General features: G+C 39.1%; 1 protein-coding gene across 18 annotated transcripts; it reads right to left on the reverse strand.

Moving 5' to 3' along the window:
- Positions 1–131,240: 131,240 nt before the first annotated feature.
- LOC117382306 (neurexin-1a-like) lies at positions 131,241–444,874 on the reverse strand. 18 transcript variants are annotated; one of them, XM_055227251.1, is made up of 23 exons: positions 444,706–444,874; positions 442,341–443,616; positions 424,828–424,845; positions 423,446–423,475; positions 421,796–421,843; positions 339,748–340,049; positions 336,604–336,627; positions 335,409–335,570; positions 328,019–328,466; positions 319,946–320,329; positions 307,648–307,851; positions 305,966–305,992; positions 297,703–297,825; positions 296,296–296,677; positions 294,647–294,837; positions 293,833–294,006; positions 290,417–290,536; positions 242,736–242,917; positions 192,120–192,291; positions 182,304–182,393; positions 180,917–181,236; positions 152,413–152,491; positions 131,241–132,874 (listed from the first exon to the last, which is right to left on the reverse strand). In XM_055227251.1, the coding sequence occupies exons 2-23, from the start codon at positions 443,050–443,052 to the stop codon at positions 132,570–132,572; spliced, it is 4,497 nt and encodes a 1,498-aa protein (XP_055083226.1). In that variant the 5' UTR covers positions 443,053–443,616; positions 444,706–444,874; the 3' UTR covers positions 131,241–132,569. The 18 variants fall into 18 exon arrangements, with proteins under 18 accessions (XP_055083226.1, XP_033835305.1, XP_033835308.1 ...); XM_033979414.2 differs by having other exon boundaries at positions 152,404–152,491; XM_033979417.2 differs by lacking the exon at positions 424,828–424,845 and having other exon boundaries at positions 152,404–152,491.
- Between the last annotated feature and the right edge of the window lie 97,228 nt (positions 444,875–542,102).

Genomic DNA, 542,102 nt, shown 5'->3' on the forward strand with positions numbered 1-542,102 from the left:
AAAGAGAACAATATGAGGGCTATTACAGGTTGAATAGTGCTGTTAAGGCTGAAACTGGAGACAATAGCTGTTTACAGTTTCAGTGTAGTTAGCTCCTCCCTTCAGATAGATATAAGGCAGTGTCCACCAGCAATCTGACCAGAACTGAAGAAGCGGCTTGGATGAGCAGAGAAACGTCTTCATTCCTACAACTTTCTGTCCATTTGACAAATTTAAAGTTAATGACATTTTTTGCTATGGATCAGACCAGGACGACTGAGGCATTACACAGAAGTCTTGACAATGTAACAAATACTCTCCATACATTATGCACCTAGAAGCAAGTTAACATTTAGTGTCAGGTAAAAATGCAAGCAACAATTTCAGCAAGTAACAGCAAACATGATATAGAATGATACAACTGAGTAAGGATCTCCGATATCGCTCATGGGCTGTTTCTGGTTTGGGAGCAATTGGTAGAAAATTGGCCTCCATGATCCAAAAATGTCAGTTTATAGTGCATGCTGTTGTGTCCTTGGGCACAACACTTACCCCCATCCTTCAGTGTCTTCCTATACACTGCTGTATGAATGTAATCAACAGTTTCTGGAAGTAAAACAGTTTTAGGAGTAGAAAGTCATTTTGATGTGATTATCATCTCACACAGGGATCTTTTTGCATATTACATTATGAGTAAAGCATTTGGCCATAATGTTATGTCTCTGTCTGATTGTTGCATTTGTAAACAATGTGGCTTAAACAACAAAAGTTACACATAAAACGCCAAATAACACCAAAAACAAATCCCACATCAACTCCTGGGAGTGAACCGGCTGTAGTCATTACAGCAACCAACTGAAGGCAGCAATTGGTGTCAAACACTGTTTACCTGCTCCTTCCACAAAGTGACATTTTCAGCAGCGAGTGCAGCAGAACACACATCACAGTGGCATTTCAAGTAATTGGCATCAGGAGCACGGAGAGTGTGTGAGCAGCCTTTGTTTTAGTCTGTAACTCTGTAACAGAGAGACCGTTTCCGTGAAAAACAGGCAGCCACCAACCCAAAAATTATCACAATTTTAGACTTGGAAATCAGTGACTGAGTACACTCGACCTTAAATCTCCCTATAACAAGTTAGTTTGGTAAAAAATATGTCGACAAGGTAGCCTAAGATGTTTGGTCTCTCTAAGAGGCCTTATCAATCCTGTAGTTCATAATGCATGTCTTAGAATCACACACACAAACACACCCACACATGAGGGGCTCCCCCATATAAAAAAAATGTTTTCTGTAAGTTACTTTGTGTCGTTGTTGGTTGTAATATTCAGGAAGAGAATAGTAGTCAAGTGAAGCTGGCAGTGTATACAATAATAGTAACTGCAGTACTTGCAGAAGCCATTTGCAAAGTATGATAACTTATTTTGAAGGAAATATATTTACTTTCACACTGATCTGGATGATTTTTTTTGCATCCTCTTCATCCCTATTTCTTGAAGTGGCAATTTGAGATGCAATTTGTATGATAAATATAACAATTTGTGAAACATCAACCTCCTCTTCATTCACTTGAGTATAGATTAAGATTAATGTAGATCATCTCAAGATGATTTTGACTGTGCCGGGTACAAACTGCCTTTAGCTGAGCAATACGAACCAAGTATCTTTTTAAGAAATAAGTCAAGAATCGCTTATGGTTTTACCACTTGACATATCAAGGATTCTCCATTCAAGGGCATTAGCACACTCTCATATCACCAACAAGGAAGTCCCGGCCAAGGAGACGGAGTAGAGAGCCAAAATGGTGACACGCGAGCCTACACGGAGGTCTCCAATGCACCAATTCGCTTAGTTAATTTTAAGCGATTTGTATGTAAGAGTTGTAGATACTTGAGCAGGTTAAAATCATTTCCATATGCCCTCTAATCATTCTACCTCGTCCCACTCAGAAGGCATCAGGAGGGGCGCACTGAGGCCGGCATCTTAATGAATGTGAATAAACAAGCACGCAGCAAACAGGGGAGTCATTATTATGAATTATTAGACGGAATTTATGCAGTGTTGTTTTTAATGGCATATAACCTTGAGGCTGTCCGCACTCTGCTATACACACACACACTCATACACACAGTTTGGAAACAGGGCATTGCTCCTGACAGCTTATCAGGGCAGGAATTCAAAACTCATCACACAGATATCACATTAAAAGAAGTAACCCTTTCAGGACCAGTTTGAGGGAAAGGGATTAAACCGTGAACTCCTGTCTCCTTCGACTGCTCAAACTAAATGAAAGAAAATGATTACAAATTCTAACCTTGTTTCAGAAGCCAATAAGACTTCAACACTGCATCAAAATGTACATAGTTAAAAGTGCAGCTTTGTCTCCATAGAGAGTTTAATGCTTTACCTGGAATGTTCCAGAGTATGGCAATAAATGGAGGAGTGTGTGTCTGCTAATCCAAAGACTGATGGTTCAAATCCTGCTCTCGACATAAACATCGTTGGTTGAGCAGTAAGATCCGCTAACCCACAGGTTGGCGGTGCAATTCCCGCTCCTACAGGTGAATGCTATTGTTATGTCCTTGGGCAAGACACTTAACCCACCTCGCCTAGTGTCTGCGTACACTGGTGAATGAATGTGTGTGATTGGGTGACTGGTTTCTTGATGTAAAGCACCTTGAGTGCCTTGAAGGTGGAAAAGCGCCATATAAAAATGTGTGACCATTGACCAAATGTAGATCTCCATGGAAACAAAGTGACGCCACAAGGTCAAGTTACAAGTAAGGTGTGTGAAAAGGCAAATCTTCACGAATTCATGCATTTGTTTGTCATTTGTTTAGATACAAGGCAAGTTTAATGCCATGCTGTAGAACATTGGTGCATGGTCACATTTTTATATCGCAGTGATGTTACTCTTGTGCTGACTGAAGTTTTATGAATAATTTCTATCCTTTTGACTTCCATCCTGACACACTCATTTGCATTAACAGCTACACATATACACATCTGAATACTCTTGAAATGTATGCATCTCTGTAAGCAAACGCCATTGATGTTGTTTGTCCAGGCAGATGTGGCTGCAGTTCTGTGTTTCCATCAACAGGTGTCAGCGCGCTCTCTTTCATGTGAGTGGGACCGTGTTCAAGAGTCCCACTGTGAAAAGCCTGTTGGTGTTTGATCACAGATTCATTCTGATCCACAGCTGAAGAATAATCAGTGTAGTAAAAATGGGACATGGGCCTCTGCAGAGAAACTGGTTCCAATTACCATGTCCAGACCAGTGCAGATGTAGGACACAGCTTTTAGTGTGACAACTCCGGTTCAGTCGAGGTATTTGGATGCAAGGATTTCAGAGAGCACTCGCTTAAACATAAAGGGGTCCATCTTTAACAATGAATGTATCTAGGGCTGTGAGATGGAGGAAAGAGAGGATAAAAGAATCGTGTTGACCCTGTTCAAAACATCTTCAACATTTACAAATGCCTAAAAGTCTACATGGTTTAAAATGAAAGTTGGGCAAAGCGAAGCAACAATTTCCTGTTATATTTTGAGGGCTTTAGATAATTCCAAAGATATTAAATATAGTTTTGAATTGTGAATTACCATGGCATCAGTGCTAGATTTTCTTTATGAATGTGACAGTGCCCCAAGTGGACTTATATAACTCAGTCTAGTATAAATCCTAGTGTTTCAAACCAGTACCATTAAATTGAAAATGGCTTCTGGATGGGAGCCGAAATGTCCAGATGACTACCTCTGAAACAATTTTTACCTTCCTTTTTCCTACACAAGAACATAAATAAGCAACACTTTAGCAATAATGTTTCTAAATAAAAAGCTATATTTTTGATAGATGTCTGTCTGCAATATGAGAACAACCGAGTAATATCTCCAAACACAGTATCAACCTGAAGATGATGAGCATCAACCCTACAGTCAGTTGCAGGTGATGTATTTTTATTTTATCTTACTTACTTTAATGTTACTTCTATTGTAGCCCATATTGTTTCCTTTTGTGCTGTAGCATTTGAAAAAGAATTTGGAAATGAAAAAACTTTAGTTGCAGTGGAGCATGTAACTGTTTTGTCACTAAGAGGTCGCTAGTTTTGATGTTTAATGAAGGTTTTCAGGTGATTGTCTTGTGTATGGAGTTAAACGTCTCCAGATAATAAGATTGAATAGCAATTAAAAGCTCTGTCCCTGCCTCCTGTGAGATGGATCTTCACAATATGATGTTAATGTAGCTGCAAATAATTTCCTCGTAAAAATGGCTAGCGTGGCAGACACTTCTACAGAATAATCATTTTGTTTTCAAATCTGGACATTTTTTTCTCCAAGGACAGCTGGTGAGAAGACACTGAAGCAGCTGGGCCTCCTGGTGGCAACCAAATATGCTAATTACAGCTTTGAGGATTTGAAAGGCTATTATTTCAATATGATATGAACTGTTATGCAGAATTTAGTGATCCAATGAGATATTAAACAACGCGATTACATTTTGGACAAATCAAACTCACTCATTTCAAATTTTCAGTGCTCAGAGTGGGTCTTTTTAATCAAGGAGTGTTTTTTAACTCAAGTGTTTAGGACGAAGAAATATGGTCATAGTTTGGCTATTTTTGGCCAGTGGTGGATGAAGTTAATTTAGTTACTTAAGTAAAAGTACAGACACAGAGGTATAAACTTACTTAAGTAAAAGTAAAAGTATCACATGAAAAAATAAGTAAAAGTATTAAGTATACATTTAAAAATGTACTTTAAGAGTAAAATTTAAATATTTTACACAAGTGTTAAATGTAATGATGTTAGTTTAAAATGATGTATATTTTGGTCAATAGTTGCAATTTGGGTAGATTTTTTTAATTTATGAACGTTGTGTATTTATTTTTGTTAGCTCAAAGTCAAAGCTTGAACTCAAAAACTTTAGTCAGGATGTTACCACGAACAAAAAATAAAAATAACCCCTCAAATCATATGAAAAGTACTTTTTACTTTTCAGTCCAGTTCAAAAATGTAGTGGAGATGAAAGTACAAATATCTTGTAGTGAAGTAAAGGTAAAAAGTAACCTGCTTAAGTAAAGTACAAATACCTAAAAATTCTACTTAAGTACGGTACTTTACTTCTTTTACTTCGCTACCTTGCACCACTGTTTTTGGCTATTCACATTCTGTATTGTTTATGTTGAGGAAAGCAAAGCTGAAACCCATTTTTATTTTGTTTCATGTTGTTTTTATGAGAAAAAAAGTCATGATTCATTTGATTTTTGTCATATGACCCAGCCCTTGTTACCGTATTTGTTTAAATACTCACTATCTTAGGCCTATTTGTCTCCACCCACCACCAGGAAAACAAATGAATGAGTTGATATTGAATGCCCACTGTGGCCAGTTTGTGTCTATGGCCCATTACATCAACACACTCCCAGTAATGTGACCTAAAAGACTGTCTATTCAGATAAAGAGTAATTAATTCCCATCTTCCATGCAGATATTGATTCTTTCCTCTTTAATAGCGGGAGCTGTAGTCTGATGGAGGCCTGATTTATGAGCAGGCGGAGGCGCTGTGATTAAAAGATCATCACTTCAGCCCTGAAACTCGACCGGCCCGCTGATGTTATGTGTCACTCTTGTTTTGTGGTGGCATTTATCCACTGCACTCCACAGTATTACAGTGGTGTGTGTGGAGAGAGAGAGAGAGAGAGAGAGAGAGAGGGAGAGAGAGAGAGAGAGAGAGAGGGAGAGAGAAAGACAGAGAGGTCAGGCAATCAAGATGCAATCAAGTTTGTGGATTGGCTGAAAGAAATTGGTGAGAAATATTGTAATAAAAAAGCAGAAACTGGAGGTTGAAGTCATATTAATGGAGAAAAGACAGTATTATTCTCACTTGCTCGTGTTACTTGGTCTAATAGCGAGTTAAGTTAAAAAGTTTGGACGTTTATAGTTCAAATGAGGTCAGTGGTTAAATGTTTTCAGTGCAGCCTCGTATTAGACACTGGGAATTATTCTAAGAGGAGCCGGATTCTCATTGCATAAACCAACTCCAGCCTCGTCAACTTACAAACTGTTTTTACTATGACACAAGAGCGTTAAGTGTGTTGTGCTGTTAAGATATTTTCTCCCCTACCGGAAGATGAGGTTAGATTAGTTTATTGTTTTATAGAAATGTGCTTTCTACTTTGAATCATTGCTAAATAAAGACTTTAGACAAGACTTCAGACAAATGGTGGAAGGTAACGAAGTACAAGCAGTCAAGTACTGTGAAGTAAGTCAAATTTTTAGGTATCTGTACTTTACTTAAGTACATTTTACTGTGGATACTTTACTTAGAGTACGTATCTATTTGACTGTATTTTTCAACTGGACTGAAAAGTAAAAAGTGCTTTTCGTATGATTTGAGAGGTTATTTTTACCGTGTTCGTGGAAATATCCTGACTCAAGTTTTCGAGTTTAAGCTTCGACTTTGAGCAAACAAAAATAAATACACAAAATTCATAAGAAAAAATGGTATTGGTTTTGTTGCTATTGGACAAAATCTGTATCATTTTAAATATCACTACATTTACACTTTAACAAATGAACAACACTTGAAATACTTTTACTTTTTACTCTTAACGTACATTTTTAAACGGGTACTTAGTAAGGTTTATCTGTACTTTTACTTAACAAAACTGAGTACTTCATCCACCACCATAACATTCAAAGATTAAGAAACTAACAAAGACAACCAAGCTGCTCTGAGTTCGGAGGAGACTTTTATTAATGCTTTATTTCCTTATCCTTGTTGTCATACTTGACATTCAAATTGTACCAATGTTTCCAGTGTTCAAAACTCTTTCTCAGTCTGTTGCTTCTTCTCATTTGCGTCTTTCATTGTCAGTATGAAAATATTTGCATGTAAATGATGCTTTGTAATATGACTGACACACTTGAGCAACTTGTGGAATGGCTTACACGAGCATATAAGCTGTCTCCGCTCTGTACCCTCTGGTCGTCCACGCAGCTGAGCCTTGCTGGTGGTCAGATAGATTTAAGCAGCTTGGGCAGTAATCGGCCAGCTGCAGACGAGGCGATACACCAAAACAAATGGAAGCCCGGCGGTCCCCTGTTCCTGATTCACAGTCTGCTGCTGTAGAGTCATCCATCCAGCAAATCTGTTCCCGTCCTAATTAAGTTGAAAAGGCGAGTGAGAGGGTCATTAAGCACTTATTTATTTGGCGGTGCAGCGGTTCAGAACGACAATCGTATTCTCTGTGCAGGTCATATAATTGGTTTGAGCGATGATAAGCCGCGGTGCCATGCAGAGTGATGGGCAAGGGCACTCGGGGGTGTGGTAAACAGTGTCCGCACAAACTTTGATCATTGGCTCCTCTGCGGGACAACAGTGCTGATAAATACCACACAAGCTAAACGCATTTTGGAGGGGAGGTAATACTTTATGACTGGAAATGAAAGGGAGGATGCTTGTCCTTTGAGAAGTGGCAGGAACAAGTGCGATTACATCACAAACAAGAAGAAAGAGGAGAGGATTCAATTTGGGAGGAAGTGTATCACAGGGAGGGAGAGGCCCTTGTGCTTGTCACAGATTGGGACAGTGGGCCGTTAATCAGCGCTCACAGCCGGCGTCTGCAGAGCTGGAGCTGCAGCCTGCTCTGAAATACAGTCAGTGTCAGAGGAAAGGTCAATGATGTTGTTAGGAAGGCCTGTGAGGACACTGAACAGGTGCTCCTTAGCTGGCTGATATAAACTCTGAGACGCAGCCTTCTCCATGTTGGTCACAGAACTAACTGGTGTCAGGGCAAAGTGAGGTTAAGGGATATTTGATGAATCCACATGGGAAAATTGACTCTTCTTTTCATAATTCAATGCCGCTGGAGCAGTGTGCAGCTGCAGTGACCACCAGACCTTGGTCAGAGTACTTTAGCTGGAAGATTTTGCATACTGTACATTTTTAGGCTGATAACATTTTTATTTTATTTCATTTATCTTTATTTATACAGGAAGAGTCCAATAATAGCACTCACTACCTCCTTTTCATGGGCACCCTGTTCAAATACTGAAAAAACAAACAAATAACTGCCTAAGTCCATTTAAACATAAAAAACAGGAGCAGGTGTGAGTATACATATTTGTCACCACATTATTAAAATGCATTAGTGGCACCAGTGTATCCTGTTTTGTATGGCCTTGAAATATATTCCAGTTTTGAGAAGCAAAATAACTGAAAGCTTTTTCCCATTTCAGTTCTAGTTTTAAAGACTTATACATTCATGAGATCTTGTATTAAAAGTTCAGCAAACAAGAGAGATATTCAAGCTGTCTATTAAGTATCCCTTATAAATACATTTTATACACTGTTGTGTTTAAACAGTCTTTTAACATATAGCAATGATTAACTTTTTCATAGAGTGGACAGTGATGGGTTTTAAACTGGCTGAGTGAAAGAGTGTGTCTAAAGGTTTCAAAGAGGCTGAAGGCTGCATGTATATGTGAAATAGCAATGTGTTGTATATGTTGTAAAAGTAACTGATAAGTGAATTACAAATGATTTTGATTTTTGAAGACTTAAAGGCTTTTTTCACCTCTGCTCTCATCTTTTTGGTGTGTTGATTGAAATCAGTGCAGTGCTTATTTGAGCTGATGTTGGACGTGACCTGCTTTTAGGACCTTCTGTATCTACCACACTAAAATGTTACATACAACATTGTGGGGAAGCTGGTCCGAAGCAGTCGAAGTAGGAGACACACTCAGAAAAATTCCAATTCCAATCAAAATTTATTTCAATCCCTGGGGTTAAGTGTGGGGAAAATACATATTCACCAAAAAAACCCCAAAACCATGCTCAACATAAGTAAAAAGCAACAGAAATCAAGAAACTGAGGAGAAAACCTCCATGTACCCTGGCTACACTGATGTCTCCTCGAACGTCTTCTTCTTTTTCTTCTTTTTGTTGTTTTATGGCGGTTGGCAACCATTGTATAGGAGCATTACCGCCACCTACTGTTCCGGAGTATGGGACAAAATAGGCTCACAATCTGATGCGAAAGTAAATAAAATAAAATAAAACCTCCTCGAACGTCTAATTGGCATCGCTTACATATCCCCCTACACAGGAAGCTCCTCCCCCTGGTATACACCATACTCTTCACAGGTGCTGTAGCTCTTACTCAACTATCTCACTGGAGCCTAAATCTCTTAACTAAAGTGTTTAAAAATTAAACTACAAACACTTAACACATCGAAACAAAAATACATAAGACACTGAAACAAAAGAAACAAACAAACTTATACCAGTTCTCCCCTCCACATGGTCCGGCCCACGACCACACCCAAGCCTATAAACATGGCCGACATAGGCCACGCCCCTTCTTTGTCTGGACCATGTGGAAATTCAGGTAAGTGGATGAATGTATTGAACTAAATTGACTAAATATAACCAAATAAAATAGCTTTAAAGTAAAAACTATGATTGGTGATTAAATTAACAGGTGTTATTAAAAGGGACCCACTTTGTACAAACATTAATGTATTTATAAACCTTAAATGACCATTTTCTAAAGCATGCAGCATAAGCTAAATTTGGACATTTTAATCCCCTTTGCCCCACTTTTGGATTGCTACACAAACCCTGTTGAGTCCCACATATCAATAATAAAAAGTTTGGGATATTTGTGGGTTGACTTCATAATTACAGGCATGTTGTAGTTTTGTTCTTGTTGTTTTTAGTACTCTTTTACTAGCATTTGCATATTGGGGTGTTGTGATGGACAGCTCCCTCTGCGTTGTGGGCATGAGGGGGTTAGCTTCAGATGGACGTACACAACCGATGCACGTTTATTGTTTCAGTATATTAATTTGCCCTTTGCGCTGTTTGATAACTGACGTCTACCTCCCATGAGAATTTCTGTTTGAACGTCGGCTGTTTCAAATATTTTATTTTGTCGGTCAGAAAACCAAACTGAATACACAGGCCAGGAGAGATGCCAGAGTTACGTCTTCAAAGTACAGACATCTCAAATCACACAGTAAATTATAGTGACTGGCTTCAGCAGAGATTGTGTCTATAGAGCAGCTCCAGCAGAGTGCAGTTGGTTGCATAGAAATCTCCCTCCTACACTGACGGTGGCTCTGAAGGCTGGTGCTCCCACAGCTGTCTCTGAAGGAAGACTTTTTTGGTTCACAACAAAAGGATGCACAGTATCAGAGAAATACAGGGCCTCCAACTCCAGCTGGTTTCTGTCACATTAGGTTAAAACTCAAGAGCAAAAGCGGCATAGGACATTAAGAGAGGAACACAAAATAACAACTTGTTTTTGTGTTTTTTTTTATCAAACTTGTGCAGATTTAGTTTCAGTCAGATGTTATTGTTTTGAGAGGACAAACTTTTCGTCTCTAAATAGCTTGTAATATGAATATGAAACAATTGGATTGGTCTGTAATGGACTAACCATGGCAAAGTATATGGTTATTTAATGTTGGTTATTATTGCCACAAAATAAACTAAAAATACAAATTCAATACAAAAAATAATAATAAAAATCTCCTGACTATAGCTGGGTTTCAGATGACATCACTGCAATCTACAAACCAATAATATTTAATACAGATTGAGATGTTTGTGTTGCAGTACAGTGAGTTCTTGGGTCTAGTCATTAATACAAATGATCAGGTTCAACATTTGTGAATTTGCCTTTTGGATATTTCATGGCAAATCCCAACTGGAAATATGACATTATCACATTCTCGAATTGGAAAACCACTACACCTATCATGAAAATCCCCCAAAATACTAAGAAATTCATTTTTATCAATTTCACCCAACCCAACATTTGAGCATCAACCACACACAAAGTTTCACTGTTACACAAACTTTACATACAACAGGCTGGTGGCACAGAGATGGTGAAATTAAGGGTATATGGTAGAGTTGTAGAGTGATTGATGGATGCAAACTAGTATCAATACTGTTTTGAATGTATATGGATGTACAAAAAATCCCATATAATATAAAGCAGTGGTCCTCAACTTTTTTATCACCGTGGACCGGCCAACGCTTTAAAATTTTACTGTGGACCGGGGTTGTTTTTTTTTTAAAACTCATTTTGCTAATTTGTAACCCCTTAGCATTCCAGGTCATTTTGGTGAAATTGCCTTGGTTCTGACCTCTCCAAATTAAAATAATCACCACTATTGAACCCTCAGTAGTAACTGCACTAGTTTGGGGTCTTTGTAAAGGTAACACCCTATAGTTTTACCCACAGGTGTCAGAATCACTGTACGTTTGTCTGCTGAGCATTTATACACTTTGGAACACACATAAAAACGCAAAACTGCTGCGTAAAATTACGCAATATGCGCGCGTAATTTTACGTGCGGATCTTTATATCCAGTCTGGTCTTTGTACGCGTGCAGAAAACTCCGTCTGTTTACAGTAAACCACTGCATGTCACGCATCAGCGTGTTCCGCAGTTCATGGACTTTAAGAGGAAAACATCACTAAACGTGTGTAATGTAACAGCTTGATTCTACAAGGGGGAGAGTGGGGCGTACTCTTTCAGTCATCTGTAGCTCTCATTCACTGTCCGCGGCTCCAGTAACCCACAGCCCCCACCTTATTGGCCAACTTTGGTGTCAATCACAAGCTAACAAGTTTGTTTTACGCTGAGGAACAAAGTTGGCGCTGTCAGAAGTTTATTATGCCTGAAACTGACAAAAGAAATGCAGAGAAGTGACGGAACAGATTTCACTTTCCTGCAGCAGATTGGACATGGAGGCTCTAACTTCCTTTGTGGACATAATTTCTTGACTGGATTATATTCTCTGAACGAATGAGACCAACTTTGTGTGAATATGTTGATGTTTGACAGAACCAGAGCGCTCAATGGTAAGTGAAGTCCAAATCCACATTTCTGACTTCTCTGTAAAAACGGCTTTCCTGTCAGCACTGTGGTGATTAGAGGTGTAAATGGTTTACATATTCAGAAAGATGAGTGCCGTAGCTTTCATTTGATGTGTAGATTGTTTGTGGGTGACGCAGAAATACACGTACATTGCTGTAAATTTGTAACGTAAAGGTCGTCGCGGGCGGGCCGTCGGAACGCTAAGTGGTTGTCGGCGCTCGTAACGGAAATATAACCGAGAGAATCCGGTCATTTTTCAAAATAAAAGATTTTTCAAAATAAACGATTGTTCAGACTCGGATAATAAATACAACGGAAATAATTAATTATTTCTTGGACGGCCGGTGGCCCGGTACCAATTGATCCACGGACCGGTACCGGTCCACGGCCTGTGGTTGGGGACCACTGATATAAAGGACAAATTTGTATGTTTCCCATTGTCGTTTTATAATAGTTTTAGAATAATAATCTAAAACTGGTATAAGACCTCACAATGAGAAAGTTCTGCTGTTAAAAGAATCACCTTTTTTAATCTCATTATGGTATCAAAATCAGTCTAGAGCACTGTGTCAGGTTTGAAATTTTAGCATTATGACAACATTAGAAAGATCATTGAAATGACTGTCTATGAGGTGGAGATGAAAAGCTCCTCCAGATATTTTAGATCCAAAGCTATCGATCCTGTCTCTGTCCGGGTCGATGGATGAGACAGACTGAGCCCCTGCTGCCAACACATATCTCTGTACCTCATATCAGTGCATCTTGTCTGCAGTCGCTCCTCTGACTCATGTCCCAAGAGCGGCTTTTGTAGGCTCCCCGCTCCAGTGACACAGCACAGCGTTTGCCTTCAGGAAAAATATGCCGGATCAGAGAGTAAATAAATATAAATAAATACACTTAAAAACACTTAAGATGGCGTATGCCACATGCCGCCCATCAGACCAGTCAGAGTGGAGCCAAGACATCTCATAACAATCTGTGTCACAGTTTGTAACTTAGAGCTCAAGTTTACCCCTGGCTTAATGTTGTATTCTTTCTACCATGGTCCCAAGAAGTTTAAAGCTGCTTTCAGATAACCTATGGTCACATCTTTAAATTGCGCTTTTCCACCTTCAAGTAACTCATAGCACAAGGAGACAATGACAGCCTTCATCTGTGGGAGCTAGAATCGCACCACCAACCTATGAGTCAGTGGATCTGATCGCTCAAACCTATGTCAAATTTATATAGAAATCAATACACATAATTGGCAGATTACATGATATGACAAAGCTTTTCATAATCTTGCAACACAACTAATGAACAACAGACTCTCAAACATTAACCACAACATGGACTTCTTGTAACTTTATTTTCTGCTTGTGCATTGACCTATAAGTGTGAATATGCCCAGCTCTATCTCTTAAAGTGGCAAGGAGCCTTTAAAAGGCAGGCGTACTTTTGAATGGGCCTTTTACACATTGATTACATCACAGCTCCCCCATTACAACACTACATTATAGCAACATCCCTTTTAAAAGTGCTAAAAGGTGTTCTCCTTTTAACTTACCCTGTGGGCTTATGTGAATAACGGTACAGTGGTATAAATCATATATTATAATGCCTTAAATAGCTTTGTCTGTTTATAGACTGGCACATTGCACTTACTTTGCTTTGGTTGGGCTGTCTGCTATCAAATATTCATCCTGTTTATGCAAGCACATATAGGCATTGCTTTTGCATGATCAATAGCAGGTATAGCACCTTCCTAAATGAAGCACACGGTTATGTAGAGAGGTGGGAATTAATGTAGCCAAAACACAGTTAGTTGTGAATGTGCAAATTCGGTATGCTGGCAAATATCCAAACACATCAAGAGACCGGGGGGGCATTTTAGCAACCCCTTTGTGCATTGTTGCTTTCATCTCACGCAAATATGTTACGCATATGGATGGATCAAGAGACAAACTACCTCAGGCTTAATATTTCACTTTATAATCGCTTATTAAGTCAATGGGTGGTATTCTTGCTGCAGGTAAGGCTTTTTGACAGCCTCAGTAGACATGATGGCATTTATTTTGGATATTCACCTTATTCCTCCCCACCCACTTTTGCGACTAAACCGTGCAGTCTTTGTCATGGCACTTCCGGTTAAATGGAGAATATGAGAAACGTTTTGTAGCTAAAATATTATATAAAGTTGGTTAATTTGTGTAAAATGCATCAACAAATCAACACTACATCGATTTTCTGGGAGGCTTTAAAACGCATTTGCTGTCAACATCCGGAATAAGGTGAATTGAAATAGGATGTTTAGCCACAAATGAAAGTTACGAGATTTAAAGGTGTACAATGTAACTTTTTTACATAGAAATATTATTGATTTTGCCCAAAATGCTCCCCCGTATGGCATTTAACATGTGTATCTTGCATTTATTAACAGTATTCTTATTGTAGATATAGTATTCTCTGTAGATCTTAGTCTGGTAGTGTCACATGCTTGTCTCAATTAATGCCATACTGTAGAATATTCCTGGCAAACCAAAATCTCCATAAAGACAAAAGTTCCGTAGTACATCTTTAATTCCGAGGCATTATGCATGATATTTTTACATACCGATAGTTAGATGTTGAACTTGACTAAATGCACAACTTTATATTGTACAATTTGGCTTCTTTTGCAACTAATGAAGAAAAATGCCATAAATATACACTTTAATTACTGCTAGGCTTACAGTTGGTGTTATTTTAGTTATTTCCAATCTACTATTGTTTGTAGATAAATACACTTTGCCTTTTTCAGTGGTAATGAAGATAAATGGCATGTATTTCTCAAAGTGCATTAATTAGGAGTTTAGCCAGGCATATCTTCTATATTCACAACATATTTTTCTACCTAATTTCTGTGAGCTGTCATCCCATAACTCTGTTTTTCCCATCCTGACCAGTAGATGACAGTAGTGGTCCTCAAAATCTGGGTGTTCCTCAATACAAGAGCATCACATCATTGTAATCAAGCAGTTTCTGGGTTCATTTTACATGCAATATTAATGTTTGGTCACATGATGCACTGCAGGCAATTTTAGTGAATCTTAGCAGGTGTATGGAGGGCTATTTTGTGTGTGTGCTTGCATTATAATGATTAATAGGGTATGAGGAAAGTACGTAGCTTCATGCACAACTGCAGATGCAATGTATATTAAATACTGAAGGCTAGAAAGTGATGATGTCATACTCCTAAATGAGTCATAAGAGACAGTTTTCCCCATTGATTAGATTCCATTGCATTTTCATTAAAAATATTACTAAAATGAACGTTAATTTACTCAGTGGTTGAATCTGCTCATTTATTTTCAGTGACTTGACAACTGAACTTGCCAGAATACAACAGAAACCAACATAAAACAAAAGCAATTTCACCTGCTACAGTATATTATGTGTCATCTCCAACCCATCAACTGTGTACTGTATAGGGACTGAGCAGACAGAAGAGAGCCACAAACTGCAGGACCAATAAAGTACTACTCTGTATGCCATATAGTACATAATACCACTGTTTTTATTTTTGTTTTATTCCAGAGATGAAAGCAGAAACAATGCAAAGTAGCCCTGGACTTTTCTCTCTTGCCGTTGCCATGACGACCATCGCTCCACCTGAAACTGGAGGTAAGTCCCAGGAGGGGTCAGCGGGAGGCGGACGCCACACGGCACTGTCCTGATTTTACTGTCCTGCAGCGCCTTGCTCCACACCAAGTCACCCACTGTAGAGCTATGGATGGTTCACTCTGTCAGGGGTGCCAGTTTTAGCGGGAAACCACTAAATGAAAAATTCAATATATCTACCTGCTAGGATCTATAATTGGGGCAATGTTTATTTATTAAAAACCTGTGGCATTTATTTTCTATTGGCCTGTCTCCTGGATGCTCTCATCTTATATATTCTCTTTGATATGATTGAACTCAACTTGCCCCAGCCCATGTGAACATGTATTCACTTAATGTGCCGCTGGTATGTGCTGTGCAAAATGTGTGAGGCAAAAATGTCATTGAATTTCTTACTTACACTTGGGGAAATGTTCTGTTTTAATTAAAACAGAAACTCATGAAGTCATGTTTGAATCGCAGGAAACGGTCTGAGAAAGCCCTTGCCAGAAAAGGTTTTTTTCATTTGGATTTGTTTGCTTGTGCCGATGGCCACAAAGGAAGCCTATTCTCAAAATGCTTTTTTGTTTTGTTGGAGCGAAAATGCAAACTTCAGTGCACACAGCAGAGACAGAGGAGCCAGCCCTCTGAGCCATGGGAAATGTAACATTTAAGTAAGTAGTAAAAAGTGTTGTCATTATGTTTTTAATTAAAGATTTATAAACACTAATAATAAGAGATATTGTAGACATTGTCAATGACAGCAGATGGTGACTTTACAGCCCTTCAAAATGAGAATCATGCATGTAACAAAGGTCTGTGAATTCTGGATGAACACCAGAGGTGCGGTGCTTTGCAGCTGGATTTCTACATGTGTAAACATCTACATGTGTAAACATGTAGATATCCAGGTTGAGAATAAATACTAACAAAGTCACAACATGGACTTGGATGACATCAAAAAGCCCATATATAGCTGACACACATTACACTTTTCTTTCGAATTGTACATGCAATGCTGCCAAGTGACAGGAAACTCTGGCGGTCATCCGCTATTCATAGAACCTTAGTTACATGCGCAACTCTCATTCTATTTCATTCTTTCTGACTGCCAGAGGGCGGTTCTTACCAACAAAGTCACAAGGAGTCTGCACTTACCAAGATCAACTGCAGATGGTAGAAACAGACAAAACAACTGGAGGCACTGGATGAGGCATAGCCACATTCACTCTAGAAGCATGCAAAGGTACAGGAGGAAGCCCATGCAGTTGGGCCACAGATGTCATTCAGTGGCATACCCCTCAGTGCAGCCCAGGAAGTGGAAACACCCCTGGTGGAATGGCAAGTATCTTTAGAAGACCCCTAGATTCATATGTCTGTAGGATGGCATCCACAACCCAAAGTGAGAACCACTGTTTAGAGACTGAGCAGCATTTTCTGTGACTCCCATAACATACAAGCAAGGCATCTGCCTTGCAAGAATTACCAGTCACATAAGTCTTCAATTTAAAAACAGGGCACAAAGAATTGGCATCAGAGCCTGAGATCAGACTGTGGGATGAACAGCCAAACAAAGTGGCTGATTCATATGAAAAGAAGAGATTCTTTTAGGTAAGAAAGATGGGCTAGGTCACAGGATGACACCAGACCCATCAGAATTCCAGCGTTTACAATTTCCAGCATGGAGCTCCTCAACCCACTTTGCAGAGGAAATCACAAGGAGGAAGTCCCCCCAGCTGTGGTAAGATATTCTCTGAGGAAAGGCCAAGGCTACCCATTGAGGGGCCTCAGGAGCAGGAGTGGGAAAGGAGGAAATGCATAGAGAAGGTACTTCAGCCATGGATGTGTTAATGCTTCCTGCTCAAGCAAACTGTTCAGTTCTGAGAGGGAAAACCACAGGCGACAATGAGTTGTCTTGCTTGACGCAAAGAGATCTCCCTCTACCTTACCGTACTTCTTCCGGATTTCCTCTTCCAGCACAGGGTTCAATCTCCACTGCCTTGGTTGTGGCTCCTGTCTTGAGAGAAAATCCACAGCACAGTTCTGCACACCCTGCACACATCAGATGGACTGCCCTGAGACTCCAACACACCAAGCTTCTGCCAGTGAGTGAAAGGATCTTGTGCCTCCTTGATGATTTATGTGATACACTGTTGATGTGTTATAGCCAAAGTTAAATCTGTCAGCTGGACAAAACATTTTGCTGCTCATCCAAGCTGCTTCTTCAGTTCTGGTCATATTGCTGGTGGACACTGCCTTATATCTATCTTGAAAGGAGGGGCAAACTACACTGATAGTGTAAACAGCTGTTGTCTCCAGTTTCCTTAATGGCCCTATTCAACCTTTAATGGCCCTTTTGGCTCGCACTATTCTCATTGTTCTTGTTTGCTTTGGGTCTGAGGATGGAATTATAGTTATTATGTATCAGGCCCCCATTCCTGTTTAAGGAAGGATTGACTTTCCTAACAAAAATAGCTTCTTTAACTCCCCTCTCAAAACTGGCTAAGATCTGTACTTCACTATCTTGTGGAAATATATGGTATAAACAAATTACCACATATTTCCAGTTTAGAGGGAACTTCTATAGGCAAATCCAGGGCTGTGCCATGGGCTCACCAGTCTCTCCTATTATGGTTAACTTATACATGGAACAATTTGAACAGGATGCATTGGCCTCATTTTCAGCCACTCCAACACATTGGTATCGATATGTGGATGACAACTGGTGTCAGAAGCCCCGGAAGTATTACTGCTGACACTGAGGTCAGCTTGCACATCAATTGGAGAAGCACACAGAACGAGTGAGAAATGAGATTGAGCACATTCCACATAGTCACACAATTGATTGCCTTCATAGTCACAGAATTAATGGCAATGCTCATGAAGATCACCTCTTGGCTGTGAATCAACAAACTCTTTGCAAAGTTTTCTGCAAGTTCTAATTGTGATACATGGCCCAGTACAATGGGAGTATCTCTGACTGCTTCACTCAGAGCACACACAATTCATAGAATTCCGAAGCCATGGACTTGCACTCGTGCAAGTGCTGCGGGCTCACATCTGGCGAATGTCTGATGGGCAAGGAGCCACATGGTATCATGGGCATGTGGAACTAAGTCCTTCAAGTTGACAATCATGAACCAGTTCCCTTGCATGACAGACTGAAAAACATCAGTGATATGTAGTATATGAAATCATAGCACCTTGACATAATGATTTAGGCATCTGTGAAAATCTGTGACAATCTATCGACAATAGGATGAAAACCGCGGCCCTTTTTTGGAACAAGAAAGTATTTCCAACAGAACCCATTTAACTGCTCAGAACTCGGCACCTTATATAGCACCTTTCCGCAGAAGTTATCATATCTCTTGCCTGATGGCAATCGACCTCAATGGATTGGAAACAATTGTCATTTTCACCCGTGAATTGAATGTTGTAGCCCTTGAACATCATTGATCATCCATGGATCTGTAAGTAAGGCCTCCCAGCAACTTTGATCTTGGGGAAAACTACTGAGGGCCAGATGTTGAGATTCCTTCCTACCGCCTGAGGGGACAATCCCAGCAGACCTAACGGCCGTTTTTTGTTTACTTTTGGTGGACGAAGAGAGGTCTGGAGAGAGGGTCAACTGGCCTGTGGTTGGCCATCAGGAAACGATGAGGGTCTGGCTGGACAAAGGCTAATGCACCTCTGAGTTGGGGTTTGGGGCTGCGGTGTAGTTCAGCAAACTCTCTGCAAAATTTATGTGCCTAAACGTCCCGGTACAGGCTCTGCTGGGCAGGAGGTCCAAACACCCAACCTGGTACCACAGGCAGTATGCAAAGTGACTCCGACAGGGAGGACTGGACTAGCCACACATGGCGTCTTGTGATGGTCAAAGTGGACATAAGTCTGCCAAGTATTGCTCAGACTCCGTGTAGCACTGTTGGCCCTGCATCCTTGAGAGACTGAGAAAGGGCAAGGGCTAGATGAGAGAGGGAATTACCCAGGCGACTGATCTGAGCTGCTGTGTCATAGCATTTGTTAATGATCTGTACTCTGTACTGAGGACATGGGCCATGAGCCTCCTGCCGCAACAGTGCTATCAACAGAAGGCATACGGTCCGATCCATACCTTGTGTGCAAAAAAGCTGTATTCCAATAACAATTTCAACCTACTGTTGATGTGAGCAATATAAAAAAAAAGTGTAATGGGTGTCTTAGTCTGTCTGAGTTTTCTGACATTACCCAGGTCACATCCACGATGTGACTTTGTTGATATTTATTCTTGACCAATGGGCTGTGGACACATGTAGATATCCAGGTGCAAAGCACCGCCCTGTGGCGATCAGATGGAAAGAAACAAAAGCCAAATTCACATATACATATTGATTGATTGATTGAGCATACTCTGCATGCTCTAAAAATCATAATTTTAAAAAATAATTTACAATTCATGGACTGTTCTATTTTGTAATGGACTCCAGTTGGAGTATTTTTTTTTTTTCTGTTAACTATTATCTCAAAGCTAATGAAATTAGCATCCTGGCTTTTAACTCAAAATGTACCGAATCCCTTAAAAACCCCTTTAGGATCTACACCTGAATCTATAGTAACACATCTTATTGTCTTATTTTTATTGCTCACCTCTTCACTAGGTGCAGTTAACAGCAGTTATATTGAGTGGTCTTTAGGCGGATAAAATTATAGTACCAACTGGAGCACGTCCCTCATACTTAAGTTGTGGTTTTGATGGAGCTTTTAAAAGAGCTTCCCTCATATCTTGCTCCCAGAGACAGACTGTTCCTGGGAATGATTGACAAGTAGGTCCCACTGGCAGGCGCCACGTCTCCTCATGTTGGACTGAGGCTGAGACTTGGAAGCAGAGCACTGTCTGTGTCCAAAATGATGATTCTGGACAGCGCAGACAGAGGGAATTAACAAGATAAGTGCATTAGATATTCATGTCTGAGATTTCAAAATCATTGGGTACAAGATACAAGGGATAGTCTGAATATTAAAATCTCTTTAACTATATCGAAATACTGCTCTTGTCAAGAGGCTATTTATGCTGAGGTTGGTTATGTGTGTATTAAGTAAATGAGCATCAGTGATACTTCAACCATGAAGTAGCAATTTGTTTTGACATTTGATTTGTTTAAAGATGAGTTTCTTTATTTCTTCATGTGACTTTTCTGATGGAAGGGCTGCCATCTGCTTGTCTCCATAAAGATAATATTACCTTGCCTGGATTGTTCCACAATATGGCAATAAACTTCTCTTACATTTCTTACATTACAGATGTTTTCATTACTAATAAATGCTTTGGATACTCTGAGCTGGGTCGCCTCTCCACAGATCTTATATGGCCTTGTGTCGTCACCTGCTTAACTCCATAAAGATAGAGAAGGTAAATTGCACACCGGGGGAACTTTCCAGAGAAAACGCATATCTCCATGAAGACAAGCACCTCTAGATTGACAATTTTGTCTTTAAATACTTAAAAATTACATGAAGGAGCCATTGCTCTGATAAGGATTTTATTGGTTATTTTGTCTTCTCCGATCTAACTGATCATACTGTGCCATTATACAGTATGCTGTGATGTAGGAAAGGGTCAGTTAGGAATGTTTTCAGCAAAATCCCCTACTCTTTATTGTGGTGTATTATAATTTGACAATCACATTTATTCTTTACTAGCCACACATCATAATAATGTAATATCATGTAACTACTGTACATTTTTACTCCAGAGGTGGCCCTTCACGCTTTGGAAACCTCCTCATTTCAGCCACAGCAATTAATTCCCAGCCTGTACCTATCGTTATGAAGCTAAATTTTAATTACTCATTTCAGGGCAGTTATGGTTTGAGCCTTGGTGCACTAAAGATAACTCGCAGCAGCTATATTGGTGATTTTTGTGACAATCAGGCCATAATTATGTGCAGGGATGCAGCCAACCGCAACAGGGCACAATGTCATTAACTCACAGCCCACCTCAGAGTTCACGGGGCTGGGGGGCTGTCATTATTTTCTATTATTGTGAGAAACACAAATCCAAATGAACGCCGATTAAAAAAAAATAAAATAAAATAAAAAAAGGAAAAAAAATTGAAAAACTAGGCCTGATGCCATAGGCGTAACCAGCTGTTTGACATTCAGCTGTTAAACCTGCTGTACTAGAAAGAGTGGGGTCGCACGGATGATATTGCTTGAAGACCAATGTGAAATTTCATTATGTCTGCTAATGCAGCCTTGACGTTACTGATAAATCCCCTGTTTCTCACTAATGGCCGCTAAGGAAGAGGATATGGGCAGCTCATTGTAAGTGTACCATGTCTGATGTGCAGGTATTTGAGAGAGAGGCTTATAGTCGCTATTAAGTTTTATACCGACCCAATGTGTTTATCATGGACACTGATTGATAACAATATCTTTTGTTATTGAGATAACCTTTTCACAACAGACAATTGGATATTGTTAAAGAAGACATATTGTGCTTGTGTCTGCTCTATAGTTATAATGATCCACGAGTGTCATAGATTATGTTATAATTTGGACATTTTAAATCAGAATATTCATCTAACATGATTTTATAAAAGAAACAAGTCCACTGACTTCTGTGCTAGAAAACTGCGGTGCACAGTGGGAGCTGGGAGCTGAAACCACCATAAACGTCACAACAAAGAGTCGGCACCTCCAATGGATAGCTGCATGTCACACTAGCTAGAAGCAGATTTTTTTCATTTGTATCAAAATGACTACACGATGCTGCAGAATCCTATGTGCATAACCATTTAAGAAAATTAAAATGGAGAACAAAGTAAGTACAGAGAATTGGGCGTATGCCAGTCGTGAAAACGAGGATTGATCGTAATATGGCACCTTCAAAATAAGTAAAGATTGCTCAAACATGGATAAATCTCTCCAAAAACAAGAGTAAATGGTTAAAGAAAATAAGTATAACATGGTTAAAGGCTCTGAAAAGTCGATTTTGCAGAGTAGGTCTGCTTTAACTATTTCACAATGCTTTGTTTTACCATACACATATACAATTTTAGTTATATCTTTACTTCTATAGTGGGTTATGCAAATGAAATGTATGTTCTTCATCCTGGATTAAGGTTGAGATTAGGATTCATCAGATCATTATCACATTAATATCTTACAGTACTCTAATATGTTTTGCTGTATTCTTACTGACCACCCAGCCCAATGCGATTTAACATAATGTCCTATACAACTTGAGAATGCTCCTAAAACACTTTTCTGTCTTGAGACCTTGTGTTGCTTCTTTGAGAGGGGGCCATGTTTTCCAGGATTCACGGCAGATGTTTCTGGAATTTGCCCTAAATATTTCATGGTCTGATGCTCTGACACTGAGGCTGTTGGCAGTGGATACTAGTTTTGCTCTCCCCGTGTTCACCACAGCCTCATACTTCTGTTCTCCTTGAAACGTCAATGAGAAGTGATCTGAGATTTCGTTGATGTATCCTGAAAAGAGAGAAATCGAAACAGGGAGAGGCAGACTGATTGTCTTACCAATAAGTGCTGATACATATTTTGACCTAATGTTTTCAGACGTCAAGGACAGTCCCAGTGCTAAGGTTAAAGCGAGCGTGTAAGGATAGATGCATGCCGGGATTTCTTTTTCTTCATTGTTTTAAATAGCCCCTGCTGAAATGAGAGATTTTCTCAATAGTATAATAAAGCTGCAAATTAGTACATTTTGTGTTCCCCCGTAAAGTATCATTGTAAAAGCAGCGCTTTGTTACAAGCTCACACTGCTGTGCACTGTTTGCATCTAATAATAAATGACTTTCTATGTCATAAAAGCGGAAATAAAAGCTGTAAGCAGAACAAAGATTGCCTGGTCTTTAATGTTCCTCCCCAGTTTCACTTCCGCGTATGAAAAAAGTTGTTCGTTTGGCCATTTGGAAAATATTGATCTTCTAAACTCACAAATCCATCAGCCCCTAAATCACCTAATGCACCATTATGCTCCATTGTATTTGCTGTGCATTGCGGCTGTGTACCTTCCACACTTTCCTCACCGCTGCTGCATGTCCTTGTACTGTGCACTTTTTCTGCACAGAAGGTTGACTTACTGCATCACTCTTTGACTTTTTGTTCTAATGTTTTCTTTGACTTTGATATTTTTGTTTTTTGGAGTTGAACTTTTTTGTTTTTCCTTTTATTTTGATGACACTGTTCACTTTTATTGTGTGGTCATTTAAGGTGAGACAGTTGGAACTACAATTGTGTTGGGTTAGTTTATGAGGCGACGCAGTCTCCATAGCAGTGATGGAATAGGCACTCAGTTTGTTTACCTATTTAAAATGAGTAGAGCAAAAGCATAATTTTTGCCATTAGAAAATGTGCTGTTTGCATATTACCAAAACATGTTAAGTAAATGTCCTAATTAACAAAGTAATAACATTTCACACCGTGTAGACTAATTAATGTGTTAAATGTTATTTTGATGACAGTTATTTTTCATGGCTCTATAAACCAGTCCAACAGAAACTGATGCAATTGGTTGTGGCTGTTTTTACTTTATGACTTTCCCCCCACACTGTGATTGTTGACAACCTGCTAATATTTTTTTGGCTGAGTGGAATGCTAAACACTACCATTATGCATATCCTTATAATCTGTTAGTACTTGATAACTTGTAGATAGGCCTGTCATGATAAACCGTTCTGAAGCTCTATATATTGCTACAGAAAAATGATGACAGTAGCTCAGTTGGTAGAGTGTTTGTTGTATCCTTGGGCAAGACACTTAACCCACCCTGCCCTTACTTTCTGTGTACACTGGTGTATGAATGTGTGTGTGAAAGTGTGAGTGGTTCCTTGATGTAAAGTACTTTGAGTGCCTGGAAGGTGAAAAAGCTCTATATACAAATTTGAACATTTAGCATATTGAAATTGCTTTATGCCACAGACACATTAACAAGAAAGTATATTTTATATATTTATATATATATATTTATATATATATATATATATATATATATATATATATATATATATATATATATATATATATATATATATATATATATATATATATATATATATATATATAATCTCATTATTCATAAATACAAAAAATAAATAAAATAATAAATACAAATAAATCTACATCTCACTACTATTGCAAAGAACATGTACACATGAAAAATCCCACAAATATATTGCTTCAGTTATTGTTTATTGAATAAGTTGATTGAAACCATCCTAACAGGCACACTTGTACTTCAAATAACTTGCTTGTGAGGAAACAACACTGACTTATAGTTTGAGAAGAAGCTTTCTTTATCCACAACAGTATGTAACAACCACTCAATTATCAGCCCTGGCATAGCCTTCCTCCTCCTGTAGCTGTTTCTCCTTCAGTGCCCTGGTCAGACATGGATCAGAGAGCATGTGCCCACCCTATGCCCGGCCTATGCCCGCCTCAGCTGCTCCTCCTCTGCACCACTGACGTGTATCATAACAAGAGTGTGAGGCCTTCTATTACCCATCCCTTTGGGGATTTCTCACTTAAGCACCTCTTCCCTCTCTGCTCTTGACTCCACTTCATAAAGCAGAGGAGCTGAAAAGCAGGAAAACTCTGACACTGCAGACCACGAGAGAACAAGATAATCCTGGAAATACTTTGTAATTTGCTGATGAAATTATAGACCCTTATAAACAAATATATTCTAAATTACAGAATGGAGGCAAAGGTTAAGTGGGACATAATGTGAGTTCAGTGGTGTCTCAATCCCAGTCCTAGTCCTGGAATATCCCGTAATCAGAAACATTAAGACACATGTCAGTAGAATTCCCACAAATTTGAGGCTATATAGACATTGATGCTAACAAATACTATTAATCCATCATTTGTAATAAAATTCTAATTCTAATAAAATTTAAATTCAAAATTGTAGTTAATTTGTAGGTTTGCATTACTGAAAATATAAATTGTCACATTATAAATATCACTTTTCCACCTTCAAGGCAATGAACCACTCACCCATTCACACACACACACACACACACACACACTCATACTCCAGTGTACGCAAACACTGGAGCCCAAGGACACAATGACAACATTCATCTGCGGGAGCTCGATTCACACGTCAACCTGTGGATGAGTGGATCGGACCGCTCAACCAATGAAGTTTATGTAGAGAACGGGATACGAACCGCCAACTTTCAGATCAGTGGATAAACACTCTAGCAACTGTACTCCTGTCTGTTTTATGTTGCATCCAGCATTATACAATCTATCCAAGGACTTCGGATTGATACAAATCCAGCATTGTTGCCACAGAAATCAACAAAACAAAATATATTAAGGACCTCAACATATGACCTATAAACAGGAACTGGAACGCCATGGATAACAGCAGTGTCTATTAGTGCCTTGAGTCATGTTTATAATAATAGGCCTATACACAGGTGTGGAGGGGTCACTTCAATTTGTACGGTATGCTGTCAGCTCATAAGGTTCACAGCATATTTGACCTGCAACAGAACATGCTCTTATATTGTTATTGTTTTGTTCAGTTAATGGGGCATCTGTTTCCTAATGGGAAAAGTAAATGGACCATTTGAATGCTGACCCATATTGGACCCGAGCCTGGAACTGACAAGACGATTCAGCTTAGAGGAAAAGTCGGAACTGTACAAAGATAAGGATCGGTTAAGTCTGTGCCAAAGGGGGAATGAGAAAGTTTTGTTTGAAATACACCAAAAAAACAAACAAAACAAAACATTAATCCTGTTGTGAATTTCTAACTGTGCCGTTGTCTGATGAAGCTACAGATAGAGATGAGTCATTTAGAAGAAGAAAATTGAGTGTTAGCCTTTAACCAATAATGGACCCATGGTGAACTCGTTTTAAATAAATAGAATAAAAAATCCAATCTTTTTCTGAGCAGTATTTAAAATTTGCCACCAGAGCAAATATATCAAATGATTTCCCAAAAGCCGCTTAAGGCATGAATGATAAAAACATGCTGATTTTGCAGTATCACACTATTACGACAATTAGTTTATTTGTGTGTTAATCGCCAAGATGTTAAAGGTGTTTTTTATACAGCGTTCTCCCCAAAAAAAACCACAAACTCATAATGTAAAAAGCATCAACGCAGTCATTATAGTCATTTGTATGAAACTATTAGAGATAGATAGTTGGACCACCATATATGGAACTATAATAGACTATAAAATGAATGTATAAGAACCCATCTTTTTAATATAACTTAAAAGGCTTTGAACATGCTTTTGAAGGTTGTTTGAATCGTCAGCTTGCATTCGTTATATAGACTTAAGTTTTAAATTGTGTGAAGTGCAGTGGAGAATCCGGACTCCAGCTGCTTCCATTTGAATGCAGGTTATTTTCCAGCTCATTAGGCATATTGATAACAGTAAACAAATGGTAGGTTTTTAGATACTGCCAGATTGTATCCCGCTAAGCTTCAGAACTTTTCTTCAGTTTTTTTATTTATTTTTTTATTCGGATGGAATTGTCAGCACTATTGCCTCAGTATTGCATGTTGCACCAATATCCAACAGCCCAAACTATGTCCAAGCATCTGTCTGAACTCAACAGCTTGTCTATAATTTGAAGTTCAAATTACTGCTTAAGTGTTTTGCAGAATTTACTGGGCAGTGCAGTTGGTAGTATAAGATCCCCTGGGGAGCTTTCATTTGCAGACATTAGTGTCCAGTGTTTGCCTTCTAAATTGTATCACTTCCTGTCTCCTCTGAGGAAAGGTGTTGGGTCAGCTCCTAATTTAGTGCAATAAATTTAGCCCCCTCTGGCTGCTGCATGGGGGGAAACTCTGTCACACCAAGATTGATTTTTATCTGTTCAGGCCTGGAGAGTGTGTGTGTATGTGTGTGTGTAGGGGTGTGTGTGTGAGGGGCTGGAAAACAAAAGAGGAAAGTGTACAACCTCTTCCCCTCCGCCGGGATTCGAAAGGGCTCATACCATCTGCTGAAAAGAGTCAATACATCCCAAAGCATCATGTTGGGTCTCCCTATATTCTTCCCGATTGACTCCAAAGGTCACAGGCGGCATCGGAAATAAGCAGCCAATCAACATGCATGCCTTCGCCGAATCCCGATATCTCATCAGCGCAGTTAGATGGGCATCACGCTGACATTATGGGCTCTATCCGCTTGAGTAACCTGGGAAAACAAAAGGTTAAAGACGAGAATGAAACCAAGCGGGTGTGGGCTAGAGCAGAACGCAGGGGAATACATTTCTGCTTTCACTACTGTAGAATCACTATCTTTTTTATTTACCAAAAAATTGACATCTTAAGTGCACGTTTTCAGGTGTATAGTACGGGACATGGTTTTGCTTAAGATCTTCCTCCGTATATCATTAAAATGACCATATATATCTTCATAGAAACAATTGATGCTGCCAGGCCAATTACACTAGGGGTCACACTGTCCCAGAAAGACCTTTGGCATATGGAGCTCACCAGAGACCGCCCACCCCCCGGTTCTGGAAGTAAATTTCTCATTCATTTTTCCCATAGACTTTCCAAATAAAGTGAATATCAAAAGCTCAGGGCTAATCGGTTATGTGTCAATGACAACACCTATAATTTAATTTAAAATCTGTTTCTAAAATGTTATAAACTGCCCAGTTATTAAAGAATCTAAGCCAAATCTTTAGTTTAAATGTGATTTTTGGACTGAAAACAGACGCCTTATGGATAATAGTTACCACATAGCAAGTTAGTCTCTGAGATGTCTTTGAACTCTTAATATTTGAAATGGTCAAAGTCTATGGAAAAAATGAATGGAAAATGTATTTGTGGAACAGGAGCTGGCGTCACTGTGGAGATCCATGTGTTTGAAATCAATATCACAGTGCAGATATGACTTGACTTGAATGTGTGCTTTGGTCTTACCCTTATCCCGTTGTGCAGTCCAATAACACACATCCTCACATGATTACATGACTCCAGGATGTGCTATAATCAGGTCTGTGCTTGTTTAAATGTTCCTTATTGGGGAAGATGTTTGGAAAAATCTAAATTGTTTAGAAGTTACTTTGCACAATTTGAATATAGAGCATATCGTCAATGATGAAAATGTATAAAAAAGTGTGTAATGTTTATAGTACAAAATGTGGATACACTGTAATGTCCCTGTATTATCCCATTAAAGATGTCGTTAACGATGATCCAAGTGGGGACATAAGAGGTCATAAATCTCCTCATGTAATAAATATGCTCATAAAGTCTGCAGCTCTCAAAGTCACCACATGCTCAGTCCCCAGAGGCCTGTGGAGCGCCACGCTGAAGACAGAAGTCAAAACTGAGTTTGTGAAGTGTTTTGGTGCATTATATGGGGATGAATAAATGATGAAGTTATGAGATATGCTGCAGCACTGACCACACAGCAACAGTCTCCCATAGGTTGTTCTTCACTATATCTGCACCAAAACACCTCACCTATATGTGCAAAGCATATTTCTACTGAAGCCTTTAGCATTGATTAATGCCAGAATCATTATAATTATTGATCTGTCTGCCCCACATTCAGATGTAGTGAATTAGAAAAGTAGTTTATAAGACCTTCGATGAATAGACTGGGTCTTTCCCACAGGGCTGTCACTAAGATGTAACTATAAATAATAAAAGTGCTTTTCACAGTGAGTCTGGGATAGAGCAGTCAGGATGATCAAAGAAAGGATTTGTGCAAGCTTCATCTTGTTTGTATAAAAAATATTTGAAAATAATAATGATGCTTTTATTAATAAATACTTCGGGGCTTATAAAATGTGCCAGTCATCAAACGGCCAAGTATGAAGCTGACATGCAAAGAATATATTACACAAAATATATTGGACTTAAAAATGGCATATACCCAGATTTGCACATTGTAAGTCAGCACTACGCAGTAATGACGAAAAAACAAACCGATACAGTGACACAGATTCTGAGGCACAGATTTGTAGATCAGTGATCAAAGTAAGAATACACGCTCACGTTTAGAAGCAACACAACATATTGTACAAACATGAAACGTGCCTTGCAACACTTTTGGATATTGTGAATCAGGAAGAAACCCAAAAGCAAAAAGAAGTGGAGAATCAATTTCACATGACAAGGTGCCTGAATAATACGGGAGTCTGAAGCTTAGCCAACCGAGCGTGAAGGGTGCAAGTATTAATAAACCTCCAGACACAAGAGTACAAATAAATAAATAAATACAAATATCTAAACAAAGCAGGGCAAGACACAAGTGAATTCAAAGTATGATTTATAAGACAGAGTGCTTCTTAATGGCGTGGGGTAAACAAGAGTGTCCCTATAGTCGACTCTGCATTTCATTGCTGTGATGAAGCTGTCATAGGCAGAGCTCTGCCGTAATATCATCCCCCAGAGAATGCTTAGTTTTAATTTAGGTGTCACTGCAGAATGATTGAAGCCTTGTTTGAGTGTGTGTTTGTGTGAATGTGTGTGTGTCTGTGTGTGTAGGTGAGTGGGGGTGTGTGTGAGTGTGTTTGTGTGAGTGTGTGTCTGTGTGCGTTTCTGTGAGTGTGTGTGTGTGTTTGTGTGGGTGTGTTCACGTGAGTGTGTTTGTATATTTGTGTTTGTGTGTTTGTGTGAGTGTGTGTAAAAGTACTAAACCTGCATTGGTGGAAGATAACAAAATACAAGTAGTAAAGCGCTGTGCTTAAGTAGAATTTTTAGGTATCTGTACTCTACTTAAAGCAGTACATTTTACAGTGGATACTTTTTACTTGTACTTCATTACATTTTAGAGTGCGTTTCTGTACTTTCTACTTCACTTCAGACTATGAAGTAAAAAGTACTTTTCATATTATTTGAGTTTTTTTTGTTTTTTTGTTTTAACATGTTTGTGGAAACATCCTCACTAAAGTTTTCAAGTTTAAGCTTCAATAAAAAAAATAAATACACAAAAGTAAAAATGATTTAAGAAATTGAATTGTATCGCTACTGCTGACCAAAATATATACATATTTGTAATCAGTATCACTGCATTTACATTATAACAAATTAACACTTGTGTGAAATACTTTTACTTTTTATTCTTAAAGTACATTTTTTAAACAGAACTTAAATGCTTGTACTTAAGTAGATTTTTTATTGTTACTTTTACTTTTACTCGAGTAACTTTTTACCTCTGTCACTGTACTTTTACTTAAGTAACAACATTGAGTACTTCATCCATCACGGTGAAGCAGTGATTTAGCTCTGTACAAACATGTTAAATAGATGTGAGTCTTGTAGTTCATAGACATATTTCTGTCTTTTTATCAACCCTCCCGGATGCATTTAAAATATCAACTTTGAGTAGAATCCTATTATTAAAACATCAAATCTACTCGGAATCCCAATGCTCGGCAGAAAAATTGCAAGCAGATCTTTTTCCCACATCGTTCAGCCTTAATGGAAAGTATTTTTTCTTATAGATTGATTGAACAGTGTATTATTTACTTTGTATTCTTGGGTTTGTTTTTACAGCAGTCGGATCCACTTTAAGCTTTTCTTACTGTAATTTATTCTGGTACATAGCCCTCTTGCCTTGTAACTGTCAGTTGTGTGGCTTTGAAACATACACTGAGCTTCACATGGCTTGCACTGTTTTTGAAGCATTGCTCAAACTTTGGAACTTTCTTACTGTTTGGATTCTGTTGTTCCCATCATACAGTACATTTTTGTTCAAATGTATTTTCTGCTTTTAAATATCAAACCTCCCATGTTTAATCTGCTCTCCTGAGCATTACTGAAATTTGACCTGGTTTGGAGTGGTTTGGTAATTAGACAAGTCCTTCTCTGTGTTATTTCATGAACCTATGTGAACCTTAGCTGCAATCATCAAATACACACCCAAACACACACCGCAGTACACTGAAGTATGGGCTGGATAGGCAGTCTGCAAGTAAACTGCTCAAAATATGTGCCAGTTGTGTTTGTCCACTGATCTGAAACTTGGTGGTTCGATTCCAGCTCCCACCAATGTTGTTGTTGTGTCCTACTGCAAGACACTTAACCCCCTTGCCCCAATTGTCGGCGAACAATGGTGTCCACTATACAAAAAAATCTATACTAAAACTAACTAACTAAATGTAAAACTATTTACTATATCTTGAACTGTCATTTATTTATTTGAGCAGCAACAATTAGTTTTAGTAAATATCCATAATTTGTTCTTCGAAGCAGAGATCAAAATATCTCAGCTACTTAACATGTGCATTTGTCAAAAAATGTAAATGGTTGCTTTCTTTTTTCTGTCCACTTAAAAGGAAATTGGAGTCTTTTTTGCTGGAATTCTTGTCCCATCTCTGTCCCATGCCTGTCTGATCCCAGTCCCGTCCCTGTCCCGTCCCTGTCCCGTCCCAGTCCCGTCCCAGTCCCATCCCTGCCCCATCCCTGCCCCATCCCTGCCCCATCCCTGCCCCATCCCTGCCCCATCCTAGTCCCATCCCTGTTCCATCTCAGTCCCATCCCAGTCCCATCCCAATCCCATCCCAAACCCATCCTAGTCCCATCTCTGTCCCACCTCTGTCCCATCCCAGTCCCGTCCCTGTTCCATCCCAGTCCCACCTCTGTCCCACCTCTGTCCCATCCCAGTCCCTTCCTTGTCCCATCCCTGTCCTATCCCAGTCCCATCCCTGTCCCACCTCTGAACCTTGAGTAAAATTGGGTTAGAATGTCACAGTTCAGTGAAAAACAATCTCATATTTTGTCCTATATTTATGTTAATAAGCTGTATAATTATCGGAGGTGCTTCACTTTGCTTCATGCTAAACTCCAGTCTCCATGTAAGCACCTCTTCTCATTAGCCTGTATGATTCTGTGAAGTGCAGTTTTGGTGTTAGAGGTCATGCTGTGATGTGAGCTTTATTTAAACATATTAATGCTTTATACCGATAGTGTCCTTCTATATCCGGCGAAAGGAGATGGCTTTTCTCTGTAAACCTTTTAATGTTGTTATTAAGGCCTCCCTGTAAGGCGTAAATATTGACTAGGAGCGTGGACTCCTTCACAGCCCAGTGCACTCTGGTGTCCCCGCCTCACCACTGCCATCAAATCAATCAACCTTTCTAATTAACTGCACCAAACAAGGCACCGAAAAAACACCCCTTTAGCACGTCTTTGCCCCAGCAGGATGTGCCGCTATTTTCTCCTCAAAACCATCATATCAAAAACAGTCAAATATGATCAAATGATAGATGCATTTGACTTGTTGTTTTATTGTTAATGTTTTGGTCTAATCAAAACCTGACATATATGACAATTATTATATTTTGACTTGAAGTACTTAAAATAATGGATTACTTGTGTTAATGTATGATTTGTTTAATGTGAAGTGCCATATACAGAGTTGCACAAAGACGGTCGGTTACTCCCTGAACATAGATACAGCGTGTATTTCCTTTGTTGTGCAACTACACTGTACTTTGTTTCAAACCCATGATAAACGCCGTGCAGCTGCAGAGCACAACAGACCACAGTTTCTTTGTCCTTTTCTTGTTATTTTCTCGAATGTTCACTTTTGCTGCTTATTTGAGAGTGCAGTTCCTCTAAGCACCACCCCGGGGCACTTGGAGTGGCGCCAGATGTGGTCCTTAAGCATCTTAGACCACTGCATCTTGTGTGTTTTTCCTGCTTTCATTTGCAATCAGCCAGTATTTGAAACTAAAATTAGCTCTGTGTCCACTGCTTTCTCCTCCTCTGTTGTTTGTAGCTGTAATCGAGAATGCAAACCGCAATCAGATCGGCTGAATAAAGATGAGAGGCTGGAAAATGGAGGATATGAGTGTCATTTCAAAAGGCTTGGCGCATGAAAAGTGAAGCGGAGAACAAGAATGTGGTTTGATCATTGTGTGAAGCGCTAATGGTCTGTTTTGGCAGACTGTTTGGCTAGCTGCAATTATTAAGAACTTAATATAATGAGACATACTGAAACTGTTGTCTGAAAATTATTAATCATAAATAATGACTTCTTTCCTAAAATGCTGGATTACAAATGTTAAAAACAAGGAGGATTTATACCAGAAAGGCATGTCCGCTACTGTAACCAGTGACTGTTATGAGCCTGTTATATAACCATCCGCTGATCCAATTAACAATGAAACAAGGGGTGTCCAAACTTTGTTCTTAGAGAGAAGATTTCAAAGTGCCTCAAGACATCGTTGAACCATTAAGTCAAGAAGGGAAAGGAAAATAAACCTCATGACGACTTTGCTAGTTACAAGACAGACAGTAGGGGTGGGCAACGTGCCAAACACTTTCCATCACACTTTTCTTAGAGCCTAGATCACTATTTAGATTTGGTCTTCATTCATGTTTGTTAAGTAGCTTTATACATGAACTACTTCTTCTGCTTCTTCCAAGAGTTTTCAGTTCTCTCTGGTTGAAATCTGTCAGTCACGTTGAGCCTGACCAAAAAGAGAGCTGGTGAGGTGTCTTTGTTCACTGCACTGAACAAGAAAGGAAAAGAAATATGAATATTTAACCCTGGAATGTTAAAAAGGTCATATATTTTTTTAGTTTTTCACAATTCATGTACATTTGCATTTTTATATTGCTTTTAACTAAGAATGAGCAAATGCTATTTATGACAGAGGATGACCAATAGGGGGAGTAGATGTTTTTTTAATTTTATTACAATGGCGCAATGATAAAAAAAAAAAAAAAAAATGAAAACATTAAAAACATTTGCAGCTTATTGTCCAAATAAAAGGCATTGTACCTGATTTCCATTGTCCTAAAAATGTGAAAAACTGAAATACTTCATCAGTAACTTTCAGAAATTCTTATAATAAAAGGACTTGACTCTAAGAGCTGCAAAACAGCTTTTGCTCAACTACATGGAAAAAAAAATCAGGTACAGACCTTTTTAACCCTCCATAACGACAGGTGTTCTCTGACTGCAAATACACTGCAGTTTGGGACTTTTAAAAATCAATGTTGCCCTGTTATTCTGACCTTGGAAGAGGAAGAGTGTGGGTGCGATACCAGGTGAGGTACGGGACTGCAGAAAGAACTATTTTTTCCCAGACACCACAGCGTTCTAGAGCAGTTTTCAGGTCATTAGATGTGGAAATACGCAGCACAATTGTCGTTGTTGGTGGGGAATCTGGAAGTAACCCGCTCAAAGTACACGGCAAACCCAACCTGTAGTTAGTGTAAACCCAGCGTAAGTACAGCATTGTGTTGAGCCTACCACTCCAACACCTGGCACTTTCTTTCCCAGTCTGAGATCGTGTTTTTCAAGTATTTTTTTTCATATTTCAATGCTTCCAGCAGAATTAGACAAGTCAAATGAAGAAAGAACTCCTTTATGACTCACGGTGGATTTCCTCCCTCCTCTTTTGTTGAGTATCTGTCAGTCAAGTATTAAGATCCTGTGCGAATCCCGGTGATGGTCTGTGACAATCTTTTCCACTCCTGTTCTTCTCCTCCTTGTTCCCGTCACGACTGCGACTGTGCCAAATTATCCTCACCTGCCAGAAATTCAATGGGGATTAATGGAAGCAATGCGCAGTGCCAAGCAGAGTCACCGGGCTGCTATCCAACACGTTTAAGTTCCATTACCCCGAGCGATATTTTTAAAAGGCAAACCGCGAGAGGGAGGATTTTTTAACAGTGCGCTTGCCGATTCTCTCAGGGTCTCTGGAGCGTTTAAAACAGAAATCCTTTAATGCATCAACGAAAGCGTTTTTAGTTCAAACGCGCACACAGTCAGTTGGGGTTTGGTTTTAAGATACTACTAAGACTACCTTTCGTTTGTTGACAATTTAGGTTATGTTGATTTAATTGATGCCAGAGCCAGGGCAGATGTTGATGAATATTATTTCTACAGGGAGCGTTCGCAGTGGAAGTGAAATATCTCGGAGCCAGGCACTAATTAAAAACATCAGGAAACAGGAGTCACGCATAAAGAACAATCTTCAGATGAATATTGCTTTTGTAACTCAAGTGTGTCCAAGAGTGAATGCTTTGAATAATGTTTATAAGTGATAACCGCGCAAACATGTTGTCTTACCACACAAGGCTGCTGCTCTGCTGGTTACACAGAACAATTATCAAACACCTATTTAATATCATTTGGGATTATCATAGCAATAAACTGGCTCCATGTAAAGCTGCTGGTTTTGGAAATGTGTTTTTGGCAGCAAATTCTTCTAAAATTTACCATTAAATATATACGTCCCAGTATCTAAAATCAGATACAAATCTATAATAAAACTAATATTTAAAGAAGAAGGTATTGATACTAAAAAAGTCACATTAACAGGACAGAATTAATTTTTCCCGAATAGCTTTAAAATAATCATTATGAGACCATGTAGACTAGTATACGCCCATGAACCTCAGTGAAACCTACCTGGACCACAGAGGGATTATACAGATATAAAATAAGGTCACATGGTAATATAAAAGAAAGTACAATTATTTCAAAATGTGTATCAAGTCTATTCCTTAGTGTTGTTATGATAGTAAAATTTCAAACTTGATTTTGATACTATGTCCCAGTAACTTTGGGCCTTAGGGGTGAAGATAAAAGCCACAGTGGCACAGGGAGGACATGCAGAGTCCACCAAGAGAAATCTCACTCCAAGTCTCACTCGGCCACAGGACTGTCCCCGCTCTCCTTGCTGGGAGGGAAGTACCTTATCAAAATTCTTCTTCAAAGTATTTTGCTTGGTGATTTGTTCCTGTAAGCAGTCTGCTGTAATAATGTGCATATTTTTGGACACATTTATTCAAATTCACAGTAAAAAAGTATATTTTCAAAACACTAGATTTCACTATTTGAGTGAATTGTGTTGTTCTGTTGTTCTTTCTATCTGTGGAAAAAAAAGCATACACTATCTATATCAGGTACATATGAACTACATTTATACAGTGACCTTAAAAAGCTCCAGAGAAGGTTTAATTAAAGCAGCAGTGATGTTGACTTTGTTATTATCTAAAATACTGTGTATTGGCACATGGCAGATACGTGTGCTCCTCTACAGCCTGACACAGTTTAAGAGTGAACATATGCATTATTCATTTTTAAAGCCACTTCCTCTGAGTGGATCATTTGGCCTGTGATCATGCCTTGCGGGGGAAGGCTGTTTATTTTATATTGAAATAATCTCTGGGTAGGAGAAAAGTTGCCCATGTGAGAAATCTGATTTTCTGGCTTTGCACCAGAGTGCAGAGGAGGAGCACAGAGCAACACGAGCACACAGGAACTGTAAGAGTGAAATTTCTTTTGTTACACGCCATCACACAAGACAAACAAGCCCCACTGCAGCGGCTGACAGCTAATTGCTACCTCAAAAGCACTTTACAATCATTATCCTGACTACCTGATCTTTTGTTGGCACTTGTGCTGTGTCTGATCCTTAACTTGGAGGCTGCAGCTGGCGTTAAGTGTTTTGCTTAATAAGCTAATTTTGTAGAGTCCTGTCTAACGTGAGCATCCAGCCTGAGGTAGTGTGTTTTGTGTGTGGGCCAGTCTGTATATGAGCATGTGTGCCTGGGTCTGGGGCTGTAAACAATATGCACTACATAGTTGCCATACCTAATGTGCTTGTTAGCCATCTCGGACTCCCCCGAGGCGCGTGTCCCGATCCCTGGACTTATTCATGGTGCAGCCCTAACAAGCACTGTCGATGTGAGGCCATTGAGAGCTTGCAAGATTGCAGTCAATGGCAATTTCATGTGCCACACAGGGTGCAAATGAGCTCTGCAAATATTAGCCAGGCCCTCAATCTATGTCAGCCGCAGCACAATGACCACAGGCTGTAGCTGCACAGAGACAAATCTGAGGCGTTTCAACCATTTCAAAGAAATTAAACAAGTCTCTGTGACTCACTGACAAAGCAAAAAATATTCATTTAGTCCCAGGCTATAATTATGAATGCAATGCTATTTTTACTCATACTTTTATAATTGTGTCCACCATGTTTCTCTCTCACATGTTTCTCCTTTTCTGATTTCTTGCAAATGATATTGTTGGTTAGCTCCATTGCATGAGTAATAGATATATTATAATAGTAATATTATTGTAATAGTATTATTGTAATAATAGTATAATTGAAGCATATTCAGTAATCTTTGGTATTTCTTTCTTATTTTCTTTTTGATTTCTGAGGAACATTATTTTTTGCTTTTGAATAGTTTTAGTGCAAATTTTTCCATCTACAAATCTCATATTTTAAATAGAAAAATATAGTCCTGCTGCTGCACACAACTTTGCCTGAAGTTTGCACACTCTCCTTATGTCTGAAAACACAATAAAAATGACATAATTCTTTAGTTTATCCTCATTCCATTAGGATAAGAACATTAGCAGGTAAGAAGCTCTCGAGTGTCAGCCGAGAGATGCCGCATGCCCAGAAATAACTTGTACCTTGTTCACTAATGAATTATAAATAAGGACATGGTTTGAGCTTGGAGCGCCCCCAAAAGGATCTTGAATGGTTATGTGGAAATACTATAGTGAAAATGTGATACTACACAGCAGAATCAAAGGTTAGCTAATGTCAAGATAACAAATACTGTCTAATAAAGTAATATCGATGTTATTAATCACAAACGCTAACACACAATCTAATCAGTTGGAAATACTGAACGTGCTCTTCAGTCTTAGTAATTAGTTTATGTTTTATGTAGCTACACTTTCCAATTCTTAGTTAGTTTACTAATAGAAAGACCTCGACATAAACATCATTGATTAAAGACGTGACCATCCACCATTTAATGCAGTCCCTAAAAGTCTAATATAATCTTACATATAAACTGGTTACTGATTGGTGACACAACACAAAAGCTCTTCACAGTAACGAGATATCTTTCATTTTGTCCCATTATGTCCCATCCCTGACGTATTGTTAAAATAATCTTAGAAACACTCAAATACTACATTGCACTGCTTTAAACGTTTGTGAAAGACCTGCAGGAAGGAGGGGTTCAGGGGGAGCTCGGTTCTCAGTTCATGAATTAACCAACCCGTGGTAATGGAGTCTGAGGTCTCATTGCTATTTGTGATGGAGGCAGCCATGCATTCACTCTCTACTTATTAGGAGCGAATGGAGAGACAGCGTTCTTTTGATTAATACTCGTGCCTTTGTGAAACTGGCGGAGGGAGGATACAAGCGAAAGGAAACCCGGGAAGAAAGAGAAGCTAGCAAAGATAAGATTACAATGAGAACAAATTTAAATCTATACCTGGGAACGGACGGACTCGTGGCTGTAGGACAAGCAGAGATTTAGCAGCTGCCCAGATTAACACCACAATAGGCGCGGCGCACCAAAACAATGTGTGTGAATCATAATGCCGCTCCACTAAATATAACACGCTGCAAATGCATTACAGTTTTCACAGATAGTTTATAGGCCTATGCACAAAATAGAATGGGAAGCTAATCCAAGCAGGAAGGCACGCACAAAGGACCACATGCACCGGGAAATAGAATTCATAACAGTACTAACCTTTGGCTTTAATACTCATGCATTTTCTCCTTATAAACATAAACAGAGTAGGGCTGCGCTATATATACATGGCAAAATATTGATACTACAAGAAAATATATATATCGTAACTACACAAGTTGTCTTATATAGCGCTTTTTCAACTTCACCTCACTCGCCAATGTACGTGGACACTGGGGGCGGGGTGGGTTAAGGGTCTTGCCCAAGGATACAACCACAGTATTCATGTGTGGGAGCTGGAATCGCACCGCCAACCTGTGGGTCAGTAGATCTGACCGCTTAACCAATGCTGTTTACATTGACAGCGGGATTCGAACCATCAGTCATGGGATCAGTGGACAAACACCTTACCAACTGAATTACAGCCACCCCATTGAGCTACTCCTGGCCCAGTTCTTCATCTGACAGAAATGAAATCAAATATTGTTTTATTCATGATCACTTCAAGGCCTGTGGGCCAAATGCGGCCCGCCACATCATTTTATGTGGCCTGCGTGTAACCCGTGTCAAATAATGTCCCACTTCCGGTGAGGAGTTGGTTGTGGTGGGACAATTTCCTTTATTAGCGGTGACGTCAGACGCCAAGATCTGTCTCATGCTGCTCCTGCTGTGGCTGATTGTGGCTGTTTCTGGCTGTTTCTCTTGGCAATTTCATGGAAGAAAATACATAAAACTACATTTGGACTCGACAGATACTTACCGCTATCACTATCCGCTCAACGGTCAGGTTTTTTTTCCCTGCACTGAATCCAACGACAACCTCACAATAACCTGGATGGCGAGCTACCCTTTTCCTTCATAGACTGGTAGGAACAAACGAACCTTTTCATTTTCCTGCTTCTTGGATTATAACAAGTTTTGGATCATAAAGACATTACACACTGAACACAACCTTCGGAACAAATACTCGAACCTGGAACTGGAACGGGACATTTTTTTGGGGGGTTCTGTTGCATTTCATTTAGTTTTTTGTATTAATCATATCTACTGAATATATAAAGTAATTTCATATTTATAATTCATTGTATATATATTATTATTGCATACCTGCCTAAGTAATTAATATTGAACTTAATATATATTATTTTTTACTAAGATTCCTTGTTGTATTTATTCACACACACTGGCTCCCTACCGTACCTACATCTGGTCAACATTGCAGTCAGGTCCTAATTAGCCCCTAGTTGCGTTACATGCGACAAAGGAAATGAACAGGTATGACTGTCATAAAATGTCAGTTTATCCTTAGATACACAGTTAAAAAGCAATTTTTTCATGTCTATGCAAATCCATATGCAATATTTGTAACTTGAATAAGCAATAAATATAGAAATGGTTAATTAACAAGATTAAAAAGTAGTTGCATTTATTTTACATTACATTTGATTACATTTAGTGACATTTATCTTACAGTTAGTTACATCTGGCCCTTTGAGAACAACCATTTTGTTGATGTGGCTCTTTGTGAAAATGAGTTTGACACCCCTGACTGAGGCCTTGTTTGAGTCTTGGTTTTGGCTCTTTTTCCTATATTGTTTAGCCTTAAAATCGATAACCAATCAATGGCTACTGGAGTCCGTCTGTATATTTGACATGTCTATATCCTCAAATTAACCATGTCACTCAAAACAATCATGATCTTGAAGTCAAATTGTTCTTGTCCAAAAGTCAATCGAAGTATTTTGCTATGGCTTTACACCCAAATAGAAAACAAAATAAAATATTGCATTCTTTGTCCATTACAAAATTAAATACAAAATGGATTTCCTTGACTGTCTGCTCCAGTACACAGAAATGATTAGTAATTTAGACCTTTTTTGGTAAAACAGTTCTGACTTGTTCTGTTAAAAATGGCCACATGTCAGAAATATTGGAAAAGAGTCGTCTTTGAAATGATGGAGAAGGTACCACACTGTCCTGGAGCCAGACTTCTTCATCTGCTGTGTACTTTGTCACTCCTGTAATAGGAAGCCTTGTTCAATTTAGTATTATGAACTCAGACACAACTGTATACTTGGAGGCAGGCCCATTGTCAAAAAATGGGGACCAGAGGAAAAATCTCAAATGGGACCTCCTCTAATATTAATAAAAGGAGAAGAGGGTCTAATCCTTGGCCCTTAAAACCCAATCTACTCCCCTGTTTAATGGGTAAAGCTGATGTATTATAATATTGTAATGATCTGATACTTTGTGTTTGTATGTATGTGTTATTGTTAATATACCTACTTTTGTGACACTTTGTTGCTATGCCGACAAGCTGATGTGAAAGTTGTCTTTACTCACTAGAGCCCATCTCCAGAACAGAACAGTAAATGATGAAGACTGCTGTTGTTTTGCTCTTGTTTAGGCGTGGGTTACGACCTACAGTAGCCCTTGTGTTCAGAGAATAAACAACCAGAAGAAATGCAACTGTTTCCTTACGCCAGAAGGCTACAATATATTATTTCAAGAATTAGCTCCAATTAATCTGATTACTTGTTTAAACCCTAATGTGGACTGTCCTTCCTTAAGGGGTAACATAAACATTAAAATCCCAGTTTTATGCTATTTTCTGATCTGTTATAATGTTTCTTAATCAAAAAACATACCCAGAGCTGTTTTCTTTCATTTACACAGGTTTAACACACAAATCCTGCACAGTTCTTAAACAGAAAACACTCCGTTCCACCTTGTGATGTCATGTGGTAATACAGGAAGTGCTCCACTGTGTTTTTAAACTCCATACACCTTCGCTAGAGGCATTTGGATGATTTCAGCCCTAGCGCTACCAATTTCTACTGAACAAAAAGTAAAAGGTAGCTGTTAACTTGAAAACTACCACTGCATGACATCACAAGGTGGAACAGAGCATTTGGAGCTTTGGAGATGAAGACAAGCTCAAAATAAAGGATTACTAAAACATGTGTGAATGAGACAAAACACAACTCAAGGTATGTTTTTGACAAGGGAGCGGCATTATAACATGACTTAAAGCTCACAAGAGTCAATTTTGCGTAATATAGGATCTTTAAGTTGTAACATAAAACACTGTAAATACTTTTTGTACTTGAGTTTTCTCCATCCAACTGAAACATGCATTACGGGTAAAGACATATAAGCTAAACATGTACATAAGTTTGAACGCAATTGGAATACAACAGTAGAATATTTGCCTGCACCTCACAGAAACGCATGCAGTTTATAAACAGGCTTCACAAGTGTGCGCTTCTGTCTGAGGTGCCACCGCTCTGTGAAGCGCTCTCATCCTCATTTTGACGGATACTCGCGGGGCTATCTCCATGATGGATCCGACATGAAGTGGCATTTCATTAGATTTCCCCCCAAACCTATTCATTTTATGCTGTCATAGTTGCTGTTGGCAGTCAATAAAATCAATGCCGTTGTCTTTTCTCCTGACCGATTTCCTGACGTCATGGCGGAGCTGGTGAAACGCTTCCTGACAGCCGAGTCATCATTTCATTCATCCTGAAGGCTGAAGAGGAAGCGAGCCTGTTCGGCAAAGCTGCACTCTGCTGATTGAACTTTATTTTCTCCATTCTGCCGCCAACACAATGCTATGGCCCGGGTCTCCCAACATGTCCAAGTCAATATAAAACGCCTTCCACATTAGGAGACGGAGGTTAGGCGGGCGGTAATGAACATCTTGGCTGTGGTTCTACCAAAAAAACAGCCTAAAGGTAAATAGAGAGATTGAGAATGAGCTTGGAGTTTCTCTGAAAAGCGGCCAATTCTCAGCTTGCCTCTATCACACAACAGTTTGGTGCGCTCACCTCCCCTCACCACCTGTCTCCTACACATCTCCAATTCAAACATTCGTCTTTCATGTTCTACCCAGACGCTACTGCCAAAGCTATAAAAAAAAAAAAAAAAAGATTGGATGTAAGGTTGTTGTGTTTCGTTCCTTTTTTCTTCTTTTATTCAATTCCGGCTGCACTTTCAATAAGCAATGCCTCACCTGCAAGCTCGCGTCACCATGGCAACGCTTAACTTTAAAAATAGACCTGGAGCAATGAAAGCTACGGGTAATATATGCCTCCTTGATGTGGTTCAAGGAAAGATGTATGGTGCGTTCAGGTGCTGCCTAAAAGCGGGTTATAGGGTTTTCAAAGCCCCAACGCAGCCAGAGTTCTGCATTTCATGTTGTAATTCACTGTCTGCGGAGGTCGTGATTTAGTGATAGACAAGTTTAGTCGGGACTGTAGTTAGTTCATTAGATTAATCAAGTTTTATTCATTTACGTATGTTGTTTAATGGGTTATATGGAACTCATTACTAACAGAGATCATCTAAACCCTAAATCAACCCTGTACCCATATGTGCAGAGTGAGTGATTAATGCGTTAAGCACCTGAAATGTGTGAGTGTGAGTCTTGTGATGTGTAAGTGGAGGGTGTGGTTGAACAGTTTTATTATGTCTGCTCCAAAAGCGTGGCCACTTGTATTATTAATGAAATGTTAGCGTACTTATTTGTGAAAATGCACAGTCATATCATCGTGTATCCATCTATTTTAGGTTCTGTTACATGAACTACAGGTGGAAATGAGGATTTTCTGACATAACCTGGTACGGCGCATCTTTATTATATACTGACCCTGTGCAAAAAAAACAAAAAACATGCTCAAGTGTAGCATTATGGCCACCGACAGCTGAAATGAATGACTGGAGACGAGACGAGAACTAGGGTATGTTTATATGTATGCACTTTTGTGGTTAATTACAGTATTCCCTTGTATATGCATGATCCCCAACCAAAACATTTACAGATACATTTTAGAACAGTTCTGATCAAAAAACAAATTTTCCTCCAAGTCTAATTAATGCCTTAGAACTGAGAAGAAGCAGGAATCAAGTGTAGGTGTCATTTCCCCGTAAACGAAGGGACAAACGTGAACCTACCATCCACATTACCTGTGTTAATTCTTTCAAACAACTGCAACCGTAGTAACAAAACAACAATGTATTTTGTATATTATTGAGGGAATGATGGTTAATGCACGTTTTATAGTCTTTTTAGGGAAACGTGTTCTCCCATCCTTCTATCCTGCATGCGCTAACCTGTTGGGAGTTTCTGTAACTAGAAGATATTAGTGTCATAAAATACTTAATATTATGGCCCACGAATGGATTGATTCATATTTTATTGATCCCATAGGACATTAAATAATATTAAATAGGCAGGCGGTGAGTACGCTGATGCCAAATTTGGTACGTTTAGATTTTGTCACATTTTTCTATAGCACTTTTCTACCTTCAAGGCACTCAAAGCGCTTTACAACAAGGAACTACTCACCCATTCACACACACCCATTCACTTCACACAGGCACTGAGTTTATCTATTTGATCAGTCTGATTTGGTTTCATTGATAAGTACAGCTGAGTGTCATCAGCATAGCAGTGAAAATTAATGCCATGTTTTCTGATAATGTTACCCAATGGCAACATATACAGAGTAAATAGGGTTGGACCAAGCACAGATCCTTGTGGAACACCACAGGCTACTTTAGAACAGGGAGAGGTGCTCTGGTTTATACTAACAAACTGGTACCTATCTGATAGATAGGATTTAAACCATTTGAGGGCGGTCCCTCTGATTCACATTCTAACCTCTGCAATGTCACATTCTAACCTCTGCAGTAGAATGTTGTGATCAATGGTGTCAAACGCTGCACTGAGGTCCAGTAGGACCAGGACTGAAGCCAGCCCGTTATCAGCAGCTAGTAGTAAGTCATTTGTTACTTTAAGCAGTGCAGTCTCTGTGCTGTGGTGAGCTCTGAATCCAGATTGAAAATTTTCAAATATATTATTGTCCTGCAGGTGGCAGCAGAGCTGTTTCACCACCACTCGTTCTAGAATTTTTGAGAGGAAGGGAAGATTAGAGATAGGTCTATAGTTGGCTAGTTCATCAGGATTTAGGTTAGTTTTTTTCAAAAGTGGTTTATTCACAGCATACTTAAAGGACTGAGGAACGTAGCCATTTTCTAACGAAATATTTATTATGTTATGGATGGAATCTATTATTAGGGGGAGGGCTTCTTTGAGGAGTCTGATTGGAATAGGGTCGAGCATACAGGTTGATGGTTTGGACGACATGATGGCTGAGGTAATCTCCACCTCATCAACAGGAGTAAATTTATCTAATATTATTAGAGGATCTATGTGGGATCTTGGTATTACAGACTGGATTAGCTCAGAGCTGATTTTTGGAGTAGCTTTGTTGATTTTGTCTCTAATGGTTGTAATTTTGTAATTTTGTAATCGAAGAATTGAAGAAAGTCATCACAACTAATGTTCGAGGGGATAAGAGACTCATTAGCAGTGTGGGAGTTTGTCAGCCTGGCTACAGTGCTGAACAGAAATCTGGGGTTATTTTTGTTTACTTCTATTAGAATTGAATAGTATCTGGTTCGGGCTTTCCGCAGAGCAGCCTTATAAGTGAGCAGGCAGAGCTTCCATGCCTTCAGAGACTGCTCAGAGCGCGAGCGGCGCCAAAGCTTCTCTGTGCGTCTTACGTGTTGTTTGAGTGTCCTGAGCTGTAACGTATACCATGGAGCTGGAGGTCTTGGTTTAATGCTTTTCTGTTTTAGCGGAGCTACAACATCGAGAGCAGATTTTAAGGTGAGCATTGTTCTGTCAACCAATTGATCAGTGACAATTGGATTAAAATTATTTTCATTGTCACATGACATATCTTTTAGTAATGGCTCAATAATTTCTTTAAACTCTGTAACTGATTTATCTGATAATGTTCTTTTCATTATAGTTTTTTTCTGCGGGGCTGGATAGTCTTTTAGTATAAATTGAAAGGTAATTAAGAAATGGTCAGAGAGTATAGGGTTTTGAGGAAGGACAATTAGATCATTAATCTCAATACCATAGGTTAGAACAAGATCTAGAGTGTGATTGTGACAGTGAGTCGGCTTATTCACACTCTGGGTGAAACCGATCCCATCCAGGAGCGCGCCAAAAGCATTACTGAGGAAATCACTGCTGTTATCAACATGTATGTTGAAATCTCCAACTATAACAATCCTTTCCCAATTCAAAACTAAACTTGAAATGAAATCAGAAAACTCTTTCAGGAAGTCAGCATATGGACCAGGAGGTTGATAAATTATTATAAATATAACAGCTTTTTGTTTTTTCCAATTGGGGCACGTAATGGAGAGTGCGAGGCTTTCAAAGGAGAGGTAAGTATAGTTGGGTTTGGGGCTGAGAATTAGACTGGAATGAGAGATGACGGCCACACCACCACCTTGACCTGTGCTCCGGGCACTCTGAAAGTTCATGTGACTTGATGGTGTAGATTCGTTTAGTCTAACATAATAATTTTCCCGAAGCCATGTTTCAGTTAGGGCTAGCAGATCAATATTAAGGTCGCCAATTAGTTCATTTATTAAAAGAGATTTGGAGGAAAGAGACCTGATGTTTAGCAGTCCACATTTTACACACTTATCATTTTGTTTATTTGCGGCACATTTATTTATTTTGATTAAGTTATAAGATCTGACAGCTTCCTTGTCAGAGTTATTTGTACTTTTTGTACGTGGGGCACACACAGTCTCTGTCTGTTTGGAGCTGTTCTCGCTGACTGAGCTGTGCCTCACTGGTCTAAACTGCTCCCTGACGTCACTATAGCTGTGCTTCCCTGAGCTATTCTGCATGTCAGTCTTACCTGGTCAATCTAGACTAGCAATCATATTCTGAGCTAACAGGGCGGAGCCAGCCTGCGTGGGATGGATGCCGTCTCTACGTATAAGCCTAGGCTTCCCCTCAAATATTTTCCATCTATCTGTTATAGAAGATCGTGTCACAATGTTCTTTTAAAAGTTACAGTTACAGTAGTTTCTTCTGTTTGTATGCTAGGTTTATTGAGCTACATGTGCACTGTCCCTGAGTCCTTTTTAGCATAGTCATTCAAGCCCCCTCCTACAACATTTTTCCGGTTGACAGATTTTTATATTTTTCTTTTACTATGGATCAGACCTGGACAACTGAGGGATTACACAGATAAGTTAGAGATGATTTATCGTACTATTATGTTATTTACTCTGATGTCTGTGTTGCTGATGGACAGTGACGCTTCAAAACCACTTCAATGTGTCACTTTTGGTGTATTTACAGTAGGTGTGGATAACCCAGAGCAGGAGAAAAGTGCATTTTTCATGATGTCTCCACAGAACTGCGCTCTGACAGCTGTGACAGACACCGCCTCTGTTAGGATTTACATATGCAGCTTGTGTGAAGATACCTGACATGTTACCGGTGGGGTGTAATTCCACTTTGTTCGAGTGCCACGACTTTTAAAACAACCTTCTCGCTGCTGTCATACAATTTTAATTTACCATCAGGATGAAAAATGATTTCGCTGAATGAGATTGTGGCATACGTTTCCATGACCCATTCTTACCAAGGATTCTTAACAAAAACTCCTGGCATTCATTTAGTTTAATGCCTCTGAGTTTGAGTGGAGGTTTAAACATCTGAGTTGAATAAAAGTCTGTCAGCTTTTCTTGATTTGACAGTCCTGTTTTGTAAAATAATTGAGTTTGTTGATGCTTAAAATGAAGTGAAAATCAGACTTTTTTACTTATTTGTTATGTCATACTGACTTGTTTTATTTTGCTTTCTGCCTCAGAACTGGTCCTGCAACGATGAACCTCAGGATGGATTCACTCAGGACAGTAGGAACATAGAGGTGAGACTGACACCCACTCACTATGGCTCATTTCTTCAAAGATAGAGGCACTAAATACTTTTATGATAAGATATTATGAGACTGTTACTTATATATCCATATGATTGTCTTTGGTCAAATCAATGTTTCTGTTTGATTTTGACTTGGTGGAAGATGCCAACTAAAGTAGGGCTAGCAACATAACACATACAAATCGAACTATGATTTTATCCATGGGAGTATTTCACTTCTATGGGACATATTCAGATCACCGTGTTACCTTTTATTGTTTTGAAAATGCATTATTCACTCAACTTATGCACATGTTTTATAAGTTTCACTTTTGTTTTCGACACACTGAGTCTCTCTTCTCTTCTCCACACTAAGTCACTTCCCCTTCAGAGCGCTATCAGCCGTTTTGTGTCATGCTTTTGTATATTTATGGAGAATTGTTGTATGGGAGCGTGTGTGATGTAGGCCTGTGGGCTGAGCTTTAAACAGAATCTTACAGCTAAATGTAAGGAGGGTTAGAACAGTGCATGGGAGAGATCTCTAAAATACTCAAACATGCATGGATGACATATAAAACCTCTTCAGGCATGTTTTTGAAGATGGAACAACGTTATAACATGGTGCAAAAGCTAAAAACTAGAACTCGAACTAGACCCCCACCCCTCCTATAAAGCCTATAAGTCGCTGATTGAGTAATTGAAGGATTTCACCAGTTACATTGAAATGAGTTGTTTAGAAAAAAGCAGATTAACTCTTCAAGGCAGTATAAATATACAAAGTGTACTTGAATTTTGATTAGTTAGAGTTTAAATAAACACACATTCACATTTCAAACACGTTTTAGTGGAGTGAATATTTAATGTCGTACTGGTCTTGGTGGTGATGGCAGTTGTAAACTATGTCTGGATAATCTACAAAAAGAAAAAAATTCCCAAAAAGTACAATTTGTTCTTCCGTGGTCAGTGTAAAGTTAAATAACTGTTGAGCAGAAAACCTAATTTGGGAACAGGCTGGGCATATGTTCCCACATCTGGAGGCAGCACTTGGGTCAAACATGCTGTGGGGCTTGTATAATACATTAGGGTCAACTCTATAGTCATGTTAATACAAGCCCTCACTCTGCTGTTTGGAAAACCTCACCTGAATATATATAAGCAAAGTTTTCAGCAATTTTAGAGAGGCTTTCTTCAAAAAATAAGCCCATATTCAGACATAGAGTGTGATTTATGGACAATAAAAACAGAGCTGACTGGATAGATACTGCCATTATCATAGAGAGTAATGGGCTCTGTTCCCTGGTCCATGCTGAACACCACATCACCTCCACACTGAATACTGTTTGCATAGAACACATGGCATTTACTTTGGATGTCATTCATCACTGTCGCCACATTTCACAATCAATACATGACCTATCACGCACTTTGAACTACACATTTGATTACACGGGTATTTCTATAACATGGGGGCGCTATAGTCGTATAATTAACCTATGCCATTCAAGTCTGTAATGTATTTCATGGTCTTGATCTGTAATAGCAGTCACATGCATCAGGGCAAATACAAGTGCATGTCTGCAGAGCTCATTTAGTACAAAAAAATCCCAAACCAATGTATTTGAACCTGTATTTAACCTGGAAAATACTAGCGATCCAGAATATCTTACTTACAGTGTAGCAGTACTTGTTTGTTTATCTTCACTTCAAATTAGAGTATATTCTTAACCCCTTCTTTCCCCCTTGAGCATGCTCTTGGTGACGGGGGTGGACCAAAGCTCTGAATGTAGCTTCAAAAAAGTACTGCAAAAAAGATTCACACAAGAATGCCAAGTTTCACATTTGGCTTGAAAAAGAATGTGCTAGTTTTTAAGACAGCAGTGTTATATTTCTCTCCACCTACACATGTTTCACCTTTGTGTCTTTTACATCTAAAACGAGTCACCTTAATCATTATTTAGTGAGCTATCAATATAAATCACTGTATTAAGCATTAGGTTTCCACTGGCACACAAGGACTCAATTATGAAAGTAATGAACATCACTCATCACTAATTAAAATCATTCTGGACCCAAAGATGCCTCGTTCTGCAGCGTTTCGTAACTTTAAGAACTTCACCTCTCTGCTGTCTAAAGCTCTACTCTGTGACTATCAATAAAAGTCCAGTGTGTCCCAAAACATCTGTCACCGTCAGCTAATGTGTTTAGCCACAGTGCTGCTCTGTCCCCTGGGCACTAGGGCCACCACCAGGGTTTGACCTCCATCATCGCACTCCATCCATTCTGTGTGTGTGTCCGAGAGAGACAGAGAGATGGAGAGGGAGGTGGAGGTAAAAGGCTGCTAATGCATGAACTGCAGGGGCCGCATGTTTGAGTAACCCTTGAGTAACAGGGCATGCTATCTTCAGCTTATAATACTCGAGCTCGTTTTAATTCTCATAGCAATTTTTATCCGCTGACTATTTTAAACAAAAGTAGCCCGAAGTAATAAAGCAAGCAAGTTTACACAGTGTTATTTGACTTGAACAAAGAGCATGGTCAAGATGAAGAGTAGAATGTGAGATGATTCATGTGGGACCAGCACCGACTATAGAAAGTAGAAATGGGCCGTTCATGATAAAGTTGGAATAGTCAAAAAAGCTTATGTTTCTGTTTAGTTATGAAATATGAAACTTTGCATATCCATTATCATGTATTAGTACAGCATGTAAATGTGCCAGAGTTAGGCATGTGGGCTCATCTTCATCCGTAGTCCCGCTGGCAGGTCGATGGCGATAGAGAAAACAGGACATACACATAGGCACAAAACATTCAGTTCATACACATAACAAAGACATAAAAGATCAGCGAGATGCAAACATACTAAAAGCACATACAGCGCACAGATGAAAGACAACAAACAAAAAACACAATCTCCCAACAGGACAGAGGTATTTGATGTCAGAAAACATATAGTTTTGTCCATGTTATCCTCACACGTGATTGTCCAGAAGCCGATGTTTCACAGATTTACTAAAGCTATGAAAAGATCTTCCTTAATTCTGTGGGGACCAGATTCCAGGAGTGTGCGGCGCAGACTCAAAAGGCAAACTGTCTAAAGGAAGTCTTTCTAACTGTATGAACTCTTTTAATGAGGGTGGAGCGAGACCATGGAGGGTTTATAGACCACCATAATGTCTCAATAGATAATTCTGTTTTCCCAATTTGCACAAGATTTTACAGTGATGATACAAGTTTGATTTTTGATCTAGTGTTTTCAGAGTGTGCCTGTAGAGCCTTTCTGGGCAGCAGTGTGGGCTCGTTTGCTTGGCTCCAACTTGTCAGACAATAATTTATATGAGAGAGAATGGTGGCATTTAAATACAGTTTTGAAGCCTCTGTAGTCAAATGATTTCTAATGTGCTCAAAATTCACCAAATGAATTAATTATTGTTATTTTGTTTCTCACATTTTGACTTTTTGCTTTTTAAAAGACAAGTGGGAGTCCTTTGTCACGCCTAAACACTTGCACTCTTATACCACCATAACTGTTGGATGGCGCTCTCTAGTTGCAGACTTTGATAAAAAACATGCAGAGTTTTAGTGACATTGAGATGTAAACAGCCTGCCGCTTTGTTTTTGCATGTGCATAGACTCATCAGTGCATAACAGACATGATGAGGTCAGCAGTTCTTCAGCAGAGAATAGTATTGGATATCGATATTGATATTTGAGCTGTGAAAAGAGGCGTTTGGGGTCATTTACACATATTCATTGCCACACATGCCAATTAATTATGAAATCACAAAATATATACTGGCAGATATGATGACACCTTCAAAACCCTTTATATTGGTATTGGTATTAGCCCCTAAAAACCATACAGCTTGAGTCGTATTCAAATGTTCATTCTATGCATGTAACTGTGGATGATCAAGTACATCATTAGTTTTTATACTAAGGCAAGATAAGGTAGACACATTCCATAGATTTTGTTGAATCTCTTCACTTTAAACTCATGAAGTCAGACAATGATGGGTCATACTGTCAAGTTATTACCTGTAATTAGTGATTCATTTAGATGATTGATTCATTTATGAAGATATTACTCATATTATAGACGCTGTACATTTTTCACACACATTTCACACATATAATAGCTGCTGTATACAGCCCCTTGTGCCTGTTGCTGGTGTCTCCACATTTGTCTCATTAAATCCTTTTAAGTACCTGCTGCTATGCTGTGTTCTTGCATCATTACAGGCAAATTAGTGCTCTGCCTTTGTTCACTGTGAGACGGCACAGCTCATGTATGAGCATAAACAGCCTGAGGGCCCTTCCCACTTGGGTTCAACTGTATTTCTGTCAATCACATGTAATTGGATCATGCACAGTGTATGTCATTTCAGCATTGTTTTTTTAGCAGGTTTATTATAATGGTGGAACATGTCTGTCTTAATTTGCTTTAATGTACATGATGTGGTAATTTGGCATCTCAAAACATTCATTATGTATGTAGTATTTCATGTTGCGCGTATACCTTAAACTATCAATTATATACATACATATATTTGTATTTCAAACTGCAAAACAACCTTTTTATCATAAGACTCCTGAACAGCTGTTGGTTTCACATGGTTAATTGGCCTTACTACCAGATAAGATTTACAATACATTGTTTTTCCCCTCATAATTAATTTCAATATTTCTTTTTTTTGTCGTTTTTCTAACAATGTCCACCATTTTCTTTAAGATCCTTATTAATCCATAATCCTTATTCAGCTACAACTATATTGGACTATCCTTGCTTGTTTTAATAAAAGCCATATTAAAAAAAAAAGGTATTTCACCAAACCTTTTTTTTTTTTTTTTTTTTTTTAATCTGCAAATAATACCACGTTTTCAAAATGTTGGACTCATACAATTTATTTTTTGTATTTGTTTTATCATTGGCTATCACTGAACAATATAAAAATCTATTTGTGGTCCCTGTGACACTATGGTACTTTTTGTCTAATGAAGCTCTAACTGACTATTTTACCAACCCACTCGCCCTATTGGAGTGACAAGTGGATTTAACCAATCAGACTGAAGCATGAAAAGGGGGAAAAAAATAAAGCTTCAGTCACCGTACCTCTTAAAGACTGTACGAAGATAATATCATTAGTCCTGTTTTCTGTGCACTCTGCAAACACTAAATTATTAATATAATTACATGTTTAGTCAGATGTATTTAAGATATAAAAAGGATACAAATTAAACTTTTACTTTAATCTATCCATTCACAAATCAATAGGCCTAAATTAGCAGCAGAGATCTCATCAGTATCTGCCTTGTCCCTCTAAATGAGTGTGAATGTGTCTGAAACTGGACCAGGGACCAGTGACAGCTCCGTGCCTGGCTCCTCACCACATGTATTGTTTTAAAGCTCCTGTGTTGGCAGTGCAGAACTCCCTGAAGTCGTGGGGGATTGAACCCACCTCTGCAGCATCAACCGCTCAACGCTTTCCTTTCAAGCCCTGCCATGATGCTCTGTATCTGCACAGGCTTCCAAAACATTACTAAACCATCCATGCACGTATGATATCCTATACTCCGGGTGTTTGTCTTTGGGATAATCGTCTTTCTGGTAATTTATACAACGGAAAATTCCCATGACAGATTACACTTCTCAATCGGGTTGGTTACATATTTGCACATCAGCATTGGACGGGTGAAGGGGGTACACACAAAGTTGCTCATGAACAATAGATTTAGTGTTTACTTGAGATAGTAACAAGCTTTGATTACAGTTTGCATCAGTTGGTCTCCGCCTCATCCAAATGTTGTTTCATAAGCAGATCATGTACAAAACACCTCTATAACCATGTCATGTAAATATGGGAAATGGTTCGGAAAATGAGCAGGTCCAGGAGTCGACACAGATAGTAGTAACAAGCACAGTGGAACAAATTACTCAGTGGAAAAATGTAGTGCGGTGTCACTTGTATGAGAGCTGTTAGCATAACCAACACTACTAAACTTGTTTTTGAATTTTGAGCATTTTTGCATAAGAATTCTTCCTCTGTGGCTTTTCCAATTTTATTTCCTTTGCAAAAGTCACCATAATAATCATCTGCCTCCTTCAGTGGGATTATAATACCCATTTTCTTACTTGTTTTGTTAGTTGTTCAGGCACTGCTTGGGGCGGTGGACCTGAGTTGCCCTTCCTTATCATGAATAGTGTGCCCAATGGTGATGTGTCATGCCTAAAGACACAACAAAAGTATTGTAATAATCTGATATTTTGTGTTTAGTTAAGAGTTGACATCTTTTGTTGTTCTTGTAGCTGTTTGTGTGTTGTTGTTAAGGTAAGTGCTTTTGTATGTGACACTTTGCCGACAGGTTGATGTGAAGGTTTTATTCCTCAGTTACTGGTCTGTTTTGGAGACTGGCTCTTGTGAGTTGAGACTGATGTTGTTTTGGCATGAGTAACGGCCATAGACTGTATATATAAATGGGCATAGCTAACCTGTGTTCCAAATAAGAAGAGCTCATGGGCGCGCTTCCGGCTCCTTCGACTCTGGCTCCAATTCACTTCACACTGGAAAACTGTCACCCCTCTCTCTGTAACTGCTGCTGTCAGGCTCATCGTTTTGGTCCTAAAATGCTCGTACTGACCCACTCTACCTGATCCTGGCATTTTTAATTTTGCTATTGTGTCCGCAACTCAAGATATGAACATTAATAAGAGAGAAATCAGACGCCTTGTTTCCCCAAGGTTACTCCTGCTAGCGTTAGCAACAGGTTTGATTGACAGTGTTGCTAAGTGGCGGGAAGGGATGATACCTTCAACAGCCTCGCTCTGGATTGGCTTTTCGGTTACTATGATAGAAGAAATTTGGTGTCTTTCCTTACCCTAGAACATCACAGTATATAATATTTTTCATTGGGATCAATCTGCCAGCTCTCTGATTGGCGGGCAATGCTCTTAATTACTTCTACATAAGGTAAATTACTTGAATAATCTATGTTTATACACGTTTTAGTCGTGATTTAGTTGTAGTTCAAGATCAATGTTGTCTTCTTTTAGGCCTGGTTCAGTCTGGGTACAGTCTTGTCCTGATGCTACTTGGAAAACATTATGAGATGGTACTTAAGAATGTAACTTTATCATAACGAATACAGCAGGGGAAAAACGACATTGGAAGAGATTTGCAAAATAGTAAACCCTGTCTGTGTTTTGAACATATGCAGTATTTGACACACAGATTATGTTCTTTTGGCTTGTGCACTAACTCCGGCTCCAAGATCAAAGGTGATGTTGACGATCAGGACAGTTCATTTCGGTGTGACAGAAGGGAGAGCGTCCAGGATGGTCATCGCTCAAACCCCCATCAAACTGTCACTGGGGCTTCTCGATCAATCACCCCAAGAGCAGAAGAAAACCGGTCAGTCGCAAAGCAGAAGGTAAACCATGATAAGGTGACACTTTTCACAACTACCAAAAATAGTACCAAAAAATATAGTTTATGCAATTAGTGTAAACGCTTGTTTTCTGTTAAAGGCACAAAGCAGGTAGAGGCAACATAGAGACTGGCTTTTGTTTCATGTGTTTGGTTGCATCATGCTGGAAACATTGCATATTGTTATTCTATCCCTATTGCGGACTCTATTCACAGTTTGTGATAGAAACAGATGTATTGGAATTTGGAAACAACAGCAAAAACTTTATGCTCTTGTGTCAGTTCAATTTTCTGATATTTTGCTGATATTTCAATCTGCTAGTGCCATGGGAATAGCACAAAATCCTGGGCCCTGGGAGCAAATCATCATGGTGGTCCCGTCTAATGAAAAATGCTCATTACAGACTGTGTGAGGGGCCCCTCTCTGCACGGGGCCCTGGGTAAACAGTACCCTTTACCCCCCCAGTCCGACGCCCCTGGCTACTACATTTTGTGTTTTCAGATTACATTTTAAGGAAACTGATATCTGAGTAAATACTATGCAATATTTATATGCTTAGTCATTAGGATTTTGAGCACTGAGCATCGTCTATCGTGCTACACTTTGCCTTTTTCTGTATTAATCTTCCATAAGTGAGGGAGTTTCAAATGAAATTCATGTAAGTAAATGGAACATGGGTGGTAGTGGAACTGCCTCGTTGTGAGCAAATTGGCATTCATTGTAAAATGACAGTAACAAGATAAATGCGCAGCTTTCTCATTACTTCAGGGCTTTTACTCTTATAAATATGCATGACCCTAAATGGTCGCAAACACAGTGGATTACAAAATGGAGCTCACACTTTCATGGTCTTTTGTAGCTTTTGGGAGGGTAATTTAACTCAGCGCAAGTCACATTTATTTGTAATTCTGAGCTTTGGTGCACAGATCTCTGACAGCGCGGTAATTGGAAGATGTTTGTTACGGTTAAATTTAAATAAATGACTTGAGTTGGGTCTTTATCTCTGAGAAACAATGCAACTATTTTTTTATTACTATGACAAAAACATATCACATAAATGCAGATTATCTTCAATTCCATGTCCATTTACAGACATACTTTTACAGTTGTCCTTGAAAGCACCACCACACACAGGTATTTCATGTTTCCTGTTCCCAAAACATACCATACGGGTTTGAGCCATGACGCTAACACAATATCACACATCCCGAATACTCAAATCAACACAAATCAACAAATCATTATTTATACAGCACATTTAAACACAACGGCAGCTGCCTAAAGTACGTCACACAAAAAGTCAAGAAAAACAAATATACAGATAACACGATACATAGGCAAAGAACAATAAAACACCACGATATCCTACCTAGCTAGAATTAAATGCCAGGGAGAAGAAGTGTGACTGACTTTGATTGCATGCGACTCTATGAACAATACGTAAATTGGTAATAATATGTAGTTAAAATCTATGGTTAAATGTGGACGTAGTCGTAGTATTTCTCATCTATGTGAATGGCATGCTGCTGTTTGTCCTATCTCAACACATACGCCAGAGCCTGGGGGCAGTGCTGGTCCAAAGAGGGAACGGCTCTGACACAGCTGCTGGTGGTCAAACTGTAGACCCTTTTAAGCTCAGCAAAAGACAGTATCAAATGTGACAAATGTGGAGTATGGTTGGGAATCAAGGCTGGATGAAAAGGGCTGTTTTGGTAGCAAGACTGAGAAACGCACCAAAAGAACCAGCTGTTAAAGTGGATTTTAATTTAACTGAACCTTTATTTAACCAGGAAAGCGCCCGCTGAGATCGAAATGTCTTTTTCAAGGGAGACCTGGCCCAGAGGTCAGCAACACACGTCAAGAGCATTTACAAAGGAACAATACATAGAACAAAGTAGAAAAGTACAAAATAGAACAGTTAAAGCAAGAGGCAGCGCAGTAATCTGTAAACTGTTTGAGGACAATGCAATAACCATCCATTAAAGGAGGGATTTTAATTTAACTGAATCTTTATTTAACCCGGAAACCTGAGAGCGAAATATGAAGTGTGTCATTAACATCATAAATTTACATCAACAGTTTAAAAGCAAAGTATTGACTAATTGAATCATGTTTGGTGCAAGTACTGCGTATTTTCTTATCGATTAATCTAACGTTTTCAATTAATCAACTAATAAAAACACATTTTTCGAATAATCAGTTAATCAAACAGTAACTATGACTTTTCTATCCATATTTTCCGGATTATTAGTTGCACTTTTTGTCATAGTTTGGCCGATGGTGCGACTTACACTCAGATGCGATTTATATGTGAAATTTTTCTCCTTCTTTTTTTCATTATTATAGATTTTTTGGCTGGTGTAACTCCAGTGCGACTTATACTCTGGAAGATACGGTAGATTTATTTGTGCAGAAACAACACTATATACTTTTAGTCAGCCATTTGTTATAGTTTTACTTTTTCTAATTTTACACATCTCCAGATCAACAGTTATCATTTTCTCAATATGTATCTCCCACCTCTGAATCAGAATTGACAAATATCCAACTTACAAACCCACGGTGTACAGAACGATTTGTTTTCTGCAGCGTTCAGTCCATTTTGTAGCGTGTCCATTTCTCTCAGAGTTTTTGGAGTGGAGCGTGACCGATGCTGCTGTGGTCCTGCATACTGAGATCTGCTTCAGCTCCCCAAACGAAAGAAACCGTGCACTCAGAGCTACAGGCGCTTCACACTGGACAGTCGGATACAAAAACTCTAACCTTAAGCCTTCTCAGGGTCAGTAAGATAACGTACGTGAGTTGAGCGTGCTAAAAATGTTCTTCTTTTGTCAGAGTGAGCAGTGATCGAAAACTTTATTTTAGTTTTAAGGGAATATATATAAAGTGATGTTTTAAAAAGTCAGTGCAAAACTTCGGTACATTAATGGAAAAAAAAGAATGGTAAGGCTGTACTCAAAATATTGGTACATCAAACAGATACGCATACTGTGAGACTGTTATATAATCTTAAAATGCAAAGTTACACACTTAAATACCTTCTGACTACTGCAAGCTGAGTCTTTTGAGCTGAAAAGTGAGTTAAATCGGTTGTGTTCTGTGATAAAAGCTGTTTTGGACATGAAATTCCAACGCTGGCTCTCTGAATCTACAGGCTAACATTCACAAAAGTTATTAAAATCTAAAAGAAACTTACCCTACAGGAAAAATTGTGTCTTGCAAAGTGAGAAAAAAATATGCTAATGTACTTCAGGGGTCCTGCTAGCAATTTATTTCACTAACATTACAATACAAACTGGCCATAGATTATATTAATGCATTGAAATGAGATAAGTAATTGCTTCCACATTGGCTAAAGATGCTGATGTAAACAAACTGGGATTTGTACTCCTTATAGAAATAACTGAATTTATCAGAGCTGGCCTACAAGGTATTCTGGGTCAAGGTTTTGGCTGCAAAAACTACTGTCGACGATCATCAATATAAAGCATGAGGAAGAATTGGGTCAACGCACTATTGTTTCTTTAAAATGCAGGTACTTAGAAAAATCCTACTTAAACCTACCAATACAGTGTGGTGGGGTCAAAAACATGTTATCGCTGGAACATGAATCTGTACACAGTTAGGAGTAAATTGTCATGCTAGCAAAACACAATAGAAGAGGAAATAGCCTGGACAATGCACCCGTGGAATTAAGTCTCACCTCTCATGTGTTGTATTTCATATGTTTAAAGGGATGGATGCAGCCAACAATAGTCGACTCAATCCAGTGGCTGCAGGCTTCTGGCTATAATTGCTTGTTGCAGCGATTTTCTGTTCACAATAACAGTGTACTATTGTGGAGCAAAGAATTGGGAAATTGTAGATGTAAAATACTACGCCTATTAGAAAATACATGAACATTTACACCAGCCTTTGGTCTCTGTGGAATCCTCAGTCGTCCAGGTATGATCCACACCTGGACAAAAGTTTTAGAGTATTACAGGAGCCAACTACACTGAAACTAACACACCTATTTGTCTACAGTTTCTGTTTGTTAGCTTGCAGAAACTGTAACCAAATGGATGTGTTAGTTTCAGTGACGTTAGCGCCTCCCTTCAGACGGATGTGAGGCAGTGTCCACCAGCAATCTGACCAGAGCCGCTTGGATGAGCAGCAAAATGCCCTCACTTTAAAACTTTTGTCCAGTTGGCAGAATCCTTTAGTATGGTAGCCTTTGGTATTATCTGTTTATATTATATCGAAACATTTCCTCCTAAAAGATGAAAGAAAGGTCCTGTGAAAGGCACTTTTTCATATGCTGCATCAAAATATCACTGTAAAATGTTCTATTTCAAAACAATCATAGAATGTCATGGAATTATGCCACAAAGAAGTTGAAGCTATTTAGCCTCTCCTGCTGAAGACTTCCGAGCCTGTAAAGTAAAACAAAAATAGGTAAAGATAAATTAGCTTTTTGTTCAAACTGATCTGTAGAATCTTGAATGCATCAGTGGTGTGGGTGATACCTGTCGGCTCCACCTCCTCCTGGTGGCCCAGCGTGTACAGGCTAGGGGTAAAGCGTCAGAGCACCTTTTTCCAGTGAGGTGCTCCCTGCCTGTGGTCGGGCTGCTCCCTCTCCCTCTGTGAGTGCAGCGCCCCCTTCAGTCTGAGAGTGAGCTGCTGCAGACTGTGGCTCCTCTGCTGCTTCTTGTGTAGCTCAGTGCTCTTCTTCTCCGTCTTCTTAGTCTCCAAACTCAGGCCGTTTCTGAACAAGGCGTCATGCTCAGTCAGAGGGATGTAGTCCTCTTTACCTTTACAAAGAATCACATTTGGTTTACTGAAGGAAACTGTTTGTTGAACCTAAATCTAAACATATGATTACGTACCTGTAAGTTTGAACTTACTTGGTCACATTTGTCCTTTTTCTACTTTAGTTGGAGATGGAGCTTGTTGATTGTCTGTTCCAGTGAAGCCGCTTTGTCTTTAATTACGTCCCCGTAACACAATATTAAACGTGTTACTTTGTGGTACACCAAACATGCTGTTAATGTTACTGTCTAAACACAGTATTTTCCTCCTCACGCGGTCGGCTGCTCAGCTCCCTCACGCTCTCCTCCAAATACTCCTGTGTCTCTCTGCTCTTAAGTTCTTGAATCTTTTGCTCATTGACTTCAGCGGATTCATTAAACCTGAGCTTCAGTTCATCCTCCCTCTGAATGTAGAGCTGAACTAGTTTGTCAGTGATGGTCGTCTGGTCCTGGAGTAGTTCTGAAGGTCCTGTTTGTTAGTAAAAACTTAATCTCCTAACTTTTCCTCCAAACCCCTTAATTACATAGTTACTAAGCCTGAATCATTCTTAATACGTGTTTATTATGAACTAAGATTAATTAAGATGTAATTATTATACAGTGCTACCAGTGTATTTAATTTCCATGGACTGTATTTTCATATACTTAAAGCAATTTGTCTAAAATGGCAATACTTTTTGTAATTGCATCTTTGTGAATGAATGGGCAGTGGTTGAGTCCTGGGTGATGGTTGAAGGCCTATTCAAAGCTTTGTAAATGTAATGTTAAATGCGCTCTCCAATAGGACAGCAGGAGGCACAGACCTGGCAGAGAGAACACAGAGGAAGAAGGTGAGTGTAAGATTCATGGCTCATGCTCAGAGCAGAGGCGTGTGGGGCCAGCTCCAAGGCAGCTGGACACATGTGGATTATGCTCCATATGAAAACACAGATTTAAAAAGTTGTGTAAATTCACTACTGTTTTGTTAGCAGTGTTATGACACCATATTTTGCCTCTTGAAATTTGTGGTGATGAAATGTGTTGAGACAGTGAGGAATGAGTTTGGACCACTGCTAATGGTTTGGAATGAGTTAGTTCTGATTGTCCTGTTTGTAAGACACTAAAATGTGTGTACAGCCACTTTAAATCGACTTGTGACAACTGCTGCGACAACGAGTGGGTCTTTTTCACCTCAAGTCCTTTTAAACCATCCTGTCATTAGGGGAAAAGGTCAGTTGTTTGAGAAGCTGCAAGAATTCACAATTGAGTGGGTCAGAAATCTTCAAAACATAAAATCCAATACATAGTAAAAAAAAAAAAAATCCCACAACTTTCAAGACTGATACATTTCATATTTAATGGTGGTTGAACTAGCAGAAATGCACACTCAATGTATATCATTATATATATATTAATTTACAAACAAATTGAGCTTGGTGTCAAAATCAATGCCACAGATAAAGACTAACGACACACATCTGTTTAAAATATGCATGTATAATGATGGCACTGACAGCAGTAATGAATAAATAACCAAAAGGTGATGTATTATGTATGAAGTCTTTTCAGCAGCAGTTCAAAAATGGGGAAAATTATACTGGTTTGTATGTAAACTGTGCATATGCGACTGGAGAGGTGCCATTGATCTTACGCGGCTGCTAGTTTCGCAAATGAACTCGTCAATATGTCACTAATTGCATCATGGAAGACTAAGTTGAGCTTAGCACACGCAGACAAACGCTATAGCTCCGGGCCTGTTGCTAATGGTGACAAATTCATCAGATTTGCCTGTTTAAATGCATCATTGTTAAGATATTATATGTATTATTAAACACTGAATGTATGCAGTTATGCGACCGGGAGCTGAACAGTAGTCGATCTATTCTCATTACATGCACAAGAAATAAAGTTAGTTTTTATGTAGCCAGGGAAACAATCTGACCTTAACATCAAAATTCCTTAAACCACCACCAAAGCAAAGAATGATATATTTTCAACACAGTTCAACACAGTTCTCTCCCACTGTTCAACATAAATTCATGCAACAATATGAATCGAAAATGTATTCCCAGTGCTGGCTGTAAAAGTTACACTCACAATGAGAAGAAAAACTATTGTTAACACAGAGGAGTATGAGATTTTATATTTTAAAAACGTTACATAAAATGAAAACTTTCCGAATAATATACATTCAAGCAAAAAGTGAAACATCTGCTTTGAGCGTGATGTGGCATTATAGGTGAATGGAAAATGCAGTTAGAGTTGTCAGATACTATCAATACTATACTCATTTGAATAAGTATCGATCCTAAAGAACAAGAGACATGACCAGTTTCCCCAAAACACAATGAAAACTTGTTTAGCCTCCAATATAATGAGTCTGTGGACACTGCATGGGCAAATATTGTTTTAGCATAACTGAGCAATTACCCCTGAGTTATAAGGTCTGTGATTAGTGACAGGTCTAAACATTTTTCCATTGCATATCACCAGTATTCTCCTAAGATGCATTCACAAGCTACACTTGAACAAGAATCACACACTTTTACCGTCTTTCCCTGATTGAGCGGAAATTGATACCACAAAATATTTATATTTTGCCCATTTTGTGCAGGTCACTTGGCACAGCAAAGCTTCCATTTAATTTACTAAATTAAATTCAAGTCACTTCTCGACCTGGCGCTGTCTGCACTGAATACTGTGAATCACTTTTATTTTTGCACTTATATTATACTTGCAGTTCAATTTCCATCTGTGACATAAATGTTCTATTTAGAATCTGCCACAGACACACTTTGTTTAGTTGAAGCATCACACTTTCAAACACTTGCTTTGTTTTGAGAAAAGAAACAAGGTCGCTGTGTAAATGTTCCATAGTGTTTGGTTGTGACTGTCAATAAGCTCCTTAGAAGTGTCTCTTGAGCTCGCTGACACAACATGCTACTTGTACATGCAGAACTTGTAACGGAGAAGGCCTCAGCAAACACATTCTTGAAGTAAACATTTCATCTACAAAAGCATTGTTCGACCGTATTCTGCAGAAATAAAGTCAAAATCTTTAAATCATACGCTCCCTTAAGCAAATGTCGATTGTTAATTTAAATTTCCATATGAAGTAAAAGCGAAGACCCTCCCATGTTACATCTCAGCTCCAGTTGTGAGCTGCTACAACATCTGGCTCAGTGAAAAAAGTGAAGACGTTGCCAGAGTTGGCCCAGATTCAAAGTCTCACTTGTGTGTGTGATGTGCTGTCATCTCTACCCCGTCCATATGCCGTGATTTTAATTTAAGTGCATTTTAATAAACGGCAATGGGGAGTGATGTGAACCTCCCCAAGGTGTTAGGCATGTGGTCTCTGTTCATGAATATCACATGCATTTGATGTTTCTTACAACTTAAATATGCTACAGTTGTGCCTTTAGAGCGCTTTGAGCAAATACAGAGACGCGGCTCACACTACGTGGCTTCTAACTGCGTAATAAAAATAACAGGGACTTTATTGTCACAGTACTAAGCTAGTTTCAATAATTATGAGCTATCTGAGGTGGCTAATAATTGGCTAATAATATATTGTCCTATTATAGTTTGCAAAAATACAATGTACACTCCTTCCATTTCAGTAAAATGAGTATAGAAAGTCGTCACAGGGGGCGGAGTTTACTAAAGCGACCTCTTTAGCTGGAAGTAGTACGTTTCTATGGTTCATTACTCCCATGCACTTTGATTGCAGCACATTAAAGCAAACCTATTATGCAAAATTGACTTTTCAGAGCTTTTAACCATGTTCTCATTGTTTTCCCTTCTCATTCACCCTCTGAAGTTGTTTTTGGAGTGAATCGTGCATGTTTGAGCAATCTTTAATCACTTATTTTCAAAATGCTATATTGCAGATCAATCCCAGTTTTCACCGACACCGGCATACGCCCACTGTGATGTAGTTACTTTGTTCTTTAATTTTATTTTCTTAATCAATGATATGCGTAGGATTCGGCAGCATCATGTAGTAATTTTGATACAGATGAAAAACAAAATCTGCAACTGTCCATATGAGGGACCGACAGCTGCATTATTAAATTGTTTTAGATGAATATTGTGATTTAAAATATGCAAATTATAACATAATGATCCATGAGTCATAGTGTCATTATAACTATATAGCAGACACAAGCACAATAGGTCTTCTCTAACAATTTTCTGAAAGTCTCCGCCTGCTCTTTACCCCCATTTCTCACTGTTAACTGTCCTGTTCAATGAAGTCTATGAGTCAAACAAAAACAAAAAGTCTATGCTTTCATACTTACAGAAACTTAAACCCCCTGCAGTGTTGACAATTAACATATTTCATTAATGGCGACAATAAAAATGTCACTAGTGTCATGGTCCTAAATGAGCGAGAGTGACTCAAACAGCAGGATGTGCGTCTCCCAGTGAAGCGCCGATAAGTGATTCACCCAGTCTGACTGAATTAATGAGAGCAGACATGACAACACCAGAGCAAACATGGAACCATCTCAATCCTCTGTCACACTGCAGGATCATTTTAAGCACAGATTTCAAAACACAAGCTGTATTAGTGTCAAGGTCTGTTTGCGCTTCTTAAATGAATGCAGTTTGATCATTCAGACGCATACAGTAAACAAGAGAGTAAAAATACTGACTCAAGTCACTGGAGCCAGTAAAAGATCATATTTATTCTTTATTGTGAAATACAAGGGCCTAATTGGCAGTGCGTTCCCTGCTCGGTTAAATGATCTCTTTTTGGAGCTTATATTCGGCACTGGGAGTTTGTTCTTTATTGACAAAGCAAACGTTTGGGGGCAGAAAGGAAATTTGACCAGTTGTACTTGAACAATAAGATATCATGTAGGCATAACATATAAATATAAGTGTTTAAAGGTGCACTATGTAACTTTTCACCACCTGCTTATCCCTGTGGAAATGTTATTCTGTTTCCTGGAATGTTCCACAATATGGCATTAAGGCATTGCAGTATTATGGATGACAGTAGCTCAGATGGTAGTTGGAGTGTTTGTTCACTGATCTGAAGGTTGGCAGTTTGAATCCCGCCCTCGACATAAACGTGATTGGTTTAGCGGTCAAGATCCACTGACCCACAGGTTGGCGGTGCGATTCCAACTCCCACAGATGAACGCTGTCGTTGTGTCCTTGGGCAAGACACTTGACCCACCTCGCCCCCAGTGTCTGTGTTCACTGGTGTGTGAATGGGTGAGTGGTTCCTTGATGTAAAGCGCTTTGAGTACCTTGAAGGTGGAAAAGCCTCCTTATAAAAATGTTTAAATTTACCATTGAACTCTAAAATCTCCATGACGACATGCAGGTGACACCCATGGGCCAAGCTGCAGGTCAGATCTGTGGCGTGTCGAGCATGCCCAAGAATGTTTTTCCATGTTTTTTTTTTTCTTTTGTAATTGAATCAATGCAAGGTATTTCAGTTTATTGCCATACTGTGGAAAATTCCAGGCAAAGCAAACAACATCTCCATGGAGACAAGTAAGCGGCTGACCACCCTGCCGCCTTGGATTGAACCTACCTTTGAACAGGGAGATCCCTAGTTTCTCATTAAAATTCCTCCTGTCCATTATGTCTTATTTTAACCTCAAAAGCTTGTACTACATTGGGTCAAGGTCCAGTATAGCATTCATATATTAATGCCAGCCGATTATTCAGATGTGCGACTGTCATCACACCTGTCAGTTTTTTTTCTGCTGAGAGAGTAGACCTCGACGGACTCACTGCTGAATGATGTATCACCTGTCGACTTAAAAATCACCCACTCCTCCCTCTCTCCCCCCGTCTTCTCCCCCTCTCCACTCCCCCCCTCTCTCCCCCTCACCTTGGAGCAGCGGCGCAGAGGTGCACAGGTGTGGCAACTTATAAGAATGCTACATACAGCTCTCCTCTCCTCCCCCTCCCTCCCGTGTATCTTCTGTCAGCGCACCCGTCATCTTCACTGTGTCACATTTCATTAGAGCTAGGAATCGTTGGAGTCGACAGGCAGGCGGCAGGTGGCCCGGGACGCTGTATGCTGTGTCCACTGCCCTCTCCCCATCCCCCGCGGGCCATCCCGTCGCTGAGATGCCACTTTTTATGCTCCTCTTACCCAGCTTTGACCTGCCCCCTTCTTTTTTAAACTTCATAATGCACTCCCAAACTGCATTATATGTCAATGTATTTTGTATCACCAGATTTCAGTGACGAGCATTGCGGATGACAGCGCCCGCAGTTACCTAAGCATATCACATCTCAAGGCTAAAAGGAAGGGAACATCATTACCAAGCAACTCTGGATATTCATAAAGATATGCGACTTGAAGCATACAAATGGGAAACACTGTAACGGCACTGACAACGCATTGGTCCCATAGCTCACAGTGATAAAGGTATGACACATATAGTATAGTGTAGACACAGAGTAGTTAAAATGCCTTCACTTAGAATATTCTTTCCTCACAAATTCTTTATGCCTAAAAAATAATACAAGGTCACACAATTTGGCTTAATTTAGTATCTCACAGAAGACTATATAGCGATCTCACAATTGCTCTGATCTTTCTCAAAATTGTGCCTCAGTACCTCAGTGGTCAGAACTGTACTATACTTATATACCTGTACATGAATAAATAAGTAAATAGAAGGCTATACATTAAAGGTGCATCATGTAATTTTTTTTCTGTTAGCCCCACCAACAAAATAATCAACCACAAACGTAATAATCCCCACAAACATAATAAAACTCACTGTAATAAATCCACAAATGTAATGCTTGTTTTTCAAAGGATTAGCAATAAAACACCTGCAACTGGATAAACTCAAGACGGATACATTTAATGCCATGTTGTGGAATATTCCAGGTAAAGCAATAACGTCTCCATGGAGACAAGCACTTGGCATATCCTTCACTAGAAAAGTGTCATAGTCCACCTTTAAGCAACAGAAAGACGGACATTCAAGATAAGTGGGTTCAAACGCCCTGTGTGGACTGTGCTGTCCTGTTTCCATGGAGCCCAGTACAAAAGTCCTCTATCTTTTCTCGCAAAACATTTCTGTGAATCTTTCATTTAAATCACTGACATTTGGCATTGAAATGTGTGTTACAAAAGCACTCATGTCTCAGGGCACACCTATTAACCTTTTGTGCACCATACATAACTGCGTTGATTTTTATTTTCCCAGAGCATTCAAATGTAAAATATGTATATGCTTTGCTAGTTTATTTTCTCAAATAAATTGCCCTGAGAATATGAGCGTAAATTATGTCACTATTGTCCAGAATTATCTTAGGTCTTCAGCTAACAGATGAAGACTTTGACCCTTGTGATGCTGAATAGAGGGATAGATTGAATGAATTGATGAACAAAAGGATGGTAATTATACACCACATGGCGCAAATGAGGTTCTGAAATACACTCACAATAAACTGTATGAATGGGCTTAAAAAAGATGATCAAATTCTACAGTGTCTTTTTTCTTGCAGGAAATATGCAGCGAAAAAAAAAAAGGATATATATTTTTGCTATTCAAAATCTTTATTGCGTATTTTATTGTAACATCAATGTTATAAAAAGTTACTACAGTGGCTTAAAATTATAGTGTTCTGATCATAGACTGTATAAAGAAGTGGACTAAGTGAGTCTGACGTAGCCCATAGCGCTCAGCTCCAGTCAAATGAAGCTCAACGACGCTAGGATTTATAGCGGTGAATTTGGAGCCGTGTTCCATATTTGGAATTTCAACCACAAGTATCAGAGCCAATCAGGAGCCAAGGTGTTGAAGGTAACGCCCCTTCCCGCCCACACCACTGGTTTAGCAGGGAGTGAGCGCTTGGCAACCCTGTCAATCAAACCTTTGTGCTAACACTACCGGGAGCGACCTCACTCGAACATTTTAAGACCAAAATGATGAGGCTCACTGCAGAAGTTAGACAGTTTTTTAATGTAAATGATCAATGTAGATGATTTGGAACATGGCAGCTAGCAGGTTAGCTATGTCCATTTATATATACAGTTTATCGGTTTGATCTGATGTGAGGTGATGCATTTGCAAATACAGATATCTTTGATCAAGTATGGTCTAATTGGTTGCCAAGTGGGACCAAAGCATCACCTCCGCAGCTTTTCTACCTGAGGAACCGCAAAAGAGTCAAACTCCCCCAGAAACTTATGACAAACTTTTACACCTGTGCCATTCAGACTGTGCCGACATATGATCTGTTGTGTAGCGCTCCAGCTGCATCAGGGCAGAGAAGCAGAATCAGGCACTCCAGAGCGTTAGGTTTAGGGTGAAAAATGCAAAAACAATCATGACGTCCGACCTACCGTAGACTGCCACTGTGCACACCTCCTGCTGCCTGCCCCGGACTCACCACATCCTCAGGGACCGCTCCCGTCCAGCACATCGCCTGTTCCACCTGCTGCCTTCTGGACGGAGGTACAGTTCACTTCCAGCCAGAACGGCTAAAATGGCTAACAGCCACTACCCCTAGGCAATCAGACTCCTCACCAAGCACTGTCCCCTTCTCCTCCCTCCTTTCATCTAGATCCCCCATAACCCTCTACTCCACACACCTGCTGTAACTGTGAAGTGGAATCTGCATTGACACAACAAACAAACTCATCCTCGCCTTATGCTGCTGTATCTACCTCTATGTTTATGTCATGTTGTTGTGGTACATGCTTATAATACATAACATGTTTACATTCTAGTATTTACACTTTATGCATTGCACTAGCACAAGCCGCGTTACTGTTTAATGCTCTAGATGTAATTATGTTGTGACAATAACAATAAATCCTCGAGTCCTTTGTTTTAGTATGTATATCCCTAGGCTATAATACCAATACTATAACAAAATCATGCAGGAAGAATAGTCTTACACAACTCAGTGAAGTTACTTTATCATTAGTAACTGCATTATTCAATTTGATTTGGTAAACTAAAACTGTCGAGCTGCTAAAGACAAACTCAAAATGCTAATAGCAGGTTATTCCTTTGTCTGCGTCCGATGAAAGCTTCATGACTCCAGCAGAAACAAAGCCGTCATCGATTTGTGCGTCTCTGGTACTGATTTCAGTTAGAAATCTATACGCCCAAGTTCCTCATTTCTCCAAAGTGAAAGTGAGCACTTGTCTAATGGATGACAAAGATTGATGGCAAAGATAGTTTAGTAGTTAAAGAAAGAAAAAACGTCAGCCTATAAATACTTCACTCCACAGAAAGTCCTTCAAATCTATCAAAATGTGTCAGGCTGCGTCTTACTTTGTTCAGTATTGTGCCGTTAGTTGATATTGCGTTGTGAAAAAGGGGGAACCTGCCAATGTTTTGTATGCGATCAAGTAAGTGGTTTATGAAATGACTTTTTTTCCAGGTATTGTTGTTATTGTATAATGCATTGGCAGCCTGGTTTACCTAGATACTCACTAACACTTCTCTGTTAGGATCATTGTTGTCTCTGTTCCTGGCTGTACTGAGTGAGAGTACAGCATAGTTTTGACTTATGCAAATGTCTTACTGAAGCCGAAACTAAACACAAAAGGATCCAGTTTCATATTGGACACAGAATAAGTCGATTCACAATAAAAGTTAAATAATTTTCTGCAGTTTGAATAGTTAAAAAAAAAAATCAGATGTAGTTTTCAAATACAAACTCTGTTCTCAAAAAATACCATCATAAACATTTACTACCAGGTCTAACCTCTGGTATTACATTATTACAGTGGTGGAAGAAGTACTCAGTTTTGTTTTGTAAAAGTACAGATACTGGAGCAAGAAAATACAGATATGAATATTAATAAGTAAAAGTGTCACATGAAAAAATCTACTTAAGTAAAAGTATTCAAGTTAAACATGTACTTAAAGAGTAAAAAGTAAAAGTATTTTGCGTATATTTTGAGGTCTTATAAGGCTTCAGATGTAGTGATTTTGATTTGTGCAGAATTTTGTTCAATAGAAACAACTGTTAGATTAAACTGTTTTTATTTGTATATTTTAGTTTGATCAAATTATGATTGTGTTAAAAAGTGTCAAACTATAATAATAATAATAATAATAATAATAATAATAATAATGATAATAATGATAATAACAAGAATAAATAAATAATACATACATAAATAAATACATACATAAAAAAATAAATACATAAATAAATAAATGCTCTTTAATCCAGTTCAAAAATGTAGTAGAGTAGAAAGTACAGTTACCTTCTCTTAATTGTAGGGAAGTAAAAGTAAAAAGTATCCACTATAAAATGTACTTAAGTGAAGTACAGATACCTAAAGTTTTTACTTACAGTACAGTTCTTTTACTCCATTACAATCCACCTCCACCGCTGCATTTAAATAGGGCTATGCAATGAATTTAATCTAATTTTAATCAAAAAGATCATTGAGGGATCAGTAGTTACGAGTAAAAACGTGGTTTGGAGTTCCGGAGTTTGAAATCTTGCTTGTTTGTTGTCAAGAAAAATGAAATCAACTTGAAGATCTTGATTTTTTTATTTTATTTTTTTTCATAATTTTAAAGTGAGGTCAAAAAAATTATACATTTTATAGTGAGTAAAGCAAAGCCACAGCCTGTTCATGTTCATACCACACTTCATACTACCTCCATGACTTCCATTTACTCACAGGGATGGGAGACGTAATATTTCCTGTTGACTATTGTGATTTTAATTTACGCCGCCCATCCTATAGAATAAATAAACCGCTGGCCTCACAGAGCAAAGTTGGTCCGATAAAAATATTCATGCTTCAAACCTGATGGAGGTCCATGAATAATGCACTGCCTTTGGTCAGCGCTTATGTGTGTGATTGGAAAAAGCTGTTGTGGATTATGGCTTCATTTCAATTCATAAGAAAAAGCCTTTAAATTAGTTGAGAGGCCACTTCCAAGGTCTCCTCCTGCATCTCATTATTTACTACCAGCTCAGTTTATCTGTCAAACCCATGCAGAGTTATGAGCTCGCCCCACCACTGTACAAAGCAGACTGCGCACAACTGCAGCCAAACATCTTCCATCAAACATAAAACTGATCGCTCCTGCTCGTCCTAAAGCTTCATAAAAACAGTTACAACCTGGGCTAACTCGAGATGTTGAGAGGAAATATGCCCATAAAAAGTAATGCTTGTCGGGGGCTGTGTTATAAACGCGGTGACAATAGAAGTTTAAATAAGAACACAGAGCAGTTTGCAGTTATAGCACTTTTCCTCCAGTCGGCCATTTTGTGGGTACGCCCTTCACACACTGACCTAAAGTGACACCGGGGGAATGCAGCATCGCCAACAATCCCTTTTTTGCAATCCCTTTTTTTATTCAATCATGTTTGTGTTTGTTAATTGCCACATGCTCCGGTTCAAAGTTTGCAATAGAAAACTAAATAAATGATGATAAAGCCGTGTTTATGATGGTGTTGGTAACATAGCAACCGTAATTAGTCTGGACTGAAATTTGTTATGAAAATACGTGAAAATGTAACTTGTAAGCCGAAATTTTTACTCCTAAATGAAATGCCATATTGAATGATAATTAAACAGAAGAAATAGTCAGTTAACTTTATGTCGTAGTCATATTTTTAAACATAATTTTACTCCCGATCTAAAACTACTATTAATACTACTATAAAACTACTAGATATGAATCCTTAAATCTGTTTTTTTTTTTTACTTGTGCCCACACTCTTTCCTGATGGGATATGACAAGGAGAGAGTTTACCAAGAGATGACTCAGGTGCGATGAATAGCTTACTTGGACCTCTGCAGATTAAGACGAATGAAGTGAAGAGAGTGCGTGGCTGATGAATGGTATCGTTGTGACTCACGGCAGAAAAAAAATAGGGGAGATGGATTGGAGTTTAAATGAATGCCTTTAAATCTGGTTTAGACGTAAAAGTAGCGGGTTGTGATTACAGCAAGTGGGGATAAAAGTGGAGATACTGGCTTCTGGTTGTTACGAAAAAATATGGACACTCTTGAAGATGGTCTTTATATGTGTTAGAGGAGGTAAAGGCCTAAGGAGAAAGGGGACAATGGTGGTGGTTGGTATTATTTGTAGATACTAGTGAGACTTACGGACTAGAGCTGTCGGAAATCAATATCCAAATACTAATCGCTATATGCACTGATACCGGCATCAGCTATCGGTCCAATCCCAGGGACTTGTACTCGTACTTGCACTCGTCAATGCGCTGCCGATATCAAGAGCACTGTAGCTGCGGCACGTCTTAATTGACACTCACAGCTCTCCTCTCAGCTGAGCAGTGAGCAGAGAGGAGGTGACCATAAAGAGGCTCATAAACTGTTCTGCACATTAAACTCAGCGTTAATCAGATGTGACTGTCACGTGAACTATGAAAACATTTAGGACTCTTAAAAGGTTTTTATAGTTCAAAGGATATGAGCGCCGTGTTTGTGTTTACATAATAGCGGGCTAATGAGGCTAAGCGGTGCTGGTGAGTCTTTGCATTGTGAAGTTTTGTCAGATGTAGTGTTGAAATAGAATGGGTCCATAGCTTTGAAAAGAGGTACAATAAGTGCATATTGGTCACACTCACTGTTATGCTAAAAGTGGTCCCTTAGCAGTGGTACAAATATTAAAGGTACTTCTCTAAATTATATTGTAATAACTGCTGTGATATTAGTAAAAACCTAAAACAGTATTTCAAAGTTAAACATGTTTTCCAGTGAAAAAGGCTATACTAAAAATGATAAATTTTTAGACAACAATAACAACAGTAACAACAACCACCACAACAACCACCACAACAACCACCACAACAACCACCACAACCACCACTACAACAACCACCACAACAACCACTACAACAACCACAACAACAACAACAACCACCACAACCACCACCACCACCACCACCACAACAACCACCACAACCACAACAACCACCACAACCACAGCAACCACCACCACAACAACAACCACCACCACAACAACCACCACCACAACAACCACCACCACAACAACCACAACAACCACCACCACAACAACAACCACCACAACAACAACCACCACCACAACAACCACCACCACAACAACCACCACCACAACAACAACCACCACAACAACAACCATCACTACAAGAACCACAACCTCAATCACCACCAAGCAACCACCACCACCAGCACCACAACAACAACAACCACAACAGCCTAAAAAATGAAATAATTAATTTGATGTACTAATAAATAGAAATGAATCCCTTGTAAAAAAATAAAAATAAAAAAATAAATAAAGTCAGCATCAGTACTCAATGAAGTACTCATACTCGCTTTGGAAAAAAAGAGGTATCGATTATCCCTAATCAATACTAAAACTAATATCTGAACTAAATACTCTGCTTACATGTATTGATACTGAAAAATCACATAAATAGAAGTACATTCAACCTTTTTTTTTCTCTTTAGAATGGTCTTGATCTATATTAGAACCAAACATTACCTTTAAGATTTGTTAAAAATGTCCTTCCATTGTCCAAGAAAATATACTGTATATTATCATTGCTATGCCAAAATTAGCATGGAGTATCTAGTCTTTACCTTATTATTGAAAGTCAAAGTATTGAGTTAGAAATTGTACTATTGTGATCACACCAAACACAAGTTCAGTGCATAAACGCAGTGCAGTCTACAGATATAGCCGTTTCCTGGAGTGGATCATTTAGTCCGTAAACGCCCTTCACATCTTGACCTTGCTGCTGTATGTTGGGGGTGGCTCCAGCTGTTGCCGTGGAGTTTATCTCGGGCCATAATTACCAATGACAGTGTCTCGGGGAGGAAGTCATCTCCTTGACAGATAGACAGGCGACGGGAGCACGCAGACCACAGCCATTATAACAGCAGCATGAGGTAAGGTGCTGACAGACAAAGCCAGGGGAATACAGGAGTCACTAAGGAGAAGTGTGTCGGTAAAACAACCAAATGACCACTCGAGGGATCTCTGAAACATAAATGTTGTAGGTGTGGGTTGATCTGTGGACAGGCAGCTGCTGACTCATCACGTCTGAGATTTCACTGAGCAGTCAAGGCAACGCGAACGGGGCCGCAGAGTACCACAATTACTTCAATCGTGTGCTTATATACCTCCCATACAGGTGCCTATGTGGGAGTGTAGAGCATTAGTGGTTAATGCTGGTCATAAGGAACAATATGGAGACAGGATTTTCAGGGCTCGCAAAGTTATAATCTTTATGTTTAACTTTTTGTTCTCGGTGTAGAATTTTGAGCATTGCCAGATGAAGGATTTAAACGAAATCACACCCCATGGCAGCTTAATTTGCTCCCCTTGTAAAACCTGAGGTAGAAGATATTTTTGAAAGAAATGGATATATACAAAATTGGAATATCTAGTATATCTTCGACAGTAGTAACTCAGTTCATAGGAATCTCCGCTGATTTGAAGGTTGGCAGTTTGAATCCCGCTCTCAACATAAACTTAGTAGAGAGGGCAGATCCACTGACCCACAGGTTGGCGGTGCGATTCCAGCTTCCACAGATGAATGCTGTTATTGTGTCCTTGGGCAAGACACTTAACCTGCCTCACGCCTGGTGTATGAATGTGTGTGTGAATGGGTGAGTGGTTGATGTAAATCGCTTTGAGTGCCTTGAAGGTGGAAAAGCGCTATATAAAAATGTGACAAAAAATGTTACCATTTATTAAGTAAAAGGAGAGATATATTGCACAATTTTAAGCACTTTTAACATTTTTATAACTATCTCAAAGTTGTTTTTAGACTGACTTGTGCATGTTTGCTTGGGGCATGCAGCGGGAAACTGCCTTGATTACAATTACTTCATTTTTTTAGAAGAAATCTTGAGATATTAACTGACATAAAACTGAGGAAAGTTGACGTAATGGATGTCCGCCTTTGTGAGAGCAGCAAACATTCATTTATTCTTTGAGTAAGTTTAGGAAAATATTGACCCGGATTGTATTTTTTTTGGCTTTTACCTTTATTTGAACTATTGTGTGATTGTGAGTTAATGTTTTTCCCCACAGGCAAAGACCTACTACAAATGCATGTGAACATTAAAACTGTAACGTTTCTCGAGGTATTATGTCTAATTTAAAATCTTTCCAGGATGGAGGTGCAGGTTCATCTTTTTCTTATGGGCTGATGAATCCAAGAGTGAATTCCACACAAACTTTTGCAAATATTGAGCGTCGTTGCTCCATGTATAAATGTGTTAGACTGCTGCAGAGGAGTGTTTCTCATCCACTGTAAGCAGATTAGTAAAATGGTTGCATCAGCACATAAGATGTATTGAATAGATACAGATGTTGCTGCTCTCACTGGCTAATATCTCCTCGGGCTCCTACTCTGCACCTCTGATGGATGGATTAAGATGTGTGTCGTGAGAAATATGCCTTGGACCCAATGTGCCGCTCTGAAACATACGATTACCACATTTTGCACTTACCGGCATTACTAGTCTACATCCCTGTGTACCAAGGACCTATAGGCCGGACATTCGTCAGCCAGTTTAGCTCTGAAAATGCAGACTTGAGGGAAAAAGAGCTTCAGTGGCGAGGCAAACCCATTATCTGAGTAACCAAGCTTTTATCCTATCCTACAATGGTAAAAGATATAAAATCAAAGTTTCTATTTCTGATGTATGATGTGGTCACTGAGCTAAGAACATTTGAGGGGTTCTTTTATTTCTGTCTTAAAAAATGTGTGTACCAATTGATTGACAAGTGGATTAGCCAATCCAGGACACGAATGGTCCATCTGTATTGGAAATAATATAGGAAAAATATATCACAGGAGCTGAAAAACATGGAGGATTTCTGCAGAATCAATGAGCAAAGCACTAAACACTGTTAATCCGAGGCAAGAAAAAATTGAATTTATTTGTAAATCATTGGTGATTAATGAGCTCCTTCGTTTCATGTGTCACTGAAAGAAAATGATCTGATTGGATGATTACGTTTGATCAGGATTGAGATGGAGATGGAGCACGTGAAGATCAGACTAATATCAATCTGTATAAAAAATCCAAGGATATCATTCTTGACTTGCCAAACAAATGTACAAACTATTAATTCCAAAAAAAATAACCCGATATTGGCTTATACCAGCCCTTCCAACAAATAAGATTAACTTTTATTAAAAATATCTTGAAGTGAAAGAAACCAGATAAAATATGATGCCTCACTTTTCAGCATTTTCAGATTTAGAGTATAAAGAACAGTGTTATAAAAACCTCTTGTACAAACTTATGCAGATGAATCTCAAATGTGTTTCTAAATGCCTTTAAATTGTAATGTTTATATAATTGTAACTAATATGTTTCTCTAAAATGAATTATGATATCTATCTTCCCAGACGTTGGTGTAATCCAACACCATTGCCTGCTCAGTGACAGGACTGAACATTATCATCTCAATAAAGCCCAACAATAGTATCTTGTTTTGACAGTAATATAGAGTAACAATACGTGAAAATAAATACGGACCACAGCAGAGAGGTGAGGCTATGGAGGTCAGGAGGAAATAAACAAAGACACGGTGGAAGGATCAGGCCATAACAAAAGAGAAACACCACATCATGTTTACTTTATGAATAATCAGGGTTAAATGTTAATATCAAACACAATATGTAATCCTAAACTAATAAACGGGCTGAGCAGTGGTGAGGAGATATACATATCTTTAATACTGCCACGACAAAACCTTTAATAAAGAAATCAGATGAAGAGATGGAAGATGGATTCAAAACCTGTTCTAAAGAAAAACAGATATTTCTTTGGCTGCTCCCTTTCTTCAGGTGTGGCCATAATAAACGAGTTGCACAGTGACTTGACAGATATTTATGCTCAGTTTTTTCCTGTTGCAACCAACTTAACTCAGGTCGAAGTTACCATTTTCATCTTTGCATTACATTTCGTCTTGTATAACCTGTTCAATATACTGTAGCGTTCTGGTGTAAAGAAACTCAGATTTTCTTCTGGTTGTTTATTTTCTGAACACAAGGGCTAGTGTAGGTCGTAACCCACACCAAAACAAGAGCGCAACAACAGCAGTTTCAAGTCACTAGAGCCAGTCTCTGAAAACAGACCAGTAACTGACCAATGGAACCTTCACATCAATTTTCGGCATAGCAACCAAGTGTCACATACAAACGCAGTTACATTAACAGCGACACGAAACAGCTACAAGAACAACAAAAGGTGTCAACTCTGAGGTAAACACAAAATATCAGGTCACTACACTATTTTATATTTGGATTTTATTACATTTTCTCTGTTTTTGACCTTTTTTTTGCAGTACCATTCTATGTGCTCTTTGTTTCTAAAAGCTATATTCATCGTAATTATAATTTTAACTTCTTTTCAGGTAATTTCCCTCTAGGATCAACAAAGTACATCTTAAAGTGGACCTATTACGCAAAATCGACTTTTCAGAGCATCTAATCATGTTATAGTTGTTTCCCCTCAACATTTACTCACCTGAAGTTGAATTTGGAGTGATTTTGGTATAATGAAAAGAAAAAAATCTGCAGTTCGCGAGTCTGATCCGCAGCTATCCAATATGAGGGGATGACAGCTGCACGGATCTTTGTAGGGATGACGTTTAAGGCGACGTCAGCTCTCACCGGGTACCATAGTTTTCTAACACAAAAGTCAGCGGAGTTGTTTTAGATCACATGTATCAAACTCAAGGCCCATGGGCTAAATCTGGCCCTCCACATCATTTTATGCGGCCCTCGACAAGGTAAATTACAAGGTATGATGGTCTTAAAGTGTCATTTTATCAGGAGACACATAGTTACGCAGCCATATTTGACAACTTTGCAAATGCATATGTAATATTTGTAACTTGAACAAGTAATACATACAGAAACAATGAATTAACGATTTAAAAAGTAGTTACACTTATTTAACATCTGGCCCTTTGACGGCAGCCATTTTGCGGATGTGGCCCTCGGTGAAAATGTGTGTGACACCCCTGTTTTAGATCAAGATGTCCAAGTTATAACATAATGATCCACGTGTCATAGATTATAACTATAAAGCAGACACAGGCACAATAGGTTTTCTTTAAGTTTAACCTTCAACCAACAATTTTGTCGCCAATGCCACCCAACTAAAAGAAGTCTAGGTCTTTTAAAATCTAATGCAATCAGTCAGCCAGTCAATCGGTATTTTTTCTAACACTGTCTCAAATGTGTTACTTTCATATTTCAAGGACAGCATGTTACTCAATACTGCCATTTGCCCTCTGACAAATCTTTTCATTGCAATTTTAGAGTTTCACTTACGTCTCGCCTATTGGCTCATCCTGGACTGGTAACGTTAGCTTACATCACATCGCCTGTCTCTTTGATCTGTGGAGTTTATAGTCACCGAACCTTGTGAAACATCGGAGACATTATTTTTACATTATTTACATTATTTTATTTTGCTGTCTTCGGATACACGTGCTTTATCTGCTGTTTGTCTGAATCATATAAAAGCGTCTCCCACGACAACCTCATTTCCGTGTTGTCAAGTGGCCATTAGTTCCGCGTGATTACACATGTCACGAGTTTGTGCATTAATTGAATGATTTATATGTCTTCAGTAGATCGGCAAAGTGGTTGCATCAGGCCAACGGAGAATGTAATGGGGGCTTTATTATAGCATACATAATCCTAATGGCAATAATAACAAATGAGATAAGAGTGTGTTGCTACTTGGATGGCGAAATTATGTAAATGAGCAGCATTTGCTTGTACTTGTTAAATGTAGCGTGATCACTGTTTTTTCACCTGGATTAAAAACGGTTTGCATTGCATTAGTATAAAGTACAATGTAAAAACAAAGGCCATAGCTCCATTGATTGTGATAGACATGCAAATAGATAATAAAACTTGTAACTAACATGTTGAAAATATCTTAAACTTTTTCAAATGCAGCATGATCGCATGGGCTGTGTCTGAATAGCCACACTGCTCATGATTTAAGGTTGTTTCCATGTATTAGTTGTTGTCTGAGCTACTCTGGGAACGCCTCGGGGTCCCAACAGAGGAGCTGGAGGAAGTGTCTGGGGAGTGGGAAGTCTAGGAGTCCTTGTTAAGACTGCTGCCCCTGTGAACCGATCCCGGATAAGAGGAAGAAAATGGATGGATGGAGGTTTTAGTGGTGAATGTCCAGTGAGTGAAAAAGTACTGCGCCCATTACCCACAATGCACCTTGAAAAGAAGTGGACTTTAACTGTGCGCATTTGAGGCAAGGCAAGTTTATTTCTATAGCACAATTCGTACACCAAATCATTCAAAGTGCTTTACAGAATAAGAAAGGCATTAAAATCACAATACAACAAATCAAAACATAAACAATCATTATAAAATTAACATTAAAAGAAGAAGAGAAGAGTGCAGAATAAAAACTTTTCAGTCATATGCATGGATTAACAGAACTGTTTTGAGCCTGGATTTAAACATTGTCAAAGTAGAGGCCTGGATGTAGTCTAATTTACTGGAGATAAAAGCATGGATTAGACAATATATGTTTCATTTTTGCAAAGTTTTTTAGATGGTAAAAAACTGCAGATGTTATAGATTTGATGTGGCTGTTAAAGTCCAAGTCTGAGTCCATTATTACCCTTAGATTTCTAGCCTGATTTGAAGGTTTCAGAGAGAGAGATTGACTATGAAAGAAAGCAGACAGAAGCTTTGTTTAGTGCACTGTTAGCCGTTATGATAAAAAAACACTATTACAGTAAATAAACTGTTGGGGTGTAAAGCTGCTAGCCTTCACTGCTTACCTTAGCTTGAGTTATTAACAGAAGCAGAACAATCCAGTCTGTTTACGTGAGATCCATCTTGACAAAAATGTGTGTGATTATTATTATACAAACTTGAATGTCAATCGTATTACTAACTATTACAGAAATACATTTTTATCTGAATCGGTCTTTTAATGAGTGCATTATATAGTTTGCTAAGTAGTGCTGGGCTATGAGTAAATGAGGGGTTAGGGACTAGAGTGGACATTTGGACTGTAGTAGCATTCTGTGTTTAAAATGATATTATTGTATGCAGCTATTGGAGTTAGTTGGTAAAAAGTGTTATTTTTTCATTGAAGTATCAAGACTTTTTCTTTAGTACTGAAATTGAATTGCTTGCCATCATCACAACTCTACAGCTAAGCAGAGGCTGGGTTGTGTGGTATGAGAGGACAGAGACGATACTAGAGACTAACAAACTATAAGTGAGTTTACTGTTGAGATTATAAAACAAAATAAAAGTACAAGTTAACAGAAGATATTTGCAGTATGCACATATAAAACATTTTCCCCTTAAGCCAAACTGCAGCGATGCCTTAGCTGCAAAGTCTGGTACACATATTATTAAGACGTATAATAATGCCAAAACACCCGGAGGACACTGAATATTGTTTTGCATGTGTGATAAAAGATAAGTTTGACCCATAAAGCTCATAGTAATACATTAGCTGTATATAGCTAGCTATAATAGCCTGGATAGCGACCTTAGCAGATTTGATGAGGAACAGAGCAGAGCTGGGACGATTTGTCCAGAGCAGACCCAAGTGCGTTTATTCACCAACAAAAAAGACTAATATTTACACGAAACAAACACAACACCTCCCCTAACTGGCCCCTCCCATACTCCAGGACAGGTGAGCACAGGTAAGTTTAAATATATTTTAAAATTTAGCAAAAACATTGTAGGAGTGAAGATGTTTCGCTACTCATCCAAGCCGCTTCTTCAGTTCTGGTCAGATTACTGGAGGACACTGCCTTATATCGATCTGAAGGGAGGAGCTACACTGAAACTAACACACTGTTCAGTGTTATCCAATCAAATCTTTAATGCAAAAATAGATATATCTTTATCAAGTTAGCAGTGTTAATGTAGAAATTAATTTTAAATGACTAAAACTTTGGAACCTCTCCTACCGTGGAACCTTCTTTGGTTGCTCCAGCTCCTCGGGGACTCTTTTGTCTGGAACACCTAAGATGGCAGACACAAGAGATAAGTAACATTTCAATTACAACAACTGGCAAATGCAATGTACGTCTTTAATTTTACAGATCACTTTTTAACTGCAACAACAAACATTTGAAAACTTCCTGTCTCTGTCATTTTTACATGTTTAAGCTCAGGCCTGTCTAATGGATTTGCTGGTAGCTGCATTACAATAGCCTTAGAATAATATAGACATAGCAAGGCCTATGTTCAATCCATTGGTGGAGACTGTATTGGTATGCAGTTTGCAACTTTTTTGACATAACTTGGTTGATAAGGTTGATAGTCAGCTTGTTGCTTTTGGACAGCGAAACTTCACACACATTCTGGGAAAAAAAGGGAGAAAATGAATAAGCAGGAAGTTCTTCATTTCTTTGCTGTCAGGCTAAAGTGACACATTGTAATTGGAGGGCTATCTCTCTCCCTCCTGTGCGCTGATATCTAGTTCTGCCTGGAGTGGGGCGTGACACTGCATAAATAACAAGGCACAGGTGGTGTAGATTGGATTTTATGAACACACAGAGTTTATGCATCAATACTAAATGTCTCCTTAACATAAAAATGTGGTACAACTTTATGCGTTCGCCCCCTGAGAGCTATAAGAGAGCTACATAGAGGAGACAAGAGTGATGTTCAATTGTCCACCTAATCCACGCATACAATAACATCTGATGTCTTTGGAGTACGGCCAGACACTTGTAAAGCACCTACTGTACTTTATACAGGGATTCATAAAGCGGTTGTCAGCATTAGCCGCTTATAAGGCCGACTTTATTGCACTGCTGGCTCAAGTCTTAAAAAACTGGCAGCATCACTTTTCAGGTCCTTTTCATTAGCATCCCATTTGTTATTCATTTATGTAACCTCAGTGCCACAGTGGAGCGCCTACTCTGTACTTTTCAAGGGGAAAAAACAAATCAACACATTCTCTGGCTGTCAGGGATGAGAACATTTGTCTCTGGTGGGCTGTGTCTTTAGCGTGTGTCAAGACGGTGGATACAAAGACCTCTCACAGACAATTGTGTTTAAGATTTGTCATTTTAATACCTGCAAAAGGTTTGTGAAGCCAAGTCCTATTTAAATCCCCACTTAATTATGCCATCTTTATGCAGCGACTGCCCTTTAAAAGGAACAATAAAGATTTTCTGGCAAAATGATGTGAATAATGCATTTCACTGGAGCATTACCACACTGGTCAGGTTTAAGAGCTAAGATTAAAGTTAACTAGTGTTTGCTTGTTGTGCTTGCATAATTTGTCAGCCAAAATGCCTTAAAAGTGCTCTGTGTGATTAGTTTTTTGCTTTGCCTAGCATGTTCCAGAGTATTGCATTAAACTTAAATATATCCATAGAGAAAAGCAGTTGACACCAGACCAGGCTACGTGTAAGATCTGTGGATAGTGAGCCCATTCAGTAAGAATGCATGTTTTTTAGCTTATAGTTATATGCTGCTACAAAACGATATGTGCTGCTACTTCATCACAAATTAACTTAAGACGCTATTAGCTGCCATATACAGAAGGCACAAGCCCATGTTAACTTAAGCCATTGAATCTGGTAACTTAAAGCTATCATTTTTACGTTCATTTGATTATTTTTTTTGTGGCAGTAGATGGCAGATGTGAATCCTTCCCCCCTCCCATCACCTGGCCTATGTTCAGACTCACCTGTGGTCCCTGGTCTTCTTCTTTTAGGCCAAAGCCAGCCCACTGTCATATAGAAGTAACATAGATCTACATTTACACTACACATCTAGTAATGAACAGTGAGAATACAACAAGGGTGGCTCGGCCAATCTAATCACAGGTGGAGCTTTAAAGCAAGGGAATTATATTGTTAAAATTGACCTGATAATTGGTTGGATTTGAGGATATTTACATGTACTACATTTAAGCCAAGTCAAGTCCCATAGAATTCTCCCTCAAGTGAACCCTAAGGTGCCCCATTTAAAATCTCAGTACTGTATACTCTGATGTGGGAAAGAAGTGATTTAACCAGCACTTGAAGGAAGTATTTTTTAAGATTAGTTTGAGTACTAAATATTGTCAAATATTATGCATGAAGACAAGCCTTGAAGCTCAATCTTATTTAATAATTCAACATGGATAAACCAAAGCAAACCATTCTTTTTGTTTTAGTAAAATGAAAATGTCACTTACCCTTTAGCCAACAATGGGGCTAATCTAACATTTGTCCCGGTGTTTAAGTTAGCTCTACTACATCAATATTTAGCAGCAGAGCAGTGTTGGCAGTATGTCTTACCGCTGTGCAATGCCCCCCCGAACAAAAAGGTATAACCCCTCATTTATCTCTCCTCTCTGCAGTAACAGTCAAAGAGTGGTTTTACAGGGCAGCTCTCCTGAGTGCAGAGTACATGCCCAGCCCCATGTCCCTGGACGGAGCATTCTGCACACTGCATACTTGGAGGCAGAAGGGAAAAGATGTCATAGTTCAGAGATTGGTTAAAACACTCTGGAGTTGGGCGCTATCTGACTCATAGAGCAGTCTGCGGGTGAAAATCGGCACTGTTTGTGAAACTTAAAATCCACAGTGTTGGCTACAGCTAAAACGATTGCATGCAGGGAAAATGAACCAAATCTTTTAACACTTTAAAGATTGGCTTAAGGATTGCTTTCTGAAAACTAGCTGTGCACTGTGAAAGGGATACAATGGTCTGTGTACAAGTGGTTATTATTTTTAGCATTTATGGCTATGCAGGGACAGGAAGTAAGAAAATTGAGTTAAGTTCACAAAATATAGTGAAAAATTATATAAATAAGAATACAACTGTCTTTGATGCTTGATGGAAACATTGCGTTTAGTCTTTAGGACGGAAAGTTGCAACTGACCTGCAGACCTAAGAGTGTGAGAGTGGATGCAAGGTTGGATTAGGTCAGCAAGGTAGGAGAGAGCTAGGCTACGCAAACATTTAAAGATAAATAAGTTAGGAGTCGAGCCGCTGAGTTGTGGACACGTTGCAAATGGCAAAGTGCATTTTGACTGACACCAGCATAAAGTACATTACAATAGTCAAGTCTGGTTGTCATGAATGCATGTATCACTGTTTCAAAATGTTCTGCTGACAGAGTTTTGGCCAGTTGTTTTAGCTGGAAAAAGCTAGGCTTTACCACAGCACTCTATTTCTGATCGATTTTAGATCAGGGACCATTTTGGCGCTCAAGTTTGACACAACAGCTTTACCAGATGACTCAGAGAACCCAGGTCCACAGGGGAAGAGTTACTTGGAGAAGTAGGGCCAAAAAATAACTTCAGATTTTTACTGATTAAGGCATAGAGAGTTTAGTGAAATGCAAGATTTGATGTCACTGATACTGTCCAAAATAGGTTTGGAAGCTGGTGGATCATCCTTTGACAGTAAATAGATCTGCCTGTCCTGGACAGCAGTGGATGTGATGCCGTGTTTCCTCAGAATAGTGCCCAGAGGGAGCATATAAAGGGAAAAAAGCAAGGGCCCAAGTATTGATCCCTGGAGAACACCATATGACAAGGAGGCTGAGGAAGAAACATAATTCACAAATCCAACAAAAATGTCTATCGGTCACATAGGATCTGAATCGTTACAGGGCTGGACCACGAATCCCTCCCCAGTGCTCCAACCGAGAGAGGAATCTTATTGTCCATTGCAGCCATCAGGTCCAGCAGCTTCAGAACAACAGAATCCCCAGAGTCAGAAATAAAAATGTCAGTAAAACACACAGGAGTGTAGATTCTGTGCTGGAGACTCTTAAAACCAGACTGAAAAGTTTCTAAAACATTGTTCTAATCTAAAACTGATTTCAACTAAATAAAAACAAATTTCTCCAGTATTTTTGAGAGAAAAGGAAGCTTAGAAATATGTCTGAAATTAGAGTGCTCAGATGAGTCAAAGCCATAGCCAAAGGTTTCTTTACCAGAGGATTGATCACAGCCTGTTTCAAATGTGCAGGTATGACACTGGTAGAATAACTAGATATTATAATTATATTTTTTGTTAATGTATTAATTCTACAGTGTTCTAATTTAGGTAATAATTTGTTTCATTGGCTCCTCCTTGCTCCATTTACCTCTGAACCAGGGGTAACAGGGACTAATGAAAGCTTATAGTTACACTATAACTTTTCTGGTGGAGGGTCCGTCACATGCTTGCCTGCATGGTTTTCCTGGAAAATTCCACCGTGTAGCATTAAACTGTTAACGCACTGTCTCCCTTTAAACAAACATGTGACAACACCAGACAAAGTTAAAGGGCAGATCTACTGAGAGGCAACCCTCACTCGCAGTACAAATACATGTTTTTCAAGGTATTTTAAGCAATAAAACATTTGTAATTTAATAAATGTAAGACAGACAAGTTCAGTGCCATACAGGGGAGTATTCCAGGCAAAACAATAACATTACTTACATGCTGCTTTTTATTTTACTTTTTAGTTTTTATACTGTTTGCTTTTGTACACGACACTGTGTTGAAGTCCCTTTAATCAAATGTAATTCTTTCTATGGAGTGCTCTCTCTTTCAGTGTGACGACCCACTTCAGACAAATCCAAGGTTGTGGTGGCTAAGCTATGTCAATGGATCAATACAGCGTCCGTAATCTCTCGCTCGTGTTTGGTAACTAAGTCTCCTCCAAAAGGAAGCGATGCCTTTGAACACAGAGAAAGATGCTGCAATGTGGGATCAAGGACGAGGTGTGTTCTGCTGGGTATTTTCAGGTTGTTATCAGCGCAGTGGGGAATAGTGCTGGAGCAGGAGGAGAGAGAGAGACGAGCAGACAGAGGTGGACAAAATTTAGATCCAAAAGTGTGTCGGAAAATCTAAAAACAGACCAAAGAATCAAATGGAATAAGGTTATATTGGATGTGCATTTATTTGAACTGAAGTGTTTCTATGGCTGTCTAAATAGTAGTTAATGCCAGTGTAGTTAATGAACGAGTTGTGCGAATTATAATGTGCACATTTGGTTCATACAATGTGAACGTATTCATGACAATAGTTTGCCAAGTAATATGCATAGGATTCCCTGTGCACTTAAAGTCAGTGCTAACAAAAACATTATTCCATTAATTAAATTTTTACTCTATTGGGGAAATGGCCCTACGGGTGAATTATTAAATATACTTATTGGTTTATTGGTTGACTTATTGGTAAAATCCATAAGACTTCGACATATGGATCTTACCTATTGTGCATGTTTTCAGTAATTTGTCTATTGCGCTAACCAGTGTTGGGAAAAACGTGGTTTAAGTATAACAGTGTTAGTAACGGCCCTACCTTTACCAGTAACAGGTAATCTTACTAATTATTCTTTCCTCTGTAACTACTTACTTACTAATTACCGTTACTGCCAATGTCATTTTACTGTGAATGTCAGCAGCTTGGACAGCTCAGACTGTGCTCTATTGTCTCATTCAGAGGAGCTGCAAGGTTTTTCTTTTGTTTTGGGAAGTAAACAAGTCCAAGCTGAAAGATTAGAGACCGTCATTGGCTAAAACAGAAATTGACTGTAAAGGTGACCAGTCAGAAGAAGCACTAGGCGGCCGTTAAGACTTTCCTGACATTCCATTGGTTTAGTACTGACACGCGGTCAAATGCTCTCGATTTTCAATGAGCATGAGGAAGTGTGTCGATTCTTGTGGATTTTATGAATACACGTCGTTATTTGGTGACAGATGACTACAGTGGGATGAACACATACGTCTGGAGTTTACAGATCACTAAAAGGACATCAGCGCTGCCATAGAGGACACAGGCCGCCGTTTACATAAGTGCAGCAGTGGTTGACCTCCGGTTTTACAAGTGTGTAAGCTCTGTCATGTGGCATACACATGTTGGCATGCACAGTATTCTGATTTGGTAAATGTGCTTTTTGGCCACAGTCTGCTGCATAAAGAGGGCAGTAGTTTTTTTTCTGTGCTGTTGTGACTGTACAGTTGTGAGTCCAAATTGGTGATTTTGAGCTCTGTGGAGAATAATGGCTTCTAATGCTGGCCCTGGGTGCATTTGGCACTTTTGTTTGTTTTTACTTGAAAAACAGCTGGGGGTGTATATGGGGGTGTATATTTGAGGATTTATTTGGTAATTAAATAGTTACTTTATCTGATTAGTTAGTTTCATCACACAGTAGCGCAGTTATTGACGCAAATACTTTGAGGAGAAAAGTACTGGGTAACTATAACTAATTACTTTTTTGAAACATCTTGCCCAACACTGGTGCTAACAATAGTTTTCTTTATTAAATGAAATTCATTTTCAACTACATTTTAACAATATTCCATGTTTATAGTTACAGAATTTCTTGTTGAAAGGCATCACAATGATGATGGATGCTCTGCCTTGGTTCATTTTTTCACACCACATGCTCAGGATGAACTTTGTAAAGAGATTTATTTACCTCTAACTTTAATGCATTTATCTTTTTAAAGACAATTCCACCCCTTCAGTATATATATAGTATGTAATGCTAACTCGGCTCAGCTCAATACAACAAGTGTGGCTGGCTTTTCTCCCACCCGTTTCCCCGTTAAAAGTGCGGGGTCCATTCGGGCTGTAAAGCAGTGATTTCCTCTGTTTCCAGTGGAGAGGTGAGTGCTTGGCGAGAGTGGCCTCCTCGGTACTGTACTGTTCCTGGAGTAATCACAAAGCCAATGGGTTTTGTAGTTGTGAGAAATAGGTAATACGTGCTGGAGTCAATGCGGCCGTGTGCTGTGCTGCTGGATTGGAGTGGAGCAGAAATGATTTGTGATGCTGCACTATGAGCTCCTCCACTGTGGACCGGACCTGACTCTGCAGAGAGTGGGTTTACTACAGAAGACTGGTCAGTTTGGCTTTGAGCATAACAGTCAAAATAAACTAATGCAGTGTACGGTTACTTGGTAAATTGGAAAAAAAATTCCAGTGTAATGGATGCATATTTAAATTGGGCTTTTACAAATTTGTCCAGGAATAAATTTTGGAATAAACATATTTGATTCCTTTTGGTTTTAACAGAATTAGAATAATAGTCTAATGTTTTTGGGCGAAGCAATGTTTTTTACATAAAGGTCCATGTTTTTCCTGTTCACTGTGTCAGAGTCATATATGTCACAATATGGAATTTGGGTTTTATTTTTACTGTGAGAATCATTTTACAGTTAAGCCTATTCACAATTGACACCATGACCAAACAACAATGAAATCCTACGTTTTATTTCATCCCCCTTGCATTCCTCAAATATGTGACCAGCTTTATGAAAAAAAAAAACACTTTCTGAATGATAAAATTAGTCACACTAACAAATACATTTTTATAGAATCCACTGAACTGAAATGACTTGAATTTGCTTCTAAAATTGTTACTATTATATTGTGACCTGAAAAATCAACTAACCAAATAATCTTGACATTCCTGGCTGGAAGACTGAAATGTCACATAGTTAACAGGCGAAGTATACCACAGAATACAAAATGCTTTATATTTGAAAAGGCGTCCTTAGACAGAGAGGCCAAACAAAGAGCTCTTCCTCGCTCCTGCTGCACTCAGACCTGTGGAGCTGGTGCTACACAATGGCTGAGAGAAGTGACCTCCTTTCCTGGCCTAGAAACTTTATGATTCACAACACTTCTCTGGGGACAAATAAATGTTAGAAATTCCTAAAAAGGCCACAAATAAACAAGAATAACTGGAATGGATTAGGAGAAGACTGTCCCAATTTGTGGCCACTGTTTAGTTGATGAATGTATTCAGAAAGTTAATCAGTCTGTGTCCAGTGTGAAAAGACAATTTCATTCCTCTATCAATAAAAATGACATGACTTTAAACAACAATTTTTGGACTCCATAGATCCATTTACATCATCCAATGTTTTCTTTTCTAGTAAAGAGGGGATATTACATGTCTGAGGTATTAAGTCTTAACAAATAATTTAGATTTTACTGTTTTGAAACTCTATATTCGCTGAAAACAAGCATTAAAATGTTCAATTAGTTTCAGTTTTGTTTTTGATGCTCTGAGTATCCCCTCCCCTTTGCTCCTTACGTCACTCACCCTTCAGGGCATGATCGCAACACAGTCTCTAATGAATTCTAGCATTCTAGCATTCTTCTAATGAAACTACGGCATGTTGCATCAAGTTTGTGAAGTTGTAAAATGGTTGTGAAGGAGCGCAGCCAAGAGCTTCCTGTGGGCTGAGGCTCGTACAAGAGTCGTGATGGGCCGTAAGGAGGTTTCAAATAGTACCCGGGAGAGATCTCAAGATTGCTCAAACATGCATGAAAAACAACTTCATGTGTGTTTTTGATGAGGGGATATTATGACATGGTAGAAAGCTCCAAAAAGTTTGCAGAATACTCCCTCTTTGATGCACTAGAGCGGTAAAAAAACAACAACTATATTAGCCAATGTTAAAACTGATTTCGAAATTAGATCCTCATTTGAAGTGTCAATACTGAAAAAGTCACAGACAGGCTAACGTTAGACCTTTCTTAAATAGAATAAATGTGAGCAAAAAGTGGTTCAACCAAGATGAAACCAGGACTAAACTCGGACTGGACCTGACTAAAGCAAATATACTCTCATACTGCTGATGACACGGACGTCTCAATCCCAACTGGTACTAACTCAGGACTAAACCAGGACTACACAGTTAAGCCTCTTGCTTGGGGCTGCCTTGATGTAGCTCCCTCCACCTGAGTTGATTTTCCTTGGTCCGGGCACAGCTCTGGGTCTAGGGGCAGGAGTCTACTACACGACACAATGACGTCACCGAAGCATACTGCAACTCACGTTTTCTTAATAAATGCAGTCTAGATCATGTCCAAATTATATACTCTTAATCATGAGGCCAATCTCAGAGAATCACAAAAGGGTGTTTAGTAATTCCAAGTTTGTGGCGCTGTAAGACTTGGCTAAGCTACACAAAATGACTTCCGGTTTATCGCCAGCTTTTTCTGCATTTATTTCACTGCTCTGTGCCCTTAATGAATTTTAATGTCTCTTTGTATAATGCTTTGGGTTTGGCGCATCTTATGCACAAGAAATACAATATTTTTTATCTTGGCGCAAGTGCTCAGCATCTGTCATTGCTGGATTTGGAACCTTACCCGATTTGGCACCATGCCCTTCAAACGGAGTGATATGGAACACTTTATGCTCTGGAAAGATTCAAAGTCCCATACCGCTCTGTATATACCCCCCTGTGGAAACAAGGCTTTGGTAACCTATTCTAAACTAAACCAGTCCACTAACCAATGCAATGGAATAAACTAACACACTGCAATAAGGTCGTGCCCCACGGCTTCAGAAACACTCCATTAACTTCATGTTCCTCTTAACTGCACATTTATTCCAGTTTAACATGTTAAATGTTGAATACATTTTGGCTTGGACCCAGTTTCCCTCAGACTCATTATTAGTCCCTCGTTCCACTTTCTAATGACAGAAAAGAACATTTAGTCTGTGGTTGAAACAAATAAGCCACTGAATTGTTGGCTGCATTTAAATTTATCAAAGAGCTAATGCAGCCTTTCAAGCCTGACCTTTTGTTACAATAACAAGAGGAAACAATTAGGCAGATAAACCACGCGGCAACGCTAGACACCTTTTTTCATCTTTATCTCCACTTGCATGACTCTGGTATGTTGTTTTAATAGACGGGGGCATTAGTATTCACAGGTGTCAAGGCATTACATTGTGTGACTGACGATATGGCTCCAAGCAATTCACAGTGTCACAATTATCTTAGACTGGCTGTTAAGCATAAAAGAATAGACTCGAGCATAAAAGCGTGTTCTGATAAGGCAGGATCCACGTGGAACGGTGGTTTGGCAGCTGCTTTACATTTGAAAATAAGGGACAAAAGCAAATGTAGGCTAAGTCCTGTCTGGGAAATTGGTTTGATTGTACATCCAAGAAACAATGGGTATCCATGAGTTGGAGAGTGATGAACAATTAGGACTATTGCCATAGCAATTAATGAATCAAAGCAAAAGCCCTTGAAATGGCACCCTTAAACATGAAGCTGAAACCAATTAATAATCAACTTAAGTGTCTTATATGACAAAAATTACTTTCAGTGTACTTGTTACGAAAGCCTGCATGGAAAACTGAAAGAAGTCTACATTAAAACTTGAATAAACTCTATAGCACTGGTTAAGTAATGGTGGATCTGGATTTAAATTGGCAATGTATAAGCACTTAACACCTTACTGCTGGAGTTGGCTCTTATGCAGCATGTTGCTAAGCTAAAAGAAAGTACATTCTCTGCAGAGTCACCATCTTACAAAGTATCAGAAATGGAGATCTTGTTATCACAGTGTAAAACCTGCTTTTATAACCTGTAGCGTGTATCCTGTAGAAGACCTTGTACAGCTTAATCACTGATATTTCAGATTCAATTTTTCCTACCTGTCAGCCCATTTCGATTCTATGTGTGGTTGCGTAATAGTGCGTTGTTGTATTATTGACAGCACAGTAGCACTGATCAATGAGAGCACTGAGCTGCCTGAATGGGGTCAGAAGAAAGTGAAGTAAATAATGATAACAAAGTTTGAGCAAATGGATTATTTCTTTCTGAATGTCTTACTTGACTCGCTAAAATCTTGTTTCATTGTGTGGGGTCCTAGGAGGATATTCAAACTGTAACAGCAGCAGCAGAAGTAGGATTATATCAGTACTTAAAGCATTTCTAACATCTTAATTATTCACCACAATGAGTTTATAATTATACCACTGTGGCATTATGCAGTTTGGACATGTAATCTGGCCTGTATAAAGAAGGACTAAGTGATTGTGACGTCACCCACAGTGTTCAGCTCCAATTGAAGCTCATCGAAGCTAGCAACAGAAAATTCAAGTTCCATATTTGGAATTGTGACTACAAGTATCATAGCAACCAAAGAGCCAATCCAGAGCGAGGCTGTAGAAGGTAACGCCCCTTCCCACCTGCACCATTGGTTTATCAGGAAGCGGACACTTAACAACTTTGTTAATCAAACCTGTTGCTAATGCTAGCGGAAGTGACCTCGAAGAAAGAAGGCGTCTGATTTGAATGTTATTAATGTCTTAATATCTTGATTTACGGACAAAATAGCAAAATGGAAACACCAGGATCATATAGAGCGAGTTAATATGAACATTTTAAGACCAAAACAATGCTCACTGCAGCAGTTTCAGACAGAGGGGTAACATTTTTTTCATGTGAAGTCAATTGGAGCCAGAGTCGATGGAATCGTGCTCATAATCACTTCCTATTTGGAGCACGGTGGCTGTCGCGTTAGCTACATTGGTGTGCCCACTGCTGTTTTGCCATCCACTGCCTGGGAACATGTCTTCTTTTTTTGATCAACAACTGTCCTTGAAAATGGACCTAGATGAACATTTGAATGAACTGATTATGTCCTCATTCTGTGTTGAACCAATAGAAAGAACATGATCTATTACCTATTTAAGTGACCACGGAAATAAACTGTGTATTTATATCAACAAACCAAAACAAAGATAAAATGAATACAATGGAACTTTAACCTGTCTCACCGACTTATCTGTGTGCCTGAAAATAGTTTTTTTCATCTTTACTCTGTAGGCGCAGTTCCTGGGGTAGCTTTGTTGTTAGTATTACAGTTTAGTCCTCTTTTTTGTATGCTAACTGTTTCTGTTAACCCTCTCATTGCCAAATGACTTTTCATAACTATCAGAATCCAGAGTTTTTCAGTATTGATAATGCTAACACCAACTAGCATGCTAATAGCCCACCAATCCGGTTCACGGACAATAAAAACGCTCTGTTAATAAAGATTTTATGTGCCCTAAAACAAAAGGAAACAAAACCAGAATCAGGACTACTGAAATGTCATTATGACTGGCATTGCTGACAAACACTTTAGGATCAGAAACTACATATCATTACTACATATTCACTTACATTGTTGCAACACTGCTTGATCAAAGTAGATTACACAAGGCTGCCAATAAGGTCAACATAAAAAAGTGAATACAGAGGCAATGAAGTTTTTACAGCAAAGATAGATGGATAAATACTTAATTGATCCACCTTAGGAGAGATGGAGGGAGAAGCTATAGCTACAGCATTTAGTCGTGACTCAAAATATATGGAATTAAAGTCGTTTTAGTCCGCTTTTCTAACTCTCCCACATAGTCTTATGATCTGGTGAGGTCTGTGTAATATTCAAACAGCACAGAGTTGGCCTGAGATTCAGAACACATGTTCAGAATCTCATCTGGTTACGAATACAAACTTTAGTTAAGTCTCTGCAGGCTCGACACTGCCTTTGCTTCTCTGTCTGGCTCTGTCTCTAAGGGGGACCACTGTAAGTTGCTATATACTTAATTCTTTTTTTAGTCCACTAAACTGTGTACAGCAAAGAACAGCGGGCACTTGTGGAGGCTGAAAGATGTATCCAAACATAGGCATACAATCAATGTTGATTGCTTCTTGCCTTCTGTATACCAAACTATATGCTGAGAAGTGAAAAAGTAAGTTAACTGTCTACTAGCATTAAGTCGTCACACAAAGCGTATGGAATTAATGTAGTTTAAGTCCACTTTTAAGAGTCATTTCTGAACTTACAAATAGGAGATAAATGTTGGTCTCATATGGCATAATCCCAGTATATTCTGTGAAGATAAGCAGCTGCTGCATATGAGAGTTTGAATAAAGTAATATAGCTCTGATAAGAACTGTAAAGACTGTAAAAGTGACATAATACATTGTTATTTTTTTGAGATATGTTTAGGTTTCCTTTCTTTTCTTGCGATTATAGTTACTTGACGTAACTATAGGTCTGTTAGTGTGTGCGAGCCAACCTACGGGGTTTGCTATTGGTTACCTCTCTCTGGCACCAAGCCACCCTCTGAGAAAGATCAAAGCAGTCACCGCACCAATCATACCCACTGTGGAAGAAGTAGAGAGACCACGTGTGGAGTGCGACCTAACGACTGCTGGAGGGATGGTGACCACAAGTCTCATATGCTGCCATAATGCCATAAGACACTGGGATGACAGTGGGGACCCATGGCCTCTGGTCCCAAAACCACAAACAGCTGGTCCGAACCAGGAAATGCTGCCATCCGCTCAATGTAACGGCGTTGGGCTCTGACGGAGCATAACAGCCTCAGCCATGAATCCCTCTTAGATGCATCGGCGGGGGGGATGAGTCCTCTAAGTCTGATCACCCTGGACCGTAAAGCAGAGTTGATAATCTTAGGGTGGAAGGACGATTGGGCCAAAGGTGAATCAAACAGTCATCCTCGCTGAATGACATGCAGTAGAGGTGAACTGAGAGTGCACACAAGTCTCCCGCCTTCTTGATGGAGGACAAGGCTAATAGGAGTGCTGTCTTGAAGGAAAGAAACCACATTTATGCCCACTCAAAGGGTCAATGGGCCGTCCAAAACCACATGGAGGTCCCAGGCCAGTGAGGGTGGCCTCAATCTAGAGGCACCTCAAAGAAATAAACCAGTGCATGACTATGGGTTGAGTAGTGCCCAAAACCCTCATGATCTGCGGTAATGGCTGGCGCAAATGGTCAGCTGCAGCCAGTCCCTTGTTTAGAACCAGTATTTTATCAACTGAGGAGGTGCTGGAGTTCACTCCACTGTCGTTGTATCATGTTGAAAAGAGCGCCAAGCGTTTACTATAAACTCTGACAATGGAACCTGCCTTGGCGCTCTGAATGATGGATACCACCTCAGGAGGAAGGCCAAGGCTTGCTAGTCTTCCCTTTTCAACTTCCAAACAAGGAGCCTCCTGCCCAGGAGGTGGCATGACCACAGGCTGCCTCCTGTCTGCACTAACATGTGGTATGTCGGCGAGAGGTGATGGGTCCATCACCGTCATCCATATAAGGTGCAACCCCAGAGTGCATGTGCAGCAAACCCAGGCACACCACAGGATGGACCAAGGCCATCATGCCCAAGACAGGGGCTGATGGACCGGCCATCAAACTTGAGGCCAGGATGAGTAGTGCACTGCCATGGTGAGCCATGCATGCCTTGTGCATGAATCCATCTCTGGTAAGTGGCCTGTTGTGCTTGGACAAGCGCGTTCCTTTCTTTGTTTACTAACATACCCAACCTAGAGATGTTGTGCAAAATCAGGGCTGTGTGTTCTTTAACCTCGTGAAGAGAGCACGCTAGGATCAGCCAGTCGTTAATGTAGGGGCTCCAACACCACCTCTAGACTTTGGATTAAAGTGCTTGGGGCAAGGGAGTAGCAGAAGACACTTGTACTCGAAGCAGCAGTCTATGATGGCAAATCTGAGAAAAAGTCTGTGTTTCTGCAGGTTTGGGATGTGGAAATATGCATCAGTGAGATCAATCAACATCAAACAATCTCCTGAGTGAACACTCTCCAGGACCCCTCGAGCTGCTACCAACATGCAGAATTTTCTAACTGTTCATGACACACGGGTCCAATATGGACCTCACTCCTCCACCCTTCTTGGGAACCAGGAAGTAGGGAGAGTAGAACCCTGTTGCTACCTCCATTGGGTCCAGCTCTATAATGGCACCTTGGCACAAAAGTGACATTATCTCTTCTTGAAGGACTGGGTCCTCTGCATCTCTTGCTGGCTGGATGGGGAGAAAGCCACTGAAGGGAGGAGGATGACAGACAAAGTGTCACGTGTAGCCGCTCCTAGGCATCTTTGATAACCAAGGTGCAAGTGGACCTACTATGTGCATCCACTTTGGAAAGAAGAGTGTTAGAGGTTGTATTGTGCCACGATTGAGGGGAAGAGCGGGCCCACATGCTCTCCCGGACCCCTATGATGGGTTGGGATACAGCGGACTTCCGAGAAAGGGTCTGTCCACACCAGCACTTATGCCAGTGGTGTAAGAACTGTGGCATTTGTGCTAAGCCTTGTCCTCACGGGTGGCACCCAACCTATGGCTTGTTGTACTTGCTGGGTACGCTGTAGTAGGCAGGTTTAGGAGCTTTGGGCACTTACAAGCAGTCACAAGGGCCCCTTCCATCGCTGAGTTCCACTGCTGCAGTGCAGGGAGATGGGGCTCTTAAAGGCAGCGCGGCCTTCCAAATTTTCCCTGTTGAATTCAAGACACAGTGAGCAAGAGTGCTGAGACCCATGGAGCCATTCCAAACAGGACAAGGTGGTCATGCTTATCTTCGACGGGGAGCAGTGTGCTACAAGAGCGGCATCTGATGTGACCGACACCGGCACGCGATAAATCTTGGAAAGCAGAGTCCAGAGTCAGTATTTTCTTGCGACAGATCTTCCAGGTGAGTAGAACACCGACCCGGCATTTATAGGGCACTGGGTTTGCAGGTATGTGCCAGGCTGTGGGTATGATTGGCATTGGTCTCTCTGAGGCGCCAGAGAGAGGTAACCAATAGTAAAACCTGGAGGTGGGTGGGGCACACACGAAATGGAATCACATTTTAGAAGAATATTTTCACAATTTCAGTGTTTTTAGCATTATTGAACTGAAAGATGATTTGCTGACTTATGTGCAAACATTGAATGCAGATTCAAGGATTTATTGTCATTGTAAAGTAAACATATAGACAGACACATTAGGTTTTAGGTATTAGGTTTGCTCTCTTAAAGGCCCTGAACCCAGTTTCCTCTCAATTGATCAAAATTTGTCTTGCCCCAGATATATTATATAAGCATCTCTTGAGATCAGAATAAGTCAGCTGCTTACTGTCTGTATCTAATTATAAAGTGTTTCATTGTCCGATAAGAGCAGGAAGTGCAATAATAAGGATGAGATAAGATAAGTGATAAATAAGTGTGGACAACTGCAGACCATTTAAACTGAACTAGTTGTTTTTTCATTTGGAAATATTGATAATTGAACTTTTTACTTTATTGCCATTTAACTGTGTAACTATGAAGGACATCAACAATACAAATCAACAACAGTTTTTTCTTTGCAATGCACTGATAACTTTCTCCTACAGAAACATGAAAGCAGGACTGAATTTAAATGCGGCTAAATTGGAAATGAGCAGACATTATTATGTCCGTAATTGGTTGATTATATTCCTCATTAAAGGTGATGAATAGTAAGTAGCAATATTAATTTGCCTCTTAAATGATTCCTCAGTGTAAACAACATGAGAGGAATGTGCCATCCACATATTTGGAAATTTACAATCTATGTAACTAAAACAAACCATATCTTTTACGTCATTGTGATTTAGTATGAACATCATGATTATAAAACTCAGAATTAGCAGTGCTTGGATGCACGTGGGTGGGGGGGTGGATAATGACATGCACACCTGTGGACGTCCCCGCAGCAGGCATTGTACCTCCTCTGTGCTGCACAAAGCCAAATTCAGCTCCATTTCTCTGCCTTGATCCGCCAACAAAACCTGTATTTATCTACAGCCTTTTGTACCTGATTGCATAAGATCCTACAGGTGTTCTGTGATTGCAACAAACTGTACTTGTTTCAGAAGTTGAATTCGGGGTTTGGAAATTTGTGGGTGTTTTCTAAAATGTGCAAAACAAAATTGTCCATTTACCGGAGAACACTGAAGGAAGCTCCAACAGAGAATGAACCGTGAGAGAGCGATTCACTTTGAATGCAAAAGCACATCTTTTAAATCAACAGCAACAACAAAGGCCTATGCTGAAATACAATAAGAGATGAGACAATCCACATGTGTATTAAAACAAGCCACTTTCCTTCCTTCCTTTGCAAAACAGTACGACTTGTTTAAACGCAAAATTTCCACTGCAATTAAGTAGATAATATTAAACGACAGTAAATGAAACTTTTTTTATATTGTACCTTCCACCAAGTTACTAAAGAAGCATTTTTTTCTTGTGATCTAACTTACTAATCATTTTAACTACTAAGCATTTTTTTTCAGTATTGATACTTTTTCAAATTAGTATATAGTTTTGATACTAGGTTTAGTAATAACTTGTATACTTTCAATATTAGTTTAGTACTGATGAACATTTAGCTATGAATTTTCATGACAACTGCACTCATGACTTAGTTTTGTATTTGCAAGGAGCCGTAACGTTTGGCAAAAAACAGGATGATGACATGTTGAATTACAGTCTGCAATACATCTGCCACCAAAAGGAGAGGTACACTACCCACTTGTAAACAGCATTAGTTTGCCACTATTGTCACATAGTTAGCTTGTATTGGCAGCTGTTAACTCAGGGGTGATGTGAAATGATTTGTCAGACAGTGTGGGTGTGCTCTTGCAGACTGCTCTTGTTCGTGCACTTGACAGATGTTGAGATTTTAAACCAAAGATGACCGAGAATTAGTTGTTTTGCAAATATTGTTTCTTAAGTCTACTGTTTCTTGTTGTACAGATTAGCATATTCATTTTGACATTTGAATATAAATTACGTGTTTCAGAATTGTCTGGCTTTAAGTCTCATTCTATGGTCTCCTTAATAAGAGAAACACAATCACCAAGCCAACCAACCTGTTTTATTCCACTATTTGGTCTTAGTGATTATGTAGGCTGCATGTTCTCCCTGGGTGGCAATTGGTGCTTGCAAGGTATTTCTGAATTTCACAGAACCATATGTGAGGTTCATTAGCGGTACATTGGATATAGTGGTACAATTAAAAAGTCACAAACAGGCCAAAATATTCCTACATACTTGAATTGCTTTTATTACTATTTTAGGCAGTTGGGGTTTATTGGACAGTAAGAAGTGTGAAATGGCGACAGTAGCTCAGTTGATTGCTCTCCTGCGACATAAACATTATTGGTTGAGCAGTTAGATCCACTGACCCACATGTTGGCGGTGCAATTCCAGCTCCCACAGATGAATGCTGTCGTTGTGTCCTTGTGCAAGACACTTAAACTGTATGTATGAATGTGTGTGTGAATGGGTGAAAGGTGCTTTGGGTAATTTGAAGGTGGAAAAGCGCTATATAAATATGCTACCATTTGACCATGGGGTGAAGAGCAGTGAGAGACATCAATCAGCAAATTGCCGGGCTTCAATCTCACAATGTTAAAAAAATAAATGAATTAAAAAATACTGTTTGTGGCGTCTGTGTACTATGGTTTTTGCATATATACACACATGGTACTATTTGGCACTGTAGTTATTGAAAATATCATTCACTGAAACACACAGACAAACACTAGTGAAATATGAACACAGTGCAGGCACAATAAATTCAGATTTAACTGATTGAATTTCATTGACTTGTTACTCATCGAGCTGTGGCAGACAATTGCTCATACCAAACTTTATTATCACAACAATGAGTGCTCCATATTAACTCCAGTCTCATTTCTGAAATATAGCCGGGGCTCCTAATCCAATCATGCGCCAGGGCTGCTGAGTTGCCGAATCTTAGATGTTAATCACTGAGACCTGATGCCGAATTCATCCGAACAATTCATTTTGTTTTACAGCACCACAACGGAGTCAATTGGTTCCAAATCATAAAATCCTTCAGCGCTGCGGTGATATAGACGTGTTGGCGAGCGGACATTGAATTTACTGGGCCTTGACTCTTGGTTTTATTGGTTTCTGGCGGTGATCTACAAAGTGATCAATAGGCAGCAGTGGGTCTGACCTTGCAGAGGCTTCCACCTCCTTAAGGCCTGCGGTAAAAGAGATGATGGTGGTGCTCAAGTCAAAGGTTAACAGGAAAACACAAACACAGCTGCAAATTATGGAGCAGTGAGGAAGCTGGAGGCGCTAGTGGGAAAGTGAGTGCACCAGATCACAATTTGAAGAAGATATAAGTTATAATATCTTGTAAGATTCTAGTACAGTGTGAACTTGAGAGTTAAGGTTTACTTTAAAGCTATTCTGCTTCCACTGTAAAAGAAAATTAATTGTGCCGAATGGACAAAGGTTTTTAAGAGGCAGAAAGTCATGACTGTAAGAATGTATGCAAGAAGTTGTTTTTTTTTGTTTGTTTTTTTACCAATAAAATTACCCGCGCCATCATTAATTTGAGTTGCATTATCAGAGAATCGGCACATTGTTGACTTTTTGGTCACACGAGCATCGAATGTTTTACACAAATCAACCTACTTTATATCAGATCTAGTGGCAAAACCTTTCTCAAGTTCTCCATTGAAAGAACTGGGATTCCCACTTAACCAGAAGTCTCTCCACAAAGAAAGTGCAGTTTGGAGCATTTAGAGGCAAAAGTGGGTGTGGCCGAATAAGGTCAATACTGTGGAACATGTGCCGTGAAAGAAATAGTGTAGCGAAAGTTGAAGTAAAACCACAAATAAGAGGTACAATGATAAAACTCTTTCACTACCGGTTAAACCAACTTTGTTACACACTATCCACCTCCAGCCTGGCTTGCAATATACAAATGACCATAAAGCAATGGCAGGGAGTGTGTGAACATGGGTGCACAGCAGTGAGTGTGTGAACATGGGTGCACAGCAGTCCCCCCTCACGTAATGGACTGCTCCGTGTTGATGTTGTGACTGTGTTTGCTCACAGCCTGTAATAACCTGTCCTTTTCCTGCAGTTTGAGCATTTTACTAATTTTCCAGTGAATGGAGGAGACCAGGAGGGCTAAAAGGCAACGCTGAATATATATATATATGTGGAGGTGGTGCTACTGCAGAGCCAACACAATCACTCTTTAGGATTTAGTAATTTCAGATGTTTTATTTCCTATTTTCTTATTCCACAGTTGCAATATGGATCTAAACAGTGACAGCCAGTACTTTTCCGTAATTCACTCAGCTATGTGGCAACTAATGACCAGAAGACGTATAATTTAGTTTAAAATCTAAATCTGAAACTATATGATTCCTCCTAGTTACTAAACCATTTTGTCAAAGTTTTAAATATGTTTTTTGGACTGAAAAGAAAACCGTGTTATGGACATTAGCAGTCACATAGCTGGATACCCCCGCTGTGCCTTTAAACTCCTAATATTTGAATTTTTCTTAAGATCTATAGGGAAAACTAATTAGAAATTTTCTTCCAGAATCTCTGTGTTCTTTGACTGTAGAGCTCCACTGATAATTAAGTTAGCCATGGTGTGTTGTATTGCAGTGGTAGCAATTATTCTACATTCCTCATATTGCATTGTAAAACTGACTTCTATACCAATTAGTGTAAACTTGAAACGTTTTTAGAGCAAACACATGCATTTAGTGGCTTAAACTTTGCTAAATTTGAGCAGTTTACATTTTATGACAAATGTCCTTCATAGTTTCGGATAGCGTGTAAACACCTCTTAAACCCTTAGATCCTCCTCCTTCACACAGTGGACGGGTGCCCGCTTGTGCACCGCTATAAATCCCTGTGTTGAAAGCAAGTCAAGCCAACAAGGCCATCGTAACGCCATCCTTTTCCACGCGAGTCATCTCCACAACAGATGATCTTCAAAATAGAGATATAAAGGTCTCAAGCACCTCACAGGAAAGGACAACCGAGTAATATTCCTTGAAGCATGTGGCAGTGCAGCGTGTCAACGACAGATGTAGCTATGCTTTTAAACAGTACTTTAGCAAGTTTTGATGCTGATGGAACAAAACTCCTCTGCGGTGCACTTTTCATAAAACACTCATATTATTGTTGGGCTGTCAGCACTAGTTACACTCCTCTATGCTCCACAAGCTGGCGATAGTGATAAAAAACAAAGAGGGGAAATGCCATGACAAGAGCCTGGAGTATTTAGTGTCAGAGCATCACGGCCATCAAACGGAGGCAGTGATCTAAGGCTCGCATTAAACACATTTTCAGACTGGAGTGAATGGCTTTAAAGGACACATCGGGCATGGACAGATGTTTGGCATGGCTCCTCTGTTTCATATCCAAGTGCTTTGATCAGAGTGTGGCTGCGATAATGGAAATCAAGTTGTACAAGACATAGTTGAACTCTTGTCTATTGATTCAGATGATTCAGATGCTTTTACTGCCATAACAATAAATCAAATCTATATATTACACTGCGACATTCTTGTTTCCAGGTTGATATTACTCTGCTTTGTCTGGAAAGTTCTACAGTATGGCATTAAATGTGTCTTTCTTGCAATTATTCAATCGATCTGACCTGGAAGTGGATCTGATGGTGCCACCTGCTTGACAAATGGACATAGAGGAGTTTAATTCCCTGCTGTGGAACAATCTAAAGCAATAACATCTCCACGGAGACTTAGACAAGCAAGTGGTGGGTGTTTGAACAGAAAAGTTACATAATTCACTCTTTCAGACAACAAACTTGGTGCAACAGAATTATTTAGTCAACTCGGTTTCGTGCCATTGTTCTTTCTTTCACGGAAAAAAACCTGAGCCCACTTTAATGTGAGCTTTGTGTACAACATGTGCCATGGTAATTGCTCCCTCTACTACAGCGTGTGCTCAGAGTGGTCACCTGATCCAGTCTGTTCAGTCTGCTCCCCGAGGGTCAGTGTTCATCTGTCCCCTGAAGAACACTGCTTTATGCTCACGATCGATTCTGTATTGTATTCATAGGACACAGAGTGCACATATCAAAGCCCCAGCGTGAGAGCAGACCATTTTCACAGTGGTCGGCAAACCAAATGTTCTTGGAGATTTTTGCAAGAAGAAAAATGCATCTCCGAAAAGTACAAGACAAAGAAATGAACCTGGAGACAATGACTGCTATTATACCTGGGATTACTATAACTATCAAAGACTGTGGTTTGACTCCGAGGCATACAAGATGAAAACATTCGTCAGAACCATAAAAGAGAGCTAAAATGGCAGAGTTTATGAGCTGCAAGGCGAAAAGATGAATTTGAACCGAGACTGGAGAGAGTTTTTGACGAATATAAAGAAAAGGCAGTAGTTCAAACAGCTGTTTTTATTGTTAAATGAAGCTTGGTTGTGATGAATGTGCAAGCTAAAACTCACCCAGATTCCCGGTGAATGGTATTAAAAATCTGTGAGTAAATCAGCGCAGTTTATTCAGAGATATATTTCAATAGCCAGAAAATATCTCCTGTTCTCCTTCAAATATTCCCGTCTAAATAACACTAAATTGTATAAAGCCATAAACCAGGATAAACTTCTATTTACAGGTCCTATATTATGCAAAATCAACTCTTAAGGCATTTTACAATGTTGTTACCTCGTCAAAAACATACCCGAAGTTGTGTTTTGTTTCATTCGCACATGTTAGACTAACCCTTTACTATTAGTCTGCACATCTCCAAATCTCAAAATGCTCTGTAGCACCTTGTGATGTCATGAAGTGGTACCTTTTACATCATCCAAATGATTCTAGTGAAGGTGTATGGAGTTTACAAACACAGTGGAGCACTTCCTGTATTACCACATAACATCACAAGGTGGAACAGAGTGTTTTCAGTCTGAGAGGAAAAACTGAGCTTAAATATGCAGGATTTGTGTGTTATACATGTGTGAATGAAACAAAACTTAACTACATAGATCAGAAAATAGAGTAATTTAAGCGCATTAAAAGTACTGGCAATGCAACAACTGTGAAACCATATAACCGTACAGTCATCAGGGCAACTATACCTTTCATGAAGTCACATTACATTCAACATCACTATAGTGTTCCTCTATCATCATTCATATTAAAAGATATATATAGTATGCTGGTAAGTTTCTGTTTGCATAAGTTTTTATTTACAATAGTTAGATAACTGCAAGGTAAGGCAGCTTGATTAAAATAAAACATAACTGTGATTGTTTTAGTCATAATTGAAATTTAATTCAAGCCTTTATTCACGCAGAGACAGTGCAGTGCAGCAGGGTGCTTAAAATTAAGAGAAATGAAAATAAGAGATATGAAAGTATGAGATGCATCTAGAAGAAAAACAAGGCTGTTATGAATGTTTTACAAGTGGAAAGTGCCAACCCGCAGGCAACTTCTTCACTCACAAAACACATCCATACTCATAGAACGCACCTTAGACTTAGTGGAACTGTTATTTTTTCTCAGCTATTTCATTTTTGTCATTCTTAATAGCTTACTAAACTTTTCACATCAAGTACCACCTACGATCATATTCAGCCTTCTGAGTACCAGGCCAGGCAAGTTTATTTGTATAGCACGATTCATACACTAAGTAATTCAAATTGCTTTACAGAAGAGGAAAGACATAACAAAACAGAACATAAATAGTCACTGTAAAATTAACATTAAAGAGTGCAGAATAAAAACCTTTCAGTCATCTGCAGCTAAACAGAACCGTTTTGAGCCTTGATTTAAACATTGTCAAAGTAGAGGCCTGTCTCACATCTTCAGGAAGACTGTTCCAGGTTTTAGCTGCATTAAACTGAAACACTGATTCCCCATGTTTAGTCCTGACTATGGGCACCAGCAGGAGGCCGGTCCCCGAAGTCCTCCGAGTCTGAGATGGTTCATATGGCACTAACATGTCAGAGATGTACTTTAGTGCTAGACCATGGAGAGACTTGTTCACAAACAGAGCTGCTTTAAAGTCTATTCTTTGAGCCACAGGAGCCAGTGCAGAGACCTGAGCACAGGTCACATATGTGAAGTACTTCCTGGTTCAAGTCAGGACTCGAGCAGATGCAAACCTAGACTATATCAGGCTAAACTAAGATTAAACATGGTCTAAAATGAAACTAAACCATGGATGAAGTAGTTCTTTATAATACGAACTGGAAAAGAGTACAAAAACATACTGCAAGGCTTTTAATGTGTGCTTTTTAGTTAAGTTTTAGTTTTATAATTTATTAAAACACTATGTAATCTCGTCTCAGATCTAACTACAGTGCTTTTTTCCTATTTTTGAAAATGCAATAAAAGATGGTGTAGCTGCACAGTACAATATTGCAGACATTCTTCCAGTGTTGATAAATCAAACCCAATACAGTTCACCCCTGCAGCGCGCAGGAGCCCATGCTGTGTAGTTGTTTGGAAAAACGGGTCATTGCCTTGATCACAAAAGCTCTCGCACTCAGTAATGGAGCATGATAAATTAAAGTGGCTTCTACACTTCTCCAGCCCGTCTTGTGCATTTTTGGTGCTGTGCTCTCTGGAAGAAAAAAAAAAAAAAACATGCCTATATCATTACAATAATCTGCATCTGGCGCACTGAGGACTGGGCACAGGGAAGCTTCATTACACCACATTTTCTCATATTGGGTCACATTTCTGTCATGAGCGCCCAAGCAGTGAATCGGGAGAACGTGCAAATATTCACAATTATAAATCCCAAACAGGTGCATGAGGCTGTGATTTGTAATCTGAACAGTTTCCTGGCACATTATCTGTTTTTAATATTTTATAACCTCTTTTAGCATTGAGCTAATTTCCAAAGTTCATATTTCATCCTTTAAATTGGAAGTGAACAATATCTAGTTTAATAAGGAGTTAAGAATAGCACCATATTTCTTTTCGTAATATATTCTAATAATCCCATTTTAGCGCCTAGTCCAACCAAGACCCAAAACTCCACAAGTTTGTCATACCGATACACAAATACTGGAAAGGAATGCTCTGTTCCCTGCTTCAGACATGTTGGTCAATAAAATATCATCAAATACTGAGTTATTCCTTTGAAATCAATATAATATGCATTCCCCCACCCCCATTGCAGACAGAGCTAACCTGCAGACAACTGTTCCTGTGTGATCCTATGGGAGTTTTTGTTGATCCAGTCCACTGCAGATGTATTATTGATCTGGGGGCTGTCCCACACTGGACTAAAACATGGCTCACTGTGTTATCCTTGGATTTCACGGTAATAAGAAATTCATGCCATTGTCACAGTAATGATTCGAAATAAAAGTATAGCTTTTGAATGGTGAGAAATCATCAAAATGGTGCCTATAAATACAAAAAAAAAAAACCTTTGGATAACCCTTGTTTGCTCTGTTCTAAGATAACATTTGGCATCTGCTGAAAAAGGTAGATTTCGGTGAAAGCATAACCTGCTCACAGTATCACATTTGGGATAGACTGAACCTTGGAGTTAAGAGCTTCAACATTTCATAATTTACTACTTGATACCCGACCAAGGACAGAGGCAAGGAGAGGTTAAAGATACTAACGTCATCCAGGATTTGACATAGAAGAAGCAGTTAGCATATGAATCCTTAAAATGTACTGTGTTTATTATTGGTGCCTCGTGGTGAGTATCTGTTGCTGTCATTCACGCTAACACATCCAGACCAATAGCGATCAAGGAAGAATCTAATTATTTTTCGACTGTTGCATTCCCAAACTATCAAATCATCTGTGAATGTTTTGCCAATTTTGCACGTTTCTTGGCATTTATCAGCCCAAATCACCTGGCTCTTTATTAGTGAAATGAACCCGTGACCTTGCGACGGAACGAATCAAAGGCTACAGATCTTCTAAATACATGTCTTTAATTCATCCTTTGCATAACTGGACACATTTTAGAACAGCAGATTTTGAAAAATACATGAGATCTCCATCCAAGTACATTCACAAGGCCGTAATCAGGGATGTTAATAAGTGGGTGAACAAAGCGCCTCTGGCTTTTTGTTACACCTAGCCCTAGCAGTCTCTTGTGTGTTTGTCTAATCACTGCATATTTAACTAGCCTGCGTCAGCGAGCCCTCATTATACATGCTAAACTCGGTCTATTTTTAAGGCAAATCTCTGCTCTGGTCTCTAATTGCTTAAACAGTACCTGGCCTTTTCTAGTATGGATATTTGGAGCGAGAGCCTCTTACCAGCACTTAAGGTCCCAGCAGACAAAGGGAAAACCACTTAGGCTATTAAAGCTAAAGTGAGCATGTACAAAACAGATGAATAAGTTAGCACTCCGGTTTTGATGCCATCACGGACATCAAGGACTCCTAAATGGTTGTGAGGTGAGAGAAAAAAGTGAATAATGTCAATTCAAAGTGGTAAAATATTAAAGGATGTTACACAACTCTTATCTCCCAGAGCAGTGGCTTTTCTGGCACTGGAGACTGGCATAAACTAGAGTTCTTTAACAGTTTTATTTTCACAACTTATAAAGCTGTATTATGTAAGAAATGCAAATGCAAAGTTTAAACATAAAGATCCACAATATTGCCCATATACACAAATACAGCAAAGTTAGAACATTAAAAAAAACAAAAAAAACAAACAAACAACGTACCCAAAGAAGGAATGCTCCTCTGACGCATACTTTATCAAGCCGTTATAACCTGAAATTATTATGACATTGAGTTTTTGGAGTGTTCCTGGCTCCTGCAGTGAATTCAAAAGTCTGTTTAATGTAGTACAATATCCTGAAAAAAGACTGAAAGTTGTCAAACTGTTTCTAAAAGCTTAAATTTTGAGCTGGACAAATGTTGTGACAAGAAGATTGTCACAGACTCAGACACAAACTGTTTCTGATTCTGAACATCAGTCAACCACAATGCTGTTGTGAGAATTGCAATATTCACTTTCAAATCTTCTATTTGAACTTCATTACTGCAGACATGTAGAAGTGCTAATAATTACTTCACTATTGCATGAATGTAGCAACTGCTCCATTAATAAAATAGTTGTTTAGATTGTGATTTTTACAAAATTTGACCCAGTTGAAGTGATGCTGAGTATATTCACAGATAGATTTGTTTATATATGTATAATATAAAACTCACGTGTGTTTCTTCTTGTGTCTTCTTGTGTTTACTACTAAGTTAGTTGACAGTTATCTCAATAATGTGTTTCCGCCCCACATGCATAATACAAATCAGAAGAGTTTTTATTGCCATTGTTGGAATAAACTGAAGTCCAGGGTGATCTCCAGGGTGATCTCCAGTGTCATGGTGTCGAGCTCCAGGTTGACTTGATCAGTTTTATACAGTCATGGCTTCGAGGTGCAGCAGTTGGTGTAGATGGAGAAGAACAGGGGGGAAAGCACACAGCCCTGTGAAGATTCTGCGCTGATAGTCCGAGTGTCTGAGACGTTCTTCCTCAGCCACACATGCTGTTTCTGGTCTGTCAAGAAGTCTGTGCTCCCCCTGCAGGTGGAGTCAGGCACACTGAGCTTGTCCTGGAGCAGAGCAGGGAGGATGGTGTTGAATGCAGAGCTGAAGTTCACAAACAGGATCCTGGTGTAGGTTCCCAGGGAGTCTTGGTGCTGCAGGATGAAGTGGAGGACCAGTACCATCGTGTACAGACCTATTGGCTCTAGGCAATTTGCCTAATGTCCAGGAAGGGAGAGGTGATGGAATAGAGAGTAGAATAAGAAAATTAAAAAGAATAGGTCTACCAAAACTAATTTTAGTCTGTTATTTTGCTCCCAGTCATGTTGATGAAAGGTTGAACATAAAAATTTCACCTTGCATTTTACTGCAATTTTTAATCTGAATTGCTTTAAATATTCACTGGTGTAACATAACTCCTGAGTCGTGTTTTTTCCTGGCTTGACACTGCTCATCCCAGAGTTCTTTAACCATCTTGTATTAAAGTAGTTGTTCACCAAGCCGCGGGCACACATCCAGGTCCCTCCAATAAACCTGTCACAAAGTTTCCCCTTGAAGCTGCCCTGGGACTTCCATCAGTGTTTCTGTTGTGTAAGTGCTCCTCTGTGCCAGGCTCTGAAGTCAGAATCTGTGTTCACTTTGTTTGTATAGCCGCGAAAACTAATGTTAGGTTAAAAAAAGATCACTGGAATATTTAAGGGAGTAATTGTTTTATCGGGGAACTAAATATGTTTTCTTTCGACAAACCAAATCCAAACAGGTACAGTAGTCATAAAAATAGAGCCCAAACTATCGTTGCATCTAACACAAGTCATGTTTTCATTGGGGATGTTGGATGGCTCTGCTTGGAGATTCACTCAATCTTTTCTTTGCGAATGTGCTGCTGTGATTTATAAATATCATTGGGAATGTGGAGTCACTTTTCCTATTTCACAGTCTTTTCAGGAAGCAAGACCCTCTGATTCAGTTTTCATGCTTTTTTTCTGCAGCAGGGCCAAAAGTACTGGGAGTAAGTTATGAATATTTCAAATCTCAAGCACAAAGGAGTAAAATCCACCTAGTGTTTGCACATATGGCTAAAGGCAAAGTTTAAACTTGGAAAACCAACACCAGACTTGGATAGTACTTTGTGTCCTGGTGATAGGAAAACCCACCTCTCATCTTAACTCTTTAATCTTTCTGGTTTTCCCAACCGGAATTCATGCGACGATGTATTGCAAGAGCTTTCTACTGCACTCCCTGTGATATATTGTAACACGCAAACTTACAAATAACAAAATGGGTTGTGGCAGTGTTATCTTTAAAATATCTAAATGTATTTTTTGTTTTTTGAAATTTTGACACACAAAATGAAAACATAGTCAAAGGCCCTTTGACATTCAAATTTCTTTTCACTGTTCTCTCAGGCTAATTAGATTTGACCAGATTTCATCATAACAAATATGTGGCTGAAAAGTTTCAAGAAATAATGATGACTCCTTTCAAATGATTTGAGAAACAAAGATCCAGTGTAAGCACATTAGATCCTGGAGCTTCTTCATTACATAGTAATGAGTACATTTTGGGCTATTTTAAAACCTGTATTCCATTTTCTCTGACACAGTACCAGTGGGCTTTGAGGGGCCTTTGGCTTGGTACCACCTAGAGCGCACCAGATGACCCAGTGTGCGAATGCGTCCCAACACTCCCTCCCTGAAGTCACGCCTCTCTGAATAATGAGGGCCTCCATGCATTAATGCAAGAGCAGGCCCTAAAGGAAGCTCTGCTAGCAGGTGATTGTTGCAGCCTCAGTGGGGTTGTCAGTAAACATGTGCCCCTGTAGCGCGGGGCATTTGAGCACCACCAACCTCCCCTGCCCACACACAGCTCGTTCAGCATCATGGGAAATTATGGATGGGTTTGTGCCTAACCCCAAAGCAGCACGTTAGCTTTTAGGCCACCTCTGGCTACAAGTGATTTATGAGTACACATCAACATGAGCATTGCTTAGAATACAATGACATTTAAAAGATGGAGGAGATGAGCTGTGCATTGTGGGTAATTGAGCAGAGTATTTTTACGGGAGAATTAAAGATAGCCTGTTTAGACAGTGTCTGCGGGCCTGATGTCTCACAGCTCCTCGTGACTGACAGATGATAATCTCTGGGCGCTGAGTGTTCTTATTATGCTGGCTGTATCAATATTTGTGAGCAGACGTCTGGAATATCAACAGTTTCCTATGGGTCAAAATGTCTTCTGCACTGAGCAACACAAGCCTGGCTGAGCAAATAATTACAAGTAAATTGGTCAGCTGATGGTCACAAAGTATGGCTTATTGACCGTTAATGGACAAGCTGCTGGACACATAAGTGAGTGGACACTAAACAGTTCAGCAAATGTTGTCATAGCCTTATAACGCAGAGCAAAGAGGTTACAGCTGCTGAAACAAGTGCAAGTGTCATAACCACAACTGTATAACGGAGTAAAGAGCATTTGAATTGATTGAGTATAAATGAGAGAACAAGTTTTTATTTTATGATATGCATTCATACACTTTAGTAACTGTGGTGGTGTGCTAGTGGCAGAGTGGTTAGTGCTTCTTCCTCTGAGCAAGGTTATGGGTTAATAGCTTGAGTTATGAAAAGGACTGGTTCTTTTTTAAGACAACAGATGCCATGATAAACTTCAGCAGAATACTATGTGGATGGGATACAGACAGTTTTTTTCTTTCTATTACTGCACTATACATCTTGGTTTGTTTGGTTCCCTCAGCATGTACTTTGGACATTTTCTTTACAAAATAAGCCTAAATTGGCACCATCATCGTGCTGCGTTGCTCATAGGCAGGATTGTGAAAAGGCAACTCCTGTAATAGAAGGACAACTGCACTTCTGGTGGCTGTTGCTTTAGAAACAGACGGTCCCCCTGAGTCCAATATTTAAGTCTCAATGATGACATTTCCACTTCTTCAAATGGACTTTAGAGCGATTTGTGGAAACTAAAGGAGGCACTGCAGACTGTAATGGTGTTATGGCACTACTTCTCCTTGTTGTAACATTTAAAATCATCGAGAGATTTGAAAGTTGAGTTCACCTGCGAGATGCTGCAAAACTGTAAGTGCAGTATCTACTCTACAAATCTGAAGTATACACAATCAATGAAATGTCTAGTACATGATGGTGTGAAATTTAAAGTATGTTGTGTTTCTAAACGTACTGAAACTGTGGTAACTTCTTAGTCTGGACCCCAGCTTTTACTCCTACCAACAAGTTACAGTTTAAAAAGTAATTACCATGCAAGATTTATACTGTAAGTGACCAGGGATGGGACAAAATCTCAGAAAATTATCTTGTGAGATTTTTTGACCATATGTTTGCATTTGGATTGGACAAAATGAGCTTAACATGTTGAGAAGGCGTAGTTCCTAAAAGCTTTGTACAGTGGCAGCAAAAGTATTCAGATTCATTAAAACATTGGGAAGTAAACCACAAAAATTATTATTATAAATTGTTCTAATGTCACAATCTCATCTTGTCTCGTTCACGTGGACTCAGTCTCGTGTTTTGTTTCACCTCGTGGGAATTCTGTCTCGTTCCACCACAATAATTTACTTGCAATACTGTTTTTTTCTGGTTACATGCATCACTGTTAAAAAAGATCTACTATCAGCATCAATCTTGTACATGCGTTATTAGAATAAACTTCAAACTTGACACTTTATGACGTAGCTGTGCAAACGAAAGCAAAGTGCATTAAAGATTCACAGCAATATTTCCACCATTTTGAGCTAAATCAACTTATGAATTATTTATAAAATGACCAAAATAAGTAAAAAAGAAAAAAAAACAACTGCTACTGTAGAGAGATATATAGAAGGAGTAATGTTGAATGCTTCATTGCAGTTGCAGACACAAAATGTCACTTAAGGTGTCAGGTCCTTCACTTGTTTCCTATCGCCTAGCTACTTCCCACCTACCTTCCTTCCCATACATTCCGCTTTAGCTTTATCTCCCGAATTACACCTGATAAAAAATACATCAGATGAAAAATACATCATCGAAATGTAACATATATAATTCATGCAAATGGAGTCCACTGCTCAGTTCCCAGTGGTTTTATGAGCTCAGAGCTACAGAAGATGTCCAGTGGATGGGTTCACCGTGAGTGCATATGTACATACTGTACACATTGTATCCTACATTATGTTACATGTCAACATAAGGTAAACTAGGGGGCATTTGTCTTGGGCTCCAATGTCACTTAAGATGAAAAACAAACTTGAGTCGCAATCAGTCATGCAGAACATTTCACAAACATACACGTTCAGTACCATGTACATTATCTACTTCCTGGTATAACATATGCTGCTTGTCATTATGGGAGATGGAAACAAATATGTATGTTTACATTTCAAAAAGAACAGTTATTGTTTTTGTTTCATTTTAACAGCATCACTCCTTAAACCCACTGCTACCATTTTGTATACTTAAATATCATTGCTCTGATTAAAGGGCCTATATTACAGTTTTTCTGATCTATGTTATAATGTCATTTCACCATCAAAAACATACCTGGAGTTTTGTTTTGTTTCATTCACACATGTTTAACATACAAATCCTGGATATTTAGGCTGAGTTCTCTCACACAGAAAACACTGTTCCACCCTGTGATGTCATGTGGTAATACAGGAAGTGCTCCATTGTGCATACACCTTCACTAGACTTATTTGGTTAATTTCAGCCCTGGAATTTCCAGTCTCTATTAAACAAAAGGTAAAAGGAGCTGTGACCCCTATAGTGTCTTCTCTGATAAAGCACAGTTGCGAACTTTCCGTTACCGTAACTCTGCAACCAACTGTGCTATCATGTAAAATCAAACGGCATCTGAAAGCAGAGACACGGGGCTCTTTAAATATGTTACTGTCATTACTGTAATCTGCTTACATTGTCCTTGAAGATGACCAATCAGAGCGCAGGAACAACGGGGATTTTCCCAGTCATTTATACAATGTTAAAGAAAAAAATATGGACGGATACTTAGAATGTACTGCATTTTTTCACACAACTAGCTCTATTTTGATACTTTACCTTTAGCTTGATTTTTTATGGCTAAAAAAAGAATAAAAGTCTAGGCGAGCTATGCTGGTCTATAATGTGCTCAGTCCTTAAAGGGTTATCTTAAACTACTGCTTCATGACATCACTACTACAGGGTTACTCAGACATGTGTGAAGGAAACAAAACTCAACTCCAGGAGGTAACAACATTATAACATCCTTAGAAGCTCACAAGAACCTATTTTGCATAAGATAGGACCTTTTAATTAATTTCCGCTCATTTACATGATTATGAAGTTTACAATGTGAAAGTCAGAAAGGAGTAAGTCAGCTAAAGCTACAGTTTTAAAAGCCTAACATCTTACTGTTGCGTTGCTTCTTGTATTTTATATTTCTTTGGATGAAATAAGAGCAAATAAGATAAGATAAGCTGTCAACAGTAGCAGTATTGTGACGATACTGAAATTTCAAACTATATTATGATGCTAAGAGAAAGTCTTAATGCTCAATATCAAATTCAATACCACAGTACACTACACGTGTTTTGAATTCTAGTGAGAATAGCGGATGCTCCAGCCATAGCAATCACAACATGAGGAAAACCCTTGAGTCCATTTGTTAGTGACATGTTGTACATATTTGTATTGATTTGAGAGACAATCTGGGATTTGAAACTGCTCCAAGACTAGATAACAAGAGAACTGTCTCAAGTACTGTGAGGATGAGTGTATATTGCTATTTTATTACACAAATTAGACTGATAAATGAAACAGAATGCATAGCTCTCATAACACTCTTTGAGCTTTGTTTATACTATAGGTCCATCAGCTGGAAAACAAATGAAAGGAAAAAAAACAAATCAAGACAAACTACCATATTACCACTGTAATATTAACCAGAAGCAGAACCCCCTCACACAGGAATATCTTTAATTTAATGCTTTTATTTAGCATTTTACCACGAGCTTACGCATACAAAACAGAGCATACTAGCACATGTGTAATGTTTATGTCTGCCTTAAGCATTACATTATCGCAACATAAACATAATAATAAAACTGTAGTGTAAACATGCTAATTTTCTGCCTGTGCCCCACATTAATTCATATTACTGTAATGGCACTGTAGTAATAAAGAGCAGCATATGGTGTGGGCCCACTGTGTCGGACATTAGCACTTGGGCACTTTGGTCCAGTTACATTCATTTTACAGGCCTGTACTTGATTTAATATGGACAACAAGAAGAGATGACTGTGTGGGTAATTAGCAGGGAGTCATCTGATGGCTTTTTAATTGCCCGGCATCGCACCACTTTGATGAGAGGCAATAAGCGAGTGCCATTGTGTCCCCCATACAAACAGAGCTCTGTGTTACAGTGTGGCCTGGGCAGACATGGAAAGTAAATGTACACTTTTTATTGTGGATTTTCGTTACAACAGCTTTGTAGTCAAACCTGTCCCGATAACACCTTTTGAAGCACAATATATCGCTAAGGATATACCGTGATAAATGATAATATTGAAATGACTTTATGCCACTGATATTATAACAATAATGCAGGGTTATTCCAGTAAACCATTTTTAAAAAGACAGAGCCATTAAAAAGCCTGAGCTGCAACAATTAAATAGCAGAATGAACCAATAATTGGCCATAAAAGTGACTTATTCAACCCTCTACAGCTCAAAACTTTTCCAATTACAACAAAAAGTACCCCAAATCTCTCTACTTTTACAAAAAAATTGTACACACGATATATACTGGGCCCTAAAATATATAGTTCCAGCTTTCATATATTGAACAATAGTCAGTATAGTAATTATTGTGACAGGCAGTTGTCGTTCCATCCATTAGTCGTAGTATGCAGTTGTGCCATTAAACGTGGTATGCCGAAGCACTAGCAGTTGTCATAGCAATCACACACACTCCAATATTGTGTGAGTATGTGGGTGATGTATGTAACTTCTTTGAGAGAACTGCCACCTGCTTGCCTCAATGCAGTTTTGTTCCTTCGTATGGAGATCAACTTTCATTTATTCAGTGAATTCAGTGAACAGCTAAAAATGGAAAAAAAACACATGCATTCTTACTGTGGGCGGGGCCGCCTCTTCACAAATCTGACATCTAACTTGGAACATTCCAGGTACAGAAAAAACATCTCCATGGAGACAAGCAGAAAGGTAGTTTTTATAGCAGTAGTGCCTGTGTGAATGTGTGGAGTGAATGAGTGATTGGTGATTGGAGAGGTGCAGAACGCCTGGGATTCAAAATTCACACTTCTCCAATACTTTACAAGGTGTGAGTGTGGCCAGCGGAGCGTCTCTCAGAGTTTAGATGGGTGTGATTGACAGGTGGATCAGCCAATCTGGGAGGAAGATGCATCAAAACAAACATAGCTGCTTACGAAGAAATAAGTATTCTGCTCATCTCCAAGTCCAGAATGATATCCCTCTGGGTCACTGCTCCCTCCATTGCGTCTCTAGCCAGACTCCGTTTCTTTCATCCAGCCCCAGGACAGTTCTGGCCACAGGTTATCACCGAGAATAGGACGAACGTAAAGTGTCATCGAACGCCAAAAAAGTGATGAGTAAACCCGACACACTATTATATTTGTTACAGTGTTTATTATTTTATGTCACAAACGTCATGTCAGATCTACATATAGCAGTAACATATTCTTGATTTCACCTTATATATATGTTATCGTCTCTTGAATGTCAACAGTGAGAAGGAGACAAAGACGGTGTTGCAGCCGGCGGAGAAGTGTCCCTGGGGTTGCTGTTATTGTTTCTGTGCTGATGTGGAGCCTCAGTTGTCAGGTCTTATGACACCTCCTGCTCTCCTGTCCCGGTGAAAATGTAAAAACTCTGAGCTAAAATGCTGAAACGGCACTCCCCACCTTCATTCTGCTTTGCCACATGCTTCTGCTGCGGCTTCACTAAATTGAACAGTGACCCCCGGACCCCACCCAAATAAATACTCGCACATATATACAGCAGCAGCACTATTGTCCACTAACATAGGAAGCAATTTGTTGTTCGTCCACTGTGGTTGTCCAACGCTGCAGGTCAAGTTCAGAGGTTTGTTGTTGATCTAAGCAAGGGCAAAGGTCAAGTGGTGAGAATGATAACGTTTCATTGCTGTCACCTGATGTGGAAGCGGACTGGATGAATTCATAGCGTGTGATGTACCCAGAGATTCACTGTACATCTGCTGGATTTTATCACAGGTTTTTATAGCTTGTCTTGGTGTTAATATTGGTAATAAAGAATTGCCCCCTGGTACGTGTCATATACTGCAAACATTTTCATTGGCATCAACCGGCACATAATGATTCTTTCAGATTTCACTGTTGCTGCAGCGCGGTGGGTGGAGTTCCTTGCAGAATAACGCAATGGAGAGAATATTGAACCACATACACTTAGCTGTCCTTGGATTTGTTTATTGTCATGATTATTTCAGAAGGGTCAGTATGAAGTCAGTTAGTGGGACCATATATATCAAAGCAGTCCATTCAGTGAAAGAAAACCTCTTGAGAGCATGAAATCTTTCAAAATTCTTCAAAATAAAGATAAAACAGTGTATTATCAAAAGACAATAAGTTGTGGTTTGCGATATAAAATTTCTACAGAATTTCTACAGAAACTAAAATAAAAAAGGGAGTAGGATGTATATGATTGTGCTTAATCCAAGAATGCTCTATATCTTAACATACTCAGTGTCTAAGAGCAAAGATCTTATTAGCACAAGCCTGATGACAGACGATCAGTATCAGTGCTGTGGTGGCAGTGAAGAAGAAGATGATGGTGGTGATGATGATGAAGAGCAGATTGATTTGTGCCACTGGCTGCTATCTTTGTTCACAGAATTAAAAATGCTCTTTCAAATGAAATATATTTTCAGCTTCTGGGAACCATCATAATGCTCCGATCAATATTTAATATTCTCAGATCAATGGTTTCCATGAGCATTACTTTGCATGGCTCCTATCAGGATTCCAAGATAATAATGTGCAGAAAGATTAAAAATGACCCAATGGTAAACCCATTGTATTCCTGTCAAGAAAATGTAGTCCTCATTAATATATATGTGGAAAAAAACAATACATTTACTCAGAATTGAAGCAATCAATGATGTGTAAATGGTTTGATTATACGACTGTAATTCATGCTTAGAATTCTTCATTTTGTTTTCACTGCGTTAATGGGCTTCATGGAGATGTGTCACCTGCACTTCTCCTTGAAGATAAATGAATTTAATGCATCCAACATTACAGACGAAGCATCTCCATTGTGACAAACATGTGACGAGCCCTCCACCAGGAAAGTGACACAGTGAATCTTTAAATAATAAGAGATTTTGTTTGTTGCACTTATTCAGAATATCAACATTTAAAATCAATCAATACAGGAAGGCAACACTTGAAAATAAACACTAGGAGACTCAACCAATAATTAAAAACTGATACTGAACTGATACTGAACTGATGTTATATACTCTGTGTTTTATATAAGATGCCCTTCCCGACTGAACCACCTCAATTTATCGAAGCCTCAGAATAAAACCAAACACTCAGCCTGGCGTTGCCTCGATGCTGAATAATTCTCCAGATTCTTGTTGTAACAGAACAGCAGGGCCAGTTTCAAGAGTGGTTGGAAGTCGGTAGTTAATCAAAACCAAACATTGAAATCTGTAACATTGTGTCTTTCAGCTCTAATTACCTCTGTAGGGAAACATGTAGGTTATACTTATTGTGATTATAACTGACTCCTCATTGGCTGAAAATGCTCCGCTCCTCTGTATATCGAGGAAGCAGCACATGGAGCAGGCACATTGTGAACACAGAGCTGAGGAACCATAATTACACCCTCTCTCTCTTAGCTGTACCCCTCTGTTCAGGACAGGCTCCCCAAGTGCTCCTTCAACCCATTCCACTGCACACTTTGAACCCACAGCCACTGTTTTTCGGGAAAGTTCAACCACTGTAATGCAAAAGTTGGACAAGGTATAGTGAGTTTATTTATTTTGCAGAAAGTTTAACAGAGATGCAGGCTGCTAATTATAAAGATGCATGGGTAATTCCAATAAACCGGTGCCAAGTTGTGTACATGTTATATGGATTTACTCCCTCAGCGAAATGATAATAAAGAAGAAATAACAGAACTGTATGAAAACACTGTCATACTGTGAAGGTGTGATTCTGAATTTCAATCATAAAAAAACATTCGTCTCTCTCTGGTCTGAACTTTCTACAAGAAGAGAAAGGAAAGAAATGGATTTTATAACTTTTCTAGTGGAGGGTCAGGTGCCTTATTGTCTCCAGGGAATGAAATTAAACATACCTCCATGGCCAAGCTACAGGTCACATCTGTGGAGAGACGAGCCCACAATTAGACTGTAAGTTTTAGGTTTTATGATTGAGGATATTGACCTTATTCTGCCCTGTCAACTTTTGCCATAAGTGCTATTAAACGGCGCTTTCTTTGTTGTGGCACTTCCGGTTAAGCGGATGGAGAATTTGGGATAGGTTTTGCCACTAAAATCTGATATAAAGTATGATAATTTGTTTAAAATGCTCATGTGACCAAGAAGCCAACGCTGCAATGATTCTCTGGAAGCTTTAAAAAGGCTCTGTAGTCCCTATAGAACTTATTTACAGTCAAGATCAGCAGCCACATGCAAAATAATACAACCTGAATGACAATGGTGGCGCCCACAGCAACTTAAATAAGGTGGATATATTTTAAAAAGTAATTGGATTCCATATTAATATACATATTTTTTTTTAACTATAAAACATGTACAAATGATTTTTTTTGTTTTGTATTATTATTATTATTATTATTTAGAGCAAAACATACATAATGACCATACATATACAATAGTGACAGTGGTGATAAGACGTACCAAGACATAACATGGTTTGTGAACGTAACAGCTATTTACAATTGTATGTGACAAGTTTGTGTTTTGTGTGTGTGTGTACCTGTGTGTACCTGTGTGTGTGACATTTCCGTGATTTTGTCGGGGGGTAAGGTGAAGATGGGAGAGTGCTAGTACTAGTCATTTGTAAGTGAGAAGGAGGTATAGAGCAAAGAAAAGAAGAAGAAGAAAAAATAATAATCATAATCGTAATCATAAATGACTTGTTTAATGTCCACCCCAACCACCACCAAGAGTCTTAAAGTGCACGTGCAACTTTAAACCCCTTAAAGTTTCCATCTTCAGGCCTTAAATATAAGTGTAAAAAAACAACAACACAATTTTCTAACAAAATGATGTGCATTTTTAGCAGCTTGAAATCAGACAATCATCAGCACCTCCATGTACTGTATAAACCAGACTTTTGTACAACTTAATGAACAAACTCTCAATACATAAGCAACTTTAACTGAACATTCAAATGTATTTTTTATGGAGTTTCAGTACAGCCTTCTTCAGTTCAACTATATGCACATCACTGGGGAGTTACAGCTCGAGTTAAGAACAGTGAAGTCATGGCAACAGAAAGAAAGTCCAATCTGTGGAGACAACTCCGCTCCGTATACATCCAGAAATACTTTACATTTATTTTATTATTATTGTTCCTTATCCATCGTTGGTCCCTGCATTGTTTTGATATGTGGCACTGTGGACAGCTTACGTTTGCCGGAGGCCACAGGCTGTTATATTGAGGACTGCTCATCAGAATGACTGACAAGTGAGGGGGCGGGAGCTTGACCGGCCGAGGGGGAGGAGGCCAGCACGAACAATACATTCTCTTAGTGGAGATTTGCATACAAGAACACAGAGCTCATAACTCAGAGTGGGAAAATCTGACTAAGAACAGCAGTTAAAGAAAAGACAGATACAACTTTCAGACTTTCAGATATGTGGAAGACTTTTTGCCATTCATATACATGACAACAATATTCATTTTATATTTTTATTTGTATTATTTATATTTCAACCTCCAAAACATTTCTAGAATTCTGTAAAATTTGCAAACTTCATCTCAATACCAATGGAAGGATTTGATAGTAGTTTATTTAATGTTATCCATAGACTGTATATATAAATGGACATAGCTAACGTGCTAGCCGCAGCGTTCCAAATGGGAAGTGCTCATGAGCGTGTTTCCAGCTCCATCAATTCTGGCTCCAATTCACTTTACATTGAAAAACTGTCAGCCCTTTCTTTGTAACTGCTGCTATCAGACTTTTCAGATTTTGATCTTAAAATGGTCATATTAACCCGCTCTACGTGATTCTGGTATTTAAATTTTCAAGTAAATCAAGATATGAACGTTACTAAGACAAATGAGGCGCCTTCATTTCCCCGTTAGCAACAGGTTTGAGTGACAGTGTTGCTAAGCGCCCACTCCCTGCTAAACCAGTGGTGTGGGCAGGAAAGAGCATTATCTTCAACAACCTCGCTGTGCATCGGCTCTTTGGTTGCTATGATACTCGCGGTCGGAATTTGAGATATGGAACTCGGCTCTAAATTCGCCCCATAACTGCTAGACTCGATGAGCTTCATTTGACTGGAGCCGAACGTTGCGGGTGACATCACACTCACTTACTCCACTTCTTTACACAGTCTATGATCTCTGTGTAGTCCCTCAGTCGTCCAGGTTTGATCCATAGCAAAAGACGAATTTTAAATTTGTCAGCTGGGCAAATCGTTGTAGGAGTTTCAGATTGCTGGTGAGATGTAAGATGTTTCAGATTGCTGGTGAACATTGAGTTGGTGTCCAGCAGCAATCTGACCAGAATTGAAGAAGCGTCTTGGAGGAGCAGCGGAATATCTTCACTCCTACAACGATTTGTCCATTTTGCTACAGTCTATGATGTGATCACGTGGCTTTAATTATTCAGGGAAGGTTCAGTTTCATCCTATTTATGTGATTTATTTCAGTACCAATACTTGTTTAAAGAACCTTGTTTACCAAGTTTTGATGCTAGTTTTAGTATTGATTTGCTTTGGGTGGATATTGGGTATATTATGGGATTTTTTCCTTAATTCTAACTGCCTCCTTTGCCCCTCAACTAATACATTTACTGGCCAATAAGTGCGCTCTCTGTCTCATTTCAACTCAGTACAAGTTTTAGCTTATTTTAATAGTATTTCTGTGCATTTTAGCATTCCTAAATTATACGTCTAAAATAAAGTTATGGAGTAGAGAGAAAATGAGCAATAGATTGGATTATATAGATTTCCAAAATATAGTTTAGCAGGATCTTTATGGCTTCTTACAGCTTTCAAGAAATGCTCTCTTAGTACAACACAGAAAAAAATCACTTTTGCAACAATGGTATAGCTAGTACTGTTATTTTCCTGTCTAGTGTTTATTTTGTCATTCTTTTTCTCGCCTCCACTGGCTCCAGGTAGCATTTAATGATTTACTTAGTAGTGTTTTTGTGCTGACAGGATCCTTTGTGTTGTCATACATACTGTGCTTAAATCACTCATTTGTAGCGCGGTTAAGTGCAGTGTTTCCAAAGAGACTGGTGAGGACTCACTCAGTGTTAGCTGGAATAAAACATGCATTTGCTCTTTGTTGCCGGGTCAGTGAATGATCTACAGCTCATGTGTGCTGACAATGTGAGAACTCAACACCAAGTTCATTATGAGGCAAAGGGTTAATGCATCACTTTTCTTGTTTCTTGCTCCCGGAATAGGCTCACGCTAACTAGCTCACTGCATCTCAGAGCTAACAGTCACTTTTATTAAAATCAAAAACATAAACTAAACAACCTAATCTAACTCTAATTAAGAAAATAAAGACTACCCAATTTTATATGAAAAATTCTCCAGTTTGTGTTGGGGTTTTAATATTTCTTACACCTCAAAATTAGCATTAGCGTTCAACTGTATATAGACTGTAAATACAAATGGACATGGCTAACCTGCTAGCCACCACGTTCTAAGTAGAAAGTGCTCATGGGTGCACTTCCGGCTCCATCGACTCTGGCTCCAATTCACTTTACATTGAAAAACTGTGCCCTCTCTCTGTAACTGCTGCTGTCAGACTCGTCATTTTGGTCTTAAATATGTTCGTATTAACCCTCTCTACATGATCATGGGGTTTTTATGTCACCATTTTGTATGCAAATCAAGATATGAACATTAATAACAGACAAATCAGGTGCCTTCTTTCTCTGAGGTTGCTCCCGCTGGCGTTAGCAACAGGTTTGATTGACAGCGTTGCTAAGCAGGAAGGGGCTATGGATTGGCTGTTTGCTCACCTATCCAGACCAAAACGTATGCCAGATGCCCTTCTTACCTTCCTCTAGGTTTGGTGTGGTTACTAATTACAACAAATTAAGTGAAATATTTTTTACATAATCCAGCTAGGCCTATATTTGCTACGATTTTTCTGTTTGGATCATTGAAATCTACATATATCTGCCACTACTGTAAACATAGTAATTTATTCGGCATTCGATATCTACCCAATGGCTATACATACTGTGAAGGTATTATGAAACAAGAGTTAAGTTATATAAGCTAATGAAAATTGACCCTCGGCACTGAATCTTGCTAAACACAGGTGTATTCAAAAAGCTAAATCTGAATGTGTGTGTGTGTTATTTTATTGTCCTATATTTGAAATCACTCGTTATCATAGATCTGATGGAGCTATCTGCATTTGTGGTTTTAAAGGGGCATTGCCACATTCTCAGAAGTCTGTTTTTTCTCATGAAATAGAGGGCACACTCCAGTGTCTGTGTCAAAATAAAAGCTGAATTGCAGATGATTTGAGACATGTGGATCCCAAACCCAAAGTGTGTAGTAGAGACCTGAAAGTAGACTTCCAAAGAGTGGAGTGAGATTTGAATACAGATGTGGGCCCTGTTTGTGCTGTGTCTCCATGCCCTTACCATGCCACTCATGTGAAGTAAACTTATAAAAGAGAGAACTGTCACCTTGATGTTTCCAGTGCAGTTTTTCATAGGAGGCACTCTCGGAGGACAAGTGCTAAGGAAAACATCATTATGTGTGGAGAAATGTGCCGCTAATAAACCCAAAATGGCAGAGAGGGGTGCAGTTGTCAGCCATGATAAATGGCACTCGTGGAAGGGGAGTGTTGGGCGCCCTTGCTGCAGTGACTCCTCTTCTCCAGGGGGCGCTGCGTCTGACACAGGGCGTACCACCTTAACCTCTCTTCTGGACGCTGACAGCACTCAGGCCAGACATAGAAAACCAAGCAGAAAACCCTTTATTGTATATTTGTAAAATCTACGGAGGCAGGGCTGGTGTATGAATCAGATACATTTTAACTTAAGAAAATGATATAGAGCAGAAAGAGCAGTTTTTGTGTCTAGTAGTACCTAAAGTTGTGTACGCTGTTTTTATGGCAAGCAACATGTGTAGTAGCAGTAGTTGTAGCAGTAATTGTAGTAATAGTAGTTGTTGTAGTTGTTGTAGTAGTAGTAGTAGTAGTAGTTGCAGTAGTAGTAGCAGTATCGGTAGTAGCAGCAGCAGCAGCAGTAGTAGTACTATATCTTACATCTATGAATGAAGCTTTGATGTTCAGTTGGTGTAGTAGTAGCTGTAGTAGTTGTAGCAGTAGTTGTAGTAGTAGTAGTAGTAGTAGTAGTAGTAGTAGTAGTAGTAGTAGTAGTACTAATATATCTTACATCTATGAATGAAGCTTTGATGTTCAGTTGGTGTAGTAGTAGCTGTAGTAGTTGTAGCAGTAGTTGTAGTAGTAATTGTTGTTGTAGTAGTAGTAGTAGTAGTAGTACTAATATATCTTACATCTATGAATGAAGCTTTGATGTTCAGTTGGTGTAGTAGTTGTAGCAGTAGTTGTAGTAGTAATTGTAGTAGTAGTAGTAGTACTATATCTAACATCTATGAATGAAGCTTTGATGTTCAGTTGGTGTAGTAGTAGCTGTAGTGGTAGTAGTAGTAGTAGTAGTTGTAGCTGTAGTAGCAGTAGCAGCAGTAGTAGTAGTAGTTGTAGCTGTAGTAGCAGTAGCAGCAGTAGTAGCAGTATCAGTAGTAGTAGTGGTGGTAGTAGCAGTAGTAGTAGTTGTAGCTGTAGTAGCAGTAGCAGTATCAGTAGTAGTAGTGGTAGTAGCAGTAGTAGTTGTTGTTTAACAGTGAAAAGTTACAAGTCATGTTATGTTGATGGTTGTGCATTCATATTCTTTATTAAATATATATACAATACATATTACACAAAATGGACTCTTGTGCGCTATAAACCATGTTATAACATTGTTCCCCTCTGAAAAACCACACCTGGAGTCATGTTTTGTTTAGTTCACACATGTTTGAGTAACACTTTATTATTAGTCTGTCTACATCTCCAAAGCTCAAAATGCTCTGTTCCACCTTGTGACGCTACGAAACAGCAATTTCAAGTTAACAGCTTCTTTTTACCTTTTATCCAGTAAAGAAGGGCTGAAATCATCCAAATGAGTCTAGTGAAGATGCAAGGACTTTAAAAACACAGTAGAGCACTTCCTGTATTACCACATGACATCACAAAGTGGAACAGAGTGTCTTAATTTTGAGTGAAGAGCTGATTATAAATATGCAGGATTTGTGTGTTAAACATGTGAATGAAACAAATGACAACTCCAGGTATGTTTTTGATGAGGAAACATTATAACAGCAGATCAGAAAATAGAGTAATATGGGCCTTTTAAGCAAATCTAATAAGGAATAATGGCAATTCACTTCCACCCACTTATTCCCCATTGACTTAGACACAGCTGTTATTATTGTTATTATTGTTATTATTAGCTGAATCTTCTCCAAGGCTTTTGTTGATTTATAGTGGAACAGCATGGAGCTTTTAAAGAAATACTAAATAAATAAAATGGACACTGTTGTAGTACGGCACACCGCTGTGAAATCAAATCCACGCGACGTGCTTTGGGTTCGGCGCTAGGCCATGAAGAGGAGAAAATGGATGATTATGGAGAAGGCAAATTACATTACTGTGTCGAATTAAGGGGACGTCTGGTATATCCAGCTGAGAGGAGGGGGCGATGAATGCTTAAGACCAGGACAAAGAGCGCGTGTGGAAGAAGAGGAGAGCGCAGGATCACAATATACTACACAGTCTGTGCTCATGCTGTGAGTTTATCTATACAAAAAGAAAAAGGCATGTTTTTGTGCTTCCATATTGTTCAGTATAATGCTAGCAAAGACAGCACTGAGTTGAAAGTGAAAGCCTAAAATCCTGAGCGTATCCAAGTTGTCGATAAAAGGAGACAAGTTCTTAGTTAAAAAGATAAAATAAAAATCAAACTTTATTTATTAGTTTGGCGTGAATCATATACAGTGGTACTGATTTGTATAGAAATGTTAATAAAATGAATAAAGCAATAAGCAATGGTATCTAAACAACAAATCAGCCACGTTAAAATGGTTTCCCCTCATCATTATCTCACTCAAAGTTGTGTTTTGAGTGATCCATACATGTTTTTGAATATCCCTTATTATCCTGTATATGAGTATTTCTCCTCTGAATGATCCTGTTTTCACCCACCCCTTATCTCCGCCCACTATATTTCATTCACTGCATTTAAAGTGTGTCGAGCCTTGTCTAAAACTGTTGCATACTTACCTCATTGGTCCACGCCCCCCATGTTGAGACCCACTGTACTAGAAAACAACATAATTCCTTATTTATCCGCTATAAGCTGTACTCACGCGGCTACCCCAACCGTTGCAAATTGTATTTTTTTGTTACTTTTGCCTCCCATTTGCCAGAGAACTTCCTTTGCCTTGAAGATTTAGTCTGAAGAAAATATGCTCTTAAGAAATGTAGTCAGAAATCCAATTATCTTCAGTAAATGTAAATGAGATAAGAGCATGCAGTGCTGTTCAAGGCTCTGTGTGAAAAAGCATGAGTGAAGACTGATGCTAAAAAATCACCTCCACTTTCCAGCTTTCTTCTTTTTGTGGGTTTCAGTTATGCGACTCGTTTGTTGTTGTCGACCAGCTTCAGCACCAACTGCCTGGTGCGTCGTTGTTAGTTACAGTTCTTTTGGTTTGAACCTATTTTAATGTAAATCTAAATCACAACGCCATCTAACCTGGAAAGAGCACTGTGTTTTGGGGTTTTCTCCTAACTAAATTACCTTTAATAAAAAAGTTAAGCTGTGTTATTTGGATGCTTATAGTACTTTAACTTTGAACACTGCCTGACACGAACGCTACTGCTAACTGCGTCGCTGTTAGCAACTCGTGAACAAGTTAATGTTAGGCCTATCTGAAACAAAGTGTTCACTGCACCGTCTGGAGTGAATTGTTGGAGTGCACTGGCCCGTCCCGATGGCGTTAATCCATTTCTGGCGACGAACGGAGTCTTTGGGGATGTTATAGAAAAATAATCCTTTCTTCTGAGACTTGCTGTTGGCACAACCCACGGCGCAGCAAGCAGACGGCATAGCTGCTTCGGTCCTCAAGATGGCAGTACCAACGAATGTGTGACGTCACTTTGGACCCATGAATTGGTGGTTTTCAGATTACAAATTGTGATGTTGTCATTGTGTCAGATGGGAAAGGAAGAGCCATGTTTCTCCAATAATTCTGTTCTCCTAAAAAGTATCTCAATGGTAAACTGAAAATGGTTGAAGCTGATCATTTTTTATAGTGACTAGACAGAAAACTTTGCTGTTATTACCACAAAAATCTACAATTTAGCAAAATGTATTTCAGCTGCCACAGTTTGTATAAAATATGATTCATCTATAGAATGTTGCGATGTCATTTAAAATCAATAAATATGGCTATTTATTTATTTATTTACTTATTTATAAATTTTTATTTATTTATTTATTTTTTATTTATTTACTTATTTTATTTTATGTATTTATTTTTATTTTGTTGCTTTTTTTTTGGCTGCTAGAACAGAAGCACAGCGCCATTGACCCACTGCGAACAAATGAAGGTAAACAGCCTCAGAGTGGTATCGCTGCGGCTGCGTAATGTAATCACTATGTTCAAACTGTCTGGCTCCATCATGTGAAATCATAAACTGGCTCACTTGTGCTGATTACGGCTGATTCTGATCACCACAGACAGCTGGCTGCTCTGGAGAGGGAGAAAAAGAGCAAAGAGCGGACCAGCGCAAAATCACTTGTAAACATTTGTTAAACGGGCACTATGTAACTTTTCTAGTGGAACGTCCATCACCACACTTGTCCCCGTGCAGAGTGCTTTGTCTGGAACCTTCCTCAGCACGCTATTAAACGTATGTATTTTCATGGAGAAGCAGCAGCATGGAGACTCCACTAAGCCAAGTTACAGGTCAGATCTGTGTAGAGGCAAGCCCACTCACAGTGAGAATACATGTATTTGATTACACTTTTAAACAATAAAATAGCAGCTGTAATATAATAATTATAGCAGAAGATAAGTTCAAAGCCATACTGTGGAACATACCAGACAAACAAATCTCCATGGAGACAAGAAGGTGACCGAAAAGTTTCATAGTGAATCTTTAATTTGAGGAAAAGGCGATAAGAAAGACTCAGAAATGATTAATGTAACTTACAACTACGTCTATCAAATGAATTTAGTTTGTCAGTCCACTATTTATATATTTATTTAATGTGGTGTGTATGTGGTCAGAGTGGTAGACCACACATTACCACAAGAGCTCACCTTAATGAACGAAACAACTAAACCAAAACAAAAGTGAATGGCGAGGTACTCCAACCTGGGATTGAACTTGAAAGACTATTAACCAGAATCAGTAGAAAAACTAAGAGTGCATTTAGTCCAGCATTTTAGTTCAAAAACACTACTAATGTAATCACCAGCAATAATGGCTTCCTGCAGAACCTTGAAAAAGTCCTGAACTTCAAAAATATAGAGTACATGCTCAAAAGGATTTTGTGAAAATACTAGCATTCAACTAGCATTTTAGTTTAAGTCAACATTCTCGGGCTTACGTTTAGAAACGTTGGGAAACCGTGTAATCCATGGTCTGCAATTTTCCTGCATGTTTCCAATACCCAATCCAAAGCCATTATTCAGTGATATTACACCTGAAGTCTGACAAAAACCCGCTCAAGACCTATAACAATAGATGTGTACTGATATCAAAAACAAACAAAAGACAAAAGATTTTAGGTTTAGAGCTGACAGTGATAGTTGTCAATAACTGATGGGAGTGCTGAGGGGACAATGAGGCAGATAGTAGAGGTGTAAAATGCAAGAAAGTAAGGGTAAAAGTAAGTGATAGTACTAACATTTCAAACTCAATTTTACAATGGATCAATGGGCTAAATGAAAACATAATAGCAAACATAATAGTTGTCTCTCTACAGTACTATTACCATGTGATCTTGTACAAATTGTGCTATAGATCTAGACCATTCTAAAGCTATTCTTCAGGAAGGGTTCAATTTGTTCAGTATTGATGCTTATGTTCAGGCGATAAGGGATAACTCTGTAATGTAATGTAAATGTAAACAGTTTTGTACTTTCAGGACCTTTTAACTCGTTGTCACCTTGAGTTATCCTTTTGGCACAAAATGAACCAGTTCTTTCTCCCACACAGTCACTATAGGGCCATATTGGGAGAGCCAGAAGGTTGAATGTGACGTTGGTGCCAGACTAGGCCCAGATGTGCTATGCTTTTGTTGGTTGCACTAACAGTGGAGTCTTGGGGGTATTTGTCAAATAATTGTGTGTAAGTATGGAGAGGTGATGGTGTCATGGCCTTGTTCTTCACACTTTGACTCTGATGCAAATGATGTGTTATGGGTGCAATGTAAAGTTAGATTTTTGTTTAACTTTAGTTGTGACGTTATGGAGTACTTTGTATATGCTTTTTTGTTGTTGATTCATTTTTTATGATTAAGCATGATATTGAGGCGATGGCTGTCCCTTGCCTTTCTGTTAAACTGGGGTTTCTCTGGCTCCCATCATCCTCAATGTTTGTCCATATTGTTCCACTATTTGGGAGCCCAGTATGAGGCTTTTGAATTGGGGACACTGACTTTCCTTATGCACATTTCCCAAGTCGTAACCTGGCCAGCCAAGAGACATGTCCCTCTAGTCTACTGTGTCCTCTTTCTTGTCTGGGCCTCCCCTCAGTGACCAAGAACACCTCCAAAGGGTTCTGTCTGTTTTGTAAATAGTTCTGTCTCTTTTTGTGTCCCACTCAACCTTGCCAAAATAATGTGAACACAATTTGACATAGATTCCAATCAGAACAAGGGATAAGGGTTGTAATATAAAGTGTGTTTTTCTTTCCCAGTACACTAAAGTAATGTTGTTGCAGTCCAGATGTGTCCAAACGTAACGATCGTGATGTGATTTTGATGATTTTTGTTAAAGAAAGTGTCTTGATCCCTGAATCCGGGTCAGGGTCAGGCCAGAGATGGACTGACTGCAGCTGTCCACAGCAGAGCCTGGTATTTACAGACCCAGCTCAGCTCTTATGGATGTGTGAGAGTGAGAGATCACACTGGAGCATATAGGAGACGGGACCACACAGGACTGCATTATGTATGTAGGAGACAGGGTCGTACTGTTTATGTAGGAGACGGGCCCGCACCGTTTATGTAGGAGACAAGACAGCACTGTTTATGTGGGAGGCAGGACTATACTGTTTATGTAGGAGGTAGGACCACACTGTTTATGTAGGATACGGGGCTGTACTGTTTATGTAGGAGACAGCACTGTTTATGTAGGAGACGGGGCCAGCACTGTTTATGTAGGAGACGGGGCCAGCACTGTTTATGTAGGAGGCAAGACAGCATTGTTTATGTGGGAGGCAGGACTACACTGTTTATGTAGGGGACAAGACTGCACTGTTATATAGGAGACAGGGCCACACTGTTAATGTAGGAGACAGGGCCGCAGTTTTTTTGAGACTAGACTACTCCACTTATGTAGGAGGCGAGCTTGCAGTGCTTACATAAGCACTGGCAGTTGGACTCATTGATGTGAGATTAGAGGCTGCTGTGGTTGGTGCACATATCAAGAGTCAGACAGCTGTCAATACCTCTGCTCCTGTGAGAAACTAATGACATTTTTCATAATAAATGAGTTGCAAGGTAATGTAATTTGACTCTTCTGCAACTCCAGGCAGTCTCTAACTAACACTTTAAACTGTAACCAGCTCTTTGTTTTATAATTTATTATACCTGAGGACAATGTCATTTGTACTGTATATACAGAGAGGCTTCAGACCATGTTTTTATTGACTTTGCTTCATGAATTATTTTTAATAAATCTGTGGGGAATATGCACTTGTGTGCATAGAAATAATGGGTTCTCCTTCTCCACTTGTATTGGCTCCAATGGGTTTTTATGTAAAAATTCCAGTCAATAGTTTTGACTGCTGCAGAGGAAGGACTTTTTAAATTCCATGTAAAAATCTGTTTAAGTAAAAGAGTCAAAGAATAAGTGCTGTAACAATACTGACTTCATTGAACTAAGTGAAGGCCACAGTACAGACACATGATCAAACACATAACTGATTATAGTTTATCTTATGTTGCAGTTTTTAAAAATATGCCTCTGTAATGACGTAATGAACTAGTGCGTGAGCATGTGTGCATGGACGTGTCCTTGGGCAGTATGCAGCCAAGTGAAAAGCTGATTCTCCATATGGAAATCTGTAACATATCACACAGAGCACGTTATCACATTAAAAGCTGCTTGAGCAGCTGATGAAAAGCTGTGACAGTCGGCCGACTCTCTGGGGGAACCATCTGCTGCTGCAGCCTTCAATCCGCTTCATCCGCTACATCACACCTTTGTGCGCCTTTCCCATTTCTCTCAGTGTGGACGGCTCCGATCAGGAGATGTGAGGGACTCTGTCAGTAGAGTCTGGCCTCATAGCCGCTGTGCAGGCCGGAGCTGAGTGGCTTCTCCTCCATGGCTCTTATCTCTGTTCTGTAAAATGTTAAGTGACACTCCTTTGTCAAGTACCGAGTATATCTGATCCTCTGGATATCATTAGGCTTTACACCAATCAGGTCTGACTGAGATCCAAGTAAAGAACTGAGTCATACGTCTGTGCTTTTAGCCTAGTGAACTTTAACTGATGGTGGGGCAGATTATCAAAAAAAATAAAAATAAAAATAAAAAAAACATGAAAAAGTGACATCTTGAGTGTCTTTTATCCATTTTATCCCCACTTAATGTATATGGGCTCTACAAGCTCCTGCATAAACCTCATTTGTATCTGCAGCAGTGCACAGTGAATGGTAAGACTTTAGTGCTACTTTCTGAGTGGGTTTTGTCTCATTATTCAGCATGTATTATTTATACACATTTATAGATGTTATAATGATGCTAACATTTTTTAGTGAATAAAATTAACTTTTTTTTTTGTTTATGACCCATGTTTAAACACTGAACATCCTGCATATTTATAAGCAACAATATTACGCAATTTTCAAATTCTGACAAATGCTGCTCTCAAAGTTATGTTTGCCTGAGCTTGTTAAAGAGGTCACTTGCATTTTATTTGTTATTTATTTTATTCATTAATTTCCCCAAAAACTATTTTCGTATATTTTTGTTTGGTACAAGAAGATTTACAATGAAAAAAACAAGTAAAGAAAAAAATGAGCAAACAAAGAGCCTTGATAATCGTCATTTATAGTTCATGGTCATTTTCCTCATACTCATTCCAAGCACAGGTCTCTGGAAAGCAGAAGTGACTGACAGAATGACAGAACATACACAGAACAGTTGAAATGGACTCTTATTTGGAGCTGGCCTGGGTGTAGCCATTGCACATTAGCACACATCCATTCATTCTCTCACTCATGTTGCACCAGGGGATACAGAGGAAGGCAGTGTTTTCTACCAGAATCCCTTTGAAAGACAGCCACACAACTTTGCCATACCTCTCCATGTTTTATCAGCATTTTGCAGTTTGTTTTGGCGGGAACTGGGTTGGCTACTGTTTTGTATAAAAATGATATAAGTAACACATGTAAAAATAGGAGGAAATACCCAACTGAAAAACCAAACTCTTTATGCAGATGTCTTCATAAAATTGTCTATGTCTAGCAACATTTAATAACACTTATGTTCTCTTTTTGTCCACGTTTTATCCATTTTATTCCAAAAGAAATGGTCCGAGGAGCAGTTATAGTTTTGCATCATCTATACAACAGGCTATAAAACACCACTTTGTCACAGTCCAGAAAGCACATATAGATTGGTGGTTGTACTGTATATAAACATATGTACTGGTTTAAGATAATTTTGCGTGCATGGCTGGCTCCCGTCCTCCTCTTCTGTCCGGACTTATTGAAAGAACTCACCATTCGGAGTTCAAACGAAAAGGCATCCAGATTTCTTTACTGGCACAATAGACATTTTGTTCCTCTAAAATGTGGTCTTTTGAAAGAAACCGTAATCCCAGTCTTATCTTAGTACCACCTCAGCAGCTCAGCCAAGTCTAAGTCTTTCCTGGCTGTATTTTAGCTGCTGATCCCATGGACATCCATAGATCTCCACTCTCCCATATTTTTTTTAGTCCAACACGGATTGGCGTAGTTATGCATGTAATATTTCCTTCGGCTAGAAAAATGTCTCAACAACACAAACACAGGCAATGTAAATGAAAACATTGAGTTGCTGAATCTCCCTTTTTTGTAAAGTGCATCTGTGCCCCCTTGTTTGTACCAAGAGCAAAGGAGATCGATGATGCTGTTCGTGACGCCAAACTAAGCAACATATGGGATAATGTTGTTTGGTCTTCTGTTCACTTCTAACCAGAGTTTTCAGACAGTCTCTTCAAGTCATTTCCCTTCATTTAGTTTCCAAGACGTAGGAAATAAATGACTAAATAGTGTTATCATCTTTGTTTATACTGTACACATGATTTGTCTTTTGAGTCAAGTCATTCCAGTATAGAAAGTTCCTCGTATCACACATAGTACTCCTTATCTTTATTTTTCTTGTTCTTGCCCGAGGTTTTTGCGGTGTTGACCGGTTTCTCCTTGACGACAGTGCCGTTAGACTGTGCCGAGTTGCTGATGTAGTTCCGGCTCTCGTCCACGTGGTAAGAGCCTTCGTCCCTGTTGCGGTACTTGTACATGGCGTATAAAAGGATGAGGATGCAGAGCGCGGCGGCTGCTACGATGCCCACCACCATCCCTGTTGTGCTGCTGGACTCCCTGAAGACCTCCGCTGGTCCGGGGAAACCTTTAGGGCTGGCACCGGTGGGGTTGGCTGTGGATAGAGACATAAAAAACAATTAGATTTGAAGTTATTACATATTTATTCAATTTCAAATTTAGCTTCATCAAGATTGAGGCAATGGGCACAAATGTGTTATGAAACAGAATGCAATGATCAGCCAACTCTTAAGTTAATGCTTCACTAAATAACTTTTCGGGCTGCCATTTGCTTGTCTATTTTTGACGCTTGTAATTCCTGCCTATAAATACGTTTTATACAGTGTTGTTCTGACAGATAGCGATGACCACCCTACTTTTTCATACTTTTTTTCATACTTTTTCGTGTACAGTGTTGGCTTTTAAATTCATCACCTGTTATGAAACGATTAGCTGAGTGAAAGAGTGTATCTAAAGATTTCAAAGCAGAGGCTGAAGTCTGCATGTATATATTTCAATAATCTAGCACAGAAAAAAAGTTACAGGTCAGATCTGTGGAGAGGCAAGCACACAAGATAAATGCGTTTCATGTCATACTGTGGAACATTTCTTCTCCATGGAGTAAGCACCAAAACAGTTACATATTTAATTATAAAGAGCATGAATTAAAATGGCCATGCAGTTTCACAGTTAAAAATAATTGCTAAATAATGAGCATTCAGTACTAATTAGATAAGATTCACATTTATATTTTTGATTTTAAACTGTTATATCTCGGAATTATGTAACTTAAAACTTATCATTTTATTACAGAAACAAATCTTGTACCTCGCTGAATTAGAGAATAAGAAATTATTCAAGCAACCTTTCTTTCTGTACTGGATTATGGAAATATACTTTACATGCAGACTTCAGCCTCCACTTTGAAACCTTTAGACACACTCTTACACTCAGCCCTTTGTTTCATAACAGGCGATGCATTTAAAACCCATCACTGCACACTCTATGAAAAAGTAGGTTGGCCATCGCTATCTGTTAGAAGAGAACACTGCATAAAATATATTTATAAGGGACTACTTGATAGACTGCCTGAATATCTCACTTGCTTGTTGAACTTTGATACAGGATTTTTAATACAAGATCTCATGATTGTATAAGTCTAAGAAGTAGCTGCACCAGAACTGAGATGGGAAAAAGGGCTTTTGGCTGTTTTGCTTCCTAAAAATTGAATATATTTCAAAGACACGCAATGTATTTGAACAGGGCTCCCATGAAAAGGAGAGTCTGAGTACTCTCATTGGGCTTTCCCTGTATACATAAAGATACATAAATAAATAATTGTTCAAGATCAACCTAACTAGCTAGAAGTTCCCTTGTATTACACTCTTAACTTAGACACATTAAGGACAGCAGTTGTTTTGTAATGAAATTGTAAAAAGTCTAATCTATCACTTGGAACCGCAATCTTGAAAGATAAAAGTTGTGTTCTTTTCTCCCAGGCCCTTATGTGGATCAATATTACAGCTTAGGTTTAAAAAATAGCCCAGTTGGGGACGCCGTGAGGAGGCTGCAACTAAAGTCCATGTGTTTGATGGGTCTGGCCAGTGCATGCAGTGAGTCGGAAAGATCAGAGCCAGCGGCACTTTATCACACTTATAATTCAATGAAGCTTTTGATCAAAACAGATTATTGTGAATCGCTTCCTGAATCTTAAATAGACTGTGTGAATGACTGCGGGCTGACAATACTAAATGCTTCATGAATAATACAAATTGAGAATTGAAGAACTTGCTCGAATTGTTTGTGTAAAGACGATGGCTTAAGATAGTTATGAAAAAGAAAGAAAATTGCAATCTTGGTCGAATTTACGTCTTTTTTTAGCACAATTAGAGCTGTTTTTTTAATCAATACCCACATAGTATCAATACTCCTGAATAGCTTTAAAAATGTCTTTATCCATTAGAACTAGTATAAGCCCACATAATAAAACTGAAGAAACAAAATTAATATTACATAAATATTTAGTTGAAAATTCTTTTCTATTCTATTAGTGTGATATTGAAATCTGTTTTAAGCCTTTTCCTTCCTATCAAAATCATGTTTAAATGTGATGACAATACAATTTTACAATAATTGCCACACTTTTAATACATTTTAGTTCTCGTGTCGGTTGTTGCCAGGGGTGGCGCCACATGGGGGCTTGAGGGGGCACAAGCCTCTCCTAGAATGCTCCCCTATAGCTCACCCAAAGATTTTTTACACCACTTTCATAGCATATTCAGTTTTGACAAAAAATGTTCAAATGGCAACCACAGAGTGTTCAAATGAGACTACAATAAAATAAAGAATTCCAAATCACTACAGGGGCTAAGTGCATTTAAATTAGTTTAAAACAGCGAAACAAACATGGTATGGGGTTAAGAGGCTCTAACTTAACTTTTTAAGTGAGCACCCACATTGACGAGCTTAGCACCCATTTAGCGCCTCCAACGAAAACTGTCTGGCGTCGCCGCTGGTTGTTGCGTTTACACTTTTGGTATCAAGCTCTATTTTTGTTATTATCTTGCTGTGGTAAATTGCCTAAACTTATCTGAGTGAGTCATGGCCTGACCACAGTGGGCTGCGTGGACGTATTAGAGCTGACATATCCAGTGTACACTCAGAGCTGGAACTGCATCAGGGCTGTGTACTGTATGAAACACTCCAAAAAAGGCTCCAGTTGAGTCAGCGTGTTTGGCCAAAGGCTTCCCCCACTTCCTGTGTTTTAAATAGCTCCAATGAATGGAGAGTGTTCTGAAAGGCCTCCTGATATTATACACTCCCCTTGGCTCATGGTTTTGTAGTAGTCATCATTTCTGCCCAAGCTGTCTTTGTTGTGTTTGGTAAAGTTAAACTCTCGGAAAGCTAAAGTGAAACTCTCAAAAACTGTTTACCCCTTCAAAAACATATCACCTTTTCCATCAAAATATTAGTATGTTAAGTAGATATACACATTTTAAATCGATCAACTTATAAACTAAATTATTTTCTTTCGATAAAATAATTGCATGAAAAAGGTGATGTAATATATTTATTTTGGGTGGAGACTTTTGTTGTTGTGGTGTTGATAAAAAAATGTAAATGAATTAATGAAATGAATCGCCTGGAAAAGTGCCATGTAAAGTAACACTATTCTTGTTCCGTTTATTTGATAGATTAATGGGAGAATTGTGGTCTTAGGAAAGTTTTGAGAATTGTTAACACATTCAAATGAATACGCAAATATGAGTGATCAACACTTCCTGAATGACAGGGCTGTTGTGTCCAAATGACAAGTGTGAAATCTGTCGACCAAGAAGCCAGGCGAGTTTACTGGAGGATTCTGAGCGTCTTATTGTGTGTGTCTTTGTGCACCTAAGACCCATACAGCTGCTAATACAGGCTTTAACTTAAACAGAACAAGATGAGCAATGGGAAAGTCAATAAATGAATGTGAAGCACCACCTGTATAATACACTGAAGTCACTTTAGTTGGTATTTATTCTGTCCATATGCTGTACTGTCCATAATCCATGTACATAGATTTTTACCTTATACTTTTACTCTAGTTGCATAGTGTTGTATTTTATCATTTTAACATATTTTGTATTTTAACTCTATTCAAAAAAATTCTAATATTCTAATATATTTCTTATAGTTTATCTTGATATTTTATTACATATTTCTTTTACTGCTGTTCTTGACCTTTGCGTCACAACCACAGACTGTATAAAGAAGTGGATAAGGCAGTGTGACGTCGCCCATAGCGTTTGGCTCCAGTCAAATGAAGCTCATCGAGGCTTGCAGTTATAGGGATGGGTTCCATATTTGGAATTCCGACCACGGACGTGATTTACGGACAAAATAACATCATCAACATCAGGAACATGTAGCGTGGATTAATATGAATGTTTAAACACCAAAATGATGAGCCTGACAGCAGCAGATGTGGAGAGAGGGGCGACAGTTTTCCAATAGAATGTGAATTGGAGCCAGAGGTGATGGAGCCGGAAGCGTGCCCATGCTCATTTGCTATTTGGAACACGGTGGCTAGCAGGTTAGCGATGTCCATTTATGAATATATAGAGTCTATGGTTGCAACACTGACATTTCCGGATTGTAGGTCAGATAACATTTTCTTTTCTTATTTCAAACGTTATTAATGGGCAACTTTGAATAGTTTGGTTCATGGCGTTGAATGAAACCCTCTGCAGCTCCAGCTCTGTATGCACTTTTGGGACCCTTGTACTTTGAACCAATTTGTTAGCTCTCACTTCCAGACTGACACTTTAATGAACACTCATTATACATGGACTGTGAGTGAGGCTTGAGAGACCTGGAGCTCAGACCGGTGTTGTATAAATTAGCTTGACTACTTTCCTCAGTCATGTTTGAACGTGTCACCTGTCATTTACTTTTTAATTTGAGGCGTTGTGCTCATAGACAATGTGATGGAGTAAAACGCCAAGGTTACTTAATAGTCTGGCTGAAATTGGTTCACCTTGTTTGGGGCTAATTTCAATCAAAAATGCTTGTTTATTTTTGCCAGTAAATAATTGGTCAGTCAAACTTTGCTGAAGTACCTCTAAATTCCACACAGCATTCTTGTTTACAAACCGTGTTCATACATTACATTAAATTAGGTATAAACCCACTAAAAGTCACTATACTGTGATTTTCTTTAAAGGTGCACTAAAGGTGTAACTTTTCTGAGGGGGGGGTGGGCCACTTGCTTGACTCTATGGAGATGTTACTGCTTTACCGGGAATGTTCCACAGTATGGCATTAAACTGATCAATCTTACATTTAAATTGCACGTGTTGTTATTGCTCAAGTGGGGTCCCCTCTCCACAGATCTGTCCCTGAATTGACCTGGTGACGCCCCCTTTCTTGTCTACATGGATATAAAATGTGCACATGAGTAACATTTCAGGCAAAACAATAACATCTCCATAAACACAAGCAATCCCGTCACCTGAAAACCTCCATAATGCAACTTTAATCTTGATCAAAGTCCCGTTTCCCACATGAACTGACTATTCTCCCCAGCTCCTGTTCTGTCTCTGTAGTACCTCCGTTAACATCAAAAGCCAGACTTGTAAGTTTATCCAGTTTAACCTCTGTGTGTTAGTCGTGTGTTGTATTGTGAGAGCTGGTTCCTCTTGTGTGCGTCCTGTGTGCCGCGTGAAGGACAGCAGCATTAATAGGATGATACAGCACATCTTGTCCCACATGCTACTTTTGTGCTCACTCCCAAACGCCAAACAAGCACAAAAAGAACACTGGACTGTGAGGGTGTGTCCTTCAACTTCACGTTACGGCTTCTATCACTTTCTTTGTTAGCCTGAGCACGGTATGATTATTAATCCCAAAATGTTATGACGCACATTTTAGTTCATAATGGTCAAAGTCTGAGCATTCACAGCTTGTTATAAGAAACAGGACGGATGCAAAGTGACTGAATTTATATCCTTAAATACCTGTGAATACAAGCTGGACTATTACGGTTAGAAGAATGTTATAATGTGCACCTGTTTTTCATATTTTTGGCTTTCTCGGGTTAGTTTGCGGGTTGAAATTTGCTACTTCTTGGTCCTATAAGAGGTTTAAATGCATGAAAAGTGTTGCTCAAACTAGGCCTACCGCTACAGAGATATACTGCGATAAACGATAATACTGAAACTGATTTATGCCACTGATACAAAAACAATAATGCAAGAAAATCCCAGTAAAACCTTTTAAAAATGGCAGTATCATTCAAAAGGCCTGAGCGGATAGATAGCAGACAGATAGCAGGTTGCACCAATAATTAGTTACAGATGTTGCTGATTCAAACCTCTACAGATCAAATCTTTTCATATTACAACTAAAATAGCACAAATCTCTCCATTATTGCCAAGAAAATGTACACACGATAAATACTGTGCCCCAAAATACACTGCCCTAGCTCAAACAAACAACAAGTATTAGCTGGGGAGCTGGAAGTTGACCACCAGTCTTAAAAAAAATACTACAGCAATTTCTGTTTGCTGAAGCAGTTTTAAGGATTTATGAACTGTTTTATTTTTTACAGATGGTGAGTGGGAATAGAACATGATTTATGGGCCTGGCCTCTCTCTGCACATGTGCTCCAGGTTTGGTAACATAGTGACCTATAATAAATGTGCATTGCTTTCATTACACTCAGTCATCATAATAAAATGTTATATTTAGGCCGGTCACGATAACAGATTTTGAAGTTCGATACATCGCTGAAGTAAATATAGACGATAAACGATAATATTGAAAGTAATTATTGCCACTGACACAATAAGAGCAGATTTAAACCGCAGAAACTATTCCAAATCTACAATATTGCAGAAAAGCAGCAGAAAAAAACACTTTAGTACTTAGTTTGCATCTGTAATTAGTCATAGAAATTATTAATTCAACCTTTTACGCCTTAAATATTGTCACACAGCCAAAAAATAACCAAAAAGAAAAAAGTACACACGATGAGTACTGACTCCAAAAAACACTGTTCCAACTTTCATATATGTATAGAACGATCAAAGTCCATATAGTACCTATTGTGACAGGCCCATTAAAATGTGATTACATAAGTTAAACCTCTTCCCTGCTTGCTGAGTGGTCAAATAGACAAGTGTAGTTGAGCGGTGACGTGCTTGTGTATGTTTGCCCCGATCAGAAGAACCTTGTACGGGTCCAAAGCCAGCAGAGATCCAAGGACACACAGGAGCTGCACTGGGGATTGAGTGTGACTGAGCGTAGCAACAGATTAGCTTTGCCTGTGACAAGCCACTTATCCTGGGAGACAGGTGTGAAGAATGCTCTCGCCTTGTGGGCAGAAGCCACTGGTCTGACAATGCTATACTCCAGCAGAAGCAGCCTGGAGGCCATAAGAGTGAGTTACTTTCATATCCACGACCCTGGCTTTGTTTGGGGTCAAGAAGTTAGAGTGTAGGTGACATGGACAGTGAGTCATGTGCTAACACTATTTACAGTGTAAGCAAATCACGGATGTACTGTACAAAGATGTAAGATGTGTGTGAGGGAATGATTTTAACTGTATGTGAAGAAAAAGCTGGTTGTGAGTGGGTGCGAGGGAATGGTTTTGATGTAAAGCACTTTGGATTGCATGATATAAAGTCTGATTTCACTTTATTATATAGCAGACTCTGGGGGTGAGGTGGATCTGGCCGCTCAAGCAATGATGTTAATGTTGAGAGCGGAAGTTGAACCGCCAATCTTTAGATCAGTAGATAAACGCTCTTCCAACTGAGCTACATATAACGAAAGTTCTCCAATATTTTTACCTGTAGGTTTGGGTGTGTCCATGTCATATTGCTCAGGATATATTTTTGTTTGCTCTGGAGGCGATATGAAATTTGAAATCTGGTTCATTTAGATTTATATGTGTCATAAATACCATAAGAATCCATCTTGCTGACAAAACTCCTAAGCCACTCTGCAGACAAGAGTATACATTTTTATATTGCATTACTTGCTATATAATTTATTGATGTAAAGTGGAAATCTCTTGTTTATAGTGCCTGAGGTCTAGCAGCGTCAGACAGAGCAGTGTGAGACATGTGGTACCAGTGGCACTGTTCATGTGAGCTGACACCTCCAGCTCTGGCCTTTGTTATTTTCCCTTTTCCTGGATCTGTTGATTAGCTCTCACCAGGCACCAGTCACACAGCCAGGCATGTCAGTAGGACACATTCAATCAACTCCAAAATTCACTTTGACAACCAAAGGAAGTCAAAAAGTTAATTTGGTTAATGTGAAGTTGCACAATAATTTAGGTGAGTGCTCCTGGGGCACACAGCGGGCAGTTTCTGGAAGCATTAGTGACCATTAATTTGATTGTTGCCCTGTCTATATGAAGCATTTTCTTACAGTGTGGTGTTCAAAGCTTAAATCCTACCAATGTAATAACAATGTCATGGGGCAAATTGACCAAGACACCCAGCAGCCCTCTAGAACCACGCCAAGCCCACATTCTCACTGAGATAAGGTGGGCCTGGCTCAAGAAGAGGAATCCAATCAACAAATTCGTGTTCCTGTCTGCTTTAATGTTTTAGTATTAATCAAAGGTAAGAGCAATTATAATAAATGCACCTATCAGTTACAAAGATTATGTTATCGAAAACAACAACAACTATGAATTCAATTGTTATGTGATTGATGACTCTCGTTCTCCAAAATGTATATTCAAGTAAGAGTACTGTTGCTTCAAAATGACATTACTCAATTTGAAGTAGTAGTTTTCCAAGAGATTACTAAATAAAAGTAAAAACAAAATTGGGAAACTACTACTTTTAGTCACTTACAGACGTACTCACAATGGCAATGTCCAATGGTGTCCAAAAAAGTACTCAGAGTAGTGTAATATAATGTAAATATAGGCCTACTTGTATTCTTCCTCTGACATTGCAAAAATAGTTTCAAATAATTGCATCAGTTCTGACCCTTTGTCCCATAATGGAGCAGGCCCAGCATATATTACAGAAACAACACCATTTTGATTTTAACACATTGCTGTGAACCCTGAACTTGTCTATTTACTGTTTTGTCTTCGGTAATGTGTTATCCCGGAGGAGCCTCTCATAGGAGCCCAGCCAAAATGCCTCCTTCTGTCTGTTCATTAACACTCCATCACCTCTGAATGAAGGGACATAAACTGGGGATGAAATAGCGCCTGAAACAAGTGTTTAAAATGATGGCTGCTCTATACGCTCTACTCGAGTGCACCCATGGGTAAAATTAGACACCGGGAAAATGACCTTAAAGTGGCGCCTAGCTTCATGGCGGCGTAGCGGGGGGGCACTTGTGAAGAGATGGAGGTACGGGCCGGAGGAGGAGGACGGGGGGGAGGGGGGGGGGGTAATTTTTTTTGAAGGATGAGTTAGAGCTGTACCTGAGTAATTATGTCCTCAACATCTCATGGCAGACTTAGATTACAATATCACATCCAGGGCTGTTCAGTGTCCTGGCTATCCTATCTGCAAGGACAGCGGTTATTGTTTCCGCCATTTAGTTACAAATCATTTACGTTGGATCATGATAGCAAAAGAAAACAAAAGAGGCGTATTGCTGTTGCACTGTCTTTCATCTATAAATGTTAGCAAAGGGACTGGGACGGTTTAGAATTACCCGTCGCTATCCGGAGAGCGGCTAAAGACTGAGATATTGGGAACAATGTGATGGTGCGTGCACAGAGGGGCATTTTTTCCTCCTAATTCCACCTGGACCATCTCTTCAGTATGGACAGCGTCTCTCAGCTACCCTCAGATATTAGCACTGCCGCAATGAAACTTGTCATTGAGAGGATTGTAAAAGGCTTGCAGCGATCGGCCTTCTTTTGTGCCGTATACAGAGAAATGGGATCACAGATTTTCCCCTGTCAGCCTGGATTTGAATAAATGGCGCTCTTCAAAGACAATTTTTCCTCATTTGCGAGCGAAAGGGTTCATTTGTTTTGTAATTTGTAACAGGGCGAAGCACAGGTTGACGGGGCCAGGGATGAAAGGAAGCAAGGGGGGAAGAGAGAGGCGTTGTGGGTAACTTCAGGTGCGAGGTTCTTGTTAGGAGGTAATGGAGCAGGCCCGAGTACTTAGGAGATATTAAATGGACAGAGCGGGTTGCACCTCTCATTAGTCGCCGCTGGTAACGGGTCAAAAACCTGTGTGGAGAGAGCATGAATGATGCACAGTGACAAGTATGGGAGGAGAGGCTGGTATTTTTGGAGCAGAGGTGAAAGGAGAGACGGAAACATAAGGGCCACAGCCTGTCTGTTCTTAAGGTGGTGTGGATTACGGTGGCTCGATTTGTTTTTACAGTATTGATTCTTTCGCTGTTCATCTCGGTGATTTTATGTTGTCCTGCTGCTTTAAAAAATCCGTGCTTCACTATGTCATATGAACAGATGTGACATAAGCTGACCAATGGGAGGGGAAAAGTTTATCTGAGCAAAGGGCCAGATTTAACAAAGAACTCTCAATTATGATAAGATAACTCACCGATATTGGCACAAATACATTTTATACTCCAGAAAAAGTACTTTGCAACTTCAACAATGCACTCTTTTTCCCATTCCACAACACTCAAGTCTCAAGTGAAGTTTCCTACAATCTCAGGGACGCAGGCAAGGGACAGGAACAATCGCCAACTTCTTGTAAGGGCTGCACGGTATGAGATAAATATGCTGTTTTATACATATTTATTGTATAATGCACAAAATGACTGTTATGTATGCTTCTGTTCTATACTAGGATAATAGCTACATCTAGATGGAGGGCTGCATCTGCTCTGAATGTACATCTCTCAAAATTGTATTGTGGCTCATTGTTGTCCACCTTTGTTTCTATAGCGGCCCATGCACGCTCAATGACACTTGACTGTTATTCAGGCAGATTAGTGTGATCCCGTCTGCTGGATTCTCATCTCCACTTTTATAATCACAAGTGTCAGAGGCGTCAGTGAACTGCAGCTCAGACTGTAGACAGGTCAGTACATCAGCCCAAACACTTATTACACCCTCCTCCTTATCTAATTACCCACATGTCCATGAGATGTGTTGCTGCCCCCTGTATGTGAGACGTGTGTGTACGTGTGTGTCCTGGCTTTATTCTCTCTGAGGGCTGAGTGAGCATGAAATCAACTCCTGGTAGCATCTCTTTAAAAGGTGTTTGATTTAGTTCACTGAGAAGTATGGTACTGTTTAAGCTTTGGCCCGCAGGGATCTGCTAAAAATGGAAAGATAAAAGAAAGAAGGCTCAGTTTAGTCGGCATGGAGACCACAAGTCGGAAGTTCAACTGGAGGAAAAGGGTCATGGATCTTTTATAATGATATGACCTGTTTTTTTTATTCGTTTCACAAAAGCAGTGGTAAATATAGTAGAAATAATGTGGCTTGGGTGTACTCTCTGTGTCACTGTGGCTTCTTTCCAAGTACACGACCTCCTTTAGCTATTCAAAGACATGCATGAGTACATCTCCAAATTGCTCCTTATCTACTATAGAAAGTACAGCGCTGCTTTCGAAGAATGTGGATATTAACAAGCAAATTTTACATGGGTTGTGCTCATTTTGTAGAATTTGATTATGTCAAAATTTCATTTGATGTTTTTGGTAGAAGTATCCAAACTTACTATCCACAAATGTTAAACTATCAGTATTTGTTGGGGATTAGCTCCACATTAATCCATATGAATCTTATAGTTTAAAGTCATTTCATCTGACATCAATCACTTTTTTTTGGGGTCTAATAATGACAGCACTTTCTGAAGACATTGTTTGTATGTATTTGTGTTATTTTACTTTTGTTTATTCATATTGACGGAGAAGACATTGAAGTTTGTGCCAGTTTTTGTTTCATATGGATAGGCCCAGTAATTATAGCAATATTAACCACGACCCAGGTCAACAAATCTGCAATCTGACAGGAAAAAGACCAACACCACAGAATTCTGACCTGCAGCTCAATGTTTAACTATAGGGATTCAAGAATATGAAGATAACCTATTGATACTTTGCAGCGACATCGCACTGGGGGTGTTTTACATGAATCTCTATAGTGGAATGTTCAGCAGTCACCATGGTGATACAATGCAAACATTACCAAATAGTGTCAATGTTTTAAGATAGTCTGAAAGCTCATGAAAAAAATCCAAAATAGATTTTAACAACACATTTTCAGGAGCCTGTGATTAATACAAACGTTCACAGTCCCGTTTAGGACTTTGATTATCAACAAAAAGGTGAGAGTGACTGAAAAACTGGATAATGATAGCGAGCTTCTGACAAATTTTATATGTGAGGTACTTTTTTTAAGACAAACAAACTCACCTGGTATAGCTCCAACTAAGTGAGTTTTTTATGTTCAGAATCTGTTAAACAAAGCCCAGATTAAAGTCTAACTTGAGTAACAGAGCTTCAGACAGAGTAGTGTCTTCAGTTAGCATCACACCCCCAGGGAATGTTGATGACATCAGCTCCAAAGTATCAATAGGAAGTGTAACTGAATAAAACATCATAACACAAGAGCTTACTAAGTCAAATATCTGCAAAAAATAAATAAATATGAAGAGATTTCAGGCTCTTAGTCACTGGCACGCTACAATCGTATCTTTTTCCACATAATTATCGTAAGTGACCTATGGCTGTCTGCCATTTTCTGTTTTTAGCAGAGCAAAATCTTTCATGCCCTACTTAGTCTCCACACAGACACATTGTGTTATCATCACTGTCAGCGTGCCATGTGATGTGTGCAGGGAAAATAAAAATAATTGAAAATAGAAATATGGAGGGATCAGTGAACAGAGCTAGTGACAGCGAGTGTGAAATCCTGTTTTCTCTAAGAGCGCACTTTATTTAAAATCGGATGTTGTAGAAAAACCTTGATGAATAATCCTCGGTGAGAAAGCACACAATGCAGAGCTCTTTCTATTCTTCTTTAAACTTTTTTTTTTTTGTTGTCGAGGAAAATAGTCAAGGTCAAAAGAATGTCGGAAGTTTTTGACAGACAGGAGCTGGCATTGATCTCACTGAATCTGTCTCCACTCCTTGAATGGCCACTATTCTTGAGTGGGATATTTCACCTCTAGTCCCAGATATTGGCTGTGTGCTGGTGCCTGGTCCCTGCCTCTGTGTTGAGAAAAGCGGCGAAAGGCTCAGTGACTTCCCGCTGTGTGTGATTGAATAACCTATTAAACGTGGGCTGTGACCTCTTAAGCCAGCGCGGCGCTCTTAATATTTCATTACTCTCACTTCTACTTTTAAAACAATAATTTGCTCTCATATTTTATTCCCTCGGGTGCACTGCCATCGGGTTAAACAGCACATGTATTTTCGTGTGATTCATCGGTTTACTTTTTGTAGCTTTTCCCCGCCCAAATTAAGTCTATTAAAACCAAATGTCAAACACATTACTAGCTGCTAATGCCATAGCTTAAGGACAGAGGAGAGGAGAGAGGAGAGAGAAAAACTGCAGATGATTAACCTTAACCTGCCTATGGGCTATCCACAGTCATAGATCGAGGAATAAAGCAGGGGATAGGGAGATTATTTGCGAAATGTTAAGATGTTGTACTTCTCAATGGGACTACTGTGCTGTCATACTGCCGCTGGTGGTGTGGTGCACTTGAGAAGCAGATCCCATACAAATCAGATTTCATATGACTGTGTGTTACATAATTAATGAGGGAGGAAAAGTCAGCGTGTAAACATATAAAAAGACAAACATCCTGTCATGGCTTCCTGGGCTATGCAAGATGATATTATGCGATTGTGCGCTGTGGGGTAGGGGGGGAAAACATGGACATATCAGATTCAAGTTGGTCTGAAAAACATGTGCGTTCATTTATCTTGTTCTGTTTATTCTTATCTGAGTTAAAGGGGAGTGGGGGGGATCGCAGCAGCTATGGACAACTTAATGTGTGAGCAAGTGACATAAGCAATCTTTCTCTAAAACAATGCTGGCTAGCCCTCGTTGTCAATTCATCTGGTCTTACAGTGGGAGCGGTTTAAGAATCTACGATGATAAAGTGTGGTTTTGCAGCCTCCAAAACTCATGACGCTAACTACTCAACCATTAACAACCAATATTCACATTCCAGACAGCTACTCTTCTACTTTTCAGGTGAATTTGATTATGATTTCACACCTGAATCAAAATTTCTTGCATAACTCATTAACATAGCAACAATTTTTGGAAGACTTCTGTTTTTTGTGAAGGAATCTGACATTGAAGCTGCATAGCGGACTTTTAAACCGCAATGTTGATATGATAAATGCAGTATATCTTGAAACGCTACCTCTTGTAACTGATAATCTTATAGCCGTGGTATAGTTCTAATTTAACCCGACATGGGATAGCGGGCCAGCCCCATACCAATGACAGACTTCAAAGGCACATGTAGAATGTAACCTTGATCGGGGTCGGTGTGCACGAGCTGCCCCCCCCCCCCTCGCACGCCCACACGAGGCTACAGAAATGAGGCCCAACTGACCCCATGCCGTGCCGCGCCAACCTGTTCCATTAACATCAGTGCAGAAAGCCCCGCGCACTACTTGGTAATCAGCACCAGGCATATTTGAGTCTATTTTCACACACCGAAGCCATCACTTGCATTTTCACCAGGCTGATTGGTCAACACTTGAAACTACATGGGGAATAATTTTGCAACTTTTTCTTGGATTATGTGACCTTTGTTGCCATTTGGTAACATATTTTAATGTAAATTTATGATAAAAAAAACAATTCAGTGACGTTTCTATAGATGATATACTGTAAATAACTATAGAGAGTAGGGGTATGTTTTATTTAATGATTTATCAGTAGAGTAGTAATGGTACTGGACGTCATGGTTGCGGGTGCTACAATATACGTACAGTCGTCCCTCGTTTATCGCAGGGGTTATGGTCTAAAAATAACCCGCAATAGTTATCAGAGAAGTAGTTAACTTTATTTTTTACAATTATTTTTTTTGTTTTAATGCTGTAAAACCCCTCACCACACATTTTATACACTTTTCTCAAGTATTAACATTTTTTCACCTTTTAAACACTTTCAAAGTTCAAATCTTTGTATATTATGTCCCCCTTCCTCGACGATCGCCTTAAATGTGTTGTTCACCTGCCTCCGCTCCACCGTGCAAAGAAAGATTTCTAAGTCCAAAGCGTTTCTGAAATTTGTCGGACCAGAATGTTTCATCGACATAGTGGGTTTTATTGGGGAGAAAATGTGCAAACATACAGCACTTCAGAGTCACACTGCGATCGAATGTTTATGTAAATTTTGTTGAACGCATTCTGTACTGTACAGGAGACACGGCACGGAGGAGACTGACAATGGTCTACAGTCCTTTAGCCAATCAGGACGCAGAACACAATGCTCATTCGTACACTGTTTAAAAAAAAAAAAAGTAGGCAAAATAGTACAAAAAAAAATCTGTAAAACAGCAAGACCGTGAAAGGTGAACCGTGATACAGCGACGGACAACTGTATAGTCCACATGGTTTATACTTTTTCTTATTCACCTCATTCAGGTTGTATTATTTTGCATGGGGCTGCCAATCTTAACAGCAAATAAGTATTATATGGACAACTAAGCTGTTTTAAAGCCTCCCAGAGAATCGCTGCAGTGCTGACTCTTTGGTCACATGAACATTTAATATTTTAAACAAGTCTGCCTGAAGTCTGAAATGAATGAATGAATAATGACTATAGTGTAAGCGCTTTGAGAAGCTTTGAAAAAGCGCATTACAAGTGTAAGCCATTATTATTATTATTAACTGGAAGTGCCACAACAACTGTAGTCTGAAAAAGTGGGTGGAATTGAATGGAAAAGTTTAGCTGTAAAAAACAATATGCCAACTATGTGAAGAGAGTTTATTTGACACACAATTAAGCCACACACTTTACTGGCTCCATTATATTCATTTATTACCTTATGTGCAAACACAACTGTTACATACGTACATCTCTATTTTATTTAACATAATGTTTTAACACCTGCTATTGTAAAAGGTGATGGAGCTCACACTTTGACACTAAGTTTCAACACTTTAACCACTTATGCATTGTAAAGACAGGTATATGAACACACTATGCAGTAATCATTGTCGTCACTGTTATTTTTAACCAGCGCAGCAGAGGTTTCCTATTGACTCCCTGCTCACTGTCAGCCTCGGCCCATTATATGTGTTACAGCATCAGGGGCCGCGTGCATCTCCAGTGGCGTCCTAAACCAAGGAGCGGATTCAATTTGCTGCAGAGTGATCTAATCTTAGTCCTATGGGGTGATAAGCTGCTCTGGTAGTGCTGTTTCGCCCTATGCTTTGTGGAGCTAAGGGGAATAATGTAAAGCAATGAGTGAGTTTGGCAGATAGATGTCACTCCGGCTGTGGTCTGAAGGGGGCGGTGTAGTGCACATGGGTTATCCAGGGATGACCTTGGGTTCTATTTAAAAGTGACACCTTGTGGGATTATTTAGATAGTGACATGTAGGGTTAGAAGTTCAAGCTAACGCAGACACGGGTGCACAATATATTAAAGACATGTTATTGTGAGCAAAGGTAAAGTGCACATGTGTGTTCAAATAATAATAAAAATAATGGTCTTCAGCCTGTTTCTGTTTGGTTTTTAATTTCAAGGGTCATCATAACAAAACATCTGCCTTAGTATGCGGCATTACTTTAAGATAGATTTGTTTTATAAAAAGGTCTTTTCTGGCACAAACCTATTGATTAATACTACAAGAGGCACAAAGAGTATATAACAGGGCTTGGATGAATGGATTTCTGACCAAAGTCTAGAGTTGTAGCTGTCCAAATATAAAAAAGAAAGGCTAGAATTGAAAAAGCAGGGATGTATTTGTGACATGAGAGGTTTTTTATCCAGATATCAAAAGTGTATCTGTTATGTGGGACCAATATGTTTGTAAAACTGTCACAGTCTCAATGTGTGACTTAAAAACATGTGTTTGTTATGATTTTTACAAAAGTGAAATGTTAATTTGTGAGATTTGCTACAGTGTATCGATCTGAGGGCCTTGCTATACATTTTAAAATACTGATATTGGTATATACAATAGTTAACAGCAACATAACAGCAAGACAAATAGAAAGATATTCATATCCATAGCCTTGCTCTGCAGGCTAGATTGTTGCAGGGTTTGAGTTTTCAAACTCAAGAGAATCCATCTTCTATGGCTCCCAGCTGATCCGTTTGAGCCCTCATTTAATGTTTAATTTAGCCAAAACCTATATTGTTTTATTATCCAAGCATGTCAGCTTTGCTGAGAGGCCCTCCTCTTCCCGAACTAAATCGACGGAAGCCATTCCAGATTGATAATGGGGAGAATTCAATTGAGAGTGCACATATAAATCTGGTGTTAAATATGTTATGCTTGGATAATTATAGTTCATAGATATTACATATGATTTTGAAATATGCAGCTCTGTCACAGTCTCACCACACAGCCCAGAACCTGATACATTTATATCAATAAAGACAAATGGGCAGTAACGTGAGAAAGTTCTGTGGGGCAGTGGATCTATTGTGCGATGCAGAGAGACAGCGATGGCGTCGGGGCTGTGCGTGTGAATTGTTGTGAATGTAGATATTAATCAGTGTTTGTTGTTAGACAGCTGCCACCCTGGAGCCCACAGCCGGGTGTCATATCCCCGTCAGAGCACCCATAGGAGCGGGATACTCCTCTCAGGGAAAGAGCCTCTTCGAGCAGCAGGCAGTTCACGGCTCATGTTTTGGCAGATGCCCTTGTCAAAAACATCTCCTAATGCAAGCTGCTGGTGTTACAGTCATATTCTGTGTGGGGTTTGACACAGGGAGCAGATGTGCAGGGGAAGCAGCTATTCTGATGCTATTGTGATGTACAGTATATATGGCCTTATGGGAACACGTCTGTTGTAGTTACACGGATGGCAGTGCTATATATGCTAATGTAAAGTTATATGGCAACTACACATTAGGAAGATTACATTACACAGTGTGTATAATCTGAAATCCAATTGTTTGTGTATTGTTTCTAGTGTGCACTGTCTATGTTTACATGCACTGCAGAAATGTGATCATTATCTGATTTCTGGAGTTATCAGATTATTGAAATGTCACGTAAACAGTGAAGCGAGTAATCTGATTTCTTTCAGATTGCTCACATCTGTGCAGGTTTTGACAAAGACATCTTTGCAAAAACTAACAAACAAATGTGGCAAAACAAAGATTAAAATAGTTATTTTAAAATGAATTGTACTTTTCATATAATTTACTCTAAAAATCCATTGACTAGCGGACACAAATCAGTCTAGTTTTCAGATTTTTACTGGCCATGTAAATGTACTCAAACATACTGATGCTGCTTTGGTCTTTCCAAGTACAACCTTGTTTTTATCAAGGTTTAGGACTCTCACGATACATTACAAACAAGCCCAGATTCAATCAAATAAACAACTAAAACATAATTCTATTTTACTGTATTGTGAATGTTAACTGTAAAACAACAACAACCGCCAGAGTTTGGGAAGAACAGTGGCTAACAGGAGCACATCTAGCTGCTTGGACGCTTGGGGAACCGGAAGCGAGGGAAGTTGATAGCGCTAGCTGTGGGCCAGACATTAATTTAGTCTAGCTTTATGACCACAGCCTGATCGATAGCCTGTCTATAAGGAGACAGCCCTGGGTCTCCTTTTAATTGTTCTGTGCACTTCTCATCACTCCAGAACTCATTTGAAAGTCTTTCAATTCAGTCCTCTGCATGGGCGAAGGGTGAATAGACTCCCTTATACAAGTAATAGAGTGGTGCATGGAGACAGACAAGTGGATTTGGTCATTTTTGTCTGACAATGGGTTTCAGAGTGATGAAATATTCAAACAGTTTCCAAAGCAATTTACAATTTTGGCTTGGTAAATACTTTAAGAGGTCAGGGAATCATTCTTAATAAACTATTTGTTGATTTAAGTCTTTGTTCATGTTTTTTTGTAGTTATTTTTAAGCGTTACCCACATTTTTTATCTTTTGAATGTTCAAAAGTGCTCAAAATGATACCATAGAGCAAGTAGTTTGTGTAGTGCTCAGAATTACCTCACAAGTGCATTCACAATGACTTTGTCTGGTCAGATTTCCTGTTTTATTTTTTAGAGAGGTTTTTCCAAATGAGAAATGATTAGTGCAAATGTATTATGAAATTGACTGTTGCTGCCAATTCACAGGCCTAACTGGGAGCATCATAAAACAAACATCCCAGGTTTATCTGAATATGTGACAAAGCGAGTTCTCCAAATCTAATTCAGGATTCAGTCTGCATTATTGTTATTCAAATGTGTGAGAGCTTTGCAGCAGTTCAAAGGGCTTTTGATGAACAAAAGCACCTGATATATGCTCCACAGCCCAGGCCTCGGAGGAGTGTCTCACACAGCTACTATTGTTTGCAAAAGAAGTTAATTAACAACATTAGGGACCAGTGCACTGCAGTGTACACACACTCACACGACGAGCCCGAGTCATGCTGATGTGATAATTACTGCTGAGTTTCAATCATCTCCCCACATGTGATTTCTGAAAGCAATCATACAATGAGAACTCGTGAAGCTGCTGATGCTTAGATTTACCTTATGTGTTCTCACAAAGACCTGGCAATGTGCTTGTATGTGGGAAATGCACCAAACTACAAATGTAAAATAATAAAACCATCTAAAGTTAAATCAATTCATTTTACATAAAATCTATGGCTTTTTAAAAAGAGCATGTCCCTTGGGTAATTAATGATACTGGTCTGGTGGGTGAGCTTGTTTTAAAATGTTACAACTTAGACTTTCAAATTCTTAATGATCATCAGTTTGTTCTTAGTGAACTGAGCTGGGAGAAACTTTTATAAAAAATAAATAAATGCAAATTTCTTCATTGGTTTCATGCATTAGGTTGGGCTGCTTCCATTATTAGATCAGCCATGCAAATAAGAATACATGTGCGTTTTGTGCTCGTTCAGATGTGCTGTAACTCCAGAGCTCGTCTGAACAGTGCTCAGTGTGGTGAGTGTGGTGCAGGTGGACTGGACATACAGAACAATGGGACAGAAAAGTAGAAGAAAAGGATGACTAACCTAACCCACCTGAGCTCGGCTCACAGGGATCTATGTCCTCATCGTCACTGGGACACTCAGCGGACGCCACCAACAGATCGTCTGTCGTCTGAAACAAAAGACACACAAACATGAGGGACTCTGATTTAACACAGCCCACGTCCAGTTAAAGTGGTGCCGATGCAGTTTTAAAGAAACATCTATAGACCTCATTTACCCCAAGATCCAAGCAATTATGATTTGGGGAGATCTTTAGATCTTTAGAGGCAGTGAGCACAACCAAAACATGTTCTCCAGGTCTTTTGGACTAGTCCATGTTCAAATGAATGTATCATTGGAGGGGGACGTCCTGTAAAGAGCATGAGCATGATGATTATCCATATTTCCAAATACAATAAGAAGTCTGTTGATGACTTTTTGAGCATAACTAAAACAGTTAAAACAATAACATTTGTATCACTTGCTTTCTTCAAATTTCTCAAGGTTGACCATATTAGGAATTGTCCCCAGCGGGTTAGTTTCAGGAGAGGGGGTTTATCGGTCAAATACAACAGCTGCGCCTCCACTGTCCAGGCAACACCGTCTTCACAGGAACAAGATCCGATTATGGGGGAACGTATCGGGCAAAAGTTCACAGTGCAATCGTCAAGTCACATGCTCAATTTGTGGCACAGCGTGTGGCGAGCAGCGCCCTTCAAGAGGCTGTTTAGAGCCATCACACACCCCATGACATTTAGAGGACAAGCAGCCACAGAGGAAGAGCTGCACATGGGAAACAAAGGCCAGCGTGCCAAGGGTCTCTCCAACACAGTGTTAGTGCTGAATGGTTCGCTTCAAGACATTATTGTCAAAAGAAATAGAGTTATGCCATTCTGATATAGGTTAGACTACTGTAACGGCCTGTTCACTGGCCTGTCGAGTCTTAACACAGCTGCAGTACATCCAGAACACTGCTGCTTGGGTCCTGACTAGAACCAGGGTGTACGAGCTCATGTGTCCTGTGCTCAGGTCTCTGCATTGGCTCCTGTAGCTCAAAGAATAGACTTTAAAGCAGCTCTGCTTGTGTATAAGTCTCTCCATGGACCAGCACTAAAGTACATCTCCCACATGTTAGTGCCACATGAACCATCTCATACTCTGAGGACTTCAGGTCTGGTGCCCAGAGTCAGGACTAAACATGGGCAATCAGTGTTTCAGTTTTATGCAGTTTTCAGTTTTTATCCTGAATATGTGAGACAGGCTTCTACTTTGACAATGTTTAAATCCAGGCTCAAAACAGCTCTGTTTAGCTGTGCATATGACTGAAAGGTTTTTATTCTGTACTCTTTAATGTTAATTTTACTATGATTATTTGTTCTATTTTGTTATGTCTTTCCTCTTCCGTAAAGCACTTTAGATTACTTTGTGTATGAATTGAGAACTTAATGTTGTTTGAGTTTGGCAATCACTCTTAAAACTCTGTTCTTGTATAAAGCCTCTTAAAATCTATAAATACCTTGATCAGGCTTGATATCTATTGCCCTAGCCAGATACTTTACATTACTTTACAAATACGTGTGGGTCTGGAACTAAATCTTGTCTCCCTGATTTTCAATTGGCATGACTGATTGTCGGATTAACCAATCAGAGAAATGGATGGTCTGTTCTGTATCAAAAGAAACATGGCGTCTAGCAAGTAAAATAACTCAATCTCAGGTATAGCGATGTATATTTGGTTCTGCAGTATACAACGATAATCAAGAGTTGTCATCTGCATTCTGCTCCAGATTAGAGGCTTTGATTGGCTCGTCCTAAATGATGTTGATTGTTTGATGCTTATTATAGAAACTAGAAGGGACTCGCTGGACAAGCAATGAAATCTGTATTGGAAATGTTACAATAGTCGTTTAATACAGCGCCAAACTGATTTGATCCTGTGTGTGCAAATGGGAAAAGGGCAAACGGGGCTCTGAGAAACCCACTGTAAAACATTAGAGTGCTCTCTTCTGTGTAGTCTCGCCTCGGGCCATTTGATCAGCTCTGCGTTAAAGGTCATTTTGTTTAAGCACAGTCGCGATTGTGGGCTCCAGTACAATTTCAGAGATGGGACCAGACCTTAGCAACCACTTACAACAACTACACATGGATATACACACAATTAGAGACGTCTGAACGACTTAATAGTACAAACAAGCACGGAAAATGAACAGTATTGTTGCATGGATTCCTATACATATTAATACATATACAAGTTCTGCAAATGCTTTCAATTTAGGTGCAATAGTTAAAGATGTACGGTGTAATTTAGGCCACCTGTTCTACATATGCCTTTAAACGGATTAAAGCTAAACGAACCTTGACGAACATGCATTTTACGGTGAATGGGATTGCCTCTGCACAGATCTGACCTATAACGACCTGCTGGCGTTACCTGCTCGTCAACATATGCTCACATTTTTATACAGCGCTTTCCCACTTTCAAAGCACATCACGAAACTCATACATCAGTGTACGCAGACACCGGGGTCGAGGTCGGTTGAGCGTCTTGCGTATGGACACAACCACGATGCACAAAAGCAATCAACTGTGGGTCGTTGGAATCAAACCGCCAACCTGTGGATTAGTGAATCTGACCGCACAACTTACGATGTTCGATTCAGAACGCCGACATTCGAATCAGCGGACGAACATTCTACCAACTGAGCTACGTTTAATGCCGTTCTATGGAAGCAAAACCAGAAAAGTGACCTCATTAAATTGCCACAATATTGATTTATTATGGACATAGCCCTTGTACTGTGAATCATTCCGTGGGTTACCTCTTAACATGCACAAATGAATGGGTACGGCCTAAGGTTAATTTAATGAGGGTGGTTATAGCTTAATGTAATTGCCGCTATGCATTTCTTCCCCGCATCTAAACAAACCTGTAAGTTGGATTACCATCAACTCGTATAGGACAATTAAAGTTGATGTCACTTGGCCTGCACATCCATTTGGCTGCTTATAATGCAATTCTGCTGCAAGTGTAACATCGTTTGGACATTCTGAACACGCGTCGTCTTTTACATAATAGACCTGAAAATGATAGATCAAAGCTATTAGAGGACTTTGTAGTGGTGGAGTACGGGGCTGTGTGTGTTTTTTGGGTGCGTTCGTGCACGGGGAGCTGCGGAGAGCGTCCAAATGTAGATTTAATTTGCCAAGCGCGGCTCTGATATACAGTGTCGGCCGTCCAGATGGCAAAAGCGAGCGCATCCTGGAGTGGCACATCCATCACACGAGCGGCGTGATTTGTTTTTCCTGGCGGGAGATCTTGACACCCGGCACTCACGGGTAGAGCAACGGGAACCGAGGAATCAATATGCTCTCTCTCACCCCTCTCTCTTTTAAACTGTACCTGTCTCGACCGTCCCCTCGCTCGCTCCCCCTCTATCTCCGTCCTTCACTTTTATTTGCGAGTGCGGAGGAGGAGGAAGTGGTGAGATGTGTAGGTACCAGATGTAGGTTAAGTCCCTGAGGGTTAACATGGCGGAGGTGTGTGCCCATTCAAATCACAGAGCTACATGATTGAGTCTGTGGTCAATGTCAGAGATGAATATATTTGGACTGGCCTCATTGGCAATTTGTGTCCAGAAGTTCATATAAAAAAAAAAGAAAAAAATGGGACATTGACAAAAGGAACTATTGCTGAGTTACTAAACCATGTGGCGCATAGCAAACAGTAGAGTAGTTTAAACATTCAAGAAGAAGTTTTGTTACTACAACAGAAAAAAGTCCAAAATAATTACACAAGATTGCAATAGATATAGTGTTTAGGGATGTCCCGATACAGATTTTAAAATATTTGCATTTCCTGATACCAATCCAATCTCATCTCAATACCGATCTTCTCATTTTAAATTCATTTACACAATTTCAGCTGTGCCTTTATGAATAATGAAGCATTCCTTGGTAAAGTTAATTTGTTAAAATACAATAAAATAATGTCTTAAACTCCTCCACAGCACAGCAGCTTCAGAAGCTGTGACACAGACATTAGGTGATGTTTTAGACTTTATTTCGCCATATTATTTATGTTTGAGGCCTGTAAAAAGAGGAGAACAACATGGCTACTTAACATATGTAAACAAGTCAATGCATTCCCTCTGCTCCTCCACCCGATTAGTCCAAAGTTTGGTTTTCACTCTTAATACTCCCTGAAAACATCCAGAGGTAAAACAGATACTATCTCTGTCATCAATAATGTTTTTAGCGGCTTTAGCGCCTCCTCAGTTTGTGTTCTGCTCTGGATGTTATTCACTATAACGGCTCAATCTATTCACCGAATCTGATCCGAGCCGATACTGATAGCAGTATCAGACAGGGACATCTCTAATAGTGTTGTTTGTACTGAAATGATGTCATCTGACCAATCACAGGCAGAGTGGGACAAATCTGTCAAATAGTCAATAAAAAAAAAAAAAAAAACCTAAACGGTCAGTTTTCCCACATTAAAGGCGCAGTAACTGTTCTGCTTGAGAGCTCGTCATCTGCTTTTCTCCATAGACGTGTTGGTGCTTAGTCTGAAATTGTCCCACAGTGCGGCATTTAACTTATCTGTCTTCATAGGGACAAAATGACCTCACCAAACAAAGTTACTGGTCAGCTCTGTAGAACGGTGAACCCCCTCACAGTAAGAATACCTGCTTTGCCATGTATTTTTGAGCAATAAAAATAACTGAATAAGTGCAATGCCGTACCATGCCATGCAAAGCGATTACATCATCATGATCTCTGCCTGAAAAGTAACATAGTGAATTTTGATTGGAGCAGAAAAGTATTTTTTTTTTAAAGTTTTGGAATCAACAATAAGAACAAATAATTCATAAAACTGAATACAAGTAAAACCATTTCTTACATTTTGAAACAACATGCTATGAAGTTAGTCGCTAGTGTCTATTTGACGTGTGCCACTTTAAACCGCTCCACATTCAATCTCACTGTGACCTTTTGACCTGTAATGCTACTATATTTCTAATGAATGGATACTGTGGTGCATTATGGCGCTATAAGCTCTAGAATCAACACTAAAATGAATTCACGTGTTGCTGAGCGCCTCTACCACCCAGGATTAGTGTGTAGGTCAACATTTTGATGTGGTCATGACCTGGTCCAATCCAATAACATTACCAATTCATGGGGTCTCTTCCAACTGTTGGCTTGCTCTTCAGCCGTGACAGTTCAATGCGGGATATGTGCTGGGCTTACCATGCAATTTAGCCTGTGTGATGAGCGCTGACAGGTATGTTGACTGAGAGAGGCCAGAGAGGACACCCAAATGTGCAGATGTTTGGTAAACACACACTGTCTGAACTGATCGATTTGATCTCAACTTTAATGTGACTTTCAAGCGGCTGCTCTCAGTATTCAAGAAAATGTTTTAGTTTTACGCACGTGATTGGATGAAAATTCAGTTTGTACACAACAAGAATTCAGTCTAGTATTTGATTTCTACAAAACAGCTAATGTTTTAATATTTATTTTCAAAATGAAGAGTGGTGATGGGCTGATGGGCAACACTAATGATTTTTGTTTCGTTCTGATACAAAATTATACTATTGCAAGTGTTACGATACTGATACCAACAACTTTTAAGTTAAAATTCATTAAAACTCCTTCACTATAAATGATTTTATCCTAGTGTCATTATCTCTGCTCTATCCCACTTGATCTGATCTAAAAATAGACTGTATGCTCAAACAAATGTATTAAAAAAAGATGTAGATATAGATGTATATATTGATATTTGATACAATATTGGTTTTCCATCTGTCCATCACCAATGAAGTGATACTGAAGATTTAATAGTAAAGATGCTAAAACTAATAATTTATTTATAATTTAGTCCTTGGGGGGTTAACATGGTGAAGGTATGTGCACATTTGGATCACAGACCTACAACACTGAGTCTGCAGTTATTGGAAAATATTCAATTTTTTGAATTTCACAAACTGTTTTCCTCTAATGTGACTTAAAAGCAGCTCTTGTACCACTCTTCTCAATGCTGAATCTCTCTTGGTGTTTTTCCCCATAAATACTGTGTTTTTAGGGGTTCATTAGCCCGGTGGACTCAGCCCAGTCAAATCACAGAGCTATAAGATTGAGTCTGCAAGTATTCAAAAGTATTCCATTTTTTTTTTACAATCATAATCTTGAATTTCATGAAATGTCTTCCTCTAATGTGACTTAAAAACAGCTACTGTACCACTCTTCTCAAAGCTAAATCTCTCTTGGTGTTTTCCCCCATAAATACTGTCTGTTTTTAGGGGTTCATTAGCCCGGTGGAGTTAGCGATGCAGCAGACATCTTGCCCACAGGAAAGATGCTCCGATAGAGAGGAGTATAAACATGATGTACCTGCAGTTCATTTTATGGAGGTACTTGGAAAATGCTAAGAGCAAAAGCTTGGGGCTCGCAAAGCATCATTAATCCAGTGGTAAGTGCTGAAGCCATGGTGAACCTACAGCATAGCTCATTTATCTGCCCTGCTCACAGCTCCATACAGCACACAGCAATGAGATGTACGCAGGGAAAAGAGGGAGACAGCTGGGAATAAAAAACCCTAGTAAAATATACTGTGGAAGCATTCGGGCTGCTCTTCACAAAGTGCAGTGTTGTTTAAATACTACATAAATCACTGGCATTTTCTGAGACCATATGTCGAAATATAAGCACTCCACATTTACTGAAATTACAATAACGTTTACAATATAGTGCCGCTGGATCAGATAATATTTTAAGTTTGGAAATATCTCTGTTCTTTTGCCTTTAGGATGCAGATCTGACTAAAATGCACATTGGGTTTGGTTGAAAAAACACAGAAAACCTACACCTTAATTAGCTTTAATAAGACTTAATTAATAAACTATTTACTTATTACTATGACAATATCCACTTCAAATATAAAAAATATACTAGCAATTAATCACACATAAAAAACTGCTTTAAGATGTGGGCCAATTTGTCGTGTTTGGGGGGAAATGTGGGTCAATTTGTCGTCTTTGGAGGGAAATGTGGGCCAATTTCTCGTCTGCAGAGTGAAATATGGGCCAATTTGTTGTCTGCATTTGACCCATCCTTCAACGCAGCTGGGGCAACCTACCAGAAGCAGGGAGGGTGGCCACAGTGCAGCGCTCTGGGACCAATTTCCAGATCTTGAGCAATCTCTATTACAACATACAGACTCCCCATAGAAAGGCCACATCCAGCTTAGTAATTGAATAACGAATGTGGTGAATAGAATGAACCATACCAGCAGAATCCCCTCCTCCCTCTTTCCCTCCTTCTCTCCCTTCTCTCTTTCTCTCTCTCAACTGTTCGATTTGTGACGATTGATAACGCTGCCCCTTAATGAGGGTCCAGGTCTGGTTTGGTCTGCATGCCTTCCTCATACCGCCGGCTCAGCACTTTGATTCTGCTGGTTATCCACTGCTCTGTGAACATGCCCTACGCCGCTAACCACAGAGCTATAGAGAGCTGCAATTGCGCTGTTGTCTAGACTAGAGGTAAAAACAGAACAGAATAATTTTAGTTTAATAAACAGACTGTTACAGAAAGTAGCTACTCAATGGCAAATAGAGGAAGTTTTGGAAAGTACAAGTAAAAATGACGACTAAATCTTCAGCAGTATAATGTCATAACCAATCGAACTTGCGTTTATTCAATTATAAGTGTTTTTATTATGCAAAAACACCTTGAAAAACATATATTCTCAGTGTAAGCGGCTTTACCTCTCCACAGATCTGAATAGTCACTTGGCCAGAGGGCGGCAGATGCTTGTGTCCATGGAAATAAGAGAAATTTAACACCATATTGTGGAACACTACGGACAAAGCAATAATATGTCAATGGAAACAAGCCACTATAAAAGTTCCTCTATATCTGTATCTATCTATAACCAAGTACCTGCATGTAATTACACTTGGGCTGATCAACAAAGAATGCAGTAAAAATCTACTTTACATTCTGTCGTACATGTGTGTTAAATTGAATATACCTCCTCTTAACATAAGCACTTGTTCTCCCCCTCTGCCTGTACATGACCCTCCTCACACTGGTAGAGAGTTGTTTGGTGAGGAGCCTGCTGTGCTCGGGAGACGCAGACACCTTCCCCGTGATGCCCTGTCTCTATGGAGAAGCAGGGCGCTCGCTGTTGTCTTCCTGCTCTAATTTGATGAATGCTTCCTGGCATACAACACACCTCTTTGGAGACGCGCTCAAAGTCGGGAGGACACTGAAGGCATGTGAAGGGTTTATCCCAAGCATGCCTCTGCTGTCCCACTAATGTATTCCACTGAGAATAACACAGGCTTTTTCTGGGACTCTCTCGGTTTTTGCCACATACATAAGCAACGTTTGGTCTATTGTGCAAAACTGATTTTAAAAGAATAGTAGCAATAACCAATGTGATAACTGTATAGAATATTAAGATTAGAAGACTATAAGTGGCACTTTTTTCATACTTTGGCCGGGGGTGCGACTTATACTCAGACTTATATGTGAAATTATTCAAATATATAATTTCACATCTTGGTTATTGTCTGTATTATTATTGTATCTACTCCTCCTGTACCATTGTAACTTTAAAATTTCAACATTATGGTAATTTAAAAAACATCTGATAAAGACTGAACAAAAATGCCCCCTAAAAGAAAATCGTATTTTGCTGAGTCTGAGTCATACCAGACATGTATTCAGTTTTGTCTATGCTTCATGTAGCTGATTAAATATAAATATGTTACGTTAGCGTGCTGTACTGCTATTCAGCTTGTTGTTCTCTATTTTATTGGCTTTATTATGACTTGTCTTTAAAGATGTCTGTTCTTGGTCTCGGACATTCTAAAATACATTTCCCCAAAAAAAGCAACTTATTGTCCAGTGTGACTTATATATGTTTTTTTCTTCATTATTATGTATTTTTTGGCTGGTGCGACTCCTTTTGAATTCATTGTCAAAATGAGAGACACTTGCTTGCTCATGTATTTCACACTGGTCCTATTTTGAGCCTTTTATCTGTCTAAGTCCTGGGTTTAGTCCCACTTTAATCACAATTTTGATATCAAATGTGTGCAACTACGAGCACACACAATCTAACCTACAGAGCCTTCCCTCATATATATATATATATATATATATATATATATATATATATATATATATATATATATATATATATATATATATATATATATAAAAATTGAAAACTAGTTTGTCTTGAAAAATACAGGAGTAACATCATCATTATGGCTACACTCTGCCGTGATACCAGGCATTATCTATAGTGACATTAAAGCAGAACTCTTAGCCGTCCTGACTCTTTTTGCTTTCACACTGCAGCCTCAGAATAACTGGAATAGTGGTATAAATCTCTAATTTACTATTGAGACATGTGCTCCATATCACCACATTGATTTCCTTTTTGACGACAGATCCTGAGCTGTATTGTAGCAAATACACAGATGAGGCCATTATTTCCATGACATTTGTTCACTCATAGCTAGTATTACCTGGGGACATGTAGTCATTAGTGATAATTGTGGAGGTGTTCTCTTGTGTTAAGCTTTTATAAATGTGCCATCTTGTACAAACTGTCAAACAGAGAGCTCTCTTTTCAGAACACACATTCAGCTTCAGTTTAATCTTCTAGTCTTCTTTGGCCTTTTACGTTTGTGAACAACGGCTAATAACTTTCTTGGAGATGTTTTACATGTGAGACTATAAGAATATTCTATTTAAAATCAACTATTTCAGTTTTTTTTTTTCTAAGTAAACTCATCTATACACACAAGGCCAAGCCCAACTAATGGGAAGAGCTGAATCGAGAAGTAATTGCTGCGGGAAAAGACTATTATGTAAAAACTGCATACAATATTACTTTACTTTGCAAAAATACTCAAAGCAAACTCCAGACTATAGAAACAGGGTCTTGTCTCAGTGGCATTATTCCTGAGCCTGGCCCTGGTGCAGCTGTGGTGTGGCCTGTGTCTAGATAAGTCACGATGAGCTGCAGGTAATTGGGAGGAGTTTGTTGGTCCCAAGCTTAGACTGTGGTAGGAGCACATCATTAGTGTGTGGCAGAGGTAGAGCATAAAGAACAAACACTGCTTACTTTTGTCCCTCTCTGCTCTCCGTACACCTCCAGGCCGATATGCATTAAACGGTTATTCTCAAACTTTTTCTCACAACTTGCCAAGTTGTCTGTGCAACTTACTAGATTTGAAATCTAAAAAGTGAAAGTCTGTCTGAATGTCTAAAGGAGAACTCTACCAGTTTAATTATACATCAAGACTAAACATTGTATTTGGACTATGCTCAAAACACTCAAGTTCTTTTAAAAATTGCTTGCAGTGGTTTGAATTTATTCCTCAATTTTCTAACGCATTCGTAATTATTCAACACGATGAGTTTAAAAGTGCATTTCACAGCTTTACAGGGCAGAGCGGAGTAATGTCACACCACTACTACAAACAACAGTACACCAGTTTTACTTTCTGGTTCTTGGACAATGAAAACAGCACACACAGTGGTCTTATTTTGATCCAAACTGCTGCTTTTACAATGCGTTACATGTGTACTGGGGTCAAACAACATTTACTTGTCGCTTCCAAACTTGAGAACCACTGGAAACGAGTTAATGTGCCATCAGTAGTACCATCCCACAGCTTGAGAACCAACCCACACCAACACATTGGCATCTATAGTCTCCTTTGAAACACAATGTACACTGTTGTTTACCCAGCCCTCACATCCAGGCAGTAGCAGTATCTTATCACAACGCCTGATGACATCCAAGTATCTAAGTTAGCACCCTGGAACTAGGTCGATGTTGATGAATAATTTACTCCCAGATGCTCAATAGATTCCCACTGAATAATGAAACCGTGTGGGCTCCAAGACTGAGCTGAAATTGCGCGTATTGCCTGGCCTTCACCCACTCTCTCCCTACCGCTGGTCTGCCAAGCCATCAACGCCATGCACTCACTCGGCACTTTAGCTGCAAGACAATGGAATAACATTATCGTCGTGGCAGCTTTGCTAAGAAAAGCAGTGTATTTTGTATATATCAGAGTAAGATGCTTATCGTGTTGAAAACATCTTGCGTCCGAGGGATGCTCTGCCAAAGTGAAGACAAAAGATCTAGTGGTGAAACAAGACACTGGTGACAGGACAGTGGGGAGGCAGCGGTGATGGACGCTAAGCAGGGAAAAAGGGTGAAAATAGAGGTATTTTTAACTGTAATGGGAGCTCATGCAGTAAGACATGTTCTATTTATGAGGGAGGCAAAGGCAGAACAGGCTACAGTCTGTATCTACATTGTGTTTTAGCTGCACAAGTTTTTTTTTTTTTTTTTAAGTGAGCTATGCAAACACGGTGAAGACACAATATGAATAACAAGCAATACAAGTAAACAGAGGCTGACCAACAAGAAGAGTGTGTGTGGGGGCATGTGTCTGTGTTTGAACATACAGCTGTAACACTGCAGCTCTACAGATTGGCAAACCATTACATCATACTTCAGAATAGGAATAGAGCCAATTGTAGCACATTGGGCCTTAGGTAGGAAACACCGGACAATGATCTGTAAGGCATGGCTTAAAACATATCTGCTGGGCACAGTTTAATTTGCCAATAGTAAAATACTTTATTTCAAGATTTTCCAGTATTTCTACGTAATTTAGAACATTTTAGCCCTACTGTCCCTCATAGTACTGGTTTCGAACACCAATGAAGAGACATCTGTGTTCACTATCTACCTCATGAAGCATAGTGCCTGTAGGGGGCGAGCCTCTTCTTTATTTAAAAAGAGGCAGCTGCTGTTGGTGCGAGTGGACCTCAGGCTGAGTATCACAGTGTCATTAAAAACACAGAGCTCTGAGCCTCTCCGTCTCACTCCCCTGGCACCGCGTGTTCCTGTCTGTACCATACATCTTCCTCTAGGCCGGAGCTGCTCTAACAAGGAGCGGGAGGCAGCAGTGAGGCGGAGTACACACCTGCTCCACACAGAGCACTCACATCATGGGATCAGATGAGCAGCACGGGGACCATCACATCCACAGCATGGAGTAAGACACCCCCACCAGGAGAACCAACGCCCAGGGCCATGTGTACAAGGAGGTCTGGACTCTGTAGCTCTGCTTGTGCGTTAGTGGGGCAGATGGAGGCCTCAGGTACTGTGCATGTGCAATAAGCATGTACACCACCAGTGTGTGAAGCTTTCTGCTCAAGACTGGTGTGCAAAAGGAAGTAAAGTAGTCGAGTTAGGGATTACTAGCCATTTTGTTACAAACATGAAAAAAGTAATACTATCATGGGTTACACAAAAACTGAAGTGGACTCAATAAGGACAGTAGAAAGTTCCCATTTATGCTTTTGTATTGGGTTTGATTTAGTCTAAATTCCATCCCCTGTCTCCTCTTTAACTGTGGTTTTCCCATGAACCATGCATGGGGATTTGGTAGATTTTTATGTCTGATGCCCTTCCTCTAAGCACCAGTCAGGGTAAGGAGCGCAGTTGAAAGTTGTCAGACACTGGAGTGCAGTTGTCCAGTGTCACAAAAATATGTGCTGCTGGGAGTCAGGTTTAAAGTGTCAAACATCCTGCAGGTAGGGGCATGCTTAACCCACTGCAACATTACCCCAAGCCTGTAAATTAGACAGATGAGTGTAAGCTTAAAACATATACATAAATCAATGCTCGCTATAGAAGATGAAGGTAGAAGATGAAAGAAACATGAAAGAAGAATGCACATGATTGTCAGCTGTATAGTTCTAACACAAACACAAGCTTCCACTCTACGCCATTACAACACTGGGCCTGTGGGGGACATGCAAAGGTGCTAAGGTGCAATGTACTGTGAGAAGTGGATGTTAGGTAATTACTTCAAAATGTACACAATGTGCCTATGCTCTCTTTATACTCTCTCCCTTCACTCCCAGAAGCACAGAGCAACAACTGCTTTGAATATGGCTGCTCAAAGGCACGGTTGCACCACTTTGTAGATGTTCCTCATATCCCCCCCAGGACCAGCTCGGCTCATGTCTCTAGAAAACACATGGCCGTATAATGCCGCTCACAGCAAACATGTAGACAATATACCAGAGCGGCGGGCGCGGAGGTGAGTGGGTGCCAGTCTAGCTGCGTGGGCCCAGACATGATTTCCCCGACTGTGGCGTTATTATTGCCATGCCAGTCACTGAGTCACAGCGGGAGATTGGTGGGTAATTCGGTCTAGTCCCGACCCGAGATGCTCCAGAGGTTAGAAAGGCTGTTATTTGGGTGTCTGATTAACCCAGATAATCAGCAGAACTAGTGACCTCTGGCTGAGCTGCGTCCGGTTACTATCAGACTGCAAAAGGCTAGCTGTCCACTCAATGTATTATTACTATATGGACTAAAAATCTACAAAAATAGGTTTTAAGGTGTGGATTTTGTGGAATATAGAGCTATATTTCATGTAGTTTCTGGTTTACTCTTGTTTTTATGTTTGTTTTATTGTGAGCAAATGATTTTCTTTGGCGATTACAAATGTTAAAATATTCAAATCACAGCCCTAGGTTACAATTATATATATTTTTTTGTTTAATTCAATTTCATTCACCATTTCCATTGATCGTTGGCTTGTACATACACACACGCGAATAAACAATAACAACAATAAAAGATTGCATTACGAAAGGCATCTGGTTCAAAATCTATGCATTTGACTGGTAATTCCATAACAGAGATGCTACACTCCGGTAATTCATTAACAGTGATTATCTAGATTTTTAATTAACCAGTGCAATGCAGAGAATAGCTGTAGTCACCTTTAGCAGTGTCGTATCTGTTTAGCATCAGATTACACAAGAGCACGCTGTCTTCTGTTATAGCTACATGTCCTCAATGATAAAATCTTAATATGAATTTCATAAGACACTATCAGCTTCCATCTACCTCCTACGCTCCCCTCTCTGGTTGTTCATTACTTGCTGCCATGCCTATGCAGAAACACTACTCCACACGGTTGCATTACATGGTCGGATCTTTGTCCAGTTATCCTCTCTTTCACACTTCTTGAGATAAATGAAATCTGTCGGCATTGAAGCGTTTTCCCCCTCTGGATGCACTGATATTTTTGTTATCTTAAATCGAATCTGGAGCTGTGTGGCTTGGTAGTAATCTGGCCTGAGAGCGGAGAACTGCCCGAGAGGAATTTCATACACTGGGGAGAAGTATTGCAGAAGTGAGAGAGGAATAACAATTATAAGTGAACCTTGAACAACCCCACTTCTGGAAAAATAAAATATGGGGCACTATATATGTAAATAAAAATACAGTGTAAAAGTAAAATTGCTTTTCAAATAATTTCAAGTCAACATCTTACGCTGGCTGGAATACTGAGTCACTGTTGATATTTTTGTTATTTTGCTGTATTTTTGTTATTTTGGATCAGCTTTCTGTTATCTAATGATTTTGAGATTAATTTTGTGATAAGGTATTAAATAAAAATGAATCGGTACAATTTAATCGGACATGCTGTTTATATTTTATCATTCAGCTGGTCAATAATGGCTCAAAAGGGAGAGTGCTCATCCTATAATTGGAAAATTGGCGGTTTGAATCCTGCTCTGCACAAATCACACGACTGCGTTTAGACAAAGCGAACCTTGCTTTGTATTAAAGCTGCTCTATGTTCCGTGTCTGGGGGAGGGTTTGTTACCAGCTGGTTTGATGGAACCAAGCCAAGTTACAGGTCACATTTGAATGCATGTTTTTTGAGGTATTTTTGAGCAAAAGACACATGCAATTGGAAAAAAACGAAAGACAGACAGGTTTAATGGTGTATTGTGGAGCATTCAAGGCAAAGCAAGCACATCTCTATGAGTAAAAAATAGTGCACCTACATAATGCAAATTTACAACACACGGCCCCAAACATTTTTAGTTTCGGTTTTAGACGTGGCTTGTAATCAGAGCTTTGTAACTGAACTGTAAAAAGCAACACTTATACTGCCTACTGTTTGGAGTGACTCTTTTGACTGTATAATATTTCAGATCTCATGTTCTCGCCTAAAAATAGACAACAAACCTAAACAAGCGCCTCTGTGTGTTTTTGAGGAACAAAGAGCAAAAGGGAAAGAGCTCTTCAGCGCGGCCACAAATCACTGTCTCCCTGACTTTACCTGTGTCTTGACATGCAGTCCCAGTCCCTCATCTGCAGACAGCAGCAAATTTGTCATCCTAATATAGATGCCATCATGCTGGAGATGAATGCATCGGGCCTATTCCCGAGTGTAACGTTTGCAAAAACATGACACGAGGAAAGAGGCACAGCAGCTTTGCCCTACAACATCCGACCGACCGGGCCAGTGCCGCTCCCAAAGAGTACGCTCATAATCAGATCAGACTACAGCGGGTCCACAAATGTCACCCACTCCAACACTCTAACGTTTTAATATAGCAGCGACTGCAGGTGCGCTGTAATAGTCAGATTTATGCACTACTGGAAATTCAACGTAAAGAGTCGGGCCCAGACCTGGTTAAACAGCAGGCGGGGCATCTGGTGCAATGGTAAAGACATAGATATTAATGGTCTGCCTGAAAATTTGGAATAAAAAATCTAACTAGTGGCGGAATGTAACAAAGTACAAGTAGTAAAATATTGTCCTTAAGTATACATTTTGGTATCTGTACTTCACTTAAGTAGTAGATACGTTTAATTTTATTTCACTACAGTTGAGAGGAGGTATCTGAACTTTCTAATCCACGACATATTTGAACACAACTGAAAAATAAAAGTAAAAGTATTTATTATTGTTTGAGACCTGCTAAAAAGACTGAAGGGTTTTATTTGCCGTTTCTGTTGAACAAAATTCAGCAAAATCTTTATCAAAATCACTCCATTTGAAGCTTTATTAGATCTCAATATCCGTGCAAAATACTTTTACTTTCTACTCTACTCTTTCTAAGTACATGTTTAAACGGGTACTTTAATACTTTTACTTAAGTAGATTCTTTCATGTGATACTTTTAGCTTTACTTGAATATTTTTTTGCTTTTTCTTCCGCCACTGAACAGAACTGGCCTGCACTTTTTGAGTATTGCAAAACCAAAGAACTACACACAACTTAAAAGATGCACTATGTAACTTTGCTGATTGTCTCCATGGAGATGTTATTGCTGCCTGGAATGTTGTACAATCTTTATACATGGAGACGAGCATGTGACGGATTTTGCATGTCAGTTGTGCGGAGAGTTTTTAGAGTGTTTTCCCGCAGTTACAACAAAGACCTGACATCTCCATGGAGACAAGCAGATAGCGGAACCTCTACGAGAAAAGTTACACGTTTAAACCAACCAAGACAACCGAGTGAAGCTTTGGAGAAAGTAAAGTACAGTGCTGAGTTTCAAGACTTCTTTGTACAATCAGTGCAGTTCCAAGTGTCTCAGCCTTACATGTAGACTAATGCAATCTTAATCAGAGTTTAAAAGCTCACTGAACCGAGAATCATTGGCTCAGACCTTGTTCTTCTCATCTGCTGCGAATTTGTACTGCAGTCAGGTGGGAACTGCCCGTATTGTATGTAACAGGTTTACTAATTCTCTGTTCAAATATAACAAGAAATGCCCTGTGAAATGTCAATATGCCCAACCAACATGTTGTAAATCTGTCAAGGCGTTGGAAAAGATTGCATCATCCAAACAAGACAATCTGGACTGCCTCCTCATGCTGCCAGATAATAAAATGCTTCACTCGTCCAATTACTTAATATTAGGGACAACAGCAGGAAAAGCATTAAAAAGCCTGTGCCGTATAATCCAAAAACAACTATCTGATTATAATGTTATGGTCCACATGTTCCATCGGACACGACAATCAAAGCAAAAGTTACGACATGTAAAAGGTGTGTTAAGTTGTTTAAATCCAGTCGCACAGGGGATACAGAAAATGTAATTCATATTTTGAGGTCAAAGACGTTATCCTGCAGTTGTACTAACTACCTACTGCAATGTACAAATGAATGAAAACCTTATTGTAGATACTCGTTCAAACCCAACTTCACAAACTTGCCTTGACCCCGGTGACTAAGCAGGATATTGTAAATTCAAATGCACACAAAAGGTTGAGCTGACTCATTCAAAACACACATTTACATTGTTTGAATCAATATAAATACAAACTTAAATGTGCACTATGTACCCTCTGTGGTGTCCATGGAATGAAATTAATGTTTTACAGTATGGCAGTAAACGTATTGTCCATCACTTATCTACTGTGAGTGGATCGCCTCTAAATGGATCTGACATGTAAACTGGCCTGATTGCTTCATCGCCTTGTCTCTATGGAGATACATATGTTAAATAGTGTGTTCAATAACTGAGCAAATTAGCATCCATATACATCTTTGTAGCCAATGAAATTCTAAAATGAAACCATTTGCTTTAAGGACTAAAAATAAGTTCCTTTAGTGGTAGTGACCGCTTGTCGGTGAAATTACCTTAAGCCCTCCACTTTTACAGGTCTATTCCAACTTTAGTAGCCAATGTTAAACTGTCATAAGGAAACATTAATGTTAGCTGGCACCAGTCTGCTCCCTCGGCAGGTGCACTGGGCTGGTCACATGTCGTAGTGTGCACAGGCAGTGGTGAAGGGCGGCTCTATATCAGCCCCTAGTGAGCAGCAGATGATGGATCTGTGGTGTCGTTAGTGCTGAACATATGAAGCTTGAGGCCAGGTAGGGCTATGGTGCTACCCACTCTGCCATCTGTCAGCTCAGGGTGGGTATGCAGCCTATGACCAGCCCTGGCACCACCACCCACATCACAGTGCACTATATGGGAAAGGAAAGTTGTAAACTTGGCGAGGCATTAAAGGCTGCAAAATCCAAAAATAAATTGGCAATCTACAATTAGACTATTGCAAAATGTGATGCCAAGGATAAAGATTTTGATAAATCATTTGTAGAGATAATTAGATCATAGAAGTGTAATTCAATGAAAGATCCATTATAGGCTGAATTATATTTCAGTTAGACATAAGTAGTTTCTATGATGTATTAATCCTTCAAAACTGAAAACACAATTTAGTAAGCATTAGCAAGGACAAATCAAAGATGCACTGTGTAACTTTTCTAGTGGAGGGCGCCCCAACTGCTCGTTTTCAGATGTTAAGACTTTTACAATAATGTTCCACAGTATAACTTATTGTTCTTGTGTTTTGTTGGAATATTTAAACTAACTAAACATGCATTCTTTCAGTGAGTGGGCTCTCCTCGTTTAATGCTATACTATGGAACATTCCAGGTAAAGCTTTATCGTTTCCATGGAGATCCGAACCTGATCTTTAAAGAAAAAACAAACAAACACATTGCTGTTTTATTGTTACTGACTGACTACTCACTATAAGAAGGAATAGTCCATTATACTCAGTTACAGCCGTTTATAGTGGCCATTATAAGACAGCAATAGAAATGCCACTATTTTTCCTCCAAGTTGTTTGTGGACCTGGACACACAGGTATATTTTTAAGGGCGAGAAAAATAATAAATATCATACAAGGCTGAAAATCAATAGTGCATCTGTCAGTGAGGCAAGTCATTTCAAAGCCCTGCTCTGGTCCTAAAGCCTATAACACATTGATCCAGTCGTGGTCAACAACATCAACAGCTGGGCAGGGGACACGGGCTCCAGAATACTCTATACTGTGTAGTATGTTGAGTGCAGGTACCGTGGGTGTAGTATCGGAATAAAAAATGTTAGAATTTTTATAGTTTCTCAAGATCATGTTGAAAGAAAGCTCTCCAACTTAAGTACTTATGATGGTTTTATACAATTTTGTAGAACATTTGGAGCCTCAAGGTTAAGTAAGAGTTAGTTTTGTGAACAATGCATGCTTCACATTTTTCAGTGCAATAGAAATATCCAAATTGAAAATAAAGCTTTTATTTTAGTAGTTTTTTTGGCTATAAAGTTACGCTGTTGGGCTTTAAAGGTCCCATATTATGTTGGTATTACGTTTTCCTCATCAAAAACCTGCCTGTTGTTTTTATTATTATTATTATTTTTTTGTTTCATTCACACATGTTCAACACACTGAAAACTCTGACTCTGAAAACACTCTGTTCCACTTTGTGATGTCATGTGGTAATACAGGAAGCGCCCCACTGTGTTTTTAAACTCCATACACCTTCACAAGAGTCATTTGGATGATTTCTCCCCTGGAACTGCCAATCTCTACTGAACAAAAAGTAAGAGGTAGCCGTTAACTCAAAAACTACCACTTCATGACATCACAAGGTGGACATGTAGACAGACTAAAAATAAGGAGTTACTCAAACATGTGTGATTGAAACAAAACTCAACTCCAGGTGTGTTTTTGAGGAGGTAACTGCATTCTGACATGGCTTAAATCTCACAAGAGTCAATTTTGTATAATATGTCCCACATTTTAAATAGCAGCTAGAGAACAAGTCTTGATACAGAAAAAGTAAAGAACTTCACAGATATGACCAGACAATTTTAAAAGCAAATTTAAATAAACCTTGTGATTTAAAGCTGCTGTTAACTAAGCGAAAGAATGATGTCAATGTGTGCGAGACAATTTTGGAAAACCAGTGTTCCTTTTAAGCCTGAGGAGAGCTGGTGTTCTCAGATAAATCGGGGGTCTGCATACTGATTTGTCCAGGATTAGCTCGAAATCTAGACTGGGAAGATTTATTGCAGCCTGATCTTGTAAAACAATAATCCCATGGCTTTATCAGGGCTATCTGAGAAGAGCCTAAAGGTAGTTGTAGAAAGCGCAGGAAGACATAGCACATGGATGATTAAAACAGAAAAGAAGTTGAGGTTATTGGCTGCTAAAATACAGGGGGCTTTTTCCCCAACAAGATTACACTGACAATAAGTTTATTATTTGGGAGATTCTTGCCAGAATCCAGGCATTTGCAATGAAGGTGTAGGAGAGCAGCGTGTCAAATCTTTCCTTTATCCATGTGAGTTATATAGAAATGGTGAGTTTGTGCCCCCAGACTCCAAACCAAGAAAAATACAAGCGTTACAAAGCTGCTAGACTGGAACAGGTCTGTGTGCTCTGGCTGTAAATGAAACGAACCGCTCAATGTGCATCCTCAGTGTTACTAACTCTGGGCAGATGTGACTGTTTTGGATATGCTTCAGTTCAGTTTATATCAATGTATCAATTTAAATAAAGTTAGACTACATACCTAGGTCAAAATCTTAAAGTATAAACCTAAATGGCTGCTGTCTACACTAAAATCCCAGGCCTATATCAGGACTAAACATGGTCTAAACCTGCACACACCTGGTCTTACATGGGTCTAACGCAGAATTTAAACAGGACTACGATGGATCTAACCAGGATTCAGACAGATTTAAATGATTAATCCAGGACTACAACATAATTAAACCAAAACCAACAAGGTACAAACTTGGTGTAACCAGGAAAAACAGACTATTATTATTATTATTATTATTATTATTGATATTTGATATTATTTTATTTTTATGTATTTATATATGTATATCTTTTTTATATACACAAAATAGTCTCATTCGCCAGTTTTTGCTCTGAATAAAACAAACAAAAAATCTTAAAAAGGAATATAAATTAGTTAATTAGTTTGAATGAGTTAATCCAAATAAAGACAAAACCATCTTTAAACTGACCACACACAAAAAGTTAGTGCTATTGCTTTTAGTTTTACAGTGCAACAATATTGAGATAGGGATCTGCTGGACTGGAACAAGGCTTTGTGCAGTGGCTGTAAATGAAATGGGCTGCACAATGTGTCCTCAATGTTCTTCAATCTCCCACAATAACCGTTACACCCCTCACCTATGGGTTAATTCACAAACACTACAAGGCCAATTGGCTCTTCGCTAACAATGATATTGCCTTGTGGCTATTTATCGTACTGAGAAACACACTGTTATCTGTATTTGCTCAAATTGCAACAAGCGCCGAGCTATAAAGATGAAACTGTTCAAAGCAAAGAGGTGATAAAAGAAACATGAGGGTCAGTAGGGGTCAAACAGGACCAGTGTGAGTACGAATATCAGCTTGACCTCACTGTAAGACGGGCTTATGAATATATTTAAGAGACCAAGTGGAACATGAGTAAAGCTGCAAAAATTATCATTATTTTGTAAAGAGAATATTGAATGATTCATAAAAACAGAAAACACAGCGTTTGCTCATACATGTGGTTACTGGCCTAGTAGACTTAACCAGAGCTGTATTTTTTATATTTGCATTGCATTTCATGTGAGTACTGTGCAACACTTTGGAAACAGTTTTTGTTTCTGAAATGTGTTATATAAGTGGATAGGATTTATTTGACAGAACAGATACAAACATAAAATTGAGGTTAAGAGTGGGGAGAGACATTCAGCAAATTGATGAAGTTGCTTATTGCATCAGTAGGCCTGTCACTGTAACAAATAGTGTGATATATTGAAGAAAATATACCCAAAAGTCACTGACACTTTTAAATCTTCAGTAGCTCCTATAATTCAACGTTATACTCACCAAATTCTAACAGTAAGTAAACTGAACCTTCCGAGATTTTTGGCAATATATACAGTTATAATTGTTCACTTACACTTGAACTTATCACTACTTAAACTAGGGGAAGTAAAAATTACCTAATTTTTAAAAATCATGTTTTTTAAGTGTCCACCATTTTCGGTTTCACACTGAATAGCTCGATCCAACACACTCTGCATAACATTTGAAAGCATTTCCAGGCTTGTGGCTCTTATTTGATTCTCGATATTATGTTTTAAGTTGTTCATTGTCTGCGGTTTATTCACAAACTCCTTTTCTTTAAGATCGCCCCACAGGAAGAAATCAGGACTAGTCAGGTCTGTGGAGATCACATACTGCCCCCTGTCTTTGAAAAAGACTTGTTATTCCTTTAATGGTATTTACACTTGGGGAATCTCTGGTATTAAAATGTAACACCGCTGGGTTTGTGAATTTGACCCATGTGACTCAAAGTACCACTGTACAATGATGGTTTGATCCTCGGTGCTGTTTTTGCTCATATTAATGTCGGAAGGGTAGCTCTAAATACTGTGGAAAAAATAAAAGAAAAATATTTAGAAACAAAAGAGTTATTAATTTTTTTCAACTGTCAGTGACTTTCGGGTTACTCTGTACGATAATATAAATGACAATATTGAAACAAATTTATACCATAACCCGAGAGCAGATTTAAGCCACAAAAACTATTCAAAATCTGCAATATTATTTATAAAAAAAACCCCAAAAAAACAAAAAAACAAAAACAGGAGCTGCAATAAATAAATAGCTGAATGAAACACTTTAGTACTTAGCTTGCATCAGTAATGAGTCATTAAAATGTATTTATTCAACCTTCTATGGGTCAAATATTATCATATTGCCAAAAAAATAACCAAAAATGCCACAGTAGTTCAAAGAAAAAGCACACACAATAAATACTGACTCCCAAAAATACTGTTCCATCCGTCATGTATTGAAGTGGATATAGTAATTGTAGTGACAGGCCTTGGAACCTGTGGTCATTTTAAAGTGCTTTTACCATCAACATACAGCTAAGCACATATTGATACTGAATACAAAAACTACACTGACACTGTTGTTCCATTGTTCAGTGATGCAAAGAAAAAGTTTGCCTTGTCTTTCCGTCCTCGCGTCTTTCAGGAGGCCAGTGTAACTTTAGAGGATATTTTTGCAGAAACAACTGTTGGCGGATGACTCTCTCTCTCTCGATGAGCACAGTACGATTTATACAGTGTGTGTGTGCGTGCTGGGCCAGGCTGATAATCCAGAGCGGTGCAGGTGAGGATCCATCACTGTCAAAAGCCCTCAATGGTAGAACGAGATAGCAGCGGCCGCTCGTTTTTCTGAGCCGGAGGCGAGCAGCGGCACAGGGCCCTATCTCTTATCTCTGAGGGCTTTGATTAAGTATCATCAAGTATTAAATGCTGTCTTTTAAAGCTGACATTTGGTCCCATAACGTGTTCAAATCTTTACTCAAGCTATAGACTTTCATGGAATATTTTAATGCGAGTTCAGCGTAATATTGTCATGTTTAAACGTATTTATCTATGTATTGTGTGTATGGAAACTGCATCTATTCGCAAAACAATGGGCCTTAGACAGGAATAACCATAGACTGTATATATAAATGGACATAGCCAACCTGCTAGCTGCCGCTTTCCAAAAAGGAAGTGGTCACGGGCGCGCTTCTGGCTCTATTGACTCTGGCTCCAATTCACTTTACATTGAAAAATCGTCACCTCTATGTCTGTAACTGCTGCAGTGAGTCTCGTCATTTTGGTCTTAAAATGTTCGTATTAACCATCAATGTCCATCAGTCAAAATATGAACGTTAATAATAGACATATCTTTCCCTGAGGCCCTGAGGTAGCGTTAGCAACAGGTCTGATTTGCCATCGTTAAGCTTAGCAATGGCCGAACGCTATGGGTGACGTCACACTCACTTAGTCTGCTTTTTTATACAGTCTATGGGAACAACCTATTTCAAATTCAGTAGTACTAGCAGACCACAGATTCAACAGCAAATTTTAAGACTCCAAATAGTGGCCAAATTAAAAATTACCCCAATTAGTCGAGCAGTGGGTGAGTAATCCCTAAATACTATTGTTGAGCACAAAATAAAATGGTGTGAGTGTCTGCAAGTGTATAGAGCAGTGCATCTATTGTTAATGGACGCATACAAAGGAAACTTTAATTGGATGCAACCAGGCACTGCTGCTAAGGGCTGCTGTGTCAATAAAGCATAATAGTGTGGCCAAGGACCTGCTACAACTCAAGCCACAAAATACACTCGCTGCAGTAAGAAAGACCAAAAAAATAGGCACAAAGCATTTAATGAATGAATGGATAATTGAATAAGTAAAAGAAAAAAAAAAAAAAAAAAAATCCGAATGAACTTAATTATTACAAATCAAAATTATTTAGTAAAATTATTAATGCAAAAAATGTGACATCATTATTTTTTTGGTATACGATCTCTATAATGGGATCTGTTGCTAGTAAAAATCCAAAATTATTATTATTATGACATTTCTGACTCGTCAACTTTTTACACATGGTGCATTTCTTCCCTGATTAGCCCAGAGCATTCAGATGATATTATCTCTGTTATTAAGGCATGAGTGGTCACCCAGTGGTCCGAGAAAATGACTGTCATGTAATGTTACCCAAAAGCTTAAGCTGTCCAGTGCATCTGGTTCACCCAATGTAACAGCGGTGCCCGTTTCAATTAAATAAATACATTACAATAACCATAATAACCTTCTCTGTAGGGTATAAGTGGGCCACAGTCGGATATGCATCAAGTCTACACAGCCTCTTTATAGTGCTGGGGGTGTTCTCATTAAAATATATTATGTAATTTAAACTTGGTCATCTGGACCAGCAGCACAGCCAATTCAGATGAGATATGTGGATAATTTGTGGGGCCAACACAATGTCAAATAAGTGGGAACAAAAATGATAAAAGGCTAGCAGCAAATACTAAGCCTTCATTCATAGCAACCTCTCAGTGATATACTGTACAGCGCGCAACGGCATTACAAAATCCGGCCTAATTTCTACATGATAATTGAATTTAGCCAAAGATTTGACCCATTTTTGAGTCAATACTGTAAATACTGTAAGTGGAATGGCAGAGTGTTGATTCTCTGCTAGAAACTTGGTCAATATGGGCTACTTCTGTTCACAATTAAGTCACGTCACAATGCAATGCAAACACTGTTTAAAATAATACAAAGTGGATTGAAACAACACATTTTCAGGAGCCTATGATCAATGCAAGCCTCCATGGTCGTATTGGAGACTGTGCTTTTCAACAAATAAATGTGAGAGCGACAAACATAACAATTGTTGGCCAATCCTAGCTAGCTTTTGACTGCAATGTTGTTTGACAAGGACTTGTTTAAAACACAAAAGATCTCACCTGATGTAGTTCCAGCTAAGTCAGCTATTTCTGGTAAAATTGTGTTAAAATAAAGTCTAACAAAGCTTTAGACAGAGCAGTACCAACAGTTAGCATCACACCCCCAGGAAATGTTGGTGACATCAGCTGCGAAATATCACTTCTTCCATTTCTTCTTGTAAAAAAAGTCTTGCAGGAGGTTTGGGACCTATATTGCCTATTAGCTTGAATACCGCTTCACTTGGATACCACTACACTTGGATAGCAGAATCTATATATTTTTTCCTTGACCATTTTCACCAGGCTGCAATTCGCCAAGATATGCTGAGTGCCATTTCAATTCCACTGGGAGCTGCCATACTAAAAAATGTACCGGTCTCCGTAATGTGAGGCTCTTAGGACATAAAAGCAGGAGGCTGGATTGCATTGGCTATCAAGGGCAGATGGAACCGCTGAACAATGGTCAAATTGCTGGCTGTAGAAAAGATAAGGCACTGAATGGACTGTGCTTTTTTTTATATTTGGAAGGTGTAGTGTCCCAAGACCGTTCTGTCCTAAAGGGGGCGCTCTCGGTAAGGAAAATTGCCCTGTCTGATTGCACTTGTTTTTGTGAGACCCATTCATCATTGTAGTTCATTGTAAAGTGCGGTGACCTTTCTCAATGAGTGTACAGGATATTGCATACATAGCCTCAGGTAAAAATCTTTGTGTTACAACTTCCCCAATACAGCCTGTGTTCAGAAAACTGTTAGATTGCAGTTTCAAATGTTAAAACTACTTCCAGTGCTGTGAAAACATGATCCATTTTAACTCTTTGTTTAAAAATGGAGGTTACTCACTTACATCACTTTATTCAACCAACTAAGTGTGTTTCTTTGCTTTTTTGCCTCATTTTTGTCCTTGGGGTTATTGTTTTCAATGTTATTAATATTATTTCCTCAACACACAAACTCAGTAACATGTTTAAGGAGAGAAAGGTCATCATTTCAACTCTGTACGATCCCAAAGTCTGTATTAGGATGACTGTGAGCTTACCGTTAAAGCTCCTATATTACACAAAATGGATTCTTGCGAGCTTTAAGTCATGTTATAATATTGTTTCCTCATCAAAAACATATCTGAAATTGTGTTTTGTTACATTCACACATGTTTGTGTAATGTTTTATTATTATTACTGGTTACCTTTTACCTTTAGTTCAGTAGAGATTGGCAATTCCAGGGCTGAAATTATCCAAAGTGAAGGTGTATGGAGTTTAAAAACACAATGGAGCACTTCCTGTATTACCACATGACATCACAAGGTGGAACAGAGTGTTTTCTGTTTGAGAGAAGAGCTCAGTGTGTTTAAAATGTGTGAAAAACGCAACTCCAGGTATGTTTTTGATGAGGAAACAACACTAGAACATAGAAAATGGCGTAATATTGGCCCTTTAACTGGTTTTCTACTACTATTTACTTGATTTTCTGGTTTAAGTGTTACCAGATTTGTGGAGTTGTGTATTTGTTATTACATCGTAGCAGCTCTTTCACATTTTAGATGCATTTTGAGCTCTTACAGGAGACTATTTCATTACTCTCCATTGACACTCACTAATACATTTCCAAAGGTTGTGATATCATCTACATAACCTCTATTGAGCTGGAGGGCAGGTCACAGTTCTTTTGGTTGAATTTGCCTTTTAACTGCCTGATTGGATTGTTTTTGCTGACCTGGTTTATGGTTAATCGCTTTGTAATTCTTGAGCATGAAAATGAAACAAAAACAGGCATAAAGTTCAATATCTTCTCTTTCGGCATGAAAAAAACAACTCCAAAAACGTGCTTGATGTCAGTTGAAAGGACTTTAAGACATAAGATTAATATGGAAACGCAATATCTAACACAAATACAGTTCAACATTTGTGCATCATGAGTTGAATCCATTTTATATAAGCCACTGTCATCCATCTGAAATCATGACGTTATCGCATTTCCACCGCGAACGCAAACTATTCAGCTACTTTCACCAACTAAACAGCTACTTCTATGAATACTACAACAAAACTACATTGCTGCTACCTCTACTTACTGCTTCTGCTGCTAATACTACCCCTACTTTTACAAATTAGTGGACAAAGGTATCATTTAAACATTTAGTTAGCTCATTATCCTCTCCAACACCATTTGAAATACAATAGCTATAAACCATTCTGAAATGTCAACTCAAAAGCAACATTGTGTGAAAGACATCTTGAAATCCTTGTTCTTTTCTGTCAGTTCTTGATTCTTGCGCTGATTTACCACTCTGCTTGAAGCTGGGGTATAATTACACTGGATTGTCTGATATTTCTGCTACATTACACTCTCCTGAAATGGTCCAGGAGCCACACTGCGCTCAGAGAAAAGCATTCTGACAGATCAATATTTATTATCGTATGGTTTGTCTGCATCTGCACTCCCTCACAGCGTCATGTCAACGTCCATATAGATGTAATGATATAAGTGAGGTATTTTCTAAGCGCAGTCTTTCACTGGAGGCGGTCATTTTATATTACATGAACAAGTAGTAATTTGAAGCTGGCTGCCTGAAGTTGTATTACCACCTGATTGGAAAGTGCAAGCACAAATGATGGCTACAACGTTCTGGACTAAGTATATTCACTTGGATCAAAGTAAAGTGACCTGCTGTGAATCCAATTATGTAAAGACGGGAACAAAATGAGATTTGAGTAACTGGACACTATTTGAAAGTAATGATTGCGGTGGAGGTAGAAAAAGAACTGAAGTTTCCGCGAGTTTTTGAATGCATCGGGTCTGAATGATTTTACCATGACCTTTGTGTGTCATGTATTTAGATTTTATTTCATTCTATTTCATCCCCTCAGTGGCATTGACACACAGGCATATTGAGGGCCGTGTTGATCAAATAGTGTGAAAAGTCAAGTATAAGTGGCACATGCACATTTCATTGATACATCACTCAGTTTCTCTTATAGTGAGACATAATCAAAAGTGATGATTCAATATTTAGCTCCACGACTACATCAATAACGATTTTGCATTGAAACTTTTGAGCAATATTTTACAACATCGATATGTGACTAACTTTTGGTTGCTAAATCTGCTGGCAGGAGGTGAAACTTAAAATGTATTTATACAAGAGGAATCAATGAGCCTTTTTGTGAATTCATTTATCCATGGGTTTCAGAGCGATGAAAATCTAGCACCACAGCCCTAGCAATTAACAATTCTTTTGAAAAAGTTTTCACCTAGAAAAAAGTAGCTGAAACCCATGAATACAGCTAGTCCACTCTTTAGCACAGAGGACTAGAGGAGATTTTGAGCACAGTGGGAAAAACATATACTCCTAAACTCCAGTTTCAGACGCCACTCTACTACAGAGACTGAGAAAAATATTCTGGGGTTGATAGATGGTAAATAAAGCGAGTGAGCATTTGGGAAGGGTGTACACTGCTAAAAGGTGACGTATCCCTTTACTTATTTATATCACCATGGACAATACAACAAAAACTAGATTCATCCCTTTAAAAATGTCCAAGTTTCTCAAGTAACAAAAGTTTGTGTACCTGCTGTGGCTCCCGGGGCGTGGTCTGCTTGACTCTGCGGCTGGATGCGGTTGTCGTGGTGATCTCCATGATGGATGTGGAGGTCTCGGAGCGGTTGGCCGTGGTGCTGGACTGAGGAGTGATGGAGGAGGGCGACTCTCCCACTAGCCGCACGCTGCCCTGGATCTTAATGTTGGGGTCCCCTTCGGCGGCCATGTTGAAGACCTTCAGACCGTTGTAGTACAGACCCGAGAGCTGCCCCTGGAAGGATCTGCTGCGGTCGCGCTCCCAGCCTCCGATCTGAATAGTGGTCTGACTGTTGAAGATGGTAAGCTGCCGCCCTGTGGGAAAACAATGTTACATATATACAAAAGGCGTTGAGCACGTGGACTCAGCCACTTCTAGTCAACAGCAAAAAGACAGATTATTGGCCCAGTGGTTAATGAATGCAATAAATTACAGGTTGTAGAGGCAGAACCTGGTAATTTATTGTCATTATTGTGATGGAAAGCTTAAGAAGTATCAACAAAAAAAACAAAATCAGGATTAATGCAGTTTTGCTAAAAGGGATAGTGCAAAAAGGCAATAGAACAAATAAAGTAAAAGGGGTTATTTTGCAAAAAAGAAGCAGGAACAAACCACCATTGAAGTGAGAGTAAATTGGTCATTTGTTGAAACAAGAAATAAAACATGTTTAAAGACTCATAAGATACAATGGCACTTAGAAATCAACAAAGAGAAGCATGCAAACATAGAGGTAGGGATGGTTCGACAAAGCAAGGCACAACAATATTTGATCTATTTACAAAAGCAACCGATGAACATAAGTGAGGTATGGTTGGGCACATGAGAAATGAGAGCTCCTTTTCAAAAACAAAACACAAATCCGAAGAGGGCTCCCATTTGAGTGAAGATATGGCCCGTTATTATTCAAACACAGCATGCACTCAGTTAGGTTTAAAACTTTGCTCTAGTCCTGCATAGATTTACATCATGTTAAAGGGACTCTGTAACTGGAGCCAATTCATATTGTGGTTGTTTAGGTCTATTTAAGCAAACAAACACTTCTAAGTGTGTGTAACAACAGCTAATGCAAGGCTACTGTCAAACTTTTACATTTATCATTTAACGTTTACTTCAAAAGACTACTACAATTTAAAAATATTTTATGAAAAATATATATCTATTTTAATTATTACAGTCCCTTTAACCTTAAGTATTTAATCAGCTACAATTATCAAATCAATACATTATTATGAATAATATCAAAGACTACATTTAATTCTACACATCATTTTGATTTTATGTTTAACTGTACATTTAATTTATTTTTATTATTTACAAAATAAACCTATAACTTGTTTATGTTCAAATTAATTTTATTAAAATTTTAATTAATGATTTTTACCTTTGTCGAGTAGCCATTCGTCAACTACTCGACCAAGTCGATATGGGATTCGCTGTCTAGCAATCGCCAGGCGTTCGTTATCATTGTTGCCTTTAAAGTTTAAAGAGACATTTCTTGGTTACAATCTGTAAGGTCAAAGGTTAAAGGTTATGCTACACAACTGCACATACTTTTAGTAGAGTTTATCTATTTAAAAACAATATTAACTAAAACATTATTTTACCAAACCTCAATCCTTTTATTTTATTTTATTCAACAAATTATGTCTATATTAATTGACAATAACTAGACTAAAGTCTTTCTTCTAAGTTAATCCTACTGTTATCCACAAACCAAAACCAAATTTAATGTCACCAATCGTCCCAAATAAATGTCCACCCCATTTGTTTTTACACTGTTTTTAAGTCTTTTTAACTTCTTCTAAACTTCACTATTCATTTAAATGTATTATTTTATGCTTTTAATAATTTGTGCAAGAATTTATCATATTACAAATGCCCACCCCGTTTTAACAGCCTATTGACAAGAGATACACACTATTTGCCATAAAACAGTAGAACACAGTATACATTCACAGTAAGAGAAAAGACAGGGTCAAAGTGCATCCAATCACTGTAAAGATCATTCATGTGGTACTGACCAGAGCTGTGGCTGGAAAAAGGAGGTCACATTTATTTTGTAAAATTGTTGTTCAGTCGGCCAGAAAAATGTGTTCCTTGCCTGTATATTGTCTCTCTATATTGTCCCTGCATTGTGGATGGAATTTTCCGTGTTGATGCCGTATAGTTAGTGCCATATGAACCATCTCGCACTCTGCGGACTTCAGGGACCGGCCTCCTGCTGGGGCCCAGAGTCAGGACTAAACATGAGGAAACATTAGCATTTCAGCCTCTACTTCGACAATGTTTAAATCCAGGCTCCAAACGGTTCTGTTTAGCCTTTAGCTTTTATTCTGCACTCTTCTCTTTTAATCTTAATTGTATTGTGACTTTAATGTTTTTCTTTAAAGACTTTGAATTACTTTGTGTACAAACTGTGCTATACAAATAAACTTGCCTTGCTTAGGTGGAGGTATCCATTTTAGAACTCACTGCTACTTTCTGTATTTATGTACCTCTTTTCAACTCGTCTTCTTTTCCGCCTCTTGACTAAAAACTAAGAAATATTGACCGCAGGTACTAAACCAAGTAATAATTAGAAAAACATGAAAAGCGTGTGTCATATTCACTTTAATGGGCTCCAATCACCTCCACACACACTGCAGCATATAGCCGCTCCATCTCGCCCCGCTCTCCTCCGCCATTGTCTGCGCAGATTGAATTCAGCCGCTCCATTCTTCCGGCAGATCGACAGTGTGTTTGTCCCATCAACTATATTAATTCAGTTGGGCCAGATAAAGGATCCGCTCGCTAACCAGGATTTTGAGGTGAATAGCTTCCTTTAAAGAAGATTTGTCCATGAGAGAAGTGGCCTGACATAACGCATGCACTTGCTCGCTTGATGAAATGCCCTTAATAAGACTTTTAATCGAATCGCTGAATTACTGTAAAAGATATGGTGTTGAAAAAACAGGCAGAGGAGCTCATTGTGATGGAGTGACTATGAAAGTATGTGAAAGAAGATAGATCAGAATATAGATCTCCTCTGCACTCGCTCTGAAAGCCGGAGTTTTGTCTTGGGACATGTCAAATATGCAGCCCCACACCTCACAAAGTTTAATGTTACGGTATAATTTTTTACTATAGGCACAAACCATCGCAGATCTGGAAAATTAATTTATAGTGCCCGTTTTAAGGTGCCTTTTGGGCCATCACAAAATGAAATTGTTCTAAAGGAATCTTCTCCATAACTTCGATGAGGAACTTGGGTCTCAGCGCATTGCACACTACCACAAACAGAATGCACTGGAATAAACGCATTGGGTTAGTTTAGTTTTTGAGTTATATCCTGCAATAACTATTCAATTTATTCAACCATCTAATCATTTTTTTTATCAGATGCATGACCTTTACAACTGTAGTACAAACTAACACTATTACTTAATACTGCTACAGTTCATTTCTACTCCACATTTGCGTTTCTTTATTTGATTTTTGCACACTCACAATGCCCCATAGTGTTTTCAACCATCACAAATAGAGCTGCATGGACCTTTAATGATGCCATCTTTGATCTATAATGAAAACGTACTTTGCACTTTAGAGAATAGGACTATTTGAATTACAATGCCTGTTTGAAACAATAGTTCTGTGAATGCTCTGACTGAGGCGGAGATTCTGAAGAATATATTACATTTATTTTTCAGCTGGAAGTCACTAAACCTCTCTGAGCTCAGCGAATGTAAAATATAGTAGCAATCTCCATTTTGTGTTTATGTAAAGGCACACGGCTTGAATTCAAAACCAGGAATTACATCACACCGTGGAGCTTGATGGTTTATTATATAGCATAGTGTACAGTGGCAGAGTGGTTAACATTTCTGCTACAGCTCCTGGGTTTGATCCTCTCAAGCCCCATAGAAACAGAAACACTGCAGATTCCAGCCTAATGGAAAAACGTAGGTATTTTTGTCTTGATACCAAAACGTTACAGTCACGGGGGAGTGCTAGTTAAATCATTTTCTGTGACTGTGAACTCTTTGCAGAGGTCAGTGCCAAACTAGGCCCCAGGGAGCTGTTAGCCCCCAGCTGTTTGTAGGACAGTAAGGACAGTCCATAAAAATATAAACAGGGTTTTAAAAAATAATGTCAGGGCGAAGCATTTTGAGTGCTCCCGATTGGGGAAAAGTAAGTACATATTTACTCATGTGTACATTCTACATTAAAAACTACTTAAGAGTTTTGAATGCTCATTTAGTTTGTTCTCGACTTGTGGTAATATATGCAAAATCTCACTGCAATCTGAAGGTCTAGCTATGAACTCTTGTCTGGAGAAAAAGGAAGTAAAATAGTGGTATTAGCTGGACTATATGTAGTAGTTATGTATTTCTACTTGAACAATACAATTTTTTGCTGGGAACATGTTTATTGAGTATTTCTTTCATTGATTATTGCACATCAGAAACATAGACTTTATATATAAATGGACATAGCTAACCTGCTAGCCTCCACATCGGCTGCAATTCACTTTACATTGGAAAACTGTGGCCCTCTCTCTGTAACGGCTGCCGTCAAGACTCGTCATTTTGATCTCTGTTTGTATTAACCCGCTCTACATGATTCTGGTGTTTTTATTTTGCCATTGTGTCCGTAAATCAAGATATGAACATTAATAAGAGAGAAATCAGACACCTCCTTTCCTTGAGGTCACTCCCGCTCAGCAACAGGTTTCATTGACAGCAGTGGTGCAGGCGTAGCTTCATCTGTCTGGCCCCGGATTGGCTCTTTGGTTGCTATGATACTCCAAGAATTCCAAATATGGAAGTTGGCTCCAAAATGGCCCCTATGACCAGTGGCCTCGATGAGTTTTATTTGACTGGTGATGTCACACTCGCTTAGTCCACTTCTTTATAAAGTCTATGGTTAGAAAACATCATTCTAACTAACTACATTCCCCTTAATTATGTTGTACAAGCTACTTTCATACTAGGTCTTGCGTCTTTCCATACACATTCAAATTACACGCTCATTTCTTTTGTTTTAATTGTTCAGTTTCACATCTCCTTTGTGCTTAAATATCTCTGTTGTCAATAACTGGCAACAGAAACACTAACTTGAGCGCATCCCAAGTCTCCATGTGTTTGTCTCAGCACCTCTCCGTACAGTCAGGTTAATTAGGTGTGGATATAATCAAGCCCTGATCGTGTATTGATCCTCTCTATGGGACAGTGGAGTGCTCAACAATAGCCTCCTCCGGGACCCCACGCGGCATCCCATTCACTCAAGCGCCAGCGGCTCTTACGACCGCTGCCGAGAGCCGATTGGTTTTCTTTATAGAGGGAGGCGGGGTAAAGTCTTATCTCCGCTTCCAGACAGGGGCCATTCAGCGGGACTATCCCAAACCGACCCGCTCTGCCCTTGCTCGCTTGTTTCCTTTTTGTTAATAAAGTGCTCAGATAAGGTAGCGAGCTTTATCTAATTACAAGCCCTCGGACATCCGCCACGTTGAATCAACAAATATGCAAATGTTTCGAGTGTTTTGGAGCGCCAGGAGATTTGGGAGGTGGTTTCAAAACAAATAAAGCTAGTATTTTTATTAATCCGTCCCTCTTCTCCTACTATGGCTTCAATAGAGACACTGCAACATTTTAAAAGCGTGCGCAGTAATGGCTCACGTGCACAATAGGCTGAATAGGCTGGTGGACAGAGACAAAACAACAGATTAGGCGGAGCTTTTATGGATAAACCAAGTTTGTATCGCGACGTACAAGGTGAAAAAAGGTTGCAATGAACACCAAGGAAGGCAAAGGGGATGCGATGTAGGTCAGGACAGAAGGGGAGACGGTTGGAGAGGGTCTTGGCTAAGTGCACTATGTTCTCATAATGGTAAAAAAATAAGGCCAGGGACATCTCCATTATCTGTGTGTCTGTGCTGCATGTTCCGCAGTCCTATAGAGCGATGTAGCCTTCAGGTCTGGCACTGCTATTGTGCTGGCATTACTTCCATGGCTCAAGCTCAAGAGAATGGGCCGATTTTTTTTTTTTTTTTTTTTTACTTTTGTGCTGCTGGAAACTAAAGAGGAATGAGGATGGAATAACAGGGCTTAGTTATGAATATGAGCTTTCTTTTGGGAGGATAATAACTGTGCATAGTTTATCGGAACCAAATGGTCACTACCAAGAGTACAACCACGAATACTCTAGGTGAGGACGCTACGTGGTTACTTGGCCTAGTTACATTTTTACACCTTTTACTATAGGACTTTCACACTGTAGTTCCTGGGATCCTGGGATTTTTGCAGTTCTGGCCAGTGAAAATGTATTTAGTTACAGAAAACTGAATTACTGTACTGCATTAAAATGTATTTCATTCCGTATTCCGTTACAACGTCCAATCAGAGCTTTCCATTCTGGATACTTCGACATTAACTTGCATCACATTACATATAGAAAAACGGGATTAAAACAGCTTTATGTTGCTGTTTGTAATGCATTGATTTTTCACTAATTAGGGAAGGAAATTCCCACATCACGAGAGCTGTGTTGTCTTCTTACTAATTGCATGCAGTTTGATGCCTGAATTGCCTGATCAAGTTCCACAGTGTATTTGTTTGATTTTAGAAAGTAATTGGATGGTGAATGCTCCAAATAAATGAAAAAGTAACTGTACCAGAATACAGTCACTCCCAAAACTGGCACTGTTTAAAGAAATGTCCCATGAGATGCACGAGGTTCCGCCCATACGCTGGCTATGAGAAGAAGTAATGTTGTAACGTCACTGATAGATGTGTTCCAAAACAAGAGAATATTGAGAGGGTCCAGTTGCCCATGGTATCTGTTGCCAAAATCTTTAACATTTGAATAAAAATGATAAGCAGGCCTGTCACGATAACACATTTTGAAGTGTGATATACAGTTGAAGTATAGACAATAAACGATAATGCTCAAACCAAACCATAAAGCAGAAAGCAAAGTATTCTGAATAAACAATAATGTAAAAAAAATATGAGCTGCAATAAATACAGAACACAGAATACACTTAAGTAGTTAGTTTGAGTCTATAATGAGTCACAGAAACTCATAATTCTATAGTTAAAATGTCATCGTAATGCAGAAAAATAACTAAACTGTTTGCACGAGTATAAAGAAAAAGCATGCACAGTAAAATATGTCACGATATAGTAATTATCATGACAGGCCTAATGATATTCTTTGCTTTGATGACCCTAGACGCTGAACTGTCCAGTGTCCACTGAATCCAGCCCCACCTAAATGTACTCGGACAAGATGAAGCCTCAAGAGAAGAGCTTCCTCACAGTATCGAGCCAACGCCGCGTTAGGGCTAAATAGAAAAGAGTGCAAGTGTTTTGCATTGGAGATCCTAATAATGGTGCTAAAGACTTGGTAATGGTACATAAGTATGCGGTACGAGACTTTTTAATGAGATTACAAGGGCAGCAATATAGGCCCTGGTGAGGCAATTATTTCCTTACTTTGAGAAGAATGGCCCCCTCCCTCCCGTATAATCTTCTCGTCTTCCCTGTCTCTCACCCTCTCCACTCATCATCGCGATCTTGAGCTGTCTTCTCCTGTTCTAATCACTGTTGATCTGAGAGGGGCCTGAGAGCGACTGAGGGCTGCTATTATGAGATCGCTGGAGGAGACACGGAGCCCAATCAAACCACAGGCGAACGCGCACTGAGGACCGCATGTGCTGCTGGGGTGAACGGCTATAATCCTGATTACATGTAATTAGCCTGCATCGTGGTACTGACACTGATGCATTATGGGTGGATGGATTTAATTCTTGGTAACACCTTAGGATGCCTCATCATTCATTTAAGGGTTAATACATGTATTTTAGTTTCATTTATTTTAGCGGTTTCATTATTGGGGGTTAGCGCAGTCTTCTTCAAATTGTATAGAGACTTGAGATTAGATTGTGGCGAATTAAACAATAATAAAATGGATACTGTTGAATCTGATTTGGAGCGGACGGTATGCCTTAAAATTACAACTACAAATTTGATTCATAGTATTTTTAAATTGTCTTGAAGCTGTAACGAAAGTCTCTGCTTCATTGCAATTGGTTAAACGCACCTGTCAATCGCTCAGAGCGTCGCTGAGCCTGGCCAATAGGAAGTGAGGGTGGGAAAAAAGTCATTCAAGAGATTTTTTTTTTTACCAAAATTGCCCAGCCTCAATACGCCTATGATAGTCTTTACACTAAAAGAACAAGCGGTGTCTGTAATGCAATTGCCCCCTTCCCTTTTGCAGAATGAATCATATAGAAAGTTTTATACACTGCTTTGTAAACTTAAACTAATCTAAGACTATAAAAAGCACGTTTCTGTCTTGGGTATTTATGGCCTGGGAGTCTGAGTGAGAGCGTTTAACCTGGCTATGCTTCTTGCCTTCTTGTCCACAGCGTGTCAGAAGCCATTAGCATCTCGCCGTCACCTGGAGCGAGCTGTGAGGTGGAGTCCGGTCATATAAACCCTCCTTTCATATGTCTGAGTGAGTGCAGTGGTCAAGGCGAAAAGGGCCACCAAAGTCATGCTAAAGGACCAGACCGGTTCTGTTTGTTTTGAGCTGCTCCTGTGGTTCATGTTATTTTTATGTGTGTATTATTATTCTAACATATCGCAGCCAGCCAATCAGAAATAACATTATGATCAGTTGTTTTTATAGTGTATAGTGCGTTTTTGGAGATCCCATGACCCATTTGTTGTTCCTGCATATTTTGTCCTTGTAAAACAAAACTTGGGCCTGCCATCTGCTTGTCTTCATATACATTTGTTCTTCGCTATATCACGGCTCACCTTTCGCTATTTCGCATATTTTTTTTTTTTTTTGCGTGCTATTTTGCATGCTTTTTTTCCACCATATGAATATGCATTGTGTTCTGTGTCCTGATTGGCTAAGAGACTGTAGGTCATTGTCAATCAATCTCTTCCGTGCCCTGTCTCTTATACAGTATAGAATGTGTTCAGCCAAATTTACATAATTGTTCGATAGCGTTGTGACTCTAAAGTGCTGTATGTTTGCAAGTTTTCTCCCCGGCAAAACCCACAATGTCGATGAAACATTCTGCACCGACAAATTTCAGAAATGCTTTGGACTTAAAGTGTTTCTCTGCACGGAGAGGCACGTGAACAACACATTTAAAGCGATCATCGAGAAAGAGGGATATAATCCACGAAGTTTTGATCTTTGAGAGTGTTCAAATGAGAGAAATGTGAGAAAATGTTTGTGCCTGTGTGAGGAAAGTGTATAAAGTGTGTGGTGAGGGGTTTTACAGCTGCAAAACAAATATAATATCTGTAAAAAATAAAGCTGATACTTTGCGGATTTCGCCTGTTATGCCGCTTGGTTATCTCAGCTCATCTCTGTGGTGTAGTTACCTCGCTTTAATGAACAATAAAACACCCATAATAAAATAAATACATGTTAGATAAGTTGAGTAAGGCTAGTAAGATAACCATTTACTGAAACATTCCCGTAAAACGTAATGACATCTCCATACTTCAAAGTTCCACAGCGCACCGTTAAATCCATATACTTTTTTTTTTTTCTTTTTGAACGCATCAACGTACAAAACGGAGACTAAATTTGGCAGGGGTCAAAATGCTACACCTGATTGAAGTAATTGAAATAGACCTCTTTAAACCGTCACAGCTTTGATCAACACCAGGAGAGAGTGGCAGTAGCGTAGAAAGCATCATAGAGAGATTATAGTACACATATTATCTGCTGAAACGTACCATTCATTTCTTCTGTTTCCAGCTGCACTTCACACAATGCAATGCACTTGGGTTTATAACAAGTCTAAACAAATTACTTACACTTGCCGTTAACAGCATTGACCAAGTTCACACCATAATATTGAATTTGCTGCGTGCTGTAAAAATAAACTAAAGGACACAGTAAATGTAAGCACCGTATCAAATGGTGATTAATATTGAGTTGGCCAAAAATTAATATGTCTTTTGTTATTGCAGTCTCTCCATCTGTTTTGCTTTGTTTCAATCAATCTCTTGTATTGACAGATAAATAAATATTGAACTGACACACTATTACTTGCCACAATAAAAGTGGTAATTTGGCTGTAAATAGTCTATTGATTTGCTTCCAGTAAGCACATGCCGTAGGTGGGTTATTTATGTGTATGGGAGGTGTAATGCGGAAATGTAGACACAGTGGGAGGATGCCATTTTTACACTTATTTGCCTGGATATTGAGGATTTAAAGAAGCAGCCATTACTTACATGTACTCATATGGGAGAGAACTGTTTAGGGAAGACTATTAATCAAACGTTTTACTTCTAATACAGTATCAGTTTAGTTAAAGCTTAAAGCAGACATCAACTTTTTAGAGCTTTTAACCATGTTGTACTTTTCTCCTCTTACCATTTACTCAAGCAAAGTTGTATTTGGAGTGATTGGTGCATGTTTGAGCAATCTTTACGCCCACTGCTCTGTACTTACTTCGTTCTCCAATTTTATTTTCTTAATTGGCTATACGCGTAGGATTCCGCAGCATCGCGTAGTCATTTTGGTACAAATCAAAACAATCTGTGGCTCAGTAGCGTGATGCGCCGCTGTCCATTGAAGGGGCCGACAGCTACACGGCGCTTTATTGTGATGTTTACTGCGATGTCAGCTCGCATTGGGCAGCGCAGTTTTCTAATGCAGAATGATCCTTGGGTGTCACAGTTTTTAACTATATAGCAGACACAAGCACAATGTGACTTCTTAAAAAAAAAACAGCTCCCAATTAAACCCAAGATATTTCGCTTTATTCTTACAAAAGACCAGGTTAAGGTCTGATTTGGTGTTTTTGTTTCATACACAGGCTGTTTATTGGTGATCCACATTGAGAAATTTCTTAATATTTTAATTTTGGATTGATTTGTATTATTTTAGACAAGATCGTACAGAGCCTTGCATGATTCCTGTACCAAAAAATCCCTTATGCAATAGTGCAATACAGAGTCATTTTAATTCTTAATGACAGTGCTTGAAAAGACCATTATCTTTAATAATAGTACTTGGTGTGAATAGGTTCAGAGTTACAGGCATAGGTCATTTCTTGCAACTGGAAACAGAGAAAACTATGTATTAAGTGATTAAGAACAGCCCTCCTCATACACACATACTAACACATGTATTAATCGTAGTAGTCATGAGCAGTTGTAGTAGGAGCTGGCTCACTCACCTGTGGGGTAGCGCTCTATGACTGGCAGGTCATCCACCTGCAGAGTGGCATTACCACCACTCCTGGTAAACTTCACTATATGGTACTTTCCATCATTTACAAACTTAGACGTCTCCTCTATGTTTATGTCGTCTGTGCCCACGTTAAATACAACTGCGATGTTCCCCCTTTCCTGAAAAACACAAGAAAACAGAAAGGAAGAGGCATGAGTAATGACACATACCAACACAAAGGCTTTTATTGTTTAAGAGCACATCATTTTGTTGTTGATTACAGACTTTGCAGGAACAAACTAAACATATTGTGGGGGAAGGTGCTTTGCAACCTCAAAAGGGTAAGAATAAAAACAGCAATAATTACTTGTACTATCTCTCCTGTAATAACAAATCTCCCATTCTGCATTTGATTATATATATTTTTTTACATTTAACACCAGTCGTTCTCTATATTTGTAAAGCATATTTGTAAGTCCTTTCTTTAGAACTGCTAATTAAATATTTAGAGAGCCCTTCTGGGAAGCATAGCCATTCAAATCATATAGTCCCGGGTAGAGGGGGGCTTACTGCTATAGGACTGCTTGGCCCTAATACAATAACCGTAATTGAATTAAAGAAAGTTTGTTCATAAACTATGGGAGTAGGCAGTGCTTTTCTCTCCATTAGCGGCCTGTGCCTTTTATAGTGGACTGCCAGCTGTATGAAAAGAACCATATGGCCACTCGCCGCAGTCTGGACCCCAGCCACATTTCAGCGTAATGTTTTTGTCCTGCTGGGAAAGGTGCTTTTACAGCAGTAGCGGATATTCATTTGGAACATGCTATTATTATGCTATTGACTGAAGCATTTGAGTGCCACTATGCTGCCATCTGTACAAATTATAAATTAGACTTTAGTGTCATTAGGTTGTATAATGAATCAAAATCCAATGGCACACTTCAGTAAGAGAGGGGTGACCACCTGCACGACTACTGGCAATGGAGTAACTATATTTATTGAAAATTAGAACATATGCTAAAACTGTTTAAAAAAAGGACCTATGTTGTAGCTATGTTCTAACATGTGGTGTGTCATGTGAAGTGCATACATGGAAATTGATGGCCCAAACTAGCCTCTTTAGCCTTGTATTCATTGGCTGATGTGTGCTACTGCCATCTGGCCTCTTCCCCGAACACATACATCTACATCAATGTGTTAAATTATCAATTAAATCCAAGCAGAGCTACCATGTGTGCTGGTTTGGGGTGTACATTCTAAAATACTTTCAACACATTCCATCAAACCTCAAGAAAGATCTTCATATTTGAGTGAGAGGAGCACATGACTGGTTTGTGTGAAACTGACTCATTAAAGGGCTGTGAAGACTGCATTCATTATACAGTGTCAAAAGACGGATCTGAGGAGGGAGGAAGAATCGTCTACTCGTGTCCAGAAGAGATGGCTATCTACTGTACTAGTGTAGATTATACCATAACAAACAGCAAAAATCTACAGAACGTCTTCTTCAGAGCAAAGTTTGTCGATTGATACAAACCTAGCCGAGGACAGAACTTTATTAATAAGCAAAAAGTTATAAATATAGTAATGTGTGTGATGATAGGTAGTTACGCTCACAGGATGAACAACAAAAAAGAATGGAATCGTCAATATTTGTCTGAATGAGCAGAGAATGAAGAATGCGCCAACTACAAGGTTAAGTTTGAGCATTTAAGAGTCCTGTACCCAACTTTTTCCATGTATTTAAGCAAAATGTAGGTCAAAATAAGTCTGCTGTGTCTGTGTCTAATTGCATTTAAAACGCCGTCCTGTCTGGGAATAAGGAATCGTACGCTTAGCATGCTAGTTGTTGTTAGCAATGACAGCGTACAACAACATTTTTGCCTCTATCTCCTCCCTAGATTGGCCCGGGCTTGATAATCTGTTCCCTTCCCTGAGTCGCCTCTTTGAGCTGCAGAGATGGGAGCATCTGGTGGAGGCTCGGCTTACTGTAGCAGCGCTGTGCATGTCATTATCCAGTCAGCAAGACCAATACTCCTCTGCATCTCCATCTAAGTCTCCATACGCCACGCACGCACACACACATGCACACACATACACGCAGCCTCCAGTCACACACCACACTGCTTTAAAGTGTGGAGGAAGAAGTTCAACATGCCCCAAGAGCCACCAGCTAAAGTGCAATTAAAACCATTTGTAATGTGTCACAGCGCATTACCAAAAGTGGGACAATTGTATGCTTTGTAATGTAATTTCAGCGGGTTATATAATACGATGGGTTAAAGCTACACAACACAATTTATAGAGCGCTCAGAGGCAAAAACACGAGCCAAAACAGTGAGGCAGACTCGCACTGCTCTTTAAAGGGCAACATAAAGCTAGTATTCATAAGTGTGATCTTAAAGGTACACAAAATGCATACAAGAGGATACTAATTAATTAAAAGTGAAGCATTTTAATAGAAATGTTATTGTTTTGCCAGGAATGCTCTTTGCATTAAACTTGTCTATATCCATGGAGAGAAGCAGGTGACCCCAGTTTTTCAAAGTAAAACACTTTTTTTTTTTATTGAATGAATGGATGAGTGATATGTTTAATCTCAAACTGTGGAACATTCCTGCCAACGCAACAAGATTTCCATGGAGACCAGCAGGTGGTGGAGCAGCACAGCTTTAAACTGATGGGTTCATTATGAGTGATTAAGTCCTGATAGTATAATGTATATTACACTAAGATTTTTTTTATTCTGGAAACAACAAGCAACAAAAACAACAAACAATCAAAGTACCCTAATAAATTCATTTACTTCCTATTCGGTTTGAGCAGTACGTTTTTACTTTTATTCTGGATATCGCTCAAATAAACAAATTGAGCTACATCGTTTTGAATCTGGTTGGGAAAATGGCAGACGACCAGGCTCTGCTCTTGTGGGGGCCGCTGAGGAGGAAGAGACTTTGGTGTTACAGTAAAACCTTGTGTAATCTCAGTCATTAGTAGAGATTTGCTCCTCTCCACACACACGAACACACACATTCTACCCACATCACTGCCACACCACCCCGCTCTAGCATGTTCACTGCATTCACAATTCACATGAGAGGAGCAGCTGGGATGGCAATGCTACACAGATTTGATTTTTTTCCCCCCAAGGACTATCAAAAACTCAATGCTTTCATCTCCCTCTCAAACTTTATTTTGTATTCCATTTGGTTTGGCGAGACAAAAATAAAATAAAAATCATTTGCGAGACCCAACCCAATTAAAACTCTACTTTTTAATAACCTCCTTGAACTGACTTCCAATGTTCCCCATGGTCTCATTAATACATTTACTGCATTTAGCGCAAACTGCCAACTCCAATTTCCATAGCATGAAGAGGACAGGTCTTCCAAACGCTACGATAAAGCAGGATGCAGATGAAAGGCTACCAGACAAGGACAAAAAGCTCACCATTAGATTACGACGGCTTGTGGCAGATCTGAGATACGAGACATGCTCTGAAAACACAATTTCATATTTGACAAGCTTCACGTTTGTCTCTCGCTAATGCTGTTAGACTGTTATTGCAGCAAAGTGCGGCGAGCTGGTGTACGCTTTCAAACGCCAATTTTATTTCCTCCTAAATAATAATTCCCGAAATTCAATCTGAGAGCAGTTTCTTGGGCACTCCGAGGCATCTAATCCTAAAGTGTAATAGGAAGCGGGCTTATGTCAAGACAGTGATTGATAGCTGCTTATATAAATCAACTCCATTACAGCCTATAGGGTCTTTATACAGTTGACGACGTCTGTGGTGGTGGACCCCGCTGGGCTGCCTTTGGGACTCTAATGCACACGCAGGCGAGCGGTGTATGCCTGACACGCTGCATGCTGCTTTGATTAATTGCTCATCAAGGCGCAATAGAGTTTAATTAACTGATGAAGTTGATCCATTCTGTGCTAATCTTTTCACTTTTATGCTTCTCATCCGAGCTGCAGCTGTGGGGCGGAGTAGACGCTGCGATGTGTCACTTTTAAACATCCCATCTAAGTGTTATGAAACCAGACGAATGCAGCTTAAATCGCATTTGTAGCAATGATAATATGAATATGAAATTGTTGAGAAAAAGCCAAGGAATGAGTATAAGACTGTTTCCCCCTTGACCACAGACTTTATATATAAATGGACATAGGTTATAACGTGCCAGCCGCCATGTTCCAAATCGGAAGTAGGCATTTTGAGCATTTTGAGAGCGTTTTTATTTCACTATCGTGTCCGTAACTCAATATATGAACATTAATAAGAGACAAATCAGTTGCCTTCTTTCCCTGTGGTTGCTCCTGCTGGGCGTTGACAACAGATTTGATTGACAGTGTTGCTAAGCACGGGCGGAACAGGACGTTACCTTCAACAGCCTTGTGTCGTATTGTCTCTTTGGTTGCTATGATACTTGCAGTCGAAATTCCTAAGATGAAACTTGGCTCCAAATTCGCCCCTTTAAAGGCTAGCCTCGATGAGCTTCAGTTGACTGGAGTTGAACGCTATGGGTGGCCTGTTAGTCGACTTCTTTAAACAGTCCCGGCACAAACACACACTCTATGTAAACTTCCGTGTGCAGGTCTTAACTAAGATGTTATTGCTTTGCCTGTAATGTTCTGCTTTAAACACATCTATCTTACACTTACTCAATTACAGGTGTTCCAGGGAAAGCAATAACATTTCCATAGAGCGCAGGGGCCAAATGCAACCCTCAGACCCTCGATTTTTGTTGGCCCCTGAAGCCCCTCGGTGATTGGAACCACGTTATCACAATACATTTTACTGCATTTTTCCACAAATTTGCAAAAAGTAACTGGACAGGAGTTTTAGAGTGAAGACATTTTGCTGTAGGTGTGTTAGTTTCATATAGATGTTTTAGTTTCAGTGTAGCTATCTCCTCGTTTCAGATAGATATAAATCAGTGTCCCCCAGCAGTCTGACCAAAACTGAAGCCGCTTGAATGAGCAGTGACACCTCTTCACTCTAAAACTTTTTGTCCAGTTACCGGAATTCAGTTTCTTTTACTATGGATCATACCTGGACGACTGCGGGATTATATAATTTTGCAAAAGTAATTCATTATGCTTCATTATGTTTCAATATGTGGCACTGTGGAAAGCTTGGATCAAAGTTTGGGTCAAAGAGAAAGCAAACAGAAGACCCTGCACCAGAAATTTTACTATTCAAACAAAAAAAAAGAACAATATTGAAATGCTGATCAGCTTCTCACTGTTACGAAGAGTATTTGAAAATAAAACACCTGCTTTGCCACAGCTTGTTGCCAAAAATGTACCGTATGACCCATTTTGGACATTATTAAAACGTGTGAGAAAATAAAACTGTTTATTTAACACAAAGCCCTTTTCTTTTGTCATTTCAAGACAGATTGAAAACTCCTCTCCTTGAAATATTCTCTCATATCTCCTTTGTGTGACACCATTCCCCCACGACAAACCCCATCTAAACAAATATGTGTTAAACGCTTCTCAGTCAGGAGCGCTCCCATGACATCTTGAAGTACGAGAAAGCCCGCTGACACCTTCTGACAGCTGGGCCGCCCTAAATAATGAATCACACATGAATAAGTGATGACTTTTAAGGATACAGTATGTTTCTGTAATATGCTCAAGGGTCAAACACAAAAACAGGAGCGCAGCCAAAAGTATCCTCATGTTTGTAATGCTTTAATGGCTGATCTCTTCCAACGCCCACACACAGCTGAGGAGGAGACAAACACAAGGAATGAAATGTGCTACTTGCAGCAGTGTAAGCCTCGCCTCAGCTGATTTAAAGGTGCACTGTGTAACTTTTCAGACGGAGGGTTCACCGCCTGCTTGTCTTCATGGAGGTATTATGATACCTGGAATATTACACAGTATGGTATTAAATGTATATATCTCAATGAAAACAAGGAAGAACAAGTATAGATCCAAGCCATGTTATAGATCAGATCTGTGGAGAGGTGACCCTGCTCACAGTAATAATGCATGTTTTTTAAAGCGTTTTGCAATTAAACACCTCTAATTGAATATGCAAGATAGAATATTATAGAAAATGTCATACTGTGGAATATTCCAGGTAAAACACTAACATCTCCATGGAGACAAGCAGGTGACCGGCCTCCACCAGAGGTACTAGAATGTAGGCCAATCCTAATACAGTCTTTGTTTACACTGTATGACAGTGTATGTATGTATGTATGTCGCCCTGCCAGCAGGTGGAGCCCTCCCTGTGCGCTCATGTCAGAGGCGTACTAAACTGCTGCTCTGTACAAGCTAAATGTCTTAATGCAGCTGGACCGGGCACGCCGCTGTACGCTTCACCTTATCTTTTAATTACCTCTGGCAGTCGGCGCCTTCTCCTTTTTAGCAAAGCCTGGTTTAATGAAATTACAGGCCTAATGGAATAATTATGAAAAAGAAAATGGAGTTTCTGCCTCAGCAGTGTGTATTACTGAACTGTACTGTACAATATGCACAATATTATTTACATTGTACTATATGGACTTTAGCCAGGCAGATTCAACTGTGACTACCTATACTTTACTTTCATCATTATAATTATCTTATTCAAGTTATGCAAACTGGTTTAGTCCTGGTTTTATGATGCCTGACCTTCCTGGTGCAACACTTTCTGGCTTTGCACTGACATAAAAGTTCTGATTTGAAACACCACATATACCAGAATTTCCATTCAAACTCAACATTTTACATTAGACTAATTCATAAAATGTAGTATAAAATGTGCAGTATCACCTATGGACTGGACCTTTGACATAGTACAGCCCCATTCAGAAGTGCATTACAGTTTTAATGCTCGAGTATCAAATTTGAAATAGGTTGGTTAAAGTGAGGAAGGAACTGGATGGTGGATTTACTGTAGTTCTCTGCTATCTCTCTCATGCTTTTTTCCAAGCTAAATCTGTCACCTTATGGGAATGTATTAGCAAATGACTGCAATCCATATAAGATTAATTGCAGGATTATAATTAATAGGTTTTAGGGTAATTCCATGGATTCAACTAAATATGTGCTCCTGAGCCTACTGTAAAACCAAATGAAGAAAAAAAATTATCTTTAATTTTACGAAAAGAACTTCTATAACATATAATACTGTGGCAGACACTTGTATTTCATTATTGCCATTGGGTTGGTGAGGTAGAATTGCGTTTGCTTCAAGCTAAGCTAATTTCAAAATCAAGACCGCTAGCTAAAGTGCCTAATTATGTGTGAAGTTGGCTCGAAATTGTTTCCATTGCTCCAAGACTCTATCAAGTAGCTTTCTATAGGAGAGCTTCATCAAATAGCACAAGTTAATAAATCATCAGGGCAGCCACAGTCGCAGCTCTGGAGAAGGCCGCTAAAAGAACACAGAGGAGATGGATGGCATGTGAGAGAACAGATAGAATAAGATGGAATATGCTACCTATAGGTACAATATATAGACCTGTGAAAAAGAAAATATTTTCAAGAAAACCATATGAAAAGAGAAAAGTAGGTTATACATTCAAAATCAAAAAAATTCTACACTAGGTCAAATGACTATTTCTAAAAGTACATTCAAATTCTGACAAGTATAGCACTGGTCACAAGACACAGTTCCATTTCCGCTTAGTTCAGGTTAAAATATTCAAGTTTTCTCTAATTTATTTGGGTAATTTTACATCAGGCATTACATTATATATTATCATTAAATTGTAAAGTACAGAAACCAAAAGAAGTAGGCTGAAATAAAAGCTTATGTGTGCACAGGAACATCAGATACATTCACTCCTTACATGTTACACTCACTCCTTAATTATCAATGTGTTGTGATTATATTTTATTCTTCTAATAATTCATAAAAAATAATGAAAAGAAACTTAATGAAAAATGTTTCTTTGGTTCCAACCTCTGAATCTACACAGAGATCTGGATTGAGACCAAAAGAGGCATAATTGCTTGGCTCACTGCACAGTTTATCAAAATTTGAATTTTACACCACAAAACATTCAGCGGCTCACTATTTTGTTGGGTTTGTTGTTGCTCAGATAGCAGTTTCTCATTTTACTGCAGAACAAAACAAACCAAATATTGAAACTGCTTATCACATCCATTCTATCTATAAAGCTGTGTATTTTTTCCTAGAGACAAACATATGTGCAAATGATGAGATCTTAAAACCTTTCAGAAGTGGCGGAAATGCTTAAGGATGTTGACGGTAACTGATCCAAAAATATCCCGGGTCCTTTGTATGCGGAGTGCTGCATCATCATAACCTGCAATGCTCTTCCCAAGGAGAAAGTCATTACAGGCACACGCAGTCAGCCAGCAGCCAGTTTACACTCTAAGGAACAATAAGAGCTATCTACTGGAGAACTGTGCTTTGATCAGGGGATGTTATAATTAAGCTAGAATTATCAAAACATTTGTTATGCAAAGTGAAAGACAAGTGATGCGATTAGGCCCGGGCGAAACACATCATATTGATCTGGGTTTCCAAACCACTTATGACATAAAAATGGCTTTAAATATTGATTTCATGAATAGCCAAGACTGAACCCTCCTCCAAACCATATGATCATTGACAATTAAGCATCTCGATCTCGATTAAATTTGACCAATTGCACAGCCCCAGATGAGGCTGTTTCTGAAATCAATTCATTTAACGTACAAGGTCATTCATACTGGTAAATTAGGTTAGTTTGAATCTTGAAACTGGTGCTAGTGCTGTTGTGTTCTCGCCAAAACACTTGCCTTGTGCCTCTCTGTATGAATGATTTAGTGATACTGCATGATTTGTTCACCTAGCTTAAGCAGCCCAGCCCAGGCTCACTGTCGCTGGGTAGAGGCACTAAGCATTAGACCTGTGCCACTTACGGACTTATGAAAATAAAAAAAAAAACAGCAACAAAAAAACACTGAAATCTTTGGATGAAGCTGAAGATACAAATGAATAAGATGGCGAAGAGAGATGGCAATGTGAGGGTTTAACCATGGATCTGTTACAATAACTAGATCGAGTATTGCTAGTTTAGAGCTGCCTCGAGGATAAGTGGCCACTCATTGGTACTATAACAATAATAATCCCTCCAGAAAGGACTGAGCGCAGTGTAATCACAAACTGCTCGTGTTCGGCTGACAGAGAACCTACATTTCATAACGGTCCAGTTTTGTGGCGATTTTTACCTATTTCCATAAACTTTTTTCTCAAATATCGTCATCATTGTCATAAAAATAGCTTTTTAATAATTAGCTTTGGTTACGTTCTATATGCTCACTGATTGGTTAGAGCGGTCACGTGGTACGACATGAACGAGCATATGAGCGATTACCATTTATAATATATTCATTATTATCGCACAAAGTCTCATGGGGGGTAGCTCAACTGCACATGGTTGATGGACAGGGTAGGACTGAATGTACTTAGCTGCTAAAGGCTAAACTAGCGGCATGCGCCAATGGCCACTTACTTCAATGGGGGGCCATGTTTAGAACCTGGGCCTTGGTTTTAATCTAGAAGCTAATTTTTGGGAAACAGCAATGTAAACCAGCCATAAGTCTCCTCTAGTGCTTCGCCTTTGGTCTTTATCTCTCTATCTGCATAATTTCACTAATAAACTCTGTATTGTATTGTATTGTACGCCGACGTTGCTTCATAACCCCGCAGACTTCACCCCGAAACATCTCGACTCCTTCAGACTATGGTATTTCAACGGTAAAAAATCCTGAATTTAAATATGCTGGAGCTGGGTCTCAGGGCTTAGCTGTCGCCTCATTAGCGCTTGAGTAGAGGAGCGGAGTTCACAAGTTTACAAGTGTCTGGGAGCGTCCCTGAGTTGAAGTGGGCCAGTGGTGCAGCTCTAAAAGACACAGTTAATCGTCTTTTTGCTAAAGTGACATTCGCCTTCGGTCGCTGTGCTCTTTCTCGCTCCTGTTTGCTCGTCCCTTGACATTTTTCATCAGGAGAGGTCATCACATATCTGGAGTTTAGTTCTGCTTCACTCACAGAAATCAATTGGGGTTTGAGGTGATTCCCTGTTTGTCAGCTGTGCCCTTGTCTCTCCTTCAGACTGTCCTCTCGTCCAGGTGTCATTTAGCCATTTTTTTTAAAGACTGAACAATATATCGCAAAAGTATTGATGAATATTACCAGTAGTATTCATGGGTTTCAAGAATAAACTAAATATGGTATGTTCTGAATGGTGCAAAGTGTTCAAAATGGTGACTATAAACAGGAAGCTGAAAGTCGCATTATCAAAGCAATCTCCTCAATACAGACACACAAATCGAATCTTATACTGAACAAATGGATCCAAATTTTATGTGTGTGTGACAAATGCCATGGCTCCCCTTTCATTTTATTCACAGTGTCCCTACTCACTCGCGCAACATGATGGAGCACAACATATTTCTTTTGATACGCAATGACCTCCAAATTGAATACAATCTGCATTAATGTATCCACTTTGTCTGACCCGATGTCTGATAATCAAATTGCATTATTGCATTTTAAAAATTCATTTGCTGAAAAATGTGTTTTGCGCTGAATTAACCAATATTTCTTGAAGTATGACATCGCGGCTTCCTTTTTCTTTCCAGTCCACTTTCTCCATGCGGTTTTGTAATTAAATGGTAGGTCTGCTAATCGTAAAAACCTACCTCACTTCTCTCTTGCTTCTATTTAAACAGAACTGGCTTATTCACACTGCGCATTTATAATAGCGCTTTTATTTGGCTGTAAAAAAAGAATAAATACGGCGTTTAAGGCGGGCCCATCTGACAGTTCAATAGCAGGTATACGGTTATAATGAACATGGAACGGGACAGATGCGTTGCTGACGTGTGACAGGCGTCTAGCGGGATATTATCTCTCATCGCTGTGTACTGTGGCAATCACACGGGCAGAATGAATATTGCAGGAGCAGGTTGTGTTCTGTCACTCCGTAGCACAGCAGAGGATGCAAAGCTGACACAGAGATGGTATTAAAGAGTGACGATACAGCTTTGGTCTCATTGGTTAAAGTGCTTTTTGAGTGTGAACTGTGAATGTGGTCGAGAATGTGCAGTGGTATTAGTCAAATAGAGATAAGCTAACAAACCATGTAAAGTATATTATAAGGACTGCTGTTCACTTTGCTGCGGAAGTTGTTATGAGCGCCGCCATCGTCATTCCGGTTGTATTATTCTGCACGGAGCTGCCGATGTTGACAGCAAACGCTTTCTATACGGACTACACAGTCGTTTTAAAGCCTCCCAGAGAATCGCTGCAGTGTTGACTTGTTGGTTACATGAACATAGAACGTTTTACACAAATCAACCTACTATCTACTCGTGGCAAAACCTTCTCAAATTCTCCATTTTAAGATAAACAGGACGCTTCGCACATCGTATTTCTGACGCCAGGTGCATTAGAGAGGGTGTGAGTAATGCTTGTCAAAAATCTAAAATAGAAAAACTCCCGCACTCAGTCTATCTTGCAAAAAGTGAGGTTTATTTACAGTGAGGTAGCAACTAGGACTTCATCAGATAAATGTGTGTCTGAGGCTGTGGAGACATTTTGAATAGGTGTGGCTGGAGTGACACGCAATGAGAATAGCCAGAGTGCATGATGAAAAATTGACAAACAGAATAAATAAGTGGCACATATAGTTGTACCGGATATAATGCGCACGGATCACATAATAGAAGTAGTTCAAAATAGCTGAAATGAATGGGATTCCTGTTTAACTGTGCCACCACGAAGTGCAGTTTAGTAGCAGAATAAGGTCAATATGGGCAGATGTAGAGCTGTGTTGTTGTCAAAACCATAAATTCATTATTAGATGCTGTAAATGCTTTTCCATCACATTAATTTATTGTAGTTTTGCATTGTTGCGTGCAAACATTGCTCGATAAATGATTTTACTTAAAACAAACATAACTATAGTCATTACTTCTATGAACTTTGATGGTAAGACGAAACAAATGTGACCTTATAACAAAACACATTGCATATAATAATGAATACCTAGCCAGCACAGAAGAGTCCCCATGTATTTTTCTTGTCTCATATCATGTACTTACGGATGCTAACTATAGATTTTGTTGATCATTAGTGGTAGCATTAAAAATATCTAGCGAAGCGAAGAAGAACATGACCCTAAATCAGCTCAGCCTACATGCACCAGACCCATGTGGTAATATAGGAGTCTAAAATAAGTCTGCAGTTGGAGTCTGAGCTGTGGATGTTGTCCAACTACCATTAACACATACGAAAACTTGCTTACATTTGGCACTGCGAAGGGGGAAAAAAGACGGCATAAGAAAGATTTCATTAAAGCAACGACTTTCTTAGTCATTAGCTCTGAAACTTAATGTTGTGTTAATGTATTTTGTTTACATTTAATAAACATGATAAATATGATGGGATAACTGTAAGTCCAATTAACCAAACTGTTGGATTAAAACTGCTATAGGCACCCGTACGTTTTAAGGATAAAGTGCTGTTTCCATGGTGATGAAAGCACAGTCAGAGCGCTGTCTACAGACATAAGCACGAGCTATTTTATAAGTGAAGTTTGCCGTTTCTTTTGAACAGGTCACATCAGCATGGAAAGTACACACAATAAAAAGTCGCGAGTACTTGTTCACGATACTGTTTCTCTTTCAAAGGATGTACTAGTTGAGGGATACAATCTGTTGAACCTTTGAAGCTGAAATGATGGCTTTATGTCACAATAAGTGGTTAAAAGAGGATTTTCACATACTATTTCCAGATAAAAATAATAATATCACAACATTTATACATTTACATATGTTTGTACAGATCTAAACTACAAGGCTGGTAGTTTTTATGCAGGATAAGACAAGATATTTTAGTGTTTGTGTTTTAGTGTTCTATTTCGATGAATCTTGCAGCCCCAATATAAATACGAATGCATTTACACCAGGGAAAGATAATACATGATGCAGACTAAACTACAACGGACTGAATGAGTTGTTTTTTGCCAATGGCCATTTTGTAACACGGTTAAAATGGGCTCTGTGGGCATATATTTCTCAAAGTCCAAAGTACTTGTTTCTAATACATCTACAAAAGTGGGGAACTGCCAGGCTTTAAAATTGCCACCATCAATCAAGAGGTTTTAGAGGATGCAACAAGCAATTTCATGGATGACTTTTTTCAACTTGTCCAACATTATTCCTCATCAGTCCAAGTATTACCGAGCAGCTTCTCTGATGATTCTAATGCCAGACAGAAACACTCACGGTGCACACTGGCGATTATTCACGCCCATTGACTTTTTGTCTTTAAATGTTAACATAGCCCAGACAGGTTTTTATATTCCCGTTTGGAGGCTGGAGTGGTGCGTTTAAGATACAGAAGATAGGTGTTAAGTTATGACTTTAGTTAAAATCTCAGAGGAGCGATCCGTGCCCTAGATTTTACAAGCCATGAAGGACTATGCTTGTATTCACTTAGACTGTAATACCACTGCCTATTGTCGCCTCTCTCAGCCCTCATTTTGGTTTCGAACAATAGCAGATGGAGAGGCTTAGTGGGTGAGGAGTAGCATTATCACTTGCTGTAGTTTTGATACAGAATACATCCTCTGCGTTTGCCTACGAGCTTTGTGTCACTTGCAAATTGGGTGCAGCCATTTTACTGCTATCAATCAAAACACATGAGTGAATGCAATATGCTGCCCAGAGTAAGAGAGGGAAAATATTACCAGGAAATGTGCCAAGCATGTCTAAATAAGAGAAACGAACCCCATTATTTTGTCACGAGAATACAAATATTTTCCACTATGAAAAAAATATTGAAATAGACAACTAGGCCAGCACTGGCCTACTTCACACTTGTAAAAATAGGATTTGCAATAATCCTAAAGAAAACACATTGAAATTTAACATGGAAGAGGCAAGAAAAATGGTTATTTCCGGTGTAATTGGGGTATTTGCTGAAGCTTGTTTTGTCTTGTTGCTTCAGATAGTCCTTAAATGCCTGTCTGGTCTCAGCTTTAGTTTCCAGGCATTACATTATAACCACCTGCTTTTTATTCAAACTCATTTTCAATAAAGTGCACTGTTTTCTGCAATTCCATAATTAAATACATACATAAATAAATACAATAATATTTAATCGTGGTTCATTTTATCTGTCAATGGTCATAATGTTATGGCTGATCTTTTGATTTATCTTTTGATCCACTATATTAAGATTTTTTTAAGTTTATTATCCCCAAGGAGAAATCTGTCTTGGCCTCACTGCCCACAGCTGAAAATGCAGTTACACTCACACATCAAACTACAGTCAGCCGGAGACAACCACAGTCAGAGCTCATCAACAAGAACAAGTGTCCATTATTAATGTCCATTGTCCATTTTGTGCACTCCACAACCATTAAGTGTCCAAGTTATTGCACCAGCCCCATTGCACAAATATAATTAATAACACAGCACATTACATTTCACAGATGTTCAAGCACAATGGATATGAAGTGACTTAAGTGAGCCTTTGTTGAGTAGATTTATTCACGGGGGCAACAGAAGTTGGCACAAATGAGAATTTCTATCTGTTACCATTAAAGTTCTGCGCTCGATCGCGTCTGTCTGATGGAATAATTTTATATTCACCGTCCAACAGGTGAGAGGGGCTCCCAGCAGTTCGTCTGGCCTGAGCGAGGAGAGTTTTGAAAAGTATCCTTCAAAGAAGGAAACTCTTTCCTGGGAATCACCTTCATGGATCTTATTAACCAGTTTTTCAAGTATAGTTTTACATTGAACAATTCAAGACTCTCCAAAACAGCATTATAAAAACAGTGGACCCTCTGCTACAGTTTGGAACAAAGAGAGTCAACATGCACATTCTGTTTAAACAAGCTGAAAATATATACACCAAAATATTTAAAAGATGCAACCTGCTCAATTTGTCTACCTTCAGTGACAATAGGATCATGAGTTTGCAGAGCTCAGGGATCAAACTAACCTGGCTCAGATCAGACAAATATGTGTGTCACTCTGAATTGAGTTCCACAGATTATCAATATGGGATGGCTCTCACTGAAAGCGATCGGAAAACGCAGAAGGTCATGAGGATTATTTGAATCTGATTGGTCAAAGCATCACAACTGTAGAGCAAGACAAAAAATATAACTTTTGGTAGCAGAGACATCTTCCCTGTCCACAAAACCACAAGAGCTTACCTCCTGCACATTTTTCACAAATAAAATAGTCCATATTGATGCTAAAATAGGCTAAAGTATGTCCGTTCACGTTGCCTTGTTTGTTTTGGTTCACTTGCATTTGACTTCAGCACAAACCTCAATGTCGCTCTGTGATTGGTGCTCCAACTGTCGGGCCTATCGCACCAGCGAGATGGATTCTCGTGAGTTTGTGAACTCACAAATGTCACGAGAATCCATCTCGCTGTGCAAGGTTAGGTCATTGCATTGCATCAAGACAGAAAAGAGTTTATCTTTTACATTAGGTGAAGATACAATCAAAGGCTCACAATTATCATGTCATCTGACAATGTTATGATTTTGTTGGGTGGTGGACAGTTCTGACATTTATTTGTATACAGGGTGAACAAAACAGGCGCACTTGCCACACCTTGTGGCACACCTGTAGTGCAAATTTTTTGGCTGTAGATAAAGTACTGTATGACCCTCATTTGGTACAAAGAGGGAGTAAAACAATTTCACAAGTCCAGGGCTTATATTCAAGTCAAATTGTTTTTTGGACAAGAAGATTAGGGCATACAGTGTCAAATGCAGAACTAAAATCTGAAAATAAGTCTGGGAGTAGTTACAGATCAGGTGTGACAGACTGATGACTGCATCTGCTGTACTAAGCCCTGTCTGTACGCAAATTACAATGGGTCAAGATAAGGAGACACTGTTGACCATTATCTTTTCAAAACACTTCATCACTTACTTAAGCCTGGGCAACATGTCTTTGGAATTGGTCCTGTTATTGACTTTTTCCAAAGATCAGGAACAGTACAATTTTAGGCAGAAGACTGAAAGATTGGATACCAGACATTTCTTGTGCACAGCTCCTGATTAAAAAAAGCAGACAATCCATCTGGACCGGCAGATTTTTTGGGACACACTTTGCTAAAAGTGCTTTATGCATTCCAAATCAATGTTAAAACCATCACAGTGTTCAAAATCATCACAATCAAATGTTAAAACAGTATCACAATCATTTTGCTCATTAAGTAGAAGTCATTGAGATTATTAGCGCATTCCTCATCATTAATATTTATCAACAGTATCTTGCCTGCTGTGATGCAGGTATTTATTATTTTCTTTTTTTTCATTGAGTCCCACATCTTTTTATTGTCACCAGACTTAAAAGCTCCTCTAAAGTGACCTTGAGCTTTTCACTTGCCTGTTTAAGCAGGTTATTTACTTGTTTCTCAGCTGTGGCCGAGCACATGTCCTTGTTCCTATATGCAAACCCCTTTTTGTTATTACAAGTTTAAACCTCTTTGGTTATGTCGGGTTTGTTATTTGGGAAGTGCTGAATGGTCGTCTTAGGGACAGCTGTGTCAACACAAAAGTTGATATAGTCTGTCATTGTTTCTGTGGCCTCATTTAAGTCTAAACTGTGGAAAATACTCAGTCAGTACAAGAGAAGCAGCCCCTCAAAGTTTCTTGGGATGGCACACACCGTATCTTGCAAGGCCAAAATACAGACCCTAGTGTTGGCAAAGTGTAGCTTGTTCCTCCCTGATGGTGAAGAAGTCTAGCGGCCACGTTTGCAAAAAAGTTCATCAACCACCCACAGGAAAAGCAACAGTGTAGCCTGCAGCTTCATTGCAGCATTTTCCAGCTGTGTGCCAACCTGGTCACAATCGCACATGCAGGGTCTCCAGGAAGATTAAGGCCAGAAAAGTTTTTAAAAGTTTAAACAACTACAGCAGCACAAATGGATTTCAGTGCAGGATTATTGCAATACAAGTATGTATATTGGGTATTACATATATTTGCTTTATTGAGAATTATGGTTTAGACAAGGTTGTTTCCTATACAATTGACTAATCAGCACAGCCTTCTTCACAGTTAATTATCCACTAGTGTTAGCAAATGGATTTCTACTCATTACATGTCAATATAGACTTAAACAATGACATGCTAGACTTAACAAGACTTTTCCTCACAACTGGCGTCATTCATTTAGTTTTTTGTTTTTTCTTTAGCTCCAAATATTGGGTAAAGTCCAAAAATACATTCAGAAATCTCATTCACTCTTCTGTATCCTGTGGCAGACTGACATTTTGGTGTTGAAGGAAGAACCAGTTAGGGCCACAGTGCAAGGTGACAGGTCTACCCATTATTATCAAGATAACAATCCCAAAATATTTCCATAATATCACATTTTTTTTCAAAATTTCAGCTATCCTTCTGCTGATTGCAAATGAAATGACCAGTATCCACATTGACACGCTATGCCCAAATATGAGCTAATTTTGATGGCGCAAACATGTCTATTGTCACTTTTTTTTAGGATATTGTCCAATTATTCACACTTGTCATTTATCTTGGGAGCAGTGGGGAACACCTGCTCTGGATAAATGGGTGTTTTGGGTGAAAATGTGCCAATGGGCTTTACGTGACAGTACTGCTGACAGGTGAGAGAGCGGGTGACGACAGGTAGACAGCACCTGACAGAGATTTTGGGTGTTAGAGATCTCCAAGGAGCTGACCATGCACTTTTATCTCCCTCTTCGGAGGATCTGATGGCACATTGTCTCCCCATTTCCATTCACACAAACCCGCACGCAGCGCAAATATGTTTTATAGACTCAGGGAGAATAGGAAAGTAGAAATAAAGAGGTTTGAGAACGTCTGAGCATCAGGCACGGCTAATTGTAAACAAAAGAGATGAAAGAAGGCCACCAGTAGATGCAGCACTTTGTGGAAGATCAAAGTTATGGTTGTGTTTACAGATAAGATTAGTCTGAAAGATGTCTGTGGAGGTATAGAAACATATTTTTCTGTGTTTTCAAGTGGCTTCAAGTAAAAAAAACAAAAAACCCAGTACAAGTTGATAGAGTGGTTTCTGAAGTTAAAATATTGATCTTATAAACAGCATTACCTTAATACAGTGGATATTATATTGCTAATTAACATTTTATTTGAATTGCCTTTACTATCTCACTTTACCAAACCATACTTAATTTTTTTTAAACATTTCTAAAAGGGACATGGTGTTCCTTTATCATTAGTTTATTCAAAGTTGTATTGTAATGGATTCATGCATGTTGAGTAATCCTGTACTGCATTTGAGGCTTCGGTGTTAAGAAAATTTAAGTTTTCACCTACCCCCCATCTCTGCCAACTTCCTTCTACTTCATAAAAAAACAAACAAAAAAAAAAACAATAAAAATAAATAAATAAAAAAATCTAATAAAATTCATGCATTTAGGATAAAAAACTAAAAAGTCACATAGCTATAAAAAAATCAGTTCCTCAGTTTTAAACAGGAAGCCAATGGCGCTGTTAAACTGTATGCTATTTTGCAGTTTACAATGAACAAAATGCAAAATAATTATCTACATGTTACACTAAATACCCTCCAAAAAGTATAACACATCGTCTTCAACTATATTCCAATCCAATGCAATTTATTGAGGCCAAAACCATTCTTTCACAGTATTGTCATAATCATTATAGCAGTATGTAGTCGTGTCAGTCCACTTTGTATAATGCTAATGGGCACACAGAGTCCACTTGGCAGACAGTCTGGTCCCTTGTATCCGCGGTGGCCTTTGGCTCATCCGTCTTCCCCGCTGGTCATCCGAAATTCATCAATTGATTATGTTGCACTGTGTAACTCAGCACCGTGTAGGCATTGAATAGTTAATTTGATTGTGTATTGACAGGTTTTAATTGTTGAACTATAAGAAAGCCAATTACATTTGCTCTAATGAGAGGAAATTGATTGTGCCAGCGCTGGGGTTGCATCAACAAGAAATTGATGGCAGCCGAGTGTTAGATCCTGTTAGTACTTGCATTTGTTTTGGGAGATTTTTTCCTCACACATTTTAATGAGACAATTGCATATTATGAATAGCTTTGTTTACACTATAACGTTTGTCTTTCTGAAATTAATCGTCTGCCGCTGAACAGATGAAAACAAGCTGAACAAATTAGCCAGGTCTTGGGGGAGGTTTTGGACGGCAGATTCTGATGGCACAAACTGTTCTTATGAAACTATAGAACAAGGCAGCCAGCTGTTACCTGTGCTCCTTATAACTGTCTGATGAAAAGTCCAACACGTTTGATTTGCCCTCGTTCAGAGCTGGACTAAGGTTTGTGAAAAAGGCAATTTGCTGAAAGCGCTTTTCCCCCTCAGTTAACCTAATTTCTACAAGCAGGGTGATTTTTCAACCTGTCCACAATGGGACTGCGGCACCGCTTAGTGAAGTATGTTCTGTCCACCCTATAGGCAACCGTTCTACTCTATAGGCTATTGCTCTGTAAGGCACATGTATTAGCAAATTATAGTGCCCAAGCAATAAGTTCTTACTGTTACCGCTAAAGTCGTGCCATTATATCTGTACTTCTATATTAAAATAAAATGTAATCATCGTAAACTTGCAACAAATACCACCAAATGTCCCATACTACAACCTTAAACTAATCTTTTAGGATATTTTTTATTGGTCGAATGCTTTGAAAACAATATTCCTACCGTGTATTCTTACTAACTTGCCTGGTGGCGATGTTTAATGCCATACTGTGGAACATCTCAGCCTAGCAATAACATCTCCAGAACGTCTCCAACAGAAGCGTTACAAAGACCACCCTTTAAAAAGTGCTTGAAAATCTTTAAACTGTTTTGAAACTCGTATTGCTCTGCTTGTTCGTTGTACGTAAACTCGACTTGAGTCATATTTAAAAAGGCAATTTGGTGGAACATTTCATATAAACATCTCTATCACCATCTTGAATAAAGTGTTTAGCGTTTACAGTATCTCGTCAAATCATCTCTCCATTGACTTGTCATAAGTGGAGCCGGAAACCTTACAATTTCCATCCCGGTTTCATCATGGTGAATATATAAACAGCTATTTCTCTGGTAAAACATGATGTGCGCAGTGCGAGGAAGGCTTGTGTCGGCCAAGTGAGCTGGAACTGATGGTGCACATAATTAATGCTCTGAAATAGACTGAGAATTAGTGCTGGGCTCGGATGTTAATTGACTATGATACTTGGGCTGGTGCCTCTCTGCCTTAGGCCTCTCTCTTCCCTTTGCTTTGCCCCGTCTTCGATTTTTGCTGCGTCCTATTTCTTCTACTGCTCCACTTTTTTTTTTTCCTCCTACTCAATTCCCCTCTCTCCTTTTCAATCTCATTTTCCATGTTTCTTATCCCCGTCCTGAGTCCTTGTCAGTTGTCTGTACCTTGAAGGATGTAGGACTTCAAAAACACTGGCGGTGACATGTGACAGTTGAAGACTCCAACACTAACTTTGCTACGATATACTGATACGATCATAGTGTCAATATGGATTCAGCCCCAGTAACATTGTAAGACATGAGTATGCAAGCAGTGAAAGAGCTATGGATTCTGAATATGACAGTTTTTGAAATGCAGTGGTCTCTCGTTTATCGCGGGGGTTACGTTCTAAAAATAAATTAAATGTGTTGTTCACGTGTCTCTGCTCCAGCGGTATCTGCAGAGAAACACTTAAGTCCAAAGCGTTTCTGAAATTTGTCGGTGCAGAAAGTTTCATCGACATTGCGGGTTTTGTCGGGGAGAAAACTTGCAAACATACAGCACTTAAGAGTCACACTGCGATCCAACATTTATGTAAATATAACCTTAATATGTTGTTCTCTTCAGTCTCTTGAGGCTGTGGTTTGGCGGGTTACAGTTACATTTAAAACAATGCATTTTCTTGCTGTCTTCTTTGCTTAAATAGACCAACACGGCAGGACAGTTACAGCTCGTCTTTATTCAACAACTTAACTCATCTCATCTCATGTGCGCCCTATGCACCGTTCACTCTTGTTACATTTTTACCGGTGCGCTCCTCAAATACGCTGTACCACAACAATAAGTAGGAACCAATATCATTTTGAAGAAAGTAAATAATGTATCCAACATAATACAATAATATTTATTGTTAATAAAATAAGTACAAAGTAATAAACAAGGGGCAAGGGACAACTGTAATTGATTAAGTTTGCCTTTTTTTTTAGCATTATCAAAAAAAATCTACACTCAGCTGATAATCAATACTAAAACTATATCATAGGACTAATATAAGCACACATTATTTAAACTACTATTATTTTATGTTGAATATCGTGTTCTGTTGTCTAAAAAAAGCCTGTTTCATTGTCACTGTGTTATTAAAATCAGTATTGCATATCAAGCTTTTTTAGTATTGTGACAACGCTACTGTGAGAATACTATGAAAACGTATGAGGGCGTTATAGTTTGCACACTTGCCAATCATGGGCGGCACCGGGGGGGATTTGAAGGGGCACTAGCCTCTCCTAGAATGGCCAATGCACCGCCATAGCTCCCCCAAATATTTTCATCAGCCATCGGCAACCACAGTGTTCAAAATGAGAACACCACATTAGCTTTTATAAATCACTACAGGGGCTAACTACGGTTAAATTGGTTTAAAACAGCGACACAGACATGGTAGAGAGTGCACTTGCATCCATCAAAGCTCTAAAAGAACATGTTAAAAAAATGTCTGACACCGCCCCCAGTTGCCAGTTGCTGCAAATAATTTATATCGAGTATGTGGAGGATTGACATTCTTTGCTCTGTCCTCGTTTAAACAAAAATTAAACTAGGAAAATACGGTTTGCTTTTATCATATTAGAGAGAACGAGGTAGTGCACATGTAAACATACATCAGCCCATGTGAGTGTTAATTGCTTTTGTCTGAGCACCACCTGTTTAGCCATGATTCAGCGGGCTAAATAGATGACCTGCTGCGGGGGAAGAATGCATTGATAAATACCCCACAAAAAAGGTCATAAATAAACCAACACTTTGCACTCCTTAATGGCACTCCTCCACGTGTGGCGATGCTGTTACAGGTGTGTATGATTTTAACAGCTGAATGCATCAAAGCTCAAAGAATAATAGCCATGCCGGAAATGGTTTTCTATTTAGACAGTAATTATGACTAGACTTGCGGTTGTGCGTGTGTTATTGTTAGGCGAGTGCTTTTAGTATGATATACCCATTCAGCTCAATGATAACAGCAATTTCAGACTCAAAAAAAATAAGAAACAGCAGAGGCAGTGCAGTTTTGATAATGGAAAATCAGACAGCGCCAGTGCACCTCGGCCACCATTAATCACTAACCCAGTGTCTGGCTCGCAGTGATGGAGAGCAGATAGAGTAGAAGATAGAGAGAAGAAAAGACTGGAACGCATGAATGAATGAACTAGATCCGGGCGAGAGTGGAAAAGGATGGGCTTGTTTACTTGTTTAAGGAAGTACTAGAGGTCGAATAAGGAGTGCAGAACATATCCGTGATGGAAGGAAATCAGAAGTGTGCCTAAAAATACCGCAAAGTTATGACTGTAGGCTACAACGTATATTAACAAAAACTGAATCAATGAATTAAAGCCCTGGGGTTTAAAGATGGCCGCCTGTTTGAGTCAATGGGCCAAGTTCAGTGGCGCGTATCCCCGGTTTAGCCTTCAGCGACTATTTCACAATCTAAAAATTGTGGTAAATTACATGTACTATATAAGCTAATTCAACGAACTAACATTACATTGAGATGTGGGATAAGATGTTCCTATTTGCATACTCACATAAGAAATGAGAAAATAAAGGGTTTCCTGATTTAACGGTTTCGCGCCATGGCAACGGTCTGCACCGTTAAAATCAAATATCATATCACTCGAATGGGGAAAGTTCCTCACAAAATCCTTCAAAGATCACTAAGGACTCATTTGTTCAAAACCTATGAAGACCAGACGAACTATGTAAGCCATTTTTCATATGCCGTTTTTAGAATAAAGAATTACTTTCACAGTACTATGAGTATTTTTGTCAGAAACCCCTTACAATCCAGAGTAGGAGGTCAACATTGACAGAAGTTAAAAGATGACGAGTCCGAGGTATTACGGCCCACCGCATGGCCTAGTCTAAATGGAACAGGAGAGGTCTGACCCCATCGCCGCCTCGCAGATTACAAGGTGTCCAGTCATCTGTTTGTCCACACGCAGATAGCAATCACAGCCCTCCCAGTCCACCTCACCCACCCCCCACCCCCGCCTTCACAAGCCATTACACTGTATCTCTAAAGTGCAGATGCCAGCTATACGCACACATGTTGTCTTTGCGATGATCTGGTGGACATACAACTGTCATGGAGGTCTCACCTGTCACCGAGCATCAACATTACCTTCCCCGGTGTACTGCTAAACAAGCCGTACGCGTGGGTGGGACATGATGTGATGGAGGCAGGGGTGCTGAGGAAGAACAGGCTGTCAGGGTCGAAAAGGGGATAGGAGAAGGCGAGAGAGTGCAGGCTAGAGAGGCATTTATCATCAGTGAAGGTAACTGGATTCTCCGCGAGGGGCTGAGGCGAAAAATGAACAGCTGACATGGATGTGCACACCATTCTCCTGCCTCTCACCTTCTGGTCCAAGGGAAACAAGGCGGACATGTTTTTTATTCAAATGCACAAGGTGGTGAGAGCAGCCGACAGGTGTAGTTGAGTTTCCGAATGCCGTCCAGATGAGCGATAGAAACTGTTGTGTTCTGTTAGTTGATAGTAAAGCTACACTAAAAATAGGTTTAAGTTGTTTTTATTGCACTGAAAAAAACCCAAACAAAAACATAACAAAACATGTGCTGTTACTGTGAGCAGGCTTGCATCTCCACAGACCTGTCTCTTACTTGGCCTTGAGGAGAGCCTACCCTTGCTTTTCTATGGCATAAATGTAAGGATCATAAATATTGTAGTGTAATATATAGATTTGAGATGTTAATTGACAATAGGAAACACTATCTTAAGTCTACTATTGAAGCATTCTGTTTTACTGCAATAGTGTCTTTATCTCTAAGAAGTATAAGGCCATTGACGTTTGGAAATGTGTCAACTTTCACACTTGATCCACATATTAAGGGTCCTAAATTACACAAAAATGATTCTTGTTAGATTTAAGCCATGTTATAATGTTGTTACCTCATCAAAATCATATTCAAAGTTGTGTTTTGTTTCATTCACACGTTTTTGTAATTCTCTATTATTAGTCTGTCTAGATCTCCAAAGCTCAAAAGACTCTATTCCACCTTGTGATGTCATGAAGTGGTAGTTTTCAAGCTAGCAGCTACGTGTTACCTTTTGTTCAAAAGAGATTGGCAATTACAAGTCTCAACCCTTTAAGGACCAAGCACATTATAGACCGGTATAGCGCACCATATTTTTTTGTTTGATGCATCGAATAACTGACTGGGAAAATCCCCGTGGCACACTCTGGTTAGGCGTCTTCGAGGAACAATGTCAGCACACTACCGTAATGACAGTAACATATTTAAAGAGCCCAATCCCTCTGCTTTGAGATGTCGTTTGAATTTACATGATAGCACCTACATGATTGCTTGTAGAGTTGCGGTAATGTAAAGTCCACAACCGCGAGTCTATCGGCGACGACATATGGTTCAACTATCCAAATGATTCTGGTGAAGGTGTATGGAGTTTAGAAACACGATAGAACACTTCCTGTACTACCACATGACATCACAAGGCGGAACAGAGTATTTATTAATTTTTATTTTTTTTCCGTTTGAGAGAAGAGCACAGCCTAAATATGCAGGGTTTATGTTTTAAATGTGTGAATGAAACAAAACACAACTCCAGGTCCGTTTGTGATGAGGAAACAACATTATAACATAGATCAGAAAACAGCGTAATACGGGCCCTTTATTTATCAATCTTAAACTGGTATTCTGGTAAGTGAAGAAGCAGGAGTTATTAATATTACCTATAAGCACAAAGTAGAACATAAACTAATAGTGACAATAAGACAGTGCCACTTTCCTCCTCTCCTATACGTTACTTAACAGCTGTTTGAAAGGCGGCATACACCTGTGCCAGCCTGCAGCTAAACTACACTCAATCCCACCTCCACATTTTCTGTCACGTAGCCCCCACATCGCCTCCTGGACACTTTTTTTCCCCCCTCCTGTCTATGTCCGGCAGCTCCTGGTTTCCATATCACTGTCTTATTGAAGCTCAAACAGTGCGTGTGCTGAGCGGAGCGGGTTGGGTGGGGAAAAGGACTGAGGATTATAAAGCCTGGCTCCCGCGGGTGCTCTCTCCAGGCTGTTCAGTGCTGCTCGCCAGGGAGATTCACTACATACATTCTCTTTTATGGGCCTTTCCTTATTCATCATAACACAGCTTCAATTTTATTAACTTCTCCAGCCAAGCATACGTCCCTGCTTGTGCCATCAGTCTTACTCTGTTCCTTTCTATTTTTCAGTATAGGGTTTATTTTCAGTCAATGCTCCGAGATGCATGCTACACCCCTCTATACAAATACATGTTGTTATTCTCCTATGCATACAGATTTAGCAGTGGGGAAGAGGGCAGAAATGCGTGCTGGTTCTTTGGATACGAGCAGCTCAAATATGTGTCTATCTGCAGGCTAGATACTGCCCGGGCATGCACGTACACGGTGTATGATCCGCAGATACATGACACATACTGCAGTGTTGTCAGATGTTTCATGCAGACTCCTTATTTTCCTCGTATTTAAAGGTGTATGATGTAACTTTTCTGCTGTGGGGGCTTGCTTGTCTCTGTTTGACATCTGTTATATGTTTTTTTTAGTGCTTGAAAATACCTTGAGTAACTATTTTTGCTGTGAGTGGGGTGACCTCTCCGCAGATCTGGCGTGACTAAATGGTCAACCGATATCTTGACCAATGACATGCGAAGAACAAAAGGGCACAGTGCATACACTGAGTTTCAGCAAGTCAAAATGTCAATAGACCAGTTGATGTGGATGAAGTACTTAAGTAAAAGTACGAATACAGATGAAAAAAGTTACTCAAGGAAATATATGACATGAAAAACCTACTGAAGTGAAGTATTTATGTACCTGTTTAACTTTTTAGTCTCTAAGAATATTTTTAAAGGCAGATTTTAATTAAGTTGTTAGTTTATTAAAATGTTAAAATGTTAAATATAGGAATACTTATTAAAACATGACACATTTTAGTCAACAGTAGCAATGCATTTCTTCATTTTTCTTATAAATTGTGTGTATTTATTTTGTTTGCTCAAAGCCGAAGCTTGAACTCAAAACTTTAGTCAGGATTTTACCACGAACATGGTAAAAATAACCCCTAAAATCATATGAAAAAGTACTTTTTACTTTTCAGTCCAGTTCAAAAATGTAGCAGAGTAGAAAGTACAAATCCCTGCTCTCAAATGTAGTGAAGTAAAAGTATCCACAGTAAAATTTCCTAAAAATTCTAGTTAAGTACAGCCATTCCTTCCCTTGCTCCCACTGCTCAGATCAAGAGATGGAGAGCAAAATCTGGTAGCACACAAACAACAAAAAAGCTACTTAATAATCTCCCTTTTACATTTTCAAAGCAAGTGTTTTGGTATTTATTACACGAAGCAAGTCAAACTCTTCGATAGTCTCCTTGAAAAAAGCCAGTGCGGATGATGCCACAAAAGGCAGCAGAGTCTTTTCATGCTTGTCATCTTGTCTTTATGCATAAGTTTCCAATCTCCGGCGTGTACAAAGGAGCTAATATGTTATTTCACAGAGTTACACTGGAACAAGCCTCAGCCAAAGATTGGAGATACAGCCTATTTTTGGATCCGTTTTTAACCTTCCCCGAGGCTGTGGAGGAGATGTACCAAAGTCGGAAGAAAAGAGAGCGCTATGGTCACAATATCTCTGCCACTTGAAACAGGCAGGCCGGAGAGGAGCATGACAGGGACACCGTGAGGAAAGTGATTATAGCAACAGCATCAGTCTGGAGCCTTCACAGAGACATTACAACAAACATTACTTTAAAACAAATGTGAAAACAGGAAAAGCATGGCATTCAAAATATATGTGCTAAAGGTAAAGTAGAACGCTAAACTGTAACCTCAAATAAACCATTAGTCAATCAATCATCCCTGTTATTATTACACAGCAGACGGTTACGACTTTGTTTATGTTTATTTCTCTTTGTTTCTTTATAGATTTCATATAATGACCAAAGAAAGTTTGTAATGCTTTGATATTTGATGGATATACATTACTTTTATGAAATACCATTTTGTGGGATAAACAGAAGTTTTTATGTGTTTCCAGATAGTGGAGGGTGCTAAAGTGAGACTGTAAATGTTGAGCCTCAATATGAAGCACTGGATAATTAAACACAAGTTTTTCAGCGTAGACTATATCAATGGAAGGTAACAAAATAAAAGTAATAAAATACTCTAGTTTAGTACACATTTTATTTTTAGGTAAGTAAGTTTTAAAGTGTTTACTTTTTAAACTTTTATCTGAGAGCAGGTATCTGTGCTTTCTACTGCACTACATTTCAAACAGGACTGAAGATTGGGCAAAGATTTTATTATTGTTTGAGACCTGCTAAAAAGTCTGAGTGGTTTATTTTTTAACATGTTCACAGTTTGAGCAAACAAAAATATACAAATGATAACAGCTCGGAAAAAAACGATCGACCAATTTATTGTTTCTATTGAACAAAATTCAGCAGAAATCACTATCAAAATCATTACATTTGAAGCCTTAAAAGACCTAAAAATATGTGCAAAATACTTTTACTTTTAAAGGACATTTTTAAACATGTACTTTAATACTTTTACATGAGTATTTTTTTGTTGCTTTTTTTACTTAAGAAAATGGACTACCAGATATACTTGATAGAAGAAAAAAATCCCATACCATTTATTTTTAGATATATCTCTTGTTGTGCTGTAACATCTGTGCCTTTTTCATGTCATGTCAATCTAATTCCTGCAAGGACTCAGGAATGGTCTCCAGTCTCAAGAGAACAACAATCAGCAGATGACAGCCGGCTGTTACCTGCACATCAAACATACACAAACATCCACTCACCTATGCTAAAGCCAAACTCCGCCCTCCTTCATCATTAAGGTGCTGTCCCGCCCCTAATGAAAAAAGCCAAAACAAAAGAGGAAAGTGTCGCCTTTAGTTGTGCGAGCGCTGCCTTATGTCGCCGCTCCTGTCCGCTATTCGATACTTAAGAGGGAGCCAATTTATTTCCCTACAAGGATGGACCACTTGTGACATTTGGCAACAGAGCCTCAGACGCTTCTTCCAGACAGCAGACACACAGGACGGAGGGGCTTGTAAACACATCCACACAGACAGGGGCGAGAGAGGGACCGAAAGCTCTTGAGACGACAGGCTGACCAACTCACATCTGGTCCTTTCATATTCTGTACTAGGGTCTGAATAAACCTTTGGCATCATTTCATGTGTGGTGAACTCTACCAGACTACAAAGCAACATGGATTTAACTTTTGTTACAGTTTTAAATGAAATACTGTGTTAAAGATTCAGTTAGTATCTTCTGGACGAGGGTCTGCTATGTGACTGTCCACTTGGAGACATTATTGCCAAGACTGAAATGTTCCACAGCGTTATTAAACTATTCTATTTAGCATTTGTTCAGTTACACCTGTTTTTATTGGTGTAAAATGGATTGAAAAACATCCATTCTTACTGTCAACAGGGTCACCTCTTCACAGATCTGACCTGTAACTTGGCTTCATAGCAGCACCTGCTTGTCTCAATGGAGGTGGAAGTGGAAAGTCATACTGTGAAACATTCAAGGCAAAGCTATAACATCTCCATGGAGACACACAGGTGGTGGAAAAAGTAACATAGTGCTCATTTATGTAGTGCTTTAAGATACTCGAAGTCAATGCACAAAACAACCGCAACCAGCACCAAAGTCTTGCCCGAAGACACAAGGGCACAGGTCTGAAAAGCTGGTATGAAATAAATCCTCTCTCAAATTGCTGCTAAACATTCATAATACAAATATAATAGTAAATGTGCAGAACAGACCACAGACTGGCATCACTGTTACATTTTGGGTTTTTTTTTTCTGACAAACCTAAAATATACACTTACAAAAGCAAGACGTTCTTGAGGTCCCCTATAACCTTTGATTTGAAAATGCCTGCACAGCCACACATCGACTGTATCAATAGTCCAAATAAACACTTTTATTGTGTTTCTTCTCCTGTCTGATATTGCTCCTGCTCGAATGGGCCGACAGTATTTACCGTGAAGCCAGGAATTGTTTCTCAATGCTAGTCAAAGAGATGGGCTGTTTTGCCAGAAGCTATTAGGGAATGATCTGTTTTTGTACCGTGAAAACATGTGCTTCAAGGATGCTGATTCAAATCACATGAGGCTGGCAATTCGCCGCAATATACAGACAAAAGGGGTCTGGTCTACGCGGTAAAGATGAGACACAATTACGTTTCATTCATTTGGTTCATTGGAAGGAATTGTCAGGGAAATTACTACTTCAGTAGAAGCCATTTCAGTGTTGAAGGCAGAGGGACTATAAAGCAGGGCTGTGTAAACAAGTGGAAAACCTGTGCAGTCTCTGCATCGATTTGACATTTTACAAAAGACAAATGGGATTAAAGGCATCATCACCTCATCATGTAACAAGGCCTGTCAAAGAATAAACATAGAACTTTATTGATTTCTGTGACAGTGACATATAAAACATGTGTAGAACATCCATGCTGCATTCAGTTGCAGGCATGAAGCAAATGGAAACGGGTCTCTTCTGCTGACCTCAACATGAGGTTCTGGGGTGTGAGGCAGGGACATGGCAAATAATAAGTGGATGTTACAGCCTTCTGCATAAGACTAGAGTAACAGCTCTATTAGCTGAACTATCCAGGTGTATCAGGAGCATGCAGCTGGATATCCAAGCCGGAGGATCTCAGGCTGTGTGCTTATTATGGTGACAGTACATCCAGGCCCACTCTAGCACACAGGACTGTGATGGCTCAATAGCCTCTGTCTGCCTGTGCATGCGGACATGATGTGTGAGCATGTAACGAGCCAGGCCTCGATTGGGACATGCATTCGCTCACATTTCCATACTTAGCTATAGGGTACACTCTCATGTGATGTAACCACTTTATTATGATAATTGAAATTTCATTTTCTCAGTCCCCTGCCTGGGACAGACTTAACATCACGACAGCTTTACAAGTAAAACTGGCAGTAAAGGATTTGATCCTGTCTGCCTTTTATTTGGCCCATATACACAGATCTTATTTGTTGAGGTGCTAAATGGTATAATTAAGACAATAATTCACTACAGGCCATTACTGCCTGTGCTAATTAAGCTGAGTTGACAGAGGCAGGTGTGTGAGGGGGGCACTTAGAGCAGATATACAGCCCTCTGTGCATCACTACAGACTGAGGCCAGGTATGAGTCACTTATCTCATCTCGTGCAAAGAGGAGCTCACTGTCAGTCCACATACTTAGATTTAAAATGATACAACATATGCCCTGATGTTAATAAAATGTTATTTCTCAAGAAAGTAAACTTCAGTTCACTTCACTTCATGTTAATAATTTATTAAATTTACACAAATATACAACATTCACACACTGTTGAAGGTTTTGCTCATGAAAGGCCAGGTCACGTTAAACCTTTAATGTTGAAATCAAAGTCTGCTCCCTTCATCATCTCTTTCAGTAAAAACATGAACAGCACAGGTTGAGGTTGCCGTCTGCTTGTGTAAAGCTTCTCCTAACAGCTCTTCTCACTTGTCTCCACTTCCTCACCCTCCACAAAGAGGTGTAGCACAATCATTTTGTAAATTTGTTGGACAGATCAAAGTGCTCCCATGTTGTAATGACTGCCACCCACCCGCCACCCTCCCTCCCTCCTCTCCCCATGGAACAGCCGCCTCAGCAGAGTGCACTGAAGAAGAGCGTACAGCCTGATTAATCGCCTAATACTGGAGATGCAGAGATGGTGAACACAAGAAAGATAGTTTGAGATCCAAAGTGAGAAAAGTGGGTGAAGGAAATAGCTACATTATGCCATTTTGGCGAGTATTACATGTCTTTAAGTCATTTTTTGTTAAATGGCTGTCTGAGCTGCTGTCTGAGCCTGTCAGATCGATGAACGACACATACTCGAGACATTCAAGAGGTACGTGGAGTAAACCTCACATATGATAAGAGCAACAGTCCATTTACAATTAAAATGGGACATTCTCAACACAAAAGGTACAGACTACAGTACATCAAGTTATTCACAAGTGGAGTGTAGGCTTACCTGGTTTCCATTTTATTCGAAAACAACATTTTCTGTAAATAAAAATCAACAGACCAAAGCAGATTCAACTAAATTAAGATTTCACGTTTCTGGACTGAATTAGCATTACATCATCAGCAAAATTAGTGTCTTAACTAGCACGGTTTAGTGAGTCATTCTAATCTCACTCCCCAGATACACGCACAGAACGATCCAGAATAATATGCAAGCAGATACGAAACCACAGCTCTATAGAAAGACAACTTTATCCAACTAAAACATGTACATTTTACAGGTCAGAGAAATAACAAGGCAATAAAGACACCTTGAACCTTTTAATCCGCTGGGGATCAAAATGGCTGACAGAGCGGTGAGCTGCTTTGGAAAGATTCGGTGACAATCAGAGCATCTGCAATAGCTTTCTGTCCGTCCTCTCCACACTTCAGTGATATCAGCCCGGAGGCAATAAATATGCAAATAGATACACAACATAAGGGCTTCCACAACATCACACAATGAAACATGGATAATGCTATATGAACAGCAGCGTATGAAAAATAGCTGCTCCCTAACCACGCCAATACATTAAGCGAATCACTCCTCCTCCACTTATATTAATAAAAGTGATTATATTGGACACATGGAAAATAGGCATTAAGCTTGTTTATACAGCATACATTACCATAACCATTTTTCTTGCTTTATAGGATATCGGCTGTTATTATGCCAGAGGGGTGAACGTCTGCTATCTCGTCTGCTGGCTCCCTGTGGTCTAGTGATAGTGACAACAAGAGGGATGGAAGAGGAGGAGATTAAAGACAGGAGCAGAAATCAGGTGAACCTTTTTAATAGGAGCATTGGCGAGACGCACGCAATAGGATTTTTTATTTTAGTACAGGCTGACAGAGTTTATTTTTTACAAACTTTTTTCAGTGTAAGGATTGGAACTAATTAAGCAAGATGGCAAAACATATTCGGCGCAAACTTTACGCTACTTTGTCAATGTAAATAATTTGGGTATATTTGTGACTACGGTTGCATAGTTATTGTGGAAATGTGTCTTAAATCTTTGCCCAATTACTGACCATTCAGAAAAAAAAAAGTTTGAACAAGTTTTGGATTTGCAGAATAATGCAGAATAAAACAAACAAGCAATTAGTGCCAAAAAAATAACACTCGGCACAGCAGGGATAAATATGAAGGAAGACGAAATAAGAAAAAAAACGTTCAGTTGTTTCTCTTCTTCAAAAAGTTATGAGTTGCAGGAAACCACCTTAAGCAGTAAAATAGTGGCCACTTATCAGCTCTGTATAGGGGTAAAAATATTCCAAACATAACCGCATGATCAGAAATCCTTCTTGAATTGCATGATAGACTTTGACTGGCTTTGACTTACAATGGGCTGTGTTGAAAACAGCTCAGTGCTGAAGGCTCCATCAGGCTGACGGATGGTGTGGCTGCAGTGAGTGAGTGCCGCCCCTCTGTTTGTCTATGACAGCGTCTGTCTTCATTGGGCCCTCTTAAATTTGCTTGGAGAACCAATTGGAAATGGATCTTTTATTATACGCCCCCCATAAGTCGTCCTCTCATCAAAGCAGAGCCATTTTTTATCAGGAAGATGACGTTTCCATTAGAGTCTGCCAACGCCTTACTGCCGCTCTGTGAGTTGTGGTGTTGAGATGCAATGTTAACCAACATGGCCGACGCGTCACATGACCGCCCATCCTGAACCCCCATAACTTCCTTATTCTTTCCCACACACACACACACACACAGAAACACACCCCAAACTTAAGAGATCTGATGAACATTGACAGCAGACACGGGGCAGAGACAGATCAAGCCAAAGGGAAAGCTCTGCCCATCAGCCACTTCTCACTACTTTCATTCACTCATCAAAGGTATGTGAAGCCCATAAGGTTTAGCAGCCAATCTGGCAACATTTCACAGTCCCAAACCGCAAAACTGCTTTTCAAGACTTGGGCCTGATTGGACCCTTTTCTCTTTCATCTTTTTTTAACTGTTCACATTAGCAGTCACCCCGGCCTTTAAAAAAAAAATTAAAAAAATAAAATAATAAAATAAAATAAATCAGGGCAGATTTTTCAAAGCCCACAGATGCACAAAGCAAGGGCAGTGGTGTCCATGCTGCAGCTCATTTGAAAAAGTCCTGGTGATATTGTGTGTGCTAATGAGGACATGTCTGCGTGGGTCAGCACAGACATACGCACAGGTGCCACTGGGGTACTTTTAATTAGATCTACATTATCTGACTTCCTGTCCAGAGCAGACCCCTTTTCCAGTTCTGGTGGATCATAAATCATCAGCAAATTGATTAGTTAAAATTGGTTTTGAATTTGCATAATTGTTATTCTGAAATCATTTGTAGTTCACGGCCCCAACACACATTTTTTTAGCCAAAAGAAAAAAAGACTAAAATAAAATGTTGGTTTGCTGCATGTTTTGTTTTTGTTTGTTTTTTAATTTGTTTTTCGTTTTAGTTGTTTTTATTATAGTGAAAAAAAAACAACAACATGCATTCTTATTGTGAGCGAGGCTTGCATCTCTACAAACCTGACTTTTACTTGGCCTCCAGCTGCTCGTCTCCATGGAAATGTTGTTCCTTTGGTGGTAATATTCCACAGTATGGAATTAAAATGTATACATCTCTATAAAAATTGTATTCATTTGTGAACATGACGTGACACACCACCTCCATGAAGTCCTGTGGTGTTGCTTTAATTCTTCATTCAACACCATTGGGTAATTCAACATTTAAAGCTAAAGCTATAATGAGTAAATTATAGTGAAAGATGACATTGAGGACCAACACGAGCCCGTAAACCACAGAGGGTTAGATCCATGCTCTCAAGGCCGTCCAGACTCATCCTGCTGCTGGCACTAATTTGCAGTTTTTATTTCCGTTTGCCGTTTGGCCCCATTTCTCGGGCCAAAAGCTTTTCTCCATCATGATCTCATCAGGCTCCCCTCCTTGACCTTTGCGCTGTAAATGTCAGCTTTCTTTATGAGTCCTGTGATGACTTTATTGAACAATTCTCACAGACCACTGCACCTAAATGTGAGAAAGCTGCTCGTATATGACCAGGACACATACATGCAGTCACAGCTAAGTACTTGTGATCTGGAGAAGGTATACAAGTCTGAGTAAACAGCTGGGATAAATCCGGTTTTTATGAGAGCTGGAATTGGCTCTGACTCACTGTACTGGGCTGTCAGGCTTTGCTGAAGGTTGTCCTTTAATTCAATCTTTCTATTTTATCACAACTTTAATATGTAACTAATAGCTTCACAGCTGGATTTTATGTACAAGGCCGAGTAGCCTCTCACAGTCTTTATGTGTTGTTTGGTATTGATGTATCTGCCTATCACTGAAACTGCTTTGTCAGGAGTAGGGCTGGGTAACATCGACACCAGTACTTTCACGTTATCTGCTTTGCGATACCAGTTCCTGAACAGTTCCTTTTTTAGTGCCTGTATTTTTTTAAGTGTAAATTAATGACTGTTATTGAGAAAATATTTTTTAATCTTTGAATTATGTTGTAACTAAAACATAGTACTTGCTACATGATGTCCAGTTATTAAAAAAAAAAAAAAAAAAAAAAAAAAAATGGACATGCAAATGAACGAGAGCGCACAGCTGATCCTCAGGTGGACTCACAGATGCTTAAGTTTCACTTTTGTTTTCTTCATATACAGCACTTTAGATCAAAGGCACATGCTTTATGTTTATGCTTATGATTATGGTGAACTTTACGCGGAGTCGCTTTGATACATTTTTACATCTTTACGTGCTCTACATTTACTTTGGAATTATGCTTTTACCAGGAGTAAGATGATTTTGGCAGAGTTTGACTATGACTGGATGCAGATTTATTATTAGGCAAAACAATTTGACTTTGAGACACTGTAAAGGTCCCGCACAAGAGACTTGAAGTGTTTGTGAGGGGCCACGGTGTCCAGCCCGAGTCATGAGTGGTTGCATTTATACAATTATTAAAAATACAATTAAAGTATAGTTAATAAGTTGACCAACACACAAGTTGTCAACAAATACCTGAGTATTTTGACCACTGAATCTAGTACTTCTAAACCACTAATATGCCATCTACTACTATAACTGTTTCTATATTAATATATTGACATCTGCCATACAAGAGTTGCTGCTAATTAATAAATTAAAAAAATGACCTAAGGGCTAAGTAATTTTAAAGGTGTATGTAACTGTGCAACATGGAAACATGCCGAGTGATGCAACTAAGCCAAGTTGCAGGTCAGATCTGTGGAGAGATGACCCTGCTCACAGTAAGAATGCATGTTTTCAAGATTATAATAAGAAGACTATAATTAAATAACTGCAAGATAAGCAAGTTCAAGTTTTCATGCTGTGGAACACTCCAGGCAAAGCAATAACATCTCCAAAGTATTAAGCAGGCGAGAGATCAGAAAATCTACATAGCACAACAAAAGATTGTGTATGGCATTAACAAAAACAAAACAAAGGAAGCAGAACCAACATCCAGAAAACACAAAAACTCGCAATGCAACAACTTGGGCATGAGCTGGCACCTCTATATATATCAGGATAGGTGCCTTCCAAACAAAAGTTCGTCTCCATCCTGTCAGTGTTAGCCCCACAGCGCTCAGAAACACAGAGAAGTCATGACTACACCGGCCAGAACAAGGCTCCTTTCGCCTCCTCTGTTCCTCATCTCATCCTCCACATGCTCCATCGCCAACGTATGCTCCTTTTAATGAAATGTTTGAGCCCTCACACTTTCCAGCCTTTATCTTTCTGCTCTTTCCTCTCTTCTTATCGTCCGTCATTGCGCCCCTCCATTGTCTTTGGGTGCTTTATCAGTCATCTTGCTGGGAAAGGTAATAAAAGCCATTCAAGTAGTGTGTGTTCCACTTTGTCATGTTGTTCGCTCCCACCCACCTTCTTTTTGTCTTTTATTTTTGTTGTGGCGGCAGAGCTTATCCAAGTGATGGGCAGACGATAGGAGCAGTGCAGGCTTTTGTTGTGAAATAATACCACAGGCAGATAAGACGCTGGGTGACTTGTTCAGTGGTGCAGCCTCCACGCAGGTAAGTCCCATTGGAGACCTGAGATAGGCCACCTTTATGTTTGACTGTTCCTGATAAACCAACTCTAAATCTATTATAGTATGTATTTTAGAAACCATGGAATCAAGCAGGAGGCAGCACTGAGACAAATTACGGGTAAGATCTGTGGACAGGCGAGGCTGCTCAGGGTATTAATGGACAAAATAAACACCAAATTGGTTAAATTTAAGACAGGCTAAACAGTGAAACATTCCAGGCAAAGCTCAAAAGCAATGTGGTATGAAGGACAGGTGCGGGAATTCATTTAATTTGCAACATGTTCTTAGTTAATTGCAAAACATATTGCTTATCTGCTATTACATTAAAAATAAAAATCCCAAGCACTATTTCCTCTATTAACCGACAGAGGAAACACCTTCACCTTTCTCTTACCCTCCTCAGGTGCTATTAAGTCTTCATTAAGTGGTAATGATTATCCAATCATCTCGTTTGGAAATTTTAAAGTCAGTGGGTACAGGAGCATGCTTTGGGATTTGGAGAAGAGTCTTATGGATTCAAGAAAAAAAATACATAGACTCCTGGACTTGCTGTTCATCGATTTGTGTTAGTATTGACCAGAGGAGGTCAGTGGGCGACATGGCGCTCAATAACTGTTACATTTTTGTATAAATAAGTGCAGCTTTCTGCTGTATAATTGCCTCAGAAATGACTCGGTGAATGAGAGAGTGGGCATGAAGGGACAGGGTATTGATTATGAGAGGTGCCTATTGAAGACATGACCAGCCCAGACAGGTGAAAAATAGTGCAGCTTACTAATGCAGTCGTTACAGCTGACAAAAACTCTTGATGCAACAATACAATATCATAATATCATCTATAAAGTTATCCAATATCATTTTAGTGATGAAAGTGGAAATAAAATGTGGCAGTGAGATAGTGAGGGGCAATATGACACAAACAGTTCAGCAGCTGTGACTACTTGCTTACCACCACCAAGTATAAAGAGCGAGAAAAATATATGCTATGTTAAGTATAACTGAGACGCTAAAAAAAATGCTGTACAAATCCAACGTGTTATGAATGATATCATCCTGAGCTTTACAAATAACAATGACTTTACTTGATGTGTAACATTACCTCACAAGATAATGCCCTACTTCTGAAGCAGGAATATAAATATGATTCTGAAGTACACGCCAAGATTCAGGGGAGACATGGAATTCCCACAACAATTTTCTCCATTTTATATGAGAACTTACTTCTTGCACAGACACAGGGCTATTCTACAGAAAGCACCGTTGGAGAGTTAAGGGAGAGCGGATACTTGAAGCATAACCGATTCATTATTAGGCCAGTAAAGGGAGGAGTCCAGGAGGAGAAAATAAATTAGCCCTCGTATGCACTTTTAATTACTCTTGTCAAGGTGTTTGCATTGTCCTTCTGGGAAAACCAAACTCGACCATCACTCATACTTATAACTATAGCCATAAGGGCTGCAGAGTAAGCCTGAAAGTTTCGGTTAAAGAAAACAAGCTGGATTTCCTGAGCTTATGTGAGCAGAGGTAGCAGAATGAGGACAGCGGTCTGCATGGCTTTACCTGAGGGACAGAGCTGGACAAAGGAACAACATGTGCCTGTCTGTTTGATCTGGGCTACTGTATATGAAGCTGTGTGCACATGTGCTCCCATGTCACACGCTCTGGACTCTGCCATAGATATTGCCACAGGGCCTCCTGCAGTACAGCTGTTAAAGTGAGTAAGACTACAACATCACATGATACAGGCAATTTGACCATTTAAAAATGGCTGTTTTCCAATTAAGTCTATGTCAAATGTTATAGTGAGACAGCTGGATTTAATAGTGATAGAGATGGAGATAGAAACACTGCATTGGCAATATTTTTAAACTATTTATTATACAGTTTTTATGCTGCTAATAATTATTGTCTGAGTACAGTGTTTTGTTTCTGTGTATTTTTATCCTGAAATGAGAACTCAATTCTGATTCTGAGCAGTGTCTTAAAGATCTTGTTACACCAAATGTGTGATTAACAACTGCAATACAATAATAATAATATATTGGGGATTTTTATTGCAAACAAAAGTGTAGGAAATTTGACCGTCCTGATTGTTTGAGATACACACGAGTTCAGATGGGCGTTATTGACAGGTGGAGTAGCCAGTCAAATCAATCAAAACAAATATGGCAGCTTACAGTGATAAAATAAAGGAAAAAAAAATATCACAAGGGGCTGAAAAACAGGATGTGTGTAAAATCAAAGAGCAAAGCACTAAACTCTGTTCATCGAAAGAGCGATAAACTTGATTTTGTTTCACACTGAAAATATGTATCTGATAGCACGATCATGTTTAGTTCTGGCTTGAGGCGCAATGGAGTGCGTGGGGACCAGAACATCCCTCTGTACAAAAAACACACAGAGATATCATTCTGGATTTGCCAGGCAACAATCCTGGGCATAAATACAATGTTTCCGTCATGGTTTTGTTCTGAGTTACTCTGTTGGTCACTTTGTATTGACAGCGATGTAAAAATACCATGTTGCAACCTTACTTCTTCCCATCCAGGGTGCTCACAAGCTAAATTTGCCACTAAACAACTATCGCTCATACCTGCTATTTTCAGATCCTCTTTCTACATAGCAGCTCAAACCAAAACATTCTTTCCCCAGTATATTCACTGTCCTTTCTGTGTTTTGTCCCAATCATATTGAAAACCTCAATCTCCAAAACCTCCAATATGATCTGTCTTTGTGATGTCTGTGTAATCCCTCAGTTGGTCAGGTAGGTTCCATTGCAAAAGAAAACGTAATTATGTTGGACAAAAGTTAAAAAATGTTTTGCCACCCATCCAAATGGCTTCTTCTGTTCTGATTGGAAACTGGTGAGTCGCTGGTTTAAAGTCTGTATCCCGTTATTTTCAAAGGATTAGTTACTGGGTTGGAGATGGAGATTAACAACAGACTGAGGTCCTGAGCTGCTCTCTCGACCATGTTTGTACATTCTCTCATGGAACGGCTGTTTTGTTTCAATGAGCGTTACATTGGAGATCATCCATTGGTGCTTGGTAGGATCTGGAAGGGCATCTGAACCTGCCAATCCTCCCAAATATAAGCTTTCAACTTCCATACACACATAAATGCATGCTATATACTACATCTTCTTGACTGCTATTTAATCAGAGCAGAATTTATGGAGGGTCACCAAATCCATTATTCATGTACACAGGACATGAGCTGTGTCTTTCTGCTGACTTGGTGGTTGCTGGGAGACATTTTAACAGCGGATACAGTTCTCCGGCTTGCCCCACGCATGATCCAGATTGGTTACAGTCGCACTCGTTTCCATACGTCCATGCGATCTATCCTGCTCCTCAATCTGCTACTTCCTGCCGCTCATCTCTGCCCTTAATGTTTTATGAGTTCATGTGGTTTGGCGGTTAAAGCAAACCGTAACATTAGCGCAGTAACTTCCTTGTTCCTGGCAGGGATGGAAAATTCAATAATATCTGAACTAAACAAATAAAAAAGGACAGTGGATCAAATCAAAATATGACTTACTACGGTTAACTGGCTTAGACCACCGACAGCAGCCTCCAATTCGCCGCCTGTGTCCACAAACAAACTGTGCCCATAGAACGTAATTAAAAACAGCAGGCTTGTATGGATGTACTATATTTCAAATAGAATATGATGGGAGGCACAAGGGGCTGCAGATGAGCGCAGAAAAAAAGGTAATTAAGTTGACCAGAACAAGGCGAGCTCGTGGTTAATATTTCATGCAGAAGCACACAAAGCTCAGCAGAGGCCATCAACAACAGGGCACCAACAACAATTATAGAATAATTAGGCGAGAAGCACCCGGGAAGATTTCCAATGTCAAGAATATGTGTAAGTAATTGTGTAAGTTATTTCAGGCTTGGCCCGGTTCAAATTGGGGTTGCAATGTGTCAACAGCGGCAATCGAGATTATGAGGGACACAACACAAGCTGGTAATCCATTATGGACATATTATGAACCCTGCATGAACTGTTAGCATGTAAAATGTGACTGGGTGGGGTCTATTTTCACCACAGTTCCCAGCTTATAAAAACGACAACAATACTATATTTGTACTGGATCATTAATTGCAATGATCTGTTTCACAACTAAAATTTTTGAAACGTGGTTGGAGAAAGAAAAACAAATGCTATAAATTACATCAATTTCTGAAGTACATGGTTTAAAATAGCTCCATAGATTGTGTTGCTTTTAGACAGCATTTAATTACTAAAATAATATAAATGTAAAAAATGGTATAGCTACTTGTATATATCAGAAATCATTTTGTACCATAGCTGTGTGTATTTAATCTTCTGCACATACTATGAGTTTGAAATGTTGAGCTAGTGCAGTGTTCACAAATGCGGCGAGGAGGAGCAGGGCTATTTTTAACCTGCCCCGAGGCCCGGGACAGCTGTGTCAAAAGTCAACAACTAAGATGGCTCAGTGCTGTGCCTCTCTGGTCCCAAACATACACACACATACAGTGAAACCAGGCTGTGCTTTGAAGTCAATGAAGGGACAGTATGGTCAAAGCTAGCGCACGTTTTACACATGTCCCACATCCTGATTAATGGGCGCTGTTGGTATTTTAAAACAATTTCGGGGAAACAAAATGTTACCAAATTCTTTTTTGCCTAACATTTCAGCCAATAAATAAAATAAATGATCTATTCTTTTAATTGGTTAAGCACTGAAGCTGTAAAAGTGATGTGTAACTTTTCTGGGGAGGGGTCCAAAACTTTCTCGTCTTCATTATGTCTTTTGCTAGAATGCACTCTTGCCATGAACAAGCTCTCCTCTCCACAGATCTGTGGCTTTGCCTTGTGGTATCACTTGGTTGTCTCAGATATGATCTCATGCAGTGGACACAAGCAGGTGGCTGACACTCCATCAGAAAAATCACATAGTGGACCTTTAATGTACACCTAGTATTCGACATTTGACACAAAGGTGTAACTGCAATTGAATCACTGCGTACTGAGAGGTGATTTGCTTTGACAACACCAGAAGGAACAAAGGAAAGTCTAAAATAAATTTTAAAAAGAATGCAAACTATAGAGAGGCAAAGAAGTCAGTACCAACAAAATGCATCCCTCTCCAAATAGAATGTCACAGTTCTTAACCTCGTAACCTAGGCAACGGCTAACGCGCCTTACAGTGTAACATTGGTGATGAAATCAAATTTACCTCATGTTAGCTACGCCAATATCTCTGCAGATGAGCCAGTGCCCATAACACAGCGATGTACAGCTCGGAGAGAATGACAAGCCAATCCGTGATTTGTTACACTAATAACAGTGAAGACACATTATTTTACAGGCCTCTCCCTCTCTCGCTCTCCCCTATGCCTCTTCATGGGCCACTTGGCTTTGTAGTGCCGAAGAGCTTGAACAAATTGAGAAAAGATTGGCCCTGAAAGATGAGTAATGGTGATTCTAGCGTTGTCCCCTTCTCAATATGGAGATGATGAGATTTGATTCTTTGGGGTCAGGTACATCAGGCGCAGCTGGAGTGGCTAAGGCTGTCTGTGTCTGAGGGGAGATAGATGTAGTAGGAGGCTGTGCACTCCGGCGTACAGGCCCGTGGCGGCATCAGTCAGCGCTGACATAAAATCAATCAATATATTTACAAGCACTATTACCATATGATTACCACCACTCATAGCTACTTTAACAATTACGGCAGCTCTTCGGTGCGCACGGATCGGCTGGAGGAGGGAGCGTCAGAGGAAGGCAGTGTCTAAGCTGTCATTTAGTCTATATATCTATGATTGAGTTCACACAGAAGGACTGAAAGAGCTCGATAAATCTGAGTGTTCTTATCCTGTCTGTTTCTCGTAATGCGTTTACTTGAATTTATGGCAGGATTGCTAACAGCTAATTGTAACTTTGCTTTGTATTGAATTGAATGAGGATCCGAATGGGAAAAGGCTGTGGAAAGTGGATTTGGATGTGAAAGTACGGAAACAATTATGATTATAGACAAGTCGATGTATAGTTTTTTTCTAAGCTGTTTTATCTGCAATTCTGGGAGCAGTGATATCATATAAATGTATAGTTTTGCAGCTAAATAAATACGACTTTGCTGCAGCTGCACAACTGGATATCCACCGCAAATGACTACTAAATAAAACGTTCAACACGCACACTCAAAATCATATTGTTATCATCAGATTTTTGATGATGCAAACAGCCAGAGCATCCGATTTCTGCCTTATGATGATCCCTCTCATCACTCACATCACATTTTGTCATTTAAGTAATTGTAAAGGTCCAGAAATCAGACAATAATCAGATTTTGGTGTGCGTCCAAACAAAGCCACCATCACATATTAACATAGATGGTGTAGTGTGGTTTATTCTTAAATAACTAGTGTCCAGTCAGTTCCAGGAGCCTTGGACGTAGAGCGTGTGAGTCAGTAGACACTTCAGCTACGAATAACATCACCAAGGGGGCGACAGTAGCTCTAACTTGGCACAGCACAGCGTAAACATCATCGGTTGAGCGGTCAAATTCACTGACCCACAGGTTGGCGGTGCGATTCCAGCTCCCACACATGAATTATGTCGTTGCGTTCTTGGGAAAGACACTTAGCCCGTCTCGCCTCCAGTGTCTGCATACACCAGTGTATGAATGTGTGTGTGAATGGGTGAGCGGGTCCTTGATGTAAAGCGCTTTGAGTGTCTTAAAAGTGGAAAAGTGCTGTATCAAAATGTGACTATTGGCCATTTACCAACAAACCTTCTTGATGATTTAGGCTACAGACATAACTCTACCTCTTCCAAGCCATTATTATGTCAGTTTATTCTCTTGTATTTTGTGTAACAGGAAGGGAAATGATATTTTTCTGGTGTTAGATTATGACTGTCACCAAGTCTTGATTTGGCTTCTGTTTTCACACTTCAGTCTCCAAAAATCTGTTTCACACGCCAGAGTTGAGGAAATTCAATTTGAATGTAAAATCAGAAAGAATGCGACCTATTCAGCACAGACGTATTGCAAAAAAAAAAACTGCAAATCTTGTTTTTAAATAAGGAATATCCAAAATGTTTGAGATAGGATACATGTTAACACTGTAACTGATAAATGCAATGTCATGGATTTCAAGCTATTCAAATCAAAATTGTATGTCTTTTGAATGGGGAAAAGTGTTGAAGTAAATAGACGAAAAAACGATAATACTGAAACAACTCAACTCAAGAGCAGATTTGAACCACAAAAGCTATTCTAAATGTACAATATTGGTAAAAAATCATGAATTGCAATAGATAAACAGCAGAATGAAACACTTTAGTTGTTACTTTGCATCTGTAATGAGTTATAGAAGTTAATATTTCAACCTTTTTACTGCAGTTGTGCAAATAAAATGTACACATGATAAATATTGACCCCCAAAACTATTGTTCCAGCTTCCATATATTGTCGATATAAGACTTATGATGACAAGTCCTACTCACAAAGACCTCCAAATCTGGAAGAAATCATTTGCCTGAATCCCATGAATAGGGAAGTTATGAATGAACTGTTATGTTGTGTTATTTAACCTTGAATCGAGGCTAATCCCCAAACAGCATCACTCTTGTATTCAGAGATGGAACAAAAACAATTTTCTGTCACACGCAAACCTGAGAACGCTCTTTCCTTCCGCATAAGCTTACTTCTATGGAAAATATACAGCTATAATATGCTTTTCAGCTCCTCGGGGGATTGATCATGACTGACTGATGCATTTCGACCAATTACTCCACATGCAGAGTCTCGCACTGGAGCGGCCCACGGGGTATTGCATGTAGGTCTATTCCGTGCAATAGTGAATGGTGAACTAATTACTGCTGGGGAGACCTGAGCTGAGAGGAGGCTGAGAATAAGGCCTCTTCCCTGGACAGGTGCTTTAATGGGAGCGTGGGGGATAGCGTGAGGCCGCCTCTATCTCCGGGGACTTGCATATGTGTCTCCCAGGTAACGCTGTCACCTGTGCACGCCGAGCACAAGGCACTGTTGTCAACTAATGAAGCACGCTATTTTATGTAAGCGTGAGTCAGCGCGCGAGTGAAGATGTTCTTGTACACATGTATTTTAGGTAATAGAGTGAGAAATTAGGATAAAAACAAAACAAAAAAAAAACATATAGTGGTAGTTGTTGTGGTAGTACAGGTCGTAATAGTAGTAGTAGTAGTAGCAGACGTAGCAGCAGCAGTAGCAGCAGTAGTAGTAGTAACTGTGCAGTACAAATAGTTTTACCCTTAGTACTAATAGCTGATTTAGGACCCCTGGCAGTAGAGAAATCATATCTCTCTATCTCAATAAGACCTTCCTGGTTAAATAAAGGCTAAGTGAAGTATATTTAGCAGTAGTAGTAGTTTTGCAGTAGTTTTGGCATATTATGAAGGTGGTTCTTGTACTGAAGTAGGACATATTGAGCACTTTCTACTGAGTAAACATTTAGTTTAGAATAAATGCATAGATTTCATAACACTGAAGTTACAATACATTTACTCGAGTATGGGCAAAAACACATTAAATGATTTTCCTGGTCCAAGTAGGATCCAGACAGACCTGGACTTGGTTCTCTCCTCTCTCCAGCCATTTTACATGATTAATAGCACAGCGAGCAGGAGTTGAAACTGCAATTAAAGGTGTCTTCCATCAGTAGAAGAGCCCCTTTCTGGGAGTCAGCTAAAGCTGGGCTGAGGGGAGCCGTGCCCCACCAGAGAAGTCATTATTTCTCCTCAGCTCCACCGAATATATTAACTTCAGTGCTGCTGTCTTAGCCAGAGCCACTGCCTCTCCATTCGCTCCTTGTTTTGGGATGCTTGCAATTAAAAAGGGGAAGAAGAAAGTGGTTGAATAGTCCCATACCCCACCACACGCGCAGATTGAGTGCCTGCAGAAAACAAGCTCAATGGGCCCCCAGAGACCCCCAACCGAGCTCAAGGAGAGGCTAAGAGAGACACTGCCGACCACTCTCAATGACAACAAAAACAGAAACCCCTTTTGGCTAAATGAATGGTTTCCTCAAACTGTACAGATGGGCTAGAAATAACAAACTTCTACAGTTGTTTGTGGGCTGCCATGTTGGTAGATAAAATGCAGCATATGTCAGAATTATCCGTGAAGAGTACTGGTGGATGTCTGTCAAACTCGCCACTTACCGCTAGGCCTGCACGATTTTTTGGGCTTTTTGAGTTGTATCGTATTGTAGATTTGCAGTATAAGTTTGAAAAGTAGGATTCTGTTCTGAGCGCACATTGCATAAATCCATGGGCATTTACATTTGAAAAAAGACTGAAGTATGAACTGAAAAATTATAATGAGAATCTTGTGCGTTTCAGGAGATGTTTGTAGAGGGCTAAACTACGCGTACAAGATCTTTTCTATAAGAAGACAGGATATTGTGTTCTTTGCGGAGGAGTATTTAAGGCATATGCAGTATCTAAGTAACTGCAGTATTAAGGATTTGAACTTTAATTGTGATTTTGATTCAATTACGATTAATACTAAAATGACCCTTCTTATCCCTTTCGTATTTATATTAGGTATTTATGTTGGCAGGTGAACACTAAAAATCGAGGAGATGCCATGTTCAAACTTTGGTGCTTCTTTTGGTTTGATAAAGTACTTTTATAACTCTATAGTGACTTACACTTCCCACTCCATATCCCAGAGTTACCCACTAAAACAGACTTATCTTACAAAGCTCTGACTATGGATTACCCTGCTGCTGAGAAAGGATCATTACATCCATAATTCCCTGCTTTGCATAATGTCTTTGTGAATTTTTCTCAGGATCCTCTTTTGAGCAGCTCTGTAATTAATTAAATATATGTACATACTTTACTCTGACAACTTTTTATCTGCATTGTTCAAAAGTAGCCTCATGAATATGTTTTTGACAAAGCTGGGCATGATTGTAATTGGGAAAAACAGCAGCAGAAACACTGTTATGAATCCAGTCAGTGCTGCAGTTACAATAATGAGCCCGAAGAAAGTGATTGTCGTACATTTGATGGTTCACCGAGTCCCAGTCATTGTCTTTATCTGCGATGGAGAGAACGGAGAGGCGGGAAAGAGGGAGGGGGAAGGATCACAATTCCTTTGAGGTGCATTTAAATCATGGCCTCCACATATTACGGAGAAAATTCCCTCTTGAGAGCGCCAGGCGAGATGGCGTCCTTCAAGCCCCGCTGGGTTTCCTGTCATCATGAAATGGGAGCAGCAGATTAGACGGGTGAGGGTCTGCGGAGGGAGGGAGGAGGGTAAGTGCTGAAATCGGGTTTAATCCCATCTCGCACAGCCTACTCTGGTGAAGACACTCCTGCGTACTGTATGTGAGCTTCGGAGCGCCAATGAGGGAAGACCGCTGGGACCTGGCTTTGTAATCAAATGCATTGTTTATCTAAGTGTGCATCAAAATGGCCTATTAAAATCCACACCTGCAAAATCCAATTTAAATACAGATACCAGAGACGCTATGTAGGATTTGGATATTAAAATCATGCTTCACAGCCGATGAGAGCATCTTCTCATCAATGATTGTGTAACTCAGAGGGAGCAGAGGTATCGCTCCACAAACTGACAGTAAAATGTTAAATCAGATGAGGCTGATTAAGGTGAAAACTGAAAAAGAATCACCCAAATTCACATTTACAATATCCAGAAGGTTAAAAAGCAGTTTGTATGGATTACTCAGATGCATAGCCATATATTATTCCACTAAGAAATGACAAAATCAATAGCAATCATTGAGGTAGAGGTCACAGAGGTCATTGGAGGCGGGTGCTTTACGATAATTGTGTAGTGTTTGTGAATATTATCTCTATGGCAACCCTGCACCTACCTAGTCGTTATAGTGGTGACCCATGACCTCTGATCGTAACCGCATTTAACAACCTGTTAGAATTCCCATTCCGCTCGAAAAACACAGGATTTGCACCAAAACACAAGCGAATTGACAGAGACTAATACTCAAATGAAATGCTGTGTTTATAGTGTGCATTAAAATAGCCGTTTTAAAATCACCACCTGCAAAATCCCATTTAACCAAAGTCACACGAACATTACGCTAAATGAGTCTGATGGAAATATATATTCGGTAACGGGTCACAAATTAATTCTATTTCATGATTATTTTCACTTTCTGTGAGTCTCCGAGCGTACATTACAGATACATAAGGCCTTTTGATGATCACTGGCCAATGGCGGCTGTATAAAGATCTCATCAAAGTGACAATTTAGCACAGCTCATTGTGTTTAATGGAGTGCTGTAAAACACATCCTTTCCAGTGTAATTAATGACAACAGAGGACACAAATGTGGACGAGGATTGTACATTTACTCTGTTTGTGGAGTTAGTCGTGACAGCATTAACAATCAGTAATGAAATTGTATCACATGGGCGTCTCTCCATCCACGCAGCAGTAATTAGTCCTTATATCAATAGCCATCAAGAGCATTACTTATGTGAGAGCTGCATTTGATGAGCAGCTGTGAGCGCTATAGGGAGAAATATTTGGCAAAACCCTTAAACTGGAACGCGTCATGATTTCAAGAGTAAAGTGTCTTAGTATAGATTACAGTTTGCAATTCAGAATGTGAATTTATGTATCGTAGGACATTTATAGCCTCCTGTTATTTCTACGTCAATAGGAATAAAAAAAAAAAAAATGATTTGAAGATTTTGTTACAGGAAAAAGAATAATCTAACATCGGAGTCAGTGTCTGCATGCATTTTTTTTTTACCCTTTATTGTCAAAAATGTGTCAAATTCAATCAACACAACAGCAGCAGTATCCATAATCCCCATGATCCCTTTGCTTCTTCTTGCGAGTGTCCTGACCACAGACTGTGACCTCTACTGTTGACATAGTTACCATTCACACATCTAAAGATACCTGCAGAGATTTTTTTGGTTACATATTCACCGTTTGTAAAGCTACAAACATTAAATCTAAAGAAATTCTACTATTTTTCCACCTCTTACTGTTTAAATCTAGGCTCAAAACCGTTGTGTTTAGCTGTGGATATGACTGAGATTTTAATGTTAATGATGATTATTTATGTTTCAAGTTGTTTGTATTGTGATTTTAATGTATTTCTTATTCTGTAAAGCACTTTGAAGTACTTTGTGAATGAATTGTGCTATAGAAATGAACTTTCTTTGCCTTATCTTTGTTCCTTTCGCTCCACATGCTACTCAGGACATGGAAAAAAAAACAACTGAATGATGAAAGTTACAATATTAGCACGCTACACATTATTGATAATCCTCACAAAACTCAAATAAGATTCAAGGGCACTTTAACATAATTTTGCAAGTGCCATACCTGGTATTAAATGTGTATATATGATTTTGACACACACGTGAATTGCAATCTCATAAACGATGGGACTGCCAACGGCGAAAAATATTCAAATGGGTCAAGTTCTTTGGGAGCCCATGTAAATGTGTTTTTGCATGTGCAGCATTTATATGTATGGTATTCACACAGGCAGAGGAATGAGCTATACCTTGCAAAGCCGGGTTGCCATTTCATTTGAAAAGAGGCCTACTATGCAAATGGTTGACAGACATATTTTTCACCACACTGGTAAAAGTAGCATGTGAACACAAGATCATTCATTATGCACGTGGTTAACATGGACGCAAGGAATAACATAGGACAACTGTGGACATATTAAGACACACTATTATGTTATTTAATGTAGCTGCACCATTTAAAAGCAGGTAAGTTGTGATAAAATCGAAATTGTGATCTGCCTCTTTGTTTTTTTTCCGCCCAATCCTAATATATATCAAAAGAAAATGATAGGGATGTACTGCATGTTTCTGTTGAAGTTGAGCGTCAAAACGTATTGGGTTTCAGGTTGCTTGTGCATGCATTGTTAAAGCAGGCAGTGGAGGTGTCTCAGAGGAGCCCTGTCATGGTGGATGCATCACTGGTGAGGACAGAGAGTCTTATGTCAGCCTCTGCACTGAGACTGTGAAGCTCAGAGTGTGGGCAGTGAGGCCACAGCCTTGAACACCAATCTCATGTTTGTGTGCGAGCTCCCATGGGCTTTCACCGTCAATAAGCATGTGCAGGGTTCTATAGTTTGCACAGACCAGTTACTGATTGAAACTAAAGGGTTTTTTTTTTTTATACGACTGGGATAAAAGATGACATGTTTTAAAAATCAAAACTGCAAATGCAACTTAAAGATGCATTGAGTAGCTTTTGTAGTGAAGGGTATGTCGATTGCTTGTCTCCATGGAGATGTTGTAGATTTAGATTTGGAACATTTCACAGTTTGACATTTAACATATCCAGCGTTTTCATTGCAGGTGTTTCATTAGCCTGGTGCTGCCACATGTATATCTCTCTATATGTAAAGACAGATATGTTAAAGCGATACTATGAAACATTCAAGGCAAAGCAATAGCATCTCCATATGCACAAGCAGCGCCTTTAATGTGTATTTTTATGTTTATGGGACCATCATCTCACCAAGCAAGGCATATCTCAAACCTTAAGCACTGCATTTTTCTATTATCACTGAGTCCTCATTTGAATACACACACACACACACACAATGATGTTATTATGAATGTGTGACTTTTTGTGTCTCTATGCAGGTAAAAGGCTGCCATGAACAGTGTCCTCTCTAATACAGAGAAACGTCAGTGTGAGTGTACCATGCTCCTATGCTACAGGCTAGCATCAGTGTTGCTGTCAGTAAATGGGAGCTTGCAGGTAAAAGGGTCATGTGGCAGCAGCAGAAATATGTGCAGGTCAGAAACGCACTGTGCACATGTACCTCCATTTCTGTTCTATCTGTGGCCATACTGTATGAAGGATCACAGCCATGGAATGAAAAAAGGTACTGACTAAAATTTGACTAATATAACTTTCCTACAACTTCCCCTTTCTGTATTATAAGAAAAAAAAAAAAAAAAAAACAACATGCTCCATTTGTCTTTTTACAGTTTTTCCATTTAAAAGTGACAGAAATTATATATATTTTGAATTCTTGTCAGATGAAAATGTTAAACTAAAAGTAAAACTGCAAATTTTTCCTCTCTCCAAACTCCAATAGAAAATAATGATTGTCTTATTGATCCATGTTCTTACTATCTTGCATCAAACTAGCATAGTACATGTGTGATAAATAAAGAAGATGAGAAATTAAGTAGGTTGACTTACAATGTGAAGCTTGAGGAAGTCTCCGAGCCCAGAGGAGCTGTCCACTCGCACCAGGACGGCATCTTTGAGGTGGGTGCTGAAGCCGATGGCCAGACGGTCAGCCCGGGTGCTGGGGCGGTCGTTTGGAGGCCAGGTGTAGGTGATGAGTCCTCCATCGCGCCCAAATATGTACGTGGTTCCCGCTGCAGAGAAAGAAGAGCAAAACAGTGGTACATTAAGATCTAGTTCAAACTCAAACTGGAATTTTTGATGAGCAATAAATAATGCAATTGCATCTCTTCCCTAAAGCAGTGCAACAATATAATGAATATATACTGTGGAATGAGAAAGATTTTTGTTGTGGTTTACAAGCTTCGGAAAGCACTATGCTATGTCATTATTCATTCACTTCCTGCACACGGCCACTTGTAAGCCTCCCGTTTAACCACAGCTGCCCCGGGGCCAACTGACTGAAACTTGGCTGCACCACAGGCATCATCAATAACTCTCTCACACACTGCATTTGCCCGGGCAATTTGGAAAAAAGGCTTGCCCAAGGGCACAACAAGATTAGGAACTGTTCTGAGCTGAGATTGAACCATCAACCCTCTGGTTATGGCTCCAAAAATGAATCATGTCAACTCCAAAATTACACAAAGAATCCTTGGTTAGGAAATAAAAATGTGTCTCGCTGGGTTTGAGCAACTTAATGCTGCTGAAAATATTTTGTCAATATAATCCCTCGTTCATTCAGGAGTGGTTCATGATGACTATCTCTAAGTATATCATTAAAAAAAGAAAAAAAACAGTAATGCAAGCAACAAAACTCTGGACACTAAATCGTACATTGATTGAAAGCGTCACCATCTATAAATATCTTGGGTTTTGACTTGACGAAAACTTATCTTTCAAAAACATATCTCAGAATAACATAACAGTTTAAAATCAAACTTATCATTTTATTACAGAAACAAATACTGTATCTCACTGACTTACAGAAAAGAAATAACAAACAGCCGTTCATTCTGTACTGCGTTATGACGATATACTTTACATGCAGACTTCAGCCTCTACTTTGAAACCTTTAGATCCACTCTTTCACTCAGCCCTTCGTTTCGTAACAGGTGATGCATTTAAAACCATCACTGTACACGCTATGAAAAAGTAGGTTGTATAGAATATATTTATACAGGACTACTTGATAGACTGCCTGAATATCTCACTTGCTTGTTGAACTTTGATACAGGAATTTTTAATATAAGGTCTCATGATTGTATAAGTCTAAAACACTGGCTGCACCAGAACTGAAATAGGGAAAAGAGCTTTGGATACTTTGGATACTTAATAACCTGGTGACAAACATGTATAATCACACCTGTTTTTAATGTTTTATATGGATTTATGTACTTACCGGTTTTGTTTGTTCTTTTATTTGTATTTTTCTGAGCGCACATAAAAAAAAAAGGAGTCTGAGTGCTCTTATTAGACTCTCCCTGTATAAATAAAGTGAAATTAAATACATCTCCAATATTCTACTTCTCTTCTGCAAATGACCCTTCACTTTAAATCTCTACCTTTAACTCTCATGACATCATCATTAAGTGACGCGTCTCGCTTTTGAAACTATCAGCAAAGCCACACGCCACATCAGATGATCTTCAGAGGACGTGTTGTTTGTTGCAGGTGAAATAAGGACTGTCAACAGTATTAACATAACAAAGACACGTGCATACTCCTCCATTAGACTAGAGAGCTTTATTGTGCTGAGTAACGACTTTGCACAGCACCGCGCCACATATCTCTCCTGAAGCACCCTCACCTTCATTTGCCGCTTTAAGTACACTCACGAGCCTATTCACGAGTCGACGGAAAAACCCAGCGCAAATGAGAGAGGCAGATTCCGGTGTCACTTTCCTCATAACGCCTCGCAATTACTCTGTTTTACTGCCTCACCTCCAAAGAGTCTCAGGCAAATTTGCACACACCACATCCGGGGCGCCAAGGTAACCAGCATGCCAAAACGAACCACCTCTCTGTCTCTCAAATCATTAGCGACCTCAAAGGCAGACAGACCACTAGCAGCATTAGAATGGAGTCACCGGTCCAATTATGGCCCAGCGGTCACCTCTAAACCAGCGATCTCCAGTCCATTAGCAAGTTGACTTCACAAGCTCGTGAAAGGGTTTAAATGCAACCTCATAGCAGGACGAGCATGATGGCGCTAATCGAGTGAAAAAAGTAGCTGGTCAAATTGTGTGGAAAATGCTGGCGCTAATGAGAGAAACTAACCAATTAAAATCATGTTTTATAAAACAAAAAAGTTATTCTTTCAACAAATTTGACCTTGCTACAAGTTGGTAAAATTGTGCCTTTGCAACCACCATCTAATAACAAGTTCTTATTTTTCCATTTTTTCAATTTTAGTTGCACTGTTGAATTCAATTAAGGATTTTTATTTTGTGCCTCATTCTGCTCTCCAGACCCTGCTGCATCTGTAGGTGTCATTGGCCACGTCCTCGGCCAATCAGAAAGATTTTTACAGCCAAATTAACACAAAGTAATTTTCCTGATTAAGGGAGTTTCTATTTCTAACTTCCCCCAAACTTTGAAAAGAAGAAAAAAAAAAAAAAAGACTTGGGTAATTATGTGAGGAGGTTAACAAAATCTGAGTTCCATAGAAAAGCATCAGTGAATACTTCCATAAGACACTTTGAATGTGTTTCAATTGGTTTTAAAATAACCTTTTTTGACAGAAGTTTGGTGCAAATCAGGAGAAAATGAACCTAATAAAAGTGTTTGAAAACTCAGTCCAATTAAAGAAACATTTGGAAACAAAACATCCACTGACACCTGCCAACCATCAGTTTTTATTCCTTATTTTGTCAGACCTGACACCATCACCTCAATCAAACAAGCTCCTATTTTTAGCTAATTACACAGTGTTCATTACGATAGCAGTGGGGTTCATTGGGCAAAAGTAGTTGGGGGTTCAAAAAGAGAACGAAAAAAAAAAAGAAAATTGCGAAGTAAATGCCTGAGAGAAAGCCAAGAAAATGAATGCAGCTGTCAGATTAGCATAAAAACAGCTATCTTCATGAAAAATTAGACAAGGAGGAAGCCAGTGCAGGCCTGTGTGTGTTTTTTTTTACATTCACGTGTGTGTGTGTGCTAGTGAGAAGGAGAAGCAGAGCACTGTTAATATTCATAGGGCTGGGGAGTTAAAGAGCCTTCGACTGAACAATGGATTATAAATCACACCGGCTGTAATTCCAATATTTTCTTGTAAACCAGTTCACAACGACGTAAAACTATCGATAAATTTTACATGATTATTTATATTTGCCTCCCGTCACTGCGCTGTGACTAAAGCGTGTCATTTTGGAGTTCACTCGCGGTTGCCATTTCGCTCATTTTTGTCGATTCCCAGCGCAGTCGTTAGTTCGAAAAAATAGCATCATTAATTAACAATAACGTGATTAACACATAACAGAGGAGGCACACAGATCTATGGCAGAAGTTGTTTTCATAAAGCATAGAGCACATTTGTTAGACATAATGAAATAACGCTGTAAGCAGTCTTGTTCTTCTAATGGATAAGGCATTACCGAACAAGATGGCTTCTACGCAGGAAAATGCATTAAATGTAATATATTCGCAGTGCAGGGCATCATTTCTTTTTCATGAAGTCTGCCGGCTAGCGCTAAAAAATGCTCTTGTACAGCTATGGCATATCTGATGTTGCAGGAGATACTTCTAATTCATGTACCCAGAGCTGGACTGGTGTCACTGTCCTCAAGTTCCCCCCCTCCAGTCACAAACGCTTGCACTTTGCTCCGGCGTATTATAATTAAGCTCCTCTAAAGCGTGTCAGTGAACTTGCCTGGGCCTGGAAGCCACCATTTCCTCCTCTCTCTGTTCACCAGATATGACACCCGCTTTATCCCACTGACAGCTTATTTACTTGTGGGCGGACTCAAAAACACTGTAATGCTAAGATCTATTTTGCGCAGTATGTAGAGGCACCCGCGGTTTAATAGCTTTCTTGTCACACACCAAAGGTCAACCAAACTAACTGGTCTGTTGAATTCAAGAAGTGACACACGGTGCAAATATATACAATATGGCTGCCGGCATTATGTCTGTCTGCGTACTCTAATGGTTTTATTGTTTTGTGCTTGGATCACCTGTTTGCAACTTCTTAACAGACAGCATTCAGTTTATTCCCACTCTAGTTTACCAGTCCTCACTGTAGGGCTGACTGCAAGCACATTTGTAACTTCTGTGTTAAAATCAGGGTTCAGTTTACATTTTCACCACACCCACATACACACATTTGACTTAAATATGAGCTTTTGTACCAAGAATCACAAGAATAACATGCATTTCAGAACATGTATGTACAGGTCTAAACTAGTCCAAACTAGACCTAAATAAGAATCTTCTGGAGATAAAATACTTAGTTCTATGCAGAGGATATTGCGTGGCCTAACAGAACATTGGTTAAATTGTGTTTAATTGCTAACTGCATCACTTATTCTTATAATAATAAGTGATGCAATTTGCCCTTTGATCAGTCACAATTAAACCAATGGTCTGTTACTGCAGATGTGGAAAAAGCAGTTCTGCACGTTTGTACAGGAAGTCAATGGACCTGTTTCAATAATTAAGCTGCTTTAGATCAATGTTTCCACTTACAATGAAGTAAATGTAAATTAATTATACATATATATGTTATAGTTTATTAAAACATACATCTGCAGCCCGGAGAGGATAAATACAACACGATCGAAAGAGCTTAGGCTGAAGTCAAACTTACTTGTGATGCCTAACCCTTTAACTGGTCAGACTGTTAGTAGTGTGCATATACACAAGTACAAAGTGTCTTTATATAGAACTTTAATGCTTTGAAAATCCACGGCAGCAGATAGTGTTAAACTCCTTGGGGGGCTGTTGGGGATTAAGATACAAGAGGAAACATGGCTTATGTACACCTACATGTTTGTGCAGTGAGGCCATGAAATCAGCAGCCACGTGCCTGTGTATCTCTGCTGGTAGCAGTAATTATGTCCCAGCTCCATATTTGTTATTTGTGTTCTCTCCTGGGAAGGTGCAGGCACCGATATGGATCTGCTCTAGTCATTAGATACACTCGTGTCCTGGAAATACTCAACGCCGGTGTCTTTAATTTGATGAAACTTATTCCCACATCACCATTTGACTAAGACGACAACATGTAGAGAGCAGACAGGAGAGACTACAATCACAAACACAACTGCAGTCTCTCTGTGGTACAAACATCACAACGGCACGAGGCGAGACACTGCAGGTGAATAGCAAAATATCTTTCATTTGAATTTGAAACTTCATCTGTAGTTTACTGATATAAAAGTAAGAAAAAAATGTATTACGAGGTTTTTATCATGTCATGTTTTTATATAAAAATAAGGCATTATATGTGTAAAAAATATTTAAAAATGACCATTATGGGGACATTCAAAACATGAAAATAGCCAGGTTTCAATTTCTTGCTTCCTTTTGTTGACATATTTCATGCATGCTCATGAAAGCTTATGTGCTAAGAGACCAAAATGACCAAAAAACAAGTTCAGTTTTGCCTGACATGTTTCTTCTTAACTTTCAGGGCCAATTGGAATACTTTTACATATATGATTCTCATCAACAGTTAAACCAACACTGTGGAACTTTCTGAAGCTGGCATGTCACCTGCATGATTTTAGGAGAAAAAAAAGTTAACACTCAAATTATTTCAGTGCAATAAAAACATCTGAGACAAACAAAAGTAAAACATGCTTTGACTTTAGTGTCAAATATGTCTTAATTGAGTGACGGTACATTGCTTTTCTTGAAGAGTTGCCGTGGACACCACCCACTACAAAGACATTATGTGGAGAAATCTGCTGCCTCTGGCTCTGTGGTGTGGGCAGTTGGGATTGTTTTGGTTTTAATTCACCAGCTGTTCATTTAGTTCAGATGTTTGGTCTGCACGGGCACTCAGTGAACACTTTATTCAGTTAAGTGACAGAACTGGAATTGGTTTTGGTTGAAAATAGGAAAGAATGTACTAATAACATAACTATCTACATTTCCCTTGTCTTTTTATCTTTAGTTATTCAAAATCCAATCAGGGGACCCCTCATTAGAATGTGGCAGGCAAAGTAAAGTTAAAAGATAGTGCCCTTTTAACATATTTGTTCTATACTGTTCCATTTCCAGCTGCATCTCCAACCGATCCATATTTCCCCAGAGTGCAGAGCCAAAAAGACGTTAAGCTCCTGAACAGGAAGAGGAGGGGGACCTGTCAGATCTACACAATGAGCCCCTCCAGCCCAGGCCTACCTCTGTCTGAGCATAATGAATTAAACTGTCCAGCGCTGGGATACACTGAAGGCTAGCAGCTCTGCACGGTGTCAGTTAGCATCACACAAGATAAACATTGGCAGATCAAACAGTGGGCTTTCATTAAAAATGTAGCACCCTCCCAGGGGATGGTGTGGACGAGGAGCTGTCTAAGGGAGGAGACAAAAATAGCTAAAATGGTCAGCTGTATTTGAGAGGGACGTCCTGGCATTGTCACAGTCGCAGTGGGGGAAAAAAAAAGTACTGCTACTTCAAACTTGTATTAATCAAGTGGAAAATCTTTGTATCTGGAATATGATGAACACTCATTTTGAATAAAACTTTTTTTTTCTTCTGTCAACTTCAGTGATCAAGGCAACAACCACTACTACAACCACTACTGCAAGCATTACTACAACCGCTACACTAAATATTGTGTTCAAACTGCTAGTGCTATAACAGTGTACTTCTGTGACATCTAAGGTTACTCATATCTGACCCTTATCAATCAAGGGTAAACATATATGACTCTTTAAAATGTGACCATAATACTAATACTTCAACAAATGTCCTCCTATGGCACTGTGGCAACTACTACTATCACTACTGCTTAGTGGTAAAGAAGTACTCAATTTGTTACTTAAGTAAAAGTACAGATAACGGAGCAGAAAATTGTTCAAGTAAAATGTGAAAAAATCTACTTAAAGTATTTCAAGCAAATTTTGAGGGTCTTAGAAGGCTTCAAATGTAGCACTTTTGAAAAACATTTGTGTTGAATTTTTTTCAACAGAAACAATTAAATTGATCGTTTTTATTTGTTTATTTTTGTTGTGTTAAAAATACACCTCTTAGACTTTCAAACTATCTAAAAAAATACTTCTACTTCTCAGTCCTGTTCGAAATGTAGTGGAGTAGAAAGGACAGATACCTTCTTTCAAAGCAGTGAGGCAAAAGTAAACAGTATCCACTTTATAAGTAAAGTACAGATACGTAAATGTTGTACTTAAGTGCAGTACTTTACTACTTTTACTTTGTTACCTTTCACCACTGTGACTACTGCCAATATAATAAATGTTAACTCTTTAAATGACCAAATAGACGCCTTTAAAGTCCCGCTTTAAGCTGAGATAGGAGCCTGTGCACACATATTTACAGAGGAGCTCCTCACCATAAGCTGTGAATGTAACATAAACAGCTCAGTGTCAGGATGCGGGGCGGATAGGTGTAATAAGATAGACAGAGGGCTGGCGCAGAGCCCGAGCACACAAGGTGCTGCTGGTTACTCTCTGATGCCCGCTACTGCGCACAGCTCCGCTCCGAATAGGCCCTTAGACTGTCTTTCCTTTGACCTCCTCAACACCAGCCTCATATTACCACCTCTGCCGAGAAGCGGGCCGGCAATCCAATCATAATTACATAGTTGTGATGGAAATATGAAAAGGAAAGATGACATTATAGATCTGCTTTGTGTCAGCACATCGCACTTGTGTTACGACCTGCCGCCAAGGATTCCCGTAAATGAGCGGTGTGCAAAAATAGATCAGCCGCGACGTGCCGTATTGTATCGCATTTTGGAGATGGATTTCTGATCATTTCCGTGAATCTGTTGGAGGAAATACACAGCCTCCCAAAGGTCTTTTTGACTATAAATAAACAAAACACTTTTACCTGATCGATATTTTACACTCGTATTGCCTTCCCATTCAGTCTAAGGCAAACTTTCATTCTAAGATAAGACTCAAATTGACTGGCTGTTATCGTTACCCTGAAAAACTCAGGTAGGTTCTGTTTTTCAACAAGTATCGCCCTGTCTGAGCTGTTTTGGATGTTGTAAAGCATATTTTGGGAATGATGACTTTAGGATAGGCCTGTCACAATAACACATTTTGAAGTATGATATATATCGCTGCAGAGATTTACCGTGATAAACGATAACATGCCACTGACACAGTTATGCAAAATCCCAGTAAACCACTTTTAAATAAGCACATGTCATTAAAAATCCTGAGCTGCAGCAAATAAACAGCAAAATTAACCAAAAATTAGTTACAGCTATTGCTATTTTTTCAACCTTCTACAGCTCAAAGGTTATTGCATTACATAAAAATACCTCAAATCTCTCCACTTTTGCAAAGAAATTGTACACACGATAGTAAACAGCTGTAAAAAGCTGTTACGTCTGCAAACCATGTTATGTTTTGGTATGTCCTAATATGTCTTGGTACATCCTGGTATGTCTTAGTATGTCTTATCACCACTTGTTACTACTGTGTATGTCTGGTCACTATGTTGGTCTCTCTTACATTAAATAAATAAAACACTGAGCATAAAATATATTGTTCCTGCTCGTCTGTGTGATCCCTCAGTCGTCCAGGTCTGATCTATAGTAAAAGAACAACTCAAATCTGTCAACTGGACAAAAAATGTTAGGAATGAAGACATTTTGTTGCTCATCCAGGCCACTTTTTCACCACAACTTTTTGACCAGTATAGAATGAATTGCAATGACTTAAATTTGCCTCTAAATAGAAAAAAAGAAAAAGAAAAACAGCTTCTCATTCATTTATCAACATAATTCCCATAGCCTAAAGAGATGCAATAGCTGAATCTGGCGTGCGCTTTTAAAATGGCAAATTTCAATGAATGATACTTGTGTCTATTCCGGTGTTTGCTTCCTCTTGGGACTTCTACAATTAAGAGCAACTTAATGATCTCTATCACATTACCATTTTAGATCCTGCTAAAAATCATTAGCTCAATTTATGTAGACACTCGTACCCAATTAAACACAGTTATTGGTATCTGGTAAGAGAGCCATTTCAAATCAATGCAGCAGAAGATTCAGTTCCACCGGGGATCACAGTCGGGACGATCAATGTGCCCGCTTGATATACGGTACTGTACACTATAGCACTTTGGGGTGGTCTAGTTGCGTAAAGTTAATATTACTGGTGCTATGAAGAAACTGGTTCTTGGATAATTGAAGTCTTTCCGGCTGCATGTTCAAACTTGGCAGCAATTACAAAGATGTGAGTTATAGAGACATTCTGATAGTAGGACAGCGTTCCCACAGCCGCAGAGCATAATTAAACGCTACATTGCTCGTACCGCTGTGATCCAAAATAATGATGCCAATACTCTGATATCCATCTATGAGCCCGTGTCTGATCCACTCTAATAATAATGACACTTCTCCAGGCGTCTTTGCGAGTCAAAGTTTTAACAAATATTATCCAAACCTCCTGTGACATAAACCAGCGATACAGGATTAAGGAACAAAGCCCAATTTGATTACATAATGCCAGGGGATTACATGGACTGAAGTGCGGGCGGATCTACTGGTACCTAGTGTTCTTATAAGCGCTGTTTCATATCCTGCTTGTTACCGCTGTGTAAAGCAGGGCACTCATTTTGTTCAACTAGCTGTGACAATTGTTTATCCAAGATTACAGTTGAAAAGAACAGAATTGTTAAGCTTGTTTGGAAGAAAAATATGGTAAATAGTCGCTTTTTTTATACAGCGCTTTTCCCCTTCCAAGGCACTCAAAGCGATTTACATCAAGGAACCGCTCACCCATTCGCACACACATTCACTTGGGGGTAAGGCGGGTTAAGTATCTTGCCAAAGGACACAACAACAACAACTATATTTATCTGTGGGAGCTGGAATCGCACCGCCAACCTGTGGGTCAATGGGTCTAACCACTCAACCGATGATGTTTACGTCAAGAGCGGGATTTGAACCGGCAACCTTCAGATCAGTGGACAAACTCTGCCAACTGAGCTACTGTGAAAACCATTTCCGCCCCTGCCAAGGCACTGGTTTTATCGTGCAACTAGTGTGGGACTAAATGCTTTTTCAGTTGCGCAACAGAGGTTAGTCCATACCTCAAAGCAAAGTACACTGCCTGGCCAAAAAAAAAGGTCACACACTCTAATATTTAGCGTTGATTATGGTATTCGTGGTGGCATTGTTTCGATTTCGCTTCTGCAATGTCACAAGATTTATTTCCATCCAACGTTGCAGTCATTTTCCACGAATATCTTGCATTGATGATGGTAGAATCTGACCGCTGCACAAAGCCTTCTCCAGCACATCCCAAAGATTCTCAATGGGGTCTGGACTCTGTGGTGGACAATCCATGTGTGAAAATGATGTCTCATGCTCCCTGAACCACTCACAATTCACAATTTGAGCCCGATGAATCCTGGCATTGTTATTTTGGAATATGTCCATGCCATCAGGGAAGAAAAAATCCATTGATGGAATAACCTGGTCATTCAGTATATTCAGGTGTCAGCTGACCTCATTCTTTGAGCACAGACTGTTGCTGAACCTCGACCTGACCAACTGCAGCAACCTCAACCTATTTGCTTAGTTAAATCCAGGTGGTGATGTTTTATTTTGTATTTTTTTTTGGCCAGGCAGTGTATTTCATGTATTCTAGATTAACTATATTAAATAGTTCTGAAGATATGCACAGTTAGAATATAAGTACATTGTCTAGAATTTTAAGTATTCAAAATGGCCACAACAAAAACTGGTGTGATAAAATGAATAGAAGCATCTGGTGTAATCTCTCAAACAAGGTGCTATCAATACAGTGACATTTCTGCACTTTTATGGTTCATTTTATGCTCCATTTGCATTTTGTGCTGGACTCGAACCTCAACACAGACATTTATGGGCGTTGTTAAAATATCATCTGGATATTGTTATTGAGGTAATGGACAACAAATAAATACATTTAAAAAAGTGCCAGCAGTGCCTAAACCTAATACACCAGAAATGTTCATACTTCCTTCAACCTTCGCCAAATACATGACCAAAAGTTCAGTTTGAATAAGTTTAAATATGTTTTCCTTTGCCATTGCAGGCGGCACTTTTTCTATTTCAGACTCACAGTTGGTGTTTCTACAAAATAAAACATCTATTTTCTTTTCTGTGGCATGTTTCTGAAGAAAAGCTCTGTAGTATACTTTCACTGCATGTGCCTTTGTGTTGCCGTGGGGACAAAAAACCTTCATGCTGTGAACTGTACTGCCCCCCATATGGGAGGAGGGGCATTATCTCTCTCCTGGGACCGTGTCTGTCCCCATCACCTTCCCTGTCCAAGTCAAAAACATAAACTGTGCATTAAAGGCTATATAAGGTATGCATGTATATTTTTTGAGTTCTTTTGAGAACTTTTGTGAATATGTAGGCCAATTTGACTTTGATGTAATTCCCTCAAGCTATTTTCATTTCAGTATATCCACATGTGACCACTCTATTAAAAGCCTTTGGTGGTGGATGGGAGGCGCAGGTCCACTTTAGCCAGCGTGTTGTACTATTGGGAGGAAAAGTCTATAGTCTATAACTCTGACCTAATATTATACATCTATACCTTTCCAAGTGGTCTTTTGGCACCACTACAGCTAATGAAGTCTTTAGTAGCATGCTCATAGCCATTCAGTTGTCTCTATATTCAGAACAAGGTCAAAACATGTCCTATTTCCTATCTGTATCATATTAATTGTACAGTAAAATTGGCTTTTAGGTTTTTATGCTTAGAGCGATTCACTCAAGGGGTCCTTAAAGAGTCCATATTACACTGTTTTCTGATCTGTGTTATAATGTTGTTTCCTCATCACAAACACACCTGGAGTTGTGTTTTGTTTCATTCACACACATTCTGGATATTTCAGTTGAGTTCTTCTCTCAAACATAAAACACTCGGTTCTACTTTGTGATGTCATATGGTAAAACAGGAAGTGTTTAAACCCCACACACCTTCACCAGAATCATTTGGATAATTTCAGCCCTGGAATTGCCCGTCTCTACTGAATAAAAGGTAAAAGGAGCTTTTAAATTGAAAACTACTGGTTCATGACATCACAAGGTGGAACGGAGCATTTTGAGCTTTGTAAATGTAGACAGAAGTTTACTCAAACATGTGTGAATGAAACAAAACCAACTCCAGGTATGTTTTTGATGAGGTAACATTATAATATGGCTTAAAGCTCGTAAGAGTCAATTGTATGTAATATAGGATATTTAAATTTTCAAGGGCTGAAATTATATGAGAAAACAGATTATTTATTTATTTATTTGTATTATTATTATTATTTTTATTATTTATTTATTTTATTTTAGTATATATATTTTTAGAACCATAAAATATTTAGTTTTTCTTCCATTCCAAAGTAAATTTAACAATTCTCACATTTGCGCCATAGTATAAAACTTAATAATGCAAAATCTACGGCAAATTGAAGGTAGAATGTGGAATTTAAGGGAAAGTTTCAAATGATATTTTTTGAGCAAACAGTTGTAACCATAGTCCATATAAAGAAGAGGACTAAATGAGTCTGACGTCACCTATAGCGTTCACTTGAGTCAAATGAAGCTCGTCGAGGCTTGTGGTTACAGGGGTGAATTTCAAGCCGAGCTCCATATTTGAAATTCCGACTGTGAGTATCATAGAACCAAAGAGCCAATCAGAAGCGAAATTGTTGAAGGTAATGCCCCTTCCCGCCCGCACCACTGGTTTAGCACGGCACGGACGCTTAGCAATCAATCAAACCTGTTGCTAACACTAACGGGAGCGACCTCGGGGAAAGAAGGCGCCTGATTTGTCTGTTATTAATGTTCATATCTTGATTTACAGGCACAAAAGCGAAATAAAAACACCAGGATGATGTATAGCGGGTTAATATGAACATTTTAAGAGCAAAATGACGAGACTCACTGCAGCAGTTACAGAGAGAGAGGCGACAATTTTCCAGTAAAGTGAATTGGAGCCAGAGTCGATGGAGCCGGATTTGGAAAGTGGCGGCTAGCAGGTTAGCTATGTCCATTTATGAGTACAGTCTATGGTTGTAACAGAGTAAATGTCATGCACTACCTGCTCTAGATAATCAAGCCTGAGTTTCAATGTCCTTGGATGTCCTTTGGTTTTCATGCTCTTTGAAGTCATATATAGAGCTTCTGTTTGAGTGGCTGGCGTAAACGCATTTCTAGCGCTTTCACGGTATCAATGTAAGCCATGTTTTATTTGGAAACTCCGTCAACAGTGCACACGAATGTCAGTCCCATACAGACTCCATTGCACCGTGAACTGATCATGTCATTAGCCAGTCAGCCTGTCTGTGATTATTACTCATATTCTCACACGTCAAAACAAACAAACACCCCTCTCCAGGTAGTATTTTTAGCTACATAACATAACCAAATTGCTGGATGTGAGAGGCGAAATAATTGCTGTGCTCTTTTGACTGGCAGCGCGGCGACAGAGGAAAGGTGGAGTTATACAGTGCAGAGCATTTACAGCAGGGTCTGAAATATGAGGCATTGTTCTGCTGCTTGTTTGGAGTCTGCAGTTACAACATGGCGTCGCTGCTCCGGCTCGGTCTCCCCTGGGTGTAAATGAAGGGGATTCAGCAGGCCAATGAAAACTGTGCCGCGAAGAATACAGGATACAGCGACATCCTCGTGCCTGCCGCTAACAATCGTATTTATTTACAATACAACCAGGAGTTTTGGAGAGATATGAAGTAGTTTTTTGGAGAGATATGAAATGAGTTTGGTGCATAAAGAACTGACTTTGTGTTTTTTCAAGAAGCTGGGTAATGGGCAGATGACAAAAAGTGTAATCAATGGGCCCAAATTAAGGCGAAAATCAAGAATTGTTTAACAAGATTCATAACAATTTTGCGATCTCTTCCAAAATTATTGAAATTGATTTTTGATTAGAAGTGTTTTGTGCCTCAATGAAATTTTGACCCAGAGGACACAGAGGTTTGATGAGAACAGTTAAAAATATATATATTGTGGGATTAAGTAGTACTATGTAGAGAATATTTTATCTTTGTCTGGAATGTCCCACAGCTATTAATCTGACATTTATTTATTTATTTATTTGTATGTATTTATTTTTTTGTATGTATTTATTTATTTTTATGTATTTATTTTTTTGTATGTATTTATTTATTTTTATGTATTTTATTTATTTATTTTATTTACAGGTGTTTTTACTGCTGAACAGCTGCTGATTTTTTTATTTTATTTATTTATTTATTTTTTTTAATGAGCCAGGTCGCCTCTCCACAGACATGTCCTGAAAATTGTCCATGTGGCACCGCTTGCTTGTCTCCATGGAGATAGGTGAACCCTCCACTTTTAACAGGAAAAAAAAAAAATGTATGGCTTCACGTAAACAGCAGTTATCCCAAAACTAAATGAATTAGAGTCCAGATCTGGGCAGTGTAATACTTATAAGTGAGTTTCCTTTATGTGTTTGTGTATCTTTGTAGACTAAAAGACCTCTCTTAAAAGCTGTCTTAGACTAGTGCGCCTCACTGTATACCTGCTCTTTGTTCCAGTGCAGCCAGCTCCTTCCAACAATTTGAGACTAGCTCAGAGCCTTTTCTCCGACTGCAGCCGTGTGTGAGGAGCTCATTGGGGAGACTAAAAAGACTATGGATTGTTGACTTGTCTTAATCCTCTCTCGGCACAAACAGCCTTAAAAATAGGATGTGCATTTGAAGAAAGCAGCCGCTGTGAGTAAAGCTTTATCCACAGGTTGAGACTAGAACAATCCTGTACAACCGTGCAGGGAAATGGGCTTAAATTACATGTCAAGGAGCACGAATTTCCAAAACACAATGCCAAGGGAATGCCAAAATCTGGGAAAACTATGTAAAATGCATTCATACAAAACCTACTGTATATTTTTGAAATGGTGGTTTGTTTTATTGCTTTGTCTGGAATGTCTCACAGTATGGTCTTTAGTTATTTATATTACATTCAATTAGGAGTTTTAATTGCTAAAAAATAAACTTGAAGACGGGGATTCTGACTGTTACTTGCCTCTCCAAAGACCTGACCTGAAACTTGGCCTGGTGTCATCAGCAGCTTGTATCCATGGAGATAAAATTAATGATATACTCTGGAATAGGGTTGGGCATTTAATGAACAATTAATTAATAATCTGTGTTTTTAATAATTTAGATTTTGAAAAATTGCAAAATTGTAAAACTGAAGATTATTACGAAACAAATTTACTCTTGACTCTTCAAAGCAGGGTTATTGCAATTAAACAATTAGCATGGTCAAATAATAATTTGTAATCTAATCTATTAGATTAGATTACAAATATATACTAATGTAATTGAAGGCAGTTTACAGTTTCTTAAATAATAGGATCTGGAGCTTCTTCTGTTTGAAAGACTCTGCTCTGGTTTCCATTAAAGTTGATTAAAATTGTATTATTCCAGGGTGTGCAAACCTCCACCCAAAAACATGATTTTGTTTTTTGTCCATATCGCCGAGCCGTACTGTAGAGTGTAGACCATTCCAGACAATGCAATAACAACTTCAGAAAGTTACATAGTCAACCTTTAAGGATCACATTATTTTCTTACATTATAAATTAAACAATACACTACAGAACATGCAAAATATAGGATAATTCTCCAGCCTGAGGCAAGCTGCCCTAGTGCCACTGAGGGATGAGTCAACTATAAGACGCACAGTACAATACATCTCAGCAGTGTGTCATTTTACATACAGACTTGGGCTTTATATTTTATTGTGTTTAGTTACGCTTTTATGAATTTGTAAATTTGGTTCATTAAAATTTACTGTGCCTCATCATTTTCATAACTGGCAGTTCTCCTGAGGTTGCTGTAGCATGCATCTCCTCATTTATTACATTTTGGACAGCCTTGAGATTTACGAGCATGAGGGAGAACCAGCAGTTTTGCTAACCGGTCAATAATACTGCGATTCCATCATCAAACTAACCCGTGCTCTGAAATATTGCATAGTCCACACTCTGACACATTGTGCTTTGCTTCTTTCAGTGTTTTTTTTTTTTTTGTGATAAATCCCTCTTTCGGTCTCTATCAGCCGGCAGCTGCTGAGCTATTCTGTTTGCAGTCAGCAGAAAGCGGAGTGGACAGAGGTGCTAAATCAAGCTCGGGTGCACATTGGCTGCGTACTCCGTGTTGGCTTAATAAGTCCAGGCATATTGGCACATATACAGCTCGGTCAATACTAACTTTTACACTTGGTTGGCCACAGACTTCATCTTGGCTTCGCTCTGATGGGGTACTCACTTTTATCTTCTGTTTGCCACTGAGATCTAATAACTCCTACGGTTACAACAGCAGCACTGTTTCAACACCGGGGCCAGGAGGAGAGGCCGCTCAGTGTTTTATAATAGCACCAGTGTGAGGAAAATGTGAGCCTGCCCGGATATAAAATTATTTTTAGATTGTTTATTTTTGATTGGCCCAATAGCAGTAGTAAAAATAAATAGTATTTTCCAATCATTATCAAGAAAACTATGTCAGATATAGCCTAGTCAGCAGTGGAGAGTAACAGATAAAAACACTGAGCTAAACATTTTCTTGATAAATAATGTGTAGCTATACGATATATATTAATTAATTAATATTATTTGAATGCATTAAGCAATACTGAGTGTGCCATGGCTTTAGAAAACCAGAGAGGCAGTACTGGTGCTCATTTGGTAAACGGTCACATCTTCCACCGTCTATGCACTGAAACACTTTACATCAAAGAACCACTCATCCATTCACACACACATTCACACAGCAGTGTACGCAGACACTGGGGGCGAGGTGGGTTAAGTTTCCTGCCCAAGGACACAACAGCAGTATTAATTTATGGGACCTGGAAACGAACTGCCAACCTGCGGGTCAGTGGATGTGCCTGCTCTAGCGATGATGTTTATATTGAGAGCAGGATTCGAACCGTCAACCTTTGGGTCAGTGGACAAACACTCTCTCCGATTGAGCTAATGTCAGGTTGCTCACTGTTGAAAAAGATAAAACTCTGCACACATCAGTTGTGAAGAATGATAGGAGAAATAAAACTACTTTTTTTTCTTCTGACAAATAATGTGTAGCCACTGTATTTTAAAGAGTGTTTTAAAGCATTTTGTAACCTGGAGTGAGTGGAAAGCCAAGTGTTATGTACCTATGCCAAACACTGAAAAAAGACAAGACAAAAACGCATTGTACAAGTTCACCATTTGTTTTGATAATATTTCCCTATTTGTAAAATCCTTGTTACAGAACACAAAGGTGATGTGCTGCGAAACACTAACAACGGACATAATTCCTCATTAAAACAACATTTTCAACAAAGCATTAATATTGATGAAACAGTGTTGTGCAGAGCGCAGGTTTGATTCGGGAGAACCGGGTTGTTAACAAGACAAAATACTTTCATAAATGCTACTAATGAAGGCGCTATTTAAAGTCACTGCCCCTTTTCTTCAGGCTACACTGGGCACATTTTCTAATTAGCCTATTTCCAAAGTATTGTTTTAACAATATCCACTGACCTATGAGCCTTAAGCTGCTGCTAATAAAGACAATCCGCAAGAAGTCCTATGCATAGGGCGGCTAACACTGTCCAACCTGCCTTCATAAGCTGCAGTGGATTAAGCCTCTTTCCTCCCCCTCCCCCTCCCCCCTCCAATGCTCCTGCTAATTTGATGTAATTAAATTAAGTGGGGAGTCAAAGTAGGCCATTGCAGCTTGGACCCTTCATTGGTCATCCCCATTACAAGGAATAAGACACATGCTTCAAAATCGAGCTACATGGTGAAACGGGGTTTGGAGAGAAAGACAAGAGCACTTTAGTCGGACCTCAGTGTGGACATATGGTACAGAATGAGCATAAACATGAGGAGTGAAGGACAGAACTAAGTTTGTGTTAGCTGGTTCTTAAACCATTAAAAGTGCTGTAACAGATTTTGGACCACAGAAGATGAAAATGCTTTAGTCCACTGCCAGCCCCGCCCACTTGGTCCCTTCTCTTCCTCTCCTAGTTGGACAAAAAAGTGTCCATGGCATTGGCTTCACACATGCATGCACTGTTGAACTTTGTGCCACCCACTTGTCTCCATCTTTGTTTTTGTGTTTTTTTTTCTTCCTCAAAAACACCTTGATCTGAAGAAAACCATCAATGATTTTGTTTTTACCAGTAGATGTGAAACCTATTACCCCTGCTCTTTGTTCAGCTCACTTGGTCGTCTTCTGTTAGACCAAAGCTGGCACTCTACAACAGACAGCAGCAACATAGACAGCATCTAGTGGTGATATATGAGAATGCAACATGACCGGGTCAGTCACTCTAATCACAGGTGAAGCTTTAACTGATCTAGAAGAAATACAAGTTATGGAATTAGTTTACACAACTTATCTTTTCTTTTGTGACTTCGCCCTCCTCACAATTAAATCGATATATAATGTCTAATTTTAAAAGCATGATTAACAAGCCACAGTTATTTTTGCTCCCCCGCTTCGTCCTGCCAAAATTTAAGTGCCGCTATCTGTTCATAAGAAGATAGTGAGAAGTGTAGTTAGCAAAAGGCTTGGCGCATATTAATAGATACAGTCATTAATTTGTCCTTAGTAGATGAAATAAGTCACTTCTTGGCTTTGGTTGGAATTTCACTTTTCTTTTTCAAAATTTGATGAAGTTGCTCAAAAATTGCCAAAACCCTGGTTATTTCGTATTTCTTCATCTCTACACATGAAGAAACCATTCATGAAACTATGAGACGTTGGTGAGGCATAACACTGTCAACTTTGATTCCAATTTGACTATACTATTTTTATATGCATTAGTCTGACCAGAAGTTGAAGCCATGCAGCAAACTAGGTCAAATGTTAATATACATTGTGGTAATTGTGGGCTGTACTTGAACAATTTGCCATTTGACAAAATGTAGAAATCTCAGCTTCTTGCAGCTCTGCTGCAGTCCTCACTATATTTCCTTCCCAAACGCCTCTGAACAGATAACAGTGCAGCGCGTGGTGACGGGCCCCGGGGCCATGCTCGTGCCCTCTCTCTGGCTCTTTGTGGCAGAGGACCATCCATTCACGGTTGAGGTGAAGTTTGCCCCCCCAGGCTCCAACATTATGCCATGAATGCTCAGCCGACCAGTGTCACTCACACCCCTCTGTCCCTCTGCCTCTGCCCCCTGAGCTCTGGCTGATGCATGAGGCTGCAGCAGCACACGCCCGGTGTGACAATATATAAGACTATACACTAAACTAGATGTATAAGGCCCCCTGTGCACTTACACATGGCAAGACTTCACCCCTATTTTCAACAGAATTAACATTGCATAGCTTCCTTTTGGCAAAAAAGTCCTTTTAGGTTAAACCAACTGGATTTCAGCATTGAGGCTGGTACACAAATGAGAAGCTAATGTGAGGCTCATTCTGCTTTTTAACAGGATAATCATGGTTTTATTGAGAATCAAAATACCAAATTATACCAAAAATGGGACATCATGTCCAAAGTTTTTGTAACTAAGAATAAATAAGAATTACAATTGTTATCAGTAAAAGCTACATTTGATTTGAACATGTTTACCTCACATCTGAGGACACATGTAGATCAAACTCTTACATACAGTTCATGTAAGGTATGGGACTAAAATACATGGTTTGGTTTTACATGTATAAATTTGGATCTTGTGAAAGTTTGATCTTGTCTCATCTGAGAGAACCTGGCAACACAGATAAAATAGCTGCTTTTCAACAGTATTAGTTCAGATGTTGCTCTGCTCCCAATTACAGTGGCAGCAGCAGTACAAATTTGGCAATAAGAAGATCAACAACCTTTTTCTTGTTTTTCTTCAAGGGCTCACCACAGCGTTCCCCCTGAGCCTTCAGATACATGAGCCCTGTGCCACAGAATTGGCCCAGTGTCCTGATGGGGCAATAGACCAAACAGCCCTTTTGTTAGCCTGACCAGCTGCATACGGGCCGCCCCTGCCAGCAGCCCTCGCTCCCATAGAGGTGGCTCACACTATCGACAGCTCCTAATTTACTCTCTCATCACCACTTCAGCCTCATTTGCTCCTCCGAAACAATGCACTCTTTCTTCAGCGCTGCCATTTTGTTTGCCAGCAATGTGTCTGATGAGCTCCCTCTACATCCAGTTTTAAAGGTGCTCTACCTGATTTTTACCATCATAAAAATGTGAAAAAGAGAACTACCGGTAATTCATTTTAATTTTAAGTGGTTCAAAGTGGTTTCTTACTTTCCAAATGCATTCCTGGCATCATAATTATTCACAGTGATGATTTTATAAGCACTTTTCACAACTTTCAGAGCTGAGTTTTGTCTTCATGGTAACGCTAACACCAACTAGCCTGCTAATGATGCATTTCCTGTTCTTGGATAATGAAACACACACACGGCCGTCTCATTTTGACCCTAACAGCTGCTTTTACAATACATACTGGGCGAATATATCAAATATTTGGATACATTTAATCTTTTTAATCCCATCCCACTCCCAGTCTTTAGTTATACTGCGGGTTGGACAACATCACAGGCAGTTGTCTCATGTATTAAGACACCAGCAGATGCGGTGTATAGACTGCAGTTCTAATTACGCATAGAGACAAGTGTGGGGATAATTACACAGTGGAAGCGATGCAGAAAACCCAGACGAGGGCCAAAACTCCAGAGTGATCAGAGACCGGATCTGAGTGCGCTGTGGTACTCCATATGCACCGCAGTCTGCAGCCGAGCAAACAGTCTTTTACAATTAAACTACATTGGATTATACACCAGTGGCCTATTGCTGAGAAGGTTTAGTTTGAGTTTGCGGCTGAAGTTGATCTTTGCTCACTTTTTTCTTGTTGAATTACTGTGTTTATCGTCATGGTAACAGACTGATGTTGAATAAGGTAAGGTCTGGTTTAGACTCGGAGAAACATTGACCACTGTGAGCTGAGCGATAAGATAGATTTTGTAAGACTAGCCCCTAACCATAGCCCCTTAATTACGTAGAAACTATTTGTTCATTATGAAATAAGCTTCACCGAGACTAATTAAGTTAGTTATTATAAAACGGCACCAATACATTTAGAAGACAGACATAACAATACTCATAGTGGCACTACTAATGTTGTCCCTACATGACTCCACTTCATTTCCGTGTCTTTTCTTTGTGTCCTTTACACCCAGGAGAAAACCGGCCTCTGTATTGTCCATAATTGAATATGTGCTATAGGCCTCATACGAAACTGCCCGCACAAAGAGCCACGGTTGTATTTGTTTAGCTCGAGATCTCAGGGGATTGTAGACTCGACCGGATTCTGGAGATCAGGACAAGTAGTGACCATTAGCTGGATTTGCTGTGCGGTCCCTGGATTTGTAGCACCAAGTCAGAACCTTTAGAAATGGCACATTTGTAATTTTTCTGCAGCGAAACAAAACAAAACAAAAAAAACAATTAGAAGCCATTTTACAGCCATGTGCAGGTGTGATAATGAAACCTGCTGTGTTTTAAACCATGCACCTCAATACAATGTCAAACTTGAACCAAACTTTTCAGGCTGTGTTACGGCCCTGGGCCTTAAGTCCTTTTTTGTTGTTTGTATTTGTACATTGTGTTTCTTGTGTGTTCCCAAGTCTTCTTTTTTCCCCTTAAACATGGCTTCTGGATCCCTGGGCCGTGATTGGAGGAGTCTTACAGCCTCGCCCACTTTCAGCCACCTCCCACCCCATTTAAGAAGATTTGGGACACGTGTTCGGGGCTGCTGGCCTGGACTGGCCACTATGCCTCTGTGTGTGTCTCTTTGAGGTTAAGTCACTACAGGGGTAGTTTAGACTTTTGTGTTATGAGACACTTGCTGTCAGTACTGACTGTTTGTTCGTAAGATTTTGTCATTGTGAAATTTGTGTTTTAGTTACTTTACCTTTGTTTTTTGGTTTAAATCCTTGCAAGGTACCCATTGTTTATATATGTTTAGTTCCCCCCTTTTGTTTAGTTCACCCTTACATTTCTGTTAATTAAATTACTTCTTATTTTACCATCTCTCCACCTTGGTTTTCTTTTTGTTACTTCCCTTCCCCACACAAGCTGGGTTGTAACAAGCTGGGACCCTCAAAATTACCATGCAATGGGCCCGGGACCACCATTACTGATAATTTCAGTAAGAAAAACAGTTAAGTCAAACCTTATTGTTTTCTTTGGGATGTTTACTGCACTATTTGACCTAAACTCACTAAAATATACTGTTAAAAATCATTTCTCCACTTATCACTGATCAAGACCCTCATGATCAGCGTGCGGGTTAGCGTGCAGATTAGCAGATTAGCGTCGTATGGTAGAAGAGGCTATTTGACATCTTTATTTTCACAGATTATGCACAGATTACAAAGGGCATACCTTGTGTTTTAGTGTTCTACATGTGTTTTTTCCTGTGCATTAAAACAGTTAGACAGGTTTTTGAGGGAGGACCACAGCCTCCTCTTCCTCACATCCACAATCTGCCAACAAATAAAGAATGAAGAAATACATTGCGTGGGCATGTATTGTATTTCTACAGCATGCTGCAAATATATGCTAATATTAGCTTGCTGTTAGGTGTTAGGCGGGCGTATTTTTTTATCAGTCCTTGCCAGCAGGCCCCGGGCTGGAGGAGCAATGAGGAAAGTGAAATCCCACACAATCCTATTAGACTGGATTAGGAGGCCGCTTCCTTTCTTTTGCCACTCTGCTGCAGGTGAGCAATTGTAAATTACAACCTAAAAAAAAGGTAGCAGTGATAAGGCCAGGTGCTTAAAAGATCTCCTATTGTTACGCGGGGCAGCCAATCACTCATTTGACGTTATTTCGTTATCAAAGTTGTCATTAGCTTATATGAAATGGGTTGAGAGCTAAGAATAATTATAATGCTGTCAGTCAAATCAGCCACATGCTAAGTAAGATAGATTTTCTTTTCCTCTCTACCAAAACAGGAATGAAATTTAAGCCGAGGCTCGTTATTGATTTGCTGATCAATGACAATCATACGTTTTCTCGTGTGTGCGGGCGGCCACAGAATCCTATCCTCCCCGTCTCCCCTGTGGACGCAGTTATATCGGGCCGTACACGCACAAAGATTTTAACCTCTATTCTCTCTCTTTTTTTTTTTTTTTTTGCCTTCCTCCGTTGACCTTTTCCAAGAACCAATTAGTCCATAGCTGTGGGAGTCATCACTGTGCGGACGGCAGCTTCACAAAAGAACTATATTTTTATTTCCAATCCCGGCCTGATAGTGTTTAGAACGAGGTTGATAATATTTTACTACATGAGTAAATCGTATCCATGCATTTACAGATACAGTATATGTAACTTTATACCTATTTTGCACTTACTACCTTTCTTCTTCTACTGCTACTACTGCCTTTCTACTACTACCTTACTACTACTGCTACTACCTCTACCTTACTGCTACTGCTACTGCTACTGCTACCACTACTACTACTACTACTACTACAAACAGGAGCAGGTGTGCGGATAAAAGTTTGTTACCAGATTGATTTTCCTTTTCCTTGAAGTGCATTTCATTTTTGTGACGTAAAACAGCTAAAAGCCCTCTTCCCCATCTCAGTTCTGGTGCGGGTGGTACTACACAACTACTAGTACTGCTATCACTATCACTACCATTCTTCAAAATTCAGCGTGAAGTAAACCAGATTTCGAGGTATTACTAACTGTAGGACCCTGTATAAAATATAGTTACATCATATACTTTCCACCGCTACCACTGTAATCCACTTAGTTCATTCTATTTTGATTGGAGACAATAACACAATATAAACCTAAAAATACATGAACAATTTCCCCCGGGACTGGCTTTAACAACACCAGTACATGGACAATTTACAAGTTGGAGTAGCACTTATAATCCCTGTAAATGTAAGGAAACGTTTCATGTGCGCATTAGCATTTCACTGTGACCATTTTGGGCTTCTGACAGTGATTCACAGTGATCAAAGAGATGAGGCCGATTTGGGTGTGCAGAGCGGAGTGTGTGTAGAGCGGAGTGTGTGTAGAGCGGCATGTGTGCGGAGCAGTGTGTGTGCAGAGCGGCGTGTGTGCATTGGTGAGTGCATGTGCATAAGTATGTATTTACAGGCCTGACTGGCACTCGGCTGCAGCCTCATTATGATGATAGAGAATGAGAATCCTCTGGGGTGACTGAACCCAATTCAGACCAGATAAAAACATGGCTTTTGCATTCTTCTATCCCACTTTTATCCCAAAGACAATTTCTTGTTTTTGTTCTTCTGGGAATGAGGAGCTGATTAGGCTGGACTCTGGGAAAGTGTTTAACAATTCTATTAGCATTTTAACACCTGCACACTACTCCATAGAGATGACTTTGTACTGTTTGTGTGGCTGGTAGTTTTGGTGTTACATATTTTGTGTATTTAAAAAAAAAAAATTCCCTCATGAGGTGCCACAGTAGGTCACCTTGTAGAGCAGATTTTTGTTTTTATGTATTTATTTTTATTTATTTATGTATTTATTTATTTTTATTTATTTATGTATTTATTTATTTTTATTTATTTATGTATTTATTTATTTTTATTTATTTATGTATTTATTTATTTTTATTTATTTATGTATTTATTTATTTTTTATTATTTATTTATACAGGGGGAGTCAAAGAGGTTTTTTATTTATGTATCCTTATTTATAGGGGGGGGGGGGGGCAATGAGATTTATTTATTTTCTATTTATTATTTTATTTATTATTTTATTTATCTTTATTTATACAGGGGGAATGAGATTTATTATTATTATTATTATTATTATTATTATTATTATTATTATTATTATTATTAATTTATTTTTTATCTTTATTTATACACGGGGACCCAATGAGAACACTTGGACTCTCTTTTTCATGGGCGCCCTGTTTAAAACACAAGCTGATAAAAAACAATCGATAATAAAACACTTGGCATGTTTATTAAACCAAGTAAAGAAAGATACTTCTAAAAGCCAAAACAACTTGAACTATGATGTTTTACTTTAAATCACTTACAAACAGTACTACAGTGTCATTCACAAATTTTCCCCAAGAGGTTCACCCACTACAGTCATGCTCCACTTCAAATAGTAACTTTAGCAAAAAAAAAAAAAAACATATCATAGGAGCAACACGGCATGTAGGATCATGCACTGATTTACATAATGATTTGGTGGTATCGAGCCAGATGCCCTACATAACCCTCTCCTTTTATTCAGTCTTGGGACGAGCACCAGCAACAACACAACAACATCTAGCTGAATTCTTGAAATCAGAATTTTGCAACTGACATAAATACCTTACGTAACACAACTGCAACCGTAACACTATGAAGTCACAGTGCTCTGATGATTCATTAGGGACCTTGTGGCATACGTTCCTCCTGACTCAGTCCTACTTTGTACCTGCGTTGCTTAGTATTCACAGACATCCCCTGCAGACAAAAGCAGGAGGAGAGGTGGGGTATAGGAGGGGGGGTTCTTGCTCCTTGTCTCTTGACTTCCTTAAACCGAAACTGGACACATTACTCAGCTGACCCCTCCCCGGCCGTCGCACACACAGTCACCTCTCATTTCCGTTAATGCCAACCTCTGCCTGGTCACCGCGGCGACTCAGAGCACTGCGGGCGGAGAGCTAGGCCCACGCGCTCTGCTTGGATGGGCTCCACAGAGACAGCACAAACTGGGGGCGGGCTAGTGGACACGGAGGAATAAAGTGCACTGAATGGGCGGAAGAAGTAATAGTGAGAGTATGGCATAAAAACACTAGGACCAGACAAGACAGCTGCACAGTGTTGTATTTGGACTTTGGTTTTAGAGTTAGAGCAGCATCTTCAACCATTTTTCAGTTCAAATATGTGTATGGACTGCTAATAAGAGTAAAACCATAAAGTGAGATCAATTAAGTTTGCTCTGAAATTGCTTTATAAATTGCATGATTTACCAAGAAATGTCAAGTTTAATTTTATGTATCTAAGTGAAATGGGTTAAAACTAAAAGTGAGAAGTTTGGCTGCCAAAAAGCTTCTGTCAAAATCTTAAACTCTTCAAAATGCTTTTCAAACGTCAGTGAGGAAAATCAAATTTGACTTTTCTTTTTCAAAACACAGTGATTTTCTCCTCATAAAGACATTAGCAAACACACTTCATGCTTGTGTAGGTCTGTATGCTCATGTTAAGAACCAATCTTAGACCAAAGACAGATAGAAAAGTACAAATCCTACAAGAGATTGCCTTTTATATAGTAAGAAAGTTTCATTGTTCTCCTCTGAGTTCTGTACATGAGAGACTTTGAGAATGAAACGTCCAGTGTCTGGCATGGGTCAATAGTGGTGTGATCCCACTAGAGCGGGGGTACGTGTAGTGCGCGATACTTATCAGGAGAGCTATCATCTCCAGAGCAGTGCAGCAGCCCTGATAGTGTCATCTCCACGCTATCGCACGGTCACATCTACTCTCAGACATGCCACTAATTATATTACACAAGCCCACCACAGGCAGCAGCAGGGACACATCATACATACGGCACTCGCCTATCTCCTCTTCCTTTATCTTTAAAGTCTATACTCTGCGATCCGCCCGTCTCCTCTGTTCTCCACAGCATAATAGTACAAGTGCTGTCTCTCTAATGCATTTGACTATTAGCAGTGCAGGTTCAGAGCTTAAAATTGATTTGAATCACTGAAATTGCTTTGTTGACTCAGATCCAAACCACCAAGATTTTAAATACAGCCGCTACTTAGGAAGTCCATAGTGGTGTGGGTTGTTTTGATGGTGCAAATCAACATAAAATACTCAGTTTGGACAGTTTGAAAGAGGGGAAGAGGAGAAGTGAAAAAAGGGAAAACTAACTCCTACGAATACAGCTCTTCTTTTAATAAAACTGCTGCTAAGAATTAGTGATTCTTTTTGTCAGACAGGAGTGTTTGTTTACCTGCTTTACATGTTTCAAATACTTCTTGTAGCCGTCCTCAGAAGCGTTACGTGATCATTTAGTAGCGTGTCTTGTAGGCTGCTTTACATTAATTTATCAGACAGTGGGGGAGGCTTCCGCCCCCTACTGTCTGACACCTTCTACAGGACCGTATCCCATGTGTGTTATAAGGTGTACGCTCCCTCGGCACGATTTGTGCTCCTTGGACCTTGTTTGTGGATCTCAGTGGCCTCTGTGATCCAGTGGTATTTGTTGCTTTCAGCATGGATGACCTGCCATTGTTACAGTCCATGATGTGGGTTTGTCTCTTGCGGTGGTTGGCTATGGCTGATTTCAGATTGTCCTGCTCTGCTTTTTCTTGTATTCCTCTTGTTTGTCTGTTGGCCATTTCTTTTCACATTCTCTTTAATGTTATTTCTGCCATGTGCCAAATGGTCTGTTTCCCTTACATGTTTTGTTGCATGATAGACATACTATCTCATATATTACCTTACATTTGTGTTCTGGTTGTATTCTGTCCTTTGGTTAGTTTTGTGTGTGGTTATACTTCTAAGGAAGATCACAGACTGGCTGAAACATGTTAAGCAGGTAAACATTCCTGTCCAACAAAATAAATAAATAAAACTGTAGACAGAATGAACCTTTACCAATGACAACTACTACTACTTGTTCAATTACTTCTCCTACTGCAAGTACTTCTCATAACATTATTAAAGGTACACTATGTAACTTTCTAATGGAGAGTCTTCCACATGCTTGACTCCATGGAGATGTTATTGCTTCACCTTCAGTATGTCAATGAACATGCTTATCTTGCATTTATTCAAGTTTACTGCCACACTATGAAACATTACAGGCAAAATAGTACTAACATCTCCATGGAGACAAGCAGGTGAAATAGACTCTCCACCAGAAAAGCTACATAGTTGCTTTAAACCACACCTTGTAAAGTGCACAGTAAGACTGACATACAAGAGCATAAGCTAGCACTAGTCTACTGCAGAAAGTAAAAGCCTCCAAGCGCTGGATTGATTGCTTCAAGTCTAAACACATTGATCTGATCATTGTGCTGTATATGTGAATGGGAACAGCAGGTACAGGAGAAAATATAATAACCTAGTTATCCAACATATCGAGTATCAAATCCATCTGAGAGAGAAGAGCATCACCTCTGGGAGTCTATTGATGATGAATGGTAGTTCTGCTTCATACAGCTGATACTGTCTGGAGCTCATTAAAGCCTGCCCTCCACAAACAATGCATCACACTGCAGCTCAATTTCATACATCCTGACCATGGTAATTTTCTACCTCTTCAGACATACATCAATGCCACGCACACAAGTTCAACCCAAAGGACAAGAAAGTGGACAATTCTTTACCTTACCCTATTTACTGCTGTCAAAAGAACGCGCCTATTTTCACTCTATATTTGCTGAGCATTGACCATACACAAATGCTTAAAGCTTGAAGGTACACTATGTCATTTTTTTTTCTGTCGAGGGTCTCTGGAGATGTTAATTGCTTTGCCTGGAACGTTCCACAGTATGACATAAAACTTACATATCGTGCATTCATTCAAGGTGTTATCATTGCTCAAAAGTACCCTGGAAAACGTATATTCTTAGTGTGAGCGGGGTCATCTCCCTGTAGATCTGACAGGTAGGATCCTCTTAAGACAAGCTATTTATGCAGTGTACCTTTACAGAACTATATACATATTATTAAGATTTGTTTTGGCAAAATACTCTTCAGCATACAGATATATCCCCTGCTATTTTAAATGAAGAACACCCCATAGAGAAAGCAGCATCAGGAACATTAGCAGTTGAAGCAGCAGAGGCCTGTACAGCAGCGGGGCTTGTCGTGGAGCCAGGTAGAGCCATGTTCAACAGCTTGTCTCCCACTTTCCATTGACACCCCCTCCACGCTCTGATCAACTACCAACTTAATCAGAGACAGAGACAGCTCCTCTGCTCCTCTTACTATAAAAGCACTATGGAGAAGAAACCGCCATAAGTGAGATATTAAACCATAGAGTCTGCCTGAGAGCTGCACTTGCCCCGGGCCCAGGGGGGAGTGGAGCAGAGCACTGTCCAATCCAGACAGGTCATGGCAGAGTGGCCTAATTGCCTCTCTTGTTGCCTCAGTAGAGCAGCCAGCCCCATCTCCCTCATCATGGAAGAGGAGGAGGAGTGCTGACGTCCTGCTTCCTCCACACCCCAGCCCTGGTCCAAGCTGGGTCTGGGCCCTGCAGGGAATTATACATGCTTCTTCTGCCCTAGAATGGTTTGAGAACTTGCTCAGAACTTGTGCCTCTACAGAATCCATGATGTTGCTGTATAAGTTATATGCAATTTTAATAGGACAGTTTGTTTGCAACTGGGTCCACAATCTCACTATATTTATGTTAGGACTGACCACAAAGGTAAAGTTTAGTAAAAATACTTAACACATCAAAAGTTTTAATTAGTCATTTCAAAACTGTGCAAAAACATCAATTTTAACACTTTGTGACCTAATTTGCACATCAACTTTCACTCAATTTCACACCAAAAGCCGCATAATCTTATAACTTGACAAAAAGATAAACCATTTCATAAATCTTCTGCATGGACATTGCATATTAGTATTAAAACAATCCTGGTAAACAGTGAGATAAAAATAGAGGGTGTCCAACATTACGTCAGCGCTAAACCAGTTACGATTACGTCACATGAAAACCTACAAGTAGCTTATTAACCTTGTATTTTATATTTAAAGCCAATCAGACCCAGAATGGCCTATAAATTAATAGAAAGTTCACACCTACAACACTAGATAAAAATAGTGCACAGACTAATCATCATTTCCCTTGTTGTCTGTCAAACTCCTACTGCTTATGTCAAGACCCCACTTGGCCTTTCAGTAGGAGGCCTTGTGTACTTGGGTTTGGGCACGGGCCAAAGACTCCCCGACACCCTGCAGCGCCGGACCCTCCGCCTCTTTGTCTCAATCCAAACACCCACGGGCGGCATGCAGCTCCACTATGTTCTAATCCTGTCTAATCTGGACACAACGGAGCATCTGGAGATAGGGATATGGCTAATCTCGGACACAGAGGGCACTTTGCTGAGGAGGGAAAATGACGGATGGAAATAAGCTTGTCAATCTCTATGAAGAGCTGGATAGTATTAGCCAAAGTAAATTCTGTTTTAAAGTGTTTTACAGTTCAGAAACTTGAATCAATATGAAAACAGTAATATAGGTTATACTTACTGTGCCCTGCTCTAAGTGATGCAGGAGATCTGTGGATAGCAATAGGCACATTATGGTGACGTTTGTTTCCGTGCGAGGGGTGTGTGTGGTGAAGACTGTCCACACCTCCTGGTTCTGACCCAAGCACCAGCCCCAGCACCAGTGCAGAGAGCCACCAAACCAGGTACCAGGCTGAACTCCGCTTTAAGGGTTCCACTATGGGCCTTAGGGGGGCAAACTGTGTCCTCCAACCTCCAAACATCTTCCCTGAGCGGCCAGACAAGGCTTCAAAGATCAAGGTGAAAACTTCAGAGAGCCTTGCAGCCCATAGCGTGCACCGTGCCAAATCGCACTTATGCCCAGAGAAAATAAGCAAAAGGGACAAGCGCACAAAATGTCGGTTGCGGTAACAAAACAAAAAAAAAAAAAAGCCTTTGTATGTTCAGCAGCACTTTAGAAATTCCGTAGAGGTGCCCAGGGAGGTACCAAAGTCTCATAAATCATCATAGAACAACATCAAGAAATAAGAGAAATGAACAATTCCCAGTTCGCGCGATTCCCCTTTAGAGCTCTTTCTCTGAATTCAACACATCTTCACCAAGTGCTAATATTCCTCCAACAAAAAAACAAAAACTGTCAGACGAAAGCTACAAAACCAAGTTAAGAATAGATCAAACGCGTGTAGACAAAGTGCATTTCATCAGTGCAGCCAAGCAGACGCAGTAAGTCCCACTCCTGCTCCTCCTTTAGAAGACTTCCAGGCGTATGGGACCATAGTTACATCCAAGTCCAGTCGGAGTGTGCCGGGCAGCTGCGGTGGAAAAAACAGGAGAGGCAAGGGTTGTACCTGCGAGTTGTGCCAAGTCTCTCCCTCTCCACAGATCCGACTACTGCTCAGGGAGACAACAAAATCACCTGAGAGAGAGGAGCCCTGGGCTGGAACGCAAGCGTACACACAGCATCGGCAAACGCGCTTGTGAAGATGTGCGCAAGAGGAGAGGAGAGAGGAGAGAGGAGGGAGGAGGGAGGAGGGAGGAAGGAGAGGAGGGGAGCGGTAACAGCCAGCCAGGATGCAGGAGGGAGAGTGGCTATGCAAATGGGCAGCATTCAGCGAGCGAATCACTGGAGCAGGAGTGCATTGCAGAGGAAGAGGCTGTTTAGGCAGAAAAGCACCAATTGAAGCTGTGTTCCCCCTAGCTCTGATTCCTTTCACGGGCGCTTTTGACTCTGTCCATTTTGTTTTTGTTCATGCGCTCTCCTCTGTGTGCAGGCACCATCAGCACAGATAGACACAAACCGCTGCATTCAGATTTCACATTTCTTCCCTTTCATGAATCACTTGCTGGTTCTTTTCTTTAATTTGACATTTACTAAGTCATGCATGCAACAAAACCCATAATAAAAACAATAGCTACTCTCCCACTTCAGTCTCTCCAACTTCATGTTTTTCTTTTGACTTCCACATTGGACATTGCAGTTTCTCATTACCCGGGTTTTGCAGGAGTGATGATGCTGCATTTCATAGACAACTTACTTTTCTCTCCCTCTCTTTCACACAAACACAAATGTAAGAACAACATGCGCACATACATATACAAAGAGCATACAGAAGAGAGAGGAGCTGTCCACAGAGAGAGGTGCTGAATCCGGGCAAGTCTGCCTCGCCTGCTAATAAAAGAGCAGTTCTCACAAGGGGGGCTGTGCAGAGGGCTGCCTCAACGCACAGGGCTACAGGAATACAGCAAACATGTGGACATAAAAGGCGCGCTGATAAACACAATCCGGATCTGCTGCGGAGAGTGCTCTGAGTTCAGAACTGGAGAGCGGCTGCAGTGGCCGTACAGAGGCTGCTTCCAAAACACATAGGTCTAAGCTGATAAAGAAGGACTGTGAGCACTGCTAAGCTCAGTCTTACAATTTACTAAGAAGTCACCAGAATTTCATGGTCCAAAAACTGAGCTAAACCAATTTAACTCCAACCAGAAGAAATCATGGGATTTTCTATTGCTCTCCCAATTAAAGGGAAGCAACATCTTTAATGGCATGAAGTAGCAAATTTACCAAATTAGCCAAGAAAAAGAAGTCATATAATTGATTGTTGCTCATAGAGATGCAGCCAAATATATATGAGGTACTAAGGAAAAGGCTTGACACTATGTTAGCTAATAGAATGTAATTTTCAATACAAAACAGTAGAATATTCGTATATATATTACCATGTGGTCTTATCCTACTTATGTTATAGAGCTAAACTATTGTAATATTACAAAAGATCCCGTTTTGTCCTTTTTATGTGACTTTTTCTTGTATCTATAACAACAAAAGCAATCAACCTGAATGTATTTAACAGCAGAATAACGATCCCTGCTTCTATCTAGAGCTGGTACTGCAGAGCCATACAGCTGTGAACCCCAGAATCCAGATGCTGCTTGCATTAGCTCAGAGCTTTGTTCTCACCTTGTCGAATCTCAATAAGTCGGAGCAGCCACCTGGTGCTAAGAGTCAGCCGCACGGAAAGGAAGATCGCTCCTGCTGAATGTGTTTACACTTAAATCATTATCAGCCCTGCAATCTGCATAATGCTTCTTAATAAGGCAGTCTATCAGAGAAGCTGCCAAGGACGACAACCTGACTTACAATGTCCCCACGCAGCAAGTAGAAACACCAGATTTGGGTAGTGGAATTGAGTGAATTGTAGACAAGGTTTCTAGCACATTTTAGAAGCTGTGAATTCATAAAAATGCAAAGTTAAATGGCTACCATACAGAAATGACATCAGCTGTGAGCTTATACAGTACCTCTAGCAAAGTGGCTTCATTTACTTGTTCATCAGTGCCCCCAAGTGGAAGCATGAGGAGTTGCGCTTAGCTATGAATTAATTTGGGTGAGGCTGATTTACATTCTTTTGAAACTGAGAATTGTCATAAAATGTAAATTGTTAAATTAATGAGTATTTAATTTGCTATGGGAAAACGAAGCGGTGCAGGGGTGTTAAAATGAAGTAATATCACTTCACAAACCGTGACACGATGATGGAAATTGCAATGTACGTAACAAATAAACAAGTAACCAAGTTGTAAATAAAAGCATAGAATTTCTTTGCATTTGGTGGAATATTTTGGATTTTTTTTAATGTACTGCTATACGATTTGAGCTGTAGGAGGTTGCATAAAAAACTTATTTGACTCTTTATAGATTAAAAAACTAGTACTAAAATGTTATTCTGCCATTTATCTTTCGCAAATCATGTTTTTCAGCTAGTAATATTATAGTTTATCATCTATTTTCTTCAGCAAAATGTGTTATCGTGACATGCCTACCCATTGCTGATTAGTATCGCATGTACCCACGTAGACTGATTTATGTAAGGCTTTGCCGTAATTTGGAAAATCACAGAGAGCTCAGATTACTATTAAAGAACCTTTGATATCCACTTGTTTTTAGAGATACAATTCTGACAGAAACCCAACAGTATCACTCCTTCCTTTCAACTCGCGTCCCAAAGGATCACGAAACTCCTCCATATTTGAACGCTTTGAACGTCCGTCTTCTAAAACCCACTATCTTTGTTTTTCCGTAGTTTCATTTGAAGGTAACACGCACTAAAAAAAACAGCGAGTTATCTGGAAAAGTCTTAGGGAAGTGACTCAGAAATCTCTTCAAAGTGTGGCTGACTTTCATCCCCCCCACCCCAAGTAAACGCGGAGAAATTGGTCTTGCTGTTAAATTCCCTGGAAAAAGGAACAGTTAAAGTACCCTGTTCAGCCACTGCAGTAGCCTGTGCGGTAGGCTGACGTTGAAGGAGTAAAGAAGTGGAGTGAGAGGAGTACCTGACTAAACCCGAGCGAGGAAAGGGCCCTCGTACAGCACTTACTCAGGAGAGATTCTTCAGACACTCCAAAAATAATCACCGTATACTTAAGGTTACAACTGTGTTTACTACATGCAAGTCATTAACATACATATAAACTAAGCAGGATCGGGCCAGGTTAGTACTGGGATGGGAATAATGGTTGTTGCTGTTGCAGAGACTCTACTGCATATTACAGTGTCCTTGGGCAAGACACTTCAAACTAGCCTCCGATCTCCATGTACTTGGTGTTTGAATGAGAGTGTGTTTGTGAAAGCGAATGGAAGACAACAGATGGGAATGAACCGCTGGCTACAATCTGGCGTGTTTAAAGTGTGTTTTTCATGTGTGTTCGTTAACATGCGATGCTCCTGACCAAATAAACACACTATGATGATAATTATAGCCCATCGCAGTTTGCATATTTAACATAGGTATCTATTCTTTTATCCATTGCCGTCGTGTTCAAGTGTGTGGTTGGGAATGTGCTTAGTTTGCATTGTTTACATGAATGAAATGAAAAGTAAATACATCATTTAAAGGTCGTATTGCACTATTGACTGATTTATAATGTTGTTTCGGCATCACAAACATAAAGAGGGTTGTGTTTTGTTTCATTCACACATGTTTAACACACAAATCCTGCATATCTAAGCTAATTTCTTAACTACAGTTTCATGGCATCACAAGGTGGAACAGAGCATTTTGAGCTTTGGAGATGTTGACAGACTAATAATGCAGGATTAAACGGGTGTGAATTAAACAAAACACAACTCCAGGTCTGTTTTTGAGGAGGTAACAACATTATAACCTGGTTTGAACCTCACTAGAATCCATTTTGTGTAATATAGGACCTTTAAAACAGTGATTCCTATATAGGTCGGAACAGAACATTTCCCAGTTCATATTCACCAGCTAAAACCGGAATTGAAATCTGAAAACATTGCGTACTGTTATTTCTATAATTTTCTGCTTCTTGCTCTGATTCGCGATGGCGTAGTCTTGCACAAGTTAACCTGTTTTATCCCACCTTTTGCCGCGCTGTCTCCCGATATCAAACCTAACCTACTTGAGTGTGTCCCACAAATATCACACATGTCATTATTCATCCACATGCGCGGCAGAACAGTGCACTGATGCTAATGTGAGCATGTGTACAGGAATAGCTCTATGCCGCTGTCTTATTCACCTCGAGATGTGACATGATTTGAGCAGACACACACTCTACACAAACACAAGGCGGTACAGTATCTGGGCACAGGAGGAGGTCCGCCTGTCAATACGGTTGGAGAACAGTACTAGTGTCAGCAAACTCACCCGCGAGGAGAGGGAGAAGTACAGGTCAAAGGTCAAATGGTCATGTCAGTACATTTGCAACGGATGTTTAATGATTGCTACTAATGTCTCATTTATACTGATTATTGCTTTCACTGGTTTATTGGTGTAGAGCCTAAAACAGATAATTTGTAATTACACAACTGACACACCTAGCTGCTCCCTACATTACTGCTGTCTGATCATGTGCCAGCTTAAGTCTTTGGTAAGATTAATGCTCTAATACTCTGTTTTTGATGTAGTTAGACACCCCAATCCATTCTAGTAGCTGTAGCTGTTTGGATTGTAGTGTGTAAATACAAAACACAAGCGTGTGGTCCTACTGCCAGTCCTAAGTGGCAGAAAAGTGGAAACCAAAAGGGCATCTGGTTTAAAGCTGTGCTAAATAAACATGTAACATTTGATGGGGGTATTGTTTAGCTGTAAGAAAGGCCAAAGAGGGAGAAGGTTACCCTCCTTGTCTGGACAGTATCTTAATCATACAAATACTAATTGAATAGTGATATCAATGATCCATTGTTAAATAGAATGCATCATCCATGGCATGTGTGTGTGTGTGTGTTTAGAGATTAGCGCAGCACTATTTATTATGCAAGCTGCAGTGACTATATAAATAACAGCACTCAAGCTGATAAAACGGCCACTAATGGGAAATAATGCACATTTAGCCTGAGCAAAATCAAACCCACAAATGGCTTTGTAAAACAACAACTTTATTTTCAGAGACAAAAAGACTTAATTGTGTTGTCTAATTGTATTTTGGCCTCAAATTACTGAGGCATTTTAATTAATGTAATGAAGCTACAAATGAAGTTCAAAAAGCTTATTAAAGAAGGGCTCCACGCGCCCTGGTGGTGGAAATTAGATTTAGTATGCACTTATTACAGCTCTGGCTCAGAGACGGCTAATATCAGGGAAGCAAACATAACAGTTATGTCTATTCATCCATCCACCTCCTGTTCATGGGCTGTCTGCCTGAGGAGTCATTTGGCAAAGAAAACAAATACATAAAGCAAATGCCTGTAGCAACGCGGCAGGTACATGTTGCTGTTATGTTCCACAGGGCAAGATTTCATATTCCTCTAACCTATACTTTTAATTTATGTGTCAGAAAGAATATTTAAGGGTTAAATCACTTATCAAGCAATTCTTCCATAATATGACCACAATGAAATCTACAAAAATAAAACTATTTCCTTAATGATCCAGGTTTTATTTGACCTGTATTTGATCAGAACTCACCCTTTTCTTAAACAAACCTTTCAAACGCTGCTGAATAATAATATTCTGGTAAATTACAATGTCCATGTCTAGATAAACCATGTAGGCGTAGAAAAAAACAGCCCTCCCAAACTGTCACTACAGGGGAATAGGGTCTAGAGGTCAACAGTGTTCAGGAGGACTTCTCTTCAGCTTCTCTGACAGTTCCCAAGATGCACTGGGGCACTGGGCCACTGTGCCTGCTCTGCTTGTGTCTTCCTTTGCCTTCTTTAAATTCATCTGCAGTCGCTCCAACAGCATTGCCTCCTGAGCAGGTCAAGGACTGAGCGCGCCTCTCTTCACCGGTCTAACAAGATCCAGCTGTAAGTGGGGCAACATGGGCTGTACGATCAAATGTATTCACCAGGTATAGATCACTGTTTGATATGCACATTTCTAGTTTTACTGGTTGTAGAATACGAGTTGTGAAACCTGCACTGGCTCCTATATCAGGTGAGTTTCAAAATGTTGTTGATTGTGTTTAAATGCGTGCACTCTATGGGTCCTTTTTACAGGTTCAAGGGGGTAACAGAGCCTTTTCTGCGGCAGCGCTCAAACTATGGAACAGCCTCGCTCTGCCTGTCAGATCCTCTCAGTCTTTAACGCAGTTTAAGGCTCGACTGAAAACCCACCTCTTCTTCCTGACATTTCATTCCAGCTAGACAGGATATCTTGGTGTTTTATTGTTCTTTTCCCGTGTATCGTATTATCTGTACATTTGTTTTTTGTTGACTTTTATGTGCAGCACTTTGGTTAGCCGAAGTTGTTTTTAAATGCGCTATATATATATATAACTGAATTAAATTACATAAACATACCTCGCGCGGAGATAAAACATAATTGCTTGCATTACCATTTGAAAAGACTTCATCAATCTTGTAGCCGATTCTCTTTCTCGTCTCGCCCATTTTTAGACCAGCACAAAAAAAAGAACACTTGTTGTGGCCGTAGAGAGATTCTGTGTTATCTTATCACTTTATTCCAACATTTCCATAAGTTTTGAATTATTCACATTGTTATGAATATATTGCACTTTTTTGTTTAGACTGTGTAGAGATTCTGCAAACAAAGAAGTCACTTATTGAGGCGAGCTTTAGTTTTTTTTGGAATAATGATAAGTTACATACTCATTCTTTGTTTTTTACTAAAGATTTTAAAGCTTCTCACCTAAAATCACAAAGTGCTTTTGTGCTTTAAGGTGATGTTGTTGCTAAGGGGTGTATCGTTCTGCCAAAAGATCTAATGAATAGCATCAAAACAGCACAATTTGAATGTGTTTTAGTAGGTTTAGATCTTAGTTTAGGTAAATAACAACTGATGCATTACAATTACTTGACGATTTGTTCGTTTATTCATTGTGTGGGACAGTTGCGTACCGACCGCCGCACCGTCATTACTCAGCGACTCAACAACAGCAAACTAAGCAGACAATGTAGTTCACCCTTAAGCCTTGTGGGTAAATATTTTCTTTCCATTAAACAGTAGTACACAAACATCACTCAGCAGCACGCCCGATACACTGTCCGATCAATTTGAGCAGTGTCAGACAAGTGGATGGGGCTAATGAAGTTGCGTGCTTGCTAATGACCGAGCAGTTCATTAGCCTGTCGTGGCCTGTCTTTTGGCATAGACTCAGGATGTTGTAGTGTCTCAGCGGGAGCAGCTCTCCGCCCCGTGTGTTACGTACTCAGAGGCTGTGAACTTTGACCTCGGGCTCCACAGGTATCCACCCACATAATCAGTTTGTCATTACGCGAACGCTGATGGATTCTTACAGTTGGGAGCATGACAAGGACAGTAAATAGCTGTTTATTTTTTTTATAGAAATGGTTTATTAAATGGGCAATGTAAATCTGTGCATTCATGAATTTAAATATAGGCAGAAATTGCATGTCCACAGTGTTGTAAACAAATGTGGCGTCTGCGCTTGGAAAATAATGCATCGGGACTGGTTTATATAGTACTAGCCATTTAGCAGTGACAGTTCAGAGTTAGACCATGCTAGAAGAAAATAAACTAAAAAAAACACATATTATCACCAACATTGATATGCAAAATGTGTGTACTTTATGCTAGACCAAGCCCAAGAGACAAGAAGAGCGTCTGGTAGAGATGTAAGAAAAACTCGACAATAATATTATACTTAATTATTGATAAATCACAATATATCGTCCATTGTATCGAGATATATACGGATGATTTTGTAAGATTCATGGCAATGCACACCTTATGTCTGATATTTACTAAATCAGGGGTGACCAAACTTTCCTCATTAAGGGCCACATATAAAAACACAGAAAAAACTGAGGACCATAGACTGGTCACCAAGACAGTGAATACTTCAAATCTGCGTTGTTATTATTACAAGTTAAACTAACCACTAGACCTTTATTCATACTTACATCCTCAACGGGACACATTAAATATTTGATATAGGCTTGTTAAAGTAGATTTTCAGACATGTACAATAAAAGTACTGTTTAAGGTAATATGGGCCAGTTCACCCGGAAGCTTGAGGGACGAGAAAAATTGGTCTGCGGGCCGCGTTTAGTCCCTGGGCCACAGTTTGGACATGCGTGTGCTAAAGGATTATAAAACAGCCAAGTAACCCATACGCTGGAAAACAAAAGCAGGAGAAATATAAGTTTTATATTTATAACAATGTAACGAGAGGTTGTTTTGCGTATGTGCTGATTTATAATTGGATGAATGTATACTCTAGTTACTACAGTATTTACAACATTAATAAAGCATGAATACAGACTTCATATTAATAATGAACAAGCTGTTAATTAAAACTGATTTAGGCTTAGTAACTACTTATTTAAGGTGTCAGGGTTGGGAGCTAGGGCATTAATTACACACTTACTAAACCTGAATCATTCTTAATAAACTACTTTGAAGTAATTAAACTGTAGCTGTTATAAAGTAATACCAGATATATTTGATTATCGGTATAGAGAAATATGAATGCTGACTTTTCTGCAGATTAATATCTCGTGCATCTACTCAAAACGCTGCGGCGCATTGCTTTTGGCCTCGCGTCCACATAACCTACACTGGTATCAAGTTAAACACCCCCCGAGCTTATTGGAGAGTGGAATCTGCATAGCCCTCTTGTACTTTGTCACATACTCTGTCTCACAGTCAACACTTTAATTAGTATTGGGTTGCCAGAGAACAACAGCCTCTTATTTCCTGTCAACAAACCCCTCTGGGCGACCAATTAATAAAGAACACCTCAAAGATTAGCTTCTCACCGCAGCGCTATAATGAGCCCGCTACGAGACCTGCAGATGAGATTTTGATTACCGCTTAAATTACAAGGAGCCATCTGAATATCTGTGCGGAGTTGGTCCAGCGTTGTGTTTATGTATGAGGTATTAAAACGAGTGCTTCTCAAACTGAGATGCAAGAACGAATGGTGGTTTATGACGCTCTTTAGGTGCATGATTTGGTTTTTACTGAAGTAGTTAGGAATTTTATAGTATTCAGTTTTAGTCCTGGAGTATTGTTATATGTTTTATGTATTTTGACTGGAATATTCCCAAGTCTAGGATTAAACGTAAGTGTTTTGCATTTACTTGATTACAGAGTTACCTTAAAAAAACATGCATTCTTTGGGCGTGGTCACACTTATCGATCAGGAGAACTGGCTGAACTGAACTGACTATGGGCGCAGTACCATCACTCGCCAGGAGAGGGCAGGGCGTGGTCTACCAGAGAGCAGCGTGTCAGCGTGTTGGAGAAACAAGAAGAAAAAATGACTACAGATTTGCATAAATATTACTGAAATCTGAAGTTTGGAGCAGCGGCTGAACAGGAAAGCCTCTCTGGACACTTATTTAAACAGACAGGTCGCTGACAAATTGACAAGACTATAACGTTGATATGTTTAGCACCACATGTCAAATCGATTGTCTGCTTCTTAGGTGTGAGTTTATGTTTGTTTTTATTCTCACTGATTTCAAATGGACCAGATGTGCGCTTGTTTGGTGCAAATCTGGTTCCGTTTGGCGTTCACGTCACGTCAAATGAAGCAGGAAACGCACCAGAGTTCGCTTTAATTGGACCAAGTGTGAACACGCCCTCACTGCAAACAGGGTCAGCTCTCTACGAATATGAATTGTAACTTGCTTCCCTGTGGAGACAGATAATTTGAATGCCATACGGGGTAACACTCCACAGACAAAGTACTAACATCTCCATGGAGACAAACAGGTGCCATCAGTCACTGTTTAACAACCAAAAAGTCAAAAATAGTACTTTTCGAGGTGTAACAAGTGCCGCTGATTAAAAATTCTTAGAGCAACCACATAAATTTCGGAGAACACTGCGTGAAGAAAGAACAAACAGAACCACATGAGCAGTACTCCACACATCACCATGTTTATATTAAGGCCAGCGCAACGCCACATCACACATACGCTCCTATTCACCGCGTTTGACCTCCTCTCCACCGCACAATTTACACAATACATCTGTCCGTTTTTGACCACAGCGTTAGCAATTCTACACCACTACCAGGCGAGATCCAAAAGCCCGAGCAAAGTTGCAGACATGTTACGCCATCCGCTGCTGAGGGAGACACTGTTACCATGCCAACAGCCTTTGCCCATGTATGGCCACCACTTCCTGTGCTCATTTAAATTCAGCTATTTAATCAACACCGAGAGATAATTCTGAAGATAACTAGGGCAGACAGTGTCCAGTAATAGACGTAATACAAAAGATGAATAGAAAACAGACTAGAATTCTTAAGCAGCATTGCGAATTGGGAAGACTTTGCCATTAGCCATCTGGACAGGCTAACATGTGTTGTGCATATATAGGGCTGCAGGCAGAGGCATACTGCGTGATAGGCATGAAAGCACATTTAGTCATAGCATAAAACTTCACATAAACAGCTAAACAGATTTGTGGCCTGGAGGCAGGGGATACATTCATTTTATAAACATCTGCAGTAGCACCATTGTAACAGTATTCTTGTATAGTGTATGTTATAAGACTAAACATAAGCGTAATGTTCAAAATGCTAATCTTTTATGTTATTTCTGGCGACTATGCAGAGAGCGTGCAGGGCCTCTCCCTTCGTGTCACGGGGAACAATCGGAGCCAAGCTAAGTCAAGCGTTCATTACACACTGATACCCAAATATCTCAAGACTGACTGATTCTCTCATGAGCTGCAGCCCTGTAGCTTTGGACAATAGGACAACTACAAAGTGGTCTATTACTTACATGTCAAAGTAAATAAATAAAATGCCTAGAGTCAATAAGTGTCACAGTATATCTGATAAATACACACTGTTTTTCTTTTTTTTTTTTCATAAACTCTGTCAAATAAATAGGATGGTATTTCATTTGAGCACAGCGTTGCCTCGAAAGTCAAATGCTTTTCTGGGTTTTTATCACCAGCCACTATCCAACCAGCCACGTAATGCATGATTCACCTTGGTAGGCAAAGCAAGTTTATTTGTACTGCACAATTCGTACACAAAGTAATTCAAAGTGCTTCACAGAATAAGAAAGCCATTAAAATCAAAACATCATCAGGAAAACATCATTAAAATTAACATTAAAGGAGAAGAGTGCAGAATAAAAAACTTTCAGTCGTATGCACAGATAAATAGAACCATTTTGAGACTGGATTTAAGCCATGTCGAAGTAGAAGCCTGTCTCACATCTTCAGGAAGACTGTTCCAGGTTTCAGCTGCATAAAACTGAAACTGGTCATGTGGGTTAAGCATATATGTGTATTTAAAATGGAGGCTGCATGTGAGGGTATATGTACTGCAGGCCTAGTTAATCATGACCACATTTGCATCACGTCTGTTTCTTTACTGTACTTTCAGCATATTTCACAGCTTATCAGTTTTAGAAGTGTTTGTTTAACCAAAAATAATTCCGCTTGGCTGTCAGACTGACTCAAATCCTCGAAACGCCCATCTTTGCTTCATGGACAATAGTATTTAGCCTAAAAACAAAGCCATTTGTGTTATCCTCTTGTCCTCAGATGTCATGCCTGATCAGTGCGTGATAAATCTCAAAAGTCTGCCGCTGAAATATCACAATTGCTTTTCGCGACACTGCCAAAAGTCAATACTTCATTTAAAGTGATATAGTGCCGCTTAAACCCTCCCTAATCACAAGCGACCTTCTTGGTTGACTTAACAATAAACTCCTATGAGCCCAATAAAGAATTACCCCTGTCTAGTTCGCTGCCCGGGGCTCAAGGACTGGACTCAAAGTGAAAACAGCGCTATCCTTTCTCTTGGGGCAGACACAATGCAGACTCGCTGTATCCGTGACCTCTTTTGTTGATACAATATTGACACGGCACTAATAGCTGTGACTGAAGACTAGTTTAAGGCGCACCCAAGCAGAGCTAAAATTGCATGAAGGCCAGACTTCCTCAGACTTCCTCATCACCAAAGGAGCCCGTCTGCCCACAGCGACCCAGTTTAGTCCAACAGAAAACACTATTCTGTTTCTTTGGCCACATTAGCCTCAATGGCAGAATACTACGAGAACTCCCCCGGGACGTCTAGCGCAGTCTGAGTCCCTCACGCACATGCCAAACAGCGTCTCAATGAAAAGTAGAACGCATTATCAAGTCCCAGAGGTTAAAAGAAGAAAGTTTGTTACAAGATAACACATTTTAACTAAGATTTAAAAGTCTACGCTCATAAATCACAGCTGTTGGGGTGATTTATCAATGCCGCTGTTTCTCATTGAGTAAATTGCACATCTTCTAATTATTAAGCTGTAAATGTATGGAGGTCAAGGAACGGGTGAAATGGCTGAGAGGTCTGCATCGATGAAAGAACCCATTTTGTGCTTTATGTGCGTCATCGCCGGACCAATAAACCAAAAGGTGAAAAAGACTGCAGAGAAAAGATGCCATACCCTTTCAAATATCATCCAGTTCTGAAAAATACAAGTTCATAGAGCGGTAGGCTATTGCAAATTTTGTCAGTTCAAATACAGCATGCCGTAGTACAGTGTTTTTCAAGCTTTTTTCAGTCAATGCACACTTTTTCGGTCAAAAACATCCTCTGGCATATGAACCACTAAATAAAACAGTACTATATGACAGTATTTAGAGAAAAAAAGCGCACATATTTTCATTTTTCATTCAGAAATTGCACAGGACGACAATGGTAACACGTTCAATGAAACCCAAGTGTGAAGTTACTTGGATTTTTTACCCTAAGGCACAACTGGCAATACCTCACGGCACAATACTCCCCAACACACTAGCGGAAAATGTATAATATTCATTGTATTGTACAGTCCTCTATTTATATTTGTTTTTCTGATTTCTTTGACAATGTTTCATAATCTACACACGTTTATATATTTCCCAATGTTGTAAAGTGCAGAAATTGAACGCAAACTCCACAAAAGCCGACTTAAACAAATACTACTACGTTCCGATAACTGAAGGTAAACATTTTAAGTAGACGAAAAAGGTTTTTGATCAGCATAAAATCAGACGTAATATGATCTAGTTATGTTGCTGTAAAACATTCACATTTACATAATCTTGCAAGCATCAATAACCCAAAATGTATCCTGGTCTTTTCAAAATATCCCAGCATTTGAGACGGTCACTGGACTTTGTATATTTGCGCTCCGTCCCCATGTACAGACGTGTTTTACATTTTGCTTATAGTACATGTACTGCAACTAAGCCGACACAGTAAGATTGGTTTCCTGTACTTTGAGAATGACGCTTTATAATACATCCAGAAGCCTATGAAAAGAGGACGCTTCACTGGCCACTTGAGGAATTCCCTGTAAGTTGTTTTTTTTTTTGCCTAGACCCTATTGCTCTCTTGTAAATTGAACTGGGTCTCAGCTTATGCAAATCTATCGAGTGAAAAGTGAGATTTTTTCCTCTGAAATGTTGCTCACCTACTTTCACCCTCCTCCCCCTTCTTCCCTCTATACCCATGACAATCCATCAACACAGATAAAACCCAACCATCTCAAAATTCCTCATTTCTGCTGCCTCCAGATTTTACTTGGCACAGACAGACCTGGCTTGCATCACTTTTTTTTTTACCGGGAAGTAGCACAGTAAATCCACAGAGAATGAGATTACCCTTAAAGGGTGTTTACATATTGAATTAAGTGGATACTAATCATCACTATTCTTTCATCAGGTCGCCAGCAGTAAACAGTTTAGGGGGTAAGTCGACCAGATGGGGCTATTTTGTCCAATGCATTCTTTATCTCAGACTGGAAATAGAGGGAAAGTACTAAGTAAAAACTCTAATTTAGAATGTGACTGAAAACATAGCTCACCCATCAACACCCATCTTCTTGTATACAGTTCACCAAACCAATATTTAAAGGTGCCCTATGTAACTTTTACTCATGAAGCATCTGTCACCAATGTCCCACAATATGATATCAACGTCTGTATCTGCATTAAAACAAGCAGGTGGTGCCACTAGGCCTAGTTACAGCTCTGACATGTGGAGATATACCTCGAGTTTGTTTTTTTTTTTGTTTTTTTTAAGCAATTGTTATAGTCCAGGTCAATATGGCTCTTGGCCTATTACCTGCTCTGCTGCCTCTCCTGACAGTGCAGGTCTCTGCACCTGCACACTGCTGCTGCCCTGGGTGCCACTCCACTCAGTGATGACGTGGGCTGGATGCTTTGTCTTTCTGTTAATGAATCTCTGTTTAACATTCAGTATTTGTAAATAATTTGATATTTGAACATGTTAGCCATGGTGACGTTTCCTCTCCTCGCTACAGCATTGAGCCAATCATAACACACACAAAGAACATCTGTAATTGAATAAACAACTGCAAGATAGATCAGTTTAATACCACACTGTGGAACATTCCACACAAAGCATTACTATGCTTCTGGGGAAACAAAGCAGTGGCACCTTTAACTTGCAAATAAACAAGAGGTGTGAGATAACACCTCTATCACCTAAATCTCATGAAAGGTCAATTATATCCATAGCTCCTTTTTTTTCTTTTTTTTACAGATTATGTAAAACTGGCCTATATATATATATATATAAAAAGAAAGTAAGAAACCACATTCTCCTTTGACCAAGGATGTTCCAAACAGGTTCACAGGGAGGTTTCTTTCAAAAACCATTTGATCTGAGTAGCAGGAATACAGGCCTTGCATTGACAGCAGCACACTTACATCCGTGGGACCAAATCCTTTTAGTGTTATCATGCACTGCAGATATGTTGGGCTATAGGCCTGCAGTGGAATCTATTAACACATTTGAGGCGATAACAAAAGATGGGCCTTATCAGACTGGTACAAGTGACAAAGAATGCATTAACATTTATGGAGCTCTCGTCTGCCTCTGTGCCCACTCGCTCCTCTCCTCCTAATGCTGTGGCGCACTCTGTATTTGTGCAGGACTATATAATGACCAATACAACCCGAGACTGTGCTGATTTTGCATAAGAAAGTGGAGAGTACTTTTTCAAAAGGAGCCAAAGCCATTAGAACAGTGCACTGCCAGCTAAACAATGATAGCAACAGTCCCTTAAACTAACCAACCAGTTTTGGACCCAAATGGAGATTAATGCACATATCATTAAAACTCTAAAGACCTATTTATTCTGTTTACTTTTTCTTATTATACAAAGACCATAAGATTTGCAAATGTGGTGTATTTATTAGAGATCGACTGATATGCATTTTTTTCATGGTCGATGTCGATACTGATTGTTTAGAATCCAGAGAAACCAAGAATACTGCCAATATTTTTGGGTAGATAAGTAGGGCAGATTTAAGTAATTTTCCAAATGATCTAATTCGAGTGTTCAGATAAAGCTTTATGCATATATTTTTCAGGCATATTTAGGCACCTGGTTGGGCGTCTGATGAGATTTAAAGCCGATATGCTAAAAAGTCCAAATATCTGACATATCGGTCTATCTGTAGTGTTTATTTACTGGACTCATAGTTAAACTAGCATGTTCTCTACTGCCATGGTTTGAATTCTTTCCTGATGTTGAAAAGATGTATGGACCCATGTGGGAGAGGTAAAATCATTTTTGTTGACATATCATTTTGATTAAATAATATTGAGTTTGTAATGTAAGTGTATGTGAAATAATGTGAAATAGAGATGCACCGATGCAGCAGGTCTGATACTGATACCCAGTGTGACACGGTGCAAAGAGCAGGGACTGAAAACAGATATTTTTTTAGTGACACATGATATTGTGTAACTGTAACAATTCTTCAAGTAATTGTGGAATGGCTTTGTATAAGTAAAAAGTCTGTTTTGGGCCAAAAAACACAGAACAAAGTCGTAATACATTAATTTATTGGCTTGATGTATTTTCTGGAACCAATATTTGATCCAGAAGATTTGTCTGGAATGAAGCAGATACATGACACCTGTATCAGTATCCATAATTTTGAATAATAATAAATTAAAAAATATATACAAAACTTACTCAGTGAACTAAAATGAAGTATAATTTGAAGACTTTTTTTTTCCTCTCAGTGAATGTGTTACATGATTTTACAAGGTGCTGTATTGTTACATGGTGCTGTATTGTTACATGGTGCTGTATTGTTACATGACTTTACATGTGTGCTGTATTGTTACATGGTGCTGTATTGTTACATGGTGCTGCATTGTTACATGATGCTGTATTGTTACATGACTTTACATGTGTACTGTGTTGTTATGTGACTTTACATGTGTACTGTGTTGTTACGTGACTTTACATGTGTACTGTGTTGTTACGTGACTTTACATGGTGCTGTATTGTTACATGGTGCTGTATTGTTACATGACTTTACATGTGTACTGTGTTGTTATGTGACTTTACATGGTGCTGTATTATAAGAGCCGGGAGGAGGATAATGGTCCTACCGTCGTTGCAGAGGGGGCCTCCAAAGGTGGTCATGCTGCAGTCACAGCTGAAACCCTCCCACTGCTGCAGACACACACCCTGGTTGGCACAAGAGTCCTCCTGACACGTGGTACTGGGACCTGGAGTGGAGACACACAGGACAACAGTATCAGACACCACACAGGAGCCACAGGTGTTTTAAGAAACACATTAACCATTATGTTACATTTCAAACTCCATTTTGACATTGAGATTTTGAAACTACAATGATAACACTCTTTTAGAACTGTATTTTCAACACAAAATATTTGTGAATGTAATCACGTGATACTTGTTCTGATACATAATGATCATTCTAAATCCATTCTAGAAAGGTCAGATTTTGTCAGTTTTTTGTAAAATAGTGTATAGTTCTGTACAGTGGTGGAAGAAGTACTTGATTTTTTGTCACTTAAAAGCAGATACTGGAACAAAAAATACACAAGTAAAAGTATTAAAGTATCCATATAAAATGTACTTAAAGAGTAAAAAGTATAACAGTATTTTGCGCATAATTTAACGTCTTATAAGGCTTCGGATGTAGTGCTTTTGATAAAGATTTGGGCTGAGTTTTGTTCGACCGAGACAGTTGAATCAATCATTTTAGCAGGTCTCAAACAATAATGAAAAATACTTTTATTTTTCAGTCCAGTTCAAAAATGTAGTGGAGTAAAAAGTACAGATACGGCTCTCAAATGTAGAGAAGTAAAAGTAAAAAGTATCCACTTTAAAAGTACAGATACCTAAAATGTGTACTACTAGCACTTTATTACTTTTACTTTACGTTCCACTGGTTTTGTAACACTAGTTTTAGTACACCTCACAATTTTTGTTTGGGATTCTGTTCTATCATTTTATTAGTACTATTTTCTAACTCAAATTAACATATTATAACATATTATAACATATTCTCACTATTCAAAAGAACTAAAATATTGTTTTCAAGTGTTAATCGCTATGACAACAGCGCTAATTTTTCATTTATCACATCAAAATACCAAATCAAAATACCCCCTGCAATCGCACAAGCAGAAAAAAACTAAACAAAAAAAGATCAGTAACAGTGCGCTGTGCAAATCACAAACACTATTCCGTGGGTTATTTTTATTCTTGATAATAATGTGTCTTGGAAGATAATTTACTTGGACAGTGAGGAAAATAATGAGGCCGTAGATGTGTAATTACAAACCTTCATGCATGATTTTACATTCATTTACAGAACCAAATAAAAAAGAGAATTATGAAACCTTTTTATTCAGGCATCGAGCAAAACTAATGAATACAGGATTTCTCTCTATTTACTATTAGACAGAGCACATTTGATTTGAATTTGTGGGACGTTAACGTTTGAACAGCAGAGGGTCGGATCAGTAACATCTTCTATCTATGACTCATTAGTGTTATTAAGTAAGTAAAGTGTTTCATGCTGCTATTTATCGGTTTACTTTGTATATTTATTGCAGTCAAGTGGTTCATTTAAAAGAGTTTATTGGGATTCAGGCCCGTCGGCAGAAATTTGGGGGACCCGGGGCAAGAAGAAATGGGCCCCCCTCCAATATAAATTAATAGGAAGAAGGTCCAATTATATTTTTCTGTATCAATATATCGTTGATGTTACTGCAAGTCTGGTATTAATATTGTTATAAGCTCAACAACTGCATTTGAATGAACATCAGTGACTCACATTTTACAGAAAACTTTACTTGGACTTCGAGACTACCTCAATTGGCCTTCGATAAACTCTACTCCACTTCGACCTATCGTGAGTTGAACACTAAGCACTTGGTACAAACTTTTCACCTCTCTTTTCCATATTCAAACAAGGGATCCATGTATTGTACTGCTATCAAAAGCTAATGCTACTTAAACTGAGTCCATTCCACAATGCATTTTCACACAAGCTATTTTCTATTCAGCCTGACACTCCGAGCGGTACAATGAACTCCGCAAGTCCGACAGAGCTATGTTATGTTCAAAAACTGATTAGATTTGAAATAGTGGAAACTGAATAGCTCATAGTCGCTCACTCAATACAAAAGAGGAGATGAATTGTAAAATTAGACTAAGTGACACAGAAGAAATAAATCAAATATTGTCTCTGGATGTGGTAGTCACATTAGACTGGCTGTATAATATTCATGCATGCAACAAAGGATTCATACATAATTCAAAAGGATAGCTTCTGGCAAACTCTCAGATCCAGAGAGCATGCAGCCAGCAAAACAAAATGGAATAAAAGAGGAAATAACAGTGGCACTACAAATATGGCAGAGAGAATAATCAGATTAGGGCCAAGTGTAACAGAAATGATTGTGTGTGTGAGGACCACGGAGCAAGATACCAACACTGACACAAAGAGTTCAATTATGACCTGCAGGTTCGGGGGGGCTTCACTGTGTCGCCAGCTCTTAGGCCAAAAACTCAGTGTAATAAATGTGGCCTTCTGGTTTTATTAAAAGGAATTAAAATTTACAAAGGGACTAATCTTCTGGGATTGAGTTTTTGATGTATTGTGAATAAAATGGTTAGAAAGAGATACCAAGATGCTATTTATTAGAAAAATAATTAAGCATATATACTAATATGAGCAAGTATTAATGATGAAAAGGCCACATAAATAAGACAGAATGGGGATCTTTTAAGACACATGTGTCAAACTCAAGGCCCGTGGACCAAATGTGGCCCTCCACATCATTTTATGTGGCCCTCGATAGGATAAATTAAAAGGTATGATGGTCTTAAAATCTCAATTTATCAGCCATATTTTTACATCTAGGGAAATGCATATGCAATATGTGTAACTTGAATACGTAATAAATACAGAAACAGTTAATTAACAAGTAAAAAAAAAAAAAAGTTACTTATTTTACATTTGGTCCTTTGAGAGCAGCCATTTTGCAGATGTGGCCCTCGGTGAAAATGTGTTTGACGTCCCTGTTTTAACAACACGTGGAAATCTGATTCAGGTTTAGTTTGAATTTGTATTATTGTATATTTGTATAACACTAACAGGCAAAGATGTTTATTTTGAATTGAACAAGTTAGCATGTTTATGTCAGGACATCATGCAGAACAATCTACTTGGAAAAAAAAAAAAAAAAAAAAAAAAAAAAAAAAACAGTTACATTACTTTTGGTCTGCATTGATTTTGCAGATAAGCTTTTTATTTTACCAAACAATAAACCAATTGCATCACAACTTAATAAGACTGTAATAAACTCAGCTATTTTCATTATCATTCAAAAAAAAAAAAAAAAAAAAAACACTCTACGAGCTCTTTCTCTGGACCTTCATCCTATTTTTTATTTTTTTATTTATTTTTTGTATTTTTATTTATTTTTTCCCTGTTGTTTATGACTGTTGTTTTATTCTGAGCTCTTGTGTGTCTGTGCCTCACCTTCACAGCCCCTCTCTATCTGGCCCACACAGTCCAGTGCGTCGGACATGAGGTCTGGGAGGCGCCCGTTCAGGTCCACTGAGGCCAGACAGCCCTGGAAGCCCTCCTTGGCGTGCACCAGTTTGGGCAGCTCTTTGTACATCTCTTTGGACACACCTCCAATGTACAGGTTTCCTATGGAAGCAAGAGACATGTGTCAATACTGCCCTCTGGTGGACAAATGGCATCACTGCAATTTCACAACATTGATGGAAGGACATGTTTACAGCTCCAGTATTTTAGCATTAATTAGTAATAATGCATGTCCAAATTCATTTATGTGATATTAATTTTGCTGAGAACATTGTATAAGTTATATTTTACAATGTTTTAATGGTTTAAGTGTCTAGCTACAACTTTCTTATTCAATCACTAATATGTAAATACTGTCATAGCAAGAGCAACTTTAAATCTGACATCTTAAAAGTGGAATTTAAAACAGAAAAGGCGATTCATATGGTACATTACAAGAGCGTGAAATGCAAACGTTAGAAGAAAGTTACAGCAACGCAACTCGACGAATCTATGAATAATAATCATGGCATATGGATGTGTCATTTGGCAGTCAGAAATCAGTTTTTCTTTCCATTTCTTTTACAGTCATTTTTTCCCCAATAAACAATCGGCTCATTAAAGTCACTCCTTGAAAGATGGAATAGTTGGAGACAGCACATTACTCAAAGCTATTAACATCCAATCCAACTGCTTTAAACTCGTGTCATTGTTCACGTCAACGATCCAAGTGTAAAATATGCATAATGTGTTTCACTCGTACCTTTCAGATCGAGGTTTTTGGCCCCTGTGGTGGTCTGTGTGGTGATCTTTGTGTCGATCTTGACCATGTGCAGGTTGTTGGTGTCTCTGGAGATGATCACGTTGTGCCAGTGGTTGTCATTCAGAGGTTTATTGGAGTTGCCTTTGATGAGATGAGCTCCGTTGCCGAGGTCGGACACATAGTGGAGGTACCTGCGTCAAAATAATATCATAAGTCTGTGTTATTGACGTATTCTCTTGAATGTTGAGGCAATTTCTGGTCTCCTTGTTCATTGTAATTCAAAACTGGGGCAGTGTTTTGTTAATACTTTGACTCCTAGCTGCATGCATTTATAATTCACTCTCTCTCAACGTGGCTGTCATCTGTGGTGCCTTATGAAGATGAAAAATACACATTATAGCTAGAGGCGCATTTAGAAAATTGTCTGGAAAATGATTGATAAGAAAGTGAAACTAGGAGAGAAGTGCAGTGAAAACATATTGCACTTGAACATTGCCCTTAAAGAAAGAGGAGTTTATAGCTGAAAGTGTGTGTACATTTGTATTCACGATATACAGTTTGGTCAGATGCGAACAGATGCCATGATGAGAACGAATTACAAAGTGAATGTCTTAAATATGTGGACTATTCCTGACCAGAAGGAGAAATATATCATAAAAATGTAATAAATATCAGTAATAATGTCAAATATGTAAAATATTCCAAAAGTTCTGGATCTCTATCAACTAAAATACAATTTAACCTCTAAGACCCGAGCTCTTGCATGACACGCTTTGTTAATTTCTCTTTGTTATTTGGGCTAACTGGGACCTGATGAGTTTAAAAACAAAGAATTATCTTTTTACATTATGTAGTTTCAGAGAAAAGTGATGTAAAATGAATGTCCTCATATGTGGACATTTTAATCATTTGCAAAAACTATTTATTTCAGTCCCTGAACACAGCAACATTTGTCCTGAATGTAAAAACAAAATGAGAAACAATAATTGTGCCTCTTGGAACAATGTGTCTCATGTGAAGAGGTGCTGACAGGAGCAGGAAGACATTATATATATATATATATATATATATATATATATATATATATATATATATATATATATATATATATATATATATATATATATATATATATATATATATATATATAGAGAGAGAGAGAGAGAGAGAGAGAGAGAGAGAGAGAGAGAGAGAGAGAGAGAGAGAGAGAGAGAGAGAGAGAAAGAGAGAGAGAGAGAAAGAGAGAATATTCTAAACTTTTAAAAATATTCTAAATTGAATATATTTGCATTATTGCTGTTCTTGTGTGCTGTTCTTCTTCTTCTAAAAATTTGCATTGTGGCCTAGACAACCCAGGTCCTAAGAGGTTAAAGAACCAGTGTGTAACCTTTCTCCTTTTTGCTTTGCCCTGAAACGTTCAATCTCCTTGGTGACTAAACAAGGCCAAGTCACATTCACACTGCGGGATAGCTAGATTTATTGCCATACTGTTGAATATTCCAGGCAAAGCATTGACATCTCCATGGCGACAAGCAGATGCAAACCCCAAAAAGTTACACAGTGCACCTTTAACTTCACTGAAATGGGTTTTATTCTCAAGCTACGATCTTGTAATGTTTTCACGTCACTTGGTCAAAAACGTGTCTTACCCTTTGACCAGCTCCACCACTATGAAGTCATTCCCATCTCCGCTGTTGTACAGGATCAACCCGTCGGACGAGGTGGTTTTGAACTGGAAGAACAGGTGCATGGAGTAATAGGCCTGCAGCGTGGTCAGCGTCACATAACTGGAGCGGGACTTGAATGTGATGGGGTCTGCGATGATGTTCTTGTATCCGATCATGGCGTTCAGCTCGCAGTAATCGATGTCCCCGTTTTTGCACAAATCGATGTAGGCCATGCCATTGAAGGAGAGGCTCTGGATGTGGCCGATGTAGTTGGAGGGAACCATGGACATAAAACGCTTCTCTGTGACTATGCCCGTCTCGATGTTGTGGAACTCCAGCTGAGTGTGGTCGCCCGCCATCTGACCTGTAGAAGCAGACACAAGAGGAGAGAGAGGAGGAGAGGGGGAGACACAGAGGTGGACTTAAGGAAAAAGCTCTTATTTTGAGAGATTTCTTATCTTATTCATTATTGGGATCAATTAGGCCTGTCATGTTAATTACTATATTGTTCAATGTTTATCGTTTGTATCGTTTTCTTGATCAAGTGGGGAATATTTTGTTATTTTTCTTTAATAACAACAAATACGAACTGATCTCCTGGGGATGCGTGTAATTGAATATCTTATCTATATTCAAATCAACAGGGCTCAACATGAAGTTTTTGCTCACTCAAAGGTTACCAGCGAGAGCTCATGATTTATCACTGATTATACCATGGTCAGTGAGAATTCAAAGGCTAACTGCAGGGCATTATTTTTGCATAACCCTACAGGTGCTACAGAAACAGTTAATCACTGTTCTAGACCCCGTGCATTCAAACAGACTGTATATATGTACTTCTCTATACAGTGTCTTGGTGGTTTTCTGATTCTAAAATGTGATAACGTCATACTTTAAGACGGGAGGCAAGAGACAGATTTCCCTATTAATAATATTGTACTTTGCCCTGAAATATCCAAAAGTTAAATTCATAAATGTTGAACCTGATCATTTGTATTAGTGACTAGACCCAAGAACTCACTGTACTGCAACACAAATCTGCATTTGAACAATATCCATTTCATCTGTATTAAATATTATTGACCTATAGACTGTTGTGATGTCATCTGAAACCCAACAATGAGTGTAACCCAATGCTCCTCGCTCTTTAATCCTCACAAAACAGATGTTTCAGGCAAAGTCCGACGTGTTAGTTTCAACTGTGCATAGATTTTAACATAAAAAGGTGGAGCAAACTGATAAACTACTGAGTCACAACAGGTAAACACATGGATTTATCCCATTAGTATCAAAACAATTTTGAATAAACACTAAGTATCTATAAATCTTCATTGGTTTATGGTTGGATTATCTGATTTTGAGATAGATTTTAGGAATAATAAAAAGTACCTTCCACAGGCGGCAGGTCGTCCACGGTCAGTTTGAGACTCTTTCCCCTCCTGAACACTCTCACAGTGTGCCACTCATTATCGTTCAAATTCTGACCCGCAAATATAGTCTCTGGGCCTTTGCCTGCAGGACAGTCCACAGAGCGGTTAACACAGGACAATACACACTTTGGGACACTGACAGATTGAAGAAAATTTAAAAATAAAATAAAAAATAAAATAAAAAAGCAGAGAAAGAGAGAGTGCAACATATTTGAAAGACAGGGCAGGGTGCAATTTTGAATGTAGCTGTATCTGACTTGCATTTGTTTAGCTATTTTATGTTATTTTTTTAATCCCTGCTCCTAAACAGACCACTGGGGGGCAGCAGATAACCATGAAAAGCCAGTGTTGGAGGAGAGTGCCTTGTTACACCTTGTTACAGCCTTGGCCATTTCATACTGCAGTCACTCTTTTACCGTCAGTGAATCTCAGCACAATTTGCCAGATAAACGCAGACATACAAAAAGTGTAAAGAGCGTGATAATAAAGTCATCTTATTTTTCAAGGCCACTAATGACCCATTTATTCGTACATCCCAAGTAATTCACGACTGCCTGCTGTGAGATGCCCCTCTTTATCAACACTAAAAGCACTTTAAAAGCACATGTAATTGCTTAATACATAACTTGGATTATAGGTCACAAAATGATGTTTAGAACTAAACAAAAATGATTGGGATCATTTTAAAAGCAAAAAATACGTACTAATCTCCAGTCAGTCTCTACTCTATACACTGTCCAGATTAGGGATGGGACAATAAGAGATACTCGCCATTATTTCACCAGAATGTGCAGAAAAAACTACTTCTCCATAATGTTTTCTGATAGATCGTAGTTGTTTTCACTGGTATTAAGTACAAGTATATAAAAGTTGTTTAAATATAGGACTTATTCATAGTAAAAGTACATTTAAAAGTACATTGTAGATAATCAAATGTGTCCACACCAGTCTAGTTAGTTTGTAATATTCTGTATTCACTGTAAAAACCTGCACATAGTTGACTTTTTATATTGTTTGGACTGTAGGAAACATACTATATTGGACATGGGGAGATTTGTTGTATTTTACTGCTAATATCAATGATGAACTGTTAGTCTTATTACGTAATTGTAATGAAATGTGTGTATTAATGTGTGTTCACCTGCACATGGAAAGTAGCAGTAGTTAAATCTGGTACAAATCATCTTTTGTTTTGTAAAATGAATGAATTTGTACATGGTTCCTGACAAATAAAGAAAGAAAGAAAAAATGTATATAAATGTATATAATTGCCATGACAATCGCATCACAGAACTTTAATATCGTCCAGACCCCACATAACCCTGATCCATTAACTAAATACACATCTATCTTGAGCTGCACATTTCAATAGTTAATCCCCACAGTGCATTTGACTTTGGCTCTCCATCCCAGAGTGCGGCTCCAAAGCCCCCACTGCTCCTCTCACATCAGGAGCGCGGTGGCTGGCGTCCCAGGCTCCTCAGCTCTGCCCTTGTGCTCTGATGGATCTGCACTAGGCTCTGCGCTCCACTGCCTCCAGGCCTCAGGGAACAGCATGAGAAGATGTGATTATCCAGTCAATCAGCCCCACCCGCAGGACCACGGGCACATGCTGGTGAGACCGGGTCAAACGGAGCCACTCGCACAGGTGGACGGGGCACGGGCCAAGCAACCGGGGGAAGGCGTTATATATTACTGCGCTATACGTCAAAGTTATAGATGGTAAGGGTAGAGCAGCAGGCATGTGGCTGCAAGAGGAATCCAAACTGAATCAATATCGTAGTTTAAATGGACACAACTAGTAAATTAGAGGTTAACAAAATTTCTCATACCTTTTTAACTGCTCCTTAATCAGCCTTAATGAAGCATGAACACATACTTCCTCCATAATGAACAGATCATTTATTAAGAATGATTCAATATATTAAGGCTAATAAAGTGCAGTTATAATAAGGTTTTTACCAAATATCAGCACTTCATTGGCTGTATAAACGATCTAACCTACAAACTGAAATGAATGGGATTATCGTTTTGGATCAATAGTTGTAGGCCTATTTATTTTAGGACTATCAACTGATGCTCGAGGGTGTGTTAAAATGTTGCACTATTATCTGAGTCTTGATTTATAATTGCAATCAACTGCTGCAGGTGAGGGGAACATAGCATCAATAATTTGAATATATACGGTACATATACAGACATACTTAGGTACCTACATACATACCTACTTACCTACATACCTACTTATTTACATACCTACATACGTACCTACATACCTACTTACGTACATATCTACTTACTTACATACCTACCTACGCACGTACATACATACCTACTTATTTACATACATACATACCTACTTACATGCATACCTACGTACCTACCTACCTATTTACATACCTATATATGTACCTACATACCTACCGACATACGTACGTAACTACCTACCTACGTACCTACATACCTACTTACATACATACCTACCTACCTACTTGCATACCTATATACGTACCTACATACCTACGACATACGTACCTACCTACCTGTTTACATACCTGTATACTACCTACATAACTACTTACATACCTACCTACCTACCTACCTACCTATATACCTACCTACATACATATCTACATATATACATACATACCTACATATTCATTATCACATTATATGATAAGAAATGAATCATACTTTTTTACCATTTTTTATTTATTTTTTATTTGTATTTTTTTATATATATATATATTTATTTTCTTTGTATTATTATAATATTGTAATGATCTGCTATTTTGAGTTTACCTCAGAGTTTTGTTGTTTGTTGTAACTGTGTTGTCGTTAATTACTACCTTTGTATGTGACACTTGGTTGCTATGCCGACAAGCTGATGTGAAGGTTCTGTTGGTCAGTTACTGGTCTGTTTTGGAGTGGAGACAGCTGCTGTTTTGCTTTTGTTTTGGTGTGGGTAACAACCTAGTCGCCCTTGTGTTAAAAAAAATTAAAAATAAATAAATACACCAGAAGAAATTTGGCGTATCTGGTGATTCCTTCCACTACAATACAGCAAGTAATATTTTTAGCATACGAATCCATACATGCCCCATCGCTCCATTCACATAACTCTTACTTATAAACTTCCTCTGGCTGTCGTCGTGGTTACTCAGTTGTCGTTATGCCTGGCCGTTAGCAGTGTTTAAGCATTAGCGGCGGTGTTCCCCTCAGACAGCTGTGGCCCTGGGGAGCACGGGTCCTAATTGACAGTGATGTGTTCGTTGAGTTGCCGCACAAATCCTTCATACACAGAGTGGACCCATGCGGCATGCCTGACAACACACGTTCATTAAGAAAAACTAAGGACCGAAATAACACAGAGAAAATCATTAATGTGAACTATTTGTGTGGGAGAGTGGAACGGGCTTAACACGCTCTCCAAGCAGTTCAATTAAACACCCTCCACTGACGTAATTAGGTCTGAAGCCAGAGAAGTGCCTTTTGTGCTTCTCCAGTGCTGTGTATCAGAAAGAGTTTTTGTGCGTGGATTCAATAAAGATATTTTGAACTGCAGTTTGCATTGTTTTGGAAAATAAATCTGACTGTGCTTTTGAATGCATTCTAATTATAATACTGCAAATTAATGTTATATTGTAGCATTTGTAGGTGTTTTTGACTCCACATCCTAGTGAAATATGGGCCTTTTTTGTGAGATAGCCTATAGATTTTCTAGTTTAAAGGAAATATAAAATGGTAAATTGTCACAATTTAGTATAGCGCCACCTTCAGGGCACTCAAGGAACCACTCACCCACTCACAAACGCACTCATACACCAGTGAACGTGGATAATGGTGTATGAATGTGAGTTGGGTTAAGTGTCTTGCCCAAGGACGCAGCAACAGCATTCATGAGAGCTGGAATCGCACCGTCAACCTCGAATCTACTCGAAGCTTGGGACTTCAGTATAAGGCACCTACTGGGCATATACTGTGTGTACTGCAAAATAAGTCTGACAAGCATTTACTGGGTGCAATAAAAAACATAAAAAATAATACTAGATTGTTTGAATTTACAAGTGAAACAAACAGCATGTCATAATCGGTTGGCACTTCTAGTTTTATGTATTTATACTTGTTCCTTTATGATTTCTTTCTTGTAGCTGTTACAGTCAGAAAGTGTCGCGCAGAGCGGTAAGTAAGCAAACATCACATTTATGCTAATTTCATATGAGAGCTTGTCTTTTGTCATTATATGTAACACATTTTGTTTCGTGGATCTAAGCACAAGAAGCACCAACCGCTGCAGCGTTATGTAAGTCCAGAACCTGTCCCTGTCCCTGTCTCATTCTCTCCTCTTTTCATCTGTAAATAGCGAGGTTACAGCATTACGGCAACAGCAAGGCACATTAGAGGAGCAAACAAAACTCACCTCATGTTTGCCCCCTACAGCACATGACGGGGACTACGCCGTGTTTGCACTGTTTATGAGTTCACGCTATCATCACAAACCACCAATGACCTTTTAAAGCCTTCGGAAAGGGGAATTAGAGCTCAAAGCTTTTTTTATTTGCATACACAAACAAGCACGCAATCCAAGACGCCTGAACAATGCTATTTAGCATTTAGAGAGGTGTTAAGAAGGAGGTGTCTCACAGCGGCGTGTCTGCAGGTCGGGGGAGTATCGTGTGTGTGAGATTCTCAGCAGGCAATGACCTTCAAGTATGATATACACAATATAGGACTGGGAAACTGTTGGTATCTGTTGACGTAATGCTGCATTCGACAACAGGCTATGGGTTAGTGTTTTCTATAGTATCTGGTATATACAGATCAGCCATAACATTATGACCACTGACAGCCAAACTAAAACACAGTAGTCCTGTATTATGAAACTTATTAGTACATGGAAGCGGACTTTTATACACACAACTACACCTGTTTTTACATTTTTATAGGGACTTATATACTTTTTGTGTTTGTATTATATTTTTAAAAATAGTGGTCCTGTTTATGGCACTTTTTAGTGAATGGAAATGGACTTTTAAACACACACCTACACCTGTTTTTAATTTTTTATAGGGATTTATCTACTTTTTTGTGTTTGCATTATATTTTGAAAAGGACACTCGTGGAAAACATTGGGTTCACCTGTATAAATAAAGATAAAGAAAGAAAAATTTAAATAGCCAACCAGGGGAGTCGACACATGGGGGCAAAAGTGTCTGTTGTCCCGGGCCTCAGGGTCTTAGGGGCCCAGAATTGACTGAACCCTCTTCTTTCATTTATATCAAAAGGGGGCCCATGTGACGCTTCTTGCCCAAGGCCTCAAATTTCTGTAGACAACAAATCAACAGTTTGCTAATAGCTGGAGGCGGCAGTGGTTGAATGGTTTGCCCAAATACCAAAAGGTTAACAGTTCAATCCCAGCTACATCCAGTGCATATAACAGCTCTGTTTATGAATGATTGTGTGAGTGGTTGATGATGAACAGAGGGGTGTGAGCACAGATCATCAGCCACACTTCACCTGTCTAGCTCAGGTGTAACTTCAGAAATAATTTACCACCTCTGTGTATGAGGAGTGAATGAATAACACCTGGAACTGTCATTAGATTGTGAGTTTCTATAACACAGCTGTACAAAACTAATGCTTTATTATAACTGCGCTGGATATGTGAGGCTCACTGCTGTTTAAAGGTTTAACACTCATCAAACAGGACATCAGGACCTGCTGGCTTGAATTTTAACACCTAGGCCAACCTTCTGTCTCTGTACTTTTCATAGCTTATCAGTAGTGGAAAGTAACAAAGTAAAAGTAGTTAAGTACCATATTTAAGCAAACAAAAGCAAACTAAATTCAGCACAAATCTTTACAAAAATCAGCACATTTGAAGCTACTTTTTGCTCTTCAAGTACATAGGGACCAAAACTGACCTATACAGTCTATAAGTTGCAGTGGTGGAAAAGTACTCAAAATCTAATTAAGTAAAAGTATTAAAGTACCAATTTAAATGTACTTGAAGAGCAAAAGGTAAAAGTATTTTTGAGCTCTTATAAGGCTTCGAATGTTTTGATTTTGAGAAAGACAGAAATAAATAAATCAATCTCAAATAAAAATACTTTTGCCTTTCAGTCCAGCTCAAAAATGTAGTGGAGTAGAAAGTACAGATACGTGCTCTCAAATATAGTGAAGTAAAAGTAAAAAATATCTACTTTAAAATGTGAAAAAGTAAAGTACAGATACCGAAAATGCATACTTAAGTGTATTTTAAAGTAGATAAAATACAGATATCTAAAATGTTTACTTAAATACAGTACTTTACTTTCACTTTGGTACATTCCACCACAGATATGCTATGAAAAGTACAGAGACAGAAGGTTGGCCTAGGTGTTAAAATTCAAGCCAGCAGGTCCCGATGTCCTGTTTGATGAGTGTTGAACCTTTAAACAGCAGCGAGCCTCACATATTCTACCTCTGGAAAACTAATTATTAATTCATCCCACTTCCTGAATAATAAATGCCAGGGATATTTACCTCCCAAAATATTGCACACTAACGTCTTAGCCCAAACACACACACACACACACACACATCCAAAGCATCTATTTGTGATCCCGCAGAACAAGATGGACTCTCCTCCCCTCCCTCTCCATCCCTTTCTTTCTGCTCGGTGAGGCAGGTTAATGAGAATAATAAAATCACGCTCTGTATTTCCTCTGTGCCTTGAATGGCCTCATCAATTTACAGCCGACATGAGACACTAAAGCACAAGAGAAACAAAATAGTGAGGGAAAGAAGAAGACAAGGAACTCATCCGTGTCCAAAATACCTGCCTTTGTACACAGCAGCAGCCCGCAGACTTATTGCTGTGAAGGTTTGTTAATTTCAAATGGCCTGTAGTCTATATTTAGGAGTGTTGTTAATACTGGCTTTTATTGTTGCTGTTTTTTTTGTTTTTTAAGGCAGAAGTAACCAATGCACAAACAAGACCAATTGCAAAGATGCACCTAACTAAAAGCAAGAATTCATAAATATTATAACAAGATGATTTAAGGGTAAAACTGGAAAATATTTGTGCTTATACAGCCTCGCAGGTTCACATACTACAGACTTTTTAGAGGTAGGGCATCAGGCGTAGAACTGATTGGAATTATTGCAAGGTTTACATCAAGGAACAACAAGGAACCACTCACATTCACACACATTCATACATCAGTCAGCGCAGACACTGGGGGCGAGTTGGGTGTTTTTGCCCAAGGACGCAATGACAGGATTTGTCTGTGGGAGCTGGATCTGACCGCTCTATTAATTGTGTTTTTTTTTTTTTTTCATTTATTTATGTATTTATTTTTTCATTTTTTTTTCATGTATTTATTTATTTTTTCACTTATTTATTTTTTTCATGTATTTATTCATTTTTTCATGTACCGGTATTTATTTTTCATGTATTTATTCATTTTTTCATGTATTTATTTATTTTGTCATTTATTTATCTATTAATTAATTTTTTCATTTTTTTCATTATTATATTATTATATTATTATCATTATTATCATCATCATCATCATCATCATCATCATCATTATTATTATTATTATTATTATTATTATTATTATTATTATTATTATTATTATTATTATTTTTTTTTTTTTTTTTTTTTTTATTATTATTATTATGTGGGGAGTGGGATTTGAACCGCTAACCTGCGGATCAGTGGACAAACACAACCAACTGAGCTACAGTCGCCCCGCAGTTATTCTGGCTTGGGTAAAAATAAATAACTAATTTAGTATTTGATAGCTGTAACAAAAAGTCTACTCAAAATTAATACATCAAAAATCTAATTTGCAAACTTTTACAAAACAATTTTATGCAACTACAAATTTACATAATCTTTCAAGTTGGATTATTAAAAATCTCTGACGTATAATGGTTTGTTTACGTTTTGTGTTTAATTACAATATTATTCTGAATGCTTTTTAGTATTTATTTATTTATTTATTCTTTCTTGGAATCGAATTTGCGCCGCACATATACACCAACTTTTCCCCTGCTACTTTAATGCAAGTCAGACACATCTCACTATAGCCTGGAGATATTGGGATTATCTGACAGTATAGGACAAATTGCATACATGGTTGCTAAGAAACAACACAGCAGCTAAAAAAACAGTGTTATCTGGGAACAAAAGAGACTAGAGAAAAGAGAGAAGTATGTGAACATTGACTTACTGGAGGTACAGTTAATCCTGATACAATCTAGATGGGGGAAGAATAGATGAGAGATAAAAATTCTTTCAAAGTAACACAGCTGCAGACATCAAAACATACAGTCCACTCATCTGGGGACGCACACACGGACACTGGCCACGCTCCACTTTTGACGGCTGTCGCTGTTATCAAGCATATCTTTTGCATTTATATATTTGTTTTCCTAAAATGAGCACATGAGCTATAAGTTTAGATGCAGAGCCAGTGTCAGAAAGAGCCATCTGGGAGGAGTTCTGAGTCGTAACTTTTAAAACGAGGGTTTAAGACAATGTAATCCCCGGAGAGGTCCATGGTAGACTTGATTGAATAGGTAATTACTATACTATTATGTCAATGTATACTGTCATAATGATGTTTAGAATAAAAAAAAAGGCTACTGTTGCATACAATTCAACTATTTCTATGTCTTCCTCTTGTTTAAGGATACTATAGAGAAAATGGTGACCCAAATCCACCCTCACCTCTCCCCATTTGGCTCTCGCTGTCGTGTGTTGTCAACCACAGAGGCAAAGTGGTCGCAGACAGCCAGAGACCAGCGCAAACTTGGCCTTACAGGGAATGCTCTGCTTTTGAAGAAATGACAAGGAGACGGGCCAAGGGGGAAGGGACGAACTCTCAAACTCTCCAATGTGTCAGACTTAATTCCGTAGAAAAGCATAAAAAATGAGCGCTCGTCTCGTCAATAGGCGGCGCTGTTGCCCTCCTACCGCGATCCGGCTGCTTCCTTTTGGGCTCGGGACAAACACAGCCGGTCTATTGGTATGCACGGTTAAACAGCGGCGCTTAGGAAGCCCATTTCTGTTTAGCCAGTGGAAAGGCGAAATAGATGGCTATCATTTGTGCGGCACTGCTCCGTTTGAGAGATATCAAACTTTTCACAAGCATCAATGGATCCTTTCCTGAGCAAATAACACATAAACCGGAGCGCATGCACTTCACTGGCTGTGTGTTTTCTCAAGCTATAAAGGTATAAGGTGCATATCAAAAACACATTCAGCTCTATACCAATATGTCTCTTCAAAAAGGACCACAGTGGAATGTGTCATCACGTAAAGGTAAAATGAAGGAAGAATTTTTAATCTAGTGGCACAGTGTAAAATCATAGCTGCCGGGGACGTTCGCAAAAGACTCATTTTTAGCTCCAAATTCCTTCTCTTACACAGCCACGATAAAAGTATTCCAAGCGATGAAAGATTTGTTACTTAATGGGGGATAATAGCACCTGATTTGAATTTTAGGTGAGCTCCACATTGCAGTTCAGGTGTTTTTGAGCGAGGAATCTGTATGAATTCAAAGGAAAATAAAGCAGCAGTTTGGTCATTTTGCTGTTCTGAATGGTGTGATTTGAAACCCGGTAAATGCGATTGCAACTGTGTATGCGATGGCGGTTGTATTTTTTGGTAGGGGTAAGAAACTAGGGTCAGTTTTCAGACGGCAACGAGCATTCCCTGTTAGAACATTTGCGTGCTCATCTGGCAGTGAGCGCAGAGACCGCAGACTCCGGCCATTGAAAGCATCTAAACAATCTCTTTCTATTCAAGAGACTGGGGCAGATCGAAAACGACTATTTTGGCTCTAGCGTTGCCCAAGTGTAGGTCTATAGGAGTTTACTGCAGTGACACACATACTCTCCGAGGCTTTACCTAGGTTAACAGTGAGCCGCACTCGTCCGCTCTCCAGCTCCAGGCGCAGGGTGTCGGCAGAGTCCCGGGACGTGGTGGCGATGAGGATGCCGTACGCCCTCTGGGAACGGAAACGCAGGGAGACGTCTTCGGCCTCCGTGTGCATGACCACGGGCAGCTGCACCTTCATGAACTTGCTGCCGTCATAGCTCAAGATGGTCGCCTCTGTGGACACAACAGATGGACAGTTCAGAGGGACAGGCCGGGGAGGCTGTCGGGTCAAATGCAAAGATAGAGGTTACATCATATGATCATTTCAAGTACTCAAACAAATAAAGTGTCACATGAAAAAAAAACCTTGAGTAAAACTATCTAAGTACCTGTTTAAAATATATTCAAAGAGTAAAGTATTTCACACAGATTTTGAGGTTTAAAAAGGCTTCAAATGTAGTGATTTTGGTAAAGATTTGAGCTGAATTCTGTTCAACAGAAACAACTGAATCAATTGTTTTATTCTTCCTGTTTTTATTTGTTTATTTGTGCTTTCTGAAATTATGAACGTGCTAAAAATGAACTCTTCAGCCTTTTCAGCAGGTCTCAAACAAGAATAACTTTACTTTTCATTTCACTTAAAATATATTGGAGTTGAAAGTACAGATACCTTCTTTCAAATGTAGTGAAGTAAAAGTAAAAAGCATCTACTTTAAAATCTACAGAGACCTAAAAGTTATACAGTACAGTACTTTACTACTTTTACTTTTTTTTCTTACGTTCCACCACAGCCTATAGCCTATATGTTTTGTTAAAGAAGGAAATGAGAAAATAATGATTGATAGATAAAGTGAAAGTAAAAGAATGTGCCTCTGATACTCTCTACACTCGTGCTTCTTAAACTGTGATACCCGCACGAGTAAATTCCACATTTCTGTCTTTGAGTTAGTCTTTAGTACTCAGTACTGTGAAACCTAACTATTTCCTTTGGTGGTACTTTGTATGAAAGATTTCAGAGCAACTGGCCAATGCTGAGGAATAGAAATCTGCCCTAGAAAAAGCTTGAATCATTATTCTTATAAAGCACTTTTCCACCTCCAAGGCACTCGAAGAGCTTTACATTAAAGGAACCAATCACCCATTCACACACACATCCATACACCAGTGTACACAAACACTGGGGGGTGGGGTGGGTTAAGTGTCTTGCCCAAGGACACAATGACACAAGGAACTGGAATTGCACCGCCAACCTGTGGGTGAGTGAATCTGACTGCTTTACCAATGATGTTTTATGTCGAGAGCAGCATTCAAACACTCGAATCAACTGAGCTGCTGTCATTCATTATCTGAAACTAATGCTGCAGGGAAAATAGGGGAAAAAAGACATTAAACTGTCTATTTCCTCCCTCAACTCAAAACATGCACAATCAGTCCTGTTCTGACCAAGTCTAAATAAATATCGCACTGCGCTCTCTGCTTGACAAGTGTTCCCTTCAATTATATTTTTCTTCAGAATTCTCAATTCTATTTATAACTTTATCCTATGTCATTTCATTTGAATGTGCTAATGAGAGAAAGGTCTTCACAGATCACGTTGTAAACAGCAGGTTCTGCTGTTCTGATGCCGCAGTAGCGTTAGCCGTGCCCCTGACAAACCCAGCAGCCCTAACTGAATTTCAGCACGTCCACTCAGTCCATTTGTTGTGCTGCTGATTCAATTGCAGGCTTCACAGGAAAACTGCAGTCTTTTAGCAATGTTTCAAGATGTTCTCCTCCTAGAAGTGATACTGGCCTAATTGTGTTTCAACTACAGAAACAATCAAAAAGTCATTACAAAGGCTAATGCATCCAACAATTAGGCAACTAGAATTACATCCACAGAGCGATGCATCTGCTGGTCAATAACACTGAGGACACAGCGACGCTTTACATGGGCTGATATGAACGAGCAGAATTTGACCATTTATTTTTAATTCAATCATTTCACAATAGAAAATCAGACTAAAATAGAAGGTTGCAAGTACGTTCACTAAATGTAACTGTCCTAGAATAGTCTCAAGTGTGTCGGGGGGGGGGGGCATCTGACTCACTCACTGCATATATGATGATGTTAAAGTAAAGTTTAACTGTTTATAAAACTAATAATGCCTTACGTGGGATAGACTCATGGAAACAAGGCTGTCAAACTGTTCCATTAGCCTCAGGAACCATAATCAATCACTCACATGCACACAACATGCACAAGCTTAAGTGTTAAGTTCAAACTCATTCACCTGAGCGTGTAAAGTTTATCATGTTCTTTTTTAACAGAACACTATAATTATTTGAGCGAAGGACAGAAGAACCACCCCAACTTGTGGACCTTAAATATTGACTCGCTGTGGCTGCATTTACTCAAAGCATTAGGTCTGTGTCTGGGAAAATGTTTGTAAGGAGATTGTTTAACACCAGCAGGAGGTTATAAACACATTTCCGCTGGTGTAACTAAAGCATAACCCAATAACAGAGCCATTACAGTGGCTGCAGTGTTCAGGCAGATAGAGAGTCTGTTAAAGAAGAAGCAGATAGGGCTGGGACCATGGTACACTCATCATCATTGTCCCATGTATCCCACCAGACCTCTCCAGCACATCCTTCACCCAAATCCAATTCTGCACCACGCCCTCCCGGGGTGCTCTGCGCGTGACAGGCCCCAGTGACTAACTGGTCCGCTCTGCTAAACCGTCTGCTGCCTGCCACTGCCAAAGCGAAGAGGTGCAGAGGAAACACAGAGGAAACGCAGATGAGGAGCAGAGGAAACAGATGAGGTGCAGAAGAAACACAGATGAGGCGTAGAGGAAAAACAGATGAGGAGCAGAGGAAACAGAAATGAGGTGCAGAAGAAACACAGATGAGGCGCAGAGGAAAAACAGATGAGGAGCAGAGGAAACAGAAATGAGGTGCAGAAGAAACACAGATGAGGCGCAGAGGAAAAACAGATGAGGAGCAGAGGAAACAGAAATGAGGTGCAGAAGAAACACAGATGAGGCGCAGAGGAAACACAGATGAGGAGCAGAGGAAACAGATGAGGAGCAGAGGAAACAGAAATGAGGAGCAGAGGAAACAGCAACGAGGTGCAGAGGAAATAAATATGAGGTGCAGCTGAAACACAGATGAGGCGCAGAGGAAAAACAGATGAGAAGCAGAGGAAATACAAAGGAAACACAGATGAGATGCAGAAGAAACACAGATGAGGAGCAGAGGAAACACACATGAGGATTCAGAGGAAACAGTGACGAGGTGCAGAGGAAACACAGATGAGGTGCAGAGGAAATAGAAACGAGGTGCAGAGGAAACACAGATGAGGTGCAGAGGAAACACAGATCAGGTGCAGAGGAAACACAGATGATGTGCAGAGGAAATAAATATGAGGTGCAGCTGAAACAGAGACGAGATACAGAGGAAACACAGATGAGGAGTAGAGGAAACAGCAACGAGGTGCAGAGGAAACACAGATGAGGAGCAGAGGAAACGGAGATGCAAAAATGAGAAAATGAGAAATCCCACTGTTACAGTACAAAATGTAGTCAGTGGAATGTATATCCAAAGACAAATGTCTCTGCGAGCGTTCCTGCTGTTTCTGTTCATATTTTTATAATATTTTTACATACATTATTATGACCAATACAAATGACACCTGGTTCTTCTTACAAAACGTGTGTTTTATATAACGTTTTTCACAGCTTCTAAAACACTTTATAAAAACTACATCTTATTACCTTCAATAAAACAAACTGAAACTATTTGTTCATTGGGAATTAAGTTTATCAAGAATATTTCAAACTTAGTAACTGATTTGGTAACTACTTGTCCTGTATGTCAGTTTCTGGAGGTGGTAGTTATTATAAAATGTAACCAACAATTATTTAAGAGCCCATATTACGCTGAGGTAACAACATTCTAACATGTCTTAAAGCTCACAAGAGTCAATTTTGCATAATATGGGAACTTTAAAGTGCACATTATAGTCTTTGGTAATCAGCTGTCACAACCTGGCTACCAACTGTCAGATCTAAGCAAAGAAGATACGACATTATAATGAACATGTCACGTCTGTTAAAAACGCTGATGTTTCCAGACGCAAGAAAAGCCCAAATTGCTGAGGAAATATTTCGAGTGACACATGTGGAAATGATTATCTAATGCAAAGCGAACACCTGTCAGCGGCCCCTCGTGCGGCCCCTCGTGCAGCTCCAGTCACCGAGGCAGTCTGCTTTTCACCATCAGAAGTGCGAGAGCTGCAGGTGTGGCTCTTTTTTTGTTGTTAGCTCAAATCAGTATCTGTCATCTGGCTCATTTTATTCTTGGACTTGGATAAATGAATCAAATACGTTTCATGATGTCGAGTTATATTTTTCAGATACCAAGAATTAAGCTCAATAAAAAAGTTTGTACCGCCGGGGAACATAACGTGCACTTTGATGTAACAAACTCCTCTCCTATATCATTAATGTATAAAATATAGACAGTTATACAACACCAGCATTTCACTATGATCTTACTTCTGACAATTATTCTGTTTTTCATGTTTTTCCTTTTTTTCTTATAGTATCAACATATGCTCAAGTCAGTATTTAGTTGTTTCATTGATTAGTATCTAGTCTATATTGACACTAAGGACTGTTTCTGATCCAACGATGATGATTCAAATCTTTTTTTTAGGCAATATAATGTGGTTTTCAGCATTAAATGGTAGTACTTTTATACTTTTATATCCCCATGTGGCCTTATATCTGTGTAATCCCTCAGTCGTCCAGGTATGTTCCATAGTGGTCCATGGGGGTACTGTATACTAGTCTATGTGGTCTTATACTTGTTCTGATACGGTTCAAGATCATTCTAAAGCTATTAAACGTTCATTTCTGTTCTGTGAATGTGACTTTTTACTATCGATACCTGCTCAAATGAGTATCTAGCAGTTTGGATACTAGTTTTACCCTCAGTTAGTATCTGATTTTTGACATTTTGACAACCCTAATATCTGCTTACTGATGTCACTTTCCACTCAAATAATATCATCAGTCATCTATGCCACAACCCACGGCTTCATAATGGCTATTTCAGTATCAGCCCAGTGGGACCAGACAACGATTTGAGTCTGTATTTATGCATATTTTATTTCATGGTCATTATATGGTGATTTTTGGCTATCACACGAGCACAGAGCGGTTAAGGGATAGCATTAAGGGCGCAGGATATAGCTACGTGTTGCTAACTCGAGCGCTAATGGCACTCTATCTCAATTCCCCCGGAGCCAAACTGCACTGGAATACTGAGCTGTCAGAAGCACGTCAACCACAGCACTGCAGCAGCGGGGGGACTATGCACCCTATCCAGAAATCACCTGACAACAACAGCCAAAGCTTATTTTTATATGGAAAGTGTATCTTCGACAGCCATTATAAACAGAAATAAACACTAGGGGAGGAATAATTCAAAAGAACCTCTGTCTTCTGGTGCGCAGTGTCTTCACAAAACTAGACATCCCTATAGCTGTTAAATGTGTGACAACAAGCTGCCAAGTGAATAGAAATCCAGAGAGGAGGAAATAGTCTCAGAGCACAAAGAAACGCACACTATATCTTCATCCAGTCCAACTTTGCTCTTCTCCAGCTCCGAGTGTGTCTCCTTATCAGAGCCAGGGAACTTCATTATAGATATGAGAGCGAATGGGAGTAAAGCGCCAAAGTGGATGAGCGCGTCTGACAGAGGAGAGGAATCAGTACAGCTCTGCCAGGACTGTCACGACTGCAGCGGGATTTCACTACATACGTGTCAGAATGGTGCTCTCTGATCTGTAGACAACATAACACACACACAACTATTTACATTAAAGCAGGAACAAAAGCTGGATTTGCAGGTTATAAAGCGGTTTTAAATGATAGCTTTAATATTTTCACATGTTTTTTGGGGTTTCTTTTGCAGGGACTGATGGTTTAGTCACGTTGATTTCAGTGATTTGTTATTTGTTCACATAAAAAAGAGAAAAAAAAAGATGTCTGGAATTATATGTAGCCTGCACTCTTACAGTTTTTAAACAGGTACTACACTCACAACTGAACTTTGGCTGCTAAAACCTTAACCAGCACTTAGACACATAATTAAGCGGGAAAGAGTCTTTTTAGGTTTAAACCAGCTGGATTTAGACATTGAAATTGGCAACCCAGATGTGAGACTCGTTCGAGGCTCATTCTGCTTTCTGACAGTCTTCTTGAGAATGAAACTTCCATTAAACCAGAAACAAAAGCTAGATTTTCAGGTTAAAGAGCAGTTTTAAATGATAGCTTGGAATATTATTTTTTCCAAATTATTTTCAAAATGTGTTATGTTTCAGTGTTATGTTATTTTTATTTATTTATTTTATTTATTTTATTTATTTATATTTTATTTATGTATTTATGTATTCATTATTAATTTTTTCTATAATTTAACAGAGTGTCTACTGTGCCTGTATCTGACTTTATGAGCCTTGCGTGTACTATAGCCTGGAGATGTCTAGTTAACTGCAGCAGTGTGGACCCAAACACTTTGAAAATATCTTGCAGTATCAGTATAATCCATTTGTTGTACTAAGGTGACACATATATTGAGAAGTGCTGTGTCTTATAACATTTCATATGCAAATTGTGTAGCAATGAGAAAATGTGTATGCTATATTTAAACCATACAGTACGCATAGTTATTCATGTTTGCACAAGCCTGTTATACATTTATATTTCTTTAGATCTTTGCATTCGTGTACAAAAGCGGCAGGCTGTGAAACAACTCATACTCCGCTATTTGAAGAAAAATAAAATACACACAAATAACATGGGTAAATAGTTAATATAAATATTACGCAAAATGGACTTGTGTGAGCTTTAAGTCATGTTAGAATGTTGTTACTTCCTCAAAAACATATCTGGAGTTGTGTTTTGTTTCATTCACACGTGTTTACCTTTTGTTCAGTAGAAATTTTCAATTCTGATGATTCCAGTGAAGGTGTATGGAGTTTAAAAACACAATGGAGCACTTCCTGTATTACCACATGACATCACAAGGTGGAGCAAAGTGTTTTCTGTTTGAGAGAAGAACTCAGCCTAAATATGCAGGGTTTGTGTGTTAAACATGTGAATGAAACAAAACACAACTCCAGCTGTGTTTGTGATGAGGATCAAGATTATAACAGATCAGAAAATAGTGGAATATGGGCCCTTTAATATGAAATGACTAATTTTAAAGAACTTTGCACAATGACAATACAATGCCTTTCCTGTCTCAATCTAATGTCACATTATTACAATTGAAATCAAATGGTAGCAAACAAATTCAGAGATATTTTGTTGTTACTTTACATAATATGCTCAGCTAAACAGAATGATACTATTATGCTGTTATACCTAAAGTGGCAGAGTGGTTGACATTCATCTATGCTTAGAGATTCAGATGTGTCTGCTCTTCCTCAGATATTTCCCACTTTCCAAAGACATACAACTTTTAAAGAACTAGTGTGCTTGTGTCTGCTCTATAGCTATAATTTATGACACCCGTGGATCATTATATTATAATTTGCACATGTTAAATCGCAATATTCATCTAAACTAAATAAAAGAAACAAGTCCTCTGATTTCCTCAAAAATCTACAGTGCCCAATGTGGATTGACATCACCGGAAATGTCAGATTTGGCACTTCTGACAGACAGCCGTAGATCATGTTAGCAAGCAGCGTTTTTTTTCTTTGTTTTTTTTTTTTTTGCTGCCGAATCCTGTGTGTATCACTGATTAAGAAAATCGAATTGGAGAACAAAGTAAGTACAGAGAAGTGGGCCTATGCCTCAGGTGGTGAAAACAGGGATTGATCAGCAATATGGCGTCTTGAAAATAAGTGATTAAAGATCGCTCAAACATGCAAGATTCTAAATATAACATTGTGTGAGTAAATGGTGAGGGGGAAACAACTATAACATGGTTACAAGCTCTGAAAAGTGAATTTAATGATAAAATGAATCTACATAATTGGCTGTGAATGTCACTTACATTCTCTACTATTTGGATTCACATTCATCACACTGCACAGGCATGTTAAACAATGTATATAATTTATAACGTCTCATTAACGATGATCATATTAAGGATGAGATCCACATAACTCATTGTCCACGTTATTGAACTGTGCATTGATCTTAGCGGCTTAGCTCTTTCTTTCTCTGTGGCTGTGTCTGTGTGCATCTTTCATGTGGAGAAATGTGGCTGGTGTCAGCGCCGCATCCGTCATCTCTCATTAGCAAACATGTGCGTGTGCTTGTACCTATACTCACCATCTGGGAGTCACGCTGCAGGACTAATATTTGGGCTAATTAACAACCCCAAGAACAATGAAGGGGAAGACATTTGGGATGCAAAGGGGAAAATTTGCTTTGTCTGCTTAATTAAAATCTCTTAAAATAGGACATTACAACATCCCCAGCACCTCCTCCACCTCCCAGGGCTTGTGCTCCTCCACCATATGCAGTAACTGTATTTTGCCACCGGGTGGTACACCATGCATGGATAAGTGAGGGCTAGGGTAATTCTTTTGACAGCTCCTAAGCCTGCTGTTTCCTGCATCGTCCCACCAGAGCAGAGACAACTTGGCCACTTCCAAAGAGCAGGAAGCATCTAGACCCACACTCCAGGACCAGCAGGGACCGTGCCAGTCTCCACAGACTGAGGACACTTAAGGGACAAGAGACTTGGACAGTGGATCCAAGATGGAGGGGTGGATATCTTTCATTCCTCTGATAAATACTCAGCCTTTTTGTATGTGTTTTGGAGAGTGCCAGATGCATCTGTTCTGCTTTTGTTTGCACATAGTGGCTTAGAATAACTAGTAATGGAAAGTAATTATCATTTTCCAGTATTTGCTGCCCACACTTCCTGCCTCATTTCCTTTCACTCCCTGGTACAATTACACATCTGCAAAATCACAGCAATATTCCACATTTTAGATCTGAAATCTTCTCTTTTCTTTTGTTTTTGTTTTAACTCCCAAACCACAAGTTCTTTTGGTTCGGGCCTTGACGATGGCAAGTCCTGCTGCTGCTTAACTCTGAGACATGTCCTCGCTGATACATGGCTTCTTCTTTTATGTTTTACAAGTTCCTTCTTCTTGTCCATGGGCATTCTTGTGCACTGGATGAATAGCAGAATCAAAACGCTCCCACACCATGAGCAGATGTGTCCCACTTGTGGTCCACGCTCTAACACAAATAAACAATAAATCCTTTCAGTTTGTAAAGACTTGGCTCAGACAGTGCAGTAGAATGATATGCAGACAGAAGTGTGTGGGTTGCATTACATCGTGCTGGAGATAGTTCTTCCTATAGAGGCTCCAGTATCTGCTCTGTACCACACTGTGATAATGGAGTCATCGGGCAGGCTCTTTTTGACATTTGCCTTGATTACACATAATGTTAACTGTTCCACTCCTTCACTGTTCCACTCCTTCCTCTGGGATTTGAGCACACAAAGTCACGCAGCATTGTAAGAGGGTCACCACTTGAATAAGATACAGCTCAAATTAATTTTGCATACTCTACAAGGGCAATGTATAAATAGTGAATGTATACTCTTTCACTGTGGCGTACTTCCAATTCCCAGGTGAGTACTACATGTAAGTGTGTAACCTAGTATTACTTAGGCCATAAGATATAGTTTAGTCACGTTGATGGATTTCATTGATTTGTTAGGAGTTTACAATAAAGCATCTATATTTAAAGGAACTATACACAGCCTGCACGCTTACAGTTTTAAAAAAAGGCACTGCACTCGGTGGCCAGAGCCTTAAGCAGCACAGAGACACAAGTACAGATACAAGTTTCTGCTGCAGAAGTTGCACTAACACTGATTAATGATTGGCTGCTCTTGCTGGGGTTAAGGTAGTGTGAATAAAATTATGCATATATTTGATCATTAATGAACTGTATGCTTATATTAGTATACAAGACTAATAGGGTGTGATGGAAACTACAAGTCTGTGTAATTATAATGTATAACTAAGTTGAAAAGTAACTCAATTGAGAAACAGGAAACGTGGGTGCGGGTGAAAGGTCAAAAGCAGTGTAAACTGAACTGAAAGATAAGAAAAGTTATGTCTGTGTGGGAAAAGGAATAGAATGTTGTTCTACTGATAAAACTGATGAGAAAAGTTGAGTTAAGATGTTAATAAAAGGCTGTGCTGAGAAGGGGGTGTTGGAGAAGGTACAGTGAAGACCTCGTGGAAGCAGTCTGCGTAGCTTCTTCTCTGTGCTCGCTCCCCTCTGATCAGAGTAGAAGAAAAGTCTAATACTTGTCCTGAGTCTTTTTGGGTAAACTGCGCATCGAGAACAGAGTTTTCTTAACAGGTAGAGACCATTCAGATAAAAAAAAAGGCATTTTAGGTTTAAACCAGCTGGATTTAAACATTGAAACTGGCAACGCAAATGAGACTCACGTGAAGCTCATTGTGGTTTCTGATTGGTGCTTCAATTCTCAAGAAAAGTAACCAAATTACAACACAAACAACTTGGCCCCTATGTCCAACTTAGAATAAATCAGCATTACAATTGCTATCAGTAAAAGCTGTATTTCATTTGAACATATCTGGAGACAGAATGAGGATATTTTTTATGGAATTTAAAATAAAAATCTCACATATGGTACCTTAAAAATGCACCAGCAAAAAAATAAAAAACAACTGCACAATAGAATCAGATTTCCACTAGAAAGACAACAGTGAAATTAGGTAATATACAACTTGCAAATGATATAATGCACAAGATGGTCATGTTTAAATAATGGGCAGAATGATCAAGGCCTATGAGTACTACTACCACTACAGCCTGTTGTTTTAACGTCCGCAGGGTAAACAAAAGGAAAACTGCTGATTTCCTATAATCGTATAACCAATTAACTTAAGTAGGAAATGTGTAGAAGACAATCTGACGTTTAAATTGTTTCCATGGGAAGAAAAGGCTAGAGGAGTGACCTGAGCTCCCCCATTAGCTGGAGTGTGTGTCGGGTGAGGATCTGTATTCTGGAGCGCCTCTGGTCATGACTGAGTGCTTTGATGAGCCAAATGGTTATAGCAGAAGACAGCCAATTTACAGCCAAGAGTGAGCTTTACGTGACCAGCCCTGTCTCCGCAGCGCATCAGTCACCTGCCACTCAGCGTACGCCAACACCCGGGGCATTGTGGGAAAGTTCTGGAGCATCCAAATAAGTCAAGTTTGGATCAGACTTTTGTCACTTTAATTATGCAACTTTTCATTTTCATTAGTTGAGTTCTATATCAATATGATGCCGTGAGTTCAGACACCCATAAAGAAAGCCAAATGATCTGCAATCTTAAATTATATACAATGACAATTAAATAAAAAATTCCAAGATGCATGTGTCAAATGTTCTGGTGTCAAATGAACCTGTCAAGATCCCACTCTGCCTTCTGTTTTGTGCTGTTTTCTCCCTCTGCTCGTGTCAGGGCCTGGAGCTGGGCGGAGATTCAGGCTCCTCCCATGCACACCTGCAACTAATCTCTAATCAAGCGGCACCTGGGGAGGACAAAAGGATCAAGGACCTGATACTCAGTGCCAGATCATCATCATTTTTGCTCCTCGTCAGATCCTGTTCCCTGGACCTGCTCAGCTCCTCTGCCTCCAACCCAGCTCTCCACAACCGCTACGAACCTCACACCCTCCGACCCAGTTCACTTCGACCGGTACGGATTACCTCGTGTCTGACCCTGCTGCCCACGATCCGCTCAAGGACTACTACAAACAAACCCGCTATCAACTGTTTGGTCCATCTACCTTAATTTGCATATAACAATCTGTAAATAAACATTGTTAAACTGTTACCCGAGTTCTGAATCTTTGGTCTCCCTGTCAGTCGTTATGACAGACCCCAACCCCGATAATAAAGGGGGATTACCCTTTGGCGACAAGCATTGACATAGTTTTAGTGCACTTTTGCTAATTTCATGCAATAATAGATTTATGGTTTAACTAAGAGCTAATCCTTACCAACCAAAATGCACTGCTTCCATACATTTTGAGTAATCGTTCATTCTCTTTTAGAAGTATAATAAATGCTGACTCTTTCTTAGTGGCTGCATTCACACTGGCATTCTTACATCACATCAAAATTGGGACTAAACCTGGAACTAAACCTGCATTGGAGCTGGATCAAACCAAGCATACGTCAGGACAGGGCCAAAGCAAGAAAAGTGATGTTCGTCCAGTTTTTAGACTAAACTATATGTACATATTATGAAAAGCTTAATCCCGCAGCCTACCTCTCTCACAGGAGCGTCCGAGGTATCCCGTCCCAGAGCAGTCGCACACGTAGCGGTTCCATCCCTCTCTGCAGATGCCGTTGTTCTGACACGGGTTACTCAGGCACTGTTTCATGGGCTCTTTGGAGCAGGACGGTTTGACCCCTGCGGCCTTCTGCACCTCAGCCAGGCGTCGGATGTCCTTACTCTGTCCATCGATGAACAGGTCCCTTATACAGCCCACGTAGCCGTAGTTTAGCAGAGCGGTCCACACCTCCGTAGGAAACACCAGCCCCATCTTATTCTCAGGCAGCCCGCCAAGGTACAGGTTATCATCCAAGTCCAGGATCTCACTCTCCCCAGGGGCGGTGTAGGCTGTGCGCAGTGTGTTGATGGAGATGGTACCTGTACAAAAGAAACAAATAGAATCACTATTATACTTTTTCATGATTTAAATGTCAAGATTTTTAAAACGAACAAGAAAACAAACAAATTCTTACATATTTAATTTTTTTTTTTTGGTGATCATTAATGGATGAAAAGATGTCACTTTGCTCACAATTAGTTACATAAGTAGGAAAAGCAATTTTAGCCAGATACTGATAGACCATTAATACAGAAGGAGTACTAGTAGTATCAGTATCATTAGTTGTAATAAAACTTCTTTATTTGGTTTTATAGTAGGCCTGCTGGCAGAAATTTGGGGGTCCAGGGCAAGAAACCTCACATGGACCTCACTCAGGGTCCTGTTCTGGGCCCCAGGACAACAGACCCCTTTGTCCACTCCTATCGACTCCCCTGCAAATGTTACGTTGGAGTTTGAACCAGAGTTATCCCGTTCTCCACTAATAAAATAAATAAATAGTAGTAAAAAGTGATACTACGAGTTAGACCAGAAATTGACATCTAGTCGTTGTAGTAGTGACTGTTAACCTTTCACCTCCAGGAAACCCTCTTTATCAGGATGAGATGCCACAAACAAGAGCTGAGCTGCGCCATTACACCACAGCTGATGAAGAAATTAGCCTAATTAGCGTTATCCGTCTGGACAGGGGCAGGGTTTTCTTACTTTCCAATGACTGATGAGTGTTGATAAGACACATTAATCACAGCACAGCCACTCTATTAGGAGCCTACTCTGGGATCCCTAAGAGTGGTCTCTCCATTTCCCACCTATTCCCATAATAAATCTCCTTTATCTGTAAGGCAGTGCTCATAAAAGAGGAAAGAGGAGGAAAAGAAAAATCAGTACTCCTCCATCACCATCATTTCAGCCCACGGACCAACACGAGAAATTGTAGCCATCTTTCTGAACTTGATTAACGGACTGCGGCCTTCTGTTTTTCCTCTCCGACACATAAACCCGCGATGAAAGTTGGTGTGTTGGGCTACCATGATTTATCACCCTCATTCAGGTTTAATTCTCGATCTGGAGCGCGGTAAACAACAGTGGACATGACCGGACTGTAAAGCAGGCAGCGGGAAGACCATACTGTGAGCGGAGAGCAGGTGATTCATTTGTATATAGATCTGTTACTCTGTCTGTGCAGTGGCGGCCATTGTGGCTCTTTAATTAATGGTTGCTCTGTCCTCATTCAGTAATCCATTTCATTCTGTTGGTGAAGATACATACGGAGAGTGACACAGAAGGGCAAAAGAGGGCTCAGAATGAAATTGCCATAAATACTAGTGCTATGGTGATTTGCATTTTGAGTGGCAGGTCCATGCTGTGGCTGATATGGAGAAGCTATTAGTGCACTGCCCGGGCCAAAGATGAGGAATCCTGGCTGCGTGTGAGTACAGTGGAGGAGCTTTGAACCTGCTTACAATTTCCAAGTTTGTCAATACAATTAAATATAATGTAGATACAATATGTAAGTGTACAATGTCTAATCTGGGGTGGCAGATATGACATCAGATTTATCCAGGGTTTGTTTTGTTTGATTGTCCCACTATTTAACTGATGAAACAAAAAATGTTTGGAAAGCCTTATGAGGCAACTACGGTAGGGCTACAAAAGATAATTCAATTGAAAGACTGACATGGCAGTGGGGGTTGGTGATTTAACGGCAGCTCTGATTCAGAAAATTCTGTCATTTGGCAAAACACACAAAACACGAGGTTGGCCAGGAACATTATATTCTTTGTCAATCTGAGCATGGAAATCATTGCACTTTATGAATCAGAATATTTGCTGTGGCCACTCAAAAGGGGAAACAAGACCTGAATGACACTTCAATCTAAAACAATACACTTTTCTATGTAATCTTTTACTGTGCGACTGCTGGAAGTAAACCCAAAGAAACATAGGCCCATTTCATCACCCCTAGAGGTGAGTTAGAGTTAAGAGCTCTGTGGACAATGATTAACAGGACCAACTCACATGTTGGAGCTGTATTCTGTGGGTCCTGGCCTCGGGCATCTGTTCCAGCGCTTTCCTTTGGCCACCCACAGCCCCCTCCTCCTCCTGTTCCCCCCCACTCCCTCTCTTTCACCCCTCTCCTCTCCTCTTCTCTCCCCCTCTCCTCCTCCTAAGGCTGCAGCTGCTGTGACTTCCACTGCTCTGCGCACTTGGCAGGGCCCACCCGTCACGCGGCCAGAACAGCTCCCTTCAGGTTAGGGCTAACGAGTGCACTACATCAAACTCATTAGCAGCCAAAGTTTTGTGGGAGCGGAGCAGGTGCCCGGATCAGGTGCCCGGATCAGACATCAACGCGGTCAGCAAGATTTGTGGACACTTTGCATACTGATAAATGTACCAGACTTACAGCGTCAAAAATCAACCACATACATGTCCTGAGCACCTGGGCTTCCCCTATAGCTTACATGAAGTATGACAATAAATGCACCTATTTCACATGAGACATGTATTACATGTATACAATTTGAATTCAAATCTCTATTTCAATTTTGCAAATTTAAATAATACACATTCAAATAACAAAGTGTTATTCAATGTACACTGCAGAAGTTAGTTGTGAGTAAACCTGTGGTGTCTGCAGTGATCTCGTTGGCAGACAGGAGAAGCATGTCGGAGTGTTCAGGAGTCTGTTTAGGCTCTGTTCAGTTGTCACAGTGCAGTAAGCAGCTGTATAAACAAAGTCAGGCTATGTTAAGTCAGGAGCTCTGTATACTCCTATGGGACATGTGCCATCAACAACATGGAGTGTGGAGGAGTATACCTTTAGTCAGTTAGAATAGACAAAATAAAAATGACAATATGAGATTTAGAATGAAAAAGTAGAAGTTCAACTTATTTAGTCAGATTTATGTTTAGATGCAGTTCACATTTAGGGTAACAGTCTCTAAATTAAAGATGCATTGTGTAATCTTTCTGGTGGGGGATATGCCCCCTCCTTGTCTCCTTCGAGAAGTTAAAACATTGTCTGGTATGTTCCATAGTATGACATTAAATTTACAGTCACAGTCCAGAAATTTTTCAATTACAAATTTGTACTGCACAAAAAAGAGCCTTCTTACTGTGAGTGGGGTTGCCACATCATGCTGTTCTCCATAGAGATCGGTTGAACATGATACCAACACCAAGTGGTAACCCGGGTCATGCCAGGTTGATATTTGTCACTCAGAATTGAGTTCTACACATCATCTGGGATGGCTCTCAATGAAAGTGATACTTATAATACGGAACGTCATGACAATTATTTGAATCTGAGAGGTTGACGCGTCGCAACAGCGGAACAAGCCAAAAATGTTTACTTAAGTTATATTCAGTTGAGCAAAAAGCACAAACATTGTCCCCGTCCACAAACAAAACAGTCCGCACTGACACTAAATTGGGCTGAAGTACGTCTGTCAGCGTTGCCATGTTTGTTTTGGTTCGCTTGGACGCTTTGCCTCAATGCAGCTCTGTGATTGGGCCGTCCACCTGATTAACCTTACAGCGGGTACATGCCAAAATGGATTTTCGTGAGTTTATGAACTCAGAAATATCGTGAGAATCCATCTTGCTGTGCAAGGTTAATAAAGTGGAGCATCCCAGCCAGGCAGGTGGCAGATCCCACCAGAAAAGATAAACTGTTCAGTGATATTTTTTTTTTAGCTTTTCAGTAAACAAAATAATACAGCCAATAATTGTTGCCTTAATGTGATTTTTTATGTAGCTACCCATTTTGATTAATAGTAATAATGAGCAATACAATTTTCGATAGTTTTTCATTTTCTTTAAATCTTCATCAAAAAAATGTAAAAGTCTCCACCTCAATATAATATCAGTACAAAATAAACCAGTGTAAATATAAGGTAAAACAGCACATATTAAACAACAATATAAAAGTAGGTATCTAACTACTCAGCACTCTCCCTCTCTGACTTTATCCACAGTAGAGCTGCAGGTGGGGGTTCTGTGATAGCTCAGATCTTTGCACACCTCCATCAGCAGACGCAGCACGATGTCCCCTAACCCTCTCTCACTCTCCCCTACATGTTAGACAGCGGATTACCACAATCCAGTTACAACGATACGGCCAAATCTCAGCGTGATTGGATTCTCCGTAGACCAGGGGAGGCAGGGACTACGTGTGTGTATGTGTGTGTGTTTGTGTACACTGGACTTGAGTGGTGGTATGAGTGAGCTGGCAGGAAGTATAGCCACAACTGAGCAGTGAGTGACCCCAGGCGTAGTCAGCAAGGGCCCTCACTTAAAAGCAGAGTGTCTCTAATGCATTGGGGTGAGGAGATGCAGTCTGTATAAAACGCTTCACGTGCACAGCACAACTATGTAAACTAAACTAGAAAGCTGATCACACTTGTGTTGTCATGGTTACAGCTGATAATTGAGTTATTTGAAACATCTGAATTTAAAGGTGCGCTGCATAACTTTTATGATTTGGGGCCTGCTACTTGCCTGTATCCATGTTATTATTTTGTCTAGAAGTTGCTGATAATCTTTAAAACCTATTCAAACCTAAAAACATGAATTCTCGATGTAAGTTTGCTCGCCTACTCTCCACAGAACTGACCCGTAACTTGGCCTGCTGGCATGTCTTGCTTGTCTCCATGGAGATATATACGTTTGCGTAATGCCATACTGTGGAAAAAAACAGCCAAAAACTAAAGCATCTCCATAAAAACAAGCAACTGAAAGAACACCCACCTGAAAAGTTACGTAGTGGACCTTTAAATCTGATGAATATCACAAATTATATTGACCTTATTCGGCCCCTCCCACTTCTGCCCCTGACGATGGCGGCGCACACGGCAACTTGCGGAATTGCGGTGAATAAAAAGCAACTAATTTGAGTTTCACAAGCAAAACAAAACCCTATATATAATTTGACCTTTATTATCTTGTTCACAAATAGCTGGTGTAAAACAAGGACACGATTACAACGAGCTTTGATAAACTGTACTTTTCCTGTTCCCAATCTCCAGTGGGAAGCCATGACTTCACCAGAGTATGTGATATGAGTAATATGATCATGTCTGCTCAGAAAAAAAGGGAAAAAGTTCTCCTGAAATGTCATTAGTGCAGAGCTCAGCAGCACTGTCTCAGCCCGGGCCGAGACCACCTCCTGTTTCCATGGTAACGCAGACAGTGGGAGCAGCTGAAGATGTGTGTGTGTTTGTGTGAAAGAGAGAGGGGGCGGACCGCTGATAATCAACATGATTTAATTGAGCAAGACAATGTTTCTTACAGTTTAGGAGGGACATGTCTGAACTGCAGAGATTAGTGTTTAAATTTGATAATGGTTTTCAAACGGCTGCTGCGTGGAGACTTTTTGCTGTATAGTCAGTTTAGATCTGCAAACAGTTTACAGCGCAAATAAGGCACATAAAGCTTAATGCAAGAAATGTGACTGTACGTATAAATGGACATAGCTAACCTGCTGGCTCTGGCTCCAATTCACTTTACACTGAAAAACCATGGCCTCTCTCTCTGTAACTGCTGCTGTCAAACTCGTCATTTTGGTCTTAAAATGTTCGTATTACATGATCCTGGTGTTTTCATTTCAACAAATATGACAAATAGAAACGTATATCAAATGTAGTTATGACATAATCTCCCAGTTAAACATCAGATTCCAGTTGTCAAATCGGAAGAACTATGACCAGTAAAGATTCAGTAATGTAATAAAGACTAATAAAGTGCTCAAATCTGACAAAATTGGGTTCCAATGAAGTTCGTTTAGTAACCCAGCACTGTTATTACATTTAATTTGTTAATAAACTAAAATTTGAGGGTGTTTTTTGTTGACATTAGCATCCCGTACGTATTAGCAACATTAGCATAATAGTGCTTTTATAACGGCAGAGGTTCAACAGCTGTACAAGAGCAGGTTCACAGACATTAGGACATTAGGGAGCAACTAATGGGAAAATAACACAGGACTATTCATATTTTAACTGTCATGATTCGGATTTTCACCAAATGCAGGGCACAGCCACGTTGGATTTTCTAATTCGGACTCTGAAATGTCCAAATTTCCAAGTAGGAATTGTACAATTGCACCATAAGTTACCCCTGATCTTTGTAGCGCATGTAAATAAAAAAACAAAACAAAAAAAAACACATTAATTTGAATATATAAAGTAACAGCAACAATCAGCAGAGTTTTGGTTTAAGCCTACTTAAGTCTTTTGACAAACCTGTTACACACAAATATAAAGCTTAAATATATAACTTTCAAAAATCACCGTGAGACCTGCAGTAATCAATATATTTTACGTATCATTGTCACCACACTGTTTTTGCCTCAGAGTGATTGAAATTGTGTCTGGCCCGTGGACTAATTTCCACCTCCTGAGATGGAGCGGAGAAATTGGTCAGGGGCATATCTAATTTGCAGCATGACATTGCGAGGCCCTGGCTACAAGCATACACTAACAAATGACTGCTTAGATAAGCAAATCAACTGGGACCAAAGCAATAAAACCTGAGGCTTAGAGGACATGTGGGAGAGGACAAACTTACACCAGATCAGACCTGACTCAGGGAACTATGACATATTGGGCCAATGTGCTTCAGCCAGAACTATGACATCACATGCATTTATTTATTTATACAAAGGACAACAGCAACTTTAAGCTGCGTAGGTGCATTTTCAACACTTGATGATTTCTATTCTTGAAAACTGTATTATGAGCTGAAGCAAAAAGAGAGTGAATTTGTTCTCTAGTATGAGTGTGGTATGTCAGTGGTCTGGTGGTGGTCAGAGGGGCTGATGGCACAGAATGGCAGTCAAGTTTCTGTCAGTCCCAGGGCAGCTGTGGCTACATTAATAGCTTACTACCACTGTGTATAGTTAATGAATAATGTAACGCAAAGAGTTTACATAGCTATATCAAGCCAATACATTATTATTATGATTATATTATTGTCATAGACTATAAAGAAGTGGATTAAGGGAGTGTGACTTCTCTCATAGTCGGCTACAGTCAAATGAAGCTCAAGCAAGTCGTTACAGCAGCTAACCTGGACCCGAGCTCCATATTTGGAATTCTGACCTTGAGTATCATAGCAACCAAAGAGCCAATCCGGAGCGAGGCTTTTGAAGGTAATGCTTCTATTTGCACCGCTGGTTTAACAAGAAGCAGGTGCTTAGCAACGCTGTCAATCAAACATGTTGCTAACACTAGCAGGAGCGACCTTGGGGAAAGAAGGCGCCTGATTTGTCTGTTATTAATGTTCATATCTTGATTACCAGTATCATGTAGAGCAGGTCAATGCAAACATATTAAAACCAAAATGATAAGTCTGACAGCAGCAGTTACGGAGAGAGGGCCGACAATTTCTTAATACTAAGTGAATTAGAGTCGATGGAGCCAGAAGCACTTCCATGCTCTCTTCTAATTTGGAACACGGTGGCTAGTGGGTTAGCTTTTTTTTGTACATATTTTGTTATCTTGATTATATATCTTTTTACACTGGAGAAAGAGCATACATAATGTGTCGTTTCCTTTGTTTATCTGTATATCTTTATATAAAATAATAATTAAAACAGAATAGATCCATCGATTCATATGGTTTCTCACAAAGGGAAAACTTCTCCTTTCAATATTTTAAAGCCCTTGATTCAAACGTACCGTCCTTCTTAGCAAACATATTATTTAGGTAGAAATGAACTGCTCCCTCACCTGATCTGCCATCTCGCTGGAAGTCCACGTGGTACCACTCTCCGTCGTTCACCTTCTTGTTGACCGCTTTCGTCTTGGTAGTCCCAGAGCCCATGTCCAGCAGCAGATACAAATGTCCATCCAACATCTCAATGGCAAAGAAGTCCACTTTGAGAGACTGGGGGTTGACCGGCGTCACGTCCTTTGGCGGCTGCTTGGGTTTTCCATGGCTGAAGAGGAGCAGTCCGTTCGGCTCGGTGGTCCTGAAGTCAAAGGAGATAGAGCCGGTCTTCTTGGCGTTCCACTTGTTGAGGATGACGTAAGACTCGGGGGTCTCAAAGGTGATGGGGTCGAGGGTTGCCACGTTCTCGCATTTAAAAGCTACGGTGCCGTGGATTTTCATCTTCGGATCGCCCTGTTTGGCCAGACGGGACAGCTCCAGCCTCACGTCGTTGTTTTTGTACACAACCTATGAAAAAAACAAAAAAACAAATGCATCTCAGACCAAGACAAGAATTACTATTCATGAGCTTCCTGTTAATATGTTGATTTAAAATGTTAATCGCTATAGCAACGGTTCTAATTTGTCTTCATTCTGACACCCATGGACATCTTGTGAAATTAAATATCGGTTCATAGTTTTTTGAGCTAGATCATGTCGCAGTTTTATATTTCAAACAGATAATTGCCCAAGGAAGCAGATATTAGTAATTGTTAGCACCAGTTTCAAATAGTTTCTGGTTTGGATTATTTTAGTTTCCGATGTTTTCTTTTTTCCCCAAGAGAAAGACAAAATGAACTAACTAATGAATTCCAGTCACAAGGAGAAAGTTAATGAAATATTCCGATCTGTATTACAAGGAATAACCACATGATATTTTCAGATTAGATTAACGGCAATATTTACGATTATAATTTGCAAGTTTTTTAGATTCTCTGGTGACTGGTGTTACTTGAACATATAGTACCAGTCAGAGGTTTGGACATATCACTTCATTCAGTATTTTTTTTTCTTTTTTTTCTCTAAATTTCACGCATGTAGAGGTTGGGTGTGTGTATGGAATTGTGTAGTGGGGGAAAAAGTTAAATAACTCCCTAAACCCTACTAAATATTTTTCGACAAGGCAATGCGTGTCTACTTTAAGGATTTGAATTTTTAAAAAAGTAAACATTCATTATATTAGTTGCTGTTTTTTCTTTGTTGCGTGGTTCCATGTGTCTTACTTCATGTATTTGATGTCCTCTGTTGTATGTATATAAAGTGTGGAAAGTGGTAAAAATACGGAAAAGAAACACTGAATGAGCCTGTGTCCAAACATTTGCCTGGTAGTGTTTTTCTATAATGATAGCAGTGTACACAAAGACTCTATGAATGTTTTATCTTTGCTTTAAGTCAGGATTTTTACGCCTGACCTGTAACAAACTAAACTCCATAAGAAGTTGGTACAGTGAACTACCATTAGTGTTGCCATCAGTGTTCATTCTTAATTCATAACTTTGCAAACCATACTGTATTTTGTATCGTATTAATAATAAATCAGATTACATTTACAGAGTTCTCCACTTGACATTTCAACCTCGACCCCAGTATCATGCAAAAGACTTCGACAACTGAACCGTTATGTTCCTATTTACATGCAAAATCATCTAAAGTACATAACAACATGCCTTCTATGCAGATATGTCTATGTTTTCAAGCCAAAAACCTGACAGGTTGAATTAAAATTGCAGCATTTTTCTATTTTTCTCGCGCTCGGGAAAACCAATTTAAAAGGTAATGCTTAAAATCTGCAGCATTCTGAAAAGTGTCACCGCATCACCGTCTCAATAACATCCCACCTGAAAACTAAAATACATTTATTTACACAATAAAACAAAGGCAAACGCGCTGTATCAAACCTGCTATAGGTTTCCCCATCATTTTGACTGCGCTGTTATCTCAGTGCAAGACCTAATGAACCAGTTTAGAGACGCTGCAAACACGATCAATGCAAAACAGCCCAATGCAGTTTTATACGAGTCTCAATAAACCAGTGAAAACATCTGATTCCATAGGTTTCTTCAACACTTTCAATAATTACCAAATTGTTATTTCTACTAGGCCTGTCACGGTAATTACTATATCGATTTACCGTCCAATACGCTTCAGAATTTGTTATCATGACAGGCCTAATTTCTACAGATTTGGAACATCTCATAATAGTACTATAATAACACGGGAAAAACCTCAAAAATAAAATACTTTACTGGCCTAACATCTGCATGCAAAATGTGAATATCCATCATTCGAACGACAAAGATCATAATGCATGGTAAACTGACCATCGTGTCTGCGTGTTTTCGTTTGATTCTATCCTCAAAGCAGACACAGCGCTTTGTTTATTACTTCCTTCCATATATATGCAAGTCTGTGTATTTGCAACATCTGCTGGGGAAAATATAATCCTTTCCGTAGGCCAGGGTTTTAACACAGGAGGGATTGTTATTCAGCGCAGTTAGGGAGGTTTAACTTTATGTTTTGTTGGGATGGTGATTACAGCCGTTTCTACAAGGGCTGTGCCAAAAAATACTGATATACTGAGGTACTTCATCTGTCAGTAGTGTAGGATCAATATTGCAGGCTCCTGTGTTGAATATCGGCGTGAACAGTTTGGTACGTTGCACAAAACAGCACAATTTAGTAGCTGAGATAGTAATGCAGTCAGCAAATTCAGTGTTTAGTTTGTTTTTGTGGATGCAGTGGTCTAACAAAAATGTGAGAAATATGGATGTGTTCATTTTAAAAAAACAACTATCGAAAATCAGATACTAAAAAATGATACTACAACCAATATCGAAACTAACTAACATTTGAGCAGGTATCGATACTGCAAAAATCACATAAACAAGACAAAATTTGAGCTTTCTTGAACAGTTTTTAATATGATTTTGCGCTATCAGAACTAGTAAAAGTATAAGTAGCATAAAAAAGCAGCAAAAGACAAAGTTTAAATCTGTCAACTGGACAAATCGTTGTAGGATTTGTCCAGTTGACAGATTCAAACTTCGGCTTTTGCTACGGATCAGACCTGGGCGACTGCAGGATTACACAGACATAAACAAAGTACCATTATTTTGCATGAAAATGACATTGCATTACTAAAACTGAGCATTTTTTATGTATCTTATCTTGTCCCAGGGTCTGTGCACACTGACGTAAAACGCTTTGAGTGTCTATATATAAAAATCTGACCAGTGTGTGACTATTTTCATTGTGGCATCATAATTGGCATCGGTATTGAGTCAATTTGTTAGTATCGAAATCAAAAAGATCAATGGAATGTCAGTATGGTGACAAATACGTGCAGTATATTGATTACTGCAGGTATCTCTATATTGTTCTGTTATTGTATCGTAGCCATGTATCGCATATGGTATCGAATCCTGAGTTAGCCTGTGATTCCCAGCCCCAGTGTATAGTTAAATATATGCATGTCTTTAGTCAGTGGGAGGAAACTAGAGCGCCTCAAAGAACCAATAACATTCAGAAGACTCTCTCCTCCTATCCGAATCCCTTACTGTGATATATTTCCAGATAAATTGATCCAGCGTATACATATTTGACAAAGGTTTCGCAAAAGCAAGGTCCCGGCGCTAACTCATGTGATCTAAATGAGCGCTGGACAGAATCAATTGTTTCTAGTGGAGACAGAGGGCACCTTTCACAGTCCGGGCTGGAGCTATGACTATGACTACTGCTGCTGCTGCTGCTGCTGCTGCTGGTGCTGGTGCTGGTGGTGCACTCATTTGTCACCACTTTGACAGCTGAGCTATGGCTGCAGCGCGTTTGTTTTGCCATCACAGCTAACAGGCAGGCGTGGCAGCTCTAGCGCTCTACGTGCACACAGGAACCGCATCAAGGCACAAGAGCACAGGGCATCAATCATGGACAACGGCACATGATGTAAAACCACTATTGTATGTTATAGGAGCACAAACAGAGGCTGACCCGGCACTGGGCTGCTGGCTAATGTAAAAGGTACGGGGAGTCATGGGCAACAATAGTACTACACTATACACCTTATGTTCTCTAAATCAACCGGTAATGGGTCAAAAAATACTGCACCTGGAGCTGGGGAATCGTGTAAACAAGACAATGAAATATTTTTACAGCATTTTGTAAGAGTATCGATACAAACTGAACCAAAAGGGGGCAGAAAAATACAGTTATTTTAAATATTTAGCACTGAGAGGTTTTGAGACTTGACTTTGTGATGTTTAAACTGACAGAACTACAGGATATAAAATGTAACAAGGTTAGATATTATTAATAATTGGTTGAGGTAGAGCTCTGCTATTTTGAAGGAATTGTGAGAGAGGGTCAAGGATAACTTCATTCACAAGAGGCCAGGGACAAATAAATGACTCAAAGGATAGGAGTTGTGAGATACAATGGACTTGGCTCTATATGATTCTCTGCAGTATCTGAATAGATTTGTACCTTAACCTGTGTAACAATTTCAATCAATTCAGGAACAGTGTTAAAGTCCTTTACCCTACTCTATGTTATATTTTATTTCTTGAGCTGCGCTAAGATGGTAATAAATACTGCGACAACTTCTCTTCCTCGCAGCAAGAAAACAAATTAAAACGACTATGCATAAACACACAACGCAAGATACGATGTTCATTTAGCTTATTTAAATGTAACCGTTGTGCTTGGGTCTGAAAACACAGGTACTTTCTGTTCTGAGGGATCTGTAATGATAGATAGGAGACCTCTTAAATTGTGCCGCAGCTTAAAGCCATGTTGGACTGTAGTTAAGCGAGTCGGTCTCCTTAACAACTGTGCCTGTAATGAGCTGTACGTGACACGCAGACATGTGGGCCAGACTCTGCACTGCCTCATTAAAACCAGCTGCTGCACAACTATCTCAGTTTTACCCAGGACGCCGCATCTGTGCAAGGTGAGACAAACTGGAAGAGCGACCAAAAGAAAAACTACTTTTCATTAACAAATCAAAAGATAACAGAAATAGACCATTTGGAGAGCTTTAGGAAACTGCCTTTGGGGCGCTGAGGTAAAATGGCCTGGGTCAGAATCCCTATTAAGAAGAAAATAGTGCTGAGCTGAAAAGTGGAAGTTAGAGGTGAAGGATGTGGACCTGCTGTGAGAGGAATTCATATTTACAGGCATGGAATCTAACGCGTTTTTTCTTTGTGATACATATATGTTCTATACTGTGTGTGTTATAGTTTACGTCACGCAAGTTTAGCCTAATTTCTTTTTTATATTTTCCCGAAAACCTTGACAAATTACTAGTCGGCTTGTACCATGTTTCAATACCTGTCTCTGGCTCAAAGGTCCATCATTCATATCATATTGGATTTTGTGCAAACTGCTTTTGAAATTGAAGAATCTACTACCTGCAAGTACAAATGCTGCAACTACAAATACTGCAAATACTACAAAAGAACTAATGCAACACTACTGGCCCGTACAACTAACACTCACACATCACTTCATTCTTGGCAAGGTGTGTAAAATACCTTGCCTAATGACACAAGAGTACGCACTAGGACGACTGCTGCCTCACTCTGACACGTAGTACTCCCAGTGGTCTCCCATCCGAGAACTAACCAAGCCCAGCCCTGCTTAGCTAGAGACCAGACAAGAGTGTGTATTCTCAAGATATGGCGAATTACTGCATCAACAGTGCATTTGCCCCTGTGTTTGCCTGTATATTTTTTAGTTTGGGCACAAATTGAACCCTTCCATCGACCATTTCCATTTTGCTTCGACATCAACAGCAGAAATATGGACTTTACACTACATAAATACACCGCATACTTCCATAGCAATAAAGCCCCATATAGAGTCATTGAGAGACAAATGACTGACGCTGTAAGCTTGACTGGAATGGCCCATTACGCAGCAAAGCCTCCCTGATAAAGACTGACTCTGCTCAATACATCAGCAGACGGGGCATACACGTCGATGTCAGGTGTAATGTGTGGGCTAAGAGCAGATCATCTCAGCCACAGGTGACGGGCTATGTAGATTTTAGCTCCTATAGATAGCGATAGAGGAATAACATGAGAGAGTAGAGGAGGAGGGAGGTGTTGGTAGCAGTCCCCGGCCCCCAGAGGAGCAGTGAGGCATGTGGAGCTGCTGTTCTCCTCATGAAAATTCAGCTACTTGATCTTTCCAATCGCTGTGCGTCTTTGAAGTGCACCTTACAGAGGGCTACAAAGACGACGGTGAGATCCTGTGATGTTGGAGATCCTGCACATGCATTGTTATAACGATATTGGCAGATAGTATAGGTTTTTGTAAGATACTAAATGTACAATAGTAATTTGAATGTTTTACCAGACCCGTTCTGGCTCTGTACTCACTTTTCTCAGTAACAGTCTTCTAAATTGTTAAATATTTTATCAATCCCAAAAATGAAGAACTGCGTGCGTCAATATCTTACACTTGGGGCGAGAGCATGTTGGCTGCAATTGGTAGTTCACCTCTGCTTCACCAGCTGAAAGATCTCTTCTAATGCTGTCCACGCTCTTAGAAATTCATTCGTGTGCGCGCTAGTGATGTGCCAAAGGGTTTGTGAGAGCTAGGAACAAGTTCAGGTACCCCAAACTTACGCACAATACACAAGAAGACCCGCGCACTACTATCTATTCTGGCAAAAAAAATGGTACATTTGTTTGATACAGCGCAGAAAGGAGGGCCAATGGCTTCAAACGTTGCCCTGTATCAAACTTTTTTGCAAGGGTTGATGGTGTGTGGGTTGTTCCCTCCAGTCCCAGGTATACAGGGGTGCAAAAGGACGCATTGCAACCTCAGTTAAACATGTTTGCACGTTATTTCAGCCACACAAAATGATTGCACCACGCTGAAACTCGAATGCGGTCAGTTTCATCTGCACCCGGGTCTGGTTTATTGTGCATGACCATCTTAACATTCATTTGTGCAACTTTGGAAAGGGCATTTTCAGAAATACATAATAATGCGTCACAGTTCTGAATATTTTCTTTATATTCAATCCACAGTTTTACTAGTCTTGCCTCCAGCTTTCTGATAGGCACAGTTTTGTTTGGATTCCTGTTTTAGAATGTTAAAAATCTTAATGCTCAAATATTGTCAGTTGTATCATTAGAATGTTTTTTTTTTTTTTTTTTTAATGAATAGTTTTGGTGCGTATGTGTGACGTTGATGTGGAGAGTGGGTGGTAAAGCAAAATAAAGTTTATATGAGATAATCAGGAAAACTCAAGAATATACGAGACACGATCAGTGAGTGGGAGGGAGCTGGGTCTGTTTTGAGTCCTAAGGTGCGTCCAGTCATATCCTGAACACCCACGGTCTAAGTTAAGGAAGAGAGAAGATAGATAGAGAGATAGATAGAGAGCTAGACTGATAACTTTACCTCCTTAAGGCAGCCCATGAAGTTATTGCTGACCGGAGATCCAGGCAGGTCAGCGGTGCTTGGGCTGCCTCCAACGTAGAAGAAGTCATCGGAGCCTAACATGGTGTAGTCTTCCTGAGTGTATCCGGTGGTGGTCAGAATCCCATCCACGGATATCGTTACCTAGACAACAAAGCACAGGAAGAGGACACGCTATACTCAACCCAACCCAATGCGTATGGCTAATCAAACTGCCTTTTTCTTCTTGTGGTCTTTAAATCAGCCCTATTTTCTCATTTCTGAAACCCATTTTTATGTCTTTTTTCTTGTTTTTTCTGTATTATTTTGTCCACTTTTAGATTAGTTGTTAATCTGCAGACCCCAAAGAAATGCTAGTTAGTGTTTAGAGTTAGTACCCATAGAACAGTGTTAGTATTGCCCCAAGAGCAACATAAAATAGTTTAGCAGACACAAAAATGGTGTTAGTAAAATGTTTGTCGGTTAGTTTTTTCCTTATATTAGTAAATTCATTGTTGTTATTTTAGAAAAGAAAGTAAATCAGATCGTGCTACTAGGTTAGAAATAGCACATGCTATGAAATACAGATAATTCTATACTGTTTAAGCTAGTATTTAAAATAAATCTGCATGCATTTAGGTTTGCTTTTTGCCTATTTGCAAAAAGAAACACCTTTTTTCATTTCGTTAGAAATAGGGAATAAGTTTGGCACTACATCATTAGCATGCATTAGCTAATGGATACCACAAAAAGAAATACAGGAAGTGAAAGACACCATCACACACATGTTGACGAATGAGCAGTGGAGAAGCGAACAACACAAAGGTCAAAGTTCATGCCATGCAAAGTGAATGGGGAAGATACAACTGGCTGAGCCCAAGAGCATCAGGCCAGCCAGACAGAAGAGAAGTCCTCAATATTAGCCAGGGCTTGAGGCAAAAGGCTCGCAATGATGCTCCTAGGTGGATGAAACAGAATAGGACAGGAAACAGGTGAGATAAAGTGGGCAAAACCAAATGAGTGATTCAAGAAATCCAAAAAGAAAATTTCAAAAAGTAAGCTGAAGAGTACCAACCGCAATTTCCCTTTTTGTAAATGACGTCTACGGTATAAAAAAAAGAAACAAAAGGAAACACACGGCAAACCCAAACTAAGAAACAATTAGAATGATATCTACCGAACAATGTAGTTTGTTTACCATAGCGTGTCCAATGCCTGAGTGCTTTGTGGAAAAGGGGGAGAAAGGAAATTAAAAACTGTGAACAGAATAACGACTGTTACTCAAATAATATGATGGTCAATACTGGTTAGTACATAGTTCAAATCAGACTGGTTAGTAGTATGGCACATTCCATGAGTGATGTTAGGTTAGTTTCAGAAAGCATGTTAGTAACACAGAGTTAAAAGGGCAAAATAAGTTTAACAAGAAAAAAGCAGATTAGATATGCTCCACTAGAGGTGCTATAGAGCTCTGCCCAGGACTCCCTAAAATACCCAGTCGTGTTTTTGCACCATGCTACCAACATATCTACATCTTAAGTAGCTTTTTTTTTATTATTATCCCTTTACTAAATCCTTGCACATTTATTTAGACACATGTCAATCCCAAAAGTGCATCATTTGAACCAGTAAATGTTTTATGTAGTCTTTTTTTAAAGCAACACACTGTAACTTTTGTTCCCTCTTTCCCAAATTATAGTTTTTTTGCGTGTACATTAAGGTAGTTTATTTTATAGCGCAGTTTGATGTTCTTGACTCATAATCAGGGTCGTGTTAGCATTAGCTTTTTCACTTGTTTCCATGTTGTTATGCAATTTGTAGACATTTTATTGGCACTATATATCACAGAATTACCTTGGACTAAACATTTTAAAAGCTAATTTGTAAAGTATATATACGCATCTAATTTGTCCTTACTTACCTTATATCAAAACATCTATAAACTCTCCTGTCTCTAATGGTTAAAAAAAGTACACCGTGTTGCTTTAAGTCAATTTCTGTCTAGTTTTTAAGGCCAATACGCTGTTCGAGACATACCCAACGCTCATTCAAAACTGTACCTCCTTCTTTTGGTGTTTTTGATGGACTTTAGGACCACTTTACTGCAATGAGACAAAGCAAAAAAGACCCTGACACAGAATGAGCGGGATGGCCGTTTCCGATTGCCCACGGAGCATGCACTCTTATGCTTGAGTTTCTTTGCTCTCTCCAGTGTGGTGAATGTCCCAGATGGCTAAGTCCTGAGGCAGCACCATAATACAAGTGCTAATTATGCAAAAGCAGGTTTAGTAGGCAGGTGAAGATAAACAGAAGCAAGCAATTGAGCAGGGACTTCAGAGGTTAGCTGTTTAAGTGTTAGGACCTCGTTACTGTGATCACGGACAATGCATTGCTAAAAAAAAGTCTACAATCTGTCAGTGTTGAACCAGGATTAAACCAGAGCTGAACAAGACTAAACCAGGACTGTGTTAGTGTAGGAGAAGCAGAAAAGCAGATGACAGACATAGCAACAGTAGAAACTTTTGATTTGGATAGATTGGTTTAGCTTTAAAGGGTTAAGCAGCATCACAATCATAACATTTCTCCCAGACATTTCTAGGTCATGTGCATCAAAATAATATTGATTTCTATTATTAATTATTACAAAATGAATCCAAAAATACGCCTAATTGCACAAAACATGCAATTAAAAAATATATATGTTAACCAGCACTAGCCAAATGTCTAATTCAAACCAAATTGTAATAAATAATATATTGTAGTAAATAAATAAATACATACATAAATAAAATAAAATACAAGCTTTTCTATTTTTTTCCCCAAAGTGAGAGCCAGCAGCCTTATGGACAAGAGTAAACCTATTTTGTATGTGACTCTTCTCCCGATCATTAAAAACGCATTAAGCTCTGAGCAGAACTTTGTAACCTGCACATAATCCAATAGACTGCAGCACACAACACATTCTAAATGATGGAGCATGTTCAGGGTCAAAGGTCGCTAACTGTCATGTTCCTACTGAGATTAATGACAGCTCCCACACTGTCCCTGGAGGACTGAGGCCACAGAAATGTAGTTTATCTATATATATAAATATATACTATCTGTGAAGAGGATATCCCAGTGTATGTCCAGAGCAATATCTGCCTCAATAAAGGAAGGCAGCGTGACTTCTGAAGGTGAACTCTGTAAAAACAATACTGCAAGCTGCTGGAGACAGATAGACTTCTAATTCTAAAACCAGTTTACAGTCCTTGAGCTGCAGTGTAAGAAATAACTGCACATTGGTTTATGACATCCAGAACCCAAGAGTAAAGAAACAATGTCATCGTCTGGTAACTATTATCTTGTCTTCCTAGGAGTGTTATTATGTTCTTCAGACTCAGACTTTGGTAGTTTAGGGACCACACATTAAAGGATGCATGTTACACTGCTGTTTCTTCATCTAATATGCACCTGTATTTTGCTTCATTCCTGCTTCATTAATCCAAAGTGCACTGAGAAATGTTTAGTTTTACCTGAAAAATCTGGCCTTCTCCTACGTGTTTTTTAAGCCCATAAACCATCACCAGGCTTGTTCTGCAGTCAAATTGTGTTCACAACAAAAGCGTGGCTCTATTAGCATAGAATTCATTTTGCCTAATGACTTCATTTGTTTATTTTCCCATTGTTCATTCCCATTTCTGACAGCAGAGGGAGCTACAGCACATACATATGCAAACCAATTACCAATTAATTCGATCGACTAATATGCGGCCCCTGAATTGTTACCTAGACTTTACCATTTTTTGTAATGTCAGATGTCATCTCACTTCCTACCGCAAAACATAAAATCAAATTTGACTGAAGAACATAATTATCTGTCTCCTAAATTCACAACAAAACACAATTTCAATAATTTCACAATCTCTACAAATCTGCTCCTCTTTTGGACTTTACACTTGGTTTCTCTAAATGCCTTCTTCTACATTCAATATACTCATTACCCTTCTCTACGTGTCCAAACCAAACCAACTTGAACCAAACTCCAAAGCTTCTAACATGATCTATCCATCTGCTTGCATTCGTTCCTAGTCCTTTACATCCTTGTATTTGCATTTTGCTCCTTCGTTGTCTCAGTGCCGCAGTACCCAACATTGTCATCAATCTCACCGCCTACGAAACAAATCAAGATGTCTCTGCACAACTGTGGTTCTGTTGTATCTCCACCATAAACCATAAACTCGTCAAATTGAACCAATCACCGATGTCTGGAGAAATAATTGACTGTATGATGGCAATGATTAGTGCATTAATTTGGATTTGACTGATCGTAACTCTGCACCGCCCTCTTCTGTACTGTTACCTGACGGAGATTCCTTGTTACTTTCACATCATGCCAATCATTGTCATTAAATTTCCCAGCGACCGGCTCCACCAGCGCTTCAAAGGCCCCAGAACCCAAATTAATGACGAGAGACACGGCTCCGTTTTTCAGGGCCAGGTTGACGTAATCGGCCGATTTGCCGGTGTGGAGCATCAGTCCGTTCCTCTGCAGGGTTTTGAAGGACAGCGTGATTTCGTCACTGCTGCTTTGAATGGGGTTCAAGGACAAGTCGTAGCAGAAGAACTCGGATCCTTTGAAGGTGGTGACGTACTCTTCTTTACCTGCGAGAGACAGAAGAGAAAGAAAACACGGCGCGTTACTGCGGAGGTCGTCAGAAGTCTTTAGTCGAAGCCTTGAAGGAACAAATGTGGAATGATTGAAGTCAATATTGTTGTGAGTAAAAGGTAGGAACAGAGTTGAATCCTGTGAAGAAACATGACAGATCAGCAATCATATGAGCAAGTAGTCCAATACAGTCAAGAGAGCGACTGGGATAAGAAAATATGTCAGAATGTACTTCTACTTATGGAAAAGTATATCGTGTACATGAAAATAACATTGCATTCATAAAATAAGGTAAGGTAAGGTACACTTTTTACCATCCCCATAGGAAAATTTGTCCTTTAACCCATCTTTCAATGCCGCTGGGGAAGCTCATCAGGATTTACAGGTGCCACAGTGCATTTCCCAGGGACCCATCTCCAGGTTTTGAGCTAGGCTTGGTCAGGAATACCTTAGCAGGAGGACTTTACGTAATGTGCATATATATGACAACATCTATCACAGAAAGTTTGATGTCTGCACCTTCAAATGTATCTTATAAACCTAAAAATCCAGAAGAACTTTGCAAAAAATATACTTTGATTGTTGTTTTCATTCTCTGTCTGTGAATATTTCAATACTGGAATTTAAGATAATAATGTCAAACACCTGCAGCAGATGATCACACTTACAAGACGCACCTAAGAAAGTGTTGAGAAAATAATAGGCCTAAAAACACATTTCCCAGTGGCCCAGATCAATTACAAGCTGATAGCCTACACAACAACAAGCGCAAAGTGTTTGTCATTCTCTCTATAGTTTCTACTCTGTTCACTTAGACGTCTTACAGCACAGAAGAAATGTATCTGCCTGCACTACTAAGCACATAGACATCCAGGACTACAACACGAAGAGTAACCTTGAGGTAAACCTTTACACTACCCCAGAAATAGAAAAAAAAAAAGAACTATGCTATGTGCGTCAGTGGATGATGCATGTGAACACCCATTAGAAGGCAACCAAAAACAAGTCTGGACAAGCTATTAAAGCCACGAGCAGAAAATAACCCCACAGAAACACAAAAGCACCAACGCATTCAATTATAACCGCTCTCGAAAAAGATATATTTGCTTCCTAAACAAACACCTGCCCACTTGTTAAGGAGGAACCAGCCACAGATGCAACAGTGTACCAAATAAAAGGGGTTGCTGTCTCCACCAATTTGTCACATCATCGATTCCCCCTTAAAGGCACTATACAGCCGCTCTGGGACAGACTCGGAGGGGCCTGTAATTGAAGTTGACTGGATCGCATCACTCTTTGGAAGTCTTAGCCCCCTATCAGTGGAAATAAGGGACCCGGAGACCTCTGGCTCTCCCCGGCTGTCCTTCAGTCCGGTAGCACGGGAGCTGTGACCGAAGCACAAATAGGGCGCCGAGTAGGGGTCATTCTCATCTTGCCGTTCCCCGCACCCGCATGCCCGCGCTTGTACACTTAATTCGGCAGAGTGGTTTGGAAGTGAATGGAGAGGAATTTACAGTGATGGAGCCTGAGTCCAAACAGATAGAGGGAAAATACCCCTTGAGGAGTTGGGTTTAAAATGATTGGCTGGGGTTGTTGTGAGCGAGCAGGTGCTGTGTATGAAAACAAATCCAAAACTATAACATTATACACTTCAAACCTAAGTGAAATTGATCATCTGAGGTAGCGCCGCTCTACTTTAAGCTCTATTTAGTGAAAGAAGACCATGTAAAGGGCCTGAATTACGTTGTTTTCTGATGTTATAATGTTATTTTCTCGTCAAAAACATTCCTGAAGTTGTGTTTTGTTTCATTCACACATGTTTAACGCACAAACCCTGCAAATTTAGGCTCTTCCCTCAAACTAAAAACACTCTGTTACACCTTGTGATGTCATGTGGTAATACAGGAAGTGCTCCGCTGTGTTTTTAAACTCCATACACCCACCATTACTAGACTCATTTGGGTAATTTTAACCCTGAATTTGCCCATCTCTACTGAACTAAAGCTGAAAAGTAGCTGTTAACTTGAAAACTACCACTTCATGACATCACAAGGTGGAACAGAGCGTAGCCAAGTAATACAGCATTACTCAGACATGTGCAAATAAAACAAAATACAACTCCTGGTATCTTTTTGATGAAGTAACTCATAAAAGTCAAGTTTGTGTAATATAAAACCTTTACATTTGTATGAATAAATAAACAATGCATAGAATAAAGTCAAAAAAGTCTTACTAATGATCTTTTCATAGTAATTTATGATAAACTGGACCATGAGTAGCAATGAAAATAAAGAAATAAACAAAAACTGACTAGATCTGAGAAGTGAGTTTGAAATAAAGTGCTCCCCTGATGGTTTCAGTTATAACACAATCAACCAAATAGAGTTGTTCTTTTCCAATGGGAATAAGGGAGTGAAAATCAATTCCTATTTTTTTGTAACTGTCTATGAAATGGAAACTGCATTGTAATTACTGACTCCATCAAACACTGCTCTAACTATTTTTTTTTTATTTTTACAACCATTACTGTAACATGACTTTGTTTGATGACAATACCTGACAGGACCCCCAACTGCACCACAGACAAACACTTTTTAAAAACTGTTTGTGTAGTGCTGATTTTGCAAGTCAAATTTGAGAGACTCGTATTTAGCTACAAAGTCACACGCTCTCACTGAAGTCAGAAAAGTGTCACATTTGTGTCAGCATAGCTCCTTTAATGGCAACCAAATGAATTCACATATTTTTAGACCAGAGAAACCTACCTCTGGATTTTGATCTAGGCTTTACTGGGTCAAACTTGAGATCTTAGAGGTGATTTCATGTATTTCATAAGTGTCCTCTGGAGATATTTGGTGTGCCCAGACTGCTGTGGCGCTGACCTGCTGCTGGCACCTGAATGCCCTTGAGTCCCGACACTCAATGGGGACACAGATAAGAGAAGTCTCCCCGAGTCTGAGTGTGTGAGAACAAAGAAAAGGAAAAACAAGAGCAGCACCATGGATAGCTCCCAGCAACCGGCCCTAAATATAGATAAAACCTTAGTGCACAGACGAGGTGCTTTCAAAATATATTTGAAATGGAAAAATGCAAATACACAACACAGCGCAACCATTAAGGAAGTAGGCGTTAAACAGGATCATAAACGACACTTGTCTTGTATCTTTTAGTTCAGATTTCAGTCAGTAGATTGTGTACTGACATGCTCTTCACTTTAACGCAAATGTTTCTTAGTACGACATAAATCCTATGAATCCTGCATTATTCAATTTCAGTCATTTCTAAACTATACATACTGTGAGCAGGGTCGCCTCTTCACAGACCTGACCTCTAACTTGCCATTGTAGTGTCACCACGTTGTCTCCGTGTAGATACTTTTAATGCCATATTGACAAAAAAAAAAAAAAAAAATGGTGACAAGTTAGTGTAATCCTGTCCAGTTTAAAACATACTGTAATGCACTTTCTTATTTGGCCTTGGCGTGACTAAAATGTTGAAATTTTGGCAGAAACAATGAAAAAACTGCAAAGATGTTGATTTTCCAAGCTAAACAAATTGTCACTCAAATGTCTGTAAACTCCAAGTAAACATCTGCCTTTTCCATAGTGACAGCGATGACTTTGCAGTGACATTGCGCTAGGGGTGTTCTACATGTATCTATTGGCGGAATATTCAGCAGTTACCATGGTGACACAATAACCACATTAAAAAACACAGACAAAAAAGTTTTTAGTCTGAAAACTCACAAAATGGATTTAAACACCTAATTTTCAGGAGCCTGTGATCAACACGAGCGTTCATGGTCCTGTTTAGGTGTTTGATTTTCAACAAAAAAAAAGGTGAGAGGGACTAACTAAAAACGGGTGACTAATGCTAGCGAGTTTGTGGCTGTAATTTTATGTGTAAAAAATGTTTTTTTAAGAGCACAAATCATCTCAACTATTGTGGCTCCAACCAAGTCTACTCGTTCTGGTCAGTTTCTTTTTATTCTGCACTCAATGTTTAATGTTAATTTTATGATGGTTATTTGTGATTATTTATGTTTTGATTTGTTGTATTGTGACTTTAATGTATTTTTTATTCCGTAAAACAAAAACGATTACCTTGTGTGTGAATTGTGCTATACAAATAAACTTGTCATTGCCATTGTGTTAAAATAAAGTCCAGGTTGAGTCTAACTTGAGTAATAGAATAGTGCTTTCAGTTAGCTTTACACCCCCAGGGAATGCTGCAGGGAAGTATCAATACCCTATAATCATCAAATACATGATAGCTCAGAGGGGCTGTACACTAGCACCATGTGACCCGCCATCCAGGAGGTCTTCATCAATCACTCCTCTGACTCTAATCTGGCATCTGCTGCTCTAGTGCTGCTTTTTTAACTGAGCTGCACCCAAAGGAGAAGAGCTTGTCACAATCAAACCATCAGATAACAGGCTGAACCAGACTGGGCAGGAGAACACACAGTCCACTATATAAATGAGTGCTGTTGTGTATCTTCATAAACAACAGTGCAGTCGATGTATCAAATGTTTTTCTAAAGCTCACATGGGAAACATAAAGCACGCCGATGGCTTGCGGTATAGAGAAAGTTCAAATCATCACAGAAATCTTTGTCGTTTCAGAAAATCACACATTTTAGCAACAAAAACTAAGGGTTATCTTATATTTATGAATTAGGAATGAGACGGATGATACACATGGAAGATATAGTCTGGTGCTGTAACTGTTTACATTTCTACTGCCCCTCAAGTCAAAGAAATATGAATGAATGACCAATGTTCTAGGGGTGTCAAAAGTATCAAAAATCAGATACGAATCGATACTAAAACTAGTATCTAAACTAAATATTAATTTGAGCAAGTATCAATATTAGTAAAGTCACATTCATAGGACAGAAATGAACCTTTCTTGAATATCTTTAGAATGACTTTGAGCTGTATACGCCCATGGACCACTATGGAACCTACCTGGACGACTGAACGACTGAGGGATTACACAGATATAAGGCCGCATGGGGATATAAAAGAAAGTACTACGATTTAGTGTTAAAAATGGCATTCTATAGTCTAAAAAAAGAGTGTGTTTAATCATCACTGTGATATTGAAATCGGTATCGCGTATTGAGCCTATTCCTTAGCACTGAAATCGAGTTTGAATGTTAATATCGAGACAACACTACAATGTTCTGATCCACCGTCTGGAGGGTCACGCCTTGGTTTACAGTAAAGTCACATCCTTTTTCCACTACTTGTTATAATATAAAGAAAAGCACTGTGTAACATCTGTCTGTTTCCTTGAATATGGTATTGCTTAGGCGGGAATGTTCCACAGTCTAGCATTAAACATATCTACTCACAATGAAGTATTGACATAGTCAGTCTAGCAGTAGTAATAGTGGTAATAGTAATAGTAGTAGTAGTAGTAGTAGTAGTAGCAGTAGTACTAGTAGCTTACATCTATGAATGAAGCTTTGATGTAGTTGGTGTAGTAGTAGTATTAGAAGTAGTGGTAGTATTAGTAGTAGTTGTAGTAGCAGCAGTAGCAATAGTAGTAGTTGTAGTAGTAGTATCAGTAGTAGCAACAGTAGTAGCAGTAACAGTAGTACCAGTAGTAGCAGTAGCAGTAGTAGCAGTAGCAGTAGTAGCAGTAGCAGCAGTAGCAGTAGTAGCAGTAGCAATAGTAGCAGTAGCAGTAGCAGTAGCAGTAGTAGCAGTAGCAGTAGTAGCAGTAGCAGTAGTAGCAGTAGCAGTAGTAGCAGTAGCAGCAGTAGCAGTAGCAGTAGCAGTAGTAGCAGTAGCAGTAGTAGCAGTAGCAGTAGTAGCAGTAGCAGTAGTACTAGAAGAGAAAAAATAATAATAAAAATAAACAAATCTATCTACATGGCGTCAAACAGTTGATGTGACCAGGCCAAGTCAGATTTGTTATTTGAGAAACCATTTAAAACAGAGCGGAGATAATCCAAATGAAACCGAGTATAGACTTAACCCAAACAAAACAACGGCTGAACAACATACTCAACAAATACTTTTCACATTGACAATCACCTGTTTTCCCCGTCAGAACCTCACCTCTGACATCACTAGAAATCCCACTCTCTGCCTCTGAGTAACAAGCTGCTGTATATAAAAAGATCCTTGTAGCGGCGTGCTTAGTTATCAGGTTCACATAGGTTCACACTTCTTTACACACAAATACTTGACACATTTCAAAATAGCACCTGTATCTCATTCTCAGGACTAGGCATTTGGCATAAATAAACCAGGGCACTTGAAATAGTTGTCACAATCTTTTCTGACTCGACACTGGATTTCAGTTTCTTATGCGACGTGTGAGTGGCAGCTTATTAAAGTGATACATAAGTTATTGCCTTGCAGCCTGGTGTCAGAAAGTCAGCTTAAGCCGCTTAACTCATGACAAAGAAAAAAGATTTTTTCCACATATCACTATTCTGAAAAACCGTATCTCTGCGCTGGCTGTATGCAAACTGCAAAACCCGGCGTATACGAGCGGTAAACCGAGTCAAATCATAATCAGATACTGAAACTGAAGGTCTTGGGTTCAGTTCCCAGACCATTTTTACATACTTTTTCTCTGGGATTTCTGTGTTCGCCTGTCTCCAAAAACGCTGAGGTTGGTCTGTGATGGTAGAAAGTACGCAGCCAGCTTGTCACCACGGAGATGATAAGGAAAGATGAGAAAATTTTCTTCGTGGAGTGAAGTAGTTAACATAATAAGGCTAATTCGGTATAGAGACAACCCCAAACTCACACTAAGAATGATTTTCAATGTATTTAATGTACTTTTGAGCAATAAAAACACCTGCAGTTGACTAAATGCTAAATAAAAACATAGCATTTAATAGCATACTGTGGAACTTTCTTCGCCACATCAGAAAATAATACATACTTTTAACCTTCTATCTGATCCATGTAGTTTTTGTTGTGCGAATGAACCAGAAATCAACAATACCTCAAGCAGAACTGCAACAGACTCCTGCGATTATTATTATTATTTTTTATATCATGATGACATTGATAAGTGATATTTAACAGAAGTCAGCGTGTGTGAAAATATACGAGCTTACACATAACTCACGGGCCGCCACTGGGCCAATTCAACATCCAAGTGTCATTTGGATCCACAGTGTGAAAGAAGTCGTGCTGCGTGAAGCGAAGGCCCCTCCCCCTTCAGCCTGTCGCTCCACAACTGAGTAATTGGCTTCACCGTTCACTTGTCATTAGCGTCCTCATCAGACATCAATTAGACACTTTTTAAAATGCGTGTGCTTCAACTACACAGCAAGAATACACAGCGAATACGGGGAAGGTGTGCGGTAGATAGTTGTGCACCAGACTGAATCGTGCACGTAGTACTAATTGGCCCACTGAACTCCAACTGAACTGTAGAGAGAACATGTTAAATTGTTTTCAAAAAGCAAGCACTGTTGGCTTTTTTATTTTCCATTTCATCCACGAAGCTACGATACTTCTACCAATGAACTAGTAATGCAAGACTCAAAGATGGGTCAAATGCAGAAGATAAAGACAGTTGAAAAGAACAAATCCTTACAGGGTCAAGCTAGTGATCATGTTTCTAGGCCTGTCACCTTAACGCATTTTGAAGTGCGGTATATTGCTGAAGTATAGATGATAAATGATAATATTGAAACAAATTTATGCCACTGACGTAACAATCCAGGAGCAGATTTAAACCACAAAAACTATTCTAAAGCTACGATACTGTTAAAAAATCATGAGCTGCAAGATAGAAATAGGTGAATGAAACACTTTAGTACTTTTATTGCATCTGTAATGGGTCATAGAAGTTATTAATTCAATTTTTATGGCTTAAATCTTAGCGTATAGTCAAAAAATAACAAAAAAAAAGCTAAATAATGCAATTGAATCATCTGAAAATAAAAGGTGAACTTCGGGACATTTATATTTTCCCTTTGGCTGTTTGATTTGAACAGTAATCAAAATATCTGGGACTGTGTTGTGTCTTTGGAGGAACAAACTGTCTTAACTTTTTGTCCTGGACTCCAGTTGGTCACTGAAAATAAGATGGGAAAATAACATTTCATTTTTTTATTTTATTTTATTTATTTTTTCCACTAAACTGCAGAAGCACAGTAGGAGAAGGTTAAATATAGAGGATAATATAAACTTCTTAATGGTCACAATGGTCTTTATACCAAAACATCGCAAAATGCTATTGAAATATTTCATTAGCAATACAGTGAATAACAGTGTTCATAATAGTCATTACTGTGCTGTATTTATATCACATTTACTCAGACTTTTATAATCACCATTAAAAAGCATTTATAGGAGTTTGTTGGACCAGGAAAAGGAAACTACTTTGTATTTAGTGGCTTATTCATCCCAGAAAAAAGCAAAAAACAATATTTATTCAGTGGTCTGGGTGTGTTTACTCAAAGGGTTGGCATTATACTAGAAGGTCAGCACTGTATGAAATTTATCACCACTATCTTGGCAACAAAACTTTATAAAAGTTCCAAATGCATCCAGTTTAGATTTATGTTATTTGAACTCACAGTGTAAGGAGTCAAATATTTATATGTGCATTATGTCATACACTCTTTTGCTAATGTGTCTTCCAGTTGCTTGGAAATAACGATACTACACACATACAGTAGCTTTGTAAAACACCATCACACTATAGGCTGAAAGTATCTGCATATTTGTCGTATTTTTAACACATAAAAATGAATTTCAGTATTAATTTCGTTAAAGGGCCCATATTACGCTATTCTCTGATGTTATAATATTGTTTCCTCGTCAAAAACATAGCTGAAGCTGAGTTTTGTTTCATTCACATATGTTTAACACACAAACCCTGCATATTTAGGCGTAATTCTCTCACACAGAAACACGCCGTTCCACCTTGTGATGTCATATGGTAATACAGGAAGTGTGTTTTTAAACTCAATACACTTCCGCTAGTATCATTTACATAACTTCAGCCCTGGAACTGCTGAATCTCTACTGAATTTAAACTAAACTGTAGCTGTTAACTTGAAAACTACCACTTCATGACATCACAAGGTGGAACGGTGCATTTTGAGCTTTGGAGATGTAGACAGACGAGTAAAAAAAGGTGACATAAACATGCGTGAATGAAACAAAACACAACTCCGGGTGTGTTTTTGAGGAGGTAACAGCATTATAACATGACTTAAAGTGCACACGAGTCAATTTTGCGTAATATAAGACTCGAATAAAACTATTGAAAAGCCCTGTATGTGACATGCCGATTATTCAGATATAAACAGCATTTGTGTGCGGTGGGCTTTACAAACATCTCCACAACCTAGCAGCTGGTAACTTAATAGTCTTGGCACCAGACGAGGCAGTCAATCACCAGTAGTTTATTTGCATTGAAAGAGCACAAAGAGCAGAGAAAGCTAACAGTAACTGCTTAGAAAAAAAGTAAATTAGAACAAGGAGCAGCTAAATCCAACAGGACCTGCAAATACAACCAACTTAGAGGCAGGAGAAACCACATGACTCCTATCGCAATGGGCAAACAGCGCCTGAACTCACATAATATTGAAAAGACCAACTGCAAAATCACAACAGTGTGCCAGTGAAGTGGGAGTGTAATGTGCTGAATACTAATCTGTAAAGCCCAATCCATTTCCACAGAGTAAATCCTGGATCATAATGTAAGCCTCAGGAGAAGGGGGATCAATACACTCATCAAAAGAGACGCATTATCATATTAATGTGTAATCACCACTCACATAATGCTGTACAGAGATGTCAGAGCCAGAGGAGGGTAAAAAGTGACAGACAGTGGATAAAAAGATATGCTGTGTGTCTAAGGAAGGCAACATGGACTCTGTGAAATCTGTGTATGTTTTTCTTGCATTAAGTGCAAAATAATTAAGGGCTAATTCCATTCATTTCAATGGAGAATTTGAGAAAAGTTGATTTGTGTAAACTGCACGCTGTCTAGTCAAGATCGACAGCCCCATGCAAAATAATACAACCCCAATGACCAATGCAACTTCTGGGATAAGGTGAATACAGTTCTGATATTAATAGCTCGGTCGTACAAGATTCAAGATTCAAGATTTTATTCACGTTGTCATAAAAAGAAATAGTTCTTTAGAGCATCAAATACTGCATGGTTTTGATGTAACTTTTGATGTTTGATGTAATGTCACGGTCTATGTTTTGCTCTGTTTTTATTAATAACAATTGTGTCATCTCTGACATGTTAGTGCCACATGAACCATCTCACACTCCGAGGACATCAGGGACCGGACTTCTGCTGGTGCCCAGAGTCAGGACTAAACCAGGACTAAACCAGGACTAAACCAGGACTAAACCAGGACTAAACCAGGACTAAACCAGGACTAAACCAAGACTAAACCAAGACTAAACCAGGACTAAACTAGGACTAAACTAAGACTAAACCAAGACTAAACTAGGACTAAACCAGGACGAAACCAGGACTAAACCAAGACTAAACCAAGACTAAACCAGGACTAAACCAGGACTAAACCGAGACTAAACCGAGACTAAACCAAGACTAAACCAGGACTAAACCAGGACTAAACCAGAACTAAACTAGGACTAAACCAGGACTAAACCAAGACTAAACCAGGACTAAACTAGGACTAAACTAAGACTAAACCAAGACTAAACTAGGACTAAACCAGGACGAAACCAGGACTAAACCAAGACTAAACCAAGACTAAACCAGGACTAAACCAGGACTAAACCGAGACTAAACCGAGACTAAACCAAGACTAAACCAGGACTAAACCAGGACTAAACCAGAACTAAACTAGGACTAAACCAAGACTAAACCAGGACTAAACTAGGACTAAACTAAGACTAAACCAAGACTAAACCAGGACTAAACTAGGACTAAACTAGGACTAAACTAGGACTAAACCAGGACTAAACCAGGATGAAACCAGGACTAAACCAAGACTAAACCAAGACTAAACCAGGACTAAACCGGATCGAAACTGGGACTAAACCAGGACTAAACCAGGACTAAACCAGGACTAAACGAGGACTAAACCAGGACGAAACCAGGACGAAACCGGGACTAAACCAGAACTAAACCAGAACTAAACCAGAACTAAACCAGGACTAAACCAGGACTAAACCAAGACTAATCCAGGACTAAACATGGGTAATCAGGGTTTCAGTTTTTATGCAGCTAAAACCTCTTCCTGAAGATATGAGACGGGCCTCTACTCTGACAATATTTAAATCCAGGCACTAAAGTTCTGTTTAGTTGTGCATGAGTGAAAGTTTTTTTTTTTTTTTTTTCTGCACTCTTCTCTTTTAATGTTAATTTTATGATGATTATTATTGATTATATGTTTTGATTTGTTGTATTGTGATTTTAATGTCTTCTGTAAAGCAGTTTTAATTACTTTGTGTACACATTGTGCTATACAAATAAACTTGCCTTCCCTTGCGTCTGTTTTTGGAGGTGGATGCACAAGAGCCCAGCGCATCCACCCTCCTATAAAAAGGGACCTACACCGTGGCTCGACTCCACCTGGTCACACCATCACCAAAACTTTACACACTTTAGCACAATTAGCACATATTTATTGAGAGCTTAAAAACTTTACAGGTTTTTGTTGTTGTTTTTTTTGCAGTTACACGAGCAGAGCCATAACAGTAACATTCAGTTCGACGGTTCAATGGAGGCAAGGCAAAAGTAAAACTATTATTTGGAAATAAAACCATACTTACACAACACTGATCAACGTCTAACTTTTAGACTCACTAGAGCTAAGGTGTAAAGATTTCTGTAAATGTTTCTTCCTAAATCCAAAGTACCCGCCCACTTATGAACTCCCTACTAGCAAAATACTAATGAATACCAATAGAATTCAAATTCCTCAGCCCTCCATTAACGTGAGTTAAATGTGCCGACCTGCTGAATTGCTTTGTTCCCTCGTCCAGCTGCCTCTGCACACCTCACTCTCCATTAGATTACATGAGAGGTGCTCTGCTGTGACTGCACTGGCCTGACTCTTGGCTCGTGTCTAATCTGGGCCATATAGAAGGAGACATGCCCGAGATGCAGCAAAGTCAAAAGCCAGCGAGGCGTGTCATCGCACAGAAATAATTCATGTGCTAATTACATGGCTGCGTCTCGGAGTAGTTCAGTGCAGACAGACGCTCTTGTGTTCAGCCCCTCTCACAGCTCAAACTGTTCTCTCTGACACAGCGTGGATGCTTGATATGAGAGCCAGAGGAGCCAGCAGCTAAGACACTTGTGCTGTCCTCATTCTTCAACTCTAAGACAATGCATATATCATCTTAAGGCTCTGGCACGTCCTTGGATGGACCCCTGCTACAAGAGCGGAGGCGCCATTTTCCTTTTTTCCTACTTACACTGTAATGACCAGTTTAGCTTATCAGTCACGAAGGAAATGAAGGTCCTCTGTGCATGAAATGTAATATGTGAATATAGACCCAATGCAAATAATAGAACATGTATTTGTCTGTTAAGTGCTTTCCCAGACAATCGCACAAGACAAGTTGTTTTTATACGTTTGTGCATTATTTGTTCACTCCATACTTACATCTGAAGTCACACCTGCCCTAGGGTAGACTGGTGGAGTATAAGCTGCTTATTTGTGCCGTTGGCCCCTCCTCTTTCATTCACAAACCACATTCATACTTAGACAAAGTGGACAAAGTATCTTGCCAAAGGGTATAATGACAGAACATACTAGACTCACTGCTTCCCAACTGTAGCACCTGTTATTGCCAGTGGTCTCTCATCTACGTACTAACCAGGCCCAACCCTGCAACTTCAAGACGAGATTGGGCATTCCAAAGGCAGTATGGTAGACAAGACTGAAATAAAGTTGATATGTGTTAATATGCTAAGCTCTGCGCTAGTCTCACTGTTGCAAGATTGATTCCAAGCGCTGACAGTTGTGAACGTCCCTCCCTATTCTATTCCATTTCGCACAGCTTAGTGTCAGATACTGTAATTACTAATGAGTGATCACAACATGATAACCATCACCAAAAGTATCCATGCTTTAATACCCTCCACAGTGTTTAACCTTAAAGGGACAGCCTGGGTGAATGCAATGTATCTGCACAGAATACTGCACTTGTGGCTCGGTCTTAAATGTCAGTGTGTCCTTAGTTTTACTGGGGCTGCTGAGCTGCTTAGACAGACTTCAATAAAACCACTGTCAGCTGTGACAGACTTACTCGTGTGTTTTATGAGCAGCTAAAAATAATTAAACGCAATAATTCAGAATGTAATCATCATTTGGGTCACCGCCATAACCTTAATTTCCCACACGGCAAGAGGGCGACTGGAGGGGTTCGAATAAGACTTTTAATTATAGCTTTTAATGAAGTCAAAAAGGAATAAAGTGTGCAGCTTAGGTGAAAAATACAGGGATCCTTTATGGTTTAAAATTCAGGTTTTTAGCATTAAAATTAATTTCATAGGCAAACAACGGTATAAGAGGATTGGTGAGGACGGGGATAGTGGGGCAGTAGTGAGCACAATATTTGGTTGCGCAACAAGAAAAGGAATAAGTAAAAAATGATTTTCCCTTTAGAGTAAATTAGACCCCTGCTCACTGTCTGCATGTAATAATTGTTTTATCGATCACGGCCAAAAATTAATGCGAACACTAACGATGTGCCAAAGGGTTTGTAAGACAGGAAATTAGGTATTCTTTATATGCAGGGACTTTTCATCACTCAGGTTAATCTGAAGCACATCTGTGGACTTTTAAACAATCCTAAACTTAAATATTGTGTCCTGAAAATATATATTCACAAAGATACACAAGACCAGTGGTGGATGAAGTACTCAATTTTGTCACTTAAGTAAAAGTACAGATACAGAGAATCACATGAAAAAGTCAACTTAAGTAAAAGTATTTAAGATCCCGTTTAAGAATGTACTTTAATAGTAAAAAGTTTTTCACACAGATGTTGTTATCTTGTCAAAGTGGTAAATAAAGTCTTATAATGATACATATTTTGGTCACAGTAGCAATACGAATCTATTTCTTAATGAACTTGTGTATTTATTTTTGTTGCAGAAAGTTCAACGCGAAAACTTCAGTCAGGATGTTACTACGAACATGGTAAAAATAACCCATTAAATCATATGAAAAGTACATATGAAAGTACAGATACTGCTCTCAAATGTAAAGTAAAAGTATAAAAGAATGCACTGCAAAATATACTTATGTACAAATACTTCACTACTTGTACTTTGTTAACTTCCACCACTGCACAAGACAAATTACATTACCTTTTTCATTTTTTTAATATCCCAATTTAAAAGTAAAACAATCCTGCATTTTTTTTTTACTTTTGCTTTTGTTTTCAGACAACTTTTTCCTGTACTTTAGTTCCCGCAGTCCCAAAGTCGACACAATGAGATCAGCTTGTTCATTGGACTCTCCTGCTCCTGACGCTGGCAAAGTGGCCTGTCTGTCAGCACCAGTTCTTTCAAGTGCACTGAGCCGGACTTGAGATAAATGCATCCTGATTCCAAACCAAATCTCCTTGGCACATCAGCTCTCCACTCTCACAAAAACCTTTAGTAGCTCACATACCTCCAACCTCTCTGTACTTCTATACATTTCCGAGTTGTTGTTGTTAGATTGGTGTGGGCAGTCGACAAAGTGTTTCAAATAGCTTATGTTCCTCCGTGGAGCCCCCTGTGGTTAGGGTACACAGTGCAGAATGGTGAGTCGTGTTCTCACATGTTTTAAAGTAAGCTTCAGTGAACAAACCACTGCAGGAAAGGAGAGACTTGACAGAATCTTGCCTGAGCTGCAAGGTCAACAAAACCAGGATAACACTAACTGTGAAGGCCTCTTATATAATGCCCAGTTACAAGTGTTAAGGGTTTTATTTGAAAAAGCACACATTTTAATTAACTTTTTATGTGAAATTAAAAAGGATTTGGCCTTTGAAAACAGGGTATTTATTTTATATATACTTTTATATTTCCTTTGCTCATGAATTCCTCATTTGAAACCCAAAGCAGTTATCTGGTGGAGTAATTGGTGTTCTTTGCCTTTTAGCAAACATTACATAACATTAAATCAGTGCATTTTCATTTCATCTATTTAATTCAGCCATGCAATGTCAGCAATGTATTTTGACAACAATGCAGTTAACACATGGGTGAAGAGGAGCATGAAGAAGAGCATGTCTTATTATTACATGCCCCTTTAACAAACTGAAAATAACCATTGGGATTGTCGGCCATCACTCACTACTCACTACTCACTTAATACTGTCCTTCTACGCAACACTCACCACATAATATTTTCATTCATGTTCTTCAATTCCTCTGTATCTCTCAAATACTTTAAGGAACTTTTTTTTTTTTTTCCAACTGAACAATAGAGCTACGGGATTTGATGTCCTTGTGTAGACCATTCCCCAATTACACACCAGCCAAAAACCTCTGTGCCTGAGTAAAGTGAGGGACAAGGGTACATGGAAATGTCCCTTTCTTCTACTGTCATCTGTAATTTATATAAAGAGATTACCAGTGTTTTCTTGTACCAGTCTTTTAACAACCTTCCACATGGTTATGTATATTTTAAAATCAACAAGGACTTCAAAATTAGAGGATTTTTGACTTAATAAAGAGTTTTTGTGTGTTCTCTATTGCCTTTATGATAATTAGAATCACAACTAAATCATTAAGCATCTTCCAAATAGACACCAACTTCAACCGATGCGGGTCAATAAAACAGCAAATAAATATATTCTCAAAGATGATTCATGGATGCTTAACAACAGTTAATCTCAAGGACAATTTTGTTGCAAAGCTGGATACACCTTCTCCAGACATATTTCCCAAAACAGTGAGCTATAGTTTGATCTATGAAGTATTGAACATTTCAACTCCTCCTGGATCTGTATTTCATGTCAAAACATCACATTCATCCCACAGTAAATGCAAGAAAATGACAACAATCCCATTATACTGTAGCACTTTGTATTGAATCTCCTAGTCATGGGTGAAAACAGTGTTGAGAGCCGACGCATGTTTGTTTGTCACAGCAAACATAATAGATGAAGCACATGGGTAAAAGGAGAACAGACACTAAAACATCTCACAACTATGTGTATTTTAAGGTGATGAAAACCAGATCAGTTTCAGAACAAACACTGCTCTGGTGGATTCAACGTTGGTGAATTAGTGTTTTGTTTTTCAGAAATATAAAAAAAACCCTCATGAACAGTATTTGGACTAATATAAAACATCTATAGAATATTGAAATTATGCATCAGTGTCTCTCACTGAATTGACAGTAGTTGGTAGAGCGTTTATCCACTGATCTGAAGGTTGGCGGTTTGAATCCCTCTCTTGACCTAAACAAGACACTTAACCCACCATGCGTACGCTGGTGTATGAATGTGTGAGTGGTTCCCTGATGTTGAAACGCTTTGAGGGCGGAAGAGTGACCATTACCGTGACCATTACCGTGACCATTTACCACTATTAAGAGTTTCATAACTGTGGTGTTTCTTCTTACAATAATGGTAACATTAAAATTTACATACATATAAATGAACATAGCTAACGTGCTAGCCGCCGCGTTCCAAATAGGAAGTGAGCATGGGCACGCTTCCGGGTCCATCAACTTTAATTCACTTTTTTTTTTAAACTGTTGCGCCCCTCTCTCTGGCTTGCCATTTGGGTCTTAAAAGGTTCGCACTAACCCGCTCTACATGAATTTGTCGATTAATCAAGATATGAACATTAATATCAGACAAATCAGTGCGACCTTCAACAACCTCACTCCGGATTGGCTCTTCGGCTGCTATGATACTCGCGCTTGCCGCTGCAAGTATCGTTGAGCTTCATTTGGCTGGAGCCGAACGCTGTGGGTGACGTCACGCTCACTTAGCCCACTTCTTTATACAGACTCTCTGATTACAAGTGTAAAGATATAACTAAATATATGAAGTATGGCTTAAGACACCAATTGAGATGATCTGGGCAGTATCTTTTTAAATGGTCTGATGGAGCCGACTAAAAGGACAATTTGCATAGTAACTGAAGATCTAAAACTGTGCTGCTCGGGGGACGTTATATTGGAGCTTATAACGTTATTGGACCATTCACTGTACGCCACGCTCTCATAACCTCACGCTGCTACTAAATCATGCTAACAATTTGTCTTCCACCTCTCCCACCTTTAACTACAAGAGGGCTGTCCATCAGTAAACATGCTGACCAGCGGACGGAAAGCGCCTCACTTGGGGGTGTAACTGTCTCCACACTACACGCCGCCGACACTAAACCAAGGTCGTTTTAGAATGGCTTGTCCAGCTGCCACTCCTGCGTCGACAAGGAGGAGTGATGTCCCGGAGTGCAGCCCGTTATAGTGACACGAGTCAAGGCTACGGAAGCTTGATAAAGATCGTCTCCATCACCAGCTAAAGGAGGAGGGCTGGGGAAAAGGGATGATCTTGCAGTTTGCACCCTAAGCTTTAAAAGTGGTGATAAATAGGCCTGTGTAGGTATATTTTTGCATTCCGCCCGCACAGCTCAAGCCAGAGGAAAGAAAGCATGTTACAGAGCAGATATACCATAGACATATTGACTACGTTACAGCTCTTTTCTCTGCTCGCTGTCAATCCTGTCAGGGCTATGAATTGATCAGCAGGAGTCTGCATCCATCAGACTGACTCATTCGCCGCGGAGTTCAATTTCTTCCATCCCCCGGGCAGAAGGAGGCAAGGCCGAGCTTCTACTTTGTCTGTGGTCGTTTTATTTTAGTGTGAATGGCATTTGGGACGTCACGGTAATGTGTTTGCGATATTTGAGTGGCAGGTGTCTAATGCGTGACCTTTTGAAGCGGAGGTAACGCCGGTGTTAAAACCGATCAGCGACTTGTTAGGAGGTGGGTAGATCAATCTTTGTTACTGCGATTTCCTACTGCTTTTGTGTCCTTTAGTAGTACACTTTATTCATTTGAAACACAAGTGTACTAAGTGTAGTGGCCCTTTGCCCAGTACAAAGTTACCAACATTATAAAGAACACAGTTTATTTGTCTAAATGCCAACAATTGAGTAGGAACAGAACAGAATCATACAGTTGTAAACAATTTCAAATGCCTCAAAAACATTTCACAGAAAACAGGCTTATGTAATGCATCCATAAATAACCCAGATACAGATGTATTATAAACAAGAGGTGGCTGCAGACGAGCCAAGCCAAACGGTCTGTGCTTTGTATATACTTGTTAGCATTGGAGCTTATTTGCCGTTATCCACTCAGATGCAAGACTTAATAGGATTTCCTTGTTTCGGCAGTTTACAAAACAAAAGAATGATTCATACATCCCCTAATTCCACATTTTCCCCATAGCCAATAAAGAAACAAAACAATATCATGAAGACAAAGCAAACGTCTGACAAAACTGACATGTCTATTTGTGATCCCCATAAGACTCCATTTTTACATCATGCAGAAAAAAAGCCCGCAGACACAGGAATTAATTTAAAAAATGAGCTGGTTTCTTATGTGATCACTTACAAAGACAATGGAGCTTTGTCAACGATAATACCACAGTTTACCTGCATATTAGCGCTCATAAAGTAAGTTCACTTTACTTTTTGGTAAAGTCAAGGTTATGGTGCCCTAGAGGAAATTTGTTTTTAGCTGCAGGACACAGAATTCCACACAAAAGTCTCTCAGAACATTACACAGATACATAAAACTCAGCTCCATATGTACAACGTGTCCTTCCTGAATATAAAACTGCACATATAAACTGTTCATGAGCCCTGTCACAACCATCAAAACATATTCAATTCTATATCGCACACAGTTCATTATAGAGATTCTATTCAGGTGGTGTGCAGAGGCTCTTTCACTGTGCTATAGGTCTGTATACGGTGGAATGACTTTCTGACCGGCCTGGCTGAAGTGGTTATTCTTTGGTCAGTGTTAGTGGATTTGTGTGTGCTGATATTAGGCCATTAGCACAAACTATTGGCAAGTTTCACACAGTCTCCATATTGCGGCAGCAGCAGACATGCATCTTGCACGAGTCCTCCGGTGCACTGTCCGTCAGGGCTGTAGCCGAGGGTGACGGAGCCTTTTACCTGACTGCTGCATCCCGCCACCTGCCGTGGAAAGCACGTCTGTTTCCGCCATATGCCTGTGTATTCTGCCAAGCCTCTCCGGTCTGTTCCGCCTTCAGCAAATTTCATTATGGGATGGCTGGGAGCGCCCGGTGCTGCTCATTAAGCCAATCAGCATGGCATGCTCCTATTTGTAACACACAGGGGGCAGGAGGTGGCATACCTCCGGCATAGAAGATTACTAACCAACTTTAGTCACGACAACTTTTGTTCTCCATCTAGGACAGGATCATGACCTCGACCAATGACCTGCTTCATATGAACATAACACTACAGAATCTTTGCTCTTTCTGATGTAATTGTAACTATCTGTTTTTTCACAGCTGCAAGACTCATGATCTTAACCGTCCAAGTGGTTGGATCAAGCAAAAACTCCAAGCTCTGTAAGAACTGCAAACACAATGAATATTCCACTGGACAAGAGATGACGTGCTTTGCCTATCGGCAAGTCATGGATGACCTCTGTTTCACAGAGGGATATCAGTCCAGTCCCCACTCCCTCTGTGCGCCTCGAGTCAGGACCAAACACAGTCTTTTTTCTTTTTTTTTCAGTGACATGTGAGATGAAGGACCACCCATCATTTTGAATAAAAATATATTTCTCTCACTTCAAATTAACAGAGTTTGTGCTTTGCTCATTTATTCTACAAAAATCCCCAATGTCCAATCCACTCTAAGATATTTTTCTTTCTTTTTTCCTCTTAAGCAGACCATGGACCATGCATTTCCCTGATTGACAGGTGGATTAGCCAGTCCACCTGTCAATCACACGCATCTGAACTCAGGGAGCTTCACCGATGACCAGACACACATCAAGTAATGAAGTGTGTATTCTGTGTCCCAAGCAACATTGCCTAAGGACACAGCAGTACTTTGAATCAGTGGAGATATATCTACCAACCTCCCAAAAGAAAATCTCTATCCTCTTAGTTTCTGCACCAAAACAGACTGAGGTTGTTTTTCATTACCAATAACTTGCTTGTTTGCTTTCCTCTACTAAAAGGGAATCCCTAAATGCTTCTAATGCACTTGATACTCGGCTGGCAGAATAACTGCAGTGTGTCTTCTGGCTAACAACGTGTTTAATAAGAGCTGAGATTTGCAGATATGAGCAGATACACAGGAGAGATACGCCGGGCTGAGTGGCGTGTAGTCCACAGTAGTCCAGTATCAGGGCCGTGTGGAGCCAGATGGAGCAGAGCCACAGGGATCAAATGAGGGTCGTACTTGCTGGAGCATCCCCGCCAGCCCAAACCACCACCCACTGACAAAGCAGTGTCACCCCACCCTCTGGCCTATTTACAGAGAGGAAATTACAGAAAATATTTTATTATTCTGCCCTTTAAATCATTAAACAAGCTTCCACTTATTCACACTCATAAGCACTCACTGTACACATACTGCAGTCTGCACAGATGCTTTAAACAATGTGGTGAAGTGTCTTGCTCAGCTACACAACATTATTATGTACTGGAGGAAATACTAAACACTGCAACTATGTCACTAATAAGTAAAAGTACAGACCACCTGCATCATATGTTATTAGCTGCATTGTTTTGACTTTATGGCTTTTTTTAATCTTAAAAACACTCAAACAATGTACTGAACCACCAACAGATTAATGGACAAACTACCAATCTAAATAGGCATAAATCCCCTTAAAAATGCTCTTTCGCTCAAAGTGGATGTCATTTCTTTTCCTGAGCCACCGTGCATAATAAGACATACATTTTGCTTTGGATATTTACACCAGATGCCCGTTCAACACTCTATGTTGCAACAGTACTTGTCTGGACTCCAGCATATATGATTTTTGCTCGGGTTTACAGTCTGCATTCTCTCTAGTGATTTTGAAACAACAATAGCTTATCTTGCTTTGCCTTTCGCTGCGCTGCTTGCTCACGCCGCTTCCTCTGGTTGTGTCGTCATGCGCGAACAGAAGCAGGAGTTTAGACTGTGCCTGAACACAATGTGCACTCAGGCATAACAGGGCCACGCTCCCAGACCCATCACTGTGTATTAACGCTGGGATACTGTCCGGGTACTATCCCACTGGACAGCAGACGGCATGTACCACGACTCTGTGCTCACTAAAACCTGGCTGGGATAAAGGGGTCAAAAAGTCTGAAATGGAAGCTATAGTGTGATGGCAGAAATCAGTTGTAACCAAATTCTTCAAAAGCTCTGAGTGAAGCTGAGAGGGGCATTGATCTCCCCTCAATAGAGACTTCTCGGAGATGGATGGGTTACAATGCAAATCAATGCAGTTATTTATTTACTGGCTTTTACTGCCAATAAGCCTGTTCTTCCCAGGTACAGTATATAGATAACTGAGGAACTGAGGAAACGCAGGTGGTATATAGGTCTCATATCCGATTTCAGGGATTTCAAGGGATGATTCAGCATGTAAAAAAGGACAATGTTTAAAATCTGCTATTTATAGCTCCTATATTATGCAAAATTGACTCTTGTGAGCTTTAAGTCATGTTATAATGTTGTTACATCCTCAAAAACACACCTTGCGTTGCGTTTTCACACATGTTTGAGTAGTCATTTATTATTAGTCTGTCCACATTTCCAAAGCTCAAAATGCTGTTCCAACTTCAATCCAATCCAATCCACTTTATTTATATAGCACATTTCATAAACAAATTGTTTCCAAAGTGCTGCACAGAGACAAAGTGACATAAAATAAAAAGGAACAACAATCAAAAATAAATAGGTGCTCATTTAATTTGACTAATAACTAACTGTACATAAAATCAATAAAACACATTAAAAAAATAATAATAATAATACAGAGGACCACACAACTCACGTGGTGTTAAAAGCCAGAGAATAAAAGTGGGTCTTAAGACGAGACTTAAAACACTCTACAGTGGGAGCTGTTTGAACGTGGGGGGGCAGGGCGTTCCACAGTTTAGGTCCAACCACAGAAAAGGCCCTGTCCCCTCTGGTTTTAAGTCTGGTCTTAGCTGGAGCTGGCCCTCAGACCTCAGAGCGCGCACCAGGGTGTAAATTTTGATGAGGTCCGAGATATAATCTGGGGCCAGACCATTCAAAGCTTTAAAAACAAACAATAAAATCTTAAAATCAACTCTAAAATTAACAGGAAGCCAGTGCAACGACGCAAGAATTGGTGTGATATGATCGTGTTTTTTGGTTCCTGTTAAAAGTTGTGCAGCTGAGTTTTGGACTAACTACAGTCGGTAAAGCGAGTTTTGCGAAATGCCAGAATAAAGTGCGTTGCAGTAGTCCAGGCGCAAAGAAATAAAAGCGTGCATGACTTGTTCAAAAAGTTTAAAAGATAAAAACGGTTTGACTTCTGATGTCATCAAGTGGTAGTTTTCAAGTTAACAGCTCCTTTGACATTTTGTTTAGTGAAAATGGGCAACTCTAGGGCTCAAATAATCAAAAATGATAGTAGTGAAAACGTGTAGATTTTAAAAACACAGTGGAGCACTTCCTGTATTACCATATGATCACAAGGTGGAACAGAGTGTTTCTGTTTGGGAGGAGAATTCAGACTAAATATGCAGGGGTTTGTGTGTTAAATGTGTGTGAATGTAACAAAACAACTCCAGGTTTTTGATGAGAAAACAACATTATAACAATGAACAGAAAACAGAGTAATATATCGCAGAGTAAAACATCCACAGACCTTGTAGTTTAGATCCCCACAAACATTTTCTGAAACACATGTGGTTCTTGTGTTAGTTTATTGGTCTATTTTAGTCCCATCTCAAATGCAATGATTCTGGATGTGATTAAAACATGCACTGTGAATTGTATGTTGTAATAAAACAAAATGCAGACATGATCACAACTGCAAAATTGTCTAAAAAAAACTCACAAATGGAGCAGTGTCAATCAAATGATGAGCTGAATGACAGAACACGCAGTACCAGAAATAGTTTAAAGGGACATTTGTGATTTGACTTGGGGGATTCCTTCTGTTCAGTGCTCAGCCTTAGCAAAAAACTAAAAGCTGGAACAGTTTGACTACCATCATTGTTTTCAAATGATCACATCTTGCGACTATTTGAATGCACATTAAATTATTCCTCAGAAAATGGTGAATAGTTAACTTCCAGCAGGACTCAATGTGAGCCAGTTCAGCAGCAAGCAAAAAGAGCCAAATTACCCAAAACTTTTAATGCGATATTTAGGAAAATGCTGTCAGGGTTTGCCTTCTGTTCAGTGATGAAACTTATTATGAAGGCAGTGAAATTTTGTAACCAGATTTAATTTGAGTTTCCCAAACGGTCACAATCACAACAAACCCACAATCCACTGGCACATGTATTGTAATTTCCACCGTGTACTTCAAAATTGTGGTCACATAACTGCAAAAAACACCTTCTGTTACATAGTAAAACGTACAGTGGTTTACACAGTTATTCAAATTGTCATAATATGCAGCAATTCCAAGATCTACAATATGCACGGGCGAAAGTTAACATTTTGCAGAGGGAGCAGATCTGAGTCAACACAGCACAACGGTTGAATGCACAAGCAAACCATTGTAGTGGCTTTTCACACAATGACAAACAGTTAATGTATTGACAAGTGTCTCCCTACAGGAAGCACTTGCAAACAGCGGCAGTAGTAATCACAGGTGCATGATGGGACGGCACTGGGGCAGGATGGAGGGCAGGGCTTCACATCCAAATGACCCCACACCACTTCAGCGGCTGTCAGGCTGTATACTGCCCCAGGAAGCAATCTGACATCTGCCCCATTTACTACAATGCTCTGCCAGATTGGAATAGCAGGATTGGAGAAAGAGTGCAATGGCATTTCTATTGTTTTGTTGGTCACTGTTGCCATGGTGAAGCTCTATTCTAATAAAAATGTAAAATGAAACCACAATGTGAATCTAATTTGTTGTAATTATGTTTCTATTCTTGTCCTGAAACTAAAAAGAGGTAGAGTTTCATCTAAACATTGATTTTTATCTGTACCATGACATCATTATTATGTCTGTGGCCTATGATTTTTTGTCTAATATAAAAATGAAACACACTGAATTTATATTGTATACAGATATCCAGATGAGTCATTTTGATCTGATTCCTTTTATTGGAAACAATGCTTCCCTATTTTGCGAGTGGTACTTTATCAGGCGCGAGTGACATCAAACCAATGTGTAATGGCACTTAGACCATAAATACAGCCATAGAGTTGACAGCGTGGATCTATGCTCTCCATTAGCCTGATTCATTTCACCACAAAAGAAGAAAGGATTCGAGCCCCGTTACAGCAGCCCAGCTTCGAGGGGCGCGTTCAGAGGGACCCTCAGACACACCCCATCGATCTGTGCGAGGGTGAAGCTCATTCCTCCTCTAATTAACACTCAAGGTCTGTGTGAACGATATCTTACAGTGGAACAACATTAAAACGGCTTTTTACAAGGAACACGCTTCATTCAAAACACATTTCTCAAAGATTTATAGTTTGTCGTTTACCGTAAATCTCATTGTCGTGCATGTGGAGCCATTGTGTTAACATGATATAGGGCTGTGTAAAAAGTCAGTTAATAGAAGACACTACTAAGGCATTCCTCCTATCTCGCGATTGAAATGGTGCATATCCGGATTGCTTTCGTGTGAGGTGGAAACAGGGCTGGCTATATGCTTTCAGGATGTGAGCAGAGATCGGACTGAGAATTAAACGTATAAGTTCTGCGTACATTTATCACATTTCTTATAGGGTGGTCATATATAAAGAGCTTAGGATTGAACGGAAAAACTTTACAGTATCTTAAAGCGCTTTACATCAAGGAACCACTCACATACACATTCATACACCAGTGAACGCAGACACTAGGAGCGAGGTGGGCAACAGTAGCTCAGTTTGTCTGTGGTTCAAATCCCGCTGTCGACATAAACATCATCGATAGAGCTGTCCAGTCCACTGCCCCACTGACCTCGCCCCAGTGATTGCGTACACTGGTGTATGAATGACCGGTCCATTGAAAGCGCTTTGAGTGTCTCGAAGGTGGAAAAGCGCAGTGTAAAAATGCGACCAAGGTGGGTTAAGTGTCTTGCCCAAGGACATAACAACAGCATTCATCTGCGGGAGCTTTTATCACACCGCCAACCTGTAGGGTAGTAGACGTGATTGCTCTACTAGTGATGTTTACGTCGACAGCAAGATTCAAATTGCTAACCTTTGGATCAGAGGACAAACTACCAGCTCAGTTACTGTCAAGCAGAGATTCAATTGAACATTAAACATATAAGCTCTGCATGCATTTTTCATATTATTTTAAAGTTTGATCATGTATAAAGAGTGTCAAAAAGTTTACAGGACCTGCAAAACGTCTATAGAGATGCATTAGCAAAAACAATTTAAAAAGTAAACAAAAGATCCGTCGAGCGTCTTGATATCTGCTGGGACACTACATATAAATACATGAATCGCACTCTGGAGTCCAAATGCTTTCGACGAAACACAATTTTAGCATCTTATATCTCCAATGGTTTAACTTTAGGCATAACACGATGACACAACCCCAACCTCGAAGTAAAAAGTCAACTGAACTTGTAACTTTAGCCTCCAGGTTTAGCACGTATAGGGGTCAATCACATTCCCAAAGCCACTGGCAGTTTAATGTACTCATATTTTCTTAAGATCTTCTAGAAATGTTGCATTTTCCATTCTTAAAAGCACCATAATAATTTCACTTTTTGAACATAATGGAATCCAACAAAGCTTCTTATATCCACACAATAAAGACTCCACTTTGGCCCATTACTGACCTTTTCTGGACTCTACGCATTAATGAACAAATGAAAAAAACACATCCTATACTAATGAAATCCCATAGCTTTTTCCCACACATGGCTATCGCTTTGACACAGTATTGTATATTGAAGCAAATTAATTAAATCATGGGATAAGACTAGTGTGGACATGGCGGCTGCTGCAGTGAGTGTTAATGTGTCTTCATCAAACATGCAAAGGGAGAGACAGTTTATAAATAATGCACCGCCGTTCCCCCAGGTATCTCATCCAACACATATTTGCTATTACAACATCATTGCTTTGGAAGAACCTCTTTTGTGGCTGCAGCTGTGAAGAGAGCCTCCCCAAAATGTCTCCTCGTGTGAATTTTGTGCCTGAATCGTTGATGTGAATGCAAACAGGCAACAAGAGCCCAGTGATGTGTCTGTATTGTGACAGAAGTGTACAGAAGTGCTGGAGCAGCCCACTGCACTGAAAGATGAACGCAATGTTTGCTACGCTCTCGCTGTTAATAATAAATGTGTTTGTCCATTCAAACAGACCACTGGAACTAAAATGTTAAATGCTTAGACTACTGCCTGACCGGTACTTTCACTGCACTAGTTTCATTATTAATTTACCGTTACAGCAATTTATTTATTCACAATAAAAAAGGAAACCCACAAATGGGATCCACTCCTGATGCTTCTGGTGAAAGTCGCAGTAGACATTTGAAACATGTCAAAGTAAAATGCCATTTACTATATGTGTCATTGAGAATTGCAAATATTATAATAATAATAATAATAATAATAATAATAATAATAATAATAATAATAATAATAATAATAATAATAATAATAATAATAATAAATTAAAACTGCAAGCAGTGATAAAGGCCCTTGCCATCCCTTGCGAGGTATATGCCACCATGGAGTTCTTGCCTCTTGTTCCCGCTTACATTGCCCCTTCCCCCAAAATCAACGACTGAGTAATACTATTGCATTCATTCCAATAAGAGCATTTCTGAAATTTTTCACATGTAGCAAATTTCAATAGTCTATGACAAAGTAATTTTTTTCAACCCAGTTAACAAAAAAACCCCATGTATTTCAATGAGAAATGTCAGACGTTGCCATGGCAACGCACTTTTAAATGGAGCTATGTTCTCATTGGATTTTTTGTATGGGAATGTCAAAATGTATATTAATGCCGGTTTACAGGGCACAGCATGTTTGAGTTAAGTGCAAGTAAATACGAAACGCCATTTTTGTTTGCATGTTGGCCACACCCACATTTTATGACGTAGCAAAATCCAAAGAGTAGTCAATAATCCCACATGGGTCTAGTTCATTTTGACCAATTTGCAAGTTTCATGAGTGAACATCCATGGCGTAAAAAAATTCTAACGTGAGAGTTAAAATTTTGAAAAAACTTTGTTCCACCCACAATGGCCGACTTCCTGTAGGGTTTAGGATGGGGTCATAATATAATTTTTTACTTGCCTTGACATGTTCTATGTTTGTATCAAATTTCATTTATCTATGATGAAAAAGGTCTCTCATTGCCGTTATGTATTTTGATTTTTGATGTGGCGCTATTGAGTCATTTTGAAACATACATTTTTTGAACATCAAAATAATAAATTTTTCGCCAACCTTGAATTTTGAGTCCAATAAAATTGACTTTTCGTTAACGTTCAGGGGGTCAAAAATGGCTTCAAAGCCACGACCAAAATAATAATAATGGAAACGCATTTTCCCCCGATTACTTTTCTCCTAAACCATAACAGCTACAGTCATGTGACTTTCTCACATTGTGCCCCGTCACAAATAAGGCCCCTGTGAATTTTTTCACAAGTCCACGACAAATCGTTTGTCTTCTACGAATTTTTGAAAATGAAATTTGAAGCGGGCGCTAGAGAGCCATTTTGTGAGAGAGTGCCTTGATTTACATATCACTGCGTTCAGCTCATAAATGTGCATAAACGCTGTATTAGCGTTTTCCCAACAAAAAATGTGTGAAAGAGAAATATTTTTTTGAAATATTCCAAAAATTGCGATTTTGTTGAAAAATTACCCTGACCACACCCAAAGTCAAAATCAAAATGTAATTGATAATCTTTAATCACACATGGGTTTAGTGGGATCGTAGTCCCAGGCTCGGGCCTAATGAAATACGATTAAAAAAGCAAAAATGTGCCTTTTTTGAAACCAAACCTGCTAGAGTACAGCACACGTCCCAGCAGTAAGTACAGGTTATTTGTCCTGCTTTTGTGGCCCAGCTGAGCGACTGTGACATTAGCCCATTGAAGCTCACTTACAGAGCCGTGTCATTAGATTACACAAGTGAATGTGCAGCTTTACTCAGTCAATCTCCCCATTGTGTGCACGCTCATAAAACACGGCCTGGGCTAGCTGTGGTGGCCAATTACAGCGGGATTAATGTTGTTGACTGAGAATGTATTCATATACGAGGTAGTGGGTGCCCGGGCTTTTCCCCAGGCCTGTGAATAGAGATGCACTGTGCGATGCTGTGCCAAGGGGAGCAACTTCATTACTCACGGAGCTATCCTGTGGTGAGAAGCACAAAAACAACACTATATTGGATATAAAGCACACGGGATGATACAAGTATCTAAAAGTGGAGTCTTTGGCTGTGCTCTATGGGGCTAATAAAAATGTGATAGATGTAACTGTCCTGTCATGTGTGTGCTACATCAAGGTCACCTGCTTTAGCTCTGGCCTCAGCCTCCCTCCACACTGAAGCCCCTCCTTTATGCACACTAAAAGCAGCCTTCTCCTGGAAACACGACTGATACTTTAGGAAGGAAAAATACATAATACCACATAGAGTTGTGAGATATATCGGAAAATTGAAAAACATGGCAATAGTTGTTTTTAGAGATAATGTTTTTGCAGCTTTGAGGCAATAATTGAGTCAAATCAAACTCAACTCAACTTAGTCTGACACAAAAGACCACAGGCAACAGAATAATATTGATGAAGTAGAATGCCACAGGAGGATATGCTAATCACAAGAATGCAAATGCAGAAAAGGCCACTCATCAGTCACTACTTTTACATATACGCCAGGAAATCTGGATAACCGACCTGCTCCAATTTAAACTGATATTTCAAAATGCATATAAACCCAAATATATATCTTAACACATCAGGAGAAGCCGGTACGTACTCAGAAGCGTGCAGCATGTGACAGTGAAGTCTGATTACACCAGAGACAGACTAGGAGAGGCATTCACTGCATGGGGAAAGAAAACGGAAGGAAAATATTATTTGGATGTGCACACTCGTTTTAGATCAGCAGAAATGACAAAAACTACAGGCCCTCCACTGTGGACTAGTGCATGTTCTTTCATTGTTTTGGTTTGGTATGTTAAAATGAAAATAAAACCTACCAGAGTTACAGGGTGCCAATTTGTCCGGTGGTGAGAAAATAACTTATGAGTAACACACACACCTACCATGTCTGAAAATGTGGCATGTAAATGAGATGGTGTGCCAAAAGTAAGGAGATATGTATGACAGCCATTTTATCAGCAATGATAGCTGATGCTACTTGAAGCATCTGAGCATCTGGGACCACAGGATTGCATCTCTGCTGTTTGCAGATGATGTTGTCCTGATGGCTTCATCAAACCAGGACCTGCAACATGCACTGGGGTGGTTTGCAGCCGAGTGTGAAGCCGCTGGGATGAGAATTAGCTTCTCCAAATCCAAGTCATGGTTCTCAACCTTCCAGGTGGGTGTAGGTTCAAGTATGTCAGGGTCTTGTTCACGAGTGAGGGAAGGGAGAGAGATTGACAGGCAGATCGGTGCAGCATCTGCAGTGATGCAGTTACTGTATCGGACTATTTTGGTAAAGAAGGACCTAGATTGAAAGGCAAAGCTCTCAATTTACCATTCAGTCCACATTCCTACTCTCACCTATGGTATGGTATCAAAAGGACAAGATTGTGGATACAAGCAATCAAAATGAGTTTCCTCCATCATAGGGTGGCTGGGTGCTCCCAGGGTGAGGAGCTCAGTCACATGGGAGGAGCTCAGAGTAGAGCTGCTGCTCCTCCACATTGAGAGGAGTCAGCTGAGGTGGCCTGGACATCTGTTCCAGATTCTTCCTGGACATCTCCCTAGGAAGGTGTTCCGGGCATGTCCCACTGGGAAGAGGCCCTGGGGAAGACCCAGGAAATGTTGGAAGGACTATGTCTCTTAGCTGGCCTGAAAATGCCTTGCAGTCCCACTGGAGAAGCTGGAGGAGGCGTCTGGGGTGAGGGAAGCGTCTGTTTAGACTACTGCCCCCACAACCGGGCCTTTGGATAAGGAAGGAATTAAATGGATGGATGGACCTGAGCATCTCTTCTCACCTGTTTGGTTCACTGACCTGCATGTAGACTGGGACAAGAGCGGTCTGACAGGTTTAGGGGCAAAGATGATTTGAATTCAGTTTCTAAAGCGCACTCTGAGATTTCTGTGAATGTAAACGTAGTGAGTACATATACCTCAGGATGGGTCTTGTACTATCCAGTGGGCTGACATCAATGGACAGGGCCAGGGCTTTGTGGGTGATATGTGGGGGAAATATGCCCTCCTGTCATAGAGGGCTGAGGAGGCTGCTCTTGGTTAAAACAAACAGCTGTGATATGGGAGGGCTGCTGACGGGGTGAAATTGAACTGTAAAACAATGTTCCAACCCCTGCTACCAGCGCCCCCTCATACCAGTACATCAAGCATCATGACATCTCATCAGACTGAAATACACTGACAGCCCTCTACTGTATGTGCACTCAGGCCCACAGATCTGAACTGGCAATACAGAACATATGATATGACATTTATCCTGAAGCCCCCCTGCCCTCCCCATGTTGACAGAATTATAATAATGTGGTTAAGAGGTGACAAGTGACTGATGGAGTTACTTGGATTGGGCAAGCCTAATGTCTTTTGGATTATGAAGCAAATGTAAAGTCACACAACTGTTTAGTAGATCAGGGCTGGCTTTTTAAAATTTTTGCACTAAACCTGGAGTTGGATGTTTACAGTCATTTTGAGCGGTAAGAGCTGTACCACAAAAAGACAACAAATGGGTTGGGTCTGAGGATCATCTATGCCAGGATTTTTCAAAATAAAGCAGGTGCAATTTACTGTAATCGGTTGTTCATTTTTTAATATTGCATAGTTCTGATATTTTTAGTATTGTATTTCCAAATACACTGCTGGAAATGTATTTGCAAAAACAGTTCAGGCATAGAACCCTTTCTGAGCAAACAGCTGATAGCGTGGTCACTTTTTTGTTGTTTTTATGCTGTATTGTTGAAACTGTAGAACATGCTACAAAATCCTGGAATTCAAAACTACAAACCAGTTCGCACCTTTGTGTATGCACGTTTTTATTCTGTTTACTCTGAGAGATTATACTGTAATACGCGGCTGCAGCTGGTCATGCTCCCTCACCGCTTGCCTCAGACCTCAATTGCCGATTGTAAATGAAGCCATAAATTTGATGGAAGTCCATAAACAGGGCTTTAAAAATCAGTGTGCTGTTTTTCTTGTCGGCTGAATTTTAATAGGGCACATTTTAACACCGCAGCGACTCTGGGAGCTCACTTTCTACTGTTTATTCTCCCATTTCCTCTCATATCATCAGTCTGCATCACACCCTTTCTTGTATTGAATAATATCCGATGTAATCTTGCAGTGAGGCTCCTGTGTAAGCTTCGACAAAGGCAGCAAAGTGATACAAAACGCTGCAAAGAATTGTTGAATTTATGAATAAGTTGAGACGAGCTTGTAGACTAGAGCGATGGGCAGATATAGAGGAACCCTTGGCTTCAAAGATGGAGAGCTGATTTGCACTTTATATCCCTTCAATCCTTGTGTCTGCGGGTAAAATGCCGTCTCAGTGCGTTAGTGACAGGAGAGCAGGGCGGGGGGGGGGGGGGGGGGGGAAGAGAGAGTGAGGGGATGGGAGAGGAGAGGGGGGCACCCATTCACCCAGAGCATGCCCCCTCCTGAATGGTCTGTCCCGTAATGTCTGTCACCACGCAAAGGGCCCCAGCAGCCGGCAGCTCCACTTAACATCCAATACTCGGAACATATTGCCCGCGAAATCCTACAGTCATATTTGTAATTTGTGTCAAGGATGAAAAAATGGTGTGCTGCATCGCCAAGTTATTAAGCCGTGCTGGTGGTGACTACAGTGGGAAATTGCTTAGTGCATAGCAGAGGTAGCTGTGGACGGAGGATCACTTATTTTAATATAGTATGCGTTTAAGCTATACTTTGCATTTATGTCATTTGGATACTTGGAAGTCAGGGCTTTATGGAGGGGGGGTTCATTCTGCTTGCCACCACAAATTAGAAGCCAGTTTAGTTGTGTCACTGGAGGAATGCGGTGGAAGTCTGTCATTTATAGTCAGTTGAAATTTTAACCTCTTGGAATCTTGTTAAACGTTAACACTATAAAATGTACATTCAGAGTGTAACATGTACTGGGAGCCTTATTAAACGAGTACAGAACACTCAAACAATTCAAAGCCTGACCGTGAAAACTGATTTATGTAATCATCAAATCAATTGCCAAAAGTCACAGATTTAGTGTAGACTGTATAAAGAAGTGGACTAAGTGAGTGTGACGTCACCCATAGGGTTCGGCTCCAGGGAAATGAACCTCATCGAGGCTAGAGCAGTTATAGAGGTGAATTTAGGTTCCATATTTGGAATTCTGACTGAATCATAGTAACCAAAGGACCAATCGGTTGAAGGTAACACTCCTTCCTGCCCACACCGCTGGCTTACCTCAGAACAGGCGCTTAGCAACGCTGTCAATCAAACCTGTTGCTAATACTAGCAGACACAACCTCGGGGAAAAAAGATGCTTTGTCTGTTATTAATGTTCATATCTTGATTTCAGACACAATAACAAAATAAAAATACTAGGATCATGTAGAGCAGGATAATACAAACATTTTAAGACCAGCAGAAGTTATGGAGAGAGGGTCAACTGTTTTTCAATACAAAGTGGATTGGAGTCGATGGAGCCGGAAAAACGCCCATGTTCATTTCCTCGCAGGTTAGCCATGTCCATTTCTTTATACAGTCTGTGTGATTTACACTGAACATTGTGTTACATTACATTTGGACTGCAAACAAGCTCTGCCTACGGGTTTTTCTGTCAAAAATATTACTAGCACAAAATGAATACTCTGATTTATGCACCGAGCTTTAAAATGTGTGACAAATGTGACAAAATGCATTGCACTTCAATACAATACAATGGTGGTTTTTAGGCTAAAATATATGCACTAAGAGCACATGAAATCCCCCAAAATGACTCCATAGTCAGATTTGTTATTCAGTGGACATTCTTTGCACCTGAGGCCATTGCCTTTTCCCTCATTGTCCTGAATGTGCTTTGTAATCTTTATTCACTAACAGCAGCAGATCAACTTCACCATACACTGTGCCTGAATGTGAGTCACCTCTGTAGTTACACTTGTCATTTGAAATCCTGCCAGACATATTGCCCCTGCAGAGCTAAGCTAATTGCTAACGAATGGCTAAGTGTCGAAGCAGGGCCGTTTCCCTTCTTGAGTCGGGGGCAAGGCTAAATAAACTAATTAAAATTATAGCTGCAAGCATGCAGTGTTCAAGGGGAATGGGTTTGAGCTTAATGAGGAGCTTAACATGGGGAAACATGGCTGAAGGCACCACACTGCACTATATGTACAAAGGCCAGTGACAAAGCTTGGGTGACTGCAGCATCACCTTTTGCTATTTAAGTCCTTGTCGGTTCGTGTGAGATGTGAATGTACGAGCTGGAAGGCAGCCGCGAGGAGACAAGACGGTGCCAAGCAGACCAGTGCCATGCCATGTGATTCACAACGCCAACGGGCAAAGAGAAAGAAGCGCACTGCATGAAGGAACTGACACCTGAAGTGGAGGTTAACAGAGGAGCAGAGCCGTGCAGAGGTAGGGAGTGTAGAAAGGGTAAAGAGGAGACAATAGAAAGTACACGTAATTACACACATCCTGCAGTTCTACACTGTGGCACTGCTTGTAACTCAAGGATAAGTGGGGTCATTGTCTTTCGGGGTAATGTTATCTGACAGGCTAGAGTTAAAGTGCACTGTATGGAGCCATAGGGAGGTTATAATGGTAAGAAGATGTCATGGACAGGAAGGAATTATATGAGTAATGTATCTATTTAAAATGAAGTCTAACTGTCATCTGAGTGGAGATTTTATAGGAGTGCTTGTGCCATTGCTGCAACTAAGGCCTAGCCAACATACAGGCTGACTGACACTATCAACTGATGGTGAAATATCGGCTATCAGGCTAAATCTAGCCGATATGGGCCGATAGTGCTCATGGGAATGTTATGCCTCATTACAAATCTTAAACTCTTTATAATACAGCCGCTGAATCCAATTTACAGACAGATAAATGCCCTAGTATGTGCTGAATCAATATTTATCTGTGGAGTGGTTTGTGTCTGTGATGCTACACTGCACCTGAATGCAGCCCCAGAGTCACGTGCTCCTGTTTACAACTGCACACACTGCTCTAACCAACTCTAAAATAAAATAAAATATATATTTTTTATGAGAGTGGAGTAGAGAGAGAACTGTTGCTATAGACAGAAGACACATACATTGCTGCTGTCAACGTGCCTATAGAAAAATACCATTACATCTACTTAATGTCTTTAGAATTTATTGTAAAGAGGCAGAATAACAGTGAATAGAGCCTATATAAACCCAACTTAAAATTGAAACAAGTCAAATCTATGTTTTATAAGTTGAATATTTACATCACTTAATATATCAGCTTTAGTCGGCTTTGGGCTTTTCCAGAACCCAGTGTTGTTTTGGCCCCCAAAAGTCCATATTCGTCGGGCCCTAGTTTAAAGCCATTGTTACAATGTGTCGGCTTTAGAAATGTTCAATATCTTTATTTTTCAAAACCTGAGAAACTGGCAAAATAGTGTATTTTCTTAACTTAAGACATCATGTCATTTAGGTTCTATGAAACAGTCAGAAGAAGAAATATCCACTTTGGTATAAAAGCAAAAATGAGGGGCATCAGTCAGGTTGAACTAATGCTGAAGCAATAATGTGCTGGACCATGGCGGATCCATTCCACCTGCTGCGAGCAAAAAGTTTAATAATTACAGTTTAAACATTGGACTGATTCAGAATGAGCGCTGAAGTCCAGTCTTTAGTACACACTTTAAAAATGACATGAGTTTATTGAAACATAAGTCATTCAGTAGTTGAGACAGTTTTTGTTATGGAGAGCACTGTACATCTAAAAAAAAAAGCCTTGTAATTGCCATAACGCAATATCAAATGTGTCAAAGCTTTTATTCCAATACAACAGTCTCTAAATGCCATCTGTGTTTCAGACGGCTGGATATCTATTCAGCTATATCAAAACAACAAAATAATGCATTATCCCCACTATATGGAAATGCCCCGTTCTCTCTGCACTGGTGGTGAAGAATATGGAAAACATCACACACAGTCAAAGTTGGTGCAACATCTGTTTACCCACTGATGGTTACATAACATAACACTTTTTTATGCATTTTCAAAGGGGGGCAAGGCAGGGCTTCATCCAGTTACAATGCGCTTTATGTTTGAAAGCAGCTGATTTGTGGCAAGTGGAGACATTAGATCTTCATCAGTGCTGGGGAGACGCAGAGATGAGGCTGCGGACCACAAACACACATAAATTCAATTGGGAGGTTATGAATCCTTCTCCCAGAGACAAACTCAATATGCACCTGGATATAGATTGAATAATCCAATCAGAATATAATATGTTTGAAGCAGTCAGTTTGATATGATTCGATTGGGCCCTGTCTCGCTGCAATACACAACACTGTGATACATGGAAATGTGTTTCTGCTGAATTCAAACAGGGTTTTGTCGCTGTTTGAAGGATTCTACTGAACAAATCAATCTAAAGTCCCAGTGAACACGGGCCTGTCAGATTTGCCTTTAGGTTAGGCAGCCAGCAGTGATTGAATCTGGATCTATTCAATGGCTTTGTGATGCAATCCAGCTGCAGTGGTGGGGGAATGTATGCTACAGCGAGTTTAATGCCATACTGTGGAGCTTTTCAGACAGATCAATAGCATTTCCACTGAGACAAGCAGTTGGCAGACACTCCACAAGAAAACATAAATGTAAAAAAACAAAGCCATTCAGGCAATAGCCCAATGAGGTTCATCTGATCTTCTGTTACTTTAGTGTAATGGATTCCTTTTTCACACCAAGGTTTAGGTCGTCCTGCCTTAACCGGTAGGAAAACACCTGCTAAAACCTGTTTAAATCAGCTGATCGGGTATGTCATAGTAATATCATGTCACCACTCCGAGGAAAACAGTTAGTGAGCAATCAAAACTGTCAGGTATGAAAACAAACTAAACCTTGGTCTGAAAAAATAATAGATTAAAATACATTTATGCATTAGTTTAAAGGTACTATATTACACCAAATGGACTCTTGTTACCCTTAAGCTATGTTATAATGTTGTTACGTCCTCAAAAACATACCTGGAGTTGTGTTTTGTTTCATTCACACATGTTTGAGTCGTCCTTTATTTTACTCTGTTCCATGCTCTAATATCATAAAGCAGTAGTTTTCAAGTTAACAGTTAACTTTTATCTTTAGTCAGTATAGGAAACTCCAGGGCTGAAATCATCCAAATGATCCTAATGAAGGCGTGTGGAGTTTAAAAACACAGTGGAGAACTTCCTGTTTTACCACATGACATCACAAGGTGGAACAGAGTGTTTTCAGTTTGAGAGAAGAACCTAAATCTGCAGGGTTTGTGTGTTAAATATGTATGAATGAAACAAAACTCAACTCCAGGTCTATTTGTGATGAGGAAACAACATTATAACATAGATCACAAAATAGCATAATATGTGCTCTTTAAAAATATCATTTCAAGGTTCTTTACTATGCTAGTAACTGCTCTATAACCTCTAACAATGTCTTGGGAAGTCTACTTTCTGAGACGTACAGTATTTAGTGTGAAAACTTGGCCGCGTTTCAATGTGCATGTCTTTCCCTTTTGCCCTTTCCCTCATCATCACCCATCATGTTGTTAATGGAAGATTGAAAATTGCAGTTACAGCAGGTAGAACATCAGAGCTTCCTGCACTTAGCATAAGCAGGTGATTCAGTCTGCTCCTTTCTCAGACCATCCACTTCAACGCACATCATTTTAGAGAAAACTCCATCTGGCTCCATCCTGTGATTATAAAACTTCCCCTTTAAATGCTTCTCTGCCGTCATTATCGGCAGTATTGCTTGGGCCATTTGGCTTGCACCGTCTCACCTGCAGACTGTTGTGGTTAGCCCAGCAAGATGCCTTACTCTATTTCCAAAGAGGAAAACCGTCTCCAGGAGCAACAGTTCATAATCACATCACCTGCTGCTGTGGGCTGTCCATCAATAAGCTCAGACAGAAAGGCAATACAAATCCTATCACTGGACCAGAGAGCACATACCAGTGGGATTCATGTGGTGCATTCCTCAATTTACAGATTATAAAACAATGAAATATGATTAAAATATAGTGTAGTATACCATAACCATATAATTATGACCACATTTTCAGCCTGTGATGGTTTTAAATGAGAGTGATCGGGAAAAGGCACATGATCACATTTTTATATAGCGCTTTTCCATCTTCAAGGCACTAATTCACACAAACATTCATACACCAGTGTGCACAGACACATAAGGCAAGGTGGGTTAAGTGTCTTGCCCAAGGACACAATGACAGCATTCATCTGTGGGAGCTGCACACTGAGCTACTGTCACCCTGTCTGTAGCCGTCTGTTCCATCCATAAATGCATAAAGCACTTCTCTCTGCACCTTTTTCAAAAACAAAACAGTCAAGTGAATGAACTACTACAGTCAGCGTTGCCATGTTTGCTCTGGTTTGTCTGGGATCTTTGCCTTTGTTGTTATTATAATATTATTAATATTTAGAGGAGTTGTGCCATTGTGCACCAAGGTCAAATTTGCAAGTTATATGCCCAAATCTGGATTTACTAAAAGAAAAACTCACTTATACAGTAAAACAGATGCATTGTAAAATGCATCTGTTTTACTGTATAAGTGAGTTTTTCCACACAATCTCACAGTCATCTACACAACTTCAATTTGTTCAGGCAACTCTGCAAGAAAAAAGCAGTATTGATTCATTGATGTATTCTATTATTTATTATTATAATACATACATTATTAAATATGTATTGATGTTTATCTCATGAATAAGGACACACAGTCTGTTTGGAACAATCCACAGACAGTGGAGTGAAACCTGAACCAGCGCTCTAATGTGTCCTAATGTATCCGGCCCACATCCGCTTAACATCCCACTGAAGCCTGTCTATGGTGTAGCACTAAATCCATCAATTCACTATTAAACTATGCAACCGGCATATCAGCCTGTCTTCACTTGTGAACTTTGAAGGTTCAAATATTGGTTAAACCTCATCACTGCCAAAGATAAACAGGCCATATGAAATGTGTTCAACTGAAGATAAATCTGAGGTTGGAAATGACGCCTTTTAACAGAAAGTGAAAGCAAAATGCAATGAATAAGGCATAAAGACGTAACCTTTGTATTACTTTAATAGAAATATGGGAATTTGAATTTCACATGCAGCATCTGTAACAGAGCACTATGGAACTTTTCTGGTGGAGGGTTCACCACCTGTTTGCCCTGTTTGAGTTATCACTTTGCCTGTAATGTCCCACAGCCTGGCATTTATCTTATCTTCCTCCATGGAGACAAGCAGGTGACACCACAAGGCCACATTATAAGTCTAAGTAAGAATGTATGTTTTTCCAATATATTTTCAAGCAATAAAAACACCTGTAATGGAGAGTTTAATGCCATACTACGTAATGTTTCATTGAATAAGATTGAGAGAAGCAGCAAACTCTTCACCTGAAAAGATACACACTGTACCTTTATTACTCCAATCGCACCCAAGTTGGACTCCTCATGCTAACGTTAGAATTACTACAATAGTTATCACTTGCAATTAGTTTTACCACTACTCCCGGTCATAATAGTTCCACTTTTACACCATCGTTTATTAAATCACTGAAAAATGTAATAAAAGGTAAAAGTTAATAAAACACTATCTAGTTTGGAACATTAAAAATGGCACTATTCTTCAAGAAAAATGTTCCTCCTTTCTAAATATCCCCAGTTGAATTTCTTTGCGCTTTGAGTGTAGCCTAATTACATCCCCTTTATCCCGTCTCGTTACCATTCGCGCTCGTCTTGCGATTGTACGCCCTCAAAATATATCTGTGAGTATATTACCCACAGTTTCCAGTCTGACGCATTGTTAAGAATCCATGCACTATTTACTATGAAGATTCGCTGGCAGGTTCTGACTGCAGAGAAGCGCTGGTGCTAACGTACACAGATCCAGCCCATGAAAAATTCCACGCTGAGGTTTTGCCAATTTAATGCCGGGCGCCCCACCACATCTGCGCCGGAAATACTGTCACCGAACTGCAGGAGCTCATCACAGAGAGAGGTGAATAAAGACGAGAGGCATATGGGAGGGATTCAGACAACACAGAAACCATCCGGCGTAGTGATAATAAGAATGACATAAAGGTAAGAGCTGTAACATGCTCTCCAACTCACCGGTGCAATCACAACTGAACCTGGGAGACCATTAGCTGTCGTATGCGGAGGACACATCATCGTCGGAGCGGTTGTGGGTTAGAGTCGCGGGATCTGGCAACCAAAAGTGAGGGGCTCGTTCTATTTCCTGATAAATGGATAAATTTTTCAAGAGATAAAACGGAAAACTAACAACTTTTACGTCATGTATTTTGGTTAGCATGCTGAGAACTGTCATAAAGAATGCTAACGGCTAGGTCAAAATTGGACTGTAACGGGCCTCCTATATCCAAGGACACATCGGCACCGATTTTATACATCGTTTAAGCAGATTTCAACATAATGCAATCGTTAAAATCTGTTATTTAGTATAGGTTTGGTAAAGGATAGTGATCGTTTGATTCGAGATGGTTGGGAATCGCTTGTAATAGTACAATTTACATCTTTACAATTGAGTTTCTTCTTAGACTTCACTATGATTTGTGCTCCAGTAATACGTTATTCTATCTGGTTTTGGAACTGACACAAAGGATAAACATAAATCAAAGTCAATATGTGAAAAGTAACCTAAATAATTTGGGGTCAAACAATCAAGCGAGAAAAGGTCAAAGTTTCGAATTGGTAAAAGTATGATATTTTTGCGTATAATGTGATAAAACATTGAGAACTAAAGCTTCGCCAGTGCCTGCCTCTGTAATCAGCTCTTACATCAACTGTTGTATTTGTTTCATGTGTGACTATTTTTATTCAAACAGATACACAGCGCATTGAAAATTAATTCGGGTCAGTCTTAGAAGATCTATCTCTATGGCAACTGTAGCCTTCTTATGCAACAAGCCAAAGATATCCAAATGAGATGACCAAATTAGGACTAAACTAGGCCAAGATATTCGCACATACAAGACAATGGAATGTGTCTGACTGGCTGCACTGTTAGGATTCCCTTAAAACTGTTCCATCGCGAGCTGTAAAAAGCTACTGGAGATGTTACATGATCTGGGATTTCCTGCTAGCTTATTCGCGGTTACGCCCACTGTGCTAACACTATCAGATGAGCAACCCTCGCCAGCGTATTAAGAGGATATTAATTTACCCCTGGGACCTTATTACAGACCTGAGCATTAATGATACAATTCCCCATGTACAATCTTAACAATCCACAAGGACCGCACTCTGCTGCTTTGATACTGGGCCATAGTCAATACAAAGCAACGCCAGATATCTGTCAAAGTAAAGTGGCCACAAGATATAAACAAATAAAGTAGTAGAGGTAATACAAGTAGCAGTAATAGTAGAAGTGGTAGTACAGAGAGGATATAGCGGGGTGTCAAATTGATTCCGATTCAGATTCAGATTGAGCGCTCAAAACACGTCAATTCAATTCCATAAAATTTGATTTATATCGCACATTTAAATACACCTTCAGTTGCCCAAAGTACTTCACATACAAAGACAACAAATATACAGATGATACATAAGCAAAGAACAATAAAACAACAATAAAACACCTGTATATATTTTGTCAAGTTAGTATTAAATGCCAGGGAGAAGCTGGGTTTTCACTGCAGTATTAAATTGCGTTAAAGATTGAGATCGGACAAGCAGAGGAAGGCTGTACTACTAGATACTAGAGGTAATGCGGCTTAATTTTTTGCCCAAAGAAACAACAACAGTATGCATTGGTGGAGTAGAGATCAAACTGCAAACCTATGGACGTTGCTTTACCAACTGAGCTGCTGCAACGCCTGGAACATCAAGTAACTTCATTTTGTAATACAGTTTTCACTCCAACCGTGCATCATCTGATTTCCGTTGTTAAATATGTTGTAAACAGCCAGATAATCAATGATAATACACTATGGGATGTTTTTCAGCTGTGTGGCTATGCTAATTCCGTCAGCTTTCATACATTGCTGCAACATCTCAATCCAGTTACACCAGAGCTGCCTGCCCCCACGTTTCTTATTGGGATTCAGAGGAGACTATAGGTGGACCGTCAGCACATGTCTAGCACTAGTGAGGCACCATCTTCAGTTATTAACACTCGCCAAGCACGCGCAGCAGCCCCGGGGCGCCTGGCTTTCTGACGGTAATGCATTCTAATCTTGTCAGGCCATTAAGAGCCTCAGCTACATTACAGATAACAGCAGCCCAATCAAACACCGCTGTCCGTCAACATCTTCGATCAATCAGGGTGCGTGGGGTGCCCATGCATGTGATATATCCTTCAAAGGCCAATCACCGAGCAGATCCCCCAATCACTACTGTACAGCCGGGACACGTCAGCTATGGAAAATCAGTACAGTAGCTAATCACATGGATGGAAGTTGCGGCGATGGCAGCTATAGCAAATAAGTTGTATTTCTGGAAGTTTACTTTCCCACAAGACGAGGCACAAAATGGGGTTCACCAGAAGACTTGAGAGTTTGACATTTAATAAATTGTGCAGTTCAGTTCACAATTTTGGCCTCACAATATTTTGATTTATTATATTTAGCTGGTTATTGCTTTTTTGGAACAACGGCTTCTCAAGAGGTGTAGACGGCCAGAGTTAACCCTTTTTTGTGAGACATTTTCAAGATGTGTGCACAAACTGTTTGCAATTTTATCTCTTGAGCTTATGTGGCACAAGATTTTGTCAGTTTTCAGAGGTGATATGATCTCCTGGTATTTGAGGTACTTTTCAGTGACACTTGATATCCTATCTGTTGTCCCTTGTTCACCAGTACTTCATAGCAAACAACTCTTGTAACTCATGTATCTTTTAGCTGATAATAGGGGGCTGTAGTTAGCTTAATTAGCATATGTAGCATTATGTGAATCAAAATGAGCAACAAAAGGTGCAATAATTCAATCCGTTTTGACCATTTATACAAGATGCGCTCATGTTCAAGATTATAGTTCATAAAAAATCAAATGTCCTACAAATGACGTCCAAAAAACCTCAAAAAACTCATGCTATATCTCTTCTTGTCCTAGTTGCAAACATGAGAATAGATTTCCCTGCACAGGAGTTAATTAATTTGCATCATACATCACATGTGTTGCACTCATCCTTCACTTTATAACATAGAAAGTAGTGTTTTAATAACTTGAGGCATCAGTATTTTACTTTGACACGAAAGTTGGAGTGTTTGAATTCACTTGGCTGTGTTTTGGGTGTATTTGTGGCGAGGAGCTGCAAACATTGGAGAAAGAGGACGTGGCATCAGGGCACAGGCTGCTGCACAGGAGAGGTTATTTTCAGGTTTGGCTGTTTGCATTATTCAGCGAGTCTCCTGGAGGATCACTCACATACAAAGTTCACCAGCTCCTCCAGACAACCTCTCCATAACAATTAGCCCCGGGCCTTTGTTTGTGGAGCATTTGGTGATTACAAAATAGATCAAGTTCAGTCTTATGTGTAGTAGGGTGCGTGGTGTAGTATGTGTTTGCGCGGCACAATGCTAATTATTTAACGACGTAGGGCTAATATCATGTATTCGCAAAACTCAAAATGAGACGGGGTAAATTTTTTAAACTATTCTTTCATTGAAGATCTGACTGTTGTAAGATCTAACTCATTAAAAGCCTGTATGCGTGTTGTGATGGCTCCTGACCTGGGTTAAATGTGTGTTGATTTGATGCGTTCTGTCAGGGTGCTTGTTGTCAGGGAATGGCAGGAGGTCCTGTCACTCAGAGTTACACAGAGCATTAACTGTTGGACCAAGCACGGCTAACTCGGAGACACGCACGGATCAGCCAAAACATTATGATCATCAGAGGTGGTGCAGTAGCCAAAAATGACACCGAAGTAAGCGTGCCGATATTTTTGAAAGTAATATTTCTCAAATAGAACAATGTCTGTGTAAACCCTCAGTCGTCCATGTCTGATCCATAGCAAAAGACGAAGTTTAAATCTATCAACTGGACAAATCGTTGTAAGAGTGAAGACGTTTTGCTGCTCATCCAAGCCGCTTCTTCAGTTCTGGTCAGATTGCTGGTGGACACTGCCATGCACAGTGGATTGGGGTCCAGAGGAGCTCTCACACCAATGTTGGTACATCTGCTTAGGGAGTAGTTGTTTAGTTTCTCCAATATAACACTCACTGCACTCTTCACTACACTCAATGGAGTAGACCAGGAATCTCATACTGTCTGAAAATGCTCTGAAGTTCTGGTGTGTCTGAAAAACTTCAGAGCATTTTCAGACAGTATGAAATTATTTTCTTTTTCAAACCTATAAAGACAAAAATTGGTTCACCCTAAGGACAAAACCCTGAGCAACAAACAATGTAATATAGTCTACTCCATTTAGTGTAGTGAAGAGTGCAGTGAATGTTACACTAGAGAAACTAAACAGCTACTCCATAAGAGGATGTACCAACACCGGCGTGAGAGTTCCTCTGGACCCCAGTCCGCCGTGCATCTCCATCTCAAAGCCACTAAACACTTCTTTGAAGATAGTGAAGTTCAGATCTTAGCCAGAGAAATGAAATTGTTAGGAGAGACAGTATTTCCTTAAACAGGAATGGGGACCTCAGAACAATAGCAGGGTCATTAAGGGCTGAATAGGGCAGTTTCAGCTGAAACTGAAGACAATAGCTGTTTACAGTTTCAATGTAGTTAGCCCCTCCCTTCAGATAGATATAAGGCAGTGTCCACCAGCAATCTGACCAGAACAGAAGAAGCGGCTTGGATGAGCAGTGAAACATCTTCACTACAACTACTACATTACAACGATTTGTCCAGTTGACAGATTTAAACTTTGTCTTTTGCTACAAGTAGAAGAATGATCAAGTGGGCCAAGAAATTACTCAAGCGTGAGGGCAGGAGTGGCTTAGTGGTTAGAGCTCTCGTTCAACAACCTGGAGGTTCAAGGATCGATTCCTCAGACAAAGTTGTGTTGTTGTGTCCTTAGGCAAGACAAGGCACTTCACCCGCTTTGCCACACAGTATGAAAGTGGTGTGTGCATGAGGGGCCGACGGTTACTCCAATGAAAATGCACTGTACTAATTGCTTGCCCATAGCCAGATAAAACTAGTATTTTCTCAGTATGAAAAGTATACATTTACTTTGGTAGTTACTGTATCAGTGTATTAAGAAAACTTGTTTTTACATCTAGTTTCCCCCTTACAGAATGTGTTCCAGGTAACTTCGTGTACTTGACATTTCCAGTCTTCCCGCATACATCCAGCGATACTTCAGACCATTACGTCCATTCATTATTCATAGGAGATTATTACTTTGCTGCTTCCCTTCCCATAATTGAGCTGATATTTTCCCTCTGATCCATGGATACAGGAAGTGGAAAAGAGGGGGATAAACATCATGAATAATCAAAGGCGTGTCATCGATGCACAATACAAACCAATGTCCCAGTGGTCCAAACAACACACAGACAGAGACCACTTAATACCAGATCTGTGGGAAGTGTTATGAAGGTTAAGAGGATAGACTGAACAAGCAGATAAAAACAGTCTGAATTTAAGAGGATATTTTGCCAATAACACACAGAAAAAAATGTGAAATTGTCAGATTGTACTTGTTTACATAGTGCGGTTAAACTGTTATGTGAGCGATGATATAGTCTACACTTGATACTGTTTTTTTTTTTTCTTTCAGCGCTGGAAAGAAAATGTAAGTATTTATGTGGCAGATGTTTTGACCAATTAAATCCATACAAAATTGTTTGTTTTTAAATAATGAACTGAGTTTTCGACATGCAAACACAATTGTTACCATGAGCCCGTTCGTTAAAATGTTTTTCAGTCTGTTTCACCTCACTGTACTGCACTTTATTTTCTACCACAAACTGCCCATGTTTATATAAGTTTAGGGACAAAGAGGTCTGCTGAGTTTGGAAACAAATTTGGTCATGGCACATCTGCAGGGCATCAGATTGCTGTGAAAGTTTAAATAGATGTACATGCACATTGTGTTATTGTCTGCATTCTTTAGAAACATCTCAGCCAAAAGCTCCAGCGTGTTGTGCGATCGACCCCGGCGTGGCCTTGAATGCAGTTTGTGCATTTAGAAATGTCATGAGCGACGGAACTCCCTGGGAGTCTGCTGAAAGCTGCAACACAATAGTCCTCCCCATTTAGTGAGCGGCTACTGCAGAGATAGGCTGTTTGTGTGGACTGTGTTTGTGTGTAATATTTTTGTGTCTACTGTGTTACTGTGTACTGTGTCTGTGTGTCTTTGTGTGTGTACTGTGTTTCCATGTAGTATGTTTGTGGATAAATGTTTGCGTGTTCAGTGTATGTGTGTATTGTATTTGCGTGTATTGTGCTTATGTGCACTGTTTCCGTGTACTGTTGGTGTGTATTGTGTTTCTGTGTTTATGTGTACTGTGTGTGTAAATGTGTTTGCATGTTACTTTGTTTTGGTATGTACTGTTTGTGCATATTGTGTTTGCGTGTACTGTCTTTGTATTATTTGAGTGTATTGTGTTTATGCGTACTGTTTCCGTGTTTGCATGGACTGTATTTATGTGTCTATGTGTGTATTGTGTCTATGTGTGTACTGTGTCGGTGTGCACTGTATTTGTGTGTACTGTTTGTTCTGAACTAAGAACTGCAGAGTACTATACTGCACTAAATGTACTATAGTGCACTAAATGCCACTACACTTTAGGGGTAATTCATCAAACTGCCTGACAGATTTCTGACTTGGCACTGATCTGAACCATTTTGAATTCCTGCAAAAACAAATAGACCTCTTCTTGCTGATTTTGAGAAAAGGTACATGTAAAGAGATCAGCACCACTGTACTGTTTAGTTTTAAGTACTTTATAGCCACAGCTGTCCCGGGGCAGACTGATGGTGACACAACTGCACAAATGATGCCTTTCTGGTTACTCCTACCACCACTCACACAAGCAGAACAACTTATAACCTGTTTAACAAAAGTGGGTGGAGTTTCTCCCAGGGTCAGAGTTCAAAGCTGGTAGCAGAGCGTAGAGTGGGTGAGGGCTCTTCCTCTGTATCTGTATCTACACCCTGTTACTTTAAACTGCATCATATTTTGCGGTAAGAATAATCGTACTTCACCACAGTTTTTGATTCTACTCCCATTTCTTCTAATTTGATTATCTTCAACTCTTTCCAACTCAAAACCGGTCTTCATTTACATTTTACAAAATAGCTAGAATCCAGCCTTGGCATAATTAACATAGGTTTGATTTGCATAGCTCGGGGAGATTGCTTGATGATGTTAACAAATGTTATAATTACAGCAGCATGTAAAGATGACTCTTTATTCACTGTAGACCTCAGGCGTGTTTTGTAAGTTTTATCTCAAGGTAAAAAGCTAACTTCACAGTGGAAAGTACACATAGCTCATTAGCCACCTCCTCTCCTGGGAAGGTCCCGATATGGGGATGCCCCCTGGTGGCTGTGTTACTGCAGGGAGGTCACTGGGGAGATGGGAGGAGGGGTATGGAGGCTGGTAAGGGACAAGAGGGACCACAGGAAACAAACAGCGTAGGCAATCAGGAGGCTCGGAGAATACGGTTGCATCGTTTAAGTTACAAGGATGAAACAATGTTTTCCTCCTCTGTGATGAATGTTGTTAGCGGCTAATCAAAGGGGGATTAGGGAGGAGGGCTGGAGTATAAATGTGACAATAACAGCACACACAAATGAGGTATGAAAAAGGCATCGAAACTGAGACTTCACTGGTGACTGATATGCAAACCATTTTACTTATTTTAATCATATTTAAGCGAAATGCTCATATTTTATTTAGCACTTTTCAATTTTCTTTACATCACAGAACCACTCACCCATTCAAACACACATTCATACACTAAGTGGCATTATTTTACGCACCTGAAATGACAGTGCAAACACTCTTAAATGAGGTAAAGTGTCTTGCCCAAGGACACAACAGCGAGGAATTCACTTGTGGGAGTTGGAATTGAACCACTAACCTGGGAGAAAGTGAATCTTACCGCTCTAACAACAATGTTTATGCCAAGAGCGGGATTCGAACTGTCAAACTTTGGATCCAAGGGCGAACACTGTTGTTTTTTGCTTTTTTTCATATTATGTCATTTCTTATGTATTTATTTTAGTTCTGATAAGCAATTCACTGCAGAACAAGGGTATATACAATTTATATACCACTGCAGCAACAGTAGCTCAGTTGGTAGTTGAGTGCTTGTCCTCTGATCCGAAGCGTGGCGCTTTCAAATCCCGCTATTGACTTAAAAACATCATTGGTTGAGCGGTCAGATCCACTGGCCCAGAGGTTGGCGGTGCGACTCCAGCTCCCACAGATAATCCCGCTGTCTTTGTGTGCTTAGGCAACACACTTAACCCACCTCGCCCCAATGTCTGTGGACACTGGTGTATGAATGTGAGAGCTTTAAAGGCGGAAAAGCGCAATACAAAAACATGACTATAACCATTTTATATTAGAAATGTTTGGATAATTACCTTATACAAAATATATGTAACAGTTGTCGATACTTCTCCGTGATTAGCTTAAAAATCTATTGAAACCCTGACATCATGACATTTGTGACAATAATTAATTGGAGCTTTCCCTGACCCATAGATTTTTAAAGGCCAGCTGGTCAGAGTGAATCGACGTTATATACATTAAAATGAAAAGCTGCATCGGCGGCATGGCTAGATATCGTCAGGGCCGTAAATTGCGTAGACATGTTGGCTAATGGCACCAAAAGCTTTCAGGGTCACTTTTTATTAAGAACTGCCCCTCGTAAATCCACTGCGCGCGGAGGGCTCATTGTCATCGCTGTGGCATATTCAGGGGTACGTCAGAGGAGCCGTGCTGTCTGGAGCTGGGCCTTTGAAACAGCGAGGAGCGGAGGAGAGACGCTCAGCTCGAAAATAAGGAGGCAGATGTGTCAGGGCTCTGGCTTTGGAGGAAAATGAACTAAAAAGAGCACAACGGGAAATGTCAAAACTCCCCAGTGAAATCCAGCTGCAGTCGGAGATGTGGGTCACAGCGATCATGTCAGAGCGGAGCACTCCCGGACAGAGGGAGCTCAAAAGCTATTTTAACATTTAAATTGTGCGGGCCAGATACTTGCTTGAGTAATTTACCTCTTTCAGTTGTGTTTATATCACATTACAATATCCTAGAATCACTATAATTTAACATTAAGATGACAGATTATGTGGTTAAAAAAAATAATGTTTAAGTGTCAGATTGCAGATTTGTTGACCTGGTTTATGGTTGATATATCTGTAATTACTGAGCTGATCAACGTGAAATAAAAACTTGGCCATTTTCATTTAAAAGGATTTTAATTCAGAACATTAATATGGCTAATTTGTGGAGCAAGTTTCTAACAAAAAAATGTGGATTCGTTTGGACATTGCTTCCAAAAAAAGTAAATCTCCTGTAGAATTAGACGTTGAAATCCGCGTACTATTCTCTAATGATCAGTTTCAAAGGAAAACTCTCAAATGTACAACCTTATGGTTTAACTCAGTGACCAGGCCCTTGAACTTTCAATATTACAAACATGCACAAATGAATAACTTTATATCAATCCATTTCTATCATTTGCCAATAGAGTGTTATGTCATCTGAAAACCTGCAACTCAACTAAAAAACTAAAAAAAACATATATATATCCTACATTACCAACACTATACCAGACACTTAATATGAGTGAATAATTTGACAGAAAAAACAGCCAGACAAGTATAGATATCCCTGCTTTACAGAGTACAAATAAGGGTTTGGAGTTGTAGTAATGATGGAGAAGCGGTGGTAGTACTAGCATCTTTATTTAATGCGTAGGTGTAAGTAGCAACTGCAATTCTAACAGCGAACAGTGTAATATTGTGTCGTAATTTTTTCTTTCTTTAAGACTTACAGTACATGAAGAGTAATTTGCTGTCAAAAGCTAAAATAACTGGGTCCACTGCAGCTGGGAGTGTCTAGTGAGTTCTTCCTGCATATTAATGTGTGAGTTTAGGCAGGGGACAGTTTGAATACGGAGAGGAGGAGTATTTTTAGTCCACAGGGCCACTTTATGGTGCATGTCTGTTTTATTGCGCCTCTCTCCGCTGCTGAGGCTGCGTCTGTGGATTTATGGACTGAACGCCGACCGCTGATACTCCTCCCGGGTTTACGGGTCACCAGTAAGGGTCGGAGGTCATGAATTACCACCAAACACACCAATGTCATCCACTTGTTATCCACACACAGCAAAATACAGGGAAGCACACTCCATTGGTTTTCTAGCCTCAGCTGAGTGATTTTGATATTTGCACTAGGTATACATTTTTTCAGTACTGGGTTAAGGTATTGGTGTTTCAGCAGGTTTTTATAAAAAGCTATTTCCAAAAAGCATTCTTCCTGAGATATCCAAAGAAATCAATACAGTTTTTTACTCTTTCAGGATGACCACAGCAAATCATCTTTTTGCTGCTGCCTTGTAATTAAGGGTTTTTGTTGTTGTTTTTTTTTGCTCTTGTAAGGTTTCCATAGCAAATTATGACTTAAAATGGTGCTTTAACTGTGGTTTAAGGCTATTGAGCAATGATATTCACAAAAGCAGTTCTCAAAAAGATTTAGAGGCACATCAAAGTGAAAATGGTTCTGCGCCTCTCCACTAACCACTTTCAGCAGCAGCAATGCAGCAAAGATGTGTAATAAAATCCTGTATTAGAGACGATATTTTGAAGCTCGTGGAACAATTACAACTGTGTAGGTTGAGAGGGATAGAGCCGGGAGTTCTATGGTGAAGGGATTATAGAGATTAATGCAAGGTTTGTGCCCAAAGTGTATCCTTGTGGTAATGACAAAACTCATCAAATGTGTCCAGCAGCTAAAACCATTCAGTGGTGTGTTATTGTGCCTACGGTAAGCTGCAAGGGCAAAATTATATGTCAGTGTTTTCAGCCTTTGCTTAAGCCTCTTCTGTTAACTGTAAGGCAGAGACATTTGGGTTTGTTGCAGCTGAATGGTGATACTTAAGGTTTATTCAGAGCATGTTCTTACAGTATTTAACAGCTCAACACAAAGCAGGTGCTAATTCACCAAAATGATTCTCTAATTGTTCATAGTTTTTAAATGGAAGACTTGAGTAAAAGTAACACTCACTAAAATGATGACTTTTTAATGCCAAAATGACCTTTTACTTGGTCTACGTTACCCTCCTCTATTCGACGACCAGTTGCTTGTCTCCACTCATTTGTTCTTCCTTTACTTGAAATGTTCCACAGTATTCCATAAAAAAATCTATCCATATAAAAACGAAATTTATCACAGAGAAGTTAAATGCCTGTTTGCTCTTAATGAAAGTGCCTGGAACCAAAGGTTAGTGTTCAAAAAATACTTCACGCTGAAAAGTCAAAAAGAAACCCAAACTTTAGTTAAATCCAGTTCAGAGAAAAGCAGAGGTGTCTTACTGTTCCACAAATGCACAAAGCCCTTACCTTCTGCACATTTTTCAAAAACATAATAGTCCGTATTTTTTATTTGGTTCGTTTGGCGCTAGCTTCCGCACAAAGCACAGAACTGCCTTGTGATTGATCAGATTTGGTGTGGGACCGAAACGCTTTAGCTGGAGCTGGGGGGGAGGTGTTGTATCTTTTGGCAAGGCACTTTTACCTAGTCCACTCTGAATCATATTTAGATACACTTACAGTATAGTTAAGCAGAGTTATTCCATGGTTCACCCACTCGAAATGCCTGTAGACTACAGGAGCTGTAAATTGCCTCCACCTCTGGGCTGTCAGTGTAACCTTCACTCTAAGTTGGTAGAGCTCCCAATGGCTCCTGTAGTGTTAGCATGCTGCTCGCTAACACAGGGCTACGGGGTCACCGCGGCGATACCAACATTTCAGTCACTCTTGCACATTTACATAACATGAGCAGGCTGACTAAACTAACTTTCATAGCACTGCTGTTTTCACACACGAGTCTCACTAATCCTACAGGGAAGTATCAAGGTCACAGAGTGTTGTAAATATGATATATATAATGTTTCTGCTCCACAATCTGTGGATATATTTGCATGAAAACAGAGGATTTCATCATTATACTGGCATAGACATGGCAATATAAACAATTTCTTCGCCCATTGGGTTTATGGCTCGTATTTGACACCGTTGTTTAAAACACCATACATAAGATGAAGTGTGTCAGGCCTGATCAGTGTTCACACTACAGTTGTGCACAGCAGAGCCCTCACAGAATGCTACTTGTTTGCATTTCACACGTCCAATTGAAATGAAGTGACTTTGTTTCTACACACTGTGCATATTCCGTCAGTCTGCCATGATTTATTTATACGAGTGTGTCTCCAGAGAACAAAATGATACACATTTCCTCCATCAGTAATAGCTATTCTACCACAGTATGGCCATGGCAATTTATCTTTATGTAAACTACAATGTGCATCCTCGGGGAAAGCTGCGCGGGTCACTGTGAAGCCAAATATCATGCAGAAAGTCAAAGTTTAGGTTCTTTACAGTCCTATTTGTCTCATTTTATGGTTAATCATGCACCAGCATGTTATGGTTTAATATTACAGCCTGACCTGTTACGCTGTCCTAAATAAACACACTGCAAATTAGCCACAAAATACTGGCTCGAGCTATATGTGGCATTACATAACCGATTACAGCCCCCAACAGGTGAAGGTGTATTGGGGTTTATGTTGGAAAATAAAATGCAGTTGTTTACTGATAAACACTCATTGGAAAGTAGCTGGCTAAGCCTGCAATATGTTTATTTATGCACAGCATATTCATCCAGAGAGCAATTATGATGTTGAAATCCTAGTGGCTAACTTTTTGATTACCATGTCCGAGCTAATTAGTTTTACTGTCATTAGGGGAAGTGTTAGAGTGCTTATTTGTCTCATATGTGCCCGGTGCAATCATGTGAAGTTGCTGGAGGAGAGGAGTGAGTGGGTGTGGTCCTCATCCTACTGTGGCCTGACCCAGAGAGGAGACAGATCTGACTCCAGGCGCTACATCCATGGCTAATTACAGCTGCTGTTGCCTAGCAACTCCAGCAGCGGGAGCCGGTGGTCCAGGAGCAGCCCAGTGGTCCGAGCAGCATTAGTCAAACATGTGATGGATCTTCAAATGACCCCTGTGTGACCCCTGGCCCCTAACACTCTGACATCAGAGAGTCAACTGGATCTGCACTGAGTGATACTGGCACTGGCAGCTATATAGTCTTTATGGAAAACAGAAGCAGTTCACCAAGTCAAATGCAGCTTACCCTTAAAATGTGCTATTATCTAATCATACGTTTGTATTTGAAATAGTCTACAACAAAGGTCAATAGTAACACAGAATCATTCTTTGATTAGTATATGTAGAAATTACATCTGGGTTGTTGTGTGAAGTTAAAAGCATTTCAGAGTTAGTATTTTTTCAGGCATCCATAAAACACACAAAATGTTCATATACCCTCCCCAAATATTGGATTTTTACTATAGCAACTCTCCAAACATGAACAACTCCAGCTGATCCTTGTGACCCATTATCCAAACTGTTCATGAACCATAATTATCCTTGATCATTTGACCTGTGATATGCGATCTCTCAGTTAACTCTCAGACCCCATCTTTTACTTCCACCTCACTGCCTCATGTCTCTTGTAGATCCTCTGCATATGTGATTAGTCGGCCTGTGTTTTGTATTTCAGCACATACTTGTTGTCCTCCCTGTGTCCCTGCTTTTGTGTCTCATCCCCCGGTGAGTTGTGTCGCTCAACCACACGTACGCACACAACGTCCCAAGACCTCCTCCTCATAATTACCACCCTTGTTTTTACCACGGGGATGCCAGCAAGCTAATTACTGAGAAATAATCACATGTTTGTCAAGACCCCTGCAATCTCAGCTATGTAAATGACTTCTCCTCCTGTCGAGCTGCCGCACGCACGTAAACAGCGGCAGTTTGTCTCCTGAAGATTCACTAATGAAATGATTTTCCTGTTCACAAACAAATATGTGTAAATGAATATCAAAGAACTGAAATGACGTCTTGTGTCACAGGTGTGAGAGATAAACAAAATAGTTTACTGATTTTGAAGGAGAGCGTATTGTGTTTATTTCAATGACCCTTCTCTGTGGCCCAAAAAACCCAGAAGACCCAAAGTTACAGGTACATAAACACCACGGCTAAACGACAATCTACTCATACACTCAAACAAGCTCGTAGAAGAGCTGAAAGAAGATGGAAAAAGGATAAACTACACTTGTCTTACCAAATGTTTAAATTGTACCCAAATTGCTGTCAAAAAGCTGAACAATCTGCAAAGACTGAGCATTTTTTGTAACATCATCGACTCAAAACCTCAAATCCGTTTCCAGACTTGAAACTTACTACTACATCCTCCGTCCCCACACGCCTGCCTCACCGACTCAGTGGACTGCTATCAATTGTTCAAGGAATTTTGAATGAATAAAATAATCAATATAATAAAATAATCCGACTACTTGCTCCGCCAAGTTATGAACTGTGCTGTCCACCACCTCACTGTGTCTCTCCCTGAACTAAGGCATTTATTCAACTCAAACCCACAAGATGCCACCTCGACATTTTACCTGCAACCTTATTAAAAAAATGTATTTCCCTCTGCCTATTCAAGTATTTCAGCTATTAAAAGTTCATCTCTACTCAGTGGTGCTGTCTCAACATTTTTTAAACAAGCAAATGTACACCCACTCATTAAAAAGGCCAATTTAGACATTGAGGATGTACAAAACTACAATCCCATATGCAAATTACCTTTCATAACAAAAAAGTTGGGGGAAAAAAAATTATGTTCTCAAATTTCAGCTCATCTTAACATATTACACATCTTTGACAACTTTCAGTCTGGTTTCCCTAAGCTGCTCTATTAAAAGTCTACAGTGACAGCCTTCTCACACATTCTGGATCCTCAGCTGTGGATTTAAGTACAGCCCTTGACACGATTTACCACCAGGTCCTCCTTAAAATCCTGCAGCATGTAGTTGGGTTGCAGAGCTCAATTCTAAAATACAGTAGTTCACGTCATATTTGGCAGGAAGATCTTTCTCAAAGTAGGTGAGAGAGTGTCCACCCCTGCTCTTGCCACCTGCGGTATGCCCCAAGGGTCCATTCTAGGGCCTCTTTTATTTTCATTATACATGCTCCCCCTGGGTTTAATTCCAGAGAAACACCACATTAAGTACCACTTCCATGCTGATCAGACCTTGCTTTATCTCCCCGTCTCCTCGAACAATGGCCGCCCTTGCCACTCTCCATGCAGAAATAAAAAAAAAACAAAAAAAACAACCAGATGTCCTATAATTTCCTTCAGCTGAATGAAAATAAGACTAAGGTTTTTCAATTTTGACCGTACACGGTTACCCTCACATCTGACCTCGGGTCCCTTGCTACAAGTTTGCACAGTTCTTCAAAGAACCTTGGTGTTTTTATGGACTCACTTTTAAGCTTTAAGAAGCTATTTAGCTCTTTGCAGTTAACTCACAGAGCTAAATTCAATGTGCAAGAGCTTCAGAAACAATCATAGATGTAACCAATAAACTGGACTATTGCATCTCAGGCCTCTCACAGTCCTCCCTCAAGAGGATACTGTTAGTGCTGTAAAAGATCTTACCACACCCATCCTAGCCCAGCTCCACTGGCTACCTGTACAGGATTGATTTAAATGTTACTATTTGTTTTTGAATCACTCAATTCACTTGCGTCTCACTGATCTTTTAAACCACATGCTGCCCCTTGACCTCTTAAACTCTTAACTTACTGTCTGTCCCACCGTTCTGCCTCAAAATCAAGGGAGGCTGAGCTTTCACTGCTGTGGAGCTTAAGCTTTGAAATGTCCTCCCACTTCATCTGAGAACATGCTGCTTCTTACCTCATTTTAAAACCCTTCTAAAAACACATTTTTTGAGATACTGTTTAATGGCCTCGAGCTTTGCTCTGAAGCTGTTAACTTCAGATTTTATTTTTGTGTAGTCAACTACTTTTACATGTACTATTTTATATATGTGTTTTACTAGGTGGTGTTGTGTTAACACCTTTGGTGCAACTTGTTACGGTTGTTTTAAATGTGCTGCTTAAATTACTTGACTTGACAATGATGTGTGGAAGCTTCTGACTAAACAAAATAAACCAATATCTTTCTCTTTGAGTAAATGTTTTGTCTATCGCCATCCCACTTCTATTTATCCAGAACATAAAAAATAAATGTATGTAAATGGCTTTTCTCTCTTTACCAATAGAAAAACTTAAATTATAGCATCCAAACTTAAAACAGTTGATTTATTTCAGCCACAACCCATTTACTTACAACCACCCTATGTAACTTTTTAGGTTAAAAATATAATAAAATAGTACTTTTTTCATTTTGGACATTTGTCTGTCTTCATAAAATACTTTGTGTGGATGATGTTTTATGCCATGTTGTTCAAAATCATAGTCAAAGTAAGGCTTTAACTTTCTAATTTCATGGAATAATTCCATGTGCCACCTCTAGAAAGTTACTTGAAGTATATTTCATTAGGTCATGTAGTACACAGCACATGAGATAAAGAAGTACTTTGCTTCCATTTGCTCTGTACATGCCCAGTATAGTGGGGGTCAGCTCCTTCAGAGGGCCGTGCTGTTCACTTCATGTGGGTGTAATATCTGAAAAGGCTGGATCATCAAACAGACACCCACTGGAGCAGCTCACCTTAAGCACATGCTTGACCTGTTATCACTGCGTATATTTTGCAGTTATGAACAATTACCACACTGAACCACACCTATAGAACTGTAGTTTCCTTTACAGAGCGTCTGTTTAGCTGAAACAACTGTCTGGAAATAATGAGAGCAAAGTACCAGTGACGCATGTTTGTACAGTCCCTATATATATATATTCTATTTTATACTAAAAGTGGAAATCAATGAAAATAATGCTAGAAATGTTATGCTGCATTTGGCATTATTTCTAAAACTTCTCCTGAACTTTTGAACTGCCAGATGTGCTCTGTCTGTTTACTTCTGCAAAGTAAAAAGTGCAGTTGCATCATTACTGTTTATACAGCCCATGGTCCAACAATGTCATCTTGAGTGCACTTTGGGAGTAGCAACTAAACATATTTTATGCTCTGCTACATTTCACTATCGCCATACTGTTATACTATATAAGAAATGGGCAGAGCAACACTTACTTACATCAGCTGACCCAGCACTGACACTATTCCGATTTGACTTTTTTTTTGTTTAGCATTTTAGTGAACTCCAAAATGAATAATACATAGAAAAAAAAAGATGAAAATGAAACTGATTAGAATAAAAGTTAACATTTAAAGAGATTACAACATAAAAACCCTGTGATCATTAAGCCTATCAATAACTGAACAAAAATATCTCACTCTCTATGCTGTTCTAAAATTCCAATCACATTTATTTCTGTTGAAGTCTTGCACATTCTTGCCAGGTGGGTGGTTCATTTCTCTCCACTTTCTTCTGCCTCTAATGGAGCAGAATAGTGGTTTCTATATCACTAGGTGGCCATTCCTCTGTCTCACTTGACACAGTAAAACATAGAGTGCCCCCCCCCACTTTCCGTTAGGAGCCTTTTATTTATATTAGAGCACCACACCGAGGATACAGCCCTACATTCACAAGTAGGACAAGAAAAGGCTGGCGTCTCATCTGCCACTTTGCTCAATATTCTCTTTCTTCTACCCCCCATCTGCACCCGTCCCGTCTCCACACACACACACACACACACACACCCTTCCTCCCCCTCGCCGTCCCCAGGCTCTCCCTCTCTCCCCTGACCTCCTTCTGAGCTACTGTGGTCCTTGCAGTACACCCGTCTAGTCATTAATAACAGCGCGTGCTCTGTTTTTCCTGCCAGAGGACCAGTGCGTCGCCATCATCGTGACACAAATTAATTCCCTTTATTTATCTGCTGGCACCAAGGCCGGCATTGGCGCAAAAACTGCTTATGGAAAAAAAGGACAAAGAATTATAGATGGTGTGTTCTTGATGACAGGGCCATTTGTTTCTCAAATAAGAGTGAAGATAAAGTTCATAACAAACGTTTTGATAGCAGGGAAAGCGCAGCCTCTTATCAATCTCGGAGGGAATTATGTGCAGTTAGATGGTAATAGGATTCACAAAACTCACAGGGCAAAGCAAATGGCGTCTAATAGTGTTTCATCATGACTTTAACACGAGACAAGGAGGATAACAGGGCCATATGTTAAACACACTATTACAGCTATTGTAATGTGACCCGCAAAACATTTATATCGTTTACAGTCTGGAGACTATCTTTGAAAGACTATACCTCTTAATGTCATTTTGTTTCAGGCTATGTGGTACCAATAGTCTAGAGGGAACGCCAGCTACTCTTATTACCCATAAGTCTTTGCATATTTATATACAGACACCGCTTTATGGTGTTTATCCACTAGGGTTGTCATGGTTATTAGGTTAATCAATATATAAATCTTAATAACCAGGTCAAAATATCATCGAATTTGGAAGTAAAATGAAAAAAATCCAATTCAAACTATTCTTTCCTCCCAAAAAAGTAAAAGTTTCATTTCAAAAAGCTGGTCCCATACCTGAATTGCGATGCATTAAAAAGTCCCATATTACACCATTTTCTGGCTTATGTTAAGATGTTTTCTCATCAAAAACATACCCGAAGTTGTGGTCGTTTCATTCACACATCTTTAACACTCAATCCCTCCATACTTAGGCTGAGTTCTTCTCTCAAACAGCTAATTTTAGCCCTGGAATTGCCCATTTCTACTGAACTAAAGGTAAAATGTAACCGCTAACTGTAAAATGACTATTACATGACATCACAGTGATTTTGAGGAGGTAACAGCATTATAACATACGACTTAAAACTAGTCAATTTTGCTTAATAATTTACCTTTAATATATGAATGAAGGATTTCCCGTGTCGTAGTGCCAGCTTTTAAATTGTGAGTTGAAATTTCATATTGTGACAACCTTATAATTCACTAATTATCCTTAAGTGCTCCCTGCTATCTGGTTTAGTCTTGGGTAATTGGATTTGCTCTACAGCACATTTTAGTCATTATGTCTTGTTTTATGCTTAGTCTTTCACTCTTACAAAGTTGGTTCTACATGTCTGGCCTTAAATCACGTTTCCATCTATAAAATTCCAGGAAAATTTCAGGCTAATTTTAGTGAAACGACAAAGATATTCCCAAAAAAAGAAGCCAAATATTTTCCAAGATGGTGTTTTCTGTCACAGTGGCACGGCAGTATACTTTAATGAATGGAACCGTTTATGTAGATCAGGGCTAGCTCTAAACCTGCCTCGCTTTGACTCGTATTTTAAAAACATTTATGACTTCTATCCCTAGTCGCCAGCTTTGAAAATGTACTTCCAAAGGTCCCTTTAAGTGAATCACACTTTGAAGCAAAACTACAAAGTATTTACTGTAGCAGCCGGAGTGTTGGGCTCTCTGCAATCTGCTTGATAATGTTAACGTACAATGAACTCGTTTAATTTAAAGGGTCCATTATTAGAACGTTTCATAAATGAGGTACACAAATATTTGACCACCGCCTCTCATTCTGGACATAACTAACATATTCAAGTATTTGGCACTACTTTATAATAACTACGACATATTTAGACTTAATAATGAACAGTTACTTTATTAAGAATGATTCAGGGGTTAGGAGTTAGAGGATTAAGCAAGTAGCAGGGGTGGAACATAGTAAAATAAAAGTAGTAAAGTACTGTACTTATATACTAACTTTAGGTATCAGTACTTTACGTATGTACATTTTAAATTGGATGGTTTTTACTTTTACTTCACTACACTTGAGAGAAGATATCTGTACTTTTGACTCCACCACATTTTTCAACTGGACTGAAAAGTAAGTTGTTGTTTTTTGTTTTGTTTTTTTTGAGACCTGCTGAAAAGGCTGAGGGGTTCATAAATAAACAAATACTGTATACAAATTCAGCTAAAATATGTATCAAAATTACTACATTTGAAGCCTTATAAGACGTCAAGATATGCGCAAAATACTTCTAGTTTTTATTCTTTAAGTATATTTTTAATTAGTACTTTATTACGTTCACTTAGTAGATTTTTTTTCATGTAATACTTTTGATGAGTATTTTTTGCTCCGGTATCTGTACTTTTCCTTAAGTAACAAAACTTCCATCACTGGTAAGTAGTTACTAAGCCTGAATCATTCTTATTACTCTATATTTGTTCATTAGGAATTACAAAGGCTATTAAAAGTGTATATCCAAGAAGTATCCAAGTATCCAAGAATAAATGAGAATACCTGTCTGTCATTACCTCTACTGCAGTTGGACTGGGTTTGCCTTCCTCACAAAAAGCAGCGATGTTAATGGTACTTGCATTGAGTCATTTGGAGATAATTGGTAAATAATATTTTTTGTGGCTATGACAAATATCGCAAATATCTACGCACACAAAGTACAAAAGTAGATGCACTGGATTGGATGGAAGCATTGGATAGATGGAAGTAAAACCAGGAAGCCAGTCCTCAGAGCCTGAGCCGGGCGCCCGTAAACATCAGTTCACTTTAAAAACACTACATACAATCCAATGAATGGTGGGCTACATTCATCGTGTCCGTGTCCATTTAGGTATTTCTATTCATAATTCAATATGTGCGCTATAATGTGTAAATTTAAATCCCAGGGCAGAGGCAGCAGCAGCAGTGCCGGCATTTCCTCATTCAAATCTACAACGCCCCAGCTGCTTTGACAGTGAGCAATGGATTTAATAGCTGGAGAACAGCTTGTCAGCAGTCTCCAAAACACCTTAGGAGACTTTGTACTCATCTCTCTGTCCTCTAGGGGGCTGTGGTGGGCGGGCGGTGGCGAGATTGGAAAATACCAATGTCAACAAAGTGTGTAGATAATGTACATGATTCATCGGGAGAAGCTGTGATCCCTTGTTACCGCCGATTTTGGTCCAAATGTCCTGGTTGGAAGTAATAAATAATAGGCTTATACTCAGAAGACATTTTAACAGTGAGGTTGAGGGCGCTATTGTGCACAGAGCCAGTTAGGATTAGATATAGAACGATATATCAGTTGACCAATATATCGAACCTATATTTGCCGTTTTCCTCATATTGGCCTTAAATCTCAAGCAGAGATAGATAGCAGATATTTTGGCCTACTTACCACCTAAAAAAATACATATAAAGCTCAATTTTAACACTTTAATACAAAGATAACTGCACAAAATTTGTCTACAACACTATGCTAAGTTTGTGATTAAAAAAATGGCTGTGGGTGAGTTTATAGCATAGATAAAATACAAAATTTGACAAAAATAATCCAAATCAACCCCACATATTGGCCCAAAAATCCCCAAAATATCAGCAGACCTTATCAGCCATTGGGTTCTCTGTATCCTAAATAATCGGTATCGGCATCGGCCATGAAGAAAAGAAAAAAAAAAATACAAAAATTCAGTCCATCTCTAACTGGGATGCTAGGAATTAGTTAGAAATACATTTAGGAGTGAAATATGTTTTCAGACAGCAAAAATCAGTGGCTTAAATTCCGCCTAAAATGTCTCTATAGCCATTTTTTCTTCAAATCTTCACAAGAAATAACATCAAACTGTATTAATTGATTCATAATTGAACTGTTAACTGTTGCACAATCCCGTTTGATCATTTGGATTGGTTGCGTTGCTTTTGTGCTATACAAACGCTAATTACTTTGCCATTGCGAATGCATAATCAAGTGACTCACTGGAGTGCCGTGTGATTATAATAATGGCTGCCAAACGCTGAGGATACCTTGCCAATGCCGTCACAGCGAGAACATGTAGTGCCTCTTGAAAAGCCGTGTAGTTATACAGCGGTATGGGGGCTTTTCAACACCAGACACCAAGCAAATTTGAATTGAGAGATTTTTAGATAATGATATATTTTCAGTGAGGGATTGGAGTGCTGTGACATAATTTATCTAATAACCTGCTTCTAGGTGTAGCGCCAGGTGCTTCAAAGCTCCATAGAAATGTATTGAGCGAAGATACAGGAGCGGTGGGTCGGTTATAAGGACTGTGTGAGAATGAATCTATGTGAAGAAGATGGGCCTATATGGAAGCTCTCTCCTCTGTAATTGTCTCCAAGGGCTGGACAGCAGGCAGCTCTGGGCAGTGTTGTTATATTTCACAGTTAATGATGTGCAAGTCGTCTTCAGCTCTTACACGCCGCGACATAAACCCGCGATTTTACAGCAAGAGGCAGCGCAGTTCAACGATACATACATGGTCCAAATCATAATTACGGCTCATCTCATTAAAGGTCCCCCGTGACATTTGATCTAGACTGATAACAATCTGCAGACAGTGGGTGTTCGATGAAAGAGGAGGTAACGCAGATGTGCAGCCGATAAAGGTCATCTATTTTTCATTCTGTTTAACTGTGACATGAGGGAATGTGTCTTATCGGCATGTTTATAGTCTCCGCAGTCATTCAGAAATACGTTTATGTTAAATTACTAATGGAGCTCTGCTGGGTTTTCTGACTTTTTCTCACTGAACTCAAAAAATAGGTATGATTTTAGCTATTAATACAAATCCAAACAGTTAAAGTGGAAGTACTAGTGATTCCACAGTTACATTATGTATTCCTAGCATCGTAATAATTCAAGTGTAGGATCATTTGGACTACGGTAAACACTTTAAAGATCCTATATTACACAAAAATGACTCTTGTGAGTTTTAAGTCATGTTATTACCTCCTCAAAAACATACCTGGAGTTGTGTTTTGTTTCATTCACACATGTTCGAGTAACCCTGTATTATTAGTCAGTGTACGTCGCCAAAGCTCAAAATGCTCTGTCCCACCTCATGATGTCATGAAGTGATAGTTTTCACGTTAACAGCTTCTTTTAGTTTTGCAGAGATTGGCAATTCCAGGTCTGAAATTACCCAAATGATTCTAGTGAAGGTATAAACAGTTTAAAAACACAGTGGAGCACTTCCTGTATTACCACATGATGACATCACAAGGTGGAATAGAGTGTTTTCAGTTTTAGAAAAGGGTTTGTGCGCTATAAACACATGAATGAACCATATTATCTGTATCTATGGGTTTTAGCATAATGAAATATTAGCACTCCTTCCATAGCAATTAACAAAACTCAATATGCCATCCTCAAAATTTCAAAGCCAGAACCTATAAATAATTTAAATGAAATCACAGCAGTTTCAAATGTTAAACTGCATAGTGAAAAAAAAGAGGCTGTTTCTCATAATACGCACCTCCTGACGCCCCCGAGGGATGGACTACAAACAAGCGTGAATGACCTTCTTTGAGTAGACCGTGACTGCTAACCACTCTGCCACTGTGCTTACAAGGCCTTGGTGGGTTTCAAAGTAGATCTGCTGCATAACCTCCTCTGGTCTCTCCTTCAGGATTAAGCCAAAATGATGTTGATTTTTCTTATTTTATTATTAACTTCAAATGTGAAAAGTGTGGATGAGTAACACTTTATAAGAACTACACCACTATAAAAGTAAGAGTGAAAGTCAACGTTATCTATAAAGGTTTTTCACTAGCAAAAGTACTGTAATGATTTGATTTTTTTTGCGTTATTTCAGAGTTGACGTCTTTGTTGTTAATGTAACTGCTTTTGTATGTGACACTTAGTTGCTGTGAAGGTTTTATTGGTCAGTTGCTGGTCAGTTTTGGAGACTGGCTCGATATATTTGAGACTTGTGGCCACTCCTGTGTTCAGAAAATACACAATCAGAAGAAATTTGGCGTGTTTTATTTTTTACACCAGAACGCTACAGCAGTGGTCCCCAACCTTTTTATCACCGCGGACCGGCCAACGCTTGAAAATTTTACCGCGGACCGGGGGGGGGTTACTCATTTTGCTAATTTGTGGGTTAAAAACTCCTTAGCATTCCGGGTCATTTTGGTGAAATTGCCTTTATTCTGACCTCTCCAAATTAAAATAATCACCACTAACCCTCTGTAGTAAATGCACAAGTTTGGGGGCTTTGTAAAGGTAACACCCTATAGTTTTACCCACAGGTGTCAGAATCACTGTAAGTTTGTCTGATGAGCATTTATACACTTTGGGGCGCAGATTGGCATTAGCTAATGCTAATGATTACACATGATACACATTTGACCCACAATAGCAGAATAAACCACGCTTACCGATCAGGAACAGCATCCAGTCCATCAAAACATAAGGTCCTCTGCTCCTGAGTCCATCATGAGATCTTCACTCGGTTCCATGAACCGTTCCGGGTCCGAGATGCCTCTAGTTTAACTTGTACAAACATCCACAGTGTCCTCGGTCGTGTACTTCCTTTGTTTTGTCCGTTTCGTCATGTTTAAAACGCAAAAGTGCAGCAAAACAGTGCGTAAAATTACGCAATTACGCGCGCGGGCCGTCGGAACGCTAAGTGGTTAAAAGTTGTCGGCGCTCAAGTGACGGAAATGTAACCGAGAGAATCCGGTCATTTTTCAAAATAAAATATTTTTCAAAATAAAGGGTTGTTTAGACTCAGATAATAAATACAACAGAAATAATTAATTATTTCTTGGACGGCCCGCGGCCCGGTACCAATTGATCCACGGCCCGGTACCGGTCCCCGGCCCGGTGGTTGGGGACCACTGCGCTACATTATGTATTCCAAATGCCATACAACCCGGTAGCTGGATCCTAGCTAGTCATAGGCCGTGTTTAAATCCATACACTTATACATATATTTTTATTTTACGTTGAATAGTCCCAGGGAGCAGCCAGGGATAGGTTTTTAGCAATAATACTCAGATAACAGTCAGGATATGAAAAACCCAGCGCTATCCCCCGTCCGCCGCTTTACAGACATCTCCGTATTAAACTTGTATTTTTAATTTCCTGAGTGTGAAGAGACTACCCTCAAAAACATATTTCACTTTTGGCATACATATGAATGAGTTAGTATCAGAAGACAGGCTGCTCTAGTGACGTACTATGAGATAAGATATTATCCTTTACCATTTGTGCATATGCAAATCGCAACATGGACATATTGCTTTTTTAGGACTTAAACCAACAGAACGTGGATTGAAGTGGCTCATCTTAACAGTGGCATAACAAAAGTATTGTTTCATAACATTCTAGGTAAGAAACCTAGTAATAAGGGCTTATCAATGTACAAAATACCATGGTTTTGTACAGTCCTGCAAAAGGAAGCCTCATGAATGAATTTGGTCGATCCTCATGAATGCCAGATTTGGTGGACTCAAATTCACATTACAATTCATGTAGTCCTGTCATTCCTTGGAGGCCTTGGGACAAACATGGAAATTTCACTTTTGAATGTTTCTCCATCAGGCTTGAGCTTACAGTATATTTCATACTAAGAAGCTACGTACTTGGGATATACGAGTATTTACAAAATAATTTTGGGTGAAATCTTTTGTTAGTTAGCTGTGCACGGTGTCTTATGTTAGTGTAATACAGGACAGACTTTGTGTCTCTAAGCAATTATAGATTCTTCTCTATTCACTTAATGTGGAGGTGAACTGTTTAGTTATTATCATTGGAGTAAAGTAGTACGGCAGCATTTATCACAATGCAGACCCAAAGTATCATAACCCTGGATATAGCAAATGCAGTGGTAAATACTCACTGGACATTACAGCCAATTTGGTGCATTCATATTTTTAATAAGTAATTTTCTCTACTTCTGTACAATTGCGTATCTTTCTTTGCTATTATATACTGCTGAAGCATTTAAAGACACTTTGGCCTCTGCTTTGAAACCGTTGGATCCACTATTTCACTTATTTCACTCTGCCCTTCGTTTTATTACAGGTGATGGATTTGAAACCCATCACTCTTTCTGTATGAAAAAGTGGGTTGGCCATCACTGTCTGTTAGAAGAGAACAGGACTGTATGAAATGTATCTATAAGGGACTACTTCAAAAACTGCTAGAATACCTCACCTGTTTGTTAATCAGTGATACCGGAACATTGGATACCAGATTACTATTGACTGTAGAAGTCTAAGGATGAGCCACACCAAAACTGAGAAGGGAAAGAGGGATTCAGCTGTTTTGCATCTCATAGAAAAGCAAAACTGGTTGTTGGTGACACAATCGCAATTTAATAATCTGGTAATGAACTTTAAGACACACACCTGCTCCTGTTTATAATGTTTCATATGGACTGTTTTGTTTTGGGCGCCTGAGTGCCCTCATTCTGTTCCCCTGTAGAAATAAAGATAAAGAAAGAAAGGCTTCAGATATGTATGAAACAATAACTATGAATCGTCAAAGAGGTGTTTGCCGTAGGGACCTAAAGACAGGTCAATATTTAATATAAGTTGATATGCGATGGGGATATGAACTGTATACTCCCATACGCGAATATGAGACTATTTCTCTAACAAGATAACGCTGAAACAATTAGCTGTGCAGTGTGCAAGTGCCACTAATCACACATGCTCACATCAAAGTAAGCCCTTCAGTATATGGTGCAATTACATAATGTGACCATATAGGTTTCTATAGGTTAACTACAGCACTATACTTAGCCCGTGTCACATGCTCATTAATGCTTGCTTTGGGAAAATGCATAGTAAAAGCAAAACTTGCATAAATAGCTACGCAGTCCCAACGCAAATAAAATACATTCTGGGAGTCAATCAATGCTTATACTTACAGTAAAGAGACTAGTGCATTACTCCCCTGAAATTACAATGGCTAATTTCCCATAAGACTGTAATAAAACTGCATTGTCAAAACCTTAGATGACATGCCATTGTTGAATAATTTAGCAGCGTGAGTGCATTTAAAGCTTGGGTTCTCATTTTCTACTGACTAATACCGCGCCCGTGGATCAAGTGGTCATGTAATCTACCTCCGGCTTTCTAGGACCCCCCCTTTCTCTCTCTTTCTCTTTCTCCTGCGCTACAGAGACGTGAGGGCAATCCGGAGGTGATTTCAATCTGACAAGTGGAGAGGTAAAAGGCAACAGCGGGATATGGGGGGGGAGAATGGATAACGTACAAGGGGATGAGCTAATGACATGGGAAAGAAAGGAGCATGAAAGAAACAAATAGACTTGATTACACGGTGCAATGTGCTTACTTTTATATTTCTCTTTTGTCTGGTTAGGGTCATGTGTGGTTGAAAGCTGAAAAATCACAGACTTATAGAGCGTAGATGAGGCACTGTGGTCATTTGTTCCATAAAAAGAATATTACAAACCTATATTGAGAATTTGGTGGGTTTTTTTTTGGTCCATAGGTTATTTGACAGGACAGTAGGGTTGTCAAAAGTATCAGAAATCAGATACTAATTGATATTTAAACTAGTATCGTAACTAGAAACTCAGCAGAAATGAATCTTTCGTGAATAGCTTTAGAAAGATCTTGAGTTACACATTGGTCCCTCATTTATCGCGGGGGCTACGTTCTAAAAATAACCTGCAATAAGCGAAATCCGCAAAGTAGTAGTAGTAGTAATATATGTTTTAAGGCTGTAAAACTTGGCGCCTTTGTCAGTGCAGAACGTTTCATCGACATTGTGGGTTTTGTCGGGGAGAAAACTTGCACTAGCACACGCACATGGACCATTAAGGAATCTACCTGGACGACTGAAGGGTTTTCGCATGTGTCAAATTCAAGGCCCGGGGGCAAAATGTGGCCCGTGACAAGGTAAAATAAAGTGTATGACCGTCTTAAAATGTCAGTTTAACAGGAGATCTGCAGTTATACAATGATATTTGTTTTTACAGCTATGCAAATTTGAAGGCATCCATTTTGCTGAAATTGAAATTGAATTTGAAATGGAAAATTGAGTTTCGACACCACAGGATTACACAGATATAAGGCCACATATAAACTTAAAAGTACTACCATTTAATGTTGAAAATCACATTCTATTGTCTTAAAAAAGAGTGTTTTGTATTATCATCGTGGTATCGTTATCGAGTATCAAGCCTATTCCTTAGTATCGTGACAACACTACAGGACAGTAGCGTGAAATGGGGGTGAAGAGTGGGGAAGACATTGAGAAAATCATTGATCCCAGTTCCAGATCTCACAGCACTGAGATTGAGCATTTAACTATGACTCTTCTTGCTTAAGCGAATTTAATTTTGAAAACAAATCTTGATAATCACGGTGACCCTCACAATACTCTTAATATTAAACTGTTTGAAAGTGAACTGACAGCTGAGAGTAATCAAATTAGCACAAGTTGTTCATCTCCTCAGGATCAAATTGCAGCGTGTGAAAAATTAGCAACTTAGTGAGAGCTAAGTGCAGCCGTACTTACACCGTCATCCCAGAGGAAGCCACGCCACGGCTCTTCATTACAAAAGCAGATGTGATTTAGAGCGAGTATGAGGGAAATATAAACTGCATGTTACAGCTGTATTCAAGAAATTAATCAAGATGCTCCTCATTAAGAGTTTGGAAAGATGGGACTTGGCTTGTTGATAGGAATACAACTATAATAAACTTACTTCATTACGTTCCACCACTGATAGGCAAAGTAGTACGGTACTTAAGTAAACATTTTAGATATCTGTACTTTACTTCAGTAGATTATAAATGGACACTTTTTACTTTTACTTCACTAAATTTGAGGGCAGGTATCTGTACTTTCTACTCTACTAGATCGTGTACTGCGTTGAAGTATTTGTTGTTATTGTTTGAGATCTGCTTAAAGGGCTGAGGGAGGGATTTTTATCGAGGTCATAATTTGAGCAAACTAAAATATACGAGTAAAAACAGCTAAAAAACAATACAAAAAAAATGTTTCTGTTGAACAAATTCAACATAGATCTTCAAAATCACTACATTTGAAGCTTTATTACATCTCAAACTCTGCGCAAAATACTTTTACTTTTGACTCTGGAAGTATATTTTAATTGGCTACTTTCATATTTTTGCTTAAGTAGATTTTTTCATGTGATACTTTTACTTGAGTATTTTTTTTTTTGCTCCGGTATCTGTACTTTTACTTAAGTAACAACTGAATCCTTTCCGTTTACATGCAACACTGTTCAAAATATTGTTCAGACCACAGCTCCTCTTTCTGAGTTAACAGACCATCAGGCAGCTCGATCGCGTCAATGTTACCTAAAAAATACAACTTTTTGTTTTGATTTATTCATGTTCCCCAAACGCATCATTTATTTTACCTTGATGCATTTTAACCGTGCACAACAGAACAATCATTTCATTTGTGAGGCTACAAAAGCAAAAATGTCCAGTTTACTTTATGACTCCCATAATAGATAAACATTAAAGATTGAGCATTTGGCATTGGTCTGTTATTCTCTCCAGAGCCGTGCAGTTGAACAAAAAACATTTACACTCTGACAAATGGCTCACTTAAAATTCACTCCATGATAGTAGCTTTGTATGATTACTGTGCAGGCTGTTTCGTAGCCACAAATTCTTCTGGTTTTTACTGAATGGAAGCATCGGGAGCTTCATACCCATTTCCACTCAGGGAAAAAGCCAAGGAAAGTGAAAATGTTTTATATACATCAAACAGGAATTGTGTTAAAGTGCTGGGGGCCCGAGGGACGTGTTGGTCCTGGGCATAATGACTCTGGTGCAGACCTCCCGAGACAAATTGTCACTGACCCCCATGGATTTTCCAGGGCACACTCCATTGGAAATGGACTATTCAATTTCCCACTGGGAGCCGTGCCATTTCCTCGCTATGCATCAGCGTGTGTGGAGGGAGCCAGTGTTTAGGCTTCAGATGGTCTCTGAAGAATGGTAAATACACAGCAACTTGGCTAAATACGTTTTGTGTAGAGAATTCTGCCTGTTTTTTGTGATGTTAACTCTGAATAAAAAGAAAGAAACAAAATTCCAGTTTTCTGCAGCTAAAACCTGGAATAGTCTACCTGAAGATGTCGGCCTGTTGTTGTATTGTGATTTTAATGTCATTCTTATTCTGTAAAACACTTTGAATTACTTTGTGTACGGATTGTGCTGTACAAATAAACATTCCTTGCCTTTTATTAGTCACATTTTCAACTTAAACATTAAGATGATTTCTTTTTCAGTAATGATATCAATGCCTCAGCTTTACGGTTAATTTCAATATCAGAATCAGAAGCCTTTTATTGCCATCGTCAGTGAACACAGCTCACAAACTAGGAACTTACTGAGGTGATAAAGTGCAACATAAAAATACACTAAATACAAATAAGGGCATGCACAAAGATAAAAAAGATATGCTTAAAAATAAAATAAAATACTTAGCGGTAGAAAATGTATACAACAGCAGCATCAGAACAACAGTGCAAACATGGCTTATTAAAGTAACCTGTTTTATTCTTATTATTCTTATTATTCTTATTATTATTATTATTATTATATATTACCAGAATCTGAGCACCTTCAGTAGCCACAGCTGCCCTGGGTTGGAAACATGGCTGCCAATCTGCACCAACAGCCTTTCTAACCACCACCAATCTCTAACACCCCATTCATACAAAGTCCAAGTGGCAAATTTGGGACTGAAATGCTAATCTTTGGGTTTGTTGGCGAATGCTCTAACCTCTAAGCCTCTGTCCTGTAGCACATAGGACCACATAAAGATGACAATTACAAGTCCTCATCACTCTTCTGTTTGCTCCTGTTGTATAAATCACGTAAACATTTCCTCCATAATCCAAATGTCCTTTCGCCATCCCATCGACGTACAGTATATATCGTCAATTTGTGTCATCCTGATACACAAACGATCCCAAAGCCGTTCCAGAGCGTGCGCAGTACATCACTTGTATGACTGAAAACAGCCTTCCTCGCTCAATAAAACAAACCATAACGCATCATCTAGTCTGATGGACATAACTAAACAGACGTACAAAGGCTGCATTTGAAGTATAGGTATCTCGCTTTTATCTATTTTCTAGTGAGTTGCATCCACTCCCTTCCGTGGGCCAAGAAATAGAGTTTTTCATCACTGCAGTAGTCTGGAGCTGGCATTGAGCGGGCCTATTGATCCACAGGCAGATCTCCTTGCAGTCCACCTGGGAAGCCAGACGAGCCCTAGTCATATTGATTTGCCTTTTATTCTAGATTCACCTTTTCTTTGGCGATGGAGAAATTATATGCGTGTCATTGTCGGCTATAAATATTCCCGAGAAGAGGTTATTGTTGGAGCTAAAGTGTCCATGTGCAACCTGGGAAGGATTTACATGTAGTTTTGAATATAGGCGTAGAAATATTCCCGATAGTGAGATGAAGGCGTTTGGCGGTTTATCTGATTAGTGATGCTGGTGATGAAAGGAAGACTGACACAAAGAAGCAAAACATGTCAATCAAACGCCTCGCCACGGACTTCTGATTTATGTAAACACTGCTCGGCAAACAATACATCTACATTTTAGAATTATCTTGAAATGCTGAAGGACATTACAGCTTCTATTTTTACGTGTTTTCGCTAAGACTTAAAAGATCAAAAGGGTTTCCTCTTAAATTTTCAAAAGTCGATGCTGTTTTTAGTCATTTTTGGTGAATTCATGTAACATTATTATGAAGTGTTGTCTTATTTTATGGGGTTATGTGTTAATACTTCACACGGTATATAACAACTCATGTAAGTAGGTTTGATTTTGATCATTTTACCCCAAGATATTTTTTTTAAACGTAATGTAAGAACTGGCCTTCAACGATCACAACACCTAATTCACTTTATTATTATTATTATTATTATTATATTTTTTAAAATATATTATTTTCTTCTTTTCTTTCTTCCCATCTATATTCTCTATACCTTCCTTTCTCACTTACGAATGACTAGTACTAGCACCCCCCAAATAAATAAATAAATAAAAATAATATTTATTTTTTTTAAAAATGTATTTAAAAACTCATCCACAACTAGTGATTGGTCTTTCAGCTCGTTTATGGGATCCAAATCTTTTGGATGTGTTCATTTCAAAGAGCCGTTCAAAAGATGTGTAGCCACATTTTGTGCAGTAACCTCTTTGTAAGTAAGTGTTCACCTGAGGCTTCATGTGTAACTTTAGGCAGCTGGTCCTCTCGAGTTAAATATTGGCCTCTGCTGGAGTTTTAAGGCTGAAAAAGTACACTATACACTATACTATATAATTTTTACTATTGCATTGTGTAACCCAATGAATCCTGAGTCTGTTTTGATCTGTGTGTCCATCTAAAAGTTTCATTAAACCCAGACAGGTTAACAAAATAATGTTAGTTTACTATAATTGACAAAAGCTTTTGCGTTTGCAGCTTTCTTCCCGCCTTGTACACGTCCTACTCGACTTTAAACCCTTGTTATGCTCTTTATATCCCCCATAGGGCTTCGGTGTGTCGTAATGTACTAATCTTTGTGGCTTTAGAGCAGTCTTGCCAATCGGCCTTGTCAAGATGCACAAATCTCACTTGGGGCAATTACCAGCGTTTTTTCTTAGCTGAGAGTAGAAGTGTGTTTTTCCCATCTCTGGAGCAGTAAAGTGCCTTTGTGACCCATCAAGTACAATTACTCTGTTTGGAGCTGGCGGTGATGGCCATGTGGCAGAGTGCGAGCGGCTAAGGCGGGACAGGGAGGTTACATTAGAAAGTATTGACTTCTGAACATGAGAATAGTCGGACATTCTTACACACTGAAGGTTACAATAGGACTGGTTAAGTTGCCATAGGAGGTTACAATTTTGAGCAGGAAAAATAATAATAATAATAAAAAATTCTGGTCGCACTTTTAGGTTTTTATACCAGATGCCCATCCTCCTCATTTATGTTTATTTATTCTATAACTAAATCAGGTCTGTGTCATGATTAACAAACACACATCATGTTCAACTGTGAAGATAGATATTTAGTCAGGTAAGTCAAAACTTTATTTCTATGACTACTACTTCTATTTCTACTTCTACTATTTTTATTTCTATTTCTACTACTACTACTATTTCTATTTCTACTACTACTACTATTTCTATTTCTACTACTACTACTATTTCTATTTCTACTACTACTACTATTTCTATTTCTACTACTACTATTTCTATTTCTACTACTACTTCTATTTCTACTACTACTACTATTTCTATTTCTACTACTACTACTATTTCTATTACTACTACTATTTCTATTTCTACTACTACTACTATTTCTATTTCTACTACTACTACTATTTCTACTACTACTATTTCTATTTCTGCTGCTGTTGTTACTTCTATTTCTACTACAAATTCTATTTCCATTTGTACTACTACTTCTGTTTCTATTTCTACTACTTCTGTTTCTACTGCTGCTGCTGCCGCTACTTCTATTTCTACTACTACTATTTCTACCAGTACTACTGCTATTTCTACTATTACTACTACTACTACCTGTAAAGCGCATTACAAGTGTAAGCCATTATTATTACTACTACCACTACTACCACCACTACTACTAACACCAGTACTACTACTGCTACCACTACTACTACCACTACTACTACCACCACTCAAAGATGTTTATGCTGCACTCTTTTGTTTAAATGGTAATTTTATGATGATTATTTGTGATTACTTACATTTTGATTTGTGTGATTTTAATGTTTTTCTTTTTCTGTAAAGCACTTTGAATTACTTTCTGTACAGATTGTGCTCTACAAATGAAATTGCCTTGCCACTGCTATAACTACTACAGTCAACCTTTAGCCCAGTGTACTGTCAAGCCATGGGGTGTATATATATATGTTATAGTTTCACACACAGGCTGGTTACACGTGTGAACTCGTCTGTGTGTGTCTGTGCTATAGGGTCTTGGGTAAAGTCAAGGATCAGCCCCTAATGAGGAAGAAAAGAAGTTTTGCTGTTTAAAACTTCATGTATGTGGAGATTTTAAGCCACTGGAGCATCTTAAAACTCTGACCCACTGAATAAGACATTTATCCCCGATTATTTTAAGTACTGTACCTCCAAATGCTCTTTCTTTTTCTGAGAATTACACTGGATGGCTGTTAAAAGGTGCACTATGTAACTTTTCTGGTCGAGATGTTATTCATTCCCTAAACTTATATCTCCACCAAGTTACAGGTCAGATCTGTGAAGAGGCGACCCCACACAAAGGCACATTGGAACAAAAAGATGGATAATGTACATCATACTGTGGGACATTTCAGGCAAAGCAATAGCATCTCCATAGAGACAAGCTGCAAAATTGACACTGTAAAAGTCACATAATACACCTTTAACCTTTCCATGGAATATCAATATTAGGATAGTTAAAGCACTGAAGCCCTGAACTACATGAAGCCCCTCCGTTCTAGAGCAGAGTCTTTCCTCGTGCGTGTTTACTGAACATTCAACACGACGGTGGTCAGATGGTTGTCTCACATCCCTATTTTTAACTGTGACATTTACAGATAAGCTGCTACAGAGCGCCCTGTATGAATAACTGAAGCAGGCAAGTGAGGAATTAGCTTTATAATGAAGCCTGGCCATTTACTTGCTTAACTATGCAAAAACAAATCTTTGCTAAACTTCTACTTGGGAAGCTCTCAGCAAAATTTCGCGTAGAAAGTCAGTGCTGAGCAAAACAGTGACAGTTGTGAGATTATGCCTGGGTAAACACTTTTTACCCCTCTCTGTTTTGACTTAAGAGAAATGTGACTAAAACTGCAGCTCAATTATAGTGGCAGTTTGAAACCCAGAGCTGGAGATTAATGTTTCATGCTTTAAAATACAATATAAAAGCTGCAGCGACTGATTTAGGTATAAAAAGTCACCTGAAAGTGCGACGTAACTGCGGGGCTTACGGTGAAATCACAACATTATATAGGTCAATAATATTTAATACAGATGGATGGAAGCCAAAATTCATATTCTTCAAATGCAGGTTTGAGTTGAAGTACAGTGAGTTTGTGGGTGTCTAGTCACTAATATATATATATATATATATATATATATATATATATATATATATATATATATATATATATATATATATATATATATATATATATATATATATATATATATATATATATATATATATATATATATATATATATATATATATATATATATATATATATATATATATATATCACATAAATGGCCAGGTTTAATAGTTGCAAATTTACCCAAAAAGTAATGGCAAAATACTGTTTTATCAATGGGGAAAATGGAGAGTACGACTTCATCTCATTCCGTGGTGCAAGGTAACTAAGTAAAAGTAGTACTGTATAAAACTAAAAGTACTGTGCTTGAATTTTAAAGCGAGTACTTTTCACTTTTAATTCACCACATTTGAGAGCAGATGTCTCTACATTCTACTCCATTACATTTTAAACAGGGCTGAAAAGTAAAAAGAACTTTTCATATGATTTGAGTGGTTATTTTTACCGTGTTCATGGTAACATCCTGACTAAAGTTTCTGAGTTCAAGCTTCGGCTTTGAGCAAATAAAAATAAATGCACAAAATTCATAAGAAAAAGTAAGAAATGGATTTGTAATGTTACTGTTGACCCAAATATGTATCATTTTTAATCAATGTCACTGCATTTGACATGTACACAAATTAACAATACTTCTGTGAAATACTTGAACAATTTACTCTAAAAGTACAAGTTTAATTGGAGCTTAAATACTTTTACTTAAGTAGATTTTTTCATGTGATATTTTTACTTTTACTTGATTAACTTTGTACCTCTGTTATCACTTTTACTTAACAAAATTGAGTACTTCATCCACCACTGATCACATTCAACCTGAAAATGACCAATGGTTTGCTATTTTTGAGTTTTGTATGAATTGCAGTTACTATTTTTGTGTTCTTACGATTACTTTTTGACGTTTTTACCCTGACATCCCGACATGAGACTGAAGCTAAAGGTTACTCGAGGTCTTGAGTACATAATGTTCACAGAATGTCAGTACACGAGCATCTGAGATAAACAAAGAAAGCTTGTTTGTATGCACCTGGATCACAGTTCACTCTCCCCGCGCTGAGCTCCTCACAGCAGATGGCGTTGATGTTAGCCATATGCTTCAAAAGTTTGGCTCATTCAAAATTCTGAGTCCGTTTCTGCAACATTTACCCACACTGACATTTGACACAACGAGCGTGCAGATAAGAGGTAACGGTAAAGTGTTAGAATGCGGGAATAGGCTCAAGATGGTAGGATAGCCTTTGCTTTCGTTTAGCGGAAACTAAACTTGATGTACAGCTGTTCTATATTATAAAAAGGTCTAAGTATATCTCGTAAAGACATTCCCAAAAGAGGATGCTACTTAAAGTGTATTTTACTTGATTTTTCCCCATTTACTGTATTTAACATCCAACATCTGCCCTGCTCCAGCACAGATTTTTTATTCTATAAGCAGTTCTTGAGGTCAAAATCGGTCTACTGCGTGCTGTCTGCATCTAAGTACAAAGTGTTTTATTGTCCGATAATGAGGAAGTGCGGGTTTGCATGCTAGTTGTTTGCTTTACCACTACAACAACAATCTACTTTGGTCTCTGAAAGGTGTGAGGTAAGATCATAAGGTAAGACTAGTTCTGTTTTTCCACTTTTAACATGGTATATGGTACATGGTAATCAGGTACAGAGCCTAGCAAATAATTGATATTTTACAAGGTTTTTGAGAAAATAGAAAAGAAACTGCAAAGACAAAAAGATGACTTGGAAAGTTTGTGTTTTTGGCTGTAAAAAAATGACACCCATTTGGCCAAAAATGACTTGAGCCTGTTGATATTTTCCCAGTATCTTCCATCTGGCACAGGTGCTCAGTTGTTTACAGACTAGTGCATTACCTTGCATATTCTGCACCACAGCGGTACAGCACAAGTTCAGAATGACTCTAAAAAGTGTGACAGGTTTATTTCGGGCAGCCGGAGGTTTCACACGTGTCTCTGTGCATGTCTCGGCTCTCGACAAGTGGCAAATGTGAGCTGTCATGTAAACAGTATGCCACCAGCACTTTAAATGAAATGGCTGAAGCTGATGCCAAGCACTTCTTTTTATGCAGCTGGCACTACTTTGTTTCAAGACAGAGCATGGATCCAGAACCAAAACACTAAACTAAATACATCTAGAAAAATTGAAATCACTATTGTTTTTTTTGTATTGTATTGATTTTTAAAACAGATTGTGTAACATGGAACTTTCTGGCTTCCGTGGAGATGTTGTTGTTGTTTTGCCTGGAAACTCCCACAGTGTCACATAAACCTATTCCACGGAGACAAGTCAGATCTATGGAGGGTAAGAATCATAAACTGTATATATAAACGGACATAGCTAACCTGGTAGCAGCCTCGTTCCAAATAGGAAGTGCTCATGGGCGCGCTTCCAGCTCCATCAACTCTGGCTCTAATTCACTTACACTGAAAAACTCTTTCTGTAACTGCTTCTGTCAGGCTCATTTTGGTCTTAAAATGTTCGTATCAACCCGCTGTGGTGTTTTTGTGTTTTGTTTTTTCATTTCATTGTTGAGTCCGTAAATCAAACCGTGAACATTAATAACAGACAAATCAGGTTTTTTCCCCAGAGCTCACTCCCGCTAGCGTGCCAAGTGCCTGTCCCCCTGCTAAACCAGCGGTGCGGGCGAGGAGGGGTGTTACCTTCAACAGCCTCGCTCCTGATTGGCTCCTTGGTTGCTATGATACTCGCAATTGGAGTTCCAAATATGGCACTCTGCTTGAAATTGCCTCTATGACTATGGTAAGAATGTATGTTTATGAGCATTAAAAATTGTTAAATGCAGGGTAGATTGTTTTAATGTTTAATGTTTAACAACTCCACTAGAAAAGGTACATGTAAGTCATTAAATAAACAAAACTGCAACACCTGAACTGCTAAAACATTAAACCTAGCCGAGATATACTGTAGTAAAACGGCTCAAAACGGTTCTGTTCCGCTGTGCATATGACTGAAAGGTTTTTATTCTGCACTCGTCTCTTTAATGTAAATTTCATGATATTTTTTATGTTTTGATTTTGTTTTGTATTGTTATTTTAATGCCTTTCTTATTCTCTAAAGCACTTTGAATTACTTTATGTGAATTGTGCTATACAAATAAACTTGCCTTGTTATCCCAGTGCATTTGTTCTCAGCATGCAGCATTGTACTTATCAAAGTTTATATGTAGAACAAATGAGTCATGTGGTGGAAACAGAAATCTGAATTACCTCTTGAGAAATGGATGTTATTCTAAACAAATACATCCTTGAAATAGCTGTCATTTTGTCATGTTTTCTGTTTAATTTGTCTCCCCGTTACGCAATAAACCCCAGGTGTTTGATATCTGGTACAAGGGGGAGTTTTTTCAGTTCAGACGTGCATTTCATTTGACATGTAAAAGTGGGAACAACATGAGCAAACAGCCTGGGAGATTTGCAGTCTGCTCTGGTTCAATCCGTGTAATGTGCATGTTCTAATGAAACAGGACAATCTCCATCTTGAGACAGTGAAAGCAATTACATTAGAAAGTACACTAATTCACAAATAGCCCGGCTGTACCTGTAAGCTGTGCACGCGGGCTTCCCTTAAGCTCCACAACAGCACTTTATTTGGATGACAGCAATTAAATACCCCCGTGATTTGTGCGCTAGAGGTACTGCTCCAGTGCGCACTCCAGATGAAAATGTGAAAACAGAGCTCACCAACATTGCATAGTGTTCCAGCCTCAAAGGAACCATAATGTGAAAGGCTAAAGTCTACAAGCATTTAACGTGGCACAGGGGCTTCTGAGGGGGGGGAGCCATGAAACAGCTGTAAGGTTTACAAACATCTGATCGCAATCTGATTTCTGGAGATTATTAAAATGTCATATGAACAGTTACGTGTCATGTGAGTAATCTGATTTCTTAGAATTAGTGATTCGTTTTGCCAGACTGGTGCGTTTGTTTACCCGCTTTACATGTTTCAGCCAATTCCTGTATTTTCAATTCAGTTTTATTTATATTGCACTTTTAAAATGCAATGCAAGATGGCCAAAGTGGTTCACACAAAGTCAACAAAAACATGCACAGACGTGTCTTGTAGGCTGCTTTACATGGTTTTACAAGACAGTGGGGGAAGCTTACGCCCCCTACTGTCAGACACCTTATCGCACACTGCGTCCCAAGTGTGTGATAAGGTGTACGCTCCCTCGGCACGATTTATGCTCCTTGGACCGCGTTTGCAGATGACGATGGCCACTGTGACCCAGGAGTATTTGTTGCTTTCAGAACGGATGACCCTGACATTGTTCCAGTTCACGATGTGGTTCTGTCTCTTGTCGTCGTCTGATATGGCTGATTTCAGATTTTCCTGCTCTGCTTGTTCTTTTATTGCTCTTGTTAGAAACATGTAAAGCAGGTAAACAAACTCTCCTGTTTGACAAAAAAACTACTACTTCTAAGTTTAAACTGAAGAGAGAATGAACCTTGACCAAAGAATCGGATTTGGAAGACAAAGTAAAATTCATTTTAAAGTAACTCTCAAATCCAACAGTCACTCCAAAAAAAAAAAAAAAAAGAAAAAGAAAAACTGACCCAAAACCAGGTGTTTTCGATGATCAGGTTTCTTTCATGCATCTAAACACACCAAAACTGGGTCATTCCTCTGATTTCTATTGACCCTGTAAACGTACCCAGTGGATTTTGTAAAGCGTATGTGCGATATAATAAGTTTCTACCATCTAAAGGGCAACATGTTTGGGACCACACAGACTATAAAAATATAACTACGAGAGGCGCACAAGACAACACAGGGACCAGAGGAGCACAGCCCAAATTAGAAACAAGGCGATCCGTATATGTCACATTTGTGCCTCGTCAGCATCTCTGAGACTGTCCCCGCGGCTCTCCTTCTGCCACACACATCCTGCGCCACTGCACAATTGAAAAACTAGTGGCTTTGGTATAAGGCAGTGAAAACAACAGAGCAGTTGTTTAAATGCATCTACAAGTAAAGAGTTCTTTTCCTTTGCTCTAGATTGGGTGCGTATGGTGTGATCGCAAAAGCAGGTCTAGTTATAAATGTAAGTTTATGTTGGATGCGACACATTCTGGGTTTGAATCAGGGGCGTCAGACTGAGGGGGGTAAAGGGTGCTGTTTACCCGGGGCCCAGTGCAGGGACGGGCCCCTCACAAAGTCTGTAATATGCATTTTTTCCATAAACATGTAGTGCAGGTCCATCAAGATGATTTGTAACCATTTTGTGCTATACCCCTGATTTGAATACCACTGATATTTACTGACTTTTTCAGTTTCATTAACTTTTAGGCTCTGTTCATATTTGCGCACACAACACATAAAAACTAGGACTTAACTGGGACTAAAACACGGACTAGGCCAGGACTAAACCAGCTAGAACAGGGACTAACCAAGTCTACATCAGGACCAAAACAGGGCCAAATATAGACAAGAGTGAAACATAACCCAAGCCTGAGACAATGGTAAAATAAATAATAACTATTAACTTGTAGATGAAGACCCCAACACAATCCAGCAGATTAAGTCATTTCCATAGTTCAACAGGACTTACATGTTTATGTGCCCACATTTTATTCATTTCCAAAGCCTTATCCAACAGCTATAGCACCAGATTATTTTTTTCCCAATCAAAGTCATTATGCTGGTCTTTCTCACAACAAGAAAAAGCTAAACTCAACAACCCAAACTGCCACCAAAGCATGTGCAAAAATCTAAGAACAGATCTTCACATGCGTCACCTCCAGCCGATTTATTCATTTTCCAAAGATGTGTTTGACTTGGTTCTATATTTAAACAGCAACTGTCGAGTGTGTATGTGTGTGTGTGTAATGTCACGCTGATTTCCGTGACTCATCAGTGCTGTTGAGATGCGGTGAGTAAAACAAAAACTTACCTTGGACGAATGAAAGCGGCAGTTCATAATGAAGAAAAAACTTCGACAAGCGAATGTGTGTGAAGTGGAAGCCTAATAGTATTCAGTGTGATAGTATCAAACAGAGCAAGGATAGGGAGCGTTGTATGTATGTGTGTGTGTGTGTGTGTGTGTGTGTGTGTGTGCGGTTCAAAAATACCAGCGTGCAGGTTTTGAGACTTACCTTTGTGTCGATGCTTCAGATTCAGAAATTACACAGGGGTTGACATGACAATCATTTCAATTTGAGCAAATAGTTTCGATTGAATGAAGTGGCAAAAGCGATGAACCAACTTATAGGAGCCACAATGACGGCAAACAAATGAGTCATTCAGCCTAAGCAATGTTAAAATATGCAGTGGTGACCAAAATTATATGTCTGATTTCCCCATTAAACAGCGCACTGTAAAAATGACACAAACATAGGACCATTTATGCAGTTTTTAAGCAGTTTGAATGCGCTATAAGTCTGGAGTTGGGTAAATGTGACTAAAGAGGCAGCCATAACAACAGCTATAGATACTTTTTTTGAGTCCTTGGGCAAAACGCATCACATAATTCGTTGTTTCGTCAATGTATTAGTGATTAGTTGGAGAGATTGTCAGACTGGCTGTTATATATAGCTTTAAACTAACAACATAAAGAATAGACATAAGGAGACACTTGTTGTAAAGTTAGTTTGATTGTCGAAAAAAGTGTCATATTTGATTTAATTAACAAAGACGTATTGCGCTCGTGTCTCCTCTATAGTTATAATTTATGACAGCCACGGATCATTATGTTATAATTTGCACATTTTAAATTGCAATATTCATCCAAAACAACTTAATAAAAGAAACAAGTTGTCTGATTTGTGCGTTCGAGAATTGCGTTGTCCAATGGGAGCTGACGTCACAACAAATTGGCCCTTCCTATGGATTTTTCATTTGTACCAAAATGACTAAACGATGCTGCCAAATCCTACGCATATCACCGATTAAGAAAATAAAATTGACAAACAAAAGAACAGATTAAGTATGACAAATTGGGTGTATGCCGGTGGCGGTGAAAACTGGGATTGATCGGTAATATGGCGTCTTATATAGATTAATAAAGTTTAAGCAAACATGAGAGGGGAAATGAGACGGGGAAACAACTATATCATGGTTAAAAGCTCTGAAAAGTAAATTTTGCTGAATAAATATGCCACACTCTCTAATCATTTTGGCCACCACTGTATATAAGCTTTGAGTTCATGAAGCAAACCACTCAGCCAGTAATAAAACACATGGAAATAACTGCAGCATGATTGTATGACCATTTTAAGCAATGAAAAATAATTTAATAATTTAAGTTTTTACCTTGAATGCTCAGCAGGGACCTGAGAAGCCAAGATTCCCCTCTCTGCCCTGAGGAGGAGAGTCAGCAAAGAGCAAAGATCAGAAGTCCACTTACCCCATGAGGGAGCACCACAGCCAGGGGGAGGGACGCCCAGTACCATCCACCCCAAAACACACAGCCATTTATGGGGACAAAATGCCGGAGTTACCCCTGGGTGATGGTGGTGGTGGAGGTGGTGGTGCGCTATCAGAACTAGGACAACAACTAGCGTGTCCCTATACCCAAGTGAGGCTCATTTTTATCATGCACCAAGCAGAAAAGGAAAAACAGGTGGCTTCAGCAATGCAAAAAGCACCTACCTTCAAACAATACAGTCGGAAATACAATTAAGACAACCATTGAGGATGAGGATACAAAGCCAACACGGTGTGATTAGGATGGATTAAAAATAAAAGATAGTACCTTTGTTTTTACCTATAAGATTTGGTGAAATGTTCCATGAAGTAAGCAGATTCCAGACAAAAAGGAGAGGAGACACCAAGTAAGTGCCCAATTTAAAACAAGGGAAAGAAGAGAGAAGCTTAATGGCAGCAGAGGCGTGCAATGGAAGTATGAGACAACATTTGACACCCCATCTCCTCTGCAGAACTGGGGTACGCACACGCTAAACCCACTCTGCACAATAGTAGGGAAAGGTATACAACTTTATGCTTATTTGAAGTGTCTTGGTGACATGATGGCCCTAATTTATTTTAGTTTGGAGGCTGAGACATGAGCTCAAACTGGGGGATATATAACAGAGGACTGCAACATCTAATGTAACTAATCCAAGTTTAAACTGGTCAAAAAAGGCCTAAATCTTTCCATCTTAACCAGTACCAAAATATGACTTTACACGGACCAAACTGGGCGAATTGGATTGTTCTAAATGTACATATAGGCCTGTCACAATAATAACTATATCAACTTTAATATATGAAAGTTTTTGGGGGTGAGTATTTATCGTATGTACTTTTATTTTGCATTACTGGGAAATTTTTGTTTATTTTTTGGCTATGTGATAAGATTTAAGCTGTAGACGGTTGATCTTTGGTTATTGTGTCAGTGCATAAATTAGTTTTAATATCATCGTTTCTCATCTATATTTACTTCAGCAATATATCAAACTTCAAAATATGTTATCGTGACAGGCCTACGTACATAACTCTATATAGATTTTGTACTCGTAAAAGATTTGTTGCTGTATATATTGTGCAGGCCATATAGAAAATGAACACATGCAATGGTGCCACAAAGCCAACGGGGGATTTAGAAAGCCGTGTTCCACAGCCTCTTTCCCATGTTAATGTAAATGTGTTTTTTTAACCACATACAGGAAGTATAAAACACATCCAAATATACCATTTAAATGAATAATTCAAGACAATGTGAGGCAAGAGAGCACAGCTATTCAGCAGAGGAGATAGATTCAAGCCAAATGAATTTAAAATGGGGTCATATGAAAAAGTCCCTGCATGGGAGAATCAACTAGGTCGCTCAGGAAAAGAAAGGAAAAAAAAAAAAGCTGCCGATATGAGAAGCTTCAAGCCTGGAAAAACACACAACTTGGGAGGAGACGGCGGAAAAATGGGAATAACAAGGAACAAGGAACAAGGAAGTTTAGCTCATACCTTGGTCGCCCATCATCAGGTGTGCCAGACCTTTAAGGAAAACAAGAGTACAGTCAGAAGAGAGCAAGGGATCATGGGAAAAAAAGCTGAGGGCATCTGACTCATACGAGAGCAGATGCCAGCGTTACAGTTTGGGAGGTGCTGGGAGAGATAAGGGGCATGGGGTAGTCAAAGGGTGGGGTATACAGACACGGGTATAGTGATGAGCATGTGGTCAACCTCCGAACAGTTGCCATGCATCATCAATGACTTACTAATGACATTTATAGGCCCTTAAAAAGCCTTGTGGTCCACTCCAATTGAAGAAATACAGCGATACAGTATAGAAATAACCTTGCAGACAATGAGGTAATGTACTAGAACACATTACTACAGTTAATTAACACAAAACGCATAGCTTCCATTTCTTTGACCCAGATTATATGGAAAAAAAAATAACATGGAGGAATCCACACGGCGCTTTAAGGTTGGGTGAACTTTAATAATATGTACTATTACAGAAGAGGAGCTCGTTCAGGTGAGTAATGGGAGTTGTTAGTTAATGGCAATAATGAAATTCAACAGTGCGTTTAAAAGCTGATTGTACTTTGCAATTTGTTTTTCATTAGTTTCTACGATAATATCACTGACAATTAATGGAATGGAGAAAATCAACATAATGACAAAATGTAAGTGAAGATTCGGAGGGCAAATGATTCAACGATCGGCTGCAGCTACTGTCTACTTCTCTGTAAAGTCTGCAAAAAGGTGTAGCCAAAAGACGAAATACTGAAGTAGATTTTGGTCTTTTTTTATATAAACTTTTCTTATATAATGAACAATGCAATATTAACCAAAAGGGCCATAGAGCACTGGTAAATACACTGAGCCACAGGAATAAAAGTTGTGATATAGACTAAAAATAATGTCCGAACGCAGTGTTACGTCATTTAGGTAGAAGTACATACTTAAATTCGCACTAAAACATACTTCCTATGGTAATTTGGGCCACCAGCAGGAAGCTTGAGGACGGACAAAAATGGCTGGATCACCCCTGACTTAAGGTATTTTACATTTACATCACGGCAGTATTATAAAAAGCTTGTTGTGTTAACAGATGAGGCAGATGTTGTTTAATAAAGCTGTCAAATGAAAACATCATTTATATTATTTGTCCATGTCGCAGCGATGAGATGTGACACAAAGCCAACCACAAACAAGGCACTAATTAACACTAATTAAGTCAAGACAATACAGTTTGCCAAACAACCTGCAGTTGTTCAAAGCCTGAGGTCCATGAAACGTGATGTCATCTTCAGGAGTCAGACTTACCCTCTTTTTGCCTGTATGAAACAGTCTTGACACATAAAAAGCAAAGACATGAGCAGAGATACAACACCCACCTTCGTTTGGGTCGTCTTCTGGAGCCGGACAGGCAGAGGGAGAGAGAGGAGACACTCATTAAGCAGCATGCACACAGTACGGGCCTTTGCATGTCGTCAGCATGCAAGGCGGAACATCACATGCACGTGACCTATAGCACCCCCTTCAGGAGCGGCTGTGATTTATGGACTGCTCTTTTTACTCTGTCCCCTTTCTCTAGCCTGACCAGGAGTGCCGCACTGGGATGGGAGAGAATCCTGAATATTTGATTTTAACCTTGAAGATTTGTCTCTGAGGTGAGAGAGGGCGGGTTGGAGAAGAAACCATAATCTACTTGAATGTTTTAAGTGATTGCTAAATGCTAAGCTGTGTTGAATCACTGAGGCATCTTCAGTTTGCAATACTACGACTATGACTTAAGGCTTAACTATTACATTTGAAACACCTGAGTTTTGAGTTTTCGCAAATTTAGGCTTTGTTTTTGGCTGGTTGTGATGAAATGCACCGCAAGAAACAAAAGGTAAAATAAACAACCGGTGTGGCAATCCCTCAGGTTACAATGCACCTAGGGGGGTCTGCTGTTTCCAAAGCTTTTTTCCCTTAGTTTTGTCACACAGTTTAGGGAATAATAGTGAAACTGAACTGAATTGGAATGCAAAAACAAAACAGGCTTTCAAAATAAAAACAGTTATAATTTGAAAACCAAAGTGACATTTGTGAAAGTGTGAAATGGTTTGACCGAAAGCTGCCACTGTAAAGAAGATGGAGACTCATATGGCTGAAGTAATTGAGAGAAGCGTGGCGGCGGTACAGAGTGATGTGGAAAAAAAAGCATGCAAAACCAACTGAACAATACCCAGAGGTGAACCACAGTGAAAACAGTAGGCCTGTCTAAATAAACAGATGTAACACATGCAAGAGATGTAATTGCTATGGTAACTGGAGTTTTTGTCATGCAGCAGGTAGGCCACTAAAACATAAAAGTCCTACCTCTTAAAAAACTTTCTTGTTCAGATTCACAGATCTCTGACCAAAAACTTACCACCATCAATGGCTCCCATTCCAAACCAGACATCATGCAAAAATTAGATCATTTTGTGAACAAGTTACAAAGACGGTGTGCAGCCATGCCGTTCAAATTTCATAAAGTGTATTTGACTTTAGTAATGCAAATGCTGAAAATATAAGATATTCCACTAGCTCTGTGTCTAGTGGTGTTTGGGTTTCAATGTAAATTTGAAGGTTTTGAAGTGGAGATAAATCAGATTCTGCAGTTGAAGGGAACAATCAATAAACAGTGCACTTTGTTCACAAAAAGTTAGTTTGATGATGAAGCCGCACACGACTGCAAACGCATTCTGTCAGAAACAAGCATGGAGCCAACCGCATGAGGAAAACAAGACTGAGAACACCAAACTTAAAAGACATTCTTAGAAAATACTCACATACATAAACAATGCTTTTAAATGAATGGGTTTGGGGGTTTATTTTACTGCATTGAAAGAATCCCTTCCTCAACCTAGTATTTTATAGACTAGCAAACCAGAGACACTCCTTTCCTTTGTCACTATAAACATTGATTTTGTGGAGGATGATTATCTCAACATTTATTCAGGCGTGGGACTAGCACAAAGACGACGATATATGGCTCATTTTGGCAGGGCGTAACACTAAATGATGTAGAAGACTCTCTCAGACAGTCCGTCCATAGTCACTTTTATGTTTGTTTTTTTTTACGTTTTTTTCATTGTTTTTATGTTTTTGAATGAAAATGTTTACCCTAGTTCATCCGGAAGTTGCCATTGTCATTTCGGTTGTATTATATTTGCATGGAGCTGCTGGTCTTGACAGTAAATACGTTCTATAGGGACTCCTAAGACGTTTTAAAGCCTCCCAGAGAATCGGTGCATTGTTGAAGGAATTCCTGCTTAACCGGAAGTACCACCACAAAGAAAAGCGTGGTTTGGAGTATTTAGAGGCAAAAGAGGGTGAGGAATAAGGTAAAGTTGTTGCTGAAAATATGATATTCTTGTATAAATTGCAGAGGTGAATTGTATGGAACGAACTCGCTGGATAATAGAATAAAGAAAAGCTTGAGCCGAACAGCCCTATCATCTGGCAAAACCCATTAAAACAAGAGTCCTATCCCACACACACAAACGCACACAAACACACACACAGACACACGGAAACGCACTTTCTTCCACAAATGTACCCAGCTGGTTCCATCCTAATCCAGAGACGTTAATCCACTTAATCCCTTCTGACAAAGTGATCACGGTGCTATTGTGCTAGTAACACTACACCAAAATACACTGAGCTTGCACTCTGATGATGCGCTAATGGCAGCTACCAAAACACAACACTCTGGGAATTACTAGAAATATTGACAATTATCTCAGAGGCATTTTGGGATGTGACAAAGGGGGTGGATGTCCGTTCAAACATAACATAGGTGGTATTGATTTATTTCCATTTTTTCTCCTGAGCAATCAATTATTAAATTATATAGTATTGTGAAAAATGTTAGAATAACCCTGAGCATATTGCAACGCCTGGAAAACTGGGACATGCTTGTATATATCCCTAACAGCGGCTCTTGATCTGTATAATAGGCTGCGTTCACGTTCACGGATTTCATGGTTGTGGTAAAATGGTAAATAGCGCTTTTCCACCTTCAAGGCACTCAAAGCGATTTACATCAAGGAACCACTCGCCCGTTCACACACACACATTCATAAAGCAAAGTACGCGGACACTGGGGGTGAGGTGCGTTGAGTGTCTTGCCCAAGGGCACAACGACAGCATTCATGTGTGGGAGCTGGAATCGCACCACCAACCTGTGGATCAGTGGATCTGACCGCGCAACCAATGGCGTTTATATCGAGAGCGGGATTTGAACCTTCAGACTGGTGGACACTCTACTACAGGGGTGTCAAACTCAATTTCACTGAGGGCCACATCAGCAAAATGGTCTGTCTCAAATTTGCAAAGAAATAAAACATTTTAAGACAGTCATACGTTTAAATTTACCTTGTCACGGGCCACATAAAATGACATGGCGGGCTGCATTTGGCCCCCGGACCTAGAGTTTGATACATGTGCTATACTACTTTCTACTGTTCTATTGAATATTATTGTTGATTCACTATTTTTTTCACTATTTAAATACTGAACATGATATATTTTGAGTTCACAAACTTGAAATATGAACCTCCTGTCTTAATTAAAGTCCTTTGAACAAACATTGATTGCTCTAGCACTACATTTTGCTGTGAAAAAAAATACTTACACTCATTTGCGCTGACAGAAAAGACGTTAAACTTTTGTGGTTTGTGTGAATGTACCAATTAATTATAAATATATACGCAAAAAGACTGCATGGGATTCCGCTTTGTATATAAAGTATAGGAGCTGCTGAATGCTACGAGTTGATGTGAACAGTATCTATATGGAAAATCGAAGCTAAACGTTAACGGTAGATTGTACGGGAAATGTGGATCCCAGTGTGTGCAGGTGGTCGTAATGTTGTGCCTGATCATTTTATAATCCAGGACTAGCGTGCACATGTGACCTCCTTCTGACTCATAAAACCAACCTTGACATGACCACAGCTCCACACCACGAGATTAACTGATAAAACACAGAAAGCCAAAGTGCGGGTCAGTCTTTTTTTTTTTTTTTTTTTTTTTTAATCTACTCAAATAGATTCAATTAGTCTGCCACACACTGCATCTGATTGTGGAAAAAATGTGTCAGAGCTACTAGGACATAGCTGCAGAAATAAGAGATCATTTCTTTGTGAGGTTTTCTCTGCTCCTGAGACCTGTCAACCGGGCTATTCCTTTACATCTATTTGACAGCAGTGTTAAAGAAACTCTCCAAAATCTGTCTTTTTTTAGTCCGTACTCAAGGACCATGTGTGACCATTACTGCTATTATAATAGGCTTGAAAATGATTTTTGCAGCCAGTTCTGAGAGCCTAATTGTCTGTGTAATGTACCAGCTCTTAAACAAATGGGCCCATTTTATCGAAAGACACTTTAAAGACTTCAGACTTCAAACTACAACTTTGGAATAAAATGCATGTGTAGAACGGCCGAAGCTTATAATAAGAAACACAAACTGACAATATTGTGCAGTGAGTGGTATTAAATAATGCAACAGAAAAGAATAGATAATGATGGAGAGATTTTAAAGACACTGCACCTGATTTTAATTAATACTTAATGAAAAAAATCAGAATTCATTCATCTTAATTACTCACCACGATGAGTTTATAAGCACTTTACACAATGTTGAGGGCCAGAGCGGTAATGCTAACCATAATTAGCATGCCAACTGTGCATTTCCTCATTTTCTGACAATAAAACGCAGTGCACAGTGGACTTATTTTGATCTGATCTATGTTATGTTTCCTCATCAAAAACATACGAGTTGTGTTTTTTTTTTCATTCACACACGTTTAACACACAAATCCTGCAAATTTAGGCTGAGCCCTTCTCTCAAACACCTCGTTCCACCTTGTGATGTCATGTGGTAATACAGGAAGTGCTCCGTACACCTTCACTAGAATCATTTGGACAATTTCAGCTTTGGAATTACCAATCTTTACTGAACTAAAGGAAGCTGTTAAAAACACCAGTACATGACATCACAAGGTGGAACAGAGCTTGCTGAGTTTTAGAGATGTAGACAGACTAATAATGCAGGATTACTCAAACATGCGTGAATGAAAGAAAACACAACTCGTGCTATGTTTTTGATGAGGTAACAACAGTCAATTCTGCATAATATAGGACTTTTAAGTGTTAGACTTGGCATTCGAAAACACAATCTAGTTTTTGGCGTCATGTCGGAATTCTAAATGATCGAGAAAGTTATATCCTTATATCAACTACATATGAAATCACTGAGCAAAAGATTTGTTGTGGCATCTGCAGACAAATGGAAGAAGAGATTCTCATTGCCTCTGATAACCAATATTACTTTTCTGTTACTCATTTGTGCACAAAATGAGTTGCAGGGAAACTCGGGCAAATTGAAAAATCCCAAAACGCTGTGCAAGCCTGTTCCCATATTTGTGCAGACATGTTTTCAAAGAGCTTATATCCAATTGTGTGTCTTAATTAGAGCGCTCTTGTATTTCCATCAGCCACGACAAAAACAAATCAGAACAGAAGGCGTGAGATCCATCGCACACGGCACATGAGACAGTGGTTTTAAAATAGCGGGAGGGCTAGGCTTTCCACGGGTTCGGCGTCGCACTAGCGCTTTGAGGGAAAATGTAAAAAGCTCCTAGCAAAGGTCAGCTCTGCCTGAGAATCGATTTGTTGTTAAATTACAATTTGAACCAAATCAAGAGTAATGAGTCTAAGTGAGGGCCTATCTCAGTGCAAACCGAACGCATCTATCCCGCATTACTCGCCATTGGCTCATTATCAGGCAGCAGAGACACAGAGAGGAAGCTGCAGCGTGACCAGACACACAAATGGAAATTGATACGGCGATACTGCACAATTTTAAGTCCAGGAGCGGCCAGGACTGTCAGAAATCTGCAGGACACTTTGGGGAGCTGACATCTTTTGTGTGGGATGTCATTATTGAAAGCACAAAAAGGAAAAGTGTCTGACAACTTGAGCAGGATTTTACACTCCCACAGGCTCGGAGCGGCTATGAAGGAGCGGGTCGGCAATATGAGCAGCAGAAACATATGACGAGCGACAACTGGCCATTTTGAATAGTGAAAATGAATGGCAGAAGGATTGTATCTTAGACCAATCTCGCCGTCGTCATTCGGGTTGTATTATTTTGCGCGGGGCTGCCGATCTTGACAGAAAATAGGTTCTATAGGGACTACAGAGCCGTTTAAAGCCTCCATGAGAATCAGTGCAGTGTTGACTTGTCCGTTTGCACAAATCAACCTAGACGAAACCGTTCTCAAATTCTCCGTTGAAATGAATAGGATTCCCGTTTAACTGAAGAGCCACTGCAAAGACAACACGGTTTGGAGCATTTAGAGGGAAAAGTGGATCTTTGATAAGCTAATTATTTATAGATCCGTAATATTTGCTCTAAAGAATGGAGAGCTGTTCCTAAAAACTCATTCATTTAACTTGGGACATGTAAATCTATCTATATCTATCTTTAGCTCTTGTATTCCTTTAAAATGCCTTGTTTGTTTGCCTCAATATACACAACATTTCAGTCAATCAGGGAAACAGCAGGAGGGTAAGTACAACATGAACAAAAGCCATTAAAAGTGTGCTATGTCTTCTGCTTGTCTCTCTAGAGCTAGAATTGCATTTCAAAGCGGATGTTGCTAACAGGCTAAGTGACAGGTAAGATCTGTAGAGATGCAACAAAGAGATGCCCTCCATAACCCCATGAGAATGAGTATTTGTCCAGGTAATGTTTTGGCAACTTAAACAGAATAAATGTAAGCTCGTTTAATACCATACTGCAGTGCATGATAATGTGTCATCATCAAAAACATAACAAAAGTTTTGTTTTGTTTCATTCACAAATGTTTAACACATTAGCTGCAGATGTCAAATCAATAACATCTGCAGCTTTTTACCATCTAAAAACATTGCAAAAATTAAAGGTATACTGTCTAAACCAGACTTGGGGAGACTTATCCATGCATTTGTCTCCAGTTAGACTATTGTAACGTCCTGCTCACTGGCCTCTCAAAACAAGCGTTAAGACAGATGCAGTACATCCAGAACACTGCAGTTCAGGTCCCAACTAGAACCAAGAAGTACTTCACACATACGTCCTGTGCTCAGGTCTGTGCACTGGCTCCTGTGGCTCAGAGAACAGACTTTAAAGCAGCTCTGTGAATAAATCTCTGTATGTCCTAACAATAAAGTACATCTCCCACATGTTAGTGCCATATGAAACATCACACACTCTGGGCACCAGCAGGAGGCCGGAGTCAGTCCTCAGAGTCAGGACTAAACATGGGGAATCAGCGTTTTAGTTTTATGCAACTAAAGCCTGGAACAATCTTCCTGAAGATGTGAGACAGGCCTCTACTTTGACAATGTTTAAATCCAGGCTCAAAACAGTTCTGGGATATGACTGAAAGGTTTTTATTCTGCACTTTTCTCTTTTAATGTTAATTCTGTGATGATTATGTTTTGATTTGTTGTATTGTGATTTCTTATTCTGTAACACTTTAAATTACTTTGTGTATGAATGGTACTACACAAAAAGTCTTGCCTACATCAGCAGCAAAGCAAGAGCATCTTCATAAAAAACAGGTGATGGACCATCTACCAGAAAATTTACGTAATGGACCTTTAAGTTTATGATCATTTCACAATGTCTATAGACAGAAATGCAAACCACTCTTCCAATGTGCAGTCCCATACTATGTTTTGTAATTGCCTTCTGCTGGTATAAAAGAATGCATTGTGTTTAATGAATCTTATTATGCTGTTATTCAAACTTGAGCAGGGCAGATGGTGTGTGGACATTAATCCAGTGGAGATATTTCCAAGGAGATGGCACAGACACATAGGAAGCAGATGTGAAGAGGACCTCTCCACTCTCCTACATCTTACAGAGCTTATGATCCAGTAGGATCAACAGAACAGCTTATACCGTAGTGGTAATAACCTTAATCCCTGGCTAGATTATATCTCTTATAATGCACAAGACATTTCCCTAAGTAAGGAGGTTGGTGAGGTATGAGGAAATCTTCACTTAGTTTGTTAGAATAGAAATTAAGGGAACGGAAAAACCTACTTGGAACCAATATACTCCAAGGACATATTCTCGCTGAAAGTGCTCAACAGCTTTTTAGTGAAACTGTGGGTCCCAAAGCTGACATGTGACAATTTCACATCTGAAGTGTGACTGTGCTGCTGGACTGAAAAAAAACGAAGAAGAAAAATACTGTTAAATGCCGTTGTGCTCAAAGCAGCACTATAATAAAAGACAGATCTGCAAAACTGTGGAGGAAGTGTCCGGAGAATACTTGTGCTGCTGAAGATCTGATGAAAAGCAGTAGACTGAGTCAGAACTCATGTGGAAAGGAAACTTATGTAAATTATATGTAAAGCCATATGGTAATAAATGTATTATATGGCTCCACATTAGAAGATATGGTAATGTTTTGTGTCAACATTTTACCCATGTACACTGAATATCTGCCCAGTTTGAAGTACATTATGTAATGCAGTCTCAGAAGGTTGAAGGCATCTGTCATATCCACTAATGCCAAAGATTCACTCTTAGATTTGGCAACAGTTTTTATTTCATTTCAACTTTGACTTTACTCAATTAATCAATGAATCTAGTCAAATAAGAGTCTTTATTTTCAGGCAACAAATTATCTTCTCCAGATTTAATCTAAAGAATTCATAATATTATCATAATAAATATAAAATTCCAATTATACTGTATACGGTTTGGAGCATTTTGATGGTTAAATTAGCTTTTTCTGTAGTTTATGACAAATTAACAGAGGCGCAGCACTGGATTAGAACCAAGGATCTACAAGTCCACTATAATTATTCCTTTAGAGATTGCTTTTAGCTGTTGCCAGTAGTATATTTTCTTGTTTTTTAAGAAACAGATAAGATTCAAGGCAAAAAAAAATCTTTATTTCTACTTGCCTTGTCATGAATATTTTATCTAATCCAATTAATTCATCATTGAGTAATCTCACATCCCAACAGCACCAGCCAAGTCTGACTAAAACTGTATAATTATTTTTCCAATATATGAACAAATTATAATAATTGCAATTTCAATTTGATCTATTTTTTTCTTTTATCATTCTCTATAAAGAGTAGCATCAAAGACACCCAGACTGTGCATTTCTCCCCAGCCTCATTCATGATCACATTACATTATTCATTGAGAACATTTCACAATCAGACCATGAAAGCCTACATGAGACGCACATATGCAAATGCCACCATCACTTCTGGTAAACACTATTGTTATGTGAATTTTCCCCGGCATACACAACAAATCACTCCTATTGTTGGAATTATGCATCCCATGATATTGCATTGATTTCAGGTGACAGCTCTGTGTGCTGACAATGAAACGGCACAGTACAGTATATAACATAGTTGCGTAATGGGTATTTGTATTCCAACATGTTTATTTGTGCTGAGGGAGCGATCCACTTTAGGAGGGGCCTGGTGTCAGAGTATTTCAGAAACACTCTTTTGACAGTCGGAGCGGTTGTATTTAAACAAGGGAAAAATCCACGGGGAAAATCCCTCTAATCTTTTGATCCCAGTACAGTATCTATTCTTAAACTGGCGTACAGCACTGTGGTATTAATCTGACTGCATTGTCTGAGCGGAGCCCCTCTATGACTGACACTTGGACAGATGTGTCACATGACCGAATGATTGACAGCTCTCCAGTGGATATGCATATTCAAACTACAACTGCAGATCTGTCATCACTGTCAGGTTATAGTTTTAGCACATAATTGCAGCACCACAAAGGCAAAATAACATTACGTGCTTATTTATTAGAGACTTTTACTTTAAAGATTATTTAGATCCTTATTTTAAATTCTGTTTATTGTAGGAATAAATATTGATCCAAAACTACTTAAAACGTCCATTGGCTTCCTGTTAAAGGTGCACGGTGTAACTCGCTTGTATCCATGGAGATGCTATCGCTCTGTCTGGAATGTCCCACAGTATTGGATTAAACTGTCCGTGGCAGAGATAGTGGACCTTTAAAACTGCAGAACAGATCCTCTACTGCTCCTCATATAGTGGCATTTCACTGAAGCAGCAGATTGGGTTTGAAAAAAAAAAGCTGTGAGAAACATTCACAAGTATAACAAGGAAGAAGTGCACGGATGTAACTCACACATGCAGCGGAGTGTAAGATAATGAGGGAGAGTCGTACATGATTATAAGGTCTTATTTGGCCCTGTAAGTCTCCTGCATCCAGCCTTAGCCTTATAATGCCAGACGCAGTGATGCAGTTTGTGGCTTTATGATTTCCTTTACATTATTCAATATAAAACTGAAAATAGCAGGAAAAATATTTGGGATAAAATTTTGCCTGCAATAAAACTGATACATTGTGTTGTTTGGCTTATTATTTCATTCATTTTCTTATTTTTCTTATTATTTTTTTATTTATTTCGATCAGATTTATGGCGTATTTGAGGGGCGAGATGTGTTGTACTGGATGTATGTCCAATATGTTACTGTTACTTTTACTTAAACATCAACCTGTCCAGGCATTACAGGTGGAAATTAGTGCTTTTGCTATATCCTTTCATCATGCATCTTTCCTGTTTTAAGGTCAATGTAATGTTGTGCACTGTCCCTGTTCAAATAAAAGCATACTATACCATTTATGAACACAATAAGCCAGTATGCACATCTCCAGTACACTTAAAGCACTTGTTTTTCTTATTCAAGCTCAAAAGGAGTGGAACCATATTAAATCCAAACCTTGTCTTCCATTAGAGCATAAATTAAATGCTTTCTTTTATTACTGAATGTTGTCACGGTGACCAGCAAAGAGGGGCCACAGGTGGGTACAACAAGGGCCAGTGAGCAACAGGCCTAAGACAATCTGAGACATGAATTCACTTGGGGCAGTTCAAATAGTTCAAATGAGTCACCAGTTTGCCCAACACACACATGTTTGCGGATTCTGGAGGCGAGCCAGAGACCATTCACTTCCTCCTTGTGTATTTTATTGTCGCTTTCACTGTATAAGCCCCGTCCTTGGAGAGTCTTGGCACAAATTGTTCAGTATTGACTCGAGGCATGACGCCAAGTCTTCATCCAAACAGAAAATGTAACTTTGAATAGCTGTGCTTCATCATAATAAATAATACATATGATGTTCAAACACTCAACAGTGTCCCATTAACTGCTCACACAGCAGATAACTGTACAAGCACCAGCCAACATGTGTTATACCCAACTGAATAAAGGGGCACTATGGAACTTTTTTGAGGGAGTGACTGCTACCTGCTCATCTCAATGGAGATGTTATCGCTTTGCCTGGAATATCAAACTCATTTCTCTCCGTTGAGACAAGAATTTGGTGCCACAAGGTCAAGTTACATAGTTTTTTACAGTTTTTAAAGATATTTTGAACATTAATACAGTGAAATAAACACTGTAGTGATACGTTTTATTGTCATACTGTAGAACATTCCAGGTGAAGCAATAAAAGCACATCATTTGAAAAGTTATACAGTTAAAATACATGTTATTCTCTCAGGAAACATTTTACTTGCATTTGATTTGCATTTAAAGTATCGCACCTCCTCCTCCTCCACTGAGCAGGTGCTGAGTGATCATTGTGACAGATGATGTAAAACACGGCTCTAATGCACTCGAGGGGGCACCGGGGCCATTAAGACCCCTCTCACTGGCAGGGCATCCAGTCATGTGACGCTCCTACCACTGATTAAAACTCAATTAGAGCAGCTCCGAACCAATTAAAGAACAAGTGTCATAACCAAAAGAGGAGACATGCATTACGGTAATAGCATGGGATAATGGTTAGCTAACAACGGGATGGAGCTAATATATAAAGAGAAGTGTCCAGGATATGATTTATTTATTTATTTTTCTTAGTGTTGAATGATTATGAAATGTGACGAAGATGTGATATCGTTTTCTAAGCTGTGCAAAGTAAATTGTTTGCTTTTGAACCATTTTAGTTTGAGAAAATAAGATCGGACAGTTTCACAGATTGAGATGAAATAGTTCTAGTGACCACAACGATGCACTTCCATCAATATTGTGAACTCTTCTGTGCAAAGTCTGTCTATTCTGTGCTAAATCATCACTATTACAATGTTGTTTTCTAATCAGCTACTGTTTGAGCCTCATTTGCACTGTGCACTGCTTACGATTATGATTTTTTTACTCAGAAATTAAGGCTAACTTACTTTTTTTTCCATGTAATCAACAAAATAACATGTCTAAAAAAGTAGTTGCCTTAAAAGTAGTTATAAAATGTAAAATAATGCATCATATTGGGCCTTTAACACCCACAGTGGTAAAAATGGCAGTGTATAAGAATAGTTTTTAATATAATGTGTGATATATATTGCTGTTCCCTCTCTCTATACAATGCGGTGTCCCACTTTCACCTGAACAGTTTGGCTCAGAGCAGTGACTCCATCATCCCATTTATTATCAGGATCAAATATAGAGCTGTGTGCGCTGCATCTGTGTTATTTCACTAATGAGACACCAGGGCTGACCAGGGCACAGTGCATTTCAATAATTGTTTATGTGCTACGCTGGTTTGGGATTGGACGTTGGGGCATTTGACAGGTCAGCACAAAAGCCTGTAATCCTTCAGCCGATCAAAGTGGAGCAAGTTTGTGTAACAACGGTGCAGGACACTTAAAGGGGACAACTTTTATGAGCTTTTAGTTACGTTTTAAGGCAGACCTATTGTGGAAAATCGAGTTTTCAGAGGATTTACCATGTTATAGTTGTTTCCCTTTCTCATTTATCCTCTCGAAGTTGTTTTAGGAGTGATTTGTGCATGTTTGTGCTTATTTTCAAGATGCCATATTGCCAGTAAATCAACATTTTCACCGCCACTAGCATACGCCCACTGCTCTGTACTTAGATCGTTCTTCAGTTTTATTTTCTTAATCGATAATGCACGTAGGATTTGAGAGGAGGAGCCGACAGATGCGTGGCTCTTTGTTATGATGTCATAGATTATAACTATATAGCAGACACAAGCACATTAAGTCTTCTTTAACAGTGTTCCCTCTTCGTTTAAGGTTAGATTTTAGTTGGTTCATGTTTGAGTAATCCTGTTTTGTTCTGCATTTGAGGCTTGAATCCTCAGAAAACTTCCACCTATTCCCAATATCTATACATCTTAGCGTGGGCTTGCTACAGTACAAATACTACAAAGACGTTCTGCAGTTTCGTCAATGGACTTATTTCTATTACCAAACCGTTTTTAGCTCAAAGACGTTGTTTACAAATGAACAAAGTGTAAAATCTGTACATACAGTTTAGCACCAAATACTCAAAAAAGGCAAGTAGAAGCATTCATCACTTACAAATCACATGAACGTACATTTTTATATCAAAACAAAAACAGCTTTGAATAAATGAGCAGCAAATCCACTTCACCCAAACCTGTCCTGCAAAACCTAAAGCTTAAACAGTGCGATTCTAACACCAGAGACTTAAGGACAAGCGTAGCACAAGTTCCTGCATTCCACTGAGGAAGTTCAGTTTTCTCATCTTTGAATGTTAGTGTCACATTGAGCTATAAATAGACCCCAGCGATCGCAGGTGTGTAATTACTGTTTTTATAAGCCCGTCTGACACTGAAGACTTGTATTAAAAGATATTGGTTCAAATCAGAACAGACATTGCCGTTACATTTAGCTTTAACAAATTATGGCTGTGGAGAAACTGCTTTGAATGTGACATAAGAATTTATTTCTAGATGATAAAAAATACGAATATTTTGTAGTGAGTGAAGTGAAATTGTCTTGAAATTTGTGACTTCTTTCAATGCAATACTTTCAATTTTAAGACAGATTATTTTCCATAGGCGTAGGGACATTTGACTTGTGCTACTGGCAAATAGATTTTCTTATTTTAAGCTGAATTAACATCTTGAAAACAAAGAAAAGTTGTATGTTTAAAGATCTTATATTATCAAAATTGACTCTTGTGAGCTTTAAGACGAGTTGTTACCTCATCAAAAACATACCTTGAGTTGTGTTGTTTCATTTACACGTGTTCAAATAATCCTTTACTATTAGTCTGTCTACATCTCCAAAGCTCAAAATGCTCCGTTCCACTTTGTGATGTCATGTAGTGGTACTTTTCAAGTTGACATCTACCTTTTACCTTTTGTTCTGTAGAGATTGGCAATTCCAGGGCTGAAATTATCCAAATGATTCTAGTGAAGGTTTATGCAGTTTAAAACACAGTGGAGCACTTCCTGTTTCACCACATGACATCACAAGGTGGAACGGAGTGTTTTTCGTTTGAGAGAAGAACTCAGCGTAAATATGCAGGGTTTGTGTGTTAAACATGTGTGAATGAAACACAACTCCAAGTATGTTTTTGATGAAGAAACAACAACATAACATAGATCAGAAAACAGTGTAATATGGGCCCTTTAAGCGATTCAATCTACTACTGAAAATGACTGAAGTAAATCATTTTAAACAGTGCTGCATTTTCCATTTTACAGTATAAGTCTTCATTTAATTTAACGTGACAATTTCTCCTCACGCTTATAAAATTAAGACCTGAATTACCTGACATACAAAATGGCTGACGTGTTTGTAAAAATATGTGCCACTCTGTTAGTTTGAATAATGGAAAGAAGACTTGTCATGGAGCTGTCAGCAGTGATGTGCGGCAGTGATGTGCGGCAGTGATGTGCGGCAGTGATGTGCGGCTGCAGTCACCAGCTGTGCTCTGCATTCAGACATGCTCCAGAGCAGGGGACACTCCGCCTCCGATACTAACTCAACCTAATTAGGCACAAGTCCATAGAGCGGCTTTACTGTACCCACTGTACGGGTTTAATGTTCCAGTGGTGAGAGTGAGGTCATACTCTCGAGCTTCCACGTGATAGCACTAGTTTGTAGAGAATAAGCAGTAAATAACAGTAGGCCCGTCACAGTGAACACTATATCGACTCCTCGTTCACTACATGACAGATGGAACGGTCATTTCAGGGTTTAATGTTTATCATGAGGAATTTTTATTTGCACTACTGGGAACAAAACATACATGGAGTTGTGTTTTGTTTCATTCACACATATTTGAGTAATCTTTTATTATTAGTCTGTCTACATCTCCAAAACTCAAAATGCTCTGCTCCACCTTGTGATGTCATATAGTCGTGGTGGTTAAGTTAACAGCTACGTTTTATCTTTTGTTCAGTAAAGATGAGCAAATCTAGAGCTGGAATTATCCAAATGATACTAGTGAGGTGTGTGGAGCACTTCCTGTATTACCAGATGACATCACAAGGTGGAACAAAGTGTTTTCTGTACTACAGTGTGTTGAATGTTGTTATTTATGTATTGCAGCTCATATTTTTTTTAACAATAATATACATTTAGAATCATTTTTTCTGGATGTTTTTGCTTATAATTTGGTTTCAATATTATAGTTTATCACGTATATATTTACTTCAGCAACATATCACTGTTCAAAATGTGTTCTCGTGTCAGGCCAAAGTAAAAGAAGAAAGACTATTCTACCTTTATTTGTTGCAGGGAAGACTAACTACAACTACAAATTGATCAGAGAATGTAATTAAAATTCTAAATTGTTATGCTTTTGAAAATGTTGTGCTATTTTAATTATCTTCATGTGTAGAGGGAGAAAAAATACAAACAAAAAACAACATACAAGTCCGTTTAAAACATTAAAAGCAGGTGCAGGTGTTAGCATACACGTTTGTCGCCAGATTATTAAATTGCGTTTGTGGCACTAAAGTATCCAATTTTGCATTTTCTTGACATATATTCCATTTTTGGGAGGCAAAACAGCTAAAATCGTTGTTTTGTTTTGTTTTTCCATCCCAGTTCTGTTGTAGCTAATCCTTTATACAAGAAGTGAGATATTCAGGCAGTCTATGAAATATTCCCTTATCAATACATTTCATACAGTGTTGTCCAATCTGCTTTTTCATAGAGTGAACAGTGTGTTTTAAATTCATCAGACGTTATTAAATTCAGTCTTATGACGTAATTAACATGGCACCTTAACGAGATTACAAACTTGCAGTCTCGAGTCTGCTCTTAATGATTCTACGTACTCAAAAAAAACAAAAAAAACCCCACATAAATTAATAAAAACGGTTTAAATCTGCTATAGTTTGTCATTTAAATCTCTATAATGGCTGCTCTACTCATATACGAGATAATTATACATGAAGCAGGTGGGAATATGACGATCATTATGAGATCGAGGCATATTGTTTCGAATTACACAACTTGACACTGCATCCTCAAAACAATCATAAAGATGCAAGTCAAGAGGCAATTAAGACGGGGAGGGGGAAAAGTGCTATTGACAAATGTGGAGTGTTTTGCTCATTAACCCAACTTCCAGGTGCGAGAGCATGACAAAAGCCTGATTAACCTCTGACACACAATACTTTAAGATGGGATGATTTGTTTAAGTACATAAATGGGCTGTTATCTGCCGTTATGAAGAGACTGTCAAGAGCTGGAACATGAAAAGACTGCGATGCGATTTCTTATTAGACAAACTCTTTGACGGTTGTGTTAATAAAGCCGTGCACCTCTCTGATCTGCAGCGGGTTAAATACGCTTCAGTGGTTGGCTCATTTGTGGAAAGATGATGTTTTCATTGCATTAGTGATCACAGATTCAGTTACAAGACGCAGCTCAATTGAAGACAGGTTTGGAAAATCATTTAGGCGATTTAGTTGTGCGATGCCAGCTAAATTTTACATTAAAAAGGCCCTATATTGCGCAAAAAATCATTCTTGTGAGGTTTAAGACATGTTTGCTCATTAAAAACATACCTGGAGTCGTGTTTTCTTTCGTTCACACATTTTTGAGTAACACTTTATTATCTGTGTACATCTCCAAAGCTCAAAATACTCCACCTTGTGATGTCATGACATGGTAGCTTAAGTTAACAGCTACGTTTTTACCTTTAGTTACGTAGAAATTCGCGAATCCAGAGCTGAAATGATCCACGTGATTCTAGTGAAGGCGTATGCAGTTGAAAAACACAATGGAGAACTTCCTGTATTACCACGTGACATCACAGGGTGGAACAGAGTGTTTTCTGTTTGAACTCAGCCTAAATTTGCAGGGTTTGTGTGTTAAACAGTTGTGAATGAAACAAAACAAAACTCCAGGTATGTTTTTGATGAGAAACATTATAACAGATCAGAAAATAGCGTAATGCGAGCTGTTTAAAAATCCAAAAATCACATTCACACCACAATAATCCTTCACAATCATACCTCGATCTAAAAAGCCTCGAATCTATACGCTGTTATCAATAGTAAACAAAGAATTAGAACATATATTGATTTGTATGCACCTTAGCCAACTGTATATGAGACTTAAAAATATTCACTTTTAACTTTTTAGATAATACAATTCATCTAAATAATTCAAGTGTCTAAGCGGAAATTTGATGTAATCTTATTTTGGCCCTGATAATGAATGACATCACTAAGAGCGTGCGCGGTGGTTGGACCGTTTTCGATGAGGTCACTGGTTTAATCCATGTTTACTCTCTCTCACTTGACAATGACTGCTCGATGGTAGTTGGGGGTAAGCCATTGGAGATGTTTCATAGGTCAACCAATCCCTGTGGAGCTACTTTGATAAGAATGGAGAACACCTTAGGGGACAGAAACACCTGCAAGTTTTACTAATGAGGCCTAGTAGGAGAGACAGCCATACAAACAAACTGTTTAGCAAATCAATGGCGCATGACGAAATAGAGGAGGGGAATGCTCTAAATGACAGAGAACATGCTGCTCTGTGTATGGGCTGAGTCAGATGTCTTACCTTCACTGCAGTCCTTGCCCTGGTAGCCGGTGTGGGAGCAGTCGCAGGTGGGCTCATCGTTGATCAGGCTGCACACTCCTCCGTTTAAGCACATGTTTGCAGTACCACACACATCCTGCAGGACTCCCTCACTATTGACCAGCAGGGCCTCGGTGCTGTTGACTGTGATGTTGGTTATCCACCCCGTGAACGGAGGCTGGTCCTTCACCACCACAGACGTGAGCCTCAGGGCGACCGAGCGTAACTCCGGAGGTATACCCCCAACAAACAGGTGACTGAACACGGTCATGTCCCTCCGCTTCGACCTCACCTCCACCCACTTCACCTCACTGTCCACGACCAGAGTGGTGTTCTTAAAGTTTCTCCGTATTGTCACGCTGTGCCACTGGCTGTCGTTGACCGCAATGTCGGACAGGATGGAGGCGGGCTCAGCACAGAAGATGGAGAAGCGAAGGCTGAGTTTACCGTTGACTATGAGCAGCTCTAAAAAGTCACAGAATCCCTCGTCATCGAAGTACACCAGGAGCCCCTGGGAGCTCTTGGTTTTCATGTTGAAGCTCATCTCGCTCTCACAGCAGGCGTTCCACACGGGAAATCTGGCCCACTGGCCCTCAGCTCCAGAGAACTCCAAACAAGAACTCATCTCCAACAAACAACACACTACAAGGGCCACCCACAGAACATGGGTACCACTGGGCTTCTGGAGGACCATGATGGAATCACTAACTACAGGAAGTCTAAATTAAATAGGTTCAATCTGACTTTATCTTTCCAGTAATTAAGGACGTTAGGAATTAGCCTGTCTAGATGGGCACACCAGAGCTAACAGGTGCATTTTACAAGAAATGCTTAAATACTATGTTTTTGCAATGCAAGACTCTTGGCCACCACTTGTTCCCTGGAGCGAATCTCATTACCTTACATAGGCCAGGCCACTGCCAAAGCTCTCACTGCTCGCTCCAGAACACTGGGCTCTGTCTAAAGGTCCTCTCTGCCATGGCTGTTTACATCAAAATGAACTGCAGTCAAAAATCCATTGGCACAGTTGGTCTAATTTGTGTAATGAGGAAGTGTCTCTTGTGGTGCCAGTCAGACCCGGTTTCACTCGAGGTGAAATAGCAGCTTCATGTTCATGCCTCTTTTCTTTGGTCAGGATCTAGGAGCCTCGCCTGGGGCTCTTCACCCTGCATCCTCTGTAAAAATGCCATATGTAACCAACCTGACGTGAGAGAAGAGGCAGGCTGTCTGTCAGAGAGCTCCTTAGTCCCAATGCAAGCTGGAAAAAAAGAGAAAGAAAGAAAACACAGTGAGCATTTTGACTTGTGCGTTGAACGCTTGTGTCCAAAACCCTCATCACCATTCACTCTAAACACTATCATCAGTCTAATCACAGTATTTACGTACACTCCTCTGGCATTTATTCCACACAGGCCTTTGTGTCTTCACAAACCATATCATTAGATTCATATCAGGCTTTCCTAGTAGCACACAGCTGCACACAAAACAGCCCCTGTATACACACATGTAGCCAGTCCAAAGCTCCTGTATCACATACCCAATCAATCACTACTCCCGAGTCTGTTTTATATGTTTGCTCGTTTTGAATCTCGATGAGAATAGCTTAATCACTGCTCGAATAACTCTGATTTGTTCAGGGGTATTGACTCGAGTCCTAAAAGTTCGTTTATTTTCAGCGATGGCATTCCTTTACGTGCGCGCAATAACGAGCATCTGTAGCGTGTGAATAAGTGCGTCATTCGCTCCACAAAGCCCGGTCTGTGTGAGACGAAGCGGCGAGTGGGACCGCTGCTGCTGCTTCCACAGTCCGCTCTGCTCCATTCTGTCTGCCTCATCACTATTCCCCTCTCGCGCAGGACCGCTTTTTAACCCAAACACCCAAACATCTCTGGACATATGACACAGAAAGCAAACTATACAAAAACTGTTTCTTTTAAGATTAGACACGTATCTTGCGCGTGAATTAAAATCCGTTTTACTTGCAATCAGCAAATCTAAGTTAGCGTTTCGTCTCAATTGCAAAGCAGGGCATCTTCACTCCGCACACGAACAACGAACGAATAACGAACGAATAACGAACGGCTCCGTGTGACTACTTGGACTCATCATCATTAGCGTGCTTTAGATGCAAAAAACTGGCAATTTAGAAGTGTTACTTGAATGGGACCCACAACTATTTGCGCGTAAATTGCTATTTTACCCAAAGCTCCCACTGGGAAATAGGACAGGATAGTGCGCCCTGTTTCAAATCTTGCCTCATTTTACGTGCAACCCGAGACCAATTTGCAAGTGAAGAAACGCCAATACTTTCAGACTAAAACTCGACTGCCCGTGGTGTTCACATTACCTCCAATAATCCGTGTATGAAGTTAGTTTCCAGTGTCCAAAAAACACAAACTCAAGACAAAAGGGAAAAAGACGCAAAGCCAGTTGGAGCGGCTGGATGGAAGCTCCGGCGCCGGTGCGCAGTGGAGAAAATCCCGTTATCTTCAGCGGAGGAGAAGGTACAATCTGGTTCCCCCCGTTGAGCCTATCCAGCGACTGTCAGGAGCCACAGACAGCGAGAATCACGTGTCTCCCCGTGATGTCTACCGGGGAGGGGCCGAATGCAGTACCTTGGACAGCGCCTCTGCCTCCACCGCTCATCTGTCTCTGGTCTGTGGGTATTTACAGCCCGGGCAACGTTTACGCGCAACATCCGAGGGCAGCACAAGGGGTTTAGTGAATGGGATCTCATTTTCTATGCAAATATCAACCAGTGTCAGTCATTTATCATGTAAGCTGCTTGGATAATAGTACATTTTATTTGATTTTATTTAAGGGAATCAGTTGTAAGCGTGGATTCTGACAGTTCTTTTAGGCCTACAATAACATGCATGCAAAGTCATCAGTTTGCACAAATGCCAAACCAAATCTTACAGTTTAAACACTATTTTGAGGATTGTAATTCAGCAGATGATCAAAACTGAACTCTTCCTGCATGAAAAGCTTCCCTTAACTGGCTCTTTTTTTCCATAAACTTCTGAAACACACACAATTACAAAGAAAAAAAAAACTGTAGAGGTCAATTGGAAAGTCGTCTGAATAGTTTAACTTAGTCCACACTTGTCAATTTTGGAAAAGCATCCCGCTGACCAAACCAGCTGGAGACAACAATGTAAATAGGCCATTATGGTTAAAGAGTTTGTTATGAGAGCAGCTGAATGATTAATCACCACAGAGACGCTAATGCCCCTTTCGCAGTTATGCTTAATTTTTATTTTATTTATGTCCTATCTTTTATTTATGGCCAGCGGTGTCCCCGTGGATGTATATAGGGTTTTGAATGACCGAGAACACCAGTGGGCAGATCACTATATTCCAGAGAGAGGGGGCTGCTTCTGCCTCATCCTGTATTTTTAGCTCAAGAGCAATGTTTCTTTCATAATACACTCGATTGTATTCACCGGATAGGGGTGACAGTAATTCTTGGCCCATGGTTTAACTGTAAAGTGGGTTGTAAGAGGTAAAGAGGCGGTTGAGGTAGTTGAGTTGCATTTTTGAATTTGTTCTACAGGGAAAAAAATAAAATAAAAATAAAAAGCCTATTTCTGTCTCAACAAACTCTTCAGAAATAAATGTAAAAATATACTCGCATACTTTAAAATTAATTTATATTTTAAATTAATTATTATTAATTTTTTTTTAATGTAAAATCCATTTTCTGTATAATTAAGAAGTTTTTATTTTAAGATATTTGACAGATGATGCAAACAAATGCAGGGTAGAGAATTTAAAGTGACATTCTGCAGACTTTACAGATGCGGCTCATTAATTTAACTTACACATATGTCCTCAAATGATTACATTGTATTAATAGGCCTCCATTTTAAAACAGTCAGGCTATGTTTATTCGAATAGCAACCTTAGCGGTTCATGGAGGAACAGAGCAGAGCTGAGATATTTTGTCCAGTGCAGACCCAAGTGCATTTATTCGAACACCAAAAATATTTACAAAAACATAAATTTTTTTAAAAGAATCAGCATGGCGGTACCTCCTCTCTCTTAGCCGACTGAGGTTTGCTCCTTTTATAGATCACCTCCCTAATTGGCTGAGCCCACTCTGTAGTACAGGTAAGTTTCCCCACATCTAATTATGTTGTTAAAAATTAGCTCTAATCAAACAGTGTAAATATTTATTCAATTAGGTTGTTTGTTAAAATAGAGCTCTACGTTTAATTTATTTGTTTTAACAGTGAACACAAATTAGATAACCAAAAAGCTAAAATATCTGACGGCCGTCCTTGTTAGCCCACAGTTGTCTGCCCCGGAGCCTTCTTAAGGTGCTTCGGCTCCCCGGGGACTCATTTGGCCGAAACACCTAAGGCAGAGAACATGGGTGAGTTAAAATTTGCAACAATTCAATTATAATCAATTACCTGACACCAACCTTTTCATCAATAAAACATTTTAAACATTTGTGTGTATTGTCCTTTCTTTTTGTTAACCTCAAAGACAGGCTGATGTAATGGACTAGCTACATTACATACTGTGATCCAGATTGTTGTGATTTCAGTTGGTACAGCGGGTTACTTTCTGGTGTATCCTCCCTGGTCACTGTAGCCCCTCAGCACCAGCTCATCAGTTCACTGTCCTCTGCCTCCAGTCTCCCACCTGCTTAATTGCTTTGTCTCCTGTGGGACCCTGCGGAGCCCAAGAATCCAGCCCAAAACAAACTCTACCTCAGCCATCGAGTTTTGGTTGTTTCCAGAACTCTAACATCAATAAAGTAGTTGTTTTTTTTTGTTTTTTTTTTATCTATTAAAGTGTTTCTAAAATCATAGCAAACTGAGCTCAAGTGGTTGAAGCTGAAGCTGTTGTGCCGATGAGCAAAGACGCTGTTGTTTCTGGAGCTGGCAAACCTAAAATGTTATATAGTGATGTTGTGGGTAAGTAGTTCTAAAACTTTTTTCTCAGTAAATACCACTCAAGAAGATTCGGCCGACTGATTCTAAAACTAGTCTATAAAAGAGTACCATTTAAATCTAGGCCTAAACTAGGTGTAAATCTCGACTATACCGCAGTAGTTTTAGAAAAAAAGGCCAAACGGGAGCAAAAATACGACCGAAATGACGCTGAATTAACGCTATGGAACTACGGAGGATTTCATTTACCGCCTATAGAGCCCATGTGTCACAGAGGTGAGGAGCACAGGGTTAACTAGGTGGGTGTCCTGACTTCACCTACTCTCTAAACTCTAAACAATGTAATCAGGATAATAAGAGCTGGCATGGTGATCAGGTGTGCTACGCTCTGAGACTCAATAAAAGGTACGCCACCTAAGGTTCATATGTGCTGCTGCCATCTCCAGTGGGAAGATTAATTATAGAAAACATAACTGAAGCACATTAATAAATTATGGACATGCAGATGAGAGATAATGGCCATTCTCTGATACCTACATACCTTAAGAGTCACTGCGGTCAAAGACAACGTGATGCTTTTTCCAGGTATTTGGTGCATTATATTATAACAATTAACAAAACTGCAGAACTGATAAAACCCATATCATCAGAAGAAAGTTCAACTCTGCGGTTTTACTGTTCAAAATTGGACATGTGACATTCTGGAGCTCTATGTTTATGATCCAGAGTCTCTTTTTTTTTAGGTGAAAACTGAAATTTCCTGCGGACTCAAGCCTCGAAATTAGGAAAATGCAGAATTACTCAAACATGCATGGATCAATCACGCAAAAACACAACTGTGAGTAAGATTAAAACATTATTAAAGGTTTGTAATTGTGAAGGAAGAGATTGCAGACCAGATAGAGATTTGAAAGAAGTTTATCTGATCAGATGAATGAAGGCAAATGCGTTGTGTTTCAAGGGAGTTTTCAGTACTTAAAGCCCCAGAAAGGAGCTATCTATAGAAGTAAGGTCTTATAAGGACTTAACTCATCTTACATACTGTCCGAACAAGGTCACAGATGGATGTATAGTTGGTGATGTATTTTACCTCTCTGTGAACAGCTGACAGATGCTTGCACTCACTAAAAAGATGTATTATAAGACAAGGAATACTAGTATCACGTGACCGAAGCAGCTGGTTCTAGTCAAGACGTATGTGTCGCAAGTTCACCTCAATGCTTAAGACACAAAGTATTCAACACAAGGTTTAAGAGTAAAGAGAAATGACGCTTTCAAAGTTCATACAAGTCAATTATTCATAGTATGTCCCCTTTAAGGTTACAGTTGTTGTGTCAGTGCGATGACAGATTGAAGACAGCGGAGGTAGTGCATTTAAGATTAATATTATTCTTGTGTCTGGGTTCACTGCGGGATAAGATCACAAAGCTGTATTCATGCATGGGTAATCCTGCTGCCTTAAGTCATCCACAGAAGACAACGACACAGTTCGAGCTTTATCAATGTATCAACTTCACACAAAATAGAGATCAGTAAATCATATAGGAAGTTGGCCATTTTATTTGTATAGGTTTTATTTCTCTTCTTTCACTGCAGCTGGAAGTGTGCACCAGATATTTGATGATTCCGCCTGAGTTTTGTGAACTTTGTGATGTTTGCAGAAGATTTGGAGGGTTCTTTTTTATATATATATATTCTTTGTGCAAAGCTATAACCTGACTTTCTCAGAGTAGCCCTCTTTTCTGAACCCACAGCACTGAAATTATTATTGCTCTTCTTACCCATCTCCAGGTGAACATCTAATATTTGTCCAAATATCACTCAGCCCTGTCGTTTAATACACAGAAGAAGGGAGAGTTTCAGTTTATTTCACTTATTTTGAACAGAGATGTCTCAATATTTAGCACAATGAGATGTTATTTTCAACAGATGATGTCATGATCACAGGCTACTTCAGATGAATTTATTATTTTTAAAGCGGACCTATTATGCAAAATCGACTTTTCAGAGTTTTTAAACATGTTGTAGTAGTTTTTCCTTCTCATGTACCTCCTTGAAATAGTTTTTGGCGCGAGTCCTGCACGTTTAATCACCACCACCAGCGGTACACGCCTCTACTCTCACTTCATTCCTTTTTTTTTTTTTTAGAGTAGGTTTAGGCATAGGATTTGGTAGCATTGCCATTTTGTTTCACATGAAAAAAAATCTGCTATGTACTCGTGTGATCTGCAGCTATCGATAGGAGGGGCCGACAGCTCCACAGCTCTTTGTTGCAATCGCATTTACGTCATATAGCATTTTTGTCAGCTCCCAATGGGCACCGCAGTTTCCAAACCAAAAATCAGCAGACATAGTAAGTATACTTAAGGTAAAAGTAACATTACAATTTTCAATTCTTCAACTCTTTCAACTCTTTTTTTTTTTTTTGTCATTTTGATAATCAGCTTCAGCTAACAAACAAATATTTATTCTGAATGTTGACATCAGCTGCTAAAAAGGCAATAACAAGACATTGGCTTCTTCCTGAGCCCCCCACAAGCTCAGAGTGGATGATATATATGTAATGGAAGCGATCACCTTCTCGATTCATCTCAAGAAACCTGTTTTCATTAAATTATGGTCTAACTGGGTGAAATATATGAAGCCTTTACAGTCAGACTTTGTGGAGATCCGGCCCAACTAGCTCATCCTGCTGTAAAAGAGATGGCCCCTCACTCTCGGTCTGCCTTTGTACTTAATTTTCCTTTTTTATTTATTACACGGGTCTAATTAAAGTGCACTGTTACTGTTGTATAGATAGATGTATGGATAGATTATGTATTTGGTTCAATGGTTTTCCTTGTGACTGTATACAACTGTCTGCCAATTTCTTTTTTTTTTTTTTGTAATTCTTTATTTTCAGACTTGTTTCTATTATGAAGTAGTTTTAGAGCAATATTGCGATTTAAAAAGTATAACAATGATGCACATGTGTCATAGATATATACAGCTATATGGCACAGACGCAAGCACAATAGTCGTCTTCTTTACGTAACAGCTGTTTTGCGTGGATATGGTTAGCAGCAGAGTGCGGTTTCATTCTCCAGGTGCAGAAAACAGGTCTGCTACGTGAGCGGCTGACGTCACTCAAACGAGACAGTATGTAATAGTATTGAAGTACTTTCCTTACTCTCCATCACAACAGAAGAAGTAAAAGAATATGTTTCACAAATACCCTGACTTTTACAGCACCATCTAAACACATCTGGAGCCCATAGACTAAACTGGGCCCGTCTTTGATCATGTTTTGACATTTGTGCGAGTTCAAAGCCTCGGAGAAAGTCATCAGTCTGCGCACGGCATCAGGAAGGACAGATCCTCCTCTGATCTCTCGGCAGTATTTAAGGGGTTAAACTCACACTGATCTTATGCTTTTAAAACACCAATCACTGCGCTACATATACACAGTTTTTTGGTTGTCCTAAAATAATTCTACTAAAAGAAGAATATTTGTGATCACTTAGAAAGCAACGTCCCTTATATGGATTCTTATAACGCCAGGATAAATGCAGTATTTTTTTATATATTGTGATGTTGGGTGGTAGTTGCGGGTTCAATCATCACCCATTACTTCTATATATGTCGATACTACTTTGAGATTAGATCATATGGGGAGATCAGAGAAGTGGGGGTTTGAAAAATACACTTTAGGCAAAATCCAGACGTGGCCAGCTACAAACTAGAGGAACAAAAACATACACCATCAGCAAGGAATAATTATAAACTGTTCCAAAGCATTGTGTGTGTGTAGAGATGGTAATCACCACCACACGAATGGACAGCTCCCTCGATGGTGTCACCTTATAAAAATGAGTTAGCAAAAAGACCTTGCAACTGATATTTTGTCCCTGCATTCTGCTTTATGTGGGAGTACATATTTTTATCTACTCCTCTTGCGCTTGTGGTAAAGAGGGGCAGTTAGCAGTGGCAGTACAGGGCCAAAGTGTCTCAAGGTGCCCCCGTCTTGTTCCTTTTGGAGCTCGCTCAAATTTGGATGTAGCCGCTAAATGAAAAATGAGTGTAGTTGCCCCTGAGTTCATCCCAGTGTACATATAGGGTAAGTTTAATTAAGGCACATTTCTAGGCTCGCAGCCGATGTCTACAGATGATCTTGAACCTTATTATAAAGAACATGCGAGCATTTTCTAAGCAGAATTATAGCATGTGTATCCAAGGGTTTCAGAATAATGAAAAGTTTTGAATTGTTAATGGCTATGGCAACAGTCCAAGCAAAATATATCTTGTGAATGATCGACCTTCCTCAAAATGACACCATATAACAGGAAGCTGAAATGAATAAATACCCACATTTCAGTCTTTAAAATATGCTACACAGCTCTGTTTTCTATTTTATTCGTTTTTGTCATTTGTATACATTGGTTTCAGAATGATGGAAAGTTACTACTGTTGCCATAGCAATTAATAATTCAATTTTTTTTTTTTTGTGAATAGTCAATCATCCTCAAAATGGCACCATATAACAGGAAGCTAAAACAAAAGCATACTCACATTTCAGTCTCAGAAAGATAGCTCAATTTTTTATCATTTGTGTCCATAAGTTTCAGAATGATGAAAAGATTGGACTGTTGCCATAGCAATTAACAATTAAAAACAAAATACTATTTGAACGGTCAAAATGATGCCATATTACAGGAAGCTGAAATCAATAAATACTCACATTTCAGTCTTGGCTCCATTTTCTATTTTATCTGTTTTTATGATTTGTGTCCATGATTTTCATAACGATGAAAAGTTACTACTGTTGTCATAGCAATTAATTTAAACAAAATGGTATATCTTTTGATCTGTCAACTGTTCTCAAAATGGCGCCACATAAGAAGCTGAAACTAATAAATACCCACATTTCAGTCTCGGAAAGATGCTACACAGGCTCTATTTTCTATTTTATTCGTTTTTATCTTCTGGGACGTCCATCTCCCCGTAGAGAACTGCAGTGTCCCTCGGATTAGAGATGATTGAATTTGCAAATCTCAGTCATTACCATTATTAGATTAGGAACAATGTCCACACAAGTCTGAATTTCATTTTGGTGAAATTAATGGAAATGTAGACCACCAAGAGCTCGTCACGTGGTCAGCTCCGAGAGGCTTAGCGATCGTATTGACTTTTAAGTAATGAGAACACTGAAGATGCATGAGCAACGCATTAGCATGTCACAAATTGAATTAAGGCAGAGTTTCTGGACAAATGCAAAAAAAAAAAAAAAAAATGCTGAAGTCTTATTGATCGGGCGTGTGTAATGAGATCCTTGGAAAAATAAAATATAAATTGCAATATTCAAACTATGTATTTCTTGAGCATATCTTGAGAGTCTCTACTGTAGCGAGTGGCAGAAAAACACTAGACACAATCATTTTGGGCATTTTATATAATACAAAAATAATGATTATGGTATTATGTTGAGTGATTCCTGGTTGTATTGAAGTACTGAACCATTACGCTGGATTTATTTGCTTTGAAAATGGATGACTTAATCTCAAATGGGTCAGAGCTGGATCTTCTGGACTGTAAAAATTCAACATTGAGAAAAAAATAGTTAAAGCGTGGATCCAGGTGTTTTTCAGTTCAGTTTTTGTTGCTTTTTAACGACTTGAAGAGCTGCAACTCAATTAGAACGAAGAACCAAGATGTTCTACCAGGGGTTCTTCTGCAAAAGGTATCAGAATCCTGCACTGCAAACACAGTATTTACCGATTTGGCCTTTTAGAATCATAGAAACGACTACACTACAGTAGATAGTAGTTGGTAGAGTGTTTGTCCACTGATCCCGAAGCTCGGTGGTTCAAAACCCGCTCTCGACATAATCATCATTAGTAGAGCAGTCAGAGCAGGTACGATTCCAGCTCCCACAAATGTATACTGTCGTTCTGTTTTTGGGTAAGACGCTTAACTCACCTCACCCCTGTGTCTGCATACACTGGTGGATGAATGTGTGCGTAAATGGGTGAGTGGTTCCTTGATGTAAAGTGCTTAGAGTGCCTTGAAGTTAGAAAAGCGCTATATATAAAAGTTTGACCATTTACCATCAGCATGCCTTCACACTCGCAGACACGCCATAAAAAAATCAGTACTAAAGTTGAAACTAGAACAGGACAAAAGCAAGAGTACATCAGGATAACACCAGAATCAAACCAGGGCCAAAGCAGGACAAGTGTGGACACAGCCATAGCTTTGACTGTTTGTCCATCTGCTCAAGGACATCTTCGGCTCTTCCTCAAGACTGATGCCGGAGCCGTGGAGAGGTCCAGGGTTACGGTATCATGGTCTAGCATATGGAAATCAAATCTGGCATCAAAAGTAAGATCATTTTCCAGTGGAGACAGTCTTATTGTATCACTATTATTGTGTGATTAGATGGTGCCTACAGGTGAATTCTGAGAATAATATAAAAGGGCAGGATCACATTCCAGATATAGAGCTTCATAAATACTTTCAAAATTGCTGCTAGAGGAATGGAGCTTTGTTCCATTGGCATCCCTATATCTCTATATCCCTATATGGATGCCAATACCCTATATGAGCCCACGTGACCACCGGAACAAGGAGGAGTTGATCAAAACGTACAGAGACATGACTGAAAAGTGATGTTGGTGTCAACATCCAAAGCTCAGTGTGTGTATGGAGACCAGACGATTGGAGTGGAAGACAAAGACAAAAGGTGGTCAAATTAGGTTCAAATGGTCTTCTGGCAATGTAAAAAATATATACACAATATCCACCGGTCTTTAGAATCTATGTAAAAAAAGACAGCTTGAACCCCTATATCATCACACAACATTATACAGATACATACACACACTTATACATGCATAACTGTACTGTACACAATATGTTTTAAATGATTATTCCATGCAGTGATCTCTAGACACAGAACAATTTAAATGTATTTGAGTCTGGACTGTGTCTGGTTTTAAGAACGGCCTGATCAGTGGGCAGCATCTGTAAAGCAGATGATAATGTAGAATAATATTCATTGGAGTGCAGGCTGGTGTGAAATGGCCCGATAAGATGAGACTGTTGACACACCTGCTGATCACCAACAGTAATCCCACCATTTTATAGAGCTTCTTTGCCTTATCATGGGGACTGTGGGCGCCACTGCACGGAACAGACTATTTACTGAAGGCGCACTCGCTCATAATAACTGCAGGAGGACGTGCGATGTAAAGCTGAACACATGTCTAAGAACAGTTGAATGTTTTATGTGGGCAGAAAGGATTCACATTTGTAGATTTGTTAGATTGCTAAGTGTTGTGTGTGTTTTTAGACAGTTTATTTTATTTGAATTAAAATCATGTATGATTTAAATAGAAAGATAAATGAAATGTTCACATTTATATGAGCCTTTCTACCTTCAGAGTACTCTAAGCACCTTGCATCACTCACTCTTACACACACACACACACACGCACACACACACACACACAGTCATACACCAGTGTACGCAGACAGATTGTGGAGTTATGGGTCTTGCCCACGGACACAACAACAGTATTCACTTGTGGGAGCTGGCACCAGTCACCCAGTGCTATTAGATTTAACTACAATATTTATGGCTCACTCGCAGCAGATTATGTTGCGATTCATTTTGTGTAAAGACAATGTAAAGATTTATATTCAGTATATTTTAAATAGTCTATATATAATTGAAAAATAGTAACGCTCTATCATCATCATAATAAAACGACTATTAAGGTATTAAATTACACATCTGTAACAACTTATGAGAAACTCTAGAGATACACCATTTGAAACAGAAATTATTCCACAAATAGATGTTTGATAATAACCTTATAATGATGGATTTTAATTTTCAGGCCATTTTGGAGCAGATAATGAAGTGCCTTTGAAATTTGGCTTGTGTTCCACAGAGTTTAGACAGTAATGGGATAATATTGATCAGAGAGGAGAGGAGAGCGGCTTGTCCAAACTAAAGCTGTCTTTAATAGTAATAAGAGCTCCATGGAGCAGACAGTGACCTGCTGTCCACTGAGCTGAGGCTGGAGGCTGCTGATACAGAGGCCATAGGCACACACTGTGAACAAGTGATTAATGAGCGCGCCGCTCTATTGTTCTGCTGCCTAAAGATTTCTTGTCGTTCACTTCATTAAACTGTGTGATCAAGTGATTTTTCAGAGAGGAGCGGAGAGCAGGGTGATGCCAGCTGCTTTAATGTTGCACAGAGCAAGTTTTAACTAAAAACTCAGCCATGCACCTCTCACATGTCATTGTACTGCAAGAAAAAACTCTAAGCAAACTGAACCTGTTTATTATAACAATGATCCTGTTTCTGATGAATGATCCTTTTTAAACTGGCAAAAGCCAGGCTGATATTACAAAACTAAAAAAGTTTGCGTCTGTAATATTGATCTGGAGTGACCATCGTCTAAATGGTTTGAGAATTCCTAAACTCCACAGAGTTTTAGCCAATCACAGCAGCTCATGAGTTGTACAGAAAAATTCTACAATAACTAAATAATATTGAATTTGCTGGAAAGTACTTTTCCCCCCCGAGGACAAATAAAGTCTAAATAATGTAGCGTGATACCTCAGTTTTTACTCTTGCGACCTTGTTAGCAATTCTTAATACAATGTTTTGTTTTTAATGGAAATACTACACTTTCAGCAAAAGTTGTGCAGATTCAAAGGGCTCCTTGTTCAAGGTGGATTATGAGTTTGAAAACTCAAACCTTGTGACAGTCCAGCTTTCAACACAAGGTCAGTCTGTAGTGATTGTACTGTCAAAGGTTTTATAACAATATCAGTGCATAATTGGCACTGGCAGGATAATGACAAACCAAAAACGTAGTGGGTTCTAAACCCGAGAGGGGCCTTTATGTGGAGTTTACCCATGTGCCTAGTTCTTGAGACAGCGGACGTACCATCAGAATCCAGCTTTGAAGGTCTACGTCTTCCCACAATCAAATGTTTTACAAAGTTGTATAATAACATTATCCTGTATGAACATCAGCATTCAGTTATGAGCTGTAGGGAGATGATATGAGCACGTCGCAGACAGTGTTGGTCCTTTTTTACAGGGCTTCCTCAGGGATCACTCCATGACACAGGATGCTGTGGGATGTTGTCCCATATAGTTGCATTACCAAAGAGATTTCATTGTTTGTGGAAACATTTGAAATGCCATTTATGTCCCCAAAGTAGGTTACCGATATAGGGCAGGTTCACAGTGTGCCTTCTCAAATCAGAGACATGCTGATGCAGACACTGTGACTTGTTTTCCTAAAGAGGCAGAGGACCTGGGACTCCTACCTCCTCCCATTGCAATACTCTGTTCTCTCCACAGACGAACATTGTGGTATAATTTGGAAATCTTAAAGAACCAAGCGTGAATGATTTAATAGTCATGTGTCTGATGAGTAAATGAAGAATGATAATGAGTTAGATTTTAATGCCACATATGCTTTAAACATGTTGATGGCATTTCACTTTCACTGCTCGTGTATCAATCTCTCCATATGCAACAGCCATGAAACAATGTAACGCATGCACGTGTCAACATGATGTGTCATGTGCACTTCAGTTCTGCTTTAAGATCCCATTAATAAACATGCAGTTCTTACTCTGTATAGTCTGCTGCCTATTTAATGCCTTGCTTTACAATGTAGTCACATGCACATTAAGGAACGTGTTATGAAAAACGATCATACATTATACTATTTATCTTCACAATGTAAGTAAAGTCAGTGTCATCAAGTGATTGGTCATCCGCGGGTCATTCGGATTGGTTCTTATCAGCCAGACTTCACTTTCCTTGTATTAGTGGATAAATTATTTTACATGCTTCAATAACCCACTGTATTAAGACAAGGATTTAACTTTGGTCCCTTGAAGATTAGAAGACTCAAGCAAATTGGAAAAATATATTCTGTGTCAATCTCAGGAGAGAGGACATTCAGAGGACATGGAAAATATGGCTGTAACAATGTCTATGTTTTTATTGGCTGTCAATTGATCTGTAGTTTTTAATACCAAAGTGACATTTTCAAGAATTTCTTCTGAACAAAAATGACTAGACTGTTATTATGGCTGCACTTACAGAAGACCTATACTGCTTGCGTCTGCTAGCTATAATCTATGACACTGGTGGATCATCATGTTATAATTTGCACATTTTAAATCGCAATATTCATCCAAAGCAACTTAAAGAAACAAGTCCATTGATTTCCACATTAAAAAACTGCAGTGCTCAATGTCGCCAAAAACATCACCACAGCAAACAATCAGCACCTCCGATGGATAGCTGCAGATCACATTAGTGAGTAGCCTTGTACCAGAATGACTACGTAGTGCTGCCAAATCCTGTGTGTATCACCAATTAAGAAAATAAAGTTAGAGAACAAAGTAAGTACAGTACAGAGCAGCAGGGGGACGCAGGTGGAGGTGAAAATGAATAACGGCAATATGGTGTCTTGAAAAGAAGCGATTAACGATAGATGGGTGAATAAAAGTTTACGGGATATAATATTTTGATTAAAGAAATGTTTGCATTTTTATTCCTGGAAGAGCTTGACCGTTCTGATAAAGTTGAGCCAGCTAGCGTTCTAAAGAGTGTGATTACAGAATTGATAAATGTACTTGATGGGATTTTGATGAAAATAACATCAAGTTACAGATGCCATTTTGAAGCCTTTTCAAAAAATAAAAAGGTGTTTAGCCATAGCGTTCCATGACTTGAAAACCCTCGTATAAATGAGACAAGATTGGCAGCTTATTAGTGTCGAAGAATAGATAATGACATATTTGGACCACATTATGTTCGTCGTCAGAACTGAAATGAGCTACCATACAACTGACTCATTTAAATTAACAGCTGTGGAGTAAACGCTCGCTGCATCTCTGAGTTTTTCTTTGACGTGATAAAATATTACCCAAAATGCACCCGTCTCAACCTAAGTCCTTATTTTTTGCCACAAAGGGGAGTGAAGCGAGAGGATTTCCCCGTTCTCGTCAAACTGCCAAGCATCACCGGGGAGCATACTTCATTAACCACTGCGATGGCGGAGGGAAGGTAGCATTTTCCAGACAGCAGGCACAAATCTGAAGCCCCAGGAATACCCACAATGCATTACACTGAATAGGCTTGTCACTCCTGTCCGGGTTCATTTCCTTTTAAGCGTGAGCCCAAGTCAATCAAAGCAAATGAGCTGCAAATCCCCCAGCTATTATTTATCACTTTTTCCAGTTGGGGTTGGTCTATCACAGCCTCTCCACTATGTCTGAAAGGCATACATATTAAACAGGTCAGAGTGTAGCCCACTTTTCAACACACATACTTGTTCAAACCTTCATGTATCTAGACCATAATAAGTAGTGTTACAGTGATGTATACAGAACACTCTTCAGTCTGTAGATGGGACATTGCTTTGTCTAGGTCTATGATAGTCATTTTCTCATTTTCAATTTCAGATCTGCAAGCTTTAATTTTTTTTTTAATAGGTTATTTTTTTCAGACGGAGGTTTAGTTTGTTTTCATACCTGACAGTTTTGATTGAGTGGTCACGTGATGTTGCTGTGGCGTGTCCAGTCAACTGATTTAAACAGGTTTTAGTGCTGTCTTCCTATGGGTAGAGGCAGGACAATAGCGCCATCTGTAGTCCGACTTCTTCAGAGCAGTATTCCAGGTGTGTAAGCGTAAAAAAGCCCCTTTGTCTCGGTTTGAAGTCCAGTAGGCATGATTCCGTATTTTGATTGCCTCTTAAATCGTCCATTTGTGACCATTACAAAAGAGAGCTGCATTATGAACTGGGATGGACAACAAACATATGGATTAGAGTTGCTCCTGTTCTGCTTTGTGTTTTATCCTCTTGTGCATGGATTTTATTAAGAATTTCCCCTATTCAAAACCACAATTTAAGTTATATTAATCTTGTGAAGAACACAGAACAGAACTTTATTTTTCTTGTTTTTATTTCATAGCTTGGAGGTAGTAAAATAAAGACATAAGTCAAATAACAATACAGAATTTGAATGATGCAGACATTTCGTGCGCATGCATTGAAGCTGGAGATGTTTCTTCGTCCATTGTTGCTGAACTCAACAGCTCCGTGACACAAGGCTGGTAACAGAACACTGAAAAGCAGACATATTTTGTACAGAACAGAGCGTGGCATTCTCTTCCCTTTACATTCTTCCACACAATACTTTTAGTCTTCTATTCTGCTCAAAATGTGACTTTGTTGTACATGTTCAGTGCATAAAGACAGGGCTCTGCTTGTACAGCCTTAAACCCCAAGGACACCGAAAACACATTTGCCATTCACTGATGTTTTGCATGTGGAGAACAGTGACACTTGAGTCTATGATGGTCTCAAAACATTGTTAACACATGCTATTATGGACAAGCAAGTGCACTATTTCATACTTTCAGTGCACTCAACTGCTTTGCCCTTTTTTCCACCAATCAGAATGTATGCTCTATAAATGAGCACTTATAGATACCAATAAAGGTATACGCATTTGAATTATGGTCACTATTTCATTCCAGATTGAAACCGCAATACATTCCTTTTATGTCGACCGAAAATAGTTTAACAAAGCGTTTACCATTGAATGAAAACTTTTCAGTGAAGCATTGAGAAAATGACTGGTCTAAATTCATATGGAACAAGACATTTCCATTAGAGATAGTAATTACTTCTTTCCAATTTGTACTTGTGAATTTATAATGCCGTTCCAGGAAGGGAGGGCTCTCATTGGGTGGAAACAGAAACGCTAATATTATCTCCCAATTAAAATTCGTTGACAATATCTATAAAATGGATTATGACTTTAAAGACTGGGTATGCTTCCTTTTAAAATATTTAATTTCCCATCGTTCTAATGAAGGGCTGTTCTGGAGGTAATGAGCATCTGTCAGCAGCAGCCTGCAGCAGGAGAGAGGCAGGGACATGTCCACACTCAAGACTGAATACATGCAAACACAATACGCAATGTAGACAGCCATTTGTGTATAATGCATGAGCTAGTGAGACAGAAGAGTCTACACTTTAGGAAGCAGGGGGCGATAGAGGGTTAGTGAAAATGGGCATCTTCTGAGCACTCAAGGACCAAACACAGAACAATACAGGATTACACATGCATGAATCACTCGCTCAAAATACAACTTAGAAGTTAATGACGAGGGAAAGCCATTCAAACATGCTTGAAAGCTGTGAATGTTGGTTGATCTGCTTGTCCAATTTTCTAACTTTCTGTTGCTTAAATCACGGATGTTGTTAACCCTGTGAGGCTACAGCTGTCATGATTTTAGATTTTACAAACAACTGAACTGAAAGCTCATAAAAGTGAGTTTTGCATGATATGTCTCATTCAACTTTCTCACTTTGCTCTTCTGTGCTGTGTACAAACAAACAGTCCCCTAGCGAATGTGAATGAATCTTAAGATCTACCTCCTCTGTTTCTCTCCCACATCTTCAGACCTCACTGGTGATGGGCAGAGAAGTTGCTGCAGATGAAGTTGAGGCTATAGTTAAACACAGAGGCCTTTGAACACTCTCCAGAGAGACCTGTGGTGGATTTGAGTTGGATTTGTTGAACCGGGCTCCAGCTCTCATACAGTCTTTTGCATGCTCCATATCTGTGGTCCCTGGATGTTTTTGAGGACACATGAGAATGAACCCTCTTTCACTAATTCAGCCATTTTTACACCATGCTTTATGGAATCTGCCAATCTGTAGTAATATTGATTATCTTTCCAACCCTGCACTTGTAGCTACTAGTTGTCTGTCTGTGTGAGTAAATTACTCAGGTAACTGGGTACAGTTTCTCATCTTACACAAACAATGCATCATTGGGAAAAACAACCGGTTTGTTTTTTTTAAAGAATTATTCTTAATGTACAATCTAAAGATGACAGTCAGAACACCTTGGATTATTGTAAATACATTGCACACAGGCTGATATGATCTAATAACAGGGACACATCTCACAACAAGACACATAGCAAGTGACTTTGGCCTCAGTCCAAAGTCTTTTAAAAAACAATAAATCTATATTCATTTATGTAGGAATGTCAGGGTAGCATGACTCCCTTTTACCAAGGTTCACCCACTCTCCTGTACCGGGACACATCCTCATTTAAATAAATTAGCAGGAGTCAAGCCTGACTTTAATGTGCAGCCACTAATGACATGCCAAGGTTAAAGTGAGGAGTCAGCCATTGATTTGTACAGTCTGCTTTCTATGGATGTGATGAGGATCAAGGAGTGGTCAGCATTATAAGCCTCTCACTGGGAATAACCATGAGTTGAAATACAAAAGTAGCTTGATTTCAATCTGATTAGAAAACACACATTGTAGTTTGGCAGGATTACAAATAACACAAATTAATGAGCAACGCTGATCATCAATAATTAAGAATATTGTGAATTAAATACTAACAAAAGCCAGCAGGTCAGAAGAAACCCTTACAGAGCTAAAACGTGCATTACATTCAAACTCGATACTAGACATTTTGTTGGATGAAAGCAGAGAATTTGTATGGGAAAAATACATTCAAATGTAATTACTGGAAAAGGCTTTCTGCCAGATGCCCATCTCATCACACTCTTCCCAATTGTCTCAGTCACTAGAAACGCTCGGATATTAATATAACGGTTTAGCTCTTCAGATACTGATATTTGAATTGAATATTGTTGTTGTATCCTTGCGCAAGACACTTCATCCACTGTGCGTAGCTGAATTTTTGGTTGTGGCGACAAAGGGATTGATTTGTCGTCACCTTTTTTGGGGGGAGGGAGGACTGTCACAACACACACAACAATGAAATGTTAAACTTATTTAAATCATCTTTTCCATCAAACGTTCTAGCCACCACGTTCCAAACAGGAAGTCACAATGTTCACGCTTCTGGCTCCATTGATTTTGGTTCTAATTTACTTTCTATTGAAAAGCTGTCTGCCTTTTCTCCAGAGCTGCTGCTGTCAGGCTCGTCATTTTGGTCTTAAAATGTTCATATTAACCCTTTCTACATGATACTTGTATCTTTATTTTGCTATTATGTCCGTAATTCAAGATATGACCATTAATAACAGACAAATCAGGCACCTTCTTTCCCTGAGGTCGCTCCTGCTAGAATTTGCAACAGGTTTGATTGACAGCGTTGCTAAATGCCCGCTCTCTGCTAAACCAGCGGTGCAGGCGGTAAGGAGCATTACTTTCAACAGCCTCGCTCGGGATTGGCTATTTGGTTGCTATGATACTCGTGTCCGTAATTCAAAATATGGCTTCATTTGACTGGAGTTAGAACTCTACGGATGACGTCACACTCCCTTAGTCCACTTCATTATCCAGTCTATGTTTTCCATAATTATGCTATGTTCTATAAGCAAATTAAATACATGTTGTCCCATATTTTAAAATCTAAAGAGTCACCATCTTTGAATGAGGAATTATACTTCCTCATTGTTGATGATGCACTTGACTAAAGAGAGTCTTGTGAGGTTTTTAAATGAGGCACATCTGTTTTCCAAAGCCGTGGCTGTTAGCATGAGCAGATATTGAGATTAGCTCTGGAGCCTGGATGGAGTGACAAAGTGCTCTCAGATAAAGGCCTGCAGAGGATTATTCAATCAATCACCTGTAGCCATATCTTTTACAGCGTGTCTCGGAAGACACAGGAAGCAGTCCGTTCCACAAGGGATAAATGCCGGGAAAAAACAGGGTCACAGGAGTTCGCTAAGCTCCCCTTCCCAGCTAGGGTAATTGTATGAGATAGAAACAGTGTGCGCATGGCAATTCACTGAATACATAGAACATAGCATGCTCTTAAGTATTTAGATTTACAAGTATAACATACATAGTTTAATTTGACATTTTCTTTGTTGTAAACAACATTAATAATCCAAAGTAGCTTCATAAAAGGTAACACAAGCAAGGTGTACAGGTGAGTTTTAATAACAAAGAACCCAGCCAGTGTGTGGGTTCTACAGCCATTAGACAGCTTTTATTTACAGATGGGACAAAGCAAACTTTTGATGGGTTGATACAAGATGGTTTGAGTTATTGTTGCAGTGGTGACGCTCCACTCTAAAGAGGGGTGAGGGAGACCTGCTATCGGTGAAGAAGAAACATGAGATTAACACAAACAAAACCATTTCCACAACCAAAAACTAAAAATAAGGTCACGTTCTACAGTGAGCCCCCTCCACAGCCAGTTGTCTAAAAGTCTACACCAACTGCACGACTACAATATTAACATACTGACTGAAGTTTAAAATGAAAACAAAGTCAACTATAATAAAACAGCAATCAGCACTCAGCCTTCACAACATCTGGACACAGAAATATTTACAGTCTTTTGACAACAAGATTAGAACAGTGCATGGTCACATCTCCACCATCAAGACACTCAAACCGCTTTACATCAAGGAATCACTCACAGCATTCACACATATTCATACGCCAGTGTACGCAGACACTAGGGGCGAGGGTGAGGTGGGTTAAGTGTCAACAGCGTTCATCTCCGGGAGCTAAAATTGCAATGCAAAACTTTGATTCACTGGATATGACCACTCTACCAATGATGTTTACGTCGAGAGCGGGATTCGAACCGGCAACCTTCAGATCAGAGGACAAACCAAGACATTAACCAAGCTATTGTCGCTCCAACTAACCTTGACACTAATAGACATGAATCCACCGACTTCTTGTTCAAAACTGCAACATAAAAAGCAGTGGATTTTTATTTTATTGTCGAAAAATTGCTATGTGACGCTGTTAAAAATGTCTGAATGAGTCTGATTTTTCTTCCATAGGTTAATTACAAGATATAGAGATTGGGGGTATGGGTAAAGAGAAACTTCCAAGCAGCACTATACGGGATTACTCAAACAAGCATGAGTCAATGGTTTGAAACTCATAAAAGTCGATTTCACATAACATGTCTGTAAATAGCCATCAGACAGACTACAATTACTCTGGCAGCACGGATAAAATGTGCCTTAATATCAGTTAACAGTAATCTAAGTGTAATGTTGCATTTACACTGGAGAAGGGGAAGCGGGCCCTAATATGTCATACATGATTGATAAAGTCTGAGAGCCTGCTGAGAGTGCATCAGGGAGAGGAGAGATTAAGCCCTCGCTCAGCACGAAATTACGCCCCAGTCTTATAGCGCTGCAAATATAAGGCTTTAACTTCAAATAAAAATCTCAGCTCTGGGTCGCACCATTATGATATGATTAACCGACGTGCTGTTTAATTTACTGGTGAAATGCTTTCTCTTGGCCAAAATAAAAGCGCCATTTATCTTGAGTTTCAAAAATGAGATGTATCAGAGTGATCTCCCAGATTTTATTGGGTCGTCTTTCACTGCACAGCAGATGCACGCTATAAATGCTGGATAATGTGTGATAAAAGAGGAGGCTAAATATACATGGTGACCTTTAAAGGGTGAGAAACACAAAGTCGATAGATGATGTGGTGTGATATTGAAATAAAACAAGAAACCTTTGACAAGAGGAATAAGTTAAAGTAGATGATAGATAGGCATCCGAGTGTCCTTAGTCTACTGTATCGACATTACAAAGGTCTTATGCTTTTTTTAACATACTATTGCAAATTACTTATAAGATAATGCCTGACTATTTGAGCAAATCGGACCACTGCACAACGCCCAAGTTCAATTAGAAACTCTGATTTGTTACATTGTATGAAAAAGCTGTTAATAAAAGATAATTAATGCATACCATATAGTGATGGGACGTTCGGCTCTTTAATGGGATCCGAATCTTTTGGATTGATCTCCTTTCAAAGAGCCGTTCAAAAGACTGGCTCTTTCATAATTTATTTATATATCAGAAGTCAATGTGAAAACTCATTTTATCTACAAGTTAATCACAGAGGGTGTGTTTACCCTTTGAAATTATGCATCATCTAAAATAATAATGAAATAAGAATTAATAATAACAATAATAATAAATAATAGTAAATAACCACCACCATCAAAAAACAAACTGCTATTACAAGTTTTTTGTGCATAAAGTTCTTACTCTTGTCTCCTACTTCTGTACCATAGACTTCATAATGTCTATACACAGTCCTGGTTCTGTACTAATTATTGTGTTGGTTCAACATTAATCTGTGTAAAAATGCATTCATATTAGAAAGATTTGGTTCTTTTAAAACTGAGATCCAGTTCCAATCCCTCACGTTAAGGAACCATTTAAAAGAGTCGACTCGTTCACAAACATCACATCACTAGTACCATGTACCAAAGGATTCTGAGCTGTTTCTAGGCTGTGTTCATTTGCCGCTATCTGAACCTTAAAGACATTTTGAACCCATTTTGGTGCTGATGTAGACTTGGTTCAGTCATGTTCTAGTACGTGTTTAGTTTTGATGTAGTCCAGATTTAGTTCTGGGTTTAGTCCCTGTTTTAGTCCCAGTTCTGTTGTGGGGAATGTGCACGTGTAAACCCACCCAGAGTTATGGGTAGCCAAATGAAGAAACACTATTAGTTTAGTCTTGGAAAATATAAAACGATGAATCTACACTATTGATGATAATGCAAGATCTGCATGAAGGGTTGACTAGAGACTTTACAACTATGACTCTTGGAAACAGTCACAAAATTCACTGTCATTTACTATGTGCAGCTCAGACTCTTTATAGTTTCTTTCCATTTTTCAAACAAAAATGGCACTGAACAGTCTAACGTTTAGAACCCCTTCCAACGAATGACTGTCAAACATTAGCGCCTTCTCACAGTAAAACACTTTTAATGTATTCTTCAGAGACTCGCTGACGTATTATTGCAGAACAGATGATGGCGAATCGTGTGAATATGACTAACGCCGGCTATTCTGTATCGATCTTCACACTTTCAATGGCGTAGTCCTTGTTACAAATAGCAACAATTGGGGCCTCTGAATTCATCTCAGACTACAGCTATTTTCACTATTGAACTTTACATCATCTTTTCTGAAAAAGGGGGGAGCAGATTGGCTTTGTAATGGAGGAGTCCCATTGATCCCTGGTTGCATTGATTTCCTCTTTTTGTCCGCGGCGAGGATGCAGGGAGGATAGGAGGTGGGGAGCGTAGGAGCTGGAGAAGGCCCCTCTCTGAATAAGAATGGTGGAAGCCTAGGTGCCGTGCTGCATTCTCAATGGCTTCACTGGAGCATTGGCGGGCGCTGCGGGCTCGCTGTATCTGCCCCCGACACAGAACAGCAGGTAAATTGCCCACACTTAATGAGACCCTGGAATTATTGGATTTCTGTCGACCTGACGCAAGAGACACGCCGGCTCTGTCTAAAAGCGCACTTAAAAGCTTCCTCCATTCCCGTCCTTACTGTACATGTGCCTATAATGTCGACAGATAGCAAGGACGTGCAAGATGGAGGAGGAGATCAGTGGTCAGATCAGTTCAGGTTTGAAGAGTAGCTTTGTTTTATATAGGGCAAGGTTATTTTGATCTGGCTGGAAATGAGATAAAGTAACACCAGGTGCGAAAAAAAAAAAATAGTGAGAATTTTAGCTTGTTAAATGTGCGTGGGAATATTTGACATCTGGGTGTATTTGACTGCTTTTGACAATATGGAAGATTTGACAGAAAAAATGAAAAAAATCTAAAAAATCTGAATGACAGCTCGAGTTATTTTGGTATGATACAGTTGATGTCTTGGATTAACGCCGTATTGTCCACCTACTCTGACATATTGTGTATCTAAATTCGAACGATTTTATGTTTTTTTCTTCCTCTGTCTGTAAACATGACACGTCCACCAGACAAGCGCTGGATGTTACTGTCTGGTAGATAAGGACAACATACAATGGAACTCTACAGAAGCATGGAGCTGAAACCAACATGGTTCAGATAAGACCAGACAGTACAGCGTGTCTTCTTTTAGACATTGAAAAAACAACTGGTCATGTGACACAAAAAGCAAGATAAGGTTTGAGAAATGAGCTTAGATATTTGCTTGTTTATTTATTTATTTATTGGCACAGTTATATGTTGCAGCTCACACGCAATCCAAACCATCTTATCCAATTTCTAAATCAACTTTTCGTGTGTTGATTTCCAAAAACGGTTAAACTCCACCGCTGCATTTCAAGAGGCCTATGACGTCACACGCTTCTGAAGTTTAGAGTCTCATCAGATACACACCTGCTGTTTGAAGTTGCTAGCTGTTTATTTGCGGTTAGCAGTCCATAGCAAAGCGAGCACTACCATCTCAGTGACCCTTTCTGACAAACTTCCAGATGTCAAGATGTTCCACGTTGGTCCAGACTTTTGCAGTTTCAAATTGTGATGGATCAAAACCGAATAAATGAAGAGGTGACCCATGTTTCAGCCCCCATGACACAGCGGGGTCAGTGTGCATCCTCTCGGCTCTTGGGTCAGTACGCACCCCTCCTCCTCCTGGGTCAGTACACGCCCCTCCTCCTCCTGGGTCAGTGATCTGGGGTGAGACCAGGTCAGAGGTGCAAAGGAACAGTTGAAGTCCAAATAGCTCTACAACACTTAAAAAGCCTCACTCTCCGCCCCCAAACTTTCACCTACACTCAGTACATGAGTGATTTATGACCTGAGCCTGTTTGACCCTCCAAAGTTGGAAGTTGTAATTGTAGTTGACAGCAACCACAAAAAAAAGACAAACAGTGGCTGCAGGTTCACTCACAATCAGATTAATATCACATTTTTGGATTTAAAAGATAATTTAAATGACACGTATAAAGCCAAATCATCTCATTTCTTTCTTCGATCATGGTCCCTCTGATCAGATTTTGCAGTTTACATGTATTTAAGTAATTTTATTGATCCAGAAATCAGATTACAATCAGATTTTGTTGTGCGTGTGAACAAGGTCACACACACAACCCTCTTGACCCTCTTGTTATTATTGGTCTTTCTGACAGTAAAAATGTTATGTTGTATATGATTGTGAACACCCAGAGGAACAGAATGTACATTTTTTCATACCATTATGTCAAGGTGGTAAAAGTGTCCATATGGGATGCACGTCGCCTGTATATGTGAATCAGAGCACCAGGAAATGGAATGTAAGACAGTCATTTGAACACACAACATGCTTATGCAATATCACCAGTGGCGGATGTTGTACTCAGTTGTGTTACTTAAGTAAAAGCACAGATACAGAGGTAAAAAGGTACTCAAGTAAAAGTATTACATGAAAAAAAATCAACTTATGTAAAAGTATTTAAGTACATGTTTAGAGTCATCTGGACATCTGGAAGAGTAAAAGTATTTCACGTGTTGTTAATTTGTTAGTGTTAAATGTAGTGATATTGATTAAAAATTATACATATTTTGGTCACAGTAACAATACAAATCAATTTCTCAATTCTTCTTATGGATTTTGTGTATTTGTTTCAGTCCTGTTAAAAAATGTTGTGCAGTAGAAAGTACAAATATGTGCAGTCTAAAGTAGTGAAATAAAAGTAAAAAGTATCCACTGTAGAATGTACTTCAGGACAGATACCTACTTAAGTACAGTACTGTACTACTTTTACTTCATTACCTTCCACCACTGAATATTGCCAACGAAGTAGAGAGTATGAAATGACTCAGTAACTAAATATACATCAAATCAGCAACATAAATGCAAAACCAGAACAAAATTTCAACAGCAAGTGATTCTTAGTAAGGAGCAACTCCAAGGCTGACACATGATCCTCTTACTATTGCTGTGTATTTTATCAAAAGATTAAATTTTTTTCAGATACCAGAGATCTGTGGACAAAATATAAGAATAAAAAAATGCAAAAATGCTTACGAGCTTACGCTGCATCTCCAGGGCCACTTTATATTACCCGCAGATTCCAAAGTGTGCCTTGTTATTCTTCCATTATGACGTTACTGTGCGTTCCTCATGTGCGTGTGATGGTGTCTGTAGATGAAAGTGGTGATGTGATGTTCTCCGTTCTAGTCTAATGAGCTGGAGTTTGTTTACGCACACCTCTCTGGACAGTGCCGGCGCTGGGTCGACATGAATGCCAGTGTTTTTGATAAAGGTCAATGAGAGCGAGGCAGGCCTGCTCAAGTTTACCTACTTTAATTAGCCAAGTCTTTGTGTTCCTCGTCTCCTCCCGTAGCGCCCGTAGCCCTGTAGTTCACACATGAGCAGGAGACAGACAGCATCACACACACATATAGAAAGAATTCTGGGAGAAGGTGAAATTGTTTATAATACCAATTTCATGCCTTTATACCCAAGCTTTGTAGAGATATGTTTACGATATTACTTTATCAGCAAATGATCTCCAAACTGTTATTCTAAAGTTTATACAAACAACTTGCTACTGGTCATGATGTGTTTAGTTTTTTGTTTTTGTTTTTTGCACTCTTCTCTTTTAATGCGCTATACAAACAAACTTATCTTGCCTTTAAGTATCTGCCAATAACTGATATTAACCGAATATTAAAAAAGCAGTTATTTTCTTAAAACAAATAATGCAAGACAAAACTGTTGCATGATACATTTGGAAGTTATTTCATAGAGACATTCTGTGCCAACAACCAGAACATAGTTTATATCCAACCAGGATAAAGGCTGAAATGATTTTTTTTTGGAGCAGATATCAGATCCAGCTAATTATTCTGGATTGGTTCCCTAGCTGTTCCGGTTCAATTTTTGGATGAGTGTTTGCATCAGAAGAAGAACATTTATGGAAACCAACCTTGTAGCAATCTAGACACCACTTTCAGCTAGCTCCATTTTCATTTGCACATCATTAAAACCCTTTCCAGCAGTATAGGGATTTCATTTAACACATTGAAAACAGACTTTGTGACAGGAAGTGGGTTTTAAGCTGCAGAATCTCACTTATTGTATGCACTGTATGACTTCATCCAACAGCTTCAGATGTGGGAAATGACTGAAGTGCTACAACATTTACAATTCAATATCCAAGTCTTTGTTTCCTGCTTCACGGTGTGGAGTGCTCTGCTGACAATGGAATATTCACAACACAACATCGGCCTAACAACTCAAATAAATATGCAATTGTAATTCTGCTTGTTACGATTCAATGTTTTCAAATTTGCATTGCATAACATGTACAGCACAAAGCTTGCCTTACTTTCTTTCACTGCGAGACATGTATTTCATCTGCCTGGGGTAAAACATAATGCACTTCCCCTGTTTATCCAGCAGCGGTCTGCCATAGGGAATAGCCGCTCGGGTTTCTAATATCTGTAAAAAGTCAAGATGACTTACTAGTGCGCAAGTGTAACTATGAGGCTGGTAGAGTAGAGAGAGTTAGGAGGGCCCTCTGTCCGCCTGTTGGGGACTTTCACTCTCCCCATATCGATTATTCTGTCCACTGTGTAATTAGGCCCGGGTGAGAGCGAGGGAGCAGAGAGGAGAGGAGGAAGTGTGGAGCAGTGGCAGCGTTAAGGCCATTCTGTGTGCCATATCAATAGAGCAGAGAAGGAAAACAAGTGCAGATGAGATACAGGCAGCTCGGTCACAAAGCCCTAATATCGCCGGCCTGTTCCGCTGTGCAGGGGTCGAGCTGCTGCACAAAAGGTGAATGGTGCTCAGAGCCAAGCGCAAAACAAAATGTCATTGGGAGCTGTGATTGATTGGTCAGTTTAGTCATGTGCAGCCATGGTCCTGTACAGAGGAGGGAGGGGCCTAAGTGAACACATCCAGAACCAAGATGGGATTGTTATGATGCACATGTAACTGCACGGTTTATCAGGGGCACTACTGCCTATTCTAGTCCTAACATGTATTGTGACATATTACAATAAAGTAAACATTGTTAATACCTTTTGCTGTGGGTGCATTTTGAATTCATATTTCAATTAAATATTGTGTTATAATGCTTAGTTTCCTCAAACCTTTTTAATATCATGTAGGGTTTATGGATTACGAATACACCGTGCACCTGCAGTTTCTCTTTTGTTGGCTTCCAGCGATCATATTCCCAACCACGAAACAGTAGAGACATGCGTGTTAACAAATGAGAAACATCAGGCATTTGCAGTGACAAGTATTCCCCAGACTCCAGAGGGCTTGAATAATGAACATATAGTTAGATTTGGGGGTCGATGGCGTGCCTGGTGACTTCGGCTCATATGAGAGAGCCTATGGTGCAGAGTTTAGAAGGCTGCCAGCAGCCGCTTGTGTTTCTGTGTATTTTTCTCTCCCTCTGGAGCAGGGCGTTTTATGTGCAAAAAGCTTTGCTGTTTCCCTTGACACAGTCCACTACACAAAATAGCTGGGAATACATCCCTAAAGTGCCACTTCCATTTAGTCTATTCCTTAAGGTTTGCCGACATGTTTTCTTACACGGCACAGATGAAAGTTTAGAGAGAAGAAAGTGACTGGACTGTCTGAAGTCTCATCAAATACCAAATCCAAGCAAAACCAGTTTGTTGACCAGTTTGGTTTTATTTCAAGTGTGTGTTTTGCAAATACTTGAGTTTTTTCAGACCAGTAAACTATGTTCAATAATGTTGTTATACCAAATCATCATTGGCCAATGTATTTGTTGATTTTAGCTTTATTTCTTTATTGTAAAGGTTGTAAACATGTTATTCTTACTTTGTGATGTAGTGGCTAATGTTATTCTTTCACAGGAAATACATTGTGTCCTGCTTAGCTTATGACAGCACTGTGATGTTGGACTCTTTAATAGATTTTTATAATAGGCTTTGTATTGCTGTTTCTGAAAGCATTGTCAGAAGTGCATTCAAGTGAAGGCCATCTTGTCTCCATAGCAACAGATTTAAAGATATCACACATCAAATCCACTGTGAGTCCCTTTATCAGAACATAAGTACTTACAGTGGCAGCTCATTATTAGAAAATTACCTTTTGTCAGAGTGGTACATTTACATAGTGCTGAGGTGTGGTCTGCGGCTGTGGTAACTCCATTCACAACAACACTTTCTGTAATTACTGTTGCATCTCATCCGTGAAGGCTAAACATCGCACACAAACACTCAGCGGCCATCTTGTTTGTGTTAATAGACTTTCATTCCAACAGAGATGCTAAATATGCCTGGAGAAATACATTGTTTGAAAAAGAACATTTAGTAGACGGTATGCAGCATCTTTTTCTCACAGATAATTATAATGTCATCTCAGTATAATAGAGTAAAAGTTCAAGTTTGAAAAGTTACATTTGCTGGCCTTGTAAAATCAGTGGACACAGGCCGATGTACTTCAAATAGAGTTTATAGTCATTATATTTATGATGAAATTATCCTGAAAATATGCAAATATATAAAGAACTGAGGTCAACTTCATGTTTGTTCAGTTAAAATTAGAAACAGGTTAATTGATATTTCAATATACATTAGATCTTCTAAAAATGTGACTATTTACCATTTTTTACCTTCTTTCATTTTTTTAAGTGCTTTTCCACCTTCAAGGCACTCCAGTGCCTGCCAACCTGTGTGCCCGCTCTACCAATGATGTTTATGTCGAAAGCAGGATTCAAACCGCCAACTTTCAGATCAGTGGACAAACGCTCTACCAACCAGTCTTCACAGGGGTCAAGTGAAGTCCAGAGTCACTGCCCTTCAAGGCCAATCTGTTGATCAGGATTGTGACTCAGGTCTGACTTGAGTCCACATCTAGACTCAGGTCCACCTCTGCTGTTGACCACCACTGAACTCAACAGGATGCATCTGCTGTGGTGCCTCGTGCAGCAGAGCAGCAGTGGGACAGTGCTGAGCAGGTCCCTGTGTGAGACTGAAGTCTGTCTCTGCCTGCGTCTCCTGGGACACACACAGAGCTAATGAAGCCACCAGAGGATCAGAGAACACGCCTGAAGAGGCAAGAGAACTGCACTAAAATATATCACACGAACAGGACTTGCTCAGACAACATGTGCCAATATTTACAACAAAACACAATCTTAAATGTGCCCTGTGTAAGATTTCTGAAAGGGGGTACACAACCTGCTGATCGGATATTATTGCTTTGCTGCTCTTATCCAATCAACACCAGGTTTAGTCATTTCACCCCTGAGATGGACATACAGTACTACCCCTTTATTATCATAGTACTGGTCCCATTACCCACCATCGTGCTTGGTAAAGCTGAGTTATTATTGACAGAGCCCCACACAGTTATTGGAGTTGAATTTGTCAGTGTTTGGAGCTACTCTCCCGGTCAGTTCCCCGTAAACTTTATGAAATGTTTATCAATTCTCTTTGGAGGCAGGCACTGAGTCACAAGCCAGAGGGTATAAAACCATGTATGTGCATTCACATCACAGCACCACAGAGCTCTGAAGTCACTATTAATAATTAACTGGATCTCCCATAATGACCCAGCTTTACACAGACATTCACATAAACTGTATGCAGTATACATTACACTAGTATGAAAACAAACATGTATTAACCATAAAATCAAGTGTGTTTTGGTAAACTGCAGAAAAGACATTGATCTGAGTTGCTTTGATAATTTTCACCCACCGACACAAGACTTTGAAGGGATTTTTTTTCTCCAAGATTCGCCCTTAATAATACATGGATAACACGCTCAGATTTTGAACTCAGGGGAACAAATTACGTCCAAGTTTGTGAGGCCGTGAGACCAGTATATTTGAAAACATACTTTGGGCTGATAATTTTATGAAATCACATTTTACACAGTTTATTTTACATGATGTTTTATGCAGCTACTTTGGGTCAAAAGTGGGAATTATATGGACACTGATACTAATAGTGAATGGTAAGTAGGAGGTGTATGTCTATTAGCAAGTCTGAATGAACTTTCAACATTCTTGTACTGAGGTTTTGAATTGATCCATTTGTGTAAGGAGAGGGTGGTAAAAGTATTAAGTAGTCTCCTACGGAATAGTCTTCCCCAGAAAATAGTCCTCCAATATCGGCCTGTCACGATGTCACAATAGTTTGGATTTGGTATTTATTGTTTGTACTTTTTCCTTCTTTTTTTTCTTTCTTTCTAATGGGGAGCTTTGTTATTTTTGTTGTAATAAGATGTGAGCTGTATAAAAGGGTTGAATAAGTAACTTCAAAGGTTAATTATTTTTTTCATTGTGCTATTTATTTGTTGCAGCTCAGGCCTTTTAATCTTGTTTAAAAATGGTTTACTGGGATTTTATTGCTTCATTGTTTTTGTGTCAGTCGCATCAAGTCATTTCAATATTATCGTTTATTGTGATATTTCTCTGTAGTAATATATTGTGCTTCAAAATGTGTTATGATAGGCCTATTCCCACAGAAGTGGCCTTCCAATGAAAGTAGTCTCCCCACAGATGTTCCTGTCTTAGTACCGAAGAAGCCTTCCTACAGAAATATGGCCTTCCTATGAAAGTAGTGCTCCCACCAAAGTCCCTGCATTCCTCTCATAGTGGCCTTACCACGAAAGTATCTTTCCTATTCTATGGCAAGTAAGAAGGCTATGTATTTTTTCTATTTATTTATTTGTTACTTTTTTTTCTTTGCTTTTCATGTGAACACAAGTTTTGCAGTATTACGTGAATTTGTGACCCTTAACCTTACTCCAGAAGTAGTCCTACTATAGAAGTTCCTGCCGTCCCACGAAGTGTCCTTCATATGAAAGTACTCTTCTTATACACTGCATGTCCACTTTTCAGATATAGGTTTTATTTCAGCGTCACTTGTGCTCCAGCTATGATAAGCACAAGAATCGCAATCTCTGGCTTATATAAACTGAATAACTGCTTTCCTTCATATTCTGTAATTCAAACTTTGAACCGCATAAAATACAGTCTTTTAAATGCACATAAAAGCTTAAAGGTGAACTCATAATAAACTGATCTCAAGGTTTACTAACATTAAACCAGCCATTTTACTTCATTTAGACTCTTATTTAACATTGACATAATTCCACTGCTTTTAAAGGCTCACTGAAGATTGATTCCCCCTTTTGTTAGACCTGGAGTCAGTGAAAGAGCACTTGCCTCCCTGCTGCTTCCTTTCACTTCACCTACAATCATTTCACTACAGACTAATTAACATTGCAGTTATTAGGCTCCAATTTGCTGCTGCTGCTGTGTATACTTCCATGAAACAAGTCATTATAATAAGGACCTCATTGGTGTTGGTAGAGGAGATAGTAATTACTACCTGAGAGACCCCATGATGTCCCTTCAAATTCACAGGCCCATGCTTCAAATCAAATGCTCCAAGAAAAACAGCCACGGCCTTTTAGAGTGGATTTTATCAAGAGTGTAAATATTTTAGACACTTGGAAAGAAATGTAATTAACACCACCAACTCACTATTTTATAAAAGTACTCAAAGTAAACGCCGAGGGTACTAAATGAACTACTGACTGCAGGCAAAATTTAACACATTTACTTTTCATCCTTCCAAACCATTCCCAGAAATAGCAACTTATATGCATGAAGCTTCAAGTAAAAGTACAAATACAGGGGCATAAAAATACTCAAGTAAAACTAAGTAAGAAGTATTAAAGTACCTGTTTAAAAATGTACTTAAACTTTTTACTCTAAGTGTTTAATGCAGATTTTGAGGTGTTAAGGCTTCAAATGTAGTGATTTTGATAAAGATTTGTGTTCAATAGAAATAAGAGAATTGATCGTTTTTTTCTAGCCGTTTTTATTTATGTATATTTATTCGCTCACTCTGACTACGAACCCTCAGCCTTTTCAGCAGGTCTCGGACGATAATACTTTTACTTGTCAGTCCAGTTAAAAAAATGCAGTAGAGTAGAAAGTACAGATATCTTCTCGTAAATGTAATCAAGGAAACACCTCAAATTTCTACTCAAGTACAGTACTTTACAGGCACTCGTCCAGTTGTACAAAACTCATCTTCCCAAACTAACTTTACATCTTTGAATATCTATCCTAGGTCTGCACAAACTCCTCGGCCCCAGAGTTTTTCAGTCTCTTCTAATTTCTCCAAAACATACTGTGCCATGTATTATTAACCTGGTTGTAAATGGTCTCATCTTACTCCTCGGTTTGAGCGAATGTGCCTCGTCTGACAGCCTGTAGTGAGCAGATACTGAGGGAAAAGTTCACACGCTGGAACAGGCAATGGGGTCACCTTCAGAGCTGCGCTAATCCTTTTGTTCATCTTTTCTAAATTTAATTCACTTTAAATTAAAGATAAGGCCCGCTTCGCTCCATTAACTTCAAATCCATGGATAATTAATGATAAGCCAAGGATCATTGTTGAAGCTGGTTTTGCTTCAAACTGACATGTTGTTAATGACGGCTACAGATACTAATGGAAAGGATTACTCTGACACTGAGGTCCTGCTATGGTATATCAACTCCTATAAGTACTTTAAGAGTTGTGGAAATTAACAAATTAACGTGTTTATGTCGTTTAATTTTATGATGACTGTCAGCAGCGTTCATCAAGTTTTGAACAGCAGTAACAAGAAGAGACTCTGAATCTGTGTAACGTAACCCTTTAAGGACTGAGCACATTATAGATCATTATAGCTCGCCTAGACTTTTGTTCTTTTAGCCAAAAAAAATCATGTAAGGAAGTATCAGCATGTACTTTTGCCCTTTTTCACACAACTACCTCTATTTTACAAATCCATCCTTATTTTTCCTTCAATGCATCAAATAAGTGTAATACCAGTTTAAGTAGAAGAAAAATATAAAAACTAAGGTACTTTTGAGTAACTTTTATGCAAGCAAACAATGGGAAAAAAAAAACTGTGGCAGCTCAGAAACACTTTAAATTACATATATGTACAATAATCAACATGTATACAAGAGATTATGCAGATTGTACTTAGGGTTAGGTTTTTACAGCCCTTCCTATAAAAAAAAAAAAAAAAAAAAGTCAGGCGTTTGCATTTTTCATAATTTTTGAAATGTCTAGTAAAGAATATCTGAAGTTCTGCAGCTTATGAGTTTGTAATCTTTGGTAAGATAAGTAACATATTTAAAGAGCCCCACTCCTCTGCTTTGAGACGCCATTTGAATTTACATGAAGCACAATTGGTTGCAGAGTTATGGTAATGGGAAGTCACTATCCGACACTATAGGGTTAAGGGTCAAAAAAAGGACTATAATTCCCTGTTGTCTTTACCAACATTTCGTGTTGAGGAGCTATGGTGGTGCAAGTTCCTCTATATAATTTAACATATTAATTTAGTGTCTTATATGGATGCAAGCTCCATCTACCATGTTTGCTTTGCCGTTTAAACGTAGCTGCCTCGTGTAGTAGCCAATCTAGGTGAGGCCAGTGCCCCCTCAAACCCCCCTCTGGCGCCAACCCTGTTCACCAGCAACACATCTGTACTCCATCTGGTCTGCGATTAAATAAACATGTACTTCTTGCACAAAGAAAATTTTAAATGAATCAAAAAAAAAAATTCTCACATTATTGCTTAATTAGGTTCAACACCACACTGAGTTGACAAGTTCAGATTTTTTGTATTATTAATTAGGATTGTGTGTTTTAATGAAATAAAAGACTCGCCCTTCTGAGCTGGATTCCTTGGTTTTAGACAGTGCTATTACCCACTATTGCTTTCACGTCAACATGCTGATTCTTTGGCTGTTGCACTGCACCTGTTTCTGAACCTTCACAGAACTATGGAAAATCAAATATTATGCAAGTTAGATTTGACTGGCAGCGACACAGCCAGGACTAAGGTCAAATCCATCCAAAAAACCTTTTCTACAAAATGTGTGTGCTGAAAATTGCATACTTTAAATCCAGGCTGTTCTGGGTCTGTTGGTGGTTCAATTTCAAAGTGAACTTGGGAAAGCCACGGTGCAGAGAGGAGGAAGAGGAGGAGGAGGAGGAGGGAGAGGAAGAAAAGTGCTTTGGAGAGGGGTAATATTTCACGCTGCTGTTTTGTCTGCTGGCAGTTATCAGCAGCTGCCACTCTGATAATTGGTGCTCTCGGCCCGGTGCCTGACAGCCCAATTCCAGCTGGGAGCCCGGAGCTGCAGAGGGGCCGTCCTGTCGCTGCCGGGACGGAGCCGCTCCACTGGGAGACTGCGGCTCACGTGGGCTGGTACTGAGGAGCCGACTTATCTCTTAGCTCCTCTTATACAAGCAAATTGTAATTGGCCAAGGGGTTATATGGGACAACAACTGAACTGAATAATAAGTGGAGTTCCCTATATCTGCTCTATGGACTAATAATAATAATTCAGTTTAAGTTTATTTATACAGCACATTTCAAACTTCAGCTGACTAAAGTGCTTCACATAAAAGTTAACAAAATGTATAGATAACAGATAATATATAATAAGGCTGTTGTCAGAAATGCACTAAAACAAAATAATGAATATATATTTTAATAACAGGTAAAGTGACTGAAAAGTGCTTGTCGTTCTTCCACCACATAGCCCTATTATTTAAAGCAGACCTATTCTGCATAAACGACTTCAGAGCTTTAAAACCATGTTAGTCGTTTCCTCTTTTCATTAACCCTTGCGTAGTTGTTTCTGGAGTGATTCGTGCATGTTTGAACGAACTTTAATTGCTTATTTTCAAGACGCCATATTGTCGATCAATCTGTTTTCACCGCCACTCGTATATCCCCACTGCTCTGTACTTACTTCGTTCTTCGATATTATTTTCTTAATTATACAGCTAGGATTCGGCAGCGTCGCGTAGTCATTTTGGTGCAAATGAAAAAACAACAGGCTAGTGTGATCTGCAGCTCCACAGCTTTGTTGTGATGATGTTGTGATGATGTGCTATTTTCCATGTTAGAAAACTGATATGCCCATTGGGAGTTGATGTTGCCATAAACATTTTAAAATCGCAATATTCATCTAAAATGACTGAATAAAAGAAAGAGCGCTAATTACAACATGATCCAAGGGTGTCATAGATTATAACTATATAAACAGACACAAGCACAATAGATTTTCTTTAACATATCGATGCATACGACTGGTTTAGATAAACACTTTTGCACAAAGTTTGGCGCGGTCCATTTCTTCCCTCACAACAGTCCGTTTCTCATTTCAGTCACTTGCAAGTTATGGAATCAAAGTAGATGTGTGTGGAGAAATGTGAAAGAGAAGCATATTGCCGAGACTGACACAAGCAGAACGCTGGAGTTGGGTCTGATTTAGAGCGGGCGTGGGTCTTTGAGGAGCTGTGGCCGTGTTGTGTACAATCAAGGCACCGTGTCACTTAGGCGCCCGATAACGGATGTCCCACTCGCCTCATAACCAGGAGCTATCCGTCTGGGACTGCTGCTTGTATCTCTGCTGTCGTCTCTCAAGTAAATTACAGCTCAGCAGTTCCAGATAGCGCCCTGCTCCTCCGCTGCCCCCCATCCCTCTTCCTTGTTTGCCCTTCATTCCTCTCCTTTTATTATTTTATTTTAGAGTCAGCGGTCTGATGGAGCTGGGGCCGACTCGCATGAATTTTAACCTTATAGAAGCAAGATCAGGTGCTGAGGTGTGAGCGAGTGACCTGCCTGGTTAAGTATTTATAATGACTGAAATGGACAACAGCAAATCATGAATGTATTTATGTGGGTGTGGGGCTGACTCAAAGGGTACACTACTCTGCGTTATGCCAGGAATAATTGAATTGAGTGCCATAAATCCCCAAATATCTAACAGAGAAAGTTTATTTTTAGTCATTTCTGGTCTAGTTTAACATGTCTCTACAAGATAACCAAGTACAAACTCTCATAAACACAACAGTCAGCAGGGTTGACAGGCTTCAGCGACCAAATTCGTACAAGAGCATCTTAAGAGCTTTTCGTTCTGCATGTTTTGGCCGTTTTTTTCAAAGTCGCCCAGTTCCACAGGAAAACAGACCTGGCAACTAGTGATTTAACATTTGTGAACGGCTCTTTAAACGTGAACAACTGGAACCGGCTCTCATTTTTTAAAAAGCAACCGAATCTTTTCTTTCCAATTTTTATGCCATTTTGTTCTGATTAACACATAGCCAACACAAGTATCAGCAAAGGGTAAACAGTCTCCCCTGTTGAACCACTTTAAACACATCTCGGCCATTGCTTTCAGTAATTAGTTTGTAGCTAAAATGAGTTCTCACGTTGGCTTCTGTTATAAAAATAAATAGTAAAAGAGCCAGCCTTTTGAACAGCTCTTTGAAGAGAATGGATGCAAAAGATTCGGATCCCACAAAGGAGCCAAAAAAGTCCCATCACTACTAGCAACCCTTACAGTCAGTGCACTTTCATTTTCTCCTTATAGGCACATGACTATTTAAATAATTCATTTTTCATTCAACTTTCTCAACCAGTATGAAAATCTCACCCTACTTGTGGTGGAGACACAAACGCCCACTCTGCCGCACCACTCGCACCATTTCAGAGCAGAACAAGTGACTTCTATTGTTGCAACTGTATACTAGACGGTAAAAGTAGCAGTAGTATTTCCATTTGTCAAGTTTGTATGAAAAAAATATAGTTGAAAAGACTTCTTCTCATTAAAGATTCACTGTAGTTACAAAACCAAGGTCAGGAAAGACGTGCTCTGCTGCTACAGGGCCCTGCGTGAACTTTGGTTACACTCGTTTCTAACTTTGCTTCTCGATACTACAGACGGGTTGTACAGAGTTAGTTATGAGTTTATGTTTTTTTAATAGAAATAAATCTCAACTGTGCATCTGATGAGGTGATAAAACATCACCTTTTTGCAACATCTGGTCTGGACAGAAATAGACGACTGAAGTGGAATTAATTAGAGAAAATGTCACACAGCTTATATGATTAGGACAACGTCAACTTTACCTCACGTCTGAGGCGCAAGGATGGGTAATTAGTCTCACAGGAGAAAATCCATCAGTGCTACATACTTTGAAAACTTGATCAGATATCTTTTTGAATTATTTTGCAAACATTAAGATTTACAACATGAAGTGCATATGTACAACAAAAAGAGGAACATTAGGTGGGTAGGGATTTGTCAAAAGGGGGAGACGCAACAGAGATAATAGTGATGAGGATGATAATGGATAAAAGAACACCTCATTAATTAAAGTGGACAGTGGTACAGACTGTGACAGGGTTCATCATACAGGAGAAAAATCGACAAGCTAAAATGAATACATAATACAAACCAATACAGACATGTATTGGCAATGGTGTGTTACTCTGTTACTGAAAACAGTAAAATATTCATTGCATCGCCTTGTACCCTCTCTCACTTTCCTCAATTTCTCCAGCAGCAAATTCATTTTGTTTGGACATATTACATGAGCCACCACCAACAGGCTTTAACCTGTCTGCCACTATGGGGCCGATGAAATTGGTACCAGATTTTCATAATGATTCTGCAAAACTGTATGTGTGTTATGAATTCGTACGGAGATGGCCTTACGCATACTGTCCCGAAAATATGATTATACAGGCAAACCCCACAAAGAATTAAAAATCAGACCATGAACTTTTAAATAAAAAATAATCATAGGAGCATCCCAGAATGTATGATTCAGAAGCAAATTATCATTTCTAAAAACAATATTAGGTGGTTTTGCAAACGTAACTGTTGAGCTATTGCCAATTTTCACCTCTTTTTCTATTAACATTTGTGCAAACCCGGATATTAAGATTTTCATCAAACTGGAACCCTTTTGAAAAACCCGAGATTTGAGTGAGACTACAGTGTCATGAGCATCCCCAACTCTACAATTTGAGAAAATTGTTTGAAATTGTGATATTAAACCATTATTCTCACTCACTCCTGTACTTTTCTAACTACATGGAGCATAATCCGTTACATTGATCTATTCAAATGATTCAAAAGCCATGTTCTGTCATTTGCAGTTACACTTATCACCAACCACCGTCTTGTCAAACATGTGTTCACTTCTTTGCTCTGCCAAGAAATCCAGTGAGTGTTTCATTTTTCCCCAGAAACTGTGCAACATCAGATCCCAGTAATCAGTCAGGCCTTTGCACAATTCATTTGCGAGTTCACGCCTTAAGGTCTGCATTAGTGACGGGAGGCTCCTGCTGAGGTGATGTGGCACTTGTCCTTGTAGTGAAATGATCCATGTGTAGGTAGAGGATGTGTGCACGTCTCCCCCGCTCCCCATATGAGCAATGCGCCTCATTTACTGCTGCTTCAAACACACGGCCCAACTTTCCTCCCATATGACTCCGTGTCCCAGGGGGCGCTGTCTTTCCCTTTGAATCTGCACCAACACGCTTTGATGGCATCTTTGTGCATCACATGAGTCAGCCATGTTTGGCGGAGGGAAGAGTGCGTATTGTTCCAACTATGAGATAAAATGGAAATAGCCATCGTGAAATAAGACAATTATTGGAAGTGAATTCTGTACAGCTGAATATGTATCAAGCGTTTGATCTCCACAATACACACGAAAACAAACTTTTACATGGATTTACATCTTGACCTTGATTATCATATCAGAATCAGAATGAGTTGCATTGCCATTGTAAGCTAGGAACTTAGAAATAAACTAGGATGACATAAAAACAAGAGCGTGCATTAAAAAGACGAGTAAAAATAGATTGACTGGATATAAACAAAATGTACAGTGTGGGCAGAACGACAACAGAAGCAAGACGAGCTCATCGCTGACCCCATATTTGGACCATTTGGTTTCATTTAAAATGCACAGAATTTAGCACACTTTTGCAAGATTTAGGGGGAAAGATTATCCAAATGCAAAGAAATAGATTTTTTTTTACAAATTGTTGAAGTAGCACACGATGAATGTTTAATTGCATTTGCAGTGGATGGAATGGGGATTGCACAGTATTGACTCCAGTCATTTACATTATTGATGCTCTACAGTGGTTCATATATTCTTACGGTGTGAACAGCTTTTGTGTATCCTCGTCTGTTATTAACATATATCTTGAGAATTTCAGCCAACTTTTTTTTTATTTAGTATTTAAAAAGCCAATATTACACTATTCTGATCTATTTTATGTTTCCTCATCACAAACATACCCATAGTTGTGTTTTGTTTCATTCACACATCTTTAAAAACACAAATCGTGCATATTTAGGCTGAGTTTTTCTCTCAAACTGAAAACACTCTGTTCCACCTTGTGATGTCATGTGTTAATACAGGAAGTGCTCCACTGTGTTTTTAAACTCATCCACCTTCACTAACATCATTTGGATAATTTTAGCCCTTGAATTGCCAATCGCTACTGACCTAAAGGAAAAAGGAGCTGTTAACTTGAAAACCTGCCACTTCATGACATCATAAGGTGGAACAGAGCATTTTGAGCCAATTAAGTACATTTTTAGGTAAATTTTGCACAATATAGCACCTTTAATTTCATGTTTGATTTGTTAATAAATCAGCATTATTTGCAATTCACTGAAATAACTGAAGTAATATGATGAGTGAACGCCTGGTATATACTGTCACACTGTAAGGGGAGATCCTTTACTATACCGTGCCTGTATGTTTTATATTGAAGTGTTCAAATGCATGTACATAAAAACAGCCTCACTCTTCACTTGCCGATGGACATAATTATTGTTATGATGAAACTACACACGAGTTAAAAACATGACATTTACGGTTGTGCTGATGGCTCCACCATTACTGCACATCACACGAGGATCAGAAATGATGGCTTTGGATAATTACAGGGAGAGGGGGGGCCGTTGGTTCAGTGTTCAACAAATGAGAGAAAGATTGGAGGCCGATCTGTACAGTACAAACATATGGGTCTTATTTAATGGATTCTCTGGTGATTTCTTGGCTGCATGGAAAACTATTTGATTTCTGGTCACTAATCAACAGACGCTATAGTTATGTATAATCAGACCATGAAAGCAGTTGATTGGTTAGGAACCGTTACCTGTAATTATGGCTGATATAACATAATGAATCACAGTTTCACTCAATCATGATTTTCAGTTCAAATGTAATTTATTCTTATTAAAAGGGCCCATATTAAAACTATTTTCTGGAGATGTAGACAGACTAATAATAGGCTGCTCAAATATAAGTGAATGAAAAAAACAACTCCGGGTACTTTTTGGATGAAGTAACAGCATTATTATATGGTTTAAAGCTCACACGAGTCAATTTTGCATAATATAGGACCTTTAAAAATAAATTTAAATGTATTTCAAAACATTCATCATTACCATACAACACAAAAAATAGATTTGTTCCTCAAAAGTCTGAACTCTTGCTTCAAAACACATGATTTTACTGAAAGAGGATTGGCTGTGGCTCTTGGTTATAAAGAAAGCATATCAGCAACTGTTACAATCTCAATCTCGCTTAAAATCACATCCATTTCCCAGCTCTACATGTGAATCTTGTTTCAGCAGCTCTCATAAAACTGACTCTGGTCCGATGATATTCGCATACATGGACTTTTCGGGAGCATGTACAGGCAAATCAGGACACAGCCGATTTACACACAGAAACATATCAGTCAACTCCATCCAGGTCTGCGATTGATGAAGGTTTTTAATACGTCATCTTTTAGTATAAACGATAAAAAAAAAGCATTGTCTGGATTTAATTGAGAAGCAAGAGATATTCTGAGAAATGCAGAGAGCAGGACTGAAAGAGCACAGGCATCTGACAACAATCTTTAATCACATTTCATTGAATAGTGCCTTCCTGTCTCAGCTCTGGCTTCCTTTAGTGAGGTCATCGCACTTACAATAAATGTCAAATAACTAAATATTCCTTATGTTAAGATGAATCACATCCTGTTTCCATCTATGGTCGTGGCTCACATTATGTGCATTTAACGGCATTGGGCTTGAGTACGTCTTGTCCTTTATAGATAATAGGTCAGCAGCAGACACGCACACAACTCCAACTCCACAGATCAAATTTACACAGCAATATGATCCTGAACTTCCCTTATCTATTAGATAAAAGCCCAGAAAATTAATTCTGCTTTTAATTTTCAGGTTCAGCTGCAAAGACCTTCACTGCGCGATTGCAGACTTTGTACAGGCTTGTGTTTGGTATTTCAGGTTTAATAAGACGCCTGAAAGGACAAAAACTCGGTATCCGTTTGAATAATTGTGTATTCAAAAATGTATTCAGCCTCACACCTGTTATTGGTCACTATTCATTTGAGCAAATATTAGTGTATTCAAACTGTCGTGCAAAACATTCACACCCAAATGAAATTAGCTGAATTAAAACTTTTTTTTTTTAACAGCTTAATTAAAAACATTGAAGCAAAAAACACGGAAAAACTATGCTATTTCATCATTCAAAAACCCAAACTAAGTATTTATTTTGAAACATGAAAAGTACTCAAAATACTGCGCATATATTTGAATCTGAGATCCATTTAAATACATATTATTAAACAAGACTTAAAGTAAAACATGCAAAAGTGTATTAAAACTACAAGCAGTCATAAAGGGCGTCGCAGCCCCTGTGACCAGTGAAGAGTGTACTTCAGTGGGAGGGCTGTCTATCAAACCTGGCTTGATATTTGATTTTAAAAAAAGATGCCATTATCACATTGAGGATAAATGTTCTCCCCATGCAAAGATATCTGTTTAATTCACATATTATGTCCTGGTCATCAAAATACACAAACGTTACTTTGGGTCTGTTTAAATCAGATGTTTGCAAAAGTTACCAGGATTTTTATGCTCAAAATGGCTGCTTTGTTAAGAACTTGTTAAAACAATTTACAGAAGTCTCATGCTGTGGTTATAACAACTTTTGATCCCAGATATGTCCTGATGCTGCCTCAGTTTGGAGTCCGTCTGACATCTGCGTATTTTGATTCAAAATGGCTCAATGGTCAGCGATAGGGTCTGGTATAGGTATGGTCCCTACAGACCTTTTTGCTCCGGGTCACACAAAGAATGTATGCAATAAACTTCATTGGATTGTGTAAAACTAATTTTTCTTCACTTTAAATTTATGAAAAAAGTGAATGGTTTGTTATCTGAATGTGGCTGAACATGGGGCCTGGTCTTCATTGTTTTTTGTTTTCAAAATTACTTAAAGGGTTTGTGTACCAAATCGCATTAGTCTACAGCAAACACAATTTTTCTGTCCGACTTTGACTTTGCAGGGGGCGCTGGAGAGCAACGTTAAAGATATAAATTTAATTCATACATCATCATGTCCAGATCATCTAAAAACAAACGCTACAGTGGGTCAGGTTTTAGAATCAAGCAATCTTCACAAAGGTTACAAGGATTTTTTATCCTTTCAATGGTGACTTTGTTAAGAGCTCATTATGACCACACCCAGATGTCTCAAGTTTCACCCAATATGGCCGACATCCTGTGTAGTTTTGGGGTGAGGCCAAAATCTATGCATGTGCCAAAAAGATATGCCACAATGAAAACATAGATTCTGGCCCCTTCCATCTCAGAATGTATTCAAATATTCTAGAGGGCGCCACTGAGAGTTTTTGAGCATTTTTTTTTCTTTCTCTCTGGAGTGATTTACTTGGCAGAGAGGAAAAATAATAATCATTACAGTTTTTACGCTCAAATGATAAGTTAGAATGATGGGACTTAGTCACATTGTTCCATTATGAAGAGCATCTCTGTAAATTCTTTCACAAGTCCATGACAAATAGATCGGCTTTTATGATTTTTTTTTTTCAATTAAAATTTGAAGGGGGCCCGATGGAGTCATCTTACAAGATAGAGCTCTAATTTGCATGCCATTACATCCAGTTCAGAGATGTGCACGCGCACTTCATTGGGTTCATTCAGATCAGACAATGTTTGTGAAAGAATTTTTTCTATTCTTCTATTTTTCCAAGACCTGACATTTTGTTGAACAATCACCATGACCATCCCCAACGTTGTAATTCATAACCTTTTATTGAACATGGGTTTTATGTCTTTTGGCGAAGTTTGATGTGTTGTTGATCAAAACTATTGGAGATGTCAAAAGATTACAATGAGTGATTTGATCCTATATGGCAGACGTCCTGTAGGGTTTAGGGCAGGGCTGTAATATTAATATAGAATCAATTTTGAGGTGGCGCAACTGAGCCATCTTTCAATATTTTTTCTTGGGGTCTTCGCTCAAACTTGGAGCTCACTGAACTCTAATTTTCGTTGGCACTTAATTGTCTATACATTATTGTTTAGTGTTTGATTTTTGCTGAGTTGCTGACTCGCCCTCGTACATAATGTTCTAATCTAAAAGCTCAAGTTTCTAGTGATCTCTCCAAAGTGAACTGACCAACCACTAAAAGATTGTAACTTATAACACAGACCACAAATCTGAAGATATCTCCCGCCCCTCTCTCCTTGACCTTGACCATTTTTTTCCTACTTGAAATGCACCAATTTAAAAAAGTTCAAAAATATAGATGACACATGCATCAGTGTTTCTTGAAATATCTCCACATTGCTGACATGTAGTTTTTTCTCATCTTGTATACAGCTTAACAACAAACATAGCTCTTAATATGAATGCACCATGAGTTTAAAGTTAGCCAAAAGAAGCTCTACTCACATTAGTAGTTTGTGTTTGGCCTCCTCTTGAGTTGGGTGCGTTGAATCATTTGAATCTGTCTGTCTATGGACACATCAAACTGTCAGTCACAGGCCGCAGCGGAGCATGAACTGGTAACATCTCACATGTCACTGCACCACACTCAAAACAGCAGAGAAAACTGCCACCGCTCGTGTGGGAGGGAAAAATGTGTCTGCGTTTGCCTTTTTTAGTACATTCAATTTAGCCTTTTTGAACTTTATCTCATTCACTAAAAGGATATCTCCCAAACAATATGCTTTTCCATTAGCCTGGTCTTAATTAATTAGCATGGCTAGAGCTATAAGAAAATGGGATTCTATCCTCAGGGTGTGATTGGTGTCTTTGATTTTTTTTTTTTCTTCCTCATTTATAAAAAAAGAAAAAAAAACGTGTTTGGTGAAACTGTATGGAGTTTGTCCAGGTGCACTGTGCACTTTATGCTGAAGTTACAGACCTGCAGACCCAGGTCTAAAAAGGATGCATCGCACCCTCATTAAAACTGTTTACACTCTCATTTGAGGCAGATCTAATGACATCTAATGGAAAAGTATTGTCTTTGCACCGCTTTAAAACAGATGCTCCTTCAGCCAGTTTAGCAGGACCCAGGCATGCTGCTTTGTTTCCATGGAGATGTTTTTACTTTGCCAGGAACGCTTCACAATACAGCATTAAATGTATCCATCTCCATGTATGGAGACAAACAAGTGACATCAGCAGGCTAAGTTTTATTTTATTTTTGATGACAATGTGTAATTGAATAAACACAAGATAGAAAAGTGTAAATCCATAACATGGAACATTCCAGGCAAAGCAATAATATCTCCACTGAGGCAAGCAGGTGGTGACCTCCCCAGATGAAAAGTTACACAATGCACCATTAGTATATTTGAGGATAGAACAGTGTTGGAATCACTTCTGCTAACATTATGTTGCTAAAACAGAAATAATGATGTTGTTATCTATACAAAAGGATTACATGATGAATAGATTGATAGTAAATGAAAGAGTAACAATGACTTCATCAGCAAAGGACAGTAAACTCACATGGGGCATTTCAGGTCACAAAGTACTCTTCTAATCTCTTCTAAGTCAGAAAAAGAAGCAAGTTTCTGCAGCATCTTAAACACATGCATGGTACTGCAGAACATGCTCATATACTTGGTTAATGAGCAGCAGGTGTGTCAGAGGGGAGGAGCAATACAGGTGGGCGTGGCCAGAAATGTGTTGTCTTAAAGGGATATGTGTTCTGGACACTAGCTGTGGAAACATATTCTATTAGGCCTGAGTCAAGGACAACGTTCCGGTGAGGAACTTAAACATTGTAGGCAAAGACAGAAAAGGTCTCATTGGATTGAACTGAGTAGTAACATATATAAGCTGATTTTGGGTTGAGGGGTGACTTGGGTGGGGGGACATGGCAGGTTTACCTCTATTTGCACTTGTGTTACCAAGGCAACATCCAACATTTGTCATAGAAATACATGTGTTTTGGTTAATTAGGATGAAAAAAGTAGTTTGTCATAGACCACTGAATTTTGGTACACATATTTCACACGTCATACTGAAGCGGTCGTAATGTCAAGCCCGAACCACTTTTAGTTTAACTCTTCCACAATTCCACAATACATTTTAATCTTTTGGCTACTCAAAGTATAGCTAGTGAATAAAAAAAAATCTAAGTGTCCCCCAGTCCTACAAACCTATAACCCTTATTCTTTATTTGTTTTCTATTTGATCTTGTATTTCCTCCTATCATTTATAAGGCATACCAATTCACCTCAAGCATTTTAGATTGCATTTAGCTATTCCCCGTGGGGCCAGGTATAATTTCAGTGCACACATCATGGTGGAGAGAGACAGCTCTGTGATGGTTATTCACTGTGAAATACCCGGCGGTCCTATGCACCACCTGATCAAGTTAAATGTGTCAGTGTGCTTCAATCTCACAAAAGGGTCCCATTGGTGTAATACTCTGCAAAGACAACCCCAGCATACATATATTGCAGTATGCATTTTAAGAGAGCTGCCTTTTTAGTTTGATAAGACAATTTTCTCCTCGTCGTCATGCAAGGGCCATCTCTCCCCTTACTCTGATTCACTGCCACTTTCAATTAAGCTCCATAATTACTTTGCTCCCTGCTCTGTAAAAGGAGTTGGATCAATTTAATAAAATATGACACTGCCAGTTGTCATAGTATGGCAAGTATTAAATGCACTGTGAGAAACAAGAGGTAGTCAGCCATTTTGTTTATGCCTGTTTAATGCTATAGGGGTTAAATCACAATTATTCACTATATGGCAGTTCTGTTCAAAATTACAGGCTACACATAAATATATCCACTCAACTTAACTTAACCTAAAAAATAAGACATGCTTTCAACAAAATGACCTCTTTTGGCTGGGCGATGATGTGATGATTTGCTGTTTCGGCGGTAGCTTCATTGTGATTCAGAGCTTCATTGCAGCTCCAACACACTTTTCCCCAGTCTCTCTCCTATTGGTCAGCCTCAGTTGTGATTGAGGCTCTAAGAATATCATATTATGAATTCATTAGCATCTCGCCCACCACTATGGGATTCATAACAGAATATAAAGAAAGCATTCATTCTTATGTAGATAGTAAAAGTGTAGCTTAGATCAGATGCAAACTCATTCACAGCAGGGCGCCGTTGCCTGCAGCCAGCCACACAACAAGGCACACAGAATAAACATGTGCCCTTGAAGAGCAGCGGCTTCAGGGAACAATAATTGGCAGATCAGAACTCTGGGAGGATTTTAGCTCTACATGCAAAATAGTCAACACTAAACAATGGCAACATTGGCTCACTAATGATGTTTTCAGAAAGACTACATTTTACTTTTTAAATATTACAATAAAGTGTGTTCTGAGATCACGTGCACACAAGTCATCTTTTCTGGAGGCAATCGTTTGAAAAAATAAAACAAAACTTTTCAATACAACAATAGTTATCTATCTTTACCTTGTAAATCTCTAGCTCCTAAACAGATGCAGCGTTCACTTAAACTTTTGAAGCAGAAACTCATTTGGGGACATGACTGTGTCCATAACCGTTTGTTTTTGCAGTTTTAAATGTATTGCAGTTTAGTGTCTATCTGAAAAGGCACAATATTTTCAAACATTTCTGGATATTTTAATCCAAAGCTAAACCTTGTGTTGCATTTTCCATTTCCACGGATAAGGGTTTAGGTCAGATTGATTCTAGTTACAGTGTATTGCGTCCCAAATGCAGGATGTAAATCAATGAGTGGTGCTGTGGAAACATTTTGAGCTAAACTTTAATCTTAATACTGCGCTTGCCAAAGAGTTCACAGTGCAGTGACATCGCAGGTCTGTTTTATGGATATGGGGCAGGAAGTGTCCTGCATTTCTGTGGCAGATTTGGCATAAGCCACTCATTAATCTCTGAGATTGGAACAGTCAGGGCTTTGAAAAGCAGTGCCTCTCTTGTGCTCTGTGAGGTCTTTGATAAAACTGCTTCTGTAGGATTGGGAACGGGGCAACAGCTGGGAGAAGTTATGTTTCCAATTACCAGCTTATTCCAGACAGTCTCATCCAAGACAGAACAGTGTTTTAGGGTTATGGGTCATTGAATGAACTGTATCATATACCTCACATTTGAACTGTGGATGACCTGTAACATTTACTTTTATATGTGACAGGTCCACACCAAGTCCTTAGCAAAATGTTTATTGTAAAATATATTTCATAAACATTGCCACTGTTTGTTCTTGCATGAAAAAAATCACATCAGCCAAAGCAATGCTGATATATTCAGTCCAACAAAACCTTGAAAGGAAAGAAAACAAATAGTGCAGCTCTATGTGGTTCATTCTGGTGAGGACACTTTTTGTAGCATAATAATATAATACAAAGATATAAAGATAAGAATTGGGTATAAACTACATGTTCCCAAAACATACAATTATTTTTACAATTCTACAATTCAATGGGAAAGTCAAGCTGAAACATTCTTCTGGTATCAGGGGCATGTTGTACGGCCTCACCAAGATGGTTTGCACCCAGGACCAGACTGTCGTGCTACAGCTCTGTTTCGAATATGAGCCAGTGTTTTGTCTTCAGTCAGAGAAGTTTATTGGATTATTCACAGGGAGATTCTTGGAAATTGATGCTGGCATGCAAGTAATCTATGCACATTTTAGTGGGAACTTGTACAGAGGAGTGGAGAATCCTTCATCAATGCTGGAGCCAGTCTGAGAAGAATCTATTGATCACTTTTGGCTTTTGTCCATTTGAGCCGCTCTCTTCAAACTGTTACTCAATGCACTAAGTCCATATGGTGAATTTAATTACAATTGTCTTCTTCAATCGGAAGAAACTGATCACATAAACAAAAGAAATATACTTTAGTCAACATTTTCAAACAATTACACAAGAAATGGTTCTAAAGAGGATATGGGATACAATGTGTGTAACAATCATGTTCGCTACTGCCAGAAGTGAGGAGACAATCCAAAACTGTATGCAATTTTTGATATAAAACAATGAGTTGAATAATCACTCTAAAACTTGCCATGACTGCAGGTTAAGGTAAAACATAGCAGTGTGTCTGTGTCTATCCTGTCATTTTCCACTGAGATAATCTGGACGAGTGGTCTGTGAAATGAAACATACAAAAATACAAACAGTAATTTTCTTTCCCTTGGACTTGAATAGGTGCATTTCACAAGCGTTTAACTTCAGAATAAGGCAGAAGAACCTGCACCTGCGCTGCTCCAAACCAGGGCCTGTGCATGTGTACTCTGTGCCTTATTACTGCCACATGCCTTTGACATGGATTCAAAGGAAAATGACAAGAAGGGAGAAGAGAAATATTCACTACATTACACAACACTAATTAGGAAATTCATGGGACTGGCAAACATCCAGGACATATTGAAAAGATGATGACTAATGTAGCTATAATCTAATCCTGGCTTCTGTAGACAGGTTGTTTTTATTAACTAGTTCGTGACACAGGAAAAGTGTTTGTTTACCCGATTTACATGTTTCAGCTACTTCCTGTAATTTAAGAAATGTCACATGATGGTTTTGTCACGTCTTATGTCTCCAACTGTCCTACTCTAGGACTGCATCCCACGTGTGTGACAACGTGTAGGTTCCCTTGTCTTGATTAGGTCCTTGTACATGCCTTGAATTCCCAATAGAAGTCGAAAAAGGTGAAATAAATTGGGATCCTTTACCATTTGCCAAACGTAACAATGGAATTAGGCTACTTGAAATCTGTACAGAGAAAGTACTCATTATGTTGCACTGAACACTACTTTTATTTTGCACTGTTACTGTTACTATCATGTCCTCACAATATTATTTAGATTGAAGTAAGTCTAACAAAGTAGTCACATAATGAACTTTGGGTAAATTAAAATGACAACAGTGACATTTGCCGCATATACAACATTATTTTGGAGCCTAAGCGTTGTTTTGATGTGAGGGTAATTTGTTGTTGAAGGGGAGATGAGACGGGAGAGTTTGACAGCTGAATCAATGTCGAACCAGGACGAGCGGGCCAACCCTCCTGCATCATCTCCTCACACCAAACCATCTTCATTTGGAGTATTTACCATTTATCTTGAGTCTGTCTATGGATTCTCGACAAGTCCATTAGGCAGGAGACTGTGTGATGGCCGTGTGCTGATGATGGACAATGCCCGGTCTGAGCACAAAGGTGAAAAAGACTGAAGCAGGAGCAGCACTGACCTTTAGAGTCCAGAAAGCAGAGAGCACTGATGCAGGAGGAGCCTCGTCACTCAAACCTCCCAGAGCTTATAGTGTTTAAGAACAAAGGATCAGACAGAGAGTGCTGTTTGGGTTTCTTAATCTAATACAAAGTGTTACAAACGAGGGCATATAGATTGTATACGATTTAAAGCTCTGGCCATGTCTCTAGAATGATGGTAAAAGCAAAAATATACTTTACACATCTCTTTCAGCTATGCTTCATGCACAATTAATTACAAGTCTGATATGTTCCCCAAAGAAATTACTTGGACATGATTTCAGCCAAAAAATAAACTCTCAGGGCTGCCAAAGATGGGGCTGTTTCTGTGTGTTATAATATCTGCTGATAGCACCAATCTCACGGTCACCAAACAAATACAACTGTGGATCGGGATTTAGTCATGTTCAAATGCACTTTACAGAATAGACACAATTTCACAGACTGTTCCAGTTTTCACTTTCATTATGGATTCAACATCCAGAATCTTGGTTCATTTTGAAGGTGCACCATGTATGTGATATAGCAATTAGCGCATTTTAAATCAACACAATACAAACATTCACAGCTCACTTATACAGACAGTAAAAATATAGTTTGCAGATCGAGAGGAGGCCCTGGGGAAAGCCCAGGACACGACATGCGTTGGGAATACCTTGGGGTCCCACTGGAGGAGCTGGAAGAAGTGTCTGGGGTGTTGGAAGTCTGGGAGTCCCTGCTTAGACAGCTGCCCCCGCAATCAGGCCCTAAATAAGCGGAAAAAAATGGATGGATGGACATCAGTTTCAAGCTACACTTCATGCACAATTAATTTCAAGTCAAATATGTTCACCCAAAAAATAATTGCACATGATTTTAACCAAAAAATAAACAAAAATGAAGCCTTATGTCAGTGGGCTTGCCTCTCCACAAACCTGACCTGTAACTTTGCCTGGGGGAGAGTCCACCACTTGCTTTCTCATCCATGGAGAAGTTATTGCTTTGCCTGGAATGTTGTATATTGCAGTGTGTGGTGTTTCTGTTGGCACCAGTCTGAGCCCACAGCTGAGCACTCCCCTCTGCAGATAATAACACTGTTCCATCTCTAGATTACTGTCCAGTGATGGCTGTTGTCCCATTCAGAGATTAACAGAGTCGCGGTCGTTCTGGGCCCTGCTCCCACAGCTCACACGTTCTACTGGAGCGGTCCCGCCAACACTCACCCATCAGGTAATCTGGTTTACAGGGTGCTAAATGGATACAAGCTCAACTCTCAGGGCTGCCAAAGGTGAGGCTGTTTCTGTCTGTTATAATATCTGCTGATAGCACCAATCTCACGGTCACAACAACAAATACAACTGTGGATCGGGATTTTGTCATGTTCAAATGCACTTTACAGAATAGACACAATTTCACAGACTGTTCCAGTTTTCAATTTCATTATGAATTCAACATCCAGAGTCATGGTCTATTCTGAAGGTGCATCATGTGATAAAGGAATCAGCCCCTTTTCAATCAAATAACACAATACAAACATATTATACCAATAACTATAGAGACAGTTATATCAGTTTATTTATTTGATAATAGAGGTTCACTTATCCATCACACTGAAGATTGGAGGATGGATTCCAGCTTGGATCAAGTTCTGTTGCTGTGTCCTTAGGCAAGACATTGCACCCATCTTTCCTATAGTTTGAATGTGATGTGTGCAATGACAGAGTGGCAATCAGGAGACACAGGAGATTTCCCGGTCGGCCGACAACCTATGAGTGTCGTGTTGGGCTTGTTTATAGGTGCCAGACGGGAGAGCGAAGCTCCCGTCCCTTTGCAACAGACCGATTCTGCTGCAGCTCTTTGAGGAGCTGTCAGCGGCTGACCCTTCCTGTTTGACATTTTGTTGAGTTTTGTTTCATCATGAGCATAGCAAAGTACTGTGAAATTGTGTGTTAATTCCCATGTCACCAAAAACTTAGGAAACGAGCTGTTAACTTCAACTATGCACTTCCCAAGGCCCTTTCAAAATAAAACCATTTGCTTTGACGAACTGCGGAATGGGTCTTAAAGTTGTGGGTTCAGCAAATTTTTAGGCATTAATTATGCATTGAATAGAACAATTTATTTGAAATAAATGATTTAACATAAAAGATCATCATAGGCCAAGTCTGATGCATAGTTTTAAGCAGAGGCCAATATGAGCTCTCACCAACTTATTGTAGTAGGTCCATTATTATTGGCAAAAAATAACTACAATGCATCAGAATATAAGGTTGATGTGATTTTTTTTTTATTTGATTTTTTTTTTTTTTTGCTAAATTCTCCCCTGACCCACCACACATTTAGGTGATATTTACATATTATTTATTTAGTCTATTATTATTATTATTATTATTATTATTATTATTATTATTATTATTATTATTATTATTATTATTATTATTATTATTATTATTATTTTAAACAATCATGCAGAAAAGAGGGCTGCTGGATTGGTGATGGGCCGTTGCATTGCAAATGCTCCCAGTAGATTCCCGAGCCCCTGGATGTGTGCATGAGTGATTGGTGCAGGTATGTCCCAGAGCAGCTGTAGCTGCACAAGTACCATTGAGTATGGAGTCAATGAATAATAACTGTGTAACGCTTTGAGATGCCGTGACAAGTTTGTAAATTGTAATATAGTGTAATATTACTATTTATTATTAATTATTTGAGCATTGTGGTGAATACAGAATGCGTAAAAAAAGACATTAGGATCATTTGAATGTGAACCTTAATGTTTTGACAGCAAGCATATTCATTTAGTAGTATTTTTTTTAAAGAAAGCATATAAGGCTTTAAAAAAAAAAAAAATGTATTCCCTCACCAAAAACATGCCTGAAGAGGTTTTAGATGTCATCCATGCATGTTTGCCTATTGTAGCGATCTGTCCCGGGCCCTTTTCAAACCCTCCTTACAGTTAAGTGTAAGATGCTGTTCAATGCTCAGCTCACAGGCCTATGTCATCCAGGCTCCCACACGATAATTGTCCATAAATATACAATACATTATACAAAACTCACACAACTTGAAAACCCGATGCAATGTGCAGTAGTTTCATTAGCAGGACGCTAATGATGTGTTCTGATAGCACTCTGAGTGTCAAAAACAAAAGTGAAAATTATAAAACATGTTAATGCTTTGTTTTGGCAAATATATTAAAGGTAATAAAGGGATCTAAATATGTTAATACCCCATAGGAGTAAAATACTCCTTCTTTAAATTGTAAATCCATGTTATAGAGTGTAAGGTCTTTGAGTGGGCTTGTCCCAGTCCTCTGAACACCACTGTGCTGGTATGGGATGCAGTGACTGCTGGTGGGCTCTTTACATTCTGCTCTCACCTTCACCATGTCCCGGTTTTGTCTTACGTGGTCGTGAGTCGTGACACTAATGAAGCCTGAAGTATCCAGAGAATTATGAGGTGTAGCATACGCAGAATATAAAGTACTGGAAATCCTTTTACCAATGTAAACCCACCATTTTGTCCTCATTCATGACCATTACCCATAGTTTATGCATACAGAAGACACCGGCCTAATGGGCTGAAATGGTTTTGGTAGTACATTTTTGGATATTCCTGCATCATTTCTAGGAATATATTTTCATATTTCTTAAAATGTGTACACGTCAAACAGCCAGGTCAATCATGTTAAGGCTATTTATAAATTAAGAGTTCAATTGCAAAATTAGATATCTCTGTTTTGTTGCCAAATAACCAAAAAGTGTTTTTCTTTTTGTTACCGTCTTCTAGAGATATTTTTCGTCACAAATCCAGAATGATATCTATCTGCATTTGTACAGATTGATATTAGTCTGGCCCCCACGTCCCCCGTCGTGTCTCAAACCCGGTCAAACATGTTCGTACAACCAGATCTGTTTTTTTCAGTGACACAAACGATTTACAAATACAATCAAATTTATCTCACCTGAGAAGAACAGTGCTTCACTTATTGATTCTGCAGAAATCTGTGATGTTTTTCAGGTCCATGTGGCTAATCCACCTGTCAATCACGCCCATTTGAAAACGGGGAGATTCACCGGTGACATGACTCAAGAAGTGTGTATTCTGAATCCCAGGCAAAGAGATATTAGCATCTACAATAATGTAAAGTGGATTTAATCAGAAAGGAATGAAATAATATTTTGACAGCAGTAAAATACATTTGGCTTTTGGAAATATTACAACACTAAGAGTAAACTCCAAGCCGCCAATTAGATGTGACTGATCTGTTTTTGCAAAGTAACTCTTCAAGTATTCTGTTCATGCAAGGCTTACAAAATAAATAACTATATATAAATCATGGCACATTTAAAGTTTTTTCTTATCTATGTATTATTTTTGAAACATTCACCACTTCACATACGATGCTTGTTGCAAACCTACTCAACGACCCCTATACTTAAAAGAGCTTCAATGCATCAATATAAGGCTCTACACTGTGCCTTGAAGAAGACAGAGGGCTCTTTGTCTTATGGCAGCACCTCCTTGTTTGACTGACACTAAGAAAGTGTTTCCACTGCGCGTATCGAGCCGGGCCCACGCTAAAGTGCAGCACATGCTCAATACTATTGACACATGACATTTAGAGATACTGCATGGGTATTTTTAATATTTAATGTACCTGGATTGGAGGCATGCATGGAAATGAAATCATGAATACACTTAAGCCTTCTTAGATCAACAGTGGTGACCTACAGGGAGTCACTAGAATGGAAACTGGATCAGACTTACTTAGTTTATACAGGGCAGTCTATGCAGTTCAGGGCTTGTTGACTATCGTACACAATGGCAGAGGTGGTGAATGTGCTTGGCTTTCACAATGGCCGCTTGTATTTTTCTCAGTGTGTGTCAGCGTCGCATAGAATAAAAAGGAGCCTAGTGACACTGACTGAAGCGGCTCTCCTGTGAGAATATAGTGGCTAATAACAATCTAGTCCTTGAGTTTTGAGGTTATCCCATTCAATCACTTGTCTCGCCTCTTCTGCGCATGTTTTACTGAGAGCCAAACAAATAGTCAGTGCAACAGCAGCCTATACTACAAGGTTACTCAACACATAAGGAACTGCTCTTTATGTTTTAGATTGGAAAGTGTGCCAAAGAGTACATTAAAGGTGTACTATGGAACTTTTCTTGTCCGCCATCTGTTGTTGATGCTATTGCTTTGCCTCAAATGCTCCCCAGATTTTTTATTCAATAACATGTATTTTTACTGCTCCAGAAATACCCTGAAAAACATGGATTCTTACCGTGGGCAGACCTGACCTTAACCTGACTTGATTTGACCAACATGGCCCAATGTCGTCGCTTATCTTCTCCATGGAGATAAGTTTAATGCCATACTGTAGGACATTTCCATGAAGACAAGCAGGTGACAAAGCCCCCACCACAAAAGTTACATAGTGCACCTTTAAAGTCGGCAGCTGGCAAAAATTTCATAACTTAAGGGTCTATATTATGAAAAATGTACTCTTTTACGTAGCTTCAGTTACCTCATCAGAAACATGCCTACACGTCTGAGTAACCCTTTATTATTAGTCTGTTTTCAGTTTGAAAGAAGAACTCAGCCTAAATATGCAGCGTTTGTGTGAATGAAACACAGCTCTGGGTATGTTTTTGATGAGGAAAACAATGCAAAATGATGAATCGTCTGTTTTAGCTGCATGGCCTGTTGTTTTACTAAATAGATCAGTTAAACTAAATGTATAACATATAATCTCTCCTTTAGCCTGAAACATTCTTTGATGGGTTAGGACTGGACAGCTTTGCAGAGAGAGGATGCAGTCTTTACCATCTGTGCTCCTGACCACAGGGAGGCTGCTCTGCGCTCTGAGGTGAGTGACTCTCACAGCTACAGTGGACCATGGCTCCTCTGACACACACATAAGGGCTTTCACTGACAAGAGCCTAACGGGAATATAACGAGAGCGTGAAATGTGCAGTTTGTATTTGGTAACACTTACAAATGCTGAAATCCTTTCCCCTCATCATTATTATTTTGAGTGATGCATATTTGAGTAATGATGTGTTATTCTGCATTTGAGGTTAGAGTGCTTAGAACATGTTTTATTTCTCTTACCTCTTATCCCCGCTCATACTTCTATACAATTATTCAAGAGATTAACACTTGGGGCCATAAACTACAGTTACAAAATGTTACAAAGCATTTTCTTTTTTTTTTCTTTTCTTCTATGAAGACGCCATAAATGAAAATCTGCTGCTACCTGTGGTGAAAAGCCAGAGGGCCAAGTGCAGAGAATCCGTTTTGCAGTTCAAAGAGGAAGTCAACGAACCTGTTTCAAATATTAAATAATTTTAGATCACAGTTTACAGTTTACAATGAACAACATGTTAAATAAGGATCTTCGTTTGTGAAAATGTATTACTACGTAAAATAAAAAGCAGATAACAAAACATCACAATTGTTTTAAGAGGCATCAGCAAAAGTGTATTATATGTGTGTATATGTGTATTATAAAGAGCATCTGTTATATGTATTGTACATCTGTGTATTATAAAGAGCATTTACAAACAGTAAAGTAACCATTACAGTAAATGCTAATGTTATTAGATTATATAGCTCCACGATGGCAGAGAGTTATTCATTACATAATGCATGTCACCCTATGTGTGATCTATGATTAATACGGTACAGATTGAATATGCAAAAAGCCATGTTATGTACCTGCAATAAGGCTATGCCATCACATTTGCATAAACAATACATTTAACATTTTAAAGGTCAATATTTGTAATTTTCTGAACATTAAGGGGAGTGTGGGATTTTCCTCTCAGGTTGACAGGTCCATGCATCAAGTTAAAATCACTTCTGTGATATCCTGCTTTCTAAGATGTCCAATATGGCAGCATGTGCAGTCTTTAGATGCTTTGTATGACAGCTGTCTCCTAAGCTCTGCCTCTCTCTCACTGTCTGTACCTACCTGGTTCTAACACGCCATGACACTTCTGCTGATGCATAATTCAGTGAGCGGCTAATTAGCCTGGCAGCTGCTACAAAGGCACTTCCTCCAGCCCCACTGTAGCAGACAGACACTCAGACTTTGTCAACACACACTTTCTTGCTCCTTGCACTGTACTACAGACAGCACAGCAAAGGCCAGTCCTTTCAGAGCTTTGAATACAAGTGGGGAGGTTTAAAGAGTATGTGGAAAAATATGTAGATAAGAGTTATATTGATATGTTAAATGATTATGGGCTAAAACATCTTGGAGTGACTTAGATCTCTTTGACTCTTCTGTGACAGCTGTGATTGGAACCCTAACTAAGCTAAACCTGACAAAACCATAAGGTGTAAGGTAAGACACTGTTGAAACACCTGTGTTTAGTGGTGTAGTGATTTAAGGCATTGCTCATATTTATTTTTTACCTCCCGGCATATGGGTCACCTCCTGACCAGGACTTTCTGCCAAATGTCTCTACCCTCTTTCTCCTCATTTCACATCACATCTCTCTGATCCAATACAACATTAAGGCCAAAAGCAAACACACAAAAATGTTAAAAGAATTAATACTGGGTTTGATTTGGTTTATCTTCAGTTCTGTAACATTCAAAGGTATATTATAAGTGAACTGGTTTGTTTAGTCATGTGTTTCAGCTTCATATTATAGGTGACATTTTGAGGATCTCTCACAATTCAAAACATGTACTAGGTCTATTTTGTTGTCAACTGCTATGGCTACAGTCCTCATTGTCAGGGCAGGCTCTAGCTTTCAGGGGGCCCTGAGCTGAACCTGGCTCTGGGGCCCTCGGCAGCGAATACCTCTTGGCTCAGCTATTGGTGATTTACATTTGACAATATTATGACTCTGATCACCTTGACCAGTTGGATTTGTGTTTATCTGACCAACATCAGACTGAAAACATCCAAAGTGTCACAACTACTATAGTCACAAGAGCAGCAGACAAACATAGAAGGGGGATCAAGACGTGAAATTGTAGACAAGTTTCTGGTGGATTTTAATGTGTTCTAGTTGGCGACAGTGGACTTAGATTTATATTATGTCGGGTCCTTGCACCGGTGTAAACACAGAGCTGACCTCACCTATGTCCGACTCAAAAACAACAGATATTTTGCTACTATAGATATAAAACAAATGTAATTGTTTGAGAGGGATATTTAGGCTGCTGTAAACACACAAGCCCTGTGTCCAATAAAACTTGATATATTATTTTCAATAAAAATGTATGGGCTCTTGGGGGCCCTCTGTTGGCCTCAGGTCCCTAAACAGCTGCTTAGTGTGTTTATAGACTGGGCCGGCCCTGCTCATTGTTCATAATTCTGAAACCCATGGATACATAATATGAAAAAGTAAAATATATATCCTAACATGTAAACCATTCATTATTATTAAACTAAAAACATGGAATCCCACAACCCATGCAGAACCAGATTTCATTCTTGGATATAAAAGGTTTTTGGCTCCATGTCTGATAAAGTGATGTGAGTAAATGCAGCGGGCCCATGAGGCAGGAGTCCCCCGGAGCTAACGCCACAGTCATGAGCACTGCAGGTTTTATAATGGGGAAGCTCATTTGGATATGCTTCAGTCATGCTTCAGGCAACTGTTTACAAACTGTTTTCTTCCTCTGTGAAAGGCTTCGTTTTGGCTTAACATTTAAATTGGACTGGTTTATTCGACTACACAAAGCCCTGAATACCAAGCAACAAGAAATATTTGTGTTTGCCGTGAAAAACGTCTAATGTATGTATGAGTTTTTTACACATTTTTTATGTCAATGCTTAACATAACTTATACTGAAGCTCCATGTTGGCAAGAAGAGATATGATTCTTTCTTTTTTACATATGAATAAAAGTTCTGTTTTTAATCACTTTGTTGACTACTTTCCAGTCATTAACTTTACTGCCTCAAGAGCAAAACAACCCTGTGCTTTTAAACAGTAAGAATTAAAACATAAAAATAAACATTTGAAAACCTATATTAAAGTATTTCACTCTCAAACCAAGAATTGTTGTATGATAAATGCAGTTATCACCTAAACAGACGAATACTGTCTGAGAAAGTGTGTAGAACGCAAACCGCAGTAGTGTCAAGTGTCCTGTGGTTTTCTGAGCTTCACCTCAGACACCTCTTTATTCACTTACAACAGCAGCTGTCAGAGTGCGGCCCTGGCAAATTAGCCATGAAAATGCTTTGAGAAATACACTGCCGTAACTGCTCTGAGTGGCTAATTATCGCACTGCGCCTATGCTTTCAAAGGAGAAAAATCAAAAATACAACCATGTGATGTCGTTGAAACTTTGTATCTCCTTATTACTGTTAGTGCCTTCATTTGACACTTTCGACCTATAGTTTGAAGCTGAACAAGAAGGTACATTTAATTTTGTTCTTGTTTAAAGCTCAAATGAAGGTTGAAAGTAAAGATCAGTCTTAACAATTGCCATCGTCTCGGTGAAGATGAACTGTAATTGTGGGGTAGGCAAAGTAACAAACTGTAGAATATACCTTGAAAGTAAAGCACTTTCTAGCATGGAATGTTTTGGCAAAAAAAAAAAAAAAAAACCTAAAATAAAAGCATATTTTTGGTTGTTGTTTTTTTTCTTTCATTTTGCACTGAAAAGCGTAGAAAAACATCTGTGCTTAATGTTGGCAGGCTTGCATCTCCACAAACCTTACTCTTATTGGCCTGGAGGAGGGCCTCTTCCTGCTTGTTTCTATTCAAATGTTGTTCCTTAGGCTATAATTAGAGTATGACATAAAATGCATCTATCTCGATAGAGAATGTTCCGAAGTATGGTTTTAATTTTCTATTTCCATGGAGTCATGCAGGTGATGTGTCACTCTGAAAGTTACATACTGTATCTTTACGTAATATATAGTATTGAAATGTATAGTGTAATTGTATGAAAATATTGCCAACGTTCCTCCATTAGCAGTTTTGTGTAAACTTTCTTTCACTAAACATATGGACCTATGTATTTGTTTTGTTTGTATGGTTCTGTATTTTCACAGGGAGCTCATCAAAAAGAGAGTCTGAGTACTCTCACTGGGCTCTCCCTCTATAAAGAAAGATAAATACCATTGCAGGAGGAGGCAGGAGGAAAGAGTGTGCCATAAGGTGGGGCTGTGAGGAGATGATGAGTGCATGGAGCAGTGTGGAGCAGATGGGGCTGACTATGAGACAGAGCGCCACTGTCAAAGTAATTGTTTATTTGCTTTGGTGGCTGAAGTCTGTTTATATTATTGTTATCGGTGGGACTGGATTGCACTGGCCAGAGTTTTTAAAGAGCCTGGCTACTTCTGTCAGTATCTTCAGATCTGAAAGTCTGGATGCTAATAGAAGCCCACTGTGATCGTTGGAGACAGCTGACGTGTTGGGAAGTGTCTGACATATGGAAGAGGGATCCATGTTTTTGGAGAGAGCCTTTGACTGAACATAGACCTGCAGGCTCTGCTACTGATGTGAAGTCACTGACAGGTGACAGTCTGTGGAGCATGGAGGTTTGACTTTAACACAATGCTCACAAATGTCTGGATCTTGTCTACTGAAAACAGAAAGAAAAAGTATTTGTTACATAAGGAAACTGGACCATAGTTATTCAGAATGTTCTCTAAAACATTTCATGCCTGTACTTTTGGTTTTATTGGAAAATTAGATCAATCCACATCTTAACTCTAGTCTAAACTTGCTATTTAGTTGGCCAAATCTGTATTGAAATAAGTTTTTGCCAATGCTTTCAGAAGTAAGTAGTGTATTTGTATAGAGCTTTTCACAGACACAGGTCACACAGTGTGTCACAGAGGCAAATACAGAGAAAATCAGCAATTTACATTAATGATAACTTTAAAAACATTTAGTCACAGTCGCCCTGAGTCTATGGGGGCAGGAACGCTTGCTCAAATAGGAAGGTTTTCAGCTGCTTTTGTAAGTGTCCATGATGTCTACAGAACACAAATATAGATGCAGTTTATTCCAAAGTGTTGAAGAAACGGCTTGAAAAGATCTGTCTCCTCACATTTTAAAACATGTCTGAAGAACCATCAATGGATTTTGGCCAGCAGACCTTAGGCTAAGTGCTGAGGTGTATGATTTTATTAAGACATATATATACAGTATATAGGCAGGATCCTGGGCATTTAAGGATCTAAAGGTTAGCACCAAAATCAAAGTAAACACACAAAAAAGAACAGGGAGCCAATGTGAAGCTTTAAGATTGGACTGATATGAGCTCTCCTAGTGTGGATCAAGAGCCTCGAGGCGGAGTTTTGGACCATCTGCAACTGGGTCAGTTCCTTCTTACTCAGACAAGTAAACAGACTGTTGCAGTAATCTAGTTGCGAGGATACAAATGTGTTACCATCTCCAGCTCAACTTTTGCTCTAAGTTTAGAAATGTTGAAAAAGCAGTATTTGGTAAGTTGCTTGGCGTCGTGTTCTAAAGATACTGCATCATCAAAAAATACTCCTAGATTACAGGATTATGTTGTCATACAAAGAATTTTCAGGTAGCTAAGAATGTTAAACCAATGGTGATTTTAATATGCTACTTGTTTTCCTATTGATAATGTACTTTGTCATGAAATATCCAAAAGGCAAATTCACAAATGTTGGATCTGATCATTTCTATTAGTGACTAGACCACCCCTGGTCTAGTCCAAACATACTGAAACATATTTGAAGCGGAGGGCCACAGACCAGTGTTGATACAAGGAGTCAAATGGTGTATTTAACCCAGGTTTAACAGAGACATTGTACCTTTTAATAAAACTTGGAAGATTATTTTTAGGTCTGTGTCACAATGCAATGTGATGTTATTCAGGTTATAAAGGTAGAATCGCTTCAATTTGTACTAAAAATAGTTCCTGATCAATTGGGCCAGTTTAGGACGAGGCATGAGGGCCAACAAAAATTGGTCTGAGGGCCGCATTTGTCCCCTGGGCCATAGTTTGGACAGCCATGAACTAGACCCAAGAACTCACTGTATTACAAAAAAAAACTCTGCATTTTACAACAACAATATACATTTTTAGCTGCTTCCCCATCTGCATTAGCTAATATTGCTCTATAGAATGTTGTGAGGTCATGTGAAACTTAGCAAGAGAGTGGTAATCATACTTATTATACTAGTAGTGATTATGTGGCTTAGCTATTTTGTTTACTTTTTTATGTTTAATTTTTTTTTTGTTCGATCCAAAGCTCATTATTGGCAATCTAAATGTAAGTTGGAAAGGACTAACACTGGCCAAAGTTGTTCTAATTAATACACAAATGCCATGTTTATTCTTTGGATCAAACTTCATCATTTTGTTTCTTTAAAGTTATGCTGTTCTGTAAAGTTACGCTGGCCTTCAGGCTGAGCAAACCTTATGAAAGTATATGCCACTCTTAATGCTGTTGTTCTCCTGCACACCTGCTGTTTGTATGCGCCTGTCAACTCTCCCTGGCTCCTCTGTAAACTAGACTGGCGTTGGTTTTGCCGTTAAGCTGTGCTCATAAGCCTCCATAACAGTGTCACATTTCTAACACGTCACCACAATCCAATTAATCTGCTTTATATCCACATAAAGCCGCGCCGCTATTTCAACTAATGAACGCAGGCAGTCTCCTTGTTCCCTGAGCCGGCGCTGTGTTCTCATGACAACTGGCTCCCTGGCCCATTCCGCCAACTGTTTTGTTGCTGTTGCTTCATTGGGTTTTGAGGCTCTCGCTGTTTTCCTTTAAAGCTTCAAAATGGCAGACTGGAGATCAGGAACAATTCACAGATTGGCTATTTCTGTGGACGGTTTATGGCCCACATGCTGAATTTAGATTTTATTCAAACAAGTTAGACCCCGGGTGATGCCTCCTGACGATGACTACTAATCGCTGGTGATTTGGGTTATCCACAAGTAGCCAAGTGTCTCAGAGATCTTTAAACCAACTGCGTACGCTCTCGGATCCGAGATGAGCTTAGTAAACAAAGGGACGTAAACCCATTTCATGTGCTGTGAGTGTGTGTCTGCTGGACCAGATTAGCCGAGCCGCCTCTTAGCATAATATAAGCCCAGATGCACAGCTTGTTCTTGGAGAGTGAGCTAAGAGGCAGCGTGTCATCTGACAAGGACAAAAACACCAAAGACAGTAAGGTCATTTAACAGTGAAGACAGCAGCTTCTGAACTAAGAATACATTTACACCATAGAAACAAGCTAAATTGCATTACATTTTCAATAAAAGAATTCCAGCCAAGTACAGCAGATGTGTTCTGAGAGTTTAACATAGCATTAGTACATACAGTACATGGAAGTATGCAGACACGTTATGAACAATTTCTAGGTTATCGGTTAGCTTCTCATTTCCTTAAAGTTTTCTTCTTTTTTTTCTTATTAAAAGAAGATAAGAAGCTAACTATAACTTTTTTAATCACATACGTCAACTAGGACTACAACTACGACGATGAAGACTACGAAGAAGAAGACCATAAAGAAGACTATGAAGAAGAAGGAGACCACGAAGAAGAAGAAGACTATGAAGAAGACAACTACTACCAAGAAGAAGACTACAAAGAAGAAGAAGACCATGAAGAAGACTATGAAGAAGAAGACCACAAAGAAGAAGACTACGAAGAAGACTACTACTACCAAGAAGAAGAAGACCATGAAGAAGACTATGAAGAAGAAGAAGACCACAAAGAAGAAGAAGACTATGAAGAAGACTACTACTACCAAGAAGAAGACTACAAAGAAGAAGAAGACCATGAAGAAGAAGACCACTACCAAGAAGACTACAAAGAAGAACACTACAAAGAAGACTATGAAGAAGAAGACTATGAAGAAGACGACAATAAAGAAGAAGAAGTCTACAAAGAAGATGACTATAAAGAAGAAGAAGAAGAGGAAGGAGACTAAGAAGAAGAAGAATAGGAAGAAGAAGAAGAAGAACCGGCGTTTATGTATAGCACCTTTAAAGATACCCAAAGTTTACAGTGAGTTGATGGTAAAAGATATTAACAACTGTAGGTATGTTAGTTCATTTCCTTTTTACTCTTATGTAACAAAGCATGTGTAACCAGACCATCAAAACAGTACTACGTCTAGCCACCTTGTTACACATGTGACAACAACAAGGAGAATTTACACAGAAAAAAGTGATGGGTTCCTTCCAACTGACTCTTCCCAGTTTTTTTAAGGGGATGTTGTTAGGCTGCAGCTGACAGAAGTGACTTTCCTCTGTGGAGCCAAAGCTTTTACTGCAACATACCCACTCCATTAGGGCACGACCATGACACCCCCCCAAGGTCTGCTCAAGGACGGCCGCGGAGGAGCTCAGAGTCTGCAGCCTTGGCTCCCTCTGCACACTCAGCCACATGCTCCCTCTGATTTAGCTCCTTTTGTTTTCGCTCTGTGCCTGCATTGTGCACTGAAGGACGGATATCTGCGCGTGTTGAATGGAGACAAAGCTTTTCTGTTGTTTTGCTTCAGAGTGATAGAACAATTAGCCCAAGCATATTGTATACAGTCATTATGCAGTGGGAGAACACACCTGCTGGTAGGCCTTGATGCATGTACATGTCAAAAGTTTTAAAAAGACATATTGTGCTTGAGCTTGCTGCATAGTTATAATCTATGACACCCGTGGCTCATTATATCACAATTTGCACATTTTAAATCACAATATTTCTCTAAAATGACTGAATAAAAGAAACAAATCCGCCAACTTCTATATTAGAAACCTGCAGCACCCAGTGGGAGCTGATGTCGCTGTAAAAGTCATCACAGAAAGAGTCGGCACCTCTGATGGACAGCTGTAGATCATGTTAGCGAGCAGCTTTTTTTTAAATTTGTGTGCAATGCTGATGAATCCTTGGCATATCACCAATTAAGAAATAAAACATGGAGAACGAAGTAAGTACAGAGCAGTCGGCGTATGCCAGTGGTGGTGAAAACGGGAATTGATTGGCCATATAAGTAATTAAAGATTACTCAAACATGCACAAATCACTCCAACTACAACCCTGAAAGAGTGTATGAGAAGGAAACAATTATAACATGATTAAACGCTCTGAAAAGTTAATTTTGCATAATACGTCTGCTTTAATGTTTGTGCAAATGTTTTTTGTTTGTTTTTTATCCTTACATATTCACACTTCAGAAATATAATTATAACTCCTCTGCTCCTCTGCCTGTATACATCTGGGATTAAAAGTATTGTATTGTCATCATTTGTAGCCTGGTAGAAGCGTGACGATCTATCTGTGCGTTTATAACTTCACCAGTTTCTCCCCATTGTTAATGTTATGAATATAAATCAAACAACATCAAATACAATGTAGATGTTTTTATGAAGTAGGTTATTGTCGACTAGTACTCTGCATGTAGCAGTCCCACATACATAATTCACCATTACAATGAATAGCCACACCATCGTCCCTCGGTTGTAGTATCCATCGCACTAATCCAGTCTTATTCAAACCTCATCCCTCATCTCTTATGGCCTTTTCCCTGTAGCCACACACAAGCCTGAGCTTTGCACTGTCAGCTTAAAGTGGGATCACACCAGGCAGCCATTGTGGAGATGTGATCAAAGCTCTGCACACCAGAGCCAGGAGCTCCATGCCAAAAGCATACCTTCAGCTCTCAGCTACTGCAAGACCTCTGAACGCCAGGTGAATAGCAAGTCCACGCTCATCCATAATGCACAGACACTATTGTTAAGAATAGAAAATAGAGTTACGCTGTTTTTCACAATCATAACACTTGGCTTTGGACAACTGCAGTCAGGCAACATTATATATGCCCAAGGCAATGCACAACTTGGACTATGGTTAATGAGTGACAGCTGCTCTCAAGGGCCCCATTTTGAGTCACAAATTATTGCATGCTTGTTTTAATGTTTTTGGAAATGTGACCCAGGGTTGCATTATGAAAACAATAATACCCATTATATTGCATACATTTGTGGTTCCAATCCATTTTTGTCTGACAGATATGGGACATTTTGTCATCAGGTTGTGCAGATAAAATGCAGTTTATGTATCTGATTTTCAAACCGTGAAAGGAGGAAGTAGGTACTTAAATTGAATGTGTTCCTAGCTCTCACAAAGCCTTTGGCACATTGCTAGTACATGCATGAACATCTTGTCCAATAGCACAGCTTTAGAACAGCTTTTTTAGATGGAAAAGTAAAGCAAGGCGGGCCATCTTTACACATTCAGTCAGCTCCCATCCCAAAGCATCATAGAGTAAGGCATGCAGCTTCTTATAAGTTTGCAATATAGTCAAACATCAGCGGGGTGTATGCAGCCCTGTGAATGCTTATTCAAAATCTAATCAAATGTACATTGATTTGAATATAGACACTAGATCTACAGACATGCCTAATACATTGGTGGTTGCCTGTGTTCCTCAAATGTCTCTAATATTAGACCTGAATGGTTGCTTTGTACACTGACACAAATCCAAACAATGTAAAACTTTTCACAAAGTACTCCTCAGCAAACATTCAATTTAATATTTCTCAGAGTGTAATTCAATTATTTTTCCAAAGCTGTTTCGCAGTTATGAAACACATTTGGATCATTTTTACCTCATGCTGTATGTGTTTAAGGGAAATAAAGTATATTTTCAATGTCAGTATCGGTTGATATCGGCAGCCAAATTATTGCCATAAAAAAACTGAATCAGTCCATCTTTACGTCATAGAAATGTGTGGGATTTGAAGTGAAATTACATACAAAATGCAATTGCCAAAAGTCGCATACATTCCTCTCATCTACAGCGGAAGTCCTTAAAAATAATAGGATTTTTGTACGTGATCCTAGAAGAGGCAGTGCTTTGATGCTCAAGTGCTAATTTGAGGGTGAAAACCCGGAGCAGTGGCCCATGTCAGACGTATGGAGACGGGGAAATTATTTGTGCAAATCACACTCTATAAAAAGAAAACTAATAAAAAGAGGCTTAGTGCAGCAAGCCCCATTATACAGTACATTACACCTGGAGACAGTGACAGAGGGAGCAGCCGGGATGGGGTAGAGTTCGGCAATTGTGTTGTCGATGGATGTAACCAAGCTCCTCTCTTCATCATTTATCTTGTTCCAGGACCCTATGTGGCTTTCAGGGGATTGCTGATGCTACTGATGATTCACCCACATAGACTCTGCCCTTGCTTTTCCCCCTCACACAACTTTATGAGATATAAGAAAATACTGATTCTACAATATATTTTTAATGCTGAATACCAAATTAACCTCAGAAACTGCTACTGGATATAAAAGTAAGAAGTAATCATTTATTTATTTATTTGATAGGGACAATGCACATTAATGAACATCAGTATAAAACAGATGTAAATATGGTGAATTTTAGCTACAAAGCTAGTTTTCATCCGTAGTCCCTAGGCAGGCAAATACATAAAAAATACAGTACGCAATACAAGCAGCATAAACAAAAGTCTAGTGGTCACATGACTGGTTTGTTTTCAGCCATAGTTTCAGTTGTGTTTTAAAGCTGATCAGTGTAGGGCTCTCCTTTTTATGCAGAGGAAGACAGATCCAGATGTTAGTGGCCCTCACAGAGAGAGTGTTCTGTCCAAAGGCTGTTCTTCTGTGGGGGACCTCACAGTCTTCTCTGGATGAGGCCCTGGTTTTCAGATCACTTGAAGTCTTGGGTTTGAAAAAGACAGACATGGGGGGTGGGGCTAGTCCATGTAGCGCTTTGTAAATGAAGCATGCATACTTAAAGTTTATAAAAAGTTCAAAATTTAAAAAAATTGTCCTTGTTTAAAATATTACATACATGAAATGAATTAGGTTTTTGGTCAAAAACTTTAAAAGATTTTTTAAACAGTTATTCAATTATTTCAAATTGGTAACAGTGGTGAGAGACCAACTTGTGATGCAATACTCAATATGGGATAAAATCATTGAATGAAGAAATATTCTAGCAGCCCAAAGTGTTAAAAAAAAGGCCTGGTTTGTTTAAAATTTTTAAGGTTATATTTAACAGTCCATGTATGTCTCTAGCTTTTGAATTTTTTTGTGAACTAATAATTTTGGAAACTTCCAGCCCTGTTATTTCACGTAAATTAAAGACAGAATGCATGTGATCAATGAACCTTGTTTTGAGATCAGGAGATGGAAATAACTCGTAGTCGTCGTCGTAACTAGTTATTAAACTAGTTATTAAATTTGTTTGTCAGTAGATCTGGATCAGACACAGTAATATTGTTTATTTTTAGCTCAATTTGTTGTTGTTTTGCTTTTGCATCCTTCGCAATTAGTTTATTTAGATTTTGCCAGATCTTTTTGGAATTTCCGTTTGCTTCAGGAATAATATTCATAAAAAATGTTGCTTTGACCTTCTGTATAATTTGAGTAACCTTATTTCTCAATGAGGTAAATTTATACCTGTCTGTGATAAGATGAGATTTGATATATTTTTTTAGCTGCTACAACCAACCAATCAACCAAGTACTGTACACAGACACAGTTATGCTCAGAGATCATTTTCATCTTGCCATCCAACTTGCAAGATGCTTTAAGTTCAGGGTTTTTCATTTCAATATACATATACATATACTAAAATATGCATAAGTGAGTGTATTCTTTCAGAAATCTAGACAGTATTGTTTAATAAATAAGTAATGTTATATTATCTTGAGCCTCACAAAAATACAGTTATTCTTGGTATTTTCGCAAAATCTGTATATTGTGACCACCTCCGAGCAGCAGGTTCTTGCCAGTACAGTCAGTATCAAACATTCTAATACTTCCTTAAGTAATTCCCTCAGTAATTGTCAAAATCGCTCTCCGCTGAAACAGATCATTTGCAGGCTCCTCATTCATTATTCAGGGCCGTGAATCTTGTGTACTACAATGTATGTGCATATGTTTACATGCTAAGACAAACCTTGACTTGTGCATTTGGAGCAGGCTGCGCAGCTGTAACTAACACGGGGTGATAAATGGACTGGCTCGGTCTGGCCTGAGGATGAGATAAGCAGCCTATCGGAGCTTTAAAGCCTGGACACGACCTTGAGAAAGCACTGTACATGAGAACAGGACCGGGGGCTCATATTAACTGGACTCTCATTTGGCTCAGAGCTGAGGTCGCTGTTCACAGGAATGAAACCACTGATGTGCAGGTTATACGCACGATGTAATGATGTAATAGCAATACTGTAAATGTTTGTACAGTGTTTTTCAAATGGACTGGTGAAAACAATTTAGAAAAAAAGGAACAAGTTAAATAAGAAACTGAAAAAAGGAACAATACCCCTCGACAATTATATCCTTACTATTGACATTTAAAATCATGGTCCAAACAACAGGTTTTTTCATTAAATGTATTTCAAAATATTAGTATTAATGTATACTTAGTGGTTGTGGTCCGTGGATCTTCGGTTAAGAGTAAACAAATATTCAGAGAAACTACTACACAAGTAAGAGTTTGGACATATTACACTGTACAAGAATTTATAAAACATTTATAAAACTATTCTTCTGGACCTGGAAAGTCTGTATCTTCTTGCAGTCACATAATTTCTACAGAGCAGAAATCAGAACAGAAATATACAAATACACACACACGATAAACAACCTTTTGTACAGGATAACATGCCTTTTTCTTGATACTTATTTTTGTATAAGTGAAGATGAGGATAAGTTCATGAAGTCCTATCTACATCAGTGGAGGTGTGAGTCATTGTGGACTTAAGTCTCCTGTGGTCGTCTGATCTGATCTGTGCAAATGTTCAAAATGGAGTTCTCTTTATAAGCCTCTGTTTGATGTTCTATATCTCTAATGCTTAATGCTTATGTATTACCAGAACACTCCGAGCTAACCAATATAGTCAATATATCTCTTTATGCAGTGAAAAATGAGGTAGATAGTACATACAGTTATATTCCTCTTGGTTGTCTGCTATTTTAAAAATCCAGGTGCTAAACTACAGTTGTACAAAAAATAGCCCATGATTTTTGCAGGTGTGTTGCATGTGATTTAATCTTTGAAACACATAAATATTGTCTTGTTTTGTCAAAAGTTTACATCTGTTCTTTTGCTCTCTCTTTTGTGATAAATAAGACAGAGTTCATTAAACAATTGTATTTGGATTATGATCAAACTGTGCATGTGTGTACTGCATCATTTAACATGACACAAGTCTATACTGTTGTGAAGTTACTCCAATTTTAGCATATAGAATATATATGCTGCTGTGACCACTTTAGGGTCACTTGTGCTGTCTTATTAAACACTATGTATACAGTACTATCGACTATGTAACCAGAACATAAAGCTCTTAAAGGTCATCAGTGTTACATGTTCCTCTGGTAAACTGAAGACCTGGGGCTTGTCAGCTCTGTAGTTTTAAACAGGAAGTCATTTGTCATATTTCAAGTTATTTTACATCATGGGATGGCACATTAATTGTTGGGTTAAATTAATGCAAGCTCAAAATGACAAAATAAGATTTTAGTTCTGTGAAGTGGGCAAAAGTTTTAGAGTGAAGATATTTCACTGCTCATTCAAGCAGCTTCTTCAGTTCTGGTCAGACTGATGGTGGAAATGGCCTTATATCTGAAGGGAGGAGCTACTACACTGAAACTAACAACCTTATTTGTTTACAGTTACTGTTTGTTAGCTAGGTCTATTAAAGTACACCAAGTGTGAACTGTAACTAAATCACATTTTGCATAAATGTTCTATCTTCTATCTCCTTCTATCTTCACACACTTTAGTTACTGCACAATCTGCACAGATTAATGCTGTGGACCCGAACACCAAGTTCAAATGGGAAGAGGGCGAGGAGAAAAAATTGGCCTTCTTAGATTATGTCCACACACACCAACCAGTACCTGCTTTTCTCACCATTCACTGCAACGCAAACTCAAAGTTTAACCATTAGAGGCCTGAATGATTAAGCAAAATATGACTCAGACACAGTTCATACATAGTGTAGTTCAGTAGACCTAGCCAACAAACACAAACTGTAAACAAACAGATGTGTCCACCATCAGTCTGACCAGAACTGAAGAAACCTTTTGGATGATCAGCGAAATGTCTTCACTCTAAAACTTTTGTCCAGTGACAGAAATGTATTTTTCTTTTGCTATAGATCCTACCAGGACAACTGGGGGATTACACAGATATGCTCATGCTTAAGTTGTTAGATAAATCATAAACATGTAGTTGGTGCTATCATTAAGCTTTAGTTAGGGATGCTCCCAGAGCACACTGTGGTGTAATGGCTCTACCAGATCAATATAGTGATTTACCATTAATAAAATACAAAATGATGATCCTTAGGTTTTAGTTCAAAACACCTCAGTACCTGAGAAAATAATAATAGGTCGTCTTTCAGTTTTATCACATCCAAATCTAGGTATGGTACAAACAACATTTGTATACTTTTCTTCAGATCACCCACATTTCAGAAATCCTCTGATGAAGTAATTGTCATGTACAGTATCTTGGCTTGTGCAATGCTTTCAATGACTCCTGGTTATAATAATGCTTTAGATCCTGATAAGACGTTAGTATATGAACTGCTTGTGATATTAATATGTGTATAAAAAGTATTCATCTTCTCCCTTTGGGCTTTTGGAGCAGGCCAGGCTATGGGCACATTGTTATTCATGTGTACTGTGGACACAAAGGCTTGAGCACGCTCCCTGGCAGTGCTCGGCTGGCTCCCAAACAGCAGAGCAACTCAAAGGTCAGCCTGTCTGTTCATCTAACAGCATGACAGACCTCCACAGCAGGACTAGAGCACGTGAACCCACCCTGCTACACTCATACAATAACACGCACTATCGCAGCCCTTATCGCCAATCACTGCAATGAAAAGATAAGAATAAAGTGGTTACACATGTCAGCTAACCATCTGTGGACGAACATAAAAAGATAAGGAAATATTCCAACTGCTGGAGCAGTGAAGCAAAGACAATTGATTTTTATTTGAGAAGTAACTATCAGATATCGTTATTCGTTTTGACAGCTTAAAGTACTATGCTGAGACATGCTTGGCTGCCTGCATTTCCATTAAACTGTCAAGTATGTGCCCTTTCATACACAAAACCAGAATTTCTGTCACTTTAAAGCGACTGACAAACATTCCCTTGGTCTTAAGTGTGCCCTGTGAAAGAAGGGGAAGACATTGCCTCAGTCGGCACTAGCCTGCTGACATAGACGACTGGATTAAAGTAAAGATGGCAGATTGAAGGTCAGATAACAGACACATGTAATGCAATATTGTTTCAGGCACTAGTTCACTCGGATTAGTTTTTTGTTTTTTTGTTTTAAGGCAACCACTTTATGTTGATGACACAAAATGATTAAAATTTTGTGGATCTCTTTGTAGTTTTAAGTTATGATTGTGGTTCAAGTAAGCTTAGAGCTACAGTAAAGAAGTAATTACAAGCTCTAGGAAGTTTTAAAATTGAAAACCAATCCCTAAATCAGAGCTGAGAACTATAAGTAACAATAAAAACCTTTAGAACATGGACTGTGGTAGCGTTGAACAAGCACAGGTGAGCTCATTGCAAAGTGTGAAACTGAGAGAGACACTGAATGAGCACGGGGCCAAGGAGCAGGAGTAGAGAGAGCTGTTGTCAACAAACCACCCTCCTGGTTGTGTGAATGGTCAAGTGATGACAGGAAACAGAAGAGGTGCGAGTCCTCGGGTTATCAGGATTCTCTGAAGTGGAGATCTGCTGTTGAAGACTTTCAAGAGTTTACCGTCATCACGAACTGTTGGATAAAAGTGCAGCCATTTTAGTCACAGACTGGAGTTATTTTCACCTGACGGCAAAGTCAAGCCTCACAAGCTTCCGACGCCCTGCCCTTTAAGAGGCTTGCTACACCAACTTTAAAGAAAACAAGACAAAATACTTTTTATTCTGCCATATACACCTGTAATAAAACTGCCCATTTTTATTTTTATTTTTTTACATCTAAACAGATAATGACAGCATGATTATGTGTTGCCTCTTGAAGCAGGGAGTATATGTGCCAGTGCTGGTATTGTGCTATAGACAAGCTCTGATAAGAACTGAAGATGATTTGACATATACACCTTTTGGCAGTTTCATTTAGAAATGAATTCATGCTACATTTAATGTTAAAGGTCAGAAAGAAATAAGTAACTATTTGGAATTACTACCATTTGGTTTTACCTTATTCTAATCCGAGTGTCCTTACGCCTAGAAAATAGCTTTTCAACCTCTCCTCTAAATTTAGCAAAAGACAAGGGCGGTGCAGCATTGGCACTAGGGGCAGAGCGCAGAGTCAACCATTTACAGTTGGAGATGGGCTGATTCTGCCTGACAGAAGTGAACTGCCAGCAAGTAAAAGGAGAGTGCTTTTACTTCTATTCCTTGTTCATAGAGACAACACAGTGTATTTTACTGGTAGTACTTCCATTCACAAATGTATGTCTGCAAGTAGATCTAGACTTAGCTTAACTTAAACCCAAATTCAGATGTTAATTTGCCTGACAAATTCAGAATGATATCTCTCTGTATTTTTGTACAGCTTTATATCAGTCTGGCCCCCCATATTCTCTGTTGTGTCTCTAGCCTGGTCATATGTGATCGTGCAAACTGATACGTTTTTTTGTTTGTTTTTTTCTTTTCGGTGACACATGTAAACTGAAGGAGCTCATTGCATTTGTAAATCATAGGTGACAAATCAAATTTATCTTGCCTTGGATTAACAGAGGTTTTGGTTTTTTTTTTACTTTATTATTTCTGATACAGACGGACCATGCGTGTCCCCAATTGGCTAATCCACCTGTCAATCACGGCCATTTGAAAACGGGAATATTCATGGGTGACCAGACTCATATCTTCACAAACTATTGAAGAAATGTGTATTATGGGTCCCAGGCAAGATGTTAATGAAATTCAATTCAATTATTTTTTTGTAAACCCCAGTACTCCAACAGCAGTCAAACTTATAAGTGCTTGGAAATGAAACTTTGAAACAGACATCAACAATGACAATGGCAGTGTTTACATACAGAAACAAATCGGTTTATCAGATTTCTAGAGTTATTATATTACTGAAATTTTGTGTAATGTTTTTTCAATTGTCCACACCAGTGTTAAAGGAGCACTGAAATCATTTGTTTGGTCTCTCATTTTACAAACAAGTAAAGAATTCACCACACATTAAACAGAATGCAAATGGCTCACCTTCCCAGGCAATTAACATGACACGAAACATGTTCAATAGTTGCTTATATGTCACAGTAAACCGTTATTAAATGTATTAAAGAAACGTGTTACCTTGTTCATTTGCAAGTTTCAATCAATTTCATACAAGCTAATAATAAAGCCATTACTGACCTTTCACTGGTCCCTCAGTGGAGAGAGTCTTATCAGAGCAATGTCTTCTCCCGACAGGCACAAGCAGGACAAAGATGTCTCTGTCTGCAGCATGAGTCTGCTTAAAAGAGAAGCACAAAGGAGGACGGAGTAGAGGGTCAGAGGTAGCCCCGACTGGCTTTAGGCGCGCCCCTCAGCTCAGCTCTGATGGACCCAACAATGTCCGGCTACTGCAGATATGCTAGATTCCTTTATTATAGCTCCCCAATGATTGAGTTCAGTCTAGCTCCTGCTCTGTGTCTCTCCAGAGTCATCAGTTTTGTGTGGGATAGTGAGAAAATAATTGTGATGGTGTGTAATTGTCTTGGCTGAAAAGACACGTGTATAGGCCCAGCACACAGACTGTATTTACAAATGGACATGGCTAACCTGCTAGCCACCGTGTTCTAGATAGGTAAGTATGGGCGCGCTTCTGGCTCCATCGACTCTGGCTCCAATTAATTTTACATTGAAACACTGTGACCTCTCTCTCTGTAACAGATGCTGTGTGAGACTTGTCATTTTGGTCAAACAGTCTCGCTCCAGATTGATGATATTCGCAGTCAGACTTCAAACTATGGATCTCTGCTCCAAATTCACCCCTGTAACCATTAGTCTTGGTGAAGATGGTTTGAATCCTGCTCCTGGCGTAAAAATCACTGGTAGAGAAGTTAGATCCACTGGGCTACAGCTTGACAGTCAGGCCCCAGCTTCCAAAGATGAATACTGTTTTTGTGTCCTTGGGCAAGACACATAACCCACCTTGCCTCCAGTGTCTGCATGAAAGGTACGAATGTGTGTGTGTGAATCGGTGAGTGGTTTCTTGAAGCTCTTTGAATGCCTTGAAGGTAGAACAGTACTGTACAGCCTAAATGTGGGCAGACCAGCCCAAATAGCAAAAAAGAAATTCCAAACTCTGCAAGTACTTTAGACGTACTAAAAGATGGATGTCGTCATAAATCTGTAAATCAGTCTCTGTGTATCTGTGATCATACCACTTGTAATGCGTTGTAGGCTAGGCCGACTGACTCCAAAAAGTAAGTAATGTTTCAGAAATAGATTTGGTAAAGAGCCATAAGGTGAGTGAATGAAAGGCAGGCACAAAATAAAGTTGGTTATAAGAATGGTTATATTAGAGTATTTTGATGCCGGTTTCTATGTTTATATAGGTGTGCAATAATAATAATAATAATGGTCAACATGTATATTAGACAGATAATGTATTATAAACAATGAAGCTATATCAATCAACTGAATCAGAGCAAAACAAAAATGCACAACAACTTCAGTTCAGTGTGAATCAGTCCCATGAGATCACAAAATGTCCACTTGAATGTTTAGTCCATGTGTGCGTGAATAGACAGGGGAAGTCAGAGTTTCAAAGTTTGTAGTGAAGTTATTAAATCCAGTGAAATGGAAAGAGTTTGATCTCCTACCACAACGTTTTATAATCTTAGCTCGCCATCACAGATTCACAGTTGAAGTTGCCATCTGAAAAGGAAGGGAAAAAAAAAACACTGACCTGCACAAGGTCAAAGAAAAAAGACAAACAAATTAAATTCACATTACTTCACTTACAGGCTATAACTACACAATAATAAATATTTACAATTTAAATACATTGAAAAAACATCATAATATTATCAATAAATTGTCAATTTGATAACATTAATTTTACATATTAGAACAAATCATAGTGCATCTTTAAGTTAACTAGTTTTTTAAAGGCTTGTCAAAACATATTAACAGTAGTTGCAAATCAAAAAACAAAAATACAAAGCTACATTCATTGACAAAATTATTATGGTCACCAAATTACTCATTCAAAATAACAAAAATAGACACCAAAACATGTGTTACTTACAGGACCTAGAGTGTCCTTTAATTACTAAAGCTTTGGCCTTTAATTCAGTAGCGATAAAAACTACGATTGGGTCCATATTTAATTACTACAGGCACAAAATCAGTGACTGGAGTACTGTATTACAACAACTTAGCATAGCAATAGAGTGGCATTTGAAACAAAAAAACAGCGGTTTAAAACGACAGAATAACTCACCGCTGAGCAGAGGGTTGAATGCTTTTTATGAAAGCAGAGTAGAAGCAGATTTAGCGATCAAACGAAGAGCACGCTGACTCCAGAGCACGACCAGCACCACAGCTACAGCGAGCAGCAGCAGCAGGGCACCAGACGCAAGGAGTGACGGGAGCCGCTCCAGGTAATACTGGGCTCATCGGAGCGGTAACAGGAGGTAACACACTCATCATGTCGCCAGGTTTGAAGTATCTGTGGCATGATCAATATGACAAATGTTTAAGTGATTCATGTTAATAAAGACCCCATTGTTTAGAAAACCTAATGTATTTTTGGTCTTTCTGACTCGAAAAGTAAAGAATCTGTTTTTATCCAGGTTAGCTTTAGACCTAATAGTAGCAACAAATCGCAACAGTTGAAACAGCAGAAGTTTTATGCAGCAGTAAAAGTAGCAGTATGCAAATTATTCACTATTCAGACACATTTTATTAAACACATTTTGAGCAACTTAGCCACAGGAACTTTCCAGTTACTTTGAGTCATGCACCATCTATTCCCTCAATGTACATTAGGTGGCATATTACTACACCTGCTGAGTAAGTTGATTTACTGTGATGACCCATGGGGAGGAAGCACTGAAAAGACTGAAGATACTGTCCTTGCAATCACAAACCTCCACATCTCTGCATCTACGTCACTTCTAACTTAACAAAGCCTTCTCCTTCACACGAACATTTATTCCTTAGAAGTGTCTGTGGCACCTGGTGTTGTACTCCCTGATGGTTTCAGACCTGCTCTTGGGTAGCACCCCCTCATATTTCCAGGCACTCCTACGTCAGCCCTCAGCATTACTCATCACATCAGAAAAGATGCACTTGTTTTTATCATGGCTGTGTGCCTCTGCCTCTCTAAGAATATTAAATACACTTTTGGTTCTGATCCATATGTCGTTACATATCATCTGCGCTAATGAGCCACGGCCGACCACTGAGAGTGAGAGGAGGAAGGTGGGATCAAAGAACATCAAGCAGCACAACAAATAGATTTTATAATTGAACTTAGATAGCTGGTTATTTTTGCTCAAATCAATATTGCACAGATCAGGGTGCAATAGAGGATGGATGTGTGAGCGTTTCCATTTTACACCTGCTTTGGAAGACCAAAGATAATGGATCCATGTACATATAACTATGTAATGTTTTGTTTTTTGTTTTGTTTTTTTCAGTGGTTCACAATTAGGCAGCACAACTGACCAAGTCTAGCTCCCAATTGGGATATAGCTGTCCGGGCTCTGCCTACTGCTGCAGATACTCCTATCATTTTTATTGTCCGCAGTTTATGAAAATATTTCACAATTTCCAGAAGCCAGAGTTCCATTTTGCTCTCACAACACTGCTACCAACTAGCTTGAAAACAGCCATAATTAGATGCAGACTGTGCACAGTGGTCTCATTTTTACCATAAGAGCTGCTTTTGATAAGCATTTTTATTATTGTTTTTCCACATTCTAGGCACTGAAAGCGCTTTACATTAAGGAACCACTCACCCATTCACACGTACATTCATACACCAGTGTACACAGTGATGTGTCTGTGTTTGGGCAAAACTATTTTTACTTTTATATGAAAAAAACAGGTGCAGCCCCTTTAATTTAATTTTGATGAACCCTTTTTATTTTGCCTCATACTCATTGATGATGGGTCACATGCTGAGTGACTATAGTACTTGAGGATGTAAAGTACCACTGGGTAATGACTAAACTGAAAAAAAGGTGAAATATGTGTTATAAAGGAAGTATAACATACAATTTTACAATTTACTCTAAATCTTACTCTGCTCCATTGTGTCCCTGTATCCCTGAGTTCTAGTAACTAAAAAATATGTGATCAGTGTTAGCCTTGAATACCCAGAGCTGACTCAGAGCTCCAAACTCTCTCCATGGAGCCGGGAAATGATTCATGGTGGTGTCACAATCACTTCATCTGCCCAAATAACACACAAAAACAGGTGAAATGAACAAAATACCACTATGTTCACATGCAAGCAGCTCACACGGCTGGTGGGTCTGGACAATGCTGAAACCCTTTTATGATCTGATTAGTCATATCCTTGTGGAGAATGATTGACATGGTACAACAGCATTACATAAAATAAATTAGCAATTCAGTGTCAAATCACACTCCATACTAGGATAATAACATTACCTTCAGAGACAAATCAAGGACTATTTTGTGAAGATGTCCTTAGCTATTTAAATGTGTTTCATTGTTTCAGCTCTGTCAACACACAATCCGAATAATGAGCAGCTCACAAGTTGTGCTTACATTATTTTGGTTTGGCAACATGTCAATCTGTGCAAAGATTCGCCCACAGTTTGGAGACAAACTTTTACTGTGAATTCTTTGAGGGAACAAACCCAGCAGATGCTTTTAAACTGTGCTTTATGAGAGAAAATAAACAGTAGCAGTAGATATGATTGTCTGTTTCAGTTGCTATGGCACTACGGTTCGTGAAAAAATAAAAATTGTTAAAGAGTTACTATGAACATTGACATATAACTAGGTCACTTGTTAAAATAAAAATAAAAAGTATTGCATTTTAGAAATATATAGCCTACAAAACACCATACCTAGAACTGAATAATTGTTAACGGGATATTTTCTGGCAAATTTTGCAATGCATGACATCTGCTAAGCTTATGGCGCCATTGAGCACTGCATTGCAATGGTTACTAACACATGTATTTATAACACAGGATATAATGGAAAATGGTAGCTCTTTCATACATTCAGCTTTTTCACAGTTTGTCAATGTTCATTAGCACCTGGCTGAGATAGGAATCCAATGATGCAATAGTGAACAATCGCGGGTGGCTGGGAGGCAGACTTACAAATTTCTTAGTCTCACAGTTTGTATTAATCATGATTACAGTGGGAGCGCACCAATAAGTGCAGTTTCTCAGCCCGAGATGGCCACGAGGGTGCTGTGTGTCTGACCTGTTTACTGCCGCTCTGCTAGGACCCACACAGCGATCCATCTCAAGCTTCAACTCTAGTGTTTTTCTAATGACCACCTTCCCCCAAAGCACTAACTCACCACATACACGGCTGAGAGAGACTGCACAGGTATACTGCTGCAGTTTAGTATAAGATCACAATATTCGTCTCACTATTTTCACCTATACAACCTGTACCTTTGTATTTTCATGCATATTCATTCACTCTATACTTGGTGGTGGTAAGCTACTATTGGAATGTGGGTGAAGTGCCTTAACAGTGGCCTCATTTCCAAGTATTTACCAGGCCCAAGTCGGTATGGCCACAATATGTACATACAGGTTTATGTACAGGCTAGGACCCTGTATTTATTTTGATGCCTTTTTGCATATAATGTGTATTCTAATAATCTTGATAGTTTCAAGTCCATTTTAGTAATTATTCATCTGTATTTTTATTGGATATTTTCAATTCATCTGCCGTTCTAATACTTGAATTTCAGGAATTACTGAAATTATGGACAACTATCATTCACCTCAATCTCTCAATCTCCTAAATTTAAGTGATTTACTTTCATTTACTTTTTTATAATACAACTGAAGGAGACTATTTCTGAGTTTGGCCAGACCCTCACTTTACTAAAACACAAAAGTAATGTAACAGTTATACTTAGACACGAGTCACTGCACCTCAATATGGAAACTCATATTCATGAGGGAGCAGTTATGTCAATCACACATTAGATAGCATGATTCTATACCACCTCTATACATTTTCTCTATCATCCAAACGGAGCAGAGGCCCTGAGGCGCTGGTCTTAAATTGACAGAAGTGGCTGTTTAACCTTGTGGAAAGAGATTCAATAACATCATTTTTTTTTTTTGTGTTACTCTGTGACATTGCAATATTTGACATAGGTGTTTTGCCATGCCATTTTACAGCCCAAATACAACATGAGCAGAAACTGAAGAAATAAGCTCACAATTTATTGCAAATGCACAATGTTCATTTTGAATGTGCTACCAGTGTTTTAACAGCAGGTGAATGAATCTCAACACTGAGATGAGGAGTGTTCTGTGCAAATTTTCACCTATTTAATATGAGCAAGAAAGAAATAGTACTTGTGAGGCATTTGAGTTTAATGTTAAAATGTTATTTATAAAGACAATTTTGTCGTCAACTCTTTAAAAATGCATATATACATATATATATATATATACATATATATATATATATATATATATATATATATATATATACACATATATATATATACATATACATATATATACATATATATATATATACATATACATATATATACACATATACATATATATATATACATATATATATATATATATACATATATATATATATATACATATATATATACATATATATATATATATATACATATATATATACATATAGATATATACATATATATATGTATATATATTATATATATATAGTATATATGTATGCTATATATATATATATATATATATATATATATATATATATATATATATATATATATATATATATTATATATATATATATGTATATATATATATTATATATAATATGTGTATATATATAATATATATATATATATATATATATATATGTATAATATATATATATGTATATATGCATTTTTAAAGAGTTGACGACAAAATTGTCTTTATAAATAACATTTTAACATTAAACTCAAATGCCTCACAAGTACTATTTCTTTCTTGCTCATATTAAATAGGTGAAAATTTGCACAGAACACTCCTCATCTCAGTGTTGAGATTCATTCACTGCTGTTAAAACACTGGTAGCACATTCAAAATGAACATTGTGCATTTGCAATAAATTGTGAGCTTATTTCTTCAGTTTCTGCTCATGTTGTATTTGGGCTGTAAAATGGCATGGCAAAACACCTATGTCAAATATTGCAATGTCACAGAGTAACACAAAAAAAAAATGATGTTATTGAATCTCTTTCCACAAGGTTAAACAGCCACTTCTGTCAATTTAAGACCAGCGCCTCAGGGCCTCTGCTCCGTTTGGATGATAGAGAAAATGTATAGAGGTGGTATAGAATCATGCTATCTAATGTGTGATTGACATAACTGCTCCCTCATGAATATGAGTTTCCATATTGAGGTGCAGTGACTCGTGTCTAAGTATAACTGTTACATTACTTTTGTGTTTTAGTAAAGTGAGGGTCTGGCCAAACTCAGAAATAGTCTCCTTCAGTTGTATTATAAAAAAGTAAATGAAAGTAAATCACTTAAATTTAGGAGATTGAGAGATTGAGGTGAATGATAGTTGTCCATAATTTCAGTAATTCCTGAAATTCAAGTATTAGAACGGCAGATGAATTGAAAATATCCAATAAAAATACAGATGAATAATTACTAAAATGGACTTGAAACTATCAAGATTATTAGAATACACATTATATGCAAAAAGGCATCAAAATAAATACAGGGTCCTAGCCTGTACATAAACCTGTATGTACATATTGTGGCCATACCGACTTGGGCCTGGTAAATACTTGGAAATGAGGCCACTGTTAAGGCACTTCACCCACATTCCAATAGTAGCTTACCACCACCAAGTATAGAGTGAATGAATATGCATGAAAATACAAAGGTACAGGTTGTATAGGTGAAAATAGTGAGACGAATATTGTGATCTTATACTAAACTGCAGCAGTATACCTGTGCAGTCTCTCTCAGCCGTGTATGTGGTGAGTTAGTGCTTTGGGGAAGGTGGTCATTAGAAAAACACTAGAGTTGAAGCTTGAGATGGATCGCTGTGGGTCCTAGCAGAGCGGCAGTAAACAGGTCAGACACACAGCACCCTCGTGGCCATCTCGGGCTGAGAAACTGCACTTATTGGTGCGCTCCCACTGTAATCATGATTAATACAAACTGTGAGACTAAGAATTTGTAAGTCTGCCTCCCAGCCACCCGCGATTGTTCACTATTGCATCATTGGATTCCTATCTCAGCCAGTGCTAATGAACATTGACAAACTGTGAAAAAGCTGAATGTATGAAAGAGCTACCATTTTCCATTATATCCTGTGTTATAAATACATGTGTTAGTAACCATTGCAATGCAGTGCTCAATGGCGCCATAAGCTTAGCAGATGTCATGCATTGCAAAATTTGCCAGAAAATATCCCGTTAACAATTATTCAGTTCTAGGTATGGTGTTTTGTAGGCTATATATTCTAAAATGCAATACTTTTATTTTTTATTTTAACAAGTGACCTAGTTATATGTCAATGTTCATAGTAACTCTTTAACAATTTTTATTTTTTCACGAACCGTAGTGCCATAGCAACTGAAACAGACAATCATATCTACTGCTACTGTTTATTTTCTCTCATAAAGCACAGTTTAAAAGCATCTGCTGGGTTTGTTCCCTCAAAGAATTCACAGTAAAAGTTTGTCTCCAAACTGTGGGCGAATCTTTGCACAGATTGACATGTTGCCAAACCAAAATAATGTAAGCACAACTTGTGAGCTGCTCATTATTCGGATTGTGTGTTGACAGAGCTGAAACAATGAAACACATTTAAATAGCTAAGGACATCTTCACAAAATAGTCCTTGATTTGTCTCTGAAGGTAATGTTATTATCCTAGTATGGAGTGTGATTTGACACTGAATTGCTAATTTATTTTATGTAATGCTGTTGTACCATGTCAATCATTCTCCACAAGGATATGACTAATCAGATCATAAAAGGGTTTCAGCATTGTCCAGACCCACCAGCCGTGTAGCTGCTTGCATGTGAACATAGTGGTATTTTGTTCATTTCACCTGTTTTTGTGTGTTATTTGGGCAGATGAAGTGATTGTGACACACCATGAATCATTTCCCGGCTCCATGGAGAGAGTTTGGAGCTCTGAGTCAGCTCTGGGTATTCAAGGCTAACACTGATCACATATTTTTTTAGTTACTAGAACTCAGGGATACAGGGACACAATGGAGCAGAGTAAGATTTAGAGTAAATTGTAAAATTGTATGTTATACTTCCTTTATAACACATATTTCACCTTTTTTTCAGTTAGTCATTACCCAGTGGTACTTTACATCCTCAAGTACTATAGTCACTCAGCATGTGACCCATCATCAATGAGTATGAGGCAAAATAAAAAGGGTTCATCAAAATTAAATTAAAGGGGCTGCACCTGTTTTTTTCATATAAAAGTAAAAATAGTTTTGCCAAACACAGACACATCACTGTGTACACTGTGTATGAATGTACGTGTGAATGGGTGAGTGGTTCCTTAATGTAAAGCGCTTTCAGTGCCTAGAATGTGGAAAAACAATAATAAAAATGCTTATCAAAAGCAGCTCTTATGGTAAAAATGAGACCACTGTGCACAGTCTGCATCTAATTATGGCTGTTTTCAAGCTAGTTGGTAGCAGGTTGTGAGAGCAAAATGGAACTCTGGCTTCTGGAAATTGTGAAATATTTTCATAAACTGCGGACAATAAAATGATAGGAGTATCTGCAGCAGTAGGCAGAGCCCGGACAGCTATATCCCAATTGGGAGCTAGACTTGGTCAGTTGTGCTGCCTAATTGTGAACCACTGAAAAAAACAAAACAAAAAACAAAACATTACATAGTTATATGTACATGGATCCATTATCTTTGGTCTTCCAAAGCAGGTGTAAAATGGAAACGCTCACACATCCATCCTCTATTGCACCCTGATCTGTGCAATATTGATTTGAGCAAAAATAACCAGCTATCTAAGTTCAATTATAAAATCTATTTGTTGTGCTGCTTGATGTTCTTTGATCCCACCTTCCTCCTCTCACTCTCAGTGGTCGGCCGTGGCTCATTAGCGCAGATGATATGTAACGACATATGGATCAGAACCAAAAGTGTATTTAATATTCTTAGAGAGGCAGAGGCACACAGCCATGATAAAAACAAGTGCATCTTTTCTGATGTGATGAGTAATGCTGAGGCTGACGTAGGAGTGCCTGGAAATATGAGGGGTGCTACCCAAGAGCAGGTCTGAAACCATCAGGGAGTACAACACCAGGTGCCACAGACACTTCTAAGGAATAAATGTTCGTGTGAAGGAGAAGGCTTTGTTAAGTTAGAAGTGACGTAGATGCAGAGATGTGGAGGTTTGTGATTGCAAGGACAGTATCTTCAGTCTTTTCAGTGCTTCCTCCCCATGGGTCATCACAGTAAATCAACTTACTCAGCAGGTGTAGTAATATGCCACCTAATGTACATTGAGGGAATAGATGGTGCATGACTCAAAGTAACTGGAAAGTTCCTGTGGCTAAGTTGCTCAAATGTGTTTAATAAAATGTGTCTGAATAGTGAATAATTTGCATACTGCTACTTTACTGCTGCATAAAACTTCTGCTGTTTCAACTGTTGCGATTTGTTGCTACTATTAGGTCTAAAGCTAACCTGGATAAAAACAGATTCTTTACTTTTCGAGTCAGAAAGACCAAAAATACATTAGGTTTTCTAAACAATGGGGTCTTTATTAACATGAATCACTTAAACATTTGTCATATTGATCATGCCACAGATACTTCAAACCTGGCGACATGATGAGTGTGTTACCTCCTGTTACCGCTCCGATGAGCCCAGTATTACCTGGAGCGGCTCCCGTCACTCCTTGCGTCTGGTGCCCTGCTGCTGCTGCTCGCTGTAGCTGTGGTGCTGGTCGTGCTCTGGAGTCAGCGTGCTCTTCGTTTGATCGCTAAATCTGCTTCTACTCTGCTTTCATAAAAAGCATTCAACCCTCTGCTCAGCGGTGAGTTATTCTGTCGTTTTAAACCGCTGTTTTTTTGTTTCAAATGCCACTCTATTGCTATGCTAAGTTGTTGTAATACAGTACTCCAGTCACTGATTTTGTGCCTGTAGTAATTAAATATGGACCCAATCGTAGTTTTTATCGCTACTGAATTAAAGGCCAAAGCTTTAGTAATTAAAGGACACTCTAGGTCCTGTAAGTAACACATGTTTTGGTGTCTATTTTTGTTATTTTGAATGAGTAATTTGGTGCCATAATAATTTTGTCAATGAATGTAGCTTTGTATTTTTGTTTTTTGATTTGCAACTACTGTTAATATGTTTTGACAAGCCTTTAAAAAAACTAGTTAACTTAAAGATGCACTATGATTTGTTCTAATATGTAAAATTAATGTTATCAAATTGACAATTTATTGATAATATTATGATGTTTTTTCAATGTATTTAAATTGTAAATATTTATTGTGTAGTTATAGCCTGTAAGTGAAGTAATGTGAATTTAATTTGTTTGTCTTTTTCTTTGACCTTGTGCAGGTCAGTGTTTTTTTTTTCCCTTCCTTTTCAGATGGCAACTTCAACTGTGAATCTGTGATGGCGAGCTAAGATTATAAAACGTTGTGGTAGGAGATCAAACTCTTTCCATTTCACTGGATTAATAACTTCACTACAAACTTTGAAACTCTGACTTCCCCTGTCTATTCACGCACACATGGACTAAACATTCAAGTGGACATTTTGTGATCTCATGGGACTGATTCACACTGAACTGAAGTTGTTGTGCATTTTTGTTTTGCTCTGATTCAGTTGATTGATATAGCTTCATTGTTTATAATACATTATCTGTCTAATATACATGTGACCATTATTATTATTATTATTGCACACCTATATAAACATAGAAACCGGCATCAAAATACTCTAATATAACCATCTTATAACCAACTTTATTTTGTGCCTGCCTTTCATTCACTCCCTTATGGCTCTTTACCAAATCTATTTCTGAAACATTACTTACTTTTTGGAGTCAGTCGGCCTAGCCTACAACGCATTACAAGTGGTATGATCACAGATACACAGAGACTGATTTACAGATTTATGACGACATCCATCTTTTAGTACGTCTAAAGTACTTGCAGAGTTTGGAATTTCTTTTTTGCTATTTGGGCTGGTCTGCCCACATTTAGGCTGTACAGTACTGTTCTACCTTCAAGGCATTCAAAGAGCTTCAAGAAACCACTCACCGATTCACACACACAATTCGTACCTTTCATGCAGACACTGGAGGCAAGGTGGGTTATGTGTCTTGCCCAAGGACACAAAAACAGTATTCATCTTTGGAAGCTGGGGCCTGACTGTCAAGCTGTAGCCCAGTGGATCTAACTTCTCTACCAGTGATTTTTACGCCAGGAGCAGGATTCAAACCATCTTCACCAAGACTAATGGTTACAGGGGTGAATTTGGAGCAGAGATCCATAGTTTGAAGTCTGACTGCGAATATCATCAATCTGGAGCGAGACTGTTGACCAAAATGACAAGTCTCACACAGCATCTGTTACAGAGAGAGAGGTCACAGTGTTTCAATGTAAAATTAATTGGAGCCAGAGTCGATGGAGCCAGAAGCGCGCCATACTTACCTATCTAGAACACGGTGGCTAGCAGGTTAGCCATGTCCATTTGTAAATACAGTCTGTGTGCTGGGCCTATACACTGTCTTTTCAGCCAAGACAATTACACACCATCACAATTATTTTCTCACTATCCCACACAAAACTGATGACTCTGGAGAGACACAGAGCAGGAGCTAGACTGAACTCAATCATTGGGGAGCTATAATAAAGGAATCTAGCATATCTGCAGTAGCCGGACATTGTTGGGTCCATCAGAGCTGAGCTGAGGGGCGCGCCTAAAGCCAGTCGGGGCTACCTCTGACCCTCTACTCCGTCCTCCTTTGTGCTTCTCTTTTAAGCAGACTCATGCTGCAGACAGAGACATCTTTGTCCTGCTTGTGCCTGTCGGGAGAAGACATTGCTCTGATAAGACTCTCTCCACTGAGGGACCAGTGAAAGGTCAGTAATGGCTTTATTATTAGCTTGTATGAAATTGATTGAAACTTGCAAATGAACAAGGTAACACGTTTCTTTAATACATTTAATAACGGTTTACTGTGACATATAAGCAACTATTGAACATGTTTCGTGTCATGTTAATTGCCTGGGAAGGTGAGCCATTTGCATTCTGTTTAATGTGTGGTGAATTCTTTACTTGTTTGTAAAATGAGAGACCAAACAAATGATTTCAGTGCTCTTTAACACTGGTGTGGACAATTGAAAAAACATTACACAAAATTTCAGTAATATAATAACTCTAGAAATCTGATAAACCGATTTGTTTCTGTATGTAAACACTGCCATTGTCATTGTTGATGTCTGTTTCAAAGTTTCATTTCCAAGCACTTATAAGTTTGACTGCTGTTGGAGTACTGGGGTTTACAAAAAATAATTGAATTGAATTTCATTAACATCTTGCCTGGGACCCATAATACACATTTCTTCAATAGTTGTGAAGATATGAGTCTGGTCACCCATGAATATTCCCGTTTTCAAATGGCCGTGATTGACAGGTGGATTAGCCAATTGGGGCACGCATGGTCCGTCTGTATCAGAAATAATAAGTAAAAAAAAAACCAAAACTCTGTTAATCCAAGGCAAGATAAATTTGATTTGTCACCTATGATTTACAAATGCAATGAGCTCCTTCAGTTTACATGTGTCACCGAAAAGAAAAAAACAAACAAAAAAACGTATCAGTTTGCACGATCACATATGACCAGGCTAGAGACACAACAGAGAATATGGGGGGCCAGACTGATATAAAGCTGTACAAAAATACAGAGAGATATCATTCTGAATTTGTCAGGCAAATTAACATCTGAATTTGGGTTTAAGTTAAGCTAAGTCTAGATCTACTTGCAGACATACATTTGTGAATGGAAGTACTACCAGTAAAATACACTGTGTTGTCTCTATGAACAAGGAATAGAAGTAAAAGCACTCTCCTTTTACTTGCTGGCAGTTCACTTCTGTCAGGCAGAATCAGCCCATCTCCAACTGTAAATGGTTGACTCTGCGCTCTGCCCCTAGTGCCAATGCTGCACCGCCCTTGTCTTTGCTAAATTTAGAGGAGAGGTTGAAAAGCTATTTTCTAGGCGTAAGGACACTCGGATTAGAATAAGGTAAAACCAAATGGTAGTAATTCCAAATAGTTACTTATTTCTTTCTGACCTTTAACATTAAATGTAGCATGAATTCATTTCTAAATGAAACTGCCAAAAGGTGTATATGTCAAATCATCTTCAGTTCTTATCAGAGCTTGTCTATAGCACAATACCAGCACTGGCACATATACTCCCTGCTTCAAGAGGCAACACATAATCATGCTGTCATTATCTGTTTAGATGTAAAAAAATAAAAATAAAAATGGGCAGTTTTATTACAGGTGTATATGGCAGAATAAAAAGTATTTTGTCTTGTTTTCTTTAAAGTTGGTTGTAGCAAGCCTCTTAAAGGGCAGGGCGTCGGAAGCTTGTGAGGCTTGACTTTGCCGTCAGGTGAAAATAACTCCAGTCTGTGACTAAAATGGCTGCACTTTTATCCAACAGTTCGTGATGACGGTAAACTCTTGAAAGTCTTCAACAGCAGATCTCCACTTCAGAGAATCCTGATAACCCGAGGACTCGCACCTCTTCTGTTTCCTGTCATCACTTGACCATTCACACAACCAGGAGGGTGGTTTGTTGACAACAGCTCTCTCTACTCCTGCTCCTTGGCCCGTGCTCATTCAGTGTCTCTCTCAGTTTCACACTTTGCAATGAGCTCACCTGTGCTTGTTCAACGCTACCACAGTCCATGTTCTAAAGGTTTTTATTGTTACTTATAGTTCTCAGCTCTGATTTAGGGATTGGTTTTCAATTTTAAAACTTCCTAGAGCTTGTAATTACTTCTTTACTGTAGCTCTAAGCTTACTTGAACCACAATCATAACTTAAAACTACAAAGAGATCCACAAAATTTTAATCATTTTGTGTCATCAACATAAAGTGGTTGCCTTGAAACAAAAAAAAAAAAACTAATCCGAGTGAACTAGTGCCTGAAACAATATTGCATTACATGTGTCTGTTATCTGACCTTCAATCTGCCATCTTTACTTTAATCCAGTCGTCTATGTCAGCAGGCTAGTGCCGACTGAGGCAATGTCTTCCCCTTCTTTCACAGGGCACACTTAAGACCAAGGGAATGTTTGTCAGTCGCTTTAAAGTGACAGAAATTCTGGTTTTGTGTATGAAAGGGCACATACTTGACAGTTTAATGGAAATGCAGGCAGCCAAGCATGTCTCAGCATAGTACTTTAAGCTGTCAAAACGAATAACGATATCTGATAGTTACTTCTCAAATAAAAATCAATTGTCTTTGCTTCACTGCTCCAGCAGTTGGAATATTTCCTTATCTTTTTATGTTCGTCCACAGATGGTTAGCTGACATGTGTAACCACTTTATTCTTATCTTTTCATTGCAGTGATTGGCGATAAGGGCTGCGATAGTGCGTGTTATTGTATGAGTGTAGCAGGGTGGGTTCACGTGCTCTAGTCCTGCTGTGGAGGTCTGTCATGCTGTTAGATGAACAGACAGGCTGACCTTTGAGTTGCTCTGCTGTTTGGGAGCCAGCCGAGCACTGCCAGGGAGCGTGCTCAAGCCTTTGTGTCCACAGTACACATGAATAACAATGTGCCCATAGCCTGGCCTGCTCCAAAAGCCCAAAGGGAGAAGATGAATACTTTTTATACACATATTAATATCACAAGCAGTTCATATACTAACGTCTTATCAGGATCTAAAGCATTATTATAACCAGGAGTCATTGAAAGCATTGCACAAGCCAAGATACTGTACATGACAATTACTTCATCAGAGGATTTCTGAAATGTGGGTGATCTGAAGAAAAGTATACAAATGTTGTTTGTACCATACCTAGATTTGGATGTGATAAAACTGAAAGACGACCTATTATTATTTTCTCAGGTACTGAGGTGTTTTGAACTAAAACCTAAGGATCATCATTTTGTATTTTATTAATGGTAAATCACTATATTGATCTGGTAGAGCCATTACACCACAGTGTGCTCTGGGAGCATCCCTAACTAAAGCTTAATGATAGCACCAACTACATGTTTATGATTTATCTAACAACTTAAGCATGAGCATATCTGTGTAATCCCCCAGTTGTCCTGGTAGGATCTATAGCAAAAGAAAAATACATTTCTGTCACTGGGCAAAAGTTTTAGAGTGAAGATATTTCACTGCTCATTCAAGCAGCTTCTTCAGTTCTGGTCAGACTGATGGTGGAAATGGCCTTATATCTGAAGGGAGGAGCTACTACACTGAAACTAACAACCTTATTTGTTTACAGTTACTGTTTGTTAGCTAGGTCTATTAAAGTACACCAAGTGTGAACTGTAACTAAATCACATTTTGCATAAATGTTCTATCTTCTATCTCCTTCTATCTTCACACACTTTAGTTACTGCACAATCTGCACAGATTAATGCTGTGGACCCGAACACCAAGTTCAAATGGGAAGAGGGCGAGGAGAAAAAATTGGCCTTCTTAGATTATGTCCACACACACCAACCAGTACCTGCTTTTCTCACCATTCACTGCAACGCAAACTCAAAGTTTAACCATTAGAGGCCTGAATGATTAAGCAAAATATGACTCAGACACAGTTCATACATAGTGTAGTTCAGTAGACCTAGCCAACAAACACAAACTGTAAACAAACAGATGTGTCCACCATCAGTCTGACCAGAACTGAAGAAACCTTTGGATGATCAGCGAAATGTCTTCACTCTAAAACTTTTGTCCAGTGACAGAAATGTATTTTTCTTTTGCTATAGATCCTACCAGGACAACTGGGGGATTACACAGATATGCTCATGCTTAAGTTGTTAGATAAATCATAAACATGTAGTTGGTGCTATCATTAAGCTTTAGTTAGGGATGCTCCCAGAGCACACTGTGGTGTAATGGCTCTACCAGATCAATATAGTGATTTACCATTAATAAAATACAAAATGATGATCCTTAGGTTTTAGTTCAAAACACCTCAGTACCTGAGAAAATAATAATAGGTCGTCTTTCAGTTTTATCACATCCAAATCTAGGTATGGTACAAACAACATTTGTATACTTTTCTTCAGATCACCCACATTTCAGAAATCCTCTGATGAAGTAATTGTCATGTACAGTATCTTGGCTTGTGCAATGCTTTCAATGACTCCTGGTTATAATAATGCTTTAGATCCTGATAAGACGTTAGTATATGAACTGCTTGTGATATTAATATGTGTATAAAAAGTATTCATCTTCTCCCTTTGGGCTTTTGGAGCAGGCCAGGCTATGGGCACATTGTTATTCATGTGTACTGTGGACACAAAGGCTTGAGCACGCTCCCTGGCAGTGCTCGGCTGGCTCCCAAACAGCAGAGCAACTCAAAGGTCAGCCTGTCTGTTCATCTAACAGCATGACAGACCTCCACAGCAGGACTAGAGCACGTGAACCCACCCTGCTACACTCATACAATAACACGCACTATCGCAGCCCTTATCGCCAATCACTGCAATGAAAAGATAAGAATAAAGTGGTTACACATGTCAGCTAACCATCTGTGGACGAACATAAAAAGATAAGGAAATATTCCAACTGCTGGAGCAGTGAAGCAAAGACAATTGATTTTTATTTGAGAAGTAACTATCAGATATCGTTATTCGTTTTGACAGCTTAAAGTACTATGCTGAGACATGCTTGGCTGCCTGCATTTCCATTAAACTGTCAAGTATGTGCCCTTTCATACACAAAACCAGAATTTCTGTCACTTTAAAGCGACTGACAAACATTCCCTTGGTCTTAAGTGTGCCCTGTGAAAGAAGGGGAAGACATTGCCTCAGTCGGCACTAGCCTGCTGACATAGACGACTGGATTAAAGTAAAGATGGCAGATTGAAGGTCAGATAACAGACACATGTAATGCAATATTGTTTCAGGCACTAGTTCACTCGGATTAGTTTTTTGTTTTTTTGTTTTAAGGCAACCACTTTATGTTGATGACACAAAATGATTAAAATTTTGTGGATCTCTTTGTAGTTTTAAGTTATGATTGTGGTTCAAGTAAGCTTAGAGCTACAGTAAAGAAGTAATTACAAGCTCTAGGAAGTTTTAAAATTGAAAACCAATCCCTAAATCAGAGCTGAGAACTATAAGTAACAATAAAAACCTTTAGAACATGGACTGTGGTAGCGTTGAACAAGCACAGGTGAGCTCATTGCAAAGTGTGAAACTGAGAGAGACACTGAATGAGCACGGGGCCAAGGAGCAGGAGTAGAGAGAGCTGTTGTCAACAAACCACCCTCCTGGTTGTGTGAATGGTCAAGTGATGACAGGAAACAGAAGAGGTGCGAGTCCTCGGGTTATCAGGATTCTCTGAAGTGGAGATCTGCTGTTGAAGACTTTCAAGAGTTTACCGTCATCACGAACTGTTGGATAAAAGTGCAGCCATTTTAGTCACAGACTGGAGTTATTTTCACCTGACGGCAAAGTCAAGCCTCACAAGCTTCCGACGCCCTGCCCTTTAAGAGGCTTGCTACACCAACTTTAAAGAAAACAAGACAAAATACTTTTTATTCTGCCATATACACCTGTAATAAAACTGCCCATTTTTATTTTTATTTTTTTACATCTAAACAGATAATGACAGCATGATTATGTGTTGCCTCTTGAAGCAGGGAGTATATGTGCCAGTGCTGGTATTGTGCTATAGACAAGCTCTGATAAGAACTGAAGATGATTTGACATATACACCTTTTGGCAGTTTCATTTAGAAATGAATTCATGCTACATTTAATGTTAAAGGTCAGAAAGAAATAAGTAACTATTTGGAATTACTACCATTTGGTTTTACCTTATTCTAATCCGAGTGTCCTTACGCCTAGAAAATAGCTTTTCAACCTCTCCTCTAAATTTAGCAAAAGACAAGGGCGGTGCAGCATTGGCACTAGGGGCAGAGCGCAGAGTCAACCATTTACAGTTGGAGATGGGCTGATTCTGCCTGACAGAAGTGAACTGCCAGCAAGTAAAAGGAGAGTGCTTTTACTTCTATTCCTTGTTCATAGAGACAACACAGTGTATTTTACTGGTAGTACTTCCATTCACAAATGTATGTCTGCAAGTAGATCTAGACTTAGCTTAACTTAAACCCAAATTCAGATGTTAATTTGCCTGACAAATTCAGAATGATATCTCTCTGTATTTTTGTACAGCTTTATATCAGTCTGGCCCCCCATATTCTCTGTTGTGTCTCTAGCCTGGTCATATGTGATCGTGCAAACTGATACGTTTTTTTGTTTGTTTTTTTCTTTTCGGTGACACATGTAAACTGAAGGAGCTCATTGCATTTGTAAATCATAGGTGACAAATCAAATTTATCTTGCCTTGGATTAACAGAGGTTTTGGTTTTTTTTTTACTTTATTATTTCTGATACAGACGGACCATGCGTGTCCCCAATTGGCTAATCCACCTGTCAATCACGGCCATTTGAAAACGGGAATATTCATGGGTGACCAGACTCATATCTTCACAAACTATTGAAGAAATGTGTATTATGGGTCCCAGGCAAGATGTTAATGAAATTCAATTCAATTATTTTTTTGTAAACCCCAGTACTCCAACAGCAGTCAAACTTATAAGTGCTTGGAAATGAAACTTTGAAACAGACATCAACAATGACAATGGCAGTGTTTACATACAGAAACAAATCGGTTTATCAGATTTCTAGAGTTATTATATTACTGAAATTTTGTGTAATGTTTTTTCAATTGTCCACACCAGTGTTAAAGGAGCACTGAAATCATTTGTTTGGTCTCTCATTTTACAAACAAGTAAAGAATTCACCACACATTAAACAGAATGCAAATGGCTCACCTTCCCAGGCAATTAACATGACACGAAACATGTTCAATAGTTGCTTATATGTCACAGTAAACCGTTATTAAATGTATTAAAGAAACGTGTTACCTTGTTCATTTGCAAGTTTCAATCAATTTCATACAAGCTAATAATAAAGCCATTACTGACCTTTCACTGGTCCCTCAGTGGAGAGAGTCTTATCAGAGCAATGTCTTCTCCCGACAGGCACAAGCAGGACAAAGATGTCTCTGTCTGCAGCATGAGTCTGCTTAAAAGAGAAGCACAAAGGAGGACGGAGTAGAGGGTCAGAGGTAGCCCCGACTGGCTTTAGGCGCGCCCCTCAGCTCAGCTCTGATGGACCCAACAATGTCCGGCTACTGCAGATATGCTAGATTCCTTTATTATAGCTCCCCAATGATTGAGTTCAGTCTAGCTCCTGCTCTGTGTCTCTCCAGAGTCATCAGTTTTGTGTGGGATAGTGAGAAAATAATTGTGATGGTGTGTAATTGTCTTGGCTGAAAAGACACGTGTATAGGCCCAGCACACAGACTGTATTTACAAATGGACATGGCTAACCTGCTAGCCACCGTGTTCTAGATAGGTAAGTATGGGCGCGCTTCTGGCTCCATCGACTCTGGCTCCAATTAATTTTACATTGAAACACTGTGACCTCTCTCTCTGTAACAGATGCTGTGTGAGACTTGTCATTTTGGTCAAACAGTCTCGCTCCAGATTGATGATATTCGCAGTCAGACTTCAAACTATGGATCTCTGCTCCAAATTCACCCCTGTAACCATTAGTCTTGGTGAAGATGGTTTGAATCCTGCTCCTGGCGTAAAAATCACTGGTAGAGAAGTTAGATCCACTGGGCTACAGCTTGACAGTCAGGCCCCAGCTTCCAAAGATGAATACTGTTTTTGTGTCCTTGGGCAAGACACATAACCCACCTTGCCTCCAGTGTCTGCATGAAAGGTACGAATGTGTGTGTGTGAATCGGTGAGTGGTTTCTTGAAGCTCTTTGAATGCCTTGAAGGTAGAACAGTACTGTACAGCCTAAATGTGGGCAGACCAGCCCAAATAGCAAAAAAGAAATTCCAAACTCTGCAAGTACTTTAGACGTACTAAAAGATGGATGTCGTCATAAATCTGTAAATCAGTCTCTGTGTATCTGTGATCATACCACTTGTAATGCGTTGTAGGCTAGGCCGACTGACTCCAAAAAGTAAGTAATGTTTCAGAAATAGATTTGGTAAAGAGCCATAAGGTGAGTGAATGAAAGGCAGGCACAAAATAAAGTTGGTTATAAGAATGGTTATATTAGAGTATTTTGATGCCGGTTTCTATGTTTATATAGGTGTGCAATAATAATAATAATAATGGTCAACATGTATATTAGACAGATAATGTATTATAAACAATGAAGCTATATCAATCAACTGAATCAGAGCAAAACAAAAATGCACAACAACTTCAGTTCAGTGTGAATCAGTCCCATGAGATCACAAAATGTCCACTTGAATGTTTAGTCCATGTGTGCGTGAATAGACAGGGGAAGTCAGAGTTTCAAAGTTTGTAGTGAAGTTATTAAATCCAGTGAAATGGAAAGAGTTTGATCTCCTACCACAACGTTTTATAATCTTAGCTCGCCATCACAGATTCACAGTTGAAGTTGCCATCTGAAAAGGAAGGGAAAAAAAAAACACTGACCTGCACAAGGTCAAAGAAAAAAGACAAACAAATTAAATTCACATTACTTCACTTACAGGCTATAACTACACAATAATAAATATTTACAATTTAAATACATTGAAAAAACATCATAATATTATCAATAAATTGTCAATTTGATAACATTAATTTTACATATTAGAACAAATCATAGTGCATCTTTAAGTTAACTAGTTTTTTAAAGGCTTGTCAAAACATATTAACAGTAGTTGCAAATCAAAAAACAAAAATACAAAGCTACATTCATTGACAAAATTATTATGGTCACCAAATTACTCATTCAAAATAACAAAAATAGACACCAAAACATGTGTTACTTACAGGACCTAGAGTGTCCTTTAATTACTAAAGCTTTGGCCTTTAATTCAGTAGCGATAAAAACTACGATTGGGTCCATATTTAATTACTACAGGCACAAAATCAGTGACTGGAGTACTGTATTACAACAACTTAGCATAGCAATAGAGTGGCATTTGAAACAAAAAAACAGCGGTTTAAAACGACAGAATAACTCACCGCTGAGCAGAGGGTTGAATGCTTTTTATGAAAGCAGAGTAGAAGCAGATTTAGCGATCAAACGAAGAGCACGCTGACTCCAGAGCACGACCAGCACCACAGCTACAGCGAGCAGCAGCAGCAGGGCACCAGACGCAAGGAGTGACGGGAGCCGCTCCAGGTAATACTGGGCTCATCGGAGCGGTAACAGGAGGTAACACACTCATCATGTCGCCAGGTTTGAAGTATCTGTGGCATGATCAATATGACAAATGTTTAAGTGATTCATGTTAATAAAGACCCCATTGTTTAGAAAACCTAATGTATTTTTGGTCTTTCTGACTCGAAAAGTAAAGAATCTGTTTTTATCCAGGTTAGCTTTAGACCTAATAGTAGCAACAAATCGCAACAGTTGAAACAGCAGAAGTTTTATGCAGCAGTAAAAGTAGCAGTATGCAAATTATTCACTATTCAGACACATTTTATTAAACACATTTTGAGCAACTTAGCCACAGGAACTTTCCAGTTACTTTGAGTCATGCACCATCTATTCCCTCAATGTACATTAGGTGGCATATTACTACACCTGCTGAGTAAGTTGATTTACTGTGATGACCCATGGGGAGGAAGCACTGAAAAGACTGAAGATACTGTCCTTGCAATCACAAACCTCCACATCTCTGCATCTACGTCACTTCTAACTTAACAAAGCCTTCTCCTTCACACGAACATTTATTCCTTAGAAGTGTCTGTGGCACCTGGTGTTGTACTCCCTGATGGTTTCAGACCTGCTCTTGGGTAGCACCCCCTCATATTTCCAGGCACTCCTACGTCAGCCCTCAGCATTACTCATCACATCAGAAAAGATGCACTTGTTTTTATCATGGCTGTGTGCCTCTGCCTCTCTAAGAATATTAAATACACTTTTGGTTCTGATCCATATGTCGTTACATATCATCTGCGCTAATGAGCCACGGCCGACCACTGAGAGTGAGAGGAGGAAGGTGGGATCAAAGAACATCAAGCAGCACAACAAATAGATTTTATAATTGAACTTAGATAGCTGGTTATTTTTGCTCAAATCAATATTGCACAGATCAGGGTGCAATAGAGGATGGATGTGTGAGCGTTTCCATTTTACACCTGCTTTGGAAGACCAAAGATAATGGATCCATGTACATATAACTATGTAATGTTTTGTTTTTTGTTTTGTTTTTTTCAGTGGTTCACAATTAGGCAGCACAACTGACCAAGTCTAGCTCCCAATTGGGATATAGCTGTCCGGGCTCTGCCTACTGCTGCAGATACTCCTATCATTTTTATTGTCCGCAGTTTATGAAAATATTTCACAATTTCCAGAAGCCAGAGTTCCATTTTGCTCTCACAACACTGCTACCAACTAGCTTGAAAACAGCCATAATTAGATGCAGACTGTGCACAGTGGTCTCATTTTTACCATAAGAGCTGCTTTTGATAAGCATTTTTATTATTGTTTTTCCACATTCTAGGCACTGAAAGCGCTTTACATTAAGGAACCACTCACCCATTCACACGTACATTCATACACCAGTGTACACAGTGATGTGTCTGTGTTTGGGCAAAACTATTTTTACTTTTATATGAAAAAAACAGGTGCAGCCCCTTTAATTTAATTTTGATGAACCCTTTTTATTTTGCCTCATACTCATTGATGATGGGTCACATGCTGAGTGACTATAGTACTTGAGGATGTAAAGTACCACTGGGTAATGACTAAACTGAAAAAAAGGTGAAATATGTGTTATAAAGGAAGTATAACATACAATTTTACAATTTACTCTAAATCTTACTCTGCTCCATTGTGTCCCTGTATCCCTGAGTTCTAGTAACTAAAAAATATGTGATCAGTGTTAGCCTTGAATACCCAGAGCTGACTCAGAGCTCCAAACTCTCTCCATGGAGCCGGGAAATGATTCATGGTGGTGTCACAATCACTTCATCTGCCCAAATAACACACAAAAACAGGTGAAATGAACAAAATACCACTATGTTCACATGCAAGCAGCTCACACGGCTGGTGGGTCTGGACAATGCTGAAACCCTTTTATGATCTGATTAGTCATATCCTTGTGGAGAATGATTGACATGGTACAACAGCATTACATAAAATAAATTAGCAATTCAGTGTCAAATCACACTCCATACTAGGATAATAACATTACCTTCAGAGACAAATCAAGGACTATTTTGTGAAGATG

The sequence above is a fragment of the Periophthalmus magnuspinnatus genome, chromosome 15 (genome assembly GCF_009829125.3).
Source record: "Periophthalmus magnuspinnatus isolate fPerMag1 chromosome 15, fPerMag1.2.pri, whole genome shotgun sequence".
NCBI lineage: Eukaryota > Metazoa > Chordata > Actinopteri > Gobiiformes > Gobiidae > Periophthalmus > Periophthalmus magnuspinnatus.

Coding starts and splice junctions, on each gene's coding strand:
- LOC117382306 (XM_033979414.2), bottom strand. CDS start 443,052: ATGGTCCTCCAGAAGCCCAGTGGTACCCATGTTCTGTGGGTGGCCCTT. Junction 335,571..336,603: donor CAGGCATTGGACACGCTATG/GTAAACAAACTA, acceptor TTTGTTGTCTAG/GTAACGATATCCGTGGATGG. Junction 294,007..294,646: donor CAAAAACCTCGATCTGAAAG/GTACGAGTGAAA, acceptor TTGCTTCCATAG/GAAACCTGTACATTGGAGGT.